Raw genomic sequence first — 468,210 nt, 5'->3', positions numbered from 1 at the left:
TGCCCAGGCACTGGGCCTCCTTAGGAGTTCACCTTCTCTCTAATGCCCCCCAACCTGGCCCCAGAGGCCAGGGCATAGGTGGAGGAATGTGGGAGGCAGTGAATCAGGAGCTTGTACTTGCCCTGGCAGGGCTATTCCAGGGGCCTGTTGGAACCCTCATCTGAAGAATCCTCTTTATCAGCCAACAAGGGTTTGGTTGGGTCCCTGGAGGACTCAAAGGCTCAGCCCTAGGTTTATGGGCTCATCTGTGTGCCTGGGCGTACCTGGCCCTGAACTCTGTATCTCTTTGCAGCCTCTGAGCCTCCAGCCCCCACTTACCCAAGCCTAGAGCATCCTCTCCAGAAGGCCCTGGACACACCCTCCAGCAACCCGTGCCCCACCTTAGCTGGAACAGACACAGGGGAGACCATGATCTCTGGCAAACCACACACAGCATTGCTTCACCAGAATGGAATGCTAATGGCAGAACCGAAACCTAAGGCACCTCATTCGTCTGGGCCGTCTGACCCCCATTTTGCAGATGAGAAAGCTGATGCCCAGAGAGGTGGGGGGCCTCTGGAGTGTTTGGGGTTTTCATTTATTTAGGGGTTTTTGTTTTTTGAGTGTTTTACTGTTACTTTCACTGTACTTATATGTTTTATGCACATGTTTACAGAATATATTTCACAATTTAAAGACTAAACCCAGCAGAGATCCTATTTTCTGCCCCTTACTGAGCCAACCTCCCAGGCCTCAGATTCCTTGAGTGTCAGATGGGCCTCATGATGAGGGGGACATGATGACCAGGGGACCGTGCAGGGTATAGTGTTGTTAACAGCACACACCCTCCCCATGTGCCAGGCATAACTCATTTCCTCATCCCATCAGCCCTGGGAGGTGAGAGCTATTACTATCCTGAGGTCGTACAGCTAGCAAGTGGCAGAATGGATATTTGGATCCAGGTGGGCTGGCCTTGTCTCTGCTCTTAGGTGCATAGTACAAGCCTTGCAGCCAAAGGAAAGGTGGGGTCACACTTCTTGTGGGTTCAGCAAAGAGGTGGGGGGCAGAACCAAGGTCAGGCTGCACAGCCTTCCCCCTCCAAGGTGGGGCCAGCCTGGGATGGCTGCTCCCACCGCTTCTGGGGCTGCAGGACCCCATCAGAAGGAGGAGTGAGTGAGAGCAGCTAGACCTAGGTACAGCCTGTGAGAGTCTGTCCCTTGAAGGCCCTGGGAGAGCAGCAGGCCAGACAAGGAGTAGGCTCTTCCCAAAGCCAGGACCCCCAGGCTGAAGACCAAGCCTTCTATCTGCAAAGCCCTGGAGGGGCCCGGCCTGGGATTGAGGGGTTGTTCCTGCCCCATACATCCCCATCTCAAACACATCCTCCGAGAGTTCCCATCGTGGCTCAGTAGTTAACGAACCCAACTAGGATCCATGAAGAACCCAGGTTTGATCCCTGGCCTCGTTCAGCGGGTTAAGGATCCAGCATTGCCACAAGCTGCAATGTAGATCACAGATGAGGCTCGGATCCCACGTTACCATGGCTGTGGCATAGGCCGACAGCTACAGCTCTGATTCAACTCCTAGCCTGGGAACTTCCATATGCCACAGGTGCAGCCCTAAAAAAAACAAAAAAGAAAACAGCCTAGGCTGGTGTAGGGGCAGGGTGTCATGGTGGGATCTGGCATGAGACTTCGAAGTGTTTGGAAGCAGTCAGAGCTGGGCGGCTCCCCAGACACTAACAAATCCAAGCCATGTTGTACAGACAGGGAAGGAGGCCCAGAGAAGAGAAGGGTCCTGTCCAGGTCGCACAGCCTGTGCAGGCTGGCCTGGGCCTAGGAGAATGGGAGAGAAGCCAGAGCTTTCATCCCAGCTTGGCTTCTGGAGCTGTGCCAGTGTGCCTCCTGAGTCCAGCCAGGGAGTGAGGACAGAAGGGGCTGTGTGTGAGCAGAGCCAAGGGCCCCACTAGGTGCCGTGATGCCTGCCCCACCTCATCCTGCCTGCTTCCTTCCTTTCCTGCAGTGGGACCTACCTTTCTCCCCAGGCTTTACCTCAGTTCACTCTCCTTCCTCACTGCCCTGACCTCACTGTCCTCCAGTCCTAGCCTTTCTCTTTCAACAATGGTCCTTCCGTGCTCAAGCCTCAGGGCATTTGCACTGGCTGTTCCCTCAGCCTGGCATGCTCTTCCCCCATGTGTCCATGTAGCCACATAGCTTGCTCCCTTACTCCTTACAGTCTTCAACTCAGTCACTTTCTCAAGCCTACAGTCTTTACACCCTCACATATTTCCTATTCTCCTTTCCTGCTTTTCCTCCTTAGCATGTGTCATGAACACACCTGATTTTGCACAGGATGTCAGCTCCATGAGAACAGGATTTTTTTGTTGTTTTTTTAGGGCCATACCCATGGTGAATGGAAGTTCCCAGGCTAGAGGTCGAATCGGAGCTGTAGCTGCCAGCCTACACCACAGCCACAGCAACACGGGATCCAAGCCACATCTGTGACCTACACCACAGCTCACAACAATGCCAGATCCCTAACCCACTGAGTAAGGCCAGGGATCAAACCTGCATCCTCATGGATACCAGTCAGGTTGGTTACTGCTGAGCTACAATGGGAACTCCCAGGACTTTTTAATCTTACTTATGCCTGCAGCCTTAGCGCTAGAGTGGTATTGGCACGTTTGTAGGCTTTCATCGAGTCTGCCAAGAGAAGGAAAGGGGTCTGTCCTCTGTGCACAGAAATACTCTGTGACTGGGGTTAGGGCCCATCTGAGCCTGGCATTGCGATCAGAATCTGCAGGGTGTTAGGGCCAGTGGGCCTAGTGCAGGCCTGTGGCTGAGCAGTAGACAGCAGGCAGGGGATCTGGACAGACCCACTGGCTGTCCTGCCTCTGAAGCTACCTCCCAGGGACATGAGGATGCTAGAGGGCTGAAGTGGTCAGTGAGGGGGAGAGGAGGGTGGGAACTACACCTCTGGGCCTGGATAGGCCTCTCCCATCTGTGACCGCGGCCTTAGGTTCACATGGCTCTGGGAACACAAGCAACGAGAACAGCCACCCTCTGTGTTTACAGGGTCACTGAGGCTGAGGGAGGGGAAGAGAATCATCCAGGGACACAGAGGGAGGCAGCTGGCTGGCACTTCCCTAGCCAGTCCAGGCCTGGTTCCCTGGCTCATCTCCTCCCACTATGGGATGTCACTCACACTCAATCTTTCCTTCCTCCCTCCTGGCGGCCCCAGCCCCATAATCTCAGCAGGCCCCATACCTATCACTTCCCACCATCTCTTCTCATGCTATTGCTAGTTCTTCATCTTTTAAAAGACATGATACTAGGGAGTTCCCTAGTGGCTCAGTGGGTTAGGGATCTGGTGGTGTCACTGCTACGGCTTGGGTCACTGTTGTGTCACAGGTTCTCTCCCTGGTCCAGGAACTTCTGCATGCCATGGGTGCAGTCAAAAATAAAATGCTGGAGTTCCTGTTGTGGCTCAGTGGAAACAAGTCTGACTAGCATCCATGAGGACGTAAGTTCGAACCCTGGCCTCTCTCAGTGGGTTAAGGATCTGGTGTTGTCCTGAACTGTGGTGTAGGTTGCAGATGCAGCAAGGACCCAGTGTTGCTGTGGCTGTGGTGTAGGCCAGCAGCTACAGCTCTGATGTGACCCCTAGCCTGGGAACTTCCATACATTACGGGTGCTGCCCTGAAAAGACTAAAGACAAAAAAAAATTTTTAAATAATCAAATACGTGATACCAATGAATGAATATGTATCACAGTTGTAGGTTATAAGCACAGTCATGTAATAAACCCATACATTTACCCCAACTACAGAACTAGAAAATTCTTCACAGCTGGTACCACCGCCATTATGTTCCTCCCCATCTTACCTCCCATCACTCTCTCCTTGTAGGAAGCATCACTTCTTTGTTTTTCTTTTTGGGGCCGCACCCATGGCATATGGAGATTCCCAGGCTAGGGGTCAAATCGGAGCTATAGCTGCTAGCCTGCACCACAGCCACAGCAACATCAGATCTGAGCCGTGTCTGTGAACTACACCATAGCTCACGGCAATGCCAGATCCTTAAGCCACTGAGGGAGGCCAGGGATTGAACCTGCATCCTCATGGATGCTAGTCAGATTCATTAACCGCTGAGCCACGATGGGAACTCCACTTCTTTTTTTAAAAGTAGTTTTATCACATTTGTACACCCACAGAATATATTCCTTTTTTGCTTGTTTTTAACAGTAAAACTAGTGTCAGACTGCCTTGCTTTTTATGCCTCCAAACCTTTTCCCTGTTGTTACAGGTAGCCGTTTTACCTTGGTTTTCAGTGATGATCATATTCTGCTGTATGTGACTAGACTGCAGTGTAAGTATCTCTTCCCCTGTTGAGGGACATTTGGGGTGTTTCCAGTGTCCCCTGACCACCCACATTGTGCCCCTTGTCAGCCACACCTCCTGAGAGGTCCACTCCACCCCATAGCTGCCTCTCTGCTGTGCTCCCAGGACCCCGTTCATCGACCCCCTTTGCCTTTCTTCGGCCTCAGCTGTCCTCACACAACCACAGCTTCCCCAATCTCTGTTTCCAGTCTCTTCCAAGCTCCAGACCACAGAAAAGGCGTGATGGTTTATTGAACACTTACTCTGTGCCATGCATCATTCTCAGTATCACACATGTTTTATTTCATTGAATACTCACATTAACACAAGTGGTAGGTAATATTATTAGACCCATTTTACAAATGAGAAAACTGAGGCCCAGAATGGCTGACTTGCCCAAGACTACACACCACACCTCTCGCTCAAGTTCCATAGGCAACTCAGACTCAATGTGTCCAGGATGTAACTCATCCTCTTCCCCCTCAAACCAATTCCTCTCCCATGCTCCACACTCAGTAGAGACATCTCCAGCACCTGGGGCCCAAGCCAGAAACCAGAAGTCAGCCCTGACCCCAGCCGTATCCTCACCCACCATTTCATCCACCTGGAGCCCAGGTCCTGCAAGTATTACCTGCTTGGTATTAGGCCAGTCCTACCTCTCCTTCTGTCCCTAGCACTGACCATTAGCCACCCTGCCATGCTCTTGGCACCATCTCCTTTGCAGGCCCCATACCCCCTTTTCTAGCCCCTGCACACTGCAGCTCAGGGGGGCTTTCTCAGTGTCATCTCTTCATGGCCCCACCTCTAGAAGAAAGCCCTACCTCCTCTGCCCTGTCCCCTCAAACCACAAAATGTGACAACTAGCCCTGGAAGGGACGTGCCCCCCCGCTTCTGCTCTGTCTCCTCTGGGAAGCCATCCATGGCCTCCCCCTGAGGCTGGGCTCTGAACCCCCTCTGAGCCCCACATGCAGCCCCTCTTTACCGCTTCACCCCTTTCCTGTGATTACCTGTCCCCTCTAGGAGCTACACTCCTTGAAGGCAGAGATCCAGCCTTATCCTCTGGGGCGTCTCTAGTGCCCAGGCAGGGCCTGCACACAGGAGGTGCTCAGTGATTGTTGAAAGGCACAGTGATTGCACAAGCAGAGGCAGGAGCCATGGGTGACATGCTGCCTTCCATGTCCCAGAAAGCAGGGTGATTCCTTCCCAGCCCTATCCCTACTCACCCTCTGCACCTGTCCCTCTGAGCCCCATGAAACCACTTCCTGTCCCCGCACCACTGGGATTTTCCTTTCCTTTCTGACTCTGGAATCCCTCACTGTGAAAGAGCTCTGGCCCCAGAAGAGGGGAGAGGAGCCCAATCTCTTACCTCCTTTCAGTCTACATCAGGCATTTTCAAGGGTGGGGGTGGTTTTTGCTCCCATGGGAGAGAAAAACAGATTCTTAGGAGAGACAAAAAAAAAAAAAAAAAAAAAAACCTTACTTTTTGTATGTATAAAGCAAAGATATACATACAGTGCATAAACAGATGTGCAGTACATCTGTGGTCTTAGAATATCACGTGATTCAGAAAAAAGGTATCTAAAAGGCTCCTGAGCAGGGGTGGTAGTGAAAAAAATGGTTGAGAAACTCTTATCTACACACTTGGGCCTTATCTTGCCTGGTCCACGGACTGGCCAGCACTGAGGGAGAGTCTAGGGTCCTATCCCAGGGCAGCTCAAGGTATCTCCAGAGGAGTTCCCATCATGGCTCAGTGGGTTCTGAACCAGTATCCATGAGGATGCAGGTTCGATCCCTGCCCTCACTCAGTGGGTTAAGGATCTGGCGTTGCCATGAGCTGTGATGTAGGTCTCAGGTGCGGCTCAGATCCAGTGTTGGTGTTGCTGTGGCAGCTGCAGCTCGGATTCGACCCCTAGCCTGGGAACTTCCATATGCTGCAGGTGTGGCCCTAAAAGGGGGGGAAAAAAAAGGTACCTCCAGAGCTGACCACCTGCTGGCTACCTGGTGTCCCATCCCCCAAGCCAAGCCATTCCCTCCCTCCCTGTGCCTGAAGGTCCACTGTTCTGTGTCCAGTGTCCTCTAACCTGATCCTGTTCTTACAGAGGCCGCAGGTCAGCCCTTCTGCTTTCCCCCCTAAAGGGAACCCCAGCTCCCAGGGCCCGAGGGAGTAGGAGGTCTCTCAGCTCTGTACTCCAGCCTTGGGCCAGGGCGTAACCCTGGAGCTCCTGGAAGAATCCAGGAGGGAAGCCCAACCACAGCAGGCACCCAGGAAGTGGGGATGCCACTGCGGGACAAGGCTTTCTTTATTGGGGAGGGGGTCACAAATAGTCTTACTCAGAGGTACTCTAGGCAGATGGAGTCCCTTAAGGGTGGGACACGACTGAAGATCTGGTGTCGGGATACACAGAGACGGGGTTGTGGGTAGAGGTCACGGGTGGGCGAGACACAGATATTCTGTGGTCTTCGTACGTTAGGGGGTTCTCCAGTATCTGGGGCTCCTGTCGGGTGCTGGAGCCAATGAAGACCAAGTAGATGATGGCACCTAAGTAGGCACCCAAGGGAGGTGCCACCACTGGCACCCACCACCAGTCCCCGGCACTGCGGACAAGAGACAAAGGTGGCTTAGGGGGCCAGTGCCCAGCATGCCACCTGTCGCTACCTCAGGCTGAGAAGGGGCCTTAGAGTAGAGGAGTAACCCCCACCGTAGCCCGGGAGTTGGCCCCAAGCCTGGGCCCCGGTCAGCTTCAGCCTGATTTAGGGCCAGGGTTGACATTCAGTCCAGGAGCAGGGTCTGCCTCAGTGTTGTCCTGGAGGAAGGTCTGGACTCACTCCTGCCTGCCCAGTCCATGGGGAGCTCTGCAGAGCCCACCCCTCTCCCACGCTGCTCCACCCCTCCACATGCAGGGAACCCATAGAAAACCTGCGGGGATGGGCTGGCCCAGGCAGTACCTGAAGACCTGTGTGCCCCAGCCAGCAATGAAGGTGAAGAAGCGGGGAGGCAGGTCCCGGGATGGGTTGATGGCATAGCCCGAGTTCATGCCCATGGATGCGCCAATGATGACTACAAGGATGCCGATCACCACGGCCTGTGTCCCCTGCAGGGCTGGGTTGTTCTCCTTGTCCGTGATGGCCAAGAGACACAGCTGAAGCATCCCTGTCAATATCACCTGGGGAGCAGATGCCATGGCAGCCACCTGGGGCTCCTAGTCAAGCCACAGGGTCTCAGCAGTGCCCCTGGCCCAAACCCCTGGCAGAGATGTCTTGGCATTGTCCCCATCCAGAACTCCCGTCCTCTCCATTGTGAGGGGCTGCCTGCTGGCCCGTTCCTATGTGGGGGGGGCGGCGCTTGAAGAGGGACACCCACCCTGGACCACTGACCTCATCCAGGAAGCCCCTCCACAATGTCATGTGTTGAGGAAGATAGGTGGCAAAAATGTTAGCTGTGGCTGTGGGACCAGTCACTGTCAGCTTCCCCTCCGAGAATTCCATAATGGCACCTGCGGAGACACAGACGGAGTGGGAACCACCCCCAGATGAGCCCCACTGCAGTCCCAGAGGTGAGGCAGTAGGATGGAGACAGGGAACACCTCCAACACTTTTCTCTCCCAGACATTTTCACAGGCTAGGACACTGAGGCCAGGTCTGCCCATCTTTCAGGAGAGGAGGCCATGGCCAGAAGGACAACCCAAGGCAAGACACTCACCATAGAAAAGGCAGTAGACAGTGGCAGCAGCCAGGAAGGAGCCCAGGAACTGTCCCAGCACGTACACAGGAAACTTCTTCCAGGACATTCGGCCTAGTGCACAGTTGGTAAAGGTAACAGCTGCATTCATGTGGGCCCCTGCGGGGAAGGTCAAAGGTGTCGGGGTAGAAACAAACAATTATCAGTAATACTGAGGGCAGCAATGACAACAATGACAGCATTTATGAAGGGCTCACTCAGTCCTCACAAGGACCCTGAGTCAGGGACCACCATCCCCATTTCACCATTAGGGCCATGACAGTGAGGAGGGATGGAGAAGTTAAATTGCTGGCCTGAGGTGACTAGCTAGTTCAAAGTGGTGGGTCAAGGGGGTTCATGCAGCATCTGGGCAGAGGAAAGGCACCCCGGGTGTTCTCCCTCCAGGTGGTCCCTGAGGGGAGAGCCCTGGCTGACTTGTGGAAGGGGCTGCCTGGGAGGGGACAGAAGGAGCCCGCAGGGGACACCTGGCCTTGCCTGTCAGATGGGGCCCAGCCCACTCACCCGAGATGTTCCCTGCCACGTGCACTCCCATGGTGACTCCGAAGCCAAAACCCAAGTTGACTCCAAGGTAGCTCCCCATTTTATCTCCCAGAACCATGTGGGCCACGGAGCCTAGACCAAACACCTGTGGGAGAGCACCTCTGAGAGGACCACCCACCCAGGAGCCCCGACTCAGAGGACTCAGAGCTCAGCTGAGGTCCCACACCCCCAAGCACAGGCCTTCCCAGCGCTGCTCTTGGGGACCCTCTGCTGTGCTCCCTACTTCAGAAACTTCCTTGCTCATGGAAGCTGCACCAAGGGTATAAACGGAGCTGGGGCAGGGGAGTCAGGGGGTCTTACAGACGCATCCAGGCCACGAGATGTCAAGCCCACCTGAAGTTCCAGGAGGAGACAGGCCTTCAAGGAAGGTGGGGCTTGTGTGGATTGAACATCTCAAAGCATCTCACTTCAGCCTGGCCTGAAGGAAGTTTTCTCAAGGGATCTCTAAGCCTCATGTCTGAACTCTGCCGGGACCCCTCAGCCCTCACCGCCCCCACACACAGCAGCCCTGGAAGCCAGGGATTCTGCCTCTCTGGCCCTCAGTGCCATTTCCCTAGCTCTCAGGTGCCACTCCTGAACTTCCTGCTCTTGCCCATCCCTAAGTGCCGGATCTCATCAGGTGACCACCTCCCCACTGACCCCCTTCACAGAGAGATTAGAGGACTAAAGGGGAGCAACCACTCAACCTTCTCCAACCACTAACACCCACCTGCACCAATGCCCACCTTCCCTGACAGCTCTGACTCCTGTGCTGTGCAGAGCCTCCCTCTTACCTGTACTTTCCATCCCCCCCCTTGACTGGCTCCCACAGACTTGGGTCTCTTCCTCCTTAAAAGTAAAGCTTCCACCTCAGCCCAGCCTCACTCATCAGTCAGGCTCTAGGAAGGACCCACGAGCTGGCTCCTTTATCCCTCTCCTTGCCCTCCCTCCTCTGCCTGGCTTCTGCTTCCACCGGTCACTGACTCCAGCGCTCTGAGGGCTCTAACCTCCAGATTGCCCTAAGGTCCCTTCACACATTGTCTCACTTGACTGTGCTGACTTTTACCCTCTTCACCACTCTGAGCTTCTGGAAAGTACCTCCTCTTTGGCATCCATGACATCTCTTTCTCCTGGTTTTCCTCTCCCCTCTGTAGCCTCCTCCTCTCCAAGGTTCCTTCTCACATTCTTCTTCATTCATCTGCCTCATCAATACAAATGATCCTGGGGTTCTAGCCCTGGCCCTTTGCACGTCTCACCCCAGTCACCCCTGGGTTTTCTTATCAGGGCTAGGGCTTCAGATATGCCTGATCTACTCATTCCCCAAACCTCCATCTGGGAGCCAGATCCCTTTTTCCAAATACCCACTAGAAGTCTCTGGAGTGTTTTACAGGCACCTTGGGCTCTATGTTGAAAGCTCACCATCTCTCAGAAAATATGATCTTCATTCCATGTTCCCCCAATCAGACTGGCCAAGCCAGAAACTTGGATTTGCTCTCCCTCTTCGCCCACAACCAGTCGGCTCTGCTTCCACTCTCCCCAGGTCTTACCCAGTCTCCTTCACAGCCAGAGTAGCCTGACACAAAAATCTGATCACATCTGCCTCTTGTTCAAACATGCAGTGGATCCCTTCCATTTCTAGGATAAAGTCCAAACTCTTGGCCACCATTTAAGACCCTTGATAGCATGCCTTCTGCCCCTCAGTTTCATAGCTGATCCCGTGTTCCCTATGTTCAGCACTAGTATTACTGCTACTAACAGCATTACTGCTATCATTAATAACACCAGCCATTGAGCACTTACCATATGCCAGGCACTGCTAAGCAAGTTCTACCTATCACCTCCTGTAACCCTTAAACCAACTTAGGCATTAGGTACTATGACTCTCCCCATTTGATAGATGGGCAACTCGAGGCTCAGAGAAATTGAGTGGCTTGTTCAAAGTACACATCTTGCATGTGGTAAGACAGTTTTTGGATCTAGGCAGTCACCTATGCCAGTCTCAGACCAAACAACCACACTGCTCCCTGCTTGCCTTACCTTCTCATGCCCCCATTGTTTGTTTGTTTTTGTCTTTTTAGGGCTGCACCCATGGCATATGGAGGTTCCAAGGCTAGGAGTTGAATCAGAGCTGTAGATCCAAGCCATGTATGTGACCTACAACGCAGCTCACGGCAACACCAGTTTCTTAACCCACTGAGTAAGGCCAGGGATCCAACCCACATTCTAATGGACACTAGTTGGGTTCTTAACCCGCTGAGCGACATGGGAACTCCTGCCTCTATGTTTTTGCATATGCTATTCCCTCCATCTGGAATACCTGATCCTAGATCCTAAAAATCTGATAATCTGTTTTAAGGCCACACTTAGATGGCGCCTCCTCTGAAAAGACTATGTGTTTTGGATACACTGGCTTTGAGAGGCCTGTAGATGTCCAAACTGCTGGGAATTGGAATCTAGATCCAGTATGATGGCCACAAGCCACATGTGGCTATGATGTCCTTGAAATGTGGGTAGTCCAAATTGAGATCCACTGAAGTGTAAGGCACACACCAGATTTCAAAGGTTTCGTAGGAAGAGGAGACTATGGATCTTATTAATAACTTTATATTGATTACGTCTTCAACTGGAAACACTTTGGATATATGGGTTAAATACAATGATTATTAAAATTAATTTCACCCATTACTTTTTATCTTTCAAGTGTGGCTACTAGAAAATTATAAATTAACATATGTGGCTTGTATTTCCCTTGAACAGTCTTAGAGTTTTTTGGGAAAAGAAAACCTGGAGAGTTGTGGACATGAGGGCTGCAGCTGAAGCCTTCGGAGAAGATGAAGATCCCCGAGAGAGAGCACAGGGTGAGTAGGCAGCTGAGGGCAGAGCCTACGGCCAAACATCAGCCCTCGGGGTGGGTGTTAGAAGCCCCAGCTGGAGCAGCTGTGGAAATGGAAGAACAAAGAAAGAAGGTGCTCTGGACCCCATGTGGCCCACACAGTCATGTGTAGTCCCTGGGTCAAGCTCATGAAGGCCTGGAAACCACCCCTTTGGATGTCACAAGCCAGGGGTCTTCTTTAGTAGCGTGGTGAGCTCTATATCATCAGGCCATGGGGTCAGAAGGCAGGCCCCAGAGAGTGTGAGATGAGTAGGTGTGGAGGGAGAGTTGAAAGGACCAGTGTAGACATCTCTTTGAGAATCTGCTTGTGAAGGGAGGGAGAGAGAGCGTGATAAATGAGGGGCTCATGGGGTGAAGGGAGGAATGTTCTGTGTTCTGCTCTTTTGGGTAGAGATTTGAGTGTGTTAAGGTTGAGAGAGCAAGGGGCTGAAGATAAAAGAGGGAAAAAAGGATGAACAAAGTGCCTTAGTGCTTGGGGGTTTGGCACCAGACTAGAGGATCCTGCCTGAAGGAGGGGGTAGGGGCCCCACCTATATGCGGGTACACAGGGAGGTGAGGTCTGGTGGGTGAGGAGCCAGACAGAGGAAGCCCCGCAGTGGTTCACTATGTCGGGCTGGAGACTAAACCATTTGCTGATTAAAAAAAAAAAAAAAAGAGCAGGCAGATGGAGTTCCCATTGTGGCTTATTGGGTTAAGAAGCTGACATAGTGTCCCTCAGGATGCAGGTTCAATCCCTGGCCTCGCTCAGTGGGTTAAGGACCAGTCTTTGCCCTGAGCTGTGGTGTAGGTCTCAGACATGGCACGGATCCTGTGTTGCTGTGGCTGTGGTGTAAGCTGGCAGCTGTAGATCCCATTCAACCCCTAGCCTGGAAACTTCCATATGCCGCAGGTATGGCCCTAAAAAGAAAAAATGGCAGGTAAAGTACAGCAGCATTGGGGAAGTCTGAGAAAAGTGAAGCAGCCTGGATAGTGTGAGAGAGAGAAGGTTGAGCAGGCCCCCTAGGTTGCACAGGAGTCCCAGGACAGGTGCTAGGGAGCCCAGACATGGGCCAGCTTAGGACCAAGCGTAGGATGAGGCAGGAGAGGACAGGAGCAGGTGGGCAGCCAAGCCAGGCCAGGCCAACAGGTTTCAGGGTATCAGGAGGGGCAGGGACTGGAGCAGGCATGGAGGGTCTGAAGACCAAGGGTCCCCATTTCTAAGTAGGCGCTCACAATCATTTACTAAAAATAATGAGTGAATAAACCCCAGGGGCTCTCCTGTGTCAAAGTTGCCAACTGGCAGCCCAGCACACGTTTTGTTTGGATAACTCAGTTTTGATGCATCAGAGGTTTCAGCTTCCCTTGCAAAATCAGAAGCTCTGTCAACTCTGGCCTGAATTCCACCCCGCATGACAACAGTCAGCTGGAGTGGTGGCAGTCACGTCCTTGCAGGGGTCATCACTCTGCAGTTAGCCCCAGTCCCCACCACTCTGAGGTGACGCTTTGGGCCCACAGCCTGTGAGCTAGTTTTCCAGGGCCCAGTGCCCAGAACTGCACCTCCCTGGTCAGTAAATGTGGCCCAGCCTGTCCAGGTCCCTCCAATAGCCACGGGCCCAGCCCAGAAGACAACACCCCCAGGGGGATGGCAGAGTGAAACACAGCGGTACAATCTTCTCTCATCTCAGCTGCAATAAATGGGGCCCAAGGTCACACTAGCTGATCTGGCTAAACCTTCACCCTGATGACTCACTGAGCTTCCTATCAACTGAAAAAGCCCCCATTCCTTGGCACAGGCCCAACACCTACAAATAACAACAACACAATGTTCTCTGTGAGCTTAAACCTCACAAAGTTCTTTTATACGTATTACTTCCCTTGCATCCTCTCAGCCAATCCAAATGGCAAATGTTTCTGCTCCCACAGGAAACTGAGGCCTTGCAAGTGATCTTGAACTACCCAGAGCCTGGAAGTGAGGGCCTTACCTCAGCTGGGGGAGATTAGAAATCCATAGCTGGAGTTCCTGTTGTGGCTCAGAGGTAACGAGCCCAACTAGTATCCATGAGGATGTGGGTTCGATCCCTGGCCCCGCTCAGTGGGTTAAGGATCTGGCATTGCTGTGGCGTAGGCCAGCAGCTGTAGCTCCGATTGGACCCCTAGCCTGGGAACTTCCATATGCCTCGGGTGCAGTCCTAAAAAAAAGGAAGAAATCCACAGCTAAGCTAAGGGACAGAGCATAGAGATGAAAGGTCAAGACCAGGATGTAAGACTGGACTGTTAAATCATCTTCAATTATCTTAAAGTGTGACTTTGGGAAAGTGACTGTCTCATGGTGCCTCAGTCTCTCCATCTGTGAAATGGGAAATAATAATAGTACCTCCCTCACAGGGCTGTTGTGAGGATTTGAGGATGCCACTCATAAGGGCCTAGCATTATAGTGCCTGGTCTGTAGTAGGTGCTCTCTAATCATCTCAATAAAAGGAAAAGAAATTCGAGTGTGGGCAGCATGCAGGCATGAATGCACACGGGCAGGGCCTGCTTCCTGTGTCTACAGTTTCAAGGTTTAACAGCCCTCATGGGGCTGGAATGTCTTGTCATAAATGAATTACTTTGCCCTGGATTAAGGCAAGACAGGATCCAGGTGCTGTGATCATAGCTCAGGAGGGCAGGTAATGGGGGAGGGGAAGATGGTGAGAGGCAGGGAGATGGTGAGCAGCTGAGTGTGCTTTCCATGTAGACAAGCCACCAACACATGTGTCCTATGTGTGTGCTGGTTATTAGGCTGTTGGCCTTTTCCACACAAGTCAGCCAGCTCTAAATTAGCATTGTACTTACCAATGAGGAGGCTAACTCTTCAGAACTAATTAAGGTGCTTATATGAGGTCACACAGCTAGAAGATAGCAGAGCTGGAATTCAAACCCAGCTCTAAAGACCATGAAAAGGCCCAATTCAACACACTTGCTACTGTCTGAGAAGACAGGCGCTGAGCCACAGAGAGACCTGCCCAAGGCCAGCTGGTGACTCCGTGGCAGGATGATCAAGGTAACAACCCAGAGTGCCCTGGGTTCCATGGATCCCAGTATCTCCTACTCTGTGACTCAGTGCACAGGCATGCACAACACACACACAACCACACACACTTAGGCACACTCATCCTCCCTTGCCCTGCTGCCTCTGACCTCTGCCTCCTTTCCCAGAGGCTAGCCCTTCTTTTCACCAACCTAGGCCTTTTTAAGGTGCAAACAAGCATGGCCCCCGTTTAAGGGCAGACACTGGCTAGGATCAGTGGTGGAGCCAAAGCAGGTGGGGAGAGGGAGTTTCTAAGAAACTCCATGTTACATCTGGTTTCTGTCCCACCATCCCCTAAAAGAGCCCTCATCAAGGTCCCCAGTGACCTCCAGGTTGCCAAACCCTATAAGAAGGTGTCAGCACTCACCTTCTCCGGCCTGAAGCAACCTCCCACACTGCTGACCACGCCCTCCTTGTGGACCCCCCACTTCTGCAACCTGGCGTCTCCCCACCTTCTCCTTCCAGCCCTCTGGCCACCCCTTCTCAGGCCCCTTTGTGTGCTTCTCTTCATTCTGCAGGCACTGTCCTCAACTCATTTTTTTCTCTTTCTATACATTCCCATTGGACAATTTTTTTTGTTTTTTGTTTTTCGTTTTTGGCTTTTTAGGCTGCACCCTCAGCATATGGGAGTTCCCAAGCTAGCGGTCAAATTGGAGCTGCAGCTGCTGGCCCACACCACAGCCACAGCCATGCCAGATCTGAGCCATGTCTGCAACCTACACCGCAGCTCACGGCAACACTGGATCTTTAACCCACTGAACGAGGCCAGGGATCGAATCTACATCCTCATGGATACTAGTTGGGATCTTAACCCACTGAGCCACATGGGAACTGACCCACTGGACAATTTTTATAACCACCATTCATGTTCTGATGAAGTATAACTCTTTACTTCTAGCTCAAGCACTCTCCAGAGGTCCAGACCCCCATATCCACAATCACCCCCAAAATTTCTCCCAGGTACCTCACCTGATTGCATCCAAACCAACCTCACCACCTGCCCTGCACTGGGCCACAGGCTCCAGACCTGCTCCTTGGCACTTTCCCTGCATGTGCTGCTCTCAGTCTCGCTGCTTCCGTTCCTCTGTCATCCACTCCTTCTTCTCTATCCAAGGACCATCACCCCTCACCATCCTGGATCATTGCAACAGCTTCTTTCCTGGTTCTCCCCACTCCAGCTTTGCCCAGTCTGTTCCCGACCCACACTGCACCCAGAATTTCCTTCTAAAATCTAAATCTGATCATATCATTCTCCTACCTTGAAAACCTTCCGTGTCTCCCCATGGCCCTCAGGATTAATTCCCAAAGCCTTTCCAATCAGTGTCCCCTCTGATCTCTCTCCTCTTAGTTCCCCTTCTCCTCACTTCCAGCCATGCCCCCCGACCCACCCACCCCCAACCAGCCCATGATTTCATTCTGCCCCCACATATCATGAGCCCTTTCTCTCCCAAAAAGACTTAATGAGAAAGAGCTCTCTCCCTACTTTCCTGTGCTTCTCCCTCCCTCAGGCTTCCAGCTCAGGGGCTGAGGAATGAACAGTGTGACTCAGAGTCCAGCTCTGGAGGGTAGGTCGTGGATTGCCCTTGCTGAGCCCTACCTTCCTGCGGCCTCTTTCTCAAAGCCCCTCACCCTGTGCCCCCCACACACTCACCATCATGACAAACGTGCTCATGAACTCGGCCAAGAACTCTCTCACCATCTCCTTCCGCATTATTGTTTGCATCTTTGATATTGCAGGTGGCGTGATCATCTTGGAGGCACGGGTAGACCTGGTAGACCTGAAGCAGCAGCCCGATCCCATGGGCAGAAATGAGACTCAAGCCAATTTACTATCCATTGGCCCTTCAACTAATGGCTGAGTTAATTGGTAACGCAATGGCCTCTCCCCACTCACAGGTCCTCTTGCCCAGGGCAGCTGGTACTGCTGGGGTCAGAGGCATGTGACAGCCACAGGGATGTGGAGAGGGATTGGGGGTTGACAGTCAGGCCACGCCCCTGCTTCCTCCTGGTGGGACCTGGACCAGTGGGATGGGTGTACCAACAAACCGGGTTGCAGAGGGGATGTTTGGGGAGCCAGTAAATGCCCTCTGTGGTGCCCGTGAGCCTCGAAGGAGAAGCAGGCAAGAAAGAAGAGCTCAGCTATCTGCCTGCCTGCTTGTCTGCAGGAATCAGAGCTCTGGGAACACAAGCAGAGCATCAGGCAGGACCTGGCAAGAGCAAGGCTCTGCAAACAGCACAGGGTGTGGCACAGTCAGCTCCCAGGCTCTATAAACAACACCGAGGCCTGAGCATGCACAAGGTCCTGCCAGTGGTGATGGGGAGGGCAAAGTACACCAGCTCTGCAGCCAAATCTACACAAATGAACATCTGTAAGTGAATGAATGAGTAAGTGAAGGAATGAACCAGTGAAAGGGAGGGAGGCAAAAAAGGAGGGACTGAATCTAGCACTATGCTGGGTATGTGGTAGATGTGCAATATACATTGTCAAATGAGTGAAACTGAGCAATCAGGAGTTCCCTGGTGGCCTAGTGTTTAAGGATCTGGCATTGTCACCACTGTGGCTCGGGTCACTGCTGTGGCGTGAATTCGATCCCTGACCTGGAAACTTCAGCATGCCATAGGCACAATAAAAAAAAAGAGAACAAAAAACTGAGAACTCATCTGTTACTCTCCACTAAATCCCCAGAACTTCCCACAGTGCCTGATACACAGTAAATGATAAACATTTGTTTAGTAAGTACATGATTGGATGCATAGGTGAAAAAGTGAGTTAGAGGCTCTGTCCTCTGTTGGGGGTTGGGGGGCCTTGAGTTTGGGAAAGAAGTTGGGGTTTGGAGGCTAAAGAGGAGGAGGGGTGCAGATTCCTCTAAGCGTGACCTTAGTACTTGTCCAGATGGGTGACTCTCCCCATCTCCATGCTGAATGTCCCTCAACTGCTTCACCCTGCTGAGGACAGCAGCATCACCCCCACCCTGCCTCAGGCTTCCTGACTTTCCTCCCAGAAGCAAAGCCTAAGCACAGGGAGTGAGAAATGTCAAACAGGCATGGATAAAACACCTTCCACTTTTCTGGCTGAGACCCCATGTTCATTTCTCACTCACCCTAGCCCTTGCTCTGTCCTTACTTCAGGGAAACAAACCCAGGGCTGAGCATATAGAGGGGGAGGTAGAGGTGCCCGGATGGTTCAAGGACTCCTATCCAACTGAAGCTTCAGTGCAGTATCCTGCAAGAGTCATCTTGCCCCTAGCACCAGCTTCCTTAGCCCTAAAGAAGAGTCCAAGGCAGGCAGGAATCCAAGAACCATCCTGGGAAGGTACCAAGAGGCAGAGGAGAGGTGGACAAAGAAGGAAGTCAGAGACACTAAAAGAGCTCTGGAACCCTGGCCCCTTCTCCCTCACCACACAGTAGGCAGGACACAGTAAGTGACAAATAACTAATGAACCAAAGATTTATTGAATGCCTAGCACACCTACTATGTTCAGGCTCCGTGGTAAAGAACACTGGCTTGGTCCCTGCTCTTAGGAAGACAAACAATTAACTAAGCAATCCCAACAGTGTGAGGAGTGTGGCCACAAGTGAGGAGCAGGCACTGTGTGTTTGCAGGGAGGAAGCAGACGACCCAGAGGCGGGAGTAGGAGGCTCTTCCAGAGGAAGGAAATCGTAGGTCAAAACAGAAGACTGGCCAGATGGAGGAGCATCGGGGAGCCCAGGGAAAGTTCTGGGCTGAGGAATGGCTTGGACAAAGGCTTGCAGCTCTGACAACGTGTGATGTGTAGAGGAATTCTTCAAGGATGGGCCGCAGAGAGAGGAGAGAAGGTGGCTGGAGATGGGCAGAGAGGGGCAGACGGCCTCATGGTCCACACTGAGGAGTCCCACATCAACCCAGAGGGCCATGGGGTGGAGGATTTACACAGGAGTACTGCCTCCTCTTTGGAGGCTGGAGTGAAGGAGCAGAAGTGGAAGCGAGGTGAGCAATCAGACGGGCTGAGAGGTAACAGCAGCCTGAGCCATGAAGGTGCAGTGAGGTGGCTAGAGGAAGAGAGTCACACTAAAAGACTTGGTATCTTATTAGAGAGGAGGGTGGAGAGGGATGGGACAGGGATGACCCCAGGCTCTGGCTAGAGCAGCACCATGGCCTACATGAGGCACAGGAGAGAAGCTTCAGGCTTAGGCAGGAAGATGAGGAGTCCCCTTCTGGGTGTGGTGAGTTGGAGGAGTCCGATAGTCAGCTAAGTGGAGGTGACCAGTAAGGAGGCTGCTGGTCACGAGGTTTTGCTTAGAGATGCACATCTGGAGGAGTTTCCATTGTGGCACAGCAGAAACGAATCTGACTAGGAACCGTGGGGTTGCAGATTCGATCCCTGGCCTCGCTCAGTGGGTTAAGGATCCGGCATTGCTGTGAGCTGTGCTGTAGGTCACAGACACAGCTTGGATCTGGCGTTGCTGTGGCTCTGGCATAGGCCGGCAGCTGTAGCTCCGATTCAGTCCCTAGCCTGGGAACTTCCATATGCTGCGTGTGCGGCCCTGAAAAGACAAAACACACACACACACACAAAAAAGAACAAGGTCTTGGGAGTTCCAATTGGACTCCTAGCCTGGGAACCTCCATATGCTGTGGGTGTGGCCCTAAAAAGACAAGAGACAAGAAAAAAAAAAAAGAACAAGGTCTTGACTTCTGGCTTGAGGAGTGGAGGAGAAATGGAGGGATCCTTGACTGAGCTCAGAGCACAGAAGGAGGAATGGGCTTGGGGGAGTGGATATGGCTGTTTTCAGCTGGGACTGAGAGAGCTATGAGACCCAGTAGGACTTTTTTTGTGTGTCTTTTTAGGGCCACATGTGTGGCATATGGAAGTTCCCAGGCTAGGGGTTGAATCAAAGCTGCAGCCACTGGCCTACACCACAGCCACAGCAACTCCAGGTTCTGTGACCTACACCTCAGCTTGCGGCAATGCCGGATCCTTAACCCACTGAGAGAGGCCAGGGATTGAACCCACACTTTCATGGATACTAGTTAGATTCTTAACCCTCTGAGCCACAGCAGGAACTCCCCCAGTGGGTCTTTGGAAACAGGATCTAAAGCCCAGGAGAGAGCCAGGGCAGAGACAGCAATGTCATCAGCACAGAGGGGTACCCATTCATTCTCCAAGAGTACAGACAAATATCCCTGCCCGTGTGGAGCTGACAGGCAGTGATGAAATGTAGTAAGAATGTACATTTGTCTAAAAGAGGGTAGTGCATCCTATGGGAAAGAGCAAGGAAAAGCGGGGTGGGGGGGGCAGTTTTGAATGAGGCGGTCTGGGTGAGCCTCATTGAGAAGGTGGCATTTGAGCAAAGAAAGACAAGAAGGGGCTGAGGGAGTGAGCCATGTGGGTGACTGTAAGAAGAATGTTTTAGGCAGAGGGGACAGTCACTGAAGGACTCTGAGCGTGATTAAAGGAAAGGAAAGGAGGTCATTGTGACTGGAATGGGGAGGGTGGGGTGGGGGAATGTCAGAGAGGGAATGGGCATTAGATAGGCAGGGCCTTGGCCATTGCAAGCCTTCACCCCAAAGAGACATGAGCCGTCCAGGGTGAGAGGCAGTGAGTTCAGTTCAGTTGAGAACAACCTACATGGGGCAGCTGGAACCCACTGGCCAACCCCAACCCTCATCCAGGTCTTTCTGAGCTTTCCCTCTTGGTGCAGGCGGGAGTGGCCCTTCTTCTGGGCCCTGTGGTCTGGTGGGGGGTGGGAAGGAAGCAGTCTGGGAGGGTCAGCCACCATGAGGGAGAGGGAGAGAGTGGGGTGGGGGGCACTGGGAGTGTGCTGAGTGGGGGACAGGAGGCTGGGGTAGGGGAATGGGTGGGATGCTTACCGCCTCTTCCTGTCTCTTTCAGTCATAGTCTTTGAGATTGTTAGATGCTGTGGACCCAAAAAGAGGTCACTAGGGCTTGAGGGATGACACAGAACTTGGCCCCTCATTCTCATCAGTTCTCAGCCCCCTGGGGAGAAGCCACAGGGAAAGCTCCTGCCAGTGCCAACCCCTCAACCTAGCCAAGCTGGCAGGGAGGGAGATGCAATGTGCTTCAGCCAATGGGGAGAGGCCCTGGGGCCCCACCCCTGACCCACGCTGGCCTCAGGATCCCTGGGCCCTGGACCAGGCCCTGTGGAGGTCTTCCTGCCTTGGACAATGGAGATGCCTACAGCCTCCTCTCAGCAGCTCCACCCCCACATAAGTGGGTATTACTGCCTTTAGTCTAGCTTCAAACTCTCTTGCTGCTGACTTAAACTGACCTTCCAGGACCTCTTCCACCCCTTCCTTGCACGCACGCGTGCACACACACACAGAGAGACACAAACACACAGGAGGGGTCCTGGAAATTCCTTTAGTCTATACTCCCACCTCAGAACAAAGTCTACCCTCTCACCATTCCTGAAAATTCCCTTTTATTCCCACTTTCCTCACAAATGAGAGCACAGAACTAACCCTGGAATCTCCCATCCTCCGTGTCCTGCTTGTGCTCTAGCCCAGTTCCCTCTAACTGCAGCCTAGGTTCACGTCCCAATCCTTGATTGCAGAAACCCCCTAGCCCCCAGCCCTGGCTTCTCAGGACAGGACTCTGGGGGTGAAAACCTCTCCAGCGGCAAAGCCAGAAATCCACCCATCTCTCTGATCTGCATCCCTTCTGCTTTGGACCAGGACCACCGGTCTCTACTCCTCATCCCACCCCACCCCCGGCTCTGTGGACAGCCCAGCCTCACACATCCTCCCAATCTCCGTTCCAGGGCTGGTGCTCCCGGCAGCCAATTTACAGGTAAGGAAACTGAATCCCAGAAAGTGTGACATATCCATATGATGCAGCAACTCAGGACTAAACCAGAACAGACACCCAAGCCTTCAGCTCCCAGCTGGGGTTTCTTCCCCAGAGAGTCCTATGGTCCCCTCCTCCCCACAGGGTTTCCAGGGAATGGCACTCCCAGTCCTGGGCCCCAGGGGAGACCCCTGTCCCAGCCTTGCCTGGGGACCAACTTACTCTGCTGATGTGCCTTATGCTTCCAAGCTCAGCCTTGGGGGCTCCTTGTAAGTGAGCAGCCTTTAGTGAGCAACCTTTAGTGGCCTTGTTCAGCCATTGGTCAGCATTGCAGTGGGCCCTTCCCCCAGCAAGTGACAGTTAGTGAGTGACCGTTGGCCCCTCCCCCTCCCCTTTCTCTGTATAAAAGGAGCCTGAATTCAGACTGAGGCAAGATGGTTTTTTGAGACACTAGTCTGCCATCTTCTCGGTCTGCTAGCTTTCCGATTAAAGTCGCTATTCCTTGCCCCAACAACTCATCTCTGAATTTATTGGCCTGTCCTGCGGCAGGCAGAGTGAACTTACAGCAGGTCTTGGTCTTGTTCCTCCGTGACTGTCTCAGGCTCTGGCTATGGCCCCCACTAGGGCTCCACAGTCCCAAGCCCACCTCTTAGTCCTCCTCGGGGTGGCCCTGAGCACTGCTCTGCTCTGCTCTGCTCTGCTCCTCCAGGGGAGAGGTCAGTGGGACAGGGGTTTGGCCCATACCGCTTGAGCCAAGTCCCGACACACTGCCCAAAATAGCATCCCTTTTCCTGCCAGCAGCACCACAGAGACAGGGTTCTGAAGCAGCCCTGTGAGGTCAGAGTGGAGCTCCAAGTGGGTGCACTGAGCCTCAGAGGGTGGGCCTGTGCTCCAAGCCAGGTGTCCATCCCAGAGCCAGAGGAAGCCCTCTGAGGGCCCCAGACCTGGGGGAAGCCCCAGAGGCTCCTGAGGGCCCCCCTGGTAGGGAGAGTTGCACAGAATGGGGATTGGTGGTGGAAAGTTCTGGAGATCAACAACCAGGTTGAGGGGTTGGGGAGAAGACCCTGGATCAGTCCTAAGGAAACCCTCATCCCAAAGAAGGTAGGGGATTCTCAGGCTTTGAGCCCAGGGGTCGCACACTTGGAAAGGAAGAAAGCCACATAAGCCAGATTTGCAAGGAAACCTCAGTCTAAGAGGGGAGGTAGAAAGCCAAGCCTGGTTCTGGTTCTCTGAAGGTCCTTTGTGGGGGAGGAGAAAAAGCCTCATCCTCTAGGAGCCTCCATCTGAGTGGGGGAAGGGGGACCTAGGCCCCAGCCTCAGGAAAATGCTTCCCCTGGGAACAGCAAGCCAGGCCTCTGTGAAAGAGCTAAGAGGGACCAGAGTGTAAGGCTGAGGGTGGGGTGACCAAGGTGGGGTCAGGAGTAAGCCAGGGGATCAGCTGTCATCTGAGAGGACTTCTGGAGCCAGGGCATGGCTGAGCCTCCAAAGGTGGGCCAGTTTGAGATGTGAGCAGGTGACCTAGTGCTGAGACACGAGGGAGGGGCTGCTGGACTGCAACATGTCAGGAGACCTGCCAGGTGGAGTAGTGGATGGTGGGCAGTGGGTCCAGGAAGCTTCTGAGGCGGCAGCCCCTGGTTGTGAGGTGATATAAGATTTGGTTGCAAAGCCAGCTCTGGGAATAGGATTGTCCTCTAGAGGGTGCCAGTAGACTGAGGCAGGTCTGGAGCTTGCATTGTCCAGGCCTCCTCCCCTGCTTGCCCAAGTCCCCACCCCTACTTGCCTAGCAGGTCACTCTGCACAGTGAGGCAAGGTAGGCTGTCCAATCAAATACCATCCTTAAGAAACAAACTTAGAGTTCCCTGGTGGCTCAGTGGATTAAGGGTCAGCATTGCCACTGCTGTGACTTGGGTTGCTGCTGTGGTGAAGGTTCAGTCCCTGGCCTGGGAACTTCTGCAAGTTGCAGTTGCAGCCAACAAAACAAAATAAAAACAAGAAACAAACTCCTCTACTGCCACACCTTGGCTAAGGCTCTGCCTCTCATGCCCCTCTGCAGACTTGCCTTTGTTCCTTTCCTGTGTGCCCTGATGAGGTCAGGGTGAGGGAAGGGTCAGAAGTGGAGCTGGGGAGTTCCTGTTGTGGCTCAGTGGGTTACAAACCCAGCTGGTATCCATAAGGATGCAGGTTTGATCCCTGGCCTCACTCAGTGGGTTAAGGGTCCGGTGTTGCCGTGAGCTGTGGTGTAGGTAATAGATGAGGCTCAGATTCGACCCCTAGCCTGAGAACTTCCATATGCTTTGGGTGTGGCCCTAAAAAACAAAACAAAAAGAGGCACAGGAAGGCCAGGGAGGCTCCTTTGCTGAGGACAGACTGGCCTTGGTGGGCTGGTGGAGGGAGGATGACCACAGCACTGAAGAAGTAGAGGCTGAGGAGGCAGAAAGTTCAACCACGGAGAGAAGAGAGGCTCTGAGGGGCTTCCAGGCTGGGCACTGGGGTCAGAGTTGGATCTAGACAGAGCCTAGGGTGATCTCCAGGGCCTATGGAGATGGTGTGGGCAGAGAGGAAATACCTATCTTTACTGAGGGGGCTCTGAGTAGGGTCACAAGATAAAATAGAAGATGTTCAGTTAATTTGAATTTCAGAGAAGCAGTATTTGCAATATTTGGGACATACTTACACTAAAAATTTACCCATTGTTTCTCTGAAATTCAAATTTAACTGAGTGTCCTAGCTCTGGTTTCAGTGAAGACCCCTCTTGAAGCTTTGCACACTTACCTGGTTTGAGTCCCAGCTAGGCATCAGATTCACAGCACAACCTTGGCTCAGTCCCTGCCCCTCTGGAGTGGGGTTGGAAGATATGCAGTCCTCTCACCCCACTGCTTTTGGCATCCAGACAGTGTCCAGGAAGGAGTCCTCCTGTGTTACAGTGGGTTAGGATCCAGTGTTGTCACTACAAGCAGCTCAGATTGCTCCTGTGTAGCAGGTTCGATCCCTGGCCTGGGAACTAATGATGCCTTGGGCGTGTCCAAACAAACAAAAAAGACAAGGTCTAGGAGAAGGTTTACAAATGTAGCAGCAGACCATAAGTCAAAAAGTAATTTGGTTGAGGAGTTCCCTTCGTGGCTTAGCAGTTAATGAACATGACTAGGATCCATGACGATGCAGGTTCGATCCCTGGCCTTGTTCAGTGGGTTAAGGATCTGGCAATGCCATGAGCTGTGCTGTAGGTCGCAGGCGCAGCTCACATCCTGAGTTACTGTGGCTGTGGTGTAGGCTGTCAGCTGTAGCTCTGATTCAACCACTAGCCTGGGAACTTTCTTATGCCGTGGGTGCAGCCCTAAAAAAAAAAAAGAAAAAAAGTAATTAGGTTGAAATGATAAATCAGTTGGAAATGCATTGGTAATATTAGTGTGCTACAGGGCAATTTTTATAAACTCTGATGTATCTTTAGGCGTTTAGTCCTTTCAGCAATTTCTCAGTTTTCTTATACTGATTTTGCCTGAAATGCACTACTTTGGCTAGTAAAATGTTGGAAATAGTCCAGTCCTTCAATCCTTAACTGCTAGGCCACTAGGGAACTCTAACCTCCTGTTCTTACTCACTACTAAAAATCTTACAATGTGAATTAGTGATTGGGGACATTAATGTTCAACCTTACTGAAAATTTAAATATTTATGAACACATAGCTAAACAAGTCAAGCAGATTTAGTTATCTATCATTGGAGTGGAAATATTTTAAAAATAGAAACCAAATTAATAATCTCATATCCTTTTCTTTTATTCTTTTATTACCTAAAATACAAATAAGCCGAAGGAACATTTTCCCTCCATGACAACAACTACAAACATTTTGATAGGTTTCTTTCTAATCCTTTTTTTTTAATGTGTACACATATACACATACCCTCCCATGTTGTCAACAAGAAGTAGAATAAAACTTCCATAGGGCTTTGTAAAGTTCTTTTTTACAAAGATGTTTTTTTCATTCAAACATTAAGAATATTTCCGGAGTTCCTGCTGTTGCACAATGGCATTGACGGAGTCTTGGGAGCACTGGGACACAAGTTTGACCCCTGGCCCAGGAGCAGTGGGTTAAGGATCTGGTGTTGCCACAGCTGCAGCTTAACTCATGACTGTGGCTGAGATATGACCCCTGGCCCAAGAATTCCATATGCTGTGGGGTGGCCCAAAAAGAAAAAAAAAAATTTCCATACCAGCAGGTCCATATCCATGTCATATATGTGGCTAAACTGCATAAAATCTCTAGTTTTAAATGTATCCAACTCCATAGCATGCGGCAGACACAACTGGCTGAAACCTCATTAGGATTGAAAATGCAAATAGAAATTTTTAAAAATCAGAGGAAAGAAAAATGCCCAAAGATGCTAAGACTTCTCTGAACTTCCCCCAAAGTATCAATGTGTAAAAAAATGAATCATTTCGACTATTTGTTCCAACTAACATACTATTTGATTAACTTATTTATCACATAAACTTCTTTCAATCAAGTTGTTTTCAACTTGGGGTTTTCCAGATTCTATTGAGCCACAGGATCATTTGTACAATTCGGGAGCCATGGTATCAGTAAGAAATGAGTTGTTCCTACCGAGGGAGCAAGAAGGAGAGTAGGAGAGCAGTGCATAAACCCATCTCTCTGAAATCATCTGACACCTTGAAGATTTTCAAACTGCTCAAAAAAGAAAAGACCCTTAAGCCTCATTTGGGTAAGTGTCCCCTTTTGGATTCATTTTTTCAAGTAGGGAAACTGAGACTCAGAGCAAGGTAGCAAACTTGTCTAAAATCACCCAGAACTAGAGCATCCAGATCTGCCCAAGAGGCTAGGGACCCCAGTGAGGAGTCTAGGTGGCATTAGGTGGCTGGGCTGGGAGGGCCGAGGGCACAGGTAAGACCCAAAATGGTCTTTAACGCTGATGCTCTCCAATGACCAGATCCACCCCCCAGCCCAGGCTCTCATCTTTCCTTTTCAGAGCCAGGGAAGAGTGGACAGAGACAGGCAGACGGGGTCACATAGTACCACTACTTGCCAAAAGGCGAACATACTGTAAATCATGGAACCAGAATTAAAACCTAGTCCTGCTCCACTCTAAAGCCCTCATCTGGCTGCCTAATATGGCATCAGAAAGCAGACATAATTGCAGCAACATGGATGGTCCTAGATTATCACACTAAGTGAAGTAAGTCAGAAAGAGAGAGAGAGAGAGATACCATTATGATACCACTTATATGTGGAATCTAAAATATGACACAAATGAACTTATCTGCAAAACAGAAACAGAATCACAGATACAGAGAACAGACTTGTGGTTCCCAGGGGTAGGGGGCTGGGAGAGGAATGGATTGGGAGTCTGGGATAAGCAGATGCAAACTATTATATATAACTGAGTCTCTTTGCAGTACACCAGAAATTAACACACATTGTAAATCAACTGTACTTCAAGAAAATAAATTTTAGGAGTTCCCGTCGTGGCGCAGTGGTTAACGAATCCGACTAGGAACCATGAGGTTGCGGGTTCGGTCCCTGCCCTTGCTCAGTGGGTTAACGATCCGGCATTGCCGTGAGCTGTGGTGGAGGTTGCAGACGCGGCTCGGATCCCACGTTGCTGTGGCTCTGGCTTAGGCCGGTGGCTACAGCTCCAATTCAACCCCTAGTCTGGGAACCTCCATATGCCGCAGGAGCGGCCCAAGAAATAGCAATAACAACAACAACAACAACAACAAAAAGACAAAAAAAAAGAAAAGAAATTTTAGAAAAAGAAAAACCATGCATAGAGGTCAGGCCTGTCCACTTTTTAGTATGAGTGGAGCTATCAGGGAAGGCTTCCTGGAGGAGGAAGGGGTCTTATTGACAGAAGTTGGGAGATGACAGTGAAGAAATTTGCATGTGTGAGAAGCATGTGTGTCTTTGTATATGTCTGTATGTGGACATGAATATGTGTGCACAACTTTGCGTGTGTGTGTGCACATGCGTGTCTTGTCTTGCATGTGCACATCTCTCTGTGGGCGCTCTCTCTCTCTCTCTCTCTCTCTCACACACACACACACACACACACACACACAGAGGTTTGCACACATGAGCATGTGCCCATTCCTCTGGGTTAATGTTTTCCTGCCTGCGTCAGCACAGTGCCCATCAGCAGGCAGCTCATTGCAGGAACGTGCCCTATCTGATCTGGTCAGGCGATGTGGGCCTGGAACAGAGGGCTTGGGGTGGGCTGAGAGCCCACCTTAGCCCAAGCTACTCTCTTTCCACCACTCAGCCTGAAAAAGGAGACATACCCAGAGGCCCTGGCAACCTGGATCTCCCCCTACTCACACTGGGGGTTCCCTGCCTCCCTCCAGGTGGGCAAGGCCAGCTGCTCCCTAAGTGACCTTTCCCACCCCTCAGCTCTGCCCCATTCCTGAGGTCTCTCCACATATAGATGTCCCACTGAGGACAAATGGGGAGTAGAGCCCCCAAGGACTTGCTCACAGGGTATCCCAATTCATTGGGAACAGCTTTGAGATGACTGTGCTACCCTGCAGGAAGGTGAGATTTGATTTACAGCTTTCCAGGAACACAATGATTGCCCAAAGGGCCTGTGCAGAGGTCTGTGTGGGCAGGGATGTTGGCCCAGGCACCAACAGGCATTGAGCCCAGTAAGACTTCATGGAACACAGGGACCCCAGGAGAGGTGGGACCTTCCCAGTTCCTTGTCCCCTCCCAGTATCAAAGGAGGGTCCTCTCACGCCCACGCTGGTCCCTGGGGCGCAGGCTGAGCCAGACTGGGCTGGGCAGGGAGACACAGCCTCTTCTGCTTTGGGCATAGGCCATGGTCCAGGGTGAGTCAAGCACAGGTGTCCTGGCTCCCAGCCCAGCTCGAGGATGCCCTACTGCATCTCCTCGTGGGAGAGTTTAGGATGGAGCAGGGAGGAAGGAGCATCAGCCCAGTGACAGTGTTCCCCTTGTTGAAGAGTTAGCAGAAGCTTGCCTCCCTCACACTCCATCTCTGCACAGTTTCCTCCTGGCACTAGGACCACATTCTGACTTTGATGGCCCTTGCCACTTTTGCTTGTGGGCTCCTTCCTCCATTAAAAAAAATACATTAAAATTATATTTTAGGAGTTCCTGTTGTTACTCAATGGGTTAAGAACCCAACTAGTATCCATGAGGATACAGGTTCGATCCCTGGCCTCAGTCAGTGGGTTAAGGATCCGGCATTGCCATGAGCTATGATGTAGGTCCCAGACGTGGCTTGGATCCAACGTTGCTGTGGCTGTGGCATAGGCCAGCGACTGCAGCTCCAATTCAACCACTAGCCTGGGAACTTCCATGTGCCACAATTGTGGCCCTAAAAACGCAAAAAAAAATATATATATATATATTTTAATGACTGTGTAGTATAAGGAGACAAATATATTAAGGTTGCATGTTAAAACAATCACTTCAACCTCTAAGTTCATTTTTTTCTAATTTTAAAACCAAACAGGAGTTCCCTGGTGGCTCAGTGGGTGAAGGATCTGGCATTGTCACTGCTGTGGCTCGGGTTTGATCCCTGGCCTGGGAACTTCTGTATACCATAGGCATAGCCAAAAAAAACCTCAAAAAATAAAACAAAATACACACATTTTTGTGGGCCCTTAAACAGACCATCTGTCATGTGCACTGTGCCTACCAGGCCCTGTGGAAAAGGCAGCCCAGCACATCCTGATGTCTTCTCCCACCACACAAATGCTGCCATCGCCCCCATCCTGCTGCCAGCCAGGTCTCGCCCCACTGCTCCAGAGCAAATGACCCAGCATTCCATCCTTGTTCTCTTCCTCTGCATCTAATGGAGGTGTGTGCACCTGCCCCAACCCAGCTTCTTCTAAACTGCACCCCAACCTGTCCACTTCCCTAGGGTCCATTGCCAGGAATACCCCTAATGGCCGCATCTCCAGATCTTCAAATGCTCCCTGTTTGCCAGCCCCCTCAGCCTGCCCTGAGGTCCTCTTCACACTCCAATCCTGGCTGTCACAGCCCTACTTCTGCACTTTCACCAGACCCCAAATCTGTCCCATCTCCAGGAGTTTCTTCATGGGTCTCCCAGTTTTCATCCACCCCAACCTATTTTCCAACCATTGTGACATTTCTAGCCCCCATGTGGTCCTGTCTCTCCCCTGCTGGAAATCTTCTGAGCCTCACTTCCCACGACACACTGGAAAAACCCAGGCATTGCCTCCTGGCACTCCTTCACGTGCTGTCCTGTCTCCATGCCTCTGCACTTGTGATGACATCCCCACCTCCCAGTATACCTGAAGCACCCCTGTTATTTTGCTGGGCCAACGCAAGGACTCCATCCTCTTTGAAGCCCTCCCTACCACCTCAGCTCCTCCCAGCTTCTAGGGTACCTATTGGTAGAATTTTAGACAAAGTTTCTTGCCTGCCTACCCATCAAGGCTACCCAAACAAACACTCCAGCCTTTCATTTGAGATCCCCAGAACATAAGCTCTGAAGTGACGTTAGTAGAGAAAACATGTGAGTGAGTCACTAATTGGAGGTGACTGCAGGGGAGGGGGCTGACCGTGTAATTGAATGGAGTTGCAGGAAGGGAACGAGGGCATCTTGGTGAGTGAATTTAGAAGAGTCAGCAGAAGGAGTTCCCGTCATGGCACAACAGAAACGGGTTCGATCCCTGGACTTGCTAAGTGAGTTAAGGATCTGGCATTGCCATGAGCTGTGGTGTAGGTCTCAGATGAGGCTCAGATCCTGCATTGCTGTGACTGTGGCATAGGCCAGCAGCTATAGCTCTGGTTCAGCTTCTAGCCTTGGAAATTCCATATGCCTCGAGTGCGGCCCTAAAAAGTAAAAAAAAAAAAAAAAAGAGTCAGCAAGTGTTGGGGGAGAGACCCTCCCATGCCAGACTCCAGCTGACTTGGCTCTGGTGATGGTCTAGGCGCCTCCATTGTCCTGTCCCACACCCAGGAAGGGATCCAGAGAGCTGGTCTCACCTTCTGTGCCCCTTCCCATCTCGCCTGGCCAGGGACACGAGCTCACCCTCATTCTCCCACCCACTGTAACAGGAGCAGGGCCTCCTGTGCCCACAACTCTAAGCTCTCCTCTTGCTGTCCAGCCCCCAAACTTAGCATTTTAGGCCAGGTTTGCTGTGGCAGGGGAGATGCAGCTGAAGGACAGGAAGCCTTGACATTACAGAGAGAACAAACATTTTTTTTTGTTTTTGGCCACCACACAGCATAGGAATCAGTTCCTAGGCCAGGGGTCAGACCAGATCCGAGCCATTGTTGTAACCTAAGCCACAGCTATGGAAATGCTGGGTCCTTAGCCCTCTATGCCGGGGATCAAACCTGATCTTTAGCCCTCTATGCCGGGGATCAAACCTGATCCTTAGCCCTCTATGCCGGGGATCAAACCTGATCCTTAACCCACTGTGCCAGGGATCAAACCTGCATCCCAGCACTCCCAAGAGGCTGCTGATCCCTTTGCCACAGCAGGTACTCCCAGAAAGAACAAATGGAAGAGGGGCCCTGTGTGCCTGATGAGGTTGACTCGGAGGGCCTAGCCCCCTTCTTGGGAACAATGCCTATGCTTCAGTCCCAAACAAGGCTTCCCACCAGCTGTGTGGATGTCACAGGAGCTGGGATGGAGGTAGACAGAATTGAGCTCCCAGCAGTCAGGCCAGCTCCGATGCCCAACCCCTATACCTGGAAACCATACTCCTTTAAAGCTTTTTTTATTTTTTATTTTTGTTTTTTTGGCTTACATTCCCATCAGCAGTGTAGGAGGGTTCCCTTTTCTCCACACCCTCTCCAGCATTTATTTGTAGACGTTTTTGTTATGTTTTGTTTTAGGGCCTCACCCGCAGCACATGGAGATTCCCAGGCTAGGGGTCTAATTGGAGCTACAGCTGCCAGCCTATGCCACAGCTACAGAAATGCCAGATCTGAGTCAAGTCTGTGACCTATACCACAGCTCATAGCAATGCCAGATCCTCAACCCACTGAGCAAGGCCAGGGATCGAACTCATAACCTCATGGTCCCTAGTCAGATTCATTTCCACTGCGCCACAATAGGAACTCCTAAAGCATTTTTAAATGAAAATTTCAAACATGCACAAAACCCCACATAACCATCACCCCATAAAATCAACCTTCTGGCATTCTGGTGTCATAGATTTTTTTAATTATTTTTTTAATGAGGTATTTAAAAAACAAATTCAAGCCATTATTGTTGTTTCATTCCTGCATTCTTCAGTATTCATCTCCAAAACCTTTTCTTACATATGCCTAACAAAATGAACAATTCCATGGAAGTATCAGGTACCCACAATTATTTCCAAATGTCTTCATCTGTTGGTTTGAGTCAGGATCCAAACAAGGTCACACGTTGCCCTGGGTCAAATGTTCTCTTAATTATGAGCACTTCCCAGGAGCACTTCCCAGGAATTTTCAGATTCAAAATTATATTGTGCATTGGAGTTCCTGTCATGGCTCAGTGGTTAACGAACCCAACTAGTATCCATGAGGACATGGATTGGATCCCTGACCTTTCCCAGTGGGTTAAGGATCTTGCATTGCCATGAGCCATGGTGTAGGTCGCAGACGGGTCTTGGATCCCACATTGCTGTGGCTGTGGTGTAGGCCAGCAGCTACAGCTCCAGTTCAACCCCTAGCCTGGGAACCTCCATATGCCCTGGGTGCATAGACCAAAAAAAAAAAAAAAAAAAATTATGAGCACTTCCCCTTTCTGTTCTGTTCATGTTCTGCTCCTGTCACTGTCATTACTGAGTGATTGTGCTTCTATAGGAAGTCCCAGTTCTGGGTTTGTGTTTGCTTCCCTGTGGTGTCACTTAATTTTTCCTCTGTCCCCTTTCTTAGAATATATAGAAGTTAGCTCTAATTATGTGATTTTATTTAGGTTCAGTTTTCTTGAGGAAGGGGGAGGAATCCTCTGTGGACAATGCTATGTGCTTCCTACTGTACTCCATCTGAGGGCACATAATGTCTATTTGCCCCAAGCTTAGTGATGCTGACCAGTCAGTGAGTTCAGAGGGTGGAAGCCTGATCCCACCAATGTCAAGTTCCCCATCAGCCTTTCACCTTCTGGTTTCATCCTTTGATTTCTGCCTGAGTCAATATCAACATCCTTCCACACTCAAGTGCTTTCTCTTTTTTCTTTTCTTTTCTTTTCTTTTTTTTTTTTTTTTTTTTTTTTTTTTTTTTGCCATGCCACAGCACGTGGAAGTTCCCAAGTTGGGGATCGAACCTTCATCACAGCAGTGACCTGAGCTGAACAGTGACGAAGAAGTGACAAGACCAGATCCTTAATCCACTGTGCCACAAGGTAACTCTCACACTAAAGCATTTTAAAGGAGAATCTGAGTTCCCTTGGGATGCAGCTGGTTAAGGATCTGGCACTGTCATTGCAGCAGCTCAGGTCCCTGCAGTGGCATGGATTTGATCCCTGACCCAGGAACTTCCGGGAAAAAAATAGAGAAGCTCTGAGCGGCAGTTTCTTAACCCACAGAAAAGCAAGAGTTTAATAATGGTGGCATCTCAGGTACTGAGTTAATCAGAGAAAAGAGGGGGGTCAGGATCAGGGATACTTCATGAGAAGGATGGAAGACTGAGGTGGTGGCAGGAAGGAGCAGAGGAAAACCCAGGGGCCTCCTGGCCAGGAGCCTGGGTATAGGGCTGGTTTGGGGTTTGGCTATTCAGGGTGGCTCCCCCATCCAGGTGATGAGTTGTGGTTCATAGCTCAGACTTTATAGCCAGCAGACCTGAGCTTGAATCCAGTTCAGCTTCTTAATTGGCGCCAGGTGCCTTTGAGCAAGATATTTAATTGGTGTCTTCATGTGTATGATGGAGATACTAATCCTCACCTCTCAGGGTTGTTGGGAGAGTAGCTTGAGTTGGTGGGGTGTGGTGAGTGCCTGGTGGAGAGTAAACACTCTGTGATGTGGAGAGGATGTCTCTTTGAGGAAAGGGACCCTGCACCCCGCTTCTTCTTCCCTGAAGCCAGGGCTGAAGCTTTAAGGGCTGAGGGTGTAGGGATGGGGTTTGGGGAGGATACCATGCTCATTCATGGACTTCCACAGATCTCAAGCTGCTCCAGCTGGGTATGGCTGTTCTCCAAGCCCTTCCCATTATATCCTGGCACTCAGCTCTCGGATCTGACTCCCCCATTGCCACCCCTCAACCCTGGCACTGGGGGGTGGGACCGCCTCAGGCACCAGCTCAATCAACAGGCAGTGGTTGGGGGATCCAGGTGTGACAGGGCCTTGGGCAGGCAGCCTCCTGGGGATGCCCTGGCCTGTATAGCATGCTATGCAGACAAGGTGCACAATAAATACATGTTGGGAGAACTGAGTGCCCTGCCCTGAGTGAGAAAGAGGCTGTCAGGGAGGGCGACTATGCCTGTGGATGGGGTGGGGTAAGGGGGTGTCTTGGGCATCCCCAGGAATTTGTGACTCCAAGACCCTGAGCCCTGGGGTGAGCAGCCTGGCAGGGCAGCCAGCCAGGATCTCCCCACTCCTGCTTCTGTTTCAGCCTGTTCCACCCCTGCTCCCTCCCACTGCCCTGGCCCCCACTTAGCCTCAATTGCTTTCCACAGCAGCTGAGACAGCCCAGCCTAGGTTTCAGTGGAGTGGGATTGGGGGGATGTTGAACCCCACCTCCCTCCAACCACACCCCTTTCACAGAACTCCTGAGATTTGGCACTAGCGACCCCTGCTGGCAATCTAAGCTGACTTCATTGGCCTGGGTCCACTGGAGGCCCCACCCAGGAGCCCCCTCCTCTCACACCCCACAAGGTACTGGCAGTGCCAGCCTTAGCCCCAGGGTCCTGCTCTGATGAGAGGCACCGGGCTCATTCCAGCCCAGCCCACACACCTCCACTGCAGCTTCCAAGTTTTCTTTCCCATTGCACTGCTTCCTTTCTTGTGTTGACTTTATGATGTTTGCTCTGGCTAAGCCTAGAACCCCAGGATGAAAACTCTGAACTCAGGATGTATGAGCCTGGAAGACAGCAAGCTGGGAGTGGGGCAGAGGTGGATGAGAGGGAGAACTGTGAGCTGGGTCCCAGTCTTAGTCTGGAGCAATCTGCTGTTCTCCCCTGGGCAGGTAGGCAGGGTTGGGAGGGGCAAGGATGGGTGACAGACTCTCCCAGCCTTACTGAAGGCAGGTCTCAGCCTGTAACATTAATTTGTTTTGAAGTTCAGCCCCAGAACTCTAAACACCTCACTTCTTCAGGAGGTTTGCACACCCCTTGTAGGGCAGAGGGTAAATTCTCTGGAAATTGTTACCTGCTTTCGATCCCTAGTCCTTCAACTGAACATTCCCCTTGTAAAGCCCCCAGAACCAAGCCTTCCTGACTTTTCAAACACCTCCATAAAAATCTGTCACCCAATAGCCTGTGAGGTGGCACCACCAGGATCATTGCTCCTCCACATTTTGCAGTGGGAAAGTCGAGTCCCAGAGAAGGTAAAGGGACCTCTGCAAAGTCACTAAGAGAGAGCTTAGGGTAGAACCCAAGCATTCTGGCTCCCAGCCCAGGCTCCTTGCCCCACTTTAAGCATCTCTCAGATCATGGAGCATGATGGGAGGGCGGCACCAGGCCCCGGGTTCTGGGGCAGGGGCAGCACACTCAGACATGGATACACACGCACACTGCACACCAGTGCACATAGTACAACACACACAAGGGGCATGGGCAACCTGGGGCCACCATGCTCATCTCACATCCCAGCAGACCAGACACCACTCAGACCCTACTTCCTTTCCACCTGCAGAGGGGAGGAGAGGAAGCTCTAGCTGGAAGCCCACACTCAATGCTCCTGATCTGCCTGTGGTCTCCGGGGTGTGCATGTCTTCTCAGTGTTAGGATGGGGGAGACACCCTGGCCTGCAGCAGAAGGCGTGAGCTTAGGGCATGAGCTCAGGGAAGCTGCTGCTTCTGTCACCACAGGCTTAGAGTGCCTGGCTTTGCCAGCTGGTTCAGCCAAGCCCTCCTTGGGGAGGCTGAGCTGTCATCAGGGAACCTCCTTACTTGTCACCCACCCAGACCACCTCCTCTGATGGCTCACCAGGCTCCAAAGCTGCATCCCTTTTTTGGGGAGTCACCTGTACCCACGTACATGTGCTCACCCACTCCCCACCTCCAAGGCACACAACAAACCCTCCACACCGGTGGCCCACAGCTTTGGACAGCCCACATGGCCCATATGCACAGTCAGATGTGAGCACACATTGCAGACTCAGCCATGTAACAGAGTGTGTGCCACATCCATTCCATTCTCCATGCCCCCCTGCCCCTACCTGGACCTGGGTCATGTGAGGATAAGGGGTGAGTCACCTGCCAACCGATGGGACCTGCTGAGCCAGCAGGATGGGAAGCCCCAAGCTGACAGCTGTGGCCTCAAGGGACCAACACCCTGCGTGGGTCCCGCCCTGCCACCAGCCTAGAGTACCCCATCATTCCTCCACTTTCACCCTTACTACCTGCTGCCTACACCCTCAGCCAGAACTCATGCCAGAAAGGCACCTCTATGCCTTTCAAACCTATACATATATTTATATCTGCAGCTGAGCTAGCTGTCTGACACTGTGCCTCAAGGTTCCCATCAAATTGCTGTTGAATGCAGATGCCCAAAGAGAAAAACCAAGATGGCAGCAGGACCCAGCCTCTCTCCTCTCCCCGTCTAAACCCAAGCCTCCTGTCTATGTCCCCTCCATGGAAGCCCTTCCTGTTGATGATCATTCACCCATCTCCATCCTCTTAGCTTGCATACATTTGAGCCAACAGCCACCCGGCCCAGACAGGCTCTGTCCCACATGCGTATGCCTGTCCAGGAGTCTCTCTCTGAGACTAGGAGCTCCCTGAGGTCAGAGGGAGACCCAGGAGGCCACAGTAGCCCAGATGAGTGTACTGTCCACCAGAAAGCTAGTAAAGCCCACCTACCCTGGCTCCTCATACCCCATTATCAACAAGTCAAGTCCTGCTGGGTCTGAAGAATGTCCTCAAGCTCCTCCTATCTGCCAAGCATATCTGTAAATATTGATCAACTTTGTACATGTATTAGTATCAAGAAACATTGCTCCAGGAGTTCCCGTTGTGGCTCAGTAGTTAACAAATCCGAGTAGGAACCATGAGGTTGCAGGTTCGATCCCTGGCGTCACTCAGTGGATTAAGAACCCGGCGTTGCCGCAAGATGTGGTGTAGGTCGAAGATGCAGCTTGGTTCCCGTGTCACTGTGGCTGTGGTGTAGGCTGGCAGCTACAGCTCCGATTTGACCCCTAGCCTGGGAACCTCCATATGCCATGGGTGTGGGCCTAGAAAAGACAAAAAAAGACAAAAAAAGACAAAAAAAATTAGAAAGAAAGAAACATTGTTCCAAGTTTCGCTATCTTTCTAGCTTGAAAATAAAACATACACAGAGTTCCCATTCTGGCTCAGTGGGTTAAGAACCCCCATGAGGATGTGAGTTCAATGATCTTGTTCAGTAGGTTAAGGATCTAGTGTTGCCACCAAGGTGCAGTGTCAGTTGAGGATGTGACTCGGATCTGGCGTTGCTGTGGTTGGGGTGTAGCCCGGTGGCTACAGCTCCTATTTGACCCCTAGCCTGGGAGCTTCCATGTGTCTCAGGTGCAGCCCTGAAAAAGACAAAAGAAAAAAAGAAAGGAAAATAAAATAAAAAATATAATAGTTAAGAGTGTACCCTATGAAGCCAACTCCTAGGTTGAAATACGAGCTCTGCCACTTAGTTATTTAATCTCTCTGGGCCTCAGTTTCCTCATCTGTGAAAAGGAGGCAATAATACATATGAAGTCAGAGTTAATGAATCTGACTAGCATCCATGAAGATGGGGGTTCAATCCCTGGCCTCACTCAGTGGGTTAAGGATATAGTGTTGCAGAGAGCTGTGGTGTAGGTTGGAGACCAAGCTCAGATCCTGCGTTGCTGTGGCTGTGCTGTAGACCGATGGCTACAGCTTCTATTTGACCCCTAGCCTGGGAACCTCCATATGCCCTGGATGTGGCCTTAAAAAGACAAAAAAACAAACAAACCAAAAAACGCATACGAAGTGCTCAGGAGAGGGCCTGACCTAAAGCGGACTGAGAGTTTGCTGCTTCTGTTCTCCCTCCAAGAATTCATTGCCTTGTAATCTGTCCCTAACAAGCCAGTCTTTGCACCACTTATAAACATGACCTAAACCCTAATCCTGTAGGATCTCTCCTGTACTTAGAATCCTCTGTGGCTCCCCATGGTGTGTGGCTCCCCATGGTGTGTGGCTCCTGAGCCCTGCTCACAAGGTCTCTCCCATCTGTCCCATGCTGCAACCTCACCATCTCCCCCTCACTTTGCCCTAAACACCTGGACCCTCTGTCTGAACCCTCTCTGTCCCACAGTGTGCTGGTAAATGCTAAACATCTGGCTTTCTGGAAAAAAATCTGTACTTCTATAGATGTACGCACATTCATTATAAATTTTATTGGTACAAAGCTGTAAAATATCACATGATTTACAAATAATACTAAAATATACAGTGTTAGTTTTAAATTCTACAGCATCAGTTGCCCTATAGAATGCTCTGGGAGGAGTTCCCATTGTGGCTCAGTGGAAATGAATCTGACTAGCATCCATAAGGATTCAGGTTCGATCCCTGGCCTCACTCAGTGGGTTAAGGATCTGGCATTGCCATGAGCTGTGGTGTAGGTCGCAGACGCAGCTTGGATTCCGCTTTGCTGTGGCTCTGGTGTAGGCTGGCAGCTGTAGCTCCGATTCGACCCATAGCCTGGGAACCTCCACATGCCACGGTGTGGCCCCAAAAAGCAAAGAACAAAAAATAGAATGTTCTCCGATTTTGACCAACTCTTTTTTTCTTTCTTTTCTTTTCTTTTTTTTTTTTTTTGTCTCTTTAGGGCCAAACCCACAGCATATGGAAGTTCCCAGGCTAGGGCTCAAATCAGAGCTGCAGCTGCTGGCCTACACTACAGCTATAGCCACGTGGGATCTGAGCTACGTCTGTGACCTACACCACAGCTCCCAGCCACACTGAATCCTTAACCCATTGAGTGAGGCCAGGAATCTAACCCATGTTGTTCTCATGGATACCAGTTGGATTTATTACCACTGAGCCATGGTGGGAACTCCCTACCAACCCTTATATCTGTAGCCCACCTACGGTTGCAGTTCATCTAACCTGACTGCTATTCCAATCTGCACAAAGTCATTTGAATCATTGACTAATGAGTATAGTTCTGATATAAATGTTGGTTGATATTTTAATTTACATTAAAAAGTAAAAGAATAGAGAATGTATTGAAACATTGGTCATTTGCCAATGAATGATAGGTGACCTTTTTTGCTAAATTGGATGATGGTTTTCAACAGTGGAAGAATGTTTCCTCAATGTATTGTGCTCTTCACATCATAATGGCTGAGACATGATAAACTTTTATGTTTCATCTGTATCATTAACGCTTTCTCCATCACTTTCTTAAGTCAAAAAACATTTTTGTTAAGGGTCACACAGTAAATATTTTAGGTTTTGAGAGGCAACTACTTAGCTCTGCCACTGCAGCATGAGAGCAGCCCCAGACAGTATGTAAACAAATTCATGAGGCCCTGTTCCAACACAGCTTGCCTTGTGGTCACTGAAATTTGAATTTCATTTCATTTTGTCATGTCAGGAAATAGTCTTTCACTATTTCAAATATAAAAGCCCATTCTTAGCTTACAGGCTGGGTTTAACCTGTGGTCTGTAGTTGTTAAACTCTGGTCCATGCAATCAACAAAACCATAAATTAAGCCCTGATTTTTCAGTGATGCAGATACTGCCACCGTGGCCAATGTCAAACTACCAAAGCAGAGGAGTTTCCATGTGTTAACAAACCTGACTAGTATCCATGAGGAGGCAGGTTTGATCCCTGGCTCTGCTCAGTGGGTTAAGGTTCCAGCTTTGCTGTGAGTTGTGGTGTAGGTCACAGATGCAGCTCAGATCCTGCGTTGCTGTGGCTGTGGCATAGGTCACACACATGGCTCGGATCCCACATTGCTGTGGCTGGCAGCGACAGCTCTGATTCGACCTCTAGCCTGGGAACCTCCACATGCCTTGGGTGCGACCCTAAAAAAAAAAACAAGAAACAAAACCAAAAACCCTACCAAGGCAGAGATGAGCAGCAGGACACCACTGTGTAGTTCCTCCATCTTTTTTTTTTTTTTTTTTGCATTTTAGGGCTGCACCTTCAGCATATGGAGGTTCCCAGGCTAGGGATCAAATCGGAGCTACAGCTGCTGGTGTACGCTACAGCCACAGCCAACTCGGGATCCGAGCCGCATCTGCAACCTACACCACAGCTCATGGCAACATCAGATCCTTAACCCACTGAACGAGGGCAGGGATCGAACCTGTGTCCTCATGGATGCTAGTCGGGTTCATTAACCACTGAGCTAGTCGGGTTCATTAACCACTGAGCCAGGACGGGAACTCCAGGAACTCCCATTTATTACCTTTGTTTTTAAAACAATTTCTGTAATTATACATTTCTACAATTTAACTTTTAATAGTGGCTGTGTTTAACAAGTCGTTTGCCAAATTCCTGAAAAGGTACAGTCAGTTCGTGTGAGCCTGTTGGAGAGGCTCCAGAATCTTTGCCTCTGCCTCTGTTGTCCTCCACGGCCTCCCTGGCAAACGCCCACTAACCCTTCCAGACTCAAGGTCGTTGTGACCTTGGCCCTGACCACCCCTGGGCTGGACGTGGTGCCCTCTCTGGATTCCCCCAGCCATATGGGCTCCCTCTCACACACAAATAAAGGCTAAATCACCTCACTGATTTTCCTGCCTGTTTTCCCCTGAGGGGGAAAGGAGTGCACGGACCAACAATCTTGTTCACCTCCGAATCCCTAGGGCCTAAAAAATGCCTGGCAAATAACAGGTGCTGCATAAATATTTGTGGAATGAAACAGGGAGAGGCCGAGGAGCCCTGAGGAAGGACCCTGGAGCAAAGAAACAGGATTGAGGAAGTAGGCTAACGAGAGGGGCTTATTCCAGGGGTTCAGAATATCTTGGGGGTCAGAGTCAGAATGTGGCCTAGATGTTGTGGGGGCCTTTGGGTGGGGGTATCTGATCAGGCTACTTATATCCTAAATACCCACTCTGCCCCGACAGGTCCACACTCCCCACCCTCCACTTCACTTGCCCAAATCTCAACTGAGTTTTCTCTTAGCTCCCCAGCACTTCAAGAGGAACTTAAAGGGAGACTCCCTGACCTTCAGTGACCAGGTCAGGGAATACTTTGTCTTCGGTGGGCAAGGACCAAGGAGATTCTCCCCCATTTCACAGAGAAACAACTGAGTTCAGGGATGGCAGGCGCTTGAACCAAGCCTTAGATGTCCCGGTGCTTCTTCAACTGTGAATCGCCCAAACCCTGGCCAAGAGCAACCTGTTCCCCAGGTCATCCTGTCTCTCTCCCCCACCTTCTAGGGGCTGGGTGGAATGGCTTTCTCCACCCTCCTGGAAAGCAGCCCAAAGACAGGCACCTCATCCTCCTTCATCCACCATCACCTGCCCCTCCTGTAGTCTCACCTAAATCTCTCCTGTTGTCATGACACCACCTTTCCTTCCCAGAAAGAGACTTTGGCTGCCACCCTGAAAGTGACCTCACCAAGGGGATGGTCTCCACCCCCAGCCCCTCCCCAGCCCCATGGTAGAGCCAGGGCTTAGCCCAACCCAGTTCTTAAGTCTCTGCAGATCCTGAAGGCTGTCACCAAGCAGGGTCAGCTGACTTGCTGGAGCCACCTCTCCCATCCTTGACCTTTGCCTGGGATCTGCCCTGGTCTACCCCTGCTCCACGACACATGCACACACATCCCATCCTATGGCCCAAGCTCCACTGTCCACCTGTCCAGACTCGCCTTCTGTCCTGCCAGCTGACACACCCAGTGCAGCCAGTCCCCTGTGGTAGAATGTCTCACTCAGGTCAGAGAGGAGCAAGATGAAGGAGCCTGTGAGGCACCTTCCCATCATACCTGTGGCTGACACCCCTTTCCCAGCCTGGGACGTTCCATAAAGGACCCCAGAGCCCAGGTCACCAAATGTCCCAGTTTTATGAATGGGTAGTGAGGCTCCAGATTGAGAGTGTGGACCTGAGAGTTCCCGTTGTGGCTCAGCAGGTTAAGAACCAGACATACCATCTGTAAGGATGTAGGTTGGATCCCTGGACCCAATCACTGGGTTAAGGATCCACTGTTGCCACAAGCTGCAGCTTAGGTTGCAGATGTGTCCAGATTTGGTGTTGCTATGGCTGTGGCATAGGCCAACAGCTATAGCTCCAGTTCGTCCCCTAGCCTGGGAACTTCCATGTAATGTGGGTGTGGCCCTAAAAAGAAAATAAAAAAGACTAGATTCAGGGCTGGATCCTCTGCATAGTCTCCCATCCCTACACAGGGTGGCCTCCTTGCCATAGAAGGCAACCAGCAAAGAGACCCAGAGGATTGCTCTGAGGAAGCTGTGGGTGCCAGAAGAGTCATAAGCAGAAATCAACTCTGGCAGAGGACAACCTTGCCCTACAGAGTTTTGAGAAGTTGGACACTTCTGACATCACTTCCAGCTCAGGGCTCAGGGAAGGGAAACAGACCAGCTCACTCAGTAATCAGGGTTCCTTACCAGTGGCATACTAAATGGGGGTGGGGGTGGGAGAGGTCCTTCCTGGGGACAAACAAAAGGGGATACAGGACCAGCTGAGAACTGAAAAACCACAAAACTGACTAAAAGTCAGTCTGCTTCTTGTATCAACACCATTAGCAATTCTAAACAACGTCAGTAATAAAATACTTCTCTCAGGAGTTCCTGTCACTGTTCAGTGGTAACAAACCCGACTAGTATCCATGGGGATGTGGGTTCGATCCCTGGCCTCACTCAGTGGGTTAAGGATCTGGCATTGCCATGAGCTGTGGTGCAGATTGCAGACATGGCTGGAATCTGGCATTGCTGTGGCTGTGGTGTAGGCTGGCAGCTGCGGCTCCAATTTGACCCTTAACCTGGGAACTTCCATATGCCTCGGGCGCGGCCCCAAAAAGAAAAAATAAAATCGAATAAAATACTTCTCTCAGATGGAGTAGATCACTCCCACTGTCCCCATCTTGGTACACCTGTTCCTAACTACATATTCACGCAAATTCTTGCCTATGAGATCCACATTATTTCCTAGATCATAAGACAATTTCATCTCCTTTGGAGAATTTATGGATCACTTAAGGATACCTTTTTCTAAATGTCTTCCACTGAGTCTCTTAAGAAATATTAAACAGCCTACAAGGATACTTGATTTATTAATTATTCATTCATTCAGCGGCCATGGAAGACATGCAAAGTGCTGGGTGCTGGACCTGAAATGGAGAACAAGTCACAGGTCCAATACTAGAGAGCTTACAAGGCATGTAGAGAAGCAAACAAGAAATGACAATACAGATATCAGAGGTAATGACAAGGGCCTGTGGGAGCTGGGGTGTGCATCGGAGAGGCTTCCTGGAGGAAGGGATGTGCGCTTTAACAACTAAGATGTGAGAAGGAGTTAGATAGGCAAAGGAGTGTGAAGCAGAAAGGACTGTTTACCCTGAAGAAGAGACAACTCAAGCAAAGGCCCAGAAGGAGCCTGGGAAATGCCAAGAGCGAAATTCTGTGTGGCTGGGGTAGGGTGGGAATATGGTGATAGTAGAAAAGTCAGCCTGAGCCGGATCATGAACTGTCTTCTACTTGCTCCTGAGCATGATGGGGAGTCATTGAAGGGCTGTAAACAGGGAACTGGCTGGGGTAGTGTATTAGGAAGCTTAGCATGGCTGTAGCTCAGGAGGTGTGAGTTTGGGGTGAGAAAAGTAAGAGTAAAGCAGAGAAACTGGTTAGGAGCCAGTTTCAGGAATGATGGCAGGAGATGGGAGTAGCATTAGGGGTGGAAAAAGGGGTTGGGCTTGTGAATGACTGACTCTGGGGGTGTATAAGAGCCTCAAGTGTGGAATGACTCTCTGGTTTCCAGCTGGGTGGTGCCTGGCTTTGAAGTGGAAACAAAGGAGGAGGCACAGGCTTAGTGTATTTTCATATTTTGGATAAGAATTTCTCAAATTCAGGAGTTCCCATGCGCGTCAGTGAGTTAAGAACCTGACATAGTGTGTGTGAGACTTCAGGTTCCATCCCTGGCCTCACTCCGTGGATTAAGGATCTGGCATTGCCAAGAGTTGCCACATAGGATCCTGCATTGCTGTGACTGTGGCTATGGTGTAGGCCACAGCTGCAGCTCTGATTTGACCCCTAGCCCAGGAACTTCCACATGCCATGGGTGCGACCGTAGAAAGAAAAAGAAAAAAATAATTTCTAAAATTTGCATCACTTCTTAAACACGCCATTATGTGTATGATGATTTTTTTCGTTTTGCAAAACACTCATTTTGTGTAAGGAGGGGTTACTCTGAAGAATTAAAGTGAAAATTAGTGGATTTCCCTGGTGGCTCAGTGGCTTAAGGATTCAGCATTGTCACTGCTGTGGCTCAGGTTCAACCCCTGGCCTGGAAATGTCCAAATGCCATGGGTGCAGCCAAAAAAAAGAAAAAAAAGAAAGAAAGAAAAAGAAAAGAAAGAAGGAAAATTAGTGATGTAACAGGGAAGAACAAATCTGACTTCATATTGAATTGATTCCTTTTACTTTAACCTTTGTATTCTGTTGCTTTTGCTACAAGGTAGTCACTAGAGGGATGTTGCCTGTAGCTTAAAGTATACATAATGGCCCATCTCAGGAGAACTCTGCCTCTCATTCTTCAACTTAAGCTAAAATACCTTTGTTTAGCTCACAGGAAACATCTAACCAGGCCCACCTGTGAACGGCTACAAGCAAGGGGGAAGAACCAGGAGCTGTTTGCAACAACTTACCCCCTTTTTATTTTATTTTTTTTATTTTTTAATTTTTTTAAATTTTTTTTTTGTCTTTTTGCTATTTCTTTGGGCCGCTCCCGCGGCATATGGAGGTTCCCAGGCTAGGGGTCCAATCGGAGCTGTAGCCACCAGCCTACGCCAGAGCCACAGCAACGCAGGATCCAAGCTGCGTCTGTGACCTACACCACAGCTCACGGCAACGACGGATTGTTAACCCACTGAGCAAGGGCAGGGACCAAACCCGCAACCTCATGGTTCCTGGTCGGATTCGTTAACCACTGCGCCACGACGGGAAATCCTTACTCCCTTTTTAACTTTACCTCCTCGTTTCTCCCTCTTTGCTCTATAAAAGAAACTAGCATCCAAACACAGGTAAGATGGTTCTTTCGGACACTAGTCCACAATCTTCTCGGTCTCCTGGCTTTCTGAATAGCTCTTTTCCCCCAACCCCTTGACACCTCATCTCTCAATTGATGGATTAGCCTGTCATGTGGCAAGCAGTATGAACTTGGACTCAGTAACAAATTTTGATGAGGTCAGATCAGAGCCTTGCAGCTTGTGGCCAGTTGGCTCCAACTGGGGAGTTTTCCAGTAAGGCCCTACCAGCTGCCAGGACGCCTTGTCCTAAGGATTTTCCCTTCAGAATTCTCCAAAGCAGCACTGCTGCCCCAGCACTTGGCAGTTGGAGCAAGGAATCAACATCTGGACACTGAGGGGCTCAGTACAAGGGTAAGTGTCTCCTCTTGGTACAGCCAGAATCTTTATTCCTCTCCATTTGGGGATTTTTTTCTCCAGAATAAGTCAGTTTGTCTTATATTTGAGTGGGATACCCTGTTGGAGAGAGAAAACAGTTGCTGGACTTTTACCTGACTTGTGAACTGGTTCAGTTGTTTCTTTGGATGTTTGTGTTTTCTTTGTCTTGTATTTCTTTTTTCTTCTTCTTTTGGCCATGCCCGTGGCAAGTGAAAGTTCCCGGGCCAGGGATCAAACCTAAGCCACAGCAGTGACAACCCCAGATCCTTAAGTCACTGCACCACCAGGGAACTCCTTGTATTTTTGTCTTTAAGAGATGAGAAATGTTTCATCCATCCCTAAAGAAAGCCCTCTGGAGCACATTTTGGATAAGCGGTCTTACTGTAGCTGTGAACTCATGACTAAGAGGAAGATAAGCAGTGTGTGGCCACAGTCCCCATTAGGATCTCCACAAAGGGTTTATGCAGGTTTGTCTCAGGACCCTGGGAACCATGTACTATCACCCTTGCTGTGTTAATAATGTCATGTGCAGTCTCCTCTCTTGTTGATCTGGATCCAACGGCTCCCCAAGGAGGTACATTGCATGAGGATTGTGTTGATGGTTCTTGTGATGTGTAAAACCCCGAGACCAAACTTGAGGGTTTATTTAGGGTTTTCTATTTTCCTTTGGGTGTTTTTTTGTTTTGTTGGTTGGGGTTGTTTGTTTGTTTGTTTGTTTGTTTTTGCCTTTTGTCTTTTTAGGGCCACACTTGTGGCACATGGAGGTTCCCAGACTAGGGGTCTAATCAGAGCTACAGCTGCCGGCCTACACCAGAGCCACAGCCACGCCAGATCTGAGCCGTGGCTGTGACCTACACCACAGCTCACGGAAAAGCCAGATCCTTAACCCACTGAGCAAGGCCAGGGATCGAACCCGCAACCTCATGGTTCCTAGTTGGATTAGTTTCTGCTGCACCACGACAGGAACTTGTTTGTTTTCTTAGGGCTGCACCTAAGGAATATGGAGGTTCCCAGGCTAGGGGTCAAATCAGAGCTGCAGCTGCTGACCTATGCCACAGCAACATAGGATCTGAGCCTGGTCTGTGACCTATACCACAGCTCATGGCAACACCGGATCCCCAACCCACTGAGTAAGGCCAGGGATTGAACCCACATCCTCATGGATACTAGTCAGGTTCATTTCTTTTGTTTTTTCTTTTTTGTTTTTTTTTGTTTTGTTTGTTTTGTTTTGTCTTTTTGTTGTTGTTGTTGTTGTTGCTATTTCTTGGGCCGCTCCCGAGGCATATGGAGGTTCCCAGGCTAGGGGTTGAATCGGAGCTGTAGCCACCAGCCTACGCCAGAGCCACAGCAACACGGGATCCGAGCCGCGTCTGCAACCTCCACCACAGCTCACGGCAATGCCAAATCATTAACCCACTGAGCAAGGGCAGGGACCGAACCCACAACCTCATGGTTCCTAGTCGGATTCGTCAACCACTGCACCATGACGGGAACTCCCATTTCTGATGGGTCACGAAGGGAACTTCCTCCTTTGGGTTTTTTATTTCACTTTATTTTCGTACCATTTCTCTGTTTAAAGCCAAATCAGTTTTCTGACGTTTATAACTTTCACTGATGTCAAATGAGAAAGAAATGGGGCGGGGGGGGGGGGGGGGGGAAGCCCTGCCTGTTCTTGTCTTAAAGTGGGACATTCCCAGGGAGAAGAGAAAATACACTTGGTTCACCAAAAACCCCAGTCCAGAATCCAGCCCCACTGGTTGATGCCAATGCAAAAAGTCAACCTTTTAATGTTTAGAGAGGATCAATTGCTTTACCATAAAACACTGAGGAACAGTGGCCTTTGAATTGCTCTATATGGTCCTGCAATTAAAACTCTTCTGTGATTAGTTCCCATCATGGCGCAGTGGTCATCGAATTAAAAAATGAATTCTCTTCATGAGGGAGGTTATAATTTTTGCTGCCCACCACCCTTTATGGGCAGATATACATGTTCTTCTTCTCATTACAATGCTTACAGGAGATGAAAGGAGAATGGTCATTGATAAGGCCAAGGAAGACGCATACCAGCTCCACCTAACAGGCCCAAAGGGTGCACCTGAAGCCCACTTGTCAGTACCCACAGCTGAACCAAATCGGGACTTCAAAGAGGGAGGATCGCCCTTATTAGAGCACTACCCTAAGTGCATCTTGGCAGGGCTTCTCTTCGAAAAAGGGTGCCAAAGCAAAAGAATTTGAATGAAACTCAAGAAATTCAGCAAAAAACAAATGAAGACCCCTCTGCATTTCTGAAAAGGGTTTATCAGACCTACAGACATTATACTGATGCAGATTCTGAGGTCCCTGAAAATGCTAGAATGGTAAATATGACCTTTATTGGGCAAAGTGCCCCAGGTACTAGAGGAAAATTGGGCAAAAACTCATTGATTTCTGGTAAACACGGGGCAGTATATTCCCCATGTTAAACACCAGTTTAGCACAGAGAACATCACCATCTACCCCAGTTACTGGGATATCAGGAGAAATACAAAGCCCGTTATTTTTACAGCCATTGGAATGTCAATTAGGAGACCTGACATCGAACCTTAGTTCGATGCCTGAATGCTCTATCCCCCTCCTGGACCAAGATCTCCTCTGTAAACTAAATGCTCAAATAATTTTTTCACCAGGACAACTTGATGTCAGAGTCCCACCAGAACATGTGTTAAAGCTACAGACAGCTCTCATAGAAAATGTGAAAAAAGAGACAGAACTTCTTCCCTCTGAGGTCTGTGAAAAGGTAAGATGAGAGTATGGGGCTGACAGCACCCCCCGGAATAGCCAAGAATGCATGATCAATACAGTGTCCCAAAAAAGGACACTAAGGAGTTCCCGGTGGTCTAGTGGTTAAGACAGTGCTTTCACTTCTGTGGTCCAGGCTCAGTCCCTAGTCTGGGAACTGAAATGCCACATCAAGCCACTGCACGCCGTGGCCAAAAAAAAAAAAAAAAAAAAAGGGAGGGGGAAGGACACTAGGAAATTTCAGATACTTGTTAGTGTTTGCAGACATACTATTTTATCTCCTCAAATAGCTTATTTTGCCAGCATCATTTATTGACAGCATTTCCCTTTGCTGTTGATTTGTGTTATTGACTTTATCAAAATTACCTCTAGCCTCAGCAACCTCCGATGTGTTTTCTTTCTCTGTAGTTTTGCCTTTTCCAAATCGTCACACAAGTTGGAGTTCCCCTCATGGCACAGCATCAACTAATCCAACCAGGAACCATGAGGTTGTGGGTTCGATCCCCAGCCTCGTTCAGTGGGTTAAGGATCTGATGTTGCCATGAGCTGTGGTGTAGGTCGCAGAATCGGCTCAGATCCCGTGATGCCATGGCTGTGACGTAGGCCGGCGTCAACAGCTCCAATTAGACCCCTAGCCTGGGAACCTCCCTATGCCATGGGTGTGGCCCTAAAAAGCAAAAAAAAAAAAAAAAAAAGTGCAATCAGTATGTAGCCCTTTTCACTAGGCATAATAATGAGGTTTATCCATGTTGCTGTGCCTAACAGTAATTTATTGCTGAGTTATCCATAATATGTTTATCCATTTCCTGGTTGATTTGGATTGCTTCTAGGTTTGGTAATAAAACTGCTAATTACAGGAGTTCCCTTTGTGGCGCAGTGGTTAATGAATCCGACTAGGAACCATGAGGTTGTGGGTTCGGTCCCTGCCCTTGCTCAGTGGGTTAACGATCCGGCGTTGCCATGAGCTGTGGTGTAGGTCGCAGACATGGCTCAGATCCCACATTGCTGTGGCTCTGGTGTAGGCCGGCGGCTACAGCTCCGATTCAACCCCTAGCCTGGGAACCTCCATATGCCGCAGGAGCAGCCCAAGAAATAGCAAAAAGACAAAAACAAAAAACTGCTAATTACAAGTTTTCTGAAGTTTTCATTTCACTTGGGTAACACCTAGGAGCAGGGTTGCTGGATCTTGTACTAAGTGTGTATTTACATTTAAAAGAGCATTGCTGGAGTTCCCGTCGTGGCGCAGTGGTTAACAAATCCGACTAGGAACCATGAGGTTGCGGGTTCGGTCCCTGCCCTTGCTCAGTGGGTTAACGATCCGGCGTTACCGTGAGCTGTGGTGTAGGTTGCAGACATGGCTCGGATCCCGAGTTGCTGTGGCTCTGGCCTAGGCCGGGGGCTACAGCTCCGATTTGACCCCTAGCCTGAGAACCTCCATATGCCGCAGAAGCGGCCCAAAGAAATAGCAAAAAAGACAAAAAAATAAAATAAAATAAATAAAAAATAAAAGAGCATTGCTGAAATATGTCAGGAGACTGGTTTAATTTGGGATAAGGCCTTGCCAGTTTCTCTGCTATGAATTAAAGTGGCTCTGAGAAGCAAGGTTAAATTAAGCCCTTTTGAAATAGTGTATAGTAGGCCATTCCAGATGTCTTCCCAGGCAGGAGCATCTGTAGATATCTTAAGGGACTCAGCAGTCACCAACTACGTTAAGACTTTACCGACTATACTAGACTTCTCTTCGTGAAGTTTGCTTCCAATAGGTCTGCCTTCCCCACTGAGGTCATTCTACACCCCTTCCAGCCTAAGGATGGAGTCCTTCTTAAAACCTGGAATAAACGAGGGCCTTAACATCAACTTGCTGCTAAATGGACAGGACCACATGAGGTGCTGCTCGACACTCACTCCTCTGTTACATTAACCAGGATAAGGTCATGGATTCACCACACCCTAGTAAAACTGGCTCCTCCAGAAACTGGATGAAGGAAAACAGACTTGGCCTTTAGAGCCTTAAGTTGCTATTTCAAGTCAAGCTTCTTACCAGGTAAATGATCATGACTTTGGCTCTTCTCTTTTGTTTGACTACACTGGTGACAGCCACTTGTTGGAAAGGACCAAAGGAGGAAATAACTCTCCTTCCTGTAAAATGTTTGGCAGGAAAGTTTCCATCGTGGCTCAGTGGAAACAAATCTGACTAGCCTCCATGAGGACACAGGTTCCAACCCTGGCCTCACTCAGTGGGTTAAGGGTCTGGCATTGCCATGAGCTGTGGTGTAGGTCACAAACACAGCTCAGATCTGGCGTTGCTGTGGCTGTGGTGTAGGCCAGTGGCTACAGCTCCAATTTGATCCCGAGCCTCTGAACCTCCATATGCCTCGTGTGCGGCCCTAAAAAGCCAAAAAAAAAAAGCGGGTTGGCAGGATATAAAGATAGCATAGAGCAGAGCATTCTGGGTGTCTTTATCCCAAGTGCTGGAGTTTATGTATATGTTCAAGTGCTTGTCTAAGTGTTGTGACAGGATCACAAAAAGGAGAGCCATGTATGCCCAACCTCGGACTCTGGAATACTTCTAGAACCGAGTCGACAGATTCCACTCCACGATCACCCCCTCATTACCCCCATCCAGCAGGAAGTAGCCAGAGCAGTCTTTGTCCCTTTCCCCACAAGAGTGCAGAATGGCCATTGACAGTGGGGAATTGGCACAGGCAAGAACAGATCTGACTGCATATTGATTGACAAGTTAACAGTGAGAGATGCTGCAAAAGAAGCAGATTTAATTAACTCACACTTTACTGATTACTCTTTCATTCAGACCTGGTGCTGGAAGATAGACAAGAAGTCTAGCCTCATAGAATTTACAATCTACTGAATCAAAAAGTAATCTAGGGGAGTTCCCTGATGTCTCAGTGGGTTAAGGATTCAGCGTTGTCACTGGTGTGGCAGCATTTCGATTCCTGGCCTGGGAACTTCCATATGCCATGGGCATGGCCAAAAAAAAAAAAACTAATCTAGGATTATAAAGTACTAACATTTTGACATAAAACATTATTTTTGCCTCTTTGGGTTGTTGTTGTTTTTTTTTTTTTTTGGCCACCCCATGTCATGCAAAAGTTCCAGGGCCAAGCAGTAACCCAAGCCATGGCAGTGACATCACCAAATTCTTAACCTACTAAGCCACCAGGGAACTCCTCTTTGTTGTTGTTGTTTTTACAAACTTAGAGCTTTTATTGTAAAAGTAATAATGCCCATCATAAAAATCATCACAATTCAGAAACAAAATGCCTATTAATCCTTTCACGTCTCTATCCTTTAATCTTTCTAAGTACTCTGTTGAAATAATTGAAAATAATTCTATATTAAGCCTATTTGTATAATGCCTTTTTGACCTAATGCCATGATTATAAATTAATTATCAACTCTTCAGAACCATGATTTGAATAACAATGAGGCAAACCGTACTTTATTTTTCTAAATGACTTATATTTTTTCCATCATAGCTGGTTTACAGTATTCTGTCGATTTTCTACTGTACAGCAAAGTGACCCAGTCATTCATATATGTATATGCATTCTTTTTCTCTCATTATCATGCTCCATCATAAGTGATGAGATATAGTTCCCTGTGCTATACAGCAGGATCTCATTGCTTCTCCACTCCAAATGCAATAGTTTGCATCTGTTAACCCCAAACTCCCAGTCCATCCCACTCCCTCCCCCTCCCTCTTGGCAACCACAAGTCTTTTCTCCAAGTCCATGAGTTTCTTTTCTGTGGAAAGGTCCATTTGTGCCATATATTAGATTCCATATATGTGATGTCATGTGGTATCTGGCTCTCTCTTTCTGACTTACTTCACTTAGTATGAGAGTCTCTAGTTCCATCCATGCTGCTGCAAATGGCATTATTTTGTTCTTTTTATGACTGAGTAGTATTCCATTGTGTATATATACCACATCTTCTTAAACCATTCATCTGTCGATGGACATTTAGGTTGTTACCATGTCTTGGCTATTGCAAATAGTGCTGCTATGAACATATGGGTTCATGTGTCTTTTTCTTGTCTTTTTGTCTGTTTAGGGCCATACCTGCAGCATATGGAGGTTCCCAGGGTAGGGTATAATTAGAGCTGTAGCTGATGGCCTACACCACAGCACAGCAATGCCAGATCTGAGCTGTGTCTGCAACCTCCACCACAGCTCACGGCAACTCCAGATCCTTAATTCACTGAGTGAGGCCAGGGATCGAACCTGTAACCTCATAGTTCCTCATTGGATTCATTTCTGCTGTGCCACGATGGGAACTCCTAATGTGTCTTTTTCAAGGAAAGTTTTGTCCAGATATATGCCCAAGAGTGGGATTGTTGGATCAAATGGTAGTTCTATATTTAGTTTTCTAAGGTACCTCCATGCTGTTTTCCATAGTGGTTGTACCAATTTACATTCCCACCAACAGTGTAAGAGGGCTCCCTTTTCTCTACATCCTCTCCATCATTTGTTATTTGTGGACTTATTAATAAGACCATTCTGACTGTAGTGAGGTGGTACCTCTTTGTAGATTTGACTTGCATTTCTTTAGTATTTATTGATGTTGAGCACTTTTTCATGTGTCTGTTGGCCATCTGTATATCTTCTTTGGAGAAATGGCTATTCAGGTCTTTTGCCCATTTTCCCATTAGGTTGTTGGCTTTTTTGCTGTTGAGTTGTACAAACTATACTTTAACCTGCCCTCTATCATTGGGTGTTCAGTTTGTTTCCAGCTTTTTAAATTTCATATTGCATTTTCTCATTCATAAATATGCATTTATATTTCAGTGTTTCAGTATAAATAACATTGCAGTGAAGATCTTTGGGCATAGGCTTTGTCTGTATCTCCAATTATTTTCCCAAGGATAAATTCCTAGAAATGAAATAACTGGGACAAAGAATACAAGAACTATCCAGGTTTATTTTCACCCTTTATATATATGCCTCTCAAAACCATCAGTTTTAGAGTTTCTGTTGTGGCTCAGTGGAAACGAATCTAACATCCATGAAGACACAGATTCAATCCCTGGCCTCGCTCAGTGGGTTAAGGATCCAGCATTGTCATGAGCTGTGGTGTAGGTTGCAGGAGCAGTTCAGATCCTGTGTCACTGTGTTCCCCTAGCCTGGGAACCTCCATATGCTGAGGGTGTGGCCCCAAAAATACAAAAAAAAAAAGTCAATTTTATGGTGTGAGATAAGGGTCTAATTTTTGCTTTCCAGAGATCAGAAGTGATCTTTGATAACCCCCGCCTTCCCTTGGTCCCTAGCTTCTTCCACCTCCCTTGGAGAGCAGGAAGATGAAATCAAGAGGTGACGTTATAAGCCATGACTCTCTTTGCCCTGATTATGACAAAGTATTTTTCCTTGTTCTGTGGGTAACTGACTTTCTCTAAATGTCCTCACTTTCTGATGAGTAACTAGAAATGTGCTTCTCTGCTTGAACTTTGTCAGAAGTGCTTATGCCAGATCAGCTAAAAAGCCCTTGAAATGCTCAAAAGTAAATAAAATTAAAAGGGACACCAAAAATACAATAGGGAACGAACAAGTTAATATTGTACAGTACTTAGCACAGTGCTTGGCATGGTTAAGTGCTCATCAAATAGCATCTATTCACTCAACAGACATTCACTGAGTTCCTTTCAGAAGCCAGCACTGTGCTAGGCAATGGGGAACCACCCTCCCAGAGTGTCCTATCTGGTGGGCAAGACGAGCTTAGACACATGATTATATGAGTAAGTAGTTGATCACAAGTCTTATAGGTAACGTAACACTTGAGGGGCCATGAGAGTATATGTAGGGGGTTAGGTAGTAGTCTGAGGGGACATCAGGAATTTCTAAAAAGTGAAATAATAATCAATTTAATAAATGGAGATTGTAGGTCTGGTCTGGGTAAAAGGACCTGCCAGATGGCATAGGTGCAGGCAGAGAAGATTCAAAGCTTCTTGGCAAAGCCTCTACCAAGTAATTTTTTTTTTCTTTTTAGGGCTGCACCTCCCACATTTGGAAGTTCCCAGGCTAGGGATTGAATCAGAGCTGTAGCTGCCAACTTAAACCACAGCCATGCCAGATCTGAGCCATATCTGTGACATACACCACAGCTCATGGCAATGTGGGATCCTTAACTCAATGAGCAAGGCCAGGGATGGAACCTGAATCCTCATGGATACTAGTCGGGTTCATTACCACAAGCCACAATGGGAACTCCCCAAGTATACGAATAAATGTCTAGCCCCAGGGTCCTGACAACATGGTGAAATGAAGGCCCCTCAGCCAGGGCAGAGAGCAAAGGTAAGGAGCTTGGTGATTCTAGACACAGAAACAGAGAGGTGGCCAGAGGCTACAAAGGCAGGGGCAAAGGCCCAGAGATAGGCACATGTTGAGAACATCTAGACCAGAGGAAAAAGCCCATTTGGGGACCTAGATGAGGGGCTGGAGACAGGAGGATGTTGAAAGTGGTAACAGGGTGGAGGCTCAATGGGCAGTGCCAGTGAACTAACAGAGGGGATGGGGAAAGGTGGTTACAGTCCCCAGGACTTAGAAGTGACAGAAATTGTAACAGGTGGTAAGGGCTATAGTAACAAAGGTGACAAGGATGACATGGTGACAGTCAGGGTGACAGGGGAGACAGAAATGGAACCAGCCAGTGATAGGTTTGGGGGTAGAGGCAGTTGATAAAGAAGACAGTGTGGGTTCAGATAGCAACAGCCTTGGTCATGAGGCTGGGCCAGGGATGGTGGCAATCTGGAGAAGGAAACACGGTGATGGAAACTGGGTCAAGTGAGTGACAGTATGGTTTAGAAAGGGGCAGAGGTTGTCATACAAGCATGATGATGAGGGTGACAAATGACTGAAAGGGTGGGAGATGAGTGATGACCATAAGGTGACCCAAAGATGATAAGAGGTGTGGGGTAGCAATGATGTCTCTGCTGATGGCAAACTAGAAACATCCACCCTTCCCCCTCCCCAGGCCTATTTCAACATCAGAACTGTTTCTTAGGCCCCAGGTCCTATGACTCAGTACCATCCATCAGTGCTGGGTTCCAGATAAGATCTCCAGGTGTGGTCACAGCCAGAGGGTCTGGCTGGGTGCCTTTCTTAGCTGTGCCAAGGCCCATCAAGGGACCCAAGCGTGTCATCTCTGCCTCCACCCTCATGGGTACACATCCACCCCAATATGAGGTCCACCAAGAGCCCCTAACCTCCCTCTTCTTGGAGAATACAACTTTTGCCACAGCTGTCCTAGCCAAGGATTTGTCTATTCCTCCTATCTGTTCTGCAAAGAAGTTCATTGTGTCCTTTTTTCATATTCCACATGTAAGTGATAGCATTTGATGGTGGTATCTCATTGTCTGACTGACATCACTTAGTGTGATAATTTCCATGTCCATCCATGTTGCTAAAAATGCCGGTATTTTGTTCCTTTTAATGGCTGAGTAATATTCCATTTTGTATATGTAACACATCTTCTTGATCCACTCCTCTGTTGATGGACATTTAGGTTTTTTCCATGTCTTGGCTTTTTTTTTTTTTTTTTGTCTTTTTGCCATTTCTTGGGCTGCTCCTGCAGCATATGGAGGTTCCCAGGCTAGGGGTCAAATCGGAGCCACAGCCGCTGGCCTACACCAGAGCCACAACAATGTGGGATCCGAGCCACATCTGCAACCTACACCACAGCTCACAGCAACACCAGATCCTTAACCCACTGAGCAAGGCCAGGGATCAAACCTGTAACCTCACAGTTCCTAGTCGGATTCGTTAACCACTGTGCCATGACGGGAACTCCTGTCTTGGCTACTTTAAATAGTGCTACAATGAACATTGGAGTACATGTGTCTTTTCGAGTCACGGTTTTCTCTGGATAGATGCCCAGGAGTGGGATTTCTTCTAATGCTTTGTCATAACCATTCCCCAGAAGGAGGGAGAAAGGAACGTGGGCTTCAAGGGGAGGTCTGAATAATCCCATTCATTTCTCCTGCAAATATTTATTGGGACACATGCAACATATGAGGTTTCTCTGACTTCATGAAGAATAGTCTTTGGGATAGACATGTAAATGGCAGTTACCAAAAGAGTTATAATTGCTTGAAATGAAGGAGGGCAGACTGCTTTATAAAACCTGAGAAAGGAGTTCTTGCCATGGTGCAGTAGGTTAAGAATCCGGCTGCAGTGGCTTGAGTCGCTTCAGAGGTACAGGTTTGATCCCTGGCCCAGTAGGTTGCAGCTACTTCTCGAATTCAGTCCCTGGTCCAGGAACTTCCATGTGCCATGGGTGTGGCCATAAAATGGGGGGAAGAAAAGTAAAACCCACAAAAAACAAACAAAAACCTGAGAAGAGTGGTTTTCATTAAAGGAAATCTCAGGACCTGTGTGCTAGTGATTTTTTGCTCAGGTAAGTACTTTACCAAAAAGTTAAGGTAAGAAAGGAAAGAAACCTGTGATGTGGCCAGGGGCTAGAGTGCTGAATAGGATAAAGGTGCCAGTGGGAAATCACCACTGTGGTGGAGCCAAAGTGATTTCTAAGAGCAGGAGTGTCTGATATTCAACTCGAATGGGTTGTTGGGTTTGTGAGCAATAAACTCCCTCCATCTCCCCAAGCCTTCAGCAGTTTATTACTAATGTAAAGACCTTCTATAAAAAGGGGATTCATCAGAGTTGCCATTGTGGCTCAGAGGAAGCAAACCTGACTAGTATCCATGAGGATGCCGGTTTGACTCCTGGCCCCGGCAGTGGGTTAAGGTCCCTGTGTTGCCATGAACTATGGTATAGATTGCAGATGCAGCTCGGATCCTGTGTTGCTGTGGCTGTGGCTGTGGTGTAGGCCAGCACCTCCGATTCGACCCCTAGCCCCGGAACTTCTATATGCCACAGGTACCACTCTAAAAAGCAAAAAAAAGAAAGAAAAAAAGGGATATTTCTTTCTCTTTTTTCCCCCTCTCCTTCCTTCCTTCATTACTTCCATTATCTGAATTTAAGACTGTGAAGAAACCCAGAAGAGAATACAAAATGCTAGAGCCAGAGGGGAAATTAAGGATCCAATCATCTCATGCAACACCGCCTATGGTCTTGAGGGGAAACTGAGGCAGAGTAATAATGGAAATTGCTCTAGAGCTTTTGATGCCCACGCCTCTTACAATACTTTTCTTACATCCCTAATCTGTTCACTGTGTGTCTAGTCTCCATCCAAGACTGAGTCTGGTCCCAGCTGGCTTCTCCCCGTCCCCTAGCTTAGTGATGGATGGGTTCAGAGGGGCCACTAAGCAAGAGTCCTAGGAGGCTTCAATGACCAGAATCCTGCCTGACCTTGCCCCACCCACCTTTCTAGTCTCTTGTGGTGCTCTAAGCTCTGGCCACACAGAATGCTCTCTAGCTTTTCCAGGGAACTTGATCTCCTGTCACCTGTTACCTCTACCTGGAGTACCCCATCTGGCTGATTCCTTCTTATCCTTCGGGCCTCACTATAGTGGTATAGGGTTGGCTTAGTGACAGGTGACCTTGGCCCACTCTCCACAGCAATGCAGGATCCAAGCCACGTCTGTGACCTACAGCACAGCTCATGGAAACACCGGATCCTTAACCCACTGATCGAGGCCCGGGATCAAACTTGCATCCTCATGGATCCTAGTTGGGTTCGTTAACCACTGAGCCATGAAGGGAACTCCTAGGCTTTTTTAAAAAAAATTATTTTTTCCATTACAGTTGCTTTGCAGTGTTCTGTCAACTTCTACCGTACAGCAAAGTGACCCAGTCATTCATATATCTATATTTTTTCTTCTCACATTATCCTCCATCATGTTCCATCACAAGTGACTAGATATAGTTCCCTGTGCTATACAGCAGGATCTCATTGCTTCTCCACTCCAAATGCAATAGTTTGCATCTGTTAACCCCAAACTCCCAGTCCATCCCACTCCCTCCCCCTCCCTCTTGGCAACCACAAGTCTTTTCTCCAAGTCCATGAGTTTCTTTTCTGTGGAAAGGTCCATTTGTGCCATATATTAGATTCCATATATGTGATGTCATGTGGTATCTGGCTTTCTCTTTCTGACTTACTTCACTTAGTATGAGAGTCTCTAGTTCCATCCATGCTGCTGCAAATGGCATTATTTTGTTCTTTTTATGACTGAGTAGTATTCCATTGTGTATATATACCACATCTTCTTAAACCATTCATCTGTCGATGGACATTTAGGTTGTTACCATGTCTTGGCTATTGTAAATAGTGCTGCAATGAACATACAGGTACATGTGTCTTTTTCAAGAAAAGTTTTGTCCGGATATATGCTCAAGAGTAGGACTGGTGGGTCAAATGGTAGTTCTATATTTAGTCTTCTGAGGTACCTCCATACTGTTTTCCATAGTGTTTGTACCAATTTACATTGCCACCAGCGCTGTAGGAGGGTTCCCTTTTCTCCACACCTGCTCCAGCATTTGTTGTTGACTTGTTAATGATGGCCATTCTGACAGGTGTGAGGAGGCACCTCACTGTAGTTCTGATTTGCATTTCTGTAATAATTAGTGATGTTGAGCATTTTTTCATGTGCCTTTTGGCCATCTGTATATCTTCTTTGGAGAAATGTATATTCAGGTCTTTCGCCCATTTTTCAATTGGGTTGTTGGGTTTTTTTGCTGTTGAGTTACATAAGTTGTTTGTACATTTTAGAGATTAAGTCCTTGTCAGGGGTGTGAAACTGCATCGTGTGAAACTATTTTCTCCTATTCTGTAGATTGTGTTTTTGTTTGTCTTTATGGTTTCCTTTGTTGTGCAAGAGCTTGTCAGTTTGATTAGGTCCCATTGGTTTATTTTTGCCTTTATTTTTGTTGCCTTGGGAGACTGACCTAAGAAAACATTTATAGGGTAGATGTCAGAGAATGTTTTGCCTATGTTCTCTTCTAGGAGTTTGATGATGTCTTGTCTTATGTTTAAGTCTTTAAGCCATTTGAGTTTATTTTTGAGCATGGCTGTCCAGTTTTTCCCAGCATCACTTGCTGTAAAGACTGTCTCTTTCCCATTTTATATTCTTGCCTCCTTTGTTGAAGATTAATTGACCATAGGTGTCTGGGTTGATTAGGCTTTAAATTCCGTGAAGAAGGAACTATTCAGTAGACTCTGGTTCCCCCTTTCTTAACAGTCCTTGTTTCCATTTGGGAATCATTTTGTTCAGATGGAGCTGACATATCTCTTGAGACCAGAGGTAGAACATGTGACTTAAGGTAATCCAATCAGTTAGGCCATGCTTGTGACTCAGGGCTGGGCATGGAACCAAGCTGGTCCAATCAGAGTGTGCCTCTGGGTATTTGCTTGACCTGCTGTGACAAAGATGCTCCCTCTTCCCTGCTGGACACTAACAACAAGCATGTAGCCTGGAGCTATTGCCAGGTGTCTTGGAACAATAAGAGAATCTAGGCTAGGATGAGGTTGACATCATGGAAGGAAGAAAGACAAACAGAGTGGACATGAGTGCTGATTCAAGCCTCACCTAAAGTTTTCCTCTGATTTTTCAGTTATGTGAGCCAGTGAATTACTGCTGTTGCCCAAACCAGATTTCCTCTTTTTTTTTTCTTTTTGGTCACCCCATGGCATATGGAGTTCCCAGGCCAGGGATCAGATCTGAGGCACATTTGTGACCTCTGCAGCAGGTGTGGCAAGGTCAGATCCTTAAACCCACTGTGCCGGGCCAGGGATCCAACCTGTGTCCTGGTGCTGCAGAGATGCCACCACCCAATCCCATTACGCCACAGTGGGAACTCCTGGAAATGAGGAGTTTTAGTCAATCCTGCTGTTCTCTTATTCAGCAAGTATTTGCAACAGTTACTATGTCCCCTGACCAGCCACTGGGACTCTCATTCACATTCTCTAAACTTCCTGCTTCCTGACCCCTTGCCCTGAAAATCTGGGTTGTGACCTTAACACCCAAAGGCTTCCCAAGCCCATATCCTGACCCCCATGATGCCCACCTCTTTCTCCCCTATCTCTGCACTCACCCCACACACTTCCACCTGTCAGACTCATTGCATAGATGTGTGGCTTCTGGCAACCTGCAAGTAGAAGTGTATTCAAGCTGCACAAGTGTGTATTCAAGGGTGAGTGAGTGTTTCAATGTGAGCTTAAGCATGCATGGCTATAAGACTGTGTGTGTGTGTGTGTGTGTGTGTGTGTGTGTGTGTGTGTGTGTGTGTGTTGGAGTTCCCACTGTGGCACACTGGATTAAGAATCCAATTGCAGGAGTTCCCGTCATGGCTCAGTGGTTAACGAATCCAACTAGGAACCATGAGGTTGTGGGTTCCATCCCTGGCCTCACTCAGTGGGTTAAGGATCTGGCGTTGCTGTGAGCTGTGGTGTAGGTCTCAGATGCAGCTTGGATCTGGCATTCTGTGGCTGTGGTGTAGGCCAGTGGCTACAGCTCCGATTCGACCCCTAGCCTGGGAACCTCCACATGCCGTGGACGCGGCTATAGAAAAGACAAAAAAATTTTAAAAAAGAGTCCAATTGCAGTAGTTCGGGTCACTGTGAAGGCATGGGTTTGATCCCCAGCCTGATGAAGTGGGTTAAAGGATCCAGCATTGCTATAGCTGTGGTGTAGGTCATGGCTAAGGCTCAGATCCCTGGCCCAGGAATTTCCACATGCCATGGGTGGGTCCATTTAAAAAAAAAAAAAAGGAGTGTAAGGACATGGAGTAGAGGTAGGGGTGTGTGTGTATGTGTAAGAAGTGCTGGGTGCACAGGAGTGTATGTAAGTGTGTTTGAACACTTGAGTGTAGGTGAGTGTCATTGTCAGAGTATAAGTGTGCATGTGTGAATATAGGTGTGGAGTAAATGTGCCTGGGTATGTTGGTGAGTGAATGAGTGAAGATGTAAATGTATTGGTGTGAACATACACACGCACACACACCGCCCAGTTCTTCACCACTTAGAGCAGATACACCCTCACTTGTAGGTGGGCACACATACACCTCTCAGGGCTGAAGGTGGCTCAAGCTGTAAACTTTATTTAGTCCAATAAAGGGGAGACTTTGTCCACAGGCTGCAGTCAATTTCTCTTCTCCACCCCTGATGTGGACTGAGGATCCTCCAGCTAAATGCTACCTCTCCTAGGAAAGTACTCCCTCAGGCCAGAGCCTGCAGCCTGCCTGCCTGATTAAGCCAGCTACCTCCCCTGCCTCCCCACCTCTTTCCGGCCAAGCCCTGGCAGTGATCCCAAGCAGAAAGGCAAAGGATGAGGGTGGTAAGCAAGACATTCCAGGTACCTCCTGAGCTATGAGGGGCATCTCCATGGAGACAAGCGGTGGGCTGTGTCCAGATGGTTATCAGGACTCCCAGAGCTTTCTCTCTCCTTACCTGGCCAGGCCACCGTGACAAAAGCCATCACACCTCAAACCAGCTTCCAGAAAAAAGGCAAGGCCTAGAGGAGAGTGGGAGTAGACCAAAAAGACTTCCCAGAGCAAAGCTCCCTTGTGGTGCATCAGGTTAAGGATCCAGCATTGTCACTGCTGTGGCTTGGGTTGCTGTTGTGGCGTGGGTTTGATCCCTGGCCCAGGAATTTCCATATGCTGTGGGAACGGCCAAAAAAAAAAAGAAAGAAAAAGAAAAAAGAAAGACAGACAGACAAATGAAGTTCTGGTTTTGGCTCAGTGGTAATGAACCTGACTAGTATCCGTGAGGGTGTAGGTCCGATCCCTGGCCCCACTCAGTGGGTTAAGGATCCAGCATTGCCTTGAGCTTCAGTGTAGGTCACAAACACAGCTTGGATCTGGCACTGCTGTGGCTGTGGCATAGGCCAGCAGGTGCAGCTCAAATTTGAACCCTAGCCTGGGAACCTCCATATGCCACGGGTGTGGCCCTAAAAATACAGGAAAAAGAAAAAGAAAGAAAGCAAAAAGTAGAGAAATGGCATCTGTCAACAATCCAGCAGGAATAGTATATCCTCAGAAGGCTTTGCTGAAGAGGGCTTATGAAGGGACTGTTTACAAGAGGTGGGCAGGGTGAAGGGATGGCCCTGGCACTCACGGTTGGCAGCCATTCCCTCAGCCAGAGGAGGTGAGAGGAGAGAGCAGTGTTACTGGATTCACTGAATGTCCTGGAAAAGGCATGAGTACCCTGACTTTTCCCCCCAACCCCCTCCACACCCTCTCTGCCTTCTGATTTCCCAGGTGTGCCTCCCACTTACCAATCCTACCTGGAAACCAGAGGGCAAGAGGGCCCAGGTGATGCAGCCTGCAGAAACTAGCCTCCAAGAGCATGGAGTGGGCAGAGATTGGGTCTGGAGATGATGAGGACCACATGCCCAAGAGCCCATGTCTGGGAAGGGCTGGTTGGGAACACTGGTGATCTGGACCCAGGGTGCTGCTCCCTAAGATGCTACAAAATTCTGCCTGGGAAAAGTGTTGAAGGGAGCCAGGATGGGGACAGTAAGCTGAATTCTGGTCCAGGTTTTGCTGCATTGCTCTGTGACCCTGAGTGAGATGCTGGGCCTCAATTTTCCCCTTTGCAAAGAGGAGGTAGGTGCCACTCTGGGACAGCCACAGTGCCCAGACCAGGCAGAGTCTCTGTCCCACTGCCATCCTCTCCCTTACCTCTGATAAACCTGGCACCAAAGACTCAGGACCCAGGAATGGAACTACTGAGTCCCTGAGGAGGCTGCCCAGCTGCTGGGCATATACACCCACTCCTCTGCCTGCCTGGGACTCAGCTGTTCTACTCAGTGTTCAAGGTGAGCCCCTTTAATCTCCCTGAGGGACCCAGTGCCTCCTCCTTGAAAAACAAATAATAAAAATTGTTTTGGGGTTTTGTTTGTTTGTTTGTTTGTTTGTTTTTGGCTTTTTAAGGCTGCAACCAAAGCATATGGAGGTTCCCAGGCTAGGGGTCAAATTAGAGCTGTGGCCACCGGCCTATGCCACAGCCACAGCAACGTCAGATCCAAGCCACATCTGCAACTTACACCACAACTCATGGCAACGCCGGATCCTTAACCCACTGAGCGAGGCCAGGAATCGAACCCGCAACCTCATGGTTCCGAATCGGATTCGTTTCTACTATGTCAAGACGGGAATTCCTATTTTATTTTTTTTAATTGAGGTATAGTTGATATACAATATTATGTAAGTTATACAGTATAGTAATTCACAATTTTTAAAGGTTATACTCCATTTATAGTTATTACAAAATATTGGCTATATTTCCTATGCTGTACAATATATCCTTGTAGCTTATTTATTTTATACATAGTAGTTTGTACCTCTTAGTCTCCAACCCCTGTCATGTTCCTTGAGTCTTCCCTCTCCTCACTGGTAACCCCTAGTTTGTTCTCTATATCTGTGAGTCTTTCTTTTTTGTTATATTCATTTGTTTATTGTATACTTTAGATTCCATGGAGTCCCTTTCGTGGCTTGGAGGTTAGTGAACCCAACTAGCATCCATGAGGACATGGGTTCGATCCCTGGCCTTGCTCAGTGGGTTAAGGATCCAGCATTGCTGTGAGCTGTGGTCTAAGTCAGAGATACGGCTCAGATCTGGCATTGCTGTGGCTGTGGCTGTGATGTAGGCTGGCAGCTTCAGCTCCAATTGGACCTCTAGCCTGGTAACCTCCATATGCTGTGGGTGCGGCCCTAAAAAGACAAAAAGACCAAAAAAATGAAAATTAAATTAAAAAAATAGATTCCACATGTAAGTGATATCCTACAGTAGTTTTCTTCGACTTATTTCACTTAGCATGATGCCCTTCAAGTCTATCCATATTGTTACAAATGGCAAAACTTCATTCTTTTTCATGGCAGAGTAGTATTCATACATCTATTCTGGATATCTATCTATCTATCTAGGTATCTATCTATTTCTATCTAGTAGAATTCCTGAATCTACCACGTCTTCTTAATCCATTCATCTGTTGATGGACACTTAGGTTACTTCCATAGCTTGAGAACTGTAAACAGTACTACTATGAACATTGGAGTGCATGTATCTTTTATTTTATTTTTTGCTTTTTTGGGCCGCAGGTGCAGCATATGGACGTTCCCAGGCTAGGGGCCAGGGGTCAATCAGAGCTACAACTGCCCACCAGCGCCACAGCCATAACACCACCAGATGCAAGCTGTGTCTGCAATCTACACCACAGCTTATAGCAACACCAGATTCTTAACGCACTGAGCTGGGCCAGGGATTGAATCCACATCTTTATGGATACTATTTAGGTCTTTTCCACTGAGCCACAATGGGAACTCTGCATGTATCTTTTAGAATTAGTGTTTTCATTTTTTCAGGTATATACCCAGTAATATAATTGCTGAGTTATATGGTAGGTCTATTTTTAGTTTTTTGAGAAACCTGCATACTGTTTTCCATAGTGTCTGCACCAATTTACATTCCACCAACAAGGTATAAGGATTCCCCTTTCTCCACATCCTGGCCAACATTTGTTATTTGTGCTCTTTTTGATGATAGTCATTCTGACAGATGTGTGGTGATAATTTCATTGTGTTTTTTGTTTGTTTGTTTGTTTGTTTGTTTGTTTGTTGGCTACTCAGAGGCATATGGAGTTCTCCGGGCCAAGGATCAGTTGGCCACAGTTCTAACCTACACTGCGGATGTGGCCTCACCAGGTCCTTTAATGCACTGTGCCCAGCTGGGTATTGAACCTGCATCCCAGTGCTCCAGAGACGTCTATGGTCCTGTTGTGCCACAGCAAGAATTCCCTTACTGTGGTTTTGATTTGCATTTCCCTGATGATTAGCAATGTTGAGTATCTTCACAAGCCGGTTGGCCATCTATAAGCTCTCTCTCTTTTGTTTTTTGTTTTGTTTTGTTTTGTTTTTTGTTTTTTAAGGGCAGCATCCTCAGCATATGGAGGTTCCCAGGCCAGGGGGTTGATTTGGAGCTGTAGCTGCTGGCCTACACCACAGCCACAGCAATGTGGGATCCTACACTGCAGCTCATGGCAACGCTGGATCCTTAACCCACTGAACGAGGCCAGGGATAAAACGAGCATCCACATGGGTACTAGTCGGATTTGTTTCCGCTGAGCCATGACAGGAACTTCCTGACCATTTTTTAATCAGGTTGTTTACTTTTTTTTTTTTTTTTTTGGCCATCCTTGCAGCATGTAGAAGTTCCCAGGCCAGGGATTTAACTCATGCCAGAGCAGCAACCCAAGATACTGCAGTGACAATGCTGGATCCTTAACCTGCTGTGCCACAAGAGAACTCTAGGTTGTTTACTTTTTTTTTTTAGGTTGTTTACTTTTTTGAGGTTGAATTGTATGAGCTATTTATATATTTTCGATATTAACTCCTATTGGTCATATCATTTGCAAATATTTTCTTCCATTCAGTAAGTTGTCTTTTAATTTCGTCAATAGTTTCCTTTGCTGTGCATAACTCTTAATTTATTTAGGTCTCATTTGCTTATTTTTGTTTTTATTTTGTTTTGTTTTTTTTGTTCTAGGAGACTGATCAAAAAAAAATCACTACAATTTATGTCAATGAGTATTCAACCTATGTTTTTCTCTAGGAGTTTTATGGATCCAGTCTTACATTTAGGTCTTTAATCCATTTCAAGTTTATTTTTCTATTTGGTATTAGAGAATGTTCTAATTTCATTCTTGTACATGTAGCTGTCCAGTTTTCCCAACCACTTGCTGAAGAGATTCTTTTCTCCATTGCATATTCTTGCCTCCTTTGTCATAGATTAATTGACCATAAGTGTGTGGGTTTATTTCTGGGCTTTCTCTTCTGTTCCATTGATCCATGTGTCTGTTCTGCTGATCCCGTGTGTCCATTTTCATGCCAGTACCATGTGGTTTTGATGATTGTAGCTCTATGGTATAGTCTGAAGTCAGGGAGTCTGATTCCTCCAGCCTCCAGCTCTGTTCTTCTTTCACAAGATTGTCTTGACTATTCAGGGTCTTTTGTGTTTTCATACAAATTAAGATTCTAGTTCTATGAAAAATGTCATTGGTATTTTGATAAGGATTGCATTGAATCTATAGATTGCTTTGGGTAGTATAGTCATTTTAACAGTATTCTCCAAGTCCAAGAACGTGGTATATCTTTCCATCTGTTTGTGTCATCTCCAATTTCTTTTTTTTTTTTTCAAATCTTTTAATGGCCACACCTGTGGCATATGGAAATTCCCAGGCTAGGAATCGAATCAGAGCTGCAGCTGCCCAGCCTGTGCCACAGCCACAGCAACACTGGATCCAAGCTGCATCTATGACCTACACTGCAGCTTGTGTCAATGCTTGATCCTTACCTGCTGCACCACATGGGAATGCCCTTTAATTTATATTTCTGATAGTTCATTGTTAGTGTACAGAAATGTAGGGAATTCCCTGGTTAAGGATACGGCATTGTTGGCATTATCGCTTCCATGGCTCAGGTCACTTCTGTGGCACTGGTTCAGTCCCTGGCCTGGGAACTTCTGTATGCCTCAAGCATTGCCAAAAACAACAGCAACAACAAAAACAGAAATGTAACAGATTTCTGTATATTAACTTTGCATTCTGCAACTTTACTGAATTCATTACCGAGCTCCCCAGTGCCTCCTTCTCTCCTTCCTTTACACTGCCAGCATTCCCAGGCCATAACTCGGGGTCCCCACTGCAGGACAGGCTCCCTCCTCCCAGTGAGGAAGCCAGTACCTTTGCCACTGGGGTCTCTGTACGGGTGGAGTAGTCCCTCCTCTCCCCTTCCCACCCCACCCAACTCAACCCAACCCACACTTCCCCAAGCCTGGGGGTGCCCCACCCAGGTTTTTAGACAAACAAAATCAAGAGGAAAGAGTTAGCAAGCAGGAGGGAGCTCATTACCAGGAATAAGGAGGAGGCATGCCCTCCGGTAAGACAAGCGGGACTGGGCTGGCAGGAGAGTCACTCAGACTCTCTTAGGTACACGACATTTTCACTTAGAAATGCACACAAGGAGTTCCCGTTGTGGCTAAGTGGTAACGAACCGAATAGTACTCATGAGGACATGTATTTGATCCCAGGCCTTGCTCAGTAGGTTAAGGATCCGGGTGTTGCCGTGAGCTGCGGTGTAGGTCGCAGATGAGGCAAGGGTCTGGTGTTGCAGTGGCTGTGGTGTAGACCAGCAGCTGTAGGTCCAATTCGACCCCTAGCCTGGGAATTTCCATATGCTGTGGGTGTGGCCCTAAAAAAAGAAAAAAAGAGAGAGAGAGAAAAAAGACCCAAGGAAGTTACAGAGGTGCAGAAAGAGACAGAGACATGGGGGCACAGACACAGAGCCCTAGCCAGACAGACTGAAAGAAAGAAGGGCACACCCAACAACACTGACCAAGAAGTGCACACTTGTGCATACAGAGGCCGGCACACAAGGAAAAGGAAACCAAGCTCAGGTTTCATGGAGGCTAATTTTGACACAAACAAGTCAGAACTTTAAGGAACCGTGGGCTACTCCAAAGTGGGCTGTGGAGAGGACTAACTCAGGAAGGAGGAACAGAGATGAGGCCTGGGATCTTGATTTTCTCTTCAAGTCTACCGTGGAAAATGGATTAAGATATTTTCCTGAAGGAGATAAAAAGCTTTCTTTCCAGAACTTGCTATCAGATGGAGCTGCTGATAGGATGCATATGTCTGGAGGGAGTCAGGAGATGGGAAACTCCTGCCCCCAAGGGTCACGCTACTGCTGGGCTGTCACTGATCGGCCAGGCCTTCCCCTTTATCACGAGGTCTGACCTTCCATCCAACGTGTTCCCTCAGCTGCTTGCTCCTCTGCCCACTATGCCCATGATGGCCCCATCTTGTGTCTCCCTTATAGTCCTACCAAAAACCTCCTCAAGTTAGGGAGCGTCAAGCTATCACCCCACTCTTTCTCCTCCCCACTAAGGAACTTCAGACTCATGGAAGGAATCTGAAGTCGAGAGGATATTGAATTCAGTAACCTTTAAAAAAACAGCTGTCAGCATCTCTCCTCCACCACCAACCCCAATCTCCAGTCTGCAGGAAGAATCACAAGGTGACATTTGTTGACTAGTTCCCATCCAAGGGTCCCTGTGCTAAGTCCTTTTCATGAGTTTTCTTCCACTACCTCCTTGTCTTAGTGTCTCCCAGTTCACAGCGGAGGAAACTGAGGGTCAGGGAAAGAAAATGCGTAGCCCAGCATCCTTCAGCTAGAGAGACCAAGCTGGGCCTGGAACCCAGTCTGACTACTTGATCACCACTGCACCAGAAGGCCTCTGGACTGACTGGTCAGGGTCAACTGCAGGATTTGAGAGGTAGAGATGACAGAGGGCCTGCTCGAGAGAACAGCAGTGAGGGCGTCAAGAGTGGGATCGGTGTGGCTGGACCGAAACTCTGAAGCCCACATTCTCCTCCTGTGGTTTGCCCTTCTTCCCCCCCCAGGGCCTGAGAAGGGGACACTCCCTCTGGCTCAGGTCCCTTCAGCATTCCAGACACGCCTCTTGTGAGCTGGGGACAAGGAGGAGGTGGAGACCTGAGATGGAACTGCCTTCTCCCACCCCCACCTGCCCCAGAGTCCGGGCTGTGTGACCATGCATTTGCCACCCACCCTCTCTGGGCCACGGTCTCCTCCTCTGCGAAGTGGCTAGGGAGCAAGAGTTGGCTTCTCTAAAAACCACAGTTCTCTGGACCTGGGGATCCTCTGGCTCCCACGGGGTTAACCCTACAGGAGGGCTTGGATTGGGGCCGCCTTCCCTTTTACTCCTAGTGAAAAGTGCAGAGGAATCAGTAAGGAAGGAGGGGGAAGTGAGAAGGGGCTCCTGAGTTTCCCATGTTTAGGCGTAGAAGCCCCTGGCCTCCTTGGGCATTGAGGGCACCTGAGTCAGTCCCCACCTTGCAGGACACAAGTGGGCTCAGACTGGACTGAAGTACAGCCAGAGGCAGGAGTGACTGCAGCTGCTGTCTCTGGGCTCAGACCACTGACCGTAGAAATGCTGGAAGGGTGGGGAGGGGCAGGGATGACTTCATGGAGGAGGCATCAGAGCAGATCTGGAGGACATTAGTGAGTGGGCACTTGGGAGCAGAGGTCCCAAAGTAGGAAGGCACAGGAGCACACAGTGGTCTGGGGTAGATGGAGCGCTGTGAGGGGAGTGGGAGGGACCAGGGCCAAGTCCTGGAAGACCTGAATGTGGGATGGAGAGACTTGAATTGTCTCCAGGTGGCCCACTTTCAGCAGGGGTTTCAGAAATCCCTTGGTTGCTGGTTGCTGTATGAACTGACCTGAGCAGGCTGGAGGCAGGGAGGTTGCTAAGGTGGCTGTTGCCAAGGTCTGGTTGGAGGTGATGGAGCCCAAACAGCTGAAAGCTGTAGAAACAGTACAAGTTCCCAGTCTGGTTTCTTCTAGCATCAGGGAGCTGACTACTTCTTGAATAGCAGTCCTCCCCTTTGGGCAGCTCTGCTGGGAGAAAGTTCTTCCCTTTTGGGGTAGTAGGTGAGTACAGGGATCAGGAAGGATATGTGATTCCTCTTGCTGGGTTTCCCAGGGCGATAGAAGCTTGGGGGAAAGTGTGGAACCACCAAGTTCAAGCTGACACAAAGGAGCTCTCTGACCTGTGTGTGTGACTGACCCCTACCCTCAGGGTGCCCTGGCTATCTGTGGCCAGACTCACTGAAGCTCCTTAAAGTGGCCCCAGAAAAACAGCAGAGCAAGTGGAGAGATATTTATACAATTGGCATATATTTTATTGGTTTTTTTTATAAAAGGCAAAAGAGTACATGTATTGAGTGGAGGATTAAAGGAATAAAGACCCTGTTTAGAGTCTCCCAACCCCCATCCCTAAAACTGTAACATCTGCTATATATTTTTTTTTTTTTTTCAAAAAAGCAAACATGAAACTTATGACCTGGACGTCACCCCACCCCCCTCATGCCTGCATTGTGACAGAAACACATCACTCTGCTCCTACTTTATGAATAGCCAGAGCTCCACACCTGGGCTGTGACCCCCTCCTCCCAGCCCTGCTCACATTCCCTACAAAGCTTATAGAAGCCCCCATGGAGGAAGAAGGGCAGACAGGCACATACTGAGAAACACAGGTACCTTGACCCACCTCCACGTGGAGCCCCTGAAAATTCAGGCCCCTAGTGCTTTTCCTCACATGTGGACATACCACCTTCCCCCTTCCTCTGGGCCTCACCCACAGCTAGAGTCCTTTCCACATGGTCCCATGCCATGAATATCTGGGAAAACTCACACACACATGCACATGCACACACATTCACCCACCTGCTGCCCGTTCTCTCTCTTTGGGAGACAAAGGGCTATCTTGGCCCTACTTCCTGTTTCACCACAGCTTAGGTGGAGTGGACTGTTAGGGCAGGATGGAAAATCTCCAAGGGGCCTGTATGGAGGGGTGGTGGTAGGAGTTTCTTAACCTTGGAGAGGAGTCAGCAAGGGGGCTTCAAGGGGGCTTCAAGGGAGCAGCCCCTGCACAGTCAACGGATGCTCAAGGGAGGGGGCAGTGGGGGGGGTGCCTCCTGCCCATTCGCATCTACTCCTTGTGCTTCACTTGGGACAGCTTCACATTCTCCTCGTCGGTGGAGGGTGGCGGTGGCTCCAGGTGGCAGCCGATCATGAGCTGGTACACGAAGACACCGGCGATGGAACCCAGGAGCGGAGAGACAATGGGCACCCACCACCAGTGGCGGCCGGTCCTGGGGGCAGACAGATGTGGTTAGGGCCGGATGGGGCAGCGCAGAGGGGAGGCAGACAGGGGCAGGCCAGTGAGGGTGGAACTCACGTGAAGACTTCTGAGCCCCAGCCAGCAATGGCAGTGAAGAGGCGAGGGCCGAAGTCCCGGGCAGGGTTGACGGCGTAGCCAGAGTTGAAGCCCATGGAGGTGCCAATGACCAGGACCACCAGGCCCACAGTGAAGGCCTCCAGGCCACGGGGCACAGGGTTGTTGTTGGGGTCCACAATGGCCAGCACGCACACGATGAGGGAGGCTGTGCCGATGAACTGGGGAGTGGGGACAAAAGGGTGAGGGGAGCCCTCTGGTGCCGCCTTCCGCCCCCTGACTTCCCTCTACTCCTAGAATCTTGGCATCTTCTGCATTCTGCCTTCCAGAGCAGTGGGGCTAATATTTTTGCTGGTTAAATGTCGAGTCCTGTCCCCAAGCCGGCCCCCTCCCTGAGTTCCCTTCACTCATCCCCAGCCCATACCTGGTCGAAGAAGCCATTGACCATGTCCAAGTGTCCAGAGGGGTAGGTGGCAAAGATGCCAGCTGTGCCATTGGGGCCTGAGACTATAAGCTGGTTGTTGGCGAAGGCCCAGATTGCATCTGGTGACAGATTAGATACCAAATAGGTGAGGGCAGAGGCCTGAGTCCCACCTACCTTCTCAGGCTGGGTCCACCCTCCCAGGGGTCCTAGGTGAGTGTGATCACCACTTTATTACTCTGGAGTGAGGGGTGGAGGGTCTGAGTTTCCATTGTTGCCCAACTCATTTCTTTCCCCTCGTGCCCCCACCCTGGACCTGCACATGAATGAGTCATGAGCTCAGAGCCTGGACAGGCCCCAGTTAGTTGTCTGTCATCGAAAGGCCTGGTGCTAGCAGGTCCCAGACAGAGGGAGGGGAGCAGTGGAAGAGTGCAGGATGGGAATGCTCACCGTAATACAGCCCAAAAATGATCCCAGCACCCAGGAAGGCTCCCAGAGTCTGAGCCAGGGTATAGACGGGCAGCTTGATCCAGGGTTCACGGGCCAGGAAGCACATAGCAAAGGTCACAGCAGGGTTCAGGTGGGCCCCTAAGCAGAGGAGAGATGGGAGCCCCTGTTAGCCCCTGCCTACCACAGTGGGGAGGCCAGGGTTCCCCCCACCCCATGTTCTCCCTCTCTGGCCCTGGTGAGCAGGGGTGCAGAGAAGGGTTTCTTGTGCAGAATGGCAGGTTGGACTATGTAACAGACCAACTCTGCTAATCTCTGATTCCAAGCTGAGAGCCTAAGGTTCTAAGTATCAAGTTCCTTCTCTACTCTCCTCTTCCAAGGGTCCAAAGCTAAGGCATGGCTATACCTTGCCCTTGGGAAAGCTCCCCACCCCATCCCATCCTTTAGGGGACACCTGGTGGAAGTTCTGTGGAGGTCTGATGGCTGAGGGTCAGGGGAGGGCCTTACCAGAGACCTGGCCGGCAACAAGGATGCCCAGGGTGACAGCGAAGCCAAAGGCCAGGTTGATGGTGAGGAAACCACCATGAGTGCCCCGGCTGAGCACGACCTGTGCCACGGAGCCACAGCCAAACATCTGTGTCAGGAAACAGAACAAAGCAAGGAAAGTGAGGCTCAGCTGAAGACCAGTGACTCCTGCTCCAGAGGGAAGGGAGGAAGCCAGCTACCTCCCTCTGCCTTCATGGGGAGACAGGAGGATGAGAAGCCCTTTCATGGAATCAAACCCCACCCTCTCTTGTGGCAATTATACCCCACAGAAGAGGCAGACATGCCCTCAATGTCCCAACTCTTAATATAACATGGTCCTATGGAAGGGACTGGGCTCCTGTGATTAGGGGCCCAGAAGATGGCTGAACTACCCTCACTGATTTTCCTTGACTCTCTATGGGAGTGGATGTAAGGGGCACTCTCACCTGAGCAGGTCCTCCCCCAGCCCCGCAGGCCTGGCCCACAGATGTGGGAAGGTTCACTTACCCCCCACCTGTAGCTGCCTCCCTCTCTGCCCCAAAGAGGAGCTGGGGTGGCCGTGGAAGACACAAAGGAATAAGGAGGAGTCTGGGAATCAGGCTGGCTTCTCCTGAATCTGTGGTGTCAGACCCCTGACTCTCCTTGTCACCCTCTCAGCACCTTGAGCCTCCTTGGCCTGTCCCTGTCACACAGCCTCCTCTCTCTACCCACTCTGCCCTCCCTGCCCCCCAGGGGTCCGGGTTCCCCACCCAGATTTGGAGGTTCTAAAGAAAGAGATCTTAGGGGCTTCTCTCACTATTCACAGTCCAGGACCCCCAGCGCAGTGGACGTGGGGAGATTGGTTCTAAGCTTCCTGCCAGAAATGGGATTCAAGGGGACTAAGGTCCCCCATGTCCTGCAAGCCTAGGAGGGGCTGGATATCTGTTCCTCTTGTTTGAATGCAAATATGCTTTGGTACCACCTGTAAAGAGCTATTGTTCTGAGCTCCCCAGTGCCCCCCAAAGCTGCTCCAGCCCTGCCCTGGCTCTCCTCTCCCACCTCACCATAACTGAAGTGTTTATGCTGACCTATCAGAAATTTCCCAAGACCTGTGCTAAGGACCCTTGTCCTTTCTGATGGGTCGGTGTCCTATTGTACTGGATTGTTAAGCATTTTGATTATCCTCCTTCAGGAGGACCAAGAGATAGTGGGGAAGCCAGCGGGTGGTGATGCAGGGCAAAGGTGTACAAGCAGGTGAGAGCAAAGATCAGAGATTGTAAGTGTGTGTGTGTGTGTGTGTGTGTGTGTGTGTGTGTGTGTGTGTGTGTGTGTTAGAACAGGCACGTGAGGGTCTGGGGCACCCTGCTTGGCTTGGCAGGCCCTGGCCTCGGCTCCTTGCCCATCTGAGGCCCAAACCTGGCTCCATCCCAGGAGGGCTTGGAGGGGGAAGCTGTCAGAGCCAGTTCCACCACCTTGGGACTAATCTTCCTCTTCCTCCCCGCTCCTTCTCGTCTCCTCACCTTACAAGGGACCCCAGAGAAAGAGGCTTCCCGCTCCCTAAACCCAGCCCTCTTTCTGCCACTGCAGGCTCTAGGGCCCCAGCCCACAGAGGTATGCAGGCCAGCCCTCACCCACCACTCAGGGGTCTCCCAGGCCTGGTCCCTCCTCCTCGGGCACAGACATCCAGTGCCTCACAAGCACCTGAGCCTGGAAGCCTTCAAAAAGGTAACACCCTCCTTCTGTGGTCAGGGATAATAAGCCAAATGCTCCTAGGGCTCAGCGGGAGGCCTGACTGCTCCTTTGCAGGAGTGGGGATGGGGAGGCGGGGCTGAGACTTGGGTGGCAGTTGGGAGGCCCTTCTGTGAAGGGAAGACAGCTTCCCCTGTCCTTACTGCTCTCAAACAGGGCTGGACCCTAAATCAGAGAGGGCGTGGGGGACACAAGGCTCTGGGGGAGGAGGTGTTAAGCACCTGCCCGCCCACCCCACCCCCCACTTCCTGGCACAGGAGAGAGAAGGGATGACTGGCAGGACCATGAGCTGGGGAGGGGCTGTTGATAATTACCCTGCCTGGCTTCCCCCCTTCCTGTTCCTGGAAGCCAGAGAGTCTCAGCCCTCCTCTCCTCATGAAACCGTGTGGGGTGGGCTACCCAGCCCTACTTGTCCCTGGTTCCTCTTCCTAGTCCCCAGGGAGCTGGCTGGTCTGTCTTACCTAGGGCTGAGACTGGGACACGAGCAGGGTACTAACTGAACCCAGAAGTAACCCAGAGAAAAACAGGTGTAACCACAAGAGTGGCTGAAAATCAGAGAGTAACTGGGACAGGAAATGGAGCCCCGTAACTGGTGTGTCCTCCAGACCCAAGAAATGCAAACAGAGTCGCCCCGGAACAACCCAGAGCATAACTGGCGTAACCAGGGAGTAATTGGGATGGGGAATTACTGGGGTAGGGAAGTGTCCCTCTCAGAGAACCCCCAGAGTAACTGAGATGCTGCTGCACAGAGGCTGACAGCATCTGTCAGGGTAACTGACCAGGTCTAGGAGTCGCTGAGCACTAGGGGTCAAACTTTAATGACACCATGTCTTCTGTGCCTGAGGCAAGGCTGCCTTCCACCATCTCCTATCTTCAGGATCCTCCTTACTTCCCTCTCTGCTGTGTGCTGTGTAGCTCCCGCCCTCTGCCCCCAGCCCCCGTGGCAAACTGTCCTCATGTCAGAGGAACTTTTGGACTTTCTGAGGCTTAATTATTCATTAAAAGCCAGGCATCCCAGACCCAAATAACCTAATGGGACCCATTTGTCACAGCTCTCATTACCTCTCAGGTCTGGGACTCTGGAAACCTGGGGAACTGTGGGAGCCAGAAAGGGTTGGAGGTCCCAAGCTGCAGAGTGACCCTCCCTCAGCCTGTGGGATAGGTTCCTGTGAGAGGGTAAGCTATCAGAACTGTCACTGGGGCATAACAGCTGTCATTCTGGCAAGAGTCAGAGCTGTCATAGACGGGGTTACAGCTATGGGTGAAGAGTACTCTGGAAGGGGTGAAGTTTGCCGCGGGGTTGGGGAGGGTCGATCAGAGCTGGGAGAGGAGTAGGGGCTGTCTTAAAAAACACAGCTCCTCCTGTGCACAGCGGGACCAGGACTTGTGGGTCTGGAGACAGAAGGGCTTCTCCGGGTCCCTCCACTCACCACGAGGATAAGGGTCCCCAGGCACTCAGCCAGTGCCTGGCGAAGCAGCCGATAGCGGATGTGGAGCATCTCCCCGCAGCGGGTCACCAGCTCCTTCTGTCGACCCATGGCAGGGGCAGGCGGCGGCGCTGTCAGAAGGCGGGTGGCGTCAGGCGCGGCAGCAGTGGCGGCCAGCACCGGGTGGCTCCCTTTATAGCAGCGCTGCGGCTCGCGCCCCGCCCGCAACCCCGCCCGCCCAACCGCACGCCTGCCGCAGGAGTTGGGGGGCCGCCCCCTCGGCTCGCCTAGGGGCTAGAGGCGAAGCTGGATTGGAGAAAAGCTGATGAGGGAGGTAGGGGTATGGGGCGTGAGGAGACTTTGGGAGGAGGATTGGCCCTGGGAGGGCGATTAGGGGAGGAAGTGCCTGGAGCTTGAGACCGGTTTGCGGGATTGCTGAGTCTGAGAGCGGAGGGTGGAGTGTAGACACGTGCAGGACCAGGGCTGGAGGGATTGGAACTGCCAAAGAGACCTGCTTGGCTGGCCTACTGTGAACCTCGCTGCCATCCCTGCTAAGGTGGCGGTGAGAAGAGACATGACAGGAAGGAAAGGAGCTGGCCCCAGCTCTCCAGGACTCCTGGACCCAGCATGTCAATCAGAGGCCTGGAGGGAGGAGGCTGTGGGCCCCAAGGGAGAAGAGACCCTCTCATAGTACAGATGGGAACATATGCAAGTGTTGAGTTCCAGCCAGAGTCCATGGGCCCTTTCTCCTTGTGCTATTAGTACACGTCCTGACCAACTGGATTCTCAGCTGTTTCCACACATGATGTCTGTTCTGTGTGTCTGACCACCCTTTCTGGGCATCTTTCATAGCTGTGCACACATGCCTGTTAAACATGGCTGGGCTTGGAGTTCCCATCGTGGTGCAGTGGTTGACTAATCCGACTGGGAACCATGAGGTTGCGGGTTCGATCCCTGGCCTTGCTCAGTGGGTTAAAGATCTGGCATTGCCATGAGCTGTGGTGTAGGTCGCTGATGCAGCTCAGATTCCGAGTTGCTGTGGAGTAGTCCAGCAACTACAATGCAGATTAGATCCCTAGCCTGGGAACCTCCGTATGCCGCCGGGCCCTAGAAAAGGCAAAAAAACAAACAAACAAAAAAAACCATGGCTGGGCTGACAGAGCTTGACACCCATCTACCTGCATGCATTTTGCACATGGCTCCTGAGCTGCAGTTGTCCTGACATGCCACATGCCACATGCTTGCCAGCAGGGTGAGTCCCAGCTGTTTTTAACCCTCCCCACTCCCACTCTAGCTGATCCCTGGCCAGGGGTAATTCTGTCCTTGTAAGAGATTAAGCTGGCTGAACTGGAGGGATGTCAGTCCCACCTGAGGGAGGGCATGGGGCAACCCTGCTCCCTAGGCTGCATCTAATAATTGGGAAACAGGTCTGGTCACTTGGGCCCTACTCCCTCAGGACTGGGGCAAATAAGCCCTCACCCCAGTCTCTATTGGCAGCATTGCCAGGGGAGACCACATCTTCCACAGGGACTTAATCCAGGTGGGCTAAGGGCCCTGGGGATTTGTTTCTTAAGGAACTGCTGTCAGAAATGAGGGCTCCAGGAATTCCCATCATGGCTGAGCAAAATGAATCCAACTAGTATCCATGAGGATGCGGGTTTGATCCCTGGCCTTGCTCAGTGTGTTGAGGATCCGGTGTTGCCATGAGCTGTGTTGTGGGTCGCAGACATGGCTTGGATCCTGGATCGCTGTGGCTGTGGCATAGGCTGGCAGCTGTAGCTCTGACTCTACTACTAGCCTGAGAACTTCCATATGCCTCAGGTGTGGCCTTAAGAAGCAAAAAAAGAAAAGAAAAAGAAATGAGGGCTCCTGGAGTTCCTGTTGTGCCTCAGTGGTAATGAACCTGACTAGTATCCATGAGGATGTGGGTTCAATCCGTGGCCCCGCTCAGTGGGAGGTAGGTTGCAGACACAGCTTGGATCTGGCATTGCTGTGGCTGTGGCATAGCCTGGCAGCTGCAGCTCTGATTCAGCCTCTAGCCTGGGAACTTCTGTATGCCGCACCTGTGGCCCTAAAAAGAAAAAGGAAAAGGAAAAATAAGAAATGAGGACTCCATTTTTTGGTCACTTGGGCCCTTCTCCCTCAGGACTGAGGAAAATATACCCTCACCCCGGTCTCTGTCGGCAGCATTGCCAGGGAAGACCACATCTTCCACAGGGACTTAATCCAGGTGGTGATTCATGCCCAAAGAGATGGGGTTTAGTAACATACATAGGGTAGATTCACACACATGCACCTGCAGGTGTGCTCACACACACATCACCCTGAGGCTGGCAGCCACACTCGCCTGTTAATGCTGAGCTTTGTTCATGTGGTCCTAGGATCCCATTTCCATGAGAGCCAGGCCATGGGCTCACACATACATGTCACCCCTGCATTCAAGGTCTCCCATGACCTTTGACACAGAAGCACCCCACCCCCTGTCCCCTCAAGGGCTGGGAGGCCCCGTGGTGAATCAGGGAGCCATCACTGAGTGCCTGCCCTCGGCCCCAGTGCTTGTCTGTGACTCAAGTCAGAACCCTAGACTCCTGGTGCCAGAGCCCAGCCTGCGGGAAATGGGGAACACCCCCACCATACTGCCCTCTTTACCCTCCACCCCCTTTTATGCTTCTCAGCCCCTCATTGCCTTTGGGGTGGCTGCAGAGCAGCCCAGAGCAGGAGCTGGCATAGGGGCTCTGCAACACTGAAAGAATGTGGGGAGCCCCAGCCCATAGCACCCTGTCCTCATCCTGCCCAATCCTGTGCCTTCCATCAGCCAAGCCTAGTCTGGAAACCAGAGCAGGGGAGAGAGACAGGGGCAGCTCTGCCATCAGCAGGCTCATGCATATATCCCTACCCCATACACACAGGTGTCTGCATTCACTTCACGTAGGTGTTCACATATGCAGCACTCAGAGGGAGTAGGTCACACACACAGTCGTGGACTTGTGCATCTTGTTCACATTAAGTAGCATTTATTTACACATGTGCACCTACATGTACTCACACATGCGCGCGCACGCGCGTGTGTGTGTGTGTGTGTGTGTGTGTACTTAATCCCAGGGCTGTCTCACCATAGAGCATCTTTGTGACACCCCCCACCCACCCCCACAGTGGATGCAGCCCCATGCCAAGGCACATGGATTGGCAGGTGGAGCAAAAGCTGATTCCCAGTGCCCCCTGGCCCCAAATCAAGGTCCACCCTTCAGGACCATGACCGTATCTACTTCCACTTGCTCCTGTCTGTAACCAGTGCATACACACATGTTCATACATGTACACACCGTGAACACTGGGATGGGTTAGAGTTGAAGCTGAGAAGGTACAGGTAGGGCTTTATGTTTCTTAGTGGGCCTGAGAGGAACTTTCCCAGAAGAGGGGGAAGGATGCCATGCCTTCCAAAGATCCCCTATTCCTGTCAGCCTCCTCGGGTCATTTGGGATTAAGAGGGGTCAGGGCCTAAGGATGCTTGTCCAGAGGTGCTGGGCTGGCCTGAGTTTGGGGGCAGAAGCAGGACCTCCTTGCACAACTAAATGCTGACAATGGGGTGGAGGTGGGGGTGGGGGCGCATTCTCATTGTAGTCAGTGTGAATGGCGCCCCCTGGAGCAAAAGACAGAGGAAGCCGGGCCTCACAGAAGGGGCCTGAGCTTGGTGAGGCAGGCCCTGCCCCTGAGTCACAGAGCTTACCCAGAGCCCTCTGGGCTCCCTCCTGTGCCTTAGGAAGAAGAGCCAGGGCCAAGCACAGCCTGGAAGCCAGTTTGCCCAGGAGCTCCGGGAGAAGGCAGATGAGGAGGCCCCACCTCCTCCCAAGGCATCTTTAGCAAGGTCTGTGTCTCACCCAGGCAGGAGGGCTGAGAGCAGGAGAGCTGAGCCCAGGAAGGGGCCTCTACAGCCCATCCGCCCTGTGGGAGGCCGTGACTCCCTGAGGTCAGAGCTGGGGGAGTGGGTTCCCAGGCTAGGGTAGGGCTAAAGACTCAAGTCCCAGCCTGTTGGACCAGAGGGGCTGGCTGGGGCCCTGTAAGGGGTGCGGGTGGCACGCCCTTCATTTCCTGTCCCCCAAACTCTTTTTGCCTGAATCCGAGCAGCTCCAACCAGCTGAAAAAGAAACGTGGACCTTGCTATCAGCAAATGGGGTGAAGAGTGTAGACATAGAAAACAAATCGTACTACACTCCCCACAGCCTCCCTGAAACCCCAGCCACTTCCTGAACATTGGAGTAGAATGGGGGCGGGGCAGACCAAAACAGACATGCAGATATTTTCAAGTTATTTTATTTTATTTTTGTCTTTTGTCTTTTTAGGCCCGCACCTGCAGTATGTGGAGGTTCTCAGGCTAGGGGTCGAATTGGAGCTACAGCTGCCAGCCTACACCACAGCCACAGCAACGCCAGATCCAAGCCTAATCTGTGACCTACACCACAGCTCATGGCAATGCTGGACCCTTAACCCACTGAGCAAGGCCAGGGATCGAACCTGCAACCTCTGGGTCCCTAGTTGGATTCATTTCCACTGCACCATGATGGGAACTCCTTTTTTTTGTTTGTTTTTTGTTTTTCGTTTTAATGGAAGTTCCTGGGGTCAAATCAGAGCTGTAGCTGCTGGCCTGCACCACAGCCACAGTGATGCCAGATCTGAGCCACATCTGCGACCTGCACCACAGCTCACTGTGCTGGATCCTTAACCCACTGAGTGAGGCCAGGGATCAAACCTACATCCTCACAGAGACTATGTTGGGTTCTTAACCCACTGAGCCATAACAGGAACTCCTATTTTCAAGTTTAGAAAGTACTCCCTCCCATTTGCAAAACAACCCCCAGAAAGAAGTACCTACTTTCACAGATGACAAACATCACCTTTCATAAATGACAAAACTGATGCTTGGAGAGAATTCACAGGCTAAGATCTCACTCAGCTGCTAAGTATTGAGCTGGATTCAAACCCCAGGGGAAGAGGGAGGAGAGGTGATAGGGTGGGGAGGCCAGGGAGCCACAGGTCCTTCTATACTTCAGCACCCTGTCTAGAGTGTGCGCCACTTTTAAGCCACTGCTGGACACTTTTCCTGCTTCTGGGCCTCAAGAGAGTTGGGGACTGGCTCTGGACTGGAATGGGGAATGGAGAACAGAGATGAATCACCGTGTTATGAGTGTTCCCAGACTGGCGAGTGGGCAAGCAGCAACTCCTACTAAGCCAACTGTCACCTCCTGTCTCCAGACAGACGAAATGGCAGACAGCCTATGAACACAAACTGCCCCCTCAGGAACCTCTGTCCAGATGTCCAGCTGGAACTTGAGAAAATCTACCTTTGGATCCGTGTCCTGGGGACTCTGGTTCACTTTCTGTGAGGACAGCAGAGGGTCATAGGAGGCAGAGAGATGGAGGCCCAGACCCTGTGCTGAGAAAGGGCCCAGAATCGCAGGGCCTACACTGAGGACAGAGCCCTTTTGCAGACCCAGAGGCTCAGCTCCAACCCTGGCTTGGCTGCTGACCGATCAGGTGGTCTAGCCAGCTCTCTTTCCCCTCCCCTCAGTTTCAGTTTCTTCATCAGTCACCTGGAAGTTTCAGGTGGAGTGCCCCCCACTCCCAACACACACATACACACACACGCACACACTCATATACACAGCCTTTGTAAGAATCAGACAAGATTATGCATGTTTCAGGCTCTGAAAACTGTATTACAGTCAACATAGAAGGAAAGGTTGGCGTTCTTATTGTGGCTTAGTAGGTTAAGAATCCAACAAGGTGTCTATGAGGATGCGGGTTCCATCCCTGGCCCCGCTCAGTGGGTTAAGGATCCGGAGTTGCCATGAGCTGTGGTGTAGGTCACAGACTTGGCTCAGATCCGGCATTGCTGTGGCTGTGGTGTAGGACAGCAGCTGCAGCTCTGATTCGGCCCCATGCCTGGGAACCTCCATATGCCGCGGATGGGGGAGGGAGTCAGGAGGAGGAAAGGTTCATTCCAGAAACTACCTCCTTAATCAGAGCCATGTTTCCTCCTGTGTGAATATCCATGTGCATTCATGTGCATTCCTGGCCTTGTGTGTGTGTGTATCCATGGAGGTTTGTGTACACATGACCAATCACAGAGGTTTGTGTGCATATCTGTGTGTCCCTTTCTGGGCTTGGCTATGGGTCTGGTTTCAGTGTTTATAAAAGCCAGAGATAGGAGATGAGAATCCGTTCAGGAGTCTGGAGACAAAGTGACCTGTGCACATGATGAGAGCATTTGGATTGGGGATCTAGGAGGCAGAGGGGGCAGAGCACATAGGCAAGGAGCTGAAGCTGGAGACGGGCAGAATTAAGTAGACAGGAACCTGAACCTGAGGTGGGGCCTGGGGCAGTCACTCTTTGAGGGGTCCGTGGTCTAAAGGAGGTGGAGGTGAGGGGACAGGTGGTGGAAGGCTCTGCATCTGGTGCTCCAGAAAGTGATGGGTATGTGTGAGCCCAGAATACTTTCCCCTCATCCCAGCCTGGCCTGGGTGCTAATTACAGGGCAGCCAGCAGATGCCAGCCCTAAGGGAGAAGAGTCAGGGAAGGATCCAGAGGGGACAGGCCACAGTGGGAGATTCTGGAGTCAGACTTCAGGAATGACTTCCTGAGGGTCTCTAGACTAACTTAGGTCAGTGGGAACTGGGCTCCAAGGAGACCCCATTGGTTGGGAGATGGGGGTGGAGATGATGGAGAGGGAGCTTGGGGAAAGACCAGGGTTTACATCTGTCTTTTTCATCCAAACTATTTGGTCACCACGTGGAACAGGGGCTGGACCTCAGTGCCCTCTTAGCCCCTCAGTCAGGGTCCAGCCTTGGCCTCATCATTCTGTAGGAGATCCCAGCTCCATCCTGTGGAAGATTCTAGTCTGGGAGAACAGACAAGAGCTCCCAGCCAGAGAATAGAGGTTTAGGCTTGACCTCAGGTGAACCAAAGTGCTCCCACTGCCACCACCTACCCTTATCCTTGACCCTGCTCTCTGGGTCTAATAACAGCTTCCTTCAGCTGCCTTGGGCAGGAGAGGGGCAAGGCCAGCAGGCAGCTCAAAACAGGAGAGGAGGCCAAGACTTTCATTCCTCCCTGCCTCACTGAGCCTCTCTTACTCTTTCATTCCCCCTTGGTCCCAGGAGAACCCAGCCTCAGCAGCAAGGCCTGGAGCCAGGATGCCTAGATTCGCTGTAACTCTCTGTGTGACCCTGGACAAGTTCCTGCACATCTCTGGTCCTCTTGCAAATCAGAAAAATTATCCTCTCATCCCTCCCACTGAAGTAGGAGAGGTAAGTGAATCTCTCTCTGGGTTTGGAACACCCTGGTCCCCCTCGGTTCCCCTGGGGCAACCCAAGAGGCCTCCTTCTCTCTGCAGCAGAGGGATGGGCAGGCTGGCCTTTCCTGAGGAGGGTAGGGGTGACTCACGTGCCCCAAGCTTCCCCTCCCCTTTATCACTCACCTGGATTAATCTGTGACTCACAGGTAAGTACCGGATGTTGGAGGGGGGTTAGATGCATATTTATTAGGAGGAGGGAGGGGGCTCAGCCTAGCCCAAATGGGTCAGGGCAGGCCTCAGGTCTTCATTGAATGTAACCTGTTGTGAGGGCCCCTGGGCTTTGGGATCTTGCTCCTTTTCTCCAAAGTAAGGAGCTGGGCAGAGGCAAATAGGGTCTTCAGCTAAAAGGATTCTGCTTTAGAGGAGATTTTCCAGTACCACAGCTAGAAGGGAGGACCCTTTTGAGAATTCACTAAATGTAACTACGTAGAGAGGCTTAGAAGTACATAAAGAGGCTTAGAAGTTCTGACAAAACTGGCAAAATTGAAGCTCCAAGAATAAGTCTTTATTCAAAGCCATTTAAATTCAAAGGAGGTAGCCCAAAGTTTCTGCCTCCTGGGAGCTTTTTCTCCTGACTTGCTCTCCCCCCCGCACCCCAGATCTTTTTGCCTTTTCTAGGGCCATTCCCACGGTATGTGGAGGTTCCCAGGCTAGGGGTCTAATCGGAGCCGTAGCCACCGGCCTACGTCAGAGCCACAGCAACGCAGGATCCGAGCCATGTCTGCAACCTACACCACAGCTCACAGCAATGCCGGATCCTTAACCCACTGAGCAAGGCCAGAGATCGAACCTGCAACCTCATGGTTCCTAGTCAGATTTGTTAACCGCTGTGCCACGACGGGAACTCCCTGACTTGCTCTTTTAAAAAAAGAGCAGATTTTGCCTTTTACAGCAACCCAGAACTAGAAGGCAAATACTACACATGCAGACTAAGTGTATACCAATGTGCACACGCTGCCCCTCTCCCCATACTGAGCAGACAAATGACACCATACATGAGACACAGCCTCCCACCCATCCACGTCCTCCTGCAGGGATGTGGAGGCCTGCAGGGGCAGACACACCCATGGGCTGTGTAACATGCATCCCCCTGCACACCATTCCTTGCAAAGAAGTTCCTTCTAGGCTCCTCTCCTTCCCTCCCTCTGAGGTTCTAGCTCCTCATGCCCCTTCTTCTCCAAGGTCATGTTAGACCACACCAGCCTCCTCACCTACTTCCCAGAGAAACTCCTGGGGAAACAGGTTGAAGCAAGCATTGAAATTGGAGCCTAGGCTTCCTGCTCTGCCACCAGCCCCTGACCAAAGGGAGCAGAGCACATGGTATGTGCAGCTCCTTGGGTGTCAGTGATCGACCCTCTTCTTTTGCCAAATCAGGCACCTGAAAAAGCCATTATTGTGCCCATTTTTAAGATGGGAAGGCTGGAGTTCCCGCTGTGGCACAATGGGATTGGCAGCATCTCTGCAGCACCAGGACGCAGGTTCAGTCCCCGGCCTGACACAGTGGATTAAAGGACCCAGCATTGCTACAGCTGTGGAGGAAGTCACAACTGTGGCTCATATCTGATCCCTGTCCTGTCAACTCCATATGCTGTGGGAGGCCAAAAATGAAAAAAAAAAAAAAAAAAAAAAAAGATGGGAAGGCTGAGCCCAGCAAGACTACATGGAGAGGTACCAGGGCCAAGGCTCATTTCCCCTGATTGGGACTGGTGTCCATGCTTCCTGGAGCCACCTGCTTGCCCAAGTGCAGCTTCCATTCCCCACCCCACCCCCCACCCCCTCTCCCACCCCCTCACTGGGTTTGTGAAAGAAGCTACGGGACTGAGGCCGACTCTGGGATGAAACGGGCTGGTTTGAAACCAGCCTGCACCCCTTGCCCCTCCCCAGAGCTCACAGAAGGACTGTGAAGAAAATGTGTGAGGGAAGGAAAAGGGAGGCCAAGAAGCCGGGGACAACCATGGCCGGCAGGGCTCTGTGAGGGCTGGACCACATCTCTGTCACTAAGGTCTGGAGTTCACAAATGAATGGCACCGGGAGAGATGGATATAGATGATAACATACAGTTCACACAGCCAGTCAGCATATCTCCTATGCTAATTTCAACCCCAGGCCAAGGCGTCCTATGACAGTGACAGGCAGGGACTGACATAGGTTCACAAAGACTAATAGAATCTGGACAAAATTGGAGACTATAGTTCCCTCGTGTGGCTCATCATCTTGAGGATGAAGTCAGAGAGCCAGGCATCAAAGTCCCTCTACAGTTGGGCCCCTGCCTGCTGCTCAACTGTTCCTCATTCAGGAAATGAGCATGATGAGGATAAGAGGTCCCTCACAGGGCTGGTGTGATTATATGATCAGCTTCCATAGCAAGATGTATAAAATAACAAAGGGTGCCCAGCACTTATTGGGCAGGCACTCAATAAATGTCAACTTTTTATTACCTCTCAAGCCTGTATTTCACCATTACCACCCTACCCATTCTAGGCAGAGATCACAAATTATGATTTTCTTTTCCTTGAACGCTTCTGGTGCCCTGTCTTCCATGTGTCTGGGGCCCCTTCTACACACATCTGTATCCTACTTGAGCAGAGCACTGTACCAGATGCCACAAATCTGTCCAAGCATGTTCTCTGCCCCCCCAAAAGCTTACATTTAGGACACAAGGTCAAAATCATGTGGAAAAAAGGCAAACAAGACAGGAACATGGGGCGGCTGAGTGATTTAATTTTAAATCAGAGTTTAACAGAAGAGTTCATGCCACTGTGAGTGACTACAAAGAGAAGTAAACAGGCTGTAATTGTTCTAATGTTTCAGAGAGAAAGAGCACCTTAGGCTGGGGGCGAGGGAAGGGCTTAGGAGGAGGCACTATTAGAGCTGAGTCTGGAAAAACAGCCAGGATTAGGGAGAGGCTGCCAGAAAGGGGGTGTGGACCAGGCTGAAAGGAAGTAGCGCCCCCTCCCCCAGGGCACTAGAAGCTTCTGGACAGCAGGGCTTGCGTCCTAGTCACTTCTGAGGCCCCACAGAGCCTGCCTGAGGGGCTTGGGCACCAGACGCCAGGGCAGCCTCAGTACTTTCTGCATCTCTCCAGGATGGAGGGCCACCAGGCCCCCTCACCCCTTCCCCCACCCAACTTCTTCTTGTCCTCTGTGCTCTTCCATGTTCCCACCCCAGGAAGCAGCAGACACCACAGGAGGGCATTGTGCCCCTTCAATGTGGTCTATTCACCCCACGTAGCCCCCTCCTCCACGACTCAGTGCTGGTGCTCTGTGACCCTCAGGCAGTGCCACACCTTCTCTGGGTCCTATTTAAAGGCCTGACACTGCACCAAAGGGCATACAGAGGTTGAGGCACACATCCCAGCAAAGAGGAGGGGACAGAGCCTCACCCCTGGGCACACAGCTTCCTGCCCAGGCTTTTGGGAGCAGCCTAGGAAGAAAAAAAAAAGGCCCAACCTGGCATTCCCACTGTGGTACAGTGGGTTAAGAATCTGACTGCAGGAGCTCGGGTCACTGTGGAGGTGCAGGTTCGATCTCCAGCCTGGAGCAATGGGTTAAAGGAGGTGGTGTTACCACAGCTGCGGTTTGGATTCAATCTCTGGCTCAGGAACATCCACATGCCTGGGTGGATGCATGTGAACATTAAAAAAAAAAAAAAAAAAAAGTCCGGGCCAGGCTGACAGGTAGGTGGCTCTCTGGGTTCATTCAGTTCCCCCTCTGAGATGATTTCCACTCCTCTTCTGGGAGTTCAGATGGTCTGCCCAGGGGATTCCAGAGGACACATGGCCCTTGCCCCAGTGTTGAAGCGTCAGACAGAAAATTGGGACAGGACTTTCTTGGGGACATGTTCAGGCCAGCAAGCCCTCCTTGGAGGGTCCATATGCAGTGAGGGTGGTTACGCCATTGACATCTTGCTCCAGGGGTCTGAAGCCCTGCTGTCCACCTACAGCTCGCCCCTGGGCTGGAGATCACACAGTCCACCTCTCACTCCGTGCCTCCACGGCCTGGACCAGGCCTTCACCCAAGATGGCAAAGTCCTCCAGGATGGCTTCTACGTTGGGGACCATCACCAGCTCCCCACCTTGAGACACCACCATGCGCCCCTTTGCGTTGGAAGCCTGGGGGAAATCAGAAATGTGAATTGAGGTGTCACAGAGGCACAGCCAGAGACAGCAAGACACACACGCTTCGCAACTGACTCAGGGTTCCTCATGGAGCCACACACAGACATGCGTAGCCATGGGGAACACAGGTTCACACTCAGGAACGAACCTTCAAGGGCTGGGGCTGGAAGCTGGTGGGCTTCCAGAGGACCCCGATCACTTCTCCACCATGCTGGTCATAGAAGAAAAGGGCAAGGTCCCCAAAGGCCTCCTAGGAAAGGGCAGGACAGAGACAAGATGGCAGGTGGGCACCTGAGAGCCAGCTCCTTGGCCCCCGCTCCACCTGGAAGTCCCCTCCCCAGGGTCAGCTGGCCCTGGAGACCCACCCTAAGCTGTGCCAGATAGAGCTGAGGAGGATCGTAGCCCAGCACAGGCATCAGGGAGGAGGGCCCCGGCTCGCTGAGCAGGCCTCGGCAGAAGGAGGCAGCTGGAGAGTCCACAGCCTGGCGGTGCCGGGGGATGTGGCGGGGAGTCAGGCGGATCAGCACGTCGTACATGTCCAAGGGTGGCCGGAACACTGTCTGAGGAAGGGCAGGTATGGCTCAGCTGTGCCCACTTGGGACTCAGGAACTGGACCACAACCACCTCCCCCCCCCACATGCCCACCTTGCCCCCTGCCTTTTTCGGTGTTTTTAGGGCCACACCGTGGCATATGGAGGTTCCCAGGCTAGGGGTCAAATCGGAGCTGCAGCTGCCAGCCTACATCACGGTCACAGCCACAGCAACACAAGATCCAAACTGCATCTGTGACCTATACTGCAGCTCGTGACAACACTAAATCCTTAACCCATTGAGTGAGGCCAGGGATGGAACCTGCATCCTCATGGATACAAGTCAGATCCGTTTCCACTGAGCCACGACGGGAACCCCCCCACCCCCGCTTTTTTTAGGGTGGAACCCATGGCCTATGGAGGTTCCCAGGCTAGGGGTCGAATTGGAGCTGCAGCTGCCAGCCTACACCACAGTCATCACGGGATCCAAGCTGCACCTGCAACCTACACCACAGCTCACAGCAATGCTGGATCCTTAATCCACTGAGCGAGGCCAGAGGTCAAACCCACATCCTCATGGATACTAGTCAGGCTTGTAACCCACTAAGCCACGACAGGAACTCAACTCCCCTCCTTCCCTTCTGTATGATTGTCCTTTATAGGCCCAAATGCTCATCTGAAGGCGGGGATACCAAGAGCCAGCTGGTGGCAGCTTAGGTCCAGCAGAGGAGCAAAGGCTTGGAGCTCAAGGCCTGAACAGAGCCAGGGCTCTGGTTTTCCTCTGGCTCCACCATTGCCAGGCACCATGGGCAGCTGCAATCCCTTCTCTGAATTCAGTCTCACCAATAAGGGGACTGGGCACTTGGCGCGGGCCCCTAGAACTCCAGACTTCCATGGTTAAAGGCAGGACCCCCAGAGCCCCTGGAGTCGGCCTGGGTCGGGGGCTTACCCTGATGTCCCCAGGCCCCCGGGGATCCATTAGCTGCTTCTCTAGGACAGGCAAGGCCTCGGCTGCCAGGACCACAAGCCGCTGCAGGATCTGGGGGGATACATATAGGTCAGACCTGACCACAGGTCTCTCTTAGCTCACACTGGGCCTGCTTTTTCCCTGAGAGAGAGTAACTCCACATTTGGGAGCAGGAGTGAGATTAAACCTGAGGTGAGGGTCCATTCTGTGTCCACACAGAGCTTTTGCGATCTTGGGGGGTGATGATGACCATCACAGGGAGTTGTGTCCGAGTTGCCAGGAAGACACTGCGGATCTCCACCTGCTCCTCCGCTGTGGATGAGAGGGGGTCCTGGGTCAGCCTGCCCCGCCCCACAAACAGCAGTCCTCCTCCTATACACTCAGCAGCTGCTGGTCACAGGGATCTTCCAACACTCTTCCCCGAAATGACAAAAGCCATGAAAGGGACACCCCATCTGCCTCCACCGGGATGGGCGTTAAGCTCCCAGCCTCACTTCAGAGGCAGAATTTTCCACTGTCCGGCACCCTAGTCTGGTTTCCGGGCCGGCACAAGCTGAGGCCTGCCCCTGGCCCCCTCCTGCCCTGGGCTCCCACACACCTGGGGAATTAGAAAGCTGACACCTCCTCTGTGCTGGGCCCAGAAGCTCCTCATATTACAACCAGAAATCATCCCTCCCCTCCCAGCTCCTCCACCCCCACCTTGAGGTCTGGGCATCTCTTCTAACCTGAACCAGTCCCCTACTCCCGACTGTAAGACTTCTCACTTCCTCTCTCTTCCCAGCCCCCCAGGTAGCCTGCTTACCACCCCCCGTCCACTCTGCTTCTGACCATCACGTGGACAAAGCACGTCTCTACCAACTCAGTGCTCCCTAAAATAAAGGCTGGATCTGGCCTCTTCCTCCCTGCCCACCCCTGGCAGTCAGGGTCAGGAGCAGACATCTGGGAGTGGGAGGCACAGAGGAAACCTAACAGACTGACAGGGAAAACCTGTGCCTGTCCTACCCTGCAACCTGCAGAGGGTAGTTCCTCCCGTAGCCTGACCCTCGTTGTCCTACGTACCTGTGAGCTCATTGTTGAGGTTGACAATAAGGGGGTTGTTCTTCCAATCAAAGGTTGAGACCAGGAAAAGGAACCGAAGGAAGCCCACCTGGGGGGAGCTGAGAGGAAGGAGTGAGGGGCCCTGCACACATCCCCAGGCTTCCCAGGGTTTGAGGAGCCTAGAGTCTTTGGTGTGTATTGTGGGGAGTAGAGAGGGAAGTCTTAGACCCTCGTCGTCCCTTGCTTCAGCCACCTCTCCCATGTGGACTAAAGGTTCAGCATGAAGGATGAAAGCTGGCCCCAGGGGAACTTCCTGGCTGGGGGAAGGTGGAGGGAATCACCTGGGAGGGGTGAAGGGCTCAGGGTGCAGGAAAAGGGCAGCAGCCACCAGGTCCAGGCTCTCGTCAGTGAACTCTTGACCCAGAAGCTGGGCTCGCACCCACCGCTTGGCCAGCCGAGCCACCCCAGAGAAGGCTGGGTGCTGCTGCTGGAGCCTGCGGGGGAAAAGAGGGTGGTGGCAATGAGACTCAGGTGCTTGGGGCCCAAGTACCGTGTGCCAACCATACTGCTGCTATTTATCCAAACTGCACCCCACACTGGCCTCCATGCTAATGCATTACATGTATAATTTCACATCTGCCTGACTGATACCCCAAGAGGAAGGTCCTAGAGTGATCCCCAATAAGGTCTGGGGGTGGGGGAAGAATCCTGCCTGAGGGTGGCAGGGCCAAGACTGTAGAACTTGCCTGGCTCCAGAATTCACGTCCCTAAATGGCCTCCCAGAGAGACAGCCTACAGCCCTAAGGGTCTGTGAAAGTGGCCATACCCATGCAAGGCACTGGTCAGCAGAGGCAGCTGCTTTGTGTCCCTCTCGAGGTGGAGGGAGGCAGGCGTGTCCCTCAGTGAGATCATCCCCTCGGGGCTCCGCGTCTCCCTCAGGATCTGGGGCTCCCGCTGATAGGCCACACGAATCCGGAACACGAACCCATCCTGTTGGGAGGCACAGGTCAGCCCAGGGCGCCGACACCCTGTCCCTTCCTTCCCTGGGTATCCCTGCCCTCCACCAGCCTGACCTTGAGGACATCGGTGTGCGTGGCCGTGGCGCGGCACTGCAGCCCATGCTGCTGCATCAGCAGCTCAGCCAGGCGCAGCTGGAAGGCAGCCCGGACCCTCCGTATGGCCTCAGCATCCTGTGGCCACTGACCACTGCCCTCCAGGTGACACACCACTGTAGAGAAGAGTGAGATGGCTCAGACTGCAGCCTGGAGCGAGAACTGTTCCTCTCATCCCTTTGAAAGGGCTCCCTCACCAGTCATGGGCTCCCTCACCAGTCATGGGCTCCACGTAGGCTGGACAGGGCTTGTCAGGCCGGGGCAGCAGCGAGGCCCGCTCTCGCAGGTGCTCGTAGAAGGAGCAGGCTGGCCGGGCTGGGGTTGGTGGGAAAACCTATGGAGAAGCAGGGGCTGAAGAAGAGGCCTGGGACTGGGAGGGAGTGCCCAGAGTCAGGAAGCTGGTTTTATGTTTTTTTTTTGGTTTTTTTTTTTGCTTTTTAGGGCTACACCTGAAGCATATGGAGTTCCCAGGCTAGGGGTTGAATCAGAGCTACAGTTGCTGGCCTACACCACAGCAACACCAGATCCTTAACCTACTGAGCAAGGCCAGGGATTGAACTTGCATCCTCATACATGCTAGTTGGGTTCTTAACCCACGGAGCCACAACAGGAACTCCCTGGAGTCAGGAATTCGGAAGCCAGAATACCGGCTGAATGGAGCAGAGGTGGGTGTCCCCCAGCGGAAAAGGCTCCCCTTATACCTCACCTCAGTGTAGCGCAGCACTGGGTGGGCTCCCTGCACAGCAGACACAGTCAGCGGGAGACCTTCCAGTCCCCACAACATGCGGCTGAGGTCATCATAGCAACGCACAGCAGCTGCCAGGGCCTCCTCTCCTGTGCTTGAAGTCTGAGAGGGAGAAGACAGGACCTTACACACAGGCTTGGCATACAGCCCTGGCAGGGCCGCTGAAGAGCCAGGGGGGCCCCCTGCTGGACGCTCAGGGAAGTGCAGCCTGGCTAAGGTTGTAGGGCTTTCCATACCCCCCACCCCACGCCCCCAAATCTGGCCATACAGGCTACTTACTGTATAGTCCCTTGCCTTGACCCCGGCCCTGAACCAGAGCCCTTACCTCTTTCAGGCCTTGGATCAGTGCATCCAGGAAGCCCCCTGTATAGTGGACACAGGTATCTGGAATGTCAGCATGGCTGGAAAAGGGGTGCAGACACACTGTGGGCACTGGGGGCATGGAGTGAGCTGCTGGATGTGAGCTCTTGACCCCCAGAGCTTATAGCAGACCCCCCTAAAAGCATCCCCAGCCCACGGTTGCCTCCTGGCATTCAGATGCTAGCACTTACAGCGCCAAGAGGTGAGTGACCACCTGGTGGGGAATAAGTCGCTTCTGGGCCAGAGAGGCTGCTTCCCAGACCACAGCTTCCCGAATGGCTCCATCCTGGAAACGCCGAAGCTCTGAGCGAGATCCCCAGAACTGGCGGAAGGCAGCGGCCTGCGGAGAGGAAAGAGGTGGTGGGAGAGATCAGCAGAGAAGGGCTCTGTCACCAATCTCCCTGCCAGGCCTCCATCCAGGTAGCACAAGAATGATCCACCCCACTCCTTCCACTGCACGTGCTGGGCTCCCTGAGACAGAGCCAGAGCTCCCTCAGATCCCAGGGCTCCTCACCTCGGGCTGGTCAGCCTCTGGACCCAGCTCAAGAACACTGGTCAGTCCCTCAGGCCGGAGGAGCAGTCCCAGGGTCAGGACCCTGGAGTCTCTATGCTTCGGCGGATCCTGGCTGATGTCCCACTGTCAGGTAAAGAAAAACTGAGCTAACCTAAGGATCCCCTGGTGTCTGGAAACTCACTTTCTAGTGAGAGGAATGGTTCCTCTTTTGTATCCCCTGGGACTCTGCGTCCAACACCCTGAGACCCACATGCTCACCAACACACTCCACCTCACCTCTGAGACTGGGGGCCGAGAGTGAGCCAGCAGGTGCAGCCGAGACCCCAGGCCCTGCTCCAGCAGAGTGGTCAGTGGGCCCAAAGCAGCTGAGACATAGTCTCCGCCGTGATCCTGCAGCTCTGGCCACAGCTTTAGCCGGTGGCATGCTGCCTGAAGGCGACTCAGTGGACAGAGACTAAGAGACAGAGATGGTCAAAGAGGGGGAATCGGGTACTGCTGGCCACCCACCCCACCACCAGGAAGAACTAAGCTGAGGACCTCTGCCCCCTCACTAGCCCTAGGGAAACAGAACTCACTGATATACCCCAAACTTACTGCAGTATGTGGTCAAAAGCCCGGATCATGGGTTTGGGGGTCATCAGCAGCAGCTGGAACCCATCGTCAGCTCTGCTGTCCAGCAGCGCCATGGAGAGCTGTGCCTCGTGCTGCACCTAGGGCCACAGAATAAGGTGTAAGGTAGGAACTCTTAGGTGAGACCACTGCCACTGCACCCCGCCCTCACTGAACCAAGGACTCAGACCCAAAGAAATGCCTGACCCAAGGTCTCTGGAGAGTTTCTGGGGTTCTGGAACTGGCAGAAGGGACAGGGTTTGGGCTGGGACATCTGGGGAACCCAGGAGTGGGGGACAACTAGTACCTGGCGGTAAGTGGAGGCAGTGACATCCGCACAGAGGTTGAGATGGCCTGAGGAGTCCAGGAAGACAACAGGGAAGGCCTGGTGGAAGTCAGCCAGAGCCGGCTGGAAGGGGGAGAGAGCAGCCAGTCAGGGCTGGGCCTGACCTTCAGGCCTCCTTGCCCAGACTCAGCACTGCGCTACTCACCAAGGAGGGATCTGAGCTGGAACATAAACTGATCCCATTGACTGTCAGATCTGTGGTGGCTGGAGTGAACCAGAGAAGGTGGGGGTGTCAGAATGGACCCCCCTGCCTAGGGAGCCAACCCCATGACACCCACCCTCCAGACAGGTGGCTGCAACTGCCTGCCTCTGGGATTCAGTTTGCTTATCTATCTGAGAACGAGAAACCAAATGATTCCTGATGGGAATGGGTGGAACCCCTGGCCTTTCTGAGTCCAGCCGCCTCACCCAGAAACTGCAAGATGCTTCTCAGGACCTGGTAGCCGCTCATGGTGGTGTGGATCTTGCGCGTGGACACAAGGAAGGCAACCAGCATGGAGACAATGAACCCGCTGAACCCTCCCAGGCCCTAAGGGAGAGATGGAGGGAGAGGCCGGAGCTCAGAGCCAGCCCACCGCCCAGGGAGGCAGGGACGCTGGGCCACTCCCACTCACCTTGTCCAGTTCCCGCTGCCGCAGCCAGACCTTCAGAAGTGCCACACCATCCTTCAGCCCCGAGGCTGTGCCCAGCATGGTTGACAGCAGCTGCACGTGGGACTCAAGGGCCGTGTCCTGCAGGACCCACGTGTTATAGTGAGGGGTAGGGGGTTCTGGGCTACCTGTGGGAGAAAAGGGAAGGTTATGAGAGAAGCCCCCACAGCACCCTTCCCTCCAGCTCCATGTTGATAGCAGTGCCTACTCACCATCCCCCGACAGACTCTGCCCTCGGTACCAGGCAGAGCGCACGTTGTTCTTGGAAGGCAGCAGGCGGCACAGGCGGAAGAACTCACGTGGAGGGCATGGATGCAGACGTACAGTGACCAAGTGCTTGTCCTTCCCTGGGGGGGAGGGCGGGAGAAGTTGAGATAGTGCAGGGCCCCCTGTAGCCAGAGGAGCCCCCGTACCACCCCCACCCCCATCTGAGGGCCCCATGACCTCCCATATCAGAACCTTAGGTTCCTATACCCTTCCCCTCAACCATGGGGCCCAAGCCTCTCGCCTCAGACTTGAGGCCCCTGTGCCATCCCCACTGGATTTGTCACCCTATACCGTGCCCAGTCTCTCACCATGCGGCCGCAGCAGCAGTGAGGGTTTCAGGTGGCAGCCACTGGTGTAGGAAAAGTGAACGCTGCCAAAGAGTGGGTCTTGGGCCAGGTGGTGAGCCAAGTGAGCCAGGTAGAGGGCGCGCTTGCGGAAGTAGCGTTGGTTCAAGCCATCCTTGTCCTGGAGGATCTCCTGGAGAGGGTCAGGAGAAGAGAGAGATGGCCAGTGACTTAAGTGCTTGTTGTTGGAGAGCTTAGGGACCAAGATGAAGCCAAAGTGAGAGTCACAGCTTCGCCACCCCAGGGATATTCTGCTGGTTAGGATGCCTGAGCCAAGGCTAGCAATACCACATCCAGTTCTCAAATGAGGACGGCAAGGTTCAAAGGGCCTATCTAACTCCCTCAGGACAATTGCAGTGGTCTTTCTTTTGATTTAGAATGCAGATTTCAATGCCCTGGCAAATGGCAGGTGGGGAAAAGAGAAGGATCCAAGGATTTGAAGGTGTTGAAATGGCAGACCTCCCCATCCCCTAGACTCTGGACCTTACCCTGGGCATGGTCAATGCCATATCCACATTGATGTCTGGCCGGATGCAGGTGCCCAGAAGGTAACTGCCCACAACAGTGACCTGGGCTGGGGCCAGGAAGCGGAAGCAGCCCTTCACAGTATAGGGTACTTGGTGGAGGGGGACTCGAACTCCATTCGGGAGCCATGACTGGTCTGTCAGCTGTAGGGACAGAGATGGTGACACATAATAATTTGACTGCCTTCCAAACATGTCCCCTTGATGTCTAGTAGACACCTCAAATTCAACATGTCAGGATTTCCCGTCGTGGCTCAGTGGAAACAAATCTGACTCGCATCCATGAGGATGGAGGTTTGATCCCTGGCCTGCTCAGTGGGTTAGGGATCCAGCATTGCCATGATCTGTGGTGTAGGTCGCAGATACAGCTTGGATCTCATGTTGCTGTTGCTGTGGCTATGGCATAGGCCAGCAGCTACAGCTCCAATTTGATCCCTAGCCTGGGAACCTCCATACGCCGCAGGTACAGCCCTAAAAAGACAAATATATATATGTATCAGCATGTTAGAATGTTTGAAACCAAACTTCCATGTCTTCCCTGTTAAGGCAACTTCATAGTAACTGCTCAAGCTAAAAACATTTAAATCACCTTGACTTATCTGTTAAAAACACTCATTTCACTTTCAAAAGACATCCAGACACTGACCACTTCTCCATTCTTCTACCATAGTCTGAGGCATTTTCTAGTGGATCATTGCACAATAGGTTCCTGACTTATCTCCCTGATTTCCCCTTTGTCCCCCTCCATTCTATTTTTCTTTTGGCCATGCTCTTGGCATGCAGAAGTTCCCAGGCCAGGGACTGAACCCACACCAAAGCAGTGACCACCATAGCAGTGACAACACCTGATCCTTAACCCACTGTGCATCAGGGAATTCCCCCCAGTCTACTTTTAACACAAGAGCCTGAGTGAACTTTTTATGTTTTTATTTCTTTTAATTTTGTTGTCATTGTTTTTTAGGGCCACATATGTGGTATATGGAAGTTCCCAGGCTAGGGGTCAAATCAGAGCAACAGCTGCCAGCCTACACCACAGCCACAGCAACACTGGATCCAAGCTGTGTCTGCAGCCTACACAACAGCTCATGGCAACACCAGATCCTTAACCCACTGAGCAAGGCCAGAGATCAAACCCATGTTCTCATGGTACTAGTCAGATTTGTAACTCGCTGAACCATAACAGAAACTCCCTTGAGTGAACTTTTTAATACTGAAGTTAGATCACATCATCATTTTACAAAAAAAGAGAAACAAAAACAAAAACAAACCCTGCAATTGTTCCCCATCTTATCCACAGCAACAGTAGAAGTCCTTATTTTGGTGCACAATGCCTTGCATGATGAGCCCCTTCCTCCCTTATCTTTCTGAACTCACCTCCTTCCACCCTCATTCATTGCAAAGAATGTACCAGAGTCCCCTTCCCCTGTTCTTCCCCTCCCTTTTCCATAATGTTTACCACCTTCTACCACTGCCTTGTCATGTTCACTATCTATCGTCCATTAAGTCCAACACTACAACATAGGCTGCGTTGTTCACTGATGTGTCCTAAGAATATAACTACTGCAAGGCACACAGTGTTTGCTAAATCAATGAACGAACACATGATTGACTGCATTCGCAGCTGAGCCTCCAGACAGTGAGAATAAGCTTCCAGCACCCTATCCCCTTCAGAGAATAGCAAGGCCTCCAAGGACATCTTCTGGAATTTCCAGTTCCCCTCACTACCTGCCTTACCTCTGTCTCAGAGGTTGGGGGCACCCTCATGATCCGCTGGTTGACCTCCCGTAGGAAAGCATCAATCCGCTCCTTCTTCTTCTCTGATAGCCTCACTTCCTTTAGTAGCTCCTCTACCTATAAGAAGGGGCAGGGAGAGTACTTCAGCCTCAGAGGCTCAAGCCTGCCCCTCTAACCCACGCCCCAGCCACTCAGTACCTGTAATCGGAGCAAGCTGGAATGGAACAGACTTTCAGTCTCCCGAAGGCGATTCAGCTCCTCATTGGTAGGCTCCTTGTACAGTTCTGCCCGGCTGAGTTTCACTGGCTGCAGAAGACCCACTGGAGACCCAGCCACTGGACGCTTCTTTGAGGATTCCCTTTTCCCCTCCTTGACTGGGCCTTCGAGAGCTGACTCCATCATCTGTGGTCAGTGAGAGGGAGAAGCCAGGGTGAGATCATAGATACCTAGTACCCATGCCTGACAGGCCACCATGGTACAATGTGGGTAAAAGATGATGTGGGTAAAAACTTCATCTGCTCCTGGTCTCTCCTTTGAATAGAAGTTAGAATGTGTAAAACAGAATAATTTTCACTTAAAAGAATATGACTGGAGTTCCCATTGTGGTGCAGTGGAAACGAATCTGAATAGGAACCATGAGGTTGCAGGTTTGATCCCTGGCCTCGCTCAGTGGGTTAAGGATCCAGTGTTGCTGTGAGCTGTGGTGCAGGTCACAGTTGCAGCTCAGATCTGGTGTTGCTGTGGCTGTGGTGTAGGGCAGCAGCTATAGCTCTGATTAGACCCCTAGCCTGGGAACCTCCATATGCTATGGGTGCAGCCCTTAAAAAAAAAAAAAAGAATATGACTGAGCTCTTGGGGAGTTCCCTGGTCATCTAGTGGTCAGGACTTAGCACTTTCACCACTGTGGCCTGGGTTCGATCCCTGGCCTGGGAACTGAGATCCCATATCACATTGTGGCAGAAGAGGAACGAGAAGAAGATTACTGAGCTCTAGACCAAAAACTCCTTGAGTTGAGGGTTCCCCATCTACCTGACAGCACAAGCATGGAGCTCTGCTTGGAGCTGATAGGAGTGGTAGCTGGCTGTACCCTGCCCAATGCAATGCCTAAGCTCCTTGTGTTTTCAAGTATAAGGAGCTGCTTCTGCTGCTGGGTTAGTCCTAGGACTTTGCAAATGCCATTTACTCTATCTAAACCCTGCCAGGTCACACACACACACACCACGCCAGCATGCAAGCCCTGACAACAGACTTCAGGATACATTAAGTGCTCAGTAATGGAAAGAGCCCACTGGTTTTGAAGGATATACAGTAAATCATCCAATTCTCAAAACAATCCTAACTGAAAACACTAGAATGAAGCCCCGAGAGCTTCCACAGTTGGTATGCCTATACTGTGAGAAGGCTTCAAACCCTGATCTGAGGGATCCTAAACCTTCTCCCCTACAGCGGGCCCCGCCCCCCTCCAGGGTCCCACACCCGGAAGAGCCTTACTGGAGCGCTCTAGGAGCGCCACCATGTGGGGAGCCCAGAACTAGATTCCACCCAGCATCAAGGAGGACCTGGTCAGGGAAATGATCCAAGCTGCGGAGTGGAGTGGGGTGTGGTGGGGGTGGGGGCTGGGGCCACTTCAATTTCAAGGTGTAGAGCTAGGGAAGAGAGAAGCTCAATAGGCTTTAGTGCTTCTCTCCATCTCCCTTACCAAGCCCTGTCTCGGTACCCCGGGCTGGAAGCATTGGGGGAATGGGGCTCCTCCAGAAGTCACCGCCCTAGTGCCCCTTGTTGGCGAGCTGTCAGGCTCTGCCGTTCCCCCCTCCCCATGTTGCATTCCTTCCTCCCAGATGGTTCTCCCACCTCCGGCTCCTCAGCAGTTCCGCGATGCTGCGCTCCCGCAGGTGCGGGCCCCATCCTTCTGGTACCCTGCTGGCACTTTGGGTTTAAATTCCGCTTGCTCTACAACTTCTTCCCACGTTGGCAGAAATGCCCAAGCACGGGCAGAAATGCCGGCACGATTGTCAGCAAGCCTCGTGGCGCAGGACTCCGCCCAGCTCCAGAGCCATTGGGTGAGTGCCCATCGAGTCGCTCGCCATTGGGCTGTGTCACTCTCCAAGACCGCCCACTATGGGGGAGGGGCCAAACGGGTTCTCCGATTTCCGGCTTCTTTGCGACGCCAGACCGGAAGCCTGCCTGAAGCTTGGCGCAGCTTCCTTTCCCTCACTTCCTGCTCTTGGGTCTAAAGGGTAAGGGCGGGGCTGGTTTGGGTTTCTGTGGTGAGCGTTTGTTTATTTACCCCGGTGATTCCTCTCCTTTTTTCATTTACCATTTAACCTTTTTTTTTTTTTTGTCTTTTTGCCTTTTCTAGGGCCGCTTCCCAGGCTAGGGGTCTAATCGGAGCTGCAGCCACCAGCCTACGCCAGAGCCACAGCAACGCGGGATCCGAGCCGCCTCTGCAACCTACACCACAGCTCACGGCAATGCCGGATCCTTAACCCCCTGAGCAAGGGCAGGGATTGAACCCGCAACCTCATGGTTCCTAGTCGGATTCGTTAACGACTGCGCCACGACGGGAACTCCTGTCTCTTTGTTTTTTAAAGAAATTTATTCTGGCCGTACCAGAAGTATGTGCAAGTTCCCAGGCCAGGGATGGAACCCCTGCCATAGCAGTGACTCCCAGTTGCTATAGTGAAAACGCCGGATGTTTAACCCGCTGAACCACAAGGGAACTCCTCTGTTTTTACTGCCAAGTTTAGTCCAGTTCACACATCTTATGCCTGGTTTATTGTAATAGCTTTTCTCTATTACATTTTCCAAATTTGCTGAATATGATGACCATCCATATACTCTTCACCTACCCATCATAACCTAGTATTAATAAATGCCAAATTTGCTTTGTCTTTGTGTACTTATGTTTTACTATTTTGCAAAGCCATGCTGTACATTAGATACTTAGAAGTTTGTCCTCAGTTATTGGAAGTTTGTACCCTTTAACCAACATCTCATTTCTTCCACCTTCCAGGCCCTGGCAACTACCAATCCAATTTCTCTTTTTATGGGTTTAGCTTTTTTGGTTATTTATGGCCACACCTGTGGCATGTGAAAGTTCCCAGGCTAGAGGTAGAATGGGAGCCACAGTCACCAGCCTAGACCATGGCTACAGCAACCTGGGATCTGAGCTGCATTTTCAGTTTAGGCCACAGCTTGCAGCAATGCTGGATCTTTAATTCAACCAGCGAGGCCAGAGATGGACCTCACAGACCAGTTCTTAACCTGCTGAGCCACAATGGAAACCCTGGGTTTAGTTTTTTTGAATTCGACATATGCAATACTACAGTACTTGTATTTGTCTTTCTCTGACTTCTTTCACTTAGCATGATCCCCTCAATGTTCATCATGTTGTCACAAATGGCAGGACGTCCTTCTTTATAACTGTAGAGTGTTTTGATTGTTAAGGAAGCTTTCCTGGAAGACATGAGACTTGTACTAAGTCTTGAAGCATGATTTGAGTTTGAGTTAGCCAAGAAGAGGAATAACCACAGTTGAAGTTTAAGGAAGACCACAGAGGTGAGAGATCAGTCAACCACTCACTCCACATCTGATGACCCTTAAATGCCAGGCTCTGTGCTCAGTGTCAAGGATAAAGATAAATAAGACATGAGGATCACAAGTCAGAAACCTGGAATAATGCTCTTGCTTTAACATTTCAAAGGCTGGTTCTTCTGTTTATTTAAACGTAACCTCAAGCGGTTTCTTCTGACCCTGCCTTCATTTAAAATTGCAAATAGGAGTGCCCATTGTGGCTCAGTGGTAGCAAACAACTAGTATCCATGAGGATGCAGGTTCAATCCCTGGCCTCACTCAGTGGGGTTAAGGATCTGGCATTGCCATGAGCTGTGATACAGTTGCAGATGAAGTGTGAATCTGGCATTGCTGTGGCTGTGGTGTAGGCCTGCAGCTGCAGCTCTATTCGACTTCTAGCCTAGGAGCTTCCACTTGCCACCAGTGTGGCCCAAAAAAGACAGAAGAAAAAAAAGAAAGAAAGAAAGAAAAGGAGTTCCCGTCATGGCTCAGTGGTTAAGGAATCTGACTAGGAACCATGAGGTTACAGGTTCGATCCCTGGCCTCACTCAGTGGGTTAAGGATCCAGTGTTGGTGTGAGCCATGGTGTAGGTCGCAGACGCACCTTGGATCCTGTATTGCTGTGGCTCCATCGTAGGCTCTGATTTGACCCCTAGCCTGGGAATGTCCATATGCCTTGGGTACGGCCCTAGACAAGATAGACAAAAAAAAAAAAAAAAAAAAAATAAATAAAATTGCATCCACCCCAGCAGTTTCAGTGGTAGCCCTCCCCAATCATCTTCATTAATACTCACCAAAACTTGCAACAATATTGTCTACTAATTACTTATTTTTGTGTGTTTCTGTCTCAACTAGCTAGGAACATAAACTCCATGAAGGCAGGACCTAATCATTTGTCTCATTCACTACTTTATTTTTCATCCTTTTTGGGTGGGGGAGTATGCCCACAGCATGTAGAAGTTCTCAGGCCAGGGATCAAACCTGTGCCACAGCAGTGACCCAAGCCACTGCAGTAATAATACCAGACCCTTAAACCGCCGAACCACAAGATAATTCCAGTTTTATGCTTTTTTTTTTTTCCTGGTATTTTTGCCTTTTTTTCTAGGGCCGCTTCATGAGGCATATGGAGGTTCCCAGGCTAGGGGTCTAATTGGAGCTGTAGCCGCCGGCCTACCCCAGAGCCACAGCAACACAGGATCCGAGCCTTTTCTTCAACCTACACCACAGCTCACAGCAACACCGGATCCTTAACCCATTGAGCAAGGCCAGTGATCGAACCCACAACCTCATGGTTCCTAGTCGGATTCGTTAACCACTGCACCACGACGAGAACTCCTGTTCTATTTTTTATTCCTTTTTGGGGGGGACATCATTCACTACTGTATCCTTGGCATTTAGCACTGGGCCTGTCACATAGAAGGTACTCAATAAATATATGTTGAATGAATGAATGGCTCTTTTTTAGGAGCACCTCAGAGGCTGGGAGGAAAATGTAAACACAGTTGCAGTATAGCAATGAGGGTGATATGATATGTACAGATTGCTATGGGCACATTAGATCAGGAACATTACAGCATGGTGATTAAAGCAGTCACACTAGAGTGGGCCAGCCAAAGTTAAACTTTGGGTTCAGCCTTTCACTCACTGGGTAACCTTGGGTGACTTTCTTACTTCTCTAAGTCTTGGATATTCTAGTAATCCACCATGTTGTGGATTTTTGTGAGAATTCAATGAGATTTACCGTATGTAAAGAGCCTGCCACATACTGATGCATAACAAATGTTAGCCTTTTTTTTTTTAAGACCATGCCTATGGCATGTGGAAGTTCCCTGACCAGGGATTGAACCTGAGCCACAGTAGTAGCCTAAGCTGCTGCAGTCACAATGCCAGATCCTTAACCCACTGCACCACAAGAGAATTCTTAGCTGTTTGTTGTTTTTATTTTAATTTATTTATTTTGCCTTTTTGCCATTTCTTGGGCCACTCCCTCGGCATATGGAGTTTCCCAGGCTAGGGGTCTAATTGGAGCTGTAGCTGCCAGTCTATCTATGCCAGAGCCACAGCAACGCGGGATCCAAGCTGAGTCTGCGACCTACACCACAACTCACAGCAACGCTGGATCCTTAACCCACTGAGCAAGGGCAGGGACCAAACCCGCAACCTCATGGTTCCTAGTCGGATTCGTTAACCACTGCGCCACGACAGGAACTCCCTGTTTTTTGTTTTTAAAGGAAGATTGTGGCTTCTTTAGCACTCACTATTCAAGACTTAGATGTGTTAACATATGCAGAATGAAGAAAATGGTGGCTGCTTGAAAAAGTCATTCTGTAACGTCAGAATTAACCTTTCTTTCTTCATCTTCTTTTTTTCTTTTTTTGTCTTTTTTTGTCTTTTTAGAGCCACACCTGCGACATATGGAAGTTCCCAGGCTAGGGGTCGAATTGGAGCTGCAGCTGCTGGCCACAGCCACAGCCACAGCTACACCAGATCTGATCCATGTCTGAGAACTGCACTGCAGCTCATGGCAAAATCAGATCCTTAACCCACTGAGTGAGACTAGGGATAAAACTGGAACCAGTTGGGTTTGTTACCGCTGAGCCATGAGGGAAGTTCAGAATTAACCTTCCTTCTTTTTTTTTTTTTTTTTTTTTGCTTTTTAGGGCTGCACCTGCAGCACATGGAGGTTCCCAGGCTAGCGGTCCCATCGGAGTTACAGACGCCAGCCACAGCCACAGCAACGGAGGATCTGAGCCGTATCTGCAACCTACTCCACAGCTCATGGCAAAATCAGATCCTTAACCCACTGAGCAGGGCCAGGGATGGAACCCTTATCCTCTTGGATACTAGTCGGGTTTGTTAACTGCTGAGGCACAAAGGGAACCCCCATAATTAATCTTTTTAAAATAAATACCCTCATCTCTCATTTATTTTACCAAGATTTTCACATCTTTTCTCTTTGGAAGAAAGATAATAGATTCTTCAGAAGAGCCTTGGTTGGAGAGTACTAGAGGACAGACTGGGCATAAATATCCTGTTTTATTTGCCACTAGAGGGCACCAGTCAGTGGAGTCAATCTGCCTGTCATGACGCTATGGGGGAAGCTGTTCCTGCCATTTATTCTTTTAACAAATATGTTTTGCATACCCACTATGTGCCAAACATCATAGTAGCCTGTATATGGTTATGAATAAGACCTGTTGTCCTTGTGGAGTTTATAATCTTGAGCACTTATTATGTGTCTAAGAGATCCCTATTAGACATGGGAATGGAGCCTGGGGTTCAATTTGTGATTTGTTGTTGTTGTTACAGATTATCTTTTTACCCTTAGCTATAAACCCATGAGAACAATTCCTTAGTATCTATTTTGTGTCAAACAGTGTGCTAGTTGCTGAGGATCCAGGGATGAATAAGACACAGTTACAACCTACTAATAAACAATGTCTTACCTGCTAAGATAAAAAGGCATGAGACAACTTATGGGGAATTTTGAGTCCTCTGACCTGAGAATGGAGTCTTAAATACACAACTCATCAACACACTAGGCTGTGAGCCTTCTAGTCAGGTATATGTTTATTAGCTGCCCACCTTAGGGTCATGGCATCATGAATACTGTATGAGTTTGTGAGTTGATTTGAGTCCAGGAAGTGGCTTCTGGTCTGGATGCCAGATGTGTATTCCAGTGACTTAGGCTAGGCACCTGCTACCTTCTGGGTCAGGGTGGGGCTGTGATAACTTTATGTGGGCGAAATGCTTTGAAGATGAACTTTCTGCCTATTTGTCTACTCACAGCCTTGCTATTAAAGGTGTCAACATCATCTCCCATATTTCCAGGTCAGCAATCTTCTTGTCCCTAAATTGAGTGGTGAAGGACAGGAAGTTAGAACCAGTCATACACCATCATTTGGGGAGGAGGGGTTGCATTGACTCAGATATGCTCTAATTCCAGTGGAGTTTGGTCTCAAGAACTAAAGAATAGAGTTGGGAGCTAGGGAATGATTCTTTAAAATACTGAGACTTCAGGAGTTCCCGTCATGGCGCAGTGGTTAACGAATCCGACTAGGAACCATGAGGTTGTGGGTTCGGTCCCTGCCCTTGCTCAGTGGATTAACGATCCGGCGTTGCCGTGAGCTGTGGTGTAGGTTGCAGAGGCGGCTCGGATCCCGCGTTGCTGTGGCTCTGGCGTAGGCCAGTGGCTACAGCTGATTCAACCCCTAGCCTGGGAACCTCCATATGCCGCGGGAGCGGCCCAAGAAATAGCAACAACAACAAAAAGACAAAAGACAAAAAAAAAAAATACTGAGACTTCAGCTCAGAAAAAAAGAACAACAACAAAAAAATGAAGGGGATCTTTCATTTGGTTATGCATAGTGACTTCCTCCTAAAGAGTACAATACAGAAAGGTAAAAAGGGTAACTTTACAGTGGAGGAACTTGGTATCTTGCCTCAGCCAGGTGATCCAGGTCAGTATCAACATTAAGTCATGTCAATATTATAGTCTCCTGATAATGATGAAAATATCATTTTATCCCTGTGACCTTCTCCCCCAAACCCCAAAATTCTAGTTTAATCATGAGAAAAACATCAAAACTATAATTGAGGGCCATTCTACTACTTGACTAGTACTCTTCAATACTTTTATGGTCATCTAAAACAAGGAGAGTCTGAGAAACTGTCATAGTCAAGAGGAGCCTAAGAAACACAAAAACTAAATATAGTATGGTGTCTAGGAGGAATCCTGAAACAGAAATGGGCATTAAATAAAAACTAAGGAAATGTGAGTAAAGACCTCAGTTAATAATAAAATTATCAATGCTGGTTCACTAATTGTAATAAGTACTATACTAATGTAAGATGTTAATAATAGGATAAATTGGTTGCCAGGTATATGGGAACTCTTTGTACTATCTTCTCCATTTTTCTATAAATCCAAAACTTTTTTTAAGCCTACTAAAAAATTGAGATGTATCCAGACTATAGCTGTGCCTTAAAATTTTTTTTTCTTTAAAGTCCTATTTATGGATAATTTACCATGTGCTAGTCATTGTGCTAAATTCTGTACATAGATGATCTTGTTTAATCACTATAATTGTTTATATGTTAGGTATAATTAACTCTCTTTTACGGAAGGAAATGAATAAGGAAGAGGTAATATAATGAAAATGGTGGAGCTAGGGTTGGAACCAAGGATCTTTCTGATCCCCAAATTCTAACTATGTGGAACTTTCACAGTATCCTGACCTTTCTAGGAAGTATTCAGGCAGTATCATAGGACATGCCTTCCAAGAGAAAGCGGTATTCTAAACCATGGGGATTGAAGACTGTCTTCATACCTCACTTCAGTTATGATTGTCTTGAAAGTTCTCCAGTTCTAGATTGGACTTTCAAGCTGAAAGGATCTGTAGGGAGGTCAAAGTTCAACCAAATACATCGTTTTACAAATGGGTAAACTGGGGGATAGCCAGAGCACTTGCCTCAAATCACACAGAAAAGGGCCAGAAACCCAGGTTCTGTCTGTATTATTATTTCTCTATTTCCTACAATTTCTTCATTGTAGTTAAGAAGGGAAGTAGAAACTGGCCTATCTGCCTTCTTCATTTTTCCAATAGGAAACTGCCCCCCAACTCCCTATGCGGGTGACACAGCTTTCCAAGGATACAATGGCATGAGGACTGGATCTGCAGAAGAGATGTCGTGACGCTTGTTCCCACCAATAAGACCCACATTATCAGCACATCCTTGTCAAGCATCTACTGAGTGCAGGGAGAGCAGACTGTGTCACTGGAAGGAAGCGGGAGGGAAGATGGATCAGGGCTCCTATAAGGAGCGGTGCAGGGGCCTGTGGATACACCGAGGGGAAGGAGAGCGAAAGCAGTTTTAGGATCAGAGGTCCCTTCCGGGGCGCGCCTTGACACCATGGCGTCAAGACACACAACTGTCATTTTGGGGCCAGGGGCAATCCCCTTCGGCCACCCTCGGCCCGCACGAACGCTTGGCCCTTTAAGGGTGGGGGACACGCGCCAGCGTCACAAAGCGCCGCCACCGCGCGGGGCAGCGGAGAGGAGGCGCCCAAGTGGGAGAAAGAGGAGGAGGAGGAGGAGGAGGGTGAGGGTGAGGAGGGCGGGGGAGGGAGGGGCGCGCGCACGCGCGTCGGGCCACCCTCCGCCCCAGGCCGCCCTCCCTCCCGACGCGCGCCCCTCCTCCCTCTCTCTCTCCCTCCCTCCCTCCTTCTTCTCGACTCCGTCGCTCCCGCGGCGCGAGGCGCTCTCGCTCTTCTCCTCCTCCTCCTCCGCCGTCGCCCCTCCCCCCGCGCAGCCGCCGCCGCTGCCGCCGCCGCCACCGCTGCGAGACCCCCGCGTGCCGCCCTCCTCCCGCCCTTCGGCTCCGCGCGCCCTTCGGCCCCGCGGCCCCCGAGGAGAACGAGAGGGCGAGCGAGCGCGGCGCTCCCGGGCCGGCTCGGCCCCGTACTCTCACCATCGCCGGCCCTCCGCCGCCTTCCTCCAATTCCACCTCCTCTCCCCCCCCCCCAAGTTGAGGCCCCCTCCGGGGGGGGGAGGCCCGGGACCAGGAGCGAATTTCTCCAACTCTCTCCACCCCTCCCCCCACACGGCCTGAGTGCGAGGAGAAGGGCTCGGCCCGGCCCGCGTCGTGTGAAGAGGAACCGGGCTGGCCCACGGGCCGTCTGGGGCCTGGTCCGGGCCGCCGGGTGTGTGAAGACCGGGGCCCGTTGCGGCCCGGCCGAGGGCGAGCGCAGGGGAGGGGCCTGGTCCGGCCCGGCCGGTGCGTGAGGACTGGGGCCCCGGCCCGGCGCCGCCGCCGCCGCCGCCGCCGCCGCGATGGCCCAGCAGCAGATGACTAGTTCGCAGAAGGCCCTGATGCTCGAGCTGAAATCCCTGCAGGAGGAACCGGTGGAGGGCTTCCGGATCACCCTGGTGGATGAGTCCGACCTCTACAACTGGGAGGTTGCCATCTTCGGACCCCCTAACACCCTCTACGAAGGCGGCTACTTCAAGGTACCCCCAGCCCCTCTCCAACCTGGCTTCCCCGGGCGGAGGCCGCCGCTTTCCGCTCTTTTCCCGGCCAAGAGTGGCAGCGCGGGTGAGCGGAGGGGGCTCCTCACGTCGGCAGCCCCCTCCCCCATCCGTGGAGGCAGGAAGGCCTCGCTGGCTCTCCAAGTGCCTTTTCTTTGTCATGGGGGCGGGGGCGGGGGCGGGAGGCCAGACTGCACCGGGAAATAGGAAAGTCTCTGTGGCTAGGGTAGTGGCTACCCGAGGAGGAGGAGGGCGGTCTTTGTTTTGTTTCCCCAGCTGAGGGTGTGCGGGAAGAAAGGTGGTCTGTCTTTCCCCTCTCGTCCTCCCATCGGGACCATCTCTGCGCCGGCTGGAACTACCCCAGAGGGCAGAGTGACCTGCACTTATGGGATTGGACCTTTCTTTTGGGGTGGGGGTGGGGGGAAGGGTATCGGTCTGTCATTCCAGAGGCTGTCTGGTGCCCTGACATTTTGGGGATTTGCTCGGCTTCTTGAATAGTGGTGGTTCCAACTTCGCATTCCAGTGGGCGGTCATGAAGAATAGGACCCTAAGGCTGGTAAACAAGGTTGCCTGCTTTTTCTAGCCATTACCTACTTTAGAGAACTTGAATCTAGCCCCTTTTCTGTCCTCATTTTCTATTTACTTCAGCCGTGTGTCAAAATGCCCTTTGTCCTCACCCTGCTACCAACTCTACTGACTCCCTCCCTCCCCCGGCCCCACATGTAGAAACACCCACACAGGGCGGAACAGGTGATGTAGGGGGATTGGTTCCCACCTTAGGGAGACAAAATTGAAAGCTTTTGCTCAGGTGGTTAACTGGCAAATGGAGGGTGATTTCACGGATGAAAAGTATCACCTGAGGTGGGATGGTTTCACAGAGTAGGACGACTCCTTAGCGACCATAGACATTGTTTCTATTTTTTCACGATTTTAGAGCAGTGGTTATTATTCCTGAATCCAGTATTTTTTTTTTTTTAATTCCACGGTAGATAACTTAGAGGTATTGGGAATTTTTAATTTTTGTTTTTACCATTTTTGAAGAGGCAAATCACAGATTGAAAGTTGAATATTTTAAATGGTAGAGGTACAGAGACAGAAGAAATGAGTGCTTAGGAATACGTTTAATTTTTTATTTCTAAAATTAAGTCAAATAGGACTATGAGTCAGTCTTAGTTTGTTTTGAAGGGAGGGGCTATCTTGGCAAAAGTTTTAAATGAGTATCTTAGTCATGTAGTATGTGTATTTTTAAGGACTACCTAATTTAGTTTCTACTCTTTTTAAAAGTAGAAGCCTTCCTTTCAGGCTTGAAATTGGGTCTATTTTGTAGAAAATGTGAAGAATTGATAGGGGAATGTTTAATATTCATGTCTGTGAATAACCAGATACCTGGTTAAAGGCACGTATTTAGTATTTAGAATGTTGTGTATACCCACTACATGCTTAATGTTTTGTAGTCACCATATACTGTACTTTTCAGATGCAGATACTTGCAATATGTACTGACTGACTTTAGAGAAATGAAGTTTAATTTCCAAAAAGTATCAGTTGTTTGGGACAATCCATAGTCAAGGTAAAAGGATACTAGCTAGAATGATCTTACTCCAGTGCAATTTGTTAAAAACAACAAACTGTATGTGAAGGAAACACACTGGGTTACAAATTGTAATGTTTTTGCTTAAGTAATTGGGAAGGGAATGTGGTGAACCCTTTCAGTTTGGAATAGGTAGTATGGAAGGAAGATTCCGTGTAGCATACACTGATTTAAATGCTTTTTAATTTCAGTCCTATTTAAAAGGGTTTAATCTCCAGTTTGTTTTTTTTTCCTTTGTGACATGTAAAAAAAAAGTATGGAAATTCATAAACAGGTTTTGCGTTTTAGTCATGTGAGAATTTTGTTTTTTTTCTGCTTTTTCCCCTTATTATATGGCTTTTTGTACCAAAGTTCTTTGTTGGAAAAAGGCAAATTTATGGTTCTGTGCAGTTAACACTAGTAATAGGTTTAAAACCATTGTTTTTTATTTCACTGCTTTTGTCCTAAAACAAGGCTTTTAGTGTGTTCCACTACAGCTGCAGTTGAAAGTTGGCACAGACCTTTCTCTACTACTGTTCTGCCTTATCAAATGGTGGTCCTTGAACGTTTAATAGAATCTATTTGAAGTTAAACTCTTTCTTTTCTCTATTTTGCATTATAGTTTAGGCATTGGGCTGCCCCGTCATTCTTTAAATTTTTCATCATGTAACTCCTTTACCTTTTACACATTAATAGGGTTCTAACTGATCTTTTCCACCATGAAATAGTTGGCTCCAGTCTATTTTAATTGTGTGGCATCTGTTCTGATAGAGACTTGTGAGACCTGTATTTCACAAATTTGTTTTTTCATTCCGTTTTTCTTTTTTAGAAAATCTTGAATCTGAGTAATCGTTAGCTTGGGGGGGATATAGATATGTGATGGGCAAAGGTAGTTTCTTATGTCTGATTTTTTGTGTATTTTAAAGTGTTCTTTGGCTTCAGTATCCTTTTGTCCAATTTCTTGATCTCATTGATTCACCAAGTGAATTTCTTTGCTGCTTCAATTTTTTTTCCCCCCTCTGGGGTCAGTCATGAGAACATAAAGTAGGAGATGGCTTAGGACACCCAGAAATACCTCTGAATTTAATTTTGCTAATGTGGAGCAAGTTAGAATTTTATTATGTTATTGGAATAACTTGTTGATCAAGTCAGCATTCAGTGATGACTCCTGAACAAATTCACCCTCGTTCTTTTAAAAGTAACTATCTTTTCAAATAAATCCTGATAATGATCATAACTTAGTGTGGCTGCTTTAGTGTAGAACCTCCTTGGAAGTCCTGCAGTATTCATCTAAATGCATAGTAACCGTGAGTCTAGAGATCAGAAAGTGAGTGTCTCATGATAGGTATAGCATTAAAGTTTAAAATGATACCAAAAACTTAAAGTATTGCTGTTTTTATAGTTTTGCTTTTATTCAGTAATGTAAGGGAATGAAATAGAGGCATGTTCCATTTTTGGATAACTCCCAGGTGATGCAGTTTAGGAAGTATTTGTTATATACGCAAAGTTTTCCTTAATAGGATCTTTATCAGACTTAACACTGCTTTTATATTATTATCATTATTATTTTTTTTTGGCTTTTTAGGGCCGTACCCACAGCATATGGAGATTCCTAGGCTAAGGGTCTAATCAGCTACAGCAGCCAGCCTACACCACAGCCACAGCCATGCCAGATCCAAGCTGCATCTGTGACCTATACCACTGCTCACGGCAGCGCCGGATCCTTAACCCACTGAGTGAGACCAGGGATCAAACCCACAACCTCATGGGTCCTAGTCGGATTTGTTTCCGCTGCTCCACGACGGGAACTCCAAGAATAGTTGTTTTTAAAAATAAAGGATATGCATTATTTTCATTTGTTCTAGAATAAATCTTTTTCTCCTAGTGTGCCACCCCCACAAAAACAAACAAAAACCAAACAAAACAGAACCCACCAGACCTAACCTCTGTGCCTGGCAATGTTCTTCACATTATATGGCATGCTGTATTTTATGACCCTGTAGATACTTTTTTGTTTTAATATTTTGTTTATTTGTAGTTTTTAAAATTATAGTTGACTTACAATTTTGTGCCACGTAATTCTTTTTTTTTTTTTTTTTTTTGCTGTAGCACATGGAAATTCTCAGGCTAGGGGTCGAAATCAGCTGTAGCTGCCAGCCTATGCCACAACCTCAACAACTCAGGATCCCAGCCATATCTGCAACCTACACTGCAGCTCACAGCAACAGCGGATTCCCGACCCACTGAGCAAGGCCAGGGATGTTTGAACCCACATCCTCATGGATACTGGTTGGATTCTTTTCCACTGCGCCACAGTGGGAACTCCCAAGAATAAATGAATCTTTTCTTCAAGTGTGCCACCCCTCGAAAAACAAACAAAAAACAAACAACAAAACCCACTAAACATAAGTTCTGTGACTGGCAGTGTTCTTTAGATTATATGGCATACTCTATTTTATGACCCTATAAATCTTTTTTTGTTTGTTTTAATATTTATTTTGTATTCTTTAAAATTATACTTAATTTACAATGTTGTGACAGGTAATTCTTAATACATAGTTGAAACAGTTCTTTTAAGCAACTCAGCCTTCTTTTCATAGGGATCCTTTTGAGAACTTGGTAACTTTTCTTCAGAAGAGAGAGTTCCCATTGTGGCTCAGAGGTAACCCAGCTAGTATCCATGAGGATGCAGGTTCAATCCCAGGCCCCACTCAGTGGGTTAATAATCTGGCATTGCAGTGAGCTGCTGTGTAGGTTGAAGATGTGGCTTGAATCTGGTGTTGCTGTGGCTGTGGCATAGGCTGACAGCTGTAGCTCCAATTTGACCCCTATCCTGGGAACTTCCATATGCCGCAGGTGCAGCCCTTTAAAAAAAAAAAAAAGACAAAAAAATTTTTTTTCTTAAGAAAATGACATACAAAGTAGGTTGTATACATTTTCAGAGGGTTAACTGACAGATTAAGAATCCCTGTTGTAAGGGATTTGGATAGGCAACTTAAAAACAAAATTAAACACCTTTGAAATTATAAAAGTTATGCCTTTTTTTTTTTAATGCAACTATATGATGAGTCAGCTAAAATTTTCTTATTTTAAAAATTTTCCTTAGTCCTTTTGAGAACATCTCTTAGGGCTTTTAGCTGTAACCTTTTCTGGAAGCTGAACTTGTCTTGAGTGGTAACCTAAGGCAACATTGTAAGTGAAAATATGGTTAATGTCCAACGATTTGGGGCACTAAATGCAATTTTAGTCCCCTACTCCCCACCCCTGCCAAATATAGCACCTGAGTATTTTATAGAGTAAGCCTTTACCCTATTAAGATAATTCCAATAAACACTTTTTTTTTGTCTTTTTGTCTTTTTGCCATTTCTGGGGCCGCTCCCGCAGCATATGGAGGTTCCCAGACTAGGGGTCGAATCAGAGCTGCAGCCACTGTGCTATGCCAGAGCCACAGCAACACGGGTTCCGAGCCTCGTCTGCGACCCACACCGCAGCTCATGGCAGCACCAGATCGTTAATCCACTGAGCAAGGGCAGGGACCGAACCCACAACCTCTTGGTTCCTAGTCAGATTCGTTAACCACTGAGCCACGATGGGAACTCCAACATATTTTTATAGTTTAACATCTTTGAAATTTGGAATGAGTCCATGAAGTCTTAGAATTGCCATCAGCCAGGTGGCACTTGTAACGTAGTTGCAAGAGACCCTTCCACAAGTTTTTTTTTTTTTGTCTTTTTAGGGCAACACCTGCAGTAGAAGTTCCCAAGCTAGGGGTTGAATCAGAGCTGCATCCGCCAGCTTACGCCACAGCCATAGCAACACCAGATCTGAGCCGTGTCTGAGATCTACACTATAGCTCACGGCAGTGCTGGATCCCTAACCCACTGAGCGAGGCCAGGGATCAGACTTGCGTACTCATGGATACCAGTCAGATTTGTTTCCACTGAGCCACATTGGGAACTCCCCATTGAAGTCTTCTGGTAATTTTTTTTTTCAATGCCAGCATGAGTGTCTGTAATTTCATAAAGACTATTTTCTTTTTGAATCAAGGATTTGGGTCCTCAATACTTTTTGTTGCATATTGATTATTCTTCAGAGATTTCTGTTAGTAAACCTTTTATTGGACACACATCAAAGGCAGAGCACTGTAGGAAGAGTCACTACCTCATAGATGGTAAAGAAGAGTATTAGGACATTGATAACTTTAGAGGTCTTATGAATGATCTTCATAAAAACCTTTGTGCAGACTTTGAAACACATGTGAGGTGTGGGTGTTATTGACAGAATTGTAATGGCAATCAAAATTTTAAAGTTTTAAAGGCTGTGTTGAGCATTGGTCAACATAACCACAATCTGTTGTGATGAAATGTGCTGTTCCATCTGTGCAACTTAGTATTAGTGGTCCTAGTCTAAGGTTGTAGAAGCAGCTGTCTATTGGAGTCAGGTGAAATAAAGGAGGTCATCTAACAAATTGGTCCACTTCTGCTAATTTAGTTATGGGAAAATAACAGAAAACGTCATAAATTTAGGATTTAGGGCTATATCTTGCTGAAAGGTCATATTTAAAAGTTTTAATTCTTGGAGTTCCCGTCGTAGCGCAGGGGTTAACGAATCCAACTAGGAACCATGAGGTTGCAGGCTCGATCCCTGGCCTTGCTCAGTGGGTTAAGGATCCAGAGTTGCCGGGAGCTGTGGCGTAGCTTGCAGATGCAGCTTGGATCCCACGTTGCTGTGGCTCTGGCGTAGGCCAGTGGCAACATCTCCGATTAGACCCCTAGTCTGGGAACCTCCATATGCCATGGGAGCTGCCGAGGAAATGGCAAAAAGACAAAAAAAAAAAAGTTTTAACCCTTCTGTGTTCCTGAACTTCTTTCATGTACTACTACATAGATAGCTGAATAAGACTGAACCTCTTTGAAAGTGTTTTGTCAGCAAAGAATCAATTCACCTTTATTAAGCAGTAAATTGTAATTCAGAGTTTATGCTTATGTATCTTTAAATGCATTGATCTTGAAGTGAATGAAATGGTAGTTGAAGAGATAATTATAGTTCAGATTGCCGAGGTTTGATGTTACATTAGAGTTCTTCCATATAAGAATTGGAATATTCAGATTTGGAAATAGTGTGTTTAAAGATTTATCCATCCACTTCAGTTTTTCTCTCTTTTTTTTTCCCCCTTTTTTGGCTTCAACTGAGGCATATAAGTTTGAGGCCAGGAATTGAATCTGAGCCACAGCTGTGGCGTTGCTGGATCCTTAACTCACTGTGCCAGGCCAGGAATCGAGCTGGCAACACCACAGACATGAGCCAGATTATGAACCCACTGCATGCGCCATACCAGGGACTCCAAATGGTACTTGTTTTTTTGGTGGGGGGGGGGGAGGGGGCCTGAACCCTCAGCATATGGAAGTTCCTGTGCTAGGGATGGAACTCACACCACAGCAGTGACCACAGCCGGATCCTTAACCACTAGGCGAACAGGAAACTTCTTTACTTGTTTTAATAACAAAATTTTTTTTTTGTTGCAGCGCAATAAATTACTATTGTAACCTATTGGCAAGGTAAGTAGAACAGTCACTTAAAACATGCTAAAACTGGAGTTCGCACAGTGGGTTAAGAATCCAACTGCATGGAGTTCCCATCGTGGCTCAGCAATTAATGAATCTGACTAGCATCCATGAGGACACAGGTTTGATCCCTGGCCTTGCTCATTGGGTTAAGGATCCAGTGTTGCAGTGAGCTGTGGTGTAGGTCACAGATGGGGCTCGGATCCTGCATTGCTGTGGTGTAGGCCAGGAGCTACAGCTCCAATTCGACCCCTGGCCAGGGAACCTCCATGTGCCTTGGGTGTGGCCCTAAAAAGCAAAATAAATAAGTAAATAAATAAATAAAATTAAAAAAAAAAAGAATCCAACTGCAGTGGATTGGGCCACTGCAGAGGTGAGGGTTCAGTCCCTGGCCTGGGAACTTCCATATGCTGCAGGTGTGGCTATTAAAAAAAAAAAAAGCTAAAACTTCTGAGTGTCATGTTTATTTGCTTATTATAGTAATGTAGATATTAGTGGTTAACATCATTTGAGTGCTTATTATGTGCCTCATACTTTACATAGAATATCTCATAATCCTCCTATGAGGTGTGGTTGCTGTTACTCTCATTTATTTATTTAGTCACAGAGCTTATTTAACTAGCCCTGGGTCCTCAGCTAGAAAGTTGTAATACACACTGGAATACCAGACTGCTTGACTTTGTTTGTTTATTTATTTTTTTATTTATTTTGCTTTTCAGCACTGAACTCACAGCATATGGAGGTTTCCCAGGCTAGGGGTCACATCAGAGCTACTTATGCAACACCAGATCCGTAACCTACTGAGCAAGGCCAGGGATCGAACCTGCAACCTCATGGTTCCTAGTCGTATTTGTTTCCGATGCACCACAACAGGAACTCCCAGGCTGCTTGACTCTAAAGCCTGTATTTTATCTTACTGAGACTGCTTAGGATGTTTGAAGGTATAAAAGTGGAGCTTTGAGAAAATAAAATTTATGGTTTGATCCTTGGCCTTGCTCAGTGGGTTAAGGATCCAGCATTGCTGTGAGCTGTGTGTAGGTCACAGCTGCAGCTAGGATCCCGAGTTGCTGTGGCATAGGCCAGCGCTACAGCTCTGATTCGATCCCTAGCCTGGGAACCTCCATATGCCTTGGGTGTGGCCCCCTGCCCCCCAGAAAAAGGCAAAAATAATAATAAAATTTATGGAGCATTTGGAAAGGAAGTATTTTTAAGTTTTATTTTATTTTTAAATTTATTTTATTTTATTTTTTTGCTTTTTAGGGTTGCTCCCGTGGCATATGGAGGTTCCCAGGCTAGAGTCTAATCAGAGCTGCGACTGCCGGCCTACACCACAGCAGCACCAGATCCGAGCCGCGTCTGCAACCTGCACCACAGCTCACAGCAATGCCAGATCCTCAATCTACTTAGTGAGGCCAGGGATTGAACCCGCACCCTCATGGTTCCTAGTTGGATTTGTTTCCACTGCGCCACAAAGGGAACTCCTGTTTTAAGTTTTATAAGTTTAATTGTCACAAGTGTATTTGTCTCTTCAGATTATGGGGAGAGATTTTTACAACTTAATAGAACTCTTAAATTCACTAGAAAAATTGGATATATATATATATATTTTTTTTATTAGCTTTTTAAGGCCATTCCCATGACATATGGAAGTTCCCAGACTAGGGGTCTAATTGTGCCTACGCCACAGCCACAGCAATGCCAGATCTGAGCTGTGTCTTTGACCTACACCGCAGCTCACGGCAATGCCATATCCTTAACCCCTTGAGCAAGGCCAGGGATGATTGAACCCGAATCCTCATGGATACTAGTCGGTTCATTACCACTGGGCCACAACAGGAATTCCCCAAAAATTGAATTTTTGTTGTTCTTGGATTACTTGGATTAGAAAGTGACAAATCATTGCAAAAAGATTTTTTTTAATTGACGAATTGATTCCTTTAATAGCAACTTTCTCATTACTTTAAGGGGACTGTGGGATAGTGCTAGCATTGAGAAATAGAAGTCTAAGAAAACTAGTCTTTGGATTTAGAAAAGATAAAACACCTCTAAAGTGACAGTGAGAGATTATGGAGGGGCATAGTGCAATACAGTATTGCAATACAGTATTGATTTATGCTTTTAAAATGATAATGCATTAATACTTTTCACGTATATTTAAACATTATAGGAAACTTGAGCAGTGTAAAATTAAAACTTTCTTTGTTCTTTCAGTTGAGACTGTTAACTGGTATTCCTTGTCTCTGTTACAGCATTGTTACTTATTCATTCATTTATTTATTTGGCCTTGCCCTCAGAATGAGCAAGTTCCCAGGCCAGGGATCAAACTTGAGCCATAGCAGTGACCTGAGCCACTGCAGTAACAATGCCAAATCCTTAACCTGCTGCACCACAAGGTAACTCCTATGATGACATCTTTAAATCATTGCCATAGGTTTATTTATTTACTTTTTGCCTCAGTCCATTTTATTTAGGGGCTTTGGAGGAGGGTCTAGGGCCTTATCCTTCTGGCCAGAATTTCCCAGCTTCATAGTCACTGAAAAGTGCCATAGTTTTAATCTCTTCTGTATTTGGATTTTCAAGTTTCACAATTATTTAGTTATCTGCTTTGCTTTATTTGCTGCATGGGCAGCTAATGCTTAATATGAGGAATAAATTCTATGAAAATATTCAGATTGTGTGGTTTACTTAATAGTATACATAGTAATTCAGATTGTAAGCATTGAGTGTTTATTACCAGACTGAAAATAACTATGGTTCCTTTCATAAGATAAAATTAAAAATTTGTAGGAGTTCCCTTGTGGCGATGTGGGTTAAGGATCATTGTTCCTGCAGTCATTTGGGTTGCTGCTATGGCGAGAGTTTGATCCCTGGCCTGGGAACTTTCACATGCCACAGGCATGGCCAAAAGAAAAAAAAAAAAAGACTAGAAGTGCATTTTAGGGAGTTCTCTCTGGGGTGCAGTGAGCTAAGACTCCAGTGTTGGCACAGCTGTGGTGTAGGTCACAGCTGCAGCCTGGATCCGATCCCTAACTCTAATAACTTCCATAAGCCTCAAGTGAGGTCAAAAAAGAAAAAAAAAAAAAAAGTACATTTTAGAAGTGCAGAATTGCTTATAAAGTGGAGAGTTCCCTTCATGGTTCAGTGGTTAACAAACCTGACTAGGATCCACGAGGCTGTGGGTTCGGTCCCTGGCCTTGCTCAGTGGGTTAAGGATCCAGCGTTGCCATGAGTTGTGGTGTAGGTCACAGACGTGGCTTGGAGCTGGTGTTGATGTGGCTGTGGTGTAGGCTGGCAGCTGTAGCTCTGATTAGACCCCTAGCCTGGGAACCTCCATATGCCGTGGGTATAGCCCTAAAAAGCAAATAAATAAATAAACAGTGACTGTAAATGCTACAGATATTTTAATGGTTCTTGATACATTAAGGATTAGTATAATTAGAAAAATACTTTTTGGAGGGGCTGTGCCCGTGGCATGTGGAAGTTCCCAGGCCAGGGTTGGAACCCTCACCACAGGTGTGACCTAGCCATAGCTGTGACAACTTGGAACCCTTAACCTGTTGAACCACCAGGGAACTCCAAGAAGTACATTTTTATAGCTGTACTTTGTGCTTTGATAATACTCTGCATGTATGCATTTTGTTAAAGAATAATTTTGGTTGATGTTTAGCCAAATATGTATGTACTTTTTCTTTCTTCCCCAGTATATATAAAGTTTCCTAAATATAAGATTAAATACACCTTGATCATTCCTTTTACTTATGTACTCTGAACAAATTAATTCTTAATAACGTGGAGTAGGGAGGGAACTTTTAAAATAGGTTAAAATTTTGAGGTGTATTGAATTGTAACAAACAAAGCTTTGCTGGATTATTGTTCCAACTGCCAAATATGTCCTGAAAACTTTTTGTTTGTTTGTTTTTGTTTTGGGCCATGCCTGTGGCATGTGGAAATTCCAGGGTCAGGGATCAAACCTGTACCACAGCAGTGACCTGAGTTCCTTCAGTGACAAAGCTGGATCCTTATCCTGCTATGCCACCAGGGAATTCCAAGCCCTGAAAACTTTTAAGTCTACATCTAATTAGACTTTTTTGAGTTTTCGTTATGTATGAGTTTTCTAATATGTCTTATTTGCACAAAACACTTAAAAACTAAATTGAACTCTCCTTTTCCCCATGAGTCTCTTCTGTATTCACTCTCCTGGATATTGAACACTGTCTACCCAGTCACACAAGCCTAGAAGCTGGAAATCAGTTCAGATGATTTCTGCTTCTGCTTTCCACATAGTGATTATTTTTAGTATATCACGTCTCTGGTATTTAGTCCCTTTTCTTTATTCCTACTGCCATCATGTAAGCTCATACTCATTTGCCACTCACTTGGACTGTGACAGTAGCTTCTTTATCTTGTGCCCCTCCAGTCTGTAATGCCACCAGAGTAACCTATCTAAAACTAAGCTGAGAGTTCCCATTGAGGCTCGAGGTAATGAACCCGACTAGTATCCATGAGGCTTTGGGTTTGATTCCTGACCCTGCTAAGTGGGTTAAGGATTTGGTGTTGCTGTGAGCTGTGGTGCCCGTCACAGACATGGCTCGGATCTGACATTCCTGTGGCTGAGGTGTAGGTGAGCAGCTGCAGCTCCTATCAGACCCCTAGCCTGGGAATTTCCATATGCTGCTAGTGCAGCTCTTAAAAAAAAGACCAAAAAAAAAAAAAAACCAAACCCTTCCATGTGTCATAGATGTGGCCCAAAAAAGAGAAGAAAAAACCAAAAACTAATCTGACCTGTTCCCACTACAAAGGAAAAGAAAAGAAAAAAGCCCATCTTACATTAAATTAAACAAAAATTCCTTTATATGGCATACAAGGGCCTTCATGAACTGGTTGTTTCTTTTCTTGTCTTTATTTTTTTGTTCATTTTGTTTTTTGCTTTTTAGGGCCCAACCCCCACCATATGGAAGTTCCCAGGCTAGGGGTCAAATCAGAGCTGCAGCTGGCAGCCTGCACCATAGCCACACCAACACATCTGAGTCGAGTCTGTGACCTACACCACAGCTCACAGCAATGCTGGATCCTTGACCCACCGAGTGAGGCCAGGGATTGAACCCACATCCTCATGGATTCTCTGTGGATTCGTTTCTGCCAGGCCACAACAGAAACTTCTGTTACTTACTTTTCAAACTGTATTTCCTGTTCTTGCCCCAAAGGTAGTCTTTGTGCCATTGCCTAAACTGTTATCTATCTGGAATGTCTTTTCCAGTTTTTCTCCTCTCTTTAGTCCATGAGTTCCAGCTTATATTTTAAGACTCCATTTACTGCGAATGACCTCTTGGGATCTCTCCCTTTAATACCCACTCCCCCAATTACATTATTTAAAGTAAATGCCAGACCTTATATCCTTTTATCCCTAAATGCTGGAGTCCCTAAAAGAAAAGGAATCTTTCCAAAAACATAGTTGTATTATCTTTACACTTACTAAATAAAAAATATTTCTGTAATATTATCTAATATCTAATTAGTGTTCATATTTCCACAGTTGTCTCATACTTTTTTTTTTTTTTTGGTCTTTTTGCCATTTCTAGGGCCGCTCCCGCGGCATATGGAGGTTCCCAGGCTAGGGGTCAAATTGGAGCTGTAGCCACCAGCCTACACCAGAGCCACAGCAATGCGGGATCCAAGCCGCGTCTGCGACCTACACCACAGCTCACAGCAACGCCGGATCCTTAACCCACTGAGTAAGGCCAGGCATCGAATCCGCAACCTCATGGTTCCTAGTCGAATTCGTTAACCACTGCGCCACGATGGGAACTCCGCATATACTTTTTTAAAAGTATAGGAGTTACCTTCGTGGCTCAGTGGTAACAAACCCGACTAGTATCCATGAGGACACAGGTTTGATCCCTGGCCTCATTCAGTGGTTTAGGAATCTGGTGTTGGCTGTGAGCTGTGGTGCCTGTCACAGACATGGCTTGGATCTGGCATTGCTGTGGCTGATAGCCACAGCTCTCATTCAGACCCTAGTCTGGGAATTTCATATGCCTCAGGTGCAGCCCTAAAAAGACAAAAAAAAAGAAAAAAGAAAAATGAATTGTAGTTGATTTACAATGTTGTGTTAGGTTCAGGTGTACAGCAGAGTGATTCATTTATACACAAACACACATTCTTTTTTCAGATTATTTTCCATGATAGGTTTTTTCAAGATGTTGGATATAGTTCCCTGCACTATAGGTTGGTCCTTGTTATTTTATTTTTAAATTTTATTTATTTTTTTGGCCACTCCCACACTGAGTAAAAGTTCCCTGGCCAGGGGTCAAACCAGCAGCAACCCAAGCCTGTTGCAGTAACAGTGCTGGGTCCTTAACCTACTGTGCCACAAGAGAACTTTGATTATCTGTTTTATATATATATAGTAACATGTATGTGTTAATCCCAACTCCTAGCAACCCCTCCTTGTTTCTGTATCTGTGAGTCTGTTTCTGTTTTGTAATAAGTTCATTGTGTCTCTCTTTTTTTTGCAGCCTTTGGCATATGGAAGTTGCTGGGCCAGGGTTGTATCTGAGTTGCTGCTGTGGCAACACTGGATCCTTAACCCACTGTGCCACAGTGGGAACTCCTGTATCATATTTTTTTGAATAGATACACTTTTTTTTGTTTTTTGTTTTGCTTTTTAGGGCTGCACCCATGGCATATGGAAGTTCCCAGGCTAGGGGTCAAATCGGAGCTACAACTGCCAGCCTACACCACAGCTACAGCATCTTGGGATCTCCGCCAAGTCTGTGATCTACACCACAGTTCACAGCAACACTGGATCCCTAACCCACTCAGTGAGGCCAGGGATCAAACCCACATCTTCATGGATACTAGTTGGATTCGCTTCCGCTGCGCCACAACAGGAACTCCTAAATAGATACGCTTTTAAGTTAATATGGATTAATATCCAGAAGAGGGTCCACAATTGCATTTAGTGATGTACCTCTTAGAGACTTACCTAATTGATAGATTTCCCTTTAAAAAAAAAAGCTTTATTGAGGTATAATTTATATACAGTGCAATTTGCCCACTTAAATGTACAGGTCAGTGCTTTTTGGTATGTTCACAGAGTTGTACAAACATGACAATTTTAGAACATTTTCATCACTTCAAAAAGAAACCCCATACCCATTAGCAGTGACTCCCTGTTTCTCCCCATACCCTAGGGAACCAGTCTGCTTTTTGAGACTATAGATTTGCCTATTCTGTAAATGTATAGATTTATATTTCATATAAAGGTAATCATATATAGTCTTTCACTTTGTATATTGTTTCTAAGGTTCATGTATATTGTGGCATTTATCAATACTTCATTCCTTATCATTATTAAATAATGTTCCATTGTATGGACATTTTATTTATCCATTCATCATTTGATGAACATTTGGGCTGCTTTCTATTATTTGGCTGTTATAAATAATGCTGATAATGAACTTTTATGTATAAGTTTCAGTTTGATGTATGCTTTCATTTCAGTTTACCTACGGTTAAGAGCTATGACAGGTTGAGCCATAATGGGAACTCCCCAAATTTTTTTTTTAAGGGATTTTTTTTTTTTTTTTTTGCTTTTTATGGCTGCACCTGTGGCATATGGAAGTTCCCAGGCTAGGGGTTGAATTGGAGCTGCAGCTGCTGGTCTTTGTCACAGCCACGGCAACCCTAGATGCAAGCTGCATCTGCAGCCTACACTACAGCTCACAGCAACACCAGATCCTAAACCCACTGAGCAAGGGCAGGGATTGAACCTTCATCCTCATGGATCCTAGTCAGGTTTGTTAACTGCTGAGCCACGAAGGGAACTCCCTAAAATGGTATTTAATGTAACTAATTTCTTAGGTTTTAATTTTAGAATGTACTAGCAACTTTGGAGGCTGTAGCCTCCAGGTTACCACTTAAAAGTGTTGATGATCACTAGTTCCCTTTGTGGCTCACTGGTAGTGAACCCTACTAGTATCCATGAGGATGCAGGTTTGATCCCTGGGTCTACCTCCGTAGGTTAAGGGTCTGGTGTTGCAGTGAGCTGTGGTGTAGGTTGCAGATGCAGCTTGGATCCAGTACTGCTGTGGCTGTGACAAAGGCCAGCAGCTGCAGCTCCGATTTAACCCCTAGCCTGGGAACTTCCATATGCTGAAGGTGAGGCCCTAAAAAAAAAAACATTGATGATAATACATTTCTTAGTGGAGTAAGAGAGTAGGCTTTATGTATTTTGTTGATCCTTTGTGTTTTCTTATGCTAAATCTCATTTTTCCTTAATAAAGAACAGGGAGGTAATATAATACAGTAGTTAAAACTGGTCTCTAAGAAGTTCCCTTTTGTGCAACAGGTTAAGAATCTGGTATTGCAGCATGTGCAGTGCAGATTTCATTCCTGGCCTGGGAACTTGCACATGCTGCGGATACAGCCAGAAGAGAAAAGGCGGGTGGGGCTCTAGGGAGATCTCTGGTGGTTCAGGATTAAGGATCAGTGGGGCATTGTCACTGCTGTGGCTCTGCTTACTCCACTGGTGCAAGTTTGATCCCTGGCCCAGGAACTTCTATGCGCTGTGGGTGCGACTACAAAACTTTTTTTTTTTTTTTTCCTTTTAGGCCGAACCCTTGGCATATGTAGTGGTCTCATTGGAGCTACAGCTGCCTGGCCTACGTCACAGCCACAGCAACGCCAGATCTGAGCTGCATGGCAATGCTGGATCCTTAACCCACTGAGCTCAGCCAGGGATCAAACTCTCAACCTCATGGTTCCTAGTAGGATTCGTTTTCACTGCGCCATGATGGGAACTCCCAAAAAACATTTTAAAAAAAATAATAAAAAATAAAAATAAAGGCTCTAGGAGTTCTCTTCTGTGCAGTGGGTTAGGGATCTGGTGCTGTCACTGCAGCACCTTCGGTTGCTGCTCTGGAGCACATTTGATTCCTGGCTTGGGAACTTCCACATGCCTTCAGTGTGGCCAACAAAGAAAAAAAAAAAGACTCTAGAGTTGGCCAGCTAGTTGTAGTTAAGGCTCTACAGCTGTGATCTTGGGCAGATTGTTTAACTTCTGTGTGTCTTAGTTTCTTCTGTAAAATGGTGGAAAGTATGGCATCTACCCTGTTAGGGATTCTGTGAGAATTATGTATGTCAGTACATGTGGAAGTACTTTGAATGTGCCTGCTCTGTAAAAAGCACTTAAATGTTAAAGTTGCTATTAGTGTAAGCCACACTGTTTTGAATGGTACTTTTCACTTTATAAGTAATATATGTACAAGGTAAAAATAGTATAAAATGATATTAGATGATGAGTTTTATATGTCTCCTATCCTAATCCCCCTCTCATATCCCTAACCTCCTTGAGGATTTTTTTTTTTTTTTGTCTTTTTATTGGAGCCGCACCCATGGCATATGGAGGTTCGCAGCTTTAGGGGTCTAACCAGAGCTGTAGCTGCCGGCCTACCCCACAGCCATAGCAATGCCAGATCCAAACCATGTCTGTGACCTACACCACAACTCATGGCAAGGCCGGAGAGGATTTTTTTTTAATTTAAAAATTATTTTAAAAGTTGTGAAGTATACATAACTAAATTTCCCATTTTAACTTTTATATTTTTAATTAATTTTTAAATTTATTTTTTATTATTTCCCCCAACACACTTTTTTTATTTTTTCCAATGTACAGCCTGGGGACCCAGTTACATATACATGTATACATAATTTTTTCTCCCATTGTTGTGCTGCGTTTTCAGTATCTAGACATAGTTTTCAGTGCTACACAGCAGGATCTCATTGTAAATCCATTTGGTGAGCAATAGTTTGCATCCATTCACCCCAAGCTCCCAATCCCTCCCTCTCCCCCCCATTTTAACTATTTTAAATGTATAGTTTAGAATTTAATGCCATTGATTTTAGCTTTTTTCTTTTTTTGGGTCTTTCTAGGGCTGCATCTGCAGCATATGTAAATCCCTGGGCTAGGGGTTGAATTGGAGCTGTAGCCACTGGCCTACAGCAACACCAGATCTGAGCCGCATCCTCAACCTACACTGCAGCTTGCGGCAGTGCTGGATCCTTAACCTACTGAGGGAGGCCCAGATCATACTGACATTCTCATGGATACTAGTAGAATTCTTAACCTGCTGAGTCACAGTGGGAACTCACATGTCCCTAGTTTGAAGACTCAGATGGGTTTCACAACATTATTACGTAGAATAGCAGTCCTCCAAACACCTTTCTTCCCCATTTCCACCACTCTATATGAAACGACTTCTCATTCTTTCAGCTGATTATTTTAGCATTTATTGCCTTATAAGTAGTATGCTTCTGTTGCTACTTTTATTTTAAAATTTTATTCATTATGTATGGTTGCTCCCCACATAAGATAAAGATTTTATTCTTTTCCTTCCACCTCTTCCTCTCTCCAGCATGTGTGTACACATATTCACAGATACATGTGTATATAAATTTCTTTGGTCTCCCAGTAAAGTTATATATCGTAATTGTAGATCTTCACAGCTTACAATCTTATGATACAATAAAATATTTTTAATTTCCCACATACTTGTTTTCCATGTAGTTAATTACCCTTTTCTGCATAGTTTTCCTTATACTTTTTTTTAACTCAGTGAATTTTATTACACTTATAGATGTACAGCAGTCATCACAACCCAATTTTACAGCATTTTCATTCCAAACGCCCGGCCCATCCCTTTGGAAACTGTAAGTTTTTCCATAGTCTGTGAGTCAGTATCTTTTCTGCAGAGAAGTTCATCATATCCTTTTTTTATGCATTCACATATAAGTGATAGCATATGACCTTGGTGTCTCCCTGTCTAACAACGTAGCATTATCATTTCTAGGTCCATCCATGTTGCTGCAAATGCCATTATTACATTCCGTTTTGTGGCTAAGTGATATTCATTGTGTATGTACCACATCTTTTTTATCCACTCCTGTTGTTGGACATTTAGGTTGCTTCAGTGTCTTGGCTATTGTGTATAGTGCTGCAGTGAACATTAGGTACATGTATCTTTTCGAGTGATGGTTTTCTCTGGATAGATGCCCAGGAGTGGGATTGCTGGATCGAATGGTGATTCTCTTTTTAGTTTTTTGAGAAATCTCCATACTGTTTTCCATAGTGGTTGCACCAGTTTACATTCCCACAAACAGTTTACATTCTCCACACCCTCTCCAGCATTTATTGTTTGTAGACTTTTTTTTTTAGTTTTTTTATTACTCAATTTTATTACATTTATAATTGTACAGCGATCATCACAGCCAAATTTTATAGCATTTCCATCCCAAACCCTCAGTGCATCCCCCCACCCCTCAACCTGTCTCATTTGGAAACCAAAAGTTTTTCAAAGCCTGTGAGTCAGTATCTGTTCTGCAGAGAAGTTCATTGTGTCCTTTTTTTTTAGATTCTACATGTAAGCGATAGCATTTGATGTTGGTGTCTCACCCTCTGACTTCACTTCGCATGATAATTTCTAGGTCCATCCATGTTGCTGCAAATGCAGTTATTTCTTTCCTTTTAATGGCTGAGTAGATGTAAATTATACCAATTTACATTCCCATCAGCACTGTAATAGGGTTCCCTTTTCTCCATACCCTCTCTACCATTTATTGTTTGTAGACTTTTTGATGTTGGCCATTCTGGCTGGTATAAGGTGGTACCTCATAGTAGTTTTGATTTGAATTTCTCTAATAATTAATGATGTGAAAATCTTCTCATGTGTATTTTGGCCATCTGTATGTTGTCTTTGGAAAATTGTCTGTTTAGATCTGCCCATTTTTGATGGGGTTGTGTTTTTTTTGGTATTGAGGTGCAGAAGGTGTTTATAAATTTTGGAGATTAATCCTTTATCACATCATTTGCAAGTATTTTCTCCCATTCTGTGGGTCGTCTTTTCCTTTTGTTTAGGGTTTTCTTTGCTATGCAAAAACTTTTAAGTTTAATTAGGTCCCATTTTTTATGTGTGTTTTTTTTTTTTTTTTAGAGCTGCACCTGGGGCATATGAAGGTTCCCAGGCTAGGGGTCTAATTGGAGCTGTAGCCGCCAGCCTATGCCACAGCCATAGCAATGCCAGATCCTAGCCACGGCTATGACCTACACCACAGTTCATGGCAACGCTGAATCCTTAACCCACTGAGCTTTCTGCTAACTTTAGGTCTTGTCTGTTCTTCTCTGTCTAGTTGCTTTAAAGTTAGGTTGTTTATTTGCGCTTTTTCTTGTTTCCTAAGGTAGACTTGTATTGCTGTAAACTTTCCTCTTAGAACTGCTTTTGCTGTATCCCATAGGTTTTGGATTGTTGTGTCTTTGTTATCATTTGCTTCTAGGTATTTTTAAATTTCCTCTGATTTCTTTAGTGATCCTTTGGTTGTTTAGTAGCATGTTGTTTGGTCTCCAGGTGTATATGTGGTTTTTTTGCAGTTTTTTTCTTGTTGATTTCCAGTTGTATAGCTTTGTGGTCAGAAAAGATGCTTGATATGATTTCAGTTTTCTTAAATTTACTGAGACTTGGTTTGTGGCCCAGAATGTGATCAGTCCTACAAGATGTTACATGTGCACTTAAGAAGAATGTGTATTCTTCTGCTTTGGGAGGGAATGTTCTATAAATATCTATCAAGTCCATCTGGTCTAATGCATCATGTAAGGTCTGTGTTTCCTTGTTGGGGTTCTCTCTGGATGATCTGTCCATTGCTGAAAGTGGGATGTTAAAATCCCCTGCTATTATTATGTTATTGTTAATGTCTACTGTTAAGGTTGTTAGCAGTTGCCTTTATATTGAGGTAATTCTATGATGGTTGCATATGTATTTATATTGTTATATATTTGCAATTGTTATATATTCTTCTTAGATTGATCCAAAGGATCATTATGTAATGTCCTTCTTTGATTTAAAAAAATTTTTTTATTTTTATTTTTTTTTTGTCTTTTTGTCTTTTCTAGGGCTGCTCCTGTGGCATATGGAGGTTCCCATGCTAGGGGTCTAATCAGAGCTATAGCCACTGGCCTACACCAGAGCCACAGCAATGTGGGATCTGAGCTGCGTCTGCGATCCACACCACAGCTCACAGCAACGCCGGATCCCCAACCCACTGAGCAAGGCCAGGGATTGAACCTGCAACTTCATGGTTCCTAGTCAGATTCGTTAACCACTGAGCCCTGATGGGAACTCTCCTTCTTTGATTTTATAGTATTCTTTATTTTAAAGTCTATTTTGTGTGATAGGAGTATTGCTACTCAAGGTTTCTTTTGATTTCTGTTTTCATGGAATATTTTCTTCCATCCTCTCATTTTCAATTTATATGTGTCCCTAGAACTGGGTCTCATTGAAGGCAGCATATGTAGGGTCTTAATTTTATATCCATTCAGCCAGTCTTTGTCTTTTGGTGGGGCATTTGGTCCATTTACATTTAAGGTAATTATTGATATGTATGTTCTTATTGCCATTTTATTAACTGTTTTGGATTTGTTTTTGTCAGTCTTTTTTCTTCCCTTCTTCTCTTGTTCTCTTCTCCCCCCTCTCTTTCTTTTATTTAGCTTTTTTGGGCTGTACCCACAGCATATGGAAGTTACTAGGCTAGGGGTTGAATCGGAGCTGCAGCTCAGGCCCCAGCCATAGCTACAGCAAGTGGGATCAGAGCCTCATCTGCAACTACACCACTGCTCACAGCAGTGCTAGATCCCTGACCAACAGGGTGAGGCCAGGGATTGAACCCGTGTCCTCTTGGATGCTAGTTGGATTGTTTCTGCTGTGCCACAATGGAAAGTCCCTATATTATCTTCTCTGGCAGTTAGATGACTATCTTTAGTGTTGTATTTGGATTTCTTTTTCCATATGTGTGTGTATCTATTGTAGATTTTTGGTTTGCAACTACCCGAAAGTTTTGATATAGGAGTCTATATATATATATACAAGATTGTTTTAAGTTGTTGGTTTCTTAATTGCAAGTGAATGTCCAATGTCATGCATTTGTACCCTCTTCTTCTCTTCTTTCTGATTTTGGTAGTATATTTGTGTGTGGATGATTTCCTACCTTTACTGTATGTATGCCTTTACTGGTGAGCCTTGTCATTTGCAATATTTTTGTTTCTGGTTGTGGCCTGTTCTTTTCTACCTAGAGAAGTTCCTTTAGTATTTGTCTTAAAGCTGGTTTTGTGGTGCTGAATTCTCTTAGGTTTTGCTTGTCTGTAAAGCTTTTGATTTCTTCTTCAAATCTGAATAAGTGTTACTGGGTAGAGTAATCTTGCTTGGAGGTTTTTTCCTCTCATCACTTAAGTATATGTTGCCACTCCCTTCTGGCCTGCAGAGTTTATGCTGAAAAATCTGCCGATTACCTTATTGGGGTTCCCTTGTATGTTATTTCGTTGTTTTCCCAAGCTGCTTTCAATATATATATATTTTTTTGTCTTTAGTTTTGGTCAGTTTGATTAATATGTGTCTTGGGGTGTTCCTCCTTGGGTTTATTTTATATGGTACTCATTGTTCTTCCTGGACTTGAATGAGTGATTCCTTTCCCATGTTAGGGAAGTTTTTAGCTATTACCTCTTCAGATAATTTCTCTACCACTTTCTCTCTCTCTTCTGCTTCTAGCACCCCTGTAATGTGGATGTTGGTATGTTTAACATTGTCCCAGAGTTCTCTTCAACTGTCTTCATTTTCTTTTCAATCTTTTATCTCTTTTCTGTTCCACATCAGTGGTTTCCACAAGTCCTCTGCCTTGCTTTTTCGTTCTTCTGCCTCCTATATTCTGCTGTTGGTTGCTTCTAATGAATTTTTTATTTCAGTTATTGTATTTTGCATATCTCCTTGCCTTAATCCTTAAATCTTCTATTTCTTTGCTCAGTGTTTCTGGTAATTTATCAGTCTTTGCGTCCAGTTTATTTCCAAGATCTCGAATCATCTTTACTGTCATCAGTCTTTGTCATGGAGGTTGGTAATCTCCAGATCGCTTAGGTGTTTTTCTGGGGTGTTTGTGTTTGTTTTTGTTTTGCTCCGTTATTGGAGTCATAGTTCTTTGTGTTTTAATTTTGTATAGTTTTTTGTTTGTTTTTTGCTTTTTAGGGATGCATCCGTGGCATATGGAGGTTCCCAGGCTGGGGGTTAAATTGGCACTGCAGCTGCCAGCCTACGCCACAGCCACAGCAATGCTAGATCTGAGCTGTGTCTGCGACTTATATACCACAGCTCATGGTAATGCTGGATCCTTAACTGAGTGAGACCAGGGATTGAATCCCCATTCTTAAGGATACTAGTTGGGTTTGTTAACCACTGAACCACGACAGGAACTCTGTGACTGACTTTTTTTTTTTTTTTTGGTGACTTTTTTCACTTAGCATAATATTTTCAATGTTTATCCATGTTATAGCATGTTTTAGTGCTTTATTCCTTTTTACTGCTAAAGGATACTCTATTGCATAACCCATACCACGTTTTTTTTTGTCTTTTTTCCTTTTCTAGGGCCTCTTCTGTGGCATATGGAGGTTCCCAGGCTAGGGGTCTAATCAGAGCTGTGGCTGCCAGCCTGCACCAGAGCCACAGTAGCACGGGATCCGAGCCACGTCTGCAACCTACACCACAGCTCACGGCAATGCCAGGGATCAAACCTGCAACCTCTTGGTTCCTAGTCAGATTTGTTAACCACTGCACCACGACGGGCACTCCCTATTTTTTTTTTAATTTTTATTTATTTTTTTGTCTTTTTGCCTTTTCCAAGGCTGCTCCCGCAGCATATGGAGGTTCCCAGGCTAGGGGTGTAATCAGAGCTGTAGCTGCCAGCCTACGCCAGAGCCACAGCAACACGGGATCCGAGCTGTGTCTGCAGCCTACACCACAGCTCATGGCAATGCCGGATCCTTAACCCACTGAGCAAAGGCCAGGGATCGAACCTGCAACCTCATGGTTCCTAGTCGGATTTGTTAACCACTGTGCCACAACGGGAACTCCCCATTTTTATTTTTGTCTGTTTGTTTGCTACACCACATTTTTGTTCATTCATCTCTTGGTGGACATTTGGGTTGTTTCTACTTTGTGGCTGTTACAAGTAATGCTTCTCTGACAGTTTATGTACAAGTTTTATGTGGACATACATTCATTTCTCTTGGATGTATACCTAGGAGTGGAATTGCTAGATCATATGTTAACTATATTTCATCTTTTGCAGAATTCCCAAACTGACTTTCAATGTGACTGCATCATTTTTTTTTACCTTCCCACCACTCTCCTGGAGTATTCTGAACTTCATTCTGCGTGGGTCTAATTCATAGCTGTTATCTGAGATTAACTGTTGGCCTGGGTATTTCATATTCCTTTTATCTGTAGGAATGGCTGTTTCCTATATCTTCTTTTTCTTCTTTGGTTAATTCTCTTGTTTTGGTTTATCACATCCTTGAGTATATTTTTGAAGTTGGTAAATTTTTTGAACTCTTCTACCTTACACTTGTGTTGGTTGGCAAGATATAGAATTCTAGGTTGGAAATACAACTTTAGAATTTTGAGGCTATTACTGTGTAAGTACTGCTTGCTAAGCGATTGTGCTACTAGAGCTCTGAGGCTATTACTTATTGTCTACTTGATTCTAAAAGTGCCGTTTGAAATTCAAAGCCATCCTAAGTCCTGTCCATTGTATGTGAACTATTTTCTTCTGAAAGTTTGCAGGATCTTTGTGTTGGTAGTGTTTTGAAATTTGAAATTTTACAGGTGCTTTTTTTTTTTTTTTTTTAAACTTTAGGTACTTTTAGTCTGGAAACTCATGTTCTTCAGCATTGGGAATTTTTCAAGTGATATTTTCTCCTATTCATTTTTCTCCTGGAATTACAAGTTAACTAGATATTGGATTGCCTGGATTAATCCTCTAATTTTAATTTTTATTTATTTATTTTTTGTCTTTTTTTAGGACTGCACCCACAGCATTTGGAGGTTCTAGGCTAGGGGTCAAATTGGAGCTGTAGCCACTGGCCTACACCACAGCTCACAGGAACACCGGATCCTTAACCCATTGAGCTAGGCCAGGAATCGAACCCACGTCCTCATGGATACTAGTCATATTCATTTCTGCTGAGCCATGAGGGGAACTCCTATTTTTATTATTTATGTATTTATTTTAATTTTAGGGCTGCGGGTGTGGCATATGAAGTTCCCAGGTTAGGGGTCAAATTGGAGCTGCTGCTGCCCGCCTACACCACAGCCACAGCAACTTGGGCAACACTACACTATAGCTCATGGCAGCACTGGATTCTTAACCCACTGATCAGGGCCAGGGATCTAACTCACATCCTCATGGATATCAGTTGGGTCTGTTACCACTGAGCTACAACAGAAACTCCTAAAAATTGATATCTTTTAGTCTACAGTTTACCTCTCTGTCTCTTTCTTACAGCTTTTCAGTCTAAGAACCCTGGCCAAAGTTTGAATTTTACTGATTGCACACTTATATTGCAGTGCAGCATTTTCCTTCATTTTCTGTATTTATTGCAAATTGGTAGTTGGATTCAGAGGCTCGGTTAGACTCTGGTTCAATCTTTCTGGTATTACTATAGGCAGTGTTGTGTTCTTTCAGCAGAAGGCAAATTATTGGGTTTATCTCTTTGACGGTAGCAGTTGGGCTCAGTGCCCAGAACTGTTGAATTATTGGTAGTTGTAAAATGGTAATATTCCATTATTTATTTTTCATTTGTTGGTTGGAATACTTTTATTAAGAGATGCTTCTTGGAGTTCCCATTGTGGCGCAGCAGAAGTGAATCTGACTAGGATCCATGAGGTTTTGGGTTCGATCCCTGGCCTTGCTCAGTGGGTTAAGGATCTGGCGTTGCCGTGAGCTGTGATGTAGGTCACAGATGCAGCGTGGATCCTGCATTGCTGTGGCTGTGGCGTAGGCGGGCAGCTACAGCTCCAATTAGACCCCTAGCCTGGGAACCTCCATATGCCACTGGTATGGCCCTCAAAGGACAAAAAAAGACAAAAAAAATCATTGTGAATTCAGGAATTCAAACATATTTGATGGGTTTTAATCAATGGCAATTATTAATATTACTTGTGCTCAAATTGTCCTATCTTTGGCCAGTTGGAGCCTCCTCAGTTGGCTGCTGAATAACTTAATTCACTACAGGTAGTCTTTTTGGCATCCTTGCTATCTGGTATTACCAAGTGTTCCAGACTTACCTTTTATATTTCCTGATCCAGATTTGTTACCAGCTGGTTTCTTCAAGAAGCCCTGCTTTTAGTGGGAAATGGTATTTGAGGGTGTAATCTGGGCATTGAGGTGCTCATTGCTGTCAGTTAATGTGTTTAAGACAAAGTTAATGGTGATGTATGTATGTCTGTATGTCTGTATACACACACAAAATTTACTCTCTATATTTTATCTGTAGCTTCTTTCTGTACCACAAATTCTGGTTCTCAAGAATACAGGGGATGATGAATTCAAATATCCTCATTAATTACTCATTTGCTTTATTCCATACTATACAGTAGTCTCAGACTAGCAATACTAACATACCATTTCCAATATCATTACTGAGAACAGTTGCATAAAGTGTTTTGCATATGCTGTTTCCATTCCCTTTGCATTCCGTAAATGTGCTATATCTATACTATCAGACTATATTGCTATTACATACTCTATAGTAGTCCTCCTTATCAGTGGGATATTTTCCAGGACCCTCAGTGAATGCCTGAAACAATGGATAGTACTAAATGCTCCATATGCTATTTGTGTACATACAGATGATAAAGTTTATAAATTAGGAGCAGTAAGAAGACATCTGAATTGCTAACTATCATCATTACTCTAGTGCTTGGGACCATTGTTTAAGTAAAATGAGGATTACTTGAACACCAGCAATGCGGTACTGTGACAGTTGATCTCAGTTACACAGATAGCTACTAAATGACTAACTGGTGGGTACCATGGACAAGATGGATACACCAGACAAAGGGATGATTCACATCCAGGGTTAGATGGAGAGGATGATGAGAGATTTCATCGTACTATTAAGAACAGCAACTTGATTTAAAACTTAGGAATTATTTTTGGAATTTTCCATTTAATGTTTTTGGACCTCTCTTGACTGTAGGTAACTGAAACTGTGGAAAGCAAAACTGTGGATAAGGATCACTACTGTCTTTTAACCTTCATTTATTTTTAGTAAGTAGTTATGTAGTTCAGGGGAACCTAAATAGTTAGAGGTTGACATACTTTTCCATGAGAGGTCAGATAGAGCAGGTATTTTAGGCTTTGTGTGCCAAAAGGCAAACTCAAAAATATTGTGTAGTTACGTAAATGAGAGAAAATAAATTTCAACAGATCTTTATTGACAAAATTTAAAATAGAAATAATTGAATGTAATCTTTTTGATGCAGGTCTACTAAGGAGAAGAATGAAATTAATATGAGGGGGTTACATAATGCTTTGCTTAGTTTGAGTTCAGTGACTTGTTTATTGTTAAAACTAATTGTAAAAGTTCATCTGTAATGTTGATATCTAATGAGGTTTTCTCTTTGAAATGTCTTCTCACACATACTGGTACTGCCAAATACATCAGTTCACAATCGTATGATTTCAGTGGGGATATTTATTCTTAGGAAGTTATTTATAAAATTCTGTTGGATTTCTCCTCTTGATATTTGTTTTTTTAGCACGTCATTACAGTGCCAATTCATTACTTCTGATTGAAGGTTAGAGGGAAGCTCCTCGATTGCATAGTTAAATTGATTTTAAAATATGTAGTTTTTTTTGTCTTTTTAGGACCATACCCATGGCATATAGAAGTTACCAGGCTACAGTCAAATCAGATCTCTAGCTGATGGCCTATACCACAGCCACAGCAGTGCCAGATTTCTGTGACCTACACCACAGCTCAGGGCAACACCCGATCCTTAACCTACTGAGTGAGGCCAGGGATTAAAACTGCATTCTCATGGATACTAGTCAGGTTGGTTACTGCTGTGCCAGGACGGGAACTCCAAAATCTGTAAATTTCTATTGTAGTTGGCTCAAGATTTGAAAAACATTGTTAAAACTGTCCTTTGAGTTCAGAAAATATATTTGTTGCAAATTTGTGTGGGAATGGAGACTTTACTTCTTGTTTTAACTTTTGACTGAACAGGAAATGAGTAAAGCAGTTTAATACTACATGAGATTCCAATAGGCTTTAGTTGTCATCAGAGTATTTTAAGCTTTACTGTAGTATAAGTTTTGCATAAGCAGTGTTTTGCCTTAAAATTTTATTTTAAATTCGTTTAGAAACATCAAGTTTGTGGCAAAAACTGATTTCCTAAGCCATTCAGTGTTCTGGAATAATGGTTGAGGCTGGTTTTTACTTAAGAAAAATTTTGAACTCATTCCTGAGCTCAAGAAATTGCAGTAAAACATTATCTGCTGAGCAGTAGAGCAAGTCAGGATATTCTGCCTCCATTTTGAAACAGATGATGGCTAAATCCACAAAAGTAAATGAAATGTATCTTGGCACTACTGGTCAATAAGACATGATGGATTCAAATATTTTCCACAGACTACTGCTGATGAATAATGCAGTGAATAGCTATAGGCTTGAAATACCTTATAAATTTTATATTTTTACAAGTTTTTTAGAAATGATTTTTATTTTTTCCTTTATAGCTGGTTTACAGTGTTCTGTCAGTTTTCTACTGTACAGCAAGGTGACCCAAGCACAAATACATATGTACATTCTTTTTCTTACATATCATGCTCTATCATAAGTGACTAGATATAGTTCCCAGTGCTATACAGCAGGAACATTTTGTTAATTTGTCCATCTAAGCTCTTTTCTGTTCCACACATGTGTTTGCCATCACCATAACATTCTTTTTTTTTTTTAGGGCTGCACCTGCAGCATATGGAGGTTCCCAGGCTAGGGGTTGAATCAGAGCTACAGCTGCCAGCCTTCACCACAGCTCACGGCAATGCCAGATCCTTAACCCACTGAGCGAGGCCAGGGCTCGAACCCAAAACCTCATGGTTACTAGTCGGGTTCGTTAACCACTGAGCCACGACGGGAACTCCCACCATAACATTCTTTAGCAGATTCTACTTCAGGTTGTACTGACTTAGTGTTTTCTCAAGTTTGAAAATACTGTTTCCTGCCATAGTTTCACATTGACATTTATAGAGGCTAATTCCTTAGTCACTTCAAACTGTATTCAAACAACTGAACAGTGACCAGTAACATCTCTTGACTCTTCTAGAGTCATTCAAGGAAACCCAATAGAAACCATTTGTCTTGTTTTTTTAATTGACTGTTGGTGGTGCTCCCAGTATCCTCAACTTGCTTGAACGACTCTTCTCACCAAAAGGCTAATAATCTTAAACAAGTTTATTTTCTGTGGATGCATTTCTTTGACTACTGTAATCAAACACAACTTAATTAACTTACCAACAGTAAATGGCTTTCCTTGCTAGGCTGATAAATGAGCTGCTCACACACCTAGTTTATTTGTGATTTTATTTTTTTTAATGAAGAAATTCTATGATGTGATACTCAGTTTAAAATTTTCTAACTTTTCTGACTATTGCTTTTTTGTGAGTTGGAGATTATTGTGATGAGTGCAATCTAGTGATGTCTGTGTGTTGTATTCTTTAGCGGAGTTATAGTGTTATTGTCTAATAAAGACAGTTTAGTGACACACACTGATGCCTGAGTGTGTGGCATAGAAGTCTAGTTTTCTTGGTTTGACATAATGGGTTATGCACTTATAAAATTAAAATGTCACAGTGCAGCAGCATGTGTGACACTCAAAATGCTGTTGGATGTAACTATATCAACTGAAATTTGTAGTGTCCCATGCTGTAGCTTTTGAAGTGATAAGGGCACCACACATGGTCTCTCTTGCAGCTACTCAGTTCTGCCATTGTAGTGATAAAGCAGCCACAGACAAATTATAAATAAATGAGTATGACTGTGTTCCAGTAAAACTTTATGTGTACTGAAATTTGAATTTTATATGTATTTTCGTGTGTCGCAAATTTTTTTTGTATTTACGTTATTTCTCTTTACAGTGTTTTTCAATTTCTACCCACAGTGGTACTCTTTTTTTTTTTTTTTTTTTTGGTCTTTTTAGGGCCACACCTGCGGCATATGGAGGTTCCCAGGCTAGGGGTTGATTTGGAGCTGTAGCTGCCAGCCTACGCCACAGCTATAGCAGTGCAGAATCCGAACTGCATCTGCAACCTACACCACAGCTCACAGCAACACCAGATCCTTAACCCACTGAGCAAGGCCAGAGATCGAACCCGAGTCCACAGTGGAACTTTTATCTAAGATATTTTTCTTCAGTCTACAGAGCTTTTAATAAATTCTGTAGTGCAAGTCTGCTGGCAACAACCTCTCAGCATTTGTTGTCCTGAAAGCATCTTTCTTTTTTAAACTTATTGGCCGAGTGTAGAGTTCCTTCCTTCCTTCCTTTCCTTTCCTTTCCTTTCCTTTCCTTCCTTCCTTCCTTCCTTCCTTCCTTCCTTCCTTCCTTTTCCTTTCTTTTCTTTTTTTTGCCACTCGTGCAGCATGTGGAGGTTTTCAGACCAGGGATGAACCTCTGCTGGAGCCATTGGCATGCCAACACCGGATCCCTAACCCACTGAGCCACCAGGGAACTCGTAAGGGTAGATTTCTAAGTTGGCCTTTTTTTTTCCCTTTCTGTCTTTTTTGGACACACATGCAGCATAGCATATGGAAGTTCTTGAGCCAGGGGTTGAATCTGAGCCACCACCAGATCCTTTAACCCATTGCGCCAGGCTGGGGATTGAACCTGCACCTTTGCAACAAGTAAAGCCACTGCAACTGCAGTCAAATTCTTAATCCACTGTGCCACAGCGGAACTCCTAAATTGGCGTTTTTTAAAATCTAGTCTTTCAGCACCTCTAAGTTGTCATTTCATTGTTTTCTGACTTCCTTAATGCCTTTTTTTTTTTTGGCCAGTCCCATAGCATGTGGAAGTTCCCCTGTTAGGGATTGAACCTGTGCTATAACAGTGACCTGAGCCATTGCAGTGACAACATTGGATCCTTAACCCACTGTGCCACAAGAGAACTCCCTTAATGACTTTTTTGTAGCTATATTGAGATCTAATTGATGTGTAACCTTGTGCATTGAAGGTGTTCAAATGATAATTTGATACACATATGTATTGCAAAATGATTACCACAATAAAGTTAGTTAACACATCCTTCATCTCACATATTTACCAGGTTGTGGTAAATATAGTAACATTTAAAATTTATTTTCTTAGCAAATTTCAAGTGTACAATATATTTTTATTAACTGCAATCACTATGCTGTACATTACACCCCAGAACTTCTACCTCTTTTAACTGGAAGTTTGTACCCTTGACCAGCTTGCATCCTACCTCTCACTGCAGCCCCTGGTAGCCACAACTCTACTCTATGACAGTGGCTTTTTTAGATTACACGTATAAGTGAAATCATAACAGTATTTCAGGTTTTCTGTCTGATTTATTTCCCTTAGCATAATGGTCTCAATGTTCATATTGTCCCAAATGGCAGGATTTCCTTTTTATTTATTGTTTTTATTTTTTTCTTTTTAGGGTCACACTCGCAGCATATGGAGATTCCCAGGCTCGGGGGTCTAATCGGAGCCGTAGCCACCAGCCTACGCCACAGCCACAGCAACGCCGGATCCGAGCCGCGTCTGCGACCTACACCACAGCTCACGGCAATGCCAGATCCTCGACCCACCGAGCAAGGCCAGGGATCGAACCCAAAACCTCATGGTTCCACTGCACCATGACGGGAACTCCCATATAGTTGTTACTTTTGTAGGTTTCCAAAGTCTTTTTAAAACAGGACTTTTGGGGGAGTTCCTGTTATGGCTCACTGGTTAATGAATCCGACTAGAAACCATGAGGTTGTGGGTTCAATCCCTGGCCTTGCTCAGTGGGTTAAGGATCCGGCGTTGCTGTGAGCTTCAGCGTAGGTCGCAGATGCGGCTCGGATCCCACGTTGCTGTGGCTCTGGCGTAGGCCGACGGCTACGGCTCCGATTTGACCCCTAGCCTGGGAACCTCCATATGCTGTGGGAGCCGCCCAAAGAAATGGCAAAAAAACCAGGACTTTTGGGAGTTCTTGTTGTGGCTTAGAAGTAACAAACCTGACTAGTATCCAAGAGGACATGGCTTTGATCCCTGGCCTCCCTCAGTAGGTTAAGGATCCAGTATTGCCGTGAGCTATGGAGCAGGTTTAAGACTAGGCTCAGATCTGGTATTTCTGTGGTGTAGGCCGGCAGCTGCAGCTCCTATTCAACCCCTAGCCTGGGAACTACCATATGCCACAGGTGCGGGCCTAAAATGTGTAACATATATATGTAAAAATGTAATATATGTACATGTATATATATACACACATATACATATATATGATTTTTGCACATCCCTCCCCCACATTATGGCAATGGGATCATTGGTATGCTGTGACCTGGTATAGCCCATTTGGAAGCTAAACTATCTTCTACTTAGTATCTGAGTGACTGAAAAGCTGACCAAGTTCTCAGTGCATGGATTGGGGAAGAGGGAGCTGATAACTTAACTTCTTTGTGTAGTGATCTGGCTGGCCTTTTCCTAATGGAACTTCCCAGTGTCATTATCTTTAGACCTTTCTCTTGGGCCTGTGAGTTTCCCCAGGGAAGGCTCTTCCATTTTTCTGTTTCTGGAGGATAAGGGACTAACTGCCAGCATCCTATGAGCCAGCTGGGGAAGGAGAACTAGGGTTGTTAACATTTAGCATGTTAACTTTTCCTTCATCCCCCCTTGTTTGCAGCATGGGGTTCTTGATGTTGTCCAACTCAAAGACTGTTTACTTTCCTCAGAAAATAGTGTCTGTCTTCTGGCATGAGCATCCAGCTATATAAAATCAGGGAAGGGATCTGAAACTCTATTTCAGGAGTCCCTGTTTTGGTTCAACTGGTTAAGAACCTGACATACAGTCTTCATGAGGATGTGTGTTAGATCCCTGTCCTCCCTCAGTAGGTTAAGGATCTTGTTGGTGTTGCCACAAGCTGCCACATAGGCTGGCAGCTCCAGCTCCAATTCTACTCCTAGCCCAGGTGCGGCCCTAAAAAAGAAAAAAAGAAAATCTGTCTTCTTCATAAATTAACTTTCAGGCAGTCCTTTCTCCTCTTAGCCTCTTCACACATCCATTACTAGAGCTATTTGATGTTTCTGGTTCTCAAGATTTTAGGGAAGGATTGTATGCATAAATTATGTTGGTTTTCTACTTTTTCTACTACCAGTTTAAGATTTGGCTTTCTCTGGTCATTTGGAATTATTGTTTCTTTTCAAAATGTTTTCTGCTGTGCAAAATTTAATTGCTTTTGTCTCTTTGCCTATTGTCTTTGCCCTTCCGAGTGTATGCTTTTTTTTTTTTTTTTTTAAACCCTGCACTTTGGAGTTCCCGTCTTCGTGCCAGTGGTTAATGAATCTGACCAGGAACCATGAGGTTGCAGGTTCGATCCCTGCCCTTGCTCACTGGGTTAAGGATCCGGCGTTGCCAAGAGCTGTGGTGTGGGTCACAGACATGGCTCAGATCCTGCGTTGCTGTGGCTGTGGCGTAGGCTGGTGGCTACAGCTCCGATTAGACCCCTAGCCTGGGAACCTCCATATGCCTTGGGAACGGCTCAAGAAAAGGCAAAAAGACAAAAATAAAATAAAATGAAGTAAACCCTGCATTTTACCTTTTAGTGGATTTTGAGAGTGGGCCAAAGTAGAACTCTGTCTGTTCAGTCTATAGCACTAAAAAAAAAATAATATGGTATAAAATTCATAAGGTATGAAAGGGAACATATGGCAAAAAGTTAGTCTAAAAATCTATTTTTCTGTTTAGATTTGAAATGCCACCTTTATTATAATCCAAGTTCCTCTATTTGCTTGAGTCAGTTTCTTTTGTTTGTTCCATTAATCTCTACCTAGTTATACTTATTTTGGCTTAGTTTTTTTTTTTTCTTGGTCGCACCTGTGGCATCTGGAAATTCCTGGGCCAGGGATCAACCCAGAACCACAGCAGTGACCTGAGCCGCTGCAGAGCGGTTCAGGATTCTTAACCTGTTGTGCCAAAAGGGAACTCTAGAATTTATTTATTTTTTTACAAGTTGTTAAAATCAATTTTATTGAAATTTATTTTTTCAAATGAGTTTTTTTCCGTTATAACCAATTTACAGTATTCTGTCAGTTTTCTACTGTATAGAGAATGTATTTTTATTTATTTATTTATTTTTTGTTCTTATTTTCTTTGCATGAACCTTTGAATCAAATAAGCTAGATTCCCCCCTAGGTCCTTTTAGTATATATGTGTTTTGTGACTGCATTACATTTATGAATTAGTTTGAAGAGCATTGTCATCTTGATATGATGAAATCTTTCTTCGACCTTCCATTTATTCAAAGCTTCTTTTGTGTCTTTTTTAGACCTCAGACATCTTAGGTGTGTGTTTCTAATTGTATTTTGTAAATAAAGGCTTTTTTTTTTTTTTTTTTTGGCTGTTTAGGGCCTCACCCGCAGCATATGGAAGTTCCCAGGCTAGGGGTCGAATCAGAGCTGTAGCCGCAGGCCTTCGGCAGAGCCGCAGCAACGCGGAATCCAAGCCCAGTCTTCAACCTACACCACAGCTCACGGCAACGCCGGATCGTTAACCCACTGAGCAAGGCCAGGGATCGAATCTGCAACCTCATGGTTCCTAGTTGGATTCATTAACCACTGCGCCACAACGGGAACTCCTAAAGACTTTTTTAAAAGCAATTTTCAAAAAAAAATAAATAAATAAAAATAAAAGCAATTTTCAGTTCAGAGCAAAATTGAGAGGAAGGTACAGAGATTTCCTATATACCCCTTTCCCCCCGTGTGTATAGGTTTTCTCATTATCAGCATCTCCCACCAGAGTGATATATTTGTTATATTTGGGGAAACTACATTGACACATTATAGTCGGCTATATTCTGTAGTTTACATTAAGGTTTACTGTTCGTCTTATACAGTCACAAATGTGTAATGACATGTATCCATCATTATACTATAATACAGAGTATTTTCACTGTCCTAAAATGCTCTGTTCTTTGCCTCTTTACTCCTCAACCACTGGCAACTACTGATCTTTTTTTCTGCTCCAGTAGTTTTGTCTTTTTCAGAATGTCCTGTATTTGCAATCATATAGTAAATTGCCTTTTCAGTTTGGTTTTTACTTAGTTATATGCATTTAGTAACTTGATAGCTGTTTCTTGTCTTTTAGTAACTTGATAGCTGTTTCTTTTTATTACTGAATAATATTCCATTGTTCGAATATATCATGGTTTGTTTATCCATTCACCCATTGAAGGACATATTGGTTGCTTCCGAGTTTTGGCAGTTATGAATAAGGCTGCTATAAACATTCATGTACAGGTTTTTGTGTGGACATAGATTTTCAACTGATTGGGGTTTTAAATACCAAGGAGCACATTTGCTAGATTGTGTAACAGTTATGTTTATTTCGTAAGAGACTGCCAAGTATCTTTCAAAGTGACTGTATTGTTTTGCACTCCCAGCGATAAGTGAGTGTTCTAGTTGTTCCATATCCTTACCAGCACCTGGTGTTGTAAGTGTTTTGGATTTTAACCTGTCTATTAGGTATGTAGTGGAATCTCATTATTTTAACTTGTAATTCCTATGATGTGTAATATTGAGAGTATTTTCATACACTTATTTGCTTTCTGTGTATCTTCCTTAGTGCGATGACTATTCAGATATATTGCCTTTTTTTTTTTTTTTTCTTTTTAAAGCTACACTGGTGGCATATGGAAGTTCCCAGGCTGGGGTCCAATCAGAGCTGTGGCTGCCAGCCTACACCATGGTGACAGCAATGCCTCAATGGAGCCACATCTGTAACCTATGCTGCAGCTTGTGGCAGCACCACTGATCGAGGCCAGGGATAGAACCCATACCCTCATGGTTCCTACTCGGATTAGTTTCCTCTGCGCCAAGATGAGAACTCTTTCATTTTCTTATTGCTGCGTTTTAAGTTATTGTTGAGTTTTAAGTCTGCGCCAAGGTGAGAGCTCCTTCATTTTCTTATTGTTGAGTTATTTGTATATTTTGGATAAGTCTTTTATCAGATGTGTCTTATGCACATATTTTCTCCTGGTTTGTGATTTAATTTTTTATTCTCTTGGCAGATTCTTCCACAGAATATGTCTTTAATTTTAATGAAGTCCAACTAATCAATTCTTTTGTGCCTTTAATATTGTATCTGGAAAGTTATCACCAAATCCATGGTCATCTAAAATTTTTTGCTGTTACAGTCTAGTTTTATGACTTTGCGTTTTGCTTTAGGTCTGTGATCCATTTTGTGTTAGTTTTTGGTGAAAGGTGTAAGGAATGTGTCAAGAGAAACTTTTTTTTTAAGCACAAATAGTAGCATATTTAACTTGCAGCACTCCTTTTTTCACTTAATATAAACTTTCAATATTATTGAAGGGTATCCTCATCCTTTTTCTTCAGTTATTAGTAAGTATTGCATATGTGAGTTTATTGCTAAATAACTTATCTTTACTGTTGCTATTTCAAATGGTATTTGCTTCTATTTTCTAAACAGATATTTGTATGTGGAAGTGCTATAGAATTTATTGGTGTTAATTTGTACCAGTACCCAACTGGATTCTCTTACTATTTGGAATAATTTTCCAGTGGAAATTCTTTTTAGATTTCCAAGTAAAGCATATATAACTTGAAAATCATGATGGTTTTCTAATTTTTGCCCTTTGTTCCTCCTCTTTTAATAACATTGACTGGTATAAGCAGAATAAAGTTAAAAACCATACTGGTAAGAATATCTGCAGAGTTCCTGCTGTGGTGCAGTGGGTTAAGGATCCATTGTTGTCTCTGCATCAGCATGGGTTTGATCCCCAGCCTAAGTGTAGCCAAAAAAGAAAAAAAAAAAGGCAGTTTTGGACAACTTTCTTAACTATATGCAGTAAAATTTATTTAAAAAACAAAGAGAGGGAGTTCCCTTCGTTGCTCAGTGGTTAAGAGACTAGGATCCATGAGGACCCAGGTTCGATCCCTGGCCTCGCTCAGTGGTTTAAGGATCAGGCATTGTTGTGAGCTGTGGTATAGATTGAAGACGAGGCTCAGATCCCGTGTTGCTATGGCTGTGGCATAGGCCAGCAGCTGTGGTTCCGATTTGACCCCTAGCTTGGGAACTTCCATATGCCACACCTGCAGCCCTAAAACAAAATAAATAAAAAAACAAAAAGAACATCCTTATCTTGGAGTTCCACTGTGATGCAGTAGTTGACAAATCTGACTACAGTGGCTCAGGTTGCTGTGGAGGCACAGGTTTGATCCCCAGTGCAGTGGGTTTAACTGTCCTGTGTTGCTGCGGTTGCTGTGTTGGTCACAGCTGTGGCTTGAATTCAGCCCTTGGCCTGGGAAGTTCCATATGCTCTGGGTGCAGCCACTTTAAAAAAAAAAAAAAGAGAATGTCCTTATCTTTTTCCTGACTTTACTGAGAGTGCTTGTGGCACTTATCAAAGATTATATTGAGTTTTGGGTCAGGCATATATGTTTTACTGTTATTGAAGTATTTGACTCTTAAAAAATAGAATGGATGGGGGTTCCTGTTGTGACTCAATGGTAACAAACCTGACTAGTATCCATGAGGATGCATGTTCGATCCCTGGCCTTGCTCAGTGGGTTAAAGATCTGGCTTTGCTGTGAGCTTTGGTGTGGGCTGCAAGATGTGGCTCTGATCTGGCATGGCTGTGGCTGTAGAGTAGGCCAGCAGCTGCGGCTCTGATTCGACCTCTGGCCTGGGAACTTCCATATACTGCAGATGTGGTCCTTAAAAAAAAAAAAGAATGGGTGAATTCTGTTGCGTGTCTTTTCTGCATCTTTGGAGATAGGATTTTTTCATTCCCAGTTCTACTGATCATTGAACTATTTGCTAAGTATTATGACCTAGTAGTGCATGGTTATTATAGAACCAGTTAAGGAAGGTGGATAAGGGTCTGGACCTACCTAGTTGTTTAAAATAAGACCACCTGGAACTGAGCCAGCCTCACACATAGAAAAATGGTCTAGACTGATGGGCTGGGCAATTTTCAGTCCCAGAGGAGTCTAATCAGAGATGAGAAAATTGTCTGAACAGAGAATTACAAAGATAATAATAGGCATTGTTTATTGAGTGATTAATATGTGCCCTGCCGTGTGCTAAGGGGAATTTGTATGTGTATATACAAATTATTACTATATAATACACATATATATTACAGGCTCTATTTGTTACTAGATGTGTGACATTGTGCAAGTTTCTGAAAGTCTTTTTATTCATCTTTTTGTTAAAAGTGATGAAAATACATACCTCATACAGGGTGGTTTTAAGAATTAAATGAGTTGATATATGTAAAATACTTAGAACAGTATAAGCTAGAGCTGCTACTGCTGTCTTCCTTACAGCAACCCCAAGAGGTATCCCTGAACTAGTTCTGTGTATATGGGAAAACTAAGGCTTGCAGGGAGTTTGAGAATCCAAGGTTATACAGGTTCCTGGTTTTTTTTTTTAGTTTACTAAGTATGTCTGCCTTTATTTTGCCCTGGCTTTCAAAGCAGGATACTTGGGTGTTCAGCTAAGGGAGGTTTGTCAGGAACTTGTCTGATAAGGGTACCAGATAGATCCCTGCTACTGAGTTTGGAACATATTTCAGGAAGACATTGACCATGGTACATGGAAACTGAATGTACTTTTAGAGTAATAACTTCAGAATTAGTGTTGGGGCATACATTGGCATTTGGGCTGAACGAAAGAAGTTGGAGTCCAGTAATTATGTCATTCAGGATTCAACTGAGTCTGAGCATCAAGGGCTTTAAATAGCAGTCAAGTTCAGAATTGTCCCTGGGAGTTAGGGATTCACCAATTGTGTGGATATTCAAAGTAGCATAGCTATTAGTATGTTTATGGCAGAAACTGGGAATGAGGCCATCGTTAGTTACTTCATTTCTCAATCATCCATGTTTACTTTTTATCTCATGACACTAGACAAGCTGTGTCCTGATAATTATGAACTGCTGGTTTAGATGCCCTTTGCAGTAAATAACAAATTGCATCTGCATTCTAATGGTCGATGACTTAACTGACCTGCTTATCTGGATTCCTGACTTCTGACTTAACTTTTAACCTCTTAAAATTTGCCTGCTCCTCTAATCCTGCCAATTTATAGTCCTTAATGCCTTCACATTACTGATTTGACACTTACTGCTTTTCTTATAATTGAATTTATTTTTCATTTATAAAGATGACTCAGGTATATAGTTGTAAAAGTTAAACATGGAGTTCCCTGGTGGCTCAGTGAGTTAAAAACCCAGTGTTGTCGCTGCTGTGGCACAGATTTGATCACTGTCCCGGGAACTTCTGTGTGCCACAGGTGCTGCCAAAAAAAAAGAAGTCAAATATACTATAAAGTTTATAAACAACACTAATCCCTTACCACTCCCCACCGCTCAAAAAGCAACTTCTTTTAGAGCTATTTTGTTTTGTCTTTATTTTTTTGTCTTTTTAGGGCCGCACCTGTGGGCATATGGAAGTTCTCAGGTTAGGGGTCTAATTGGAGGTGTAGCTACTGGCCTGTGCCACAGCCATAGCAATGCAGGATCCAGGCCATGTCTGAGACCTACATCATGGCAAAGCTGGATCCTTTAACTTACTGAGCGAGGCCAGGGATCAAACTTGAGTCCTCATGGATACTAGTTGGGTTCCTTACCACTGAGCCACAATGGAAATTCCTTAGGTCTGTTTTACAAATGCAGAAACAGTGAGTCTTCAGTTACCTCACATGGTTATGTCTAACATAAAGCCGCACCTGATGTGAGCTCTAGATTCAATCACATATATTTAGACCAATTTTTTGGTTGTTGTTCCTAGGATTGAATTAATAATCATACTTCTCAAATCATGGTTCTTTATAATTTTTTTGCCCATATCATATTTTTTCTTTTGTTGGTTGTTATGTATGTATATATCCATTTCTTTTTATCCCCATTTCCATTTCTCTCCCTCTCATATCCATTAGGCAACCAATCTAACAAGTTTATGACTATCCTCTGGTAGATACTTTTTATTTTTCTTGTTTTTGGCCATTGTAGCAGCTTGATGTGGGATCTCAGTTCCTAGATCAGGGATTGAACCTGGGCCACAGTGGTGAAAGCACTGAATCTTTTTTTTTTTTTTTTTTGCTTTTTGCTTCTTAGGGCTGCACTCATGGCATATGGAGGTTCCCAGGCTAGAGGTCTCATCGGAGGTACAGATGCCAGCCTACACCACACCCACAGCAACACAGGATCGAAGCCACGTCTGCAACCTACACCACACCTCAAGGAAACACCGGATCCTTAACCCACTGAGCAAGGCCAGGGATCGAACCCATAACCTCATGGTTCCTAGTTAGATTCTTTTCTGCTGCGCCACAACGGGATCCCTCTTTTTTTTTTGAAAGCAGTGAATCAGTTCCCATTGTGCCTCAGTGGGTTAAGGATCTGGCATTGCCATGAGCTGTGGTGTAGGTGGCAGATGTGGCTCAGATCTTGCATTGCTGAGGCTGTGGCATGGCCCGGCAGCTTCAGTTCCAATTGGACCCCTAGCCTGGGAACCTCCATATGCCATGGGCGTGGCCCTAAAAGACAAAAGACAAAAAAAAAAGAAAAAGGAAAAAGCAGTGAATCATAACCACTGGACCACTAGGAAACTCCCAGTGCTCTTTGTTGGTGGTGGTGCTGTTTTGGCCACATTCTGGGGCATGAGGAACTTCCTAGGCCAGGACCCTCACCACAGCAGTCACCCAAGCTGCTCCAGTGACTAGGCCGGATCCCTAACCTGCTGCTCCACAAGAAAGAGAACTCCCCAGCGCTCTTTAAGATTTAAAAAAAAATTTTTTTTTAACAATCGCAAACTTAGAGCTTTCTTCCTGAATCATTTGAGAGTAGGTTGCCGATCACTGATGTCTCATAATTCCTCTGAATGTTTAGAGTTTATTTCTTATAAACAAGATCATTCTACATAATGATAACCAACAAAAATCAGGAAAATAAGATTGATACATTACTGTCATCTAGTCCTTAAGCCCTGTTTTGAGTTACTGTTGTTTGTAGCATAAGGATCCAGTTCAGAATCATGTGTTGCATTTACTAGTTACCTGTCTCTATAATCTCTTTCAGACTATAACCATTCCTTAATCTTCTAGACTTTTATGTCCTTTGTAGGTTTGAGAGTTACAAGACACTTATTTTGTAGAATGTCCCTCAGTTTGAGTTAGGAAAATTTCCTCATGTTTATTTAAGGTGGAACATAATTTTGATTTGTCTCATTACTGATGATGTCTACTTTGGTCACTTATGAGATATCTGGTAACTTAGGAGGCTTCTATAAAGTTACCTTTTCCCTTTTAATTAATAAGTATCTTGCTGGGAACTATTTTGAAATTGCATAGATACTCATTTCCTACTCAACTTTCTTTTTATTTATGTCTATATGGAGTCATAGTTTCCTTTTTTTATTCAATGGGTGATGATGCTATGCATTCAGACAAATATGCATTTTATGTGCATACATATTACATTGGTATAATGATATTGTTTTAATTTTATTTTAATATGTAACAGTATATTAAAACATGAAAATATGGTCTGAGTCCAGAAGGTCCTATTCCAGAATGTTCAGGATGATTATCTGTTTTGCAGTGAGTAAAACTTCACCATAGCGAGGAAGACGGAGTTGCAAAAATCTAATCACACTAAATAAGAGGCCAGTGTTATTTCTAGCTGGCCTGGAGTTACAGGAATCTAGCTTCTTGATTCAAATCTGACCTGATCGTGACTACACTTTGGTGCCACCTGGGGGCATTTGTCCACTTCAGTATAAATATAAATGGGGGCAAGTCTGACTGGCTAGGACCTCCAGATATTGGCAGCAATTTTAGGCATGGTTAGTTGATCCAGGTTCTTTCATACAGTCTTGGGAGATTGGGCCAAGCAGATACTCGGAAGGAGAAGGCCCATTTTCTACCTCCTTGCTCTCTAAGACAAACAGCCTGCTCTTCTCTTCTAGGCCTCACTTTTGTCTCTGCCAGGGCAGGGGTAAATGGTGAGTAGATGAATTTACCGTAATATCAGTGATTTTTTTTTCTCTTTTTAATATGTCCTGATATCCTTCAAATTACTATATGAAATATTAATAGAATCTTAATAAAATTAAGATTAATTTTTTTCCCTGTCCATCCTGGGTCAGGGATCGAATCTGAGCTGCAGCAGTAACCTGTGCCATAGCTACAACAATGCCAGATCTTTAACTGCTAGGCCACCAGGGAGCTCCCAAATTAAATCCCCCCTTGCCCCACCCCCACGCTTTTTGGCTGTCCTGCAGCATATAGAGTTCATGGGCAAGGGATCATATCCAAGCTGCAGGCAACCCAAGCTGCAGCTGTGGCAGTGCCAGATCCTTAACTTACTGTGCCAGGCTTGGGATCAAACCTGCGCCCCAGTGTCCCCAATATGTTGCCAATCCCGGTGGGCCACAGTGGGAACTCCCCAAATTAATTTTTAACAGAGAAAAAGACAAAATGAGTTAAGATGGGAAGTCTAGCTTCTCAGGAATAAGGAAACCACATTAAGCTACTTATTTATGTAGGAACTGTTTTCCAGCACTGCAAATTAGTACCCTTAGGACTTGTTCTAGCTATGTAAAGGATTCTCTTTTCCAAAGCAAGTTTTATTTATCTCTAACTTTTCTATTTTAATTCTGTTAGGTATTATCATCACTCGAATTATTTTCAAATTTCTGCTGATTACTTTATTCACCCACAAACATTTTCTTTTTGGATAATTCCACTTTGATTTCTCTCCTGCCTTAGGCAACCATTCTGCTTATTCTTGTTCCTATAAAATGGGTTTCCATGTTTTGTATTTCATATAAAACATGTTCATGTACATAAGCTATATGTAATTTAGGTGTTATTTCTCATATTTATTTATATTAATTTTTTTCCTTCCTAAGCTTTGTATAAAAACCTGTGTGACTACACGTACGCTTAATTGCTCATGACTATTACGTCATATTGTAGTATGTATCCATCACAATTTTGCTGTTCGTTTTCAGTGATGACCATCCAGGTTGACTCCAACTCCATCTTTGTGATTGTCACTGCTGTAGTGAACACCTAGGTATGGGTCTTGTTATGTACCTTTATGAGAATGTCTTTGGAATGTAGAGCCAGGAGCAGAGTTTTCATTACAGGGGGTGCATACTTAATTTGACTGAATTGTGTTCTCTAGTATAGGGAATAGAATAGGGAAGAAATGAACCTGCATTTTTTTTTTTAGTCTTTTTTGTCTTTTTCGAGCCGCACCCACAGCATATGGAGGTTCCCAGGCTAGGGGTCCAATCGGAACTGTAGCAGCCAGCCTATCCCACAGCCACAGCAACTCAGGATCTGCAGGTCTGTGACCTACACCACAGCTCAGGCAACGCTGGATCCTTAGCCCATTGAACGAGGTCAGGGATCGAACCCACATCCTCATGGATGCCATTGGGATAGCTAACTGCTGAGCTGAGACAGGAACTTCTGAATTTGCATTCCTAACTAGCAGTGCACGATGTTTCTTTTACCTTTGCATTTCAGCCAGCACTTGACAGTATGAAGCTTTCTTATTTTTGCCAACCTATAAATGCAAAATATTCCTTTTTTTTTCCCCCTGTGATACTTGGTTTGATGAAGTTCCCATCATGGTTCAGTGGAAACAAATCTGACTAGTATTCATAAGGACACGGGTTCGATCCCTGGCCTCACTCAGTAGGTTAAGGATCCAATGTTGCTGTGGCTGTAGCATAGGCTAGTGGCTACAGGTCCAATTTGACCCCTAGCCTGGGAACCTCCATGTGCCACAGGTATGGCCCTAAAAAGACAAAAATATTAAAATAATTTTTTTAAAAAAGATAATTGGTTTGAGTGTCTCTTTACATGCATATTATTGTGTTTCCTCTTCAATAAAGTGTCTACTTATTTTTTTGCTCATTGTTTGGAATGTGGGTATTTTTTTCTTGTTGAGTTATAGACTTTGTGTATGAAATACCTTCACACACAATGGAATACTACTCAGCCTTAAAAAGGAAGAAGATTCTGCAGCATGCTACAGCATGGAAATTTAAAAACATTTTGCTAAGTGAATAACCTTAAAAGTTGGTTAAAAACTTCATCTGTAATTTATCTTAGCTTGGGGATTTTTGAAAAAGACTATACTCAATTTAATTTCTTCAGTCCTTGTAAGTCTATTTTCAGTTCTCAATTTTTTTGGTACCAGTTTTGACATTGTGTATATTTCTGTTTCTTCATTTTTAAAAAAAATTTTTTTGGAGTTCCTGCCATGGCGCAGCAGAAACAAATCCAACTAGGAACCATGAGGTTTCGAGTTCGATCCCTGACCTCGCTCAGTGGGTTGGGGATCCGGCATTGCCATGAGCTGTGGTGTAGGTTGCAGACTTGGCTTGGATCCCACATTGCTGTAGCTGTGGCATAGGCCAGAGGCTACAGCTCCAATTTGACCCCTAGGCTGGGAACCTCCACATGCCTTGGGTGCGGCCCTAGAAAGACAAAAAGACCAAAAAGAATTTTTTTTTTTATTTTTAGGGCCGCACCCATGGCATGTGGAGGTTCCCAGGCTAGGGGTTGAATTGGAGCTGTAGCCGCTGGCCTGCACCACAGCCACAGCAACGAGGGGTCTGAGCCACATTTTCGGCCTACACCACAGGTCATGGCAACGCCTCATCCCTAACCCACTGATCGAAGCCAGGATTGAACCTGCATCTTCATGGTTCCTAGTCAGATTCCTTTCCTCTGAGCCACAATGGGAACTCCTATTTCTCCATTTTTATCTAGGTTTAAGTAGTTACTATAAAGTCATTAATGGTAGCCTTTAAATTTTTTTCTCTTTTTTTTATTTGGTCTTGTAATATCTGTACTTATTTTCCCCTTTTTCTGTATTTTTAAATTTTGTGATTTTTTTTCTCTGCCACACTTTTTTATCTTGCTTGAGGTCTCCCCTATTTGCTTTTTTCTTAAACTACCTTTTAGTTTGGGTAATGTTATGTATTTTTTTTGTTGTGGATGACTATTTCATTGATTTCTGCCTTTTTTTTTTTGGTCTTTTTAGGGCCACACCCGTGGCATATGGAGGTTCCCAGGCTAGAGGTTGGATTGGAGCTATAGCTGCCAGCCCACGACGGCACAGACACAGCAATACCAGTTCTGATCCTTCACCACAGCTCATGGCAATGCCGGATTCTTATCCCACTGAGTAAGGACAGGAATCGAACCTGCGTCCTCATGGATACTAGTCAGGTTCGTTTCCACTGAGCCATGATGGGAACTCCTGCAAGATTCACTTGATAGCTGGTCTATCACTTCCATTTTCTTTTTATCTTTTTGAGTTTATATGTATTTTTTATTCTTCTAAAGGTCATTTTGTTGGGGTTTCAGAAGAGAATAGAGGTGAATACTTAGGTTCCTTCTGTGTTGAAACCACAAAATACTTTATATTTAAAAGTCATTTCCTTTGATACACTTTACTTGAAAGTCGCATATAGGTGTTCTTTGATTTATAAGGCAATAATATTTAGTTTCATGTGTGTGTACCTGCATCTATGAGAGAAGCAACTCAGCCAGCTGATTAGAGTGGTGAGATTGTTAACTTTTATCCTTTAACTATACAGCATATTGACTAATTGTTGAAAAGTCTGCGAGTTGTTTTGCTTATTATAGTAGTATACAAGGACTTAAGAATTTGTTGTTTTTCGGAATTATTCCTTAATAAGGGCTAAATCCTTGGGGGGGGGGTAGCCTCTCTCATTTTTTGCATATAAGTTAGGAAGTCTTGGGTCATATTCTGTTTTATACTACTGTAAGGCCAAGATACTAACTTTTAACTCATGGAATAATTGCATATAGTAAAAACTGGTCTTCATTCTTACAGATAAAATACTTAAGCACTTTCATTTCTCTACCGGTAGTATATCACTGAGTGATGTAAATAACAGTTTTGATGTAGCACCCTGAAGCATCTTCAGAATCTTCTCAGAAAGGCTAAATTAGAATTTAGAAAGATGGCTTGCCATTGTCAAGAGTGCTCTTTACTTTCCTATAAAATGTCTTCTTAGTGTTAGATTCTAATTGGATATTAAAATATGAAGACAGTTACCAGGGGAACAGGTGAAGGCAATAATTATATTTTGTTAACCTTAGGCTTTTCAAAATTAATGATGTATAATAATATGCTGTAAATGTTAAATTTCTAATTACAATACTTTACTAAACTGTTGCATTCCACTCTAGGACTATGCCATGTAATAGTCTATTTTCTTTACACTTCAGTCTACAGAAGAGTTCATTTTACTGTATTTTAAAAATAAAGTTCCTGTATTTGGGAGCAGAGGTACAAATACTTTGAAAACCATTCAGCCTTTATAAAATAATTAGTTTGAAAATGTTCATTATCTCATCAATATGTATAATTACTACTATAATGTCTCTGTGTATTTTATCTCTTGGTAGATTAATATCTACCCTAAACTGTGACACATTTGGATACTTATGAAAACTAAGCTGAATTAGGACAATTTATGTTTAAATTTATTTAGGCTCATTTCCTAAGTTTAATTTAGAATTCCTACCCTTGCCTGATAGTTTAAGACCTTTGAGAATATCCCCATTTTAACATGGAAGGTCATATTTTCAAAGTGCTCACAAAAATGACTTAAGTAAATTATTAAAATGGGCTCATAAAATCTTTTTTTTTCTTTTTTTCTTTTTGCCTTTTTCTAGGGCCGCTCCCGCAGCATGTGGAGTTTCCCAGGCTAGGGGTCTGATCGGAGCTGCAGCCATGGGCCTACGCCAGAGCCACAGCAACGTGGGATCTGAGCCGAGTCTGCAACCTACACCACAGCTCAGGGCAACGCCGGGTCCCCAACCCACTGAGCAAGGCCAGGGATCAAACCCGCAACCTCATGGTTCCTAGTCGGATTCGTTAACCACTGTGCCAGGACGGGAACTCCATAAAATGGGCTCATAAAATCTTAAGACTGGGAGTGACTTGTAGAAAATGTTTTGCTTTTCACATCTGTATTTTGGAAAACTTAATTAGAACTAGGATTTTTTCCCCCTAAAAAGCCAAAGTTTTACATGTTTTTGTGTAACATAGAAGGTCTTATTTAAGTTTCTTTGTTTTGTTTTACAGAGTGATTTTGTGTTCAATAAAACACAGTTTGTTGACTTAAACATAGATTTAGTGTTTAGCATATAAATTCTTATGGCTGTTTTATTTATTTATTTATTATTTTTTTTTTCTTTTTGCCATTTCTAGGGCCCCTCCCCTGGCATATGGAGGTTCCCAGGCTGGGAGTCGAATCAGAGCTGTAGTGCTGGCCTACGCCAGAGCCACAGCAATGTGGGATCTGAGCCGTGTCTGCAACCTACACCACAGGTCACGACAACCCCAGATCCTTAATCCACTGAGCAAGGCCAGGGATCGAACCCACAACCGTATGGTTCCTAGTTGGGTTTGTTAACCACTGAGCCACGACGGGAACTCCATGGCTGTTTTATTTTGAATTGTATTTTAGGCACATTTTCCAAGTAATTCTGTGAAAGGAAATTCTCTTAATTGAGGATATCACTTTCTTGATATGCCAGAGATTGGTACATAAGGTTTTTTTTTTTGGCCGCACCCATGGCATGTAGAAGTTCTTGGGCTAGGGACTGAACCTGTGCCACAGCAGCAGCCCAAGCCATTGCAGTGACATTAGATCCTAAACCCTCTGAGCCACAAGAGAACTCCACGTAAGCTTCTTTTTTCCTGTCTTTTTAGCCTTTCGTGTCAGTTTGTATTTTATTGCTTTCTAATTCCTCGTGGCTTCTCCCTAACATTTTCTGTCATTAATTATTAGGTTGCACACAGCAAGTACCATTTTGAGAGAGTGAGGACACAATATCTTATTATGTTGGCATGGCATAATATTCCTTAGCACTATGCCTATCACTCTTGGGCTGAGTGAAAACATTGTTGCCAGTACCTTTTCTAAATGAGTTCTCGTATGTCACTTTCATTCATTGTTGAGTTCATATGTCTTTGAAATAAGAATTTTTACAGATCCATGTTTGTATACATCAAATATCCATTTTTTTTTACTTGTCTGTCATATGCTTTTATTCTTCCTAGGGGGTGGCATGGTAAAAAAGAATATGAATTAATGTTATAAGTAATTAGATAATGCAAGATAAGATCTGGCTTTATCAAAACTGCAGTTTTAATGTGCAGAGGATCTGTTTTCTGCTCCTGAGAAATATTTGATTTTTGAAAAAGATGACATGTTAAGCTTTATTATTATTTGACTGAATAAAATATGGATTAATGAAGAAAGGAGTTTTAAATCTTTTCATTCTTATTGTTTCTTCTCCAGATGATTATCACTGGAGGTATCGTTTGTTGATCTGCTTTCATCTTTGGTAATAAAATTTTATTGCTTGTCATTTGATAAGAGAAACCGAACCAAGAGTTAGTGATTTGTTCCTTTTTATTTTCTGCCATTGCCACTATCAAAAATCTTGACTTTTTCCCCCTTCACATCTGCTGCTTTAACTTAACCCTCTTCACTTGTCATGCATACCCTTATCAAATACTTCCTCACTCATTATGTCAGTTTTCTGTTGAAGAAACTGTAGTGTCTTTCCCTGGTGTTTAGTTAGGTAGAAATATAGAAGATAGTGTACAGGCAGAATGCTGTTAGAATCCTTTTCTTGTTTTGATAAACTTATTTGGCGTATAACTTAGTCTCTTGGCTGAATTATATGCTATGTACTCTCATTTCCTACTAGTATACACAAAAAATATTACCCTATATTTGAAGAAGTTGCTGACTCATTTTGCTATAGGTGTGGTTTTCTATCTAAGCTTCTCAAAGAGAGTCCACAAAAAGGGTGCTAAGTAGTAGAATATAGTTCTGTTTTGCTTGTTGATGTCCTTGCTTGTTATACTAGATAGTTTTGTTTTTATGCTTTCATTTAAAAGCATTCTTTATATAAAGATATTAATTAGCCTTTTGCCAGAAATTGTATTCATCTCCCCCAGTTTGTGGTTTTGCCTTTAATCTTAAATATATATAATATATATAATATTATTTATATAATTTTTTTTTTTTTGGTCTTTTTAGGTCTGCAGCCACAGCATGTGGAAGTTCCCAGTCTAGGGGTTGAATCAGGACTGTAGCCTCCAGCCTACGCCACAGCCATCGCAAGGCCAGATCCAAGCCTCGTTTTTAACCTACACCACAGTTCACAGCAATGCTGTATCCTTTAACTTGATGATTTAGGCCAGGGATCGAACCCACGTCCTCATGGATACTAGTCGGGTTCGTTATTGCTGAGCCACAACTGGGAACTCCATGTTTTGTTTTAGTTTTTTTTTGTAAGGCTGCTCTCACGGCATATGGAAGTTACCCAGCCAGGGACTGAATCCAAACTGCAGCTGCGACCCAAGCCACTGCAGTTAGATTCTGAACCCACTGCATCACAGCCTTTAATCATATGTATATGGTATATACATGGAATTGTTTAATATTCATGTTATAAAATTCATATCATTTCCTTTAGGGTTTTTTATTTTTTTGGTTTTTGTTGTGCCTAAAGCATGTGAAGGTCCCAGGCCAGCGATTGAACTGGAGCCACAGCAGTGACAGTGCTGAATCCTTAACTGTTAGGACACCAGGGAACTCCTCCTTTAGGGTTTTTAACCTGTGGTGTCATGCCTAGAGAAAATATATGATGGAATTAAAAGAATGTAATCTTTATTTTTATACTACTTTACCATTTCAGAATTGTTTATGCGTAGTCTTTTTTTTTTTGGTCATGGCGTGCAGGGGCTAAGGATCTCAATTGTCAGACTAGGGATTGAACCCAGGCCTCATCAGTGAAAGCACTGAATCCTAACCACTAGACTGCCAGGGAACTTACTGTGAATAGTCATTTTTAACTTATCTTTGGTACACTCCTAGTACAGCATCAAAACTGGTTAGTAGTTTTATCTGCAATTTTTCACATATAAGGTGCTAAAGATACCTTGTTAATAAGGGCAGAAAAAGCTGAGAATAAAATTCTTCACTTTTGAATGCCTTTTCTTGTGCTTTTTAGCTTCCAGCTCATGTGTTCAGAAGATCAGGAACCCAGAACGTCATATTCTGGCTGCCAAGGGTCATTCTTAGGTTAGCCGTAACAAGTCATTCATGGATTATCTGTGACATGGTTATATAATAGGAACTCTGTGAGAGGCCAAAATGCTACATAATTATTAATAATTAAATATTTTTTAAAAGTTGTCAAAGAATACATGTAAATCGTTTGAAGGGCCTAATAATTCTAAAAGGTTTATATTCACTTGCATTGTCCCCTTTCTACCCCTGAACACTTCTCCCCAAAGACAGTTATTTTGAAACTTTTCAACCTTGTCTTCTGATATTTGTACTCATATTTCTAAATGTTTTTTAATTGCTCTTTGTTTGTTTATTGGCCACCCTGTGGCATATGGAGTTCCTGGGACAGTGGTCAGATCTGAGTCACTGTTGCAACCTACACTGCAGCTGTGGCAGTGCTGGATCCTTTAACCCACTCTGCCACAGGATCCACCTGCGTCCTGGCAATGCAGAGGCACCACTAATCCTATTTTCCACATCAGGAACTTCTCTTGATTTATTTCTTAGTTTTTAGTTTGTTATGAACTATTGAATTTTTGCTGTGGAAGTTAAGATTTGTTTGCATTATGGTAATACTCCATCCCATGAACACACTCATTAGCCCTCCCATCTTTACAAGTTTGGTTATTATTTTGGTTTAGATTAATTTTCATTGTTGTAATATGACTATGTAGATAATGGTCCCAGTTAAGCCATGTCATATACCATAATTACCTTTTGTTTCACGTGACGTATTTTGCTTTCTGGTGAAGTTGATTGACCTCCCCACCTCCTATTTACTTAGTTTTCTAATATATTTATCAATAATTTATCTCTGAACTCTGCCAGCAAAGTAAATTTCCTCAAAATGGTAAAATACACAAAGTTATTGTATTTTAACTCATTAAAATATGATGTTTTACATTTTATCAAATTATATGAATACAGAAAAATATGTGTGTCATATATATACAGTTAAATGAATTTTCACAAACTGAGGCATCCATATATCCAGCATCCAGATCAAGAAAAAACTACCAGCATTCTAAGAGTCCTTTCTTTTGCTCTCTTTCAGAACTATCCTCCCACTCCCTGGAATAATCTTAGTTTCTAAAAGCATAAATTAGTCTTACCTGTTCTTAAATTTCATTATGAATAGATTTATACAGTGTGAATCTATTTTGTGTTTGGCTTCTTTCTCTCAAAGTTATGTTTATATGATATAACCAGATTATGTTTAGTTGTAGATGACTCATTCTCATTGCTATATAGTATACTGTTAAATGACCATTTCACCTTACCCTTTTTCCTGTTGATGGCTGTTGGATAGTTTCAAATTTTGTCTATATGGATATCCCTACTATAAAACTGCTGGTTCATGTATTTTGGTGAAAATACGTATCATTCTATTGGATATATACCTAGGAGTGGAATTTTTGAGTCACGCGGTATACATATGAACAGCTTTAGTAGATAAGAACAATTTATTTATTTTTTTAAATTTTTTTAAATTTTTTGTCTTTTGTCTTTTTGTTGTTGTTGTTGTTGTTGTTGTTGCTATTTCTTGGGCCGCTCCCGCGGCATATGGAGGTTCCCAGGCCAGGGGTCTAATCGGGAGCTGTAGCCACCGGCCTACGCCAGAGCCACAGCAACGCGGGATCCGAGCTGCGTCTGCAACCTACACCACAGCTCACGGCAACGCCGGCTTGTTAACCCACTGAGCAAGGGCAGGGATCGAACCCGCAACCTCATGGTTCCTAGTCGGATTCGTTAACCACTGCGCCACGACGGGAACTCCAGATAAGAACAATTTAATAAAGTGGTTTATGTTCCCACAAGCACTGTATGATAGTTGTATTTTTACATCATTGTCAGTCTCATTCATTTTTTCATTAAATGAATGAATGATACTGTATTAAATTTGCATTTCTCTAATGACTAATGAAATTAAACATCTGTCTTTTACTTTATTCTTGGCATTTGGATGTTCTCTTTTATGAAATGCCTGTTTAAGTGTTTGCCCCCATCCACCCCTCTTTTTTTCATCCACACCTATTGCATGTGGAAGTTGCCTGGCCAAGGATCAAACCCACATCGCAGCAGCAGCCCAGGCGGCTGCAGTGGCATCACTGGATCCTTAACCTGCTGTGCTACAAGAGAACTCCCTCTTTTGCCCATTTTTATTCATCTTTTTAAAATTAATTTACAGGAGTTCTTTATATATTCTGTGTACAAATCATTTGTTGGATATATGAATTATATATATATATATTCTGCTCCTCTTTGTTCCCTGTCTTGATGTTTTTTTGATGAGCCAGAAGTTCTTAGGTTTAATGGAGTCAAATTTATCAGTAGTTTCTTTTATGGTTAATGCCTTTTGTGTTTTATTTAAGAACTTCTATCTATTTATGAAGATATTCTCTGTGTGTTTGTGTGTATGTGAGATAAAATGTATCTAAGTGTACAGTTCAGTGGCATTGTTAGTACATTCATGCTGTTGTATAACCATTAGCATCATCCATCTCCAGAACTTATGTCATCTTCTGAGACTGATCCAACACATAATAACTCTTCACTCCACCCAGAGCAGCCACCATTCCGTTTTCTGTCTCTGGATTTAATTATTCTAGGGAACTCATATAAGTAATTATACATATGGTAATTGTCCTTTTATGACTGGCTTATTTCACTTAGCATAATATCTTCAAGGGTCACCCATGTTCATAGCATGTGGCAGAATTTCTTGCCTGTTGGAGGCTAAATATCCCACTCTGTGTATATGCCACATTTTTTGGCCACACCTACAACATATGGATGCTCCTGGGCCAGGGGCCAAACCTGCACCATAGCAGCAACCCAAGCTGCTGCAGTGACAATGCCATATCCTTAACCTGCTATATCACAAAAGAACTCTCATGTATATACCACATTTTGTTTATCCATTTGCTCATTGATAGATAACTTAGGTCACTCCCAACATTTGCCTAATATAAATAAGCTGCTATGAACATAGTTGTGTAAATATGTCTGAGACTCTAATTTTGCTTCTTTTGGGTGTGTACCCAGAAGTAGAATTGCTGAACCATGTGGTAAATCTGTTTTTAATTTTTTGAGGAACCATTATACTGTTTTCCAGTGGCCGCATCATTTAGTTTTCTACCAGTACTACTGCGCGAAAAGTGTTTCCAGTTTTTCCATATTCTCACCAACGTATACTTTGTTGTTTTGTATTGCTTTGATAATAGCCATCCTAAAAGATATAAAGTGGTGTCTTATTTTCTTAAAAAAAGTTTAATATGTAGTTGATTTACAGTGTTGCATTAATTTCTGCTGTGTACCTAAATGACTCAGTTATACATATATAGTCTTTTTTTTTTTTTTTTAGGACCATACTCATGGCACATGGAGGTTGCCAGACTAGGGGTCAAATCAGAGCTATGGCCATTGGCCTATGCCACAGCCACAGCCACGTCAGATCCGAGCCTCATCTGTGACATACACCATAGCTCACAGTAACTCCAGATCCTTAACCCACTGAATGAAGCCGGGGATCGAACCTGCATCCTCATGGATGCTAGTCAGATTTGCCTCCACTGAGCTGCAAGAGATAGTCCCTACAGTCTTTTTGTTGTTGTTGCTAATTTTATTATAGTTGATTTACATTTCTGTCAGTTTCTACTGTACAGCAAAGTGACACAGTCGTATACACACACACACATATATATATACATTCTTTTTCTCATATTAGCTTCTATCATGTTCTATCACAAGTGATTGGATATAATTCTTTGTGCTATATAGCAGGACCTCATTGCTTATCCATTCTAAATGTAATAGTTTGCATCTACTAACCCCCAACTCTTAGGTCCATCCCACTCCCTCCGCCTTCCCCTTGGCAACCACAAGTCTGTTCTTCATATCTGTGAGACCATTTCTGTTCTGTAGAGAGGTTCATCTGTGCCATATTTTAGATTCCACATATAAGTGATATCATGTGGTAATTGTCCTTGTCTTTCTGACTTAAGAGAACCTCTAGTTGCATCCATGTTGCAAATGGATTTATTTTGTCCATTTAAAATGGCATTATTTTGTCCTTTTTCAAGGCTGAGTAGTATTCCATTGTGTATATGTACCACATCTTCTTAATCCATTCTTCTCTTGATGGCCATTTGGGTTGTTTCCGTGAATAGTGCTGCAATGAACATAGTGGTGCATGCATCTTTTGAATGAAAGTTTTGTCTGGACATATACCCAGGAGAGGGATTGCTGGATCATGTGGTAATTCTATTATTTAGTTTTCTGAGGAACCCTCCATACTGTTTTTGTTTGTTGGTTTGGTTTTGCTTTTTAGGAGTGCACCGTGGCACATGGAAGTTCCCAGGCTAGGGGTCAAACCAGATCTGCAGCTGCTGGTCTCTGCCACAGCCACAGCAGTGTGGGATCTGAGCCTCATCTCCAGCCTATACCTCAGCTCATAGTAATGCTGGATCCTTAGCCCACTGAGTGAGGCCAGGGATCAAACTCACATCCTCATGGATACTGGTTGGGTTCATAACCTGCTGAGCCACAATGGGAGCTCCCCTTCATTGTAGTTTTGATTTGCATTTCTCTAATAATTAGAGATGTTGAGCATTTTTCCATGTGCCTTTTGACCATCCATATGTCTGCTTTGGAGAAATGTCTATTTAGGTCTTCTGCCCATTTTTTGATTGAGTTGTTTGTGTTTTTCTGTTGAGTTGTATGAGTTGTGGCCAAAAATAAATAAAATATAAACAACACAAATCAACATATCTACAAAACCAAAACAGAGAATAGAGTTGAAGCTGCCAAGGGGGAGGTGTAGAGGATATTTTTGAGATTAAGCCCTTATCAGTTGCATCATTTGCAACTATTTTCTCTCATTCCATAGGTGTGTTTTGGGTTTTTTTTTTTTTTTAATTTTTTATGGCTTCCTTTGCTGTTCAAAAGCTTGTAAGTAAGTGTGATTAGGTCTCATTGGTTACATTTTTTTTTCATATTTTTCATTTTTATTTATCACATTGACTATTGTTCTCTGTGCTTTATGATAGGACCTTGTTTATCCAGTCTGTATATATAATAGTTCGCCTCTGCTAATCCCAAACTCCCCATCCTTCCTTCCTCTACACTTCCCCCTTGGCAGCTTCAACTCTATTCTCTGTTTTGGTTTTGTAGATGTGTTGATTTGTGTTGTTTATATTTTATGTATTTTTGGCCATATCCTTGACAAATGGAAGTTTCCAGGCCAGGGATTGAACCTGTGCTACAACAGTGACCCAAGCTGCTGCAGTGACAATGGCGGATCCTCACTTAACCTGCTGCACCACCAGAGAACCCCTGGGTTGTATTTCAAGTTCCACATATAAGTGATATCATATGGTATTTGTCTTTTTCTTTCTGACTTTCTTTGCTTAGTATGATAATCTCTGGGACATCCATATTGTTGCAAATGGCATTATTTCAATTCTTTTTAATGGCTGGGTAGTATTCATATATATATATAATATATATATTTATATATAAACATATGTGAATGTATATATTTATTTATATACCACATCAGACATTTTGGTTACTTCCAGATCTTGCTGTTGTAAATAGTGCTGCTATGAACATAGGGGTGCATGTATCTTTCCGAATTAGAGTTTTGTCTGGATATATGCCCAGGAGTGGGATTGTTGGATCATATTATAACTCTATTTGTAATTTTTTTTTTTTTTGTCGTTTTTAGGGCCTAACCTGTGGCAAATGGAGGTTCCCAGGCTAGGGGTCCAATTGCAGCTTTGCTACTGGTCTACACCACAGGTCACAGCAATGCCGGATTCTTAGTCCAATTAGCGAGACCAGGGATTGAACCCACAACCTCATGGTTCCTAGTTGAATTTGTTTCTGCTGTGCCATGACGGGAACTCCTATTTTTATTTTTTTTGAGGAATCTTCATACTGTTTTTCATAGTGGCTGCACCAATTTACATTCCTACCAGTACTGCACAAAAAGCATTTCCAGTTTCTCCACATCCTCACTATCATTTATTTTGTTGTTTTGTTTTGCTTTGGTAATAGCCATCCTAATGGGTCTAAAGTGATATCATTTTGATTTTGTGGTTTAGTCATTACATTTCTCTAATGAGATATTGAGTAGCTTTCATATGCTTATTGGCCACTTGTAAATTTTCTTTCATCTAGTTTTTAATACTTAATATTGTTGTTGAGTTGAATCCTTCATCAGATGTATGATTTGCAAATATATTCTCCTGTGGATTGCCTTTTTACTCTTTTGATAGTGTCACTTGATGAATAACAATTTTTTTTTTTTTTTGGTCTTTTTGCCATTTCTTGGGCCGCTCCCTCGGCATATGGAGGTTCCCAGGTTAGGGGTCAAATCGGAGCTGTAGCTGCCAGCCTACGCCAGAGCCACAGCAGCGCGGGATCCGAGCCGCATCTGTGACCTACACCACAGCTCACCGCAACACCGGATCGTTAACCCACTGAGCAAGGGCAGGGATCGAACCTGCAACCTCATGGTTCCTAGTCGGATTCGTTAACCACTGCGCCACGACGGGAACTTCGAATAACAATTTTTAATTTTGATGTAGTCCATCTTATTTTTTTTTTCTTTGTTGCTGTGCTTTTGATGTCATATAGAAATCATTGCCAAACCCAGTCATAAAGCTTTCCCCATTTTGTTCTAAGAGTTTTATAAATTTAGGTTTTATATTTAGGTCTTTGATCCCTTTTGAGTTAATATTTGTATGTAGAGTAAGGTAAGGATCTAATTTCATATATTTATTTATATACCACATCACACATTTCATTCTTTTCCAAGTAGGTGTCTAGTTTTCCTATCATTTGTTAAAAAACTATGTTTTTGTAATTGAATGGTCCTGGCACTTTTGTCAAAAATTATTTGATCACGTATGTGAGGGTTCATTTCTGGACTTTCTTTGTATTCTGTAATTATGGGTCTGTCTTTATGCTAGTCTTACATTGTTTTGATTACTGTAGCTTTATATTATGTTTTGACATCCAAAGTATGAGATCTCCAAACTTTGTTCTTCTTTTTCAAGATTATTTTGGCTGTTCTGAGTTCCTTGAGATTCCATATGAATTTTTTTTTTTTTTTTTTTTTTTTAATGGCTGTACCTGTGTCACATGGAAGTTCCTGGGCCAGGGATGGAATCCAAGCTGCAGCTGTGGCAATGTCGGATCCTTTAACCCACTGAGCTGGGCCAGGATCAAACCTGAGACCCCCACAGGGAGTTTCAGTCGAGGCTCAGCGGTAACAAACCCAATTTTTGGAGTTTCTATTGTGGTGCAGCAGAAACAAATCTGACTAGGAACCATGAGGTTGCAGATTCGATCCCTGGCCTTACTCAGTGGGTTAAGGATCCGGTGTTGCCATGAGCTGTGGTGTAGGTCGCAGACACAGCTTGAATCCCACATTGCTATGGCTGTGGTGTAGGTCGGCAGTTGTAGCTCTGATTCGACCCCTAGCCTGGGAACTTGCATATGCCACAGGTGTGGCCCTAAAAAAGAAAAGGGTAAAGCCTGAGACTCCACAGGAACCCAAGCCACTGCAGTGACTTCTTTTTTTTTTTTTTTTTTTTGTCTTTTTAGGGCCATACCCTTAGCATGTGGAGATTCCCAGGCTAGGGGTCGAATCAGAGCTACAGCTGCTGGCCTACCCACCACAGCCACAGCAATGCCAGATCCTTAACCCACTGATTGAAGCCAGGGATCAAACCTGCATTCTTCATCAATACTAGTCAGGTTCATTACCACTGAGCCACAACGGGAACTCAGAAAAAAAAATTTTTTAAACCACTGTATTGAGGTATAGTTGGCTTTCTTTCTTTGTTTTTGTTTTTGTTTTTGTTTTGTTTTTGGTGGGGAATGATTAGCTACTCCAGTGAAGAATCCTTCCTTCTACCTGGCACTTATAGGCCTGGTTGCCTTCCTTTTTAGAGCCAGATGGAAAAGAAATCCAGGATCTTGTGATTCAGTAGTGAGATTTGCCCTGTTTTCATGTTGGTTTCCCCATACTCAGCTCTACTCAATTCAGCCATGGCAGAGAGTAAACTTTCAGTATTTTGTTGGTGTGGTATGGGCTTATCACTGATCAGCATGGAAAGGGATAAGTTCTGGGGTTATGACTACTTTTTTTTTTTTGGCCACACCCACAACATGCAGAAGTTCCTAAGCCAGGGACTAAATCCCAGCCAGAGCTGATTTAGACCACAGCAGTGGCAATGCCAGATCCTTAACCCACTGTGCCAGGCTGGCTATCAAACTGGTACCTTCAAAGAAATTAGCTGGATCATTAACTAACTGCGCTATAGCAGGAGCTTCTCTGATTACTTTTTATACGGACTTTTGACCAGTCCTCTTATTTTTGACACCACTTGTAGCTAGTACTTCTAATTTCTGAGTGTGTCTGTGGTTCACTAGAGGAAGTAAACCTACTCTTGGGATTCCTGACCAGCAGACTTGTTTTAAACATTCTCCAGTCCTGTAAATTAGTTGCTACTGATTCTTCTGATTTAGAGCTTACAAGTTTTTGTTGCTTTTGTGTCCTCTCATTTGTCATTCTGGGTTTATGATTTTTAAAAAATAAAAATACCTTTTAAGGAGTTCCCGTTGTGGCTCAGAGGAAATGAATCTGACTAGGAACCATGAGGTTGTGGGTTCTATCCCTGGCTTCATTTAACTGTGTTTAGGATCCGATGTTGCTGTGAGCTGTGGTGTAGGTCTCAGATGCAGCTCAGATCTGGTGTTGCTGTGGCTGTGGTGTAGGCCAGCAGCTGTAGCTCTGATTCGATCCCTAGCCTGGAAGTCTCCATATGCTGCGGGTGTGGCCCTAAAAAGCAAAAAAATAAATAAATAAATAAAATAAAAAAACCTTTTAAAATAAACAGTCTGTGAGGAGGCAGTAGTAAATAGACTTGTTGACGTATTTTTAATCAAAAATCCACCTCAAAGATCTTATCTGCTAGTTCAGTTAACACTAACCCAGTTGATGGTGGCATGCGTTCCTCTGGCTTTTATTTTGGGAATAAAAGTGTTTACTTTCTAAGCTGAAAGAATCATTTTTATATTCTGTTGAAAAAAGAGAGCTATCAGTATTGTTACTGAGGATTATTTTTCCTTAACTGTCTGAAGTTTGCTTTTTAGATTCCAGTAAGAGCATCAGGTATTTCCTGTTATTTATATATTTAATCTCAATTTTAGACTAAGTATTACAATAATTCTAAACTTTTCCTAATGTGATTCGTAATCAATGAGGACATAATTTCTTCACTTTAAAGACTGTGGCACTAGGTATAGCTATTCAATTTATTCTTCAAATACTGTTAGTGAACAATTTAAGTTTGTGTTGGTGGTTGGCAGACTTTTGAAACTTTTGGCAAGTTAGTAAGAAAACATGTTTTGATTGCTTTTGCCATCAGGTTGGAAACATATCCTATAGCAGTTGTGAGCTGATGACATTGCAGAAAAACTCAGCAGTGGGAGTGTCCTTATTTCACACTAACTTCAGGCACTAAGCCAAATGTAACAGTAAACGCTACATTTGCTGTCAGCTGACCTCTTACCAAGTATAGTTGTGGTTAAAATTTGGAAACTTTTTCTTTTCTTTTTTGTCTTTTTAGGGTCACACCTACAGCATATGGAGGTTCCCAGGCTAGGGGCCAAATAGGAGCTGTTGCTGCCAGCCTACACCAGAGCCACAGCAATGCCAGATCCCTAACCCACTGAGTGAGGCCAGGGATTGAACCTGAAACCTCATGGTTCCTAGTCGGATTCATTTCTTTTTTTTTTTTTGTCTTTTGTCTTTTTTTTTGTAGTTGTTGTTGTTGTTGCTACTTCTTGGGCCGCTCCCGCGGCATATGGAGGTTCCCAGGCTAGGGGTCGAATCGGAGCTGTAGCCACCGGCCTACGCCAGAGCCACAGCAACGTGGGATCCGAGCCGAGTCTGCAACCTACACCACAGCTCACAGCAACGCCGGATCGTTAACCCACTGAGCAAGGGCAGGGACCGAACCCGCAACCTCATGGTTCCTAGTCGGATTCGTTAACCACTGCTCCAGGACGGGAACTCCAAATTTTTTTTTTGTCTTTTGTCTTTTGTCTTTTTTTGTTGTTGTTGTTGTTGTTGCGGATTCATTTCTGATGTGCCACCACGGGAACTCCTGGAAACTTTTTCATAACCTTTTTTTTTTTTTGGTCTTTTTTTTTTGCCTTTTTGCCATTTCTTGGGCCACTCCCGCGGCATATGGAGGTTCCCAGGTTAGGGGTCAAATCGGAGCTGTAGCCACTGGCCTACGCCAGAGCCACAGCAACATGGGATCCAAGCTGCATCTGCGACCTACACCACAGCTCACGGCAATGCCGGATCGTTAACCCACTGAGCAAGGGCAGGGATCGAACCCGCAACCTCATGGTTCCTAGTCAGATTCGTTAACCACTGCACCATGTCGGGAACTCCTCATAACCTATTTAATAGTGTATTAATAACCAGATAGAAGGAATAATTAGAATGTATTTCACTATTCGTATTTGTTTTGTCATAGCTAAAATTCCATATGAAACTAATTCGTAAGATAAAATTAATACAGCACATGGGGTTAGCAAAATTTGTCCCAAGCTGATGTATATCTATTTCATTTCCACATGTTTTCTGTTATCTAAATTACTTTTCGTTTTGTTTTTTTTTTAAGGGCCTCTTTCTGCCTAGAAATATTTGGTTTTTGTAGCATGTCACATTTGGGGAGAATAGAGAACCATGGAAAAGTTGTAGTGAGAACATAATAAGTTAAAAAGGTCTTGGGGAGTTCCCGTCACGGCGCAATGGTTAACGAATCCGACTAGGAACCATGACGTTGCGGGTTTGGTCCCCGCCCTTGCTCAGTGGGTTAACGATCCGGCGTTGCCGTGAGCTGTGGTGTGTAGGTCGCAGATGCAGCTCGGATCCCATGTTGCTGTGGCTCTGGCGTAGGCCAGTGGCTACAGCTCCGATTTGACCCCTAGCCTGGGAACCTCCATATGCCGTGGGAGCGGCCCAAAGAAATAGCAAAAAGACCAAAAAAAAAAATTTTATTTAAAAAAAAAGGTCTTGGGAGTTCTTGTTGTGGCTCAGCATAATGAACCTGACTAGTGTCTGTGAGGATACAGGCCTCACTCAGTTGAGGATCCTGCATTGCTGTGAACTGAGGGGTAGGTTGCAGATGCCACCCATATCTGGCATTGCTGTGGCTGTGGTGTAGGCTGGCAACTGCAGTTCCAATTCAACCCCTAGCTTGGGAATTTCCATATGCCCTGGGTGCAGCCCTAAAAAATAAAAGATCTTGGAGTTTCTTGTGACACAGCAGGCTAAGGATCTGGTGTTGTCACCCTAGCAGCTTCAGTTGCTGCTGTGGTACACGTTTGATCCCTGGCTTGGGATCTTCCACGTGTCATGGGCACTGCCAAGAGAAAAAGGAACTTTTTTATTTTATTATAATTGATTTCCAATGTTTTGGGGAAAAAAAAGATCTTGAGAGGAGCTAAAGAATATGAGAAAGAATGGACAGAAAAGCTGGAGCATGAGGGGACAGTGGAATTGGAGAATCCTAAGAAATGAAATGGCTCAGGAAGACAAAATGATAAATGGGGAAATGTTCCTTGGTGGTCAGAAATATGGATGAGAAAATAATCTGTTCCTCAATTAAAAGTCACCGCATCTGTCCTGTCCAGGCATCTCACCTTTTTAATTTACAACTGAGTGATGAAATGATACATTTTAAGCATTTAGCTCAATGCCTGTTACTTACATGCACATTATAAGCATTATTTATTACTGCTTCCAGCTCTTAATGTTCACCTCTTTCCTCAGTCTAGAAAACAGAGTCATCCCTGGAGTTCTCTTTGTGGCTCAGTGGATTAAGAACCCAACAAAGTTCTCATGAGGATGTAGGTTGGATCCCTGGCCTCGATCATTGAGTTGAAGATCCAGGGTTGCCTCAAGCTGTGGCATAGGTCACAGATGCACCTCAGATCTGGTGTTTCTGTGGCTGTGGCTTAGGCTGGCAGCTGCAGCTTCAATCCTAGCCTTAGAACTTCCATGTACTGCAGGTGCGGCCCTTAAAAAAAGCAAAAAAAAGAGTTCCCGTTGTGGCCGTGGTTAACGAATCTGACTAGGAACCATGACGTTGCGGGTTCGATCCTTGGCCTTGCTCAGTGGGTTAACGATCCGGCGTTGCCGTGAGCTGTGGTGTAGGTTGCAGATGCAGCTCAGATCCCGCGTTGCTGTGGCTCTGGCGTAGGCCAGTGGCTACGGCTCCAAATTGACCCCTAGCCTGGGGATCTCCATATGCCACGAAAGCAGCCCTAGAAAAGGCAAAAAGACAACAACAACAAAAAAAAGTGTCAGAGCCTAAATTACTTTTCTAACAATTGTATGTTTTTCTTATTATTTTTTAGAAGAACACAACTGTACGTTTTTAGATATGACTTCAGATGTATCTCCTATATTTCTTGATATATTCATATATGAAATTAAACTATTTCATGATTAAATTTATAAAGGGCATAAAAGACCTCTTCAATATTTAAAAAACACAAAACTGAGTTTATTTATTTATTTTTTTGGCTTTTGTCTTTTTTTGTTGTTGTTGTTATTGTCTTTTTTGTTGTTGTTGTTGCTATTTCTTGGGCCGCTCCCGCGGCATATGGAGGTTCCCAGGCTAGGGGTGCAATCGGAGCTGTAGCCACCGGCCTACGCCAGAGCCACAGCAATGCGGGATCCGAGCCGCGTCTGCAACCTACACCACAGCTCACGGCAATGCCGGATCGTTAACCCACTGAGCAAGGGCAGGGACCAAACCCGCAACCTCATGGTTCCTAGTCGGATTCGTTAACCACTGCGCCACGACGGGAACTCCTGAGTTTATTATTTAAAGAGAGCTTTGGTGGTTATAGTCTCTCCAAGTAGAGCACACTGCTGATATTACAGGATTTTTGAGAAATGTGAAGTTTAGGGAATGGAGTTTTCACAGCCATTGTGAGATTGGCATTAATTAATGGGAACATAGGTACTTGGTTGAGACCATTACTGATTGGTTGGTATTCAGAAGTGTGTTTGTTGAAGGGAGCGTGTTCCCAGTTGTCTGGCTTTCAAGAAGCAAGGGACGGAGTTCCCGTCATGGCTCAGTGGCTAATGTATCTGACTAGGAACCATGAGGTTGCGGTTTAATGCCTGGCCTTGCTCAGTGGGTTAAGGATCTGGCGTTACGGTGAGCTGTAGTGTAGGTTGCAGATGAGGCTTGGATCCTGCATTGCTGTGGCTCTGGTGAAGGCTGGCAGCTACAGCTCCGAGTAGACCCCTAGCCTGGGAACCTCCATGTGCCACAGGTGTGGCCCTAGAAAAGGCAAAAAGGCAAAAAGACAAAAAAATAAGAAGCAGCAAGGGACTTGCTGATAGATTAGCTTGCAAAAACATACTCACTGAGGCCAGTTATTGTTTAAATAGGTTTAAAGTTCGTTCTTGTTTCATAAGCAATTTAAAACTGGTCCTAGTGGCTGTTTGTTACTCTGGCTACAGAACAATCCATCTTTTGCTACTAGATTATGAACTCCTTTTTATTCTTGGGGAGATCGAAGATTGTCCAGATTTTCACAACCTTCGTTGATGCATCTTGAAGCTAAAGCTTGATCTTTTTTCTCCTTGAAAGGGAAATCTGGGAGTTTCCACCATGGCCCAGCAGGTCAATGGTCCTGCTTGTCTTAGTGGAGGTGTGCAGTCAATCCCTGGCCTGGCCCAGTGGGTTAAGGGTGTGGTGTAGGTCGAAGCTGCAGCCCAGATTCTATCCCTGGCCTGAGAACTTCCATGTGCCAAGTGTGTGGCTGAAAAAGAAAGAAAAAGTGAAACCTGATTTTCAGTTCAAGTGTCTATAAGCGTCTTTACCCTTTTATCCAGAGGAATAGTCATTTACCCCAATAATATTTTACTTTCTCCTATTTATTTGAAGTATTACCTTTATTGTTTTTTGAATAGCTTATTCTATTCTGTATCACTGTCTGTGTGTAATTTCCTCTTTTAATAGCATCTTTGTAGGATGTTTTTCTGTTAGTGTGAACCCCTCCCTGTTACTGGTTTTTACAAAAAAAAAAAAAACAGTATTATTTTCATGTATTTTCTCTTTTGCATGAACTTTATTATCAACTTGCCAAAGTTCCTTCACGTTCATGTGGTTAATAGTGACATCTATTGCTATTATAATGGTATGCTTATACTAGTGCAAAGTGCTCTAATGCTTTAAAAAATAATTGCATATTTGTCATCTCATTTTTAAGCTTTTTGTATGTTTGAAGTTTTCTGTAATATGAAGTTAGAGATAGGAATATAATAAACTCTGTATACCTATCACTTAGCTTCCATAATTAACTCATAGCAAATGTTTTATCTATACCTTATCTACTCTCTGCATTATTTTGTAACTGATGAGACATCTTTTTTTTTTTTTTTCCTTTTTCTTTTTTGTCTTTTTAGGGCAACACCTGTGGCATATGAAAGGTCCCAGGCTAGGGGTCCAATCGGAAGTGTAGCTGCCGGCCTATGCTCCAGCTGCCACAGCAATGCAGGATCCTTAACCCACTGAGCACTGAGCGAGACCAGTGATCAAACCTGCATCCTCATGGATGCTAGTCAGTTTGTTACTGCTGAGCCACAACAGGAACTCCTCATACATCATGTTATTTCACTTGTGAATATAAAGGCCTCCTTTAAAAAAGTAACCATAATATTATTATTACAACTGAAAAAGTTAATTCCTTAAAAGTTAATTCCTTAATATCTAGTCAATGTTCCAATTTCCCTTGTTCTCATAAGTTTATAGCTCGAGTCATACACCACGGTTTACTAGGATTGGGAATGGGTAAGATCACAAGTTTTTGTATTAAGCTTAAATGCTCCTGAGTACAATGAAAATATTTTAGTCTTTGTTTTTTTTTTGTTTTTTTTTTTTTGTCTTTTTGCTATTTCTTTGGGCCGCTCCTGCGGCATATGGAGGTTCCCAGGCTAGGGGTCGAATCGGAGCTGTAGCCACTGGCCTACGCCAGAGCCACAGCAACACGGAATCCGAGCCGCGTCTGCAACCTCCACCACAGCTCACGGCAATGCCGAATCATTAACCCACTGAGCAAGGGCAGGGACCAAACCTGCAACCTCATGGTTCCTAGTCGGATTCGTTAACCACTGCACCACAATGGAAACTCCCTTAGTCTTTGATTTTTGATGACTTAAGATTATATGTCTTGGGGTTCCTTTTTTTTTTGGTCTTTTTGCCTTTTCTAGGGCCGCTCCCGCGGCATATGGAGGTTCCCAGGCTAGGAGTCTAGTTGAAGCTGTGGCCACTGGCCTGTGCCAGAGCCACAGCAATGCAGGATCCAAGCCATGTCTTCGACCTACACCACAGCTCATGGCAACGCCAGATCCTTAACCCACCAAGCAAAGCCAGGGATCGAACCTGCAGCCTCATGGTTCCTAGTCAGGGATTGAACCTGCATCCTCACAGATGCTAGTCAGATTTGTTAACCACTGTGCCACGACGGGAACTCCTTGAGGTTCTTTTTTGAAGGTTCTTTTTATTTATTTTTTTATTTTATTTTATTTTATTTTTTTGTCTTTTTGCCTCTTGAGGGCCGCTCCCATGTCATGTGGAGGTTCCCAGGCTAGGGGTCTAATTGGAGCTGTAGCCACCGGCCTATGCCAGAGCCACAGCAATGCAGGATCCGAGCTGCATCTGCAACCTACACCACAGCTCACAGCAGCGCCGGATCCTTAACCCACTGAGCAAGGCCAGGCATCAAACCCCCAACGTCATGGTTCCTAGTCAGATTCGTTAACCACTGAGCCACAACAGGAACTCCATGAAGGTTCTTTTTAAATTTGTATATGATCCTCACAATATGTCTAAGGTCGGTGTTTCTCACCATTTTATTTAAAAAAATAAAAGAAAGAATTGAGATTTAAATGATTTGCTTAGCAGAGATTGCCAAGGCCAGATGCCTTTTTTTCTCAAGGTGTTTTTTTTTGTTTTTGTTTTTTTTTGCTTTTTAGGGCCACACCGGTGGCATATGGAAGTTCCCAGGCTGGGGGTCTAATTGGAGCTGTAGCCTCCAGCCTACGCCACAGCCACGGCCACTTGGGATCTGAGCTGCACCTGCAACCTACACCACAGCTCACGGCAATGCTGGATCCTTAACCCACTGAGTGAGGCCTGGAATCGAACTCAGAACCTCGTGGTTCCTAGTCAGGTTTGTTTCCACTGTGCCACGATGGGAATTCCTCTCAACTTAAAAAAAAAAAGTTTATACAGTTCTGTGAATAAAATTGAAATGATATAAAATATGTCATTTGAAGTTTTACGTGAAAGTTACTTATTATAATTTGCTTTATTTCAGAGAATTTCAAAGAGGAAAATAAAATCAGCGATGAGTTGAATATTTTTTCCTTATACTTCACTCTATATGAAGAGATAATATTAAATATATACTCACAGATAATTTATATAATTATGGGTCAATATGTATGTGAAGAAATATGTTTAAATTATTAATAAGGTTCTGAAGAATGATAGTGGTAAAATTGCATAATCTCTGGGAAGCACCGTTGCAGAATATTCTCCTTGAATTTTAACTTGAGTAAATTCTTTAGGATTATAAAGTGCATTTAAAGAGTTTTTATAACAACTGAAATAACCTTACCAGGGGTACACCACCTAATGTTATCTTTTCCAGTTGTAACAGAAGCGTAATTTAGGCATGATACTTTCTTTTTAATTACTCAATGAATTTATTACATTTATAGTTGTACAGTGATCATCAGGATCCAATTTTATAGCATTTCCATCCCAAACAACCAGCCCATCCTCCCAGCCCCTAACCTGTCTCCTTTGGAGACCATAAGTTTTTCAAAGTCTATGAGTCAGTATCTGTTCTGCAAAGAAGTTCATTCTGTCCTTTTTTTAGATTCCACATGTCAGTGATAGCATATGATGTTGGTGTCTCACTGTATGACTAACTTCACTTGGCATGATAATTTCCAGGTCGATCCATGTTGCTAAAAATGCTGGTATTTCGTTCCTTTTAATGGCTGAATAATACTCCATTGTGTATATGTACCATATCTTCTTTATCCACTACTCTGTTGATAGACATTTAGGTTGTTTCCATGTCTCGACTGTTGTATATAGTGCTGCAGTAAACATTGGAGTACATGTGTCTTTTCAAGTCATGGTTTTATCTGGATAGATACCCAGGAGTAGGTTTGCTGGATCAAATGGTAATTCTATTTTTAGTTTTCTGAGGCATCTCCATACTGTTTTCCACAGTGGTTACACCAGTTTACATTCCCACCAACAGTGTAATAGGGTTCCTTTCTCTCCACACTCTCTCCAGTACTTACTATTTGTAGACTTTTTGATGATGGCCATTCTGGCTGGTGTAAGGGTACCTCATATGTGGTTTTGATTTGCATTTCTGTAATAATTAGTGATGTTGAACATCTTTTCATGTGTTTCTTGGCCATCTGTATGTCTTCTTTGGAGAGTAGTCTGCTCAGATCTTCTGCCCATTTTTTGATGGGGTTGTTTGTTTTTTTGGTATGGAGCTGCAGAAGGTGTTTATAAATTTTGGAGATTAATCCCTTGTCAGTTGCTTCATTTGCAAATATTTTCTCCCATTCTGTGGGTTATCTTTTTATTTCATTTAGGGTTTCCTTTGCTGTGCAGAAACTTTTAATTAAGTCCCATTTGTTTATTTTTTTATTTTTTTGTCTTTTCTAGCTGTACCTGTGACATATGAAGGTTCCCAGGCTAGGGGTCTAATCAGAGCTGTAGCTGCTGGCCTATACCAGGGCCACAGCCTATGCCAGGGCCACAACAACATGGGATCTGAGCTGCATCTGCAGCCTACACTACAGCTCACAGCAACGCTGGATCCTTAACCCACTGAGTGAGGCCAGGGATTGAACCTGCAATGTCATGGTACCTAGTCTGATTCGTTAACCACTGAGCCTTGACAGGAACTCCAGGAAGTGTTCTAATTTCATTCATTTACATGTTGCTGTCCAGTTTTCCCACCACCACTTACTGAAGGGACTGTCTTTTCTCCATTGTATATTCTGGCCCCCTTTGTCATAGATTATTTGACCGTAGGTGTGTGGGTTTAATTCTGGGCTCTCTATCTTGTTCCAGTGGTCTACATTTCTGTCTTTGTGCCAGTACCACACAGTTTTGATGACTGCAGCTTTGTAGTATAGTCTGAAGTCAGGGAGCCTGATTCCTCCAGCTCCATTTTTCTTTCTCAGGATGGCTTTGGCTATTCTGGGTCTTTTGTGCTTCCAAATAAACTTGTAAGATATTTTTTTCTAGTTCTGTGAAAAATGTCCTTGGTAATTTCATAGGAATTGCATTGAACTTGTAGATTGCCTTGGGTACTATAGTCATTTTGATAATATTCTTCCAATCCAAGAGCATGATATAGACGTCTTTCCATCTGTTTGTGTCCTCTTTGATTTCTTTCATCAGTGTCTTAGAGTCTTCAGAATACAGATCTTTGGTCTCTTCAGGTAGGTTTTTTTCCTAAGTATTTTATTCTTTTTGATGTGATGGTAAATGGGATTGTTTCCCTAATTTCTCTTCTTGATTTTTTTGTTGTTAGTATATAAAAATGCAGTCAACTTCTTTGTATTAATTTTGTATCCTGTGACTTTGTCAGATTCATTGATGAGCTTTAACAGTTTTCTGGTAGCATCTGTAGGATTTTCTAGGTGTAGTATCATGTCATTTGCAAATGGTGATGGTTTTACTTCTTTCCAATTTGGATTCCTTTTATTTCCTTTTCTTCTCTGATTGCTGTGGCTGGGACTTCCAAAACTACGTTGAATAGTAGTGGCGAGAGGGGACATCCTTGTCTTGTTCCTGGTCTCAGTGGGAATTCTTTCAGCTTTTCACCATTGAGAATGATGTTAGCTGTGGGTTTGTCATATGTGGCCTTTATTATGTTGAGGTAGGTTCCTTTTATGCCCACTTTCTGAAGGCTTTTTTTTTTTTTTGTCCTTTTTTAGTGCAGCTTCCACAGCATATGGAGATTCCCAGGCTAGGGGCTACGCCACAGCAACATGGGATCCAAGCTGCGTCTGCAACCTACACCACAGCTCATGGGAACACCAGATCCTTAACTCACTGAGCGAGGCCAGGTATAGAACCCTCATCCTCATGGATGCTAGTCAGGTTCATTAACCGCTAAGCCACAGACAGGAGCTCCTCTGAAGGCTTTTTATCAGAAATGGGTGTTGGATAGGCATGGTACTTTTAAAAATAATCAAAGATAATTTAAACTTGACTTTATTCTGAAGATGATACTTTTAAAACTTATGTTAAGGAGTTTCCTGGTGGCCTTCTGGTTAAGGATCCAGCATTATCACAGCTTTGGCTTGCATTCAATCCCTGGCCTGGAAACCTCCATGTGCCATGAGCACAGCCAAAACAATATTTCAGCCAGTCAAAGTGTACAGTTCATTTGTTTTTATTGTATTCACAGAGTTGTATAACCATCACTGACATCTAAGTCCAGTATATTTCATCACCCCAAAAGAAACCTCATATGCTTTAGCAGTCGCACTCGATTCTCCCTTACTGTCCCTAATGTCTTTTTACTATTCCTGCATCTAGTTCAGGTTACTGCATTTAGTTGTCATTTCTCCTTAGTTTCCTCTGATACTTGATGGTTTCTCCGCTTTTTTAATCTTTTTCATGAGTACCTTGACAGTTTTGTTTTTTTAGGGTCGCACCTGTGACATGTGTAATTTCCCTGGACAGAGATGGAACCCCCATTATAGTTGTGACCTGTGCCACAGCTGTGACAACACCAAATCCTTAACCTGCTAGGGCACATGGGAACTTCCAGTCTTAAAGGTTTTGAAAAGAGTTGGCCAGGTATTTTGTAGAATGACTCTCCATTTGGGTTTGGCTAATGTTTTTCTTATGATAAGACTGGTTTATGGGTTTGGGGTAAGAACACTATAGAGATGAACTACATTTCTCACCACATCTTATCAAGAAAGTCGTGATGTCACCATGACTTCGCACCAGTGATGTTAACAAGGTGTTGGCTGCAAGGTTTCTCACCTGTAAAGTTAGTGTTTCTTTTCCATACTCTGTTCTTAGGAAGAGAGTCATTCATTCTCGCCCACACTCAAGGGGAAAAGAAATTAAACTCCACCTCCTTAATAGGATATAGCTACATATATTATCTGGAGTATTGCTGTACTTCTCTTGCTAGTATTTTTTCATTCAATAATTTATACCCGTATGCTCTTACTTATTTTTAATACCTTGAGTCATCATCTAGTACTGTGAATTGCTTTTCTTTAGGCCAATAGGGGCTCTTTCAGCTTGGCTCCTTTGTTGTTTCTATGTGCCTCTCATTTTTTTTCTTTAGCATTTCCTTTCAGGCACCATAAAATGCTCCATGCTCATTTTGTATTGTCCCCACCCCAGATCTAGAATCAGGTATTTCTTCAAAGAGCCCTGGTTCATTTTATTATAAAAGGTTTCTTGAAACCAGGATCTGAGGAGCTCAATATGCTGTTGCTACTACAATGTGACTGCATTTGGGCTCCAGGTTTTTGTTTTTTTTTTTAATAAGATTTATTGTGATTTTAATGCATATTATACAGTCTACTAATTTAAAGTACACAATACAGGAGGTTCCTGTTGTGGCGCGGTGGAAGTGAATCCGACTAGAAACCATGAGGTTGAGGGTTCGCTCAGTAGGTTAAGGATCCAGTGTTGCTGTGAGCTGTGGTGTAGGTTGCAAACGCGGCTCAGATCTGGCATGGCTGTGGCTGTGGTGTAGGGCTGGCAGCTGTGGCTCTGATTTGACCCCTAGCCTGGGAACCTCCATATGCCATGGGTGTGGCCCTCAAAAGACAAACAATAATAATAATAAAGTATACAATTCAGTGTTTTCTAATAACATTCATAAAATTGTGCAACCATCACCATCATCAATTTTAGAACATTTTCCTCATTCCCAAAGCCCCATACCATTTTTTTTTAATTTATTTTTTATTTGGGTATAGTTGATTTATACTGTTGAGTCAATTTCTGTTATATAGCATAGTGACCAAGTCATACATATATATATACACATTATTTTTCTCTTATTATCTTACATTATGGTCTACCCTAAGAGTCTGGATATAGTTGCTCTACAGTAGGACGTCATTGCTTATCCATTTTAAATGTAATAGTTTGTATCTACAAACCCCAAACTCCTTGTCCATCCCACTTTTTCCCCCCTCCCGTTGTGCAACCACAAATCCCATACTTTTTTTTTTTGCTTTTTAGGACTGTACCCAAGGCATATGGAAGTTCCCAGGCTAGGGATTGAATCAGAGCCGTATCTATAGGCCACAGCCACAGCATGGCCATATCTGAATCACGTCTGCGACCTACACCACAGCTCGCGGCAATACCGGATCATTAAGCCACTGAACAAGGCCAGGGACCAAACGTGCATCCTCATGAGTCCTCATCAGGTTCATTAACTGCTGAGACATGAAGGGAACTCCCAAATCCTATATCTTTTATTTATTATTTATTTATTTGCTTTTTACGGCCTGACCCGTGGCATATGGAGGTTCCCAGGCTAGGGGTCTAATTGGAGCTGTAGCCACTGGTCTACACCACAGCCACAGCAACATGGGATTCTGGATACATGTCCCTTATCAGATAAATGATTTGCAAATACTTTCTCCCATTTTGTGCATTCATTTTGTTTTCCTTATGGTGTTTTCTGTTACTTCTGATATTCCTATCACATAAGAATAATAAGTGTAAGTGTATTTAAAACTTTTTGTAGTTGTCCCACAGTCCTTGGATATTCTCTTCTCTCCACCCCTCACCCCTTTCCCAGTCTTTGTCTTTCCCTCTCTTTTTTCCAGGAATCTTTTTTTTTTCTCCTTTTTTTTTTTTCTTTTTAGGCCTGTACTCACAGCACATGGAGATTCCCAGGCTAGGGGTCAAATTGGAACTACAGCTGTCAGCTTACACCACAGCCACAGCAACGTGGGATCCGAGTTACAGCTACGACCTACACCACAGCTCACGGCAATGCCGGATCCTTGACCCTCTGAACAAGGCCACAGATCAAACATACAACCTCATGGTTACTAGTTGGATTCGTTTCCACTGCACCACAGCGGGAATTCCCCGGGATTCTTTTGAGGTTTTTTCCCCCCCCCTCAGCTGTGTCCAGTCTTAGTAAGAATAAGGCCATCAAAGGCATTCTTCAATTCTGTTAGTGTTTTTGTTGCTAATTTCTCTTTGGTTCTTTCATAGGATTTCCATTCTTTCTGCTTGCATTGTTTGTTTTTCCATGCTATCTGCTTTGTCCAATAGAATCCTTAGAATATTAATCCCAGTCTAATTTATAATTATATACAATTATATTATAATTGTATAAAATTGTATATAATTATAAATTATTATAAATTCCCGGTCTAATCCAGCATCCTTACCATGTCTGGTTGTAATCATTGCTCTATCTTTTCATTTGTGGTTTTTCCTTTTGGTATGCCTTGTGATATTTTATTAGTCAGATGTGATGTACTGGGTAAAAGGCACTGCTGTAAGTGCTTTAGTAATATGATGGTGAGATGTGAGGGGATGGGGAGGATTTCTGTCCTCCTGTCTTTGGGTTTCAGACCTTTAGAGAGGCTTTGCCTCTGGACTGTGAACTTTTCACAAGAGTTTTTCAATTTTTTCCTCTCCACTTTAGGTGGATTATTAGGATTAGAATTAGGTATTTCTCTTTACCTGGGTCAGTTAGGTGCTTATAATAACCTAGCAAGTGAGGCTCTGATTAACTAGTTTCTCCTGAGGGTAGGCGTTATTAAAAACTTGAGTTCTTTGGTGTATTTCAAAGAATTTAACTCCATTCTTTGCGACTATCGAGTTGTCTCAGCACAATATGTTGAAAACGCCTACCCCCATGCGCCCCCTGCATTGAATAGTTCTTATATTAGTACCACACTATCTTGATTACCATGGATTTGTAGGAAGTTTTGAAATTGCAAAATATGAGTTGTCTAATTTTGTTCTTTTTCAAATGGTTTTGGCTCTTCTGGGCCCTGTGAATTACTACGTGAATTTTAGTGCCAACTTTTCCATTTCCAAAGAAGGCAGTAAGAGTTTCTACACAGCTATGTTGAACCTGTAGGTCAGCTTGGGGAAGATTACCACTGAAACAATATTAAGTCTTGCATCCATGAATGTGTAATATCATTTCATTTAAGTCTCTCTGTTTTGTTTTTTGTTTTTTTTTTTTGCTTTTTAGGGCTGCACTCACGGGATATGGAGCTTCCCAGGCTAGGGGTCTAATTGGAACTAGCTGCCAGCCTACACCACAGCCACAGCAACGTGGGATCCAAGCCACGTCTATGACCTGCACCACAGCTCACAGTAACACCTATTCCTTAACCCACTGAGCGAGGCGAGGGATCAAACTCCCAACCTCATGGTTCCTAGGTTCCTAGTCGGATTCATTTCCGCTGTGCCATGACAGGAACTCCAAGTCTTTAATTTCTTTTTAACAGTGTTTTCTACTTTACAAATTATAAGCCTTGCACTTTTATGTTTTTGATTCTTTTGTTTCTTTCTTTGTTTCTTTCTTTTTTTTTTTTTTGGTTTTTAGGTCCACACCTTTGGCATATGAAAGTTCCCATCCTAGGGGTCTAATCAGAGCTGCAACTGCTGGCCTATGCCACAGCCACAGCAGTGTGGGATCCAGGCCACATCTATGACCTACATCATAGCTCATGGCAACGCCAGATCCTTAACCCACTGAGTGAGGCCAAGGATCGAACCCACATCCTCATGCATACTAGGCGGATTTGTAACCCACTGAGCCACGGCGGGAACTCCCTGTTTTATTCTTTTTGATGCTGTTATGAATGGAATTTTCTTAATATTTTTGGTTTGTTCAGTACTAACCTATAGAAATATATTTGATACTGGCATATTGATCTTTTATCTTGCAACTTTGCTGAATTTGTTACTGTTATATTTAGTGGGTTCCTTTGAGTTTTCTATATACAAGATTTTGTAATTTGTAAATAGATTAAATTTTTTTTCTTCCTTTCCAACCAAGATGCCTTTTATTTCATTTCCTTGCCCAGTTGCCCTGGCTAACACCTCTGAAACTATGTTGAATAGAAGTGGTGAGAGTGGACATCCTTGTCTTATTTCTGAAATTAGCAAGAAAGCATTCAGTCTCTTAAGTACAATGTTATGATTTTGTTTAGTAGATACCCTTTATCAAATTGAGGTATTTCCTTTGTATTCGTAATTTGTTGGATGTTTTCAGTAATAATAGGGTATTGAATTTTTGAGTTATTTTCTTTGTGGTTACTCTCAGGATTACAATCAACATCATATGTAGTTCAATTAATAACCATCTTAATTTTAATAATATACAAAATGTTTGCTCTTGTGTAACTCTGATCCTTCCCCTTTACTTTTATTGTTATACAAATTACTTCTTTGTATATATTGTGCCCATCAGTAGATTTATAATTATTAAACTATGAAATTCTCTTTCCAATTGGAAGGAAAAAAGGTTATAAACAATACATTTAGAGTTGCTGTCCTGGCTCAGCAGAAAAGAATCTGACTAGTATCCATGAGGATGCAGGTTTGATCCCTGGCTTGCTCAGTGCATTAAGAATCTGGTGTTGCCATGAGCTGTGGTTTAGGTTGCAGATGTGGCTCGGATCCCAGCTGCAGCCAGATCCGAGTCACATCCATCACTAGTGATGCAGCTTGTGGCAACACTGAATCCTCAATCCACTGATCGAGGCCAGGGATTGAATCCACATCCTCGTAGGTACTAGTCGGGTTCTTAACCTGCTGAGCCACATCAGGAACTCCTAAACACAATTCTTGATTGACAGATTTTTCTTCTTTGAGCACTTTGAATGATATTCCACTGCCTTCTGGCTTTCTGGTTTCTGATGAGACAGCATCTATTTGACTTGATACTCCGTTGTATTTGATGGATTATTCCTCTCATGCTGCTTCAAAGATTGTGTCTTTGGTTTTCAGCAGTTTGATCATGATATATGTAGATGTGTATCTGAATTTTTTCTACTGGGAGTTTGTTGAACTTCTTAGTTATGAGGGTCAGTGTTTTCCATCATATTTGGGAAGTTTTGGGCCATTATTTCTTCAAATACTCTTTGCTCCATTGTTTCCACTTCTGCTGAGACTCCCAGTATGCATATATTGATATCCTGATGGTGTCCCACAGGTCTCTGTTAATTGCTTTTTATTTCCCTTACTCAGACTGGTTAATCTAAATAGACGTTTCTTCAGTTCACTTATTCATTTTTTCCTGCTTGCTCAAATCTGCCAAACAGCCCCCTAGCAAATTTTCAAAATTTCAATTACTGTATTTTTCAACTCCACATTTTATATTTAGTTCTTATTTTTTTCTCAAAACTTTTTGATTCTTTTTTTCCCTCTTTTTTTTTTTTTTCCCCCTGTTTAGGTCCACACCTGTAGCATATGGAAGTTCCCATACTACAGCTGGTGGCCTACACTGGAGCCACAGTATACCAGATCCAAGCCACGTTAGCGATGTACACCACAGCTCACAGCAACGCCAGATCCCCGACCCACTGAGCGAGACCAGGGATGGAACCCACACCTCATGGATACTAGTTGGATTCATTTCCGCTGCGCCACAATGGGAACTCCTTGATACTTTTTTTATAATCTTTTTATTGGTATTCTCAAAGTGCTAAAACATTTTTGTCATAGTTTCCTTACTGCTTTAGCCATGGTATCTTTTAGTCCTTGGGATATATTTAATATGGCTGATTTAAAATCTTAATCTAATCAATCCAATATCTGGGTCTCCAGCTTCTGTTGGTTGCTTTTTCACCCAGTGTGTGGGCCATACTTTGTTTCTTTTCATGTCTTATAATATTTTGTTGAAAACTGGATCTTTAAGTAATAAATGTATTGTGGCAACAAGATTTTTGTTCTTTGTTATAATTGCTTCTGTGCTTAGTCATTTTTATGACTTAATTCTGTAATGTGTATATTCTTGGTTATATGTGGCCAGTTATGTCTCCCCTAGACTAGCTTTGTAGTCACCTAATGATTGGGCAGAGATTTCCTTTATTTAATTAAGTTAGATTTAATCTTTTCCTGGAACCAACAAGCGTCTTGGGCTCTTTAGAGGAGCTCTATATGGATTTGGGGGCATCCCTTTAACAATCAGCTAGGTAGTTTCAAACTCTGCTTTAGCCTTCACTTCCTGTCTGTACAGATCCTCAAGCTCACCCAGACGTGGTAGTTTAAGGCCTTTGGTAAGTTGCTTCCCTCCTCCTCCCAGAATGTTTAGGGCCTTTTAATAACCTCTCATGAATTTTCTGAGCTTGCACATAACCAGGGCATATTCACAGCCCTACGTATTGGCTTGGTATTCTAGATTCTTAGAAATTTGTCAGAGATTTTCAAAGCCCTCTGAATATCTCTTATCCCAGCCTTTTCTATCAAAATATTTGGTTAGTCTCTTTGACCTAATAGGCAGCTTTGAAGTTAAACAGTTACCTGTTAACTGTTTTGGCACCCCCCCCCCCCCCAGGAAAAATATTTTCACATTAGCCAAGCTCCAAATCAGGTAAAATATAGACAGTCTTGCAAGTGCAGTCTTCTAGGGAACCACCAGAAAGGTCATATAATGACAGTTCTTTGAGAATAAGACTTTGAAGAAGTTCTGGCCCATTCTGTGACTTCTGTTCTTCGCTTGGTTTTGTTATTTCATCTTTTATTTTTGACATAATTTCAGACTTTACAGAAAAGTTGCAAGAATACTACAAAGCATCTCCATACAACTTTTCCCTTGATTATTGTTTCTAAAATTTTAACAACTCGAACTATTTTCTTATTCTCCTGCCTTCAAAATTTAGGCTAATAGTGCCTTGACAAAATATATTAAATTCACTCAATATGGTAATAAATATAATAATAATTCCAAAAATTGCCTACTGAACGTTGTGCCAGACAATTTACTCAATATTGAACTTGGATTATCACATACTCCTAACATCTCTGTAAGACCGGTAATACTGGTACTGAACCCAAGCTCACTTTGCCCGGCAGGCCAATAAATTTGGAGATGAGTTGTTTGGGCAAGGAATAGCAACTTTTTTTTTTTTTGGCTTTTTGCTATTTCTTTGGGCCGCTCCCGCAGCATATGGAGGTTCCCAGGCTAGGGGTCCAATCGGAGCTGTAGCCGCCAGCCTACGCCAGAGCCACATCTGCAACCTACACCACAGCTCACGGCAACGCTAGATCCTTAACCCACTGAGCAAGGGCAGGGACCGAACCCTCAACCTCATGGTTTTTTCTAGTCGGATTCGTTAACCACTGCGCCACAATGGGAACTCCCGGAATAGCAACTTTTAATTGGAAAGCTAGCAGACCGAAAAGATGGCAGATTAGTGTCTCAAAAAACCACTCTTTTTTTTTTTTGTCTTTTTGCCATTTCTTGGTCCACTCCCGCGGCATATGGAGGTTCCCAGGCTAGGGGTCCAATCGGAGCTGTAGCCGCTGGCCTACGCCAGAGCCACAGCAACGCCAGATCCAAGCTACATTGCGACCTACACCACAGCTCACAGCAATGCCAGATCCTTAACCCACTGAGCAAGGCCAGGGATCGAACCCACAACCTCATGGTTCCTAGTCAGATTCATTAATCACTGAGCCACAACGGGAACTCCTCAAAAAACCACTCTTGCCTCAGTCCAAATTGAGGCTCCTTTTTTGTACGGGGGAGGGGGAAGGATCAGCAGTCACTCACTGTCACTTGCTTGGGAGACGGACCCACTGCAGTGCTGATCAGTGACTGAGTTAGGACCGCCAAAGGTAACTCACTAAATGGTTGCTCACTTAGAGTATTACTGTACTCATTTACTAGATGAAGATATTGAGGTATTGGGAGCTTTAGGATCTTGCCGAAGGCCACACAGATAGAAATCTTATGGTGCTGAATGCAAATGAAAATTTTTTTTGTTACCGAACCCAAGTTTGCTCTGTTCCTCACCACATGACAGGTCAGTAAATTCGGAGACAAGTTGTTGGGGCAAGGAATAACAACTTTAATTGGAAAGCTAGCAGACGGAGAAGATGGCAGGCTTGTGTCTCAATTGTCTTACCTCAGTCCGAATTCAGGCTCCTTTTATACAGGGGAGGGGGAGGGCCCAACAGTCACTCACTGTCATTTGCTCCAGGGAAGGGCCCACTGCAATGCTGACCAGTGGCTGAACAGGGCCATTAAAGCTTCCTGTTTTTACAACAACTTTACTGAATGGTCTTCACTTTTTTTTTTTTTGTCTTTTTAGGGCCACATCCTCGGCATATGGAGGTTCCCAGGCTAAGGGTCCAATCAGAGCTGAAGCTACCAGCCTACACCATAGCCAAAGCAATGTCAGATCCAAGCCATGTCTGCAACCTACACCACAGCTCATGGCAACACAGGATCCTTAACCACTGAGCAAGGCCAGGGATTTAACCTGCATCCTCATGGATGCTATTCAGGTTTGTTAACTGCTGAGCCAAGACAGGAACTCCTTTTTTAACTTTAAAAAAAAAATGTTTTTTATTTACTGGCTAAACCTGTGGCATATGGAAGTTTGTGAGCCAGTGACTGAATCCAAGCCACAGCTGTGACCTATGCCACAGCTGCTGCAACACCATATCCTTTAACCCACACTTCCAGGCCAGGATTCAAACCCACACCTCCACAGTGACCCAAGCCACTGTAGTCAGATTCTTAACCCATTGTGCCATGGCAGGAACTCTAGCGGTCCTCACCTTAAATGTGAGCTCTTGGTGTTAAGGTTACCATAGCTGTGGAGAACAAAGCAAGGGACGAGAACAAGTTAAAACACAACAAAGATTACTCTTAAGAATAGATTTTCAGAGCTCTCATCGTGGCTCAGCTTTAAAGAACCTGACTGGTATCCATGAGGATGCGGATTTGATGCCTGGCCTCACTCAGTGGGTTGGGGATCCATCATTGCCGTGAGCTGTGGTGTAGGTCCCAGTTGCGGCTCGGATCTGGTGTGCTGTGGCTGTGGAATAGGCCAGCAGGTATAGCTCTGATTTCAACCCCTGGCCTGGGAACTTCCATATCCTGTGGGTATAGCCCTAAAAAGACAGAAAAAAAGAATAGATTTTCATCTGTTTTTCTTGAATAAATGCTCCCTGAATGGCTGCAAGTTTTTGGCCATTCTCCAGGTCTTGAAGGAGTTGATTATTACAATTTTTGCTATTTTTCTCATTGCTTTCATTGAAGACCGTTTTTGAGGCTACTGTCTCTGTTGTTTTTACTGCTGTCCTTAGCTTATTTTTAGCTTGTCCTTTCATTCCCTTCCTCACTCCCTTTTACTGGTACTGTTAGATGAGGCTTTGTCTGAATTTCTTCATATTTGAAATAGGGGATACTGCCAAGCACATTCATGGTAGCAGTATTCATGGTAGCAAAAAAGTGAAAGACAACCCAGATGTCTCAAAGTAAGGAAATAATTTTTAGAAAATGGTTCATCTATATGTCCGTATGATAGAACATTATGCAGATACTAACAATCATACATTTAGAAACTATTTTATAACATAGGAAAATATTTATGCTATGATACAGATGGAAGAAACAGTATGAAATATAGAATATTCAGATTTTTGAAAATAAGCTTTTTGTAAAGAGATAAGCATAATATGTAAGCACCAGAAACTCCTGGAAGGAGCCATATCGAATGGTAGCATTTATTATTTCTGGGTGTTAGTTAACTTGGTGTTAGGTAAAGAAAAAAATAGCTTTGTTTTATATTATTATCATAAAGTTGTATTAATTTTTGTTATTAAAATACAGCTATTAACATGTGAAGCACTTTTGCATATTAAACTGTTTTCCTCTAATGTGTACTCAATTAAAAATTATATAACTGTTGAGCTCTGGCAGTTTTAACATAAATTTTTATAAATATTTGAAGAGATAGTTTAAGAACATGCTATTAATAATGCTGGCATTGTGGCTATAAAATATACATAAGCTATTTTAATCTCCGGAGTCTACAGTATAGAAAGGAGGTTTGTTTCACTGGATTGTATTAAGTCGAATTGTAAGGCAGATGAATAACCTATAGTCTCATTTATTAGTATTTCATTTTTTTTTCTTTTCAGGCTCATATTAAATTTCCTATTGACTACCCATATTCACCACCTACCTTCAGATTCTTGACCAAAATGTGGCACCCCAACATTTATGAGGTAAGAGGCATCTACTGTGAATTTGTCTGAAAATTTATTTTTTAGATACTGTCCTTTGTAATAGATTCTGTATTTCAGTATGCTGTAGTAGTTATGCTGTAGCCACAAAGAAGTATTCATAGTTTCCCATTTTTGGTTAGCAGTCTGTAGTTAATTGTTCAAATATTGAGAATAGTCTTTTTTTTAATTTTATTTTTTTGTTTTTTTGCTTTTTAGGGCCATATCCGTGGCATATGGAGGTTCCCAGGCTAGGGGTCTATCTGGAGCTGAAGCTGCTGGCCTACGCCACAGCCACAGCAACTCCAGATCAGAGCCATGTCTGTGACCTACACCACTGCTGACAGCAACACCAGAGCCTTAACCAACTGAGCGAGGCCAGGGATCAAACCCACAACCTCATGGTTCCTAGTCGGATTCATTTCTGCTGTGCCACACCGGGAACTCTGAAGGCTAGCTTTATTTTTTTATTATGTTATTTTCTTCAGTGAATTTATTACATTTATAGTTGTACAATGATCATCACAATCCAATTTTATAGGATTTCCATCCCACAACACCAGCACATCCCCCCACCCCGCAAACTGTCTCCTTTGGAGACCATAAGTTTTTCAAAGTCTGTCAGTCAGTATCTTTTCCGCAAAGAAGTTCATTCTGTCCTTTTTTCAGATTCTTCATGTCAGTGATAGCATATGATGTTGGTGTCTCATTGTCTGACTGACTTCACGTAGCATGGTAATTTCTAGGTCCATCCATGTTGCTAAAAATGCTGGTATTTCATTCATTTTAATGGCTGAGTAATATTCCATTGTGTATATTTACCACATCTTCTTGATCCATTCCTCTGTTGATGGATGTTTAGATTGTTTCCATGTCTTGGCCATTGCAAATAGTGTTGCAGTGAACATTGGAGTACATGTGTCTTTTTGAGTCATGGTTTTCTCTGGATAGATGCCCAGGAGTGGGATTGCTGGATCAAATGGTAATTCTATTTTTGGTTTTCTGAGGCATCTCCATACTGTTTTCTACAGTGGTTGTACCAATTTACAATCCCACCAACAGTGTGATAGGGTTCCTTTTTCTCCACACCCTCTCCAGCACTTACTGTTTGTAGACTTTTTGGTGATGGCTATTCTGGCTGGTTGTAAGGTGGTACCTCATGGTAGTTTTGATTTGCATTTCTCTAATAAATAGTGATGTTGAGTATCTTTTCATGTGCTTTTTGGCCATCTGTCTTCTTTGGAGAAATGTCTATTTAGGTCTTCTGCCCAATTTTTGATTGGGTTGTTTGTCTTTTTGATATATATCTATATCAGCTGTTTATGTATTTTGGAGATTAATCCTCTGCTGATCGTTTTACAGAGATCTTCTCCCATTCTGTGGCTTGTCTTTTTGTTTTATTTTTGGTTTCCTTTGTTCTACAAAAGTTTTTAAGTTCAGTTTAGGTCCTTTTTGTTTATTTTTTGTTTTTATTCTCATTACTGTAGAAGGTGGATCCAAAAAGATATTGCTGTGATTTATGTCAAAGAGTGTCCTGCTTGTTTCCTCTAATAAGAGTTTTATACTATCCAGGCTTGCTTTTAGATCTTTAGTCCATTTTGAATATGTTTTTTTGTATGGTGTTAAGAGAATGTTCCAGTTTTCCCAGCACCACTGACTGAAGAGACTGTCTTCTCCATTGTATATTCTTGCCTCCTTTGTCATACATTGACGTAATTGAATAGGTTTGTTTCTAGGCTTCCTGTCCTTTTCCATTAATCTATATCCCTGTTCTTGTGCTAGTATCATACTGTTTTGATGACTGTAGCTTTGTAGTATAGTCTGAATTTTGGGAGCTTGATTCCTCCAGCTCCTTTTTATTTTCCTCAGGATTGCTTTGACTATTGTGTTTAAATACAAATTAAAATTTTTTTTTGTTCTAATTCTGTGAAAAATGCCATTGATAATTTGTTAGGGATTACATTGTATCTGTAGATTGCCTCAGGTAGTATGGTCATTTTGACAGTACTGATTCTTCAATGCAAGAGCATGATATATCTTCCTATCTGTGTCATCTTTGATTTCTTTCAACAGCATCTTATGGTTTTCAGTGTATAGGTCCTATGCCTCCTGGTGTCATATTATTGTAGCTGAGGCCCAAGCATTAAAATTTGTTTTTAAAATATGCAGGCTTTGTTGTGTAGTTCTTTTTTTTTTTTTTTTTTTGACCAGACGGAAACTTGGAAGCACCTTTGCTCCAGAAAGAGCTTTTAAGAAGTTCACATTTGGCTCAGTGGTAACAAACCCGACTAGTAACCATGAGGATACAGGTTCAATCCCTCGCCTTGCTCAGTGGGTTACAGATCTGGTGTTGCCGTGAGCTGTGGTGCAGGTTGCAGACACAGCTTGGATCTGGCTTTGCTGTGGCCATGTCATAGGCTGGCAACTGCAGCTCTGGGATCTTCCCCTAGCCTGGGATCTTCCATGTGCCACACTGCAGCCCTAAAAAAGTAAATAAAACAAAACAAAACAAACAGCCTTTAAAATGTTTATAGGCAAAGGATAGAGAACTTACTCTTTAGACTAAATTTGAATTTCACTCTGTATAAATGAGCACACTGGAACAGCTTTATCGTTTTTCAAAACCTGCTTTTTCTGTAAGTCATTATCTTCATTTTTCTTTCTTTTTTTTTAAACTTTGCTGCACCTGTGGCATGTGGAAGTTCCACTCCAAGGGTAGAACCTGAGCCACAGCAGTGATCATACTGAATCCTTAACCACTGGGGCAATAGGAACTCCTCTTTCTTTCTTAAAACAAGACAAACTGGTGCTCAAAAGGTGATGCTTACATACCTTTCGAGAAATAAGTACCAGGATTTTGCTTTCTTCAGTATCTTTAGTATTTGATGTAATCATAATTCAAATAAATAACAGTATGTTGTATTATTCTATATAACAAAGCTATCCTTTTGGAAGAAAGATGATAGAAATTATTCACTGATTCGTAGAATTCAAACTGGGTTTAATACACATAGAAATATTTTTGTGTCCTTGTCCATTTAGTAATCAAAAATTCTTACCTTCAAAACTATGTGGTGTACATAGACTTTGGATTGCAAGAGAGAAATGAGAACACTCAAGCTTTTGTCTTGGTACTAAAAACTAATTCACGTTAAAGTTGTATACTTACCTCTTTCCATCTCAATTATCTAATTTTCAAACCTTTCCCAAAAAAGGAAATAATAAAAAACAGAGTAAACGATTCAGAGCTCTCTTGGAAGAAAGTGTAGGTAAATAAACGCACCTTTCTACTGCTTTTCACCACTCATGTAGGCTGTTTAGTTCTGTCACTCAAGATTTAGCATTGGGTCATTATTTTAAAATATATGTACGTATTTTTTTACTCAATGAATTTTATTACATTTATAATTGTACAATGAATCATCACAACCCAGTTTTATAGCATTTCCATCCCAAACCCCAGCCCATTCCCCCACCCCCAACCCTACTTGCAGCAATGGACAGATCATCCAGACAGAAAATCAACAAGGAAACACAGGGCCTAAATGAAGCATTAAACCAGATGGGCCTAGTAGATATTTATAGGACATTCCATCCAAAAGCAACAGAATACACATTCTTCTTGAGTGCACATCAAACATTCTCTAGGCTTGATCACATTCTGGATCACAAATCAAGCCTTGGTAACTTTAAGAAAATTGAAATCATATCAAGCATCTTTTCTGACCACAATGCTATAAGACTGGAAATAAACAACAAGAAGAAAAACTGCAAAAAAAACACAAACACATGGAGACTAAACAACATGCTGCTAAACAACCAGTGGATCACTGAAGAAATCAAAGAGGAAATTAAAAAATAACCTAGAAGCAAATGACAACAAAGATATGACACTCCAAAACCTATGGGATGCAGCAAAAGCCATTCTAAGAGAAAAATTTATAGCAATACAAGCCTATCTCAGGAAACAAGAAAAAGCTCAAATAAACAACCTAACTTAACATCTAAAGCAGCTAGAGAGAGAAGAATAGACAAGACCTAAAGTTAGCAGAAGGTGAGAACTCATAAAGATCAAAGCAGAAATCAATGAAATAGAAACAAAGAAAATGATAGAAAAGATCAATGAAACTTAAAAGCTGGTTCTTTGAAAAGATCAACAAAATTGATAAACCCTTAGCCAGACTTATCAAGAAAAAAAGAGAGAGGACTCAAATCAGTAAAATTAGAAATGAAAAAAGAGGAGTTCCCGTTGTAGCACAGTGGTTAACGAATCCAACTAGGAACCATGAGGTTGCGGGTTTGGTCCCTGGCCTCGCTCAGTGGGTTAAGGATCCAGTGTTGCCGTGAGCTGTCATGTAGGTCACAGACTCGGCTTGGATCCCATGTTGCTTCGGCTCTGGTGTAGGCCGGCAGCTACAGCTCTGATTTGACCCCTAGCCTGGGAACCTCTATATGCCTTAGAAGCGGCCCTAGAAAAGGCAAAAAGACAAAAAAAAAAAAAAAAAGGAAAGAAAGAAAGTAATGAAAAAGAAGAAGTTACAATGGACATCACAGAAATACAAAGGATCCTAAGAGATTATTGCATGCAGCTAGATGCCAAGGAAATGGGCAGCCTAGAAGAAATGGACAAATTCTTAGAAAGGTACAATCTTCCAAGACTAAACCAAAATGATATAGAAAAGATGAACAGGGCAATCACAAGTACTGAAATTGAAACTGTGATTTAAAAACTTCCAAAAAACAAAAGTTCAGGACCAGATGGCTTCACAGGCTAATTCTATCAAACGTTTAGAGACGAGCTAACACCTTTCCTTCTGAAACTATTCCAAAAAAATGCAGAAGGAGGAACACTCCTAAACTTATTCTGTAAGGCCACCATCACCCGATACCAAAACCAGACAAAGATTCCACACAAAAAAAAGAAAATTATAGGCCAGTATCCCTGATGAACATAGATGCAAAAATCCGCAACAAAATACTAGCAAACTGAATCTAACAATACATTAAAAGGATTGTACCTCATGATCAAGTGGGATTTATCCCAAGGATGCAAAGTTTCTTTGATAACCGCAAATCAGTGTGATACACCACATTAACAAACTGAAGAATAAAAACTGTATGATCCTCTCAATAGATGCAGAAAAAGCCTTTGACAAAATCCAGCACCCATTTCTGATAAAAACCCTTCAGAAAGTGGACGTAGAAGGAACCTACCTCAACATAATAAAGGCCATATATGACAAACCCACAGCTAGCATCATTCTCAATGGTGAAAAGCTGAAAGAATTCCCATTGAGATCAGGAACAAGACAAGGATGCCCCCTCTCACCGCAACTATTCAACATAGTTTTGGAAGTGCTGGCTGCCGCAATCAGAGAAAAAAAAGAAATAAAAAGAATCCAAATTGGAAAGGAAGAAGTAAAACTGTCACCATTTTCAGATGACATGATACTATATCTAGAGAATCCTACAGATGCTAGCAGAAAACTGTTAGAGCTCATCCATGAATTTGGCAAAGTCACAGGATACAAAATTAATACATAGAAATCAACAGCATTTCTATATACTAAGAATGAAAGATCAGGAAGAGAAATTAGGGAAAAATCCCATTTACCATCACATCAAAAAGAATAAAATACTTAGGAAATAAACCTACCTGAAGAGACCAAAGATCTGTATTCTGAAGACTCTAAGACACTGATGAAAGAAATCAAAGAGGACACAAACAGATGGAAAGACGTCTATACCATGCTCTTGGTTTGGAAGAATCAATATTATTAAAATGACTATACTGCCCAAGGCAGTCTGAAGATTCAATGTAACCCCCATGAAATTACCAAGGACATTTTTCACAGAACTAGAAAAAAATATTTTAAAGTTTATTTGGAAGCACAAAAGACTCAGAATAGCCAAAGCCATCCTGAGAAAGAAAAATGGAGCTGGAGGAATCAGGCTCCCTGATTTCAGACTATACTACAAAGCTGCAGTCATAAAATCTGTATGGTACTGACACAAAGAAACGATATTTTCATATTTATAAAATTTTAACAGTCAGATAATGCATGTGTATCTTTATAAAATATGCAGTCATTTCCATACCATAACAATTTTGTTTTTAAAGATGTGTTGGAAGGTCCCACATTGGTATAGCAGGTAAGGATCTGGCATTGCTGAAGCTGTGGCACAGGTTGCAACTGCCACATGCATTTGATCCCTGGCCTGGAAACTTCCACATGCTGTAGGTGCAGCCAAGAAAAAAAGAAGTGTTAAGTCGTAGTTAGGAATTAAATGTGATGTAAATCAAGTGGGTTGATTAAGAGACTCTTCATCTCTGTTAATTTATTCTGTAAATTAAATTTATAAATATCTAGGGGTAACTTGGAGCACAAATGAAAATTAATAAAAACTTGTCATTAAGGATCATACTGCACAGTTTGCTCATTTCTGCTTCATAGTATGTTGGGTGACCTCAGTATCAATTCCTGGTTACATGTGTTACTGTGTGCTCAGAAATAGACAATCAGTGAAGCCCATTTACTTCACAAATCTTGTATTAAAATGAGGTTTTTGTACACTTTTTTTTTGTCTTTTTAGCTATTTCTTGGGCCGCTCCCATGGCACATGGAGGTTCCCAGGCTAGGGGTCGAATCAGAGATGTAGCCAGTGGCCTACGCCAGAGCCACAGTAATGCAGGATCCGAGCCGCGTCTGCAACCCACACCACAGCTCACGGCAACGCCAGGATCGTTAACCCACTGAGCAAGGGCAGGGACCGAACCCGCAACATCATGGTTCCTAGTCGGATTCGTTAACCACTGCACCACGACGGGAACTCCTGTATACACTCTCTTTACTAAGATCTTTATAGGTATGGAAACTCAAAATCTTAACTGCTTTTTGTATGTATTTATTAAAATAATTTTTGGAGACATAATAGACTGATTTTTAGAGTAGTTTTAGGTTTTCCACAAAATTGAATGGAAATTATACAGAAATAGTTAATATTTGATCATCTTTATAGTCCTAGTGAGTTGTAGGATACAGTATGAAATACTCATGTTACAGTGTGGAACATATATACTCACATATAGTATGGAACCCAGCTCATGGCACCACTGGATCCTTAACTCACTGATCGAGGCCAGGGATCAAACCTGCGTCCTCGTGGTTACTAGTCAGGTTCGTTTCCACTGATCCACAACAGGAACTCCTGAATAGTTATTATTGATCTTACACTCAGATGATTCTCAAGACATTTATCTCTGTAATCACTGACACTGTAAGGATAGTACCAGTTTGGCTGCTGTTCCACGATCATTATGACATGGTATTTTTATTTTTATTTTATTTTTTTGCTTTTTAGGGCCGCATTCATAGCATATGGAGGTTCCCAGGCTAGGGGTTGAATCAGAGCTACAGCTGCCAGCCTGTGCCACAGCAATAGCACCTCAGGATCCAAGCTGTGTCTGTGACCTACACCACAGCTCACAGCAGCGCCAGAGCCTTAGCCTACTGAGCAAGGCCAGGGATCGAACCTGCAACCTCATGGATCCTAGTCAGGTTCATTAACTGCTGAGCCGTGAAGAGAACTCCAGGGCATGGTATTTTTAAATGTTACTGTTTTAATAATGATTAAAAATAGATCCTGGGTTCCTGTTGTGGCTCAGTGGTAAGGAGCCCGACTAGTAACCCTGAGGATGCAGGTTCTCTCCCAGGCCTCGCTGAGTGGGTTAAGGATCTGGCATTGCTATAAGCTGTGGTGTAGGTTGCAGAATGCGGCTCGGATCTGGCGCTGCTGTGGCTGTGGTATAGGCTGGCAGCAGAAGCTCTGATTCCATCCCTAGCCTGGGAACTTACGTATGCTTCACATGTGGCCCTAAAAGGCAAAAAATAGATATAGGTCGATCTTATTGTCTTAATATGCTTTTCCTAAGACATGTTGTCCTAGCTTTAGCTACCATAACAAAGTGCCATAGATGTGAGTTTCTTAAAAGGACAGAAATTAATTTTTTCATTTAGGAAGTCAGAAGTACAAGATCAAGGTCAGTTTCTGGTGAAGGTTCTCTTCCTGGTATATTTCTTTGTTTTAATGTGGCTTAAGAAGGTGGTGGGGGGGAACATGAGTTAGCTCTCTGGTGTCTTTTATTATGTTTTTGTTTTGTTTCAGGTTTTGGGGGGTTTTTTGTTTATTTTGCCTATGCCCATGGCATATTGAAGTTCCCAGGCCAGGACTCAAACCCATGCCATAGCAGCAAGCAGAGATACAGCAGTGGCAATGCTGGATCCTTAACCTTCTGAGCCACCAGGAAACTCCTCTTAATAAGGTTTTAAAAAGGTTTTTGCCAAGTCTACAGAACTATTGTTTTTCGGAATAATGCAATTTAGGCTGTGTAAATGGTGAGTTGGTCTAATTATGTATAGTTTATGATCTTTATAATTATGTATTCAGATGGTAAACTATTAGGAATGAAGTGGATGAGACCCAAAATAAGCTCTTTGAAAGCTAAAAGAACTCAGTGTATCAAGAAATCCTTTACAGTAAAGCTATAATTATAAATTACATTTTAATGGAGTTCCCATCGTGGCACAGGGGAAACGAATCCAACTAGGAACCATGAGGATGTGGGTTCGACCCCTGGCCTTGTTCAGTGGATTAAGGATCTGGTGTGTCATGAGCTGTGGTGTAGGTCACAGATGTGGTTCAAATCCTTCATTGCTATGGCTGTGGTATAGTCCAGCAGCTATAGCTCCGATTTGACCCCTAGCATGGGAGCCTCCGGATGTGGCGGGTGTGGCCCCAAAATGAAAAAAAAAAAAAATTGCATTTTAAAATTACGCAGAAGTTGTTCCCGTCATGGTGTGCAGCAGAAGCAAATCCAACCAGGAACCATGAGATGGCGGGTTTGATCCCTGCTTGATCACTGGATTAAGGATCCAGCGTTGCCATGTGCTGTGGTGTAGGTTGCAGATGTGGCTCAGATCTGGTATTGCTGTGGCTGTGGCATGGGCTGGCAGCTGTAGCTCCAGTTAGACCCCTAGCCTGGGAACCTCCATATGCCACAGGTGTGGCCCTGAAAAGACAAAAGACAAAAATAAATAAATAAAATTACACAGAAAAGACCAGGTAAAAAAGTAAGGATACTGGAGTTCCTGTCGTGGCGCAGTGGTTAACGAATCCGACTAGGAACCATGAGGTTGCGGGTTCGGTCCCTTCCCTTGCTCAGTGGGTTAATGATCCGGCATTGCCGTGAGCTGTGGTGTAGGTTGCAGACGCGGCTTGGATTCCGTGTTGCTGTGGCTCTGGTGTAGGCCGGCGGCTACAGCTCCGATTCAACCCCTAGCCTGGGAACCTCCATATGCCGCGGGAGTGGCCCAAGAAATAGCAAAAAAAAGACCAAAAAAAAAAAAAAGAAAGAAAGTAAGGATATTATGTTAGTTGGGAAATCAGAGAAACAGAACCAATAGGATATATAGAGATACATTTAAGAAGACATTTATCACTTTGTTGTACAGCAGAAATTAATCACAACATTGTAAATCAACTGTACTTCAATAAAACAAAAAGTAAAGGGAAAAAAGTTTATTATAGGAATTTGCTCACATGGTTATGAAGTCTGAGAAATCCCACTGTTTGCCGTTTTCAAACTATAAATTCAGGAACCCTGAAATTAAAACTCAGTTTGAGTTCAAAGGCCAGATGTTTGAGGGAGCCAGTGGTGTGACCCCTAGTCCGAGACCATAAGCTTGAGGACTGGGGAAATGCTAATACGAATCCAGGAGTCCTAAACCCTAAGGACCAGGAATGCAGATGTACCAACCCAACGGGAGAGAATTTGTTGTTCCTCTGCCTTTTTGTTCTGTTTAGGCCCTCAATAATCACGTCGTTGAAGAAATCTTCTTTACTCAGTATATTTATTCAAATACCATTCTCTTCCAGAAAGAATACCCTTACAGACACACTTAGAAATGTTTTACCAGCTGTCTGAGCATCTCTTAGCCCAGTCAAGTTGACACATACTTGACTTTTTCTACCATTCCTCTCCTGTCATCCACATTATATGCTCCTTCTATACTCTACATACATCATTATATTCTCAGAGGTTGTAATTTGACTGGAACCACATTTGAATACTTGAAATAGCAATGTGTGTATAGTAAGAGTTTTTGTGTCCTTTTTATTTCATAACACCTAGTAAAATTATATTTAGATAGAAAAATAATGGTACCCCAGCTGATTTTGCTTCATCTCCTTTGATCACTTAACACATATTTCTTTCTCTTTAATTAAATTGTTACTGTTTTTTCTGTTTAGTGGAATTACAGAGCTTCTGTGGTATTTCTTTGAGAATGTAACTGTTATTCCATTCAGGAATCAAATAATGAAGCCAAAGAAATACAGTAGGATTGATCTGACAAAGTTGTAACATTTCATTCTCTGATGATCTTTCCAGACCAGGACTAACTGTTCATTATTATTAAACGCATTTCATATACATTTTAAATATATAGGTCATGTTTGTGTGTGTGCGTGTTTGTGTGTTTGTCTTTTTAGGGCTGCACCTGTGACATACGGAAGTTCCCTGGCTAAGGGTTGAATCAGAGCTATAGCTGCTGGTCTATGCCATAGCCACAGCACTGCTAGATCAGAGCTATGTCTGCAACCTATACCACGGCTCATGGCAACACCATATCCTTAATCCACTGAGCTTTCTGCCCATTTTTTCAATCGGGTTGTTAGTTTTCTTGTTGTTGATTTGTACAAGTTGTTTGTATATTTTAGAGATTAAGCATTGTTTATTTGATGATGCTCCCATTTCGTAGATTGTGTTTTTATTTTGTTTTTTTACTATTTCCTTTGATGTGCAATAGCTTATAAGTTTGATTCAGTCCCATTGGTTTATTTTTGTTTTTATTTCTGTTGTCTTGGGAGACTGACCTAAGAAAAAATTTGTACCGTTGATGTTAGAGAATGTTTTGCTTATGTTGTCTTCTAGGAGTTTGATGGTATCTTGTTTTACATTTAAGTCTTTAAGCCATTTTGAGTTTATTTTTGTGTATGGTGTGAAGGTATGTTCTAGTTTCATTGATTTATATGCGGCTGTCCATTTTTCCCAGCACCACTTGCTGAAGAGACTTTTTCCCATTTTATGTTCTTGCTTCCTTTGTTGAATATTAATTGACCATAGGTATCTGGGTTAATTTCTAGGCTCTATTCTGTTCCATTGGTCTGTTTGTCTGTTTGTATACCAGTTCCACACCATCTTGATTACTATAGCTTTGTTATATTGTCTGAAGTCTGGGAGAGTTAGCCTCCTGCTTGTTTTTTGTTCCTCAGGATTGCTTTGGCAATTCTGGGTCTTTTATGGTTCCTATAAATTTTTGTATTGTTTGTTCTAGTTCTGTAAAAAATGTCATGGGTAATTTGATAGGGATTACACTGAATCTATAGATTGCTTTGGGTAGTATGGTCATTTTAATGATATTAATTCTTCCAGTCCAGGAGCATGGAATACCTTTCCATTTCTTTGAATCCTCTTTAATTTCCTTGATTAATGTTTTATAGTTCTCCACCATATAAGTCTTTCACCTCCTTGGTCAGGTGTATTCCTAGGTATTTAATTTTTGGGGTATGATTTTAAAAGGTATTGTATTTTTATATTCCTTTTCTATTATTTTATATATATATATATATAGAATAATGTATTATTTCTATATATATAATACCATATCATCTACATAGAGTGACAATTTTAGATACTCTTCCAATTTAGATACCTTTTATTTCTTTCATTTGTCTGATTGCTGTGGCTAGGACTTCCAATACTGTGTTGAATGAAAGTGACAAGAATGGGCATCTTTGTCTTGTTCCAGATTTTAGCAGGAAGGTTTTCAGCTTTTCTCCTCTTGCGTATTATATTGGCTGTGGGTTTGTTATAAATGTCTTTGATTATGTTAAGGTATGTTCCCTCAGTACCCACTTTGGTAAGAGTTTTTATCATGAATGGATGTTGGATTTTGTCAAATGTTTTTCTGCATCTATTGAGATGATCATGTGGCTTTTTTACTTTGCTTTTGTTAATGTGGTGTATGACATTGATTATTATATGTTGAACCATCCTTGTGAAGTTGGGATGAATCCCACTTGGTCATGGTGCATGATCTTTTTTATATGTTGTTGGATTTGGTTGGCTAAAATTTTGTTGAGAATTTTTGCATCTGTATTTATCAAAGATATTGCCCTATAATTTTCTTTTTTGGTGGTATCTTTGTCTGGTTTTGGTATTATGGTGATGGTGGCTTTGTAGAATGTCTTTGGGATTATTCCTTCAGACTGTTGGAGAAGTTTAAGAAGGATGGGTATAAGTTCTTCTTTTGTATGTTTGGTAGAATTTGCCTGTGAAGCCATCTGGTCCTGGACTTTTGTTTGTAGGGAGTGTTTTTATTACATATTCAATTTCATTTCTAGTGATCCATCTATTTACTTGATCTGTTTCTTCTTGATTCAGTTTTGGTGGGCTGTATGTCTCTAAAAAGTTGTCCACTTCTTCTAGATTGTCAGATTTGTTGGCATATAATTGTTCATAATATTCTCTTATGATTTTTTGTATTTCTGCAGTATCTGTTGAGATTGCTCCTTTTTCATTTCTTATTTCATTTTCTTATTTTGGATATTTGAATAGTGTTGCTGTAACCATATGTATATATGTACTTGTGTAAGTACTTTTTTTACTTCTTTTGTTGTATACCTAGGAATGGAGTTTTAAGGGTCAAATTGTAGTTCTGTATTTTACTTTTTGAGGAACTACCCAACTATTCTATAGCAGGTGAACCACTTCACCAACAGCAATGTCTAAGGGTTACAGTTTCTCCACATCCATCCTTATTTTCCATTTTCATATTCATTTTAGCTTTTTTTTTTTTGGCTTTTTAGGGCTGCACCTGCCACATATGGAGGTTCGAAGGCTAGGGGTCTGATCAGAGCTCTAACCACCGGCCATGCCGGATCCTTAACCCATGGAGCGAGGCCGGGGATCGAACCCGCAACCTCATGGTTCCTAGTCAGATTCGATTCATTTCCACTGTGCCAGGACGGGAACTTCTAATTTTAGCTATTCTGAGAGGATATGATGAGATAACTCGTCATTTTGATTTCCATTTCCATAATCACTAATGATGTTATGCATCCTTTCATGTGCTTATTGGCCACTTATTTATCTTCCTTGGAGAAATGTCCATGTTTTTTGACTATTATTTTTAATTAATTCATTTATTCGTTTATTTTTTAGGTCCCACCCAAGGCATATGGAAGTTCCCAGGCCTAGGGGTCAAATCCGAGCTACAGCTACTGGCCTACACCACAGCCACAGCAACGCGGAATCTGAGCCGTGTCTGCGATGTACACCATAGTTCATGGCAACGCCAGATCTCCAACCCACTGATCAGCCAGGGATCGAACCTCAACCTCATGGTTCCTAGTTGGATTCGTTTCCGTTGTGCGACAAGAGAAACTCCTGCCTTTTTGTCTTTGAGTCATAGGTGTTCCTTATATATTATGGACATAAATTTTTATCAGATAAATGCCTTGCACGTATTTCCTCCTATATTCATAGTTGTTTTTGTTTTTTGGGGTTTTTTTACTTTATATCTTTTGCACAAAAGTTTTTCTTTTTTGTGAAGTCCAGTTTACCTTTTTTTGTTTCTCTTGCTTTTGATATCATAACTTAAAACTCCATTGCCAGCTCCATGAAGACCCCTTCTTTTTTTTTTTTAAAGAGGTTAAGATTTTAGCTCTTCCATCTTTGCTCCATTCTAAGTTAATTTTGTAAGTGGTATGTGGTGGGAGTTCAACTTCATTCTTTTGTTTTTGGAAATCCATTTGTTGCAGCACAATTTGCTGAAGAGGCTGTTCATTTCCCTTTGAATGGATTTAAGATCTTGTCAAAAATCACTTGGCTGTGGATGTATGGGTCTGGTTATGGACTCTCGGATCTATTTCCTTGGTCTCTAAGTCTATCATTATGCCAATCCTAAACTGTCTTCTTGACTGTAAGTTTTGAAATCAAGAGTCAAGTCCTCTGACTTTATTATTCTTTCCAAGATCGTTTTGGCTTTTGTGGGTCCCTTAAATTTCCATATAAATTTTAGGAATGGTCTGTCAATTTCTGCAAAAAAGGGAACTAATTATTTCGATTAGGGTTGTATTGAATCTCTAGATCAAATTGAGGAATATTGCCAACATTAAGTCTTCTTACATCATGAACACAGACTGTTTTTCTATTTATTTAGGTCTTTGTTAATTACTCTGAGTGATGTTTTGTAGTTTTCTGTGAACAGGGCTTTCACCTCCTTGCTTAAATTTATTCCTAGATATTTTATTCTTTTTTTTAAAAAAAGATTTAATAATGATTTTTATGTTTTCCTTTATAGCTAGTTTACAGTGTCCTGTCAATTTTCTAACTGTACAGCAAGGTGACTCAGTCACACATACATATATACATTCTTTTTTCTCACATTATCATGCTCCATCATGAGTGACTAGATATAGTTCCCAGTGCTACACAGCAGGATCTCATTGCTAATCCATTCCAAAGGCAATAGTCTGCATCTATTAACTCCAAGCTCCCAGTCCATCCCACTCCCTCCCCCTCCCCCTTGGCAACCAAATCTCCATGTCTCTGTTCTTTTCTGTGGAAAGTTTCATTTGTGCCATGTATTAAATTCCAGATACAAGTGATATCATATGGCTTTTGTCTTTCTCTTTCTGACTTACTTCACTTAGTATGAGAGTCTCTGGTTCCACCCATGTTGCTGCAAATGGCATTATTTTGTTCTTTTTTATGGCTGAGTAGTATTTCATTTTGTATATATACCACATCTTCTTAATCCAGTCATCTGTCAATGCACATTTAGGTAGTTTCCTTGTCTTGGCTATTGTGAATAATGGGTGCATGTGTCTTTTTCATGGAAAGTTTTGTCTGGATATGTGCCCACGAGTGGGATTGCTGAGTCATATGGTAGTTCTGTATATAGTTTTCTAAGGTAACTCCGTACTGTTTTCTATAGTGGTTGTACCAATTTACATTCCCACCAACAGTGCAGGAGGGTTCCCTCTCCTCCACACATGCTCCAGCATTTGTTATTTGTGGACTTATTAATGATAGCCATTCTGACTGGTGTGAAGTGGTACCTCATAGTAGTTTTCATATGCATTTCTCTAATAATCAGGGATGTTGAGCATTTTTTCGTGTACTTGTTGGCCATCTGTATATCTTCTTTGGAGAAATGTTTGTTCAGCTCTTTTGTCCATTTTTCAGTCGGATTGTTGGGTTTTTTTGCTTTTGAGTTGTATAAGTTGTTTGTATATTTTAGAGATTAAGCATCAGTTGCATCGTTGGAAACTATTTTCTCCCATTCTGTAAGTTGTCTTTTTGGTTTTTGTTTTTTTTTAATGGTTTCCTTTGCTGTGCAAAAGCCTTTCAGTTTAATTAGGTCCCTTTGGTTTGTTTTTGCCTTTATTTCTATTGCCTTGGGAGAGATATTTTATTCTTTTAGAAGTCATTACAAGAGATCTTGTTGCTCATTGGGTTAAGAAAAGACAGACTGACCGACCACAAGGATGTGGGTTCTACCCCGGCCTTGCTCAGTGGGTTAAGGATCCAGCATTGCCACAAGCTGCTGTGTAGGTCAGTGATGCAGCTCGTATCCAGTCTTGCAGTGGATGTGGCATAGTATCAACTCGGATCCAGTGTTGCTGTGGCAGCTGCAGCTCCAATTTGACCTCTAGCTTGGAAACTTCCATATGCTGCAGATGCAGCTTTAAAACAACAACAACAACAAAAACCCCAGTCATTATAAATGCAATTGTTTGCTTAATTTTTTATGTTATTCATCACCAGTGTATAAAAATGAGACTGATTTTTTTTTCCCTTCCTTTTTCTGGCTGCGCCTGGTGTATACAGAAGTTCCCTAGCTAGGGGATCAAGTCAGCGCTGCAGCTGCTGGCCAAAGCAGTGCTGGATCTGAGCTGCATCTGTGACCTATGCTACAGCTTATGGCAACACTGGACTCTTAATGCACTGAGCAGGGCCAGGGATCAAATCTTCATTCTTATGGTTATTAGTTGGATTCATTTCCCCTGAGCCACAACAGAAACTCCCAATTCATACACCTTTTAAATTTATTTTTCTTCTCTTATTGCTCTAGCTAGAACTTCCAAGACAGTGTTAAATAGCAGTGGTGAAAGTGGGTGTCCTTGTCTTATTTCTGATTTTAGCAGGAAAGCTCTCACCATTGAGTATGCTGTTAGCTGTGGGGTTTTTCTATAAGTAGCCTTTATAGTTTTTTAAAAATTTTTTCCTTCTTTTAATGATTTTTATTTTTTCCCATTATATCTGGTTTACAGTGTTCTGTCAATTTTCTACTGTATAGGAGTTACTGTCGTGGTGCAGTGGTTAACACATCCAACTAGGAAACATGAGATTTCGGGTTCAGTCCCTGGTCTTACTCAGTGGGTTAAGTATCCGGCGTTGCCGTGAGCTGTGGTGTAGGTTGCAGATGCAGCTTGGATCCCGTGTTGCTGTGGCTCTGGCGTAGGCCAGCGGCTACAGCTCTGATTAGATCCCAGCCTGGGAACCTCCATATGCCTTAGGAGCGGCCCTAGAAAAGTCAAAAAGACAAAAAAACAAAAAACAAAACAAAACAAAATTCTGTACAGCTACAATTTTAAGATAGAAGGTAACTATAGTTTTCCGGGTGTTTTTAATTTTGAGACGGTGTTAGGGCTTGTTGAACACTTCATCAAGTTTATTTTTTTATTTTATTTTATTTTATTTTTATCTTTTTTGTCTTTTTAGGGCTGCACCTGCAGCATATAGAGGTTCCCAGGCTAGGGGTCTAATCGGAGCTGTAGCCACCGGCCTACACCACAGCCACAGCAACGCCAGATCCAAACCGTGTCTGCAACCTACAACACAGCTCACAGCAATGCCGGATCTGTAACCCACTGAGTGAGGCCAGGGATTGAACCCGCATCCTCATGGTTCCTAGATTCGTTTCCACTGTGCCACAACAGGAACTCCTGCTTTGTCAAGTTTAGATGCCCATCTTTTAATATGTCATTTCTGCATACAAATCTATTTATGTCATTTCACTACTCAAAAGTTTTACTTAAGCACATATTAAACTCTGAACACAGTAACATACTCCTCTGGCCTAATTTTTGTGCTCTGTTTTCTTGATTCAAACTGGGTTTTTCACTACTACAGTAGGTAGAATAATGGTCCCTTATCCCTGTTAAAGAGGAATTAAGGTTGCTTATCAGTTGACCTTCATCTGAGATTTTTCTGGATAATCCAGGTGGGCCAGTGTAATCACTAAGGTCCTTTAAAGTAGAAGAGAGAGAGTGGGCAGAAAATGAGAGTGAGGAAGGAGATGGGACTTGGGAATAACGGCTCAGAGAAATACAACATTGTTTGCTTTGAGAGTAAGTGGAATGGGGCCAAGAACAAAGGAATGTGAGTGGCCTTTTAGAAGCCAGAATGGGCAAGGAAAGGGATTCTTTCTTAGGGCCTCCAAGAAGGAATTCATTGTTGCCCACACATTGACTTAAGCTCTTTGGAGAGCAATATCAGACTTGAACCTACAAAACTTATTATAAAGCAACAAATGAGTGGTGTTTAAGCCACTAAGTTTGTGGTAATTGGTATAATAATACAAAATAAATATAACTGCACATTTATAATGTTGGTTTATTTCTTTAGGCATTTTCTTGTCTAAATTTTCCTTAGATTAAAATTATAATCATTACTGAAAGCCTATCTCAAAGCTTCCTCACACCACTAAGCCTTTTGTTTTTCTGCTACACCACCTCCCAGGTGTCCTCTTCAAATATGCCTAGTTTCTCTCTCCTTCTTTCTGTGGTGCGTTTTTGTTTCCTCATGTTTCTAATAACGCTGAGTTTTAGAATATAATATTTGATACTGACTTTATTAAAACTGTATTCTCCTTTAAAAATATTCTTTTACCTCTTTCTGTGTATGTATGTGTATATAAGTTTGGGTTTATCTGTAATATTTTTGTACTTTATATAGCTATACCTCCAATTTTCAAAAAATTTTGAATCTTTTATTTCACTTTAGACCCAGAGATAGCTGAGTGTATCTTTCTCAATCTTAATCTTTTCTGCCAACAATCTCTGTTGCCTGTGGTAGACAGTCTATATGTGTTTGACTTAAACTAAATGAACTTATGAGTTAGGCCCTATAATTTAAATTTATAAACCACAATATTATAGTGGTGAGTTCTATCCATATATTGAGAGTTATGATTTATCATCTTTGTCTATTTTTTTAAAATGATTTATTTTTACAAGGATGATGCTATTGACATAGTGGGTTTTTTTGTGTTTTTTTTTAATCTTTGGCTGCCCCAAGGCATTTGGAGTTTCCAGGCCAGGGTTCAGATCTTAGCCACTGTTGTGACCACAGCTGCAGCAACACTGGATCCTTAACCCACTATGCTGGTCCAGGGATCAAACCTATGTCCCAGTGCTCCCAAGACACCGCTGATCCTGTTGTGCCACAGTAGAAACTCCAGTCTTTTTTTTTTTTTTTTTCTTAATTAAGAGTTGTATTTTGGAGATTGGTCAAAATGAATATTTATAATATAAAAATGTTTAATTCTTCTTTGCCATTGATTCCAAACATATAGAAAAAGCAGTATTTTTCTCTCTAATGCTAAGAAAACAAATTTTCTAGGAATAAAATAAAATTTTAGCAGAACTGATACTTTTTACTCTCATTTTTTTAGTATTTTACTAAATGTGATATTCGTGTCTCGTAGAATGGAGATGTATGCATTTCAATTCTTCATCCGCCGGTAGATGACCCACAGAGTGGAGAACTGCCCTCTGAAAGGTGGAATCCTACTCAAAATGTCAGGTAAGGAATTACATAAGGAATAATCAGGTTTTTAGGTGGCTCATAAGATTGGATATTATCTTTTAATAAGTACAAAAGAATCCTTTCTGTGTTTGGTTGTTTTGTCTTCTGCTAGAGGTTTAGTACATGATTTTAAAGAATTGTATTTGGAGGGTAATAATGCATATGTTACTCATTTCTCTGTGTTTACTATGGAAGAATTTTCTACTCTGAATTCTTATATCATCTAAGTTCTGTCTTGCTGCTTTGGATTTCATGACTTCATGTCTGGATTGGTTGCTTCCTTATCCTAGGAGTATTATTACTCTTCACTGAAAAGTCTTAGTCTCTGCAAACTAAAATTTGACTTTGAATAATACATTTTAATAGAGCTGTCATTATCTTTTGTTTTTTTCTTCATTTTTTTTTATGAATGTGGATGTTTCTTATGATTTGGAAGGCTTATATATTTTTCATGATTTCCTTTGATTACTCATCTGGATCGATCTATCATGGATGGATATTTAATCGTCTGTTTCTTCAGTAGTAGTCTATATGTTCAGGAGTTAGTTACACAACCGTTAAAAGAATTTCGAAAAACCAGTACTCTGTTACATGTTTTTGGTTTTGTTTTGTTTTTTTCTACTTTTTAGGGCTGCAACTTGTGGCACATGGAGGTTCCCAGGCTAGGAGTCAAATCAGAGCTACAGCTGCTGGCCTACGCCACAGCCACAGCAACAGCAACATCAGATCCAAGCTGCATCTGCAGTCTACACCACAGCTCATGGCAAACGCCAGATCCTTAACTCAGTGATCAGCCAGGGATTGAACCCTCAACCTCATGGTTCCTAGTCAGATTTGTTTCTGCTGCACCACAACGGGAACTCCAGTTGTATGTTTTTATGTGCATTGTTTTACATCACAAAATTAAATTTAAAAATACATTTTTTTCTTTACATTCACATTGCCATTATATTTTCCCTTCTGAGTTTTGTTTTTTTTTTTTGTCTTTTTGCCATTTCTTTGGCCACTCCCGAGGCATATGGAGGTTCCCAGGCTAGGGATCGAATCGGAGCCATAGCTTCTGGCCTACGCCAGAGCCACAACAACTCAGGATCTGAACTGTGTCTGCAACCTATGCTGCAGCTCACGGCAACGCCGGATCCTTAACCCACTGAGCAAGGCCAGGGATCGAACCCGCAACCTCATGATTCCTAGTCGGATTTGTTAACCACTGAGCCACGACGGGAACTCCCCCTCCCTTCTGAGTTTTATTTATTTACTTTTTTCTTTTTTTAAGGGCCACACCTGCAGCATGTGGAAATTCCCAGGCTAGGGGTTGAAGCTGAGCTTCAGCTGCTGGCGTACACCACAGCCATAGCAATGTCGGATCCAAGCCAAGCCTGCAACCTACACTACGTCCACACCACAGCTCACGGCAGATCCTTAACCCACTGAGTGAGGTCAGGGATCGAACCCGTATCCTCATGGATTGTAGTTGGGTTCATTATTGCTAAGCCACAATGGAAACTCCCTTGAGTTTTATTCTAATACTTGAAATGTTTGTGTTTGATTATTATATTAGTATTATCATATATTATTACTTACAATAGTTTCCACAACAAACCCTGTAAATGGTCTTTAATTGCTTGTGATAAGGCTCTAGTTAAACATATTTCTATATTGAATTATTAATATACAGTTGATTAAAAATACAAGTATATTATACTTTTGATATGTTCTTTTTACATTTAGTAATTATTAGAAATGCATTTTTTTTTTCCCACTGTACAGCAAGGGGGTCAGGTTATCCTTACATGTATATATTACAGTTACATTTTTCCCCCAAGAAATGCATTTTTAATCTGATAGATAATTGTCCTCAGTCCATGTATCCCTGAATAATTGTTACATTGCTAGAATGAGGCAGAATATAGCTTCAATTTTATATACATACATATACATGTATGTGAATAATATAACTATACTAATACGTATATTCTTGTGTGCATATGTATAGATACACATATGGACACACAAGGAGATATATATATATATATATATATATATATATATATATATATATATATATATATATTAGATGCAGGGATTAAGAAACTTTACATGTGATGCCAATGGAATAAAATTTTTAGGGCAGTGTAACGAAATCTTTTTAATTCCTTTGGAGTATTTGGCACAAATCACATTGTAATCTGTTGTCGGTCTTCTAAAAATATAATTTTATGGATGTATAATTACCATACCGTAGAGTTCTCCCATTTAAAATACATAGTTCAGGAGTTCTCCTTGTAGCTGAGCAAATACGGGTTCATTCTCTGACCTCACTCAGTGGGTTAAGGATCCACCATCGCCGCAAGCTGTGGTGTAGGTCACAGATGTAGCAGAGATCCAGTGTTGCTGTGGCGCAGGCCAGCAGCTACAGCTCTGATTCGAAGCCTGGGAACTTCCATATGCTGCAGGTGTGGCTACAAGAAAGGAGAGAAGGATGCACAGAAAGACAGATAGCAGCTATAAGAAAGATAGGTAGGTAGATAGATACATGAAATAATTCTTTTTAAATATACTCAGAGTTGTACAACTATCACCACATTTTAGAACATTTTGACAACCCCTAAAGAAACTATTACCATTTATATTCCATTACCCCCTCAACCTTTGTATCCACTCCAGGTAACCATAGCCTTAGGAAACTGCCAGGTAAATCCTGTCTGTATGGATTTACCTATTCTGAACATTACATATGAATAGAGTCATAATATGTAGTATTTTGTGACTGGCTTTAACTTAGAATAATGTTTCCAAGGTTTATCCTTATTGAAGCATATATCAATGTTTTTATTCCTTTATATATTTCTTTTTCCTGAATAATATTTCATTGAATGCCTATACTACAGTTTATCTACTCACCAGTGGATGAACATTTGGGTTTTTCCACTTTCTGGCTATTATGAATAATGCTACTGTGAACATTGTGTACAAGTCTTTATGTGTATTGTATAGTTTCATTTTCTTGGACACATACCTGGAAATGGAATTGCTGGGTCATATGGTAACTTGCTGTTTAACTTTCTAAGGAACCGACAGACTGTCCAACATGGCTGCACTAAATAGTACAGTCCCACCAGCACTGTGTGAGAATTCCAGTTTCTCCACATCTTGTTAACACTTGCTAGTTTGGATGTTTTTTATTATAGCCACCCCAGTGGGGGGACATGGTCTTCTCATTGTAGTTTTGTCATGAATATGTGTTTTGTCTTGTTTTTTTGGCCACACCTGTGGCATGATGAAGTTCCCAGGCCAGGGATTGAATATAGCAGGGACCCGAGCCACAACAGTGACAACACCAGATCCTTACACCGCTGAGCCACTAGGGAACTTCATGAATGTGTTTTGTTTTCTTTTTTAAATAACTTTCAAAATTAGATTTTCAGAAAAATTGTGAAGAAAGTACAGATAGATCCCATATATTCCCACACCTGCCAGTTTTCTCTTTTATTAACATCTGACATTAGTGTGCTTTATTTATTACAATTAGTGAACCAGTATTAATACATTATTATTTAGTAATGTTCATACCTTTCCTTAGTTTTTACCTGATGTCATTTTTCTGCTCTAGGGGTCTCCATGTATGAAAGATAACATATTATATTTAGTAGGCATTTCTCCTCACGCAGCTGTGACAGCTTTTTGGACTTGCCTATTTTTTTAGATGACCTTGACAATTTTTAGGAGCACTGATCAGGTGTTTTTGTAGCATGCCCTCCAACTGGAATTTTTCTGTTTTTTCTGCTTATTACATCAGAGTTATGAGTACTAGGGAGGAACACATGCAGATAAAATACATTTTCATCATGTTGTATCAAGGGTGCATACGGTCAGTATGACACTCCTGATGTTCACATTCATTGCCTGGCTGAGACTTTTTTTAGGGCTTCTCCACTGTAAAGTTATTCCTTTCCAAAAACCTTGCCATTCTGTTTTCTTTGGAAAGAAGGAAAGTCATAGGTGCAGCCCACACTAAAGGAATGGGGCACCATACTCCCTTGGGGCTGATACCTGTATAAATTATTTCAAGTTCTTCTGCATGGAAGATTAATCTACTCTCCCCCTTTTATTAATTCAGTCATTTTTAATCATTTTAATGATCCGGAAGGTAGTAACTTGATTAGAATCTCCACTTTTGTCAAGAATAGAGAATTGGGGAGTTCCCATCATGGCTCAGTGTAAATGAATCTTACTAGTATCCACGAAGATGCAGGTTCGATCCCTGGCCTCGCTCAGTGGGTTAAGAATCCAGCGTTGCCATGGCTGTGGCATAGGCCAGCAGCTACAACTGTGATTGGACCCCTAGCTAGGGAACCTCCACATGCCATGGGTGCAGCCCTAAAACAAAAACAAAAACAAATTGGAAGCTTCCTAATGTGCACAAGTTTTTAACCTGTAATAACCAAGTTATATATTTGCTTCTCACTTACTGGGAAGTGTATACCAAAAAATCTATTTAGGACATAGCAGATGACTATAGATTATGCTCACTCATTTCTTTAGGTACTTTTGTTCCATCCAGTGTACTTAGAAAGGATTGAGAAAATAGATATATTTTGGATTTCATCACATCTTGCCAGTATATATTTTTAATCAGAAAAAAGTGACCCCTCTTTTTAATTCAAATAAATGCGTTGATATACTTCATCTTGATAAACATGCCTCTGAGTAATTCTCAGATCATGCATAGAGACTTGCCATAACTTTATTATGCCTATGAAATAAGGAATCACCATGTATTCCTTATACTTTCTACTTTAATGGACTCTCCCTCAGAGATGATGCATTTCTTAATAATAATAGGATGAAATTAGTGAATTCATTTTAATAAAAATAAAATTCCAGTAACCCTAGTCTTTATATATCTGAATTATTATACTCAGCCACATAGCAAAATACTCCTTTGTTTTTAAAACAAGAAAAACAGTCAGCTCTGTGTGTAAATTTCTCTTTGTTTTGTACTTCTGATGTTTCATCACTACTGGGCAATGCACTATAGGAGCGTGTGGGAGGTATGCATTTCTTGTAAAGGGCAATTGTGGAAAGGGAGTTTAGAAAAGAGAACTGATAGGATACTTCATAAACCTCCAGGGGCATGTTTATATTAGTTTTGAAACCATTGCTTTACATAGGAGCTTTTATGATTATTAGCAAAATTAGTGTATTTCCACTTCTTCATGCCCTCATATCCCCACACATAATTGTTACCTGATTATTTGTACCTTCAACTTTACTTACGCATACTCCCCATCTTTTAACTTTTAAATATTATTGTTTCTTTATTGTCAGAGTTATAACATTTATAATCTGTACTTTTCTGTAACATAATCCTAGTTTTTAAAATTCTTATTTCTGGTGTTAAATGAATTCACTGTTTACTGCCCATTATTTTACTTCCTTTGATCTATTAATTGGCTGAAATTTGTCCATTAGTAATTTCTCAAAGAATTGCTCCTAGGAGCTGTATTCCATTCCCCAAGTTCTTACATGTTCAGAACGTTAAATGCTTGTGTATTTGGGAGTTTGCGTGTGTGTTTACCATTATACTTCACATGACAGTTTTTGACCAGACATAAGATTTCGGGATCATGCTTTGCTTCCTTGAATATATTATGGGCATTACTCTGCTGTTTATCGTTGCTGTGGAAAAGTTTGTTTACCCTATTTCTCTTTTTCATTCTATATAATTGTTTTAAGAGGTTAGTATGCTTTCAAAAGAAATACATTGTTTTATCAATATAATTAAGCTGACAATGTAGAGAAAAGGTTTTAATTATTTTCGGAAGATTTGTTGAAAAATTGGACCAGAAGTGCAGAGTCATTCTTTAAGTTTGATTTTGGTGCTTGTTTATCAAGGCAAGTTAAAACCCTAAAGTGGAAGAAGTGGTAGCTCTAAGGTGTTAGTGATTCTTGCTTTTGGAGATTGATGTTGAATCAAATGCTTCGCACACCACTACCCAAACAAGATTTCTCTCATTGCATTTTCCTGCTGCCTGGATAGATAATCTGTTACCATTACCCATGGGAATTCAAAATTTATACCTTTACTTCTGTGTAAATACAGACTGTATTCACTCCCCCCCCCCAATGGCCTATTTCTCTCTTTATTTATTTTTGTCTTTTTGCCTTTTTCTAGAGCCGAACCCACGGCATATGGAGGTTCCCAGGCTAGGGGTCTAATTGGAGCTACAGCTACCGGCCTACGCCAGAGCCACAGCAACGTGGGATCTGAGCCGCATCTGCAACCTACACCACAACTCATGGCAACACCGGATCCTTAACCTACTGAGCAAGGCCAGGGACCAAACCTGAAACTTCATGGTTCCTAGTCAGATTCATTAACCACTGAGCCACTATGGGAACTCCCTATTTCTCATTTAATCCATTTAGAGGCAGGAAACTTTTTCCATATTAAAATGCTGTCTAAAACTACTTTGGCCACTTTGGGTACCAGCCTCATTTTTTTTTCCCTCTTTCTCTAGGTCCTCAGGTTGCCTGACTCCCAGTTTAAATGCATTCCCTGGACTTTGCCTCAGGGATCGTCTCCCCTGCTTTTATGCTTTTTGGTTTAGAAGCTTTACAATCAGAACCTGGTTATTTTCAGATTGCCCCTCTGATCTTATTCCATGACTTTAAAAATGTATTTGCGGAGTTCCCGTCGTGGCGCAGTGGTTAACGAATCCAACTAGGAACCATGAGGTTGTGGGTTCGGTCCCTGCCCTTGCTCAGTGGGTTAACGATCCGGCGTTGCCGTGAGCTGTGGTGTAGGTTGCAGACGCGGCTCGGATCCCGAGTTGCTGTGGCTCTGGCGTAGGCCAGTGGCTGCAGCTCCCATTAGACTCCCCTAGCCTGGGAACCTCCATATGCCGAGGGAGCGGCCCAAGAAATAGCAACAACAACAACAACAACAAAAAAAGAAGAAAAAAAAAGACCAAAAAAAAAATGTATTTGCATTGGAAATCATTAGTTACCTTCTTGGACCTTTTTGTTTCTTAGTTCCATGTAATCATTGGATGATTCTTCAATGTGTTTTTGAGGTGGGAGAGTGAATGGAGAGTTTGGTGTTGATGGATTTCTAGGAGGACCTAGAGTGTTTTGAATGCCTTGTGGAACCTCATGTGCCGAGAACTCTGAAAAGTCAGGAAAGCACTACCTAATGTAGAACTCTTTTCCTTTCCCAGTTGGTTTCTCTGTTATTTGTTTTGCGAGAAGGGGGTTCTAGTTAATTATACGTACTTTCTGTAGGTCATGTATGGCACTGAACTAAGTGTGGCACATGAGGTTCCACAAGAGGCAAGATATGAGGTGCCAAAGATATCCCTGATATCCTTTGGGGGCTAAATTGTCCAGAGTCAGTAGTTGTCCAGCTAATGGTTCTAAGCTCCATATCCAGTTTATTATGGCTGTGGCAAGACAGCAGTGGAGGTGGCATAAAGTTCAGTTCAACCCATTGTACGGTCTTTTTTATTTTTGTTTATTTATTTATTTTTGCTTTTCAGGGCTGCTCCCTTGGCATGTAGAAGTTCCCAGGCCAGGGGTCAAATTGGAGCCACAGCTGCTGGCCTGCACCACAGCTTACAGCAATGCCAGCAATGCCTTAACCCACTGAGAAGGCCAGGGATCGAACCCACATCCTTATGGATCCTGGTCAGGTTTGCTACCTCTTGAGCCACGATGGGAACTCTCATGTTGTAGGGTATTGACTGCTGCATGGCACTGTTACCTGAAAGTTGTTTTTTGTTCACATAATATTTGGACTTATCCATGATTGCCTGTACTAATCTTTCATTTAGCACCTCAGTAAACATATTTAGAAATGAAGTTTTATGTAGAACACTTTTTTTAACTTGAATAACAGTTCTTTTTGAGAGCCTAAGTCAATTTCTATAACTAGACCTAGTGAATAGTTGAGAGTTGGCCCAAGGGGAAAACAAGAAAAACATGGTTTTACTACAATTATAGGGTTCCAGAGCATCAGCCCGCTAGTTTCCACTAATACCTTAGTAATTCTCCTCTTCTTAGAGGAAACTAGGATACTTTTTCTGGAAGAAGGGGTACAGAGGCCTATCCTCAGATGTCTGGGATTAAGTTTAGGGGACTGAGAGTTCCTTATGGAAGTGAGAAATTTTGAGGAGTCGGGTTTAGTCAGCAAAAAAATGAAGTTGGGAGGGTTGTGGCTCATGATGCTGCCACATGCATCTGATTAGGAGCCCACAGCACCATGCATCTTCTTAGTAGAAGAAACAAAATGTGCCATTATCCACACTGTCTAGAACTAAGTGGGAGCTTTCTAGGGTGGGGTTCTCAGACAGTTGCAGTAGAATTGATAAGTGCTTTCTCTGAGACACCACCCCCAGAACTACCTGCCATACCTTCTGCAGGCTCTTGGACAAGAAAGTAGTTTTTGGTAGGATTTTGCTTTCCTTTGAAGGATGGATAACAGTGTTTTCTTTGCCACTGTGAAGCTACAGCATAGGACCAGTTTTATGGATCCACTCCAGAGGCCATGGCTTCATATAGAAGGGTCTCTCAGGAGTAGGGTAGAGGATGTTTCCCTGCCCATCTTCTCTACAACCTGCTCAAAGGACAGGGAGCTAAGGACCACCCCAAGTATTATTAGATGGCAAAGTAGGCAAGGTCAGAGGAAATGGCTATAGCTATGTTATTTCTAGGGCTCCTATAAACCCAGCTCTGGGCTAGAGTGATTTTTTTTTTTTTCTTCCTTGACATTTGCACATTGGATCCCACTGAACTCAGTTTGCTGGTTTCATCCTGTGCAATTGATATATTTTTTGTGTATTTAAAAATTTTCCCTTTTAAACTAAAATATTCTGACATTGTGGTTTTGTGTATTTTAATCTGAGACCCTTGTTCCTGCCATGTGTTCTCAGGGATGTGTCAGTCAGCAGAAGCTCCAGGGACTGCACAGCAGGAACTGTTGTATATTGCTGCTTTATCAGCGTAAAGAAAAACTATTTGTAGTATGTGACCCATTAAGCTACCACATTTTATCTTCTCAGTCATAACAGAATCTTTTGTCACGATATCGTCTATAAATTCCTCCTCTGCCTTGAAAATATAGAACAAGGACTGAGTTTAACTGGGTCATCTTCTGGTGTTACTGATCCATCTTTTTTTGGTGTGGGGGAGGGTGCATACCCACAGCATATGGAAATTCCCAGGCTAGGTGTTGACTTGGAGCTGCAGCTGCCAGCTACACCACAGCCACAGTGGTGTGGGTTCTGAGCCACATTTGTGACCTATGCTGCAGCTTGAGGCAATGTCGGATCCTTATTAAACCATTGAGCAGGGCCAGGTATCAAACCTATGTATGTTTGGATCCTAGTTGGGTTTGTTACTGCTGAGCCACAGTGGGAACTCCCTGATCCATATTTTGAAATGTATAAATGAGAGATTGAAAGAACCCTTCTAGATCAACTAGAAGGGTCAGGCACTGAGCTTCACTTCCCCATACATCAGTTTTTATCATATTAAGGCCTGTAAAACCTAAGAATCTTAAGCTCTCTTACTTTCTATATTTCTGCTTATATTTTAAGAGTCAAGTAAGATGAGGTTTTTTTTTTTTTTTTTTTAAGAATGAATCCTTTCTATCTCACATGCTGCCTGGAGAGTATGTTTATACATTGGAGGGAAAATGCCAATCTCTAATCCCACAAAATTCCAGGTTTCCTGGGAGACCCATTAGCCTGTCATATCTCCCTTTAATGTTTTTCCTCTGGAAAAAAAAATACAGTAAATGAATAAAGATTTTTAAATACTTACCCAAACTAACAACAACAAAATAGCAACCAAAGAAAGAGGTAGGAGTTCCCGTTGTGGCTCAGTGGTAATGAACTTAATATCCATGAGGATACGGGTTTGATCCCTGGCCTTGCTTGGTGGGTTAAAGGATCCGGCAATGCTGAGAGCTGTGGTGTAGGTCAAAGACACGCTCAGATCTGGTGTTGCTGTGGCTGCAGCGTAGGCCAGCAGCTACAGCTCCAATTCATCCCCTAGCCTAGGAACCTCCCCATATGCCGCCATTGTGGCCCTAAAAAGACCAAAAATTAAAAAAAAAAAAAAAAACTGGGGGGGGGGGTAAACGTTGGAATAGCTCTAGGAATAATTGTTTTGAATATTCTACTATTTTGTCTTCCTAGTTCAGTTTTTCCATTCTTTGAAAGTAGGATTAATAATACTTGTAGAGTTGTTTACCATGCTACGGTGTAACACCTGTGTTAAGTTATTTTGGTAGAAGTGCTATATATGATACTGCTTCCCAGTTTTTTACAGTCATGGTACATAGAAAAAATGAGAGTATTTGTAGATCATAATGCAGGAAACTAAAGATGCTCCTTTGGCCAGTTATTGTTCCAGGGGCTTAAGTTGTCCCAAGTTCTGTTCTCCCAACTGCCTGAGGGAATCACACATAATTTACCTATAACCCACTCACAATATACTAGTTGGGAAATTTTGAATAGGAGTATCGCATAATGAATTGCATCAGGAATCTTTGTTAGAGGCGGGGAAAAACGTCTCTATTCTTTTTTGCTCTACATTGGCCTTACTGTTAGGAAGGCTCTCAACACTTGGTGACAGAGATGGCCTCGTGACCTAGGATTTCCCTGGTCTCACAGTTGTCAGCCCAACTGCCTTTCTGCTATTAGTTTATAACCATCATAGTTCCCACCAGGGTTCTGATTGGCCCAGTTTGGTGAAATCCTTTGCCAGCGCTGTGTACCGCTGTGGGTAGGTAAGTTTTTTTTTAATGAAGGTGTGGCATGGTTGGTATTTGAAGGTGTACTAGGAGAAGGAAATTAACCTTGCCAGGACCAGTGGAAAGGATTCCCTGTACAAAAATGACTTTGCTCTCCAGCCAAATGAGGAAGTAAAAACGTTCTGGGCTAATAACCATTATCACAGTCAACTGAAGTTAGTGCCTAATGTTTCTGAAAGCATCATTCACTTTAAAAGTAGTACCTGGTTAGAAGTGAGGTCCTTTTCCTTTTGATGGGCAGGGATGATTCACCGTTTAAGAAAATTTCTTTCTCAATGTGGTATTTTAATAATAAACACAAGATATAAGAAAATTAACTTACTGAAACCACTTGTGGGAAAAATTTCCTAATTCAGTGAATATAATTCATCTAGTCCTGTGTTATCCAGTGTGGAGAGCCACTAACTACATGTGGCTATTTAAACTTAATATTAGAAACTCATTTCTTCAGTTGTGTGGTCTCCTTTTCAAAGTGCTCCATGACCACCTGTGGCTAGTGGTGACCATATTGGATAATACAAATTACACATTTCCATCATTACCAGTGCTGATCTGGTTAAGTTAAACCAATTTGGTTTTATCCTGCTTATTTTTCTAACAGCTTTTTTTTTTTTTTTTCCTGAAGCAGTCCTTATGGAATTTCCTACACACATTTTTCTTTTGCTTCTAAGATACTGTCAGTCTGTTTCCCACTTTTGGCAGTAATGAATTTCTATGAATCTTAGTATAATTACCAAAGAAATCCAGAAGGATGGCGGGGGTGGGGTACAATAAGGAGTTATTCTTAACCTAATAGGAAGGGGGGTATATGTATATGTAAATGGATTTCTTTGAAAGTTTCTTTGTCATAGTCTTGTATAATCACATAACAAAACTCTTTACCCTTTTTAGGAAAAGGTTTCATCAAATCAAACATCTAATTGCCTGGTTCCCTCCCTTTATTTTTTGCTTGGGGCCAGGAGCAAAAGGCTATTTTGCAACAACACAATCTATAACCTCGCACCAATGAGAAAAGGTAGAGAAATTTAATTTTTCCTCCCATGTTTCTCCTTACCTATATGCACATAGCTTTTAGGGGGGAAAAGCCTGGGAACTATTTTGGACAATTTTGGAGCTTACTCAGCTTATTTTGTCTATCTTTATTCCCTGTGATTAAGGTGTCTAGTTTTTATATGTGGATGAAAATTTCCCACAAGATTTCTAAGCCCCAAGAGAGCAGGGATGGCATCTAACTCACTCACTATTGTACATCCAACATCTCACTTGGTGCCTCTGGCACATAGTAAGTGCTTAGTAAATATTTTTGAATCAAGATTCCTATTATTCAGAAACGAATTCTTCCATGTCGAGGCAATTGCTTTTTCTCCTGCTTAATTCTGTCTTGCTTCCCTTAGAGGTATGGAAAAGAAATTATTTTGTATATGATACTGTTTCTTAACTCTTCCCTGCAGGTATGATACAAAATAGATATATGGAGTAGCACCATTTATCCTCTCCCATGAAAAGATTGCCTTCAAGCTAATTTTTTTTTTTTTTGCTTCTGTCTTTTCCTGTTGCACTTGTAATTTTTAAAATACGTTCCAGACCTTCATTTTTTTGTAGATCATAGCCTTTTAAGACAGCACCTTCTACAGAGTTCATGTTTTGCCTTGCAACATGGCCTTTTTGCTAAACTCAGATTCCCTCAGCTTTGTCTCCCAGGTAGCAGCTTATTCCTAGCTTAGCCAGATGGGTACTGAAAAGAAAATTTTGGCACTCTTTCCATTCCCCAGAGGCCTCAAATATGATAGTCTTAAATTTATAACAAAATACTCTTGAATGCTGTGAGTATGAGTATTCGTAGCTGACCCTTTCTTCCTGTTTTTAGGACTATCCTGTTAAGTGTAATCTCCTTGCTTAACGAGCCCAACACCTTCTCCCCAGCCAATGTGGATGCTTCGGTTATGTTCAGGAAATGGAGGGACAGTAAAGGAAAAGACAAAGAATATGCTGAAATCATTAGGTAAGGTGTTTTGTCTTCTGTTTGATTACTTTGTCTTCACATAGTAGAATCAAAGTCCATTTCTCTCAATTGGATTTATTGTTTAGGAAGAGATTTCTGCCTGAGCCTAATGACTTTGGCTTTTGGGAGAAAACACACTAGAAGATAATGCTGTGGCGTATCTGGTTTCCTGGGAACCAAAACTTCCAGGTTCTGAACTAGTCAAGTTTGCAAACTCTTGCTCCTAATCATTTTAGGACATTGTTCTGGACTTTCAGCATGTTCTTTAAGTGTAGCAAACACTCAAGCCCTTCCAGACATTCCAAGTATTTTTACTTTCAAAATTTTTATTACCCTTAGGCCTTTTTGACCATAGCAGCAAGTTTCTTCTGGGTATCATTATCAGCAGTACTAGCATATGGTTTAACAGAGCCCTAGAATAAGAATCAAGAGACTTGGAATCTTCTAACTCTGCCACCCCTCATGTGACCTTTTTATAAATTAACTTTCTGGGATCTTTAATTTACCATCTGAAAAAGGGATAGTGAATACTGATAAAATATACTATAAAAGGGATACTCAATCCTGAATACTCCAGGATTAATTAAGGACAGTTCCAGCACAGTCTGTGTATAGGACTTTTAGTAAGCACTAGAATTTACACAAATCAGGTCCCTCTCTGTATAGTTGACATGGTACTTTGTGATATGAAAAAAAAGGCAGAGAAATGCATGTCATCTGACAGCCGAATAATATAGATGAGACCCTCTCCCTAAATCCAGTCATTTAATGAGATTACAAGGATAGAATCTGGGCATCTATATTTTGGTTCTATTTCAAAGATTGATGAAAGTTTAGACATGAAGTAGAGTGAGGAAGCATTCCCATCTTTCACCTCAAACAGGACTAGAGCCTAATGTTCACGGAAAAGAGGATTTAAGGCACAGTCTGTCTTAGTGAGGAGCTCATAGTTTTGATTGTAAACAAACAAATGACTGTAATATGATCTCTAGAAGCTTACACTAGATGCAGTAGAAGGAATATATAATGCTGTGGAGTTCCTAGGAGAGAGAATGCCTCGTAACCAAGATTTTTTCAGGTAAAAAGAGGAAGGAAAAAGACTCTTCAGAGAGAAACATGTTTGGTAAAACACAGGTGTGAACAGCATGAGAATTGTAAGTAGTTGTACTTGAATGTAAATTCTGATTTAAGAAGTAATGAAATTAAAAGGTACTGAAGTCATAAGGCATTTGGTCCTTAATCTTAGAGGTAATGGAGTGTCACTTAAAGATTTTGGGGAGGGATAATCCTATTTGAGTTCCAGTGTTGACCAGGTGACAAGCATCGGGGTTGATCTGAAAACTAAATTGAAAATACTTCACTTTGGAGATGATGATTTTAGGAACTGAATACTCTTAGTGAGAAGAAAGATGGCAGAAACCAGCTGTGGAGGTGGGCAGTGATAAATGCAGGCTTGTAGAGTTAGGGTTCCTTTGGAACATTAGGATTGAGACATATACTAATATAGGGGTATAGAGTTGAGAAGAGAGGGCTGGGCCCTGATGAATTGCAAACTGTCAGTCAGTATAAAGGGTTAAAACCATGGGAATGGATAAGATGGTTAAGCTTGGAAGCCCCAACATCAGGTGCAAGGCAGCAAGAGTGACTAATGAAATCTAATTAAAGAGGCAGGAGGAGGACAGGGAGAATAGTGGCTTGATGTTTTCTCAAGTCCCCTAAGGGGTCAAATTTTAACTTATTGAAGGAAGCATTAACCTTCATGCATTCAAACAGTCAATATTTGTTACACAGTTGTATGTGTATTCTAGGAACTAAGGAAATAGAATTAGGTAGACAAGTTAGGTTCACACTCAAGGGCAAAGAGAATGACAGAAAAATGAACAATGGAGGAAGATACTAAAAAGGAAAAAAATACTAGATGGTGTTAAGTAGGATATGAATGGCTGCTTTAAATTGGATTGCCAAAACAGGCCTCCTCCAAAGTTCAGATCTGAGTGACAAGAAGCAGGCAACCATATGAAGAGCAAAGAGTAACTGGTCCACACAGAAAAACCCAGAGTGGCCTGAATGTTTTGGAATTGGAGAAAGTAATGGTGGTGAGAAAAAGTAGCAGGCAGGTGGATCCTAAGACTTTTGGATTCTACTCTCAGTAGGAAGATTATTGAGTTGTTGGGGTTGCATTTAGTGTGAGAAGACTAGGCAGAAAAAAATCTCTGAGGTGATTTCTGGCTAATGAGCATTTGAGATCCATGGCTTTAAACAGTTTTCAGTAGGGTTGTACACAACGGGCTAGAATGTTTGGTGCAGTAGAGGGTATTTGTCAGATGCTTTTAGGTAAGTAGGTGACAATTAAAGTTCAAAAACCTGAGTCATAAGGAATCTTGGATTATTCAGGCCAATTATATATACATCTATCATCCAGAGACTTATATAAACTCTCTTACCTTCAGGAAACAGGTTTCAGCCACTAAAGCCGAAGCAGAAAAGGATGGAGTGAAGGTCCCCACAACCCTGGCAGAATATTGCATCAAAACTAAAGTGCCTTCCAATGACAACAGCTCAGATTTGCTTTATGACGACTTGTATGACGACGACATTGATGATGAAGATGAGGAGGAGGAAGATGCCGACTGTTATGATGATGATGATTCTGGGAATGAGGAGTCGTGACGTGCTCCTTCAGTGCCCCTGCACTGCCCTGCCGTCTCAGGCCAAAGGGAGGGGAGCAAGTGGGGACCTAGCAGTGGCCCCTCAGCAAAAGCTATCACGGGGGTGGGGAAATAAACACGGCTCCTGCTGACTCCCCTTAAGGATCTCAGTTTGCTCCTTTTTATGGACCTCTTAATGGAGAGAAAGTAATCCTCCAGAGAATGTCTGAATTCTTGCATTCTTTACCCTTCAATCTCTTTATTGATTTTTTTTTTTCTTTTTCTTTGATCCCAAACTCCTGCCTCACTTCGTCTCTACAAAGCGTTCACAGCAAAACACGTTTGGTCTGTTTTTAGATTCTTGAAGAATTAAATAGTCAAGACGTTTCATAAAGACATTTAAGTGTTTAATGCTGGGAACCCATTGGGAGTTCACAAGTGCTGCATATGCTGGGTAGCAAAAAGAAAAAAAAAAAAGCATAAGAAGCATAAAACCCCCCCAAAACAAACTTTTTTTTTTTAAAGCAAAATTTGCCAAGGTTTAGCTGCTCATTTACCTTAGTGTGTGTGCATTTGTTCAGCCCCATGGTGGTGAATTTTGTTTCTTTCCCTTCTTAAGGCTGGGGCACAGTGGGCATCAGGGACTTTGTGCTGAACCTGATAAAGTATGTTCCTAAGGGCATAGCCCCTTCAGCCTCCAAGAAAACCATCCTGACACAGAGGCCTCAGCTACTTTAGGAGAGAAATCAGATTTTGTTTTTTGAAATTGATTGGGATCTAAAGTCTGAAATAAATATTCATACTTTACATAGAACTGAGCACTTCATTGCTATTTATTTTGAAGGCAGTTATTTTCCCCCCAGGGAATGGGGAGAGAGTGGGATTAGTATGTGTGTGGAGTCTTAGTGATGGAAAGTTAAAATCGCTATGCCAATTTTGGTTGATGCTGCTGGGGGTGAAAATCAAACTACTGGTGACCACTGTTGGAGAGAAAACATCTGTTTTAGTATTTAACATAACCTTTCCCTGAAAGATACACTCTCACCATGAGGATTTTTTTTTTTTTTTAAGTAGTCAGTTTGAATTACTCAGTATTACTACTAGGTGCATGTGTTAAGATTTTGGTTTTCATTGAGCTGCTTATACTGATAGTAACTGTGGATATATGTGAGACATGAGTGACTGGCTCCCGCTTTCCTCATTGGCTGTGACCTGGAGTTTCCTTTTCACTGTTCCCGGGCTGTGGATCACAAGCAGAAGCTGTGCATGGAGCTTTCCCCGGAGATTCTCTGACTCTTCTGGCAGAGCCGAGGGAGCTGACTGCAGGCAGTGTCTGGACAACGATAGATCTTCCTGCCATGTGATTGCTGCCGCCGTGATTCCCCTCAATCGTATGTCACTCCGAACAATACTGAGTCCCGTCAGCCTTCACCAACCAGGAATTTCAGAACTTGGTGATTTCTTGTGGGAGCGGGCTAGTTCAAGGAGGGCAATGTTCTTTCAGTGGGGAAAATTTTGGAGGGAAAATACAGCATAGTTCATATCCCTGTGCGTTAGTATCAACTCCTTTTCTTCAGATGGTACAGTTCAGAACGACGTAAGAGTTGATGAGGGACAGGGGCAGGGTGGAGCCTGGGACAGAGTAGGTGATGCTTATGTCCTTAGTTCCTCCTTCCTTTCTGATCTCAGGGGTTTCATTCGCTCTTCAAACTCTCCAAACATTTGCTAATTCCCCGCAGCCTTGTCTGGACTCTTAGTTTTGGTCTGGTATTAAGTGGGAATGTTTAATGTGCTAAGGTTCACATGGGACAGTGTTGAGCCAGTCCCAGAATCTGTCTAAACTCCACAGGCTATCTGCACCCCTGAATCTAGTGACTCCAGTCAGATTCAGAGAACAGAGTAGATAGCTGTCCTGTGACAGAACACTGAGTGCAAACACACTTAAGTAATACTTTGAGATAACCTGCAAATCTTCTGGACCCCAAAGTCTCCTAATGTTCTGATCGCCCTCACCATCCCTACCCTCCCAACACACACACTCAAGTTTACAGCCAGTAGCTAGGTCTCACTCTATTAGAGCTCTAAAACTAAAGCCTTTCTTTCCCCTTCCTGCACAAGCATTTCTCTCCCAGGGCAGGCCAGACAACTTGGCATTGTGGGAGGTGCTATGCTGCTCAGCCCTGTCCCAGTAGGCCCTGTTGGCCTCTGTTGCACATTGACTCAGGGAGCCAGAGAGCCAGGTGGAGGTCATACCTCTCAGCCCTTTGGGGTGCACAATCAGTCCCCAAAAAGACTGAGATGTGTTGATGAGCTAAGAGGTAGACATCCTAATAGCTCAGACTGACTTGTAAAACCCAGATGCTGGTTCCAGAGCTCTGTCCTGAGAACACAGCCTGTGGCAGAAGACTTGAGCATGTCACTTCTAGTCTTGGGAGTGGAGAGCTCAGGCTCAGGCTACAGTCCTGTGAGTACAGTTGTGATTATTTACTGTAACATGAATTCAGAATCCTGCATTTTTAGGTTCCTTTTGATTCTGATTTGAGGCCTCTGGATGCTCTTTGGGTCTGTGTATTTTGAGGCTGGTGGACAAAGTGTATCATCATGATTCTGCTGTTGCTTCTCACAGTCTTCCTCACTTTCATTTCATATCATTCCAGAGTTCTTTTCTATTAGCCAAACTTTTTTGTAGACCCTTTTGTTCCTCCTCCCTGGTAATTATTTGCTTCTTTATTTGCTGTTGTCCTTTTGTTTAGGACACACCTAGTAAGCGATTGAAGGGGAAAATGTGTAGTTCTCCACTGAAAATTAACTCTCCACCCTTCCTGATTTTTAAAAAGGTTTACATTTACAAAGATTCAGATGCAATTTTCAACTATTCTGAAACCAGCAGGACACACCTGACTTTAATAGTTTTCTTAGCTGAAATTGTAGATGTTTTTCTTCAGTTTAACTTATGAGAAAAGATTACCTGATGCATTTTGTGTTCACCTTCCCCTTTAGTGGTTTATTTTGTCTTTCTCTGCCATCTGTCTACTAATAAAATGTGAAATAAAATATACCTGTATTGCTACTTCCCCCGGGATGACCCTCTTCTTTTGTGTGTGTTAAAATTTAAAGGTGGTTTTAGTATTTCTTCTGTTTTCCTTACAGATTATGCCCAGGGCTCAGCTGAAAAATTAAAACAAATAAAAGCCAAATCTTGCTCACCTGACTTTTTTGATACTCTGCTCAGAATAAACATCCCCAAGTCGTTACTAGCTTTTAAAAAAGGTTATTAAAGATACAGCCACTTGTTAACCTTAATTCTGAAATAGGTCATTGCAGTGAGGGAGGAGTGTTCCACTGCCCTCCTTAGGCAGGGTTTGTCTTCACCATCACTTGTCATCTAACTTCCTGCTCCTAAAAGCAGGGATCACATAATTTAGTAATTCTGTTTCAGTTGTAGACACTTTTCTTAAAGCCAGCCTCCCAAGCTATTGGGAAGACAGCCCTTGACCTACCTGATGAATGACCATTGATTTTGGAGGTCGAAAGCAGGACAAGACTGGCGTTCCCATTGTGCCTCAGCAGTAACAAACCCAAACTAGTGTCCATGAGGACTCGGCTTTGATCCCTGGCCTCGCTCGGTGGGTTAAGGATCCAGTGTTGTCATGAGCTGTGGTGTAGATAGCAGACTCAGCTCAGATCCTGTGTTGCTGTGATGTAGGGCCACTAGCCTGGGAACTTTCATATGACACGAGTGTGGCCCTAGAAAGACCAAAAAAAAAAAAAAAACAAACAGATAAGACTGTGGCCCTGGGCTGATTCTAGACTTGAAACAAGAAGTTGTAGTGCCTAACACCTCAAGGCCCCGAACTAGCTGCCAGGTTGGAACGCCTGCTGGGTTGAGGGTCAGGGACCTAGCTTTGATGTCCTGGGTGGGGGACCTTGGGTAAGTCACCTCACCTGACCATATGCCCCAGGGCTCTTGTTTGACAGACACCCTGATTGTTGGTGGCCCTGGTTCCCTCGGGACTGGTGGCCTGAAATCATGCTGGACTAGCTTAGGGGAAGTCAGAATCCTGGCCAGGTGAATGGTGCCTTGGGACTTCTGGACTTGGTATCACCCTGACCATCATCGTTCCACCACAGCCCCTGTCAAACAAGATCACATTTGGATGATGAAGATCAGAGGAGAGGTTTAGCTGTTCAAACTTATTCTCTCACAGGCCTAGAAGTGTGTTCTCAATTCTTTGTTCCTTTGGAAAATAAATCACCCTGCCCTAATATTCCGGTTGCCAGGACATACCCTGTAAGAGACCCCCTTGTCCCTTAAGTCTGTTAGAGAGTCACAAGAAAAACAAAGGGAACTGCAATAAGCACTGCCTGTGCCCGTCTGGAGGGCTAGCTGTCTCGTCAGATGTATCCTCTACCTTCTCCCTGGATGATGACTGGAGGCAAGGCCGGAGGAGGGCCCAGCAAAGCAACGAAGGCCAGCTGAAGCCCCGTAAACCTGTTCCCAGAAAACTGTGACCACTGAGAGGTCCAGCTTCCCTGGCTCCGTCCTAAAGGTGGCCTCCGCCCTGCACTCTCCCTTAGTCACACCACGCAGAGACCAAGCATGCTCTCAGAACTTTATTAGGTGGAGTTTGGGCAAAAGAGAAAACCTCTCAAACAGTCGTCCGCCTTGTTCAGGACGACCAGAATCGAGGAGACAGGCTTGGAGACGGGCCCTCACTGAGATGAAAGCAAATCTTTGATTTAGAAGGGGAGCCGAATGGCTGAATACCTCTGAGCGCAAATTCAGATTATTTTTAAAATGGTCAGCCAGACGAAGGCAAGTCTCTGGGGATAAGACCAGACCAGAAGCAAAAGTTCCTGTTCTATATGAAGACAACAGGTGCCACTTCCTGGACTGGGGGATGTATCTCTGCTATTCCCAGATCAAGATTTGGTGGAAGGGGGACATGACAAACAACAAAAGGTCCAGGTTCTCAAAAAGAGATGGATAAAGTAATTACACAGGGAAGAAAACGCAAATAATGGTTTACAGGGGAGGGAGATAAGTTGTGATTCTTCATTGGTACCTGACCCCAACTCCCAACCCGCCTCAAACCAGACACTGCCCACCAGGGGGCTGTGTGAAAGGCCTGAAGGCAGAAGGTGGGGAGGGGGTGATTCTGCTACAGCAAGAAGGGGCTTGAGTGAGGGAAGCAGTCCGGCCGTGAGGAGCAGCTGCACCCCACAATCCCCCAAGACGTTTCTCACATTTACAAATACATACATAAATACATTACATACAAGAGCGAGTCTGGGGGCAGGCTCCCCACAGAGGCTCGGCCGACACAGTTACACGTCTCAGGAGCTCTGGGAAGGGGCTCCGGCTCCGTGTGATCTCTCCTGCCCAGGGTAAGACCCACCCAGCCCACCCCACTCTTCAGGGTTCAGTTTGTCCAGTACGGAGAGTTGCCGTAAGCAGGTTTGGAGGCTTGCGACTTGGGCTGCAGGGAGCTGGGCTGGCTGCGCTGGCCGGAGCCACTCTGAGGAGGAGAGAAGGCCGTCAAGGCTGGAGCGGAGCCCCCAGCCCAGGGCAGGATGGCTGCCTCCACCACCGGGCTCACCTGAGCATCCTGCAGGAGGTGGTGGTGTAACAGCTGTGAAGGAGGCTGCTGGTGGGCAGGCAGGATGTGCAAGAAAGGCGGGGGCACGTAACCGGGGGCAGCTCCAGGGGCCAGGGGCCCAGCGGAGCCCAAGGCCGAGGGCAGGCTGAACGGCGGGGGCGGGGTCCCAGCATGAAACCCCTGCTTGTCAAAAGTCTGCAGGGCAGAGACAACCGTGAGGGCCTGCTTGGTGGGACCAGGCACCCCAACCTCCCCTGACTCCCGGGTTGGTCCTCCCTCACCTGAGTCTTGTTGTAGACAGAACCCGTCATATCAGGGAGGCCAGTGGTGCTTGAAGACGCCGACACTCCTAGAAGAAAAGGCACTCATTCCCACGGCAGCTGGTGCCAGTTCCGGCCCCCCACCTCCAGGGCCACGCTGGGGTCACCTCGCCTGAGAAGTGGTCAGGGCAGGACACAACTATCCTGAAAAGGAGGGGCAGACGCTACCTTTGCCGGGCCCAGAGCCTGCAGACTTGTTTTGTGCCTGCGATGATCCACCATAGCCACCCTTGGTGTAGTCCCCAGCTGCTGTCCCCTGGGTCAGGTCGTCATAACCTAGCATGGCAGGTGCAAGAGGACGGGTGAGCTGGGCAAGCCCATCCTGCCCGCGCCTCTCCCTGCCAGGAGCACCCCTCACCTGTGCTGTAGCTGTGCTGGCCATAACCACCGGCCTGTTGGAAAGGGGGCGTGGGGGTGCTGAGGCTCACACCAGGCTGCTTGGCTGAGGCCGGAGGGACCTGGTTGGGGGGCAAGCAGGGGAGGCATCAGGGGAAGAACGGGGCTATGGAACCAGGTCGCCCCAGCTTAGCCTCAGGCAGCAGGTGGCACAACCACTAGGGACCTGTCTCCTGAGTGCAACACACGCTGGACCTAAGAACAGATGGGAAAGTGACCTCGCCCCCAACCTGACTCATCGCTCAAGGCCAGGAGAGACTCTGAGTGGGGACCTATCCCTCCTACCCTGCTTCTGCTCCTTGAAGCTGGGGTCCCCTCCCACCAGATACTCACAAACATGGTGGGCCCATACTGGAAGGCACTGGGCACTCCCGCGTAGTAGGGGAGGCCGGTGTAGCTGTAGCCAGGGGGCAGCGCAGGATTCAGAAAGGGCTGCTGGGCTGTGTGGTGGGCCTGGGACTGGCTCTGCTGAGGCTGAGCCAGCGTGGTGGCAGGCGCAGGGGATGCAGAGTCACCTCGGCCAAACTTTGTGACATCACCTAGGAGGAGAGGAGCACTGATCCAGTCACTGCCCCTTATCCAATCAGGAAAAAAACCCCTGCAAACAGAACAGGTCTGGCTGCCAGCTCAACTACAGGAAGCTGGAGGTCTCTGCAGCCTTCCGCTTCAGTTTCCCGACTTCTGGTATGAGCCCTCGCTCCCACCCCTTTAATCCCTCAAACAAGACTAACCTGAATATGGGTTATTAGTGAGGCTCCCATCTCGACTGGCCAGGGCTGGCGGTGTGGCAAAAGGAATCCCATAGTAATCCTAGGAGACCAGAGAGGCTCCGTCAGCACACCAGCCTTGCCCCACTCCCAGGACGGCAGGCCCTGCAGGCAGCACGGGTCCTCCCGGCACTGCCAGACTACAGGGCCATCGAGTGCACACCTCCAGGGGACAGCACTCAACTCAGAGAATTGCAAACCAACGGGCCCATCAGACCTGCGCACTGTGGCAGCCACAAAGCTTGCAGACACTGACAATCCCTCAGCCTCCCCCGGCAGGCAGAGCCATCGGAGGCCCAATCATGCGCATCCGTTTCTGAATGCCCTGGGCCAAACCTACTCCCACGGCTTCTCCAGTGAGAGGGATTCTGAAAGCAGCTAGGAAAATTAACTGCACAAGTGGGAGCCTGAAAAGAAGGAGTCTAAAGGGTTTACCAGGGGTCAGGGCAGCAATGCCAGGCAGGCACAGGGCAGGTCCTGAACTGGCCTCTCACCACCTACTGCCTTGGCAACACTGCCACCACATAGGAGCAGATGGAGTGTGGGATGCCAAGGGGGCAACAGAGAGTAGAGCTCTGTGGAGAAGGGGAGGCCTGCCCTGACCCTGACTCACCACTTAGGGCCTGGCCAGCCCTGGGCATACCGTCCCCTGGGCCTCTGAACCAAGAGAAAGCCCTCCTGCCCTCCTTGGGAGCAACAGTGTCTAGGAATGACACCCACACTCTCCTGGCCTCCTCCTGAGGAAATCTCCAAGAAACCCATAGCACTCTCAGTCCAGAACCCCAAGAGGAGAGGGGGCGAGGAAGGCACAGTTAGAGGGAACTTAACGGGACAGGCCTAGAGGAAGCCCAGGAGGGGGAGCTCTTTCACAGAAAATCCGAAGGAGGAAATTGGGCACAAAAGTACCAGAGCCTAGAAGATCAAAAAAGAAAAAAGAAAAAAAAGTACTACCAGAGCCTAAAAAATGACCAATCAGGAAAATGAAATGCAGGCTCAAAGGTAACTTCTAAGGCAAAAAATAAATAAATAAATAAATAAATGAAAATAAAATTTTTTTTAAAAATAAAAGGAATATTAAGCAAGATGACTTTCAGGCCTGGGATCCCACTGAGCCACTCCCACTGAGCCAAGCAGGCCCCCCACACAGGCTCATTCAGGACCACCTCCTGCACCCCATCTCTGCTGCCCTGGGGCTCCTGGACCAGGAGCTTCGAGGTTTCATGACTGTCAGGAGAACCAGGGCCACTTCCAGTTTTCCCTGCAAAGCCCCAGGGCTAAGGCATTCCCAAAGACACTAAGTTCTGAGGACCCCCTAGAAATCTGCCATCTGGGCCCTACAGAGACACGGCAAGGACACTCCTGAAGGGAGGCCTGCAGGCACCCGCACAGCAGTGTGACCAGCTGGTGGTCTGCAAAAGCTACCTAGGAACCAGCCTCTGGAAATAGGCCAACAGATCAGAGACTGTCCTGAGAGACGCGAGCTGCAGCCACTGGGCCTGGGAGGAGGGCGTGGTACCCAAAGCTGCCTGCTCCTTGCAGCCAGCCCACGGGGGGTCAGGCAACAGCAAGGGAGAGGGTCTGGGGAGAAAGTCCTTCCCTGGGGAACAGGAAAGACTGTAGCCACTGCAATGGGCAGCGGTGACCAGACAGCCATTTACTCTCCAACAATGTGACGGGCCCTGGTCTGCTGAAGACGATCAGGAGTCTGGGGACCAGGTCATGAGGGGAGTGTAGTGCAGAAGCCCCTCGTGCACTGAAGCCCTGAAAGCAGGGGCCAAAGTGAGAAGGCAAGCCGGGCCTCAGTGAGGCTGCAGCAACTAGAGATCCTGGGGCCACATTCATACCAACAGCGATCAAAGGCCAGGCTCAAAAGGGCCCAAGAGACTGTCAGCTCCAGCTGCTGACTCAAAGCTGCCATCACAAGCATCACTGAGGGCCACCAGCTGCCAAAAACACTGCAGAGCACCTTAGAAAAAGTCTAGGGGCAGGCAAGCAGCTCTATGCCTTATGTTAGATGGTTTTCCTTTTTCTCTTTCTAAAGTGGGGGGCTTGAGGGACAGAAGGACACACATTTAGTAGGGACACTAACTACTGGGGGCCCCGGGTTCCATGGTCTTCAAGTCCCTCGGGCATGAGCACAGGACACTCATCCCCAGGCTACCATGGCGCCAGGCACAGCCTCGAATGTGAGCAGCTTTCTCAGCCGTGGAGCTGAGGGAAGTCCTTAGGCCGAGTGTCCCGAAGGCCAGGCAGGGTGGCAACCAAGGCCAAGCAGGTGGGGCAGGTGGAAGTGCCTAAATGCCCACCCCCACCCCACCCCACATCCCACTCACCATTGGCAGCCGGGACTGCAGCATCTGGAGCTCGTCATAGCCGTAAATCTGTGTTGGGACCAAACAGGCTGTGAGGGGCCACATGCCATCCCCCGGAGGCCCAGGCCCAGGTGGTTGGGAGGCTAGGATACACTCAGCAAGGGACCTGGATGACACCCTGCCTTGACGGTATCTAGACAGAGATGGGCTCAGGGGAGGCTCAGCAGGGACCCAAGGGTGCCAGGGTCCTGCCAGGCGCTGGCCCGAAGCCAGGGGAGCCGGGCAGCCAGGAGCCCCGTGGGCACTCACCGGGTAGGCAGGAAGCAGTCCTCCAGGGCCCACGAGGTACTGGTTGTGCAGCAGGGGAGGCACCCCCTGGGGCAAGTTGGGGGGTGCTTTGCCTGTAAAGGCAAAATTCAAATGGAGGGAAGGGTCCATTGAGCTCACTGTCGCCGCCCTCCCAGACGGGGCCACAGACACGAGGAGGGGGCAGCACCCAGAGATACGAAGCCATGCTAGGGGGTGGGTAGACAAGGCTGGGTCGTCAGAGGGTCCTGGGCCTGGTGACCACACCCACGCCCCCCCCCCACTCCTGAAGGTCACACTGCACTGAGCAAATCCTAACAGAAGGAACAACCCGCCCCCTGAGACCTCAGCTGGCGTGGTGGTGGTGGTGGGTGTTAGTGGGAGGAGGGGACAGGCTGGGTGAGCAGCTTGGCCCACACATACCAACCGGGTCTAGCTGACAGGTGGTCACACAAAGTGACCAAAAAGAGCCCATGAGAACTGCCCCATCGTCTCAGCCCCAGGGACTAACGAGGATGGAAAAGACGGAGCCTGAAGCACACAGGCTGCCAGAAACCCTGTCCGGGGGAGTTCTTCCCCTGGAACCTGACTTCATCAGCCCCCATCAGCACTGGAAGGCCCAGCAGAACAAAGGGAACAAGTGCGGGGGCACAGAGGGGGGACGGGAAGCCGGGCCTCGGGGCACACACCTGAGGTCACCAAGGGCGTGGCCCTGGTACTGCTGCTGGGGGCACTGGCGGCGGTGGCGCCCAGGCAGAGGCTGCTCACTGTGTTCATGCCGCTCGGCAGGCTGAGCCCTGAGGACGTGGCACTCGAGGCAGAGGTGGCTGCCGTGGAGAAGGTGGCTGAGGGCTGGAGGGGAGGGGCGCTCTCCACGCTGGCGTGCTGGTGAGACAAGAAAGCCAGGACACATGGGTCTAGGGACAAGGTCCTGGAGTCCAAGAGGGCCTGGACTGAGGGCTGCAGCTCAAGATGGACTGTGTGCCCACTGCAGCCCTCACACTGCAGCCAGATCAGCCATTGGAACACAATTCACCAGCCGAGGATCAAGACTATTAAAAATTGAGATTTGTGACTAAAAACTCTCCTAAAAATCATTAAAGCTACTCATGCTTTGGTATGTGAAACAAGGCCCAGAAGAAACCCCAAGCAAACCTTGGGTCAGAGGTGAGCACAGAGCACTGTCAGTGAGGCGAGAAGGCAGCCCACAGAAAGAGACGCGGCTCAGCGGGTCCAGCTGGGGCCACAGGCTGCCCAGGTCAGAGCCTCCCGGCTACACTAAAGTCACAGGAGGCAAAAGAGGCCTCTGCTCCAGAACCTACCAGGAAGGGCACGGCCCACTGAGGAAGGAGGGTGAAACCCACAGAAAGCTCTGAGGAGCCTGACTTCCAAGAGCCCCCAGCCACTGCTGACAAGGCCTGAGGAAGGGCTTTGGGGCCTGAGGGCTGTGGGGCAGGTGGAAGAGCCACACCTGTTCTGGCAAAGCGACACTGAAGAGAGAAGAAAAGGCTGTGGAAGCCCAAGACCAGCCTCGAAATCAGAACACGTGCACAACAGAGAACTGGGGGAGAAGCTGAAGAAGCTGGAGGCCCGGGAGAAAGGGGGCTCTGTGTGCTCTGCCTCAGGGCAGAGATGCGCCTCGGGCTGTGGCATGCACCCAGCTCCCCTGGAAGGACTCCTGCTCCTTCCACCTAGACGAACAGACAGGGAAAGGGCAGAGGGCCGGGGTGTCTGTAGAGGCTGCCGACTCCCACCCACGACAGCGCCAGAGTCAGGAGTAGCTCTGAGCACTGCACAGTGAGGCCCCGAGCCAGGCCAAACAAGCTTTTGCCCCTTTTAACCAAAAAGGGCAACTCCTGGTCTGGGGAGGAAGGGAATCCTCAGAGGAGCTCTTGTGAGAGGGAAAGAGATCCTACTCCCTGACAGGAACCCAGGAGCCACCCAGAGAGCCTCTCCTGCCCTCAGCAGACCTAAAAAGCTTGAGTATCTGCCCCCTCAGACCAGGAAGGGGACAAGCTCATCCCTCAGGCCATCCAATGTGGCTGCCACTCAGCTCCTCAGATGGGCCCAGGAAAGCACAGTCCACCACACCTTCCACCACATGAGACAGGAGAAAACACTAGAAGTCCTTCATAAAGGACTGAAGCAGGAAAGACATGGCTATGATGGACTATGATATACCTGACTATTTGAAAATCAAATATTTGCTGGAGTTGCCGTAGTGGCTCAGTGGTTAACAAATCTGACTAGGAACCATGAGGTTGCGGGTTCGATCCCTGGCCTTGCTCAGTGGGTTAAGGATCCAGCATTGCCGTGAGCTGTGGTGTAGGTCGCAGACGTGGCTCGGATCCCGAGTTGCTGTGGCTCTGGCGTAGGTCAGTGGCTACAGCTCCAATTAGATCCCTAGCCTGGGAACCTCCATATGCTGCAGGAGCAGCCTTGGAAAAGGCAAAAAGACAAAACAAAACAACAAAAAAAAGTAAATAAATAAAATAAATAAAAATCAAATACTTGGGAGTTCCCTTGTGGTCCTTGTGGTGCAGATGGGTTAAGGATCTGGCACTGTCACTGAAGCAGCTTAGACCGCTACTGTGGTGTGGATTTGAGCCTTAACCTGGGAACTTCCAGATGCCATGAGCACAGCCAAAAAAAAAATTATATATGCAGACACACACACAATGACAAACTTAGGGAAAAGAGTTACACTCCTCATCACAAAGGGCTACTTACTAGTCTCCCAAATACAGAAATAAACATCACAGACCTGAGGGAAAAATGAACAGTGTAAACTGTTCACCCAAAAGGAAATTGAATGGCTTGAAGTATATAAAATGAATCTTCAACCTCTTTCAATTAAAAACTATACTGACAAGTCATTTTTCTATTAACAAGCTGGGAAAAATACAATGATATTATTTGGTAATGTCATTTCAGGAGGTGGTGGGGAAATGGGAGCCTTCCATAACACACGCCTAGTGGTTCCTCCTTCAAGGGTTTACCCTTTAGACACAGCTACACACGTGAAACAAGCAGAAGGTTCCAGGCCATGGTTTGTACATACACATCTCGTGTCCTTGTGCTTGGCAGATACTGCGTCTCTTACAACATGAAGGTCTGTGGCAACCATGCGTTGAGAGCAGGTCTATCAGCACAATTTTTCTAACAGAATTTGCTCACTTCCTGTCTCTGGGCCACATTTGGGTAATTCAGATCTCTGGGTAAGTCAGATATCTTCATTATTATATTTGTTATGATGACCAGTGACCTGTGATGTTACCTGTGCAAAAAAGATTGACTTGCTAAAGGCTCAGATGATGGTTAGCATTTTTTTAGCTAATAGTATATTTTTAAATTAAGGTATGTAAGTAACTTAATTAATAAATAAAAAAATAAAAATACTTAATTACTTAAGTTACTTACATAAGTTGCAAACATAACTTATGTGAACTGAGAAACCCCAAGATTTATGTGACTCGCTTTCCTGCAATATTCACTTCACTGAAGTGATCTAGAACCAAACCCATGATATTTCTGACGTATCAAAACTGAAAATGTCCCGAAAGTTTCATCAGAGGAAGATTAAATAATGTTACGCAATAGAGGTGTGAACAAAGAACTGATTCAACACAGAGACCTCCTGAAGATACACTGTTAAGCTGGGGCAAAGTTAAAGGGCACTATCACACTGGGATACTCCCACTCCTATTACAGGAAAAGGGTGGATGGAAAATGATTGTGTATTTTCTTTTTTCTCTTTTTTTAAATTTTTGTCCTTTCAGGGCCACACCTGAAGCATATGGAGGTTCCCAGGCTAGGGGCTGAATTGGAGCTTACCCGCTGATCTACACCACAGCCACAGCAACACTGGATCTGAGCTGCATCTGCAACCTATACCACCACTCACAGCAACGCTGGATCCTTAACCCACTTAGCGAGGCCAGGGATCATACCCGCATCCTCATGGATGCTATTCGGGGTCGTTACTGCTGAGCTGTGATGAGAACTCCATATTGTGTATTTTCTAGTTTATGGGTTTTAAAAAAAACAAACTCTATAGAGAGTCAAGACAATAGTAGGAAAAGGGCTAGAAAGCAGCAGGAGAGAGATAAAAACGTCTCTCTGTATGTCTTTCGTTAATGGATCTCGGGGCTACATCAGCAACTGCATTCAGCAGCTCCGGCCATGGCTGCTGTGCTGCAGGATCTGGAGTTTCTTGCTAAGACACCAAGTGCAGCTAACCCAGGACAGCAAGGGCTCTGGGCTCCAACACCCAGAGCCCAGGGACAGGAGGCCAGCTCTCCACGGCTCACGGGGGACGTCTCAGAGCTCCCATGGAGGCTGATGGGCAGGCACTCAATGCAAGGGCAGAGAAACACTCCCCGAGCTCTGCTATGGAGGCGGTGGTCTGTGTCGGAAGACAGAGAATTAGGCGTAAGCTTTTATGGGGAAAGCTAGGGTATGAAAGCCACAATGTCAGCCAGATCCCAAGGAAGGGGGACGGAACCTTTTCCATCTCTTCATTCTAGAGCAAAAATATGACTAATTCTTCAGAGGAAGCAAATTTCCCCAAGTTCCCGACTCCTTCATTCATCTGTACCCGAAACTTCCCTCCCTGCCTGAGGCCCCATCAATTGCAACGCAGTGGGACCCTGATGTCTCCCAAGAGGAGACACTGCATTCTTCCTCTTCCCAGTCACTTTCGCTTCTGTGGCTCCTGGTGTCCATGTCTCTCCAGGCTTCCTGCCAAGTATCTACCCCCTGCCCTGCCTCCTCGCCGCAGCCCAGCCATTCCCCACTCACGCCGCAGAGTCTAGCTAAGCCGGATCGCTGAGCCTGCGCTCCCAGCTCCGCAGCCGCGCTTCCATAACCACCCAGGGCCTCTCTCTGGCACATCAGGACACGCGAATGGGGCTCCCACTCATGCTTCCATCCTTGCCTCTCCACACTCGGCACTTCTTCCCCCAAGTCTGTCCCTGGGTGGAGAAGATGGAGTGAGATGGCATGAGGTAGGCATGACCAGAATACCTCAAGTCCCCATGACCGGCACACTGGGATGCAGTGACATTGCCTGGCTGTCAGTCTCAGATACATGTGCTCTCCCTTCCCCTTCCAGTGTCCCCCCTACACTGGCCTTCACAAAGTAACAGAGCATCACCCAGGAGCAGTGCGCAGCTGGTGGAGCCCAGGTGGAAGTAATCAATGAGTCTGCTTTCCTCTAAAAAGCTTCCAAATACCTCAACATTACAAGTCCCAGAAAATAAAATCAACCCTGCCTGGTAGAAAAGTGTCTTACACAGTGAACTGCACAGTGAATTTGTAGGAATACATTCACCACCTGACAGCCCTGCCAATCATATAGCAGGTCTGGAGAACCAATTCTTCTGCGGAGGCATGAACATAGGAGGCTAGATTTCCTCTGGAGGTTCCTAGGAAATTATCTCTTCAAACCATGTTCCCAGATTGAGACATGAGAATAAAGTGATCAGAGTATTGCAGATACTTAAAATCTACAAACTAAAGCCCCTCCTTTGAAGCACACAACTAAGCTGCAAGCCGAGCAGGGTCGGGGGGGGGGGGGGGGTGCACAGAGAACACTTACTGTGTGTGATGTGCTGGAGGAGAGGCTGCTCTGATGGCCAGAGAGGGAGCTGGAAGACAAAACACAGCCCACGTGTCTACCCTCTACGTCACTGCGCACCAGGGACCCGCCACCCTAGGCAGGCTGCACCCAAGCTTGCCTCCCTCCCACCCTTCCATCCGTTTGGCCCTGGAAGCAAGTCCAGGTGCCGTGTGGCTAGAAAGGACCTGAAGGGTTACTCGCATGAGGATCTGGGAACCTACAGAGCCAGCTGTAAACACCAGCCTTGGAGACACCATCAAATCTGTGTGTGAGGGAGGCACGTTCCTACGTTCAACCCCACAGGCCAGAGTCAGAGCTGGAACTCCCATCAAATCCAGAATTCAAACCAAACACTTTCACTCCTGGCTTATAAGCAGGAGGCAAGAGGAGAATTCTAGTCAGAAGACAGGGCAAGGCAGAGGCCTGCTCAGAAGCCCACCAGCGCTCTCACTCCACACTGCAGGGACGGGGCCCAGAACAGAGGGGAGACAGGGTTCAGGGTTCAGGGCCCTCCCCCCGCTGCCAGGGCTGGAGAAGAGTAGCAGCAACCCCCTGGCCCACCCCCTTCCCAGGGGGCCGGTGTGCTGTGATGGCAGAGGCAATCCAGGCCCACAAGGTTTCCACACCCGACCCAGCACCATGCTGCAGCATTACTGCCAAAGGCCAGGAGGGTCCTGGGGCGGGGGGGTCAAAGGCGCTCTGTTCGTGGGAACACCCAACGGAAAGGGCCCAGGCCTGGGTCTCAGTGTACCTCAAATTCTGGGACCCTGTTTTCCCCATACCTGCTAAGCTGAGAGAGGGGGCTGCTGGACAGGTCACCAGGCTGGGACAAGGAGGGCAAAGTGGCAGTGTGCTGGGATGCAGAGGACAGAAGCGGAGCGCACGAGGTGGTGCTGGGCAGGGAGCCCGCGGATGGGAGGGCGGAGGGAGGGTCGGTTGTCTTTGGAGCTGGAACGGATGAAGTAGCTGTAAGAAACACAGGACTCAGGCAGGGTGGAAAATGCCATCCTTGTCATCATACGTGCCTGATGACATGGACACACACCTCCCAGCTAAAGGAACAGCCTCGAGCTGCACCCAGAGAGGGAAAGAGGCTTTAAGACTGAGAAGTATGGTTTCCATAGAAGCACAAAAGATGACAGTGAAAATCTGGCGGGCAAACCACCTACAAGCTGGGTCTGCTTTTATCAATTGACTATCCCATCAGGGAGTTCCCACTGTGGTGCAGCAGAAATGAATCCAACTAGCATGCATTAGGACTGGGGTTCAATCCCTGACCTCACGCAGTGAATTAAGGATCCAGCGCTGCAGTGAGCTGTGGAGTAGGTCACAGATGCGGCTCAGATCCCAAGTTGCTGGGGCTCTGGCGTAGGCTGGCAGCTGCAGCTCTGATTCAACCCCTAGCCTGGGAAGCTCCATATATATGCTAAGGCTGCAGCCCTAAAAAACAAAGAAGACTATCACATCAGGCTGGCCTTGGGAAAGCGCAAAGTGAAATTTAGCGCAGGAGGAGGTTGAGAGCCCAGGGAACCTACAATGGGCAAAGCTACATAGGCCTGAAATCCGGAGAAGACACCCTGCTGTGCACATCTACTTCCCAAAGTGCAGGAGGAATGTGCTTGGTCAGGGCAGACCCCAGAGCACACAACACACGAATCAGGCTGTGGGAAGCGCATGAATGTGACCAAGCCTGCAGAAAAGACTCAGTCTTAGTATCATCCACACATATAACTCAGATATGTGCTTGGAAATAAAGCATCATTGTCTTTTCCAGTTAGGAGGGAGCAGCACCTTTCCGTAGGGAGCCCGGGGCACCCCGGTCACACACAGGGGTTGGTGACCTGAAAACAAGCACAGGCAGGAAAAGGGGTGACACTCCACAAGGTCAGTTCTTAAAGGGGTCGTCACCCCCGAGGCTCACTTCTTACCAACACTCTTTCCCAAATGACACCTGTTCTTACAGAAACCAGACAAAGACACCACGGATATCCCTGGCCCCAAACTCACCTTTCTGGGTTTTGACTCACACTGAGGACAGGGACACAAAAAGCCTCTCAAAGAACGTGTGTGACAGAGCGTGTGTGTGTGTGTGTGTAAGGCGCGGGGGGGGGGGGGGGGGGGGGGAGATCCTATCTAAAATGGACACTATGTTTTACAGATTATCTCATTATCTCAGAGTTCCCATCGTGGCTCGGCGATTAACGAATCCGACTAGGAACCATGAGGTTCCGGGTTCGATCCCTGGCCTTGCTCAGTGGGGAGGATCCGGCGTTGCCATGAGCTGTGGTATAGGTTGCAGACACGGCTCGGATCCTGTGTTACTGTGGCTCTGGCGTAGGCAGTCGGCTACAGCTCCAATTAAACCCCTAGCCTGAGAACCTCCCTATGCCGCAGGAGCGGCCCTAGAAAAGGCCAAAAACAAACAAAAAAAAACAAAAATAAAAAACTTATTATCTCATTTAAAATCTCCAAATACAATCTCCAGTGTAGGTTCTCAACCCAATACCTGGACAAAAGAAAGCTCCCACCACAGCTTATGGAATTCACACTTCCTGTGATATCCAACCTTCTCAGAGCTACTCATCTATCTCCAAACGGCTCTGGCAGCCAAGCAACATCAAACTCAATTCTGGGTAAACCATGTGTGTCATTTCAATGTCAACTGAGATCTGCTCCTAATCTGGCAAAAAAATTCCATGGCCACACTCTTCAAATTCCTAAATAAAAAGGTCGTTCTGGTTTCCATACCTAATAGTGCATACCATGTGCCCTACTGAATGATCAACGAAAATCATACTAAACTATGGCAGATAAATTGGCCTAGAACAAAGGAAACAACGCCAACAAGGACTCACCTGCACTCTCTGCAGTGACCACTGAGCTGTACCAGACTTGGGGTGCGAGCTGCCCCCCATTTTCTCCCAAGTGTTCACTGTGAGCAACAGCGCCTCTCTTCCTCACCATGTCTTTCCTGAACAAGCGCATGACTTTTGCTTTACACGTCTTTCACTTTATTTATTTATTTCTTTTTTTGTCTTTTGCCATTTCTTGGGCCGCTCCTGCAGCATATGGAGGTTCCCAGGCTAGGGGTCTAATCGGAGCTGTAACTGCCAGCCTCCGCCAGAGCCACAGCAACGCAGGATCCGAGCCACCTCTGCGACCTACACCACAGCTCATGGCAACACCGGATCCTTAACCCACTGAGCAAGGGCAGGGATCGAACCCGTAACCTCATGGTTCCTAGTTGGATTCGTTAACCACTGTGCCACGACGGGAACTCCCGTCTTTCACTTTAACAGAGTGAGAGCCCCCTGACCATCCTGGAGCCTGGGCCTTTGAGCAAAGCAACGGCTACATCCACCCACATTAGAGTCTACACTTGGGGTGCAGGCTGACAAGAGCAGAGGAATACAAGATTGTCACCACCTTCCCACTGTGGTTATTTCTAATAACCTGGTCATACAGGAATCGCTAGCTCAACTTCTAAACCCAAAGAAATAATGCTGACGATGCATCTGGGGAAGCTATTAGAAAAAAATGTAAAAAGACTACTCTTGCAAAATTAGCGATTGGCCATTTGTTTTCCCTACCACATTAGTTATGCCCTTTCTCTTTCTGTGGTTTCCACCAGCCACAACAAGGATTGTTAGCTCACATACTTACTGTCTATTGTCTGCTGACTTCGACTACCATGTCCATTCTGTAAGAGAGAGAAGAAAGTAAGTAAACCAAATGATAACTTAGATGACTTTAACCACAAAGATATGAAGCATTATAAATTAAGCAAACAACTATAGCCTGTTCTGTTTAATAAAAGGAGATGCTTTTACTTATTGTGTGTATATATACTATAGATTTTTGGTTTGCAGTTAACCTGGAGAAAAGGGAACCCTATTACACTGTTGATGGGAATGTAAATCGGTGCAACCTCTATGGAAAACAGCATGGAGATTCCTCAGGAAACTAAAAATAGAATTACCATTTGATCCAGCAATCCCACTCCTGGGCATCTATCCAGAAAAAGATGACTTAAAAAGATACATGTCGGGGAGTTCCCGTCGTGGCACAGTGGTTAACAAATCCGACTAGGAACCATGAGGTTGCAGGTTTAGTCCCTAACCTTGCTCAGTGGGTTAACGATCTGGCGTTGCCGTGAGCTGTGGTGTAGGTTGCAGACGCGGCTCGGATCCCGAGTTGCTGTGGCTCTGGCGTAGGCCGGTGGCTACAGCTCCGATTCAACCCCGAGCCTGGGAACCTCCATATGCCGAGGGAGCGGCCCAAAAAATAGCAACAACAACAACAACAACAAAAAAGATACATGTCGGGAGTTCCCATCATGGCTCAGCAGTTTAACCAACCTGCCTAGCGTCCATGAGGATGCAGGTTCGATCCCTGGCCAGTGGCTACAGCTCCAATTGGACCCCTAGCCTTGGAACCTCCATATGCCACACATGCGGCCCTGAAAAAAAAAAAGAAAAGACACATGAACCCTATACATTGCACCACTATATACAATAGCCAAGACATGGAAACAACCTAAATGTCCATCAACAGAGGAGTGGATAAAGAAGATGTGGTACATATACAAAGTGGAATGTTACTCAGCCATTAAAAGGAAGGAAATAATGGCATTTGCAGCAACATGGATGGACCCAGAAATTATCACCCGAAGTGAAGTCAGTCAGACAGTGAGACACCAACATCACATGCTATCACTTACATGTGGAATCTAAAAAAAGGACACGATGAACTTCTTTGAGGAACAGATACTGAACTCAACAACTTTGAAAAACTTATGATTTCCAAAGGAGACAGATTGGGGGTGGGGGGTGGGCAGGGTGTTTGGGATGGAAATGCTATAAAATGGAGTTGTGATGATCATTGTACAACTATAAATGTAATAAAATTATGTTAAGGAAAAAAAAGGAGATGCAATACAACAGGTTTTTTCTTTTTTTTTTTTTCCCCCGCTATGCCTGCAGCATAAAGAAGTTCCCAAGCCAAGGACTGAACCTGTACCACAGCAGCAACTACGCCAGATACGTATCCCTCTGTGCCACAAGATAACTCCACAATACAAAAAATCCTTAATAAATCCCAACAAGCTGACATTTTTTTAAAACCAAAGTGGGTGTTTAAGGAAGTAACAAGGATAAAACATAAGACCCAACTCGCCAGAAACAATGAAACTTACTAAAACTTACTAAGCCATACAAAGAACCAAGGAACTCTTATTACCCTGAAATCACCATGAGACTTTCTTTCTCAAGCACATTCTGTCTCCGAGAAACCCTCATACCAGAAAGAAAATGTTTCCAAATTATAACAAAGATAAAAATGAATTATCATGTTTTATACTATTAACAAAATAGTTCTCAGATAAAACATGTGACTTAGAACCTGTGTTTTTCTGAACTGAGGAAAGAGTGAGGACAGTAGATTCCCCCACAAGAACAGAACCTGAAAACAACTGGTGTGAGCTCATCGCAAAGCATTTCATTGGAATCTTCACACAGTAGGAAGCATCCTCACATGAGAAACTGCTTCCACAGACTGAGTGACTGACAGTGGAGACTACAGGTCCGACACTGGCCCTGTACAGGAAAAGGAAGAATATGACCTTCTTACAAATGTCAAAACCATGAAAGAGAAAGACAAACCTTATGGCTGTTGCCTCTGCTCTGACCAAAATCCCATACAACTTCTGCTCATAAAATCTTATTTACAACACATTTTATTCTTAAAAGAATTTGAGATTATTTACAAGAAATGTAGACAATAAAGCAGAACTGCTGGTGGGAAAATAAATAAAAGACTAATGATAGGGAAGCGAAAGGAATACAGGAATACATAGATAAGTGGAGAGCAACCAAATATCTAAGCTTTTGCCCCCTTCTCAAGAAAGATTTACTACTCAGTAAATGTAAACAAATGACATCAAGTGTGTATAACCTAAATAGCATGAACCCCAACATACAAAGTCTTCTCAAACCTATACCAGGCCAGAAAAATAGAAAGCGGGAATAAAAATGATTCCTATAACACCTTAGGAATATTTCATTATTCCTGGTAAATCTTTTTTTTTTCTTTTTTTGGCCACTCCATGGCATGTGGAGCTCCCAGGCCAGGGAGCCATAGTTGCCACCTATGCCACAGCTGTGGCAACACCAGATCCTTAACCCACTATGGTGGGCTGGGGTCAAACCTGTGTCCTGGTGCTGCAAAGATGACATTGATCCCATTGTGCCACAGTGGGAACTAATGGAATTTTTTTTTCCTTTTTAGGACCACTCCTGTGGCATATGGAGGTTCCCACACTAGGAGTCTAATCGGAGCTGCAGCCACAGCCTACACCACAGCCATAGCAACGCCAGATCCAAGCCTCATCTGAGACCTACATTGCAGCTCACGACAATGCCAGATCCTCACCCATTGAGCAAGGCCAGGGATTGAACCCGAGTCCTCATGGATACTAGTCATGTTCTTAACATGCTGAGCCATAATGGGAACTCCAGAAAATCATTTTCAAAATACAAGCAATGAACAAACTGACATGACAAAGGAGCCACATTATTTGGGGTGGTGAAAATTCTAGGCAGAAGCATGGCGGGTAAAGCACTGGGAGTTCTCTTATGGTGCAGCAGGATAAGGATCTGGCATTGTCACTGCAGCAACCTGGGTTGCTGCTGTGGTGAAGGTTGGATCCCTGGCCTGGGAACTTCTCCGTGACACAGGCACAGTCAAAAAGAAAACAAAAAATTTAATTTAACAGATAAGGCACCAAATGATCAGGACAGATGAGAAATCTGCAAAGGTTTTAGGGTTTAGTTCAATTAGCTGAGCCAGTAAAAAGGTAAACATTGATATGGACAAGCACGAGCTAGAGCTGAAACTGAGATGCCGTGGAGATGACAGCGTTAACCACACCATCTGATTTATGTTTTACAAACCAGAAAACAGCACCATCCAAGGAAATGGAGTGTTCTGCAATAATGGAACAGTCTTTCTGTATGTGCTTATAACCACATCTAGACATTGAGATTTAAAATGTGGAGTACCTGGAGTTCCTATTGTGGCTCAGCAGAAACGAATCCAACTAGTAACCATGAGGTTGAGGGTTGGATCCCTAGCCTTGCTCAGTGGGTTAAGGATCCAGTGTTGCTGTGGATGTGGTGCAGGCTGGCAGATGCAGCTCCAAATCGACCCCCTGGCCTGGGACCTTCCATATGCTGCACATGCAACCCTGAAAAGCAAAAACAACAAAAACTCCATGTGGCTAGTGGTTACCACCATGTTAGAAATCAGAACTTCTTGTCAAACAAGATAGATTGGGAATACATGACTTGGGCTCTCCCTGCCATCTCCTTGGTGGGGATGCTGCAGCTTGGTTTTGAGCTGAGGCAGCTCAGGGCAGAACTTGGTGCTGAGGCGGCCACCCGGCTCCCTTTGAGCACAGAGAAGCCAGAGAAAGCTAGTGTGACAAACAAGGGTAAAAGTCAGAGCATGGAACCAGAGAAACCACCTCCTCCCTTAGGTCCCATGACAGTTGAATCTAAAGGTTGTGTCACCACAGCCATTCATGCAAAAGCCAGTTCCAAACAAAATGCTGTGACAGATCTGACAGTCAAGGCCGAAAGTGTAGCTACTCTAACGCCTCCGTCAGAAGGAGAGGCTAACACTGAGCTCTTCCAGTATCTTTCCAAGATCTCAGAACTCGGGAAGAGTGATGTGGTTTTGGATAAGGGTGGTAAATCTCATGAAAAAGTAGCAAGGCTTTTGGCCTCCACAACTCCAGAAAGGATCTTGGAGAAACTGAAAAGGCAGGTTGAAAAAAAAAGATAAAAGCAAGAAATGAAAAATGTTTTTAATAAACTTTTTTTTTTTGTCTTTTCTAGGGCTGCACCTGCAGCATATGGAGGTTCCCAGGCTAGGGGTCTAATCAGAGCTGTAGCCACCAGCCTACACCACAGCCACAGCAACACGGGATCCGAGCCACATCTGCGACCTACACCATAGCTCACAGCAATGCCGGATCCTTAATCCACTGAGCGAGGCCAGGGATCAACCCACAATCTCGTGGCTCCTAGTCGGATTCGTTAACCACTGAGCCATGACGGGAACTCCAAGAAACTTTTTTTATTGCTAATGATAAAGAGGCTGTTAAAAACGAAAATATATTTAAATACATAGAACACTGAAATGTATTTAATAAGAACAGGAGTCAGTGTTCCCATTGTGGCTCAGTGGAAACAAACCTGACCAGTATCCGTGAGGATTCCAGTTTGATCCCTGGCCTTGCTTATTGGGTTAAGGATTTGGTGTTGCTGTGAGCTACAGTGCAGACTGCAGACAAAGCTCAGATCTGGCGTTGCTGTGGCTGTGGTGTGGGACGGCAGCTGCGGCTCGAATTCAACCCTTAGCCTGGGAACTTCCATATGCCATGGGTGCGGTCCTAAAAAGCAAAAATAAACAAATAAAATTTAAAAACAGGAGTCAAAAAGGAAGTATGAAGATTAAAAGTACTATACATTGAATTTAGGTCCTAAAGTCCCTGATCCCACCCAGCTTGGAACATGTTACTCTGATTTTGTGGCATTACAGACAACAGAGCTGGATTCAGCCCCTCTCATCTTGTGATGGGCTTTTGATATCCAGAAGTTGAGAGAATTCAGGATCACCTGGTACAAGATGGCAACTGGAATTTAGATCCCTTGACTCCCAGTTGAATGCAGTTTATCTGGATTATAAATTAAAATATTTCCACGATACTTCTAGAATTCTGGGAATTGCCTTCTAACTCAAGTTTAAAAGTGACAGAAGAGGAGTTCCAATCATGGTGCAGCAGAAATGAATCCAACTAGGAACCATGAGATTGCAGGTTCGATCCCTGGCCTCACTCTGCCGTGAGCTGTGGTGTAGGCCAGCAGCTGCAGCTCAGATTCGACCCCTAGCCTGGGAACCTCCATAGGCTGCAGGTGCAGCCCTAAAAAGCAAAAACAAAAAAACAAAGTGACAGAGGAAAACTGTCATACTGCTTTCTAGGGTTACTTTATATCCGAAAATGTGTATCTAAATGCAAAAATGTTGTCTGTGTCTTTAAAAACTTTATTGAGCATTTTTTAAAAAAGTAAACAACAATAATCAAGACTTGTAATTTAATATTAATTTTCTTTCTTTTGAAAAAAATAAGTATGTATTAAGAAGAGGGAGTTCCCATCGTGGCTCAGTGGTTAACGAATCCAACTAGGAACCATGGGGTTGCGGGTTTGATCCCTGGCCTTGCTCAATGGGTTAAGGATCCGGCATTGCCGTGAACTGTGGTGTAGGTTACAGACGAGGCTCGGATCTGGCATTGCTGCAGCTGTGGCATAGGCCGGCAGCTACAGCTCTGATTAGACCTCTAACCTGGGAACCTCCATATGTTGCAGGTGCGGTCCCAGAAAAGCCAAAAAAAAAAAAAAAAAAACAGAACATTAAGAAGAGAAGACAGGTGTGGAGAAAGCACAGGCAGGCTCCAGGGGAGGGGGCAAGAGAGAGAAAGAGCAAGAGAGGAAGGGAAATTTTCATTTTTGAGAAATCATTGAATTTTCTTCTTCCTTAGATGGTAAATGGAATCATCACCAGATCTGGCAGTTCTTATGAATCTCCAAAGATCCTTATAAGATAGAAGACCTGGAAGCTATCTTCAGTCTTTGTAAAAGCCTATAAGAAATCATATGTATCTTGAAGCCTCAAAAACTAATAATAACTATCTTGTTTTTAAACATAGTTAAAAAGAAAAGAAAACCCAGCTCTTGGGTGTGGAGAAATGAATACCCTGATCATTTGATGCTTTACTTGGTGGGAATATAAACTGGTATAAATTGCTGTGCTGTACACCTGAAACTAACATAATAGTGTAAATCAACTATATTTCAATTTAAATAAAAGAATATATGACCTTTTTAAAATATGTAAACCCAGAAAGACAAATATACAGTGGAAAATGAGAGTTACAAAATTTTGTGTGGTAGAAAGCAGATGCAGGATAGAAACTGACTGAACTGACCCGGTAAAGCCAAGTCCTAAGCCAGTAGTACAGAAAACCAAAAGACCACTCAACTTACACCAAAGAACCATACCAAGCAACTCAGTATTTATATATACCACATGACACTGGAAGTGGGTATGAAGGTAGGGCTAAAGTGTAGAATTTTTTTTAAACTCTGCACAGCATGGTGAATGCCCCCTTCCACCTCTCCCACAGGCTCTAAACCTGAAAGAGGGTTATTAACACATGGCCAAGGGTACTACGAAAAAAAAAAAAAAGTGAAGTCAGTGCAGACAAAACAAATATTCTGACAGTATCCTTTTCTTCCTGTTAAGCTCTTAAGACACTGAGTGACAGATACAAGCCCTATAGAGAAGAGACTAGAAGAATGGTCCCTGGAGAATCCAAAAAAATTCAACAGAAAAGACCCACTGGACTTCCGGTCATGATGCAGTGGAAAAGAATCCAACTAGGAACCATGAGGTTGCTGGTTCAACCCCTGGCCTCACTCAGTAGGTTAAGGATCCAGCATTGCCGTGAGCTGTGGTGTAAGGTTGCAGACACGGCTCAGATCTGGCGTTGCTGTGGTTGTGGTGTAGGCCAGCAGCTACAGCTCCAATAAGACCCCTAGCCTGGGAACGTCCATATACTGTGGGTGTGGCCCTAAACAGACAAAAGACAAAAAAAAAAAAAAAAAAAGGCCCATGGGGGTAGAGTTCCCACCATGGAACAGTGGGTAAAGAACCCAACTGCAGCAGATCAGGTGGCTGTGGAGTGCAGGTCTGATCCTTAGCCTAGCACTGTAGGTTAAAGTGTCCACCATGGCAGCTGCAGGTTTAGGTCACAGCTGCAGCTCAGATTCAATCTCTGGCCTGGAAACTTCCACACACTGCAGAAGGGGTCAGTGAGCCAAAAAAGAAAAAAAAAAAAAAAACCATGTTACACAACCTAACCCCACAAGCAGTTAATCTTTTAGAGTCCAGTAGCCAGCCTGGAATCACTAGACATTTGAGGAAAACATCTAACACAAAAGTTGGAAAAGGAGGACTTCCCGTTGTTTCTCAGTGGTTAGCGAGCCCGGCTAGCATCCATGAGGACACAGCTTCGATCCCTGGCCTTGCTCAGTGGGTTAAGGATATGGCGATGCCATGAGCTGTGGTGTAGGTCAGAGATGAAGTTTGGATCCCAAGTTGCTGTGGCTGTGGCGTAGGCCAGAAACTACAGCTCTGATTGAACCCCTACCCTGGGAACCTCTATGTGCCACCAAAAAAAAAAAAAAAAGTTGGAAAAGGGAGATAAAACTGTCAGGTTGATATGGACAAGTATTACCTCAGCACCTTTTTTTTTTTTTTTTGCTTTTTAGGGCTGAGCCTGAAGCATATGGAAGTTCCCAGGCTAGGGGCCGAATTGGAGCTGCAGATGCCAGCCTACACCACAGCTACAGCAACGATGGACCCAAGCTGTGTCTGCAACCTACACCATAGCTCATGGCAACATGGGATCCTTAACCCATTGACCAAGGCCAGGGATCAATATTGCAACCTCAGGGTTACTAGCTGAGTTCGTTAGCACTCAGCCACGATGGGAACTCCCTTTTTTATTATTTTTTTGTTCTGGAGAAATTTTTGAGAAGGAAACAAGAAAATGTACCCACAATTCTGCTATGCCAATTGTTTATTATTTTCATGTTCTCATCCACTATTTAAAGTAGCTCTCACTGGTAATGCCTGAATGTCTTTGCCTTACAGGAAACTAAAATACTAAAACCCTCCTACCCCATCTAACCACTCTGAACAACTCAGGGTGTCTCCCTCCACTACCATCATACCAAGGACTCGGGTCCATTTGAACACTCCATGCCCATGGGTGCTTGAAATGAGAGTTTCAAACAAGATAGCTACTACTGACAATTCAACAAACTATACAGATTCTACTCAAAAGGGGAGCCAATTTCTAAAAGGAAATCTTACCCAAAAGGCACATTGAGCTCCAAACAGGCCTTCCTACAACAAGAAACCTGAAAGACCACTCACCGCGATGGTTCCTGGAGCTGACTCCGATGGACTCACAGAGCTTTGGTATGCAATCCTGTTATGCACAGAACTCTGGTCGTAGGAGGAAGACGTTGTCACTGGACTAGTGGAGCTCAGCGATGAGCTGGTCAGACTGGAGGAGGTAATGACTGAAGTCGTATAGGTGGAGTTCTGTACTGCACTGGTCATGGGCAGAGAGGTATTCAAAGAATCACTACAAAAGAATGAAAGACATCAGACACAAATTTGTGTCACTTGAAAGGTATTCATGAAATAGGATGACTTCATCACTTTATTGGCATACTCTAAATCAAATAAGCATACCTGTAACTATGAATTTATACTACTGCATTATTTAAATGATGCAAATGGTCATTCCTGTTGCAGCTCAGTGGAAATGAACCTGACTGGTATCCATAAGGATGCAGGTTTGATCCCTGGCCTTGCTGTGGCTGTGGTGTAGGCTGGAGGCTACAGCTCCAATTTGAACCCTAGCCTGGGAACCTCCATATGCTGCAGGTGTGGCCCTAAAAAGACCCACACACACACACAAAAAAAGCAAACAATTCAAAAGAACCTCCTCTAACCCCCTCCACTATCAGACCCACTTAATTTAATTAATAGGCAAGGGGACATGAAACATCTTTAAGATTAAGAATCCTTGGAAATACTTAAGGAATCCAGATGCCTTGGGTCCATCCTTAAAAAGAGGACTCAAGCAAAATCACATTTTGGCTCCAGAAGGCTCCAGAAACTAATTTTATTAGGTGAATATGATAAAATCTAAAATCTGGAATTCTTGGAGTTCCCGTCGTGGTGCAGTGGTTAATGAATCCGACTAGGAACCATGAGGTTGCGGGTTCGATCCCTGCCCTTGCTCAGTGGGGTAACGATCCAGCGTTGCCGTGAGCTGTGGTGTAGGTCACAGATGCGGCTCGGATCCAGCGTTGCTGTGGCCCTGGTGTAGGCCAGTGGCTTCAGCTCCAATTAGATCCCTAGCCTGGGAACTTCCATAGGCCATGGGAGCAGCCCAAGAAATGGCAAAAAAAGACAAAAAAAATAATAAAAAAATAAAATCTGGAATTCTTGGAGGTCCTGCTGTGGCACAGCGGGTTAAGGATCCAGCACTGTCTCTGCAGTCCCATGGGTTCAATCCCAGGCCCAGTGCAGTGAGTTAAGGATCCAGGGCTGCCACCAAAAATAAGGAAAAATACTCTAGGAATGCAAAATGCTGAAGCCACTGTGGAAAAAGTTTGATAGTTCCTCAAATGGTTAAATATAAGAGTTACCCCAGGACCGAATAATTACTAGGTAAATATCTAAAATAAAGGAAAGCAACAAAACTTGTTAATGAATGTTCACAGTAGCATGCTGTGTAATAACCAAAAAGTGGAAGCAACCCAAATGTCTATTAACCAAAGAATGGATAAACAAAAAAATGATGTATCTGCACAATGAAGTATTTTTTGGGAACAAAATGCATTCATATTACAACATGGATGAATACTATGCCACGGGAAAGAAGTCAGAAACAAAAGGCTACTGGAGTTCCTGTCCTGGCTCAGTAGTTAACAAATCCGAATAGGAACCATGAGGTTGCAGGTTCGATCCCTGGCCTTGCTCAGTGGGTTAAGGATCTGGCATTGCCATGAGCTGTGGTGTAGGTCGCAGAGGTGGCTCGGATCCTGCGTTGCTGTGGCTCTGGCATAGGCTGGCAGCTACAGCTCTGATTAGACCCCTAGCCTGGGAACCTCCATATGCTGCAGGAGTGGCCCAAGAAATGGCAAAAAGACAAAAAAAAAAGAAAAAAAAAAGAAAAAAGAAACAAAAGGCTACTTATGCATTTTTCTAGTTATAGGCAATACCCAGAAGTGGCAAATCCATAGGCAGGATACTGGTTTCTAGGGGAGGGAGGGGAGGAATAGGAGTGACTGCTAACAGGTACAGGATTATTTTTTAGGGTGATAGAAAAGTTCTGGAATTAGATACTGGTAATGACGGCGCAAACCCATCACTACAGAGTGTATTTTATTTACCAGGTGATTTCTTAGGCTCTATTTTGTTTTACTTTGCAAACAAAGGATTTAATTAAAACAAAACCAGAGAAGTAAAGTGGGACGTTGTGTACCTTAAAGATTTCGAATACAAGCTAATGGGAATCTGACTACTAGTTTCACTGCTTGCAACTGATCCGAATTCAGAGAGAGAAGGTTCTGATCCAAATTCCAAGGCTCCAAACTGGACATTTAATCCTGTGACATCTGCTGAACCTGGCATTTCTACCGCAGAAGCTGGGATCTGAAAAAGCAAAAACATGATTCAGCAACAGAGGTCAGCGACTCCAAGTTCCAAAGGCTATAACAGAGCTAACAAGCACTGCGGCCACCCTGAGCAACAAGGGGTGAAAGGATGAAAGGAAGGAAAAGGGAATAGGATTTTGTTTAAAAAGAGAAAGGAAAAGAGCAAAGAAAAATTAAAAAGTTAATGGGAGGGTGTTCCTGCTGTGGTGCAGTGGGATTGGTGGCATCTTGGGAGTGCTGAGACACAGGTTGGATCCCCAGCCCAGCACAGTGGGTTAAGGATCCAGCATTGCCACAATTGCAGCTCAGATCTGATCCCTGGCCCGGGAACTCCATATGCTGTGGGGTGGCCAAAAAAGGAAAAAAAAGTTAATGGGAGGATGGTCAGTATCACAGACTGCTCCTTAGAGCAAAGAAGAAGAGGAGGGTTGTGGTGACAGATGAGTAAAGAAGAGGGGGCCTCTGGTGAAAGCATTACCCGCTCAATGAACCACTCATGCTCTAGCTACAGAACACAGCTAAATACATCAGAGCAGCAGATTCTTATGGTCTTATGTGTTTAAGACCATCATATTTTCTGGGCCAGAACAAAAATTTGAAATAACAGTCCCACAGAACTCGAACAAAATATTTTTAAAGTTTGTTTGGAAGCACAAAAGACCCAGAATAGCCAAAGACCTCCTGAAAAAGGAAAATGGAGCTGGGGGAATCAGGCTCCCGGACATCAGACTATACTACAAAGCAACAATCATCAAAACCGTATGGTACTGGCACAAAGACAGACATATAGATCAGTGGAATGGGATAGAAAGCCCAGAATTCAACCCACGCACTTACAGTCAACTAATCTATGACAGAGGAGGCAAGAATATACAATGGAGAAAAGATAGCCTGTTCAATAAGTGGTGCTGAGAAAACTGGACAGCCACATGGAAAAGAATGAAATTAGAACACTCCCTAACACCATACACAAAAATAAACTCAAAATGGATTAAAGACCTAGATATAAGACCAGACACTCTAAAACTCTTAGAGGAAAACATAGGCCAAACACTCTCTGATATAAACAACAGCAACATCTTCTCAGATCCACCTCTTAGAGTAATGACAGTAAAAACAAAAATAAACAAATGGGATTTAATCAAACTTAAAACTTTCTGCACAGCAAAGGAAACCCTAAACAAAACCAAAAGACAACCAACGAAATGGGAGAAAATATTTGCAAATGATTCGACTGACAAGGGATTAATCTCCAAAATTTATAAAACACCTCCTACTGCTCAATACCAAAAAAACAAACAACCTCATCGAAAAATGGGCAGAAGATCTAAACAGTTCTCCAAAGAAAACATACAGATGGCTAAAAAACACATGAAAAGATGTTCAATATCACTCACTATTAGAGAAATGCAAATCAAAACCACTATGAGGTACCACCTTACACCAGCCAGAATGGCCATCATCAAAAAGTCTACAAACAATAAATGCTGGAGAGGATGTGGAGAAAAATGAACCCTATCACACTGTTGGTGGGACCGTAAATTGGTACAACCACTATGGAAAACAGTATGGAGATTCCCCTCAAAACTAAAAATAGAACTACCGTTTGATCCAGAAATCCCACTCCTGGGCATCTATCCAGAGAAAACCATGACTTCCAAAGACACATGTACTCCAATGTTCATTGCAGCACTATTTTCAATAGCCAAGACATGGAAACAACCTAAATGTCCATTGACAGAGGAGTGGATTAAGAAGATGTGGTACATGTACACAATGGAATATTACTCAGCCATTAAAAGTAATGAAATACCAGCATTTTTACCAACACGGATGGACCTAGAAATAATCATGCTAAGTGAGGTCAGCCATACAATGAGACACCAACATCAAATGCTTTCACTGACATGTGGAATCTGAAAAACGGACAGAATGAACTTCTTTGCAGAACAGATACTGACTGACAGACTTTGAAAAACTTATGGTCTCCAAAGGAGACAGTTCGGGGGTGGGAGGATGTGCTGGGGTTGTGGGATGGAAATCCTATAAAATTGGATTGTGATGATCATTGTACAACTATTAATGTAATAAATTGAGCAAAAAAAAAATTTTGTTTAAATGAAATAACAGTCCCTGTTTCTTAGTACAAACCCACTCCTTCTGTATTAGCCCAGTCCCTCAGAAATGACTGATCCCTCATAAGCAGTAAACTATGTGCTTGAAAATACCACATCACATTTCCTGAGACTAAAACCCTCACATGAACTAAATGTTAAAATACATTCACCTTTGGGACAGTCACTTCACGATGGAAGACCCACCTTAGAAGCTGGAGGCATCCGCCGCTTAGGGAGTTTGACATGTTTAGGCTGCGGTGGGTGAGCAGACACGGTCATGTTTTCCACAGTCATACTTGGAAGCTGCAACAGTTTGTGCACAGTGGAGGCACTGCTGTCTCTGGATGCTGACTCTCGGAGTTTCACTTGGGAAGGAAAGGGCTCCAACCCAGGAGGAGGCACAGAGACTGCCTGAGTCTGGTGTTGCTGTCGCTGGCTCAGCTGGCTTAGAACAGGGGATGGTTCAGGCTGAGATTTGAAGTCTGAGAAACAGGTGGGGAGGGAGGGAAAGGGAGAGCAACAATCAACTATTTAGGCTCAGGAGCTCCATGCTCCCTCTTCCACCATCACTGATGGGAGAGGGTTGCTGCTAGTTTCCCCCAACCGTCTTCTTAGCTGAATCCCATTTGTGGTGATTACATATGTGTGTCTGCAATATGGAACAACTGGAATATGATAGATGGAAAAGGACGCCTGAATGGGTTTACAGCCAATTTCACGTGCAGAGAGAGAAGATTCAATTTGTGCTAAAGTATATGGGGGGGGGATGGGTATTTCACATAAACTTTTGAAAATTATTTTGAGTTTTTTCATAACATATGATTATTATCACATGTGATATTACAAAATCCAAAAGGTACAGAAGTACACATGATGAATGCCAATTTCCCTTCCACCTCATCTCAAAGCTGTTCCACAGAAGCAGACACTATACCCAGTTTCTCGAATATCTTCAGAGTTACTGTTTCAATAGACATACATAAAAAGGAGTTCCTGTCTGGGCTCAGCAGTAATGAACCCGACTAATGTCCATGAGGACAAGGGTTCGATCCCTGGCCTTGCTCAGGGGGTTAAGGATCCCACATTGCCATCAGCTGTGGTGTAGGTTATGGACACGGCCTAGATCTTACGTTGCTGTGGCTGTGGTGTAGGCTGGCAGCTACAGCTCTGATTTGAACCCTAGCCTGGGAACTTCCATATGCCCTGGGTATGGCAATAAAAAAAGACCCCCCCCCCCCCCCCCCAAAAAAATATATGTACACACACATACATATATAGAAAGACACATACACATATAACAAATATAAATACATACACACATATAGACACACACATTCTCTCTCTACATATATATATATATATATAATATATAAACACACACACCCATATATATCTTTCTTCCTTGTAAACCATTTAGATTTCAGAGACTGTTCCACATTAATGTATGAAGAACTACTTCATGTTTATGGTTACAGAGTAATCCTTCATACAAAGGTATTGATTTTTAAAACAAGCACTATATATATTAACAAACTTTTAGGTTTTCCAGTCTCTTACTATAAAAAACAATGCTGCAATGAATACAATTTTATGCAAGACAGTTTGCTCAAGTACATCTTCAGGATCAACTGCTAGAACAGAGTTGCTGGATCAGAGAGTTACTATACTTTGTCCGTTTCATTTGGTTATGGTATTCCCTGTCATATCTAGAAAGGGCTACCTCACCACAGCATATGTTAAAATCTTCCTACATTTTTCTCCATTATTGTTCTAAATTCACTATTTATGTTTAAAACTATTTCACTCATTTGGTAAAGACTGGGAGTTAGAGAGTCAACTTGCATCCAAGCCAGATACCCAACAGCGTAATCCATCATTTCACCACTGATTTGAAATGTTACCAATGGAGTTCCCATTGTGGTTCAGCAGTAACAAACCCAACTAGTACCCATGAAGATAGATGCAAGTTCTATCCCTGGCCCCTCCTCAGTGGGTTATGGATCCAGCGTTGCTATGAGGTGCAGCGTAAGTCACAGAGGTGGTTCACATCTGGCACTGGTGTGGCTGTGGTGTAGGCCAGCAGCTACAGCTCCAATTCGACCCCTAGCCTGGGACCTTTCATGTGCCACCGGTGAGGCCCTAAAAAATAAAAAATAAAAAAGCTTGAGTCCTTTTCTTTTCAGTTTTTGTGAATGTAATGTTGATTTGTGGTTTTTTAAGTATGTTAACCCCTTCCAAGGGGGAGGGGGAGGGAGTGCAATGGATGGGGTGCTTGGGGATAACAGATGCGGTCTATTGCCTTGGGAATGGATTAGCAATGAGATCCTGCTGTGTAGCACTGGGAACTATGTCTGGTCACTTATGATGGAGCATGATAATGTAAGAAAAAAGAATGTATACATGTATGTATAACTGGGTCACTTTGCTGTACAGTAGAAAACTGACAGAACACTGTAAACCAGCTATAAGGGGAAAAAATAAAATTATTATATATAAAAATAAAATAAATACATAAATAACAAAATAAAAAAAGCAAGCTAGCACAATGGGCTCTTGGCTGCTATCTGGGAACATGGGGTTTTGATATTTTCCAGGGAGAGGATGCCAACGCTCTGATTAAGTTACTCTCTGCACCTCCAACGACTGTACACGATTTGGTCTATCTGAACATTTTGCCTTCCTTCTGGGATTCTCAAATTTTGCCACCTACTAAGTAAAGGGTGACTGACTATGTAGCCAGTCACCCAATAAAAACCTGGGTTATTGAGTCCTTAGTGAATTTGCTGAATCTCCTTGACTTCAAACTTGAGTAGTCTCAGGTACTTCCCTAACAGGAAACCACTTCATTCAGCTGAGAAATGTGCTTCCATGTCTCTCAATATGCCTTAAACAAAAACCAGACAGCCAACCCTATGGTTAAAGTAACCCTCTGCTATTATGGTATGTGTGTGTTGGTGGGAAATGGTGGTTTAATGTCAGAAAGTCCATGGGATTATAACTAGAAAACATGCAACTTATCAATGGTGTCTTTAAATTACAAACCACAGACATTAATCATGATGGATATATGCATGTGTAAGAATCAGACAGCAATCCAGAGGGTGTGCTTTAAACTACTTTTTACATTCCCCTTCTGCCACTACCTAATTTGAATAGAGCTCAGAAAATCTGCTGAGGCATTTACTCACTGTTGTTTCTTTGTATCTGCATGAGGGTTGCCATGCTTTTGCACAACTTCAAGGTATGCACTACTACTACTATTAACTAATAAATGCAGGTATTTATACAATACAAATCTGCCTGATTTAATTCAGAAACTCTGTACAAGTTTTACTAAAGAGAAGCATGTCTGATCAAATTCCACACTAATGTTCACAAGTCACCATGCTCTGCTGGGGTTCAGCAAAGCCTCACCAGGGCAAATTCCCACAGAAAATGCACACTTACCGAAATGACTAAGGACTGAGGACTGGGATGCTGAGGGCTTGAGGTCCCAAGAAGAAGTGGTTGTGGGAGGGCTCGTACTATTCTGCTGTGAACTTGGGGTGGTGGTAAACTGGCCCAAGCCCGGAGCTTTCAACTGGTCCAAAATGTGGGAGCTGGTGATGTTTGCCATTTTTGAAGGTGCAAGCTCTCCAAATCCTGAACCAAGGACGGATGACTTTAAAGGGAAAGAAAAGCAAAAGTCCTCAGCAAGACTCAGCAAGGATTTCTACCGCAGGCTCTGAAACACACCGTGTCATTTCCACAAGGATTTTAAAAATTATAACCTAGAACATCTGAATTAGTACGACTTACCTGAGTAAATGCTATATGAAAATATTACAATGTAACAAGATCTGATCAGATAAATCAAGCAATCCTTCCTGATTCTGATATAAGAGGTTTAAAGGGAAGGGGACTATTTCCCCTGGAATTTAAGAAACAAATTTTTATTTAAAAAGTAATGTCACAAGTTCATAAACACAAATTACTCTTTTAAATTTTTATTTATTTATTTTTTTATGGCTGCGCCCGTGACATTTGGAAGTTCCCAGGCTAGAGGTCGAACTGGAGCTGCAGGTGCCAGTCTACACTACAGCCATAGCAACACTGGATTCTGAGCCGGATCCTTAACCCACTGAGCGAGGTCAGGGATCAAACCTGCATTCTCTTGAATACTAGTCAGGCTGGTAACCTGCGGAGCCACAATGGGAACTCCCACAATACTACTTTTTTATAATACTTTTTAAAAATTTTTATTTCATTTTTTGGCCACATCTTTAGCATGTGGAAGTTCCCAGGCCAAGGATCTAACCAGTGCCACTGCAGTGACCACACCAGATCCTTAACTGCTAGGCTACCAGGGAACTCCATTAATACTTTTTTTTTTTCAAACTAAAGAGGATTACCATGAATTAAATTACAAAGACAAGCTTGAAAAATAAAATATACTATTTCTTTAATGTGTAGAACAGTCATCATCTTTAACTTTTCAAGTTTTTAATAGGTTTAGCCACAGAAGAGATCAGCCATGAGGTCATCCTGCAAGATTAGAGATAGGTCACAGGACTTAGTTAAAAAGTTAGTATTCCTAAAGCAGACACTGAATTTCACAGGAGGTAGTTGGGTATTGAGCAAATGCCCTGGACACTGCTGTGTTTATTTCAAAGTGTTTAGATGACTAAAAACACCAAATACACTCCAGGGTGAGTATACAAAAGAAAATGTTACGCCTCCCTCATATATCCTGTCAGGACAGACATTAAGATCCAAGGGGAATGAAAGCCTGACAAGACAACAGACAGTGACAGATCATCTGCATTTCTACTTATCAAGATTGCTGAAAATTACATTCTTTATCAATAACAAGTTTTAATAACCCTCTAAAAGGTTAAAAACAGGAACGATTTGCCTTCCCTCAAGAAGCCAGATCTAGGAAGTTGAATTAGTTCTATTATCAGTTTGCAAAGGCATGGATTGTCCCAGTTGTTTTAAAGACAGCCAAATTCCCCAATGTGAGAAGAACTTTAGGGTGGGGGCAATTATTGCACATCAATCACAGAACCTGCTTCTATTAACACTACTCATCACTACTCCAGATTCTGTGCTCCTGCTGCCTGCTACACCTCGTGTAAGCATATTTGCTCTACATGAGGGAAAGCACAGCTCAAGCCCATTTCCTCAATAAAAGCTTCTTGGGAGTTCCCTGGTGGCTCAGTGGGTTAACGATCTGATCACTGCTTCAGCTCGGTGCGATGCTTTGGCATGGGTTCTGATCCCTGGCCCAGGAACTTCTACATGTAATGGTCAAGGCCAAAAAAAAGGGTGAAAAACTTCTTGGATGATGCTTCGAATTCTCCCTCTCTTTTCCTACCTAATCTCTATGCTGCATCAGCTAATTTCATCCTAACTGCACTTTTTATGTATTTTACAACACAATGACATCACCGTGTCAATGCCTCATGTCTTTTTTTTTTTTTCTTGCTTTTTAGGGCTGCACCTGCGACCTATGGAGATTCCAGGCTAGGGGTCCAATCGGAGCTACAGCTGCTGGCCTAGGCCACAGCCACAGCAATTCTAGATCCAAGTTGCATCTTCGACCTATACCACAGTACACAGCAATGCCAGATCCTTGACCCAAGGAGCGAGGCCAGGGATCAAACCTCAACCTCATTGTTCCTAGTTGGATTCGTTTCTGCTGCACCACAGCAGGAATGACTCATTGTCTTGCTTCAGGTAATACTTAGCTCAAGCCTTCTCAATTCTACCTTCACATTTCAGGAGTTCCCATTGCCCTACTCAGTGGGCTAAGGATCTGGCATTGCTGTGGCTGTGGCACAGGCCAGCAGCTGTAGCTCTTACTTGACCCTCAGCCTGGGAACTTCCATATAGCACACTTGCAGCCCTAAAGAAAAAAAAAAAAAAAAGAAATTCCATTTCTCAAATGGGGATTTCAGGTAAAACACAGCAAAGAATGAACCAAAATAACTATCACTAGGGAAAGCAGCAGATCTGTGTTTACAATCCTTCCAACCTCCCCTCTGCCAACAGAGGTGCCCACACTTGGACAGGGACTTGGGTTCACCATTCTGCAGCTACATCCTTCTGCTTTCTATGCGCTAAGCTTTTATTTCCCTCACCTATCTTCCTATACTTCACTGAAGTTCTTTTTGATGGGAAGCCAACTTTCATAAGGAGCCAGAGTCGTACACAACAGCTGATGACACTGTTTCAATGAAATCACGTTCAAATTTTAAAGGACTCTTAACTACACAGTGTGGCATTTTAAGAGAAAGCACACAAATTTTTTGGAATAACAAAACAAAAATGCAAAAAATTTAAGAACTTGGGCAGATTTAGAAGTGTTTTTCATATTAGCAAGCCACTAGTGTCAAACATCTGTGTTTACATAAACTGGAAAATAAATGAAAATTTAGTATCTTAAGTATAGAGACAGACTACAAGACAAAAATCAAAAAGAAAAATCATTAGTAAGATGGATGCTTAAGTGATTATGACTGAACTAAATCATAACTCAACTAATCATAAACAAACATTTTTTTCTTTGTCCAGAAAACTCAGAATACTTGAATTCCACATAGAATCATCAGATATGTGCTTGGAAATTACCACATCATTGTTTTCCAGACTGAGATTTAATGTAGAAATTTTTATATTTAGAAAGTAATTATAAGACATGCGTCATTCTAGGATACATTTGCTCATGGGTACATTCCTTAAAAATCCCATAATGAAATTAACATGAGTTACCAGACTCTGAGGAGAATAGGAGTTGACGGTTGTGGAGCTGCCATTTCCTGGTGCAATCTGATTGTTGTGCTGAGAATTTGTGAAGACAAGGGCTTGGCCAAAGCCCTGCTGTTGGGAACTTTCAAAGGAGTTGACTTCTGAGGCTTGAGGAACAGGCTTCTGGAGCAAGGCTACCAGATCAACGCTAAGCAGACAAAAAAACAAATAAAAGACAAATCATAAGCAAATCTTACCAACGAATGAATGCGAAGTTAATCAATATAAAGTAAATTTATGCTAAAGATAAACTAAGTGAGGAAAGCCTTTGGAATCGGAATTTAAGAAAACCAAAAGGAGGGCAAAAATCACTGCCCCCACCCCCAAAATAAATAAGGCATAAAAAGCCACAGAGAGTGAAGCGGCTTTGTAACAAAAAGAAATAAAAAGGTACACTGAGCTATTTCCACAGAAACGGCACAATGACAACTGATCTGAAAACCTGGACCAATTAATATATTCATAAGTGGTTTTATCAGGTCTGGCTTATTTCCTTTACAACATTTTGCCCCCTCACTCCTTATTACTTGAAATCAGTCTCTCTTAAACTTTCCTAAAGGAGAGTGGATCCATATTTTTAGGGAATGAGGAACAAAGCTATAGTAGACCATTCAAGCAATTTCATATTTATCACAAGTATTCCTATAATCTCTACATTCTAACCCATAATACATTTAGGGTTATATGAATTTCATATAATTTCTTTGGTCTTTTTAGGGAAAAGGAAAAAGATACACAATATATAAGCAAATACTAGGATTGTTATAATGCACCCAGAAAGACAGATATTTCAGTTTGAGAACCAGGGCCTTAAAACCTCAAAGTATGAGGGGGAGTTTCCTTCCTGGCTCAGCGGTTAATGAACCTAACTAGGATCCATGAGCATGCGGGTTCAATTCCTGGCCTCTCTCAGTGGGTTAAGGATCCGGTGTTGCTGTGAGCTGTGGTGTCGGTCGAAGATGTGGCTCAGAGCCCCTGTTGCTATGGCTGTGGTGTAACCCGGAGGCTACAGCTCTGATTCAACCCTTAGCTTGGGAACCTCCATATGCTGATGGTACGGCCCTAAAATAGCATAAAAAACCTCTAAGTATGAGGAAGAAAAGATCTTCCAAATATATACTAACTGACATAGCAATGAGCTATTAATTTCTCCAAAGGATTACCTAACATGGTAATTTGCTCCATTAAATTGCACCACCCCTCCTGCATTTTTGGCCATCCCTCAGCATGTGGAGTTCCCCAGCCAGGGATCAGATCCAAGTGCAACTGCAGCCTAAGCCACAGCCATGGCAATGCCGGATTCTTAACCCACTGTGCCAGGCTGGGGATCAAACCTGCACCCCACCACTCCCAATACACGGCTGATCCTGCTGCACCACAGCAGAAACTCCAACATTAAATCTTTTTTTTTTTTAATTTAATGATTTTTATTTTTTGCCATTATAGCTGGTTTACAGTATTCTGTCAATTTTCTTGTCTTTTGTCCTTTTTTTTTTTTTAGGGCTAGACCCGCGGCATGTAGAGGTTCCCAGGCTAGGAGTCTAATCGGAGCTATTGCTGCCAGCCTACGCAAGAGTCACAGCAACACCAGATCAGAGCCGCATCTGCGACCTATGCCACAGTTCACGGCAACGCCAGATCCTTAACCCACTGAACAAGGCCAGGGATCGAACCGGCAACCTCATGGTTCCTAGTCAGATTTGTTTCCACTGTGCCATGACGGGAACTCCTTCTATTAATATTCTACTGTGCACCAAGGGGACCCAGTCACACATGCATATATACATTCTTTTTCCTCACATTATCATGCTCTATCATAAGTGACTAGATATAGCTCCCAGTGCTATACAGCAGGATCCCATTGCTTATCCATTCCAAAGGCAAGAGTCTGCATTAAATCCTTTTAAAGGCTAGTTCCTGGGTAGTTTTCCTAACAGAAACTCTCACCATTGCAGTGAGGCAGATTCTGAAAGGTCAAACAATTCAAAACTTACTCCTGATATACAGCAAAGCTCCTAGGCCCAAGTTACTCTCCTTATGCCCTGCCCACTTTCTCACAACCAAGTTGAAATTATGGGCTCCAGTATTTTGGATCCCAAGGTAGTTTTCTACTTATGACAACCTAACTCTAGGGTGACAAATCCAAAGTAGTTACATTACATATGAACCATCTTAAAAATTCCATTACTACAAAAACTAGAGAAAGTTCTATTCCAAAAGACTGATAAGACACATGCATGAAAAGCAGAATAGCACTGTTTCCTGAAAAATAAATGTTACCAAAGTCAACTCCTGGAGTTCCCACTGTGGCACAGCGGGTTAATGATCTGGCTTGTCTCTTGGCTTTGCCAGTTTGATCCCCAGCACAACGCAATGGGCTAAGGATCCAGTGTTGTCACATCTGTGGCATAGGTCAGAGATATGGCTCAGATTCAATCTCTGGCCCAGGAACTTCCATATGCCATGGATTTGAAAGGAAAAATGGCAGTAGGCGGGGCGGGGCGGGGGGGGGGAGCGGTTATTTCTGAGCAAATCACAAAATAATATATTGCAAGACATAACTTTTTTTTTTTTCTCGCTTTTTAGTTATACCCGTGGCATATGGAAGTTTCCAGGCTAGGGGTCGAATCAGAACTACAGCTGCCAGTCACAGCCTCAAGGGATCCAAGCCACATCTGCAACCTACGCTACATCTCACAGCAATGCCAGATTCCTGACCCACTGAGCAAAGCCAGGGATCTAACCTGCATCCTCATGTATACAAGTCAGTATACTGCGCCATGACAGAATTCCCAAGACACAACTCTCGATCATTTTTATTTCCCTAGAATGAAGTCTTCTAACCATCTCATTCAGCATGAAATTGAGCATGTTGGATTTAAAACTGCCTTTAATGCTCAGGAGTCATATATATACTAAGGCCCTTATCCTTTTAGAGCACCGTATTTTGAAATCATAATCAAAAGTTTTTAAGATTTATTATAAAAACTGGGATGAAGGAGTTCCCATCATGGCTCAGTGGTTAATGAATTCAACTAGGAACCATGAGGTTGCAGGTTCGGTCCCTGACCTTGCTCAGTGGGTTAACAATCCGGTATTGCCGTGAGCTGTGGTGTAGGCCGGAGGCTACAGCTCCAATTAGACCCCTAGCCTGGGAACCTCCATGTGCCGTAGGAGCGGCCCTAGAAAAAGGCAAAAAGACAAAAAAAAAAAAACTGGGATGAAAATAAATACTTTTGAGTAATTCAGCTCTGCACACATTCTAACAGTGTTCCTATCACCCCAAAAACTCATTCCTTTTCTGTAATCTATAAGCAGATTAAAACTAGTAGAGCCCATTTAAAAAACAAGAAGTTTGGAGTTCCCATCGTGGCGCAGTGGTTAACAAATCCGACTAGGAACCATGAGGTTGCGGGTTCGGTCCCTGCCCTTGCTCAGTGGGTTAACAATCCGGCGTTGCCGTGAGCTGTGGTGTAGGTTGCAGACGCGGCTCGGATCCCACGTTGCTGTGGCTCTGGGGTAGGCTGGTGGCTACAGCTCTGATTCGACCCCTAGCCTGGGAACCTCCATATGCCGCGGGAGTGGCCCAAGAAATAGCAAAAAGACCAAAAAAAAAAAAAAAAAAGAAGTTTGTACTACCCAGAGAAGGACCTTTCTGTTAAGTTTATCTGTCAAAAAAATTATGATTACAAAACTAAAAAATGAATAATTAAATAGATTTAACATTATCTTTGTCACAAATACTAACAAATCACAAAAAATAATTGCTATTTTATCAGTGGCTACTAGTTAGGAAATGATGGAGGCTGTCAGTTCACCAGGTTAGTTAAGGATAAAATAAAAATTTTAGACAGAAAAGAGAAAAAACAGAGATTGAAGAAGAGGGTAAAAGGAGTTCCCATTGTGGCTCAGTGGTAACAAACCTGACTAGTATCCATGAGGACACAGGTTTGTTCCCTGACCTTGTTCAGAAGTTTAGTGGGTTAAGGATTCAGCATTGCCGTGAGCTATGGTGCAGGTCGCAGACTCAGCTTGGATCCCATGTTGCTATGGCTGTGGTGTAGGCCAGCATCTATAGCTCTGATTCGACCCCTAGCCTGAGAACCTCCATATGCCCCCAGCGTGGCCCTAGAAAGCAAAGGAAAAAAAAAAAAAAAAAAAGAAAGAAAGAAAAAAAGAAAAGGGTAAAAAAATAAAAAGAAACATGAGAAAGAAAACAATTTCCCTAAGACACAAAATTTCAATTATGCTTCAAATAACAAACAAAAGGTGGGGATGGGGACTTAAATACCTTTGCCCAGGTGTGACATGATTCTCTGCAGGGACAGATGAGGAAGTGAAGACTTTTGTTTCAGACAGCTGTATGGGAAGAATTTTTAAAATATTTTCATCTTACTTTATATAAAATCGAAAATGTATCAAATTCCTGACAATTTTAGTCACCAGTACTCAGTCTACCTAAGAAGTGGTCTAAAGGAAAAAACATGTACAAGTGATCATGATGCTTGTAATTTTCTTAAGGTAAAGATAATTTTAGATTGATGAAGCCCACAATAAGGATTCCACATACTAGTCTCACTACTCTACTTGACCTTATACAAAATGAGAACACCAATAAAAACCACCACTCTTAACATTCTCTTTTTTATTAAGTCATACGTTTCCCTGAAGTTTTTATCAACATCATCAAATTGAGGTGTAACACATACAATAAACCTCAAATGTTCAAACTGAATAATTGAATGAGTTTTGTCATATGTATACTCCCATGAAACCATCACCAAACCAAGACAAGAAATGTATCCATTACCCCAAATTTTGCTCCTGTCCCAGTGTAATCAGTTCCTCCCACTACTCACTTTCATCCCCAGGCAATCATTGTCACTATAGATTGGGTTGTATTTTCCAGAATTTTAAGTGGAATTTTTAAACATGCAATCTTTTTGTCTGGCTTTTTTCATTCGATATAATTATTTTGAGATTCATGAATATTGCTTTAATACACCTTTTAAGGCACAGAGGATAAAATTTCTTTTCTTTTTGCCAAACCCTCAGCATGCAAAATTTCCTAGGCCAGGGAGCAAACCCGTGCCATAGCAGCCACCGCAGTGAGAACACTAGCTCCTTAACCAATGCACCACAGAAGAACTCCTAAAGTTTCTTTTTCCTTTTTCTTTTTGTTGGGGGAGCTACACCCACAGCATGTACAAGTTCCCAGGCCAGGGATCAAACCCAAGCCCCAGCCAGTGACAATGCCAGGTCCTTAACTAGCTGAGCCATCAGGGAACTCCAAGATAAAATTTCTTGAAACCTCAACTGACATTATTGAAAGGTAGGCGCTTTTTCTATTTTCAAAGTGGAGCATGGGTCATTTTTTTTGGCGGGGGGAGGGGGGGGAGGGTTCACCCTATGGCATATAGAGTTCCTGGGCCAGGGACTGAATCCACACCATGACCTACACCACAACTGTGGCAACACTGGATCCTTAATGCACTGCACTGGGCTAGGGACTGAACCTCCATCCCCTTGAGCCACAATGAGAAGTGACAAATGTTGATCTAATGACATTATGTGAAAAACTAACAACAATGCTATTCAAAGACTGCTGTAACTTTTAACAAGGCTAAATGTCTCAGAACTCCGAAACCTGGTATAAAATCAGGTTTCATCAGACATTATTATTAAGGCGGGGCAGAGCAGACAGTAAGTATTCATCTCCCATAAAAACAAAAAGTGCTGAATTGGTTATATTATTTCAACAGGAAAGCCTTATGCTATGCCGCACCCTATTCCAAGATAGTTATCTGTAGAGTCACAAGGAATCCATGTTTGTCTTCAGCTGTTTTTTTTTGGCGGGGTGGCCGCACACCCAGCATTTGGAAATTCCCAGGTTAGCGGTTGAATCAGAGTTACAAATTAAATTAAGACAGAGAGGAATTCCCATCGTGGCTCAGTGGAAACAAATCTAACTAGGATCCATAAGGACACAGGTTCAACCCCTGGCCTCGCAATGTGGTTTAAGGATCCCACGTTGTCCTGAGCTATGTGGTGTAGGTCACAGACCCGGTTACTGTGGCCATGGTATAGGCCGGCAGCTACAGCTCCAATTCGACCCCAAGCCTGGAAACCTCCATTATTCTACAGGTGTGGCCCTAAAAAGACAAAATAATAATAGTAATAATAATAAATAAAACAAACAGAGAAGCAATTAAGGAGTAATTCCATTAAAAGCAATAATAGAATAGATCTAAAGCCTTAAAAATATTAAGTTTAAGGTAAGTGAGAATTATATTAGTCATTGAACTCCAATAAAACCCCAGTAGAATACAAGAAATGGCATTGTTTTCTCTAAGCTCTAGAAGGAGTTTAGGATTTGCATTTTAGAGTACTCACCTGTTAATCAACATCACTTTATATATGCCAGAAGACTTTTAAATAATTGTGATAATTCCTGAGAAAAGGTATCCAAATTCCTTATGCCAATTCTTTTTAGTAATTATATTGTGAGACAACATGCTCTAAACAGAATATTACTGCCTATATGCACGTACATTTGAACCTCTTGTTAGCTGACTTACATTACAGACCTCATCTGAGGCACAGAATAATTCCATCAGTTAGGCAGGATAGTTAGAGAGGTGCAGAAAAGAAAGATGCCTCACCTAAGGTGAAAAGGTCAACCTAGCTAGAATTCAAATACAGGGCATATGCCTTCTGATAGCCTGCTGACTCTCTAACCTGCAGGATGAACCAGATAACAGGCAAGCAGATCTAAAACTCTTAATTCTGGAAGGCTTTTTTTTTTTTTTTCCTTTATAGTAAACTCAGCAAAAACTCTAGTAACACAAAACACTTAAAAACAGAACAGCTTTGTTCGAAATAAGGTAAAGTGCCCAAAGGCTGCTCACTCTGACTTTTTATCACTAGTACTCATCCCACCAGTAATTCTAAAAGCCACCATTTAGCCCAGTCTCCTCAGACTACAGGCAACAACAGACAGCCCAGTGACATCATTCCCCAAGGACTTATGGACAGTGTGTGACCAAAGTGAAAATATACCTTACATCTCCAAAATTCCAATCAAGTGAGTATATCTTTCTCCTCCTTTCTCACACCCTACCCAGCTCAGTCCCTAACAAGTCAGATAAAACAGTGCTAAAAAGAAAGGAAGCACAAGTGCAGTTTTGTTAAAAAAAAAAAAAAAAAAAGTACAAAAATGGGAAGGGAGGTGGAATAATCTCAAAAAGAAAAATAAAACCTTCAAGTCTGGGGCACTTTATGTGATTCTCAAGGGCAGTAAGCCCTTTATTAGCATCTGCTAATGTCAGCTATAACTCATGAACATGTGTCATACTTGTGTGCTGGTTCTTGAGAGGTAAACAGAGTTATCTTATGCTAAACCATGAACTTAGAGAGCAACACTATCCTGAAGCCAGTGTAGTGCACTCAAATATGTCTGAGGAATAAATGAATACAAAAGAGCCAGAATAGTTGAAAATGGAAGCAGTCGAGCCTAGAACCAGAATTATTTATTTGAGTTCATTTCAACTGTGAACCCCAAACACAGACTCTCTCCTTTAATAAAAAGGTTAGAGAGTTCTCTAGTGGTACAGTGGGTTAAGGATCTAGTGTTGTCACTGCAGGGGCTTGGATCACTGCTGTGGCACAGGTTTGATCTCTGGCCTAGGAACTTCCATATGCAGCAGGTACAGCCACAAAAAAAAAAAAAAAAAAGAAAGAAAGAAAGAAAGAAAGAAAGAAAAATGCATTTGGTTGTAGTTCCCGTTGTGGCAAGCAGAAACCAATCCAACTAGTAACCATGAGGTTGCAGGTTCAATCCCTGGCCTCGCTCAGTGGGTTCAGGATACAGCATTGCCATGAGCTGTAGGTTGCAGACACAGCTCGGATCCAGTGTTGCTGTGGCTGTGGCACAGGCCAGAGGCTACAGCTCTGATTCAACCCCTAGCATGGGAACCTCCATATACCTCAGGTGCGGCCCTAAAAAGAGGGGGAAAAAAAGGGTTGTAAAGGAGTTCCCACTGTGGCTCAGCAGAAACAAAGCTGACTAGTATCCATGAGGATGCAGGTTTGATCCCTGGCTCCATCCAGTGGGTTAAGGATCTGGCATTGCTATAGCTGTGATGCAGGCCAACAGCTGCAGTTCCAATTTGACCCCTAGCCTGGGAACTTTCATATGCTGCGGGTGCAGCCCTAAAAAGAAAAAGGAAAAAAAGTTATAGAGGTTCTCTTGCGGTGCAGTGGGTTAAGGATCTGGTGTGGTCACTGCAGCAGGCAGAGTCACTGCTTTGGCATGGGTTTGATTCCTGGCCTGGGAACTTCCACATGCCACAGGCATGGCCAAAAAAAGAAAAGGTTTTAAAGATTAATCGTTCACAGGCCAGGGTAATAACATCAGTTGGTTATCAGGCCAAAGAAAACAACGATAAGCCAAAAAATGATGTCATTCCTATTTAACACTCAGTCACCTTTAAATGGATGCTTTGAAACCAAGTTTCTCAAAAATCTCAAAACATCAACTTCCTTCTGAGAAGCATCTGCTTTAAAAAAAAAGTGGTAATCACAGACATCTGAAAGGGAGCCAAAAAGAGCCAGAAAGTGTGCCGGGGTTTCAGCAAAGTATCCCTGTCCCTACCAGAATCCAAGAGCAAGATGGGTCAGATCTGATGCTGACACTTACATCTTCAGTCCAGTCTTCTGTCGTCCACTCTTCCACAGAATTCTTCCAGGCTCCTGTTGAGAACATCACAGTTTATACCACAATGGTCAAATATTGTCTTTTCCAAATGATTCTCCATTGTGTACTACACAAGATATATCACATAACTGATTAACAATAAATTCAAAATTCAAGAAATGTTAGGCTCATAATCTACCTCAAGAAAATCATGTTTTCTTTCTTTCTTTCTTTCTTTTTTTGCTTGTAGGGCCACACGCACATCATATGGAGGTTCCCAGACTAGGAGTTGAATCGGAGCTGTAACTACAGGCCTATACCACAGCCATAGCAATGCAGGATCTGAGCCATGTCAGTGACCTAAACCACAGCTCATGCCAACACCAGATCCTTAACCCACTGACTGAGGCCAGGAATTGAACCTGCATCCTCATGGATACTAGTCGGATTTTTTCCATTGCACCACAATGGGAACTCCTCAGTCATGTTTTCAAACACAGCTTGGCTAAGTACTATCCACATAAACTCCAAAGGAATGTCTCAAATTGATTTTGTTTCAATGTACATAATATCCAAAGTATGAAAGTATGGTACAGCACAAATAAATAGATTCAATAATGATGTCCTCATGATATGTAACATTTAAAAGGGAACAAAATTCAATATAAGGCAGCTAGCTCTGCTTTGGGCCCTAATTTGGATCCCTGGCCTGGATTATGGAATTATCAAATCTAGAGAAACACCCTTTTTATATTTACTCCACTGTATGGTTTCCTAATAGATCTCTAGGAAAGCTGAGTATTAGTCCTATTCATATGAAGTCTGTTGTAACTCCTGATGAGCAGGTACAGAGGATGTGCTCAAAGAGTTCTTACAGAACAATCATCTATATAAAACAATTACATGCTTTAAAAAATGCAAATTCATACCCAGATGAAATAGCTTTAAAAGGAAACACACGATGATACTAACTATAACCACCACCAGGAAGTAGGGCTGTGAATGTTTTCAGTGCCTTCAACAGGAAGAAAAGAGCAGAGCATCTGACCTGAGGTTTGTGTGTGGAAAAAGGAGAGGTATACTCCTTAGGAAAAAAGGCTGATGAAAAAATCTAACTTCCTTTGTTTTTTTTTTGTTTGTTTTTGTCTTTTTTGCCTTTTCTAGGGCTGCTTCCCGAGGCCCTAGATGTGAGCTGTGGTGTAGGTCTCAGACAAGGCTCAGATCTGGCATTGCTGTGGCTGTGGCATAAGCTGGCGGCTACAGCTCCGATTAGACTCCTAGCCTGGGAGCCTCCATATGCCGAGGGTGCAGCCTTAAAAAGATAAAATAATAATAATAATAAAGATTTACAATTCAACGAAAAGCTGAGGCTTGACCTAAGCAGTTTTAGGAATGCTATAATCAAGAAATAGAAAGCAATTTCATGGAATTCCCATTGTGGATCACTAGAAACTAACCTGACTAGAATCCATGAGGATGCAAGTTTGATCCTTGGCCTCAATCAATGGATTAAGGATCTGGCATTGCTGCAAGCTGTGGCATGGGTCACAGCTGTAGCCTGGATTGGATCCCTGGCCTGGGAACTCCCATATGCCAGAGCTGAGGCCAAAAAAAAAAAAAAAAAAAGAGGGGGACTATTATTCCAAGGGAGATAAACAATGATGAGGCATTCAAAAAAACAATTTATATTAAAAGTAACCTAAAATTCAGGAGTTTCCATTGTGGCTCAGCAGGTTAAGGATCCAACGCTGACTCCATGAGGATGACAGTTCAGTCCCTGGCCTGGCTCAGAGGGTTAAGGATCAAGCATTGCCGTGAGCTGTGGTGTAGGTCTCAGACGCAGCATGGATCTATCGTTGCTGTGGCTCTGTCGTAGGCCGGAAGTTGTGGCAAAGGTTGCAGATGAGGCTTGGATCCAGTGTCTCTGTGGCTATGGTGGAGGCTGACACCTGCAGCTCCAATTAGAAGCCTAGCCTAGGAACTTCCATGTGCGACAGGTACAACCATTAAATGAAAAAAAAAAAAAAAGAAGAAGATGCAATTCATATGTGATATCCTATTCAAAATTTCCCAGCTAGTACATTGTGGGTGAGTTACAGGTAAATTATGCAAGATTCCCTCAGGCAGATGGGAAACAGGACTTGGGACAACTTGAGCCCCTGGAATAATAACTGTCCAAAGGAGCATCTTTAGTTTACTGCATTGTGATCTACAAATACTATCACTTTTTTTTTTTTTTCTTTTTTGGTTCAACCCCTGGCCCGGAAATTTCAAATGCCACAAATGCAAGCCATAAAAAGAAGAAAAAAATAATAACCTAAAGATCAGAACATACTTTCATGTTTTTCCCAAAAAAATTTAAGTTGTGGTAAAATATTATAAAATCTTCCACGATAAACATTTCCAAGTGTACAATTCAGTGATATTAAGTAAAAACTCACATTCTTATTCATGATAAGAGACGGACTTAGCACTTAGAAAGGAGTATTATGAAAATAATTGAAACATGAATTTAGACACATACAAGAGGATGAATAGCTGAGTACAATGAAAAGCAGGAGGAAGACGATGTACAAACTGTAGGCAAAAGTCCAATGTGCTCAAGTGGTTTGTCAGGCAACAGAGGGGAAGCCCCATGTCAGAATCCAGGGACAAGCTGTTGCAGTGACCCACTCTAGGTATACAGACTACAAAAACTACATGACGTTATAGTCATTACAACACAAGGTCAAGTCCTAGTTTTATTTTGGAATATTAAAATTTTATAGTAACACTTTGACCCCCATTGTAGACTAGAGACTTTCACTTAAAACACATGAGGCCAGTGTAGGCCAGCAGTTGCAGCTTCAATTCAACCCCTAGCCTGGGAACTTCCATATGCCATGGGTTCGGCCCTAAAAAACAAACAAAAAAACACATGAGGAGTCCCTGTTGTGGCGCAGCAGACACAAATCAGGCTAGTATCCATGAGGATGCAGGTTTGGTCCTGGGCCACGCTCAGCGGGTTGGGGATCCAGCATTGCTGTGGCTGTGGCACAGTAATTCAAACCCTAGCCTGAGAACTTCTGTATGCCATGGGTGCAGCCCTAAAAAGCAAAAAAAGAGAAAAATTTAATGACATTATTTTCAGCTTAAAACAATAAATTTTATTTTATTTATTTATTTATTTTTTGTCATGATCTTTAATAACTTTTTTTATTTTCCCACTGTACAGCAAGGGGGTCAGGTTATCCTTACATGTATACATTACAATTACATTTTTCCCCCAGCCTTTCTTCTGTTGCAACAAAAACAATAAATTTTAAATGTATATCAAGTTCAAGTTAACTTGATGTTAGTCATCTATCAACAGCACGTATCAGGCACTTTGTAGGAAAAAGGATAGCAAGGATGCAAAAATCCGTGTTGCATTGGAGGCCAATGTGAGAACTACTTCCATTATCAAAAGCTGATTATTATTTTATCAAGTGGTTGTAAAAAATAGTTTACAAACATTCACCTGATTAACTTTTTATTAGCTAACCTTGATAAAAATGGAAGATATTTTAAGCATTTTATAAGATTCTTAACTAAGGGTTTTTTTTTTTTTAAAGTGTCATCCCTTTGAGTCCAAAGGAATTTTTTTTTTTTTTTAAGAGCCGCACCGGAAGCCTATGGCGGTTCCTGGGCTACGGGTGGAATCAGAGCTACACCACAGCCATGGAAACGCGGGACCCCAACCGCATCCATGACCTACACCACAGATCATGGCAACGCCAGATCCTTAACCCACTGAGGGAGGTCAGGGATCGAACCCACATCCTCATGGATCCTAGAACAGTTCATTAACCACTGAGCCACGAAAGGAACTCCCCAAAAGGAATTTTTGTTTGGCAGATTCTGAGCTACATTTTGAGCATGTGATTTCAATTCTGTGGATCAATGTAAAATGGAAGGTTTTAAAATATCAAAACAAGCCTTCCCAGAGTGGACCCCCACTCAGGTCCTTCACCTGTTTTTTTGTTTTTTTAATCCATAGAAAAACTCTAGTCAACCCATTTAGTCAGAGAAATAAGAAAATACAGAGAAAAAGGAAAATGGTAAAAATTTAGCCATTCGACAAAGTCAAGCACCTTCAGTTCTTCAAAGACTATAGAAAATCTGGAGTTCCCGTTGTGGCACAGTGGTTAACGAATCCCACTAGGAACCATGAGGTTGTAGGTTCGATCCCCGGCCTTGCTCAGTGAGTTTAAGATCTGGCGTTGCCGTTAGCTGTGGTGTAGGTTGCAGACGCAGCTCGGATCCCACACTGCTGTTGTTGTGGCTGTGGCGTAGGACATCAGTTACAGCTCCGATTTGGCCCCTAGCCTAGGAACCTCCATATGCCGTGAAAGCAGCCCAAGAAATGGCAAAAAGACCAAAAAAAAAAAAAAAAAGAAGAAGAAAGAAAAGAAAAAAAGACTATAGAAAATATTCTGAGCCATGTCCTTGGAGATGTTTTGCAGGAGCTGAAGCCCCCACCAGGCAGAAGAAGTCAACTGGATGCTGCCCACAAGCATGTAGACCCCAGATGGGTTGGAACCAGAAGGGTGATGACACTGCCTCCCAATTACTTCACCACCAACCAATCAGGGAAATGTCCACGAGCTGATCACACCTGCTCCTTCGACACTATGACTTCTCACTACCCCCTCTAAGGGGGCACACCATCCTTGAGGCACGAGCCTGCTGTATTCCCCTCTTTGCCTGGCAATTAAAGATACATTTTCTGTTTCCTCCCCCACAAAATTAATTAATTAGCTAAATAAAATATCAAAATAATTAAGGCTACTAAACCTTTTTCCATTTTCTCTTTGTTGATAGTTTATTGAATTATTACCTGTTAACTGAAACATCTGTACTTTTTAAAACTTTCTTACTAATTTTGATGATTTATCTATAGATTCTTTATTTTTAATTTTTAGGGCCACACCCACAGCATATGGAGGTTTCTAGGCTAGGGACTGAATCGGAGCTACAGCTGCCAGCCTACACCACAGCAGCAGCAACACAGAATCCTTAACCCACTGAGTGAGTCCAGGGATCAAACCCTCGACCTCATGGATACCAGGGGGGTTCGTTACTGCTGAGCCAAAATGGAAACTCCCAACTTAATATTTGAGTAGTTCGGAAATTTCAGAATCCCAGGCCAGTGAACTAGTTGGAGCAGTCAGATAGCTGATCCTGAGGAGTCTGAGAATGTTGGTATATATGTATGCATGTGTACTGCTGATTAAGAATCTGATACTTGGTCAGCTTGAAAAAAAGAATTCCGAGCCACAATGGGAACTCCTCTATAGATCCTTTAATATCACTGCCAGAAAAGACAGGTTCATTTCCTCCCTTTACCTTTCTTTCTTTCCTTCCTTCCTTCCTTCTTTCTTTCTCTGCTTTTTTATGGCCAAACCTGTGGCATATGGAGGTTCCCAGGCCAGGGGTCGAATTGAAAGCTGTAGCCACCAGCCTATGCCACAGGCACAGCAACTCAGGATATGAGCCACTTCTTCAACCTACACCACAGCTCATGGCAACGCGAGATCCTTAACCCACTAAGAGAGGCCAGGGATCGAACCCACTCCTCATGAAACCTAGTCAGGTTCGTTATCCACTGAGCCATGAAGAGAATTCCAAGCTCTTCTTTTCTTTTTCATTCCTTACTGCCATGGTAAGGACCTCTGGTGCAGTGGTAAATAGAAATAACGAGAGCAATCCTCCTGTTTCTCTACTGTTCAACTAAATCTCCTGCGACAATGCCAGATCCTTAACCCACTGAGCAAAGCCAGAGATTGAACCCATATCCTCACAGAGGCTACATCAGATGCTATGTTGGATTCCTAACTTGCTGAGCTGCAATAAAACGCCCACCTTTTATTTACATCTTTTGTTTAAAGTAGTAGCAGTAGTTTGGAGTTCCCATTGTGGCTCAGTGGAAACAAATCCAACTAGTATCCGTGGGAAAATGGGTTCAATCCCTGGCCTCGCTCAGTCAGTTGGAGACCCAATGTTGCTACAAGCTCTTAGACACAGATCAGATCCCACATTGCTGTGGCATGGCATAGGCTGGCAGCTACAGCTCCAATTTGACCCCTGGCCTGGGAATTTTCATATGCTATGGGCGCAGCCCTAAAAGTAAGTAAGTAGGTAAGTAAACAAATGAATAAAATAAAGTAGTAGTAGTGAGAGTTAGCCCCTTGATCTTGTTACAGTGAACCCACACCCTCAGAGACATTATATCTTAACCTGCTGAGCCACAAAAGGAACTCCCACGAACTGTTTTTATATATTAACGCTTTAATAAATAAAATTTTTAAAATCCTCAAAGGAGATCCATTAAATGATCAATGAAAATCAGTAAAGAAATAATCCTAAAATTACAGGATAAAGAAAACTCTGCAAAAGCAACTGGTACACCAAACTCATCTATTATCATCTCTATCTGACCAAATTTGTGTTGGCCATTACAAATGATAAATGCTTTGTTTTCAAGTCTTTCACTAAGAAATTCTATATATCCATGACACACTGAGAGCCTCTTCCTCCGAGTGCAAAAGTGAGCAACCACATACCTCGTTGTTAATGAGTGAGAGACTTGGAGGTAAGAACTAGCTAGAGTAGTGTCAGACGTAGGATAGCTACCTTTTTTCCATTCTTCTCCATCAGCACACTTTGATGTCATCTTTATATGTTAAGAGATCAAACATTTACAATATATCTCTTCAAGTTCCCGGTACGGCTCAGCAGTAACAAACCCAAATAGCATCCATGAAGATGCAAGTTTGATCTCTGGTCTTGCTCAGTGGGTTAAGGATCCAGCGTTGCTGTGGCTCTGATGCAGGATGGCAGCTGCAGCTCCTATTTGACCCCTACCCTGGGAACCTCCACATGCCATGGGTGTGGCCCTCAAAAGCAAAAATAAAATAAAATAAAATACGTCTTTGGCAAGAGCAGACACTTACCAGTTCCCTCATCTGCACCATTCTGAACAGCTTCCCAAACTATAGGTTTTGTCCCACACCCATCTATAGATGGAGAATCTGAATAGTCCGCAGGATTAAACGTCCTTGGGTTTGAAACAAAGAAGAAAGGGCAGATGAAGCAATCACCAGAGTCATAAAATTAACTATACATCATTTTACTCAAAACAAGCCCTGTCCCTTCTAGCAGCCACCATAAGAAACTTCACCCTCTTTCTCCTATTTAATTATAGCCAATTCTTCTGGCCATCAGATGTAGACCCTCTGAAAAGCAAAGCTTGCCTAGGGAGCTTCCCAACAGATTTTTTTTGGGGGGGGGGGCACACCCCAAGCATGTACGAGCTCCTAGGCCAGGGACTGACCTAGCGCCATAGCAGCAGACCAAGTCACTGCAGTGACAGCACCAGATCTTTAACCTGCTGTGCCAGAAGGAAGCTCCCCCTACACTCTTTTATGATGCCCCTACATTCCTCTGAATCCTCAAGTAGGTGTGGAGACCTGTAATAGTTAAAGGCAGGGTAAGGGCTCTAACAAAAAGCCCAAGTTTATTTCTGAACCATTTACAACAAAAGTATGTGATTCCTTTTGTCTAGAAACAGTGTATATGGATTAGAAGAAAATGTTTTGTGGAGTTCCCAATGTGGCGTAGCAGAAACAAATGCAACTAGCAACCACGAGGTCTATCCCTGGCCTCATTCAGTGAGTTAAGGATCTGTCATTGCTGTGAGCTGTGGTGTTGGTCACAGATGCAGCTCGGATCCTGTGTTGCTGTGGCTGTGATACAGGCCAGCACTACAGCTCCTATTCGACCCCTAGCCTGGGAACCTCCATATGCCGAGGGCATGGCCCTAAAAAGCACCCCCCCCAAAAAAAAAGGGAGTTCCCATCATGGTGCAGCAGAAATGAATCTGACTAGGAACCATGAGGTTTCAGGTTTGATCCCTGGCCTCCCCCAGTGGTTTGGGGATCGAGCATTGCCATGAGCTGTGGTGTAGGTCAGACACAGCTCGGATCTGACCTTGCTATGGCTGTGGTATAGGCCAGCAGCTGTAGCTCCGATTGTGGCATATGGAGTCTGGAAACCTCCATATGCCATAGGTATAGCCCTTAAAAAAAAAAAAAAAGTTTTCTTAGATGCCTCTCTCTTTTTTTCTTATTAAAATCCTAAATACTCATGATTCAGATGTCTAGTGCCAAATCAAATACCATCTCAAAAATCTCCACAACCAGAATTTTAAAATGTTTAAGCATTATTGGGGTAGCACTGACACAAATAATCAAAAAAGAATTTGGGTTTTTTTTTTTTTTTTTTTCTCCCTTGATGTCTCCTTGTGGTGGGGCAGGTTAAGGATCCAGCATTATCACTGCAGTGGCTTGGGTCACTGCTGTGGTGCAGGTTCAGTCCCTGGCCCAGGAATGTCTATATGCCACAGGCGCAGGCAAATTAAAAAAAAAAAAAAAAAGTTTATTTTAAGTAAACAGCAAAATTCACAAAATATATGAAAGCTACTGGGCTAGGCATATGTGTTTAAATGTTCTGGCCAGTTTGCTCCCTGTTTTAATCCTTTGTTCACAGAGAGCTTAGGCAGGAAACAGAGATGGCAAACATCACCACCCAAAAGCAGTGACTCCCATGGAGTTCCTGTCATGGGTCAGTGGTTAATGAATCTGACTAGTAACATAAGGACGCAGGTTCGATTCCTGGCCTTGCTCAGTGGATTAAGGATCCGAGTTGCCGTGAGCTGTGGTATAGGTTGCTGACGCGGCTCAGATCTGGCATTGCTATGGTTGCAGCATACGTCAGCAGCTACAGCTCCAATTCGACCCCTAGCCTGGGAACCTCCATATGCCGTGGGTGCAGCCCTGAAAAAAAAAAAAAAAAAGACGAAAGACCAAAAAAAAAAAAAAAAAAAGCAGTGACTCCCAACAGTGCTGCCCTGAAGCTGTAGGGGAGACAAAGGGCTTTTCCTGGAACCAATTCTCTTCATTTTATTAATTTAATTTTATTTTATGGCCACACCCACAGCATACAAAAGTTCCCAGAGGCCAAGGGTTGAATATGAGCTACAGATGCAACCTATGCCATAGCTGCAGCAACGTCAGATCCTTTAACCCACTACCCTGGGCCAGGGATCACACCTACACCTCCACAGGGACCCAAGCCACTGCAGTCAAGTTCTTAACCCACTATCCCACAACAGAAACTCCTCTGTAAATTATTGTTATCATTATTATTGCCCTTCCTTTCCTCCTGTTATCCACTTACAGCCTCTGTAAGATGCTTAAAAATTTTTATAGGAGTTCCTGATGTGGCAAAAACGGGTTAGTGATCTGGTGTTATCTCTAGGGTAGCACTGGTTTGATCCCTGGTCCAATGCAGTGGGTTAAGGGTCTGTCATTGCCACAGCTGTGGCACAGGTCAGAGCTGTGGCTAAGATTCAATCCCTGGCACAGGAATTTCTATTTGCCATGGGTATGGCTGAAAAAGGAAAAAAAAAAAAATGTATAAAGATCCAGGTGAAAGGTAATGTTTTAGATAACAGCTGAAAGTGAAAAACCAGAAATAATGACTAAATAACTGATTATACCACCCATTTAGTAACAATATATTCATCCTTCACTATTACGATTCAATATAAAAATTATTGCTTTACATAAAAAAAAACAACCATTGCATTTACTTACCATTCAAAGACAATTGCTGGATTTACCAACATAACGCTTAGGCAATGGTTTTCAACTGAGGTGGTTGGTCACCTCCCGCCCAGGGAACATTTGGCGATGTCTGGAGACATTTTTGATTGTCACAACTTGAGGAGGGGTGCTACTGGCATCTAGTAGGGAGAGGCCAGGGATGTTGCTAAACATCCTACAGTATAAAGGGAACCCCACCACTTCAACAAACCATTACCCAATCCAAAATATTAATAGAGCCAAAGCTAGAAACTCTGTTCTAAGGCCAACAGCAAAGCAATTTTACTTGTGCTATTTTGCTTTTTCACTATACTCACTTTTTAAGCATAGATAACATCTGACTCACCAGGATAAATAAACTGGGTACAGGACAGAGGAAGGAAAACCTTAGAATAACAACTAGCCTAGGTAGCTATGTCAAAAATAGGATAGCTAAAACTTACCCCATGCCTTGGGTTGAGAATCTTCCTGCCCCTCTCCCTCTGCCACGTCCAAATCCTTTAAAAACAATAGTGTAAACATAATACTTATGTCCCACACAATTACAATTTACCAGCTTCATCCTATTCACACCTACCCAAACATTATGGTCATTATCCAAACAGAACCAACATTCCAACCAGTGCACCCTAATGACACAAATATCTAGAGTTATTCAAAGAATTGAAAATAATTTAATTCTGCTTGTATGACATTTGTCATATTAAGATAGGCGGTCTGGAGTTCCCATTGTGATTTAATGGTAACGAACCAAAATAGGATCCATGAGGATTGAGGGTTCAACCCCTGACCTCACTTAGTGGGTTAAGGATGTGGCAATCATGAACAGTGGTATAGGTTGTGGACCTGGATCAGATCCCACATTGCTATGGCTGTGGTATAGGCTGGCAGCTGCAGCTCTAATTCAATGCCTAGCCTGGGAACTTCTATATGCCATAGGTGCAGTCCTGAAAACCAAAAAAAAGGCAGGTTATATTTTAAATATTCTGAGTCAGTTAATGCAGACTATCTCATCATAAGCCTCTAACAAAAAAAGAAAAGAGAACCAAAAAGAAGAAACTGCTAAATAACCTGAAGGTACTACTGCATACCAATTTTAAAACTAGGACTTGGACCAATAACCAAAATGGCCACAAATAAGAGAGCAAGCAAGCAAGAAGAAACTTTCATTCAGCAACTCTCCATTTTTTCTTAATCAAATCCTAAATTGTGGATTAAAGATCTAAATGAGGAGTTCCTGATGGCTAGCAGTTAAGGATTCAGCTTTGTCCCTGCTGTGGTTTGGGTTACTGCTATGCTTCCTGGTCTGGGAACTTCCACACCTGTGGGTGTGGCCCCCCCCAAAAAAATTATGGTCTTAACCAAAATCTACCCTATTCCCAGAGAGAAGGGAATAAAGGGAAATGTCTTAACAAGTAGAGGAATCCCAATAATGCATATCAGTGGCTACTGTCTATTGCAAGACTGTCAAAAGGCAAAGGTATGACATCACACACAGCTTACCACAGCATACAAGGTAAGATACTCAGTGTAAAAACAAAAAATAGTCCCAAGAAGGAAGCTTTCAATGTACAGGTTTTGGCAAGATTACAACCCAATACTTAGGAATAAGATAACTTAATCTTAAAGTTGGAGGAGTTTGGGGGAGGTCATGGGACAAGAAAAGAAATTCTCAGGAAATAAAATACTTCACTGTAAAAAAAAAAAAACAAACTGATATATTCATACAATAAAATATTATTTGGCTATAAAAGAGAAATCAAATGCTGATACATGCCACAATATTGTGCTGATATGTGGTATAATCTTGATGACCTTGATGAAGCTTTAAAATATTAACTTTGGTGAAAGAACCCAGTCACAAAAGAGTACATATTACAAGATTTCATTTACACATGTCTAGAATAGGCCAATCTATACAGACAGAAAGTCAATTACTGGTTGTTTACTGCTGGCATAGGGGGTAAGAAGGATGGAGGAATTGGGAATTGATAGTTATACAGTATGGGGTTTTCTTTTTGAGGTGATGGAAAGGTTCTGAGGTTGATTATGATATTGGCTGTGTAATTCTATAAATATACTAAAAACCACTGAGTTGTACAATTAAATGGTGAATTGTATGGTATGTTGATTACATTTCAAGAGATTTTTTTTTGGCTATAATAAACACTGTTACCAATAGAGAAATCAAAAGAAACACAACTGCTCTTAACAAGTGGGTTCATGTGTACCCATTCAATGGTATACCTTGTGACAAAAGGTACTGACAGTAGATAAATATTAAGAAAATAGTGGCCAATTTAAAAAAGTGATTTTGCTAATCTGGCATTTACAGACAGAAACTATTAAAAAGGAAAAAAAAAAGATCTACTATCACTTGATTAACTTTGAGATATAAGTTCTCCACAGGCCCAGTATAGATAAACAAAAGTGAATGTCTTTTGTTCATGGAGATTTGACACAACAGCATAAAGATGGATTTATACTGGATGCAAAAAAAACTACAGGGTAAACTTGTCCTCAATACATAAATAATTAGACACATACAATTTATAATTTAAACACTGGAAGTTAAATTTGTACCTTTCAATGGGTGTCTCACAATAAAGCTTTGACACTGGGTAGGGCAATGGCAGGGGAAGGAATTCTGCTAAGAAGTCATTAAACAATATCTAACACTTGAGCCAGAAAGCAAGATGTGCATGAAAGAGGAAAAAGAAATTTATACATTGGGGCTCAGTGGTTAACGAATCTGACTAGCATCCATGAGGATGCGGGTTCGATCCCTGGCCTTGCTTGGTGGGTTAAGGATCTGGCATTGCGGTGAGCTGTGGTGTAGGTCACAGACATGGCTCGGATCCTCCATGGCTGTGGCTGTGGCCGGCAGCTACAGCTCCGATTCAACCCCTAGCCTGGGAACCTCCATACACTGCAGGTGCGGCCTTTATACAAGAGAAACATGACCTAAGGCCAAAAATTCAAGTAATCCTGCAAGTCCTCTAGAAAAAGTCAGGATCAAATATATATCTCCATGTTCCCAGAGAGCAGCAGTTGTGCCAAATACTTCAGGCAGATTTTTAAAATTCAAATACATCTTCAGGTAAATTTTAGCAAGATAACAAAATTGTTCTTTCCTATTCACCTAGCTAGTAATGCTACCACTAAGATTGTTTTCTATGTATGTACCATTTCCCTTCATTGTTATCTGGTACACACAGCTGTTTTCATCTAACAAAATGACCTGGGGTCTTTTAATATAGAAAATAAAGAAGATTATCATAAAGAATAAACAAATGTTATGATACATGCTATGCCTTCACTCAGAGTTCCCTCCAGGGACTCTGCAACTACATCTATGTTCAGTAATTGTCCAAGTTTTTAATTGTGTAATATTTACACCTTGCACTGTGAGCCAGAGTAGAAAAGGTGCTCATTTCCCTTGAAAAAAGCCCAAAACTCAAAGAGAACAGCTAACCTCCTCAAGTGGAGACAGATCCTAATAGCAGACATCCTCCTTGGAGCCAAACAAGTGTAATCTAAAGAAAGGCAGGTAGGGAGGGTGATCCTAACATTACAAGACAGAAAGCAATCCCTTTCCCTCAACCCCAGGAGACTTTAAGGAGGGCTTTGAACCAGGAACTGTGTGCACTTGAATTAATCACTGTACCTTCTGGATCATGATCTTTAAGGCCCTGACTAGCTCTAAAGTTTCTTGTACTAGCAAAAAGTCCTAGATTTTGCAAGGCTGGTTCAATGATGAGGATGGTTGCTGCATAGACTATGAACAGCCCACCTTCCCAGAGACCTGTTCAACCCACATGCATCTCTGGGATTTGCACTACTTAGAGACAGGAGCCAGGTAAGTTGTACCTCTCTGTCCTTGGGTCAGGGTATATCCATAGTGAAAAATGAATACACCTTCTACAACCCCCAAAGCACCATAAATGAATCAAATGACAGCGGGAAAATGCCCCTGAGAATCAGTGAGGAAAGCTTAGGGAGTTTGCTGGTGGTCAGGGGGTTAGGACTTGGTGCTTTCACCATGTTCTGGGAACTAAGATCCCACATCATGTTGCTGTATGGGAGAGGGGGAAGTGGAGGACAGAGAGAAGAAAGGAGGGAGAGAAGTAAGGGAGAGAGAGGAAGGAAGAGAAGGAGGGAGAGGGAGCAGAAAGAGGGAGAAGAAAGGGAGGGAGAGAGAGAGAAAGGGGGGAGGGAGAAAGCAAGCTTGGAGTCTCCCCTCATCCCTCTTATATTAGCTTTTTCTTAGCAAAGAAGTCTCATTATAGATGTATCACAAAAAATATTTCAGTTAAGAATTAGAGCATTCTAGTATGAGTAAATAAAAGTCTGATGGAAAAAAAGCATATTTACACTGTCTCGGAATACTCCCTCTAAAAAATATGTACTAATTACAAAGAAGGAGGAAGTAACTTTACAAAGGAGAAACTTGGCAGAAACCTCCTTCCTAAGTAATCAAAGCTATCACCACTAGTGGTGAGATACATCTGTATCATGAACCTTCTAATATGATGTACCCCAATCATCACTCTGTGACATTCCAGCCAAAAACAGATAACATAATCACAAGGACATTCTATACAAGAATCCATAGCTTCCAAAGCATCAAGGCCATGAAAGACAGAATATTCCAGATTGAACTGTTCTAGATTGAAGGATAAGAGACATGGGAACAAAATACAGTGTGTTACCCTGGATTGGAACTTAAACCAGAATATTTTCTTTTCTTTCTTTCTTTCTTTTTTGGTTATAAAAAACATCAGCAGGATAACTGGAAATTTTTGAATAAGATGTGTACATTGAATCAGTATCAACTTCCTAATTTTACCATTTTAAGGTAGCTCTGTAAGAGAATCTATTTTTCTTAGGAATTACATACTAAAATATTAAGGGGGTAAAATGGTATGTTTGAAATTCACATGCACAGGTTTCAGAGAAAGCAATATGTACATATTGAGAGAAAATGATAAAGCAAATGCGAAATATTAAAGTTGGGGGACTCTGGTGTATCTTTTTCAAAGTAAAATGTGCAAACTGCATCCAGTAAGTACTTTTTATTCTGTGAAAAATCCAAGTTTTTTTCCCATGTTTCCTTCCACTAGCTAAACGGTTCCTCCTACATATAAAGTTCCTACCCAGATTTTCCTCCTCACTTTAAATCCCATCTCCGCAGAGACGTTCCTAGGTCAATCTAAAGAAGACGCTACTGACCACCACTCATTTCCTTAATAAGTTGAACAGTGCTTTTCCTTGACTGTCTCTCCTCCTTCCCCACTGAGGACATGAGGAAGCAGCTTTATGCAGAGTAGTATCTTCAACAATAAAATAGGGACCTAAATATCAGTTGTTGCATCTAAGACTAACCCCAATTTCATAAACATGGACTTCTTTCATGGACTATTTAGAGGTGTAATAACAATGCTACTGGAGTTCCCGTCAAGGCACAGCACAAACGAATCTGGTAGGAACCATGAGGTTGTGGATTCAATCCCTGGCCTCGTTCGGTGGGTTAAGGACCCATCATTTCCGTGAGCTGTGGTGTGGGTAGCAGACTTGGGGCTCGGATCCTGCATTGCTGTGGCTGTGGTGTAGGCCAGTAGGTGTAGCTCCGTTTTGACCCCTAGCCTGGGAACTTCCATATGCCATAATAATAGTAATAATGTCACTACTCAATTACAGGAAAAATCTAGCTGTGCACAAACTAATTTATAGTACTGAATTCTGTAAAATACTTTTTGTACCAGGACCTGAGAAGGCATTGCAGAAAAATCAGTAAGTAAAACTAGATTGCTAGCACATAGTAGGTACTTAACAACTACTTTTCAAATGTATTATATAGACCATATTCATGTATTAGCTTTAAAAGGAGAACTGGAGTTCCCGTTGTGGTTCAGTGTATTCAGAACCAATATAGGGTCCATGAGGATGCAGGTTCAATCCCTGGCCTCCCTCAGTGACTTAAGGATCCAGTGTTGCTGCAAGCTGCAGCATAGATCACAGATGTGGCTCTGATCCAGTGTGGCTGTGGCACAGACCTGCAGCTGCAGCTCCACTTTGACAACTAGACTGGGAACTTCCGTATGCTACAGGTGTGACTGTAAAAAGAATAATTTAAACAAATAAATAAAATATAAATGTAAAAAAAAATTTTTTTAAGGGTAGCTAATTTAGGATGCTAACTACAAAACAGTGAGGTACGTAAGGTAAAGAAATGAGAAAGGTTAGGTGGTAAACTATTATTGCCCTTTTCACAGCATTATTTTTTTTCCATTCCAAAGGAAACCACTCCCTCTATAATCTCAGATATTACTCATTCTTTTACCTGACTCAATCTCAAAGACAAAAGCAATACACACAAAATATCAAACTAGGCAATGATTAACAAGATAAAGAAATTTATAGGAAGAAAAGAGTAGAGTGGTGGCTTGATTGTAACTTGTCACACAAGAGTAAGCAGTTTTCATCCTAGAGCACAGAATTACATTAGTTTTTTACTAACATGGCACATGACAAGAATCTTACCTAGAATACTCCATATCTCACGATTTTTAGTATGGTCGTCAAATCTAAATTCAGAATTAAGTTAGTATCATGTTCAGTCAGACAGTAGCTATTTCAAAAAATATCGGCTAAATCCCATATTTCATACACAAAATACAAATTATTTGATGGCCAAGTACCTTTGAATGGTCATGTCTAAAGTTCCAAAGGTTCTCATGCCAATTACCAGGTTTACTTTCCAAAGAGCAAAGACCAGGGCGCTGAAGACAGCCTAGCACAGCCGCTACCCTCTTCCTCTGAGGAGACTGTTGTTTTCTCACAAAAATACACAACTCACAAGATGCCTTTCCACAAACTTTAAATGAATTATAGAAAAATTATCTGTCATGAGCACCACACTGCTTCTTGTTCCTCCAAACAGAGATAAAACATTCAGGGAAAGGCATAGAAAAACTAGGCATAGAAAAACTAGGCATATAAAGGGAACTTTATTTCATTGCTACAGTTTATACTTTTCATACTGTAAAATATAATCCCATTTATGACCCAATATGCCCGTGTATGATTTTTATATAATAGAAATTATCAAATTCTTAACATGAATCATCCCCAAACAGCAAGTTAGCATATTCAATCCATGCTGCTTCATAATACTTCTTAAGCCAACACCATGAATATAAGGCAAAAATTAAAGAGAAAAGGGGCAATTTACTAAAATTTTAGCAGCTTAACATTTTAGCTATTTTTTTTCTTTTTTGTCCACTCTGCCCTGTGGCATATAGTGTTCCCAGCCAGGGATCAGATCCTAGTCATAGTTGCAACCTATGTTGCAGCTGTGGCAACACTGGATCTTTAGCCCACTGTCCTGGGCCAGGGATAGAACCTGCATCCCAGCACTCCCAAGAGGCTGCTGATCCTGTAATGCCCCAGCGGGAATTCCCATTTTAGCTAATTTAATCACAAGTATAGATTAGTGTTTTGGAGTTCCTGTCATGGCTCAGTGGTTAACGAATCTGACTAGGAACCATGAGGTTGCAGGTTCAATCCCTGGTCTTGTTCAGTGGATTAAGGATCTGGTGTTGCCGTGAGCTGTGGTGTAGGTCGCACATGTGGCGCAGATCCAGCGTTGCTATAGCTCTGGCGTAGGCCAGCGGGCTACAGCTCCAATTCAACCCCTAGCCTGAAAACCTCCATATGCCATGGGAGCAGCCCAAGAAATGGCAAAAAGACAAAAAAAAAAAAAGCAAGTATTGATTAGTGTTCTGAGGGAGAGCCAATGTGAAGTCAGCAACAGATGCCCACAAATATGGTCAAGATTAACAAATAAAGGTAATGGAGACCTTAAAGAACAGTTTAAAGCGTTTACTTGTTTTTTAAAGATACATTTTCAAATCTGCATACTGCCCAACAGATCAAAAATAACTGTAAAGGGAGAGACCAAGTAACTGTTTTAAGGCCAATTCAAAAAACTACCACAAAGTATTTTAAGACATTAGATAACAACCAAACTTTTGGGAAGGGATGTATTACATAAACAAAAGACTTTTATCCTTTGATTATGAAAGTGACAAACTATTTGTCTCGCACCACCATTCACTATCAAACTGTACTGTACTAATACTCCCCAAGCAAAATGATTGCTTTTTTGTGCATATTGGGTACTGCATGTTTTTTTCTGTGCTGAACTTGGGATACGAAGCAATTCAAAGCAATCTCCAGACAGAGACCAGTACCCGTCAAGAGTCAGTTTAAATGTATTTAGATAGAAGTATAATCACATTTTAAAAAATTATACCTCATTAGAATTTACACATGGGAGATAGTGGACCACTTATTTTTAAGCCTAACTGGGTTTATAAAGAGTCAGTGTGAGGAGTTCCCATTGGGGCACAGCAGAAATGAATCCAATTAGTAACCATGAAGATGCGGGTTCAATCCCTGGCCTTGCTCAGTGGGTCAAAGAACCAACATCACTGTGGCTGTGGTGTAGGCCTGCAGCTGCAGTTCCAATTTGACCCACAGGCTGCAAACTTCCATATGCCATGCCAAACTTTTTCTGCCCTAAAAAGCAAAACAACAACAAAAAAGAGTCAATCCGAGTCCTTTACCCACTACTTTATATCCTTTTTTAAAACTAAACGTTATCTAAGGAGTTCCCACTGTGGTTCAGCAGTAACAAACCCGACTAGTAACCATGAGGATGCAGGTTGATTCCTGGCCTCGCCCAGTGGGTTAAGTATCTGGCATTGCCATGAGCTACGGTGTACGTCACAGATGCAGCTTGGATCCTGCATTGCTGTGGTTGTGGCACAGGCCGGCGGCTGCAGCTCCAACTCGACCCCTGGCCTGGGAACTTCCATATGCCGCACCTGTGGACCTAACGAAAAAAAAAAAAGTAAACATATCTGAATGAGGAATCAAAGAAATTAAGTGTCTTCACTATAGAAGATTTTATGTGGTTTGGCTCCTTTTTTTTTTTTTTTTTTGTCCTTTTAGGGCCACACCCATGGCATACAGAAATTCCCAGGCTAGGGATCAAAACAGAGCTCCAGCTGCCAGCCCACACCACAGCCAGAGCAATGACAGATCCTTAACCCACCGAGCGAGACCAGGGATTGAACCTGAGTCCTGAGTTATACCAGTCAGGTTCTTAACCTGCTGCACCACAACAGGAACTCTGATTTGACTCCTTTCAATCCACAGAGCCTCTCAAAAGCTATTCAAGGAGTTCATGTCATGGTTCAGCAGAAATGAATCTGACTAGTATCCACGAGGACACGAGTTTGATCCGTGGCCCCTCTCAGTGAGTTAAGGAGCTGGCGTTGCCATGAGCTGTGGTGTAGGTCACAGACGAGGCTCAGATCCCAAGTTGCTGTGGCTCTGGCATAGGCCAGCCACTACAGCTCCAAACGGACTCATAGCCTGGGAACCTCCATGTGCCTCAGGTGAAGCCCTAAAAAAAAAAAGAGCTATTCAATAAGCCCAAGCAGACTTGGTTTCAGGGCTACCCACTATTTACTTAAGTTCTTCCATTTTTTCATTAGGAAAAGCTATTTATTCTTTTTTTTTTTTTTTTTGGTCTTTTCTAGGGCCACACCCACGGCATATGGAGGTTCCCAGGCTAAGGGTCTAATTGGAGCTGTAGCCAATGGCCTACACCACAGCCACAGCAACATAGGATCCGAGCCGAGTCTGTGACCTATACCACAGCTCACGGCAACGCCGGATCCTTAACCCACTTAGTGAGGCCTGGGACTGAACCCGCAAACTCATGGTTCCTAGTTGGATTCATTTCCTCTGAGCCACGACAGGAACTCCAGGAAAAGCTATTTAACTCCACCTTTACTACTACAAACCCTTGAGGGACCCTTGAGGAAAGAAGGAGGCAACAAGAAGGATAACTGGTCTCCTACTCAGATTTCCCCTCTTTCTCTCCATCTCCCTGAAGAAGTCAGCCTCCAGAATAAGATAGAACCAGTTCAAAGCCTGACCCTGAGCAAGCCTCTTTCTAGACTCAGTTCTCTCCTCTGTCAAAGAACAACACTCCTCACAGGGTTTTACTGGGGAATTAAAGGAAAATACCTATAAATTACAAGCAAAATTCCTGCCACACAATAAATCACTCACAATAAATGTTAGCTATTATTACTTATTCCATTTTTGTTCAATTCACAGACAGAAAATACATTCCATAAATAAGAGATAACTCTAAAGACATAGGAAAACATCATAAAAACTCACTTGACCAAAATAGTGTTAGCGGCTCTAAGGCCCTGAACAATGGGGAAAAAAAAAAAACAAGGTCCGACACTTACCCTGAGCAGACTACTCTTGACACAAAGAAAATCACAATGTGAAATTGTTTATCTTACAGTCTTTTTTTTTTCTTTGTGGCCAAACCTGTGGCACATGGAAATTCCCAGGCCAGGGAAAGAACCCGCTCTCATGCTGCAGCTGGGACCTGAGCCACAGCTGTGGCAAAGCCAGATCCTTAACCCAGTGCTCCTTAAGGGAACTTCCTACAAATTCCTTCTTGAATTTCCAGAGAAATTTATGTTAGCTTTTTTTTGGGTCTTTTTAGGCCTGTATCTGCGACATATAGCAATTCCCAGGCTAGAGGTCGAATCAGAGCTATAGCTGCAAGCCTGTGGTACAGCCACAGCAATACCAGATCCAAGCCGCATCTGTGACCTATGCCATAGCTTGTGGTAACACCGGATCCCCAACACACTGAGGGGGAACCCAAATCCTCATGGATACTACTCAGGTTCTTAACTTGCTGAGCCACAGTGGGAACTCCCCCAGAGAAATTTTTTAAAAAACTATAAAAACCAGGACCATGTTAAGAACTGTATTTAACCTAAAACCCACTGATATTCACTACAAAAGGACAACTTACTGATTAACCTGAATATCACTAAAAAAAATTAAAAAGACATAAAAATGCCTTCTGAAGTAATGCATTATAGAATAACACTACCACATATGTTTACCTAAAAATCTACTCCTGAATCTAATCTTTAAAGCTAACTTACATTTACTGTAAATACAGGGGCTAGAGGAATAAGCTAAATGACACCGCAAGAAACAAAAAGACAAATGTAGAATGTGAAACATGACATCCTTTAAGACAAATGACATGGGTCTGTAAACATCCCCATAGTAAATAAAAAGGGGGGAAGGTAAAAAGATGGTGGGAGGAACTACTCTAGATTAAAAGAGAATCAAAATACATGATGTATAAATCTTACTTAGACCCTGATTCAAAGAAAACAACTATTAAAATACATTTTTGAAATAAAATAATCAGGGCACTTATGTATAGACAGAGTATGATGATAACAAGTTTATTATTTTTTTTAAGAGTGAAAATAGCATTATGGTTACTTGTGGAAGCATCTACATTTTTCAGAGGTGCTTATCACAGTAATTGGGGGTAAAAAAGACCCCAAAAATCTACTTTAAAATATTTCCCACAACACTCCTCACAGGGTTTTACTGGGGAATTAAAGGAAAATACCTATAAATTACAAGCAAAATTCCTGCCACACAATAAATCACTCACAATAAATGTTAGCTATTATTACTTATTCCATTTTTGTTCAATTCACAGACAGAATTCCCACCGTGGCACCTCAGAAACAATCCAACTAGGAACCATAAGGTTTCAGGTTCGATCCCTGGCCTCGCTCAGTGGGTTAAGGATCTGGCATTGCTGTGAGCTATGGTGTAGGTCGCAGACAAGGCTCAGATCTGATGTGCCTGTGGCTGTGGTGTAGGCCAGCAGCTGTAGCTCTAATTGGACCACTAGCCTGGGAACCTCCATGTGCCCCAGGTGCGGCCCTAAAAAGAAGAAAAAAAAAAATTTCTGCTGACAAAAAAGGAAGGCCATACATAAAGCACAAATGGCCAAAATCCTTAAGCATGACTGATTAAATATGAGGAGACAAGGACTCATTCAACTATTCACTTTTCTCTACATTTGAAATTAATCACAATAAATAAAGCTAGACTGGGAGGTTGGGGTGGGCATATACACACTACCATATAGAGGAGAGATGACTAGCAGGGACCTACTATTAGCACAGGGAAGTCTACTCAATATTCTGTATAAACTATATGGGAAAATAATCTGAGAAAGAATGGATACATGTATAAACATAACTGATTCACTTTCCTGTACAACTGAAACACAACACTGTAAGTCAACTATACTCCAATAAATTTTTTTTTAATGTCTAATTAAATGGCACTATGAAACAAACCAGAAATGGCTAGAAATGGTAATTATAACTAAAATCCGGGAGTTCCTGTCATGGCTCAGTGGAAATGAATCTAACCAGCATCCATGAGAACGCTGGTTCGATCCCTGGTCTCACTCAGTGGGTTAAGGATCCAGCACTGCCATGAGCTGTGGTGTAGGTCGCAGATGCAGCTGGAATCCCAAGTTGCTGTGGCTGTGGTGTAGGCCAGCAGCTACAGCTCCAATTCGACCCCTGGCCTGGGAACATCCATATGCCACGGGTGTGGCCTTAAAAGACAAAAATAAAATAAAATAAAATAGCAACTAAAATCTGTTAGAAAATTACCACCTTATTATTACTATGCCTGGCACATTAGTAAATAATTTTGCTCTTTGCTAATCTCTGAAGTTGAGTAAACGATAGTTGGATGAACAGCCACGGGAGCAGACAGTGTAGGTGCGATTCTACATATTTCTAATCTTTAATAATATTTCTGATAAAAAAAATTCTGCCACCATGAAATGTTCACTTGGAGAAGAGTAATAAGTGTACTGAACAGTGGATCACACAAAATATCAGTCAATTCAGGTAGCTTTTCCACAGAACTGAAACTAAAGATCTTCCTATCACATCACTTATCTAGATTTTATATCCCTGAAGAAATTCAGTTGCAACTCTAAAGTATGTGGAACTACATTCTTGAAGTGGTTTAATGACATCCCAAGTTAATATATGCTAAGAAATGATCACTAGGTGTTCCCGCTGTGGTGCAACGAGATCAGTCACGCATCTCTGCAGCACCAGGACACAGGTTCAATCCCTGCCTGCCACACTGGGTTAAAGGAAGAGGCATTGCTGCAGCTGTAGCAAACACTGCAACTGCGGCTCAGATCTGTTCTCTGACCCAGGAGCTCCACATGCAGTGGGGCAGCCAAATTAAAAAAGGGAAGGGAAGGGGCAAGGGAGAAGGAAGGAAGGATCATTAACATAAAACACTAGGGGAGTTCCCATCGTGGCGCAGTGGTTAACGAATCCGACTAGGAACCATGAGGTTGCGGGTTCGGTCCCTGGCCTTGCTCAGTGGGTTAACGATACGGCGTTGCCGTGAGCTGTGGTGTGGGTCGCAGACACAGCTCGGATTCTGAGTTGCTGTGGCTCTGGCGTAGGCCGGCGGCTACAGCTCCGATTCGACCCGAGCCTGGGAACCTCTATATGCCGCAGAAGCGGCCCAAAGAAATAGCAAAAAAAAAAAAAAAACATAAAACACTAGGAAGGGGTAATAAATGGGCAAATTAAAATTATTTTAAAATCAATATCGCATGGATACAACACACCTGTTTAAAGCCCAACACAGGAGAATTTGGAGTTCCCTTCGTGGCTCATCGGTTAACGAACCTGAATAGGATCCATCAGGATGTGGGTTCGATCCCTGGCCTTGCTCAGTGGGTTAAGGATCCAGCGTTGCTGTGAGCTGTGGTGTAGCTCACAGATGTGGCTCGGATCCTGTGTTGCTGTGGCTGTGGCGTAGGCCAGCAGCTACAGCTCGGATTCGACCACTAGCCTGGGAACCTCCATATGCCATGGGTGCGGCCCTGAAAAAGCAAAAAAAAAAAAAAAGCACAACATAGGAGAATTAATAATTACTTTTTGGTCAGAGTTTCAAGTTTAAATAATTCATACAAAGGGCCTTCTTAGCTCATCTGAAAACCACCGGTAAATTTCCTCAAAATGAGACAGTCCAAAAATATTTATTTGGCATCAGCAAACAAAAGGCATCAGATCAACCATTCTTTCAAAGTACAGTGCCATCCCTTAGTGTCCTAACAGTGTACCAACAGCCTGTCTCCTTCTTCAGATGATAAGCATTTCCTTCCCCTTCACTCTGACTCACCTCTTCCACGAGCTCGCTTGCCACGATCCGAAGGCTTGTCCCCTTGATTGGAGTCAATTCCATTCTCTTCACCTCTAACTGAGGAAGAAAAGAGCACCCCTTGTACATAATCATACCAAACAGCTGTGACAGACAAGGACAGTAAGACTTTCTTAAAATGGTTAAAATTTAGGAGTTCCCTTGTGGCTTAGTGGGTTAAGGATCCAGCATTGTCACTGCTATGGCTCTGGTTACTGCAGTGGCATGGGTTTGATCTCTAGCCTAGGAACTTCTACATGCCAGAGATATGGTCGAATAAATAAAATAAAAAGGTTAAAATTTAACCAAAGTTCAGAGAACAAGAAAAACAAAACCAGAGTGTCTCAAAAAAAAAAAAAACAAACCTGAATGACGGCACATCTTATTTAATTCATAGGTGAAAATTCAAAAAGAGATCAAAATTATCACTTTTATTTTTTTCTGTTTGGACCTGCTCTGAAGTAAGTTTGCCTCCAAAAATATCTTTTTTATGCAACTATACTCCACAAAATTTGCTCACTGCTTAAGTTCAAAGTCTGGAAAGGCAGAGAATAGCAAAAGAACAATACCAAGAAAATACTGAGTTCTTAGGTAAGTTATTGTCAGAGAGAAATTTTTTGAGGATTGTATCCAAAAGATAACATCTTTTTTCCTCATCCTTAAATTGGCATGAATGGTTCTGCATAATACAGAAATTTTATGAACAATATTGGCACAACTTGCTCCCATCATCTCTTTTGGGGCTCAGCTCCATGAGTTGTCAATGAGGCCCTCCCTGACCACTCCACTTACATTTGTCGAACTCTATATACCTATAATTCCCATCCCTCTGCCTTTGTTTTTTTCCCCATAGCATAGTTTCTAAATATTATTATGATATAATGTTTATAAATTATAAAGTATATAAACTACAAACTTAAAATATCATAATATGAAATACATTATTCCTCTATTTTTTACATTTCACTCTATCTCCACTAAAAAATATTTCAGGGAGTTCCCGTCGTGGCGCAGTGGTTAACGAATCCGACTAGGAACCATGAGGTTGCGGGTTCAATCCCTGCCCTTGCTCAGTGGGTTAACGATCCGGCGTTGCCGTGAGCTGTAGTGTAGGTTGCAGACGCGGCTCGGATCCCGAGTTGCTGTGGCTCTGGCGTAGGCCGGCGGCTACAGCTCCGATTCGACCCCTAGCCTGGGAACCTCCATATGCCATGGGAGCGGTCCAAGAAATAGCAAAAAGACAAAAAAAAATTTCAGAAGGACAAAAATTTCTATGTTTTATTTATCCCCATACACCTGTAAGAATGTCTGCTATAGGAATTCCCATTGTGGCACAGTGGGTTAAGGATCTGGCGTTGCTGCAGCTGTGGCATAGATCGCAGCTGTGGCTGGGATTTAATCCCTGGCCTGGGAACTTCCATGTGCTGAAGGTATGGCTGAAAAAGAAGAAGAAAAAGAATATATACTACCCTGTAGACACTCAAGAAGTATCTGGGGAAGAGTTCCCTGGTGGCGCAACAAGTTAAGGTTCTGGCATTGACTGTCACTACTGTGGCTCAGGTCAATGATATGGTATGGGTTCGATCCTTGGCCTGGGAACTTCCACATGCCACAGGCATGACCAAAAAGAAAATAAATATTTTTAAAATAAATATCTGTGGAACAAATAAACTAGCAAAGTCTATAAGAGTTAAATATTATGTTAAACATTTATATTTATTCATTCATAACTTAGCAACTTTGGTACATCTGAAGAGCAGGTAATGTTGTTTTGGGTGAATGTTGCCAAAACCTGAGTTGAATGCAGTTCTGGGAACATCTTCCCTATTCAGCAACCTTCCTCTTACTTTAACCCTTGCCTACACCCTGAGCATCAGTAAGTGTGGAAGCATAAACAGCTTTAACAGTGAATGAAAAACCTCCTTTAAAATTAGAGGATGCACCTGATTCATAACAGAAGGCAGTCCTAAGACACACAACTACCTACCTATAGCCCTGGTCAGTGCTAATATGAAACTGCATCAGTTAGGTTTCTAATCAACTACTCTATTGTAGCTCATTACTAAGTGTTAACCATACTAACCATATTAACAAATACAAATCCACACTGAGGAAGTGGATTTATGGGCATTCACTGGAAGACTCAGTTTTTTAGTATGCATGAATTTGCATAACACAAATTTCAGGAGAAATATCTGTACTTACACTCTCTCCCACGATTGCCACCTCTTCCTTTCCGGTTGTTTCCACGTCCACGACTCGCTTCTCTCTCACTTCTCTTCTCTCTATTCTCTTTGTTTTCTGAACTGTCTTTTCCAAAATTCTTCTTCTTCCCTCCTACCGTCTCCCATGAAGTCTACCAAAAATAAGAGTGTTTATTCAGAGTGGCCACTCAAAGTGTGTACAATAATCAAGGGTATGGGCATTTATCTCTCAAACCTAATTACCCACGACTTACAGCTGACTTGCCCACCATTTTAATTCTTCTCCACATACATACTGTACCTTCTAATGATAAAGTCAGCAAATCTTTTGCTAAGTTCCTGTTGCTAAACAGGGCACAAAATATTACAGCAACTAGAAGAACTGAAACCTACTAGATGAACATTCTCCTATGCCAATGTAATGATAAAGTAAATGTTACTTCGCCAAGCTCTCATCCTATGCCACCTCCACCCACCTTAGTACTAGGCCTTAAACCTATCAGCTAAAAAACAAAAATTACACCCTAAAATCTTAAGAATACAACTTTCCCTATTCAGTTATCCAAGGTAGCCATCTTAAAAAATCTAATAGTTGACAAATTTTGGGTTAGTTTTCTTAAAGTACCCCAAATTTCAATCTTAAAAACTTGTTCTACTGGGAAGTCAAATGATTCTTAACATACTCTCTTCTCCCCCAAATCAAATACAATCGTATGTATAAAAATTACTGAGAAAAGAATGAGATATTATGTTCTTATGGATATACATATTAGAATATCCATCAGAGTATGTCACTGAGAGATGCCAAAAATGGTCCATTTATTTCTACTTACTTCTCATAATCTATTTTATTTCACAAAGGAGTTGAAGTGATTCAATTCCAAACTAAGAGCATTAACTCTTTTTTGTGTGTGTGCGTGTCTTTTAACTTTTTGGGTTTTTTTGGGCTTTTTTTGTTTGTTTTTAAGGCTGCACCTACAGCATATGGAGGTTCCCAGGCTAGGGGTCGAATTGGAGCTGCAGCTGCCAGCCTATGCCACAGCCACAGCAACATGGGATCCAAGCCACATCTGCAACCTACACCACAGCTCATAGCAACGCTGGATCTTTAACCCACTGATCAAGGCCAGGGATTGAACCTGCATCCTCATGGATACTAGTCAGATTCGTTTCTGTTGAGCCATTAGTAGAACTCCACTACTTTTAACTTTAAAAAAAAAACTTACAGAAAAATAAAACTTGTTACCCAAATAAACATAAGTGCTGGAAATTAATAAACTAAAATTAATTAGAGATATACAGCCGAATTACTTTCAAAATGGTAGAGGCTAGATTTAAAATGATTTTTTCAAAGGAATTTTTTTGCCATCTGCAAACCTCTGCTGAATGTTTATATTTAGTTACATATATAAAATAAAATACTGGAGTTCCCGCTGTGGTGCAGTGGTTAACGAATCCCACTAGGAACCATGAGGTTTCGGGTTTGATCCCTGGCCTTGCTCAGAGGGTTAAGGATCCGGCATTGCCATGAGCTGTGGCGTAGTTCGCAGATGCGGCTCGGATTCCGTGCTGCTGTGGCTCTGGCGTAGGCTGGCAGCTACAGCTCCGATTCGACCCCTAGCCTGGGAACATCCATATGCCACGGGAGTGGCCCAAGAAATGGCAAAAAGACAAAAAAATAAATAAATAAAAATAAAATACTGATGTGAAAAAAATACAAATTAAAAAAAGTTATTTTCCACCTCTAAGCTTTGATAAAAATTTAAAAAGTTAATACCCAATAGTTACGGCAGAATAATAAGGAATTCTCAGCTCTGGTAAACATACATCTATTTCAACCTTCCTGGCAACAGTGTCAGATTTTTAATTAGTTCACAACTTTTGTCCCAGCAACTCTACTTCTTGGCCTTTATTTAGAGGAAATAATCTGGTAACTGTACAAATATTTATAGACAAACAATGCATAGCAGAACAAAAGGGTGGAAATTCCCCAAGCACCTAGTTTAAGAGACCACCTTCTCCAGAACATGCATACAGGGAAAAGTATAAGCCACTTAAAGAAAGAGATGTATAAAGAAAGAGACCCATAATATAAGTGAAGCAAGCTATCAGCAAACAGCATACAAAATAGGATTACATTTTTAAGCTCAAATAGGAGCTTGGATATTACTGAAAAAACTTAGAAGTAGTTACCTAAGTGAGGACCTTTAATGTCATTTTTATTGTTCTGCATTGCTTTAATTAGCACAAACAATAAAGCTTATTTATTTCAGAAAAAAATTCTATAGTATACAAACTATATTATGTTCACCAATATGATGAATAAACAAGACAAGAATCTAAGATAGAATCCTGGCCTTTTAGGTTAACAAGACAAAAAGTCAATCCTAGAGGTCCTGAAAAAATTACACAAAGTAGAGGAAGCACAAGGTGCATATATACATACATACATATATATATATATATAAATGCACAATTTATAATGTCTTTACACGGCTCAACTGAAAAGTATTCAATCATTACAAAAGGACAGACTTTCTATGTAAAGCATCTGAGAGAAAGCAACATCTTATACCATTTCATTCAGCAAAAGATAAGCAAATTCTGGCTTATGAACTAGACAAAAACTAACAAGAACTTATTTGGGGAAGAAAGCAGGGCAAGGAACTTTAAGGGGCAATTAGTTTAAGACCACAGTAAATGCTAAAGAATGTATTCTTACACATTTGCAAAACACTCTGCAAGCATATGCACAGATTTTCAAAGTGAACTAAGTAATTATTATAAAAGATTTTCAACAGAACTGGAAACCTTTATCATCTATATTTTGATATTTGTAGAATAGGTCTGAACAAACTCAGAGAGAGTAACATCTTTTTGTTTTTTTTTGGTCTTTTCTAGGGCCACACCCTCGGCACATGGAGGTTCTCAGGTTAGGGGTCAAATCCGAGCTGTAGTCGCTGGCTGACACCAGAGCCACAGCAACGCCAGATCCTTAACCCAGGGATCGAACTCACAACCTCATGGTTCCTAGATGGATTCGTTAACCACTGAGCCACGATGGGAACTCCAAGAGTAACATCTTTTACCATTTCATTCACAGTCCTCTAAGAGACACAGTTCTCCAAGACACTGCTTTTAGTAACCAGAAAAGCAGCTTTTCAGGCCAGCTCATTTAAAATCATTCTCCCATCCCCTTATATCTGCCAAGAAGTGAACAACGCAAACACATTTCTATATCTGTATGTGTAGATTTTTAAAGCACACGAATGCAAGGGACTTATATTTCAAAGCTATTCTAACACTCATACAAAACAACATGATAACAAAAAGTTTGGTACTTAAGATTATGTTTTTCAAAGTAATAAATTTGTTTCAGAAGGCCTTGGCCCAAAACAAGACAAGCCAATAGGACAAGATTATTTTGCTTCCATGGTTTATTTTAAATGTGCCTGCTCCTAGCAATCCTACAGTGTTCACATTCTCCAGAAGCCCACCCCCATTAACTCTACCCTGTTCAGGGGAAGATACTCTGTACAGCTGGTCAGCCATGGCTGCTGAAGCAACAAGGTAAGAAACAAGACAAACAAGATGAAAGAAAAGATGCACACAGAATGATCAAACAAACCAGCGTTTCCCTCTGTCTCCTCAGTATCCCCACAACCCTCTCGTCTTCAAAAGGCGTATGCCTTTCACATTCAGGCCCTAATTTGCTGTTTTCTGATAGTTTAAGAAAACATGCCAGATCTAGTCCAAACTGTGTGATTTCTAGGTTCAAGAGCTAATCAAAGAGATCTTTATGTAACTTTCAGCCCAGAACCACTTCCCCAGGGTTCAGTCACAAATGAGGGGAGGAAGCGGAGACTCAGTAAAACAAAGAGAGAACTTGACATCCATTTAAGACTTAATGACTCACCCAGCTACACAGAAAAGGAATGACGAATCTGCGGGAGCTAAAGGAAAGGCAAGAGAAAAAATCTGTGGGCCTATCTCTACCATAAACAACAACAATAAGGCCCTCCAATTAAAGATTTGGAAATACTTCATCTATTCAGTGATTTCTTTCAATAAAGCAGGCAGTTAAGCCCTTTTCCAGTTCATTTTGAAAATAACTGAGAGCCATTCTATGCTGCAACCATTAGCAATAAAGTAAACACTTCTGATATGTCACAAGACTCAGCAAATACATGGCTAAGTATAAACAAAAACTCTTCCAAAATTTTGTTTCCTCATTTAACATATTTTCCCAACAAATTGACATATTTGGTAGTTTACTGTGTTGGACCAGTGTTACCTTGCATACAATTTTATATAGATACTGCTATAATATTTTCCTAATTATCTAATTTTTCTAATTATGGAGTTCATTCTGCTTGATTCCTATTAAATAAAAAGATACCCATTTTAGTTGTCAGCTTGTCACAGCATTCCATTTTAATACAGCCTGTCCCTAATAAAGCCTATTCCAAAAAACCTGATTCAACCTAAACATTGATAAGGAAGGCATTATTTTCCCTTTGGCTACTCTCATGGCATGCGGAAGTCCCTGAGCCAGGGATCCAACCTGTGCCAGGGCAGGGACCCAAGCCACTACAGTGACAACAACAGATCCTTAACCCAAAACACACAAGGGAACTCCTTTGTGTTTTCTGTTTGTTTTTGGAAGGAAGGCACTTTTTTTGATGTGTTCTTCTTTATATCCCTTTTAGGTAAATCACTTATTTGTTTTAATCTGCTCTGAATTGGTTTCTTCAATGAAAAAAGTACAAATGAAATAATGTGTAATTTCCATGTAGAAATCAAAAGATTAGGGCTGAAACCTGCCTAGTACAGCTTAAGTTGCATCCTTCCTAAAATAAAAGTGAGGGCTCTAGTAATGTACTTGTGCATTCCTCAAACTTTACTAGCTAAAATAAAAATTTTCTTACTTTATGCATCTGTCAGACTGTCATTAAAATGTGTCTATAATATTCACACATAAGCAAATAGATGTACCAGCAAATCCTGGTTTTCTGTTAGTCTAGAGATCTAAGTAGTAGTGACAGGTGACAACTGAGATGAAGAAACATGAGTAGTGGAGCCAAGAAAAGTTTTTCAGGTGGTGAAAATGTCCACAGGCCCAGAGAATTTTGGCAACTGTGTAAAGCTGGAGGAGATGACCAAGTTCTCTTTCAAGTCTTCAGATTCTACAACTTCATGAAGAAACCATACATAACAAAAACAGTCATTTCAGGTTAGTGTTCTTTCTGGACAAATATGGAATGGCACCCTTAATCCCCTCCACACCCACCCCTAAATAAGGTGAAGGTGAAAATGTAATATGGGGCAGGAGACCAATCTTACCATTGCAAATCAATTAATAATACTTACTGTGTCTGAATTCCCTTCCAGCAATATATTGATAGCTTTATTGACATCTCCATTACAGTCATGTAGGGCCACTATGCATTCATCCTGATTTTTTCCTGTCACTTCCATAAGCTGTTGAAATTATAAGAAAATGATTAGCGGAATCCAAAAATGACACTACAGGGAGTTCCCACTGTGGCGCAGTGGTTAACGAATCCAACTAGGAACCATGAGGTTCCAGGTTCGATCCCTGGCCTTGCTCAGTGGGTTAACGATCCAGTGTTGCCATGAGGTGTGGTGTAGGTTGCAGACATGGTTCGGATCCCTCGTTGTTGTGGCTCTGGCGTAGGCCGGCGGCTACAGGTCCAATTCGACCCCTAGCCTGGGAACCTCCATATGCCATGGGAGCGGCCCAAAAAATGGTAAAAAGACAAAACAAAAGCAAAAAACAAACAAAAAAGTGACACTACAGGAGTTCCCGTCATGGCACAGTAGAAATGAATCCGACTAGGAACCATGAGGTTGCGGGTTTTATCCCTGGCCTCACTCAGTGGATTAAGGATCTGGCATTGCTGTGGCATGGGCCAACAGCTGTAGCTCTGATTAGACCCCTAGCCTAGAAACCTCCATATGCCACGGGTATGGCCCTAAAAAGCAAAAAAGCAAAAACAAAAAACAAACCAAAAACGACACTTCATATTAATTCATATTAACTTCAATAGTCTATAAAAAGACAGAAACTGGAGTTCCCTGGTGGCTCACTGGGTTAAGAATCCAGTGCTGTGACTACTGTGGGTCAGGTTTGATCTCTGGCCTGGGAACATTCATGTGCCACAGATGCAACCAAAAAAAAAAAGGCAAAAAAGACAGAAATTAGGCAGCCCTTCCACATGAAGACAGCCTCTTCCAGACTTTGAACTTAGGATCCAAGATCAGACTGACCTGTTTTTGTGGCTACCGCATGTATTCCTATCAGTACTAGCAAAGTCAACCTACAAATCAACCATCCTCCAAGGTGACTGAGTTATCAGACTCTTGATCAGCAGCACCATATATACCAACATTCTCAGAATCCTCAGGATCAGCTATCTAACTGCTCCAACTAGTTCAATGGCCCGGGAGCCCTAAATTTCTGAACTACTCAAATATTAAGTAGGACTATATGTTTCCCAAAGACCATGTGTATGTGGCCACGATTAGCAGATCATTCAGCTGTTTCCGACAATGTTCAGAACCAGGCTATCACTTCTTGGATTAGAACATTCTACATACAAAATAAGTTATAACACCCCAAGGTCTCAAAAACAGAATTTGGCAGTTATCACAAAACTCACTCCCAGACATATTATTTTCTCAAGGAGGCTCAACAGGGGGTTTATGTTTGAAGTAATCAAGGAAATCTTAGTGCATTCCCTTTAACAAGAGAGATATTAAGCTATTTAATGTTTTCAACACAACAGATTTAGGGACAACATAGGTTTCTCTATCATCAGGGAACAAATGCAGGTATTTAATCACAAGTTCAAAATCCAGTTACTTGAAACTTAAGAAGCATACTTTAAATTTAGAATTTAGTATAGATTTTTAAAAAGACAGTATCCTTTGCCAGAAACATACCTGTTTAACTTTAGCTTCAAACTCTGAGTCATTTTTATCAAAGATCACTTGAGCGAGACGCATCTGTTCAGCTGTTGCCTGGAAAGCACGTACAATTGTTAAAGATCTGAGCACAAAAAAAATGTTAGGTGCCAAAATCTGGCAATAAATAGATAAAAATTCTCATGCACTACAGCACTATGGCAACAGAAATAATGAGTAACTAAGAAAAAAGTCGGACTCTTGATTTTAGACCTCTTAAATGTATACAATGTGTTCCCATGAGGTCAATAACCATCAAGTTAAATAGCATAAAGAGCCCATTCCTTTGGCCAAATGACCTAAAGTCCTGTTCATCTTCATTAGCCATGTCCTTCATTTGAATTTTCTTTCCCTTGGAGAGATGAAGTAACAGCATAGCGCAAAGTGGAAGAATAGGAAGCAGCAGAAACTGCCAAGACACAGATACAGACTTAGCCTTGCTGTCAAAAAAAGCAAAAAAAGGAGTTCCCGTCGTGGCGCAGTGGTTAATGAATCCGACTAGGAACCATGAGGTTGCGGGTTCGGTCCCTGCCCTTGCTCAGTGGGTTAACGATCCGGCATTGCCATGAGCTGTGGTGTAGGTTGCAGACGTGGCTCGGATCCCGTGTTGCTGTGGCTCTGGCATAGGCCGGTGGCTACAGCTCCGATTCAACCCCTAGCCTGGGAACCTCCATATGCCGCGGGAGCGGCCCAAGAAATAGCAACAACAACAAAAAAGACAAAAGACAAAAAAAAAAAAAAAAGCCCAAAAGAAGGTCACTTCTGAAAAAGAAAAAGGCTGTATTTACCTAAATAAAAATTATTTTTAAAGTTAGATTTTCATTTTCAGCCACAATTTTTTTTGTCTTTTTAGGGCTGCACCCACGGCATATGGAGGTTCCCAGGCTAGGGGTCTAACTGGAGCTATAGCCACTGGCTTACACCACAGCAATACCAGATCCGAGCCTTGTCTGCGACCTACACCTCAGCTCACAGCAATGCTGGATCCTTAACTCACTAAGGATTGAAGCTGCATCCTCATAGATGCTAGTCAGAAGCATTTCCACTGAGCCATGATGGGAACTACTCCCTTTAATCACCATTTTATTTATTTTTACATGTATACATTTTTTTTCTCACCATGCTCTTTAACCACAAGTTTTTCTTTTGTTCGTTCTTTTCAGGGCTGCACCCGTGGCATATGGAGGTTCCCAGGCTAGGGGGTCTAATTGAAGCTACAGCTGCCAGCCTACACCATAGCTCATGGCAACACCGGATCCCTAACCCACTAAGCAGGGCCAGGGATTGAATCCGCAGCCTCATGGTTTCTATTCAGATTTGTTTCTGCTGCGCCATGACGGGAACTCCATAACCATAAATTTTAAAATGGTTTTAGTTTAACAAAAAATTTTTTTTTTAATTTTCAAACACTAAAATTAGTCAACTGGGTAAAAAACTCTTTCCAAGCTGCTTTTTACCACTCAAAATCCCTTTCCTAAAAAAAAAAGAAAGAAATTACTAAACTTCTGAGGTTCCCTTTTGTAGCATTACTGGCAATTAAAAATTAGAAAGGTATTTTTAAAAAATTATAGACAGGTGTAACTCTTGTGCAGTGAGTTAACAGTCACATACCAATTTGGTTTCTTGACTTTGACAAAGGTACCATGATTTAGACAACAAAACTGGGTGAGGGATATAGAGGAAGGCTGATCTGCAACTTTATAGTAAATCTAAAATTCCTCCAAAACAGTTTATTAAATAAAGTTACCAGTGCCAGCTAAAATCTATATTAAGAACTCCCAACATAAATATTTTAAATCATTTAAATGACTAAATGAGCTTGGGGGTGGGAGGACAACCCAAAAAGTGCCAACAATAAACAATGCTTCATTTTTACCTTTAATACAGATTCCTAATAATCTCAATGCAGGGAGGGGGGGGTTGTAGTAATTTTTACATTGTAAAGACACATTTCATAAGGGCTTTCCAGTCCATGCCAATGGCTGATTATACAAGCTCTAGCCAGCTTTGGCCTGTTCCCTCCAATCTATTGGCCAATCTCTCGATCCGAAACTATGCCTGCTGTGAACTCAATCGCACTGCTACTGCATTACCCCCAGAAAGGTGTTTGCTCAGAAACCGCATCTATACATACTGTCAATTTTACCTCAATCCTAACCAGTGTATGTATATGTACACCTTCTTTACATAAACCCTCATGTGAGAAGACCCAATGATAAAGCAAAAGGACCCAAGGTATGAAATAACTGGGCGAGGTGAAAGGGAAACCCACAGGGAAAGCTGAGCTCTGGAAAGATGGCACTTCCACACTATACATTTCAGTTTTGGGTAATGGCAACCTGTGAGGAAAGAAAGTCAACCACTGGTGCTTCTGGTGGTAAAAGCCTACATGACTAATATTTGCCCATTTTCCCTAATATCACTTTCTTCCACTCTCTGAGATTCAAATCTAAAAAGCATGAATGCTCATGGCTTGCTACCATTAATTTTCCTTAAATTACAAAATTTTCAGAGTTTCTGTTGTGGTACAGCAGAAACGAATATGACTCGGAACCATGAGGTTGCAGGTTCAATCCCTGGCCTCACTCAGTGGGTTAAGGATCCAGTGTTGCCATGAGCTGTGGTGTAGGTCACAGACACGGCTCGGATCTGGTGTTGCTGTAGCTGTGGCGTAGGCTGGCAGCTGTAGCTCTGATTTGACCCCTAGCCTGGGAACTTCCATATATCACGGGTATAGCCCTAAAAAGCAAAGAAAAAAAATTTTTTCACACAGCCCACAAGAAAATTACAGTGACCTATAAGGTTAACTATCTGGTACCAAAAACTATTTATTTGGCACTTACATGTTTTTCTCTGATACCAAAAACAAAATACTAACTATACTAATTTGTCAGGACAACACTCGCACACAAGCTGTTGTAAATATCAGTATCATAATGTTTACTGGCTGCATAAAAATCTACTGGATAGGTCCTGCACTTTACTTACATTCCACAAAGTTTTCATTACTATCCAAACATTACAGGGAGCCATTATTACAACTAAACTTCTAAATACATCCACGATAGCTTTCACAGAATAAATACAAAGATATGAAACTACTGGGTCAAAGAAATGTCTAGAAAAATGTTACAAGGTGTTTCATACCATCTGCTCTAAAATGCTCTACACAAAGGCTAAAGAAATTTATACTCCATCAACAGTGTAAAACAGAATGTTTTTCTCAAAATCTTTCCAGTTTAAAAAAAGTACAAATGTTAACAATAAAGGGAGTTCCCACTGTGGCTCAGTGGTAACGAACCCCAACTAGTACCCATGAGAATACTGGTTAACCCTCAGTGGGTTAACACCAAATCCTTTAAAAATAAATAAATAAATAAACACACATATATACACACACACATATATATATACACATATATAAAACCAATGAAAAGTAAAAATGGTCTGTATTTGGTTTGACTTTTGTTTCTTACGTCACTAGTAGGGGTAATCTTTAAAAATACACTTACTAATATGGCAATGGTAAAAAGAGTAAGAAAGAGATAGCAGAGTTGAAACATCTTCATTTTGCAACCAACAGAGTAAAGATTAATTCAAACAATAATCATCAATAAATGGTAACTCTAAACGGGAAAAGTAATAAGGGAGAAACTATTTACACAAGGTCTCAATCAAAGTCTGTCTCAAGATTATTTTTTAGCTGTTGGCTGAAACACGGTTATTTTAAAAATAGGGGAAATGGGCAAAACCTGGACTTAATGATCAAAATTTACATCCTCACTGAGAAGCAGATAGATTATCATGTGACCCTACATGTGGTACTCAGATTCAATGTCAGTTACATGTCATTCCAACAAGAGATTTATAACCTGAATCTAATCATAAAGGAACATCAGACAAATTCAAATTGAACATTTTATGTAGTAACTGGTCTTCCTCAAAATTGCTATTATTTCAAAAGACAAAGAAAGGCTAAGAAGTGTCCCACATTAATGAAGAGTATAAAGGCATACCAAATAGGGTACATATGATTCTATACTGAAAAACAGAAATGTAGTATAAAGGACATTATTGAAGTAATGGACATTATTGGAATAAATGAAAGTGCCACACTGACAAAACTGACATATGAACTGTGAAGAACACTAGCAATGATATATTTACAAAATTTCATAATGGAATTTGTGTTTATGTAAAGAACTATCTTTGTTCTTAGGAAATGAGACACTTAAATACTAAAGGGTAAAAGACAAAAATGTACTTAATAAACCTCAAACAGTTCAGAACAATAAATAATGCATACGTGTGTGTCTGTGTGTATACACAACATAAAATAACAAAATAAAGGAAAAAACATGACAGGAAAAAAAGTGGAACCAGGAGTTCGTGTCATGGCCCAGAGAATCCAAGTAGGAACCATGAGGTTGGAGGTTTGATCCCTAGACTTGCTCTGTGGGTTAAAGATCCAGCGTTGCCACGAGCTGAAGCTCCGATTAGACCCCTAGCCTGGGAATCTCCATATGCCACTGGTGTGGCCTTAAAAAGCAAAGTGGAACCATGTTAAAAATTTGATAAAGTACAGAGAGTTCCATAAACTACTCTTGAAACTTTATAGCAAAACTAAAATCCCATTGACAACAACAGAGACTCAAACTAGGTGACAAGGCATTCCTCATAAACCTCGAAATACAAACAGGTAAAGAAAAACAAACAAACAAAAAAACAGATACAAGACATGCATGGTATCAATTGCACCATGTGAAGGAAGCAGGGGCAAGCACTGGGGTGTACGACTGGTCCAAGAACAGGAAAACCCCAAGTAGCCAAGAGGTATTCGCTAGAAAGTAAGGTGGGACAATTTGAGAACAGCATACAGCTCTGTAGGGTCTTGACAACTCCAATGGCAAACTAAGTGCCAGGACTGCAGAAAGGTTTATAGGCTGGGGAAATTACCAAATTACCAATACGAACTCCTTTTTTGGGCTGTACCTGCAGCATATGGAAATTCCCAGGCTAGGGGTAGAATTGGGGCTGTAGCCCCCAGCCTCCCCCAAAGCCACTGCAATACCAGATCCAAGCCACATCCTCGACCTACACTGCAGCCTATGGTAATGCTGGATTACTTAACCACTGAGCAAGGCCAGGGATCCAACCTGCATCCTCAAGGATACTAGTCAAGTTCATTACCAATGAGCCACAACGGGAACTCCACCATTATAAACTCTTGTGACGAAGCCAGCAAGAGCTCCCATCAAGAGAAACTACTGGAAGGAGACTCAAAATTGGGCCACATAAATAGGAAACTCTTAAAAAACCCACATTAGGGGAAGAGAACAGAGCCAGGAAATCTCAGAAAGCCAACATAATTGCACAGAAAAAAAGGAAACACTCTGCGATTACAAAAGCCACTCTGAACCATGCTGCCATGTAAAAGTCTAAGACTCATTTCACATAAAAAGGAGCAACAGAAAATAAAGTTCAAATCCCATGCAAAGGTACTGTAAGAGAATTCTAAAGAATAAGCTGGATAATACTCCCATAACCAATGAAAGTACACCAAAAGGTGCCTAAGGAACAAAGCAAAACCGCCATCTTCTGCTTCAAAATGTACTAAAAGAGAGCATGGGAGTTCCCGTCGTGGGGCAGTGGTTAACGAATCCGACTAGGAACCATGAGGTTGCGGGTTCAATCCCTGCCCTTGCTCAGTGGGTTAACGATCCGGCGTTGCCGTGAGCTGTGGTGTAGGTCACAGACTCGGCTCGGATCCTGCGTTGCTGTGGTTCTGGCTAGGCCAGTGGCTACAGCTCCGATTCGACCCCTAGCCTGGGAACCTCCCATATGCCGCAGGAGCGGCCCAAGAAATGGCAAAAAGACAAAAAAAAAATAAGATAAAATAACGTATGGTTAACTTTTTCTAATTTAGAAATGAAAGTAAAGACTAAACTAGAAGGAATACGAAAACAAACAGTTATGGCTATAAGAGAAATAAAAGGTGAAAGAGGAAAATACTTTCAGTCAAAAAAAAGAAGTTTAAAAAGGAAAAAGAAAAGATAAAGAAATGGGAAAAAAGGAAGCATCGAATGTTGAGCAAGTAAATGAAAAGAAAGAAAATACTAAGTTCCCACTGTAGCGCAACGTGACTGGTGGTGTTCTTCAGCACCAGGACACAAGTTCAATACCCAGCCCAGTGCAGTAGGTTAAAAGGATCTGGCATCGCTGCAGCTATGAGTATAGGTAACAAGTATGGCCTGGGAACTGCATATGCTACAGGGCAGCCAAAAAAGAGAAAAGAAAAAAAAAAAAGTTGAGCAAGTAATATCAAATTTAAAAGGAAAAAGAAAAAATAAATGGGAGATAAAGAAGTGCCAAATGTTGAACAAGTAAAAAAGAAATTGTAAAAAAGGAAAGAGTTGTTCCCTTGTGACACAGCAGGTTAAGGATCCAGCATTATAACTGCAGCAGCTTAGGTCACTGCTGTGGTGCGGGTTCAGTCAGTCCTTGGCCTGGGAACTTCCACATGCCATGGACACAGCCAGAAAAAAAAAAAAAGAAAGTCAACATTTATATTTAGTAATGTCTAATTCTGATGCCAATGACAGAAACATAAAAACAAGCCAATGGTGGGAGTTGCCACTGTGGCACTCACTGGATTAAGCATCAGCGTTGTCTCTGTGGCAGCACAGGTTTGATCCCCATGTGGTTCAGTGGGTTAAGGATACAGCATTGCCACCAATGTGGCTCAGATTCGATCCCTGGCCCAGGAACTTCTGTATGCCAAAAATGCATCATCAGCCAACTTTTATGGAGGCACCTGGAATGAAAAAAGCCAAGTACCCAAAGTTCAGAACTAAGTATAAATAAAAACAGCACTACGCACAGGAGAGATGGGGTAAGAATGGGGGAAACATAGCAATAGCATCAATACTGTTATTCTTAAGAACAGTTATAGGAGTTCCCATTGTGGCTCAGTGGAAACGAATCTGACTAGTTTCTATGAGGACACAGATTCGATCCTTGGCCTCGCTCAGTGGGTTAAGGATCCAGTATAGCTGTGAGCTGTAGTGTAGGTCGAAGACCCAACACTGTTCCCGAGATGCTGTGGCTGTGTCATAGGCTGCCAGCTGCAGCTCTGATTCAACCCCTAGTCTGGGAACTTCAATATGTCTCAGGTACAACCCCAAAAAGCAAAAACAAAAACAAAGACCTGTTATACACATAAAATGGGATAAAGCAAGTAAGTAATTTTGGAAAATTCTAATGACTCTATCCCCTGGTTCTGAGGAAACTAGGATTCTCAGTGTAGAAGTGATAAACATGTAACATACAAGATGAGAAAACCCCATAGTCCTGAATGTGAACTATTAACATTAACTCATGAGGCCTTTAACTCTGTCCACTGGAGAAACCTAAAAACAATGACAAACCCAGTAACAATAAATATCACTTACCAGATTGAGGTCTCTAAGTGCCATTTCCCACTAAAAGCTGCAAGATTCCTTTGAGCAACATCTGAGCTAGGTACATAGCAGGAATTGCATAAGATAACGCTAGAGTATCTTTTCATACCAGTTTATAAAGAAACATTAAAGATTACTAGAACCAGGAGTTCCCATCGTGGCACAGCAGAAACGAATCTGACTAGGAACCATGAGGTTGAGGGTTCAACCCCTGGCCTCAATCAGTGGGTTAAGGATCTGGCGTTGCTGTGAGCTGTGGTATAGGTTGCAGAGGAGGCTCAGATCTGACATTGCTGTGGCTATGGCGTAAGCCAGCAGCTGTAGCCCCAATTAGACCCCTAGCTGGGAAGTTCCACATGCCATAGGTGTGGCCCTAAAAGGCACAAAAAAAAAAAAAAAAAAAAAGGATTACCAGAACCAAGTCAGAAAGCACTCAGGATCCAATTTAGAAACCTGACCAAGGGAGTTCCTATCATGACTCAGTGGTTAACGAATCTGACTAGGAACCATGAGGTTGCAGGTTCAATCCCTTGCCTTGCTCAGTGGGTTAAGGATCTGGCATTGCCGTGAACTGTGGTGTAGGTTGCAGACCTGGCTCAGGTCCCACGTTGCTGTGGCTCTGTTGTAGGCCGGCGGTTACAGCTTCAATTTGACCCCTAACCTGGGAACCTCCAGGTGCCGAGGGGGCGGCCCAAGAAATGGCAAAAAAGACAAAAAAAAAAAGAGAGAGAGCGAGAGACCTGACCAAAGATGGAATTTCAACTTCAAATGATAACTAGAAATAACCAAAACCTCTCAAATGTTTACATCCTAAATTTATTTAATATTTATATTATTTTAATATTTATAGTAGTACTTTAAAGTTCTTTTTTTTTTAAGTTCTAATTTATACACCTTTGGAGAATGATAAGTAACCAATTAAATTTTTTTCTTTTGATGGCCACACTTGTGGTATATGGAAGTTCCCAGGCCAGGGATTGAATCCAAGCCTCGGCTGTGAACTATGCTGGTCACAATACGGCAATGCTGGATTCTTTAAGTCACTGTGCCAGGCCAGGGATCAGAGCCCACACCTCTGCAGCAATGCGTGCCACTGCAGTTAAATCCTTAACCCACTGTGCCACAGTGGGAACTTCACCAATTAATTATTTCAAAAACTGATAAATATGAGTTCCCATTGTGGCTCAGCAGAAACAAACCCAACTAGTAACCATGAGGATGTGGGTTTTGATCCCTGACCTAGCTCAGTGGGTTAAAGATATGGTGTTGATGCAAGCTGCTGTGTAGGTCACAGATCTGGATCCCAAGTTGCTGTGGCTATGGTGTAGGCTGGAAACTGCAGCTCCAATTCAACCCCTAGCCCAGCAACTTCCATATGCCAAAGGTGCAACCATAAAAAAAAAGAGAGATAAATATACTCTTCACATGAGTAATAGTCATGAAAAAAACAAGGAAAGACTGATAAAACTGTTAAAGATCAGAAGAGACTATGGAGACACGACAACAAATTGGACTGGATTCTGGAACCAAAAAAAAAGGTCTTGGAAAAACTAGGAAAACACATAAAGTCTATATTTACCTATTAATATTATTCCAATACTACTATCATAGTTTTGACAAATAAATATATAAAACACCAGTTAGTATACTAGAGCTTAGGATCTGATTTTGTACAGTGTGCCAGCTAAAAAAGGTTTTAACATTTTTAAAAGGTTGTTACACAACAAAACAAAGAAAGAACATGTAACAGAGATTGTGTGTGATCTGTAGAGCATCAAATATTTGCTGACTGACTTTTGGAAAAAGTTTTCCAACATGTGATATAAAATGTTAGCATTAAATAGGAAGGTGGCTTAATGGTATAGAGACCTGAAGCATTTTTCAAATTTTTTGCAAATTATAATTATTCCAAAACATTGATTCTGAATAGGTTTTTGTTCTTTTGTTTCTGCTTTTTTAACAGCTGTACCCATGGCATATCGAAGTTCTCAGGCCAGGGACTGAATGCAAGCCACAGCTGTTACCTATGCCACAGATGTGATGACTCCAGATCCTTTAACCCAAAGCACTGAGCCAGGGATCAAACCCACACCTCCAGCAGCAACCTGAGAAGATGCAGTTAGATTCTTAACCCACTAAGCCACAGTGGGAACACTCCTGAACAGTTTTTGTTTGTTTCTTTGGCCACTCCTACAGCATACAGGAGTTCCTAGGCAGACCACAGCAATAGCGAGAGCCACAATGACAATGCCAAATTCTTAACCTGCTGAGCCACCAGGGAATTCCCCAGTTTTTAAAGACAGAAACAGCAGAAACTACAGTAGATATAAATGAAATAGGAGTTCCCTTCATGGCTCAGTGGTTAACAAACCCAACTAGCATCAATGAGTATGTGGGTTCAATCCGTGGCCTCGATCATTGGGTTAAGGATCTAGCATTGCCATGAGCTGTGGTATAGGTCACAGACATGGCTCAGATCCTGTGTTGCTGTGGCTGTGGTGTAGGCCGGCCGCTACAGCTTCGTTTCAACCCGTAGCCTGGGAACCTCCATATGCCAAGGGAGCGGCCCTAGAAAAAGGCAAAGAGACGAGAGGAAAAAAAAAAAAAATGAGTTTAAGTTACCACTTTCTCAATACAACTTACGCAATTTCTAATTCCCCACAACCATCTTTCAAAGTAAATACTCTGAAAATTCATAAAGGGAAACCTCTAAAAGAGAATCAGGAGGCTGGAAGGGGAAGTGCTCATGTAGAACCACTAGAGGTCAATTACAGTAAAAAGGCCAGAAAGGAAAAAGATGTACATTGCATCCCCACAAGAAATCGACTACTCCAGCAACTCAGCTAATGAGAAAGCTCATTACCCTCAAACTTACTCTTCTCTATTAATTTTTGTTCAAAACAACCCCTCCCAACTTCCTCCTTTTTCTCTATTAACATTCCTCTTCTTTGTTTGTGGGACTTGCCTATGGTTTTTACCATGACTTGTTTTGAATTACAATTCTCTGCTATTCCAAAACAAACCCATTTTCACTGGTAAAGTAACTTTTCATATTGCATTTTACCTTTTAAAAAACTAGAATGAGTTCTCACCGTGGCTCAGCAGAAATGAATCCAACTAGTAACCATGAGGTTGTGGGTTCAATCTCTGGCATTGCTCAGTGGGTTAAGGATCCAGCATTGCCATGAGCTGTGGTGTAGGTCAAAGACGTGGCTTGGATACTGCGTTGCTACTGCTGTGGCGTAGGTCAGCAGCTGTAGCTCTGATTCGACCCCTAGCCTGGGAACCTCCATATGCCACTGGTGTGGCCCTGAAGAGGAAAAAAGGGGGGAAAAAAAAAAAAAAAAAGCTACAACAACAAAACTAGAATGAGTTCCCATCATGGCTCAGGGGTAACGGACCCGACCAGGATCCATGAGGACACAGGTTCGATCCCTGGCCACACTCAGTGGGTTAAGGATCCAGCGTTGCCATGAGCAGTGGTGTAGGTTACAGAAGTGGCTCGGAGCCCACACTGCTGTGGCCATGGTACAGGCCAGAGGCTGCAGCTCCAATTCAATCCCTACCCTGGGAACTTCCATATGCTGAGGTTGCAGGCCAAAAAAAGACAAAAAATAATAAAAATTAAATTAAAAACCAGAGGGGTTTTTTTTCTTTCCTTTTTCTGCCACACATGTGGCATATGGGAGTTCATAGGCCAGAGGTCAAATGAGAACCACAGCTGAGGCAACACCAGATTTTTAACTCACTACACCAGGCTAAGGAACAAACCCGAGCCTCGGAAGTTATCCAAGTCACTGCAAAGACAATGCCAGATTGTTACCCCCATGTACCACAACAAAAACTCCAAACACAATTGGAATGTTTTAATATTCCCTGATGGTAACAGACAACCAAGTAACAAAACGGATAACTGGCTTATAAGACAAACCTGTCTTGTACATCATGATATGATGCATTAAGAATGGATTGGAGTTCCCATTGTGGCTCAGCTGAAACAAATCTGACTAGCATCCATGAGGAAGCAGGTTCAATACCTGGCCTTGCTCAGTGGGTTAAGGATCTGCCGTTGCTAAGCTGTGGTGTAGGTCGCAGATGTGGCTCAGATTTGGCATTGGTGTGGCTGTGGTGCAGGCCAATGGCTACAGCTCCAATTCAACCCCTAGCCTGGGGACCTTCCATGGGCCACCCCAAATAAAAGGAGCTACAGGAGCCTGCCTAAATAAAAGATTTAAAAAAAAAAATTGAACACATCATCAGGAGTTTCCAATGTGGCATAATGGGGCTGGCATCATCTCTGCAGCACCAAGATGCAAGTTCAATCCCCATCTGGCACCGTGGGTTAAAGGATCCAGCATTACTACAGCTGTGACACAGGTCACAACTGTGGCTCAGGTCTGATCCCTGGCTCAGGAACTCCATATGCTGCAGGGCTGCCAAAAAAGGGGGGGAAAAAAAAAAAGGAACAGATTTCTGTGGTATTTCTACCAAAAATGCATACCCCCTCTAATTATGAGGAAGTATGAGACAAGCCAAAATTGGGAGACACTCTACAAATGAATGGCCAGTATTTTTCAAATATTTTAATGTCATGCGACAGAGGAAGTTGTACATTAAAGGAGACTAAAGAGACTTGACCCCTGAATAATACAATGTATGGTCAAGGACTTAATTAGCTAAAAAGGACATTACTGGAACAATTGAAAAAGTATGAATATAATGTATATACTACATTAGATAGAGAATTTCCTGATTTTTGATAACTGTATTGTGATTACGTAAAATAAGGCCTTGTCTGTTTTTTAAAAATATTCAAACTAAAGTATTTAGGGGTAAAGATGCAACATATCTGCAGCTTATGCTCAAAAGGTTCAGGAGAAAGGCTGTGTGTAGTTTATCCTTTATAGAAGGAAAGAGAAAAGGATAAATTAGTAAACATGGTAAAAATGTTTACTATGGGATCTGGATGAGGGATATTCAGGAATTAAAAGCACTACTCTTGAAAATCTGATCTCTCAAAAGCACATTTTTTTTAAAAAATCTGAGATTTGAGTTCTCCCTCTGGCACATCGGAAACAAATCCAACTGGTATCCATGAGGCCGGGGGTTCAATCCCTGGCCTCACTCAGTGGATCGGGGATCTGGCATGGCTGTGAGCTGTGGTGTAGGTTGCAGATAAGGCTTGGATTCTGCATTTACATGGCTGTGGTGTAGGCCAGCAGCTGTATCTCCGATTCGACCTCTAGCCTGGGAACTTCCACATGCTTAGGGTGCAACCCCTAAAAAGCAAAAAAATCTTAGGTTCAAAGAGATTTAAGTAATTAGTAAAGTGGCAAACTCAGGATCCCAATGGAGGTTTATACAGGTTCCACAGAGCTCACCATCTCTCTTATACCCTGCTACCTCGACTGGGTATCTCAGCACACCTCTATCATTAGACATCCTAGAACTGGGCAACAAGCATCTCGTGGAATCAAGCGCATGCAGACACACACATCCCACCTCCAATTTCAGGTTGCTTCCTCAGACAATACTTCCCAGAATAGAACTAATGGATAAATGAACATGAACAATTTTACTAATAGTGTTGTGAGACAGTCTCACAAAACATTTTTTTTAAGGGGAAAAAAACCACAAATCAGAGGGTCTAGGAATCCTTCTCAAAGCTCAGTGGGCAGCTTTTTTCTTCTAATTATATAAAGTGAGCCATCCCCAAAGGTCCAATGGAAAAACTATTAAGGACAATACTTAGCAGTAAGACAGCCCTCCTTCCTCCATTCTGGACACTGACTCTCTGGAAATCATTCCAAGGATTTTATTTGAGTGGAAGATGGAGACACTTTACATTAACAACAAATCACATTTATGAAGTCAGACAATGAGACACCAACATAAAATGCTTTCACTGACATGTGGAATCTGAAAAAAGGACCCAATGAACTTCTTTGCAGAAGAGATACTGACTCACAGACTTTGAAAAACTTATAGTTTCCAAAGGAGACAGTTTGAGGGGTGAGGGATGTGCTGGGGTTGTGGATGGAAATCCTATAAAATTGGATTGTGATGATCATTGTACAACTATAAATGTAATAAATTCATTGAGTAATAAGAAAAAGAAAATACAACAAATCACTTTTAATGTTTAATCCTTCCTGATTTAATAAACAACAAAATGAAATGTCTGTTTTATTAATTAAGTCTTTAATTAGCAGGACTGCATCTGTGATTACTCAGAACTTATATCTCTTCTCTGATAAGAGGCTATTCAGGGAACAAGTATTATCTTTTTTTTTTTTTTTTTTTTTCAAAAAGGGCCACTCCTTTGGCATATGGAGTTTCCCAGGCTAGGGGTTGAATCGGAGCTGCAGCCACCGGCCTAAGCCAGAGCCACGGCAACACCAGATCTGAGCTGCATCTGCAACCTACACCACAGCTCACGGCAACGCCGGATCCTTAACCCACTGAGCAAGGCCAGGGATCGAACCTGCAACCTCATGGTTCCTAGTCGGATTCGTTAACCACTGAGCCACGACGGGAACGCTGAGGAAACAAGTATTTTCTTAAATAATCATTCATCTATACAAGGAGGACCCAGTACAAAAAGTCCAAATTTTTCCCACAATAGACAGTCTTTCTTAATCAGTTATGATTAAATACCTAGCAGGGTACATATATTTAGAAGCAAGTGCTAAACAGAGAGATGTCTGTTGATAGCAGCAAGGTACAAGGCTAACATTATACTAAAAAATGTGATGCAACAATTAATTGAGTCCATCTCCTTGGTCCCTTAACATCAACAGGGAGCTTGGGTATGAATGATTATTAACAAGTGCTTTTAGGGAGTTCCCATCATGGCTCGGTGGTAATGAACCCGACTAGTATCCTTGAGGACCCAGGTTTGATCCCTGGCCTTGCTCCGTGGGTTAAGGATCCAGCATGGCCATGAGCTGTGTTGTAGGTCAAAAATGTGGCTCAGATGCCAAGTTGCTGTGTCTGTGGCTTTGGCCAACAGCTACAGCTCTGATTCGACCCCTAGCCTGGGAACTTTCATATGCTTTGAGTCAGCCTTAAAAAGACAAGAAAGGGAGCTCCCGTCGTGGTGCAGTGGTTAACGAACCCGACTAGGAACCATGAGGTTGCGGGTTCAGTCCCTGCCCTTGCTCAGTGGGTTAACGATCCGGCGTTGCCGTGAGCTGTGGTGTAGGTTGCAGATGCAGCTCAGATCTGGTGTTGCCGTGGCTCTGGCGTAGGCCGGTGGCTACAGCTCCGATTCAACCCCTGGCCTGGGAACCTCCATATGCCGCGGGAGCGGCCCAAGAAATAGCAACAACAACAACAAAAAGACAAAAGACAAAAAAAAAAGACAAGAAAGGAAAGGAAGGAAAGAAAGGAAGGAAGAAGGAAAGAATGAATATACACAATGGAATATTACTCAGCTATTAAAAGGAAAGAAATAACAGTATTTGCAGCAACATGGACGGACCTAGAAATTACCACGTAAAGTGAAGTCAGTCAGACGGTGAGACACCAACATCAAATGCTATCACTTACATGTGGAATCTCAGAGAAGGACACAATGAACTTCTGTGCAGAACAGATACTAACTCACAGACTTTGAAAAACTTATGATTTCCAAATGAGAAAGGTTGGAGGGTAGGAGGATACACTGGGGGTTTCGGATGGAAATATCATAAAATTTGGTTGTGATGATTGTTGTACAACTATAAATATAATAATGTAATAAAATTCATTGAATAATAAAAAAAATTTTTAAAGAAAGAAAAAATAAGAATACAAACAAATTGAGATGGAGGGATTATTTAACATTCCATATTTTATACAAATGAATCTTATTAAAATCTACCCTAGAGTTCCTGTGTGACTCAGTGGCTTAAGGAACCAGTGTTGTCGCTGCTGTGGTGCAGATTTGATCCCTGGCCCAGGAATTTATGCATGGCACAGGCTCAGTCAAAAAAAACAGAACAATAAAAGGAGGTGGCCCAGATGCTAACAAAGAAAAAGTTCAGGATTAAATAAGTCAGGAGTAACATCCTACTATATCTGAATCAGTATTTCCTCTTTCCTATCACATACTACCTACTTTTTTTTGGGGGGGGGGGTACCTGTTGCATGCAGTGGCTTAACATAGGATCTCAGTTCCTAGACCTGAGACTAAAATCAGGCCACAGTGGTGAAAGCGCCTAATCCTAAACTGCTAGACCACCAGAGAACTCCTTATACCATCTTTTTTTTCTTCTTCTTCTTCTGAAAGTTCCCAGGTCAGGGAACTTCCTCACTGTATTTATTATTGTCAGGCTTTTTTTTTTTTTTTTTTTTTGACTGCGCCCATGGCACATAGAAATTCCCAGATCAGGGATGGAACTGGAGCCACAGCAGTGACAATACCAAGTCCTAACCACCACGCCACCATGGAACTTCCCATTAGTCTTTTATTTTAGCCAGTTTAATGGGTGTGGAACTGTATTTTTTTTTTAATTTGTTTTTCTATTTAGGGATGCACAGGCCACATATGGAAGTTCCCCAGGAAGGGGGTCAAGTCACAGCTACAGCTGCTGGCCTACACCACAGCCACAGCAACATGGGATCTGAGCTGTATCTGTGACCTACCTCACACAGCAATGATGGATTCTTAACCCACTGATGGAAGCCAGGGATCAAACATGCATACTCATGGATGGATACTAGTCAGATTCTTTAACCACTGAGCCACAACAGAACTCCATGGAACTGTATTTCATTGTGGGGATTTTTGTTTGTGGTTTTTGTTTTTTTTTTTTTTATGGCTGCATATGGAAGTTCCTGGGCCAGGAATTTAATTCAAGCCCTAGCTGCAACCTATGCCAGATCCGTAACCCCCATGCCAGATCCTTAAACCCCTGTGCCAAGCCAGAACATTATTAACCCACTGTGCTAGAGCAGGAACTCTCTACCTACTTTTGAAAAACTAGTGACAAAATTCTGAGGTTTGAGGTTCCCGTTGTGGCTCAGCAGTAACAAATCTTGAGGATGCAGGTTCGATTCCCAGCCTCGTTCAGTGGGTTAAGGATCTGGCATTGCTATGAGCTGTGGTGTAGGTCATAGATGTGGCTGTGATGTCAGCCCGCAGCTGTAGCTCCGATTAGACCCCTAGCCTGGGAACTTTGGTATGCCACAGGTACAGCACTAAAAAGCAAAAAAAAAAAAAAAAAAAAAAAAAATCCTGAGGTTTCATACAAAGGAGAACATTAAAGCCTATGTGCCCCCTCAATTTCCGTAATTCTAAACAAAGCAGAGTTGTACAAAAAACTTACCTGTACCACTTGTTTCTGTAGCTGTGTTGTCTGTGTCACTGAAATCTGTGGTTTTTCCCGAGCACCTCTGGACCGGTCATTGCTCACTGAAGTCATCATATACAGTATATACAAAATAATGTATGCACAAAATAGAAAATCTGCAAGAGAGTAAACATGGTAAGCCAAATTCCCAAGTTATAGAAAATGGCAAGGACAAAATTCAGGATAAGGAGGAAACCTGAGATAAAACATAAAGGTTCCCTAGAATGCAAATTCTCAAGATATAACCATTAGAATTTTAGACTTTCTTGGTAGCACTTAAGTCAATTTTACCAATGCAATCTAAACATCTATAGTTCATGACTATAGGCAATTGTAAACAACAATATCAAACACTGACCAGCAATTATTTAACCACTTTATAATGGAACCACCAAACCCACAGGTTCTGCATCCACATATTCAACCAACCACAGACCAAAAATATTTTGAAAAAAATTTTTTCAGGAAATTCCAAAAAGCAAAACTAATGAGTGTGCCACATTATGGCAACTATTTACATAGCATTTACACTCTATTAGGATTATAAGTAATCTAGAGACAATTTAAAGTAGGAGGAGGTATATAGATACTATGCAAATATGACATTTTTATAAGGGACATGAGCATTCATGGATTTTGGTATCTGAGGGAGGTCCTGGAACTAATCTCATGCACATACCAAGGGATGACTGTATGCAGATGCTACTACATGTAGTTTTATCTGCCTCTTCCCATTTGCCATTGGTATTTGAACCTCAAAGCAATACTACATCTGGCCAGTCTAATTTAAAATGTGATGTCCAGAAGCAAGCTATATCTTAAGGCAAAAACCATTTATAAACAATAAATCTTCCAAAGAGACAAAGACAATTGTAATTTTTCTTTGCTTACTCAACAAATACTTACTGAATAATAGCTACTAACTTCCAAGCATATAACTCAATACAATATGCCATCAAACATGATTATGACAAAATACCTCTTCACACCAATTAAGACAGCTATCACGATAAAAAAAAAAAAAATTCAAACAGCAAGTAAGTTTGAGAAGATGCAGAGAAACTGGAATCCTAGAACACCACTGTTAGCAATGTAAAATGGTACAGCCACTATAGGAAATAGCATGGTGGTTCCTCAAGAAAAAAAAAAATCAAAAGTAGAATTACCACATGATTCAGTAATTCCACTTCTGGGTATAGACCAAAAAACAATCAAAAAACAGGGTCTTAGAATTATTGGAGATATTGGAACTGGCGAGAAAGCCCAGAATTAAACCCACGCACCTACAGTCAACTAATCTATGACAAAGGAGGCAACAATATAGAATGGAGAAAAGATAGTCCCTTCAATAAGTGGTGCTGGGAAAACTGGACAGCCACATGGAAAAGAATGAAATTAGAACACTTCCTAACACCATACACAAAAATAAACTCAAAATGCATTAAAGACCTAAATATAAGACGAGATACTATTATAAAACTGTTAGAGGAAAACACAACCCAAGCACTCTCCAACATAAACCACAGCAACATCTTCTAAAGTAATGACACCTTCTAAAGTAATGACAATAAAAAAATAAACAAATGGGACCTAATTAAACTTAAAAGATTCTGCACAGCAAAGAAAACCCTAAAAAGGATTCCTGTCGTGGCACAGCAGAAACGAATCCGAATAGGAACTATGAGGTTTCCGATTCAATCCCTGGCCTCAATCAGTGGGTTAGGGACCCGGCATTGCTGTAAGCTGTGGTGTAGGTCGCAGTTGCAGCTCGGATCCTGCATTGTTGCGGCTCTAGCATAAGCCGGTGGCTACAGCTCCAATTAGACCCCTAGCCTGGGAACCTCCATATGCCTCAGGTATAGCCCTAAAAAGACAAAAAGAAAAAAAAAGAAAACCCTAAACAAAATGAAAAGACAATCTACAGAATGGGAGAAAATATTTGTAAATGAAGTGACAAGGGATTAATCGCCAAAATTTATAAACACCTTCTGCAGCTCAATACCAAAAAAACAAAACAAAAAAAAAATCAAAAAATGGACAGAAGATCTAAACAGACAATTCTCCAAAGACATACAGATGGCCAAAAAACACATGAAAGGATGTTCAACATTACTAGTTATTAGAGAAGAGCAAATCAAAACCACTATGAGGTACCACCTTACACCAGCCAGAATGATCATCATCAAAAAGGTCTACAAACAGTAAGTACTGGAGAGACTGTGGATAAAAGGAAACCCTATTATACTGTTAGTGGGAATGTAAATTGGTGCAACTACTGTGGAAACAGTATGGAGATTTCCCAGAAAACTAAAAAGATAATTACCATTTGATCCAGCAATCCCACTCCTGGCATCTATCCAGAGAAAACCATGACTCAAAAAGACACATGTACTCCAATGTTCATTGCACCATTATATACAACAGACAAGACATAGAAACAACCAAAATGTCCATCAACAGAAGAGTGGATAAGGAATATGTGGTACATATACACAGTGAAATATTACTCAGCCACTAAAAGGAAAGAAATAATGGCATTTGCAGCAACATGAACGGACCTAGAATTATCATGTGAAATGCAGTCAGTCAGACAGTGAGCCACCAACATCAAATGCTATCACTTATATGTGGAATCTAAAAAAAGGACACAATGAACTTCTTTGCAGAACAGATATTGACTCACAGACTTTGAAAAACTTATGATTTCCAAATGAGACAGGTTGGGGGGTGGGGGATGGGCTGGGGGTTTGGGATGAAAATGCTATAAAATCGAGTTGTGATGATCATTGTACAACTATAATTGTAATAAAATTCACTGAGTAATTAAAAAAAATATATATATATATGGTATCTTGACAGCTGACAGCTAACCAGTCATACAGAGCAACCAAATTCAATCAGAGCCAGAAAATACAGGTGCTTCTAAGAAAATATTTATGACCACCTTAAGAAGTTAATTTGCATATATGAATATTCTGTGATGATCTATGTGGGAAAAGAATCTGAAAGAAAATGGATATGTGTACATATATAGCTGAATGACTTTGTTGTACAGCAGAAATTATCACAACATTGTTAATCAACTGTATGTCAAAAAAATTTTAAGTGAAAAAACAAGTTAATTTGGCACATGTGAAATAAAGTACAGTGTTCAATCAGTAGTGGCTACACAGAAATCTAAGCAACTGTGAAAAAACAAAAATAAAAACAATTATTGGGAGTTCTCGTTGTGGTTCAGTGGTAACGAACCCAACAGGCATCCATGAGGACAAGGGTTCACTCCCTGGCTTTGCTCAATGGGATAAGGATCTGGCATTGCCATGAGCTGTGGTGTAGGTTGCAGACTTGGCTCCAATCTGGCATTGCTGTGGCTGTGGTATAGGCTGGCAGCTCTGCTTTGACCATTACCTGGGAACTTATATGCCATGGGTGTGGCCCTAAAAAGACCAAAAAAAAAAAGAAAGAAAGAAAGAAAAATTAAGGCCCCCATAAAATGCCTTATACAATGTATATGGTTACAACAATTTTTGTTTGTTTGTTTTTTGTCTTTTTGCCATTTCTTGGGCCGCTCCCGAGGCATATGGGAGGTTCCCAGGCTAGGGGTCGAATCAGAGCTGTAACCACCAGCTATGCCAGAGCCACAGCAATGCAGGACCCGAGCCGCATCTGCGACCTACACCACAGCTCGCGGCAACGCCTGATGTTAACCCACTGAGCAAGGCCAGGGATCGAACCCGCAACCTCATGGTTCCTAGTTGGATTCGTTAACCACTGCGCCACGACAGGAACTCCCTACAACAATTTTTTATTTAAATTTACTATGTGCTGAGGACCGGACTAAGTGTTTTGCATAAATTACACCCTGAAATCCTTAACACTTTATAGAACTTGGCATTAACCTCATTTTAAGAATCAGAAATGAACAAAACAAAAAGGCAACCCCCAGAATGGGAGAAAGTATTTGCAAATGATGTGACTGCCAAGGGATTCATCTCCAAAATATACAAACAGGAGTTCCCATTGTGGCGCAGTGGTTAACAAATCCAGCTAGGAACCATAAGGTTGCGGGTTCGGTCCCTGGCCTTGCTCAGTGGGTTAAGGATCCGGCGTTGCAGTGAGCTGTGCTGTAGGTTGCAGAATCGGCTCAGATCCTGTGTTGCTGTGGCTCTGGTGTAGGCCGGTGGCTACAGCTCTGATTAGACCCCTAGCCTGGGAACCTCCATATGCTGTGGGAGCGGCCCGAGAAATGGCAAAAAGACAAAGAAAAAATATTAACAAAATATACATACAACTCATGAAACTGAATATTAAAAAAAAAAAAAAAAGAACAACCCAATCAAAAATGCGCCACATCTTGACTATGGTATACAGTGCTGCAATCAACATTGGAGTACATGTATCTTTTCCAGCCATATGCTATCACTGAAAATCTGAAAAAAGGACACAATGAACTTCTTTGCAGAACAGACACTGGCTCACAGACTTTAAAAAACTTAGTTTCCCAAGGAGACAGGTCTGGGATGGAAATGGTATAAAACTGGGTTGTAATGATCGTTGTACAACTATAAATGTACTAAAATTCACTAATAAAAAGTGGGTAGAAGATACAAATAGACATTTCTTCAAAGAAGACATAGAGATGGCCAAAAAACACATGAAAAGATGCTCAATATCACTAATTATTAGAGAAATGCAAATCAAAACTACTATGAGGTATAACCTTTAACCAGCCAGAATGGCCATCATCAAAAAGTCTACAAACAATAAATGTAGAGGGTACGGAGAAAAGGGAACCCTCTTACACTGTTGGCAGGAATGTAAACTGGTACAACCACTATGGAAAAAAGTATGGAGGTTCCTCAAAAACTAAAACTATAACTACCCTATGACCCAGCAATTCCAATCCTGAGCATCTATCCAGAGAAAATCTTAATTCAAAAAGATACAAGCACACCAATGTTCATCACACCACTATTTACAATAGCCAAGACATGGAAAATAACCTAAATGTCCACTGACAGAGGAGTAGATAAAGAAGATGTGGTACCAAAAAAAAAAAAAAAAGATTTGGTACATATATGCAATATAGGAATAAATGTTTAAAATATAAACAAAGATGTGGTGTGTGTATACACACACACACATACATACATACAATGGAATATTACTCAGTCATAATAAAATAATGCCATTTGCAGCTATAGGGATAGACCGAAAGATTATCATACTAAGTGAAGTAAATCAAACAAAGACCATATGATATCACTTATACATGGGGTCTTAAAGTATACAAATGAACTTATTTGTAGAACAGAAAGTCATAGACTTTGAAAACAAACTTAGGGTTACCAAAGAGGACAGGTGGTAGGGGAAGGAATGGACTGAAGGTTTGAGGACTGGCATATGCATACTCTGGTATACAGAATGACTAGCCAACAGGGACCTGCAGTATAGCACAGGGAACTCTACCCAGTATTTTGTGATGGTGTATGTGGAAAAAGAATGGATGTGTGTACATGTATAACAGAATCATCTTGCTGTGCAGCAGAAATTATCACAACATTGTCAACCAACTATACGTCAAAAAAACTTTACCAGAACAAACAAATCAGAAATAAAACTTGAAGGAAAAAAAAAGTTCCAATCGGGGCTCAGTGGTTAACAAACCCGACTAACATCCATGATGATGCGGGCTCAATCCCTGGCCTCATTCAGTGGGTTGATTCACGTTGCTGTGAGCTGTGGTGCAAGTTGCAGACACAGCTTGGATCCCACATTGCTGTGGCTGTGGCATAGGCCGGCAGCTACAGCTCCAATTCCACGCCTAGCCTGGGAACCTCTATATGCCACAGGCACAGCCCTAAAAAAAGATGTTTCATTCTAATGTGGTGACTTAATTGTTTAGGTAATTAAGTACTCAGACAATTTAATGAAAACTATGGCCCCTCCCCTCAGAAAGATGCATATCCACACAAATTTCTGCCTGAATCTCATCTCCCTTACGCTCTCCCTGTAAAATCTGTCCATAAATAACCCACACCATCCCCTCAATGCCAATGGACACCCAGGCTCAACATCCTAGTCTAAGATTTAGCAGGGCTCTAAAATGTACTTAAAAAAAATAAAATGAAATGAAATGTACATAAAGCTTAGGGGTATAGTTGATCAGGCAAAGTTAAAAATATAACTGCAAATCTGACCATGAAACAAAAAACAAAATCTTATACTTGACAAAAAAATTGTGGGTGGGGGGTGGGGGGCATAGCTTGCAGCAGCTTGATGTAGGATCTCAGTTCCCAAAACAGGAATTGAACTCGGGCTTCAGTGGTGAAAGTGCCAAATCCTAACCACTAGACAACCAGTGAACTCCCTCACACACTTAACCGACTTTATGCTCCCTGAGAAACAAAAGACACCTGTAGTTTCCCTCATGGCGCAGCAGAAACAAAACAGACTAGAAAACCATAAAGTTGCAGGTTCAATCCCTGGCTTTGCTCAGGTTAAGGATCCAGTGTTGCCATGAGCTGTGGTGTAGGTCACAGATGCAGCTCGGATCCGGCATTGCTGTGGCTGCACAGCAGCTCCGATTGGACACCTAGCCTGGGAACCTCCATATGCCACGGGTACAGCCCTAAAAAAAGACACCTGGCTTTGCTCTCATGGACACAATAAGGAGAAAACTCACACTCTGTGATCCTCAATAAACTGACACTTAGTATTTAATCAACACACTACCTATGTCCTTTCTGGAGACACTGGTTGTTACCACTATCTGATGAAGAGTTCCCACTGTGTGACCCAGTGGGTTAAGGATCCAGCACTGCTGAGGTTGGGATTCCATCCCTGACCCGAAAATTTCATATGCCTTGGGTACAGACAAAAACAGAAAAAGGAAAAAAAAAAAAAGTGTTGAGATTGTACAAACCCAATCATCTAACAAAGAGTCATGTTAAACAGTCTCATGTTTTTAGTGGAAAACCTATACATCCTTCCTTATGAACCACATTTAAGAGCCGGAACTGGAAACAGACTAACCCTCAATGATCTACAAATATCTTTGTTTTGTTTTTGCTTTGTTTTGTCTTTTTGCTATTTCTTTGGGCCGCTCCCGCAGCATATGGAGGTTCCCAGGCTAGGGGTCGAATCAGAGCTGTAGCCACCAGCCTATGCCAGAGCCACAGCAACGCGGGATCCGAGCTGCGCCTGCAACCTACACCACAGCTCACGGCAACCCCAGATCCTTAACCCACTGAGCAAGGGCAGGGACCAAACCCTGCAACCTCATGGTTCCTAGTTGGATTCGTTAACCACTGCACCATGACGGGAACTCCCTACAAATATCTCTTTGAATCAACTGACCTAAACATGGCACATAAAAAAATTATGTATTTTGGAGTTCCCTTGTAGTAAAGAGGGTTAAGGATCCGGTATTGTCAACGCAGTGGCTTGGGGCACTGCTGTGGTCTGGATTCTACCCCTGGCCAGGAAACCCACATGCCACAGCAAAAAAAAAAAGTACATCAGTGGAATATTACTCAGCCATAAAAAGAATGAAATCTTGACATTTGGAGCAACACAGACGGACCTAGATATTATCTTATAAAATGAAGTAAGCCAAAGACAAATACCATATCACCTATATGTAAAATCTAAGAAATAAAACAAATGAACTTATTTACAAAACAGAAACAGACCCGTAGACATAGAAAACAAACTTACAGTTACCAAACGGGAAAGAGGGAGGAATAAATTAGGAGTTTGGGATTAACAGATACAGACCACTATATATAGAATACATTAACAAGGATGTACTGTATAGCACAGAGAACTACTACTCAATATCTTATAACAACCTATAATAGAAAAAAGTCCAAAAAAAATGTACAACTGAAGGACTCTGCTGTTTACCCGAAACTAACAAAACATTTTTGGAGTTCCCATCGTGGCTCAGTGGTTAGCAAGCCCAACTAGTGTCCACGACAATATGGGTTTGATCCCTGACCCCGTTCAATGGGTTAAGATCTGGTGTTGAGGTGAGCTGTGGTGTAGGTCACAGCCACGGCTTGGATCCCAAATTGCTGTGGCTGTGGTATAGGCCAGCCACTACAGCTCTGATTCCACCCCTAGCCTGGGAGCCTCCATATGCCACGGGTGCGGCCCTAAAAGACAAAAAAAAAAATCCTAACACAACATTTAAATCAACCAAAAAATTAAAATACTCCAGGAGGAAGTTTAAGATAATAACATACTTCATATCAAAAAAAGTTTAATGTTGACCCTACTAGACTGAAAACTAAAATTGGATGTAACACTGTCACTTACAAGATGAGTCACAGGATGAGATGTCCAAGAAAAAGGCACACCTGGATGCCCTAACTGGTCCAACCAATCTCCTTTAGATTATATCACACCCATCCCTTAGAGAAGCTCATTATCAGCCTTCTCAAGGCTCTCTCTCTCTCTTTCCCCTCACCCTCCACACTGAGACCAGGGATTGAACTGGGCCTGCAGCAAAGAAAGGACTAAATCCTAACGACTTAGACCACCAGGGAACTCCCCATAGCAGCACTATTTAAAATAACTAAGACAGGAGTTCCCGTCGTAGCTCAGTGGTTAACAACTCCGACTAGGAACCATGAGGTTGCAGGTTCGATCCCTGGCCATGCTCAGTGGGTTAATGATCCAGCGTTGCCATGAGCTGTGGTGTACGTTGCAGACAAGGCTCAGATCCCGCATTGCTGTTGCTCTGGTGTAGGCTGGAAGCTACAGCTCTGATTCGACCCCTAGCCTGGGAACCTCCATATGCCGCTCCCAGCCCAAGAACTGGCAAAAAGATAAAAAATAAAATAATAAAATAAAATAAAATAAATAAAAATAAAATAGCTACGACATGGAAAACAGCTAAATGCTCATCAACAGATGAATGGATAAAAATGTGGTGTGTGTATAAATACATATATATACATTGTATGTATAAGTGTATATACACACACAGAAACACACATAATGGAATATTACTCAGCCATAAAAAGAATGAAATAAGGCCATTTATAGCAACATGGGGAGTTCCCGTCGTGGCGCAGTGGTTAACGAATCCGGACTAGGAACCATGAGGTTGCGGGGTTCGGTCCCTGCCCTTGCTCAGTGGGTTAACGATCCGGCGTTGCAGTGAGTTGTGGTGTAGGTCGCAGACTCGGCTCAGATCCCGCTTTGCTGTGGCTCTGGCGTAGGCCGGTGGCTACAGCTCTGATTCAACCCCTAGCCTGGGAACCTCCATATGCCTGCGGGAGCGGCCCAAGAAATAGCAACAACAACAACAATAACAACAACAAAAGACAAAAAAAATAAAATAAATAAAATAAATATAGCAACATGGATGCACCTAACTATTACCATACTAATTGAAGTCAGACAGAGACAAATACCACATATCACTTATACTGTGGAATCTAAAATACAACACAATCAACATATCTATGAAACTGAAACAGACTCACAGACATAGAAAATTGACTTATAGTTGCCAAGGGTGAAAGGGTGTGGGGGAGGGAAAGATTTGGAGTTTAGGATTAGCAGATGCAAACTATTATATACAGGATGGATAAACAACAAGGTTCAGGGAACTATATTCAATAACCTATGATAAACCATAATGGAAAAAAATATGGAAAAAAAATATAGACCACAAAGGAAGATAACATAAGGAATGTGTGTATATATGTATAACTGAGTCACTTTGCTGTACAGCAAAAACTAACACATTATAAATCAACTATACTTCAGATTTTTTTATTTTTTTTAGGGCTGCACCCCAGGCACATGGAAGTTCCCAAGCTACAGGTTGAATCAGAGATGCAGCCGCCTTGCCAGCCTATGCCACAGCTCACAGCAACGCTGGATCCCAGACCCACTGAGCAGGGCCGGGGATTGAACCCAAATCCTCACAGATCCCAGTCAGGATTGTTACCACTGAACCATGACAGCCACTCCCAAGAAATTCTTTTAAAGTGGGGAAAAAAGTGGCTCCTGGGAGTTCCTGTCATGGCTCAGTGGAAACAAATCTGACTAGTATCCATGAGGGCACAGGTTCAATCCCTGGTCTCGATCAGTGGGTAAAGGATCTGGCATTGCCATGAGCTGTGACTTAAGTCGCAGACGCAACTCCAATCTGGCTGTGGTGTGGGCCAGCAGCTACAGCTCCAATTCAACCCCTAGCCTGGGAACTTTCACATGGAACAGGTGCAACCCTAAAAAAAAAAAAGACAGAAAAAAAAAAGTGGCTCCTGAAATCAAAGCTGGATAAATCTGAGAAACCAAGCAGAAAAAGCTAAGAAATAAAAGTTTAAAGCTTATAGTGGGCTAATCAAGAAATTACTTATGGAAAGGGTTAAGAATGACAAAAGAGGAGTTCCCACTGTGGCACAACAAGTTAAGGATCAGCATTGCCACAGCTTCGGCATAAGTCACAGCTATGGCTGGGAAACTTCCACATGCTATAGGCATAGCCAAAAACACAAACAGGAGTTCCCACTGTGGCACCAGTGATCAATGGTGTCTCTACAACAGCAAGGATGCTGGTTCAATCGCCAACCCAGTGCAGCGTTTAAGGATCTGGCATTGTCATGGCTGCAACACAGGTTACAAGTCTGACTTGGTTTGGGGTTTTTTTGTTTGTTTGTTTTTTAATCTTTCTAGAGCTGCACCTACAGCATATAGAAGTTCCAGGATAGGGATCAAATTAGAGCTACAGCTGCCAACCTAGACCACAACCCACATCAACACAGGATCCTTAACCCACTGAGGGAGGCCAGGGATGAAACCCAAATCCTCATGGATACTAGTTGGGTTCATTACCGCTGAGCCACAATGGGAACTCCTCCAACTTGGATCTGATCCCTGGCCCAGGAGCTCCATATGCTGGGGGTCACCCAAAAAAGTAAGAAAAAAAAAAGAAGAAAATATTACAAGATCACACTTCCCAAGTAATTCTACAAATAAAAGCATAAACAATCTTTAAATACAATTATTATAGTTAGTAAATATAGGAAAACTTCTAAATACAAAATAAAAATAGGGAGTTCCCACTGTGGCTCAGTGGTTAACGAATCCGACTAGGAACCATGAGGTTTCGGGTTCGATCCCTGGCCTTGCTCAGTGAGTTAAGGATCTGGCATTGCCGTGAACTGTGGTGTAGGTTGCAGACCCATCTCGGATCCCCCGTTGCTGAAGCTCTGGCTTAGGCCGGTGGCTACAGCTCCGATTGGGCCTCTAGCCTGGGAACCTCCATATGCCGTGGGAGCAGCCCTAGAAATGGCAAAAAAACAAAAAATAAAAAGTAAAAAATAAAAGTAAATGTACAAGGGAGTCCCCTGGAGACTCAACAGGTTAAGGATCCCGCATTGTCACTTCTGTGGCACAGGTTCGATCCCTGGCTCAGGTACTTCCACGTGCCATGGAAACAGCAAAAAACCTTATAAAATAAAAAATAAAATAAATAAATGTACAGAAATTAAGTATACCTATATACCAGCTAACAAAAAAAGGCTATGCCTACAGCACAAGGAAGTTGCTGGGCCAGGGAATGAACTGAGCCCCAGCAGTGACAACAGGCCACAGCAGTAACAACACAGAATCCTTAAATACTAGGCCACAAGGGAAGGCCAAACAAAAAAAAAAAATTTCTAAGAAATTGTCTGTCTCTGCTTTTACACCATGATGGCAGTAATGAATCATTATATCACAGGCAAGGCAAGAAAAACTTACTATCCGGTCCTTGAAAGAAATGTTCCTACCTCTGTTTTTAAGATTCACTCAATAAAAGTAATACTTCTTCCTCAACTACAGATTCAACTTAATTCACAGTAATATTCTAACAAGGGTTTGTCTCGAAGCTGACAAGGTGATTCTAAAATTACGCAGGGTAGGAGTTCCTGTAGTGGCTCAGAGGTAACAAATCTGACTAGCATCCATGAGGACGCAGATTCAATGGGGGCAGCCCTAAAAAGACAAAAAATAAAAATAAAAATTAAGGAGTTCCCGTAGTGGCTCAGTGGTTAACCAACCCGACTAGTATCCATGAGCACACAGATTCAATCCTTGGCCTCACTCAGTGGGTTGGGGATCTGGTGTTGCCATGAGCTGTGGTGTGGGTCGCAGACATGGCTCAGATCTGACGTTACTGTGGCTGTGGCATAGGCCAGTGGCTGCAGCTCCAATTCGACCTCTAGCCTGGGAAACTCCACATGCCACAGGTGCAGCCCTCAAAAAAAAAAATGACAAGAGACAAAAAATAAATAAGTAAAAATTTAAAAATAAAATAAAATTACATGGGGGAACAAACAAAGAGCCAAGACACTCCTTAAAACAACAACCCCCCAGAGACCTGACCAAGCAGGTATCAAGGATTATATCGCTACAGTAATTACAACACTACAACACTAGTATAGCAACAAAAAACCCAAGCAGTGGATCAGAATGGAAAACCCAGAAATACAATTTCTAACAAAATAGCAATGCACTGGTGAGGAAAAATCAACTTTTAAAGAAGTTGAGAAGAACTAGCTGACTATACTTCTAAATGTTTATTACCAGACCATGTGTTAAAATAATTCTGCAGGTATTTTAAGGATGTACAGGGAGTTCCTGTCATGGCTCAGTGGTAATGAACCCAACTAGGATCCATGAGGATGCAGGTTTGATCCCTGGCCATGCTCAGTGGGTTAAGGATCGGCATTGCCATGAGATGTGGTGTAGGTCGCAGATGCAGCTCGGATCCCATGTTGCTGTGGTGTCGGGTGGAAGCTGTAGCTCCGATTTGACTCTTAGCCTGAGAATCTCCATATGCCATGGCTGCAGCCCTAAAAAGCAATAAATAAATAAATAAAAACGAAGTGATAGTATAAAAGTATTTCTATTACTCTTTTGGACCTATGTATCTTAAATTTAAAGAGAGAAGACTAACCATTAATTTAGGATACCATTTTAGGCACCACAATGAAAATTATGTCCCTAAAACCTATTTTAGCTAGAAAAGGTTTCAGAAGATTTTTTCTGAATTAGCTGTCTTAATATTATTTATTTTCTCAAAACATCCTCTGTAAATTGGAATGCTGAAGGCCACAGGCATATTATTGCACTTTCACATACCCCATAATAGCAAAAAACCAATTAACTAGAATATGTTGCACGCCTAACATGCCTACTTAAAACTTCTTCCTCTAGCAAGTTTCCTTGTAACACAGCATGTTAAGGATTTGGTGTTACCACAGCTGCGGTACAGGCTGCAAATGCGATGTGGGTTTGACCCCTGGCCCAGGAACTTCCACGTGCCACAGGCACAACCAAAAAATAAAACATCCAACCAAAATCTGCCTGGCTGAGTGGTATTCCAAGGGTGAAACCTTTATCAAAAAAAAAAAAAATCATGTTTAGTTTACCTGAGTTTTTTGTTTTTTGGGTTTTGTTTTTTGGTGGTTTGTTTTGTTTGGTTTGGTCTTTTTAGGGCTGCACCCATGGCATATGAAGTTCCTGGGCTAGGGGTCGAATCAGAGCTACAGCTGCCAACCTACACCACAGCAACACAGGATCCAAGCTGTGTCTATGACCTATACCACAGCTCACAGAAATGTCAGGTCCTTAACCCACTGAGCAAGGCCAGGGATCAAACCTACATCCTCAAGAATACCAGTCAATCTTTTCTGCTGTGCCACAACAGGAACTCCCCTAACTGCAAATTTTGAAACCTTTTTTTTTCATTGAATTATGTGATCTTCTCATTTCTGAAAATTAAGTACATTAATTATAACAAAATGAGCATTTCTTCTTACAGCAGTGCCATCTGGTGATGAAAATCTGCATGTAAGGAAAGAAGCTAAATTGAAAGGATTTTTTTTTTTCCTTTTTAGGCTGCACCCTCAGCAATATGAAAGTTCCCAGGCTGGGGGTCTAATCAGAGATGTAGCCGCCCACCTACACCACAGCCACAGCAACGCCGTATCCTTAACCCACTGAGCAAGGCCAGGAATCGAACCTGCAACCTCATGGTTCCTAGTCACATTCGTTTCTGCTGTGCCACGAGAGGATGTTAAGATTTGAGTTTTCTGACTTACACAAAAGACTCTAATCCAGACACCACTATAGAAAATATTATGGAGGAGTTCCCTGTTGTGGCTCAGTGGTTAACGAATCTGACTAGGAACCATGAGGTTGCGGGTTCGATCCCTGGCCTTGATCAATGGGTTAAAGATCCGGCATTGCCGTGAGCTGTGGTGTAAGGTCACAGACACGGCTCAGATCTGGTGTTGCTGTGGCTCTGGCATAGGCCAGCGACTACAGCTCTGATTCGACCCCTAGCCTGGGAGCCACATGCCGCAAGTGTGGCCCTAGAAAAGACCAAAAAAAGAAAAAAAAAAAAACATTATGCAAGTACCTCAGAAAACTAAATATAGAACTACCATATGACCCAGCAATCCTACTCTGGGCATATATTAGGACAAAACTTTCATTGAAAAAGATGCATGCACCCATATGTTCACTGCAGCACTATTCACAATAGCCAAGACATCGAAAAAACCTAAATGTCCATCAACAGATGAATGGATTAAGAAGATGTAGTATGTATACACAATGGAATACTACTCAGCCACAAAAAATAACAAAACAATGCCATTTGCAGCAACATGGATAGAATAAAAGACTCTCATACTAAATGAAGTAAGTCAGAAAGAGAAAGCCAAATACCATACAATATCACTTATATCTGGAATCTAATATATTGCCAAATGAACCTTTCCACAGAAAATAAACTCATGGACTTGGAAGAAAAAACTGTGGTTACCAAGGAGGAGGGAGTGGTATGGACTGAGAGTCTGGAGTTAACAGACACAAACTATTGCATTTGGAGTGGGTAAGCAGTTAGATCCTCCTGTATAGCACAGGGAACTCTATCTAGTCACTTGTGATGGACCACGATGGAGGATAATGTGAGAAAAAGAATATGTAAGTATGACTGGGTCACTTTGCTGTACAGCAGAAATTGTCAAAATACTGTAAATCAACTATAATGGAAAAAACTAAAATCATAAAAAAGGCTCTATAATTTAATAGCTTTGCTATTACAACCAAATATTTTAATGTACTGTACCTGAATTCTCACTTGTCATAAGAAAACCATAAATTAATTCCTTATCTTTTGAACAACTAAAATTTTACTAACTCACTGCCTCAATATAAATATTAATAGTTTCTATCTCCACTCGAATCATTAATTCTCAATCTGCATTTTCAACAACAAACAAGTGATTAGGCAATAAATAATAGCCTCCGTTCCATGACTAAACTAGAATAAATGCACGGTGAAACATGTAAAGTATGCTGCTTATTTTACGTTTAAATATTTTTGTTTGTGGAGTTCCCGTCGTGGCTTAGTGGTAACCAATCCAACTGGTATCCATGAGGACACAGATTCAATTTCTGGCCTTGCTCAGTGGATTAAAGATCCAGTGTTGCCATGAGCTGTGGTATAGACTAGAGACTTGGCTGGAATCCCAAGTTGTTATGGCTATGGCATAGGCCAGCAGCTAAAGTTCCAATTTGACCCCTAGCCTGGAAACTTTCATGTGCTTTGGGTGTGGCCCTAAAAAAAAAAAAAAAAAAAAGCCTGTTGTTTGGAAATAACCATTCTTCTCATTAAATTTCTCTTAATAAGGTTTAGTGCTAGAGGTTATATATTCATAAACTGAAATACTATGAAAGGCTTTTGGCATAAAGATTGCAAATACAATCCTTGCAAGAAAAAAATTAAATAGTAATGATAGCCCCAGCTCATGCTTCTAAGAATGCCTGCTTAAACAAATTCAGGCTATTTTTCTTCTTCTTTTGGACACCCCACAGCATAGGTCCCAAACCAGGGATCAGCTCCAAGCTGCAGTTGTGACCTAAGCCACAGCTGCAGCAACGCTGGATCCTTAACCCATTGTGCTGGGCTGGGGATCAAATCTGTCACAGCACTCCCAAGATATCAACTATCCCATTGCACCACAATGGGAACTCCAGGCTCTTCGTTTTTGTCACTAAGTCTTAGCACACTAACAATGAAATGTTTATGAAAAATGTCTTAATATTTTTCCAGCAAAGACGTTCCCATGGGGTGCAGCAGAAACGAATCCAACTAGCACCCATGAGGATGTGGGTTCAATCCCTTACCTCGAGCAGTGGGCTGGGGATCTCGCATTGCCATGAGCTGTGGTGTAGGTCGAAGACTCAGCTTGAATCTTGAGTTGCTGTGGCTATGATGTAGGCTGGCAGCTGTAGCTCCAAATGGAACCCCTAGCCTGGGAACTTCCATATGCTACGGGTGTGGCCCTAAACAGCAAAAAAAAAAAAAAAAAAAAATGTCCAGCAAAAAACTTAAGATACAACTCCATGTTTACAGAGCAAGCAAGGGAAAAAAAGTGTTGTTACTAAAATTCTCTGGGAGGAGTTCCTGTCGTGGTGCACTGGTTAATGAATCCAACTAGGAACCATGGCTGCGGGTTAAATGGGTTAAGGATCCAGCGTTGCTGTGAGCTGCAACGTAGGTCGCAGACGTGGCTTGGATTTCAAGTTGCTGTGGCTGTGGTGTAGGCCTGGGAAACTCCATATGCCTCGGGAGCAGCCCAAGAAATGGCAAAAAAATTTAAAAATAAAATTCTCTGGGAAAAAAAACAGCTCAGAAAACAGAAAGTTAACAGGATGTATGATTCAACAGACAAATTTTCTTTACTGTACATAGAGCTTCTGGAGACAATGAATTCATAAATCAATGCATAAAAAGCATAAATTATCAATATAATTATCAACATCCTCAAAAACTGTTACCACCAATGAACTGAGGAAATGAAATGTTACAGTAAGTAGACTATAAAGCTCAACACCTTTAACATACTGTCACACAGGGAAATTCCATGTCCCCTTTTTGGAAAAAGAGTTACGTGTACTAAGAGTGCTTCTCCAATAAGCACCCAGTTGCCAGATCATAGGAATTCAGTTTACACTTGTGTTCCATCCCCTCCATCCCTCATCACTCCGAAGAACTATTACCCTGGAACAGGTTCCAAGAGAATTCTTAGAATAGAAACAGACAAGAGCAAGAGATTCTAAAAATAATTCAGGAGAAACTCAAACATCACATCTCAGGTTCTTGAGTGGCAGGAAGCACCAGATTATTTCACCCTAAGCAACCAAACTGTAAAACCAGTATTTACCTCACATTAAAATGTGATGGATTTTAATACATAAGAAATGTTACTAGATTTTTAACCTCTTTAAAACTAAAATTAGCAACATACCATATAAAGCTTCCTAGATATCTAAAGTGTAATAAGAATGATCTAAAATTACCTGTAAAATATATACATCTCAGCAGAATAAACCAACTTGATTAACTACAAAGACTTTCTCTATAAAGGGACATTTTTAGAAAATGTTTTATTAACTGCTCTTTTTTCAAGGACTTTTTTTGTAGATAAGATAGCTTAGTGAAAGAGCAGCATTTTCCAGCGTTCCAGAATTTTTTTGTTTTTTTTTTTTTTTTTTTTTAGGGCCCCACCTGCAGCATTTGGAGGTTCCCAGACTAGGGGTCCAGTAAGAGCTATAGCTGCTGGCCTATGCCAGAGCCACAACAACGCCAGATCCGAGCTGCGTCTGCGACCTACACCACAGCTCTCGGCAACACCGGATCCTTAACCCACTAATCGAGGCCAGGGATGGAACCTGCAACCTCATGGTTCCTAGTTGGATTTGTTTTTGCTGCACCACGATGGGAACTCCTGTTTCAGAATTATAGAAATGAACTGAAAATGGTTAACGGCCACCTGCACTTCTATTAAAGTTTACATAAGCAGGAGTTCCCACTGTGGCACAACACGATCGGCAGTGTATCTGCAGCACCAGAACAAGGGTTTGATACTTCACCCAAAACAGTGGGTTACAGGATCTGGCATTGCTGCAGCTGAAGCATACGTCACAACTATGCTCAGATATGATCCCTGGCCCGGAACTGTATGTCCTGTGGAGTGGCCAAAAAAGACAAACAAGAAAAAGCTTACACAAGCAAATATCACAAACTCATTGTAAGAGGACCATTTAAGGCATTTAAAAAGTTTTTTGGAGTTCCCGTCGTGGCACAGCAGAAACGAATCTGACTAGGATCCATGAGGTTGTGGGTTCGATCCTAAAAGAGGTTCACACAATGATGCAGAACATCTCATCTACTGCATCAAGAAAAAACTATATTCCAGAAACAGCAAAACCAATGTCTTTTTTTTTTTGAAACAATAAACTTACACAACATGAATTACTTAATCAGTTAAGGGCTCAACTACTAAAAACAGGAGCAAATCTCCATCAAGAATGCTCACAGTTTGGGAGTTCCCGTCGTGGCGCAGTGGTTAACGAATCTGACTAGGAATCATGAGGTTGCAGGTTTGATCCCTGGCCTTGCTCAGTGGGTTAACGATCCAGTGTTGCCATGAGTTGAGGTGTAGGTCGCAGACGCGGTTCAGATCCCGAGTTGCTGTGGCTCTGGCGTAGGCTGGCAGCTGCAGCTCTGACTCGACCCCTAGCCTGGGAACCTCCATATGCCGCAGGAGCGGCCCAAGAAATGGCAAAAAGACAAAAAAATTAAAATAAAATAAAATAATTCACTTTAAAAAAAAAAAAAAAAAGAATGCTCACAGTTTGGCGCTCCCAGCATGGCTCAGTGGTTAATGAACCCAACTAGCATCCATGAGGATGCAGGTTCGATCCCTGGCCTCGATCAGTGGATCAAGGATCCAGCGTTGCCATGAGCTGTGGTGTAGGTGGCAGATGCGGCTCAGATTCTGAGTTGCTGTGGCTGGGGTGTAGGCCAGCGGCCACAGCTCTAATTCACCCCCTAACCTGGGAACCTCCATATGCCGTGCGTGAGTGCGGCCCTAAAAAGACCACAAAAAAAAGAATGCTGTAGTTTGTAAATCAACTATACAGAAAAAATAAAAATCCTACCAAAAAAAAAAAATGTTCACAGAGATGCTGTTCACTCGGTCCCAAAAAGAGGCCAATGGTGCAGGACTATCTCGGACTAGAAAGGAAGGGTAGGGGGCCCTTCATCTACATGAAGGACTCATTCACTCATTCCCAAAAGCCAGAAACCAAGAAGTAAAGACAATAGTAATAGCAGCCAATGCATGCCATTTATCATGTGCCAGACACTACTGAAGGGCTTTATATATACAGTATTAAGTCATTACCTTCCCAAGAACACTCTGAAGTAAAACTGCTCCCATTTTACAGACAGGAAACTAAGACATACAGAGATTCGCAGCTAGTTAAGTGGTAAATCCAAGATCCAAACCTAGGCCATCTGGTTCCACAGTCTGTGCTCTTACCCACTGCTATGCTATAAGGCTACTCATTCGGTCATAGCCATACAACAGACTTCAACTCAGTTTCCTTGTCTTTAAGACAGCTTAACTACAGTTAGTGTCACCTACATAGCTTATACCTGATGTGAAAGATCTGGTTCTAGGTCAGAATCTCATCTAGCTTCCCAGCCTTTCATACGCACTTGGGTGCCCCCTTGGCTCTCTGTTGTAATGTTTTGTTACCAGTTCTATTATTTTTACTTAACTTCCAATACATGTTCTGGCTTTTTCTGTCAAGAAAATACCCATTATTCTCAACCTTTTCCTGCAGAGAAAATTCATGTATTCATTCCTTCAGAGAACAAAATCAGTTTATATTAAGAACCTTGGAGGTTAACGAACCCAACTAGTATCCATGAGGATATGGGTTCAATCCCTGGCCTCATTCAGTGGGTTAAGAAGTTGCTGTTGCTATTGTGTAGGCCAGCAGCTGTAGCTCCAATTTGACCCCCAGCCTGGGAACTTTCATATGCCACAGGTGCAGTCCTAAAAAGCAAAAAAAAAGAATCTCAAAGAATTTGGGAGGCCCAAAGCAGCCAGCAAGAGGAAGTGTACATCCTCAACTCAGAGGAGTAAAGCAACTACAGTGCCAAGGAACTCTAATGTGAGACCAAATTCCATGCACTTGTGCCCTGCATGCCAGGAGCTGACCAAGCTGATACTTTTATTCTCCCCAGCTGCTGAGGGCAGGGTCAGGCCTCAAGCAGTTGGTGGACAAGGTTAACTCTCTACACGCAGGCGTGGCAGGACAATGTTATCTGCTATTTGGTACATACAATCTGCCCACAAAAAAAGACGAATGCTGGTGAACCCGTGAACATTACAGGACATCAAAAGTTATTTGGTATAGTCAGAAGTTCCCTGGTGGCTCACTGAGTTAAGGATCCAGTATTGTCATTTTTGTGGTGCAGGTCCGACCCCTGGCCTGGTAACTTCCACATGCCATAGATACAGGAAAAAAAAAAAATTATTTGGTATAGTCATATTTCTCTTTTAGGTTACCTAAGGTCAGGAGATAAAAGTATTTAACTGCCTACAGCTGCTTCCATACATCTGTCCCCCTCTTTTTTTTTTTTTTTTTGTCTTTTTGCCATTTCTCGGGCCGCTCCTGCGGCATATGGAGGTTCCCAGGCTAGGGGTCGAATCGGAGCTGTAGCTGCCAGCCTACGCCAGAGCCACAGCAACGCAGGATCCGAGCTGCGTCTGCAACCTACACCACAGCTCACGGCAAAGCCGGATCGTTAACCCACTGAGCATGGCCAGGGATCGAACCTGCAACCTCATGGTTCCTAGTCAGATTCGTTAACCACCGCGCCACGACGGGAACTCCATCTGTGCCCCTCTTAACACTACTCATTTCTTGGCTCTAAACCCTGTCTTTAACCCAGGTTCAGCAGCTACCGTATGATTCTTTTGCTCTCCTATACCTTGAAAAGTCCCTCATTATTCATGAGGCAGCATGTGGAAGTTCCAGAGCCAGAGATCAAGCTGGGAGGCGGAGATCAAGCTGCTGCAATGACAATAATGGATCCTTAACCTGCTGAGCCACAAGAGAACTCCTCATGACCAATCTTAATCCCTTAATCTAACAGTTCTTTCTCTCAAAAAAAAGTGGGGGGGGAGTGCCCTATAAGAATACTGTACCTTTGTGGAGTTTCCATTTTGGCTCAGTGGAAACAAACCTGACTAGTATTCCATGAGGATGCAGGTTTGATCCCTGACTCTGATCAGTGGGTTAAGGATCCACTATTGCCCTAAGCTACAGAGTAGTTACAGACGAGGCTCTAATCTGGCATTGCTGTGGCTGTGGTGTAGGCTGGCAGCTGCAGCTCCAATTTGACCCCTAGTCTGGGAATTTCCATATGTCGCAGGTACAGCCCTTAAAAAAGGAATATGGTACTTTTTATTTAGACTGCATTCAAACAAGCACCCCCCCCCCAATGATGTTACCTTGATTAGAGGGTTACTACATCATAGACAAAAGACTAATAAAAGGTCTATTTTATCAATTTAAAAAAAATTAGTCTGGGAAGTTCCCGTGGTGGCGCAGTGGTTAACGAATCTGACTAGGAACCATGAGGTTTCGGGTTCGATCCCTGGCCTCGATCAGTGGGTTAAGCATCTGGCGTTGCCATGAGGTATGGTGTAGGTCACAAACATGATTCAGATCTGGCACTGCTGTGGCTGTGGCGTAGGCTGCAGCTGTAGCTCCAATTCAACCTCTAGCCTGGGAACCTCCATATGCTGTGGGTACAGCGCTAGAAAAGACAAAAAGGCAAAAAAAAAAAATTTAGTCTGTAACCAGCTTAAAATAGAATTTGTATAAATCAGTCACTTATAAATCTCCAGAATATATTAACAGCTTTCTCATAAATCCAGTAATAATTCTTGCTAGACACAGACACACTTTTTTTCTTGTTCTACTTGTACCAGATTCTATTTACCTTCCTACATATTATTCTCTGGTCTTGCTCCCCCAGAATTTTTACCTACCCCCAGATACAGTGAAACTTCTACAAAGTCTGTGTTCTGCTTTCAACCTCCACTTCTGGAAACTTCTAAGTTCCTCACAGGCTCTGGCAACAAGGAATTACTATATACCCATTACCTTCTAATAACCTATAATCAAATATAATCTGCAAAAACACTAAATCACTGTTCTGTACATCTGGAAATAACACAATATTGTAAAGCAACTAAACTTCAATTTTAAAAAAAGAGAGGGCATTGGGTTAAGGATCTGGTATTGTCACTGCAGCAATTCCGCTGTGGCACGTGTTCGACCCCTGGCCCAGGAACTTGCACATGCCATAAGAACAGCTAAAAAAAGGAGCAGGTGCAGCCCTAAAAAGAAAAAAAAAAAATTACTAGATAACTTATCTCCTGCCATGTTCTGATCCAGTGGGTGCACAATGGGCCTGAGGAACCAACAGAATGGTAAACCAAGTTGAGGAGCAACCCAGAAAAACTGCTACACCATGAAAACACTAGAAAGCCAACCCAGATTTGTGTGCTTCCTCACAAGCTAAATATGTCTTTTTATCTCTGTCCAGATGTTGACAGCGATGTTATTTCCAGAAGCATCAGGAATTTCCCATTATCAAATAAAATTTAAGATTCTGGAATAGTAGATTATAGATTACCCTCCATCACCATCCTTAGTTTCATAGTATGATCCCTTAGGCAACTTCTAAACAATTAAACTAGGTCCTATTAAAATCAGGCTGCTCAGAAGAAAAAAAATAAAGGAGTTCCCTGGTGGCCTAGTGGTTAAGGATCTGGCATCACTACTGTGGCATGGGTTCAGCCACTGGCCTGGGAACTTCCTCACGCCTCGAGCATGGCCAAAAGAAAACAAAAATCAGGCTCAGAATATTAAGACCCAGGGTGTTCCCATTGTGGCTCAGTGGTAACGAACCCAACTAGTATCCACAAGGACACCAGCTCAATCCTTAGCCTCGCTCAGTGGGTTTAGGATCTGGTGTTGCCATGAGCTATAGTATAGGTCGCTGACACAGCTTAGATCCCACACTGCTATGGCTGTGGTATAGGCCAGCAGCTATAGCTACAATTCGACCCCTAGCCAGGGAACTTCCACATGCCGCAGGTGATGCCCGCCCCCAAGAAAAAAAAGCAAAAAATAACAATAATAATCCTCTTAAAAATTCTCCAATGGGAGTGGGGGGATGTGCTTGGGTTATGGGATAGAACTGTGAATGATCATTATACAACTATAGATGTGATAAATTCATTTGAGTAATAAAAAATAGAATTTCTCCAAGCAATTACTAAAATGTTTTTAAAGAGTTACTGTATGATCAAGTAATTCCACTCCTAGGTACATACCCAAAAGAATTTAAAATGTAATGTTCACCCAGTAATGTGCTCATGCAATGTTCATAGCAGCATTTCCCATAATAACTAAAAAGTAGAAACCAAAGTTCATCAATTGATAAATGGATAAATGCAATGTAACCATACAATGGAGTAGCATTTGTATTACTCAAGCAATAAAAGGAAAAAATTTCTGATACAAACTATACATGGATGATCCTTGAAAACTTTTGCTAAATGAAAGAAGTCAGTCACAAAAGACCACATACATATATTATTCCATTTATATGTAATGTCCAAGAGAGACAAATGCAGACACAGAAGGTAGATCAGTGGTCACCACGGTATGGGAGCAGGAGAGAATGGACAGATTGCTAAATGGGGGGAGGTTCTTTTTGGAGTTGATGAAATTGTTCTAGAAATAGAAGTGTATGCACAACCTTGTGAATATACTAAAAAAAAAAAACACCAATTTGCATACTTTAAAAGGATGAATTCTATAACATGAATTGTATTTCAATTTTTAAAAAACAAGCTCTCTAGATTTCTAATGGGCAGTGAGGACATCAAACCAGTACTCTAGAATAGTGGTTCTCAAAGTGTGGTATATGGACCAGCAACATCAGCATCACCTGAGAAACTGGTGACAAATGCAAATTCCAAAGGCCACCCCAACTGTATCAGAAATGTTCAAACAAAACTTGATGCACAATAAAGTTTGAGAATCACTGCCCTCAAAGAACCTTAGATGAAAACTGATCCTGTTGGTTCAAACTGAAAAATGACAAAGCTGCAACATGCCTAAATTTCACCTTTATTTTACTCATGTAATACTCACAGTCACACAAAGTTCCAAAAATACTGAAAAATGGAAGAAAATAAAACCACCACCTATAGTTCCACCACCCCAAAATAACTACTGATAATAGTTTAGTGAAAAGCCTTCCAGTGTTCTATTTGTTCTGCATCATTGTAATCCAGGAGAAACGACTACATCATGCTTTTATCACACAGAACATTAACATATAAACTATTATGTAAAAGCAAAGCAGGATTATAATTTTAGCACCTCAATTATACTGTTCAGCTAAGTAATGGGGTATATTAGGGGAATACGAAGGAAAATTCCTTAGGGGCCAAAAAATAATTTTAGTTCCAAGACTTTTTTGATGTAATTACCTTCTAAAATACAGCACAATAAACAAGATTTAACTTTTCTGACTCTACATCAGTTATTTTAACCATATGACAGATAATGTGAGAAATCAGTATGAATCTATTCTAACCCCAGGATATACCTAGGAACTTGCTTTATTTTCTTTTGTTTGTTTGTTTGTTTTTTTTTTATGTCCACACCATGTGCCGTATATGGAAGTTGTCAGGCTGGGGGAGGGGGGTGACATCAAAGCTGCAGCTGCCAGCCTACACCACAGCAACGCCGGATCCGAGCTGCATCTGTGATCTACACCACAGCTTGAGACAACACTTCACCCACCGAGTGAGGCCAGGGATCAAACCAGCATCCTCACAGACACTACTATGTGGGTTCTTAACCCACTGAGCCACAACGGGAACACCCAGTACTTCCTTTCTAAATAAATTCAACACATCATCATCTTTCTTGTCCTTGGCCTCTTTGTCAAAAGTAGCACCATTTATGTATCTGCATGACTTCTGGGCAGAAGAGTATGGCCACTTCCCAAAAATAATTTCTGAAGCCAAGGACAATACAATCTTTCAAGCTGTTTCCTTGTCATTTGCTTTAAAATCATCTGTATTGTTTTAAATCACTGACTGATTCACTGGGTTGTTGTGTTTTGGGGTTTTTTGGGGGGAGGGGGACACTTTCCACCCAAGCCTTACACTGAATAACCCCTCAAATGTTTCCTGATTTTAGAAGGTTGTCCTGGGAGTTCCCGTCGTGGCACAGTGGTTAACGAATCCAACTAGGAACCATGAGGTTGCAGGTTCGATCCCCAGCCTTGCTCAGTGGGTTAAGGATCCGGCGTTGCCGTGAGCTGTGGTGTGGGTCGCAGATGTGGCTTTGGATACCGTATTGCTGTGGCTATGGTGTAGGCTGGTGGCTACAGCTCCGATTCGACCCCTAGCCTGGGAACCTCCATGTGCCACGGGAGCGGCTCAAGAAAAGGCAAAAAAAAAAAAACCAGAAGGTTGTCTTATGCTAACTTGAGAGATTAAGAGACAAACTTACCTGTAAGCATCCACTGTAGGCATGCATTATATCAGACACCAAAAAAAAGAAAAAAGATAAAAATAAGAAAAAGAAAAAATTTTAAAGAAAAAAGACCTATTTCCTCAATATTAACAAAAAATGCTAACAAGTTGCCAAAACAATGTTCTCATCTCAAATTCTCCTACCTACCCCTAACCCTAGTTTGATTTGGCTCTTTTCCCAACCCTGTTCAGCTGCCTTTATCTCCACTATCCTTTCAAGAGAATCAGGTAAAGTCTGAGAGAGTCATTAGAATATGAGTCATAGCCAACAATACCCTTGTCTGTGATAGACTGAGACATACTTTTGCAAATTTTGTCTTCATGCTCTCCCATTCTGCCCCCACCCTCCAGCTCTACATCCATCAGAGAAAGAGTAACTACTCACTAATTGCTCTGTCCTAAAGCCTTCATGGAGAAGGGGATAAGCAAGGAAGTTACCTTCTCCCTTTGGGTTATCTTCCTTCTCCTGAGATCGAGTCAAAAAAAGGGAAGGAAGGAAGGAATTCCCAATGTGGCACAGTGGGTTAAGAATCCAATTGCAGCAGCTAAGGTCCCAGCAATGAGGCAGTAGGTTAAAAGGATCTCGCATTGCTGCAGCTAGGGCTGGCTCAGATTCAATCCCCGGCCAGGGAACTTCCATATGCCATGAGTGCAGACAAAAAAAAAAAGAAGAGAGGAAGAAAGGAAGGACAGTGTCAAACTGTAGGCTAATACGCTACCTCACCATTCTTGGGAATACAAGTTCAATAAGCCAATTTTTTTTTTTTCTTTTTACAGCAAAACCTGCAGCATACGGAAGTTCCCAGGCCAGGGTCAAACCAGAGCTGCAGGCAAGGCACAGCCAAGGCAACAAGAGATCCAAGCTGCATCAGTGACCTACACTGCAGCTTGCAGCAATACCAGATCCTTAACCCACTAAGCAAGGCCAGGGGTCAAACCCACATACCCTATGTCAGCTTCTTAACCAACTGAGCCGCAACGAGAATTCCCCCCCCTTTTTTTTTTCTTAATTTTTCCAGCAATGCCCAGAGCATGCAGTGTGAAATTCCCAGCCAAGGATCAAACCAGAGCCAGAGAAGTGACAGCACCAAATCTTTAACTGCTAGGCCACCAGAGAACTCCAAAAATCTTTCTCTTAACCAAGTTTTTTTGTGTGTGTTTTGGGTTTTTGTGGGGTTTTTTGTTTTGTTTTGTTTTTTTGGTCTTTTTAGGACCACGCCTGTGGCATATGGAAGTTCCCAGGCTAGAGGTCAAATCAGAGCTACAGCTGCCGGCCTAGCCCACAAACACAAGCAATGCCAGATCTGAGCCGCGTCTGTGACCTACACCAGCAATGGTGGATCCTCAACCCACTGAACAAGGCCAGGGATTGAATCCAAATCCTCATGGATACTAGTCAGGTTCATTACCACTGAGCCACAATGGGAATGCCCTTATCAAGTCATATTGACCACAACCAGTCACAAAGATCAAGAATCTTTGGTTCTTGACACTCTTAAACCAAAAACGTTATCTTAAACGGTAATGTGAGTTTGTCGCTTTTTTTCAAGCAGAGAAAAGCCATAACAAACTCAACGCAGGCAAATCTCCAAACTCTCCAAGGTGCAAAAAACTTGCGGAATTATCTCTATTCAACAACACAAGACAATACCTGGTTCAATTCATAATCACCTCAAAGTTTTAACCCATTATCTCACATTAATTTATTGTTTTGGTTTGGGAGCAAAGCAGCATCTCTACTAACCACTCTTACAGTAAGCTGGATATCTCTGCTAAAAATGTTTAGATCCCACAACAGACACTACTTCACAAATCTTCTACTTAGTTATGTGTTTGTTTATTTTTAGGGCCACATTTGCAGCATATGGAAGTTCCCATAGGGCTAGGGGTTGGATCGGAGCTGCAGCTACTGGCCTGCACCACAGCCACAGCAACACCAGCTGTGAACCACATCTTTGACCTATGCCACAGCTTGCAGCAACACCAGATCCTTAACCCACAGAGCAAGGCCAAGGATGGAAACCACATCCTCATGGATACTAGTCAAGTTCTTAATCCACTGAGCCACAATAGGAACTCCCAATTTTTTTTATTTAATTGAAGTTTAATTGATCTACAGTATTATAAATCTTCAATTCTTACTGAAGACAAAATATTTCAAGTAATTTTTTTTTTTTTTTCACATCTCTACTCAAGTCAATTAAAAATCTGGCACTCAACTGGGAATTCCCTTTGTGGTTCAGCAGGTTATGAACCCAACTAGTATCCATGAAGAGGTGGGTTCAATCCCTGGCCTTGCTCAGTGGGTTATAGATCTGGTGTTGCCATGAGCTGTGGTGTAGGTCACAGATGCGGCTCAGATCCCAAATGGCTACAGCTGTGACGTAGGCCAGCAGCTCTAGACCCCTAGGCTGGGAACGTCCATATGCTGCAGGTGCAGCCCTAAAAAGCAAAAATAGGAGTTCCCAGAGTTCCTGTCATGGCTCAGTGGTTAACGAATCTGACTAGGAACCATGAGATTGCGGGTCCAATCCCTGCCCTTGCTCAGTGGGTTAAGGATCCAGCATTGCCATGAGCTGTGGTATAGGTCGAAGACGAGGTTCGGATCCTGAGTTGCTGTGGCTCTGGCGTAGGCCGGCAGCTGCAGCTCTGATTAGATCCCTAGCCTGAGAACCCCCATATGCTGCGGGAGCAGCCCAAGAAATGACAAAAAAAAGACCAAAAAAAAAAAATATATATATATATATAGGCGTTCCCGTCATGGCTCAGCAGTTAACAAACCCAACTAGCCATCCATGAGGATGCGGGTTCTATCTCTATTTTTTTGTCCCTAAAAAGACAAAAAAAACGCAAAAATAAATAAAAATTTGGCACACAATTGTTTCAATACACAACTACACACAAATATTTGACAACTGACTTTTTTTTTCTTTTAATGCCGCACCTGCGGCCTGTGGAGGTTCCCAGACTAGGAATCAAATTGGAGTTGTAGCTGCTGGCCTACACTGCAGCTTGCAGCAATGCCAGATCAACCCATTGAGCGAGGCCAGGGATCAAACCCTCATCCTCTTGGATATTAGTCGGGTTCATTACTGCTGAGCCACAATGGGACCACCTTCACAACTGATTTAAAATGTTCCATATATTCATTATTAAGCTACTTGAAGACAGCTATATCATCATTAGCCAAAAATATAAACTCTAATTTTTTTTTTAAAGTACTTCAGACTCACAGCTTTTCATTACAGTTCAACTCTTCAAATTCTAAATCCAGGATATACAGTCTTTCATTTTTTTTTTTTTTCCCCTTTTTAGAGCTGCACCCGGGGCATATGGAAGTTCCCAGGCTAGGGGTCCAATCGGAGCTGTAGCCACCGGCCTACACCACAGCCACAGCCATGAGAAATCCAAGTCGCATCTGCAACCTACATCACAGCTCACAGCAATGCCAGATCCTTAACCCCCTGAGCGAGGCCAGGGATTGAACCCTCATCCTCACAGACATTTTATCAGGTTCTTAACCTGCTAAGCCATAAAGGGAGCTCCTAAAAAAAAATTTTTTTAATATCACTTACCTAAAGAATATATCAAATGTAATCACACAAACCATTTAAATGTTAACACACCTATCATTTATGCACCAGGCTATTTTCATTCACATACCAAATATGAAATTCCTTAATAAGGAAATCTCCTACCACTACAATGAGAAAACATTTCATATCCTTCTCCTTCCCACAAGAGTGCACATAAAAACCTGTTCAACTCTTCTCTACATCCAGATTAATTTCAAAAACAAAGCCTTAGAAAAATTACCTTCATGGAGTTCCCGTCGTGGTGCAGTGGTTAACGAATCCGACTAGGAACCATGAGGTTGCGGGTTCAATCCCTGCCCTTGCTCAGTGGGTTAACGATCCGGCGTTGCGGTGAGCTGTGGTGTAGGTTGCAGACGCGGCTCGGATCCCAAGTTGCTGTGGCTCTGGCGTAGGCCTGCAGCTACAGCTCCGATTCGACCCCTAGCCTGGAAACCTCCATATGCCGCGGGAGCGACCCAAGAAACAGCAAAAAGACAAAAAAAAAAAATTACCTTCAGGTACTCCTGGAAACTGCATGTGCTATCCTGTAAGCAGTGACTGCTTAAGCTGCATTTCTCAAAAAGAATACACTCACTGCCTCCATCTCCTCACTAAACATCTCCCTTAACTTTCAGTCTGGTTTCCACCACCCTACCACTCCAACAGTAGGAAAGATGCTATTCCCCAGGTCACCACCAGAACTCCTAATTGTCATATCTTTCTTGTTCCAATTTTCACCTGCCATACCACACACTGCATAACTTCTCCCCTTGGCTTCTCAGACACTATACCGTATTAGTTCTCTTTTGTTCTCAAAACCTCAGCAGCATCACATCTTTCTCCCACCCTTGAAACACGAAATTGTTCAGTTCTTAAAGCATGTTCACCTTTCCCACAGAAAGTTTACGCCCTACCGGCATCAACAATTACCTCCAACTTCAAAGGAAAAGCTAAAGACTTTATGCCTCTCCAGAGATTCAGCCTGCATGAACTGCCTATTAGACTGGTGCACCTAAAATGGAATTCATCCAAAACCACCCCATTTGAAGATTTCCCAAATGTTTCAAGTAACCAATAGTATTTTTCAAGTGTTTCAGAGCTCAAAACGTTTAAGCCATTCTTTTAATGCATCATTTCTTCCTATACCCATTAAAATAGGATTCAAGACCTCACATCTATGCCTGTCTTTACATTCTGCCATCAACTTATCAGTACCTGAATTAAGGGTCATGGTTTGTACTTAGAGCCTCTTAGTCTTCTAGGAATATTAGGTAAACCTTGTCCAGTACTAAATGTCAACTTGTCACATATAAACCTGCAGTTCTAAAGTACCTTTATCAACTAGAATATCAATAACTGTCTCTTCTCTACCTCTCTAAAATGTCATGCCCTTATTTACCTGCCTGAACTATCTTAATTATGAAACTGATGCCAAGGTGGAATGTTTAATCTTTTAGAATACCACTAAAATCCATCAACTTGTTTATAAACCACCAATAATCACAAATAAAAAAGTCTTTATTCGTTTTTGATCCCTATATGTTGATTAAACTGACTTGCCTTTCTCCCAAATTGCACCTGTTTCGTTTTGTTTGCCTCCACCTTCTACAGGCATGTTTTCTCAACAGCGTACAGAATACATTCCCATCTTCTCATTTTCTATCCTTCGATGTAAACACCAATTACTCTTTACTTGATGTCCATAATAACTCCATGGTGTTTCAGGGTCTCCTAACAATATAATAAATAGCCCTAAGTAACAGCAGCATTGAGTTCTTAGGTTTAATTTTATAGCCTTCCTCTGTCTCTTCTTACGGCGTGCTCTCAATTGCCACTCCTCAGTGTTATATGCCTGAACTTCCTCTTAAGATGCACATGAACTGGCAGAGGGCTTAGACACCAGCTCAGTTTGATGATTAGAACAGCTAGTAAAAATCAGAATGAAAAACTAAAGCAAAGGCATGTGTGTTGTTTCTTTTTCTTAACCACAGAAATCAAGTCCAACCGAACCTCTATAAAAGAGATAAAAGTAAAATGGGTCTAGTGGAACCAGGCAGAGGACTTTAGGGGCTCACCTGCGTACCCATCCCTAATTCCCCATCTAATGCAAAACACCAGCTTTATGTACCACAAATGTGGACACTGTTATGACTTATCAGCTAGCAATTGGCTGTATTCCCAGACAGAAGTATTTTAGATAAGTAAAGTAGTACAGTATTGTGATTAGGAACATAGGTTTGGAAGCACATAAACGTGAATTGTACAAATTACTAGATTAAGTAACCTTGACCAGTTTACTCTTTCTCAAACTTGTAAGGAGGAGTTCCCATCATGGCCCAGTGGTTAACAAACTAGCTAGTAGTATCCATGAAGATGTGGGTTCGATTCTGGCCTTGCTCAGTAGGTTAAGGATCCGGTGTTGCTGAGAGCTATGGTAGGTCGTAGATAGGGCTCGGATCTGGCTTTGCTGTGGCTGAGGCCAGCAGATACAGCTCTAATTCAACCCCTAGCCTGGGAACCTCCATATATCCCAGATGAGGCCCTAAATAGACAAAATACAAAAGCAAAAAAAAAAAAAAAAACCTGAAAGGGGAACCCAACAAGATAATGTAGCTCAAATGCTTAGCCTAAATCCTAATGGCTACCATAAATGGTACCAACTATAAAGGATTAATATACACGGACCACTTCTTTTTTCCTGTTGATTCTACTTCAAAATATTAACTTTTTGAAGCAATTCAAATAATTTTACTGAAGTATAATGAATACCATAAAGTCCACCCTTCTTCTTTTTTTTTAAGGGCCATACCTGTAGCACATGGACGTTCCTAGGCTAGGGGTCAAATGGGGGCTACAGCTGCTGGCCTACACCACAGCCACACCAACAAGGGATCTGAGCCACATCTGCAACCTATATAACAGCTCACAGCAACACTGGATCCACTGAGCAAGGCCAGGGATTGAACCCATAACCTCATGATTACTAGTGGGATTTGTTTCCACTGTGCCTCAACAGGAACTCCAGTCCACCCTTTTTTAAGTGTACAATTAAATGATCTTTAGTATTTACAAAGCTGTACAACTATCATCACAGATCAACTGTCACTCCAACAAAATACTTTGTGACACTGGTCATTTGTTCCACAGACGGCTGGATTGTCAGGGTATATAAACCAGTTCATGGTATGCTGGCTATATCCCATTATAGCTGGGATCTTTGGGAAAATGAGATAAGCAGTAGAATTAAACAGATCAAACTGTCTTTTAAAAAAATGAAAGTTCTTCTATAGTAATACAACAGTAAACAGCCTATTATAGCTAAGAATGATGTCATTCCTGTTACCACCACCTGGATTGTTCTGTAAAATACAGGGGTATTTTTTCTACCATCACTTTAAGGTAATCGCAAGGAATTAAAAAGATACTGAATAAGCTAAAGTACCAAAGCTAAGAATTATTTTTTGGCCATGCCCACTGCACGCCGATCAAATCTGTGCCACAAGGTTCCATCAAGCCACAGCAGTAACACCAGATCTTTAACCTGCTGCACCACCAGGGAACTCCAAGAATTTTTTTGAGAGGTCATGCGGTCTTTAGCAATTTAAAGAAGGATTTCACCAAGTAATTGCTATTTTACCAAGAAATTTCTCATCAAAATATGCTATCTTAACTGGAAGGGGGAAATTGAGACAGTCAATAAGTTACTATAAAAAAAGACCCAAAGAAAATGTTTAATGTGACAAATTTACCTTAAGAATAACTTTATCTTTTCCTAGTTGTTTAATTAACTACCAAGGCCAAACACAAAAATAAAATATGGTAATCAAAATAATAGCAAATTCCAATAAAACTTATTTATCAACACAAAAATCAAACTGTTTTTAACAAAAGAAACAATTTTAACTTCAGGAATTTGGTCATAACTGATCACACAGGAAGAACCCAGGAAAAGTAAGGCTCAGACTCCCAAAACAATAATATCTCAATGAAGTCTTGCCCTACTGACAGTGCTTTTGTCCTGTCACTCCCAACAGCATCCTGACTCCTAACTGCACTGTCTGTGTTCTCACTAGCATGTAAACACCCAAGTAGTAAAAATAAATCACTGTTCAAGTGAACACCTATACAGTAGCATAGGAGTTTCCATCATGGCTCAGCAGAAACAAATCTGACTAGTATCCCTGAGGATGAAGGTTCAATCCCGGCATCACTCAGTGGGTTAAGAATCCGGCGTTGCCATGAGCTGAGAGGTACAGGTCACAAATGTGGCTCGGATCTGGCATTGCTGTGGCTGTGGTGTAGGCCGGCAGCTATAACTCTGATTCAACCCCTAGCCTGGGAACCTCTGCATGCTGAAGTGTGGCCCTAAAAAGATTTAAAAAAAAAAAGAATATATTGTAGCATGTTTCATTAATGACAACAAAAAACTGTCAATCAGGTCTGATCTGGATAAATGCTACATTCTGAGCATTTCAGGGGAAAAAAAATGCCCTGAGAACATTACTATTTAAAGTTTTTTTTTAGGGCCGCACCCATGGCATGTGGAGGTTCCCAGGCTAGGGGTTGAATCGGAGCTACTGCTGCCGGCCTAAGCGACAGCCACGGCAACGCCAGATCTGAGCTGAGTCTGCGACCTCCACCACAGGTCACAGCAATGCCGGATCCTTAACCCACTGAACAAGGCCAAGGATCGAACCCACAACCTCATGGTTCCTAGTAGGATTCATTTCCACTGCACCACAACAGGAATGCCACTATCTAAAGTTTTTATTAACGTAATAGCTTGGCTTTATTGCCACACCTCAAAAGGACCTTTCCTTAGTGTTTTAAAGCCTGGGGTCTACAAACAAGTAACAGAATACATAGAACTTCTTTTTTTTTTGGCCATACCAGAGGCATGCGGTAGTTTCCAGTCCAGGGATTTAACCCACATGGCAATTGTGACCAGAGCCACAGATCCTTAACCCACTGCACAACATAAGAGCTTCCTACATAGACATTTTTAGTCTTCTATTAGTCCAATAAGTTACAACTTACCTAACATCTGCAACCATTACCTCAACTAATATCAGTAGTGACTTCTTGCTTATCAGATGACCTGACGGACAGTTACATCTGATGATTGAGAAAATAATAACTTAAGAAATAGATTACCAGGAATTTCCCATGGCACAGAGGGTTAAGGATCCGGTGTTGCTGCAGCTGTGGCACAGGTAGCAAATTGGGCTCAGGGTCAATTCCTGGCCCAGCAACACCCACTTGCCACGAGTGCAGCCAAAAAAGAAAGAAAAGAAATGGATTATCATTCAGTAGTGTACTGCATTGACAATACTTAAATAGGGTAAATCAGAAACCCTGATTGAATAGGAAGGGGGGTTACAAAAGACAATTTGTCAACAACCGGGAAAATCTGTGAACTTGTACAAGATATTACTATATATTATTAAATTATAATTATTAAATATATAATAATTATCCACTTTTCTGGGTGTAATGTTTTTGTGGTTGTTTGTAAGAGCAGCTTTTTTTTTTTTTTTGTAAAGAAATACTTGCTAAGGAAATATTTAAGTGTCAAGATGTTTGCATTTCACTTTCAAAGCATTTGTCCTGGGAGTTCCCATTGTGGCGCAGTGGAAATGAACCTGACTACTATCTATGAGGATGTGGGTTTGATCTCTGGCCCTGCTCCATGGGTTAAGGATCCAGCATTGCCATAAGCTGTGGTGTAGGTTGCAGACACAGCTTGGATCCCAAGTTGCTGTGGCTGTGGTATAGGCTGGCAGCTGTAGCTCCAATCTGACCCCTAGCCTGGGAACTTCCATATGCCATGGGTGGGGGCCAACAAAAAAGCGGGAAAAAAAAAAAAAGCCTCAAAAGATAATGTACGGGAGAGAGTTCCTGCTATAGCACAGTGGAAATGAATCCGACTAGTAACTTTGAGGTTATAGGTTCGATCCCTGGCCTTGTTCAGCGGGTTAAGGATCTGGCATCGTCATGAGCTGTGGTGTAAGTCAAAGACACGGCTCAGGTCTGGTATTTGCTGTGGCTATGATGTACGCTGGCAGCTGTGCTCCAATTCAATCCCTAGCCTGGGAACTTCCATATACCCCGGGTGCAGCCCTAAAAAGAAAAAAAAAAAAAGATAATGTATGAGAGTTCTCAGTGGTGCACAATGGGATTGATGGTGCCTTGGGAGCACTGAGACAGGGGTTCAATCCCCAACCCGGCACAATGGGTTAAAGATTTGGCATTACCACAGCTGTGGCTTGGGTCAAGAATGAGGCTCAGGATCTGATCCCTGGCCTGGGAACTCCATATGCTACAGGGTGGCCAAAAATCGGGGGCGGGGGGGGGGGGATGAGTGCAGTATATATATAAAAAAAGTCAATGTGGCAAAATATTTAGTAACTCTAGGTCAAAGGTATACATTAAACTTGAAATCTTTTTTTTTCCCCCACCCACAGCCTATGGAAGTTCCTAGGCTAGGGGCCAAATCTGAGCTGCAGCTACAGGCCTATGCCACAGCAACAGATCCAAGCTGAATCTGTGACTTATGCTGCAGCTTGCAATCTATGCCACAGTTTGCAGCAATGCTGCATCCTTAAGCCACAACCCATTTAGTGAGTCCAGGGATCAAACCAACATCCTCACTGAGACTACATCAGGTCCATAACCCGATGAGCCAAAATGGGAACTCCCTAAAAAATTGGAGGAATTCCTGCTGTGGAACAGTGGATTAAGAATCCAATTACATGGAGTTCCCGTCGTGGCGCAGTGGTCAACGAATCTGACTAGGAACCATGAGGTTTCGGGTTCGGTCCCTGCCCTTGCTCAGTGGGTTAACAATCCGGCGTTGCCGTGAGCTGTGGTGTAGGTTGCAGATGCGGCTCAGATCCCACGTTGCTGTGGCTCTGGCGTAGGCCGGTGGCTACAGCTCCGATTCGACCCCTAGCCTGGGAACCTCCATATGCCGCGGGAGCGGCCCAAGAAATAGCAACAACAACAACAAAAGACACACACACAAAAAAAAATCCAACTACAGGAGTTCCCGATTAATGAAACCAATTAGTATCCATGAGGAAGCGGGTTTGATCCCTGGCCTCAGTGGGTTAAGGATCCAGCATTGCCGTGAGCTGTGGTATAGGTCGCAGATGCAGCTCGGATCTGATGCTGCTATAGCCGTGGTGTAGGCTGGCAGCTCTAGCTCTGATTCGACCCCAAGCCTGAGAACCTCCATATGCTGCAGGTGTGGCCCCAGAAAGACAAAAAAAATCCAACCATAGCAACTTGGATTGCTGCCCGGAGGAGGAGAGTTTGATCCCTGGTCCAGCGCGGTAGATTAAAAGGACCCAGTGTTGCTAAAGCTGTGGCTGGGAGTCAATCCCTGGCCTGGGAACTTCCATATGCTGCAGGTGCAGCCATTTAAAAAAAATTTTTGGAAGAAACTGAACAGAAAAAAACCAAAACTGCGAAAAGAACAGGAAAACAATAAAGATCAAGCAAGTATAGGACTGGAATAGCAGAAATATATCCAAGATATCCATAATTACCATAAATGTGAATGGTCTCCATGCTCCAGTTAAAAGAGAAGTTGGCAGGTTGTATTAACAAAACAAAATCCAGCTGTGTGGTGTTCATAAAAAATGTATCTAAAACATCCCACTGGACTTGCAGTACCAAATGAAATACCAAAATGTTAGCCAGGATGTGGAATTCTTACCCATCCAGCTTGAGAATTAAATTCCAGTGTATGCATGAATTAAACTCTTCCCTAGGCATCTAGACTAGTAGTTATGTAACATCCTCAAGAGAAGTGAAAAAACAGTTGCTCAACTTTCTGTGTTCTGTGGTTCAAATGAGGAGCCTAATTAAGAACAACTGTACCACACTATGGAAAAAAGTTTGGGATTACCTAGTAAAGTTACACATAGCCCACTCACAACCCAAAAATTCCACTCTCAGCTATATATAGCCTTAGGAAATTCGTTGTGGTTTTTTTTGCGGGGTTTTTTTGTGTATCTTTTTAGGGCCGTACCCAAGGCACATGGAGATTCCCAGGCTAGAATGTGAGCTATAGCTGCTGGCCTACACCACAGCCACAGCAACATGGGATCCGAGCCGCACCTGCAACCTATACCACAGCTCCCGGCCAACGTCACATCCTTAACCCACTGAGGGAGGCCAGGGATCGCATCCTCATGGATACTAGTCATTCTTTAATCACTGAGCCATGAGGGGAACTCCCTAGTTTGTTTTGAGGAGGGGTACAAATGTTCACAAGGAGGCAAGTATAACTTGTAATTAAAACAAACTGAGGAGTTCCCCTCCTGGCTCAACAGTTAATGAATCTGACTAGCATCCATGAGGATGCAGATTCAATCCCTGGTCTCGCTCAGTGGGTTAAGGATCCAACACTGCCATGAGCTGTAGCGTAGATTGCAGATGCGGCTTGGATCCCACGTTGCTGTGGCTGTGGTGTAAGCCGGCAGCTACAGCTCCTATTGGATCCCTAGCTTGGGAACCTCCATACGCCACAGGTGCAGCCTTTAAAAAAAAAAAAAAAAAAACTGGAAATAAGACAAACATCCATCACTATAGAGTAAGACAAGGCGCATCCTCACAATGGAATGCCATACTACTAAAAATGATCAAGAGGTGTAACAATCAACATGGATGAATCTAAAACATGTAAAAGAAGTATCAGGAAAATCACACAACCCCATTCAAATCAAGACTGAAATTGGCAATATTTAAATATATATTATTTACGGATATACAGGGAGTAAAAATTATTCTAAAAAATAATAGGCCCAAAATACAGGTAACGGTCACCTCTGGTGTGGAAAGTAACATAATGTCTTTTCTATCAAAGGAAATCTTGGTTACTCCACTTTGCTCTGGTTTCGGCTGAAACACCCCCAGCAACCCCCTTCCTCTTTACCTCTTTTCCCAGTAACAATTTGTTTCAATTAGCCAACAGGGAAGAATGTGCACCCTGACCTGACGAATGGGAAGGGGACAGGTAAATCACGTTCATTAGGGATAAATAGGGGAGGGTCCTTTGTTCCGTGCGCACGCTTTTTGGAGTACCCGCACCCTTCTGCAGAAGTAAAGAGCCTTGTCAAGATTTCTCCTTGTCCACCTGTCTCATTTTCCAACACTGACGACCCAAGCCAGAGTTATCTTTTTTTTTTTTTGTCTTTTTCTTTGTTGTTGTTGTTGTTGTTGTTTGTCATTTCTTGGGCCGCTCCCGCGGCATATGGAGGTTCCCAGGCTAGGGGTTGAATCGGAGCTGTAGCCACCGGCCTACGCCAGAGCCACAGCAACGTGGGATCCGAGCTGTGTCTGCGACCCACACCACAGCTCACGGCAACGCCGGATCGTTAACCCACTGAGCAAGGCCAGGGACTGAACCTGCAACCTCATGGTTCCTAGTCGGATTCGTTAACCACTGCGCCACGACGGGAACTCCGAGTTATCTTAATTTCCAGCACTGGGAAAGAGGAAAAAGTAATGCCTTGGGAGATGTAATTCACAAATGGGTTTTAGGTAGTATTAATGTTCCATTTCTTGGTTGGTCATTTTATTCTTTTTTTTTTTAATTTGTCATTTTATTCTTGTTTTTGAAAACTCTACATGTGTTTTTCTACCAACTATACCTCCTTTGGTGTGTATTCTGCTATCTTTCAATAAAAAACCAGTAAGTATGCAAATACTACAGCTGCCAGCCTACGACACAGGCACAGCAACTTGGGACTCCAGCCATGTCTGCAACCCATGCTGCGGCCTATGGCAATGCTGGATCTTTCACCCACTGAGCGAGGTCAGGGATCAAACCCAAATCGTCATGGATACTAGGATTGTTTTTGCTGCGCCACAGTGGTAACTCCTAAAACGTACTTTCTTACGTAAAATAGTGCCAGCCAGCCTGACCCAAAAGCCAACCTTAAAACGGAAATTTGCAAATTAGCTTGGGGGGGGGGGGAGAACTGGTTTGGTCTAGAAGTCAACTTAAAGTTAGGCCTGTCAATTAATCCTAAAGGCAGGTTAGTTTGTTTTTTTTCCCCTATACCCTAATTCAGTTAAATGTGTGGGTTTTTTTAAGCCCACATATTCTCTTGTTCATAATCTGATGATGACTAACATTATCAAATGAAAAATCTCACCCTTCAAAGAGCACACATTCCAGGTGGGGAGACAAACACAATACAGGTAGCATTACACACCTTCCCCAGGCCCATCAGATTGCAAAGATATTTCAGGTTTGCATCTGCTGGCTTGGGAACCAGTACATTACAGTGGCAAACAAAGTCAGAGGGAATTTAACCTCCTCAGTTAAGTGTTGAGAGAGGTTTTTTTTTGTCTTTTTCTTTTTAGGGCCGCACCTGCAGCATATGGAGGTTCCCAGGCTAGGGGCTAAATCAGAGCTGGCACTGCAGGGCTACACCACAGCCACACTGAATCCAAGCCGTATCTGCGACCTACACCACAGCTCATGGGAACACCAGATCCTTAACCCACTGAACCAGGCCAGGGATCGGACCCACATCCTCATGGATACTAGCTGTACTCTTAACACACTGAGCCACAACTGGAACTCAAAGAGAGGATTTGTTTGGCCAAGCCCATAGCATGACACAATGCCAGATCCTTAACCCACTGTGCCACTAAGGGAACTCCAAATGTATTTGGTATGGGAGTGAAGGGACAGAAGAAGGCAAGGGGTGGGAGGGAAATAAGAGAAAAAGAAAAATAAGAGGAAAACAGAAAGGAGTAGAAAGGAAGAAGGCAGAGAGGAAGACAGACACTATTAGCAAGAAGCAACTCTGAGCGTCCAAAAATCTTCACAGGTATATTTAGGACTGATTTGATGAGAATATTGAGACATGAAAAAATAAACAGTAAAGCACTAATGAAGTACTACTGAGCTGTGTATGTATAGCATAACTTTAAATAAGTTCCTATGTGACATCTTACTTAAAAATGTTAGTTACACAATAGCTACAGCAACAGATCTAAATCCAAATGAAATTCTCTCCTCTACAAACCTTTGAAAAATTTTTAAATTTTAGACCTAATCAATCAAATGTATGTTCTAGGAGTTTTTTGTTTGTTTGTTTCGGTCTTTTTAAGGTGGCACCTGTGGCATATGGAGGTTCCCAGGCTAGGGGTCCAATGGGAGCTGCAGATACTGGCCTACACCACAGCCACAGCAATGTGATATCAAAGCCACATCTGTGATCTACACCTCAGCTCACAGCAATACTGGATCCTTAACCCACTGAGCAGGGCCAGGAACCAGTGTCCTCACAGAGCCTAGTCAGATTCAATTCCACTGAACCACGATGAGAACTCCTTTTTTTTTTTTTTAAAGGGCCTCATCTGCAGCATAAATTCCCAGGCTAGGGGTTGGCACTGGAGCTGAGGCTGCTGGCCTACACCACAACCACAGAAGCACTAGATCTGAGTTGCATCTGCAACACATACCAAAACTTGCAGCAACACTGGATCATTAACCCACTGAGCAAGGCCAGCAATGGGACTCGCATCCTCAGGAACACTAGTTGGGTTCTTAACCCACTGAGACATAATGGGAACTCCCTAGGAGTTCTCTTATGGTGCAGTGGGTTAAGGATCTGGAGTTGTCACTGCAGGGGCTTGAGTCACTGCTGGGTCGATGCCGTGCTACAGTTCAATCCCTGGCCTGGGAACTTTAACATGCCACAGCTGTGGCCCCCCCCAAAAAAAAATTTTTTTTAAATATATGTTCTATGAGAGTTCCAAACAAAGAAAAACAAGCAACACATTCCTAACAATCTTTAAAAGTAGAACACTGCCTAGTCTTAAAAGAAACATTTACTACTTAGTCCAACCACATTTCAATAAATTAATCCCAAACAATTAATGGGGTTTCAATTTATGATTTTTTTTTTTTTTCAGGGCCACACCCGTGGCATAGGGAGGTTCCCAGGCTAGGGGTCCAATCAGAGCTACAGCTGCTGGCCTATACCACAGCCACAGCAAAGCCAGATCTAAGCCGCATCTCCATCCTACCCCACAGCTCACAGCAATACCGGATCCTTTACCCACTGAGCGAGGCGAGGAATCAAACCCACAACCTCATGGTTCCTAGTTGGATTCGTTTCCACTGTGCCACAACAGGAACTCCAATGGCGTTTCAATTTAAATGAGCTCTTAACTCCTGTATGACAACAAGTTATCTGAGAATTGAAACTCACTGTAGTATACATGCTACATCAGCCAGAAACTCACAAACCTGTTCTTCAAAACCTGGGCCAAGAAATTTCAAAACTAATTTACCTTCTTTAAAACGTACAAAACATGCAGCCTTTGAGAGAAACACTAACAAGAAAACTAAAAAAAAAAGGAGTTCCTGTTGTGGCTAAGTGGTAAAAACCCAACTAGCATCCATGAGTATGTGGGTTCAATCCTTGTTCCTGCTCAGGGTGTTAAGGAACTGGTAGTGCTGTGAGCTGCGGTATAGGTCATAGACGCTGCGTGGATCTGGCATTGCTGTGACTGTGGTGTAGGCCAGCATCTGCAGCTCCAATTTGACCCCTAGCCTAGAAACTTCCATATGCCACAGATGGGGCCCTAAAAAGACCAAAAAAAAGTGGAAATTTCAGCATACACAGTTTGCATTATAACTGTCAAAAAAAACCTAGCAAATTTAGTTCTTGGACTTAAGATAAACAGGATTCCATTCCTAAATACTTATTTGATAGCTGGATCAAAAATAACTCAAAACCTACCATGGGTTTATAAGGTGATATTCCCTATATCCTTCTTGGCCTTACTTTGGTTACATCTCCACTCTCCACTTGGGGAAAGAGAAAACAGATACTTCTAAGATCTATTAGAAACCCACCATCTCACCAGTCAACACCACCGATGCCATACTACTCAGCTTTTAAAGGACACTCCATACACTCAAAGTTAACAATTGAGAACTGACCTATGGGCTGCCTCATAAGGAGAAATTTTTTAAATTTTGGTTAAAAGCAAATGAACCTAACAATCTGAATTCATGCAGATCGCTTCTTTTGAGCACACGCTAATCCTTTGTAAGACACACACACACACCCCAAAAAAAATCTTATAAATTTTTTTTGCTTTTTTTAGGACCACACCTGTGGCATATGAAGTTCCCCAACTAGGAGTCCAAAGAGAGCTGCAGCTGACAGCTTATGCCATAGTCACAGCAATGCGGGATCTGAGCCGAAGTCTGCAACCTACACCACAACTCACAGCAATGCCTGATCCTTAACCCACTGATCGAGGCCAGGGATCAAAACTGCATCCTCATGGGTACTAAGATTCTTAACCCGCTGAGCCACAACAAGAATTCCCAAAATCTTTACAGTAAGTCATTAAAAAAAAAAAAAAAAAAAAGGGCTGGGGAATTAACACTTCAATAATGGCTTCACTTCAGACTGCTTCAAACCTTCAAAACAGGTGTAAACTTTCTTTACATAGTTTATGCTTAAGTGAGTAGAGACAGCAACCAGTTCCCAGCAAAAAACAAGGGAGTCCTGAAATAAACCCATTCTCCTCCATGTTTCCCTACCATTTCTCCCTACACAGTACAAGTCACTCTGGCTAATACCAAGAGACACTCCTGGTGAGCACTGCACAGGCTACACCAGTTACCAGGAAAGGGAAGCAGAGGTGTTATTGTTGTTCCAGCCTGGTTCTAAAGGCAGCTCCATGTGACTACTGCAGGTCCAGCCCACATTTAAAGAGAGAGGCAGAGTAAACCAGAGCAGCAGGAAACAGGCAGGAGGGGCAATTACCACAACCCTTTCCCATGGCCTCATTCCCATGCCACCACTTCCAGTCATATTTCAATGATAACAAAAACCTCCTTTCTCTGAATCATATTCTGAATTATTGAAGGTCAGAAGCAATAAGGAAGCAAACAGACAAAAATCAGAGCTGTGGGAAACAAGTGGGCCAGGGTGCCGGGCCGGAGACATTGGGGTGGGGGGTGACTACTCAACATATATGTGAACTAGCCTTAAGGATGAAAAATCAGGAAGAACACACTGGAAGCAAGCCCAAGAGTAGTGTGCCGGAAACTAATCACTTCTGCCCTATGGTAAGACAAGGCTTCAGAGCAATGGGAGGATAGCCCTAACTTAGGGGCTCTACAGGCAGGTTAGAGATGCGGGTGCACTGGAAGACCATAACATCTCCAGAGAGTGGAATTTATCCCTTCCTGAGACAGACACTACCCCAAGAGAGTCACCCAATCCCCTCTGTAGGGGAGCTTAAGTATTAATATTCACCTTCCTTCCACTTCCTTTAGACAAACTGACACTAAAAATTAAGAATGCACAATTTCTGGTGAAAAGCGAGGATTACACTACTGACATACCCCTTGGTTTTAAAAGTACTATCATAATCGAAGCGAAAATATAAAATTACATTCACCCAAAAAATGAATTGTATGCCCTTTATCAGATAAAAGATGATCCCTGGACACCTTATGGAGACCTTCAAAACTCTCAATTGTTCAGACGCACAAGAGCTGAAGAAAGTAAGCCTAAATACTGGTAGAGACATCTTGGATACAAGTAGAAACAATATCCAACAGAGGTGGAAGTAAACTACCGGATTATGTCAAACAGGAAATAACAGGAATGATGACGGAATCACGCAATCACCTCCCAGAGAGAACAAGGATGAGACCAGAGTGGTGAGAACAGTGGTGGCACGTGAGGTGCGAGGACAACTAATTAGACTGAAAACCCTGGGGGAAAAGTGGGAAAGCCAAGTGAAAAGTGATTCAGCGGCAAAGAAAACTGAGATGCAATGCACCAATGTAAGAGTAACATTTTGAATAGTATTCTAAGAGTGCTTTAGTTTACAAAGCTCTTGCAAACCTACACTAAAGAACAACTGTGATATGGCCAGACTACAGGAACTGGGAACGTGGAGGAAAACTGAGTCCTAAGTGTCTGACACCAAAACCTTCCCGAATGAAGAGAAGTGGAACTGCACTAGCCTCTGGGTAGCCGGGAAAGGCGAGAGAGCGCAGAAGTAAGGCTCTGAAATATCTAGTCCCAGGACTAGCGACAGGCATGAAAACGGAAAAGTGGTCGGTCGGCGACAGCGTGGCGCGGGAGCTCGAGCGGACAGGCAAGGGAGGGACAACGGTGGGAGAGAAAACCACACCCTCCAGGGCAGAAACCCGACGGGGGGAGGGGAAGGCGCCCCCTGGGGCTGGGTGGGGCCGGGACGACAAGCGTTGGGGTAGGCAGGAAGGAGCCCCGGACAACCCGCGGGAGAGAGGAAGGACTGCACCAGGCCTGGGCAAACTGAGGACGCGTGAAACCAGCGAGGGACGCTCGGCCCGCTTTCACGGGTGGGCGCTGGGGCACTATGAAGAAGATTGGCGAAAAGAAGAACAGAAGCCAGGACTACCGGGCGCAAGCTGCAGAGCTCAGGGACCTGGACCGGGGAAGGGGAGAGAAGGTGCCAATTACCGCTGCTGCTCTCGCTGGACTCGGGACCCGCTGCTGCCGCTGCCGCTGCCGCCGCCGCCGCTCGTTACCTGCCAATGTGCCTCTTACAAAGCGGCGGCGGCGGCAGAGGCTGCCCGGCCCGTCACGTGACCTCTGCGTCATGGGCGAAGGAGGAGCCACTACAAGTCGCTCGCCCGCGGCTCGTCATCAACCCGCCCACAGAGCGCGCCGCTCTTACTAACCAACCCCCCGTCATGCCCTCCAGACTGGGCCAGCAGGGTTGAGGCAGGGGGAGGCACGCAGATGAAGCCAACAAGGGCGAGTTTACGCAGTTTCTCGTACTCGGAGTTGTTAGGGACGTGCTACCTCCCGTCTCCAGGAAGCCCACAAGTGCAGCTCGTTGTCGCGCTGTGATGACCTCACAAGGCACCACAGGTCGCTGCCTTGCGGCCGCCTTCCTCTCATCACGTGAAGTGGTCCAACCACTCAAGAAGACCCTAGCCTGCCAAGCGTTGCGCCAGGGCACTACGACTCTCAACTTGCTGCACAGCAAAGCCATCTACCACCACATCCTTTCCCTCGTGGCTTCATAGATGGTGCGGCTGTAACTTCGGACCGAGGGAAGGCATCTGAGACTAATGCTAGTGAGCGGCCCCTGCTAGGCAGCTGAGCATGATTCCTGCTGGGAGATATAGTCGCCGCGGGAGGTGGGGTTCGGCTACCACCTTCCCGGGCCGGCGCTCCGCCCCGCCCCCCTGCGCGGGAAAACACCAACGGCTCGCGGAGATAGCCGTTGCACCCAGCTGGCTTCCCAGGGAACCTCCACGGGAGTGGGAAGGCCCCAAGGCTTACGTCCTACGAAACGTGGGCTCAAATTCTGCAGTCCCAAGCCCCTTATGCGTGAAAAGACTAACATTTCTAGAAAGCCTACTCGTCAGCCGTTTATACAACCAGTTTTATTAAGTCGTAAAGTCAACCCTTTGAGGCTGGGATTGTCCCGGTTTTAAGCAAAGAGAAAGGATCAGGGAGGGTCAGTTGTTAACTGGCTGAGGAGACCCAAACCAGATTATCTGTCTCCTAATAATAACCTGCCTCTCAAAATGACCTCACCTGTTAAGCATAAAGAAGGAGCTAATGGTTTATAATTGTAGCGTATTTTAGAGTATGTTCTCAATTACTGGACGGTTGACCCTCAAAGGCAGTATCTAAGGACTTTGGAATCCAGCAGGCCTTACCTCGATTTGAGCTTTCCTTTGTGATAACACTGCTTCACCAGGTTGTGAAATAAGATTATGTAAATCTTAATACCAGATTGGCACAGAATAAGCCCTTATTAAATATTAGCGGTTATTTTCACACCCTGCATGTATCCTTGGGCACCATAGGTCCAAGTAAAGATGAAAAGGGAATTAGTACATACTGATCTTTGTATGGGGCACTCTACGAGTTACTAACTTGCCAGGTACTAATAGACTTGTAGGTTAAAGTACTTGATGCAAAACACTTGAATCCTTAATAGCCTGCTCAGTTCAAGGGAAAACTTTGTTTTTCATCTGAATTGATCAAAGAATGCTCAGGCTGTGCCTTTAACAAATAGAACTTATTATCATGACCATTCATGTGTAGATGTATCTTATCTCTCTTTTTACAGTGAGCTAGCATTGTATATAGTCAGTTTAGTCTTCCTTGTTTTTGTATTTCTGCTGTATAGAAATGTGTGGGAGAGGAGTTCCCATCTTGGCACAGCAGAAACGAATCTGACTGGGAACCACGACGTTTCGGGTTCAATCTCCGGCCTCATTCAGTGGGCTAAGAATCCAGCATTGCCATGAGCTGTGGTGTAGGTCAAGGATGCGGTTCGGATCTGGTGTTGCTGTGGCTGTGGCTACGGCTACAGGTCCAATTAGACCCCTAGCCTCAGAACCTCCATATGCCGTGGGTGTAGCCCTAAAAAGAAAGACCAAAAAAAGAAAAAAAGAAATGTGTGGGAGAGTCAAAGATAAAAAACACTCTTTGAGAGGCACAGACATAATGGAAAGAGCACAAGAAAACACTTCCGAAAGGATCTATACGAACCTGCTAACAGCTGTTTCTGAGAAGTGGGAAAGAGGGTTTGTGATTGAGGGCGCAGTGAAAAGAAACTATAATCTATAAGTTAACTATCTGCGTGGAGGAGTTCCCATCGTGGCACAGGGTAAACAATCCAACTAGGAACCATAAGGTTGCAGGCTCTATTTCTGGCCTCACTTAGTGGGTTAAGGATCTGGCGTTGCCATGAGCTGTGGTGTAGGTCGCAGATGGGGCTCAGATCTGGCATTGCTGTGGCTGCGGCGTAGGCTGGCAGCTGTAGCTCTGATTGGACGCCTAGCCTGGAAACCTCCATATGCTGCAGGTGCTGCCCTAAAAAGAAAAAAAAATAATAAAAATTCTACGTGGAGAAAGTACTGGTGTTTAAGACTATGGTGTTGGTTTATACAAGCTATGTTACCTCTCCAGGCCTCAATTTCCTCTTATATTTTAAAACGTCTGTCTTTCTATGCCAAGCATATTGCCCTGGGCAGTTTCACCAAATTATCATTTATCAAGGAACATGTCCTACCTAAGACCTGGAATGGGGGGAAGGGCATAAGAGTCCTAAAACCTCACTCACTATAGTTATTACCACCTGGATGCAATAGAACTATCCTTCCCAAATCTCTCCTAAGGGGTATCACTGCCACCCTTTTCTACCCAGCCTGACTGACATTAACTCCAAAACAAATTTCACATCCTGTAACTGCAAAGAACATCACCATCCTTTTCACCAGTTTTTGTTTGCTTAACTGCTCTTGGCTGGACTGAAGTGAAAGCATTAATGAGATGGAAAATTCTCAGAAGCCTGGGACTTTTTGTTTGTCTGTTTTGTGTTTGTTTGTTTTGCTTTTTAGGGCTGATCCTGCAGCATATGGAAGTTCCCAGGCTAGGCATTGAATTGGAGCTGTAGCTGCCAGCCTGCACCACAGCCATAGCAACACCAGATCTGAGCCGCATCTGCCACATACACCACAGCTCACGGCAACATGGGATCCTTAACCCCCTGAAAGGGGTCAGGATCAAACCCGCATCCTCATGGATGCTAGTCGGGTTTGATACCACTGAGCCATGATGGGAACTCATGGCTGGTGTTTAAGACCATGTGTTGGTTTGTACAAGCTATGTTACCTCTCCAGGCCTCAATTTCCTGGGTTTTTTAAGTCTGTACATTAGGTAGGTGAATGAAATGAGTTATTCTTAGAAGACCCATCTCAGAAAAAAATCAGTAACAGGTGGCTGATATTTAGGAAGGTAGATTCAAGGTGTATAAACTCCAAAGAATTTTCACAATCTAGATTAAGCTAATCACACTTCAAATCTACTCATTTACTGTAAAATAAATGATCACAATTAAATGCATTATACCCCGCAGGAAGAATGTGATAACTGAAAGGGAATGGTCTCTATAGAATCATTTAAAAAGGGGAAGAAAACTGAACCTTAAGCAAAAATGTACACCATGCAGGGAAAACGGTGACCTGATCAGCAGATGGAATATTTTGGTCCCTTTGGCAGATCTACAAATTTGGCACAGAGATGCACGCTCCCTGCCTATTACTTATAAAGATACCCCAAAATTCCCATGTCACCAACAACCTTATGATTAAAATTTGGATTTTCCTCCAGAAATGTGACTGTATTATTGACTAGAGTGAAACCACACAACTCAGGTGAGATTGGAATACAGCCAAAACTTATACCGGGACTTGAACCCACTATCTTTTAGTTGAAATCGCACACCTGGTCTCAGGATTTAATGAAGCTCAGGTTCTTTATGTCTTGTTGCAGAAGCAATTCAATGAGAGACTAAGTGATAGGTAAGAAGTAAATTTATTGAGCGATACACACTCCACAGACACAGTGTGGGCTATCTCAGAAGCAAGAAGATACACATTTCATAGACAGAATGCAGCCTATCTCAAAAGGCTTGAGAACTGGCCTGGGAATATGGGGTGGTTAGGTTTTATGCGCTGGTAATTTCATAGGCTAATGAGTGGGAGGATTATTACAACTATTCTGGGTAATGGGAGGGGATTTCCAGGAGGGCCACCATCTGCTTTTTGCCTTGGAATTATCTTGGCTCCTGTGGTCGTGTCATTTAGCATGCTAATGTATTACAATTAGCATATAATGAGGCTCAAAGTCCACTGGAAGTTGACTCTTCTGCCATCTTTTGTTGTTGTTTTTTAGAGTCTCACCCTCAGCATATGAAAATTCCCAGGCTAGGGGAGGAATCAGAGCTGCAGCTGCTGGCCTACGCCACAGCCAACACCAGATGCAAGCCTCTTCTTCAACCTACACCACATCTCACAGCAACACCTGATCCTTAACCAACTGAGCAAGGCCACGGATCGGACCTATGTCCTCACAGATACTAGTTGGGCCCTTTACTGCTGAGCCACAAAGGGAACTCCCTTTTCGGGCATGTTAGTTAGACATAGTTACTTGGGATTTCTTTTCTTCTTTTTCTGGCCACTCAGCAGCATATGGAGTTCCCAGGCCAGGAATCAGATCCAAGCTGTAACTGCTGGATCTACCTACCACGCAGCTGCAGTCACACCAGATTCTTTAGCCCACTGCGCTGGGCCAGGGGATTGAACATGTATCCTAGCACTGCAAATATGCCTCCGACACCATTGCACCACAGTGGTAACTCTGAACCTATTTGGTTTTAACCATATTTTTAACCAATTTATGGTTAAAACCAAGGTTGTGCTCTGCCCACTTCAATCCTGTCTCAAGAGGACCATGTGTTCCTTTGCTTGGCTGAAAAATAGTAGAGTGACCATGACAATTTGGAATTACTATCAGTTTCTGAGATATATTTATGCCCAGAGTCAGCTGAGCTGGTATATATTGATTGGTTCTCTGTTCACTTTTAGGAATTGTTAGTATGCTTTGTCCACTTATCTACAGAAATATCAGTGTTGTCAATTTGTATGAACTTTTTTTTTTTTTTTCCATTTTCTTGGGCTGCTCCTGAGGCATATGGAGGTTCCCAGGCTAGGGGTCCAATTGGAGCTGTAGCCACAGGCCTACACCACAGCCACAGCAACTGGGGATCCAAACCACATCTGCAATCTACACCACAGCTCAAGGCAATGCCGGATCCTTAACTCACTGAGCAAGGCCGGGGATCGAACCCGCAACCCCATGGTTCCTAGTCTGATTCATTAACCACTGAGCCATGATGGAAACTCCCTGTATGAACTTTTTTTATGGTAAAAATATACCTTCGGAGTTCCCATGGGGGCTCAGCGGTAATGAACCCAACTAGTATCCATGAGGAAGAGGGTTCAATCCCTGACCTCACTCAGTGGGTTAAGGATCAGGCATTGCTGTGAGCTGTGCTGTAGGTCCCAGATGCAGCTCCGATCCGCTGTTGCTGTGCTGTGGTGTAGGCAGGCAGCTGCAGTTCCAATTCAATCCCTGGCCTGGGGACTTCCATATGCCACAGATGCGCCCTAAAAAAAAAACCAAAGAAAATAAAATTATACATTCAAAAATGTGTTTACCCTCCCCTTCAATCTAGATTGAATTTTTTCTTTTCTTTTTTTTTTTTCATTTTTGGTCTTCCAACAGCATATGGAATTCTCAGGCCAGGGATCAGATCTGAACCACAGTTGCAACCTAAGCCTCAGCTGCAGCAACATCCGGATCCTTAACCCACTTTGCCACGCTCTTCTCCATACGGGCTGCACCAATTTACATCCCCACCAAAAATGTAGGGTTCACAATTTTTTAAATTGAAAGTCATAGCGATAATATGCATTTTGTTTACCAATTTAATAAAGAGTAAAAATAATCATATTACCCAATGCTAACCATTGTTTCATAAAAGAGACACTCTCTTATTTGGCTAATAGGAATATAAATTAGCATAAACTCTTTGGAAAGCAAAAAGTCATAATATGTTAAAACTCCATCATCCAAGCAATTCTGGTACTCTACCCCAAGGAAATAATTTTAAACATGGAAAAATTATTATTATTATTATTATTTCTTGTCTTTTTGCCATTTCTAGGGCCACTTCTGCGGAATATGGAGATTTCCAGGCTAGCGGTTGAATCGGAGATATAGCCGCCGGCCTAAGCCAGAGCCACAGCAACTCAGGATCCGAGCCGCCTCTGCAACCTACACCACAGCTCACAGCAACGCCAAATCCTTAACCCTCTGAGCAAGGCCAGGGATCGAACCCACAACCTCATGTTCCTGGTCAGATTTGTTAACCACTGAGCCACAACGGGAACTCCTAAACATGGAAAAATTATTATGCAGAAATAAACATTTCTCACAGCTTGCTTGCTTTTTTTTTTTTTTGTCTTTTTATGGCCGCACCTGCGGCATATGGAAGTTCCCGGTTTAGGAGTTGGGTCGGATTGGAGCTGTAGCCGCCAACCTACACCAAGGCCACAGCAACATGGGATCTGTGCCACATCTGCGACCTACTGTACCTTTGACCTACACCACAGCTCACAGCAATGCTGGATCCTTAACCCACTGAGCAAGGCCCAGGATCAAACCTGTGTTCTAATGGATCCTAGTCTGAGTCATTTCTGCTGAGCCATGACGGAAACTCCCTCTCACAGCTTATTTCTAACAGCAAAAAAAATTGGAAGCATCTTACATGTCTGACTGTAGAGGAGTAGTTAAGTAAATTATGGCATTCTTACTAGATCCCACACTTCACAGCCTTTATAAATAACATTTACAAAGAACATGCCAGGACGTGAGAAAATGCTTGCTATATACTGCTAGGTATAACAAGCAAAGACCGGAGTTCTCTTCTGGTACAGTGGGTTGAGGATCCAGCATTGTTGCTGCAGCAGCTCAGGTTGCTCCTGTGTTGCAAGTTTGATCCCTCGCTTGGGCACTTCCGAATGCTGTGGGTGGGGCCAAAAAACAAAAAACAAAAAAGACAAAACCAAATCTGCTGAGTGGACACTACACATAAAAAAAGGTTGTAAAAATACATCAAAAGAATATTAATATGGGGGAGTTCCTGCTGTGGCACAGTGGGTTAAGAATCCAACTAGATGGAGTTCCCGTCATGGCACAGCAGCAATGAATCCAACTAGGAACCATAAGGTTTTGGGTTCAATATCTGGCCTCACTCAGTGGGTTGAGGATCCAGCATTGCTGTGAACTGTGGTGTAGGTCACAGTCGGCTCCGATCTGGCATTGATGTGGCTGTGGCGTAGGCCAGCAGCTGTAGCTCAGATTATATACCCTTAGCCTGGGAACTTCCATATGCCACGGGTGTGGACCTAAAAAGACAAAAAAAAAAAAAAAGAGTCTAACTATAGCGACTCAGGTCACTGCCAAGTTTCAGGTTCCATCCCTGGCCCAGCACAGTGAGTTAAGGATCCTGTGTTGTCACAGATGTGGCATAGGTGGAAACTGCAGCTCTGATTCAATTCCTGGCCTGAGAGCTTCCATATGCTGCAGGTATTGCTACACATACACAATATTAATATGGGCTATGTTTAGATAATGAGATTATAGGTAACATTTTCTTATTTTCACTTCTGTGTTTTCAAATTGCCTTTAATACTCAAGTCTTTTATGAATTAAAAAATGTTTAACCAGGAGTTTCCATTGTGGTGCAGTGGAAACGAATCTGACTAGTAGGTTCAATTCCTGACCTTGCTCAGTGGGTTAAGTATCCCTCACTGCTGTGGCAGCTACAGCTCCAATTTGACTCCTAGCCTGGGAACCTCCACATGCCGAGGGTGTGGCCCTAAAAAGCAAAAAAAAAGTTTAACCAAAGAGATATTGAAAGCTACATGCATTAAGAGAGGAATCTAAAACATAAATATTGAATGTAATAATTTATACGGGAAGATTGAAGTTCTTATAGCCTTAATTATATGCCCCTCAAATTCATATGCTGAAGTCCTAATCCCTAGTAGTATAGTAGTACTACAGAATGTGACTGTAGGAGTTCCCGTTGGGGTTCAGCAGTTAACGAATCTGACTAGCATTCATGAGGACTCAGATTCAATCCCTGGCCTTGCTCAGTGGGTTAAGGATCCAGCATTGCCATGAGCTGTGGTGTAGGTCCTAGATGCGGCCTGGATCCCACGTTGCTGTGCCTCTGGTGTAGGCTGGTGGCTACAGCTCTGATTTGACCCCTATCCTGGGACCTCCATACGCCATGGGTGCAGCCCTAAAAAGCAGAAAAAAAAAAAAAAAAAAGGATGCGACTGTATTTGGAGATAGGGTCTTTTTTTTCTTTTCTTTTCTTTTCTTTTCTTTTTTCTTTTTTTTTTTGTCTTTTCAGGGCTGCACCCATGGCATATGGACGTTCCCAGGCTAGGGGTCCAATCAGAGCTATATCTGCCTACCTACACCACAGCTGGGTCCTTAACCTACTGAGCCAGGCCAGGGATCGAACCCACCACCTCATGGTTCCTAGTTGGATATGTTTCTGCTGCGGCACGATGGGAACTCCAGAGATAGGGTCTTAAAGAGGTAATTATGGGAGTTCCTATCATGGCTCAGTGATTAACAAATCCAACTAAGAACCATGAGGTTGGGGGGGTTCGATCCCTGGCCTTGCTCAGTGGGTTAAGGATCCGGCGTTGCCGTAGCTGTGGTGTAGGTTGCAGATGCGGCTCAGATCCTGTGTTGGCTCTGGCATAGGCTGGTGGCTACAGCTCCAATTAGAACCCTAGCCTGGGAACCTCCATATGCTGCGGCAGCAGCCCTAAAAAAGGCAAAAAGACAAAAAAAAGAGGTAATTATGGCTAAATTACGAGTTCTCTGGTGGCACAGCTGGTTAAGGATCTGGCATTGTTACTGCTGTGGCTTAGGTTGATCCTGTGGCACGAGTTTGAACACTGGCCAAAAAGAAAAAAAAAGTTAAATGGGGTCACTGGGGTGAGCAGTAATCTAATATGATGTAGGTCTTCATAACGTCATTATGACAGAGAAAGATCATGTGAGGATAAAGGGAGAAAATAGCCATCTATAAGCCAAAAAGAGAGGTCTCGAAAAAAATCAATGCTGCCAACACCTTAACCTCGGACTTCTGTTCTCCTAAACTGTGAGAAAATAGATTTCTGTGTTTAAGTCACCCAGTCTATGGTATTATCCAAGAGTAATTCTAACAAACTAGTACAGATGGGATGTTAGGGTTATACTAAGCAGGGACTGACAAAGAAGAATTGTTTTCCTTCCCTTGGATGAGATTGTTTCTTTGTTTCTGTTTTTTGTTTTTGTTTTTGTTTTTTTTGTCTTTTTAGGGCTGCACCTGAGGCATATGAAAGTTCCCAGGCTGGGGGTCTAATCAGAGCTGTGGTTGCAACTTTAGATCCTAGCCACATCTGCAGCCTACACCGCAGCTCATGGCAACACCGGATCCTTAACCCACTGAGCAAGGCCAAGGATGGAACCCCTCCCCCTGCCGCAACCTCATGGTTCCTAGTTGGACTCGTTTCCGATGTACTACAATGGGAACTCCAGAAAATTTTTTTTTTGTCTTGTTGTTGTTGTTGTTGTTGTTGCTATTTCTTGGGCCGCTCCCGCGGCATATGGAGGTTCCCAGGCTAGGGGTCCAATCGGAGCTGTAGCCACCGGCCTATGCCAGAGCCACAGCAACTCGGGATCCGAGCCGCGTCTGCAACCTACACCACAGCTCACGGCAACACCGGATTGTTAACCCACTGAGCAAGGGCAGGGACCGAACCCGCAACCTCATGGTTCCTAGTCAGATTCGTTAACCACTGCACCACGACGGGAACTCCAGAAAATATTTTTTTCATTCGAGTAATTCCCTAGTTGGGGAAGTAGAAGGACCTAAAACCATTACTATTTGATGAAGAACAAAACAACCCCTCCTCAGGCCCGCCACCTTGTACCCAAACTTCAGTGGTTCTCAAGGTCAAAGACCTCACTTAACACATTAATGTTTCCTTAAAGGGTTATTGTATATCCATCCTTCATAGATTAAGTGCATTTAATTTTTTAAATTTTGTAATTAAAAAAATTATTTTTGGGAGTTCCTGTTGTGGCGAAGTAGAAATGAATCTGACTAGTATACATGAGGATTCAGTCTGTGGCTCCCACTCAACACCTAGCCTGGGAACTTCCATACGCCACAAATGTGGCCCTAAAAAGCAAAAAAAAAAAAAAGAAAGAAAGAAAGAAAGAAAGAAAGAAAGAAAGAAAAAAGAAAAACAAACAAACACCTTGATACAGTGCTTCACTGTAGTAGATGATAAATAACGTTGGGAGTTCCCGTCATGGCTCAGTGGTTAATGAATCTGACTAGGAGCCATGAGGTTGCAGGTTCGATCCCTGGCCTCGCTCAGTGGGTTAAGGACCCAGCGTTGTTGTGAGCTGTGGTGTAGGTCGCAGATGCAGCTCAGATCACGCATTGCTGTGGCTCTGGTGTAGGCCAGCAGCTACAGTTCCGATTAAACCCCTCGCCTGGGAACCTCCATATGCCGCAGGAGCGGCCCTAGAAAAGGCAAAAAGACCTAAAAAATAAAATAATAATAATGTCTACTGAGGAGTTCCCACTGTGGTGTAGTGGGTTAAGAATCCGACGGCTGCTGGCTGGGGTTGCTGGGAAGATGAAGATTCCATCCCCGACTGGGCGCAGTGGATTGCAATGGATTAAAGGATCCAGTGTTGCCACATCTTCTCAGTAGGTTGTAACTATAGCTCAGATTCAGTCCTTCATCCAAGAACTTCCATATGCCATGGGTGCAGCCATAAAAAGAAAAAAATAGGAGTTCCTGTTGTAGTGGAAACAAATCCGACTAGGAATCATGAGGTTGTGGGTTCGATCCCTGGCCTCGCTCAGTGAGTTAAGGATCCAATGGTTGTCATAAGCTGTGGTGTAGGTTGCAGACGCAGCTCAGTTCCTGCATTGCTTTGGCTGTGGTGTAGGCTGGAGGCTACAGCTCTAATTCGACCCCTGGCCTGGGAACCTCCATATGTCACGGGTGTGGCCCTAAAAAGAAAATTAAAAAAAAAAAAAAAAAAGGAGTTCCCGTCATGGCGCAGTGGTTAACGAATCCAATTAGGAACCATGAGATTGCGGGTTCGGTCCCTGCCCTTGCTCAGTGGGTTAACAATCCGGTGTTGCCGTGAGCTGTGGTGTAGGTTGCAGACTCGGCTCAGATCCCGCTTTGCTGTGGCTCTGGCGTAGGCCGGTGGCTATGGCTCCAATGCGACTCCTAGCCTGGGAACCTCCATGTGCCGCTGGAGCAGCCCAAGAAATAGCAAAAAGACCAAAAAAAAAAAAAAAATATATATATATATATATATATATAGCCTCTAGAATGCTAAGCTAAGGAATTTATTTCCTCCTATTCCTAATCCCGGAGAAAATCCTCTTTCCAGAGAAACTGAAATGCCAAACAGGTTTCTAGAAGCAGAAGAACCTCCTTAGAGACCCTGAGGAATTAAGCTCTAATGGTGGAATGACAGGTGGAGGGGTGGATATTTTAGATGAGGAGGCCACCCCCTCAGATCCTCTGCTGATATGGCTCTGGTTCTGCAAATTTGAGGGTGGGCCCACTATGGTCACTAAAGAAAGACTATTTTCACTCAGCACTCAGTTGCATGTCAATTTTCCGTTACTGAGTAAACTTAAGCAAAACTTTCCTATTGAGCTTCCAAGAATACGCACATGGCAGTCGCTAGGAGAAATCTGCTCTGATGATGACGAGTATAATTCCCAGCCGGCCGTGGAAGAAAGTGCACCCCCACACACACACACACAGTAACTAGGGAGGGAAGGAGGAGGCTTAACAACCTGTTCAGCCTAGACCTTCCCTGACATTCCCCCAGCCAAACACTAATCTCCCAGCAGCGTTGGGTCCTGTTCCGGGCCAAAGATAGTTCAGTATGGCCTTTTGCAGGGACAGAATGGCTACACCTGTTGGCTTCTTAAAGTAAGATCAAATGCCTTTGGGGTGAAGGATAAAACTACCATGCTTCTCAACATTTCTGATACTGGGGTCTGCTCTAGGGAAAATTGTGAAGTAGGTCACGGGTCTGGGAAATGACTTGTGAGCTCAACTCCTTCAGCTTCCTGGCAGGCAAGGAAATATCCTTTTTTTAAAGAGGAGGATCTGAGGCTCAAAGAGATTAACTGTTACAATTTCTGCCCCTTTGATAAACAATTATTGTTGCCTACTAAATAAATACCTGACACTATACTGGGTAATGAGAGACACCGAATCAGATTCTGTCTTCAAGACTTTCATAATCTAGCAGGGAAATGGACATGCCAATTGGTTTTTCTCCAGCTGTTGAGATATAATTGACATACAATTGGCATTGTGTAAATTTAAGGCATAAATGTGGTGATTTGATACATTGATATGTTGCTAAATGTTTACCACAATAAGGTTGGTTAACAAGTCCTTCCCCTCATATAGTCACCATTTTGTTGTTGTTATGGTGAGAAAATGAAAGCTCTACTCTTATAGCAACTTTTTTTTTTTTGGCCACACCCACAGCATGTGATGATTTCTGGGCCAGGGATAAAACTCAAGCTGCTGCAGTGACAACACCGAATCCTAAACCCACTGTGCTACAGGAGAACTCCATACAACTATTCTTTTATTTTAAAAACTAGATATTTCTTCAGGAGTTCCTGCTGTGGCACAACAGGATTAGGGGCATCTCGGCAGTGCCAGGGTGCAAGTTCAATCCCTGGCCCAGCACAGCGGGTTAAAGGATCCAGAGTTGCTGCAGCTGCAGCATAGGTCAAAATTAACCAATGAGGAGTTCCCGTCGTGGCACAGTGGTTAATGAATCCGAATAGGAACCATGAAGTTGCAGGTTCGAACCCTGGCCTTCCTCAGTGGGTTAAGTATCCAGCATTGCTGTGAGCTGTGGTGTAGGTTGCAGACGCGGCTCGGATTCCCAGTTGCTGTGGCTCTGGTGTAGGCTGGCGTCTACGGCTCCGATTAGACCCCTAGCCTGGGAACCTCCATATGCCACAGGAGAGGCCCTAGAAAAGGGAAAAAAGCCCCCCCCCAAAGACAAATACTATATGATATCACTTATGTGTGAAATCTGAAACATACAACAAACCAGTTAATTTTTTTCTTAAAAAAGAAGCAGTCACAGATAAAGAAAGCAAACCAGTGGTTAACAATGGGGGGGTGGGAAGAGGGGAGGGGCAATATAGAGGCAAGGGATTAAAGGTACAAACAATTACATATAAATTAAGCTACATGTGGAGTTATTGTGGAGCAGTGGAAACGAATCCAAGTAGGAACCACGAGGTTGTGGGTTCGCTCCCTGGCCTCACTCAGTGGGTTAAGAATCTGGTGCTGCCGTGAGCTGTGATGTAGGTCACAGATGCGACTTGGACCCAGCATTGCTGTGGCTGTGGCTGTGGCCAGCAGCTACAGCTCTGATTCCACCCCTAGCCTGAGACATTCTATATGCCATGGGTGCGTCCCTAAAGAGACCAAAGCCAAAAAATAAAGCAAAAAATTTTAAAAAATTAAAAAAAATAAATTAAGCTACAAGGGTACATTGTACAACATAGGGAATATACCCAATATTTTATAATACCTACAAATTGTGTATAAACTTTAAAAATTGTGAACCAACAGGGCACTATGTCCAATCACTTGTGATGAAACAGAATGAAAGGTAAATGAGAAAGATAGGGTGTATAGATGTATGACTGGGTCACTTTGCTGTACAGCAGAAATTGACAGAACAATGTAAATCAACTATAATAATTATTTTTTTGTCTTTTTGCCTTTTCTAGGGCTGTTCCCACGGCATATGGAGGTTCCCAGGCTAGGGGTCTAATCGGAGCTGTAGCTGCCAGCCACAGCCACAGCCACAGCCATGGTGGATCCAAGCCATGTCTGTGACCTATACCACAGCTCGCAGCAATGCCGGATCCTTAACCCACTGAGCAAGGCCAGGGATCGAACCCACAACCTCATGATTCCTAGTCAGATTTATTAACAACTGAGCCATGAAGGGAACTCCAACTATAATAAAAATTTTTTTTAAAAATTGTGGATCACTGGAATTCCTTGGTGGTTCAGCAGGTTAAGGATCCAGCATTGTCCTTGCTGTGGCTTGGGTCACAGCTGTGGCTCAGGTTTGATCCCTGGTTCAGGAACTTCTGCATGCTTCTGGCTCAGCCAAAAAAAAGATTGTGAATCACTATGCTGTATACTTGTAACTCACATAAATTGTACATCGGGAGTTCTCGTCGTGGCTCAGTGGTTAACAAATCCAACTAGGAACCATGAGGTTGCGGGTTCCATTCCTGGCCTTGCTCAGTGGGTTAAGGATCCGGCCTTGCCACGAGCTGTGGTGTAGGTCGCAGATGCGGCTCGGATCCCCAGTTGCTATGGCTCTGGTGTAGGCCGGAGGCTACAGCTCCGATTAGACCCCTAACCTGGGAACCTCCATATGCAGTAGGAGCGGCCCGAAAAATGGCAGAAAGACCAAAAAAAAAAAAAAATTGTACATCGATTATACTTCGGTAAATTTTTTTTTGTCTTTTTAGGGACATACCTGTGGCATATGGAAGTTCCCAGGCTAGGAGTTGAATTGGAGCTGCAGCTGCTAACCTATGCCATAGCCACAGCCACAGCAATGTGGGGATACTTAACCCACTGAGTGAGGCCAGGGATCGAACCTGTATCCTCATGGATACTAATACAGTTTATAACCTGCTAAGCCACAAGGAAATTTCCAAAACTATTTTTTATTTTATTTATTTATTTTTTGCTTTTTCAGTTTTTACCTGCGGCACATGGAATTTCCTGGGCTGAGAGTTGAATCATAGCCTATGCTACAGCCACAGTAATGCCTGATCATAGCTACATCTGCAACCTACACCTCATATTGCAGCAACTTTGGATCCTTAACCTACAAAGCGAGGCCAGGGATCAAACCAGTGTCCTCCTAGATACTGGTGGGGTTCTCACTGAGTCACAATGGGAACTCCCTTTTAAAATGTTTTAAGAAATATGTACATATACAGTTGTCACATGGTATTGTTGACAAAATTAATCATTAGTTGATCCAAGAAAGAAATGGAAAATTTTACTAGAGCCAACCTGAGTATTATAACCCAGAAGACAGTCTTTCAGAAAGCTTTGAGGACCGTTCTGCACCTTGGAGGTCGAAGCAGAGTTATTGATGTTCTTGAGACAAGAGGTTATACATCAAATGACCTATTATTGAAAATTTACACAGTCCAGACCTACACCTACAAAGTGATGGGTCCCGGGAGTTCCCGTCGTGGCACAGTGGTTAAGGAATACGACTAGGAACCATGAGGTTGCAGGTTAGATCCCTGGCTTTGCTCAGTGTGTTAAGGATCCGGCGTTGCTGTGAGCTGTGGTGTAGTTTGCTAGACAAGGCTCGGAATCCTCGTTGCTGTGGCTCTGGCGAAAGACGGTGGCTACAGCTCCGATTAGACCCCTAGCCTGGGAATCTCCATCTCCTGCAGGAGCAGCCCTAGAAAAGGTAAAAAGACCAAAAAAAAAAAAAAGTGATGGGTCCTGGGTTATTGGCTCCTTACAAGATTAAAAAGCCTTATCTAGTTAGGATTTGTGACTCTTGATAAGATTAAGAGGAATGTTATCTCCTAAGTAGGTCTGGTTAAAGTAGATGCACTGTACACATTAAAGAGGAGGGAAGAGGCCCAAACTAGCAAAGAAAATTTTTGTTTAAATTTTTTTTGTCTTGGGGAGTTCCCGTTGTGTCACAGTGGTCAACAAATCCGACTAGGAACCATGAGGTTGCGGGTTTGGTCCCTGCCCTTGCTCAGTGGGTTAACGATCCGGCGTTGCCGTGAGCTGTGGTGTAGGTTGCAGAAGCGGCTCGGATCCCGCGTTGCTGTGGTTCTGGCGTAGGCCGGTGGCTGCAGCTCCAATTCAACCCCTAGCCTGGGAATCTCCATATGCTGCGGGAGCAGCCCAAGAAATAGCAAAAAAAAAAAATTTCTTTTTGTCTTGGGAGTTCCCTGATGTGGCTCAGCAGTAGCAAAATCCAGCTAGTATCTGTGAGGACAGGGGTTCAATGCCTGGCCTTGCTCAGTGGCTTAAGGATCTAGTGTTACCATATACTTTGGTGTGAGTTGCAGATGTGGCTTGGATCTGTCATTGCTGTGGTGTAGGCCCCAGCTGCAGCTCTAACTTGACCTCTAGCCTGAGAATTTACATATGCTGTGAGTTTGGCCCAAAAAAAGACCAAAAAAAAATTATTGTCTTCCCATTAAATATGCATTTTTTTGGCCACATCCATAGCATCTGGAAGTTCCCAGGCCAGGGACCAAACCCACACCGCAGCAGAGACCCATGTCAATGCAGTAGCAATGCCAGATCCGATATTCCACAAGGGAACTCCAAACATGAATTTTATTTCATTAGCCACAGGGCATAGGTTCCAAGACCCCACTGCTACATAACCAACTCAGAATATCCACAGATGCTCAACTCTCTCATATAAAATGGCGTGGTATGTGAGTTTAACCTATGCACATCCTCCCGTATACTTTAAATTATCTCTAGATTACTTAAAATACCTAATATAATGTAAATGCTATGTAAACAGTTGCCGGTGTGCAGCAAACTCAAGCTTTTCTTTTTGGAAACCTGTGGATTAAAAAAAAATTTTTTTCAACCCTCCCTAGAGTTGAACCTGAGGGTGAGAACTCACAGATACAGAGGGCCAGAAGGCAGACTGTATTAGGCCCCAAGTTCCTGTCACAAACCTCCTAAAATCTTTGCAATTATCTAAGTGGTTGGATTGTCTTCTGTTATTCATAATAAGCCCTTTCTCTTCCACCTGAGTTAAGCTAATGATGGCCTGGGGCTCTTCCCTACACAGCCTCAGGAGCAGCTGATCAGGAAGACCCACTAATAAGAGAGTTGCAATTTCTAGCTCCACCCACTGACCTTGAGTAAGATTTGATGAGCTTCTGGGCTGGAAAGTGGTACACCCCAGTTCCACCCTAGCACTCAGGATCCTTCCGGACCCTGTGTACCTCTTCTGGTTGCTCCTCAGTATCGTTTATAAGATCCTTTACAGTAAACCTGATAAATGTAAGTAAATATTTCCCTGAGCTTTGTGACTTGTTTATTTATTTATTTATTTATTTTTATTTTTTTGGCCACCCGCCCATTGGCACAAGGAGCTCCTGGACCAGGGATAAGATCCAAGTCACGATTGCAATGTATGTCTCAGCTGAGGCAACACCTGAGCCTTGACCCATTGTGCTGATTGGGGGATTGAACTTGCGTCTCTGCACTCCCAAGAGGCCGAAGATCCCGTTGTGCCACTACATGTGATGTGTTTTATTTATTTTTATTTTTTATTATTATTATTATTTTTTTTTGGCACCAGCAGCATGTGGAGGTTCCCAGGCTAGGGGTCAAATCGGAGCTGTAGCTGCTGGCCTACACAGAGCCACAGCAGCACCAGACCCAAGCCGAGTCTGCAACCTACACCACAGCTCATAGCAACGCCAGATCCTTAACCCACTGAAGAAGGCCAGGGATTGAACCAGAAACCTCATGGTTCCTAGTCAGATTCATTTCCGCTGCACCACGAGGGAATGCCATGTGTGATGTGTTTTAAGAAATGAAGAACCTGAGGTGAGGGTCATGGGAACCTCTAATTTACAGCCGGTTGGTCCAAAGTCCAGGTGCAATCTGGACTTGAGGTTGGCATCTGAATTGGCGACAGTTCTATGGCACTGAACCCTTAATTTGTGGGATCTGACACAGTTTCAGAATTGAGTTAAAATGTAGGAGACCCAGCCTGTGTCCACCTGAGCACTGGGGAATTGCTTGAAGGTGTTGGTAGGTGTTACTATCTATACAAACAAAAATAACCCACGTTTTTGTTGCAACTATACTTTTTTTTTTTTTTTTGCTTTTTAGGGCATAACTCTACTTGATAGATGCAAAGATAGATTGGTTATGGATACAAAAATTTGACAAATATCAACAAAACATTCGATGAGAATGAGGAATTCCCAGTAAAGTGCATTTATATTTTGTTATGTGTAAATTGTTTTGTCGGTTTTTTTGTTTTTTGTTTTTTTGTCTCCGAAGCAGACAGGCTAGGGGTCAAATCGGAGTTGTAGCCACCGGCCTACGCCGGAGCCACAGCAACTTGGGATCTGAGCTGCACTTGTGACCTACATCACAGCTCATGGCAGCGCCAGATCCTTACCCCACTGAGCAAGGCCAGGGATCGAAACTGCAACCTCATGGTTCCTAGGCGGATTCCTTTCCACTGCGCCACGCTGGGAACTCCTGTCTTGTGGTTTTGACCTTCCCCTTGGCATGTGGAAGTTTCTGGGCCAGGGATCGAACCCATGACAGAGCACTGACCTGAGTCTCTGCAGTGACGATGCTGGATCCTTAACGCACTGTACCACAAGAGAAGGCCTCCCCTTTCTTGTTTGTAGGAAAGAGGCCTTATTCAGCCTTCTTTTTTTTTTTTTTTTTTGGTCTTTTTGCCATTTCTTGGGCTGCTCCCATGGCATATGGAGGTTCCCAGGCTAGGGGTCGAATCAGAGCTGTAGCCACCGGCCTACGCCAGAACCACAGCAACGCAGGATCTGAGCCGCGTCTGCAACCTACACCACAGCTCACGGCAACGCCAGATCGTTAACCCACTGAGCAAGACCAGGGACCAAACCCGCAACCTCATGGTTCCTAGTCGGATTCGTTGACCACTGCGCCACGATGGGAACTCCTTATTCAGCCTTCTTTGCCTTTCCAGAGTTCAAACAGTTACCAATCAGAAACACGGGAGGAGCAGTCAAAGAAGACTGCAGCCTTGGGGCAGGGCCCGGTTCCTCCTCAAGAAAAATATGTAGCAGTAGCTTCTGCAGGAACTAAGTTCCCTCCCTAGGTGGAGGAAAGTATCTCCAGGCTGAGTGCCGCCCTGTTACCTCACCACCAACCAGTCAGAAGAAAGTCACACACCATACAGTCCTTGCCCCAGATTTTGCTTATGAAAACTTTCCCCAGGAGTTTTCTCCTGGCTCAGCAGGTTAAGGATCCAATGTTGTCACTGCAGTGGCTCAGGGTGCTACTGTAGTACAGGTTAGATCCCTGGCCCAGGAACTTGCATATGCTGTAGGAGCAGCCAAACAAATAAAAAATACAATCCTCCCCCCAACACCACTGAGGAGTTCAGGGTTTTTGAGTATGAGCCACTCATTCTCCTTGCTTGGCCCTGCAACACACTTTTCTTGGCTCCAATGTCTGACATTTCGTTTGCTTGGCCCGTGTGTCTGGCCCATGAATTATCTTCCATAATACACTCATACTTTTCAGAGAGCTATTTATTAAACATTTTACTATCATACCCACTGGGAGAAAAAAGACAATAAATAAACAGATATAACACAATGTGAGGTCTTGGAGTTCCTCTTGTGGCTCAGTGGGTAAGGATCCAGTGTTGCTGCAAATTGTGGTGTAGGCCGGCAACTGCAGCTCCAATTCGACCCCTAGCCTGGAAGCTTCCATATGCTGCAGGTGCAGCCCTAAAAAGAAAAAAAATAAAAATAAAAAATAATGTGAGGCCTTAAGGACAAGGGAGAAATAATAAAGCAGAGTCTGGGGTTGGAGTGTCAGGGCAGTCAAGGAAGTTCTCATTATAGAAAAACTGAGCAGAGACCTGAGTGAAACGAGGGAGTGAGCCACATGGACAGTGTCTCAAGTAGAGAAACCAGGAAGAACAACAGCTGTGAGGAGGGAATGTGTGTTCAGGGAAAGCAAAGAGGCTGGTTTGGCTGGAGCCAAGTAAGCCAGCAAGGAACAGTTGATTGAGATCCAAAAGGTGGGAGAACTTTATAGATCAGTGGGAGAGACTTTTTTGTTATCATTTATTTGTGAAGTTCAAAATAAGTGATGAAAGGAATTCCCATCGTGGCACAGCAGAAACGAACCCGATTAGGAACCATGAGGTTTCGGGTTCAATCCCTGGCCTTGCTCAGTGGGTTAAGGATCCAGCATTGACATGAGCTGTGGTGTAGTGCAGGTCGTAGACACGGCTCATATCTGGTGTTGCTGTGGCTGTGGTGTAGGCCGGCAGCTGTAGCTCCAGTTAGACACCTAGCATAGAAACCTCCATAGGCTGCAGGTAAGGCCCTAAAAAGCAAAAAAGAAAAAAGAAAAAAAAAGCGATAAAAATTAAAAACTGCCATACAATTTTTTGTTTGCCCTTTGTTCTCGATTTGTTTTCAGTTTCAATGTCCTCTTTGAACAAGAGCAGTCCTGGGGGTAGGGGCGAAGGAGGGACAGCCGGGGATCTGAGCTGGGGGTGAAGGAGGAGTGAGAGGAGGAGCACAGAGGCCAAGGGGCTGCCTGATGCAGGAGACTTTTTTTTTTTTTTTTTTAATGGCCACACCAGCAGCATATGGAAGTTCCCAGGCTAGGGGTTGAATCGGTGCTATAGCTGCTGGCCTCAGCCACAGCCATGCCATATCTTTTTATTTTTATTTTATTTTATTTTATTTATTTTATTTTTTTGTGTGTTTTTGCCTTTTCTAGGTGTGCTTCCCACGGCATATGGAAGTTCCCAGGCTAGGGGTCTAATCAGAGCTGTAGCCACCGGCCTGCATCACAGCCACAGAAATGTAGGATCCGAGCTGCGTCTGCGACCTACACCACAGCTCAGAGCAATGCCAGATCCTTAGCCCACCGAGCAAGGCCAGGGATTGAACCCGCAACCTCATGGTTCCTAGTTGGATTTGTTTCCGCTACACCACAATGGGAACTCCTTTTTATTTTTATTTTATTTTGTCTTTTTGAGCCATGCCAGATCTGAGCTGCGTTTGCAACTTATACCAAAGCTCACAGCAACACTAGATCCTTAACCCACCAAGTGGGGCCAGGGCTTGAACCTGCATCCTCTTGAGTACTAGTCAGGTTCATTACCACTGAGCTACAATGGGAACTCTCAGTGGTAGAGACTTTGAAGTCTATCCTACTCTGAGAAAGAGTAAGCATTGAAAAGTTTACTCATTTATGTCATGATCTGAACTTAGTTTTTTATTTTTTATTTTTTTTATTTTTGGCCATGCCCACAGCATCCAGAATTTCCCAGGCCGGGGATCAAAACTGTGCCACAGCAGTGACCCACACCACAGCAATGACAACTCGGGATCCTTAACCACTCAGCCACCAGGGAACTCCTGAACTTACACTGTTAAAACATCACTCAGGGATGGCCATCATTAATAAGTCTAACAATAACAAATGCTGGAGAGATTGTGGAGAAAAGGGAACCCTCCTACACAGTTGGTGGGAAAGTAAATTGGTACAACCACTATGGAAAACAGTATGGAATTTCCTTAGAAAACTAAAAATAGAACTACCATGTCATCCAGAAATCCCACTCCTGGGCATATATCGGATAAAACTACATTTCAAAAAGATATGTGCACCCGTGTGTTCATAGCAGCACTATTCACAATAAGCAAAACATGGAAACAGCTTAAATGTCCATTGACAGATGAATGGATAAAGATGTGGTACATATACACAATGGAATACTACTCAGCCATAAAAAAGAATAAGACATTTACAGCAACATGGATGCAACTCATACTAAGCGAAGTTGGAAAGATAGAAATACTATATACCACTTACATGTAGAATCTAAAATATGGCACAGATGAACCTATCTACAGAACAGAAAAGGACCCATGGGAGTGGAGAACAGACTTGTGATTGCTGAAAGAGAGAGAGGAAAGAGAGATAGACTGGGAGTTTGGGTTAGTAGATGGAAACTATTACATTTTACTGTACAGCACAGGAAACTATATCCAATCTCTTGTGATAGAACATGATGGAAAATAACATGAGAAAAAGAACATATAGGAGTTCCTGTTGTGGCTCAGTGGGTTAAGAACCCAACATAATGTCCATGAGGACACGGGCTCACAAATGGGGCTAGGATCTGGTTTGCTGTGGCTGTGGCCTAAGGCCACAGCTCTGATTCAACCCCTAGCCTGGGAACTTCCGTATGCCACAGGTGTGGCCAAAAAAGAAAAAAAGAAAGAAAGAAAGAGAGAGAGAGAGAGAAAGAAAGAAAGAAAGAAACAAAGAAAGAAACAAAAAGAAAGGAAGGAAGGAAGGAAGGAAGGATGGAAGGAAGAAAAGAAAGAAAGGAAGGAAGGAAGAAAGAAAAAGCACGTATGTATCTATATATGACTGGGTCACTTTGCTGTATAGCAGAAATTGACACAATATTATAAATCAACCGTCATAAAAAAATTAAAGAAAAAAAAAGATCACTCAGAATTCTGCTGTTGGTGCAACAAAATTGATGGCATCTCTGCAATGCCAGGATGCAAGGTCCACCCCTGGCCTGGCACAGTGGGTTAAAGGATCTGGTGTTGCCGAAAATGAAAAATAGAAGTTATATAAATAAACAAATAAATAAATAAAGGTGGCTCAGGCAGCTGTGTGAACAGACTGTAGCGGGCGTGGAGGAGCAAGGGAAGGTGAGAAAGCTGGAGACCAGTCAGGAGGCAAGAAATGATGTGGCACAAGAAGGCAGCAGTGGGGTTGATGAGAAGCAGTTAGATTTTAGATATATTTTAAATCTACCTGACAGGAAACATCATAGATGTGGGGTGCGAAGGAAAGAGGTGAGTCAAGGATGATTCTAAGGGTTTTGGCCTGAACAACTGAAAGACTGAAATATCATATACTTGGGAGTTCCCATCATGGCTCACCGTTAACGAACCTGAGTAATATCCACGAGAACATGGGTTCGCTTCCTGGCCTCACTCAGTGGGTGGAGGATCCAGCATTGCTGTGAGCTTTGGAGTAGGTCAAAGATGGGGTTTGGATCCCACATTGCCGTGGCTGTGGGGTAGGCCAGTAGCTACAGCTCTGATTCAACCCCTAGCACCATGACAGAAACTCCTACATAAATGTTTTTATTATAAATAATCAGTGAGAGAGTTCCCATTGTGGCTTGGCAGTAACAAACTCGACTAGTTTCCATGAGAACACGGGTTCAATCCTTACCCTTGCTCAGTGGGTTAAGGATCGGTGTTACCACAAGCTGTGGCATAGGCTGCAGACACGGCTCAGATCTGGCATTGCCATGACTGTGTTGCAGGCTGGCAGCTACAGCTCTGATTTGATCTCTAGCCTGGAAACGTCCATATGCTGCAGGTGGGGCCCTAAAAAAAAAAAAAGAAAAAGAAAAAGAAAAAAAAATCAGTGAAGTCCTTCCAGCTCTTGAAATCTTATGGCTGACTATGTTTCCAGTTAGAGAAAAATCTCAGCCTTCCTGTCTGTTTTTTTTAAGCACTTCTGAAATCACACATACAAGTGTGCAAGACACACTTTAGTTGTGCAAGACACAACAGCCAGGTGGATTCCAAAGTGATTCATTCCGAAAGTACAAATTTTTTAGGGCCGAAGCCCCGGCATATGGAGGTTTCCAGGCTAGGGGTCGAATTGGAGCTACAGCTGCCGGCCTACACCACAGCCACAGCAATGCAGGCCGCGTCTGCAACCTATACCACAGCTCATGGCAATGGCAGACCCCTGACCCACTGAGTGAGGCCAGAGATTGAATCTACAACTTCGTCGCTCCTAGTCAGATTCATTTCCACTGCACCACAATGGGAACTCCCGAAAGTATACATTTAAAATTGTCAGTCTTAGTCTCAGTCTGGGAAAACTCTAGAGGCAAAAGTTCCCAGTATCTGGGACTCTCTCTTTAATGGGCAGCTCCAGGGGCTGCTCAGTTCCTCCGCCTCACTTGGATGTCTGCCAGGAGCCTTTGTTTAGGAACTTTCTGATTCTCCCCTGCTAAGTTGCTGCTGAGGGGACTACTTTTTTTTTTTTTTTCCTTTTCTTTGTTTTAATGGAGAAAAACAAATAAAAAGAAGAAAACAAATACAGTGAGAGGCTAGATGGATAGAAATAGATTGAGGAAAACATGAGGAGGAGATTTTCCCTATATTTTCTAACAAGAGAACACTGATACAAACAGAACTGAAGATAAAATAAGAGCTGATTCCTACAACATCTCCAGAGAATTTCTTGGAAAGGACCATGTTTAAAATAAATACACATGCAGCACAGATGGAGGGATTTCTTGCCTTTTTCCCTACCAACTCTTTTTTTTTTTTTTTTCCTTTTTAAGGCTGAACCCGCAGCATAAGGAAGCTTCTGGGCTAGGCGTCGAATCAGAGCTGTAGCTGCTGGTCTACACCACAGCCACCACAACCTACACCACAGCCACAGCAACACAGGATCCAAACTGCATCTATGACCTATGCAGCAGCTTGTGGCTGGATCCTTAACCCACTGAGAGAGGCCAGGGATTGAACCCACAACCTCATGGTTCCTAGTCAGATTCGTTTCTGCTGCGCCACAACAGGAACTCCTCCTCCCAACCAACTCTTAACTCTGGGAGAACTCCTGTAACCCTCACATCCAAATGTCCAGTGGAATAACTGTACATATTTTTCCATTCAGGCCCATATTCTCCTGGTCGAATTCTGTTGGAGCTACACTTATTACCTTAGAACTAAAGATTCCACAAGCTGAAAGTGGCCTCAGAGCAAAGAGACCTCTCCTGCAGTATTTTACATAGGAAGAATCAAAGGCTCAGAGAGGCTGAGAAACTTGTCAAGGTCCCATAGACAAGTGATAGAGCTAAGTTAGGTGGTAGTTATATATTTCAGTGGTACTTGTCTTATCTATAAGGATCCCAGCAAGAAACAGATGGATAGTTGAGGACAGTTTAATAAGGGAAAGACAACAAGAAAATGATGCAGTAGCCTGGGGAAATGCCATCACTATGGGGACTGAGGGAACAATGGGAGGGAACAGAGACTCTATGGAAAGGGTGTAAAGACGCTGCTTTTAGGAAGGTGGGGTGTGTGATAGAAAATAAAAAATCTTAGGGAGTTCCTGTTGTGGCTCAGCGGATTAAGAATCCGACTAGTATCCATGAGGATGCAGGTTGGATCCCTGGCCCCACTCAGTGGGTTAAGGATCTGGCGTTGCTGTGAGCTGTGGTGTAGGTCACAGATGTGGCTTGGATCTGGCATTGACGTGGTTGTGGTGTAGGCCGGCAGCTGCAGCGCTGATTCTATCCCTAGTTGGGAACTTCCCTATGCCCCAGGTGCGGCCCTAAAAGGCAAAAAACAAAAACAAAACCCTTCACATTCCTTTTCTCCCTCCTTTTGGGCACCATCGGCTGAACCTAACCAGGAACCAGAGGACAAGGAAGTCTGTTGATGAGACCAAACTGAGGCATGGAGCAGGGAGGGCAGAAAGCAGATCTAGAGGGTACAAGGAAGCAACCTATCGTCATTTCTTTTTTTTGTCTTTCTTCATTTTCTAGGGCCACACCCACAGCATATGGAGGTTCCCAGGCTAGGGGTCTAATCGGAGCTGTAGCCACCGGCCTACACCAGAGGCACAGCAACTCGGGATCCGAGCCGCATCTGCGACCCACACCACAGCTCACGGCAAGGCCGGATCCTTAATCCACTGAGCAAGGCCAGGGATTGAACCCTCAACCTCATGGTTCCTAGTCGGATTCGTTAATCACTGTGCCACAACAGGAACTCTTATCATCATTTTATTTACTATTTTTTTTTTTTCTTTCAGTTTCTTGGGCTGCTCCCATGGCATATGGAGGTTCCCAGGCTAGGGGTCAAATTGGAGCTATAGCCGCTGGCCTAGGCCAGAGCCACAGCAACTCGGGATCCGAGCTGCATCTTCGATCTACACTACAGCACAGCTCACGGCAATGCCGAATACTCAACCCACTGAGCAAGGCCAGGGATTGAACCCGCAATCTCATGGGTCCTAGTCAGATTTGTTAACCACTGAGTCATGACGGGAACTCCTATTTATTATTTTAAACAATGCTGCTTATGCCCCATAATTTGGTCTTAAATTGTTCAACACCATAAGAAGCCAGGAACATAAGATCCAGCAGGAGTCAAGAAAGCTCCAAGTTGGGGCACTAAGCTGTCATAGACTGATGTAAGCAGAAGACTAGACAGGTAGATGGAAGTTTCCAGGGGATGCTCTTCTCCTCAGCCCCACCCTGACTCCACACAAACCTGGAGAAGATCCTTAAAACAGTCCAGGCCCTGCCCTCAAGGAACTAGAATCTAGTCTACAACATTGTCTGGCTCCTTCTGGAGACCTGCATCATGGTGATGGGCAGGGGAGACTTCTCCAAGAGGGTGGGTGGCTTCTGGGAGAATCAAAAGTGATGTCTGAGTTCCTACTGTGGTGCAGCAGGATTGATGGCGCCTCTGGAGTGCTGGGACTCAAGTTCGATCCCTGGCCCAGCACAGTGGGTTAGGGATCCAGCACTGCCACAGCTGTGGCATGGGTCGCAACTGTGGCTCAGATCTTATCCATGGAACAGGAACTCCATATGCCGCGGGGTCGGGGGGAAACAAGAAAAAAAACAAAAAGTGATGCCGTAGTTCCCATCATAGCTCAACAGAAATGAATCTGACTAGTAGCCATAAGGATGCAGGTTTGATCCCTGGCCTCTCTCAGTGGGTGAAGGATCCGGTGTTGCTGTGAGCTGTGGTATAGACTGGCGGCTACAGCTCCAATTTGACCCCTAGCCTGGGAAACCCCATATGCTGAGGAGGCAGCCTTAAAAAGACCCCCCCCAAAAAAAGTGATGCCAATCATAGGAGAGGCAGAGAAGATCTGGAATCTCTGTCCTGAACCTTGTGAGGAGATATTTTGTTGGAAGAGCCTGGAGACCTAGGGAACCCTCTCCTCCTTCCTCAGAGTAAAGCGACCTCTTTAGGGATCTCCTGACTTCTCAGTTGCTTTTGGCTGATCCCATCTCTCCTTACCCACCCTTCCACCTCCCTTCCCTGAAGCCAAAGGAGTCCAGGTGGAGTAACGATTCTCAGAAGCAAGTTAAACCAGTTCCTGCAGGCTAGAACATGTCCTGGTGAGGAACAGCCCCTGCACAAAACTACTGTCCCCAACTGTAGCTGCAGTCAGCTACAACAGGTGCAGAACGAGGGGAAAGATCTCAGGGAAAATACATATCATCACCTGACTCCAAACACAGATGAATCCAAATTGGACCTAGAGATACTGCGGCCTTGCCTGCAGGGCCAAGCTAATGCTCATGCCTTAACGCTGGTTGGTGGTGTCCACTTTTTTGGGGGGCTATTTTAGGGCCGCACTTGTGGCATGTGGAGTTTCCCAGGGTAGTGGTCAAATCAGAGCTACAGCTGCCAGCCTACACTACAGCCACAGCAACACAGGATATAAGTTCCTTCTGCAACCTACATCAGCAGCTCACGGCAATGCCAGATCCTTAACCCACTGAGCAAGGCCGGGGATCGAACCCGTGTTCTCATGTATACTAGTCCGGCTTGTTTCCACTGCACCACGATAGGAACTCCTAAAGGCTTGGAGCTTTTTGTCCAAGTTAACTCAGGCTAGTTCTCATGCTCCTGGATGCCCCAAAGTCACAATTATTTGGACTGAGTTTAAGTGAAGAAGGTTGGCCATCTTCCTGGGACTGTGAAATCTCAACAGATGGCTCAGCCTGCTGGAAGCCATAGAATGCTTCCCATTTGTGCTCGATTTCAAAACACATTCACATTTCTTATCACAGAAGCTCACCATCAGCCCAGTCAAACAGTTGGTTAATGATTAGAGATAGGATACCACTTGGAACAACAGTCTCGGATGCAGTGCTCTTTTTCTAAGAGGTCTCCTACCTCATTGCTGAAACGAATGCTTAGTTTATTGAACATGGAGACCCAATGGCAACATCCTGTTCATTCTCTCTCTCTTTTTTTTGTTTTTTTTTTGTTTGTTTTTTGCTTTTTAGGATGGAGGTTCCCAGCTAGGGGTCAAATTGGAGCTGTGGCTGCTGGCCTAGACCACAGCCACAGCAACTCAGAATCCGAGCTATATCTGCAACCTACACCACAGCTCATGGCAATACCTGATCCTTAACCCACTGAGTGAGGCCAAGGATTGAACCTGTGTCCTCATGGATGCTAGTCAGATTCATTAACAGCTGAGCCACGACGGGAACTCCATCCCGTTCATTCTTTGTACAGCAAGGTCTGTCTGGCTTTAAACAACACACACACGTAGTTTTGAGAAATTTTGGGACTATATTTTTATAAGTCAAAATTGTATATAAATGTACAGGGAAGCTTGGTTCAAGGATTATCACTCTGAAAAGTTCATTGTAGAAGGCATAAAAACCTCCTTCAAGACTTACATTATATTACGGCTCTTCCTTCCGGGCAAGTCTTTGATGACACACCTTAATGGAGTTTGTTTACACAGGGGTGGTGCCTGCAGAGGTTGGGAACTAAGTTCTGGCTCCCCCTACTGGGAGTATGAAGAATTCACTGGCTCAAAGGAATTTTGTCTCCCCCAAAGTCTCCTAGGCTCTCAGGACAATTCTGTACCTGCCTGTGCTTAGAAAGACCCAGAAAAATAGAGCTTCCTGAGGAGGGGTGTGATCATAGAAGACTTTCAAAAATAATTAGTCCCTGGGCTACACCTTGAAAGACTTTTAAAGGAGGAGCTGATTGTAAGAAATTTTGACCAGGGAAGTGCTGTGGGAAAGTTACAAAAAAGTTTCTAGGGAGTGCCCTTCATGGCTCAGTGGTTAATGAAGCTGACTAACAACCATAAGGATGTGGGTTTGATCGCTGGCCTCGCTCAGTGGGTTAAGGATCCTGCATTGCTGTGGCTGTGGTGTAGGCCAGCAGCTATAGCTCCGATTCAACCCCTAGAGTGGGAACTTATGCGTGGTGCAGATGCAGCCTAAAAAGACAAGAAAGAAAAAGAAAGAGAGAGAGAGAGAGAGAGAGAGAGGAAGGAAGGAAAGAAGGAAGGAAGGAGAAGGAAGGAAAGAAGGAAAGAAGGAAAGGAGGAAAGAAAAAGAAAGAAAGAAAGAAAGAAAGAATAGAAAGAAAGAAAGAAAGAAAGAAAGAAAGAAAGAAGAAAGGAAGGAAGGAAGGAAGGAAGGAAGGAAGGAAGGAAGGAAGGAAGAAAGAAAGAAAGAAAAAAAGAAAGAAAGAAAGAAAAAGAAAGAGAAAGAAAGAAAGAAAAAAATTTCTAACGGAATTTCACTAGTGGCTCTGTGGAAACAAATCTGACCAGTAACCATGAGGTTGCAGGTTCGATCCCTGGCCTCACTCAGTGGGCTAAGGATCTGATGTTGCTGTGAGCTGTGGTGTAGGTCACAGAAGCGGCTTCAATCCTGTGTTGCTGTGTTGTTGGTTGGCGGCTACAGCTCCAATTTGACCCCTAGCCTGTGAACCTCCATATGTCATGGGTTCAGCCCTAAAAAGACAAAAAAGAAAAAAAAAAAGAAAAAAAGAAAAAGAAAAAGCTTGCTCAGATCAACTTTGATTTTCTGTCAAGAATACCTCTTATGAGTTCCCACTGTGGCTCAGTGGTAATGAACACTAGCATCCATGAGGAGGCAGGTTTGATACCTGGCCTCGCTCACTGTGTTAAGGATCCAGTGTGGCTGTGAGCTGTGGTGTAGGATGAAGATGCGGCTTGGTTGCTGTTGTTGTGGCGTAGGCAGGCAGCTGTAGCTCCAATTCAACCCCTAGCCCAGGAAACTCCATTTGCCACAGGTGCCGCCCTGAAAACAAAAATAATAATAATAATATTTCTTGGAGTTCCCGTCGTGGCAGAGTGGTTAATGAATCTGACGGGAACCATGGGGATTGCAGGTTCAATCCCTGGCCTTGCTCAGGTGGGTTAAGGATCCATCATTGCCCTGAGCTGTGGTGTAGGTTGCAGATGCAGCTTGGATCCCGCGTTGCTGTGGCTCTGGCATAGGCCGGCGGCTACAGCTCCAATTTGACCCCTAGCCTGGGAACCTCCATATGCTGCGGGAGCGGCCCTAGAAAAGGCAAAAAGACAATAAATAAATAAATAAATAAATAAACAAACAAATAATAATATTTCTTAGGCAGTGCTGTTAAATTTCTATTGCAACCCATCAGAGGAAGGTGGTATGTGGTGGTCTTTCTTTGTGATAAAATTGACCTGTGACTTATACCAGTCAGAATGGCCATCATCAAAAAGTCTATAAACAATAAATGCTGGAGAAGAAGCAGAGAAAAAGAAACTCTCTTACGTTGTTGGTGGGAATGTAAACTGGTTCAAACATTATGGAAAACACTATGGAAATTCCTTGAAAAATCAATAATAGAACTACCACATTATCCAACAATCCCATTCCTGGGCCTCTAATCCAGAAAAACCACAATTGGAAAAGAAACATGTACCCCGCTGCAGCACTATTTACAATAGCTAAGACATGGAAGCAATCTGAATGTCCATCAACAGAGGAGTGGATAAGGAAGATGTGGTACATATATACAAGGGAATCTTACTCATTCATAAAAAAGAATGAAATAATGCAATTTGCAACAACATGGATTGACCTAGAGATTATCATACTAAACTAATCAGACAGTGAAAGACAAACAATGGGATTACTTACATGTGGGATCTTAAAAAAAGGATACAGGAGGAGTTCCCATAGTGGCTCAGTGGTTAACGAATCCGACTAGGAACCATGAGGTTGCGGGTTCAATCCCTGGCCTTGATCAGTGGGTTGAGGATCCAGCATTGCCGTGAGCTGTGGTGTAGATCGCAGACACAGCTTGGATCTGGCATTGCTGTGGCTGTGGCTGTGGCCGGCGGCTGCAGCTCCAATTAGACCCGTAGCCTGGGAACCTCCATATGCTGCAGGTGCAGCCCTAAAAAGCAAAAAAAAAAAAAAAAAAAAAAGGATACAGGAGTTTCCCCCTGTATCCGGCTCAACAGAAATGAATCTGATTAGGAACGCTCCAGCGTTGCTGTGAGCTGTGGCGTAGGCTGGCGGCTGCAGCTCCGATTGTACCCCGAGCCTGGGAACCTCCATATGCCAAGAAAGCAGCCCTAGAAAAGACAAAAAAGACCAAAAAAAAAAAAAAACCTACAAAAAACAACAGACACAGACTCACAGACTGAAAACAAACTTATGAAACTATTGCCTTTGGAATGGATAAGCAATGAGCTCCTGCTGTATAGCACTGGGAACTAAATCTAGTCACTTACGATGGAGCATGATAATGTGAGAAAAAAGAATGTATATATATATGTGTGTGACTGGCTCACTTTGCTGTCCAGTAGAAAATTGACAGAACACTGTAAACCAGCTATAATGGAAAAAAATAAAAATCATTAAAAAAAAACCTTATGGTTACCAAAGGGGACAGGTAGGGGAGGGGAGGGATGGAATGGAGGTTAGGTATTGGCATATGCACAATGAGGTATATGGAATGATTGGCCAAAGGGTCCTATGTATAGCACAGAAAACTCTACCCAATAGTCTGTGATAATCTATGTGGGAATAGAATCTGAAAGAGAATGGGCAATTGTGTGTACATATATAAGTGAATCACTTTGTTGTACAGCAGAAATTATTACAACCCTGTAAATCAACTATACTTCAATAAGACTTTAAACCATGGAAAAACACACACACAAAAAGATTGACGTGTGAATACTGTCTTTTTTTTTTTTTTTTTTGTCTTTTGAGGGCCACATCCGTGGCATATGGAGGTTCCCAGGTGAGGGGTCCAATTGGAGCTGTTGCTACCAGCCTACACCACAGCCACAGCAACGCAGGATCTGAGCCACATCTGTGACCTACACCACAGCTCACAGCAACGCCAGATCCTTAACCCACTGATAGAGGCCAGGGATCAAACCCACAACCTCATGGTTCCCAGTTGGGTTCGTTTCCGCTGCCCCACGACAGGAACTCCTGACCTGTGAATATCGAACAGTTTTTTTTTTTTTTTGTCTTTTTAGGGCCACACTCAAGGCATACGGAAGTTTCCAGACTGGGGGTCAAATTGGATCTGTAGCCACTGGCCTACACTACAGACACAGCAACATCAGATTTGAGCTGCATCTTTGACCTACACCACAGCTCATGGCAACACTGGATCCTTAACCCACTGAGCAAGGCCAGGGATTGAACCTGCATCCTCATGGATACTAGTCGAATTTGATTCCCCTGCACCACAACAGGAACTCCTATTTTTTATTTTTATTTTTTTTAGCTTTTTTTTCCCCCCACACCCACAGCATGTGGAAGTTTTTGGGCTGAGGATCAAACCCAAACCACAATTGTGATGTGTTCCACAACTGTGACAATGCTGGAACCTTAACCCATTCTAACACATGAGAACTTCCTAACTTAAAAAAAAAAATTTATTGAAGTGTAGTTGACTTATAAGGTTGTGATAATTTCTGCTCTACTAAAACATGACTCAGTTTTACGTATATACATGTCCATTTTTTTCAGACAACCACTTCCTTTTTATTTTTGTCTTCTTAGGGTCGCATCCATGGCATATGGAGGCTCTCAGGCTAGGGGTCAAATAGGAGTGGTAGCTGCCAGCCTATAGCACAGCCACAGCAGCTCATAATCCGAGCTGCATCTGCAGACTACACCACAGCTCAGGGCAACGCCAGATTCTCAACCCATTGAGCAAGGCCAGGGATTGAACATGCATCCTCATGGATGCTAATCAGATTTGTTTCTGGTAAGCCACAAAGGGAAGTCCCACAACAACCATTCATATACATCTGTCTTCACATGCTTGCCTAGAATATTTCCTAAAGTTCCCAGAAGTGAAGTTGCTGGGTCAAAGGATATAATCAGTAATTTTTCAACACATCTTGATAGACTTCCTAATAAGGACCACAGTGAATAAAATAAACCAGTAGCCTAGGAATAGTAAAGTCAATGCTGACTTTTTCTTTTGACTCCTGTATCCTCGATTCTTGAGCATCCTTCTCATTCTGGCTCGTAACTCCAAGTCTGCATAGGCAGGCAGGGGACAGATCCTATTGTAAAGTAAGTTTAGGGATGTGAGGCTTTAGCTAGATCTTCTATTTTCTTCTGCTATCAAGGAGAACTGCAGAGAGCTGCCCATGTTGTTGGCTAATAAATTTAGGATGGGAAAGCATCCTGACACTCTACAGACTACACTGTGAAAAGATGACCTAGAGTAAAAGTTAACAATGTTGAGTCAGTTTGAGATGGTTGGGAAAAGAGCAAACAGAGGTGGGCAGTTTTTTTTTTTTTTTTTACATTTTATTGAAATACAGTTGAATTATAATGTTGTGTTAATTTTTGCTGTACAGAAAAATAAGTTATACATGTATCTATTTTATTTTTCATATCCTTCCATTATGTTTTCTTTTTTTAAATAATTTTTATTTTTTTCCATTATAGCTGGTTTACAGTGTCCTGTCAACTTTCTACTGGATGGCAAAGTGACCCAGTCACACATACACATATACATTCTTTTTCTCACATTATCATGCTCCATCATAAATGACTAGATATAGTTCCCAGTGCTGTTCAGCAGGATCTTATTGCTTATCCATTCCAAAGGCAATAGTTTACATCTTATTAACCCCAAATTCCTAGTCCATCCCACTCCCTCCCCTTCCTTCTTGGCAACCACAAGTGTGTTCTCCATGTCCATGAGTTTCTTTTCTGTGGAAAGGTTCATCTGTGCCATATATTAGAAGCCAAATATAGTTGCTATCATATGGTATTTGTCTTTCTCTTTCTGACTAACTTCATTTAGTATGTGAGTCTGTAATTCCATCCATGTTGGTGCAAATGGCATTATTTTCTTTTGTGTGTATCTTTTTGCCTTTTCTAGGGCAGCTCCTGTGGCATATGGAGGTTCTCAGGCTAGGAGTCTAATCAGAGCTGTAGCCACTGGCCTACAACAGAGCCACAGCAACACCTGATCCGAGCCGTGTCTGCAACCCACACCACAGCTCACAGCAACACCGGATCCTTAACCCACTGAGCAAGGCCAGGGATCAAACCCTCAACCTCATGGTTCCTAGTTGCATTTGTTAACCACTGAGCCATGATGGGAACTCCAGCATTATTTTCTTCTTTTTTATGGCTGAGTAGTATTCCATTGTGTATATATACCACATCTTCTTAATCCATTCATCTGTTGATGGACATTTGTTTCTATGTCTTGGCTGTTGTGAATAGCACTGCAATGAACACATGGGTGCATGTGTCTTTTTCAAGGAAAGTTTTGTTTGGATATATGCCCAGGAGTAGGATTGCTGGGTCATATTGTGGTTTCTATATTTAGTTTTCTAAGGTACCTCCATGCTGTTTCCCAGGGTGGTTGTACCAATTTACATTCCCACCAACAGTGCAGGAGGGTTTCCTTTTCTCCACACCCTCTCCAGCATTTGTTATTTATGGACTTATTAATGATGGCCATTCTGACTGGTGTGAGGTGGTACCTCGTAGTAGTTTATTTATTTTTATTACTCAGATGAATTTATCACATCTGTGGTTGTATAATGATCATAACAATCCAATTTCACAGGATTTCCATCCCACAGCCCAGGCACATCCCTCACCCCCAAAACTGTCTCCTCTGGAGACCGCAAGTTTTTCAATGTCTATAAGTCAGCATCTGTTCTACAAAGAAGTTCCATCTGTCCTTTTTTCAGATTCCACATGTCATTTGATGTTGGTGTCTCATTGTATGGCTGACTTCACTTAGCATGATAATTTCTAGGTCCATCCATGTTGCAAAAAATGCTGGTATTTCATTATTTTTAATGGCTGAGTAATATTCCATTGTGTATATGTGCCACATCTTCTTGATCCACTCCTCTGTCGATGGACATCTAGGTTGTTTCCATGTCTTGGCTATTGCAAATAGTGCTGCAGTGAACACCGGAGTACATGTGTCTTTGGGAGTCATGGTTTTCTCTGGATAGATGCCCAGGAGTGGGATTGCTGGATCAAATGGTAGTTCTATGTTTAGTTTTCTGAGGAATCTCCATACTGCTTTCCACAGTGGTTGCACCAATTTACAATCCCACCAACAGTGTACTAGGGTTCCTTTTTCTCCACACCCTCTCCAGCACTTATTGTTTGTAGACGTTTGATGATGGCTGTTCTGACAGGTGTAAGTTACCTCAGAGTGGTTTTGATTTGCATTTCTCTAATGATGAGTGATGTTGAACATCTTTTCATGTGTTTCTCGGCCATCTGTATGTCTTCTTTGGAGAATTGTCTGTTTAGATCTCCCACCCATTTTTTGATGGGGTTGTTTGTTTTTTGGGTATGGAGCTGCAGAAGTTGTTTATAAATTTTGGAGATTAATCCCTTGTCATTTGATTCACTTGCAAAGATTTTCTACCATTCTGTGGGTTGTCTTTTGTTTTGTTTAGGGTTTCCTTTGCTGTGCAGAAACTTTTAAGTTTGATTAGGTCCCATTTGTTTATTTTTGTTTTTACTGTCATTACTCTAAGAGGTGGATCTGAGAAGATGTTGCTGTTGTTTATATCAGAGAGTGTTTGGCCTATGTTTTCCTCTAAGAGTATTATAGTGTCTGGTCTTATATCTAGATCTTTAATCCAGTTTGAGTTTACTTTTGTGTATGGTGTTAGGGAGTGTTCTAATTTCATTCTTTTCCATGTGGCTGTCCAGTTTTCCCAGCACCACTTATTGAACAGGCTGTCCTTTCTCCATTGCATATTCTTGCCTCCTTTGTCATAGATTAGTTGGCTGTATGTGTGTGGGTTGAATTCTGGGCTTTCTATCCCCTTCCACTGATCTATATTTCTGTCTTTGTGCCAGTACCATATGGTTTTGATGATTGTTGCTTTGTAGTATAGTCTGATGTCCGGGAGCCTGATTCCCCCAGCTCCATTTTTCTTTTTCAGGATGTCTTTGGCTATTCTGGGTCTTTTGTGCTTCCAAACAAACTTGAAAATATTTCGTTCAAGTTCTGTGAATAATGTCCTTGGTAATTTGATAGGGATTGCATTGAATCTGTAGATTGCCTTAGGTAGTATAGTCATTTTGATAATATTAACTCTTCCAATCCATGAGCATGGTATATCTTTCCATCTATTTGTGTCATCTTTGATTTCTTTCACTAGAGTCTTATGGTTTTCAGAGTACAGTTCCTTTGTCTCTTTAGGTAGGTTTACTCCTAGGTATTTTATTCTTTTGGATGTGATTGTAAATGGGATTTCTTCTCTAATTTCTCTTTCTGCTCTTTCATTGTTAACCTCATAGTAGTTTTTGTTTGTTTTTTGTTTTTTTGGTCTTTTTGCCATTTCTTGGGCCAATCCCACGGCATATGGAGATTCCCAGGCTAGAGGTCGAATCGGAGTTGTAGCCACTGGCCTACAACAGAGCCACAGCAACTCGGGATCCGAGCCACGTCTGCAAACTACACCACAGCTCATGGCAATGCCAGATCCTTAACCCACTGAGCAAGGCCAGGGATCAAACCTGCAACCTCATGGTTCCTAGTTGGATTCGTTAACCACTGAGCCACCATGGAAACTCCAACCTCATAGTAGTTTTGATTTGCATTTCTCTAATAATCAGTGATGGTGAGCATTTTTTTCATGTGCTCGTTGGCCATCTGTATATCTTCTTTGGAGAAATGTCTATTCAGGTCTTTTGCCCATTTTTCAATTGAGTTGTTGGCTTTTTTGCTGTGGAGTTGTATAAACTGTTTATATATTTTAGATATTAAACCCTTGTCTCCATTATGTTTTATTACAGACTACTGACTATAGTTCCCTGTGCTAGAGTATGACATTGCTATAGTGTATGTCTATCAGACGTGGGCAGCTTGGGGGATTACTGCCTCAGTCCTGGAAGGAACAGGTTTTTCAGGCAGCATCAATTCAATATGGTTCTGAGCTTTAATTTCTGCTCTTACATGTCTTGGCACCACTATATGTAATTTTTTATATCAGCATAAAATATATATATTTTTCTCTTTAGGGTCACATCTGTAGCACATGGAAGTTCCCAGGCTAGGGGCTGAACAGGAGCTGCAGCTGCCATCCTACACCACAGCTCACAGCAACACCAGATCCTTAACCCAATAAACAAGGCCAGAGATCAAACCCGCCTCCTCATGGAAACTAGTTGGGTTCATTTCTACCAGGCCACAGTGGGAACTCTTGAAAAAATTCTTAAATCTCAAATGTGATTTTATAAAAATTAGTATTTGAAAATTCCTCAGAATACTACTTTATTCTTTTTCTAGGGCTGCTGCAACAAATTACCACAAAGTTGGTATTTTCTCCCCCTCTCTTTTTTTGTGGCCACACCCACAGCACATGGAAGTTCCTGGGCCAGGTATAAAATGCGTTCCATGGTTTAGGCTTGCTGCATCATAGCTTCAATGCTGATCCTTAACCCGCTGTGCCACATGGGAACTTTCATAAAATAATAGAAATTTTCTCTCGTGGTTTTGGAGGCCAGAAATACAAAATGAAGGTGTCAGCAGGGCCAGGATCCCTTCCAGTCTCTGTCTTTACATCATCTTCTCCATGTGTCCTTGTATGTCCTTTTCTGCCTCATAAGGACATTCTCATTGGAATTAGGGTCTGCCCTAACCAAGTATAGCCCATCTCAATCTTTACCTTATTTACATCTGCAAAGACCTTATTTCCTAATAAGGTCACATTCTGTGGTTCTGGAAGACTTGAATTTAGGGGGAACACTACTCAACCTACACTTCCCAAGGCTTTATTAGAAACTGTTTAGATAATAAGACTCATGTAACAAAAATTTAACAGATCTTGCTGTATTTACCTGCTTTGAGGACAAAAATGCTGGATCACTTCCTATTCTTCTTAGATTTCCCTGCACCAGTAGAATAGTTGTCGTGGAAACAGGAGATTTCCTGTTTGAGTGTGGAGGAGTTCCCATCGTTGTTCAGTGGAAATGAATCTGACTAGCATCCATGAGGACGCAGGTTCGATCCCTGGCTTCGCTCAGTGGGTTAAGGATCCAGCATTGCCATGTGGTGTAGGTCACAGATGCAGCTTAGATCTGGCATTGCTGTGGCTGTGGTGTAGGCCAGTAGCTGCTGCTCCAATTCTACCCCAGCCTGGGAACCTCCATAGGCCTCGGGTGAGGCCCTCAAAAAACAAAACAAAACAAAAAAAACCCTAAGACATCTAGAATGTAATTTGAACTCCTCACTGTATAAAAATTTAAAAAATCCTTGATGTCCAGAGAGGGGAAAAGACTTGTTTAAAGTCATGTCCATGAGCAGCAGTAGAACTATCCTCCCCCCTTAGTACACACTTACCTTGAGCAGTTGGCATTGGGGGTGGTATGCATCCCCCTCCTTCAGAAAATAGCAATAGTATATTGCATTTTTTTTTTAGGGCTGCACCTGCAGCATATGGAAGTTCCAAGGCTAGGGGTCCAATCAGAGCTGCAGCTGCCAGTCTACACGACAGTCACAGCAACACTGGATCCCAGCTGCATCTTCAACCTACACTACAGTTCACAGCAATGCTGGATCTTTAACCCACTGAGCGAGGCCAGGGGTGGAATCCCCATTCTCATGGATCCTAGTCGGGTTCTTAATCCACTGAGCCGCAATGGGAACTCCAACAGTAGTATCTTTAATCAGTAACATAACATTCCCCTCCCTTACAAAAAGATGTAATGGTGGAAACTTAAATACGGTGATTGGGGCAATCATTTTTCGTTTTTAGCAGAAGGGCCTAGGGAAGCAGAGAGAGTGGTTTTGGTGGTGATAGGGAAGGAGTTTCTCAGGTAAGCCACACATTACAGGGCCCAAACCACCACACTTCAGGACGTGGTACCCAGCAGTGCTCTCTGCATCGACAAACGGCCTTGACTCTGGAGGACAAAGAAGCCACATTATTATTTCCAGTCCTCTGTTCAGGCTGCCAAGAAAAAAGTAGCTATGACTGAGGGAAGTCTATTTTCTTTGAGACAGGAGTTGATCATTTGTTTTCTTCCTGTTCATAGCACTAGGCATGTTAATTATAGCTCTGAATACTGCTTAACAAGAAACACAGTAAACATGTGCCTCTGAGCTGAGTTAATGAGTATTATTATCCTTTAAAAATTCTGACTTTGGCAATTACTCACTAATCAAGAGGAGTGTTAGGATGTGAGGCTCAACCCAGGGGAAATTTAAGAGAACAGCGCATACCTGTCTTGGAGAGCTGAATCAGAAGCGTTTACAATCTCATCTTGAGTTCAGTTCTCACCTCTCTCTCTCTAGGGGCAGTTTATAGACACAAATTTCTCACTTCTATCCTGAAGTGAGGGCAGAAGAACCAAGCTAACAAACCTGCACTTTCTCTTGTCTTCTTCAGTAGTCCCAGAATTAGAAGCCCATGTTTCTACTGTCCCAAAACTTCCAGACATCTCAGCATAATAGCATGAAATGAGATGTGGCTAAAAGACAAGAAACATTGAGTAATTCTTCTTCTTCCACCCTACAAAGCTGTCTCCCAGCTCCAGCCAACTAGAAAGGAAGAAAAAGAAAAAAAATACTTGGGTAATAGTTTCTTACCAGACTGACGCCAAGGCTAAGCCAAGAGTTCTGACACCCTGACTTCTGGGTACCTCTCTAGGAAATGTCTGTGTGGCCTCTGGATAGATGAGCCCTGGACTGGCAAGCTTCAGCTTTATTAGGAACATTATTAAATTTAATATAAGGTAATGGGAGTTCCCGTTGTGGCACAGCAGAAACGAATCTGACTAGTATCCATGAGGGTTTAGCTTCTTCGCTCAGTGGGTTGAGGATATGGCGTTGCTGTGAGCTGTGCAGTGAGTCCCAGATGCAGCTCGGATCCCGAGTTGCTGTGGCTGTGGTGTAGGCCGGCAGCTGCAGCTCTGATTGAACCCCCTAGCCTGGGAACGTCCATATGCTTCAGGTGTGGCCCTAAAAGTACAGTGACACACTGTACTTTTTTAAAAAAAAAAAAAAGAAAGAAAGAAAAAAAGAAAAAGAATAAATTTAATAGTAAGTTAAATTAATGGGCTGGGTGAATGTTAATCAACTTCTAGAGCGGCAGGGATGGAGGATAAGTGAGTGTCTAAAGCCAAAAATGATCCAAAGGAGTATGGGAGGAGCCAGTAGACCATTTGGGATGAGGCATGTGCCTGAGAACAAGGAAGTTCTTTCATGGCCTGCGAGTCAGGACTGCTGTCAAAAAAGGGACAGGCCACATAAAGTCCACAAAGCCCTTCTGTGATACATACTTTGTAGCAAAGACTGGCTGGAAAGTGGGAGCAAGGCCAAGATTCCACAGAGGCCAGAGGTCCAGGCCAGGCCCTCCCCACATCCCCTGTCACCTTTCTCTGAGCATGTTCCAAGAACATGAGTCTCATGGTAACCCAAAACCTGAGGTTGTGAAGAAGCATGTCTCTGTTCAATCTGCAGCTCCCCAAAGTAATTTGACCATGGAACATTTTGCCCACACCAATTACTATTCCTTGGATTTGGGATTCTGAAAACCTCATTTTGGGAAAGGCTAATTCCAGTCCCTTTCCAGATGTGACTCCTCTCCTCTAGGAAGTCTCCTCAATTGCTCTGGCTCAGTCATCTGCCCCTTCTTGTTTTGCAGCCTTTTATCACGTAGGTAGGTGCCCACATGAGTCATGTTCTGAATCAGTCCCTCAAGGCAGCTGTATTCAGCTTGCCCTGTAAAGGAACAAGGGCCACATGACTGCTTTGTCTGGCTCCTGCCAGGCCTTCCAGAGATGACTGTGAAGAGGGTGGTAGCATTCTGCTATCTTTTAGCCACAGCCCCACACAGGTTCTGAGAAGAACATCACTACTCTGAATGCTGTGTCCCCCTCTTACAAAGGACAGCAGGATCCGTGGTTCCATCTTCGAAAAAATGATCGTCTGTTCCTGGGGCACCACAGCCACTTTCTCAGTCATTCTCGGGGTCCCCTCCACTGAAGCAGATGGGATCTATCACCAACCCTGGTTATGTAAGAGGGGCTGGTCACCTTACTCAAATCCATAGTTATTAGAGCAAGGACTAGCATGCTCCCTCATTTCCAGTGTGTTTTTCCAAGCACCATACTACTTCCCTCAGGGCATATCCAATCTCAGCCAGATCCCAGAGCTGGAGACCAAGAACAAGCAGGTCTTAGCATTTGCCCTTGACATGCCTTAAACCTTGAGGGAACTTTTGTGTTCTTTTGTTCCAAGGAATCCTACCACCCCAAGCTGGCCTTTCATCTGGTCATTTGGGGCCTTTCCTACCGCCTGCTGGCTATTCATACTCAAATCACTTTGCACTGGAATAATATTTATTTTTTTTTTACTTGGCAAAAAGTCAAGTGCTACATTTTTAAAAACAAAATCTCAAACAATCAAACGCATTACCCATCACAGAAGAGGGTCTGGCAAAAGTATAAAACATCCTACTTAAGATTTTTTTTTTTTAATATACAAGTCGGTTTAAAAACAAGAGAAGTTCTCTGAGAACTAAGAAACCTACAGCTTTGTAGTTTAATAATAGAAAAAAATTAAGACAATTAAAAGGTCTGTAGCATCCAGCATTTTGCTTAATTCCCTGTTGATAGCACCTATGTGTCGCTAGCTTAGAAGATGAGAGTTCTAGAATCTGTGTGTATGTCTTGTACCACCAAGACATAGTGGACTTGCTGCCCCTCCTACCCTCTGGCACCAGCCCCCATCACCAAGGAGAATACACTCTTTTTTTCAAACTCCTCACTTCCACCCAAGAGGATAAGTGGGAGAGCAACTTCAAAACTGGAGTGCAGGAATATGACTTCCTTTCCCCAGAATGGGCTGCTGACAGAAGCAGAGTATGTGCTTAGAATGGAGGAGGAATCTGTGGGTGGTAACAGCTGTTCTGCAACATGATGCATAACAAGCAAGGAATAACTGGACATCACGGTCAGTCAGTTGCCTGGAAGTCTAAAAACCTCAGACTAAAGAGACAGTTCAAGGGAGGAACAAATTACTAATCACATCAATGCTTTTACATGCACAACATCGCTGGCTGTAGGCCACCCCATCACCAGCCTGGGCTAAGCCAACAGAGTTGGGGGGTGGGTAGTAGCTTCAACACCAGCCCCACTGTATTAAGAAAACAAATGTTCCACACATGAAGCACTTGCTACACAGAGGTAAATGCCCTGCTCATTCCCACCCTCCAGGACTGAACCTAGTTTTGAATAAGAAAAGCAAAAATTCACTGAGGAGATTTGAAGAAAGGCAAAGAAGTTTCTCCCCAAAGCCAAGAGGACCGAGTATGTGAATTTTAGCATACTTGAGGGTCCCAGCTCCAGGCCCCTGAGAAATCAGATCAGGTCTTGTTTGAGAGGAAGGAGAGGGGGGCTGGGATGGAGGTTCTTTTTACCAAGTCCTACTAACCCTTCTGCAGCCTCCAGAGCTGCATCTTGGATGGAGACCCTGATGTTTTAGGGGAGTGGCAACTGACTTAAGCAGATGGGAAACTGAAATGGAAGTGACACAGACACAGAAATGTTCTCAACTGGGGGACACACTGATGGGAAGGCAGGTGGGAGATGGATTACTTTGGAGACCTGGTATCAGAGTCCCCAGGACTTGCAATCTAACTCAAAGGGTTTTCCTTTCTGTTTTTACTTCCTATAATAAGTGTTGTTAGACTGTATAAAACAAGATAAAGACTAGTCCTAAAGCTGGTCTCTGTGAATAAAGTTGTTTCTTTTATAAATATTTTAATTACAGTAATCCTCACTCCAGGTAATTTCAGTGACACACTGTACTTGCAGGCACACAAGTTCTCTCTCTCACACTCACACACAAACACACACACACAGCCCCCAAACTTTCACAGAAAGTCTGACAGCAACCATATAATTATAAAGAAGCCCTACCTCTGAAGAGTGAAGTAAGGGTGAGAATTGAGAATGACTACGTCAGCCTAAAGAAGCCAGAGAGGGGACAGTGTGTGTCACTTAAAGAAAAAATACAAACAGGAATTAACAACGTTTGGTTGAAAAGCAGAAAGAAAAGACAGTAAAATGAAATTCTGATTACCAAAAATGGAAAAAAGGAAAGAATCAAAAGACTCTAGATTTCCATACAGAGCTTCTTCCTGTCAAGTGCCTCAACTACAGGCAAACTCCGCTGTTCCCACTAAAATATGAGGGCCTCGCACAACTGGAGAAAAATCAAAAGAAGAAATGGAAACTGAGGATGGAAGTTAGTGTAAATCTCTGCATTTTGGAAGAGAGTTAGTTGTCATTAACTCCAGAGCCCAGCATAGTTTCCATGGAGCCCTGAAGGGAGGGGACCTCCTGCCACAAAGAGTTTCGTCCCGGACGAGTCGTAGCAGTGGGTGTAAACAGCATTAGGGAAGAAATCAATGTCCGAAAAGTAATTCCTCCAGGTTTCATCATGATTCTATGAGAAAGAGAGAGATTCTATTAGCACTTGCCATGGGGCAGGAAAGGGGAAAGAAGGGAGAGGAATGCTTCCTGGGCTCCTTAAGAGGAGAAGGTCCTATAGCTATAACCTGATACCAGGAGACTGATGTTTATGGGAACTGGGCCTCATTTTTCCAAATGAACATGAGGGAGGAGCCAAACAGGCTGAAGAACTGCTATGTAAACCTAAGGTCTCAGGACTGCTGGAACCAAGTGCTTTAAGAATTCACTGGCAGCCTCAGTGGGAGGTTCCTTCTTCTTTTGGCTCTATTATCACCTGGGGGTTAACCTGGGTCAACCGGTATGTCTTACTGGGCCTCTGCTTTCCCACAGACAAGCAGTCACAAAAACAAAATCAAGGGAAAGTGCCTTTCTCTGCTCTGAAGAGTGCCTCTTACTAGTGAAAAAACTATGTAGGTAGGTAGTGTGTCAGCAGGGGTGGGAGTGGGTGAGTAGAGTGAAGACAATTTTTTGGTCACTGTCCGGCAGGAGCTTACTCACCAGCCAGCCTTTGCCAGTGGTTAGTTTCAGATTCTCCCCTGCTAGCCTGGGCTTGGACCCATAACAAGCTGAGAGCCTCTCTTCCAGGAATCTCTGAGCTCGGATGTCATAGAACAGCAGGGAGCCCTGCCCTGTGCCCACAGTGATGATGTGCTCATAGAAGCTCACTGACCGGATCCCTAAGAGAGAAAAAGTACAGCAATCAAATTCTGCTAGCCTGAATTTCTCTGACAGAGTTCACATGGCACCCTAAATACCACAGTGCTCTTCCCAAGGCAGATACAGCTCATGCCAAAGCCAGAACCCTGATGCCACAGTGCCCATGCACACACTAACAGGAACCTTTCCATGAGCCTCCGAGAAGTACCAGAAGCCCGATGATACCCAAGATGCTTCTGGCCCAACCATAAGTATGCCTGGAACCTCCTTGCCACTCCTAGACTCACTCTGAAGTCATCTTCGTAACTCCAAGCTCTTCGCCATTATACATTTCCAACCCATGCTAAAACTGAGGGTAATCTACATATTTATAAATCATTACATTAACAAGAACTTTCTTGTACTTGACCTAAAACCACTACCATGGCACTGCCAGAGGTCTTTATCTGGAATTAAGTGTGTTATGAGGGTGGCAAACAGCCTAGAACTGAAGCACTCAAAGGAGCACTGTCTCTTACTTATACTGTGAATTTAAGACAAGTCATCTAATCACTCTGAGTCAGAGGGAAAAATACATCTGCTCTATCTGTGGATCAAATAAGTGCACTGCATATGAAGATGTCTCTAGGTACATATGAGGTGCTCACTAATATTTGCGAAATCAGGATTTCCTTATTTTTTTTTTAAATTTTTTGTCTTTTGTCTTTTGTTGTTGTTGTTGCTGCTATTTCTTGGGCCGCTCCAGCGGCATATGGAGGTTCCCAGGCTAGGGGTCGAATCGGAGCTGTAGCCACCAGCCTACACCAGAGCCACAGCAACGTGGGATCCGAGCTGTGTCTGCAACGTACACCACAGCTCACGGCAACGCCGGATCGTTAACCCACTGAGCAAGGGCAGGGACCGAACCCGCAACCTCATGGTTCCTAGTCGGATTCATTAACCACTGCGCCACGACGGGAACTCCAGGATTTCCTTATTAAGTATGAAAGCTACTCCTGTAAATAGTAACCAAAATCTCTGGAAATTCTGTATGGTGGACATCATTCTGGCCAAGCCTGTTTATTTTTTCCCTCACCAGTCTCCTTACAGACATTATTCTCCCTGTGCTAAAATGTGAGCATTTCAACTATAAGTGAAAACAAAAAACCCAAAGCAAAGGCCATCTTTGCAACATTTGCACAAAAATAACTACTACTTGAAGAGAGAAGCTAAGTTGAAATCCACACTGCCTTTTAGGATTCTCAGGATAACATAGTCATGTTTTTGCATGAGAAGGGGGACAATGTGAGATGAAGAAAACACACTTTGTTAAGCTGGTTAATTTGGATTCTGGGGAGTTCCCATCGTGGCGCAGTGGTTAACGAATCCGACTAGGAACCGTGAGGTTGTGGGTTCGATCCCTGGCCTTGCTCAGTGGGTTAAGGATCTGGTATTGCCGTGAGCTGTGGTGTAGGTTGCAGACGAGGCTCGGATCCTGAGTTGCTGTGGCGTAGGCCTGTGGCTACAGCTCCGATTAGACCCCTAGCCTGGGAACCTCTGTATGCTGCTGGAGCGGCCCTAGAAAAGACCCCCCCCCGCCCCCGCAAAAAAAAGGGAGGCTGAAACCTAAGTCACCCACTGATCTCAAATAAATATCTTCTTCTGCTTTACTGAAGTATAATTAACATACAATACACTGCATATATTCAAAGTATATAATTTGAAGTTTTTTTGGTTTTTGTTGGAGTTTTTTTTTTTTTTTTTTCCTGCAGTGAGCAGCAGCTTCATGTGGGATCTCAGTTCCCAGATCAGGGACTGAACCCAGGCTGCAGAGGTGAAAGCACCAAATCCTAACCACTAGAACACCAGGGAACTCTTCTATAACCTGAAGTTTTAACATGTGTATATATCCATGAGGTAAAAGCACCAAATCCTAACCACTAGAACACCAGGGAACTCTTCTATAACCTGAAGTTTTAACGTGTATATATCCATAACACCATCACCACAATCAAAACAACAAGCATATTCATCACTCCTAAAAATGTCCTCGTGGCCCTCTGTAAACTCCTCACCCCACATCATCCCTTAGCACAAAATGAATTGTACAGTTCAGGGAGGTTCCAGCAAAGAAGTACCACAGGACATTCAGTAGGGCTCTGTGAGAGAACACAGACACCACTAATATCCTGAACACTGGTTTCCACCAATGGCTTCTGTGGCTACACATCTGTCAGTGGTATTTGGAGCTCTGCTGCCATATGCAGGTATTCAAGCTCCCCTCTGTGTCACTAAACACCTCCACCAGGAGCCATCATGTATTTGTTTGGAAACCCATAAAGAAACCAAAGATCAAAACCCATTCACATGGCAGATGGAAGCCTAAGGGGCACACGGGACCTCTTACCACTGCCTCGCTCCCTGGAGCAGACGGACTTGACATTGTACGATGGCTGCCGTGGATCCAAGAAGGAGACATGAGCTTGGGAGCCCACTGCGTACACTGACCATTCACTACCATAAGCCAGGCACACATTCTCACGGCAATATGGCAGTTTGGTGGAGAGGAGCTGAAAAGAGAGAAAGGAGAGATGCACCCATGGCGTTACCACAGAGCACAGGGCCCTGCACTGTTCCCAGATGCTCACCTCTGTGGGCTTTCCTCACACAAGCCACACAAAGTCAGAGATAAAAAGACCTGCCCCAGTTGAGTAAGTCACGCCTTGCTCCACCCCGAGGTATGGAAGGGAAAGAAAGGGTGACAATAATCAACGATAAGATACAGGTGCTAAAGTTAAGAAAAAAAGGTCAAGCTGGAATTCAATACTCAGAAAGAGAGAGACCAAAAACTAGGCTATTTCCAGGGATAACCTCAAGGCACTAAAGCAAGGTCCCACTCTCTTCTCTCTGCCAGAAAGAGGCACTACCTTTCTCACAGACCTTCAGGTAAAGAAGCTGGTTTCTGGCAACGCCTAGCCTGACTCCCACTGGATGGGAGCTGTTCAGGGCAGAAAGCATGCTCATGGGACTGCTCAAGCCCAGGTAACCCCATCAGCCCTAACCCTGTATCCTTGTCACTCAGCCAATCCTCAGTGGTGCCTAAAGGCACCGAGCAAGGGCAGCAGAGCCCAGAGGCTGCTGGGATGTGAAGGAATCAATGATCTCTGAGCATTGCTTCTTCTTGAAAGAGAGTCTATCAAAGAAGTAATAAGCAGCAAAGACTTTGTGTGTGCGTGTGTGTTTTAGGGCTGCACCCATAGCATATGAAGGTTCCCAGGCTAGGGGTCTAATCAGAGCTGTAGCCTCTGGCCTATGCCACAGCCATAACAGCGTGGGATCTGCAACCTACACCACAGCTCACAGCAACACCAGATCCTTAACCCACTGAGTGAGGGCAGGGATCAAACCCGCAACCTCATGGTTCCTAGTTGGATTTGTTAACCACAATGGGAACTCCAAGCAGCAAAGACTTCTGGGCAGGAGTTCCCGCTGTGGCTCAGGGGTAACAAACCCGACGAGTATCCATGAGGATGTAGGTTTGATCTCTGGCCTCGATCAGCAGGTTAAGAATCCGGCATTGCCATGAGCTGTGGTATAGGTCGCAGACCATGGCTCAAGATCTGGCATTACCGTGGCTGTGGGGTAGGCCAGCGGCTGTAGCTCCGACTGGACCCCTAACTTGGGAACCTCTATATGCTGTGGGTGCGGCCCTAAAAAGCAAAAAAAGCAAAACAAAACAAAAAACTGATAAAAATAAAAGCTATAGCTCTGACTTGACCCCTAGCCTGGGAACCTCCACATGCCTCAGGTGCAGTCCTAAAAGTTGTTCGCAAATATTGTAAATTAAATCTGTACCTTACATGATTATTTTAGATCTGGTTTATCTCAGTTTAACTGATCTTTGGTTGACAACAGTTCCTAACATTTAAGATTTCCTTCCATCACAACATTACAAATAGTAAATAATCCATAAGCAAATGCTTCAGTGCATTTTGAATTAGAGGACTGCTTGCTGAAGGAGTCTCTCGCCAATTCCCTGGAAAAAGAAAGGCTCACCCCCTCTGATGTCTCTAAGAGAGGCACACCAGACTCTGAATTTCATGCCCCATGCAATCACATGCCTACTCTTGGAGAACTGGTGCTTTAGATAAGAATGAAAAAGCTGAGGGAGAAGTACAGTGTTTTAATAATAAGGTGAAACCACTTAGTCACATTCATCACACCTTAGACAGTGTATTTTCAGCCTTCCAGAGATGAAAGTAGCCATCCAGAGACACTGCTCCCAATTCCTACAAAAAGCAATGAAAAACAGGTTATAGTCCACTCGGTGGCAATGAATGTACAATAAGCAGCAGATGACTCTGAAAATTGGGGTCCTTCCATTCTTCTTTCCAATCCCATGATGGTGCCAGGGATTATCAGCCCATTGGCTCACTCTATGGAATACAGCAGGACAGCATTTTTTTTTTTAATTTTAATTTTTTTTGCTTTTTAGGGCCCCAACCATGGCATATGGAGGTTACAGGGTAGGGGTTGAATTTGAGCCGTAGCCACCAGCCTACACCACAGCCACAGCAACTCAAGATCCGAGCCGTGCCTACGACCTACACCATAGCTCATGGCAACACCAGAGCCTTAAACTGAGTGAGTCCAGGAATTGAACCCCCAACCTCACGGTTCCTGGTTAGATCCATTTCCACTGTACCACAATGGGAACTCCCAGGACAGCATATTAAAGCAAGATGCTTCTTGAGAGAACCCAAAAAACAAGTCTGGGTTTGAGCAATAATGTAGACACCCATAGTTCAAAAAGCCCTTACTATGCAATCATGTCTATGATATCCTGTTGGATGTTTAGAGCAGAACACACACACGAAGGACAGTTTTCTAAGTCTCAATGTGAGAGCTTCTGTAAGTGGAGGGTCTAAGCTGGGGGAGTTAAGTCTACCTCTAAGCCGCAAACATGGATGGGAGATAGGAGGCTAAAGGAACTACCCCCTTAAATTGTGGTCTGATTCAAATTTTGCTAGAAGCATTTCTTCTCTTCTGGCTCTGGGTTGCCACAACAACACTCTACTTAATAGCCCAGCTTCAGGAAATCTGACTCAAATGATTAATACTTGATGTCAGTGATGAGAAGATGCAGTAAAGAATGAAAAGAAACTAAATACCAGAGAGAAGAAAGTGACTGGTTTCAGAGGCATACAGGAAAATCACACTCAAAATAAAAGCACCTGCAAAGACATGTGCAAATGAGAGATAGTCAAATCAGAGTGACCCAGGGGAAACTCTGAGAGGCTGACCCATAAATATGAACTATCCAGAAATACTGCAGAGCTCAATGCAAGCAATGAGTTTCATAATTTCAGCTATAATCTTTCTCAGAGAGCGATTATAACTGAGCATCCCTCAGCCTTCAAGAGATGCTCTGTAGGCTCAGAACCGAGCTATGCAACAAGCTCTGACCTGGGGAAGCAGAAGGGAAAAGGAATACACCTCCTAAGACATAAGCCAAGAAGGTGAAGCAAGAGGAACTGGTTTCAGAGGACCTCTGGCAAGCTCATACCTTGTTCTTGTTGTTGAAGGCCAGAGCCCGGACCTTGCAGTTATCAGGATTTGTGTCCTCCTTGGGGATGTCCTTTAAAGCCTTGTGAGTGATGTGAGCATATACAGGGACCCGTGACACATTGTGCCTTGCATCACTTTTGGTCAACACATCGTCTGTCACCTCCCAGAGTCCCATAGAACCATCACGGGAGCCTGCAGGGCAAGAAAACCACAGATGTCAGACATATACAGCTCTCCATGGGACAGTCCCACAGAAGTCTCGGTGGGGTTTCTCAGTCTAGCTCTCTGTGTACCATGCTCATGTAAGCTGAAGCTTAGCTAGGTGTACCATGCTCATGTAAGCTGAAGCTTAGCTAGCTCTCTGTGTACCATGCTCATGCTCAGCAGAAAAGAGAGCAGTGTGCATCTTAATAGCCACACCAAGCAGATGATTCACCTGAGGTGTAGGAGTTAAAACATAACCTTTAAGTGCAACGTGGTTGGTAGGATTTTTCAAAAGAGAGCATTATACAGGAGTTCCCTTCATGGCTCAGCAGTTAATGAACCCAACTAGGATCCATGAGGATGCGGGTTTGATCCCTGGCCTCGCACAGTGGGTTAAGGATCCAATGCTGCCGTGGGCTGTGGTGTAGACTGGAGATGAGGCGCAGATCTGGTGTTGCTGTGGTTGTGGGGTAGGCTGGCAGCTATAGCTCTGATTTGACCCCTAGCCTGGGAACATGCATTTGCTGCAGGTGTGGCCCTAAAAAGCAAGCAAGCAGGAGTTCCTGTTGTGGCGCAGTGGTTAACGAATCTGACTAGGAACCATGAGGTTGCAGGTTCAATCCTTGGCCTTTCTCAGGGGGTTAACAAGCCGGCGTTTCCGTGAGCTGTGGTGTAGGTTGCAGACGCGGCTAGGATCCCGCGTTGCTGTGGCTCTGGCACAGGCCGGTGGCTACAGCTCCGATTCAACCCCTAGCCTGGGAACCTCCATATGCCGTGGGAGCGGCCCAAGAAATGGCAAACCCCCCCCCACCCAAAAAAAAGCAAGCAAGCAAACAAACACAGAGATCATTATACATTTGATAAAGCCCAGTAAATCTTCCAAGCAAATGTTCAGGTCATTTGGGCATGCATGCGCAGGTGACTGCTATTAGGCAGTAAGCTTCCACTCTACATCAGTGGCACTTAACATTTTCTGACTCTTGTACCCCCTTTGACAGACTTAGGAATTTAAAGACCCCTTTCTCTAGAAAAATACATAAAAACACCACATTGTACACTCAATTTCAGTGAGGTTCATGGACCTCCTGAAGGGACCACAATCCCTGAATTGAGAATGACTGTTCTAGATAAAATGAATGCTTAAAAAATATAAACAGTTTGATTTAGGAAACAATAATGAAGCACTTAAAATTTTTTTTTTGTTTTTTTTGTTTGCTTGTTTGTTTGTTGTTGTTTGTTTGTCTTTTTGCCGTTTCTTGGGCCGCTCCCGTGGCATATGGAGATTCCCAGGCTAGGGGTCCAATCAGAACTGTAGCCACCGGCCTACGCCAGAGCCCCAGCAACGCGGGATCCGAGCTGTGTCTGCAACCTACAGCACAGCTCACGGCAACGCCAGATCCTTAACCCACTGAGCAAGGGCAGGGACCGAACCCGCAACCTCATGGTTCCTAGTCGGATTCGTTAACCACTGAGCCACGACGGGAACTCCTTTTTTTGCTTTTTAGGGCCACACCTGTGGCATAGGGGGTCCTAGGCAAGGGGTCGAATTGGAGCTACAGCCACAGCCACGTGGGATCTGAGCCACGTCTGCAACCTACACTACAGCTCAGAGGAATGCTGGATCCTTAACCCACTGAGCAGGGCCAGAGACTGAACCCACATCCTCATGGATACTAGTCGGTTTGTAACCCACTGAACCACAACAGGAACTCCCTTGCTGATAATGACCTCTTAGTCTATGAAATTCCTGATCTGGATGTGAACAAAGCATAAGTGAAAGTTCAAAAGAAACATACTCCCTGCCTCCTGCACAGTTGAATATTAGCACTATTTCCAACTGAGCTGCTTACTGCAAAATTTTGAAGCAGTTTATTTTCTCAATTTTTGTGGAGTTTTCCTCCAAATTAGGCTTACTGTATCTGCACATGTTATGGTTTTAACAAGTATACTGTGTTTTTACTAGCTTCCATAATTGTATGTGATGTTGCACGCTCTATGATATGTCATCAGTATGTTACATGGCATCTCCATCATTAGGGTAGGGAAGTGTACTAACTTACTTTGATATCAGGAAACCAAAACAGCTTCTTTCAACATGTAACAATTTAGAGACCAGCGCATTTCAAGATTAGTACTTTTACAAAGCTGTATTTCCTCAATTTAGATGGCAAAATTATACATCAGGAATATTATGGAAGTATTTTTTGTTGTATATGTTGATTTTTCTTTTCTGTTTTTGACTGTGCCTGGAAATTTCAGAGCCAGGGATTGAATCCACTCCACAGCAGTGACCCAAGCCTTAACCTTAAGAAGGATCCTTAACCAACTAAGCCACAAGGGAACTCCTGTATATGTTGATATATAATGAGTCTACAGTTTATAAGGAAGGTATCTTTTTTTTTTTTTGTCTTTTTGCCATTTCTTGGGCCGCTCCTGTGGCATATGGAGGTTCCCAGGCTAGGGGTTGAATCGGAGCTGTAGCCACCGGCCTAGGCCAGAGCCACAGCAACACAGGATCCGAGCTGTGTCTGCAACCTACACCACAGCTCACAGCAACGCCAGATCCTTAACCCACTGAGAAAAGCCAGGGATTGAACCCGCAACCTCATGGTTCCTAGTCAGATTCATTAACCACTGAGCCTCGATGGGAACTCCAGGAAGGTATCTTCTAACTGTCAAAATTAAAGTCGCAATAGAAGAGGAGGATTATCACAAATATTTAGATTTTAATTTTTTTTTCTGGCTGTTCCCTTGGCACGCAGAAGTTCCCAGGCCAGGAACTGAATCTGCAGCACAGCAGCGACCCAAGCTGCCAGTGACAACGCTGGATCCCTAACCCACTGTGCCACAAGGGAACTCCAGATTTAATTTTTAAATTATAGTTGATTTACAGTATTATATTAGTTTTAGGTGTACAGCATAGAGATTCAGTATTTTTACAGATTATACTCCATTTAAGGTTATTACAAAATAGTGGCCGTTATTTCCCTGTGCTGTACAACATATACTTGTTATTTCATACATAGTAGTTTGTTACTTCACACTCCTAGCTTGCCCTCTCCCCTCCTCACTGGGCAACCACTAATCTGTTCTCTTTATCTGTGAGTCTGTTTTGTTATACATTTGTCTTATTTTTTTGGATTCCACATATAGGTGACAGAATTTTTGTCTTTCTCTGACTTATTTCACTAAGTATGACATTCTCCAGGTCCATTCATGTTGTAGCAAATGATAGAATTTCATTCCTTTTTTCGGCTGGGTAATATTCCATTCTGTATATATACCCCACCATTCACCTGTTCATAAGACACTTAGATTTGCTTCTATGTCTTGACCATTACACATAGTGCTATGAATATTGGCGTACATGTATCTTTTTGAATTAGTGTTTTCATTTCCTTTGGATATACATCAAGCTGTGGTATTTCTATTCTTAGGTTTATTCTTTTTTTTTTTGCTGTACCTGAGGCACGAAGAAGTTCCTGGGCCAGGGATCAAACACGTGCCACAGCACTGACCAAAGCTGCATCAATTTACATTCTTAACTGCAGTATACTAGGGTTCCCTTTCTTCAAATCTTCACCAACATTTATTTGTAGATGTTTTGATGATGGCCATTCTGACCAGAGTAAGGTGGTACCTCACTGTAGTTTTGATTCCATTTCTCTAATAATTAGTGATACTGAGCATCTTTTCATATGCCCATTAGCCATTTTTATGTCTTTTTTGGGAAAATATCTATTCAGGCCCTTTTTTTTTTTCCCCTAGGTTTTTTTGTTTTTTGGGGTTTTTTTTTTTGGCTGCACCCAAGAAACATGGAAGTTCCTCGGCCAGGGATCGAATCCCAGCCACAGCTGTGACCTACACCACAGCCGCAACATTGCCATGAGCTGTGGTGTAGGTCATAAATACAGCTTGGATCCTACGTTGCTATGGTTGTGGCACAGGCTGACAGCTATACCTCCAATTCGACCCCTAGCCTGGGAACTTCCACATGCTGTGGGTGCAGCCCTAAAAAAGCAAATAAATAAATAAATAAATAAAAATAAAAAGAGACAATAATGAAAACAACGTCTCCTGATCCCTGGTTGATGTTCTATTTACTGGGCTATTTCCAATCACACTCTCCCTTTTCAAACTCTACCCTCCCTCCCAGCCACACCAGAACTCCCTTCAAAAGGGCAACCTACCAGACACTGCCATAGTGTCACTGATCCATGCAATGGAAAAAATCCAGTCCTTGTGTCCATCCTTCATGAAGGAAGAGGAAGTGATAGGTACAGAGAGGGACAAAAAAAGGAAAAAATAAATTGGTAAAAGAATAATTACAACACACACCCCTGAAAAGCATACAAGTCTGACTGAAAATATCTTTCTAAAAATTACAATTCTTGGAGTTCCCTGGTGGCTCAGCGAGGTAAGGACCCAGTGTTGTTACTGCAGTGGGTTGGGTTGCTGCTGTGGGGCAGGTTTGAATCCTGACCCAGGAACTTCTAAGTGACTGGTCAAAAAACAATTAAGCAGAATGAAAAAAATTAAAATTGAAATTCATGGAAGTTCCTGCGTGACACAGTGGATTAAGGATCTGCTGTTGCTACACTTGGGGCGCAGGCCACAACTATGGTGTGGGTACGATCCCTGGCCCAGAAACTTCTGTACGCTTTGGGCACAGCCAAAAAAAAAAAGCAATACTATTTTTTTTGGTGGGGGGGAGAGCAAGCTAGGCCTGTAGCCAAAAAAAATGCATAAGTTCCCAGGAAAGGAATTGCACTCACACCACAGCAGTGACACCACCACATCTTTAACCCACTGAGCCACTAGGAAACTTCTAAAAACTACAATTCTGATCTCTGGTGATCTCAACTCAAATGGCATGATTCTCTAATCTTTAACTTGTCCTGAGAAGCTCAATGAATCTCGAATTCCTGTGGGCAATAAACAAGTCCAGTGGACCTAGCTCTAGTATTCCATCACTGTATTTCTTATTTGGGGCTCTTACGCAATTACCCACCTTTCATCTCTCCAACCTCATCCTAGCACTCTCTCCCCCTTGCTTCCTGGGACAAGAGTTACAACTGACCTCGATGCTGCTCCTTTTGTCTGGAACTTTCTTCCTCCAGACATCAGCATGGCTTGCACTCTCATTTCCTTTCGTCTCCCTGCTCGACCGTCATTATCATCAAAGAGGCCTTCCCTTACTCTCCTCTGAAATGGCAACCTCCACACTCTCTACCTTTAGCCTGCCTTTACTCTTCTCCATGGCACTTATCATACTCTGACGTACTGCTAGTAAGTATCTGCTGGTTTATATACTGGTTTATTTGCTTCCTTTCACTTGAGTGCAGGCTTCAAGAGGGTGGGGGCTTTGTCTGTTTTATTCACTGCTATGTCCCCAGTGTCTAAAACAATGCTTAGGAGTTCCCTTGTGGCCCAGCAGGTTAAGGATCCAGTGTTGTTACTGCAGAGGCTTTTGGGTCACTGCTGTGGCATAGGTTCAATTTCCAGCCTGGGAACTTCCATTTCACATGCTGTGGGAGGGGCCAAAATAAAAAATAAAATAAATCAATGTCTGGCCACAGAAGGCTCAAAAATAGTTGCTGAATGAATGATTTAATAAACTTTGCTCGCTGACCACAGGCAGTTAGAGATGTGGAAACAATGTGGACTCAGACATCAACCCACTGCTGCTGGCCCAAGGCATGTGGTTCACCCCTTTATCAAACATAGGCTCTGTCAACATACCTGATACTCCTTGCAGGGTGTGCAAACCCCATTCTTAAATCTCCACCCCCATACTATACCACTGTACCCCTTGCAGGGTGTGCAAACCCCATTCTTAAATCTCCACCCCCATACTATATCACTGTACCCCTTGAGTTAGCAGAAATCTAGCGGAAACTATCCCTTCCCAGGTGGCTTGTGGGAGGATGAGCCATGTTACCTACTGAGCTCAGTTTAAAAACAAGGCTACCTCTAACTACAATTCCTGGGGAAACTTACATCTCCCACACACACAGGATCTAGTGTAGGCAGCCGGTAGATAGCAAGACTGTTGGGGTTGTCTCCTCCAGTGGCTAACAGTGTTCTAGAGGGATTCAGCTCAATAGCATGGATACCACAGCCCTGCTGTGTCACACCTCCAGGCTCTCGGTCCTTCAAAATGGGAATCTTGGTGATCTGGCTTGTCTGGACATCCACTACAAACAGCTACAAGAGAAAAGGGATATAGAAGCTGAACACAATTTCTCTTCAGTGTGGCTGACCCTGGGTACCAACATCCAGTTCAATCATCCACCAAACATTTAATTAATGTCTATTACGCATTAGATCCTGGGAATTATTAAGGGCATGGTCAGGGCCACATGAGTCAAATGAAACATGAAAATAAGAAAACATAACAGATAACTTGCTACATAAACACATAACAGGAAGAAGTAAATTCTGCCTGGGATTCAAAGATGGCTCCAAAGAGGATTTGTAGGAGTTTCCTGATGGCCTAATATGTTAAGGATCTGGTATTGTCACTGCTATGGTTCAGGTTCCATCCCTGGTCATGGAACTTTCGTGCTCCACAACTGCAGTAAAAAATAGATAGACAGATAGATAGATAGATAGATAGATAGATAGATAGATAGATAAAAGGACTTGCATTAGACTAGGGACCTAATGAACCCGACAAAAGGTTTTCTGTCAGTTTAGGACATATTTTACATATCTAATTCTTATCTACCCATGCATACAAACTTAAAAACAAAACGTGTCACACCCACCATTAGACATACCTATAAACATTACCAGGTTTGCTAGAGTGACTTGAGACACAGACAAGGTAAGAAATATTACTATCTCACTGTTTACCTCTTATCACACACACATTCTGTTCCATGCCTCTGGGCCTTTGCTCAGGCTGCTGCTTCTGCCTGAAATGCTCTTCTCCACTTCTGTACCAAACTAACTCCTTTTCACTCTCCAAAATTCAACTCATGCTACTCATGCTAGACTCCTCCTCTCCCTCATTCCCATCTTCCCAGCTAGTCCTGCCAAACCTACCTCCTAAATATTCTTACAGCTGGATCCTTCCTCTCCAGCTTCTCTCTTCTAGGCAACTACATGAGTCTCTGTACCTTCAGGCAAGGCCATCAAAACTCTTCTCCACATGGAGTTCCTGCTGTGGCACAGCAGGTTAAAGACTCGGCATTGTCTCTGCAGTGGCATGGGTTTGATCCCAGCTCTGGCACAGTGTAGATTAAGGATCCAGTGTTGCTGCAGCTGTGGCACAGGTTGCAGGTGCAGCTAAGATTTTATCCCTGGCCTGGGACATGTTGCAGGTGAGGCCAAAAAAGGAAAAAACAAATAAAAAACAACAACAAAAAACTATTCTCCATACTATAATCACTCATCTTCATAAAAATGGAACTCTTCCCATGTCAGTGAAAGAATATCTAATGGTTCTTCTTTACCTAAATGCAAGCCCGCTAGCATGGAATCAAGAGACTGCCCTCAATGTGGCCCCTACCTACCTCTCTAGCTTCACATCCTGCCACAGAACTTGAAAGAAATTATTATTATTATTATTATTCACACAAAAATCTTCAATGAAATATTATTTTCACTCTCATGATGTTCACAATGCTAGTAATCCTTTCTCCTCCTCCTCTTTACCTGGTCATCATGTACCTATCTTTCATGACTCAGTTCAAACATGTCCTCTATGACTATTCCCTTATGTCCAGGTTGGTTAAGTTCCTCTCTTGTAGGCTCCCAAGACTGAGATCTTTTTTTACTTTCTTTCTCCTTTTCTTTTTTTTTTGTCTTTTTGCCATTTCTTGGGCCACACCCGTGGCATATGGAGGTTCCCAGGCTAGGGGTTGAATCAGAGCTGTAGCTGCTGGCCTAAGCCAGAGCCACAGCAACGCGGGATCCGAGCCGCCTCTGCAACCTACACCACAGCTCAGGGCAATGCCGGATCCTTAACCCACTGAGCAAGGCCAGGGATCGAACCAGCAATCTCATGGTTCTTAGTCGGATTCGTTAACCACTGAGCCAAGACAGGAACTCCCTCTTTCCCTCTTTCTTCCTTTTTTTTTAAGGGCCGCACCTGGCGCATGTGGAAGTTCCCAGGCATGGGGTCAAATCGGAGTTGCAGCTGCCAGCCTATGCCACAGCCACAGCAACGCCAGATTCGAGGTGAATCCATGACCTATACTGCAACTTGAGGCAACACCAGATACTTAACCCACTGAGTGGGGCTAGGGATCAAATCTGCATCCTCAGGGATACTAGTCGGGTTCTTAACCTGCCAAGCCACGAGGGAACTCCCACAATACTCAGATCTTATTACAGATTTTAAATCTTTTTTGTTTTTTTTTTTCTGGCTTTTTAGGACCGCACTTGCAGCATATGGAAGTTCCCAGGTTAGGGGCAGAATTGGAGCTACAGCTGCCAGCCTACACCAGAGCCACAGCAACACCAGATTAGAGCCATGTCTGCAACCTACACCACAGCTCATGGCAACACCAGATACCCAACCCACTGAGTGAGGCCAGGGATCAAACCTGCATCCTCATGGATACTAGTCAGATTCATTTCTGTTGCACCACAACAGGAACTCCGATTTAATATCTTTACTTGTCTCTCTTCCCGATTAAGCCCTCCCAATTCCAAGAGGAGGGGATCTACCCTGTTTGGTTCTATCCTCTTGCCCCCCAAATGCAGAGCTACACAGTAAGCACTTACAGTTATCTTTTAGGGGGCCATGGCAACGATGTAAGAGGGCCCCCATATCCTTGCACTCAGAGGGGTCCTTGTAGCTGAGTTAGTTTGATATAAGATTTCCAGATCACAGCACTGTCCTGGGGTGCCCTCCTGGCTTAGGGAGAACCAGTCCAGAGGCCACACTGGACTGGGTCATTCAAATTCTCTCAGGAATGAGGAATTGTCTGGTGGCACTAAACCAAACTGTCTGGGTGGCCATCTTCCACCAAAGCCAGTCCCCAGAGAAAAGGAAACAGAGTATGGACATCCTTAGTTCCTAGTGGCTTTCCAATTCCTAGCTGTTTGCTTCTGAGATCCACGGATGTTTCTTGCTCTTGGGGTCTGTGACTGAGACCTTCCAATAAAGTGAGTGGGATTTCTCAGTCTTTTAAACAAATGATCTCTAACCAACTTGGCCTCTCAAATGTTTAATGAAGCAAAATTAACTGCCCACTTACACCTCTGTGTCGTGTGAGACAAGGCATCCAAAATATGTTAGCTTCTATACCAGCAATTTTTTTTTGTTAAAGCTGTACCTATGGCATATGGAAATTTTCAGGCCAGGGACTGAATGAATCCAAGCTGCAGATGCAACCTATGCTGCAGCTTTAGCAATGCTCGATCCTTTAATCCACTGTGCCGGGCTAGGGATCCAATCCACACCTCTGCAGCGACTGAGCCGCTATAGTTGGATTCTTAACCCTTGCACCATAGTGGGAACTTCTTACATCAGGGATTTTTAAACTATCACAATTACCTGGGGGATTTTCTTTTTTCAAAAAGCTACAAAACAATTCCCATGCCCTACCTTAAGATTCCTCTAATTATAAAGTTCTGTGTTTGGGGCCAATAAAATTAAAAATTTTTTCAAGGATCTACAGGTGAATCTAAAGACTGCCCAAGTTTAACCACAAATGATCTAGAATACTGCTATTCAAGAAGCATCTAGAAGCTTTTTAGAAACAAAAGATCCTGGGGTTCCCATCGTGGCTCAGTGGTTAACGAATCCAACTAGGAACCATGAGGTTGCAGGTTCGATCCCTGGCCTTACTCAGTGGGTTAAGGATCTGGTGTTGCCATGAGCTGTGGTGTAGTTTGCACCGATCCCACATTGCTGTGGCTCTGGCGTAGGCCAGCGGCTACAGCTCTGATTCAACCCCTAGCCTGGGAACCTCCATATGCTGCAGGAACAGCCCAAGAAATGGCTAAAAGACAAAAAAGAAAAAAAAAAAAAAGAAACAAAGGATGCCAGGCCCCACCCTAGACCCACTAAACTGGAATATGGAGTTTCCCAATATCTCCAAGCATACCGAGGCTTAAGAGGCACTGACGTGGAGAGAATCTGATCTGTATATAAGGACAACATGTTTGATAAGACACAAGAGTAAACTGACCGGCAACCTGCAAAGATCTGAGTTTCCCCTATGCCTTAAAACAGGCATAGGCTCCCCTGCTACCATCCAGAAAAGATGAAGAGAAAAGGCTTCATCTATTCATGTCTAACCTCTCCCCTTTGGGACTTGGGAAACTTCTAGGTATGAATTCCAGATTGGCTACTTAGCATCTGTGTGATCTTGGTCAAGTCACTTAACCTTTCTGAAGCTTCTTTTTCTTTCTTTTCTTTCTTCTTTTCCTCCCTCCCTTCCTTCCTTTTGTCTTCTTAGGGCCGCACCTGCAGCATATGGAGGTTCCCAGGCTAGGGGTCTAATCGGAGCTATAGCTGCCGGCCTAGACCACAGCCACAGCAATGCCAGATCTGAGCTGCATCTGCGACCTACACCACAGCTCACAGCAATGCCAAATCCTTAACCCAAGCCAGTCCAGGGAGCGAACCCGCAGCCTCATGGTTTCTAGTCAGATTCATTTCTGCTGCACCACGATGGGAACTCCCTGAAGCTTATTTCTTATCTATAAAACTTTGGATAGTATTATTCATCTTAAAGGGCTGCTAAGGGACCTAATAAAATTTAAAGTGTCTAGCATAAGGCTCAGCACAGAATAGGTGCTTAATAAGTACTATCTAACAGTAACACATTATTCTAATGTTTTGTTTGTTTGTTTGTTTTTGTCTTTTTGCCATTTCTTGGGCCGCACCCGCGGCATATGGAGGTTCCCAGGCTAGGGGTCCAATTGGAGCTGTAGCCCCTGGCCTACGCCACAGCCACAGCAATGTGGGATGCGAGCCGCCTCTGCAACCTACACCATAGCTCACAGCAACGCCAGATCCTTAACCCACTGAGCAAGGCCAGGGATGGAACCCGCAACCTCATGGTTTCTAGTAAGATTTGTTAACCACTGCGCCACGACGGGAACTCCCTAATGTTTGTTTCTTTCACAGGGTATTAGGAATGATTCTACATTAGATGAAAAAGATCTGATATAGGGAGATGAAGCAGCCGGCTCTGTAGAGGGCCCAGGAAACCAAGTGTTTACCCCCAATCTCATCTTCATCCTTGCAGAGGAAAGACAAAGCACTGTGTGAAGGAAAGAGCCTTTCTGCTTCTTCAAAGGAAGAAACAGCTATGTGGATGGGCTGCCACAGATTATCTCCCAAGCTCCATGACAAGGGGTCAAGTCTTCATGCAGGTCCTATAACATTTCCCAGAATGAGGCTGCCCCACATTAACCTTTTGGGATCCCTGCCAGAAACTAGCAGCACAGCAAGGTTAGCTCGATTAGTTAGAGGCTCAATTGCTCCCTCCAATTTCCAAGTTAGGACAAACAGGTAAAGAAAGAAAGCAAAGGCCTTATGAACAGGAAGACTGTAACACTAGTGAGTACACCTCTGTATGCATGTATATATCCAGACATATGCAAGTGTGTGTATTAGAGAAAGATCAAGGTGGCTTAATAAAATGGGGAGGAGGGAGGGCAGACTCACAAAGTGTCTAAAATTCAAAGAGTGTTTCAGCTGGAGGCTAAAGGAGAAAGGAAAGCAAATCCACATACATCAAGATGAACTACACCAGAGTTTCTGCTGTGGTGCAGTAGGTGAAATGATCCAGTGTGGCCTCAGCTATGGCTTGGAGTTAATCCCGGTAACTTCCATATGCCGCAGGTGTGGCCATAGAGAAAAAAAGGATGAACTACACTGACTCAGTAAAAGGCAAGAGGGCAGCTTAAGTTTGCTCAAAGTTGGGAAAAGGGAAGATAATAGAAATCTTTTTTTCTTTTTCTTTTTCTTTTTTGGCCACTCTTCAGCATATGGAGTTCTTGGGCCAATGATCAGAGTTGTGCTACTACACTGTAGCAGCAACTCCAAATCTTTAACCCACTGAGCAGGCCAGTGTCTCGGCACTCCAGAGACATCATAGATCCCAGGGCACCACAATCGGAACTCTGATAACTGAAATCAAAGCAGAGGAATACATTCTCTATCCCAAACCAGGATGAGGAGGAGTAAGGAGAAACAGGAACCAAGACCAAGAAACACAACATAGGAAGTTCCCCAATGTGGCATAGTGGGTTAAAGGTTTGGTGCTGCTACCAGCTGCAACTGTGGCATGGGTTCAATCCCTGGCCCAGGAACTTTCACATGTTTCAGGTGGGTCCAAAAAAAGAAAGAAACACAACAGAAGATGGTCAAACAATATGCATCAAAAATTAAACATGTAGAAGTTCCTAGGTGGGCTAGCAAGTTAAGGATCCAGCACTGTCACTGCTGTGGTATAGGTGTGAGCCCTGGCATTCCACTTGCCATGGGCACAGCCAAAAAAAAAAGAAAGAAAGAAACCAAAACATAACTCCAGGAATGTTAATTTTTTTTCTTAATGAACACTTGTAACATGCATAATTTAAAAAGAAGTGAAGAAGACTACAGGCCTTGAAATAATGAGCTGCACTTAATGAGGACTCTAACAATGTTCAGGGCAATCAGGCATTCTGTCCAGCCCATGTCTAAAAGCTGGCTGCCTGCTAGAGTTCCCATTGTGGCTCAGCAAGTTAAGAACCCAACTAGTACCCATGAGAATGCGGGTTTGATCCCTGGCCTCGCTCAGTGGGTTAAGGATCCAGCATGGATGCAAACTGTGGCATAGGTCGCAGATGTGGCTGGGATCAGGCATTGCTGTGGCTGTGGCTATGGTGTAGGTTGGAGGCTATGGCTCTGATTCAACTCCTAGCCTGGGAACTTCCATATGCTGCAAGTGCGGCCCTAAAAAATTTTTTTAACTTAAATAAATAAATAATAAAATTTACTGCCTGCCCACCTGCACTCTGCTGTGCAGGAGCTAGGAATGTGGCTGAGCTTGATAAGCTGCTTGGCCGATATCAAGACTCTACAGCTATATGGAGAGGGTGTGGAGAAAAGGGAACCCTCCTGCCCTGTTGGTGGGAATGTAAATTGGTACAACCACTATGGAAAACAGTATGGAGGTATGTCAGAAAACTAAATACAGAACTACCATATGACTCAGCAATCCCACTCTTGGGCATACATCCGGACAAAACTTCCCTTGAAAAAGACACATGCACCCTCATTGCAGCACTATTCACAATAGCCAGCACATGGAAACAATCTAAATGTCCACTGACAGAGGCATGGATTAAGATGTGGTAGGAGTTACCGTCATGGCTCAGTGGTTAACGAATCCGACTAGGAACCATGAGGTTGCAGGTTCGATCCCTGCCCTTGCTCAGTGGGTTAACGATCCGGCATTGCCGTGAGCTGTGGTGTAGGTTGCAGACGCGGCTTGGATCCCGAGTTGCTGTGGCTCTGGCGTAGGCCAGCAGCCACAGCCCCAATTGGACCCCTAGCCTGGGAATCTCCATGTGCTACGGGTATGGCCCTAGAACAACAAAAAGACAAACAGACAAAACAAAACAAAAAAAAACAAAAAAAAAGGTGGTACATATACACAATGGAATACTACTCAGCCATAAAAAAGAAAATAATGCCATTTGCAGCAACATGGATGGAACTAGAGACTCTCATACTAAGTGAAATAATAAAAAGACAAATATCCTATGATATCACTTATATCTGGAATCTAATATATGGCACAAATGAACCTTTCCACAGAAAAGAAACTCATGGACTTGGAGAAGAGACTTGTGGTTGCCAAGGGGGAGGGGGAGAGAGTGGGATGGACTGGGAATCTGGGGTTAATAGATGCAAACTATTGCCTTTGGAATGGATAAGCAATGAGATCCTGCTGTATAGCACTGGGAACTCTATATCTAGTCACTTATGATGGAGCATGATGAGAGAAAAAGAATGTATGTATATGTGACCGGGTCACTTTGCTGTACGGTAGAAAAATGACACTATAAACCAACTATAATAGAAAAAATAAAAATCATTTAATTCTCTTAAAAAATTTAAAAAAGGTAAAAATAAGACTCTATAGCTATAGAAGTTTTCTGATGACTGACCAGGTTAATGATCTGGCATTGTCACTACAGCAGCTCAGGTCACTGCTGTGGCATGGGTTCAATCCCTGGCCCAGGAACTTCTGTATGCTGCAGGTGTGCCCCCTCCCCCAAAAAACAGACAAGACTCTACAGCTGTAATATTTTGGACTGTTTAGGAGTTAAAAGAGTTGTCATACCTAGAAAGCCCAGGTCACTGTTTCTATTGCAAGTCTATTAAGGAAAGACCACATGGTTGTTTAAAGTAACATAACGTTTTGGGGGACCCAATTACAAAAGTAATACATCATAAATTTATAAAACATAGACAAATAGAAATCAGAAAATAAACACCACCACCTACTACCATTTGGTATATTTATTTTCATGTCCTTCACTACATACCCAGTTACATGCATACATATTTTTCTCCACTTATAAAAATGCAACTTCATACTTCTATCTTTTTATTTGATACAGCAGTAACACATTTTCAAATTAATCAATATATTTTGTATACTTTTTAATGGCTTTACGGTAATTCACTGCATGCGTATGCCAGAATTTTTCAAACACATTCCCTGTTACTGAACATTTATGCTGTGTCCAAATTCTCAGTACTATAAAACACACTGCAGTGAACATTTCTGTATCTAAATCCAGGTACCTGTGAGGTGCTAAGATCTCTCACTCTTTGAATTGTGAATCTAAGCTGCTCCTCCAAAAGATGGCCATGGGGCTAGCTTGCTGAAATCAGCAAAAGTACTACATCTCAGGAGTTCCCGTCGTGACGCAGTGGTTAGCGAATCCGACTAGGAACCATGAGGTTGCGGGTTCGGTCCCTGCCCTTGCTCAGTGGGTTAACGATCCGGCGTTGCCGTGAGCTGTGGTGTAGGTTGCAGACACGGCTCGGATCCCGCGTTGCTGTGGCTCTGGCGTAGGCCGGGGGCTACAGCTCCGATTCAACCCCTAGCCTGGGAAACTCCATACGCCACGGGAGCGGCCTGAAGAAATAGCAAAAAGACAAAAAAAAAAAAACAAAAAACTACATCTCAGATTATGAATTCTGCTATTTTCCTACTACAATGATGATTTTGCAAAAGGAAGGCCATATTAAGACTTCATTATCCTGAATTTAAGTAACATAATTCTTTTTTTTTTTTTTGCCATTTCTTGGGCTGCTCCCGAAGCATATGGAGGTTCCCAGGCTAGGGGTCCAATAGGAGCTGCAGCCGCCGGCCTACACCAGAGCCACGGCACGTGGGATCAGAGCCGCGTCTGCAACCTACACCACAGCTCAAGGCAATGCCGGAGCCCTAATCCATTTAGCAAGGCCGGGGATGGAACCCGCAACCTCATGGTTCCTAGGGGATTCCTTTCCACTGAGCCATGACAGGAACTCCGAAGCAACATAATTCTTTACGAGCTTTATAGCTAGCAAGTCCAGTAAACTGACTTCTAATCCCTGACTTTGGAGGGCTCTGTTGAAAATGGAATAAGTCCTGAGAGTCAGCTTTGGCAAGACAGCTAAGATTTTACCTCGTACCCACAGTCACAGAGTGAAGAGCCTCTGACAGTAGAGCTCAGTGGTTTCAGCTACCTTAAGCATCTTGACAAACATATGGTAAATTTCTTGGGCTGTAAAATCAGAATCGAGTGCTGCTTTTACCTAAATACAAACCCCATGTTCTACCACCAAGTGATACACCATCCAATCAGAAAAACAGGATAAACAAAAAACTGACCAACTAACCCGATTTTACACAAATCCTCATTTCTTCCTATGGGGGGTGGAAATTGATTCCTACAGTACTCAAGGATTCTAATAATTAATGTATAGATTACTCAGAAGAAAACAATATCTCTACAAGACATTTTTAGCTTTTCATTCCCCAGGGCATTTCCAGGCATAAGGCCATCTACTCAGAATTAACAGGAAGACTTTTCCCTAAATTGCAAAGTACTGGAGAGCAGATTGTCCTTACAGGCTAATTAATTATCTGGTGTATTAAGAGATTATAAGCTTTTAATAATAACAGTATTAAAACAACGATAACATAATTCCTTTTCTTTCATTCTTACTTCCCGAGCACAAAGACTAAATGATAATATGGTTATGTATTTGCCCACTGAAAAGCTAGATCTCTCTCTAGGTATTATTTTGAGCTCCAAAACACTTGGGTGCCTGAGAGGGGAAACTCTCTTTGCCCTGTATCCTATCACTTCCATATTCCATACCTGCGGCCCTAAAAAGAAAAAAAAATACTTAAAATAATAAGTCTAGTTACTTCTGTTGCTTCCTGCTTTCCCTAGGCACTTTCTTCTTGTCTTCTTTTGCCAGTTCATCATCTTTTTATTTTTTGGTCCGTGCCTGCAGCATGTGGAAGTTCCTGGGCCAGAGAGGAAACCCACACCACAGCAGCAACCAAAGCCACTGCAGTGACAATGCCAGATGCTTAACCCACTGAGCCACAAGGTAACTCCAATCCTTCTTCTTCTTCGTCTTTTTGCCATATCTAGGGCTGCTCTCACGGCATATGGAGGTTCCCAGGCTAGGGGTCCAATTGGAGCTGTAGCTGCCAGCCTACACCAGAGCCACAGCAACTCGGGATCCAAGCCTCATCTGCAACCTACACCACAGCTCTCGGCAACGCTGGATCGTTAACCCACTGAGCAAGGGCAGGGACCGAACCCGCAACCTCATGGTTCCTAGTCGGATTCGTTAACCACTGCGCCACAAAGGGAACTCCAAATCCATCTTCTCCTAAGTTGATGCGTATTTGATTTCTGATTGCTCAGGCTTTTGTTTCCCAAGCATGACCCAGGAATCATCTGTATCACAATCACTTGAGGTGTGTGTTAAAAATGAAAGTTTCTCAGATTTCCCTTGTGGCGCAGTAGGTTAAGGATCCAGCACTGCCACTGCTGGCGAGCTGGTTCCAGCTATGACATGGGTTCAATCCCTGGCCAGGAAACTCCCCACCCCCACCACCAAAAAACCTCCAAAAAACCAAAAAACTTGATTCAGTAGCCACTTGGATGTAATCAAATCTTATTTCTGCACCTTGAGGAAGCCCTTGACGAATGGTTATTTTCTTTATATGCCTATTGCTTGTCTCAACGGACAAAGCAAGAATTTTGCCTGTTTTATTTTTAAGTCAGATCTTAGCCTAGGTCGTTAGTTTGCAGTTTTTTGGGGCCTCTTTATTACTGTAAACTTAAGTCAGAAATATTAGTAAGTTTAGGTCATTTTGTATATTTGGACACAGATTCACTGGTTGAATCTAGGCTCCATTTCTTTCTAGATTTGTGCCCTTGGACAAGACAGATATCTTCTCCTAAACCTTTTCTTTCACCTGTAAAATAAATGGAGAGGGAGTTCCCGTTGTGGCATAGCAGAAATGAATCCGACTAGGAATCATGAGATTGCGGGTTCGATCCCTGGCCTCGCTCAGTGGGTTAAGGATCTGGCGTTGCCCTGAGTTGTGATGTAGATCATAGACGAGGCTTGGCTCTAGCGGGGCTATGGCTGTGGCATAGGCTGGCAGCTGTAGCTCCTATTGGACCCCTAGCCTGCGAACCTCCATATGCCATGGGTGCAGCCATAGAAAAGGCAAAAAGACAAAAAAAATTAAAAATAAAATAAAATAAAATAAAATAAATGGAGTGAGTAGTACCTGATTAGCAGAGTCATGAAGAAAATTAAATAAAATGTTGGTTAGCACAGTGCCTAGAACACCTGCTCAGTAAATTGATGACATTAACTAATGGAAGTAAAGGAGAAGGAGGAAGTGGTGGCAGCAGTTTGATGGTTCTAGTCTTTAGGTGTATTTCTAGCCAAATTCAGGTAAACTTTAGAAGTGAGTGTGTGTCTACCTGTAAATGGCTATTTCCTGTATGTCAGACACATCCCAAATAGCTTAAACATTTTAAAATAATTCATTTAGACCTCATTTATATAAGAGGAAATACAATTGGTAAATTATAGGAAATTATATTTAATTTCATAAGAGGAATACAGATAAATGCAAAGTATTTTGTGTGTGCAAATGAAAGATCAAGTGTTACTCAGTTCTGATAAGATATGGTAGAACAGGTAGTATATATGTTGCTGCTAAAACTACCCCCTTTTTTTTCGGCTTTTTAGGTCAGCGCCCTCAGCATATGGAGGTTCCCAGGCTAGGGGTCAAACTGGAGCTACGGCTGCTGGCCTATACCACAGCCACAGCAAAGCAGGATCTGAGCCACATCTGCAACCTACATCATAGCTCATGGCAACACCAAATTCTTAACCCACTGAGCGAGGCCAGGGATTGAAACCGCAACCTCCTGGTGACTAGTCAAGATTCATTTCTGCTGCGCCGCAATGGGAACTCCCTAAAACTCTTTAATGAAAGTAAATTGGCATTACTTTTCAAAAACCTGGAATGTATTATTTGTTGAATGAAGAGCCTAAAAATATGATACCCTCGTGACCTAATATTTTCAGACTTTGGGATTTATCCAAAGGAAGAGAGAAGTCTTTTTTATCAAAATAATTATTGGAAGCTATTTTATCCAAATGCTAACAACAGAGTACTTAAGTAATTTATGGTAAACCAAATTTTTACATGATGATATGCAGGTATTGATCTAATTGTGAAGAGTCTAATAACATGCAGAGCTTTTGATATTGCTAAATGTAATGAGATACAGGATTCTGTCTCTGCTGATTGTAGCTATGAACAAGTATGCTCGCATGTGGTTAAGGACTAAATAGGAATTTGACAAATGAAAAACAGGTTTGAAAAGAGATCAGATTCTGAGCAATCTTTCTTGTATTTTTAATTTCTATTACTGTAGATAAAATATTGTCAATAAACCTTTTTTTTTTTTTTTTTGGTCTTTTTAGGGCCACATCTGCAGCATGCGGAAGTTTCCAGGCTAGGAGTCGAATTAGAGTTGCAGCTGCCGGCCTACTCCAACGCCAGATCTGAGCCACATCTTCAACCTACACCACAGCACATGGCAACACTGGATCCTTAACCCACTGAGCAAGGTCAGGGATCAAACCTGCATCCTCATGGATACTAGCTAGTCAGGTTCATTTCCACTGAGCTCCAGTGGGAACTCCTTATTTTTTTTAAAATTATAGTTGAATCGACTATAATTAAAAAATTAAAAAAATAAATGACAGTTGATTTGCAATGTGCCTAGACTATCTTATTACTAACATTCTGTAAGAAGTTAGCCTGCCAGGGACATCCCAGCAAACCTCTGTTTTCAGGAACTTGGGTTTCCCCATCCTCCAAGTCTACAGGGCTATAGGAACAGGCCCTAAATTCACCAGGGACCATGCTGCCAAGCATGTGACTCTACTCTGCAGATGCAAAAGATGATTAACAGGATTATTTATTATTAAAGGCTAGACATGAATCAGAGGGAAAAGAAAAAGTTACCTAAAAGTAATTGGAACTGCAGCTGCTGGTCTATACCACAGACACAGCAGATCTGAGCAGTCTGCGACCTACACCATGGCTTGGGCCAATGCTGGATACTTAAGCTACTGATGAGGCCAGGGATTGAGCCCATGGCCTCCATGGATACTAGTTGGATATTTTACCGCTGAGCCACAATGGGAACTCCCTACAGTACAGGTTTAAGCCCTGGCCTGGGAACTACCATATGCCATGAGTGTGCCCCAACAAAAAGGGGGGAGGCGCCCAGTTCATGTAAGAGAAAAACTGCCCACTTCAAGCCCTGCAGCAGCGGTTCTCAACTGGAGGCATAATGTTTGATGATGCATGTATGTGTGCCTGTGTACACATGTGCCCGACTGTCACAATAACTGAGGGAGCAGGGTAGGGGGGCATTGCTGGCATTTATGGAGCAGCAGCTAAGAATGTGAACTATCTAGCAGTATGAGGTAAAGTCCCAAAGAAAGAAGAAACCACCAAAAAACCATCGACATTCTTGTTGAGAAATGCTGCCCTAAAATTCTTGAATCCTTCCATAAATGAGCCTACTATTCAAGGCCCCCAGAAAAATTTAAATTTTTATTGAAGTATAGCTAATTTACAAGATTAGTTTCAGGTATACAACAGAGATTCAAAATTTTTACAGCTTATACTTCATTTAAAGTTATTATAGGGAGTTCCCGTCATGGCACAGTGGTTAACGAATCCGACTAGGAACCATGAGGCTGCGGGTTCGATCCCTGCCCTTGCTCAGTGGGTTAAAGATCCGGCGTTGCCATGAGCTGTGGTGTAGGTCGCAGACGTGGCTCAGATCCCGCGTTGCTGTGGCTCTGGCGTAGGCTGGCAGCTACAGCTCCAATTAGACTCCTAGCCTGGGAACCCCCCATATGCCGCAGGAGCGGCCCAAGAAATGGCAAAAAGACCAAAAAAAAAAAAGTTATTATAAAATAAATGGCTGTACTTCCAGTGTTGTATGATATATCCTTTCAGCTTATTTTATATAGTTTGTATCTCTTAATCCCCTACATCGTGCCCTTCCCCACATCCCTCTCCTCCCAATGGCAACCCCAGCTTGTTCTCTATATCTGAGTCTGTTTCTGCTTTGTAAATATTTTTTTAGATTCCATATATATATATATAATATATATATATAATTTTTTTAGATTCCATATATATATATAATATATATATATAATATATATATATGTATAGCGATAACATACAGTATTTGTCTTTCCCTGACGTACTACACTAAGCATAATACCCTCCTGGTCCACCTACATTGTTCCAAAAGTGGCAAAATTTCATTCTTTTTTATGGTTGAGTAGTAGTATTCCACAGTGTGTGTGTGTGTGTGTGTGTGTGTGTGTGTGTGTGTGTGTGTGTAGGCTGCTTCCATATGATGGCAATTGTAAATAATGCTATTATGAGCATTGAGGTGCATATATCTTTTTGAATCAGTGTTTTGTTTTTTTTTTTCTTTTTTATGGCCACATCTGTGGCATGTGTAAGGTCCCAGGCTAGGGGCTGAGTAAGAGCTTCAGCTGATCCCTTTGCCACAGCCACAGCCACAGCCACACCAGATCTGAGCTGCATCTATGACCTACACTGCAGCTTATGAATGCTGGATCCATAATCCACTAGGCGAGGCAAGGGATCAAACCTGCATCCTCTGGGAGTCTACATCAGGTCCTTAACCCACCAAGCCATAATGGGAACTCCTGAATTAGCATTTCTGTTTTCTCTGAGTATATACCCAGTAATGGAATTGCTAGATTATATGGTAGGTATATTTTTAGGAACCTCCATACCATTTTCCATAGCAGTTGTACCAATGTATGTCCCAGCCAACAGCATACGACAGTTCTTTTTTCTCCACATCCTGACCAATATTTGTTATTTATGGCCTTTTTGAAAATAGCCACTCTCAGGTGTGAGGTAGTATCTCATTGTGGTTTTGATTTGCATTTTTCTGGTAACTAGAGACACTGAGCATTTTTCATGTGCCTGTTGACCATCTGTGTTTTTGGGAAAATGTATATTTAGGCCTTCTGCCCCAATTTTTTGTTTTTTTTTTTGGTGGGGAGGGCATGCCTATAGCATGCACAAGTGCTCAGGCCAGGGATTGAACACCGCACCAATAACAATGCCAAATCCTTAACTACTGGGCCCCCAGGGACTTCCCCATTTCTGCCTGATTTTTAATCAGGTCATTTGTTCTTTTAATATTGAGTTGTATGAGCTGTTTATATAATTTGGGTATTAACCCCTTCTTGGTCATATCATTTGCAAATATTTTCTCCCATTCAGTAGGCTGTCTTTTTGATTTGTGGATGGTTTCCTTTGCTGTCCAAAAGCTTTTAAGTTTAATTAAGTCCCATCTGCTTGCTGTTATTATTTGTCTCATGAGATATATCCAAAAAATAGTACTATGATTTATGTAAAAGAGTTTTCTACCTCTGTTTTCTTCTAGGTGTTTCATGGTTTCTGGCCTTAAGCTTAGGTCTTTAAACTATGTTGAGTTTATTTTTGTATAAGGTATGAGAAAACATTATAATTTCATTCTTTTACATGGAGCTGTTTGGTCTTCCCAGCAGGAATTTTCACTGAAGAGACAGTCTTTTCCCTACTGTATATTCTTGCCTCTCATAGATTAATCGATCATATTAAGTCCTGCATGTGTCAGGCCCTAATATTCTTTTTTTTTTTTTTTCTTTTGGTCTTTGTCTTTTAGCCTTTTCTAGGGCCACTCCCACAGCACATGGAGGTTCCCAGGCTAGGGGTCTAATTGAAGCTGTAGCTGCCGGCCTACACCACAGCCACAGCAATGCAGGATCCACGCTATGTTTGTGACCTACATTACAGCTCACAGCAACGCCAGATCCTTAACCCACTGAGCAAGGCCAGGGATCGAACCCGAAACCTCATGCTTCCTAGCCGGATTCGTTAACCACCGAGCCACGACGGGAGCTCCAGGCCCTAATATTCTTGACCATTTATTCCCTCACATACAGAGGATAACCAAAGTCTCAACACACTACATGAAACAGGAGTCCCGGAGCCCGTACCTATGTTAATCCATGCAAGGCCTTCTTAAGATGAAGTCAGAAAGGTGCAGACAATTCTAGCACCATCACATATAAACTTATTCCTACTGATCCTTTTCCTAAAGCCTTACTACATCAATTAGCTTTACAAAGAACTTTAGATTTCTGAAGCACTTCTATAATGATTTTTTCTTTCCTTTTGCTTTTTAGGGCCATACCCACAACACATGGAGGTTCCCAGGCTAGGGGTCAAATCAGAGCTGCAGCTGCCAGCCTACATTAGAGCCACAGCAACACAGGATCTGAGCTGCATCTGCAACCTATACCACAGCTCACGGCAAAGCTGGATCCCTTATTCATTGAAGGAGGCCAGGGATCGAAAGTGCAACCTCATGGTTCCTAGTTGGATTCGTTTCCAGTGCACCACAACGGGAACTCCTGCACAATGATTTTCAATCCAGAAACACTTCTGCACATGTGCCCCAGCAGAATGAACTTGCCAGGACAGCAATTCTTTTTTTTTTTTTTGTCTTTTTGCTATTTCTTGGGCCGCTCCCTCGACATATGGAGGTTCCCAGGTTAGGGGTCGAATCGGAGCTGTAGCCACCAGCCTATGCCAGAGCCACAGCAACGTGGGATCCGAGCCGCGTCTGCAGCCTACACCACAGCTCTCGGCAACGCCGGATCGTTAACCCACTGAGCAAGGGCAGGGACCGAACCCGCAACCTCATGGTTCCTAGTCGGATTCGTTAACTACTGCGCCACGACGGGAACTCCCAGGACAGCAATTCTATCACTTCTCTATCTAAAATCTTCCTCTCAAGAGAGTCAAATATTCTGAAATAAGATAAAGACTAATTCTGGAATAACTCTATTTCTTAGCAAAGAATAATCATATGCCATTTAAAATACTAAAACCTAATTAGCAAGTTACTATCTAACTACAAAATATAGACAAATCATACAGATAAGAATGCTGTTAACCTGAAATGTACATTTGGCCAGACACAAGGAGTTCCATAAGGATTTTAAAGCATTCTCTAAAAGGCTGTAACCCACCTGGGAAAATAAAATAGTATGACAAAGAGGAAAGAATAAAAAATTTGGTCAGGAGTTTCTGTTGTGGAGCAGTGGAAATGAATCTGACTAGTATCGATGAGGATGAGGGTTTGATCCCTGGCCTCACTCAGTGGGTCAGGGATCTAGCATTGCCATGAGCTGTGGTGTAGGTCGCAGACATGGCTTGGATCCCAAGCTGCTGTGGCTGTGGCGTAGGCCGACAGCTGCTCTGATTCGATCCCTAGCCTGGGAACTTCCATATCCTGCAGGTGTAGGACTAAAAAGAAAAAAAAAAAATTGATTCGGAGCAAAACTCCCACATTTTTCCTTTGTTTTGTTTCCCTATGTCTCAAAGTGAGTTTCCTATTCTGCTCTAATGAGTTCAAGAATCTGAACATGTAAACTCAGAAATACAACATTACAGTTATATTTTCTCAACCCTGGTAGCTACTATCCTACCCTACCCCCAAAATTAGACTTCTCCAAGTGCTTCTTCTCATCTGGCAGCAAACTGCAACCCAAGCTCATCTTGTTTGCTTCATTATGATCCATCAAGCCTATCTGTGAAGTCAGCAGTGTGCCTCCGACTAATACTTTGGGAGATGCTGAGAAAGATAAAAGCAGCTCTGACACCCAGGAGTTAGACTGCTACTATCAGTTAGGCCTTAGTGTCTCGGTGAAAATTAATTTCACAGGAGGTTTTCCTGCAAAAGTCCTATTTCCTTAAGCCTTTTCCCAAATCACTGCTGTAAATCCTTTCTAACACCCTCTTTTTGTTTTGTTTTTTTTTTGTTATTGTTGTTTTTGTCTTTTTGCCTTTTCTTGGGCTGCACCCACAGCATATCAAGGTTCCCAGGCTAGGGGGTCTAATCGGAGCTGTAGCTGCCAGCCTATGCCACAGCCACAGCCACAGCAACGCCAGATCCAAGCCTCATTTGTGACCTACGCCACAGCTCACGGCAACACTGGATCCTCAACCCACTGAGCGAGGCCAGGGATTGAACCCGCAACCTCATGGTTCCTAGTCGGATTCCTTAACCAGAGCCACGACCAGAACTCCCCCTAACACCCTCTTACTGACTGGCTTCATGGTTCCCTGTGGTGGAGGTTCTCCCTAGCTGCAAGCAACAATTGTGTCTACTGTACGTGAGTGAGTCCCTAGGAGCAAAAAATGGTAAATAAAAGTTCACATCTAAAATTAAATACCTTTGGAAGTTTCATTGTGGCACAGTGGAAACAAACCCATGAGGATGCCGGTTTGATTCCCTGGCCTCGCTCAATGAGTTAAGGATTTGGCAGTGCTGTGAGCTGTGGTGTACTGCAGATGCAGCTCAGATCCTGCATTGCTGCAGTTGTGGCGTAGGCCAGCAGCTGTAGCTCTGATTTGACCCCTAGCCTGGGAACTTCTGTATGCTTTGAGTGCAGCCTTAAAAAGCAATAATAATAACAATAAAATAATAAAAACAAAAAACAAAATTAAATATCTCAAACTCTGCACACATTATCTCTCTGCCTGTCATTAATCTTCCCAAACTGACCCCTCTCAAAATATCCACTTTCTTAAATTGTTCTTGAGGGAGTTCCCTTCGTGGCGCAGTGGTTAACAAACCTGACTAGGATCCATGAGGATTCAGGTTCAATCCCTGGCCTTGCTCAGTGGGTTGGGGATCCAGCATTGCCTTAAGCTGTGGTGTCACAGACATGGCTCAGATCTTGCGTTGCTGTGGCTGTGGCGTAGGCTGGCAGCTGCAGCTCCGATTCCATTCCTAGCCTGGGAATCTCCTTATGCAGGTGCAGCCCTAAAAAAAAAAAAAAATTGTTCTTGGTACTCTCCTGGTTTTCCTCTGACCTCCTTCCTCCCCCTGTAGCACTTCTGTCCTATAAATGTAGGTGTTATTCTCCAAAGTTCTGCTCTTAATCCCCCAACAACACCAGTGGTTCTTGCTCATTTCTGATTCACAGTATTCCCCTCGAAAATCTAATGAAATCTATGGACCACTCCCCGCATCATCCTCCCCACATCAGGCCCAGAAAACATACAAATAGTAACATTTTCAAATTCCAGGGAAGGTTTATAGAAACCAAGAGTGATTTCTCTACCCTCTCTTCCCCAGCAACAGAACAATTTCAATAATCCCTTATACACATGACTCCTAAACCATGAACTTTAATCTTTTCCCCTCTCAAACTTCTACTAATTGAAAGCACAAAACTAAACATTTTCCCTTCAAATCTGCTCAACATTCCCGCTTGCTATCCTTCCAGTTACCCAGATTCAAGACATTAGTACCAACTGTGACTTACTCCTCTGAAGGGATTAAATATATAGGTTATTATCTATAGATTCTACCTCTAAAGTGTTTTTTTTTTTTCTTCTAAAATGTCTTAATACCCGTTTCCTCTTTACCTTCACCCTGACACTGTCCTGGTTTTGCTCCTTATGATTCTCGTCCATACCACTACTAGCATCCTATAATTGCTCTCTCAAGCACTACTCTAACCACTTAAAATCCCTGGGCTTCCCTCTCCATTCCCCAAAGAAGAAAATTTTAGCTTGACTTCCAAGGGCCTCCACAATTTGTTCCTAATAAACCTTTCCAACCTTAATCTCACAATTCTCTTCCAGGAACCTAAAGCTTTTATCACACTGGATTCTCAATATTCCTCATAAACAGTTGATAGTGTCTCCATAAAAACCCAAACTCTGGTTTCTCTTTAAAAGGAAAAACAAAAACAAAAACAAAAACAAAAAACCAACACTAGACCAAAATTCCTACAAGGCAACAACTGACTGGAGCTAAGAATACCTTCTCTAGGAGTTCTCACTGTGGCTCAGCAGGATAAGAACCCGACTAGTATCTACAAGGATTCTGGTTCAATCCTTGGTCTCGCTCAGTGGATTAAGAATCCAGAGTTGCTGTGGCTGTGCTGCAGGCCAACAGCTGCAGCTCCAATTCAACCCCTAGTCTGGGAACTTCCATATGCTATAGGTGTGGCCCTAAAGAGGGGGGGCGGGGAGAAAAAGAATACTTTCTCTAGCTCTCTGCAATCCGCACTACTGTCTGTACCTGGAAAGCTTCTCTTCTTTAGCTTTTTTGTATGCCTCTGTACAAAACCTGAATTTGTAACCCTAACCAGGAAAATATACCTACCTATCCTGGTACCCAAACCCAGATTCAATTAAGGTTCTACGACCTCTCCTCTTTAAATAATTTAGTAAAAATATGAGTGTCCTATGGGAATTCCCATTGTGGCTCAGGGGTAATGAATCTGACTAGTATTCATGAGGATGCAGGTTTGATCCTTGGCCTCATTCAGTGGTAATTAACCTGACTAGTATTCATGAGGACGGGGGTTTGATCCTTGGCCTCGTTCAGTGGTAATTAACCTGACTAGTATTCATGAGGACAGGGGTTTGATCCTTGGCCTCACTCAGTGATAATTAACCTGACTAGTATTCATGAGGATGGGGGTTTGATCCTTGGCCTCGCTCTACAGTTTAAGGATCCAACACTGCCATGAGCTGTGGGTAGGTTGCAGATGCTGCTCAGATCCTGCATTGCTGTGGTGCAGGGCGGCAGCTGCAGCTCTGATGTGACCCCTAGCCTGGGAACTTTCATATGCCTCAGGTGCATGCTCCCCCCAAAAAAAACAGAGTGTCCTAATATTATTAATGATTAAAACATAAGCTGGCCAGCTTATTTCTGTGCTTACTGGGCCAAGGGCATTCAGGGAGGTTGAATGGAGTGCCCCTAGTTTGAGTGTTAGCCCACAGCACAGGTAAATTCCCACTCCAGGAAATAAGCTACAGAATAATTTACAGTATCTCTGCTGCTTTTTATTATTTATTTTATTTTACTTTTTCTGCTGCTTTTTTCACAGAGAATGACCCACTGCCTCAGCAAACATGTCTATACTATAGCCCCAAGTCAGTTAACATGGAAATACCTGTTAGCATCTGTGTACATTTGGTTAAATGCTCATCATCACCAACAACAGCCAAGAGAAAAACAGCTTCTAATCTGCAGATATATATTAACAGGTTATTTTATTCATTTTTTAATTTATTCTTTTTAGGTTCACACCTATGGCATATGAAAGTTCTTAGCCTAGGGGCTGAATTGGAACTGCAGTTGCCAGCCTATACCACAGCCACAGTTTGTGGCAATGCCGGATCCTTAACCCACGGAGGGAGGCCAGGAATAGAACCCACATATTCATGGATACTAGTTGGGTAATGAACCCACTGAGCCACAATGAGAATTCCCTAAAGTTATTTTATTTTTTTATTTATTTATTTTTAGGGCCACACACACCGCATGTGTGGCATATGGAAGTTTCCAGGCTAGGGGTCTAATCGGAGCTACAGCCACCAGCCTACACCACAGCCACAGCAACATCAGATCCACGTCGCGCCTGCAACATACACCACAGCTCATGGCAATACCAGATCCTTAACCCACTGAGTGAGGCCAGGGATCAAACCCGCAACCTCATGGTTCCTAGTCGGATTTGTTTCTGCTGCACCACGATGAGAACTCCATAAAAAGTTATTTTAGGATATAAATAGCTGTGGTATACTTTTCTTGCTGAATACATTTAAATCGTTTCATCGATGGTAAAATTTCAATACATCAAAACTTAATTTACTGAGAATCCAACATGAACTTCTCCCTCCACAAAACCTTCAGGTATTATCCAAAGATAGTTGTAAACATTTAAATAAATTTCCTTTTAAACTGAAAGAAGTCACAGGAAGTGCCACGAGCATGGGGAAAGACTTTGGATTAATTATCACCACTACTGTTTTTGAATAAGTAAGCTTATGCTAACTTGAAATATTTCCTAAGATATATACAGCTACCTTCTCGGCACTAGATATTACCACTCCCATTTCACAGAAGGGAAAACAAAGGCACAGATAAGGGAAAACAAAGGCACAGATAAGGGAATCATTTGCCAAATATCACAAAAGTTCAGAGAAGAGAAGTGTTCCTGGCTCACTATTAGGTTCTGAAAGCTAAGCAAAGAAAAACACTAACTATAAGAAGAAAACAAAACAACCCTCCACTTAAACACAAGTCATGAGGACACAAAGACAAAAAGAAGTAGGTATTAAGAGTGGGTTAAATCACTACTACCTAACATTATTCTCACCTTCAAAAGAGTGTTAATAAATTCAAGAAGCAGTAGACTATAATGACTAATTCAATTTAAAATTCATCAACATTTTCTGGGCAAAACACTATGAGGGTTTGTGTGCAGTGTGGAATGAATTCCTCTAAATGGAAGACTTTTTTTCTACTCCAAGTGACAATGATGACAGGTCTCTTAATCCAAGAGTGATGGCCTGAGAGACTAGGAAAAGGAAGTTTTGTAGAAGGCTGCCACACTACTTAGTTTTTTGACAGGCTTCTTCATAACAAGCAGCCTTCAACAGAAGAGGAAATGAAAGCTTGGCCTCAACCACCATGGTATTATTTCCTTCCTTAAAACTCAGGTTTAGGAGTTCTCTTGTGCAGTGGGTTAAGGATCTAGTGTTGTCACTGCAGCAGCTTGGGTTCCACTCTTGGCCCAGGAACTTTCACATGCCATGGGCGTGGCCAAACACAAAAAACAACTCATGTTTAAATCCTTGCCTGTGTCCTTTATAAACACTTCTCCTAGTACTTAAGACTTTCTTGATCTAGAGCCATCCTCTCTTTCAACTGATCCAAGGTATGTTTCTGCCCAGGGTTAATTTACCCCGCCATTATGACATTTCTTGTCTATTCATACAGGAGAGCAGCTGGGCCTACATTTCATCTTCTCCCACAAGTTATTCAGAATCATCTCCCACCTGCAGGCCCTGCCTTTTCTCACTTGGCATTATTTGTGCTATTTGGTTTTTTGTGGGGGGTTTTTTTGTTTTGTTTTTTGCTTTTTAGGGCCGAACTTTTGGCATATAGGAGTTCTCAGGCTAGGGGTCGGATCGAAGGCACAGCCACTGGCCTACATCACAGCCACAGCAGTGTGGGATCCGAGCTGTGTCTGCCACCTGAGCTACAGCTCACGGCAGTGCCAGGTCCTTAACCCACTGATCAAGGTCAGGGATCACACCGGCATCCTCACGGATGCCAGTCCGGTTTGTTGACCGCTAAGCCATGATGGGAACTCTGCAATTGTGCTATTTGTGCTCTTCTGTTACAATCATATCCACAACATCAATTATGGATTGACTTATTTTATCCAGGCTTGTAAATGCCCTGGTTAAATTTACTGATGAAATGTCCCCTTCATTCACTTATAACCGTCTTCTAAGTCATTCTATGTAAAAATACTCCACTCACGGCATGTTCAATTTTTCTCTCTTTTTACTCCTTTTCAGAACACTACTTTGCAAAGGTCAAACACTGACATCCTAAAACATACCACTGAACATACTTGCCTTCCCTTTCCCATGGGAAATACATTTTTAGAGTCTACCTCCTAAAAGAATATTTGTCTTATTCCTACCTTCAGTCAAGTGCAATTTAAAATACTTCTGGAGTTCCCATTGTGGCACAGTGGTTAACGAATCCGACTAGGAACCACGAGGCTGCGGGTTCGATCCCTGCCCTTGCTCAATGGGTTAACGATCCAGCGTTGCCGTGAGCTGTGGTGTAGGTTGCAGACGTGGCTCGGATCCCGCGTTGCTGTGGCTCTGGCGTAGGCTGGCAGCTACAGCTCCGATTCGACCCCTAGCCTGGGAACCTCCATATGCCGAGGGAGCGGCCCAAGAAATGGCAAAAAATAAAGTAAAATAAAATACTTCCACATATGCCCTTAGGCTACCAGACAACATCTAGGTGTTTACTGTCCTGTACCCTGGAGTTCTCACTGTGGTGCAGCAGAAATGAATCCAACTGGTATCCATGAAGACAAGGGTTTGATCCCTGGCCTTGTTCAGTGGGTTAAGGATCTGGCATTGCCATGAACTGTGGTGTAGGCCTGCAGCTGTAGCTCCAATTCAGCCCCTAGCCTAGGAACTTCCATATGCCACGGGTTCAGCCTTTAAAAAAAGAAAGGCAGAGGAAAACATACTATCCTCTATCCTGAATGATGCCCTGATCATCATTCTTTTCCTGTCTTTCCTCCTAGGCCTCTGACTTAAAAAACAAAGAAGAAAATCTAGAAGCAGTGGCATACCTACATGGCAAGAGACCTAAAGAAATAGACTCCTCTGAAGATTTATCAGAAATGAGATATGGAAGTAAGAAAACAAATAAAAAAAGAGAAAAAGTCATGAACAGATAGGAGTGAATGGAGAGGAGAATAAGGCAATCTCCTCCCAAAAGAACTAATGGGAAAACCAGCAGTAAGTGATCCTAAAGCATGTGGAGCCACATATCCAGGACTAAGAGACACTTAACCCATCCCAGACACTTACCGTGTTGCATTTTGTGCCACACACCACTTGCCTATGATTTAGCCACTGAGATGCAAACACTTTATTGAGGGTCCCAAGGTGAAACTCTCTCTCCTTCAGGAGACTGGGAAGTTGCTGTGCTGCATAACCATGCAACACTCGAGAGTAGTTGGTTTCATTCTGTAGCCTGACTTCTCGGTTCTTCAGGTAGTACACTAAGGATCTCTTCACTGGGGGGAGTCTTTTCCTTTTGTGAAGTGAGTGATCCCAGCCAAACTGTGGAAAGCAAAATTAAAAATCAAGGCTTTTGCTACCTTTGTCAGATGGAGAGATCCTACTGTATTAAGGAACTCAACAAAAATTCTTTCTGCAGGATTTACATACAACAGAAACACAATACTAGGAGTTCCCGTTGTGGTGCAGTGGGTAATGAATCCGACTAGGAACTATGAGGTTTTGGGTTCGATCCCTGGCCTTGCTCAGTGGGTTAACGATCTGGCGTTGCTGTGGCTCTGGCGTAGGCCGGTGGCTACAGCTCCGATTCGGCCCCTAGCCTGGGATCCATATGCCACGGGAGCAGCCCAAAAAATGGCAAAAAAAAAAGAAATACAATACAAAACAAAAGACAGCAAAGTCAATCTAAAGTCCAGTTTAACTCTCCCAACATTGAAAAGATGCTGCTCATAGTCAAACCTACCTACAGGAAACAAGGGCTGAAAGACAAGGACATGAAAGCAGAAAAGAGGACAAAAGAAAACTAAGTCTTCTTAGAAGTGAAGGATTCAGGTACCTAAAAGTACCTGAGTACTTTTGATAGGGGAGGGAATAAAGGGCAGAGACAGACCTGGACTACATCTCTAATGGCCCCCTTCTCTGTCTCGGCCTGCACTTCCTGCAGAGCATGGAAGGTGCAGCCCAAGGAGCCTGACTAGGGTCCCATGTCTTTCAGGCAATGGCCACCTTCCTGTCACCAGGTCCATGCTCCAGACAGTTGAAAAATTTGAAAAATTAAACACCAAAGGGGTGGCAGGCACTGGAAATCTGAGTCTGAATACCACCAACAAGGTCTTCCCCGCCAAAGAGAGCTGGATAGGAGTGATACCTGAAAACTGCTGTTTCTCCTAGGCGTCCAAATACCAAAAGACCCAGCTCGGGGCTTGAGGATCCTTAGGGAGGCTCATTCCTATATGAGATATGCAATCATCTCCGCTTCCCCCGGCCACTGGAAGGGGGGCTTAACTTTCCCTTCACGTATTTGTGGGAGGTTTTGTTCCCTTCCTTCGATTCCTTTTGATCCCCTTCCTTTGAAACCCAGATTGTTTCTCCCCAAACCCCACTCCCGGCTGCAGGCCTCCCTGGAATATGCCTCATTCTCATGTTCCCCTTTAGCTCCTCAGCCCTGCGGTCTTTCTGCTTTCCAGTGAACTCCTAAGGGCCCATCCCTGATTCTACAGACAGAGGTTCTGCTCTTCCCCTCCACCTCCAACTCCCCCCCTCCAAACCCCCGACTATAGATCTTGGACCCCGTTAAGGTTTCCTCATCTGCGAACCCTATTCCCTAGGTGTCTCGGTCTAATCACCCGGCTCCCACTTCTCAGCCCTCACCTGTGGGCCCTGAGCATCGCTCCCAGCTCCCGGCGAGGCGGGCGCTTTCCGCTTCCTGCTAACTGCTTTCCGGGCCATAGTGGGCAGCGCCGCCGCGGCCCCGCAGCCACATGGGGCGGGGGAAGCGTGGGGGAGCAAGAAGGCGGGTCATATACTGGGCCCCGGGGCCGCGCACCTTAGCGCGCTCGGCCCGGAAAATGGCCCGGACCCCGGGCGGCAGTAGAAAACAAGGGAGGTAAGCAGAAGGGAAGGAGGGAAGGAGGACTGGGGCCGGGAAAGGGAAGGGAAAGGGGAAGGGGAGGCAGGAACCCGAAGCTTTACGACGACGGAGTCTGGAAAGGACGGCGAGCGGCTGGAACCAAAACACCCCTCCCCTTCGCCCGCGCTCCGTCACCCTCGCGCAGCCGCACTTGGCAGCACGTCGTCTAGGAGACGCGGTCCGGACTAGGGGGCGGGGTTTGGGGTTCGCAGTAGAGTTTGTGGCTGTTGCTTAACCCCACCCTCCCCGCCCCCCGCGCCGCGCTCTGGACATTTTTCAACCGCCGTCTGACGACCGCTGGAGGTGTGCGACTTGGGGGTAAAGGAATTTAGGTTCTACCCGCCGACTTCGCCGCCCTGCGCGCCCGCTTGCCCAGCGCAGGCACCTCGCTCGGAGAAGGAATCCCTCCTAACACGCCTTTACCCCGCAGTCGCTTCTGGTTATCTCCTTTTGAAGGCTGCTCGTTTCCCCGAACCCTATTAAACCGAGCCCTGGCTCCAAGGACTGGACACTTAGGGAGGAGGCATAACTACCCTCTCCCGCCACACCCACTCTCGACCCCGCAAGGTGGAGTCCGGCTCGAAATCCACAGCAGTTTGTTCAGACTTTCACACTGTAGAGAACTTGTCCGGCCCTGCCCGGGTTCCCCCACCAACACCATCCCAGGGGCCTCTGGCTGCCCTCTCTCCAACTCCTGGGGCGCTCTTGGGCTTCATTTTCCACCCGGTCTTCTCCCTCCCTCGGCTGCCCCTCCCCCCCTCCCCGGTCGCTGTACTAACCGCAACAGCCTTCCAGTCACCTCTCCCTTATCTGCTGCGTGGGACCTCACTGCCCTTTAGCGTCCCACTGCCTCCTGGCCACACTGTCTTTTGTGCTCTACGAAATAGGCCTCCCTCCGTGATTTATGTTTCTTAGTCTCCCATGCAGTTCTAAGCTAAGGACTGGAACAGAGGTCTGTCTGCCACTCCCTGCTTCTCTCTTGGGGCCCAAGTTGCGTCTCCATCAGGGCAGATTGGGTGAAATTCTAAACCACAGAGAAGAGTGGCCTTTGACCTGTCAGTATAGTTAAAGCTGGCATTGGTCACCGGACAAGCGCTCTTCCTTCAGGATCACCCTTGCCTCCGTTTTCAGAAGATTGTGTAGGGATTTGAGTGCAAGCCCCCACTTTGCTCAGATAAAGAAATCCTTTGAGGAAGCAGGAAGCTCTTGCTTGGCTTGGGGCTGACTGGCCTCAGGCTTTAGTGCCCAGTTAACCTGCTCATCCATCCCTTCAGGCTTCAGGCCTCATACCTGCAGGGAGCTCTGTTGGCCCATCTGAAGTTCTGCCTACAAGGAGATTTGGATTTGTTTTCCAAGCCGAACCAAAGACCAGATTGAGACAGTGTCTTCCGCCATCCCAAATCAGCACTGCAGCTAATCCCTAATGCCACCTCGGGAAAGGCAGCCCCATCTTACTTAGTCAGGCGTATCCCTTCAGAGACATACACCCAAGTGGGTCAGCAGTGGGTCAGCTTTCCTTTTTTGAGCCAGTTGTTCCAGTTCTGTCTTGCCTCACAATGCCCTGGATGACCCAGGAGCCCATTGGCCAAGAGTCTGGAATTCCTTTGAGAATCTCTAAGCTAATGCTTGGCTGCACTTGAATCTTGGTCTCCTCTGTTCATGTCAGAGGTCTTAGGCTTATCCTCAAGCTTGGTGCACTTCATTTTGACATCCCAGAAACTATCCCTGAATGCAGAGCTCACCATTTCTGTGGGAACAAAATAGAATGAAGATTTATTTGGAAGTTTAAAAGTTTATAATTGTTTTTAAAAGACTGATAATACCAAGAATACCAAGAATCGGTGAGAAAGATTAGAACTCTCGAGTGGGCGTGTAAATTGGCACAAACAATTTGGAAAAAATCTATGGCAGTACCTACCAAAGCTAAACACGTGTACCCTATCATCAAGCAGCTCTACTTTGTTTTTTTGTTTGTTTTTTTGTTTTGTTTTGTTTTGCAATTTCTTGGGCCACTCCCGCGGCATATGGAGGTTCCCAGGCTAGGGGTCTAATCGGAGCTGTAGCCGCCGGCCTACACCACAGCCACAGCAATGTGGGATCCGAGTCGCATCTGCGACCCACACCACAGCTCACAGCAACGCCGGATCCTTAACCCACTGAGCAAGGCCAGGAATCAAACCCACAACCTCATGGTTCCTAGTCGGATTCGTTAACCACTGAGCCATAATGGGAACTCCAAGCGGCTCTACTTTGTAAACCCAACAGAAATGAATGTTTATGTCCACCAAAAGTCATTTACAAGAAAATTCATAGCAACTTTATTCAAAGTAGGCCTAAATTGGAAATAGTTCAAATGGCAATCAATATTAAAAAAGATAAACTCAGGGTTTCCATGAATTTATCAGGCTCAATAATTTGCTATAATGGCTCACTGAACTTGGAAATAAAAACTATTACTGGTTTATTATAAAAGATATTGTAAAGGACACACATAAACAGCTAGATGAAGAGTTTCATAGGATGAGGTCTGTAAGGGTCCTGAGCACAGGAACTTCTGTCCCCAGAAAGTTTGGTGTGTGCCACCCCCATGGCATGTGGATATGTTCACCAACTTGGAGCTCTCCAAACCTTATAGTTGAGGGTTTACATGGAGGTTCCATTGCATAGACATGATTGATTAAATCGTTAGCCATTGGTAATTAATTCCCTGTCCCTCTCCCTTTCCTAGACATTGGGAAGGTGGTGCTGAAAGTTCCAATGCTCTTGGAGTTCCTGTTGTGGCTCAGAAGATTAAGAACCAGACTAATATCCATGAGGATGTGGGTTCGATCTGTGGCCTTGCTCAGTGGGTTAAGGATCTGGCATTGCCATGAGCTGTGGCGTAGGTCGATGATATGGCTTGGATCTGGCATTGCTCTGGCTGTGGTGTAGGCCAACAGCTGCAGCTCTGATAAAACCCCTAGGCAGAATTTCCAATTGCCGAACGTACAGCCATAATAAGAGAAAAAAAAGAATGAAAATTCCAAAGCTATAATGAAAGGTTTGTTCCTCTGGCAACTAGCCTCCATCCTAAATATATCTAGGGGCCCATCTTGAGTCACCCCATTAATATAATTTCAAATACCAAAAGGGAGTTATGAATAGCAAAAGCTACTCCTCTTAGCATTATCACTTATGAATTACAAGAGTTTTAAGTGCTCTTGTGCCATGAACCAGGGATAAAGACTAACTATATATATATTTCTTATTATATCACAATATTACAGTAATAGAAGTCAGAATAGTCATTATTCTTTGTGGTTACTAGCTGGGAAGAGAACCCAAGGAGGCTCCTGCAGTGCAGGCAATTTCCATAGCTTGATCTTGTGGTGATTTGTGTGTGTGTGTGTGTGTGTGTGTGTGTGTGTGTGTGTGTGTCTTTAAGGGCCACACCTGTAGCATATGGAGGTTCCCAGGCTAGGGGTTGAATCAGAGCTACAGGTGCTGGCCTACGCCAGAGCCACAGCAACTTGGGATCTGAGCCACAGCTCATGGCAACACTAGATCCTTAACCCACTGAGTGAGTACAGGGATTGAACCCGAGTCCTCATGGATGCTAGTTGGGTTCGTTAACTGCTGAGCCACAACGGGAACTCCCTCTTGTGATTATACTAGTGTATGCATATGTAAAATTTTGTCAAGTGTACATTTAAAATTTGTGCAGTTTAGGAGCTCTCTTGTGGCACAGTGGGTTAAGGATCTGGCAGTTGTCACTGAAGTGGCTTGGGTCGCTGCTGTAGCTTGGGTTAGATCCCTGGCCTGGGAACTTTCACATGCCACAGATACAGTGGAAAAAAAAAATATTTGTGCAGTTTATGTAAGTATACCTCAATATAAAGAAACTCAGCCCTTAGCCTGGTAATTTCCATATGCTGAAGGTGCAGCAGAATAAAGGGAAAAACAAATAAATGCATACACATTCTAAATTATCTCACCTGGGTTCTTCTGTACTTTCTAAGAGACCATCAGACTAGGAAGGGGAAAAATTTAAAAACCATAACTGTAGGCTGGAATGAACTTGAGAGGACACTGAATTCAATGTATTGCCCTCAACTCAACAAAAATACTCTCTAGACAGATGAAAATCTGAGAATCACCTTTGTCTCTCCCAGTTCTCACATCCTCTCCTCACACACGCTCATGCATCTATTCCATCACCGTCTAAGTATCTTGAGTCAATTCACATCTCTCCATTACTCTAGTCCAAGTCTATCACCTACTGGTCACACCACTTGTGAAAGTCTCCTCAAAGGATCACCAGCATCTACTCTGATCTCTTTTGTTATTCTGTCTTGCGTTATGCAGATAATTATCTTTTTGTTTTTTTAAGGGCTGCACCCACAGCATATGGAAGTTACCAGGCTAGGGGTTGAATGGGAGCTACAGCTGCCAACCTACACCACAGCTACAGCAACTTGGATCTGAGCCACACCTGTGACCTACACCACAGATCACAGCAACGCTGGATCCTTTACCCACTGAGCGAAGCCAAGGATCGAACCCAAATCTTCCTGGATACTAGTCGAATTTGTTTCCCTTGTGCCACAAGAGGAACTCATTATCTTTTTGAGGCATTCCTGTCATTGCGCAGCGGAATTGAATCTGACTAGGAACCATGAAGTTGCAGCTCAGATCTGATATGGCTGGCCGGCAGCTGTAGCTCCGATTAGACCCCTAGCCTGGGAACCTCCTTATGCTGCAGGTGCGGCCCTAAAAAGAAAAAAAAAAAACAAAAAAAAACCACACACACACACACACACACAAAACTTTTTGAATGCAGATTTGAACAAAGTCATTACAGTCTCACCTCCAAGTTAACATTCATCAATGTCTTTCTCTTGCTCTTTGGATAATGTTAAAATCCTTAATCTGGCCTATTAGTCCCTGCATGATCTGGTTACTAACTTGATTCAAGCCACGTCTCATATCATATTCTTTCTTCTTTCTCAGTTCCAGCCATCCTGGCCCTCTTTTATTCTTTATTTTTTTGGCCATGCCTATGGCATGCAAAAGTTCCCAGGCCAGGGATGGAATCTATGTCACAGCAGTGACTTGAGCCACAGCAGTGGATTAACCAGGGAACTTCCATATTGGCCTTATTTTAATCCTTCCTAACCAAAATACTTTCTCTTGCCACAAGGCATGAGTACAGCTTTATCTCTATTTGATTCACTTTTTTTTTTTTTTTTGCTTTTGCTTTTTAGGGCTACACCCTTAGCATATGAAAATTCCCAGGCTAGGAGTTGTTTCCGAGATGCTTCTGCAAACTACACCACATCTCATGGCAACGCTGGATCCCCAACCCACTGATCGAGGCCAGGGATCGAACCCACATCCTCATGGATACTAGTTGGATTCCTTTCTACTGAACCACAACAGGAACTCCCTGGTGCACTCTTTCTGCCTTTTTTTTTTGTCTTTTGTCTTTTGTCTTTTTAGGGCCACACCAGCGGCATACGGAGAATCCCAGGCTGGGGTGGAATCGGAGCTACAGCTGCTGGCCTACGCCAGAGCCAGAGCAACATGGGATCCGAGCCGCATCTGTGACCTACACTACAACACAGCTCACGGCAATGCCAGATACTCATCGCACTGAGCAAGGCCAGGGATCAAACCCGTTACCTCATAGTTCCTAGTCGGATTCGTTTACCACTGAGCCACGATAGGAACTCCAAGCCTCTCTTTACTAATTGTAATACTTAGTCATGCTTCGGATCTCAGTTAAAACATTATTTCCTCAGGAAAGTGTTCCCTGACTCCTTGACTAGTTATCCTCCCCCTCCCCATTATTCAGTTTCATAACACCATTTGTTACTACTTTATAACACTTAATTAGAATTTTACATTTATTTGTATGATTATTTGATTAATGTCTTTGTCCCCCACTAGAACCTAAGCTCTAGAGCAGAGACTATAGCTATTTTTGCTACCATTACGTCTTTTTTTTTTTTTGCCTTTTCTAGGGCCACTCCCATGTCATATGGAGGTTCCCAGGCTAGGGGTCTAATCGGAGCTATAGCCACCGGCCTACGCCACAGCCACAGCAATGCAGGATCCAAGCCGCGTCTGCAACCTACACCACAGCTCACGGCAACGCTGGATCCTTAACCCACAGAGCAAGGCCAGGGATGGAACCCACAACCTCATGGTCCTAGTCGGATTTGTTAACCACTGAGCCACGATGGGAACTCCTGTTTTTGCTACCATTATATCTCTAGTGTCTAGAACATTGCTAGCACTCAACAAATATTTGTTGAATAAATGGGGAAATTAATGAATGAATGCATTTTGAAACTTCCTCCCCAGATTAAGAAATGTCCTTTATTTGTCCACTCATTCCAACATCAATTAGAATCCTTCATTCTTAGTAAATAATTTCTTGGACTCAAGCATCTTTTTCTATGACTGGCCTCCTACCATCTCTCATCTTTCAGCCTAGCTAGGACACTCTTCCTCTTTGTCCCCACAGGACCTTTTCATGGATCATTTTCACACTGTATTTTAATGGTCTATTTTCTGCACTATGTCTGTCTCTCCCACGAGCTTGAAAGCTACTCAAACAGAGGACACCTTTATTTAGTTCTATAGAAAGATGAATCTCTAGTTCCTGGAAAGACATCTAGCTTTTTTTGTTTTTTATTGAAGTATAGTTGATTTACAATCTTGTGTTATAACTATGCACGTATTTTATTCATTCCCTAAATTTTGAATGATTGAAGAGTAAGTCGAAGAAATATTTTACAAAGTCCTCTAGGAGTTCCCGTCGTGGCACAGTGGTTAACGAATCCGACTAGGAGCCATGAGGTTGCGGGTTCAATTCCCTGGCCTTGCTCAGGATCCTGTGTTGCCGTGAGCTGTAGTGTAGGTTGCAGACGCAGGTCGGATCCCACGTTGCTGTGGCTCTGGCGTAGGCTGGTGGTTATAGCTCTGATTAGACCCCTAGCCTGGGAACCTCCATACGCAGCGGGAGCAGCCCTAGAAAAGACAAAAGGACAAAAAAAAACCAAAAAAAACCCCAAAGTCCTCGATAGATATGGTCATGGTAGAGTTAACCATAGGTATAACATGTTTCCAGAACCTTGCGTACATCTATTTATTTATTTAAAATAGCTTTTTTGAAGTTCCCATTCTGGTACAACGGGATTGATGGTGTCTATAGCTGAGGCCTATGTTACAGCCCAGTTCAGACCTGATCCCTGGCCTGGGAACTCCATATACTTTGGAGTGGCCACAAAAGGAAAAAAAAAAAAAAAAAAGCTTTTTTTTTTTTTCTAATTAAGAAAATAACATATGCTCAAATTAGTAACTTGGAAAGCAAGGGAAGAAAATAAATATATAAATAACAAAGCATCTGTAATTCCATCTTCTAGATAACCACCATTTACAGTTTTTGGATTTGGGATTTTTTTTTTTTTGTCTTTTTCCAGCAGCACTCGTGGCATATGGAGGTTCTCAGGCTAGGGGTGGAATCGGAGCTGTAGCTGCCGACCACAGCCACAGCAACGCCAGATCTGAACCACGTCTGTGACCTACACCACAGCTCATGGCAATGCAGAATTCTTAACCCACTGAACAAGGCGAGGGATTGAAACTGCGTCCTCATGGATGCTGGTCATATTCGTTTCCACTGAGCCATGACAGGAACTCCCCACTGTTTACTGTTTTTTGGGGTTTTTGTTGTTGTTGTTGTTGTTTGTTTTGTCTGCACTCATGGCATGCAGAAGTTCTCAAGCCAGGGATTGAACCCGAGCTCCAGCAGTGACACCACCAGATCTTTAACTCACTGAACCAACAGGGAACTCTGCACTGTTTACATCTTGATGTGTGATCTTGCAGTTTTTTGTTTTTTTGTTTTTTTGGTCTGTACTTGTTTCTGTGCCTATTCATTCTTTTCAAAGATGACTTCAGAAGTTCCTGTCGTGGCGCAAGAGAAAGGAATCCGACTAGGAACCATGAGTTGCAGTTTCCATCCCTGGCCTTGCTCGGTGGGTTAAGGATTCGGCGTTGCCTTGAGCTGTGGTGTAGATCTCAGACATGGCTCAGATCTGGTGTTGCTTTGGCTGTGGTGTGGGCTAGCAGCTGTAGCTCCAACTAGACCCCTAGCCTGGGAACCTCCATATGCTGTGGGTGCGGCCCTCGAAAGACAAAAAGACAAAACAAACAAACAAATGAATGAATTCCTATATTCTTTTTTTTTTGTCTTTTTAGAGCCACACGTGCAGCATATGGAGGTTCCCAGGCTAGTGGTCGAGTCGGAGCTATAGCCACCAGCCTACACCACAGCCATGGCAACGCCAGAACCTTAACACGCTGAGCAAGGCCAGGGATCGAACATATCCTCATGGATACTAGTTAGGTTCATTAACCCCTGAGCCCTGATGGAAACTCTGAATTCATATATTCTTCACTTCCACCCCTCCAAATCATTCCTTGTAGCCATTCCATCACAATAAAATGTGCTGCAGGAAGCGCATCAATGGGCAGGGGACCCAGGACCTGCTCACCTCTTACCTTCTCTTTGTCTTGGTCTCGCCAGAAAGAATAAATAACAAGAAATACTATAAAATACTTTGGACAAATTGAATTGTGTTCTTGCTTAGTAACAGTAATTTCTCTTGTTTATTTGCATAGATTCCTTAGACCAAACAAAGCAGATGTTGCCAAAACACATTTCCTTTAATGTGTTGGATCTAATCAACTGTATTTCCTGGCAAAGGGCTCAGGAGGAAAGCATTTTTGTTAGAAAAAGTACTTGGGGAAGTTCCTGTCGTTGCACAGTGGAAACGAAACTGACTAAGATTCATAAGGACACAGGTTCAGTCCCTAGCCTCACTCAGTGGGTTAAGGATCTAGCGTTGCCAAGAGCTGTGGTATAGGTCACAGATGTGGCTCAGATCTTGATTTACTGTGGATATGGCATAGGCTAAAGGCTATGGCTCAGATTCGAACCCTAGCTGGGAACCTCCATATGCCTTGGGTGCAGCCTTAAAAAGACAAAAAAAAAAAAAGAAAGAAAAAAAGAAAATTTTTAATTCATACAGAACATAATAAAGCATAGTAAGAAAAGAGACCTGGGAGTTCCCGTCATGGCACAGTGGTTAACGAATCCAACTAGGAACCATGAGGTTTCCGGGTTCAATCCCTGACCTTGCTCAGTGGGTTGAGGATCTGGCATTGCTGTGAGCTGTGGTGTAGGTTGCAGACGTGGTTCGGATCCCTCGTTGCTGTGGCTGTGGTGTAGGCCAGCGGCTACAGCTCCGATCCCACCCCTAGCCTGGGAACCTCCATATGCCGTTGGAGCAGCCCTAGAAAAGGCAAAGAAAAAAAAAAAAGAGAGAAAGAAAGAAAAGAAAAGAGACCTGGAAGACATAGGAACATGAACTGGCACAAACAGTAAGTGCTTACTAACTGCTCCCTGGTGATGTAAAGATGTTAGGAGTCTCCAGGGCATGCGAATGATAACAATTTCACACATGTAGAAATATTTTTCAGGTCCTGAGGCATAGATTATTAAAGGTGGGAGATATTATGACTCAAGTTGAGTCAATTAAAATAAAAAACAACTCCCAACAAACAAAATTATATGACCAGATGGCTTCACAGGTGAATTCTAACAAAGATTTAAAGAAGAGTTAACACCTATTCTTCTCAAATTATTTCAAAAGACTGAAAATGAAGGAATGCTTCCAAACTCATTCTATGAGGCCAGCAATACCCTGGTACCAAAATCAGACAAAGATACCACACAAAAAGATATTTATAGGCCAATATCACTGGTGAACATATACGCAAAAATCCTCCATAAAGTATCAGCAAACAAAGTTCCCATTGTAGCTTGGTGGGTTAAGAACCTGACGTAATCTCCATGAGGATCCAGGTTTGATCACTGGCCTCGCTCAGTGGGTTAAGGATCTAGTGTTGCCCCAATCTGCAGTGTATGTCACAGATAGGGCTTGAATTGGGTGTTCCTATGGCTGTGGTATAGGCCTGCAGCTGCAGCTCTGATTCAACTCCTGGCCTGGAAACTTCCATGTACTGCAGGTGTAGTTGTAAAAAGAAAGAAAGGAAGGAAGGAAGGAAGGAAGGAAGGAAGGAAGGAAGGAAGGAAGGAAGGAGGAAGAAAGAAAGAAAGGAAAAGAAAAAAGAAAGATAGATAAAATATCAGCAAACTTAATTCAACAATACATTAAAAGGATTGTACACTGTGATCAAGTGGGATTTATCCCTGCAAATCAATCAATATGGTAACATCACATTAACAAATTGAAGAATTTGGAGTTCCTGTCGTGGTGCAGTGGAAATGAACCCAACTAGTAACCATGAGGTTTCAGGTTTGATCCCTGGCCTCGCTCAGTGGGTTAAGGATCTGGCATTGCCATGAGCTATGGTGTAGTTCGCAGACGTGGCTCGGATCTGGCGTTGCTGTGGCTCTGGCATAGGCCAGTGGCTACAGCTCCAATTAGACCCCTAGCTTGGGAACTCGATATGCCGTGGGTGTGGCCCTCAAAAAAAAAAAGACAAAAAAAATTGAAGAATCAAAACCATATGATTATCTCAATAAATGCAGAAGAAGCTTTTGACAAAATTCAACATCGATTTATGATGGTAACTCTCAACAAAGTGGTTATAGAGGGAACATACCTCAACATAAAAAAGGTCACACGACAAACCTATAGCTAACAGCATATTCAATGACGAAAGGCTGAAAGCATTTCCTCTAAGATTATGAGGATGATACGAGTGCCCACACTTACTGTTTTCATTTAACATAATATTGGAAGTCCTAGTCATAAGAATCATACAAGAAAAAGAAATAAATCCAATAGAAATAAAGACATTAAACTGTCACTGTTTGCAGATGACATGATACTTTATATAGCAAAATCCTAAAGATGCCACCAAAAGAACAATTAGAGATAATAAATGAATTCAATAAAGTTGCAGTATACAAAATTAATATAAAGTTACCTGTTGCATTTTTATACACAACTATCAGAAAGAAAATTAAGAAAACAATTTCATTTACTGTCATATCAAAAAGAACAAAATACCTAGGAGTGAATCTAAGGGAGAAAAGACCTGTACTCAGAAAACTGTAGGACATTCATGAAGGAAATTAAAAAAGACAAAAGCAAATGGGAAGTTTTACTGAGCTCATGGATTAGAAGAATAAATAGTGTTATAATGAGCCTATTACCAAAGGCAGTCTAAAGATCCAATACAATCCCTAGTGAAATACCAATGATATTTTCATAGAACTAGAACAAATAATTCTAACATTTATATAAAAACACAAAAGATCCCATGGAGTTCCCGTCGTGGTGCAGCAGTTAACGAATCCGACTAGGAACCATGAGGTTGCAGGTTCAATCCCCGGCCTTGCTCAGTGAGTTAAGTATCCAGCATTGCCGTGAGCTATGGTGTAGGTTGCAGACGCGGCTCTGATCCCGAGTTGCTGTGGCTCTGGTGTAGGCCAGCGGCTACAGCTCCAATTTGACCCCTAGCCTGGTAACCTCCATTAGCCGCGGGAGAGGCCCTAGAAAAGGCAAAAAAAAAAAAAAACACACACACACAAAATATCCCATACAGCCAAAGCAATCTTGAGAAAGAACAAAGGTAGAGGTAGCACACTGTCTGATTTTTTTCTTTTCTAAGACGTTCTCAGGAATCAGAACTACAGTTGGAGCCTACATCACAGCCAGAGCAACACTAGATCCAAGCCACATCTGACACTGCAGCTTGTGGCAACAGTGGATCCTTAAACTTAACCTCACTTATCCCTGAGTGAGGCCAGGGATTGAACCTGAATCCTCATGGTTGGTTCTTAACCAACAATTGAGCCATGATAGGAACTCCACATTCACTGATTTTAAACTATAATACAAGCCCACAGTAGCAGTTCCTGTCGAGGTGCAGTGGTAATGAACCCTACTAGTATCCATAAATACGTAGGATCTATCCCTGGCCTTGCTCAGTGGGTTAGGTATTCAATGTTGCTCTGAGCTGTGGCGCAGGTCGCAGACACAGCTCATATCCTGTGTTGCTGTGGCTGTGGTGCAGGCTGGCAGCTGTGACTGATTCAACCCCTAGCCTGGGAACTTTCATATGCTGCGGGTGCAGCCCTAAAAAGACAACAACAACAACAACAAAAACAGGCGTTCCCATCATGGCTCAATGGAAACGAATCTAACTGGTATCCATGAAGATGCAGGTTCGATCCCTGACCTTCCTCTAGCAGGTTAAAGATCCATCGTGGTGGTGACCTGTGGTGTAGATTGTAGACGCGGCTCAGATTCCACCTTGCTGTGGTGTAGGCCAGGGGCTATAGCTCCAATTCCACCGGGAAATTCCATATGCCATGGTTGCAGCCCTAAAAAAAAGAAAGAAAGAAAAAGAGAAAAAACACAATAATCAGGAGTTCCCTTTGTGGCTCAGCCGTGTGTGTGTGTGTGTGTGTGTGTGTGTGTGTGTGTCTTTTTCCCATTTTCTTGGGCTGCTCCCGCAGCATATGGAGGTTCCCAGGCTAAGGGTCCAATCGGAGCTGTAGCCGCCGGCCTACACCACAGCCACAGCAACGCCAGATCCCAGCCCCGTCTGCGATCTACACCACAGCTCATGGCAACGCCAGATCCTTAACCCACCGAGCAAGGCCAGGGATCAGACCCGAAACCTCATGGTTCCCAGTCGGATTTGTTAACCACTGAGCCACGACGGGAACTCCTTAAGGTTCAGCCTTAAAAAAAAAAAAAAAAAAAAAAAAAAGCCAAAAACACAGTAATCAAAACAGTATATAAGTAGTGCAAAAACATACACATTGATCAATGGAACAGAAGAGAGCCCAGAAATGAACCCATATTTATACAGGCAATTAATCTATGACAAAGGAGGCAAAAATATAAAATGGGAAAGAGACAACCTCTTCAGTAAACAGTGTTGGGGAAACTGTACAGTTAAGTGCAAAAGAATCAAACTGGACTACTTTCTCACACTATGAACAAAAACAAATTCAACATGGATTAAAGACTTAAATGTAAGACCTCAAACCATAAAACTTCTAGAGAAAATCTTAGGCTGTATGTTGTTTTTTTTTTTTCCTTATTATTTTTTAGGGCTGCACTCACAACATATGGAGGTTCCCAGGCTAGGGGTTGAATCTGAGCTGCATCTGCTGGCCCACACCACAGCTACAGCAATGAAGGATCCAAGCTGTGTCTGAAACCTACACCGCAGCTCATGGCAATCTGGATCCTTAACCCATTGAGTGAGGCTAGCGATTGAACCCACAACCTCATGGTTCCTAGTCAGATTTGTTTCCTGCTGCACCACAACAGGAACTCCAATAGCATTTTTTTTTTAAATATGTCTCCTCAGATAACGAGAAGAAAATAAAAAATAAACAAATGGGACTACATCAAACTAAAATGCTTTTTGCCCAGTGGAAGAAACTATCATCAAAGCAAAAAGGCAGCACACTAAATGGGAAAATACATTTGCAAATAAATATATATGATAAGGCGTTAATATCCAAAATATACAGAGAACTTCATATCACACACCATCACAAAAACAATCTGATTAAAAAATGGGCAGGAGTTCCCGCCGTGGCTCAGCGATTAACAAACCCGACTAGTATGCATGAGGACAAAAGTTTGAACCTTGGCCTCGTTCAGTGGGTTAAGGATCTGGCATTGCCCTGAGCTGTGGTGTAGGTCACAGACGTGGCTCAGATCCTGCATTGCTGTGCAGCTACAGCTCCGATTGGACCCCTAGCCTGAGAACCTCCATATGCCGTGGCCCTAAAAAGGAAAAAATAAATACAAAATAAAAATAGGAGTTCCCGTCGTGGCATAGTGGTTAATGAATCCGACTAGGAACCATGAGGTTGCGGGTTCGGTCCCTGCCCTTGCTCAGTGGGTTAACGATCCGGCGTTGCCGTGAGCTGTGGTGTGGGTTGCAGATGTGGCTCGGATCCCGCGTTGCTATGGCTCTGGCGTAGGCCGGTGGCTACAGCTCTGATTCAACCCCTAGCCTGGGAACCTCCATATGCCGCGGGAGCGGCCCAAGAAATAGCAACAACAACAACAACAAATAAATGGGAAGAGGACCTGAATAGGCATTTTTTCAAAGAAGAAATAATGATGGTCAACAGACACATGAAAATATGGTCAACATCACTAACTGTCAGGGAAATTAAAATTGAAACCACAATAAAATACTACCTCACGCCTGTCAGGTGGCATTGTCAAAAAGATAACAAAGGAGTTCCCTGGTTTCCTAGTAGTTTAGGATCTGGCGTTCTCACTGCTGTGGCTCGGGTCACTCTGGCACAGGTGCGATCCCTGGACTGGGATTTTCCTCTTCTTTTTTTTTTTTTTCCTTGGCTTTTTAGGGCCACATGTGCAGCATATGGAAGTTCCCAGGCTCAGAGTCAAATTGGAGCTGCTGCTGCCAGCCTACACCACAGCCATAGCAACGCAGGATCCAAGCCATATCTGGGACCTATGCCACAGCTCACGGCAATGCCGGATCCTTAATCCACTGAGCCAGGCCAGGGATCAAACCCGAGTTCACATGGATACTACTTGGGTTTGTTACCACTGAGCCACAGTGGGAACTCCTTTTCTTCTTTCTTTTCCTCCAAGAATATAAGGAAATCTCTCTGTCAAACCACAGTAAAGAAATATGGTTGCAAAGGAAGAGTTCCTTACTTTTAGAAAACAAACATTGAAGTATTTATGGGTTTCTAACTTTCCAACATTCTAGCTATATTTCCAACTTACTCTCAAGAGGTTTAGAAAAGAAAAGCAGGTTTTCTAATTTAGGAATCATTTCTTAGGCCCTGTTGTGTGATGAGTATGGTGGATGTCAGGGTTCTGATTTGGATCTCATGCCTTTTCTCAAGGAACTCATAGACTAGTAGGAGAACTCATCTAACTAAAATGCCAGATGTGGAGTTCCTGCTGTGGTGCAACAGGATTGATGGCATCTCTGCAGCACCAAGATTGCAGATTCAATCCCTGGCCCAGCACAGTGGGTTAAAGGATCCAGCACAACTGTGGCTCGGATCTAATCCATGGTCTGGGAACCCTGTATGCCGTGGGATGGCCAAACAAACGAATAAATAAATGCCAGACAGTCTAAGGGCCATAAGATGTGTGAAAGTCTCATAGGAGCTCAAAGGATGGAGAGGACCAGGAATAGATTCATAAGAGACATCACATCAGCTAATTCTTGAAGGATGTAGAATATTTTAAGGGAGGGAGATGAGTAGAAGCTGGCTTTGATTGGAGGGGTGGAGAGTGACTCCTAATTGTTCCCCCATTATCATTCAATGAGTAATTAATTTCCCCTAAGTTTAGCTGGGTGCTTGGCCGTCAGCTGTAATACATTACAGCTAGTTATAACAATGTGATTACATTCTGGCAAAAGGGAAGTGAGCCAAAGTGATGCTGGCAACTCTCGGGCACATCTTTAACAGGAAACTGCAAGCCCTTCTTGAACTCTCCTTGGGATATAATAATGGTGAGTCAGGAGTTCCCGTCGTGGCTCAGTGGTAATGAAACCAACTAGTATCCATGAGGACTTGGGTTTTACCCTTGGTGTCCCTCAGTCAGTTAAGGATCCAGCGCTGCCATGAGATGTGGTGGAAGTGGCAGATGCGGGTTGGATCTGGTGTTGCTGTGGCTGTGGCGTAGGATGGCAGCTTACAGCTCCAATTCAGCCCTTAGCCTAGGAACTTCCATATGCCATGGGTGTGCCCCTAAAAAGATAAAAAAAAAAATGTGAGTCAACACTGACCCTGTGGATTGGTGTATTACCATGGGTGGAGTAGAAAGGTGAGTAGAACTGAGTCCCAGGATAAACTTGAGGAGCAGTGTTTCTGATTAGCCACAATCTACTAGTTCAGTTTTACTTGGGTCAGAAACAGAAATTCTACCTTGATTAAATCACTGATATCTTTTATCTCCATCTAGTCAATACCCTAACTAACAAAAGCAGGAAGAAGAGGAGTTCTCGTTGTGGCTTAGAGGTTAAGAACCTGACATAGTGTCATGTAAAGATGCAGGTTTGATTCCTGGCCTCACTCATTGGGTTAAGACTCTGGTGTTGCCACAAGCTATGGCACAGGTCTTGGATCTGTTGCTGCTATGGCTGTGGTATAGGCTGACAGCTACAGCTCCTACTTGACCCCTAGCCCAGGAACGTCCATATGCCACAGGTGTAGCTGTAAAAAGAAAAAAAAAAAAAGGCAGGAAGAAGAGAAGAAAGTCATTGAGTGTATGAAACCTACACAGAAGCCAAACTTTCTTCTTTTTTTCCTTCCCTTCCCACCTCTACTAATCTATCCTTTGTTTCCTATGGTTATATGTAAATGGTTATATATATATACACACACATAAAAACATTTGCTCTTCCATATCTCACTGGTTCCAGATTTTTAGGTCTAGTCATATCAATAGACTCACATCTGTATTTTCCTTTTTCTTTTCTTTCTTTCCTTTCTTTCTTTCTTTCTTTTTTTTTTTTTTTTTTTTGCTTTCTAGGGCCATACCTACAGCATAGGGAAGTTCCCAGGCTAGGGGTCGAATTGGAGCTATAGCTGCTGGCCTACACCATAGCCGCAACTCAGGATCTAAGCCGAATCTGCGACCTACACCACAGCTCACAGCAACGCCAGATTCTTAACCCACTGAGCGAGGCCAGGGATCAAACCCGCATCCTAATGTTTCCTAGTTGGGTTCGTTAACCACTGAGTTACTAAGGGAACTCCTTTTTGTCTTTTTTGAGAGCTACACTTGCAGCACATGGAAGTATTCAGGCTAAGGGTTGAATCTGAGCTGCAGTTGCCAGCCTACACCAGCCACAGCTGCAGCGACACGGGATCCCATAGGATCTGCAACCTACACCACAGCTCACAGAAAAGCTGGATTCTTAACCCACCAAACAAGGCCAGGGATTGAACCCACATCCTTATGAATAATAGTCGGGCTCATAACCTGATGAGTCACAAAGGGAACTCCTCTTCTGTGTTTTTCTTGCTTAATCAAGCCACCAGTGAAACAGCCCTAAGTATGGAAACCATTTCCTTCCTTAGAGGCTCTCCCAGAGCAGAGTGAGGGAGTAGGCATCTGGCCGAGCAATGGACAGACCAACTTTTTGGTCACTGTGGGCAAAGGATATTGTTTTCTTTGTACAATTGGATTTGTAGGGAATAGAGGAATCATTTTTTTTCCTGGAAAGCTTTCTGTCTTTTCATAAAAGGGTGTTTTGAGGAAGTCTTCAACGTGGAAATCAAATGCATTATGCTCCCCTTTTCCAATCAAAATTTTAACTTCTCTATATTACTATACAGGGCATTGTAAGTATTATTTTGGCCTTCTCAGAATCCAGGCTTTTGGTAACAGAATCTTGATTTTACTTTTAATTTCAGTTCATGTGATTTGGCCTTGGGCTGACCCAGTCATTTGGCCCTAAGATTGCGTACACAATCTAGTGCTGGCAAAGCGGAAGTTATTGCAAAAAAGGCTTTCTTAAGGCTGGGGTTACTACACTAGAGGAGTATACAGATAGAGCTGCTGGGATCAGTTTGCCATCCCATGGTGGGGAGCCTTTCTAAGAATTAAGTCCACACTGAAGAAAACAGAAGGGAAAAAAGATTACTTTGGGAACATGCTGCAGTTTGAGTGGAGTTTGTCATTTGCAACCAAAGAAATTTTGGCAATCCACAGGGGATATCAAAAACATTTGCCTAGAGTTCCCTGGTGGTTCAGTGGGTTAAGGATCTGATATTATCACTGCTGTGGCTCAGGTTGCTGCTGTGGCATGGGTTCCATCCCTGACCTGGAAACTCCTGCATCCTGTGGGTGTGGCCAAAAAACCCAAAACAAAACAAAACACACCTGTCAGCTCTCTGAGTGTCACTTTGGCAGATGTTATACCTCTCTTGGATTGTAGAAGTTCCCAGGCCAGGGATCAAAACTACACCACAGCAGCAACCTGAGCCACAGCAGTGACATCACTGGAACCTAATCCACTGTAGCACAAGGGAAGTCCCTAGAATTTAGAGGGGTTTTTTTTCCCTTTTTTTTTATTACTCAAATGAATTTATCACATCTGTAGTTGTATAATGATCATAACAATCTGATTTCACAGGATTTCTATCCCACAGCCCAGGCACATCCCCCCTACCCCCCCCAACCTGTCTCCTCCGGAGACCATAAGTTTTTCAGTGTCTGTGAGTCAGCATCTGTTCTGCAAAGAAGTTCCGTCTGTCCTTTTTTCAGATTCCACATGTCAGTGAAAGCATTGGATGTTGGTGTCTCATTGCATGACTGACTTCACTTAGCATGGTAATTTCTAGGTCCATCCATGTTGCAAAAAATGCTGGTATTTCATTCTTTTTAATGGCTGAGTAATAGTCCATTGTGTACATGTACCACATATTCTGGATCCACTCCCCTGTCGATGGGCATTTAGGTTGTTTCCATGTCTTGGCTATTGCAAATAGTGCTGCAGTGAACATTGGAGTACATGTGTCTTTGGGAGTCATGGTTTTCTCTGGATAGATGCCCAGGAGTGGGATTGCTGGATCAAATGGTAATTCTATGTTTAGTTTTCTGAGGAATCTCCACACTGCTTTCCACAGTGGTTGCACCAATTTACAATCCCACCAACAGTGTACTAGGGTTCCTTTTTCTCCACACCCTCTCCAGCACTTATTGTTTGTAGACTTTTTGATGATGGCCATTCTGGCTGGTGTAAGGTGGTACGTCATAGTGGTTTTGATTTGCATCTCAGAATTTAGAGTTCTTAATCCTGCCTCCACCCTTCCTAACAATGAGACTATGAACAAATCAAGGGAATACATCTGAACGTTGGTTTCCTTATCTGTCAGATGCATGTATGATTACATACATGCTATTGAATTATACTGAAGATCACATAAAATCACATATATAAATTGTAAAATACTTTAAATATGTTAAGAATTATTATAGGGAGTTCCCCAGTGGCCTAGTGGCTAAGGATTCAGCATTGTCACGGATGTGCTAACATTTGATCCCTGGCCCAGGAACTTCTGCATGCTGCAGGTACAATCCTAAAGAAAAAGAAAAAAAAGAACTTGAGTTCCCCCTGTAGCGCAACAGGATTGGTGGTGTCTTAGGAGTGAGAGGATGTGGGTTCAATCCCTGGCCTGGCACAGTGGGTTAGGGATCTGATGTTGCGGCTGCTGCAGCTTAGGTCGCAATTGTGGCTTGGAGCTGATTCCTGGCCTGGGAACTCCATAGGACACAGGGCAGCCAAAAACAGGAAAAAAAATTATACAGTGGAATTTCAGAATCTAGGGAGCCCCTCTTCCATTCTATAGCCTGATTGTGCTGTGAACTTTGGGGCAGAGTAGAACAGCCATATCATCCTCCAAAGAGTCCGCTAATTTACACTGTCCTTTTGAGAGTGACTATTTTCCCATATCCTAGCCAACACTCAGTATTATCAATTTTTTTTTTTCTTTTTAGGGCTGCACCTTCAGCATATGGAAGTCAAATCGGAGCTGCAGCTATTGGCCTACACCACAGTCACAGCAACACAGGATCCTTAACATACTGAGCGAGGCCAGGCTTCCAACTGGAATCTCATGATTACTAGTCAGGTTCATTATTACTGAGCCACAGCAGGAACTCTGGTATTATCAATTTTTAAAGTATTTGCTAGTCTGGAGTTCCCGTCATGGCTCAGTGGTTAACAAACTCAACTAGTATCCATGAGAATGTGGATTTGATTCCTGGTCTCGCTCAGTGGGTAAGGATCCAGCATTGCCATGAGCTATGGCGTAAGTCACAGATGCAGCTCGGATCCCGCGTTGATGTGGCTGAGGTGTAGGCCGGCAGCAGTAGCTCTGATTCTACCCCTAGCCTGGGAGTGTCCATATGCCCAGGGAACGGCCCTAAAAACACAAAAGACAAAAGCAAATAAATAATAAAAAGAAAATTATTGCTAGTCTGAACAAAAGCAACTAATTGCTACATTTTAGCCTTGTGGATGCAGCTGGAGGTTTTTTTTTTTTTGTCTTTTTGCTATTTCTTTGGGCCGCTCCCGCGGCATATGGAGGTTCCCAGGCTAGGGGTCGAATCGGAGCTGTAGCCAACGGCCTACGCCAGAGCCACAGCAACGTGGGATCTGAGCCGCGTCTGCAACCTACACCACAGCTCACGGCAATGCTGGATCGTTAACCCACTGACCAAGGGCAGGGACCGAACCCGCAACCTCATGGTTCCTAGTCGGATTCGTTAAACACTGCGCCAGGAATGGGAACTCCTGGAGATATTTTTTTAAAAATCTTCCAAACCAGCCTCCTAAAGTCTGCACAAAGAGCGGGGCAGCACCTGCTTTTCTCCTTCCCTGGCACCAGCTGACAGCTCAGCAAGGTAGTTAGAGGAACATTTGGCCAGAGGCTGTTATAAGCTGTTGTGGCAGCAGAAAAGGACACCTTCATTTCTGCCTTATTTGTTGTGTGAATGGGTGAACACATGCCCTCCGTGAATCTGCTAAATCATGGCCCAGTGATCTACATCTCTTGGAATCCATTTCAGTCCACACTTGATAACTTTTGAAATCATGGCAGGATTCAGTTCAGCTTTGCTTTCCCAGGAGGAGTAAGCATCTGGGGTGAGGGACCTACACATACATTTAAAATATAAAAGAATGAGGGGAGTTCCCATCGTGGCTCAGTGGTTAACGAATCTGACTAGGAACCATGAGGTTGCAGGTTCAATCCCTGGCTTCGCTCAGTGGGTTAAGAATCCGGCGTTGCCATGAGCTGTGACGTAGGTTGCAGACTCGGCTCAGATCCACTGTAGCTATGGCTCTGTTGTATGCCGGTGGCTACAGCTCCGATTGGACCCCTAGCCTGGGAACCTCCATATGCCCTAAAAAGACAAAACAAAAAAAAAAGAATCAGGGAGTTCCTGTTGTGGCTCAGCAATAACGAACTTGACTAATATACATGAGGATGCAGGTTCAATCCCTAGCCTCGCTCAGTGGGTTAAGGGTCTGGTGTTGCATGAGCTGTGGTGTAGGTCGAATACGTGGCTGGAATCTGGTGTTGCTGTGGCTGTGCCATAGTCTGGCAGCTGCAGCTCTGATTCAACCCTTAACCTGGGAACCTCCATATGCTGTGGGATCAATCCTAAAAAATAAAAAATAAAATGAAATTAAATAAAAGAATGATTAGGAGTAGAGATGGATAAAACCATACTCTACTCTATTTTATAATTTTTATGGTTTTTTTTTTTGGCCACACCCACAGTATGTGGAAGTTCCCTGGGCCAGGAATCAAACCCACACCACAGCTGTCACCAGAGCCTCAGCAGTGACAATGCTGAATCCGTAACCCACTGAGCCACAAGAGAAATCTGATCTTTATGCTTTTCAAAACACTACTGCAGTGCTATTCTTCTTGAGCCTTTCAAAACCCCTGAGAAGTAGACAATATCGTCCCTACTCTATAGAGGAGGAATTTGAGACTCAGAGTGGGAAGTCAACTTGCAAAAGCAACACAGCAAACTAGTGGCAGAGGCAGGACTAAAACCATATCCACTACCACCCAATCCAACAATCTTTCCCCTGAGCCACACTGTTAGGCATGCCATTTACCCATAGTGGTGAGATCAATCCTTACAAAGGCCCATCACACTCTAGGAAGTTCATTCTAGGCACAAGTAGATCTGTTAAGGTCATTTGTCCCTTTGGTCCTTTGTAAAGCACCCTCTCCTTGGTCCAAGCCAGGAGGAATCTCTTATACCAGGTCCTATACAGCTGTCATCATCAGTGCGTAGTCAGTGCTAGTAACAAAGAGTTCACTCATCCTTTACAACTATTTCAGGACGGGGTCAGAATCAAGCAGTAATCACTATTCCCGGCTCCCATCAAGTTGTAACATTACTGAGTTATGTTGATAATGAAGTTTTTCTACTATTAATGGGAATTCAGCTGAAACGACCAGCAAGAACTCACAGGAGAGAAATTTCTGGCCACGGCCAAGAGATTATATTTCAGCCAATTCTTCTAATTATCCAGAGTCAGATGGGGAGGGTGGGGTCCAGAGGAAGAGACAAAGGATGAAACATGATTCAGGAAATTGTAGAAGAGGGAGATGAGAAACCCTAGTGCTTCTGGGAAGGAATGTAAAGATGCAGCACTTTGCCCCAAAAAAGCAAAGATTCCAAGAGTCTTTCACTTTCCTTTCTCCTTTTCTGGCTTTTTTCTTTTTCTCCTCAATCCCTTCCTCCCTTCCTTCCCTCCTTTTTTTTTTTTTTTTCTTTTAGCAGTCTGTCTGTACGGGGATTAAAAAATGCTGGGGGTTTAATTTCTCTAATTACTTGGAAGACCATCTGTGCCCTGCTTTGACACATAAGCCCCTGCTTTGGCAAAGGAACCTCATGCTAATCTGGCTAGTTCTCCATTTCTCCAGGCTTCCCTATTCCCCATTCCCTACCATCTGGCTATTGGATCACTTTTGACAGAGGGTAGGGCTGGGAGATGCAGCTCTAGGCAGAAGTCCTTCCCACCCAGCTGTGCCCCCTGATATCTTAGGGACTGGCAAACATCAGGGGACCATTTGACATCAGCCCACTCTTGGCCACCAACCAATATCCAAGAGCTACGTCTGGGTGGAAACCTACTCAGGCTGAAGGA

The 468,210-nt window shown here is 44.0% G+C and overlaps 7 protein-coding genes and 2 non-coding genes across 21 annotated transcripts; 2 read left to right on the top strand and 7 right to left on the bottom strand.

The window, feature by feature from the left end:
* Window positions 1–4,633: 4,633 nt before the first annotated feature.
* On the bottom strand, window positions 4,634–22,066 carry AQP7 (aquaporin 7). Of its 8 annotated transcripts, XM_047755249.1 has the most exons (9): window positions 21,562–21,661; window positions 20,403–20,449; window positions 16,203–16,329; window positions 8,595–8,718; window positions 8,055–8,192; window positions 7,730–7,848; window positions 7,301–7,518; window positions 5,721–5,793; window positions 4,634–4,888 (listed from the first exon to the last, which is right to left on the bottom strand). In XM_047755249.1, exons 2-8 carry the CDS (start codon window positions 20,426–20,428, stop codon window positions 5,727–5,729), a joined length of 819 nt encoding a protein of 272 aa, XP_047611205.1. In that variant the 5' UTR covers window positions 20,429–20,449; window positions 21,562–21,661; the 3' UTR covers window positions 4,634–4,888; window positions 5,721–5,726. The 8 variants fall into 8 exon arrangements, with proteins under 8 accessions (XP_047611205.1, XP_047611203.1, XP_047611201.1 ...); XM_047755247.1 differs by having other exon boundaries at window positions 4,634–5,793; XM_047755245.1 differs by lacking the exons at window positions 4,634–4,888; window positions 5,721–5,793; window positions 21,562–21,661 and adding exons at window positions 6,637–6,949; window positions 21,904–22,066.
* A 24,621-nt stretch (window positions 22,067–46,687) lies between these two features.
* On the top strand, window positions 46,688–84,378 carry LOC125112463 (uncharacterized). Its single transcript, XM_047754636.1, has 4 exons — window positions 46,688–47,780; window positions 82,207–82,356; window positions 83,778–83,836; window positions 84,288–84,378. Exons 1-4 carry the CDS (start codon window positions 47,460–47,462, stop codon window positions 84,376–84,378), a joined length of 621 nt encoding a protein of 206 aa, XP_047610592.1. The 5' UTR covers window positions 46,688–47,459.
* On the bottom strand, window positions 69,428–75,250 carry AQP3 (aquaporin 3 (Gill blood group)). The gene is made up of 6 exons (XM_047755075.1): window positions 75,056–75,250; window positions 71,880–72,006; window positions 71,376–71,513; window positions 70,929–71,047; window positions 70,508–70,725; window positions 69,428–70,421 (listed from the first exon to the last, which is right to left on the bottom strand). Exons 1-6 carry the CDS (start codon window positions 75,161–75,163, stop codon window positions 70,259–70,261), a joined length of 873 nt encoding a protein of 290 aa, XP_047611031.1. The 5' UTR covers window positions 75,164–75,250; the 3' UTR covers window positions 69,428–70,258.
* Window positions 84,379–86,017: 1,639 nt separating the features above from the next.
* NOL6 (nucleolar protein 6) lies at window positions 86,018–98,355 on the bottom strand. Its single transcript, XM_047755027.1, has 26 exons — window positions 98,112–98,355; window positions 96,459–96,662; window positions 96,261–96,377; window positions 94,491–94,670; window positions 93,967–94,135; window positions 93,604–93,738; window positions 93,356–93,519; window positions 93,150–93,270; window positions 92,887–92,945; window positions 92,703–92,804; window positions 92,381–92,496; window positions 92,063–92,240; window positions 91,787–91,909; window positions 91,464–91,612; window positions 91,238–91,313; window positions 90,874–91,014; window positions 90,384–90,501; window positions 90,129–90,283; window positions 89,882–90,045; window positions 89,397–89,549; window positions 89,077–89,174; window positions 88,205–88,329; window positions 88,000–88,089; window positions 86,886–87,080; window positions 86,669–86,770; window positions 86,018–86,514 (listed from the first exon to the last, which is right to left on the bottom strand). The coding sequence occupies exons 1-26, from the start codon at window positions 98,163–98,165 to the stop codon at window positions 86,365–86,367; spliced, it is 3,438 nt and encodes a 1,145-aa protein (XP_047610983.1). The 5' UTR covers window positions 98,166–98,355; the 3' UTR covers window positions 86,018–86,364.
* Window positions 98,356–106,664: 8,309 nt separating this feature from the next.
* Window positions 106,665–221,210, top strand: UBE2R2 (ubiquitin conjugating enzyme E2 R2). The gene is made up of 5 exons (XM_047754499.1): window positions 106,665–106,843; window positions 186,556–186,642; window positions 205,479–205,576; window positions 218,266–218,400; window positions 220,851–221,210. The coding sequence occupies exons 1-5, from the start codon at window positions 106,667–106,669 to the stop codon at window positions 221,068–221,070; spliced, it is 717 nt and encodes a 238-aa protein (XP_047610455.1). The 5' UTR covers window positions 106,665–106,666; the 3' UTR covers window positions 221,071–221,210.
* A 4,437-nt stretch (window positions 221,211–225,647) lies between these two features.
* On the bottom strand, window positions 225,648–362,898 carry UBAP2 (ubiquitin associated protein 2). Of its 6 annotated transcripts, none has more exons than XM_047754486.1 (28): window positions 362,776–362,897; window positions 318,157–318,296; window positions 301,365–301,442; window positions 299,769–299,879; window positions 294,400–294,550; window positions 292,177–292,254; window positions 278,463–278,517; window positions 275,308–275,411; window positions 268,337–268,389; window positions 263,930–263,997; window positions 259,603–259,786; window positions 256,297–256,510; window positions 253,054–253,331; window positions 250,561–250,730; window positions 248,433–248,646; window positions 240,033–240,069; window positions 237,152–237,335; window positions 236,349–236,397; window positions 231,439–231,634; window positions 230,753–230,844; window positions 230,465–230,512; window positions 228,096–228,174; window positions 227,698–227,903; window positions 227,327–227,426; window positions 227,137–227,244; window positions 226,930–226,997; window positions 226,649–226,843; window positions 225,648–226,567 (listed from the first exon to the last, which is right to left on the bottom strand). In XM_047754486.1, exons 2-28 carry the CDS (start codon window positions 318,253–318,255, stop codon window positions 226,472–226,474), a joined length of 3,315 nt encoding a protein of 1,104 aa, XP_047610442.1. In that variant the 5' UTR covers window positions 318,256–318,296; window positions 362,776–362,897; the 3' UTR covers window positions 225,648–226,471. The 6 variants fall into 6 exon arrangements, with proteins under 6 accessions (XP_047610442.1, XP_047610443.1, XP_047610444.1 ...); XM_047754487.1 differs by having other exon boundaries at window positions 237,152–237,317; XM_047754488.1 differs by lacking the exons at window positions 275,308–275,411; window positions 278,463–278,517.
* Window positions 238,062–238,143, bottom strand: LOC125113131 (small nucleolar RNA SNORD121A). The gene has a single exon (XR_007131360.1). It is a non-coding gene; the product is annotated as a small nucleolar RNA SNORD121A (small nucleolar RNA).
* On the bottom strand, window positions 259,399–259,481 carry LOC125113130 (small nucleolar RNA SNORD121A). Its single transcript, XR_007131359.1, has one exon. It is a non-coding gene; the product is annotated as a small nucleolar RNA SNORD121A (small nucleolar RNA).
* Window positions 362,899–405,926: 43,028 nt separating the features above from the next.
* DCAF12 (DDB1 and CUL4 associated factor 12) lies at window positions 405,927–445,602 on the bottom strand. The gene is made up of 9 exons (XM_047754952.1): window positions 445,218–445,602; window positions 443,634–443,888; window positions 418,561–418,767; window positions 416,751–416,811; window positions 412,355–412,548; window positions 411,012–411,077; window positions 409,196–409,358; window positions 406,651–406,829; window positions 405,927–406,126 (listed from the first exon to the last, which is right to left on the bottom strand). The coding sequence occupies exons 1-9, from the start codon at window positions 445,293–445,295 to the stop codon at window positions 405,968–405,970; spliced, it is 1,362 nt and encodes a 453-aa protein (XP_047610908.1). The 5' UTR covers window positions 445,296–445,602; the 3' UTR covers window positions 405,927–405,967.
* Between the last annotated feature and the right edge of the window lie 22,608 nt (window positions 445,603–468,210).

Source organism: Phacochoerus africanus, chromosome 12 (assembly GCF_016906955.1).
Source record: "Phacochoerus africanus isolate WHEZ1 chromosome 12, ROS_Pafr_v1, whole genome shotgun sequence".
NCBI lineage: Eukaryota > Metazoa > Chordata > Mammalia > Artiodactyla > Suidae > Phacochoerus > Phacochoerus africanus.
This window is presented reverse-complemented; position numbering and strand designations above follow the sequence as displayed.

Coding starts and splice junctions, on each gene's coding strand:
- AQP7 (XM_047755245.1), bottom strand. CDS start 20,428: ATGACTGAAAGAGACAGGAAGAGGCG. Junction 16,330..20,402: donor GAAAGAGACAGGAAGAGGCG/GTAAGCATCCCA, acceptor CTGCTGCTTCAG/GTCTACCAGGTCTACCCGTG. Junction 8,719..16,202: donor TGAGCACGTTTGTCATGATG/GTGAGTGTGTGG, acceptor GCTCTCCCACAG/GTGTTTGGTCTAGGCTCCGT.
- LOC125112463 (XM_047754636.1), top strand. CDS start 47,460: ATGTTAAACACCAGTTTAGCACAGAGAACATCACCATCTACCCCAGTT. Junction 47,781..82,206: donor CCTCTGAGGTCTGTGAAAAG/GTAAGATGAGAG, acceptor CCTTGGTCCCAG/GAGAACCCAGCCTCAGCAGC. Junction 82,357..83,777: donor CTCCCACTGAAGTAGGAGAG/GTAAGTGAATCT, acceptor TTGCCAAATCAG/GCACCTGAAAAAGCCATTAT.
- AQP3 (XM_047755075.1), bottom strand. CDS start 75,163: ATGGGTCGACAGAAGGAGCTGGTGACCCGCTGCGGGGAGATGCTCCAC. Junction 72,007..75,055: donor TGGGGACCCTTATCCTCGTG/GTGAGTGGAGGG, acceptor TTCCTGACACAG/ATGTTTGGCTGTGGCTCCGT. Junction 71,514..71,879: donor TGTTGCCGGCCAGGTCTCTG/GTAAGGCCCTCC, acceptor TCCTCTGCTTAG/GGGCCCACCTGAACCCTGCT.
- NOL6 (XM_047755027.1), bottom strand. CDS start 98,165: ATGGGGCCCGCACCTGCGGGAGCGCAGCATCGCGGAACTGCTGAGGAG. Junction 91,910..92,062: donor CTCGGCCCCCAGTCTCAGAG/GTGAGGTGGAGT, acceptor TTTACCTGACAG/TGGGACATCAGCCAGGATCC. Junction 88,090..88,204: donor AGAATGGACCCTCACCTCAG/GTTTAATCTCAC, acceptor GTATCCCCCCAG/ATCCTGCAGCGGCTTGTGGT.
- UBE2R2 (XM_047754499.1), top strand. CDS start 106,667: ATGGCCCAGCAGCAGATGACTAGTTCGCAGAAGGCCCTGATGCTCGAG. Junction 205,577..218,265: donor AATCCTACTCAAAATGTCAG/GTAAGGAATTAC, acceptor TCCTGTTTTTAG/GACTATCCTGTTAAGTGTAA. Junction 218,401..220,850: donor GAATATGCTGAAATCATTAG/GTAAGGTGTTTT, acceptor TCTTACCTTCAG/GAAACAGGTTTCAGCCACTA.
- UBAP2 (XM_047754486.1), bottom strand. CDS start 318,255: ATGATGACTTCAGTGAGCAATGACCGGTCCAGAGGTGCTCGGGAAAAA. Junction 237,336..240,032: donor AAGTCAGCAGACAATAGACA/GTAAGTATGTGA, acceptor TGTTTCTTACAG/CTACTTCATCCGTTCCAGCT. Junction 230,845..231,438: donor CACGCCCTTGGTGACCTCAG/GTGTGTGCCCCG, acceptor TTGCCTTTACAG/GCAAAGCACCCCCCAACTTG.
- DCAF12 (XM_047754952.1), bottom strand. CDS start 445,295: ATGGCCCGGAAAGCAGTTAGCAGGAAGCGGAAAGCGCCCGCCTCGCCG. Junction 418,768..443,633: donor GTGGCACAAAATGCAACACG/GTAAGTGTCTGG, acceptor TTTCTCTTGTAG/CTGTTTGTAGTGGATGTCCA. Junction 411,078..412,354: donor CCTTCAACAACAAGAACAAG/GTATGAGCTTGC, acceptor TGCTTTTTGTAG/GAATTGGGAGCAGTGTCTCT.